Genomic DNA, 576,716 nt, shown 5'->3' on the forward strand with positions numbered 1-576,716 from the left:
TTAGTCGGAGGAGGGGCAGTGGTGACATTTGAGCAGTGTTTTATTATCTGGAAAATTTCCCTGGGTTTTGATTTAGCCTCTAGGATTTTGTCAGAGTAGAAAGTAGCTTTCGCCGTCTTGATCCCATCTCTGTAAGTTTTTATTGCCTCTTTATATGCATCCTTTTTTTCCGGGAGAAAATCCATGCGCCAGGCTCTCTCTCGTTGCCTGCAGCGACGTTTTAGTTCTCTTAAAGTGTCAGAGAACCAGGGCGCTGATCTCTGCATTCTTTTAGACGAGGATCTCTGGAGAGGGAGGATCGTGTCTAGTGAGTTCGTAATCCAGCTAACATAATTTTCGTTTGCTGCACTAGGGTCTGAGCAGGGAGGCAGTTGGGTGGCGTCCAGGCTAAGCAGCCAGGATTCCAACTGGAGTTTTGACCAGTTTCTCCTGAGTGTTGTCCGGGGGGGTAACTGAGGGGCCTTGTGGGTTGCCCAGGAGAACGGTATCAGAAAGTGATCCGTCCAAGGGAGGGGGATAGGAGAGTCGACAATCAGGTCGCTGCAGCTGCTGAAAATTGGGTCGAGCAGGTTGCCCTTCTCGTGAGTTGGAGCTGTGACCAGCTGGGACAGCTGCAGAGCTCCCAGGTCGTCTGTTAGGTCTTTGGCAATATTGTCTGAGGGGGAGTTGAAATGGAGATTCAGATCACCCAGGACTGTGTAGTTAGCCACGGACATAGCTCTTTTAGCGATGATCTCTGGGAGCGACCTATGAAACAGTTTTGATGGGTCAGGAGGACGGTAGATCAAGGTGCCCGAGAAGGAGGTATTGGCGTTGAACTCTATACAGAATTCTATGCTTTCGCATTCGGGAATGCTTTCAGTTGTGGTGTGGCAACGGTACTGGTTTTTGAGTATAATAGCCAGACCGCCGCCTTTCCCTACTGGTCTGTCCGATCTAACGATGTGGTATCCACTTGGTAGGGCTGCGACTATGTCTGGGTCAGAATGGGTGGAAAGCCAGGTCTCTGTTAAAAAAATAACATCTGGCTCGCGCTCCTCCAGCAGTATGGACATTTGGGTGCTGTGCTTAGGTAATGATCGGCAGTTTAGTACCAGCATGCAGTATTTTAATGTTGGGGGGCCTGCTGAGGCTTTTCGGAATGAGTGTTTGCATTCAGGGCAGCAGGATGGGAGGGATATGGCTGTGAAGGTGCGGGTACATGAGGCAGTAACTCTGCTTCCAATGGACCGTAGCGCAGTGGGGCTGTAGGTCCTGACCTGAGGAGCGGGAGAGGCAGGGGGGGTGGCCCCTGGTCCCGGCTGGTCGCGGACGGGCGCAGACGGGCTTGCCTTAGGCGTGCCTTCGGTGCGCAAACGGCGCTCCCGCTGCGCTCGTCCGCTGCGCTTCCGATAACAACACATGATGTAGCTAAAGAGGGGGGCGTGGCCTGCGGTGTGGGCGTGGCCCAAGGACTCGCCTGAATGGCGTTTGTCTTCGTTGCAGCCGGCGCTAAGGAGCGTTTCACGGCTGTTTAGAGGTGGGCTAAAGGTAGGTTTTCTTTCACAAGATTAGGCAAGATTCAACAAACTACATTTACAATGCATTCCATTACAACGCATACCATTATAATGCATAACACTTTTAGGGAAACAGTAGGGTAAGTGGTGGATAGTGTAGGGGTAAGAATTACTTTTTTCTTTTTTTTTTTAAACACCTTTATTGAAATGGACCAGATCTTACACAGCATTACGCCTACAACCCTCCGGGCCGGCGATGCAATAAAGATGTAATAATGCATATAGACCCGAAACAGTGCCTGCGAAGTACACAGCCTGATGCCGTCAACCCGGGCGTACGGCGGCGCTACATTTCCTTACAGTGGGCTGTTCACCCATGAGCTTCTGTCCGAGCCATGACGATGAATCCGGGAGGACCTCCACACCCCTATAAGGTATGATATGTAGATCGTGTGCTGTCAAACTAGAAATGTAGGTGTATTTTGTATTTTTCCCCCCCTCCTACTACAGTGAACTGCCCCCCCCATATGCAAACAAAGATCGAAATCCCATAGAACTCCCGACCCTCCCCTCCCTCAGTTTATCCTACCCGTTCGCTGACTCGACTGTCATTGGATGTACTAGGTTTTAGTCTTTGTGTTGGTGTCTACCTCACTCTCGCCCCTAGCGCGGCACCCACCGAGGGGGCCGGATGTGTGTCGACCTTTCCCTGTGTAACTACCCCTGTGCATCAGCGCCCGCCTCTCGCCCCAGGACAGCCAGGCTTCAATACTCCACCCAGCCGTCGCCATGCCTCCCTAAGCCACGTACGCCCGCCCTCGACTAAGGTCCCATGAATGTAACGTGTGCGTGTCATCTATGGTGCATCCTCCCCCTCTGTCCGCTGCGTGACCACTGAGTCCTTCCTAGCGTTCCTGAAGATGTTATATAAGCCCCAGAAGTTCTTTGGTCTGCTGGTGGGAGGAAGGAGCTCGCTGTAGTGTTCCGCCTGTGTGCAGCAGTAAACCATGTCTCTGGCCCACCGTTTCTTGGTCGGGGTCGGCCCTCTCATCCAGCACTGCGCCACTGTACGTCTCGCCAACAGTAGTCCCATATCCGCCAACCTTCTACACGCCACCGGCAGGGGCTTCGAGTAACCCAACAATGCCAAAGCCGGATCCACCGGCAGCTCATGGTCAAGTACCTCGCTTAGTTCTGTAATGACCGCCACCCAGAACTCATAAATCTTGCGGCAGCCCCAAGCCATGTGGAGGAAGTCCGCTACCGGGGCGCTGCAACGCTCACATTCAGGGGTCTGTCTGAGGCCATAGCGATGCAAGCGTTCAGGCGTGTAATAGACTCTCTGGAGGAATTTAAAGTGCACCAGTCTGTGGCGCCCGTTCAGAGAAACTTTCCTAGTGTTGGCACAGCAATATGCCCACATCGAATCATCTATTTCCATCTTGAGGTCAGTTTGCCACGCCAGGCGGGCCTTGGAAGGCTCCTGCGCTCTGTAGGAGACACTACCCTTGTACAGATGTGTCATCAAATGTCGTGGGAACAGTGGTCCTGTACGTAAATAGTTACGACTAAATGAATATAGACACAATGGAGCTATATTAGTTAACGTGATTTGTCCAGCCGGACAGTGATCACCAAGAATTTACTGTTTGAAAAGTTAGCAGAAAAGTTGTCTTACATTCACAAAGAGTGAGACACAAGCCTTTGCCTTCACGCTTACAAATTGGCAAAGTAGAGTGATAGAGAAAGGCAAAGAGAGAGATAGGTTAGGCAGAAAGTGAGCGATTTCTGAGAAATGGGGAATAACAGAAATTTAGTTACACCATTAATCACAATTTAAATATACATTTGCATATATGGCGTAAGAGGTCGACGACGTTTCGATTCCATAAACAAGATACAAGGAATCATCATCAGGACAAAAACTTTTTTGCCTAAAATTTGCAAAACACAATAGCCAGCGCAGTTGCTGGGGGCCAGGACTAACTTGTTGAGTAGTCCATTCGTTTAATAATTAAGTGGAGTTGGGGCCGGCGCTTCAGAGTGGCCGAATGGAGGAACCAGAAGCCAGTGCAAGTGGTCACTAGACTTGGGTTGGTTTATAGCAGCGGAGGGCGAGGACGGGTGCTCAGGCATCAGGGTGTACGCGCAAGGTGATGAGCCCTCGCAATACGGGAGCTAGTATCCTTTAAAAGAGGGTTGGCAAGGCTATTTACCGCAGTGGTAATGGAGAGCCACGATATGGCAATCAGCAATGACATTGCTGATTGCCATATCGTGGCTCTCCATTATCACGGAGCCATAGGCTCGCCTCCTCACGCCTTATTTCCGGCGTCCCTCGCCCTCCGCTGCTATAAACCAACCCAAGTCTAGTGACCACTTGCACTAACCTATCTCTCTCTTTGCCTTTCTCTATCACTCTACTTTGCCAATTTGTAAGCGTGAAGGCACAGGCTTGTGTCTCACTCTTTGTGAATGTAAGACAACTTTTCTGCTAACTTTTCAAACAGTAAATTCTTGGTGATCACTGTCCGGCTGGACAAATCACGTTAACTAATATAGCTCCATTGTGTCTATATTCATTTAGTCGTAACTAGTTACGTACAGGACCACTGTTGCCAAGTATAGACTATGTTCCCCGAGGTCCTGTGCTGACTCGTTGGGTGCCCTTGTTGTTCCTTAGCTATCAAATGTCGTGGGGACGCCGTAGCTATGATGTACGAGAGTTCCGGAATATCCGGTGGCTCAGCCAGGTCCGGGCCCAGGACGTCCCTCATGGCACTCCTAAGTCTGTGGAATTGGAACCGCTGTAGCAAAGTCAGGCCCTCAGCGCCCTGGGTAACCTGATCCCACGTTTTGGCCTTACCGTCCTCAAACAGATCCCTCGCAGTCTCAAGCCCCAGCCCCCGCATCGCCCGGAGTACGTTCCCGTCTCTAACGGGCGCCAGCCACTGCAGTCATTCCACCGCCATCGCAGGGGAGTATAGCAGCACTTCTCCCCTAGCCCGCAGTAAGGCATTCCAGGCATGGTTAGTAGCCATGATTGAGTCCAAAAGGCCCAACCTACGAGTAACCGGAGTACAGATCGTGGCCGGGAGTGGAAGCGGTTCCGCAAAAAGCCGCTCCATCCGGACATGCAGGATGTTTTTGTCCCCATGTATCCAGGTGTGCCGGTGCGCGGCCTGGGCCACTCTATAATATCTCTCCAGATCAGGCGCACCTAGTCCACCCAATTCACACGGGAGTGTAAGAATGCTCCATCGGACACGCGGTTGCCTGCCCCCCCAAGCTAAACGGGTCATAAGTTTCGTTAGGTTTCGAAAGAAGGCCCTAGACAGAATTATGGGCAGGGTGTTGAACAAGAATAAAAATCTCGGGAGAATCACCATCTTCATGATGGCTACGCGGCCCATCAAGGAAAGCGGGAGCTTACACCAACGTTCTATGTCGTCTTCACACTTACTGAAGGCCGCCCCATAGTTTTCATTGAAAAGTATCTCTGGATCCGTGTGAATCATTATGCCAAGGTACCGGACCGGGTCCACTGACCAGCGTAACGGATATTCCATTGCAAAGCGCTCCGTCACTGGGGTCAGTGGGAACGCCACCGATTTCTCCTAGTTAACTTTCAGGCCCGAAAGTGCCCCGAAGCGCACTACCTCCCGGAGAACCGGCAAAAGGTTGGACTCCGGATTCCGAACATAGAGTAGCGTATCATCCGCATATGTGGAAATGACAATTTTATAAGACGGAAAGCTGACCCCTCTATGCCAGTGATACTCCCGTAGCGCGCACGCGAGTGGTTCCGCCACTAGGGCGTATAACAACGGGGACAGGGGGCAGCCCTGCCTCGTGCCTCTGCTGATCGGGAAGTGATCCGAGACCCGATCTCCTATTCGTACCCTAGCCACCGGTCTCCAGTACAGCGCGCCAATCATTTGCAAAAACTGCTCCCCTAACCCCATGCGGCGCAATACTTTCAGCATGAATGGCCATTCGACTGAATCGAACGCCTTCTCCATGTCCAGGAAGATGGCGACCGCCTTCGCATCCTGGCGTACATGTTGCATAGTACCCAGCACCGTGCGTATGTTATAGGACAAGTTCCGTCCTGGCACAAAACCGGACTGTTCTGGGGCAACCACCTCCGGCGCGATGAGGGACAGTCTGGCGGCTAGGACCGTGGCATAAATTTTAGCATCGACATTTAAGAGTGATATCGGTCTGTATGAACTGCAGACAACAGAGGGTTTACCATGCTTCAGTATGGTAACCAAGAGGGCCTCTCTCATTGTGCAGGGCATGCTGCCTTCCTCACACACCTCGTCAAACAGGGACAACAGGTGGGGGATGAGTTTATCCTTGAAGGCTTTAGAGAAGCCGACTGTCAGGCCATCTATCCCGGGAGTGCTATGTGCACGCATGGTGGCCAGGGCCTCCGAGAGCTCGTCCGCCTGTATAGGGGACATGAGGAATTCCCTGTCTGACTGCGCCAAGAATGGAAGTTGTATGTGTTCTAGGAAATCGTCCATGTCCTCCTCCAGATCATGTGTTTTGGTAGTGTACAAGTCAGAATAGTAGTCATGAAAGGTAGAGAGAATGTCCTCGTCTGTCGTGACCGTGGTCCCTCGCGAGGTTTCAAGTTCGGTCAGTCTGGGGGTTCTTTTTTCCTCCCGCAATATTCTGGCTAGCAGCGAGCTCGGGCGCTCGCTCTCCCCGTAAGTCCTTGCTAAGGCGTATTTTCCCATGTAACAGACCTCCCTGTCTCAGCCTGTCATCCAACGTGGGGTCCGGGCCATTCAAGAGTTGCGACTCTAGGTACGCCAGTTGAGACTCTAAGGTGCGGAGACGTTGACGTAAGGCCTTCAGTACACTGGAGTGTTTAGACATGGCGACCCCGCGTATGAAGACCTTGAACGCCTCCCAGACCGTGTGGAAATTATCCACTGAGCCCAGGTTCTTCTCAAAGAAGAGGTCTATTTCCTCTGCCAGTTCCCCTCTGAAGGCATCATCCAGTAGGGCATACGGCGGGAAGCGCCAGGTAAACGGGGGGACCCTGCGGTTCGGCGTCATCAGGGCCAACAGTATTGGCGAATGGTCAGACAGTGTTCGCGGGAGCACAGTGCACGTTACAATCTGGCTAGTGATGGAATAAGAGGCCAACCAGTAGTCAATCCTGGTATGTATGTCATGAAAGGAAGAGTAGTGTGTAAACCCACCCCTGCCCTCATTCCTGCTTCTCCACACATCCACTAGATCTAATGTTAGCAACTCTGCTTGTAGGGTTACCGCCACCGCAGCTGGTGTACGCGCGGGGCTAGAAGACCTATCCAACCCGGGGTCTAGCACTAGATTAAAGTCTCCACCCCAGAGCATGTGTGCCGAAGCATAAGTCCTACAACCGAGAGACAGCCGGGAATAGAAATCAGGGGAGTCATAGTTCGGGCCATACACATTCACTACAATTAAGTCATGGCCCTTACCCTCGCACCTCGAAATCAGGTAGCGGCCTTCAGGGTCTGCCTTAAGCAGTCGTAGGGCCAGGTTAGAGTGTGGATTCACCCATGTCAAGACACCCCTAGAATGTGTGGTGTAACCCGCTACTGTGGAATTGCCCAATAGGCCCCTGTGCTGTAGCATTTTGCTCGTGATCGGTAAATGGGTTTCCTGAATGAGCGCCAGATCAATATGGTGTCTCTGTAGATAATGGAGTACTTTCCGCAGCTTCCTGTGGTCATTAAGACCTCTAACATTCCAGGTCAGTACCCTTAAGGTATCTGGAGGATCATCCAAGTTCGTCACTTGGGCACTAGCCATCGGAGCCAAGTGAGGTCGTACAATAGAACAATGTTACCCTGACACCAACATTATTCAATACCTCCAGGAGGTACAGCGAACAGTCCGAAAAAAGCCCTCTCCCCCCCCCAACCTCCCCCTCTACCCCCCCCCAGGAACAGCAACTCCCCAAGCGAAACACTCCAACCCCCCACCCACAGCAGACCCACCTCAACCCGGTCCGGCAGTGTCATACCCACCCTACTCCCCAGAGCTCCCACCCCAACTGAAGTCAAACAACAGAACAATATGCGTGACACGCGGGGGCCTAGGTAGCCAAATGTCATAGTCTCAACCTATGTCTCAGAACTCTTGTCAGCCTTTCCACCCGCTCCCGCCATGCACAGGAACCCCAGTTAGTGCAACATTCTACAAAATACCAGTAAGCAGTGTCGCATCGCCCGCGTGTGGGGCATGCCCATGACCTCGACCGGCAAATTGTCCCAGGTCCAGTTCCTTCAGCCCTTAATTACTACGGGAACGTACCATGCGATGTGCCCCAGCATCATGTGGTCCGTTAACCCGCCTGTAATAGGCCGCAACGAGAATAGTCCGGGATCCCGCTGCGCCTCCACCCAGCGCACCGCGGGGCGATACAGACAAGAGAAAGTCAATCCTGGTCGTCCAGTCGGCTGTCGCCTTCGCCGTCCTCGTGGTTCTTGTCTGAGCCCCCTTTCGCCTCCCTCGACCATCGCTTCATCGCCTGTTGCAGCGCTTTGGGGTCCGTGAAAATATGAGAGTGGCCTCCTCTGTTAACACGTAGTTTGGCCGGATATAACAACGCGTAGTCCAGATCCATTTCTCTTAGACGTTTTTTGTGCGGTATGAACTGCTTCCGCTCCTCTTGTACCTTAGCGGTAAAGTCTGGGTACAGGGATATAGCCGAGCCCTCATATTGCAGGTTCCGTTTCGTGCGTGCCAAGCGGAGTGCGGTGTCCCTGTCCCTGTAGTTGAGAAGTTTCGCTATGACAGGGCGTGGAGGCGCGCCCGGCTGCGGTTTGGGTGCCAGCGATCTGTGTGCTGTCTCCACTGTGAACATGTTGGAGAATACTCCGTCTCCCAGAAGTTTCACCAGAAGCTGTTCCACGAAGCGCTCCATAGGGCCCGTCGCTGTGGACTCCGGAAGTCCCGTAATGCGTAAGTTACAGCGCCGAGAACGCGCTTCCAAATCCTCGGTCTTGTCTTGCAATGTCCGCATCATCCGTTCCATCTTTTTCTGTGCCGTGTCCAGCTCGGTTTGCGCCTCCTCCACCTCCATCATTCTGCGTTCAGCCATGTCGTGCCTCTCCGCATGCTTGTCCAGCCTCTCCGCCATTCGATCCATCCTGTAGGACATCGCATCTATCTTGGACCTCAGGGCTGTGATGCTGGCCTGGATGCCCTGCTCCATGGAGAGTAGCATAGTCTTTAGGTCTGAGTCCACGCTCGGAGTCTCCACCGAGCGCACCGTCAAGGCGCCCTCCGCTGCCGGGCTCTGTTGTAGTAAGCGCTTCTGCGCGAAGGGGAGTTTACTCTGAGTCCTGTTCCCCTTGCCCATTATGCCACCACTCGCTTCTGGAGACCACGCAAAAATGCAGGACCGCCGCGGTAGGCCTCCGGGCGGATTTTCACAAGGCTTTGGTCCCTTCTGGCCGCTCCTCACCTCTAACTACCCTCCGACTGGGGTGCCGCAGTATTGCGGGCCGTCTGTACCAGGGCGTAGACCTCCGGAGAAAGGATCAGGCCAGATTCGGTACTGTAGGGCGAGTCGGGTGGGCCGGGTGTTCCGTCAGTCGAGAGGCCGGCCTCGTGGGGGCCCGGGGACACCGCACTCCTCAGTTGCGACGTCGGTAGCCACCGCAAAGGCGCCCCGCACCTCCAGCTCAGCAGGCGCCGAATGCAGAAAGGGCGCGAAGATCCTCCAAGGGGCAGTTCAGCGCCCCACTTGAGATGTGCAGTGTAGGAGCTCTTCCACCCCCAAAGGTGCGCCACTGTGAAGCCCCGGGGCTTCCAAAATCAGGCTCTCTTCAACCTGACCCTCCAGGAGGGGGTGGCCGTATCTCTCCTGCGCCCTTTGTTAATGTCCTTGGTGGAGGGGGGGGCAAACACCTCAGGACTCGTTCCGGTAGGCAGAGCCGCGGGGGGCGCGAGGGGGGGCCGCCAGTCCCAGGCACACCGTCGGGAAACTCTCCGCCCTCGGGCCGGGGGAGGAGCCGCTGGACCGGAACCATGTTGCGACCTCAGCCGCATGTCGCGTCACGCCACCCGGGTGCTCTCTGCACTCCAGCCCGCGGCTGTGCGGCCTTGGCCCACCGAGGCGCAGCCTTCACTCGTGCTGCCTCGTTCTTGGTCTCTCGCCACCGCCGGGTCGTCCGCCCATTCACCACTCCTTGGGCAGGTCGCGAGAGCCGGGGCCGGTCCTCGGACGTTGCTAGGAAAGGATTTAGCAGGATAGTTAGGTTCGTGCACGGCGGAGCTGCGGGATTAAGAAGCCATCATGCTTGCCGGCTAGCTCCGCCCCCAGGGGTAAAAATTACTATTCCCACTCCAGTGAGTGCAACAGGAGGGTAAGTGTTGGATAGTGTAGGGGTAAAAATTACTATTACCACTCCAGTGAGTGCAACAGTAAAGAATGTGTTGGAAAGTGTAGGGGTAAAAATTACTATTCCCATGTACCCCAAAACCATACCCACCCTGTTAGACCCGGGATCCCTGGTTGGCTGAGGTAGGTACCTTAGGCAAAATAGGGACCCTCGTTTCCATGTCAGGGAATGGAAGGACACCTTCTGAGATTGCCCCCGCTCACCCCCTTGGTAGCTTGGCACGAGCAGCCAGGCTTATCTTCAAGACAAATGTGTAAAGTATTTGCAACCACGCTCACAGCAACCCAATGATGACACCACAAATGGACTCCACACGAGTTTTATAAAAACAAATATACATTTTATATAAAAAGATATACGATAAGACCACACAATATAAATCCAACATATAAGTATGTGTAATATTCCTCCTGGCTGGTTGTTAGGCCAGCCAGCCCTTGTAAGTTTTAGTGATATTAATGAGCACTTCTAAACATTCCACTGTAATCCTAATACCATGTTATGCAGTTCAGAATGCTAGAATCAGGCACTTTCCAATGGAAAAGTAATGCAATGCGTAACGCAACAATTAAGCACTGTGCAATGTAAAAATAATGAAATGCGTAACGCAACAATCAGGCACTTTGCAATGTAGAAGTAATGCAATGCGTAACGCAACAACCAGGTACTTCGTTATGCAGACATAATGCAATGCATAATACACTAATCAGGTAGTTCGTTATACAGGAACAATGCAATGCGTCATACAACATTTAGGTCGTTTGTTATGCAGAAAAGATGCAATGTGTAATACGACAATCAGGAACTCAATTATGCAGAAATAAAGTAATGCGTAATACACTCCAGCACCAATCACGGTGCCTTAGGCGGTCTCTCCACCACTCATGCTGACTCTCAGTTAGCCTCTGTCAACAGTTGCCCCCAACACGGGTATGGTATGACAAAAAGTGCAGCTTAATACTCCGGCCCCGGTACTGCCACTCCCTTGGGAAGTACGGGCGGCGATACGAGCCGAAGCAGAGGCTCGCTCTGCTGTAATGAGAGAGAGGCCGAGAGCATTTCCCTACGAGCCCGCACCCCGCCCCAGGCGTCAACACACTTTACCTGGGTGGGTACAACCTCACTCTCCTCTCCTCTTCCAGCAACTTTGGCCTCCGATGTAATCTTTGCAAACTGGTAACCACGGGCTCGGGCTGGCGGCTCAACTCCTCCATGGCTGCCAGTCTGGGCCGCTACTGCTACGAAGATCTTAGGCTGCCACAGGGCACACGCACACAGCATCGCTGAGACTCACTTGAGAATCGGGTGCACGATCACCGGGCACTCCTCACGAAGGTCTCAGGCTGCACGAATAACACACACTCAGCTTAGCTGAGACTCACATTAACTCCAGGTGCACGATAACAAGGTAATCCTCATGAAGGTCTCAGGCTGCACCAAGCACAGGCCCACAGCGTAGCTGAGACTCACATGGATTCTGAGGGCACGATGACAAGGCATTCCTCACGAAGGTCTCAGGCTGCACCAACCTCACGCACACAGCGTCACTGAGAGTCACTTGGATTCCGGGTGTGGCGTTAACAAGACAATCCTCATGAAGGTCTCAGGCTGCACAAAGCACACACAGCGTCCCTCAGACTCACTTGGATTCCGGTGCACATGATAACAGGACAATCCTCACGAAGGGTTCAGGCTGCAAAAAGCACACGCACAAAGCGTCGCTGAGACTCTCCTGGAAACTTTTGTGTTCCTGTGTTTTCGCAACAGGGAGCCAGCTCACCTCGGGCCCTTGGGGTTAAGTTACTTCAGGATACAGCAAAGTCCTTTCAAGTAGGGGGACACAGCACACAGCAAAATCCCTTTAGCCTTTACTTGGTTAAAACAGCATACTGCAGGCCATCTCCAGAACACACAGCAAGGGTCAGTCCTTTCCATCAGTTGTTTCTTCCTTAGGAAAGGTTCCTCTTGAGGTTCCTCTTGACCACAAAGTAGCTCCAGTCTTGTTCAATCTTGATCAAGCCATTCTCCAAAGTTATGGGGCTTCAGCTCTCATTGTTATACCCCTCAATGGCTTTGAAGTATATGTGTTCAGGGGGCACTGACACCTGTTCAAACCCGTTTTGGGTGCCTCCCTGCCAGTGACACCTTCTTCCTTTGATTAGTGTGGGTCTTAATTCTCAATCACTCAGAAGGAGATGGAACTATTGGTTTATGACAGCAGCCCTGGCCTCTTCACCTCGAGGGCTATTCCTCCCCCTACACTCCAGATGCAGGTCAGCCTATTGCTGTCTCACCGCCTCCCCTGGGTCAGGCCATTCCTCAGATCCTTTCACTTTCAAATCCAGACAGTCAATCCACAACCAGGCAGAGTCACACAGAAATGTTAGAGCACAAAACCCCAGCCACTTCTAAATGAATGGCTTATAAACACACAATGCAAAAACCACCTTCATAGAAAGATGTGTTATTAGATTGTGAGTTCAGGCATACTAAACTTCACCTCTCCATCTCAAGCCTTTGGGAAGAGTGTAGTGTAGTTCCTAGTTTCCCACTAGGCCCTGCGCATTGGAATAACATAAACAGTAGTATCGACGTGGAACTGCTTATATTCCAGGCCTCCACTGACTATGCTAAACTTAATTGGGTTGTGTTACCAACTAGCTCAGAGGTCACTGGAAACTTTCTTCTCTGCATAGGAAGTGATCAGCTTCCTTGGCACAGATAAGAAGGGATTCAGCTTTCCAACAACCGTGCAACATGACAACTTTGCTCCTCAGATCAAGAGTCGATCTCTAGGGTCGTGTGAAACAATAGACATAGATTTCACTCAGTCAGTCTAGTGCAGTTTACTTTCACAGTATGTAGAGAATAGAGAGACGGGCGTGTATCAATAAAGGGTTAACATTTATTGAACAGTCTTTCTTCTCATACAAGAGAGATGTATTGCCACAATTGCAATAACTGTTATTATAAAAAGTACGTACAGTAAGATAAGAATAGCGAAATAGAACTGTAAAAGCATTGATATGGTTTCTTAGCCATACAATGGTTTAAAAGTAATAAAACATATATACAGTCATATATACATTAGGCTAACATACTCAACTGGTGCTTCTAACTAAGCCTACCCCTGTGTGCCTGACCTAAGCCTAACACGTGAGAAGGGGAGTAAGTAAGTAGCTTAAGTTAAGTTGGTTTTGCCAAGGTTTGTTTCAAGAATTCTCTTCTGAGGGTTTAGTCAACACCATACCTCTGAATAGAATGATGGAGGATTGGTATCTCCTTCAGGGGTCTCTCTCGATATCCCAGTCACCTGCGAGGGTAAACTGGAAGCGCCGGGACTGGATTTCTCTGCACGAGAAAGGCAGCGGCTTCTCTCAGCGCGTCTGGAGGAAGGAGGGGTGACAGCGTCCGCGGGCAGCTGGGCTGGATGTCTTCGCAGAGGACGGCTGCACGGCTCCTCAAGCGTACTGCACCATAGGTCGCGCTGTAGCGGCGATAATGGTAATCAGCAGCTTCACCACCACAGGATAGCAGGCTGCAGCGACAGAGTGCTAGTTTTTACCAACACGGGGTCATGCAGGCAGCTGGCATCAGCAACATGTTCGCTCCTTGCTTAAGGCAACGTTGGTAATATTTATACCTGACAGGTGCCGGGTTTGACGCAAGTTTGCTGGACATAAGACGTCAATTAAAGATGTCACTAGGAAGTGGCAGCTATCAGTTGCTCATTAGAGTTCTATTACTAATCAAAACATAGCAAGCGGGGATTTCCAGGTTTGCTAAGTTTTTATCTTGTTGAAGAACTCGGAGTGTTATTTAGGAATATCAGATAGTGACTGCTGCTCTGTCATTGCACTAATTGGTCGCAAAGGAAGTAGCAGAGAGTCATGCTGGAATGTGGCTCTGTGGCTCTGCTCGTGTGAGGCCAGAGATGACTTTACAGAAAATCGCACTTGAACAGTTATGCCAATATAGGGAATAAATGGATTTATAGCCGAATAGGGGCATAAGGTCACAGTATCGATCAGGAACCTAGATAAGCACATGACACCCACTCCACGAATTCATGTCCATCAAAATTACTAAAACTAAGCAATTAGATGCATGTGTAACATGGTGTAACATAGCCCACCCCAAAATACATAAATGCATTCGAAATAGGCGTACTTGTAATACATGGAATTTAGGTACTGTACGTTTTTTAAAGCATAGTAATCATTCAAAAAATTATTGCATATGAAGTCAATGAACGATTATGCAAAAGGAATTACACATGAAGTATCTCTGACAGAAGAAATGCGAGATAAATCATCACATAAAAATGCATTGTAATAATATGTGTGCTAGAGGCTGGTGTTATGTTGTTATGTCTCTAGATGTTTTTAGAAATAGAAGTGTGAAGCTTCTGTTCTCTAAGAATAGTTTTTACGTTAAGCAAAGAATTGTTTCGTGCCAAAAGGAAAGGGTCAATATTTTTCAAAAAAAAAAATTGTCCAATTCAAAGAAAAATCAGTTTTCCAAAGCTCCTGGCAGTTTTATGTTGATCAAAACTGAAGGCCGAATTCAGAGTTCATGGGAACGCTGTGTGTCGGAAAGCTTCTCAAAAGTTATTGTTTCTCTGTGGGTGAGAACATCGTATCAGACAGGCTCGCAAAGAATTGGTCTACAAAATCAGGTGATAGTTCAACCAAATTAGATAGCGCTGTAACTTGGCAGGTGTGAGAATGATTGCTGTCATCGAACGCAGGATCAGCAATGCTCACAGAACGTTGTACCTGGATGATGTTGCTTTTGTCACTCGCTCCACTGTTACCACTTGGCTGTAGTACAGGAGTCTCCACGAATGCCGTCATCAGGATGGGTAGCCGTTGGGGACAACACAATGCGTGAGCCGTTATTGGACTTAGCAAAGTATCGACGTCCATTGGTACTGCTGATGGAAGTGAAAGACAGATGTCCAACACGCATTCCTCGCCGCAAAGCATACACCGTAGCACAGGTAAAATGCAATTTTGCCATATTGGTCTGAATGAAAGGAACCAGGTCATGTTTAGATCTCTCAGCCTGGCCAATCCGAGGACGTTAGTTATCCTGTCCCTGTAGCGCATTGCTAGGATTGTTTCTTCCATTCCCATGGGAGCTATGTCTGAGCCGAGGTTTGCCATAACGTAGCAGGAGGGTCAAAAATAGAATCCCTGCGATGAGTCCAAAAAATAGTGGAATACCACCAAAGATGGAGTGCACAAAATTAGGAAAGATTCCCAAAATTGCCTGGAAGGGTGTTAGCAGTCCCGTAAAGACTGTCTTAAATATGCCTGGGATGCTTGTAGCACTAGACATGTTAAGGAGTTGGTCGAGTATTTGTACGAAATGCACGGGGCAATTTGTTGATAAAAGGTCATGGACTTCAGTAGCCGTCCTTGCAACTAGAAGATCATACGTCTCTTTAGATGACGTTATAGGCACTGTTGTCTGTAAAAGCACAGATTTCATTTTGCTTAATGTATCAATTCGTATAGAATAGAGATTCAGACGAGGCCAGAGGGGAGTCACTGTGTCTGGAGGCCCGCTCGGGAACAATGCTTGCATGCAACATTTGACCATGGACGTAACTTCTACTAGATAACTTAGTCCGGGCGCGAGGCCACAGCACCTGTGATCCGTTCTTAGAATGTAACTCCCGTTTGCGAGTTGCATAAAGAAGGGCTCTATCTGAGTTGCAGGTGTGACTAGCTGGTGGCATGAAAGGTTGTTTGAATTGCCATCACATGCTCCGTGTAAATTAATACCCTGACACAAAAGTATACCGTTTAGTGAGTGTTTACAATTTTCACCACTAAGAAATACATTTTTGTCGCTGTCACTATAGCAAGAATGAGTGTATGGTAATTTCCATTCGGATTTAACATATCCCTTACCCAATTGTTCATACTGGCCAGCAGGTATGTATTCAAGGCATTTCTTAAAGCGGAAAGTTGTTATCGGAATTGTGATAATTCCGTGTATTATCCATTCAATGACAGGACTCTCTGACATTGTCAATGGTAATCTCTCGAGTTTCTCGATGCTCAAGATTGTATAGTCTGCTCCTTTCTGTGCCAAACTGATCTGTTTATCAGTAAGGTTAAAAATGGAAAATAATGACGTTGTGTTTATCAGACGCCAAGGCACATAGCCTGAACGAAGATTTTGCAGCGTCCAGCCTAGTTCTATAATAGAGCGTAATTGAGACTGGCCATGTTGTAACATTAGCAAATCTCTGTCTATCACATCAAAGGCAGAGGATACAATATTGTCCAAAGAATATATTCTGGAAGACAGAGTCATTAACCCATTGTCTACTACAGAAAGTAATTTTTCCAAATTAATACGATCAATTTCTCGTATCTTTTCAGCAGTTTCAATTTGCTTTACTTTCCAAGCCTCGTTGTAAGCAGCATAGATGCTGGTCGCTATGAAACGCTTTTGACGCTGTTTGCGTGGTCCAAGAATGAAATCGCGCAAATCAGCACCATCTTTTAACAAAGACAAGTGTTGCTTAATTTCAGCCAGTGTGGATGAAGTTAGCCATTCTAGGCAGAGTTTACCTACACTGTATGTGGTTATAATTCCTGGATGTTGTCTCTGGGAATATCTAGGGTCTAATCTGGTCATTTTTAAACCCTGTGTTTTATTCAGGAATCGATCTTGACAGCTATTTGTGTCTGTAGGCCAGATTAACCACTTTTTCCAATCAGGATGTGTTCTGTTGAAATGTAAAATGTGTGACACGTCTAACTCATTATCTGCAGTTGTATTCTCAGCTATTGGTTTTGGTATAGACGGTGTTTTCATTTCTTTGTTCTTAGCTAGGCCAAGACAAGATGTTTGGTGTACAGTGTCATTTAAAAATAACATTTGTTCTGGTATCATGCAGGTTCTAAACAGTGCTTCTATGCCTTGCACCTGCCAATCTTTTGTACCCCAAATTGTTTTTGTTTCAATATTATTTTTCCAATAATCAAAACCAAATGTCATCATTTTGTCATAAAATGCTTCTGAATATATCAATTTAGAATTTGTCAGCATTGTTTTCATTCCTGTTTTATCTAATAGTTTATAATAAAACGTTTCTGCATCACTGGTGTTAAACCCTGAAAAATATTTGAATTTCTCAAAAAATGCTTTAGAACTGCTTTTAGGTGGTGTAGCACAATGTTCCCATTGATTATACATAAAAACATTTCTAGGCTGTGCAGATTTATGCAAGTAATGATCCCCATAGTGGGTGTAACAGAATAACTGCTCATAACTAGATGAACCTTGTAAATAATCATGATCTGTGAATCTAGCTGACATTACTAAATCAGACATCATGTCATTAATACTGTTAAAGTCCCAATCATCAGAGAATGTACTTGGTGTCACAAAGTCACTTAAGGAAACCTTTAGTTGATGAGGATACTTCAGGATTTCGACCGGACCATAGATCTCATAGTCTGTTTTCTCCCATACTACCCCACCAGGTATTGGGATTGCTGTGACATTTACTGTTGACAGTTCTCTTTTCTTCACGTGGGATGATCTGTGTGGTTTCAGGACTAGGTTGATGTTCTGACTTGCTGTGTCCATTGTAATATATTTTCCTTCAATGAATTTTCCCAAACACAGTACCATGATGAGCCAAAGCAGGAGGAAAAATACACCTAGACCGAACCAGAACTCTAGCCAAGGGGAAATTAGGTAGATTTCCTTCAGTTGATGAAAGAGTTCCGTTGCTTCTTCTTTAAAAGACTTTTTTGTTTCTGGCATCACTTCGGGGTCGTTTAAATCTTCAGAGAAGTTGTCGAAGTTGATGAAATAACCAGAGGCAGTTCTGTCAATTGATGGGATTGTTCTTTCAATCTGTCTCTCGGTAGCACTTTCTGATGCCACATCATTGTAGACTGGTGTTGTTTCTTGACGAACTGTTTCAATCTGTGTTTCAAGAGGCACGAGTTCCATGGCTGTATTGCATAGTCCTTCATTGTGCACTGCAGGCTGATCGAATGTGATTAGTCTTTCAGTTTGAACCTCTTGGATTGTTGCAAGTTTGGGCATTCTGTTGTTTCTTGGGAGTCCACTGGGCCTACTGTTGATTATAGGCCACATGCTTGTGGTTTTACCAGGTCGATGGACACGACTCTGTTCTCCTTTTTACCAGCAAGGGGCGGTAGCACAACTGATCTTGTTCCGGTGACTGCTAAGACAGGTACTGCTTTTCTGTAAGAAGGCCCAAATTCCTTCTTCACCGCGATCTTTTCTCTGACTAGATCCCCAATCTTTGGAATCCAGACAGGCCTTGCTGGGGCTGTTGCGGGTGGTGCCTCGTCAGTGGTATTTGGCTGTTGCTTTAACTTTATGTTGCTTAATGATTTTCTTGTTTCATTCAGTTCCTGTAAAACAGCCAAACGGTCTTTTACTTCAAACTGCTTTGTTTCTTCTTGTACCACTGACATCTGACTATCGAGGTCCTGAACGCGCATTCTTATTCCGAACAATAGTTCGTATGGGCTGAAACCTTTTAGAGAATTTCTTGGCATGTTGTTAAGACTAGTCTGGACACTTATTAAATGTTTGACCCACCCAGCGCCTGAACCTAATACCTTCGCTGTTATAGATTGCTTTGCGTCCCGGTTTTTTCTTTCTATCACACTATTCCCTCCCGGGGTATGACTGACAAGAATACCGCAACCCAATTCCCATGCTGGCCATGGCCTCCCTATAGGCTCGAGAGCTGAAAGCAGGACCCTGGTCAGAATGGAACGTGGTAATTGCGTATATGCCGATATGGACTCGCTAATCTTTTATAACAGTTCTAGGCGTCAGCCGAGTGCTGGTGGCCTCATTTTTTAAGTGCATTTCGTCTAAACTGTGTACACTGGGACGCGCTTCTCTTCTTTGATTGCGCAGATAGACCGCCTTATGCTGTCTAGTAGGGATCCTGAAACTACTCTGGCCTGTTCATTACTGCGATCTCTATTGCAGTCTTCACAATTTTGAGCAAAACATTGAATATCTATACTCATTCCTGGCCACCAGTACTCTGATTGCAATTCTTTCAGAGAGGCTTTGATTGTTTGGTGTTTCAGACCCAACCCCATGTGTGCTTCCAGTAGGAGGAAGCCCCTCCTGCTCCTGTTTGGAATTACTCTATCCCCCACTCCAGGGATTCGAGCAAAAGGAACGGAGTTTGCATCGATTATGTATGCATAATTGAGTGGATAGTTTACGGGTAGTGCTGCACAGTCGCCTTTTACGGTCGTTTTTACTGCTAGCATAGTGTCCCCGTCTATATACTTATCTGTACGCTTTTTTGTGGCTACGGAAGCCGGTTTAGTTGCTTCCGCGGTGGCTGTATTAGCCAATGAATTCCCTGCAACGTGAACGCCATCACGTTGAAGACTCTGTGCGTGAATCACGTGAGTCTTTTGTAGTTCTTTATGAAAAAGAGCTACCTGTTCCCAAAGCAATTTATGCTTTATTGTGGCACCTGTGTCATCTTTGTAGTTGTTTTCGATCCAACTCTGCAGTTTGTTGTTGTAAGAATTGACGCAAAAATGAGAATCGCACACGATAAGTGTGGGGAATTCGCGTTCTGCATTTTCGAGCGCCATCTTTAAAGATCTGATTTCAGTTCTCTGAACCGAACAGTTTCTTACAGATTCAGTTTTTGTTACTTTCGGTCTGAATTTACCGCACAGCCAACGACCTTTAATGATCGCACATGCTGCATTGTAGGATTTACTCTCTACATTGAAATGCTGTACAAAGCTATCTGTATAGATTATACATGCGTATTGTGGGAGAGGCAGGATTTCGATTGGCAGAGGATATTCTTCTTCATATTCTAAATCATTCAGTTCTGTGTATTGCGGGGCGAAATAGTATTTCACGTCTTCCGCTCCAAGAGAATCTATACACTGTATCCATTTCGGATCCAGTGACACTGTAGGCAGGTTTACTGGGCTGAATAGCGCCTCGAAGGCGGATTCCGCTGTAAGGATATTAATCCGTTTGCCGTGTGCTAGTTCTCGTTCATTTGCTAATGCGATTTGCACTGCGTTCACAGTTTTTTCTGTGCGACTGAATGTTTTTTCTGCTTGTGTGTACAAGTGAGATTTAATTGAAATTGGTACCTTTTCTCCCTCATTAGAGGTTAGGTACGTGAATCCGCATCTTCCTGGGATGACTCGGATTACAAGATCGATCGTGTTGTCACGTGTATCTAATTTTGTTTTTGCTAACATGTCTGTTTGCAGTGATCTCAAAATTTCTGTGTGTTTTTGAGTCCAATTGATTTGTTTTAAATCAGGTTTAATTAGTTCGTAGAGAGGTTTAACCCTTTCTGCGTAATTTAGAATGTAAGTTCTTCCGAAATTCAGAAAACCTAGTATTGATTGTAAATTCTTCAGCGTTTTTGGAGCTTGTAGTACAGCGCACTTCTCTAAGAAGTTGTCCGCTAGGCTTTTTCCTTCACTTGATAATTCGTACCCTAAAAATAGTACTGTCAGATGGGCAATTCGGGACTTTTTAAAGTTGAATTTGTAACCCTCTGCTGCGAACCCAAGTATAATGGTGTTCACTCTTTTTAAGTGAGTATCCAAGTCGTCGTCTGTGAGATAAATATCATCTACGTAAGACAATGCTTCATCATCATAGATTTGTAGTAACTCTGTTACCCTAGCTGAGAATAGTCCTGGGCTGTTCTTGAACCCCTGTGGGAGTCGACAGAATTTTTTCTGTGACCCAAATGCGGAGAAAGCGGTCAGATATCTGCTTTCTGGTGCAATGTTTTGACAAAAGAAACCATTAGAAATGTCTAATGTCGTTTTATATTTTTTCCTAACTATGTTATTCATTAGGGCTGCACTATGCGAGTTTTGTACTGCAAAAGTTTTGCAACATGTATTAAGGTGTCTGTAGTCCAAAACTAGACGATATGAATTGTCTGGCTTGGAGACAGGAAACAAAGGATTGTTCATTTGAGAGGTGCATGTTTCAATCACCCCCTGGTACTCAAGTTGATCTAAGATCTCCCTGACCTGTTTTTTAGCTTCTTGCTTTATGGGATACTGCCGTTGGGCAGTTGGTTCACTTTTTAGTTGGATTTTGTGAGGCGTTGAATCCTCATCCCATCCTACATGATTTTTATACAATGCAGGTGCCTGGGCTACAGCCCATTTCCTTGCATATGTGTATTTTTTGTGAATCGGTATGTGATTCGAGAAGGCAGGCATAATCACTTCTTCGCCACGAGGGCACTCCCTGACAAACTCCGGGGGCCAATCTTTTTCAGCTAACAGAATATCATAGCCTTTTGAGAGCTTATCCCAAAATAGACCCTTAATTTTCCTAGTCTTATCACCCTCTATACGCAATGTTATTTCGTATATTTTATGGGGCTCGCTAAGTCTGGCGTCGGCAGTTTCAACCTGAATGTATTCATTCGTGTCCACTGTCTCCAGATGACTCATCAAGTTCTTGCGCGCTATACTGATTTCTGCTGCACTGTCCAACATTGTCAATGCCCACTCCCCGTTTTTCAACTGTGTCCTCAGTATTCTCGGCATGGTTGATTACTCTAATACTGGCTACCTTCTTTTTCTGAAATTGAGATTTCTTATTTTGAGCAGGTTCCTTGTCTTTGGACTTGGTGTGCTCTCCTGGGTCTGACCGTCCTCTTCTTTCCGAATTCTGTGGAAAAGATCGAGAGGGACGTGTATCAATACTTTGATATCTATCAGGTTTTTTTATATTATCCCTATTTCTAAGGTTATATCTTTTCTCAGAGGGCTCCCGTTGGGGAGACTGGCGTTCTCGAGTCGGAGTTCTTTCCCTCCGTCGAGGAGACCTTCCTCTGGACTGGAAAACTTTTTCCTTGGGACTGGATTGTTTATTTCCATCCCAGCTCTTTTTAGGAGTGTTTAAATTATTTTTAATAAATAATTTTTCAGGATTTTCGAGCAGTTGGGGCTTTACCGGTTTCCCACCCAAGCTGTCTCTACCTAATTCCTCATAGCATTTTTCTATGATTTTTGCAAGCTCAACAGGATCTTTTATATCTGTTTCCCTCAACTTCTGGCGAATCGCCACGGATGCTGCTTCTCCCTTTACATTGGCTAATAATATAGCCGTGACCTGCTTGAAATCTTTCAGTAATTTCATACCTAGATTTAAAGCTGGTTCTGGACCGAATTCATTTTGAATCTGTTTTAGCACTTCTGGTATTACCGCCATAGACGGAACACCGTGTGTTTTTGTGTAAATGGAAGCAAAGACTGTACCCCAAGTGTCACAGTCCTCCACGTGTGGTGCGATTCCCATAGGAAGGCAGATGGTCAAGATTCTGTGTTTCTCAATAGGGGTAGTATCAGGAAATACTGCCTCTATTTGAGTGATTTTCTGGGCTAACCAGAAAGGAATTTGTTCCCGTTTTACGGGTGTTTTACCAAGACATGACTGTATGTTCTGTGGTGTAATTTTATTTGTGTTCCCCTGATGAGGGGTCAGCTGGTGTGAATTAACAGCTGGCTGGACTGTTGCAGTCCGTATTACATATTGGACTAATTGCCTATGTATTTTTATTAATGTGTTTAGCTGTGCTAACAGCTCTTCTCTAGACATTTTTATAATGTCAGGATGTGGTGTGTAGCTGGCTAGAACCGGCCACGTGGCTCCTGGTCTACCTAGTGGACCGAGCCTGGTTATGTGATCATTGTGTTTTAGGGCGCCATTAAACCAGAGCAGGTGCTCTTGAAATTTAAGTGGAATTTCAACCTCCTCGAAAGGGGCGTACTCATCCGGAGGTTCCTCTATTTTGTAATAGTGAAACTCTTGTGTTATAGCGTTTACCGCTGGAAAGTTTATCCATGAATAGAATACCTCTGTCTGCCGATACTCGTGAGCCTCTATCACGAAAATTACTGTACCACCTTGAGGTGGCAGTCCGTTTTCTATAAGTTTTAAAGTTATAGATCTTCTTAACTGGACCGGGATGATAATAGCCCCCGGGTCTGTGTATTCGGGACCTTGCTGAGTCGCATCTGCTGCGGCCCCAGAGGTTCCGTTTTCTGGCATTGTAAAAATGCGAGGTTTGCAGAGTAGGTCTCCAAGGAGACAAAGATTAGATGCACAATATTTTGGAACACTGTATCCTTCAACGTTGAATAAACCAGAGCTTTACATAGGAATCTCTTCCTACTAAGGTCGGGCGGATTTTAACCTTTCACCCACTCCAGACGTCTATTGGAGTATTTACGGGAGAAAGGGGTGTGAAATATGCACGACTGAGTTACTCTATAAGTCTTACGTTAGTTTATCGCCTTACCAAACGTTAGGGCGCCATGTAGTGTAGTTCCTAGTTTCCCACTAGGCCCTGCGCATTGGAATAACATAAACAGTAGTATCGACGTGGAACTGCTTATATTCCAGGCCTCCACTGACTATGCTAAACTTAATTGGGTTGTGTTACCAACTAGCTCAGAGGTCACTGGAAACTTTCTTCTCTGCATAGGAAGTGATCAGCTTCCTTGGCACAGATAAGAAGGGATTCAGCTTTCCAACAACCGTGCAACATGACAACTTTGCTCCTCAGATCAAGAGTCGATCTCTAGGGTCGTGTGAAACAATAGACATAGATTTCACTCAGTCAGTCTAGTGCAGTTTACTTTCACAGTATGTAGAGAATAGAGAGACGGGCGTGTATCAATAAAGGGTTAACATTTATTGAACAGTCTTTCTTCTCATACAAGAGAGATGTATTGCCACAATTGCAATAACTGTTATTATAAAAAGTACGTACAGTAAGATAAGAATAGCGAAATAGAACTGTAAAAGCATTGATATGGTTTCTTAGCCATACAATGGTTTAAAAGTAATAAAACATATATACAGTCATATATACATTAGGCTAACATACTCAACTGGTGCTTCTAACTAAGCCTACCCCTGTGTGCCTGACCTAAGCCTAACACGTGAGAAGGGGAGTAAGTAAGTAGCTTAAGTTAAGTTGGTTTTGCCAAGGTTTGTTTCAAGAATTCTCTTCTGAGGGTTTAGTCAACACCATACCTCTGAATAGAATGATGGAGGATTGGTATCTCCTTCAGGGGTCTCTCTCGATATCCCAGTCACCTGCGAGGGTAAACTGGAAGCGCCGGGACTGGATTTCTCTGCACGAGAAAGGCAGCGGCTTCTCTCAGCGCGTCTGGAGGAAGGAGGGGTGACAGCGTCCGCGGGCAGCTGGGCTGGATGTCTTCGCAGAGGACGGCTGCACGGCTCCTCAAGCGTACTGCACCATAGGTCGCGCTGTAGCGGCGATAATGGTAATCAGCAGCTTCACCACCACAGGATAGCAGGCTGCAGCGACAGAGTGCTAGTTTTTACCAACACGGGGTCATGCAGGCAGCTGGCATCAGCAACATGTTCGCTCCTTGCTTAAGGCAACGTTGGTAATATTTATACCTGACAGGTGCCGGGTTTGACGCAAGTTTGCTGGACATAAGACGTCAATTAAAGATGTCACTAGGAAGTGGCAGCTATCAGTTGCTCATTAGAGTTCTATTACTAATCAAAACATAGCAAGCGGGGATTTCCAGGTTTGCTAAGTTTTTATCTTGTTGAAGAACTCGGAGTGTTATCTAGGAATATCAGATAGTGACTGCTGCTCTGTCATTGCACTAATTGGTCGCAAAGGAAGTAGCAGAGAGTCATGCTGGAATGTGGCTCTGTGGCTCTGCTCGTGTGAGGCCAGAGATGACTTTACAGAAAATCGCACTTGAACAGTTATGCCAATATAGGGAATAAATGGATTTATAGCCGAATAGGGGCATAAGGTCACAGTATCGATCAGGAACCTAGATAAGCACATGACAAGAGAGGCTGGAAAACATATTACATAGCCTTCCCATTCTGTCCTATGGGCAAGATGACCTTTCCACAGTGAAAAACGAAATGGAGATTATTTCACTGTCAGGACATGGTACACACCTTAGTACATGTCCTACCTTTCACGTGCATTGCACCCTGCCCAGGGGGTACCCTGGACCTACCTTAGGGTTGTCTGATGTGTATAGAAAGGGAAGCATAAGGTCTGGCAAGTAGGTGCACTTATCGGAACAACATGGCAGTTTAACAAACTGCGTGCAGGAACTGTAATGGCAGGCCTGAGTTCCCTCTTTAAGGCTACTGGTGTGGATGGCACAAGTAGTGCTGCAAGCCCACTAGTAGCATTTACATTACCAGCCCTGGGGCACATAGCGCACTTTACTAGTAAGACAAACATACCAATCATGGACAACCAATTCGCATTATACTTTACACAGGGAGCACTTGCACTTTGACACTGATCAGCAGTGGCAAAGTACCCAAAGCATCTATTACAGCATCAAATATAGAGGAGGTAGAGGCAAAAAGTCAGCAGTAATCACGCCAAGAAATGCCAGGTCTAACATACCCTAAAACGTAAAAGATCTCTATTGCTTACCTTCTAATGCATTCTATTGGCATGAGTTGTTTTGGTATGCGTTGTAATGGCATACGTTGTGGTGACATGCATTGTAATGGCATGTGATGTAAAGGCATTTGCGTTGTAACAGCTGCATTGTAAAGGTAGCGCATTGTAATGACTGAGTTGTAATGGATGTTTCCTGCTTTGAGTCACCATAGCAGCCTCTTTTACTGGCTTCTTCACATGCAAGTGTGAAACAGTAAGGGCATTTTCTGCCCATCACAAGTTCTGGAAGTCAGACTAGGTGCCAGTCAGAAAGGTTCTGGTCTTGAATGCAGTAACCTCACCAAGATCTGAAGGGACAAGGCAGAGAGAAAATAAAGTTTGTGCTCTTATTAAAGAAAGAGTCAAATATATATACTCAAGTGGTTAGCAGGTAGAGCAATGACGGATCTGGGAACAGTGTATGGAATTTGAGCATTTGGAGAAAGTAGCTCTGGTATGATAATGTGTCTCACCAAGGGGAGGGGTGACAAAGGGATGTGACAGTGTTGTGGCATGGTATTGCTACAGCTTAAACATTCTATGCTATGTATTCTGTGATCTAACATGGTTCCAGAATGTTGGGGGGTGACTGTTTAGACCAGACTTGTGAGGAAGTGGCAGGAGGCTGGAGTCCTTCTCCAGAATAAAGGATTTACTTCTTAAATCTTTATCTTGTGAGTCATTTTTGGAAGATACCACATGTGTCTCCCACAACTCTGGTTTATGAATAATTTTAGCCAAGTTATATACACTATTTCCGTAAAGGGTTCACCCTTGGTCCCCACTGTTAACTGAAGAGTCCCCGCTGTTGACTGAAGATAACCAAAATCTATGGACAAATGAGACTATGATAGCTCAATGGGATGTATCCCACAGTAACAAGGCTTTTTGCCTGCCCTACTCACAGAAATAGGGTGCCCAGGGCCATACGGCGAAGATCGCTTAGCCATCAGAGATCCAGATGGTTATTATAACTATCCATGCAGACTCCTGATGTACCCCAACATTGCCCTTAACATTGCTAATCTGACAGTCTTGTGAGTCTGTTGCGTGTAGTGCAAGGTCCCAGGAGAGAATCCCAATAGATGTGTTGGAGAAGCAAAGGAGTAACAGAAAAGGAGTTATGCTCAATGGTCATGACCAGGACCTGTCCGTACAGAGTTTTCCATTGAGGATTGGCACAGCAATTGTTACAGAAGTGGCCCACATTATCCTGAACAGAGAAATGGGAAGGGGTGGAGATTAAGAGGGGAACTGAGTTCAAATGACAGCCACCCAATTAGTCTTGAGATAGTCATAGAGGGCAGTGGACATATAAAGGCAGCCTTCCTTTTTCTTCCACAGAGTCATCATTGTTTGCAAACCTCTGGGTTTCTGAAATGCATAGGAGTATTGTACACCATGTAATAGTTTGGTGAGTGACAAGACCAATGTGTGAAACTCTGGGAAAACACAAGGTCAAGTGTATGTCCAGTAATGTGAGTGTGGTTGAAGCCTAGGGTACCTATCTATACTTTGAAGAACATGTGTTACTGGCCCAGAATCTGTTCTTTTGGCTCCAAGATTGTAATCAACTATCAACACATTTTGTTTACTAAGGATTGCAGGTAAAAAGATGATTTAAGAAATGTGTTCAGGAATGTGGGATTTTAAGTGTGATTTTAGTGGAATACTCCATTAATGAATTAAATGTTAACAATCCTTCACTAAACCCAGAACGGTGAGGGCTTGACACATGTGCGCACAAGTCGTTGTTCTTGGATAATATTGTTCTCAATTCAAATAGCAACGCTCAAATCCCTGTGACCCAACTCTCACAGGCCACATTCCTCAATGAAAAAATACCAATAGGAAAGGAGCGTATCCCCTTCTTTCAATATTATCAATCAATTATTGAATTTCTCAAAGAAAGTCCAGTCCAAAGGCCATTTTTTCAGTTCCAAAAAACAAGATTAGGTAGTGAAGAGGTAGTGCCCTGCGTGAACATTGGAGGTGGATACGTCCTCCTCTAAGAATCTATAACAAAACATAAGGATCCACCTCTAAGGAGGGTTCTCTTGATTTAGTTTCTCACTGTGTCAAAAAAGTGTGTTTCCTACCTTGGTTGAACGCACACAGTGTTTGCTTAAACACCCCTCACACACCAAAAGGGTCCTTGGTGTCATGCTTCATCATAGGGGTCTTCCCGCCCCGACATGCGACTATGCGGAAGCACTGATCTTTCATTTTCGTCCTACCTGTGAATGACGGCTGCCGTGCTCCTCCTCTGCTCCCTTGCTGCCTGGGACCCTCAGGGCACCGCCAGCGCTGTGGAGCCAGCTTTGCGTGGCATCTTCTTCATGGTTGCACTCTCGCTGGGACCTTCGACCACGATCATCACTGGCAGTGTTCTTGAACTCAGGGAGTGATGCAGGAGTGGTGACGCCATTTGCAGTGCGCCCTCACTGCCCCATCTCCCTTTCTCCGGTCCACGGCCAAACTGTCCAGACCCTGTGACCCGACTGGAGCCTGCCTGTGAGCCTGCCTTGAGCAACTGTGAATGGCTCTCGTTCCAGGTCCGATGCCTGCCTGATGATAGATGCGACCGGTCCCCCTGACCGAAGCCCCAACAGGCTTAAGCTTACTCGTCCGCCTGCCTGGGGCTGACCTGTGAGCATTTCAAGATTGCCTTCGCTCTAGGTCCGACACCCGCTGGATAATTTCTTTTATTTTTATTTATTTATTTTTCTACCCGCCCGACTTAGAACCCACACGAGCTGAAACAGACACATCTGCCTGCCTGCCCGGGATAGACCTGTGAGCAGCCGAAAGTGGCTCTAGCTCCAGGTCCAACGCCCGCCTGCGGCTGTTCGCACCGGTGCTGGCGATCCCCTGTTTTTCCGCTGCTGCATGATTCTCCCGCCTCCTTCCCTCCTCAATCCAACCTGACGCCAAATCCTCTAACGTTGCGGCCCTTACATTATCGCCGCGGTGGGGACGCTGAGCATTGCCTTCTCCCATAGGGCAGGGCCCTACCACGACCTGACCTGGTGCCCACTTGCCTGGGTGCGGAGCCTTTGTTGCAGCTGATTGCAGGAGAGGACTCACCTTGGGTGCTACATATCATGCGCAAGGTTCAGGAATGTGGGATTTTAAGTGTGATTTTTAGTGGAATACTCCATTAATGAATTAAATGTTAACAATCATTCACTGAACCCAGGACGGTGAGGGCTTGACACATGTGTGCACAAGTCGTTGTTCTTGGATAATATTGTTCTCAATTCAAATAGCAACGCTCAACTCCCTGTGACCCACCTCTCACAGGCCACATTCCTCAATGAAACAAAACCAATAGGAAAGGAGCGTATCCCCTTCTTTCAATATTATCAATCTATTATTGAATTTCTCAAAGAAAGTCCAGTCCACAGGCCATTTTTTCAGTTCCAAAAAACAAGATTAGGTAGTGAAGAGGTAGTGCCCTGCGTGGACATTGGAGGTGGATACGTCCTCCTCTAAGAATCTATAACAAAACATAAGGATCCATCTCTAAGGAGGGTTCTCTTGATTTAGTTTCTCACTGTGTCAAAAAAGTGTGTTTCCTACCTTGGTTGAACGCACACAGTGTTTGCTTAAACACCCCTCACACACCAAAAGGGTCCTTGGTGTCATGCTTCATCATAGGGGTCTTCCCGCCCCGACATGCGACTATGCGGAAGCACTGATCTTTCATTTTCGTCCTACCTGTGAACGACTGCTGCCGTGCTCCTCCTCTGCTCCCTTGCTGCCTGGGACACTCAGGGCACCGCCAGCCCTGTGGAGCCAGCTTTGCGTGGCATCTTCTTCGTGGTTGCACTATCGCTGGGACCTTCGACCACGATCATCACTGGCAGTGTTCTTGAACTCAGGGAGTGATGCAGGAGTGGTGACGCCATTTGCAGTGCGCCCTCACTGCCCCATCTCCCCTTCTCCGGTCCACGGCCAAACTGTCCAGACCCTGTGACCCGACTGAAGCCTGCCTGTGAGCCTGCCTTGAGCAGCTGTGAATGGCCCTCATTCCAGGTCCGATGCCCGCCTGATGATAGATGCGACCGGTCTGCCTGACCGAAGCCCCAACAGGCTTAAGCTTACTCGTCCACCTGCCTGGGGCTGACCTGTGAGCATTTCAAGATTGCCCTCGCTCTACGTCCGACACCCGCTGGATAATTTCTTTTATTTTTATTTATTTATTTTTCTACCCGCCCGACTGAGAACCCACACGAGCTGAAACAGACGCATCTGCCTGCCTGCCCGGGATAGACCTGTGAGCAGCCGAAAGTGGCTCTAGCTCCATGTCCAACGCCCGCCTGCGGCTGTTTGCACCGGTGCTGGCGATCCCCTTTTTTTCCGCTGCTCCATGATTCTCATGCCTCCTTCTCTCCTCAATCCGACCTGACGCCAAATCCTCTAACATTGCGGCCCTTACATTACCGCCGCGGTGGGGACGCTGAGCATTGCCTTCTCCCATAGGGCTCGGCCCTACCACGACCTGACCTGGCGCCCACTTGCCTGGGTGCGGAGCCTTTGTTGCCGCTGATTGCAGGAGAGGACTCACCTTGGGTGCTACATATCATGCGCAAGGTACGTCATATTCGTCTTGAGGCTCTTTCCACCCGTTACATGGTCCCAGGCTAAACAGAAACACAAGCGCTACATATAAAATATGTATCAAATGCTTTTCTGCCCTCGAATGTGTGCTGGCCTATGAGGGTTACCTGTTAATTTTTACCTGCACGCTACATGCCGAGCATTGCCTGACTCTAAGATGGAGATGATTCTAGTCAATCTTAATGTGCCTGACCTTAAGATGGTCCTACCTCAAACTTTTTTTTTGCGACATCTCTGTTTACATTGTTTGCCTGAAATCTCACCTACCTCTAAAAGTGTAGATCACTACCTCATCAGATCCCTACTACACTAAGACTTTTCAGGACTCATCTACAGTCACCCGAAGACCTCCCCTAAAGACCAGACTTTACCCTACTACTCACATCAGCGCCTTTCCCTAACAATCATGCCACATCCTGACGTGGTCAGGGGAAAACTCCTACACTCTGGTCTACCCCCCAAACTTTCCAAAGCCGCTGCTAAATAATTCAAACACGCCACCCTAAAAAGACACCCTGAAACGCTGATATCCGACCTGTGCTTCAACGCGGACAGTGGCACTTGCATAAATGACCTCATTTTCTATTCTAGAAGAACCGCCGTCTGGCGCAAATCTATGACGCACCTCCTTAACGTTCGCTCAACCAGAAGCATTCCTTACGGCACCAAACTCTCAATCGTTCCCTCCTCTACGCTACGAGCAGACCTCACCATCACCCTCTACAAAAATGGCATTGTTCTGATCCAGGCCTCAACCAATAATCTGAATAAATTCGAGGATCTTTTCATCCTCCTCAGAAACCATGTACAAGACACTAATAGGATAACTAACACCTGCACCACTGACCGACCGTCTGACCAGCCTATTATGCCCAGCCACCCGCTTATCCCCATCCCAAGGGCACCCACTGCACCTCTTCCTATCACCAATGACCCACCGTCCGACCAACCTATTATGTCCAGCCACCAGTTTACCCCCTCCCAAGGGGTCCCACTCCAGTTCCTCCTATCCCCCCCAGCATGCCGACCGAATACGTAAGCTCCCCTATACCCTTGATCCCCTCCCTCCCAGCGCCCCGTACCAACAGGGAGACTGGTACGCCCACACTGACCCCAGACTTAACTCATACTAGTCCTCCTTCGGCTCCAAACAATGATTGCCCTCATCGCTATAACTCGCCCACCGGCACCTCGAACAGAGCAGTTTCCAGACCTCTGACCTCCCCCCCACCAGTCAGCCACCAAAATCATGAGCTAGGTACGCCACTAAAGACCCTGGCGTCTACTCAATCCAACCTACCTTCCCCCCGCCCTTAGTTGCCCCTGGGACTGCTCCTGAACCCTTGCCTCCTTGTCCTCTTGCACCCCCTGCTTATAGTGATCTAGAAACTCCGCATTCCAGAGCATCTAAACTCACTCAGAGCATTCATAGATCCATTCGGGACCTTATGAACCTCCTTCACCTTGCCGAGCTCTCTCTTGCCAACCTCAAGTCACCTCTTACATCCGCCCCTCTGTACACTGAAACACCCAAACATCCACTCCCGCTACCTCTGAGACATCTTCGCACGTGCAAACAATCCTGCCACCTCTCAGAGGAGGAATCCAGAACTCTTGCACTCTCCTACAACTCTACTACTGCCTCCTCTAACCCTCTAGACCCCATGGGAAATTAAATCCTAGACATCCTCCAACACCACAACCCTGCCCAAGCCATCCTGTGCCCACTGAACCCGAATCCTGGAAACCCCATCAGCACAGTCACCATCAACCCCAACAGGCCTCCTACCCTCCACCACAGAAGTGTGATGAAAAGCAACCTCGCACCTGTAGTCCTAACCGTCCAGACCCTTGACATTACCCCAGACCCCTACCTATCTGGTCTCTTAATCAATTTCCGTTCAGCAGTCACATCTGTGACAGTACCAGTCTCAATGACCTATTAAAGTTTTTTAAGTCCAGGGGGCCAGGTCCTTTTTAATTTACTTTTCGCATTCACTCTTGACCCTTCCTCTCACTACCCCTACACCACACCTAGGGCCTCATTAGGATGGAGGATTTTCCGCATCCTCCGGGCCGGCGGAAGCCACCGCCGGCCTGCAGGATGCGGAAAATCCTATGCGGACCCACCAAGACCCACCGCCACATTAGGATGGCTGGTGGGTCCTGGTTTCCGTCCACAGCTTTTCCTCCGCGGTTGGCTTAGAACCGCGGCGGAAAAGCACTAATATGGTGACGGTGTCTCTCAGACACCGTCAGCCAGATTAGGATGTGCATGGAAACATGCTTTTCCGCGGCGGCTTTTCCGCCGTGGAAAAGCATGTGTAACTTCACTGCGGGGGCCCGTTGCGGGCCCCCTAGGTGAAGGGGGGGGGGTGGGGGGTGCACATGGGGGGTACCTATGGTACCCCCCTGCATTTGTATGCAGTAAGCGGCAGGCACCGCGTGGTTCCTGCCACTTTCTACATACAAATGCAATGCGTGCGTTTTTAACATTGCTGCGGGTGCAGCTTGAAGCTCCACCTGCCGCAATGTTAAAAATAGAGGATGTGACCGCAACCCTTGCGGTCACATCCTAATTGCACAGGAGGGAACTCCGCATGCCATGCGGAGGTTCCCTCCTGCTCTGGGGTCGCGGACGGACGCAAGTCCGTCCGCGATCCTAATGACCCCCATAGTACTGAAAGATCAGTGCTCCAGCGTCGTCGCAGGTCGTAGCATGCCCCGTCCCGCAGCGGGCGGGAAGACTCCTATGATGAAGCATGACACCATGGGCTCTTTTGGTGTGTGAGGGTTATTTAAGCAAACACTGTGTGCATCCAACCAAAGTAGGAAACACACTTTTTGACACAGTGAGATGGTCAATCAAGAGAACCCATCTTTTCAGTTCCAAAGATTTTTTTCCCCAAATTTATTAAAGAAAGAACATCATATAATGTCATTCATTCAATTCCATCAAATCTTTTCAGACAATTTCATCAAATCTTTTCAGCCTACGCGTTTCGTCCTAACCCGGACTTCATCAGAGCTGAAAAAAAGAAAATAAATACACCAATCAATTCCATACAATGTGATTCATTATTATGTTGTACATTATACTGATACAAAAGCACTTCTCACAAAAATCAATTCAAACCTACAATACTACATAAACTTTTAGATGCCTGCCTATCTCCATTCTAACAATCGTACACCCAGGACGGGATTTCAATTAGTCCAATTTTCATTATTAATATACTTCATTAGTAAATCTTTAAAATTATCAAAAGACCCTCTTCATATTCATTGATGTTGTTAACCTCATTTTTACATTCTTGTGCATTCAACATGATGATGACATTCCAATACCCAGGTTATTTACCTAAGAATTGCCCTATTGTTTCTCTCCTAAATACCAGGGACATCCATGTTCTCTTTCTTTGCATTATTATAAGCCCTATTTAACTCTTGTTCATTGCTCATTAAGGAAGAGTCAGAAATTCTCCCAAAAATCTTCTACATTTACCCAGAGGTCTACTACGTAATTATTTTAATTTAAAGCCTATTTATGCACCTTCCTATTACCCTTAAATAATTTTTTTTTAAAGTACCTTGTTTGATTCTTGTTGGACCTTTATTCATTCAAACGTGCATCTTTTTTAAGTGCTCCCATGAATAACGTGTATGAAAGTTCAAACAACATCTGCAATTACCACTTTGATTGTAAAATGTATCCCTTTAACTATTGCTCTTTTTTAGAAAAACAACATACCTTTATTTCATGTAACCAATTTCCTGTACATTCTTCACGATCAATTCGATATCGACGTCCTGATTTTCACACTATCTCGTTCACGAATACTGTGTTCTGTATAAAAATATATTTACACCCATATTATACTCTAATGCCGATCAAGTGACGAAATAGATAATGCTTATTTCGCAATCAGGGTGCTACCCCTACAATTTACGCTGTCTATATTTAAACTCCCCCTCCAACTGTTATCTATTTTAGTTTATATTTATAGATACACCGTACCTTGTTTCACATCAAAAGTTTGTGCTCAGTCCTCACGATCTCCCTTCTTCCATATTCTGTAGTCCTCTCTTTCACAATCACAAGTGCTGTATTCTGCATAAAAATATATTTACACCAATGTCATCCTGTTATGACAATCTGCTGACAATAGGCATAATTAATGCGTTATTGTCCTAATCAGGGAGCTACCTCTGCCCCACCCTACATACGTATACCCAACATAGTGGTCTAAAGTCAGAACTCTTAAGTATAAACACAATTAATATCCACCATCAACTTATATCCCCACTATAGATTAAGCCATAATCAGTTAAACCTCACTCCGAATCTATATTTCTCCTTTTCCTTCCTCCGTTATCCAAAATCAGGCCCTCAGCACATATTTTTCTCACCTTCTCTACTTCTGTAAGTCATTCCCGTGAGCAGCTGGTCCGATAAATCCCACCATCTCAGAAGCTCCCGCTAACACCTTCTTTTAAAGGAAGTCTCCACCAATCAAATTCCGGCCATGTTCGTCCTCACAACCTATCAAATTCATTTCTTTTCAAGCCTCCATGTTAACTATTCATATGGTTTCCCCCATTCTGAAAGAGGTCTTTTATGAGGCCAGGGAGGAAGGCTGTCTTCCAAGCACCATGAGAGAGGCTCAGATAGTTTCATTACTCAAACCAGACAAGCCCCCAGCCCAATGTGAATCCTATCGACCCCTATCACTCCTACATTGCGACACCAAAATACTAGTGAAGGTCCTTTCTAACCGTCTTCACCTTATGATGGAACGCTTAGTCCTACCGGACAAATCTGGGTTTATCCCCAATCGCGCAACATCCCATAACCTTAGAGCAGTGGTCGCAGTGCTTCAAGATATAGATCCCAATAGCTCCGCATTGGCATTGTTCCTCTATGCCACTAAGGCATTCGACTCGGTGGAGTGGGATTATCTTTTCGGAACCTTGCGCTATATGGGAATGCCCCCAGCTTTCCTGGGATGGGTGGAACTTTTGTACCACTGACCGACTGCCACAGTACTTCGAAATGGTGCCCGATCCTCTAGCTTTGCCCTTTCTAGGGGTACGTGACAGGGCTGCCCCCTTTCCCCCATATTATTTGTCCTAGCTATAGAGCCCCTCACCGTGAAAATCAGGCAACATCACAAATAACGAGCGCTGGTATACCCCCCTAGACAGCTTTTAGTCTCGCTATACGCGGACGCCGTTACGTTGTACATTAAAAACCCACAGGATAATCTTAACCCTGTCTTGCGGAAATAACTAAATTTGGACTCCTTTCAGGCATAAATATTAATTGGACCAAGTCAGCAGTATTCCCACTCACCAGCGTGACTAGGCCGCACCAATTGGATTACCCATTAGTTTGGAAATGTAACGAAGTTAAATATCTTGGTATCCGAGTCGCTAAGGATAGGGACGAGCTGATGCGAAATAATTATGGAGTCAAAATGGAGAAAGTCACTGACCTCATTACCAGGTGGCTGTCTCTGCCCCCCTCTATGGCCAGGAGGATTTCATTAGTCAAAATTATTCTTTTACCCAAATTTCTTTATCTTTTAACTAATATTCGGTATAACCCCAGGAGATTTTTCTTCAGGACGTTAAAAACGCAAATAACTTGTTTAATATGGGGAGGTAAACAGGCGAGACTCAACCAAACCACACTGATGTTGCAATACCCACAAGGGGGTTTGTGGTCCTTAATTTCGAATTTTATTATTACTGCGCTCCGTCGCATTTTGCAGTATATTGGTTTCACCTGCCTCCCTTTATGCCACACCTGGTGGTCGAGGATGGATATATGGCCCCCACCCCCCCTTCAGTCTACTTGTTCACGCCAGGTAGGGACCGCGAGCGGGACCCGTCCACGGACTGTACTAACACGGCCTGGAGAAAGATAACAGCCATAATGAGTTTCCCCATGATGCACTCACCTAGGATGCCCCTAGTATATCATCCGTCCCTTCAGGTCACCTACGAAGTTCAATGCCATCAGATGTTAGGCAAACTAAAATATACCACATAGTGGGACCTTTATATAGATGGGACTTCTCGCACTAGAGACCAATTTTTGGGTACCCATGACCCTACCACAATGGACCTCTTCATATTCTTTTTAGTCAGGCAGAGTTTGAAAGCTATCACACCATCATACCCCTCAGAACCATCTACATTGCCACCACTTCACGCGCTTCTACACATGGAGCCCCCTAGACGAGTCACCTGGCTCCTTTATACTCACGTTCAAAAGGCCCCGACATCTTATACCCCGACTGCCCGAACGGAATGGGACAAGGACCTAGAAATACCTTTGACGGTTGACCAGTGGGAATTCAGTTGCAAGCAGACAGAGGTCCTCACACCTAGCAGTCGCCTGAGGCTCATTCATTATAAGTTTCTACACAGATTATATTATACCCTGGTGAAACTTTACAAATTCAAGCTAAGGGAGGAAGATAATTGTGTGCGTTGCGGGAGGGAGGGGGCGGATTTTTTTCACCTTACCTGGCAGTGCCCGCAGATACATGATTATTGGCTACAGGTGTTTGAGGGCATATCACGTATGACAGATTTGCAGTTACCGCTGACCCCACAAGATTTAAAGAATGAATACAAGACCTCACTACCTGGCAGGAACACTCACACTGTTATGCTGAGTTGCTTCCACTCAAGTCAAGACCAAAAGACATATGGGATCCACTAACCACGTATCTCCTTTCTATGGAGACCACTTCGGAGCCGGACCAGGAAGGGGTGGAGGGACATGGGACAGCTGCGACTGACCCTCAACTTGAGGGGTGCTATACCATTCATCCCCCTATCCTGGGGGGAGGGGGATTTCGGGTACCTTAAAGGTGGGCTCATGAGGGAGTATACCAGGGGTCATGCTGGAAATAGAAGCTATTATGGTCTCTCCACTTGTCAAACGGCTTTCAGGGATGGGGGGTGTTTGTTTTTACTTGTTTCCCAAGATGAGGTTGTTCGGCAAATACTGAAACACTACTCATAATGATAAGTTTGTAATGGTATTTGTAAAATCAATAAAGTCATTTTACAACAAAAAAAACTATTCATATGGTTTCCTCTATGGTCAGCTACCGGTCTTAACCAATCAAATTCCAGCCATTCCAGCCATGTTCGTCCTCACAACCAATCAAATTCATTTATTTTCAAGCCTCCATATTAATTAGTCATATGGTTTCCTCTGTGGTCCACCACCTTTATTAACCAATCATATTGATTGCTGCTAACACCCACCTCCATGTAACAACTTCCTCTTTCCACGTAGTTTCACCCGATTCATTTCCTGTTTACATCCAAGCTATTTATTGGTTAGCTTATGCATATAACAACATCCTCTTTCTACGTTATTCATTTCCTGTTTGTAATCAAGTAATATTATCGGTTAACTTGCGCAACCTGCCCACGCGCTCATCTCATGCACAAATCTCCTTTTTCTAAATTTACTCCCAACACCCTTCTCCTTGTAGTAACTTCCTCTACTAAGTGATTACGACCCATTCCAATTCTGTTTGTGCCCCAGTAATTTTATTGTTTAGCTTACGCTACCTGATAGCCGCGATCATCCCTTGGATTGTAGTTATATTTATAGATCACTAACGTCAACAATCTACAACAGTATGAAGTGGTGGAGTGGTGTGGCTCACTGGTTAGAGGCGGCAGACCCGTAAGCACAGAATGGCCCGGGACCAGGGTTCAATTCCCGACGCGGCAGGGTTGTAGACCAGGGTGAAACGGACTCGATAATTCTCGCCTCGGTGCCTACTCTAACCAGGGAACACACTCGGCAACTCTGGGCATTAAGCTTGCCTCATCTCTACAACGGCCCCCCACAGACGCCGGGGATGCCTGGTTTCACCTTGGAGATACCCAGAAAGGGACCATCTCACAGGGAAAACCAGGACGGGTTCCCCAGCGGTCTTCAGCGCCAGGATACTCCTTGGAGTCACAGTGCGCTTTACAAGTACACCTACATTTACATTTACATTTACATGATGACAACTACTATTTCCACTGACTCAAATTCTTAGATAGTTGCTCAGGAAATGATTAATTTAAGAAATAATGAAATTCATTATCACTGTTTAGGCCCTGAGTCACGGACCTACATCTACTGATCCATATGGCTTCTTGCTTGCTTCTTAATTGTAACTCCCAATCACCTCCCCTTGTTTTCAGAACAATTCTTTGAATACATGAAACTTTATCCTCACTCTATCCTCATGTTTCTCCCTAATATGTTGATATATAGGGGATCTCAAGTCTTTATTAACTATTGCTCTCCTATGTTCTTGTATCCTAGGTTTCAAGGTGCCCTTTGTGCTCCCTATGAAGATCTTCAAACAATCACACTGAATTACATATACTACTCCACAACTATTACAATTAATGAATTCATGTATATGGTATTTTTTCTTTGTATTGTAGCTAAATTCCTTAATGCGAATAATACCTATGTCGCACATATTACATGCACCACATGTGAAAAACCCTTTTGGTGGAGCAGGGAGTCAGTTTCCTCCCTGTACGCATTGAGGTTCCAGATAGTTCCTAGTGATTAAACAACTAATGGTAGGACATTTCCTAAAAGTGACCGTAGGCTTATCCGAAATTATATCCAATAGTCATGGTACACATTTGAACAAATTCCAATTCTTATTCAAAATCTTATATTTTAGATTTTGATGCATAAAATATTTTGAAAGCTACTCTTTCCTTTTCTTGATTTTTCTCTTTCTGCACTAAAGTAGACTCTCTCTTCACCAATTTCACCCTTCTTTTTGCTTTCGCCAAACAATCACGCGAATATTCTCTTCCTAATAGACTAATCTGTAATTCTTCTAGTCCTGTTTCAAAAATGTTCTACTGACTGCAGTTGAGCCCTATCCGTATCATCTCTCCATTTAGGATGCCTTTTATAACTGCAGGTGGGTGTGAACTATCAGCTCTTAAAATAGAATTTGTGGCTTTTTTTTATGGAATATCTTGCTTTGCACTCTATTCTCAACTATAAACAGTTCCACATCCAAAAATTCTATATTTGACACAAAGTGAAAGTAACATTGAAATCATTGCTATTTAGAAATTCAAAATACTCTGATAACTCCCCATCTGTCCCTCTCCATATAACCAAAACGTCATCAATAAAACTGCCCCAAAACAAAATGGAGTCCATCCACTTAGCTGCCCTCCTGCCCCAGGTATGCTCCCTCTTGAACCAACCCATGAAAAGGTTGGCATAAGAGGGAGCAAACCTGGAACCCACCACCGTACCTCTTATTTGGTGAAACCATTCCCCTTCAAATAGGAAGAAGTTATTCTTTAGTATCAAAGTACTCATTTCAGCAATCATTATTGAATGATCTAAAAGGCTTGCACCCCTGTTTCCTAAAAATGATTCAATGCTTGCTCTCCTTTCTCATTCTCGATACAGGTATATAATCCTACAATATCAAGAGTCACAAAACTCATACCATCCTCCCAGACCACATCCTGTAACTTATTCAGCACATCCATGGTGTCTCTTACATAAAAGGATAAATTAATAACCAGTGGTTTTAAAAAGAAATCCACAAATTCTAAAATATGCTCAGTTAGACTCCCCATACTGGAGACAATTGGTCTCCCTGGTGGATTGTGTAGAGACTTATATATTTTGAGCAAAATATATATATAAATGAAAAGGTAGGATTTGTAACATTTATATATTTATATTCCTGCCCATCCAATAAGCCTTGTTCCTTTCAGGTAAATAACCTTTCAGTTATAATCCTACCGGCTTCATTGGTTGGATTGTAACTCAATCTCCTGTAACACCCTGTGTCACCAAGTTGTCTCCTCACTTCATTACCATAATCCTCCCTTTTCATAAGTGCAATATTATCGCCTTTGTCGGCATTGCTGTTACTATACTTTCGTCATTTTTTAGGCTAGTAATTGCTAATCGTTTGGACAAGTTCTTATTACATCCATAATTTCTCCTCCTCAATCTACCCTGGTCCTCAAGTCTATGTAGATCTTCCATGTTTTTTTAACAAATAAATCAATTGTAGCATACTGAGAACCCTGCAGTGTAAACTTGGATACTGGTCTAAAGCCGCTAGTACAATCATAATCCACTGGAATATCTAACAGGAATGCCATGTCTTCCACCCCATATTTCTCACCCTCTGTTGATGAAACAAGCATTTGTACATCTCTTAAATGTGCTATAGATAATTCAGGGCCTCTACCTCTGGTATTAACGTCCACAGACTTATCAATGGTTGAGAAGAAACTTTTTTATTTCAATTTTATTGCAAGCTTATATAAATAAATTTCCATATCTGTAAAGTTACAATAACTATTAGGGCAAAATGATAAGCCTCCGTGTAACACTGATATTTCATGCACATTCAAAACTCAATCAGATGAATTGATGACTTTTAAATCATAATCTTGTCCAATTAATTCATTCTCACTTACCCCCTCTCTTACTTCTTGAATTTGTCCTGGCTGCTGGTTCCTATCTTTGTACTGTCTGTGCTTTCGCTTGCCCCGCCTTGTTCTAGAACCACTTTTTTCTTTCCCCTTCTTATCCTCTGAATTTCCTCGGAAAAAGAGGAGTATTTAGCTGGATCTTTTCTGCTTTCAGTAGTTATCCTTTTACTTTGTGCAAACAATTCAGCTACCAATTTTCCCCGATCATCCTCCATTGTGGGATTTCTTCCAATAACTTGTACTGATACTTGATCGTTCTTTTAAATCACCTCAACTGTGCTGCACTGCCCTTAATTAACAATCATTCACTGAACCCAGTGCGGTGAGGGCTTGACACGTGTGCACAAGTCATTGTTCTTGGATAATATTGTTCTCTATTCAAATAGCAACACTCAACTCCCCGTGGCCCACTGCTCACAGGACACAATCCTCAATGAAACAATACCAATAGGAAAGGAGCGTATCAACTTCTTTCAATGTTAGCAATCAATTATTGAATTTCTCAAAGAAAGTCCCGACCTCAGGCCATTTTTTCATTTCCAAATAATTTTTGTTCCAATTTTATTAAAGAAAGAACATCATATATTATCATTCGTTCAATTTCATCAAATCTTTTCAGACAATTTCATCAAATCTTTTCAGCCTATGCGTTTCGTCCTAACCTGGACTTCATCAGGGCTGAAAAAAAGAAAATATATACACCAATCAATTCCATATAATGTGATTTATTAATATGTTATACATTATACGGATAACAAAAACACTACTCACAAAAATCAATTCAAACCCACAATACTAAATAAAATTTTAGACATGGCGCTGCGTGTTTATTCTTGCATCTCACTTCCACTTTAAAGTGAAAGCGCGATGCAAAAATAAACAGAGGATGCCTGGCGAGCGCTTGTTTGCATCGTGCCGTGCCACCATTACTTAAGGTAATCACCATCCAGCGCTTAATTGTTTTGCTATTGGGGTAAATGTTTAATTAAACAATGTGGCAAAAAACCATTCTCCCAAAACAGTTAAAAAAACCCTGACTACCGAAGGCATCGGATTCTGCCACTGTTTCTAATTGACGTCACGTTGCTAAGGCGTTTTCCTAAGTGACACTTCCAAACACAACTGTCTCCTTAGCGCACCCGTTCACATCTGACCAAGCGTGTCACAGATTCAATCCCAACATGTTCCGCAGAGGACTACTATTGGTGAAAGTATTTCTCACTAACGAATCAGGCGGGAGCAAGTTGTGTTTTTTTGCCGGGTCCTGTGGTTTTGACCAATCACATAACTCGTCTTTAAGCATCCCGGCGGCTCAGAACTATGTGAACAGCATCAATCAGTGCGGTGCTCTGAACTTATCGCCTGCTTTATCGGTCTGTCATACAAGAGGCGGAGATGGGCATTAATTCTCCCCGTTGGTTGGCAGCACAGAACCTTACCTTCTAGCAAGTTCTTTTACTCTTGTTCGTAGATGAAGACATGCTGGTGGTGTATTTCTTGTTCCATCTTAAATCCTCTTGTATTTGATTTATTATAGTTCCTCAGCCGTCCCAGCGGGTGGGTCTCCCAGACCTGCTTCTACACAGGGTCGGTTGCACAGTGTGAAGTGTCAGCCTGGCAGTTGACTTGTGTTCAGCCGGAGATGGGGAGTGTCCGTCTGTTATGGGAGGGAGTCTTTGCCCCCCCCCCGTGGTCTGCAGAACCAGGCCTTCCCCTCTTGACATTGGGACCTGACGCCCCCAGTGCTGAAAGGCAGCACCCCCAGCTCCTCTACACCCCCTCTGCTGCTGTCTTTGCCACTGACCCCATTGAGAGGCTGCCAGTTGTCACCTCCATACACCTCCTACTTGCCTCTCATTCTCTGCTGTAAACAAGCTCTCTCCTCCTGCAGACAGACATCTCTCTTCTCCTGCATTGCCTGACATATTGGCCCCCTCAGTCTTGCTAATCTATATTTTCAAAACTTTTAAACAGGACCACATCTTAACACCAGCTAACCCATACTACGCCTCACTGCGGGTTTGGAAAAGGTATATCGACGACATCCTTGTGGTATGGAGAGGCACTTGTGAAGAGCTATTACAGTTCCACCAGTGGTTGAACTCCAGAAATAATTTCTTGCGTTTTACTATTAAACATAGCAAACACTAGCTAGCATTTCTCGACCTTCTAATAAAAACCACACCAGAGGGTCTGAAATCGGAGCTTTTTAAAAAACCTATGGCAAGAAACTCTCTGTTGCGATATGACACTTGTCATCCGAAGGCATTAAGGGATAACTTGCCCTACGGGCAGTTTTTGCTCATCCAAAGAAATTGCTCGACACAAGAAGCCTTCAATGAACATGCTAAAAATCTGGAGAAACAAGTATGTATGAAGAAATATCCCAAAAAATTGGTGCGCCAGTCCATGAAGAGAGCGGCGAACAACAATAGGAAGGCACCATTAGAAGAATCTATCCCCAAGGAGAAGAACCAATCAATCAATCAATCAAGACATTTATAGAGCGCACTACTTACCCGGAGGGTCTCAAGGCGCTTGGGGGGGGGGGGGTGCTGCTACTGCTCGAACAGCCAGGTCTTGAGCTTCTTCCTGAAGGAGAGGTGGTCTTGGGTCAGGCGCAGGTCGGACGGGAGGGAGTTCCAGGTCTTGGCGGCCAGGTTGGAGAAGGACCTTCCTCCTGTTGTCGCTCTTCGGATGCGGGGAACGGCGGCGAGGGCGTGGTTGGTCGATCGGAGGTGGCGTTTGGGAGCGTAGAAGTTGAGGCGGTTGTTGAGGTAGCTCGGGCCTTGGTCGTGCAGGGCTTTGTGTGCGTGGGTGAGGAGACGGAAGGTGATTCTCTTGTTGACGGGGAGCCAGTGCAGGTCTCTTAGATGTCCGGTGATGTGGCTGCGTCGGGGGATGTCGAGGATGAGTCTGGCTGAGGCGTTCTGGTTCTCTTCTGGAGCTTGGCGGTGGTTCCGGCGTAGAGGGCGTTGCCGTAGTCCAGTCGGCTGGTGACGAGGGCCTGGGTGACCGTCTTCCTGGTCTCAGTGGGGATCCATCGGAAGATCTTCCGTAGCATGCGCAGGATGTTAAAACAGGACGCGGAGACGGCGTTGACTTGCCTGGTCATGGAGAGGGAGGAGTCCAGGGTGAAGCCCAGGTTGCGTGCGTGGTCTGTCGGTTTGGGTGCGGTGCCCAGGGCGGGGGGCCACCAGGAGTCGTCCCAGGCGGAGGGCGAGGAGCCCAGGATGAGGACTTCCGTCTTGTCTGAGTTCAGTTTCAGGCGGCTGGTTGTCATCCACTCGGCTACTTCTTTCATCCCTTCGTGAAGGTTGGCTCTGGCGGTGGCGGGGTCGTTGGTGAGGGAGAGAATCAGCTGGGTGTCGTCAGCGTAGGAGATGATGTTGAGGTTGTGTTGGCGTGCGATGGCCGCGAGGGGGCTCATGTAGACGTTGAAGAGGGTGGGGCTCAGCGAGGATCCTTGAGGGACGCCGCAGATGACTTCGGTGGCCTCTGACTTGTATGGTGGTAGACGGACTCTCTGTGTTCTTCCGTCGAGGAAGGAGATGATCCATTCCAGTGCCTTCTCCTGGATTCCGACGTTGCTGAGGCGCTGCACTAGGGTGCGGTGGCAGACAGTGTTGAATGCCGCGGAGAGGTCTAGGAGGATGAGGGCCGCTGTTTCTCCGTTGTCCATCAGGGCTCGGATGTCATCGGTGGCAGCGATGAGGGCGGTCTCGGTGCTGTGGTTGGCTCGGAAGCCAGACTGTGAGGGGTCGAGGGATCCATTTGTCTCGAGGAAGGCGGCCAGCTGTTTGTTGACGGTCTTCTCGATGACTTTGGCTGGAAACGGGAGGAGCGAGATGGGGCGGTAATTCCTGAGTTCGGTGGGGTCCGCTGTAGGTTTCTTGAGTAGGGCGCTGAGTTCGGCGTGCTTCCAGCTCTCCGGGAAGGTGGCGGTGTCGAAGGAGGTGTTGATGATGTCCCGCAGGTGGGGTGCAATGACAGCGTCGGCCTTGTTGAAGACGTGGTGAAGGCAGGGGTCGGTCGGAGATCCGGAGTGGATGGAGTTCATCATGCGGACGGTGTCTTCGGTGCTGATCGGAGTCCAGGCGCGGAGGGTGGTGGTGGGGGGCGGTGGTTCGGTTGTGGCGTGCGCCGGTTGAGTGCTGAAGCTGTTGTGTATGTCCGCCATCTTGTTGTGGAAGTAGGAGGCGAGGGAGTTGCAGAGGTCTTGCGATGGGGTGATGTCATTGTTTCCGGCGTTGGGGTTGGAGAGCTCTTTCACGATGTTGAAGAGTTCCTTGCAGTTGTGTGCGTTGTTGTCCAGCCGGTCCTTGAATGCAGTTTTCTTGGTGGCGCGGATCAGTTGGTGGTGCTTCCGGGTGGCAAGCTTGAGGGTGGTCATGTTGTCCGGAGTTGGTTCCCTTCTCCAGGCTTTCTTGAGGGCTCGGCAGTTCTTCTTGGAGCTCATGAGTTCGTCGGTGAACCATGGGGCCTTCTTGCTGCCGGGTCTGCTGGGCGGGGTCCTCAGTGGGGCGAGTTCGTCCGCGCAGTTGCTGATCCACTTCGTGAGGTTGTCGGCGGCCTGGCTGGGGTTCGCTGAGCTGGCGGGAGGGTGCTGGCTCAGGGAAGCGGCGAGCTGGTCGGCTGTGATCTTGTTCCAGCTTCTTCGAGCAACCTGTTGCTGGTGGTGGTGGATCGTCGTTCTTTTGAAGGTGAAGTGGACGCAGCTGTGGTCCGTCCAGTGGAGTCCGGTGGTGTGGCTGAAGGTGATGTCTTTGCTGGATGAGAAGACGGCGTCGAGTGTGTGTCCGGCGAGGTGGGTGGGGGTGGACACCAGCTGCTTGAGACCGAGGTTGGCGAGGTTGTCGAGCAGGGTGATGGTGTTGCGGTCGTTGTTGTTCTCCAGGTGGAAGTTGATGTCCCCCAGGAGGATGTAGTCGGCGGAGGGGAGGGCATGCGGGCTGATGAAGTCGGCGATGTCCTCGCTGAATTGTGTGCGTGGTCCCGGGGGTCGGTAGATCAGGGTGCCTCTGAGGGTGGTTTTGGGGTCCGTGTAGATCTGGAAGTGCAGGTGGATCACATGTGTAAATACTTTTAGCACCCAATCAAATAACATTCAAAAGATCATTAAGAAACATTGGAAGATCCTCAATACGGGCTCTGAGAGTTTACTGCCACCACTTTTTGCTTTTAAGCGGGGCTTCAATCTGAAGGATCAACTCGTGCACACCAGGCCAAAAACCAAAATGGCACGTCCTGTAGATACTCTATGTGATATGCCTGCAGTCGAGGGACACCATCCTTGTGGGAATTGTTCAGCATGCCCCTAAACTTCGAAATCGACTAGCATTGATATTGGAAGTAGTCGTCCCTGGCAACAGCGGCGTTTTACAAATTGTAATAGTCAAAATCTCATCTATCTGATTACTTGCCCTTTCCAGTTAAAATATGTAGGGATGACAACAAGGAAAATAAGGGTGCGGATTTCGGAACACAAGAGCACCATCAGGTGCAAGAGACAGGCGACCCGTTTAACTAACCATTTCATAGAGGTTGGTCATGGACACACTGACTTCACATGGACAGTAATCGAGCAACCTGTGATTCCTGCCCATGTTGGGGACATCAGTAAATTTCTTTTAAAAAAAGAACAAAAATGGTGTTATAAATTTAACACTGACAAGGGAGGGTTGAACGAAGATATCCCATGGATGACATTATAATTCAGTAACATAGAAGATAACTGTTACTAAGGTGTCAGGTAGATAAGGATTGGGCGATATCTTTGTCTATACGTCCTCCATTACATATCCATAATACACCTAGTGTGCTACAATGAGGATAGCATATCCTAGCTGTGCACACTTGTCGTGTTTAGAGTTTTTCACAAAATTACAAGTGGCACTGTAGGCTTTACTGTTTTCACAAGCCAAACCCCCCTTTTTTTGCCAGGCTATATAAGACAAACTCATTACAACTCAGTATGTTGGCATTAATATCTTTTCAATCCAGTGTAGCGGGGTAGTATGATTTGGCCAATTACTTTATCTACTCCTGATTCTGCTTTATTAAATCAGGTTCCGTGACAAAAAATAAGCTCCGTTTTTGAATGTGATTCCAAAGGGTCTTCTTCGCCCAGCATGCACTGTAGCTGTGTGAGTCCACACATCAACGTCGATATCGGATCTGACGTTTTATCTGTAAAAACTTTATTACATTTTTCAATACATTTAACATTCTTACGTTGCGCATTTTGTACCTTGACATTATGATAACATTATGGGTTCACACACGAGATCGGTTTCATCGGAACCTCACTTCCTGGAATACACAGCAGTCACGTGCGAAGAGAGGCGTGGCTTCAGAGTGTTTACGCGATCACGCGACTTGCACTAGCTACAAAGATGGTGCCCACTGTCGCGTCAGTACCTCCCTGAGACGGCCCAGAGGGACGCCCGGAGTACCGACGGACAGGTGGGTCAGCGCTTTGCTTTCAATGTTTTGATTGCTGGTGTGTTCGTTTACGTTAGAATAGCGCTTCGCTTTGACTGCTGTTTTGCTTAAATCAGAAACAGCCTACAGGATCTGTGCGGGACCATCTTTAACATACATACTGACTTGGTCAAATTTACCTGGTCACCCGAGACCTGGGCAGTTGAATTACCTAGCAAAATAAGCTCGCTGATGTTCCGTATAGCCACCAACTCTGCTGCATTATGTGATGTGGCAGTCTGACAGAATATATATGTGCACGTACTGAGTAATAGAACACAAAGTCTGTGTAAAGTGTAAGTGGGACAACAGGAAACTGTAATATAATGGACACAACAGCGACTCGACTGGCTCCCCCTCTGTTTCGAGTTCGTGAAGCGCTTTGGCGTGTTGATCCAAAACAGTCTCTACACATGCCATGTGATATACTGGGGGTTACAAAGTCTTCTCAGTGTGTTATGACCTATTGTGTTAATGTGGTGTACTAAGTCTGTTTGTTTCCATAGCGCGGTGCTCCCTTCTACCTGAGCCGTGGCCAGGTGAGGCGTAGTGCTTACCCTCTATTCACAAGGTAAGCGAGTGGGGGCCGTCAAAACGAGCCCTATATGTACTATAAGACATGTCTAGGGATATGTAAGATACATACCTACCAATGGTTAAAGTTTACATTATACTGACTATAACTATGTTCGTACTTGTCTGTTGTCTGTGCCTGTGTTTTTCTCCTTTCCAAAGTTACAAGGAGGATGAGTACCTGTTAAAGGACTCCCTGGCTTACTACAAATATATTTAAAGTAAGGTGTTCACTCATTTTTATTCTCACTTCTCATTTTGAGATAAAGCAGTAGCGAAATTGGTCCTGAAGAAAGCAGCTTGACACCATTTTGGGTCCCGAGTCTGCAGAAACATGTCGACCATTTAGATCATAGTAGTTATTTGTTATCACCTACTATACTTCCGCACAGGTTTTTAATTTTGGAAACTCAGGAGATACTATATTAAAAAAAATTCTCTCCTAGTTCTCCAATTTTATACTTTCACATCACTTTTTTCGTTCGCACGCACTGCTTTCAGTCATCAGTCTTTTGAGTATCTACAACATACCTCCATACACACTGAGGCATCTACTTTTACAGATTTAAAGTAGTTACAGGATTGTGTTCCTCTGTGTGAGGAAGCCCAAATGATGCAAAGGGCGGAACAGACCGATGACTGATGGGTATTTTCACGAATGTGAAGTTATCCTGTGGTACTTTAGTTACTATAGTTCACTTTTTCTTCTTGTAAAAGTTGAGTATGAGACACAGTACAGCAGACTGCACTTGTAGACCCACAGTTACTTTTGGTATTATATACCCCTCTAATCCTCTCCACGTTGGAGGCAGCAGACCCATTAACTTGAGGCCCCAAATGCCCAGTCACCTGCAGCCCCCTAACCGACCAGCAGCTTCATTGATCAGTACCCCTAGACAGACCACTTTTTTTCAGCCCATCCCATGCTCCTCCCTATATTTAAATTTTAGAGCCAGCCGCCCATTCGTCCCTGAAGTATCCTGACCTCCACCCAATGCACGGCCCTGACCGTCCAACGTGCTTGTGGTCACCCTTGACCCTCTGCTGACTTCTTGCTTTGAGGTCAACCCTCTTCACCTCGCTTACAAGCAGCACGGTACACCACCACCACAAGTTCCACCACCACCAGTACCACCACCCACCACCAATACCACCACCACCCCCACCAGTACCACCACCCCACCAGGACCACTACCACAAACAGTACCATACCATCACCACCACTGCCACTACAACCACCAGTCCGACCACCACTAACACAACAAATACCAACACCAATACAACCAATTCTACCACCACTACCACCTCCGCTACTACCACTACCAGTACTACCACCAGCAGTACCACCACCACCAGTACCACTAATTCCATCACCACCACCAGTGCCACCACCACAACTACCACCACCACTACAAACAATACCACCACCAACACTACCAACACCACTGCCACCAGTATCACCACAAGTACCACCACCACCACCAATACCACCACCATTACCAGTACAACCACCAGTATCACTACTGCCACCACCAGTACAAGCAACAGCACCAACAACCCCAGTACCATAACCACCACCAGTACCACCACCAATACCACCACTACCAACAACAATAACTACCACCACCACTAACAATAACACCACCACCACTACCACCACCAGTACAACAACCACCAGTACCACCACCGGTATCACCAGCACCAGTACAACCACCACCACCACTACCACCACCACCAGTACCAACACCACCAGTAATATCTCCACTACTACCGCCACCACCCCACCAGTACAACTACCAGCAACAGTAACACCACCACCAATAACACCACCACTACAACCACCAATACCACCACCACTAACACAATTAATACCACCACCACTACAAACAATACCACTAGTACCACCACCACTAACACCACCAGTACCATCAGTACCAATACCACCACCACTACCACCACTGCTACAACCACCACAAGTACCATAACCACCACAACAATTATTACTATTACTACTCTGTGGTGATAGTAATAATAATAGTGGTAGTTATGGTACTGGTGTAAAATTACTATTATAAATTACAATACCTTTTAATTTTTCAAAAGGCATTGCCATTTACAATACCAATAGCTCTAAAACTCGCAGTTTGCGAGACCTATTGCATTGTAAATGCTTGTTATTCCTTGCTTCAGACCAAAATCTTCTAAATTTGTGGGAAAAGGGACATATAAGAAGAGAGTGGTGCTATGGGCAAGCCACATCTCACTGAGGCAGACAAAGTGGCATTTGGATTCAGGTAGGAGATCGTTGGCATCAAATGTGTGCTTATGTGTTGTATGGCTGTTGATGAGACCAATGTTATGATGGTGTAATATGTTCTGCTCGAGAGGTGAATTTTGTTGATATGATGAAAGGTGGTGATATGGTCTGCTGATGGAAGTTTATCCCTCAGAGAGAAGTTAGTTAATAGATAATGAAGTTACAGCTATTGCAATGAGGTTGTTGTGGCAAGCAACACCCTTGTTTTGGTGCCCTAAGATATGCCTTGAGAAAAATGTCAGTTGAAGCCACCCTCGCTCATTTTGCATCGTCAAGGTAATCACACAACGAATCCTGGAGCCATGCCTACACAGTTACAAAGTGCAGGGAGTGTGCAGAAGGCAGGGTGGTATTCCTTTCCCCTCTACGGAGGATAGAATAGCCGCTGCTGAAAGGCAGACTCATGCTGAGAAACCTGTGAGCATGCTGAGAAAGGGAGGGCTGGAAACAATGTCCAGGAGGACAAACCCTAGTGGGGGGGAAACACCCAGAAAAGGTGAACTGTGTTAGTGCACCAGTGGGTGATCAATAATATAAGTGGGTCCCCGGACTCCCTCCATGGTTCCCACCAAGAACTGCACCTCACCATTGATGTGTCCCCTAACGCTTGCTGTGAGACGGGATTGAGAAGCTGTGACTGCTTTGAGAGAGCTGATAGGTCTGAGATGGGTGCAACTGCCTGCATCTGCATCGACCAGTAGCGTAACATACGCCCTAACAGCCCCCACAAGCCCCTCAGCAAAAGTGGTAGGTGGTGGGCGGAGAGAGGGCCCCCTCCATGTACTTGCAGGGGGCCCCCCAAGTTTCGTAACTCCACTGGCATCGACCCATACATGGGTTGCATCTACCTTGCTATGGGATTTGTGTGTATTGGCCTAGATGGGGACCACTACTGCCATATCCATTATCCTGGATAGGGGCTACAACTGACTACGGTTCAGGGATTACTACACTGAAGCCTGCTGATCTTCATTCATCCGTTCCCCTGGGAAGTCATGCACACTGGAGATGTGGGCTGCGCTTGAACTCCCCTTTGATCGTGAGACGACAAGTGAATACTGTGGGTCCCCTCCTGCGGCTAGGACAAAGAACTGTAAAACACTGACGTGACCACAAGGACTTGAGACTGTTTTTGTGCACAACTTCAGCAGGAGTAAGATCAAAATTACTGAGTGAACATTTAAAACTGGGGGAACTTTATCTGCATGTGAGAAACATTCATGCCTCTGCTTACAACTGCTGGGAGGGACAATAGCCAATAAGGCCAACTGGGCGAGAATAGCTCATTGAGTAGAGGATGGGTGTAGCGCCCACAAAGGAGGAGAGTTGTGATTAGGAGTGCATCCTGTATTTGGAAATTTAATTATGTAGTATTTAGTTCTGCTATGTAATTAAAAGTACGTTCATTCAAAAAATGTCCTCCAGTGAATGCTCGCCCTCACTATGCTGAGTCACGTGCAGCAAGGATTATACTTGGCCCAGTTTGCAAAGGTGTAGTAGAAGGAGCCCCGGGACATACTGGCGAACAACCTTAAACACCCGGTTAGATCCAGTAGCCATTGTTTGCCTTGTGGCCCTCAGAACTGGGTCTGACACCCATGTACGAAAACAAGCAGAGAGGCAGCAGGGGAGTTACAGGTCATTTTATAGATTCCAGGGTTGATGTGGCTGGTGCACAAGAATCACACCCAGGTTTTGACTTTTAAGCGCTGTAAAAGCAGAACGCCCTCCTTCTCCAGGTCCAGATATCAGGAAAGGCAGCAAGAAGGGCTGAGAGGCCAGGTAAGGTCCGTACCAGGTGATGTCGTGCCATTCTGATGTGTAGAGACGTGGAGGGTGGCTGGAGCAGGCATTGTGCAGCGCTTAGGCATCAGGGAAGCTTTAGGAAGCAGGGTAAGGGAGAACATGGTCCTTGCACAAGAACGGACATAAGGGGGCTCATGAAGGGCTGTCACAGGTAGGACGCCCTGCTTGCCCAGGTGCATACCTCAGGAAGGCAGTAGCAGGAGTTGCTGAAAGGGGCCCCCTGCAGAGGCTGCGTATGAAGGGCTGCAAGATTGAAAGGGTCTCTGATACTCAGGTAAGAGCACCAGAAGACAGGGGTGGGGGTGGTTAACGTATGGATTGGACTCTTGCCCTTCTGCAGCAGCAAATTGTCCTTATTGTCTGGGCTGGTGTCCCTTTGGGGTGCGTGTTTGCCGGAGCTCAGCACGTGCCCCTTTCGGTGCAGTCTCTCAGCGCTAGCTCCTGAGACTGCTGCAGGCAGAGGTTCATTGCCCAGGTACACTCAGGTCTGGACGCCATGGAGAGCTACAGCGGATAAAGGGAATGAAGAGTTCTTCGTGCACAGGTATGAACAGCAGCAGCGCTGCAGCAGAATGGGACACACAACCCTATACTGGCCGTCTATGACATGCCATGTTGCCCCCCATTCTCACTTACACCACCAGGTCGGTGCTTTCTGTGACTGCCCAAAAAAGAGACCTCCCCGGTAGCTGTGCTACCCTCTGCACCTCTGCCCCTCTGCCCCGCCGGGGTTGCAGCTGACCCTGCACGGGCGGACACGCGCTCGCGGTGCCTGCCTCCTGTGGCTGCCTCGCCGGTCTGAGGCACACTTGGCATGCACAGCGCGGACGCTCGAGCTGTGACAGGGCTGTGAGGAGGAGTCCTGCGGGCGGTGCCGCGCGCCGCGAGGAGGGTCTCGGTGCAGCTCTTAGGTCGCTCGCGCTCCCTCCTTCCCGCACAGACCTCCTCCGAGCCGAGGGAGCAGCTCCACACCACGGTCCGTGTCCACTCCCTCCCTGTCACACCCAGGCTTTGGAGCACAGGTGAGCGCGGCGCCGCCGGGACCCATGCTATCAGGGCGGGAAGGGAAGCACCTAGGCACGCGCTGATCCACAGGTGCAGCAGGCGCGAGGCCGGGAGTGGCTGGGGCGCAGCGCAAGCGGCGCGAGCACACTGCTGACCTCGCAGCTCTCCCTGTGCATATTTCAGACACACGTGAAACGACTGAGAGTGTCTGTAGTGTACTGCCGGAGCCACTGCACACTCGAACCCATCTTCATGGCACTGCGCTGCTCCTTGGTGAATATGAGGGCACTGCGTGCATAGTGCCACTACTTGTGGGAAGGGAGGCGGTGTACAGCAGAGGCAAAAGAACCCGGTGTCCTGAATGACAGCTGTGCATTGCTGTGTAGGAATGCTATACCTGTGCAGTGAAGAGGCACACGGAAATGGGATATCCCTGGTATCGCCACCATGTTTGTTACTGTCTCTTCTCCAGCTCAATCGACCCCTTATATCCATTCGTCTGTGTCCTTCGTCTTTACCCCCTGCAGAGCTGTAGTTTGCGCTTACCGCGCCTACGTCGGTTTTCCGTGCTCGGGGACGCAGGAGCTATCTCCCCATCTGAGCGCGCAGGGACCTCTGGCTGCATATCGAGAGGAAGGAAGTGGAGTTAAAAATAAGTCCCCGCTGCGGCCCCCGGGTTACAGAGGGGCGCATTGTGAGACCTGCCTGCAAGAAAACCAAGCTCTTGGTACATCTGTATGCGGGGACGGGGTGGGAGTGAGTGAGGCATGCTCGGTGTTCAGATGAGACAAAGAGGGGTTTGTGAGAAGAGCCGGTGTGCAGCTGGGGTCTCCGAGCCTCCCTGAGCTGTATGTATCTCCAACTGTGAGTGAATCGTGCAGAGTGTGTGTCTCAAAGTGTCTGCAACAAGTGTTTGCATGTTTGCATGTTGTTCAAGTGCTCCTGCACTTCTCGTTGTGCAGGAGCGACGTGTGCAAAGCTGTATGCGTGTATATGTCCCATTATATATTTCAATGTTTGTTTTTGTACACATGTGTTTGTCATTATGGTGTATCTGAGTTACCATACTTTGTGTGCAATTAGACGAAGGGAAATATCTCGTATGCGTGTACATCCGTGACTGAGGCATTTCTGCATGTTCATGTATTCCATGTTTGTGTGTGCATGTGTGTCTCAGTGTTTTTGTAAATCGATGCCTGTGTATGTGTGGTAGACTTGCGTCTGCATGTCCCCCTCCAGAGTGTGTTTGCAAGTTTGTATCAACTCGTACGTGAATCCAAAGGCCATCAACACTCAAAATTAGTTACATGGATTTAGGAAAAACTGAAAACGAATCTTTGCTGATTGATTTTGATAGTCAGTTTGATATGTAGCGCTTGGATGCTTCCTGAGTCTAAGGCGCTACATTCTACTTAACGCTGATGGTGATGTATGTACTCCATGCCTGCCTGTCTGAAATTCTATATGTATCAGTGCGCAAGACCAAGCCTGTGTGTATGGCTGCACTCCTGTCTGTGAGCGCATGCCTCTGGGCGAGATTACTGCTGTGTGCTGCTACCCTCCACTGCAATTTAATGTGTGTACACTCACACTCGTGCCTATCCTGTTTGCTGGTTACACTGTAACGGGAGCCGGATGCCACCAGGCTGCACCCCTGCCTCTCCGAGGAGACTGCGTTGCCAAACTTGCCACACAAGTTTGCTTGAATCACACAGACACTCTGAGTGGGGTTGTTAAACACTCACTGAAGCCATTTCTGCATGCATGCTATTGGCACGTTTTCTGGCCAAACACGTGGGCTCTTTGCCATATGCAGCATGTCCACTACTGCACCATGTCTGTTGGATACATGTATGTGACCTTAGTGGCAGGGGTGTTTCAGGCACAGGCCTATGTAGTGTAGCCAATGTGCATCATATGTCATCAGGCATGGGCTTGGCTTGCTCGCTGGATACCTCTGTGTGATCTTTGGGGTGAAGCTGTTTCGGACTCCGCCCCCTGTAGCAGGTCGCCCCTGGTAATATCTGTCTAAGCATGTGCATGACCATGCTTGATGGATGTAGGCGTGTAATCTTTGGCGGTATGGGTGTTTAAAACTCCGCCCTTTGCAGCATGTTCACTCCAGGATCGTCTTCAGGCATGTGCTTGGTATGTTTTTTCTGGATGCACGCACGGGATCCTTGGGCTGAGTGTGTTTTAGAATCTGTAGCTTGCACTCTGTTGAATCACATCTTCAGGCATGCGCTTGGCATGCTTAGTGGATACACGGGTATGATCTTTAAAGTGGGTGTTTTTCAGAATCTGTAGCATGCCCACTGTTGCATTACGTCTTCGCGCGTATACTTGGCTTGTTTTTCGGATTTTACACGGGTATGATCTTTAATGTGGGTGTCTTTCAGACTCTCGGACATGCCCACTGCCGCATCCTATCTTCAGATGGGAGCTTGGCATGTTTGCTGGATAACCACAAGGAATCTTTGAGAAGGTGTGTTTCAGAATGATTCGCATGACTGCTGTTGCATGATGTCTTCAGGGATGTGCTTGGCAGTGGCACACTTGTACTCTGGGGTTGTGTATGTTCCAGGCTGTTCTTTCTGCATATAGGACGTCTTATATAGCATCATGTCTTCATGCACCGGCTTGGCATGCTTTCTGAAAACACATGTAAGATCTTTGGGGTGCCCCCATACGCCAGACTTCGATACTTGACAAAGTATTCAGAGCATGGCATGTTCGCCATGCATATGTTTGCCATGCGTGCTACTTACAGACTCTGACATCCATAGTATATTTTTTCTAGTACCCTGTATCCAAGGATGTTCTTGGCATGTTTTCTGAACTGAAGCATGTTTGCTGCGTATGCACGTGTGGCCCCTGGACGTAGACATGTTCTAGACTCTGCTGCCTGTAGCAGGTACACTTTAGCATCGTGTGTTCGTGCACGTTCTTGGCATGTTTTTTACATGCACGTGTGATCTTTGGGGTGGTGGGTACCCCCGTTCGCTACCATTGACAAAGTAAAGGGGGAAGTGCACAGTCTTCGTGCATGTGCGTCGCATGTTTTCTGGCTGCACTCCTTGTCGGCTCTGGCGAGTCAACAGGCTGCAGTGTTCGGGGTGGTGGATACCACGGCGGTGTCGCCCTAATCAATGTGCCTAGAATGCCCCCGGGCACAGATCTGCGTGATTTCCGGCAGCAGGGGAGGGGGCGATTGATAAGTAAGACTAGGGAATGGAGGTGGTGGTTATGGAGGTGAGTAATATTGTACTGACAGTTCTCTCTGAAGGCGATCGCAGACAGCTGCTCAATATCATTGTAAATTAACTCTGCCTTCAACTATGTCGTGTTTTTTGAAGGGGCTACATGTTTGCACAAGTCATGATAATAACTGCTCTCGCTTCTTAGTCTAGTGTGATCTCCCCTACCCACGCCACGGGGGAGTTAGGCCTTTAAAAGCCCACGTGGAGGGCAGGTTTTCCTCGCTGAGCTTCCGACTTATATACCTGTTCCTAGGGTGTCCCACCATTACTAGGTTCGGATCTTGGACGCACTCCCCAGATAATACTAGTTATTGCACGCCAGGGACAAGGCTAGTATCGCACACATTCCATACTCCCTCTGCAGTCTGCACGTGTGATCCTTGGCAGCGGTGGCGCTCCCTAGACGTGCCCAGTTCCTTGGTTTGCTATGGAGCACTGGTGTGAAAGGGGATGGATACAGGCCAGATCCATTCCCAAGTCAATGCCCAACGATGCCAGCTATACATGCCAGTGCGCAATGATGCCACATACATTCACAATGTATGCCAATCCGTGTACATAACATGTGTTCTGGAAGCAGAAGCAGGCCTTGCTTCCCCGTGGATCACCAGTGGGAGGGATAACTGTCTCTCACTACCCCCTTTATATGTGTGTATATGTATCACACTTCTCGAAGCTTGAATCATTCTAAGGCTGGATTCATTTGTGAGTCAAAATGTTTGTGCAGCGCTGTCACCGCACTGCTGTAGTCGGTGTTCTCTGGTCTCGGAGCGGTTCCCGAGGAGATTAAAGATTTCTTTGCCCACTGTAATGGAACAGTAACCTTTTTGTTTCAGCATCAGTTTCTTTAGTGGCTTTGAAGTAGTTATACAATCTGGCAGCACAAATATGCTATCTGAGTGCTGCAGTTGCTGAGTCGCAGAGTTCACTAAATTGGGGTACAGGGTTGCTGGTTCCTCCTACTCGATGCGGTGCTGCTAGGTTTCAGGGCGTTGTTTCTGCCACAGGTGTTATCATTTTTTCATGTGCTTGGCTCATTCTACCTATATTGCTACTGTCGGCACAGGAGTCTGGTTATGCTGTGGCCTGGTGGCGTGTGGCGGGGTTTGTTGCAGAGGCGTAGTGGCCTATAGGCAGGGCCGCTGGAATGATGTGGCAGGGGAGGGGCAAATTATGCTGTTAAAATAGGCACATTATGCGGCATTACACGGCACATTTTGAGGTAGTATTACTTTATTGTTTTTAGGTCTCGGCTAGATAGCAAATGTGCTGTCTCGAAGAAACGTGTTGTGTTCTATCTGTGGACTTACAGACCGCCCACCTCATACAATTAGTAAACTTCAGCATCACTCTCATTTTCTTTGATGCCATTCATCATAACATGCAGGCGTCATGCCCTCTTCTGGTGTTTGGCACTCCCATAGCGTATGGACTAAGTAAATTTTCTTTACACTGCTCCTGGTTTGCGGAGCAATTTTTTTCTTTGTTTTCAAGCATTCCATAGGAGTACTTGTGTTTTCAGGCTGTCTCCCTTGTACACATACACACATGCCACTAAAAGGCATGCAAATGTACATAAACAAATGGATTTCTTTAAAATGTGTTAAAACACGAACAACACTGGGGGGCAGATTTATGTTAACTGGCGCATCCCGAGGGATGCGCCAGTTAACATGCGCCACAGTGCGCCACAGCTACGCCACCCATGGTGCGCCGCATTTATGATGCGGCGCACCATGGGGCAAAAACGGCACAGATGCGTGACGCATCTGTGCCGGAAATGTGGCGCATTGCTGGAGTTGCGTCGCAAGCGCGACGCAGCTCCAGCAATGCTCTGGGGGGGCCTATTCTTTCAATGCTGCCTCAAGCCTTACGCCTGCTTCAAGCAGGCGCAGGGTTTTGACGCAGCATTGCCCTGAAAGTGACTGAGTGAAATCTCATAGATTTCACTCAGCCACTTTCAGGAGGCGTTCCTGCGCAGGAACGCCCCCCCTGCGCAGGAACGCCTCCTCATGGCGCAGTGCTGTACAACGTGACGCATCTCCTAGATGCGTCACGTTGTAAATAGGGCGCAGGGATGCGCCACGTTTCCGTGCCGTTGCGTCACGCAACGGCGGCGTAAACGTGGCGCAAGCCCTTCATAAATCTGCCCCTTGCTTTTTATTTTTTGCATGATCCAGTGATATTGGAGAGCTTGCTCCGTCGTCCATCTTGCCATAGCGCAACCATAAGTCAATGGTATTGGAGCACTTTAAGTGCTCACCAGTTACATTACGCATTGACACATTCATTTTTGTCACTGATCCTGAATCAATTAAGGTTTTATTTCCCCGCCGTTGCTTGCCCATCTTCCCATCCCCTTCTGCTTCCCTGCTTGTTCCATCCTTCATCTTTGTTAACCTTGTTAACAATGTCTGGGCATTAGTTGCAACCCATTAGTACCAATTTATCATTCAGACACAGCAATAGGCTACAGAAACATGACCCGTCAACCTTTGTAAAGGGCCTTCTACTGTGCGGCAACATATATTGCTATGTTTTTAGTAACTTTTGGACCATTCGAGCGAGAAACAATCTGCTGAATATTTAGCAGATGATCGATTAAGTGGCAAATGCGGTAAACCTATAATCATGCAAAAATCGACACAACATCACAATCGCATAATTCCAGTGGCCCTGCCTATAAGGCAATCAGGAAGTGCCCGATGGGCTGGTCTGATAAGTAGTGTGTGGGCTGTTTTTCTGGCTAATTTGTGGGCCTGTTTTGGAATCTGCTAGGCCATTTTTTACTGTTGATTTCCCCGATACTAAAACAAACATTGCCTGCAGCAAACTCAGATAGTGTGGTATTTGATACCTTGCAAAATACTTATATGGCATATCTTTACAAGCTCAAAACTGCCCAATTTGACACTTCTTTAGCTTTCTAATTCACAAATGGTGGGCGCTTTTGTTTTGGTGACTGGGTCTAATTTCTGTCCCATTCCAACTCTGGTTTGTTGCGCACTTGATGTTTTATTGCTAAGGAAGACCTCCTGTTATGTAGTCTTGCTCTGTTCCCTTGCACTGTGCACTGTGCGCGTGGATGCTTACAGTAATTAAGGATGAGGGAGGGATAGGAGCCTTTGCTTTGATTATGTGGTAATCTGCTTGATTCTGTGCCTCCTGCCCACATGCCAAGTTTTCATTCAGCCTATGTATGACATTTTTACAGTTTCTGTGTGTGTATGAGTGACATTCTACTGCCAAATGTTTCACACTTTGAGTGACTCTTTCTCCCAAGTGAATCCATGGCGAGAATGTGGGTACCTTTTAGTGAGATTCCTGCTATTTGGTCCAAATTTATTACACAGCAATAAACATAAGCAGAATAAGGCAGTCCTATTGATGTTGCCAGAGGTTGCCAACACGATCAACCAAATGAGTAATAAAATCCTTACCACCGGTGAACCACCATTGCTCAAAAACGGTGCCTGTGAACTAATTTATACTACTACTTAACTTTCCACTTAGTTCTCTTACTTTCTGTAAATGCTGAGCCAAGACGCTGCCTGTTCTTGGTTCTAGCACAACAGCAGCTGGAGGCTCAGCCTTGGTGTCAGCCAGGCTTCTGATGGTCAGTTGGGATCCCCATTAGTGATTTAGGCTGGCGAGCTTTGCAGAGAGAGGACCTGCTAGGGACATGGTGAGCTTCATAGATCACATGAAGCACTGGAAAGTCTTTGATCTCTTGGTACTGTCCAAGGCTGGTTGCACCGCGTTCGCCAGTGCCTGCACTACCCACTTGACCACCTGTCTGAGGTGTCTGTCACCAGCAGACCACGCTCAGGGGTTGTGTGCGCAGTTCCTTAATGTCTGGGTAGGTGCTGCCTCAGCACAGGCAACAATCTGATCATACAGCATGCCGCCCGCCGGGACCAGTGACGATGCAACGGGCCCAGAGGAAAACATTGGGGGGAAATTTAAGGGACATTGCTATGAGACAGTTTTAAGTTGCTCTGTATAATGATTTGAATTTCTTACGATGATCGAGTGGCTGGTAAACACTATGCAAGTGGGAGCAACTGCCTCAATGGGAGCAAAACCGAGGGCGGCCGCTCTTTTAGATACCTAGCCAGTAAACAATGGAACACACTTCCTGTTGAGCTCCGTATGGAACCGTCTGAGGTGAGGTTCCGTCAGAAATTGAAGACTCACCTGTTTCCCAAGTAGTTAGGTAAAATGTCTGGCTGACTCCTTCCTCTGCTCCTACCCGGACAGTGGTTGAAGCTCTTTTATGGTCTGTATCTGCAGCGTGGGGACACACTGATTTTAGTGTAACCAGGAGCTTTGCAAACGTTATTATTATTATTATTGTTTTTATATCTTTAAATTACTGTGCATTTCAGATATGAATATTTCCTTCTCCGGTAATAATCATGGTTAATAGAAAAATAATTTAGGGACTCCGTAAACATCTAACATTATGGACTTGTACAAAAAGAGTATGACTTTGTGTAGATAACTTACCATGATCATAAGTGGCAGTGATGTTTGTTCAATCTTGGGCCCCACCCGATGGATGCTTAGCAGCCATATGCTGGCCTGAGAGCACAGTTTCTTTTTTGCTACTCTCCACAGAAGGAATTGAAACATTATGCCCCACTGACTGTCTAGGTGGTGGATCACAATCACAATGAGCTCTCATGCAGGCAAAGAGGGCAGCGCATACATTAAGCACTGCACCCAGGCTGCTTTTGGAGAGCCTAATGATCATCCCCACTGTGTCAGAGAGCTCTGTATGCGTGACTAGTGCATTTTAGTGCGGTGATGCAGACACCAGCACTAAAATGTGTTAGTCTAACTCCTGATGCGTGGTACTTAGAAAAGGCTGGTGTTAACCCACGTCTTATTCTTCTTACCACTAAATGTGTTGCGCTCTGGATAGACTTGGCTCTGTGATGACGCAGCACTGGAGTCAAGGTATGCTGGTGGCCCTCTGGTCCCTGCAATGGCTTTGGCACACGCGTACCATGTGTGTAGCCCCAGCGTGTGGAGTCAGAAATGCTGGTGTCCGGCAGGCAGGCTGCGATGTAGGCCTCAGGTCTGTTTCTTTTACCTGGTGGGCTAAGGATGCCTCACCTTGTCACCAGTGTGGCATCATGCCAATAGCAGGAGTGCGGGCACACAAATAAGAGAGTGGACACCAAGGTTGGAAAGAACGGTGCCCAAAGCTGCCAGTGTACAGCCTCGACTACTTGTTTAAGGAGCCCCTCAGGCTCAGGTCATGTGTGTGTGGCGTACACAACGGAATGTCATGTAACACAGTACAATACTTTCCCACCTCAGCCTCCTTATACGTCCAAATGCAAAGAAAATGAGGATGGGAGGATTTAGTCGTACCCGTTTTACTAAATATCTTGGACCCCGTCCCTTGGTTTCGCAAGGAATATTTACCTATACCTGTCTGTCTGCAAAAGTCCATTCTATCTGCCGGTATATTTTAGATTGGAGCTCTTCCCATTCTGTTTGCCCCTTGAACTGAGTGCTGTACTTTGAGTAAGGCTGCGTTGTTTTCTGTCCCTGTCCCTGGAGTTCTGGAAGAACTCTGCCTTTGCTTAGGGTTGGTACGTCATGCAGTATGTTGTGGGCTGCTCTTGTGTGTGGGGATGGGTCCCGGCCTGCTCTTGTGTGTGGGGATGGGTCCTGGCCTGCTGTTGTGTGTGGGGAAGGGTCCTACCTGCTGTAGTGTGTGGGGAAGGGTTCTGGCCTACTGTTGTGTGTTGGCAGGGTCCTGCCTGCTGTTGTGTGTGGGGAAGGGGCCTGGCTGCTGTTGTGTGTGGGGAAGGGTTCTGGCCTACTGTTGTGTGTTGGAAGGGTCCTGCCTGCTGTTGTGTGTGGGGAAGGGTCCTGCCTGCTGTTGTGTGTGGGGAAGGGTCCTGCCTGCTGTTGTGTGTGGGGAAGGGTTCTGGCCTACTGTTGTGTGTTGGAAGGGTCCTGCCTGCTGTTGTGTGTGGGGAAGGGTCCTACCTGCTGTTGTGTGTGGGGAAGGGTTCTGGCCTACTGTTGTGTGTTGGAAGGGTCCTGCCTGCTGTTGTGTGTTGGAAGGGTCCTGCCTGCTGTTGTGTGTGGGGAAGGGTCCCGGCCTGCTGTTGTGTGTGGGGAAGGGTCCTGGGCTGCTGTTGTGTGTGGGGATGGGTCCCGGCCTGCTGTTGTGTGTTGGAAGGGTCCCGGGCTGCTGTTGTGTGTGGGGAAGGGTCCTGGGCTGCTGTTGTGTGTGGGGAAGGGTCCTGGTCTGTTGTTGTGTGTGGGGTTGGCTGGGCCCCGGCCCTCTGCCGCAGTTTCTGGCCAGGCGGGGAAGAGCAGTCCGGCTGCGGCTCACATTACAGCCCGCGTTCCTTTCATGCTTTTCAGGAACTCGTGGAATATTTGGCAGCGTCGGATGATGTATAACAGCAGTGCTAAATTGTACTGAAAATCCAAATCCTTCTTCTTGGCTCTTGTCCCGCATTCGAAATCTGAGCCCTTCGTCGCTGTTGACTATTACACGACTGGCATGGACCGGAAGTTTTAGGTGGGCCTCATCCTCCTGGGGCCTGGTGTGAGAGACTTCCTCTATGAAAGTGCGTGAGAAATACGTGTAAAGCGAAGGACTGAGTCACCTGTGACGAGTGGTCTGCGTTTATGTGCGCAGTATTTCAAACGTGTTCAATTTGCTTCTGAGGCCCACTCCACCTCCATATTGGTTGAAAAGCGAACCGGGATAATAGCTGGTTGCCAATGCAGGACCGTATCAACCATGACTCAAAGCACTTTAACAGTAGGCGGCACTTTACTCTAGGTGCTTATTTTACAAAACTCACACGGATGACAGGCTGAATGGGATTAAAACCTATCATCTCACAGAAAAACGAAGATCTATACAGCAGATGCATCATTGCATTTTGCCATCTTAGTATATGTTGTTAAAAAAATACACAGAATCACACAATGAGGTAGATCAACTAGTATTAAAAAACACACTTACCTTAGAACGTCCGGCAGGCCACTGCCTCTCCTGCGTCTTCTTCCTTCTCCCTCTGCAGTCTGGCTGGCAGCATGAAGCACCCGGTACACAGGCTCCCCTGAGCCAATCATAACGCTGCAATGCAGCATTGTGATTGCTAAGACTCGAACAGGGAGCCTGAGCATGTTCCTCAACAGGCTCTGTAATGCAGCCTGGTATGACCATGCAAAGTGCGCAAGAACTGTTTGGTCAGTACAAGATGGGCGGCCAAACAGTTCATGCGCACTTTGGGAGTAACCACTCCTCCCCTGCTGTGGCCAGCCCCGCCCCCCCCCCCCCCCCACACTGCACACAGGCCACTGACTGCATACAGTAGGCAAAATAAAGCAATACGTCATTGTCATTTTAGTTTTCCCTTTTGCCACTGTCTTTCAAACTGGACCATCTAGCAGTGCCAGACTGCCAGACAACATAGTGTGCAAGACATTCAGCTGCAGAATTACAAGTCTGAAATCAAAAAAATATCAGACAGATAGGTTTGTGTGCTAGCCACTTTCCTGCTACACCCAAAGATGCATAAAATGTATCCAAGTCCAAATCCGGCAAGCTTCATCCCTCCTCCATTTCAAGAAAGAGTTGAAGATCCTGGTCATGAAGGAAAAATCCCTGTCACTCTGTGACATCCTCATTTTCAGACCTCCTCACTTTCAGCCCTCCACCACAAACCGCTATACCAGATTCTACTTATCAACCAAGATCCCACTGCAGTGTAACCATTGGTTAAAGCTAAGCCAGAAGCAAGTCGATACCCATTCCTAACACCCTTTATGCTCGCCCCCTCACCAAGCATGATGATGCTGACTCTTACCTTCAAACTTACCTAGTCCCTTTGCACCTCCACATCCTAGCAGCGTGCCTCGACTGCCCATTCCTCCTGCAAAATCAACACTCCTGTCATCCTGGTGCATCCTTCTGAAGGACTGGGTTCTTTAAGACCCAGCGGTGCCAGGGGACAACACCTGAAACCTTCGTGGGTAACCTGCTCCGGCGTACGAATGACAGAGACACGGGACACTTCCTTCGGCGTCAAAGATTCAAGGTTTATTTACTGCAGGGAAACACAGAAGTCACAGGAAGTACAACGAGTGTAGTTCGGGGAGACTGCTTCAAATTGGTTCTGTTGATCGCTCCTTTTATACAGAATTCTCCCATAGGTTTGCATAGCACACAAAGGTTTACAACCCGGTTCCCACAATTGTCCCCGAGAGGGGTCGCTTTGGTCACTTTGATACTCATAAGGTCCGGAACATAAGTGCGGAAACATTTGGCGGTTCCCAACTGTAAAAACCCATCTTCCCACCATTAGTACATTCCAATCAGCAGTAAAACAGATCGAAGAAGGAACAAGGACAGGTGCAGAGGAAGATGGAAACAGTGGGGAGATTGGAAAAGGGTGTAAAAGGGGAGGTATCGGGAAACACGAGCTACAGGCATCAAAGGGACGTGTCTAATGAGATGCACGGCTGAGACAATAAACCGGCACAGCGAGATGAGCCTCGAGCAGGGCCATCTGCCTTACAGTATCATCCCCCTCATCATAAAGACACTTACAAAGGACATGTGTCTTCCGCAAATATCTTGGGAGCCCCAGGGTCGCGAAGCGGACAACGTCCGTTCGCTGGCTACTTGAGGGCAAGAGACAAAATGGATGCCGTATCTAAGATGGAACCCGTGGGTACAGATGAAAAACCCACATAACAAACGAACGGTTTAAGTTAGCACAGCGAAACTGCGCACACTTACTAAACTCGTCATTTGCGGTTCGTAGATACCAGACTCGACCATATTCGTGCGAGTCGAAAACACCACTTACAATTGTCACGGAACCTCAGACGCTCCTTTTGCCCTCATGTAGGCAAGCACTAGTCGGAATCATACTCGATATTCATCAGACCATCTAGATGTTGCTGTAGCATAGCTCTGTCCAACCGAGTTCCATTGGTAACAGGCGGCTGTCTCATACACGTTGTAGCACAGAGGCCACATAAGGCAGGACCACACTGCACACAAAGGCAACACGTGAACAGGAACGCCACAACGACTCCGATGATCATCAGAATCTTCCAACCCCAAGTCGACATCAGGCCCCAAAACCACCCAAGTAGCGTCCAATCCCCTACATCCACGTGTATGGATTCAGAGATTTTATGCAACTTTGAGATGGCTTGATAGACAGTCGGAGCATTATCAGGAATGAAAATACAGCAGCTCGAATGGATCACCTTACATACCCCACCACGATCTGCTAAGATCACGTCTAAAAATCCTCTCACATCACTCCTGTTCTTAAATCCCTTCACTGGCTCCCTATCCGCTTCAGATCTCTCTTCAAATTAGCCTGCTTTGCCTTTCGAGCTCAATCCCGCTCTGCCCCTGTTTATATCTCCTCCCTAATCTCATCCCACGCCCCCAGCCGCACCCTTCGCTCTTCTTCTCTTTCTCTTTTGCACATCCCCCGATTCCGCAAATCCAGAACTGGTGGCACTCGTCTCTCTGTTCTGGCCCCCCAATTCTGGAATAGTCTTCCACTTCACATTCGCTCCATCCCCATCTACACCCATTTCTGAAAGGCCCTCAAAACCTTCCTTTTCACCCAGGCTTTTCCTTCTTAGGTTCCCCAGATCCCCTCTGTGAGCCCTGACCAGGTCCCCAGCGCCAGGAAGCCGCTTGGCCGCAGTGCGCTTTATTAAATACCTTTTTCATTCATTCATTCATTCATTCATTCATTCATAAAACCATACGGTTTTGTAACGTCATAAGTCTATCCGCCTGGAGTTCTGTGGTGATATTACCAAGGGCACTGGCAGTAATATTAGCTGTCGATTCTACCACTCGAGTCAACTGTCTCAGGTTCCTACTATTAACCATAGGTCCCCAAAACGGGAGGAAACCCTTGAAAAAGTCTCCTGCCTCTTGACCGGCAGTATCCTCTTCGCTAATTACGCCTCTCACAACTCTAGTCTTGTGATAATCTGCATCTACAGTGAACGTCGGAGGCAACAAGTTTGCGATAAAACATGAGCCCATGAAGTCAGAGGGCAACCATGCATACGCACGATCATGACAAACAAAGTAGGTACCCTTGGCAGCCAGAAACACAGGGGACGAGATCATCGGCAGCATGTAATTTTCAGTGCAAGCACTCTCTCCAAGTCGGGCTTTCGATCTTCGGCCACGACCCATTAGACAAAAATTACCAATGTGGGGTACGACCCATATCGGAGGCGAGCTCTTAAGCTGTTTATCACTTGTGAGCGCACTGTACTCGGCCTTACTCAGGACCCTATAGGCTTGTACCTCTTCCACTGGAATGAGCGATGGCTCATAGATATCTCTATCTAAGTCTTCTATCGCTATAGACAAAGGCTTATAGTACGAGCCAGGGCCAAGGTAGGGAGAACGTGGCTTTCGATTGGGGTGAGAATCTAGTGCGCTTCGAAACATTGTTTGAAATGCTCGAGCAGACCCTTGGGAACTGTACGGTAACACCAGATATGGAATTCCCTTATCCGTAGTATGTGGCATCAACCCACACACCCAACAATTAGTAGTGTTAACCACTAACTGATGCTGGTGAAGGAGCTGAATAAAGGAATTGTTGCGGAATTCTGCACGTCTAGCCTGCTCGTGTTCGGGTAAGAAGTGAAAAGAATGGGGAGATGCAACAGTGGTAGGTTTAGGATCAGGGGTAGGAGTAGGTATGGCAGGAGATAAGAAACAAGACATCATGTAATACACCCCACCCGCCAATAATGCAGAAACAGTCAAAAGCAATACGAATATTTGGAACATAAAACATTTGGTACGACTAAGTTGTTGCAACTTGAACCTTTGCGCCTGAGCTTCTTCCAAGTCCATCAGCTTCGAAAATGCCATCCCCTACGACCGTCCGCAACGTTTCTTGACGCACTTCGTTCTGTGTAGCAGTAGTCAATCCCTAGGAGTTCCCAGGAACCGACGGTCTTTAACCTAGCGTCAAGACCTACTAACCAGAAGGAAGTACACGCGCGGCCCTACGGCCTTTATTCACAATTATGTGTATGCAAAGTGTCTCTCAGCTGTGGAAGCAAAAATATGAGGAACGAAACTCAATGTATATATACAAAAATAATTACAATGATACGAGTGTTCAAACTGATCGTGGAAAACGGGATAATGCAATTGTCAAGGGACAAGACAGGATCGTTTATTAGTCTTTAGTGCTGGATCGCAAAAAGTATCGGGTTTTCCCAGGACGTGTCTGCTCGTCAAACAAAGGATCCGTTGAAGAGACAGCGTCCTGTTGATCAGTTGAATGTTCTGGTCTTGAGTCTTTTGATGACAAATGTTCAACAATGTCTTTCTGCTGCACTGAGGATTCTCCGACAGGTTGTGCGTCGCTGAAAGGTACAAACGCCGGCAATCCTTCGGTTTCAGTTAATGCAATGCCTCTCCTCACCCACGAGTCTGCTGGCAACGGAATAGAGACTTTTTTGGTATGGGTGGCATGCACCCAGTTTTTCCGACCCTCTAGACGAACAGCAGTTCTCGTGGCAAGGAGGACCTGGAAGGGTCCAGTGAATCTGGGCTCCAAATTCTTCTTGCGCGAGAAATTTCGCGTCACCACCCAGTCTCCGGGCTGGAGCTGGTGGCCTGGACCCTCCGTCTGCGTCGGCAATGCTTCGTAAACCTGTTGGTGAATTAACCTCAGTTTTGCAGTCAAGTCATGAAGATAATCGATCAACATTGGATACTCAAGATCACAGAACACACCCGGCCTAGGGACCCCCCAAACATTTGCAGGACGACCGAACACTATTTCATAGGGACTGAGCCCTACTCGGGAGTGTACGGTTGCCCTTGTTGACAGTAGTGCTAAGGGTAAAGCGTCAGGCTACGAGAGACCAGTCGTGGCCTGAATCTTCGCTAGCTTTAGTTTAAGGGTGCCGTTATACCCTTCAACCAAACCAGCTGACTGGGGATGATTGGCGCTATGGAATTTTTGATTAATTCTAAGGCCCTTACACACACTCTTCATCACACTCCCCACAAACTCACTTCCGTTATCCGACCACACAACCCGAGGCATTCCGTACCGAGGAAAGTATTCCTTCAGTAGGATTTTCGCAGTTGAGAGTTAAGAGGGTAGGCTTCAATCCATCGGGAGAACGTGCAAACCACGACTAAAACGTATTTCAGGTTATTGCATCGCTCCATATGGATGAAGTCTAGTTGGATCACCTCAAAGGGACATGAAGGGGGAGCAAAACTACCAGGAGGAGTTGGGGTTCCCTTACCAGGATTGTACAACATACATACCATACAATTCTTGACCAAGCGTTCAGCACATTTCGTGATACCATCATTCTTCCACACAGGAGACAACAACTTACAGATACCTTTCGCGCTAATATGTGCTAACCCATGTGCCATTGTCACAACAGCCAGCACATACGCATCAGGCAACATCCATCTTTTCTGGTCCGACAAATCAATCCAACAACCATTTACATCCAACTTTCCCGTACTTTCTTTCTACTTCGTCTTTTCAGTCTCGGTGGCCTCATTCTGAATTGCTTTCACACTCTCGATAGTGTCCTCACACATACTCGATTCTGTAGGCCACCTAACCGAACTCGTCACATACATTCGAGTGCTAAGGTTCCGGGCAGACTCCTTAGCAATCTCATCCGCAAACGCATTACCACGACCAACATCATCCGTCACCTTACGATGCGCACTACATTTAACAATCGCTACTTGCTTAGGCAACGTAAGTGCATCCAAAAGATCATTCACAAGCTGACCATGCTGAATCTTCGTACCATGCGATGTCAGAAAACCTCTCTCTCTCCACAACCGTCCAAAGCTATGTGCGACGCCAAAAGCGTATTGGCTGTCGGTAAACACATTCACACGTTTCCCTTTCGCTAACACACACGCTCTAGTGAGAGCGATCAGTTCTGCAGCTTGGGCAGAATTCTGATTTAATCTTGCAGTCTCAACAACAATATTCAATGTTACAACAGCATATGCAGTAGTCACATCACCACTCGGCAGTTTAAAACATGAACCATCCACATACAGCGTTCCATCTGGGTCTTCCAAAGGAGTGTTTTTAAGGTCCACTCGACCTTTTGTTTCTTCCTCTGTTCTCAAATAACAGTCGTGTTCTGTTATTTCATCTGACTCTGAGCTAATTGGTAACAAGGTCGCCGGATTCGGAACATTGCAACGTTTTATCTGAATGTGGCTTGCCAGCAGCGTCAGCTTGTACCCAGACAATCTCGCACTCGTCAAGTGCTGGGTTTTCGTACGATTCAAAAGAGTATCGACTGCATGCGGAACCATCACCGTAAGCATATTATCCATGACCAATCCTGCTGATTGTCGGATGGACACCGCAGCTGCCGCTGTTGCTCTCAAACAACTCGGCAATGCTCTAGCTACCGGGTCCAAGGTCGAGGAAAAATATGCACATGGACGTTGCTTACCACCAAAAGGTTGCGTTAAGACGCTCAACGCACAACCTTCCCTCTCGTGAACATATAATGTAAACGGCTTACTGTAATCAGGAGTACCTAACACAGGAGCCGAACACAATGAATCACGTAATTCAGAAAAACTTTTCTGACATTCTTCCGTCCATGGCAAAGGAGTTGAAACATCCTTGCACGTGAGAGCTACCAATGGTTTCGCTAGCAATGAAAAATTTGGAATCCATTGCCTGCAGTACGACGTGATACCTAGAAAGGCACGCACATCTCTTTGGGTTGTTGGCACAGCCATTCGCGCAATTGCTGCAATTCTCTCTGGGGTCAACCGCCTTCCCTCCTTTGACAATAAGTGACCTAGATAGGTTACTTCTTGACAACAATATTGGAGTTTAGAAGGTGACACCTTGTGATTTAACTCGCAGAGATGTTGCAGCAGCGACACCGTAGCAATTTTGCAAATGTCCTGAGTATCTGCAGCTACCAATAAGTCGTCGACGTATTGGATTAAGGCCGCACCAGCCGGCAATGTAAACGCATCCAGTTGACCCTTCAAGGCTTGACTGTAAATCGACGGACTTTCACAGTAGCCCTGAGGAGCGCGTTTGAACCGGAAGCTGCGTCCACCAAGAGAGAAACCGAAAAGGTCCCTGCTCTCTTCTGCAATGGGAATGCTGAAGAACGCATTCTTCAAATCAATCACCGAAAACCAAGATGCAGAAGCTGGAATCAGAGTCAGTAGTGCCGTGATGTCGGGCACAACGGGGAACTGAGGAATCACAATTTTATTTACCTCCCGTAAATCGATAACAAAACGATAAACAGGTGGTTTCGAAGGATCAGTACGTTTAAGAATGGGCAGTACAGGGCTGTTGCACACGTTCCCCCGTGTTTCTTCAATTACGTTTTTCTCGATCAAATCATAGATGATCGCTAACAATGCTCGTTCACCATCAAGAGAGATACGATACTGGGGAATACGTGGCAACCGCACATTAGATTTCAACTGAACAACATAAGGGGAGATGTCAAGCAGGCCCACGTCATTGGGACCTGTTGCCCACAAAGATGCAGGAAGAGAACTCAATTCCGGTGGAAGCTTATCGAGAGACAAGTACATAGGAGAGACAACCCTCTCTCCCAACGTAAGCTTTACACCCGCAGGAGAACAATACTGAGTTGCATACAAGCGTTTTAGCAAATCCAGGCCCAAAAGATTTTCACCACAACCCGTAGTCAAAATCAACGGAGCTTCTAGCTCACGGGGCCCAATTGTAAGGGGCAAAGGGCGCGAAACTGGATTGCTAACGGGGGCGCCAGAGAATCCAACGGAAACATTCGTTAAGCCAGACAAAGGTGCGCCAGGGAGTTTCGAATGCTTAATGGAACTTTTCGCGGCACCAGTGTCCAACAGAAAAGGCTCAACGACGCCCGATGTAGCAACTGCGACGTAAGGCCCTCTCTAATCAACCGGAACTGATACCACTCCCTCTCCTTGTCTATGGCTGTCCTAGTAATTACTGTCGTCAGTTCCCTGATCGACGTAATAATCGTCTACATTGTACTGCACAGATCGTCCTTGCGACGATCCACGTTGATCAAAACAATTATCGGAATTTGATGAGTTATCTGAACGGTCATTCTGAGCACCACGACCTCTACCGCGTGATGTCTGCTGCGAACCACCACGACCTCCTCTAGATGAATTACCACTGCTACGATCGTTTAGAGCAGGACAATTGAATTTCAAATGACCCTCCTGTCTACAATAGGCACATTGATTGTACCCCAATGAAGATCTCTGGGAAGAGGAGTCATTTCGGGATTGTGATCGATTCGATTGTGGCTGCGATCTATTTTGCTGCGAAGCATTCTGATTCGAACGCGGAGGATAGGCCTGCTGTAACAATACTTTAGTTTTGAGTTCTTTCGTCTTTTTATCGGCGCGGTCGTTCTCTTCTTTTTCTCTGTTCTCATAATACTGTGCCGTAGCCAATATTTGAGCCGAGGTGGAAACGGCCCACGCACTTTCCGAATTTTTCAATTTATTGCTCAAATCGGGCAATAAGTTAGAGACAAATTTATCTACGAACAACCGCTGACCACCCTCAGTGCTCATATCCTGACCACTATGATCGATGAATGCCTCCTCGAATCTCGTAAAGAAGTCGGAAACACTCTCGTCCTTCTTCTGTCAATTTGTCCCAATTCACTCTCATGGCTGGCATAAGAGTTTTCATTAACGTTATTATTCTTTGAGGAAGAGCAGCAATCAACTGTTCAGGCTTAGCCCCACCAACTTGTCGCGTATCGGCCGCAGTAAGAGCAGCCCAATCGCCACCTAATTCGTTTGCGTGATCTTCGTGCCGAATCTTAGCCCATACCGGTTGTGGTACAATATTTCCAAACAGCATGTCAATATCGGCAAGATTCATTACCGTAGGGTCTACGAGCTGCGATAATTCCTTGTAATACCCAGCAGGATTCTTGCGAGGGTCAGGCAAAGATTGCTTCACCTGCAACACTTCTGAGCGTTTCCATGGGAGATGTATCCAAACTCTCTGAAAGAACGGCAAGATCGGGGGGTTTGCCCCAGGATTACCTGGCATCCACACTGGTGGAACTTCTCGCATAGGAAACTGACCAGACTCATCTGGCTGTCTTTCAACATCTTCAACAAAGAGGGCTTGAGGTATAGGAGTGGGACGGAAAGATAGCAACCGTTCAACAGCACGTCGAACATTGGTATCCACTATCAGTCCAGTCGAGAACTGAAGCTGTAGGTCAGACAAAGCGGTCAGCACCTCGTCAGGTGCATCGGCCGATATCTGATCACGAAGAACCTTACACATTTCTTCGAACACGAATCTTTGAGTTGGTATATTAAATTGACAAAACGTATCGAGTACGACACGTGGCGGATTTCTAAGAGGATATGTCATCCAACCCATTGCCATATTATATAGCGAAGCGCGTTCCCTGTTACCAGGAAGCTGACTACGTCTCTGAGGACCATCTGAACCAGCAGACCCAAGAACAGGTCCGAGAGAATGAAAGAAGCTAGCCGCAAGAGGAGAAGTACGGCTACGAGTAGAGGGAGAAGTATAGGACACAGGACTAACAAGCGAAGGAGTAGAGACAGAAGCAACAGCAGGAGTTAACAGAGCAGGAGCAGTAGCGGGAGCAGGAGTATGTGGAAGCGGAGGAGCAGTAGGGATAGCAACAGGCAAAGGAGCAGGAACAGTCGGAAGAACGGGTGCAGGTTGAGGAACAGGCGGAGGAAGAATAGGTGGAAGAATAGGTACAGGGGGAACCACAGGAGCTGCGGTACCCTGTACATACGGGGGTGGCGACTTCATAAGATAGGACATTAAAGGATCCTCAACTATTTCTTCCTTCTTTTCCGACTCCGTAGGCAAAGCAGGATAGCATTTATCTATAGTCATGCGCTGTAGTCTATCAAACACTTCCTTTTCCTTAACCTCCTTGTCACGCTGAAATTGCTCTGCTTTCTTTACAATGGTAGCAACACCATCTCTCTGATTTCGTTTAGTCTGTCTGATTTCTTTCTGTCGGGCTTCTTTACGCCACAACCGAAAGGCATCAAACATGGCCGGCCTTGACTTTTTCTCGAACAATTTAGCCTCTAAGTTATCTAAGATCGGGGTCTCAAAGCTACCATGAGGTGGCCAACTAAGGACACCGTCCTTCTTAGTATAGCGAATCCAATAATCATTAAAAGTAATCGGGCCTAGCCCATGTTTGCTGTACAGTTCATAAGTCGGAGTTCCAACCGGAGGTATCGGACACGAGTCCTCCAGTCGGGAATCCGCACCGCAACGTCTGAAACAACTAAACAAAGTACTACGACCAGGCATCTTGCACACTAGCCGAGTTTCACAAACGTCAAGGGTTACGGGATTTACCACGTCCTAGCAAAAAGCGAAAACCCTCGGTTTTTGGCGGCTGCAGTCGTCAAACAACACAACAAAGTACCAAGAACCACAAATGCAATGGAACCATGCAACCACTAAGCAACCACAACCAAGAACTCTGGGAGCGACCCACAAATACTTAACTCAAAGATCGATGGCGTCACCAGGAAGGCCCGTCAGTCGTCTCGCTCTACCAAGGTCTACGCCAGGCGCCAAAACAGGTCTACAGTCAGGGCAGCAGTCCGTCGCAGCCGTCAGGAGGCGGGAATCTTCGCGGGAAAAGTCTTCGAGCCACTTGTTTCGATAACAGGATCGATGAAGCGGAGTGCACCTTCCCTCGGAGATTTCACACGAAGTTCCTCACGATCGTCGGGCTTGGACCGGTACCACTGATGCAGCCACACGTTGGGCGCCAACTGAAGGACTGGGTTCTTTAAGACCCAGCGGTGCCAGGGGACAACACCTGAAACCTTCGTGGGTAACCTGCTCCGGCGTACGAATGACAGAGACACGGGACACTTCCTTCGGCGTCAAAGATTCAAGGTTTATTTACTGCAGGGAAACACAGAAGTCACAGGAAGTACAACGAGTGTAGTTCGGGGAGACTGCTTCAAATTGGTTCTGTGGATCGCTCCTTTTATACAGAATTCTCCCATAGGTTTGCATAGCACACAAAGGTTTACAACCCGGTTCCCACAATTGTCCCCGAGAGGGGTCGCTTTGGTCACTTTGATACTCATAAGGTCCAGAACATAAGTGCGGAAACAATTGGCGGTTCCCAACTGTAAAAACCCATCTTCCCACCATTAGTACATTCCAATCAGCAGTAAAACAGATCGAAGAAGGAACAAGGACAGGTGCAGAGGAAGATGGAAACAGTGGGGAGATTGGAAAAGGGTGTAAAAGGGGAGGTATCGGGAAACACGAGCTACAGGCATCAAAGGGACGTGTCTAATGAGATGCACGGCTGAGACAATAAACCGGCACAGCGAGATGAGCCTCGAGCAGGGCCATCTGCCTTACAGTATCATCCCCCTCATCATAAAGACACTTACAAAGGACATGTGTCTTCCGCAAATATCTTGGGAGCCCCAGGGTCGCGAAGCGGACAACGTCCGTTCGCTGGCTACTTGAGGGCAAGAGACAAAATGGATGCCGTATCTAAGATGGAACCCGTGGGTACAGATGAAAAACCCACGTAACAAACGAACGGTTTAAGTTAGCACAGCGAAACTGCGCACACTTACTAAACTCGTCATTTGCGGTTCGTAGATACCAGACTCGACCATATTCGTGCGAGTCGAAAACACCACTTACAATTGTCACGGAACCTCACTTCCTCGCTGCCTATCGCCGTCACTCAGTGTGTAGCCAGTGTGTAATTGGTCATAGTGCAAGGAAAGAAAATGCCCCCTTGGCTTCTGTTTGAATTGTAAAATAGAGCAATAATCAGGGTTCAGATGGCCCCTTCCGGTCTCTGGGCTCCAGCCTCACTGCACCACCAATGGTACCTAAGGGCCACATGAACAAAGATTCCTGTATTCGATTTCCTAATAGCGAATTATAGCGATTTGCTATTAGGAAATCACAATTAGCTATGTAGTACAGTGTGTTTAACACTGTTTCTGATTCCCAGTGGGTTGCAATGGACCTACCTCATTAAAAATTATGAGGTAGGTCGTAATGTGCAATCTGTTGGTAATCGCTAAAAAAACACTGGACACCATGTATGTATTTGCCTTAAATGAAGCAACTTTTTTTTAATGCAGCCCGTTTTCCTTAAAGGATTTAGCAAAGTGCAGTTTAGAGGCATTGGACTGAGTTCATTAGGAGAGGCATAGGCTGATGCGCCAGTTACCTACCAGTAATCTTCATTACTGTGAGTCCATCGCCTCCTCGTCACAGTCAACGCTTATCCTCCCAACCCAGGGGTTTCTTTAGATTTCGGCTTGGTATTACAGGAAGTGGTCATATGAATTTCCTCTTTTAAGGAATATTGCTGGACTACTAATTGTGAAGCCATGTTGGGAGGGTAGGCAGTGGGAACTTGTTTATTGATAATGTTCTGGGCAGGGGACGACTACTCGTGGGTATGGATTGGGATGAAAAAGGCGGACAAGGAGGTAATATGCAGCAGCAGGAACAATGTGATGTACAATTGGGCACAGGTAGATGTGCAGTAGGGGACATAGGCTAATGCACTCTATAGCACAGGGAATTGTGTGAGAGGGGGTCACAGGGTGATAACAAAGGGGCCTGAAGTGATTCCATATGAATGAGCTCATCTAGTTCAGTGATTTTTTTTTTTTTAGGTTCTATAATTTCCCAATTATAAACACAGGACTAAAAGTACTTGAGTAGAAAACATTTTATGAGACGTTGTCTACACTTAACAGTTTCAGGTAGAGTATATCCGCATAAAGTTAAAATGTGAATGCTGCGGCAGGCCCTAGCTTCAGCTCCTATATAGAGAGAACATTTCTAGTCCAATAGCAGTGCAAGTTCAGTTTCAACGTTACCTAATTTTCCCTTTTAGTTACTATCATTAACAATTGCTGGCAGAAGGACACTGATGTATAACCACAAAACATACATTTGGTGTTTATGATGTTTACAATTTAATTTACTTACATTTTTCTGGAACAATCTATTTTAAGGGGAATAAGCTATTACAGTGATGGGGCCCTCAAACGTTTTCATTAGTCCACATTTACATGGGATGGGAGGGAGGGCAGGAGTACAATAACTTGTAATTGGAGGTGTGAACGATACGACTCTCTGAGCCTCTATCATTTTTTCCAGTCAGGTGAGATGGTAAAATGCCCACAAGTTATTACAGCAAATGCCTCTTTGCAAAGTTTTTTTTTTTTAACTGTGCATTTTCAAAAGTACATTACAGTGTGGCCGCGGTTAAACTCCAAGCGTCACGCATGATGCACACATGTCTTGCTCATCCTATTGTGAAGTTCACAGATATATATGGCACACCATGTTTCATGATCCATTACAGGTCTAAAAGATTTGCCCTGCATTAATTTTGCAGGTGCAATAGATAAGATTCCAACGTTTATTAAGTCAAACTTTATACCAGTATTGGACCTTATTTTAATTATGTCTGGCCGGGGAAAGCCCAAACCCCCTTTCAGGGCTGCCTTTGGTTTCCTGTGGTTCTGATGAAGTATTATGTTGCTTTTCTGTAGTTGAATTTGTGGGTGGAGAGGAGGCCTTTAAGGGGTACCCCTCATGAAAGATGTTCATCTGATTATAGAGTTGCAAAGAACAACCTAAGGCACAGATGCAGAATTATTCTGCTTGTGCTGTGAAGAGCTGTAAAGCCGTTGGAAGAGTGCCTCTGATCTTGAGACCATGAAAGTGGGCCACTCCAGCTGGGCACTTAGGATCAAACAAGGGAGGTCAGACGGCCGGCGAATGACTCTCCGCTTTGGAATAAAACCTGAGAGCCACATTATCAGGCACCGCGTTTAAGGTTTTAGTTCTTCGAACTTCCTCTTGGGGGGTTTTGACGTGCCAGGCTGTAGCAGGCGCTTTCTCGGAAGGAATTAAAAAAGCATCGCTGTGCTATTTTAGAAGTACGAAGGTGGAGGCGACTCCTAGAAACTGTTATTGCCTTAAAATGCTTGATCTCCACAGGTTTGGAATTGAAATGTCATAACAAGAAGCCACGGGGCCGCGTTCTGGTTCGCCCTAAGCATGTATTAAGATGTTTGCAGAAGCTGTTTTTTTAATAGTATTTCTTTAGAGGTTAGGCCGACTTTGACTCCGTGGCACTGACTATAGACTATATTATGGGTCGCTGTGAGTTCTAAGGGGCCTATTCCCCAACTGCACTTTGTAGTATGTTTCTAGTACTACAATCCTACCACTACCATACTACAAAATGCTTTTACAAACTTATGTGCAAAGGTTCCACCTCTACCTTTCCTTTCTTTTTTGTGTCGTGATCTCCACCCTGACTGCAGGGTCTCGAACATGAAGTATAGGTTCTAGAAACAAATGTGGGAGAGACAGAGAAGAGTGGTTGGAATATGGAGAACACTTGAGACTAAACAAGACATGGAAGGAAGGAAGGGTTTAGGGAAGGGGTTAGGAGGGACATGCACCTACCCACTACGGAGTAAGACTCGTCCTTGTCACAAACTGCACTTCTAAAGCTACTACAGACAAAAAAAGACCAAAAAACACTAGTATATGTATTCTAGCTCAAAACTAAAGAAGAGCACCACACCTGTCTAGCGACTTGGCCATCATAAAGTAATATTAAAACTGTGTGTGTGTGTGTGTGTGTGTGTGTGTGTGTGTGTGTGTGTATATATATATATATATATATATATATATATATATATATATATATATATATATATATATACTAAATATTATTTTATAATAAAATATTTTAATAACCATTTTACCCTAAAAATAAATGCAATTTTTAAAAAAACGTAATAAAATAATATATATCATATTATTACGGTATGTGTATATGTAGTATAGGGTGTATATCTCTCTCTCTATATATGTATTTCTCTTTCAAAGGAGAAAATAAAATAATTTATTGTAATATTATTTGCTTTGGGGATCTATTTTATATTCCTGTCTCCATTATTGTCTAGGGGAGTGCATGGCAGTCCAAGTGGTTGGCTATGTGCAGTACTGGGCTTACACCAAGTCTGAGCTCGGGTACATTTACTACTATTTATGGCCCTTTATGGCTGTAATAATTTTCTAAGTGCCACTTGTGGCTAGCAATGGGCTTACTCGTTTGTGTGTGAGGTGTCTGTCCTTTCCTAAACCAATATCTAGCCATCACTAAATCCCTCCCATTTAGTAGCAAGTATTCCCCATTTACTTCACACTCCCACTGGTCCCTTCCACATTTGCTACTTGGGGCATGATTCCGATGCAGTTAGGAAGGCCTCCTAACGCATTTGCTCCGTCCGAATCGGATTGAGAACACCCCTTTCTGACCAAATCGGAACGGTTTCTGACCAACTGAGTACGATGCAAGTTAGGCGTTGGGAATATCCCAATCCAAACCTGACAGCATTTGGAATGACTGAGCCGTATGAAGCAGAATCGTACATCTCTACGGGCCTCGTTTCCGAACAACCAATTCCAATTCTGAATTCAGACAGCCTTTCCGAATACTGCTGTCTGACTCGCATCGGCAGCTGTAATCAGACTTTGGGGTCCCGTAGCGGGGCCCCCCACATCCAGAGCCTTACCAATCAGGCCCGTGGGGGTACCCATGGGTCCCACCTTACCAGCCATGCACAGTGAGCCTGATTTTCCGGAGCCACCCCTTTCTTCAATGGGAGCCAATGCAATCAGTGGAAACATAGGCTCCCGTTGAGATCAATAGGAGTACAACCAAATCTTATCTGGAAGCATCTGTATGCATCGTACTTGGCCGGTCAGACTCTCCCGATCCGAGTCGGTCGAAAACCATTCCTAAACCGTTTTGGTCGTAATGATTCCAAACCGCATCAGCATTGGGCCCTAAGTGTAAAACTCCATGTGTGAGGATCTTCTCATTGAAAGGACAGGAGAGGTGGAGATTTCATTCCATAGATTTGTGAGTTGTATTTTATAGACAGTAAGTAAGACTACTGTGGTACTACTTTGCATACTACAAAATGCAGTTTGTGAATCAGGCCAATGGCCTCTGGCTCCCTTGTATGAGAGAATCTGATTGCAGAAATGTAGAATAAATGTGGCATTTCTGGTGTGAAATTCAACAAAACAATATGATTCTAGTGATTTGTTTAAAAACATACAATTAGTTCTAAAACGGTTATAGTTTAGAATGTGTGGTAACATACAGGAAGATTTCTGCTTTATTTTAATGAGCTACAGCGTAGGAAATATATGCATAATTGCCTCCTTCTGCTAAAACGAAACAGATTAGAACAGCTGAAAAGCTAGTTCCTATTTTCATTTTTTAAACAGCAGTTGCAATACTGCTCTGTGATCTGTGGTTCACGCTGGCACTGGCAGCAGGAATTATGATGTCACAACTCAAATATAAAAAGTTATTACAGTTGAGCAGCTCTGCAATTTTCTTATTACCTCTGATTACAGATGTCATTCCTCGATTTTTATAAAATAATTAGACAGCTTTATACACAGGGATGGCATGCTTGCTTGTACTATATTGTTGTGTTCTACATGGGATTGCATTCAATAAAAGCTGTAAGTAGAGTTCTGCATTATACTGTTTAGTAGCAAATAAGTGTCAGAGGGAGAGCAGGCCATTTAGCCCTGTTGTCCCACGGTTTTTCGGTGGATGACAAGGCCTGCATGAAGTGGCTAAGGTTTGCTTGTTGGTGGGTATCAGGGATGGGACTGTGGGTGGGTTAAGAGCTAGCACCCAGAAGGCTTCCTCTTTTGCCTTTACCATGTGAAACTGATAGTTGGTAATGTTCTTCCCGCTCCCCGTCAATGTAGTTTTGGGAGAAATGTTTTTTGTCCCTGGAGCCACTTGTTGATTATATGGCTATCAGTCTACTTTTTAAAACAGTGTTGAGCTCCAGAGTGTTTTGTTGTGAGATGTTTTGCTGGTGGTTGACAGGTTATCAGCACAGGTGTTATTTGGGTAGGCTGAGGACAAGGTATAGGGGTGACAGGAAGGTTCACTTGGACACTACGTGGATGAGTTGCTCGGTGTAGGAGGCTTGATTTAGGGTGTGATGCCCTGGTAAAGAGCGGACTGGGAAAGAGAGGAGATTATATGGTAGAAGATGGTAAAAAGGAAATAATACAAGTGATGGTTGGGCGTGCATAGGGACAAATGTTTGGTTGAGGGGACAATGTAATATGTTAAACATGGATGGTCATGTATGGTAGCTAAAGAGAGGCTTCTTTGTTAGGATGGATTTCGTATTAGTGAGGTGGGATGGCTAGGATATAAGGCACTACAAGGGTTGAATTATTGTTAGCCTTGGTTTGTTCAAGAAAAACTGTTTTTGATACACTATGTTGGTGTCTGTTGTAGTTTCAGCATTTTACCCAATAATAAAAGAGATGCTTTAGTTTACAGTTAGCTGGTACGGAGGGTTGTAAATATTAGCAAAGAGGTTTTGTTTCCTTTTTATTTGCTCTTTTGACGGTTTCTTTAGCAAATGTTCCAGATTTTTGACTACACATGTTTGTAGTTCAGCAAGAAGCACTGCTGCACCAATTTAGGTTTTTAACTTTTCTCAAGGAACTGAATTAATACAGTGACCGTAAATTAATTAAGAGTTTGCGGAAACGACTTGATAAGTGAGGCTATGATAAATATGAAGATCGCTAGCAGTTGACAACTGTTTTGTCTTGCAGGTCACAGGTCTGAATACCTCAGTGCCTACTCATCCCTTCATTCTTCAGAAGCCAATATATTGAGTTCCATTACATACTGCAGTAGCAAAACCTATTATTGTCAGGGTTATAGTGTGTTGAAGTGGAAATATCATAAGAGCAAGTGCTTACATAAAGATTTGTTGATGTTATAACAAATGCGCTATATTGGCATTTTTAGGTCTCGACCAGAGACAGCTTTTAGCTGTATCATCGGCCTCATGTTTGCCCAAAAAATCATAATAAAAATACATAGAGGTATCCACATATAGAGGTTTCCAGTTGGCCCTCGTCACCCACTGGTCGGTTCAAGTGTCATTCAATTTTGTTTCCATCCTCCACAACTTGCAGCATGGAGTAATGGATCCGCCCATTTTAGTGTTCAGCTCTCTTCACTGTGAGTGACGGCATTGTGCTTTTGCACATGCGCACATCTACCTTGAAAGTTGTCAATTTCAGTTCTCAGTTCAGTGTGTTAAAAACTGATTCCACGTGTAATTCAACATTTTCCAAGTGAAAATTAGGGGTGGGTGAAAAATTGAGCTCCACCGGTGGAGTTTGCAGAGTTTTGCCCACTCAGTTCTGCAAAAACTCTGCCAGCTGCCGAGTGGCAGGGTTTTTTCTCACACATGGCTTGTCAACATTAAGTTCGCGACTGCAAGCGAGAAATTGCATCCCCTAGCATGATGTGTGAGTGGTAGAAAGCCTCCCAGCAAGATTTCTCAATGTGGGTGGTCATGTGTTGAGAAAGCTGTCGCCTGAGTAGAAAATCTACTCGAGAGGCAGAAAGAAGCATCACCCTCTGGCACGACGTGTGTTGCAATTTGTACTGATTTTACAGCACTGAACAAGCTCCCAGAGCTAAAAATTAGCACGAGCAGTGTGACGTGCCGAAATTCCGCCCCTCAGGGAACTCTGTGGAATCTTGCAGAGTTTTTAGGTAACTGCGAAAATCTGTGGTGTGAGCCTCTTCCAGTTCTGCCCATCCCTAGCGAAAACTCAGAACATAAGGTGTTGGAATTATGTGAATGTTGCAGGCCAGAGCATGTGCTGCCATAGGTTAAAACGATTCAGAAAAGGGGGTGGTGATGAACAGAGTGTCTGAATTAAGCAGACCACTCTTACCCAGTCCAAAGATCAGGGCTTGATCCATCACCGTTATTTATCTCACTGCACCATCCCAGCTCAGAACCTGGCTATATGCAAATCAGTCTGTCCCTGGCCCAGTGCATCATGGGAACAGGGCAGACTAAACTACCAAGCCAATTCTTCACCAGAAAGGAGACAAGCTACCGGGGACCGGTTTCTGGCATTTCAGCCGTCTTCGGCCCGGCTTGCTTGAATCCTGATGATGCAGTGAGAAAGGGACTCATGTCTGAGTATAACCTGCCACACCTATCGTGGCCAAAAACGATTCAGAAAAGGGGGTGGTGATGAACAGAGTGTCTGAATTAAGCAGACCACTCTTACCCAGTCCAAAGATCAGGGCTTGATCCATCACCGTTATTTATCTCACTGCACCATCCCAGCTCAGAACCTGGCTATATGCAAATCAGTCTGTCCCTGGCCCAGTGCATCATGGGAACAGGGCAGACTAAACTACCAAGCCAATTCTTCACCAGAAAGGAGACAAGCTACCGGGGACCGGTTTCTGGCATTTCAGCCGTCTTCGGCCCGGCTTGCTTGAATCCTGATGATGCAGTGAGAAAGGGACTCATGTCTGAGTATACCCTGCCACACCTATAGTGGCCAAAAACGATTCAGAAAAGGGGGTGGTGATGAACAGAGTGTCTGAATTAAGCAGACCACTCTTACCCAGTCCAAAGATCAGGGCTTGATCCATCACCGTTATTTATCTCACTGCACCATCCCAGCTCAGAACCTGGCTATATGCAAATCAGTCTGTCCCTGGCCCAGTGCATCATGGGAATAGGGCAGACTAAACTACTGCGTGCCAGAAACCGGTCCCCGGAAGCTTGTTTCCTTCCCAGTGAAAGAATTGTCTTGGTAGTTTGGTTTGCCCTGTTCCCATGATGCACTGGAACAGGGACAGACTAATTTGCATGTAGCCAGGTTCTGAGCTGGGATGGTGCAGTGAGCTAAAAAACGGTGATGGATCAAGCCCTGATCTGTTGACTGGGTAGGAGTATTCTGCTTAATTCAGAAACTCTGTCCGTCACCACCCCCTTTTCTGAATCGTTTTGTCCACTATAAGCGTGGAAGGGTATACTCAGATGTGAGTCCCTTGCTCATTGCACCATCAGGATTCAAGCAAGCCGGGCCGATGACGGCTGTAATGCCAGGAACCGGTCCCCGGAAGCTTGTTTCCTTCCCAGTGAAAGAATTGGCTTGGTAGTTTGGTTTGCCCTGTTCCCATGATGCACTGGAACAGGGACAGACTAATTTGCATGTAGCCAGGTTCTGAGCTGGGATGGTGCAGTGAGCTAAAAAACGGTGATGGATCAAGCCCTGATCTGTTGACTGGGTAGGAGTATTCTGCTTAATTCAGAAACTCTGTCCGTCACCACCCCCTTTTCTGAATCGTTTTGTCCACTATAAGCGTGGAAGGGTATACTCAGATGTGAGTCCCTTGCTCATTGCACCATCAGGATTCAAGCAAGCCGGGCCGATGACGGCTGTAATGCCAGAAACCGGTCCCCGGAAGCTTGTTTCCTTCCCAGTGAAAGAATTGGCTTGGTAGTTTGGTTTGCCCTGTTCCCATGATGCACTGGAACAGGGACAGACTAATTTGCATGTAGCCAGGTTCTGAGCTGGGACGGTGCAGTGAGCTAAAAAACGGTGATGGATCAAGCCCTGATCTGTTGACTGGGTAGGAGTATTCTGCTTAATTCAGAAACTCTGTCCGTCACCACCCCCTTTTCTGAATCGTTTTGTCCACTATAAGCGTGGAAGGGTATACTCAGATGTGAGTCCCTTGCTCATTGCACCATCAGGATTCAAGCAAGCCGGGCCGATGACGGCTGTAATGCCAGAAACCGGTCCCCGGAAGCTTGTTTCCTTCCCAGTGAACGAATTGGCTTGGTAGTTTGGTTTGCCCTGTTCCCATGATGCACTGGAACAGGGACAGACTAATTTGCATGTAGCCAGGTTCTGAGCTGGGATGGTGCAGTGAGCTAAAAAACGGTGATGGATCAAGCCCTGATCTGTTGACTGGGTAGGAGTATTCTGCTTAATTCAGAAACTCTGTCCGTCACCACCCCCTTTTCTGAATCGCCATAGGTTAAAAGCCATTGCTTGGGTCTCAAATCAACGTGGCTGTTGCTCCTGGTCAGTTCTTTTTTGTAATCCAGAAGAGTGTCAAGACTCTCGTTCATACTGAAACGGTCCTACAAAGTTTCAGTATCCCTCCCTGAGCTTCTTAACTACATCTCTTTCAGTGCTCCAGAAGACGCATTAGACGTATTGTTTTCCTCTGGGCCCTATCACTAAATGACACATTCCAGAGCCATACTTATGCTGGTGCCAACTTGTTGTATTCTATTTTTATGACAAATTAGCTTTTGATAAATGACTCTCGGCTTTCTCAAACATCTGTGTTGTTAAATTAGAACACAAACTGATCATTATGACAGAATTAGGAAATAATTTAATTCTATGTTGGCCCTTAGAAGACGTCTCTGGTAAGATCGCCCCTGTCAAAGTATGCTCAGCGGCCAGAATCCGTACAAGATGCACAGTGGTGCCCCTACTTGGCTATCAGAAATGGGTACCTTCTCTCCTCCTTTAGGTTTGATTTCAAGCCTCCACAGATACGAATCAAGGATTAGCCTAAGGGTGGACACGTGGGACCCTCAAATACATTATTATAAATTGCCTTTTCACCAGTAGTAGAATGGTGCTACTGGTTTACTAATCCAACAATCGACCTGCTGTTCTGCATTTTGGAAAGTTTATTATGGTGTAACTATAACACCCTCCATTATTAAGGAGGAACATAGCTTTAACAGAGTTTGCTGCTATAGGTTTTGTTTCAAGAGCTGGAAGAACTGCTGTTGATAGGCCTTCTGTCAAGGCCTAACTCAAAATCCTTTTCCTGGGTGTGAAAAAAAATCAGGCCTTCACAATTAATGAAACTGCGAGAGTCCTGGCCTGATGCAAGAATGGAAATTATTGACTATGTAAAGCAGTATCTGTAAAGAATTACAGTTCTGCTTTCCTGATTAGAATTAATGTTGTAATGTCCTTTAACAAACTTACCACTCTATTGTGCATTTACCCTGAGCCCCACCTTCTACATTGCTATGCAGTTTTAATGTGGGTTTTGACACCAAACGTGCCGGCAGGCATAAACAAAAGTACTGAGGCCGCCTCGGAGTCTTGTGTCGGTCACTCTGTTGAAAAATAGTATAGTTTGAATTGAGCAAAAATAACATGGACCTCTGGCTTATAATAATAATATAATAATATCAACTTTATTCGATTTGATACACAAACCATAAAAGCATATTAATAAGTCATTAAGAATGATTCACAAGAATACATTTGGCTAAAATAGGCTAAAATACAATATCAGTAGTGAAAAACCATGACATACTATGTATCACCAGGGAAATAAAACTCATTATTATACTCAATCCCCCCTTGTTATTCGTAGCTTTAAAGCGGCTCTTAAAAAGTTTGCCACACAATAAAGAGTAAAAACATTAGTTGACAATTTTAAAAACAATAAAGCTACCCGTGCCGGCCTAAATCTAACTTTTCTTAACAGGTGTTTCAGAAACAATTTCCTGGGGAAGGCGTAATACGGGCAGAGTAAAACTAAATGAAGTGTGTCCTGCGGAGACTTATTGTCGCAGCCGCAGGGCCCTCTCTCTTCTAAATTTATGATGAAACCTGCCGGTACTGGCAATAAATGATGGATGCAATTTAATCTAAAGCGGGTTACCAAAAAACGATTGTGGGCACTTGCCAATAATGTTAGATAAGGTTCTATGGCCTGTGATGTTTTAACTAAAATATGATCTCTCACAGAGTGTTTCCCCAATTCGAAAGTTTCGCACTGTGCCATCGCAAACGTTAGGTTCAGTGTTTTAATATCACTTAGGTCTTTTGACTTTATTGTCTCTGGTTTGTCAAATAGGTCTGCATGCCCTAGGTTAACAAAGGAATCCCTGACGTATTTCAACCATGGAATTTTCCGCGCATGCTCCAGGGAGAGACAGTCCCGCACTACCAACCTTGTCAGGCCCACCTCTGCATTGATCCAAATCTTCAACCAACATACTAAGGGCTTCCCTCCCACACTATCTGATATGTACCTAACCCCCAGATCCTCGTGTACATAGTATGCTGGCGTGCTATGAGGGACCTTCAGCATCCGCCTTAGATATTTGTTCTCTTCCATCTGCAGGTTGGTAGGTTTAACAAATCCCCACACCTCACTGCCATACAGGACTTTAGCACAGCAGATAGAATTATATAAATTTAAAATCACACCCGGGGTCCAGCATCCCAACCTCTGGGCATAGTTTGCAATTGAGCCCATGGACCTGTTCAAAGTCAGACACTTTTCCTCTATTAGGTGTTTAAAGTTCAGACGGTTATCAAAAAAAACACCCAGATAGGCAAAGCCTGGGACTTTGCCTAGGGTGTATGAGCCTATAATATAATTATATTTTTTACTAGGCTTCTTTCCCATCTCCATCACATATGATTTTGCAAGATTAAAGGACATATCCAAGTGATCCATGAATTTCACGAAGCCATCTATTAGAAGCTGTAAACTATGTGAGGTGCGGGCCAGAAGCACCGCATCGTCTGGGTACAGCAACACTGGGACTGTTCTGTTCCCTATTCTAGGTATATCAGCCTCAAAGTTATGCATGTTGGTATCGAGCCTGTTAATATATATGGTAAACAAGAATGGCGCTAAGATACATCCTCGTCTAACCCAACTAGAACATTTAAAAAGCTCTGTGACTTTCCCCTCCTTTGTGTATCTCACAGCTGCTGTTGTGTTGGAATGCAGTGACTGAAGAATGTTTATTATGGCTATATCTACCCCAAGGTCCCTCATTAGAGCCCACAACTTATTGCGATTCACACGATCAAAGGCTGCTGCGAGGTCCATAAAGGCTAAGTGTAGCTCTCCAGCTTTCCTTATAGTATATTTTTCGGTGATAAGGGACAGGTTAAGACACTGATCCACAGTGGATTTTCCCAGGCAAAACCATATTATCTGTGATAATTTGTGTCTCCTCTGCCCAATCCATCAACCTGTTTAAAAGCACCCGCTCCAGAACCTTAGCTGCAACATCTATCAACTATATTGGCTGGTAACACTGTGGACTGTCCCTGTTACCCTTCTTAGAAATCGGCACGATAATAGCAAATGACCAGGATACTGGTATTTATTGCTGCATTCAATACCCTTGCTAGGAGAGGTTATAGATAAGTGGGTTACCCAACTATAGTCACTGGGACCTGGGTTCAGTAGTTACTAGGAGGAGAGGGTCCCAGTGTATACACAAAATAATTTAAACAATTTAATGAATGAATCCAAACGTAATTGTACTGTCCACAGAGTTTTATTCACTCAGGGATCTAGTGTAATCAATACATGTTGCGAACAATAAACTGTGTTAATGGTCGTACAGTGCCCCGGGAAGGAGGGGGGAAGTGATAGTGATGAGGGTAGGGGAGTGGTAGGATTCAGTGACAGTAAAATCTAACATTTGAAAAAAACCTTTTAGCCATTATTTAGATAGCAATGTTGCCATGGAAAATGGCGACCATAGTTTGAGAAAGGCATACAACACTGGAGACAGTATATCTACATAATGTTGGTGTGTGGTTGCCACAGAACAGAAAACAGTCGACGTTTCGAACCTCTTAATTGTGCAGGAATGATAGTCCTTGCTGCGGGGTCTTCTTCAGGACCGGGAGTAGGGGGCAGGTGGACCACGAGGGTTGGAGGTCGTCCGAATAATCGATATTTGAATGAAACGGCATGCGTAGGGGAACAGCACCAGACGATGAATCAAGCACCAGCACGGTGCTGAGTAAATTGGCGGCAACCCAGGGAATCAATCGTAAATCCGTTAAGTTAATTAACTTCGTCCAACGTGAAGACAGCTGGGTTGCAACCTAGTGGTATATTTAGGGTTTGCTGTTTATCCTGGGTGGCAAGATGATTATACAGTCCCTGAAAATGCCCCTGCCATTGATCTGGCAGAATATTGTTACTTAGTCCCGGCTTGTTTGGGTCAGAGAAACAGGGGTTATTATTTACTCTCCAGAAGCGGGCAGAGTCCTTCGAATTTGCCGCCTCTGTGAGTTCTTCCATTGTAGCACGTTGTAACTTTCTTCCTTTGACAGCTAACTTATAGCTTGTACAACAAGCAGTGACCAGATCCCTGTCTCTGGGTTTCTGTTTAGGTGCTCCTTTTAACTTTCTCAGGGCCTCCGAACATTGGCTGTCAAACCACCTTGGGGTGGGGGTTGGGGGGGCTCCGCTAGACCCCCCTAGAGGGGCCTTCAATACATTTTCTACTAAATATGCAATATTCTTAAAGGCCTCAATTAGTTCCCCCCTTCCACCCCTTCATCTAGACATTTCATTATTTCCTGCTGCCCTTTGTCAAATTAAGAGGCATTAAAAATGCCAGTATCGACCTGGGCCCATCTGAGCCTTCTACCTTGATCCGTAGCAACAACTTCCGTACACCCTGCCTGGTTATCCATCACTTGCAGCTGTGACTGTGTCCCGAGCACTAAGGTAAGTGGGTTGTGCTCACTGAATACACTATGTTCAATATCAAATCTCAGTACACCTCCCCTAAATAAGGGGATGACGAAGATAAAATCAACGAATGAGTGACAACCTCTCCCTTTGAATGTAGGGGGAACCAGGCTATTTTTTTTATTGGCAATCATATCTTTTGTATGAGTTCATCTATATGAGTGTATTATGCCAGTAAGTACTCTACCCACCTTGGTATGCTCCAGATGAGGGCCTTTCCTTAATGGGCAAGATAGCCAGTCATCCTGTGCCATCCTCAATTCGGGGCAAAGGTGACAATTAAAGTCTCCTACTAATATCAGTTGGGATTGAGCCATCCCCTTCCCTCGGGTCTTTTCTAGCCATTTATTTAATTCATGGAAACTGCCCGCACCCTGTAAGTTTGGTATTGCATTATAAAAATCACCCTGAGGGAATTATTTGTACGTTTTAAACCTTGAACAACCTTTGAATCCCAGGCCGTATTCTTCAATTTACCTTGTAATCTCACATCTATAAACATGATCAAACCCCCCCTAGCTCTTCCGGATGCTGATCTGACTGCAGGAGAAAAGAAGGATTTATAACCTTCAATAAAGAAGTTCTTGCTTGTCTCCCATGTGTCCTGGAGACATATTATATGGAACTCCCTCACAAGGGTGAGCCATTGCTCATCACCAAATTTGCTGGATAAACCTGCTAAATTCCATGAGTGTCTCCTCCACTACTCCCAGCATTTAAACCGATAGGCCCACTGCTACTCCGCGGGCTTGCTAACACCTCCACCAGGTTTGTCTCCAAATTATCCGCTTCGCTAGACATAGCAGAGGATAGCATTGTTATCCCTGTAATGGATTCCAAGCACCTCTCTGCTACCCCAGTATTAACCAAATGACTCTCGCTGGCCCCCCAAACCTCCCTGTGTAGGAGTCAATCGAGGTCATTCAAATCCCTCAGTGATGCGAATGCACTCGAGGATACCCCAAACCAAGCAGCCCAATCAGGTCCCTGACCCTTTCCTGCATAACATTGAACATGATTAATACTAGTCCCTGGTCTATAGAAATATCCCAGGGGCAAAGGTTTGATGCTGGACTCTATGGCAAATACACCGGTTGAATACAAGAGGATACCCTGGGCCAATTTTGGGTGTCTGAATGTGACAATAACGCAGTCCCCCGGGAAGGCTTTTCTTGACTTCCCTATCATGGCGACTCGCCTTGCCATTAGGATATGCCGATGCTCTTTGATGTTAAATCCAGCATACTTGCACATCCAATGCGCCACTTTATTAATCAACTGGAGGGTGGTCTCCTCCTGTGTGTTGTCAAGCCCGGGTACACCTGTCAATACTACTGTGTAAGGGCAGTTTGGCGGTGGGAGATCTATAACTGGGAGCTCTGCTCTAGGAGGGACCAACAACCTGTCTTCCCCCACCTCTCGGGTGTTGGGTTTCAATGCCCCTTAATGAGATATGCTGCCTTCTCTCCAACTCGGCTACAACTTGTCCTACCTCCATATCCCTTGAGTTCCTTACAGTCTCAGATCGCATTTCGGGATGGGCACTTGCAACATTTAGTTGAGAAAAATAATTTGTATTTTCATTACCGCTCCCAGGTCTTTGGGACAGCTCAGGGTCAGGCCCAGTTGGTGGCACTGGGATTGGGGTCCTTGTCCCTGATTCCGCCTGTTAGACCTGACATCTTTGGCGTGGTTTCCCCTGTCTTTTTGCCTCTACCTCTAGTATTTTTGACTCTGTGCTGGATTTCGTTTTTGCTGGTTTAAATGCTTTGGGTACTTTGCCACTGCTGATCAGTGTCAAAGTGCAAGTGCTCCCTGTGTAAATTGTTATTGTAATTGGTTATCCATGATTGGCATATTTGTATCACCAAGAAGTCCCTAGTAAAGTGCACTGAGTGTGCCAGGGCTGGAGATACAAATGCTACTAGTGGGCCTGCAGCATTGATTGTGCCACCCACCTGGGTAGCCTCAAAATGGTGTCTCAGGTATGCCACTGCAGTGCCTGTGTGCAGTCTGTGAACTGCCATGTAAACCTGGCTAGTGTCCCCACTGACCAGGCCTAACCCTTTCCTTTCTGTACACATTGGTCACCCCTATGGAAGGCCCAAGGTACCCCCTTGGGCAGGGTGCAGTGTATGCGAAAGGTAGAACATGTACTATTCAATTCAATTCAAATGATCTTTATTCGGATTTTAGTACATCCATAAAAGTACATACAGAATGAAAATACATTTAAAAACAAATTAAAAACACATATATAAAAGTTAAAAACAGATTATCCAATTCAGTTTAAGCAACATATGTAACGTAAAGTGCAATGTACATAATATATAAAGTGCAAAATACATAATAGAGGAAGAGCATTAATCTATTAGTGTACTTAATCACAGAATTCAATTTATATTCTCCCGCAGGGATTATTTAAATCAAAGCACATATACAATTTAATCTGTAATCAGTTTATAGTAGAATGATAAAGTGCACAAAATACATAAGATGGCATAGTACTATTATCCATTAGCCATGTTCCATACTTGCCCTCGATCTCACGCAAACTTTTATGAAGCAGCTTACAGTATATATAACTTCATCTATGTGCAACATTTGCAAAAATTTTAATGCATGAATGGAATCTCGAAGGTTATATTTACGGAGAATCGGCCTTAAATATTGACAGGTGTACAATTTGTAGTGGCCACAAAAGAAGAGATAGTGCAATAAACTTTGTTTTCCGCCTTGAGAACAAGGGCAGTCCAACTCTTCTAATTTTTTGTTATAGCCAATGGGGAAGCTGAGCAAATTAACTATGCTTCCATCCCGAAACCTGATTAAAAGGCTCCGATTCCATCTTCCTATAGGGATTGACAAATATCTTAAAGGATAGTTCAAATTATCAATACCTGGGTCAATAATACGCAAATATCTAGTGACAACTGCTTTAATGGATTCTGATCTCATCCGATCCTCATTATATAAGTCCAGCAATGCCCGTTTAATACTATTCTTATGAGCGGGTACAATAGAATCAGGGGAGCTAAATAAAGATCCTTGACCCACGCTCTGCAGACTGTTTTTGACTGCATTTAACCAGGGTATGTGATGGGATCTATCACTTAACAAACAGTCTGATATTATACTGCGCGTTAAGGATGCAGCTGGATTTAGCCATATTTTAATCCAAAAAAGCGCAGGCCTTGACTTGATAAAATCGACAATATATGGCAGCCTTAGTTCATTGTGACAAATAAATGTAGGGGCACAAGGAACTCCCCCAAGCACCCTCCTGCAGAATCTATTTTCCTCCAACTGGAGGGCCATGCTGTTACAATAACCCCACACTTCAGCTCCATAAGTCCCAGTTGGACGGCATTGGGTGCGATAGATGTTGAGGAGGGGGGTAACAACATCAGCCAGTTTTGGTTGACGGAGGGATAAAATTGAGTTAATTGACTTGCCAATTTTATTTCTCGCATGGGCAGCGTGTGGCTGCCATGAGCCTGAGTTAGAGAATAACAACCCTAGGTAGGGGAAAGTGCTGGTGCACTGTTAGGTGTTGTTACCAGATTTAATATTATACTTTTTTGGTCCGCAATTCATGATAAAAGATATTTTAAAATTGGTATTTAGACCAAGATCGGACATAAAAGCAACAAACCCAGAGATTAAAATGCGTAAAGCATTCGGTGTACGCCCCATTAATACTGCGTCATCCGCATAAAGTAGGGTAGTAATGGGGGAACCATTTATAATTGGAACGTCCTTAGTGATGTTACTCAGAGTGCTACTCAACCCATTGATATATAACATAAAAAGCAGTGGGGCGAGTACGCAGCCCTGTCTGACTCCTCTGCTAATAGGGACGTCATTGGATAAATCACCATCATTATTAATTCGTACTCTCGCTTTTAAGTCCCTATGTAAATAAGAAAGAAAATACACCAGTGAGTCATCCAAACCATAATAGCAAAAGTGACCACAACCTAGAACGATTAACAAAATCAAACGCAGAACTCAGATCCATGAAACCTAAATAAAGAGGGGATTTTTTAACAATGATATATTTGGCCATGATCAGATTTAAATTTAAACATTGTTCAATAGTGCCTACTTGGCTTCTGAAGCCCAGTTGACTACAATGAAGAACATTGTTGTCCTCAGCCCAATCCCTTATCCGTTTAAAAATTACCCTTCCAAGGACTTTTAACGTATTATCGATCAGTGAGATCGGGCGGTAACAGGCGGCATCTGACCTGTCACCTTTTTTAAATATTGGTACGATGACACTGTTCGACCAGGATTCGGGAATTGAGCTATCATTCAGGTTATTAAATAAGTTACATAATAGAGGGGCCCAAAAATTAATTTCTGATTTAATCTGATCAATTGAAAGGCCGTCCGGGCCAGGGGCTTTATTACTAGCGCTATCAATAATAGCATCCTCGACCTCTGATAATGAAAAGGTCAGAGGTTCAGCGCTGTTAGATAGAGAGACAGTATCTAGGGGAGTGGCTGATGTGGCGTAAATTTGGGAGAAATGCTCTACCCACGCCTCACCCGTTATATTACTGTTAATTGGATTGATGTTAGAACCAAAAGATCTTAAGGACTTGACTTCTCTCCAGAAACCTGTTGTGTCCTTTAGTGTGGCAGTACGCGTGAGAGATTCCCAGTGATTAATCACTAGAGCCTCGGATCTAGTTCGTAAGGCAATTTTATATTTTGATCTTAATTCTCTCACGAGTGGAGCATCCCTTGGGTTGGTATTTAAGGCTGCCCTCAAGTCCCTATTGGCCTTAGAGCAAGAGAAATCAAACCAGCGGGGACCAAGGAATATATTCTGCCTAGCAGGTTTGGAAGATTCTGTTTTAATGGCCCCACATAAATCACCAAAGGCGCCAACCACCTCATTACTAGGACTTGTGTATGACAGGCTAATCTCTACTGTCTCAGGATGTTTTTTAATTACTCTCGATAGAATCTCTTTGTTGTCAACTCCTTTTCATACTAGTCTCAATCTATCTGTTGATAAAGCCAGATTTTGAGGCCCGGCCTCTAACTTTGCTGTAACCTTTGAGGTCTGTGGATTGTGTAAATATATTCTAAGCGGGTAGTGGTCGCTATAAGCGGAACAGATGACTTCTGCTTTTAAAATTATATCGCTTAATGTTGGGCATATAAATATGCAATCTATCGTAGAGGCACAGCCCTGACCTATAAAAGTGGGGGTTGTTATATTATTTGCACTAGTACCTGCAATCTCCATTACATTTACTAGGTCACGGGAAGCTATGTGGTTTTTCAGTTCCTCACCGTTTTTGCATAGTGGGCTGTTGCGATACATATGAGCGTTAAAGTCCCCTCCAATGCAGATGCCATCGAAGGGCCCATACTTTTGCCCTCCTATAATTTCATCTATGAAATTAAACAATAACATAAAATTACCATTAGGACGGCTAACAAAGTCGTTGTTATAAAAATTAATAATACATAATTTCAATCTGTTAATGTACTTCATAGCCATAAAACAACAATTACCCGGTGTGGGGATCAATTTAGTTTGCACCCCGGATTTTATTTTGGCCAGATAGATAGACCCCCACTGGGTCGTCCCATGTGAGAAGGGGAAGCCTTTAGATTATAACAACAGAAACCCTCCATTGTTGGTGACGTTGTACTCCAAGTTTCTTGTAGCATCAATATATCGCAGTTATTATCAACCCAATTAAGCCATTCTGTAATTTTCAATTTGGATTTTAAACCTGCTATGTTCCAGCTAACAAGAGATAATTCTGAATCCAAAGGCAGTTGGTTATGAGTCGGGGGTATTTGACTCAGAGCAGTTCGAGTCAAAGATTGTGAAACAATCTGGGGTTCGGATGTTTGTGTCAAAGATAATTCGACAGAGGTAGTCAAAGATGGTCAGTCTTGCATATCCAGATCCGAAAGAGGTGCAAATCTATTATACATTTGAAATGGGAATGGGGGGGGGTTGAAATTGCATAGGCGGTGGCCGGAAATGCATAGGTGGTGGTTGGAAATGCATTAATGACGGTTGGAATTGCATAAAAGGAGGGCGAGGTTGTATTGCCATTTGTCTATAGAAATAACTCAAGGGTAACATAGTTGCAACAGTAGAAATGGTAGAATAGTTGCTATTTCTGTTAAGGAGGTTTCTTACAGTCCCAGGGTTTTTAAAATTAAGAACTATACAGTCACCTTCCTTGTCCTTGAGTAAAGGCCCGACCCACGATACCCTGCGGGCCGATATAATCTCTCTTGAAATGTCAAATCCAACGCCTTTGTGCTTAGTCAGCCAGTCTATGCACTTATTCCGCAATTGCACCCATGATTCCCCCTGGTCCTCCCTCAACGGCGGTACTCCTGCTAGGACCAAAACAAAAGGACAAGCATCCGGTGGCAAATGTAAGGCTGGCCCTTGATGTTTGAAAGGTTTACTTGTCCCTTGTGGGCCAGTACCCTCATTGTTATTGGCAGCAGTTGGTCTTAATGCTGTTGTGGATTTGGTTGGACCATTATTGCGGTTAGAAACAGGAATGTTAGAAATTGATGGAGTAGTAGTTTTTCTAGGAGCAGGTATGGGAGTCGGTTTTGTGGGTAAATTGGATGTATTCAAAGTTGGCCCTCTATTGGTAGATCGGGGTTGAATTATAGGTGGTGCAATAGACGGAGGTAATGATCCAGGATTGCTCAAAACCCCACCCAAAGAGCTGGTAATTTCCTGTTTCTTTGATGACAATGTATTGTTTGCAATTTCCAATTCCTTTAAGAGGCGGTCAGCTCTGATTTGGTCCAGGATGACAGACCCCTTCCTTTTTATTTCTCCATTCTTGACCAGGTTATCTAATCTGTCCAGTCTTTTAAAAACGTTATTAAACTGATTGATCATTTGCTTTTCTAGTCGGTTAAAAATAGTATCCACTATGGTTTCTATAAGGTTCCCATTCTGTCTTGAGAGATTATAATTATCTCCCATTAATGCTGTTTGAGTCCATATGGTATTAGAATTCCCACTAGAGTGAGTGGTAGTTGCAGCAGAAATACTGTCCATATCAGCAGAGTCTTTGTCTTCCGTAAGGACAATTTGTGCCCCCGAAGATTTATTTTTGTTCCACAGACTTTGAGGTGTGGGCTGATTCTTGTGGATTAAAGGCTGTTTCCTTTTATTAGCACTTTGCTTAGTTATGGCCCTTTTACGTTTTTCCCCTCCCAGTTTATTGCTACTAGAATCAATACTATCCAGGGTAATGACATCGTCCTGGGAAGCTGTTGTAATAGTAGAAACACTTTCTGTCAGCAGGGATACTGGGGATGTTGATATCAGTACCGGCTTAGAGATTACAACCGCTGGTATTGAAGAGGCGGGGTCAGGTGCTATGTAAGTAACGGTATTTTCATCATCCAGAATAGTGGGCACATCAACAGAAGGATGTGACCGTTTTACCACAATTACTTCAGGGGTTATGTGTATATCTCCGTTTGTACAACTTGTACTATTTGTTATACTCGATTTGTTGTTAATAGTAAGGGAACCCATCGAGAACCTCCTCTCAGTCTCCACAATTTCGTTAAAAGCAGTTTCTATCAGTGTCTCAAAGGATGTGATGAGGGAGACAGAAGTATCAACACCCTGGGTTAATACATCGACATTATTACTATCACCCATTTTATAATCCTAGTTAAGTGCTCACCTTTGAGAAGAATGTTAGAGGGGTGGCCCGCCCGTCCACTGCAGTCCACTGACGGCCACAGACGGCCCGCCCTTTGCCCGGGCTTAGCCCCGGGCGCTCCCGCGCGCGACTCGCGGGGCGAGAGGCGTTGCACTCTTTTTACGCGCCTCCGGGCGCTCTGCTGGCGTCACGGCCGCCGGGGCACCTGGGAATTGTAGTTCCCTGCCCTCTCGGCGGCGTCGTTGCAAGTGCGGCTGTTCGTCGCGCCGTTTCCCTCACGGCGGAGTCAAGGCAGAGTTATGGCAGCCCCAAGGTGAGGTGATTCTGGTAAGCCGTTCCCCTCACGGCACTGCTGTCTCGGTCACAAACGCTCCCAATGAGCGCTCGGCGCTGCACTCTTTTTACGCGCCTCCGGGCGCTCTGCTGGCGTCACAGCCGCCGGGGCACCTGGGAATTGTAGTTCCCTGCCCTCTCGGCGGCGTCGTTGCAAGTGCGGCTGTTCGTCGCGCCGTTTCCCTCACGGCGGAGTCAAACCAGAGTTATGGCAGCCCCAAGGTGAGGTGATTCTGGTAAGCCGTTCCCCTCACGGCACTGCTGTCTCGGTCTCGGTCACAAACGCTCCCCAACATGTACTAGTGCAGGTGACATGCTCTGGTAGTGAATTACAGCCATTTGCGTTTTTCACTATTGTAAGGCTATCTTGCCCATAGGCTATCATGGGGAATGCTGGCTACAGTGGCTACCAGCATATCCTCCCATAGGAGCAAGATAGGACATACATGTCTGGTATCCCTGACCTCAGAATTTAATAACACATCTTTTAGGAAAGGTGTTTTTTAAATCCTGTGTTTGAGAACAGCACTTTTTAGAAAGTGGCTGTTCTCTTGTCTGACCTTTCTGTGTGCCTTGGCCTGTTTGTGAATTGACTGTCTGGTTTGTGAGTGACAGGGGCTGGGTGGCTCCCAGAGGCTGAGTGGGCCATCCCTGGGCTGAATAGCTCCATCTGCATCTAGAGTGGTGGGTGGGGGTAGCACCTGGGCCTGAATAGGGCTGTGCCTGCCTTCCACAATGCTGGCTCCACCTCCTCCTGGGCAGCTGATGACCCTGCCCCTCTCTCTGAAAGGACAGGAGAAGCCAGGAAAACAAAGTGCTCAAGGAACACACAGAACTGGTTCAGACGGGGCTCAGAGCCCTCCTGCACAAAGGGAACAAATACTTTTAGGGGTATAAGTACAGGACCCCAGACTACAGAAAATTAGATCATCCTGTATTCAAGAAGGAACCTCTGCCAAGGAGAAATCTGGAAGACTGAAGAAGGAAGACTGTCCTGCTGTGTGCTTGTGGACGGACCTGCAGTTGCTTTGCTGCCAAGGAGAGTTGCTTTGTGCTGTGACCCCTTGCTTGAAGGAATTTCCATGGGCCTGAGAAGACTGGCTCCCTGTTAAGAAGTCCCATGAACAAAAGGACTTCATCCCCAGCTTCCCTGAACTCCACTGAGAGAGTTCTGTCCTTCCTAGAGTGCTTGGGCCAGTTGTAGTCCCTCTGCAAGTTGTACCTGTATTGGGAAGCTGGTAATCAAGATACTAAAGACTTTCTGCAAAGTTTCACGAATCGCTCGCTTGCGGAGTGCATCCCCGTCAGAGCGAGGAAATTCCTGCCGCCGCGAAGATCGAGATCGTCGCAGCGCCTGTTGCCGCTGCAAGAACCGACGCATCCCTCGCTTGCGGAACGCATCGCTCCAGTGCGGGAAAAGTACCATCGCTGCGAACATCGTCGCAAAGCCTGTCGTCACTGGGTGAGATCGTCGCACCACCTGCTTGCGGACCGCATCACGTTGCTGTGAGAGTCGTCGCAGAGCCATCGCATCGACGGGCTGCGAGAGGAGAAGATCGACGCTGCGCCGCACATTGCCGCCGCACCTGAGATCGTCGCTGTCCCGAAGAGCGTTGCATCGTATCTTTTGCGAGCGGCTTCCCCCGAAACCTGCGCACCGGAATCCCCGCAAGGTATTGCATCCCTCCCCATACCGACCGGAGTCATCGCAACACGCCCGCTTCGTCCAGCTGGGTTGTCGCATCGCCTCCCAGGGTCTCAGGAGTGACGCATCGCTTACTTTTCAACCCCTCAGCTTTCACTCGGAACTTTTGTCTCATCTAAAGGTACTGTTGGCTAAAATGGGATGCTATTGGGGATTATTTTAATGCAACCTTAAGAACTCTTTTGAAACCATATTCTTGAACTGTGTATGTTGGATTTTTGTTGTTTTGGTCTTGTGTAGTTTAGATTAAAAACCTTTATTTTTCTAAACTGTTGTGGAGTCAGTTTGTGGTGTTTTCACTGTGTTACTGTGAGTGTTGGTACAAATACTTTACACATTGCCTTTGATAAACCTGACTGCTCATGCCAAGCTACCAAGGGGGTGAGCAGGGGTTATCTGAAGGGTGTACACTCTTTACCCTGACTAAGAGCAAGGGTCCCTATTTGGACAGTGGTACCTACCTCTGCCAACTAGAGACCCCCAGATCTAACACCGCCCCTCCCACTGCCCCCTGGACCACCAGTGGTACAGTAGCTGCTCGATGGTTACAACAACACTCCCCCAATTTAGCTGTATTTGCAGACCCCCTATTCAGCTGAGCAATCGCTGCAATTTTCTCCGCAATCAACCATAGTTGGCAAATTAGGGGATCCAACAGAACTGCCACCAATGACTCTAATTTTCTCCAATAATCGTTGCTGTAAGCAAATCCGGGAAACTCCGATCAGGACCCTGAGGCATAGATTACGCTTTTATGTCCGTGAGATCCTCTTGGGGGAATTTGGGGGTAACTTGCTTGGGCTTCTGCTTTGGTCTTTGTGGGGCAGCGCTCCTCGACCGTTTAGTTGGCGGTTCATTGTTAGTTATTAATCCCGAACCCACCCTTCTCCCTCTTGGCTAGCTCTTAAATGCTTCTCCCTCTTGGGCTAGCTCTTAAATGCTTCTTAGATCTAGTCGCCATCCCTCTTAACCTAGGAACATGTTGGCTCAGTGCTTCAGGAAAAAGCGGAGGTACTAGAGATTCAGTACATAAGATCTCTGGGGGTGCAGACGACTATTGAGCTGACATAGCATCATCTCCCACCGCCATCACCTCCCCTGTTTCTACAAAATCTCCAGAGGTATGCTCGTTAACTCCTTCAGTCACTGTAACCGACCCTCCCCTCACGACTATCCATGGGGGCAATCTCAATTTGTAAATGTGCTGGGTCTATGTGGGCACTAACGGATGATTTAGCCCTGCTTATCTCCCCTAATGATGACCTCTTGCGATTCACCAAAATATCCAGCAAGTCTTTTTTTCTGTGATTTGAATTTCAAGAATTAAAACAGATTCTGCTTGTGTCAAAAAGGCATCCAGTGTCCCCGCTATACTTCCCGCTCCCCCTAGGGAAGAGCGAGTTTCCTTACATTCAAGATGTTTAGCCATTATGGGTTATACAGTGGGCTGTACAAAGTGATAAACAGTACCTTTTCTAACTGGCAAATTGGCACCCCCTCTCTTGTGTTGGTCGTCAGAGGGGGTGGGCCCAGCCCAGTCTTCTCCGGTCTTCGACGGGCAAGGAAGGGCCTGCCCTTGGTGCAGGATTTGCCCCGGCACCGCCTGCTGGCATCCCGCGCTGCGGGAGGCAGTAGCGGGCTTGAAGCGCCGGATGGTGCGCGATCGTGACACGGCTCCTGCCGCAGAGCCCCCTGGTCATTGCAGTCCTTGTGGTGTTCAGGTGAGCAAAAAGAATCTGGACGGGCGTCCCGCGCTGCAGGAGGCGGTAGCAGGCTTTAAGCACCAGGTGGCGCACGATCGTGACGCGGCTCCTGCCGCAGAGCCACCTGGTCGGGGCAGTCCTTGTGGGGTTCAGATGAGCAAAAAGAATCTGGCCGGGCGTCCTCTGGCTTGATGTTAGACTGAATAAGTGACTCAGTGAATGGTGCACAGTGCTAAATTTGTATGAAAAAAACAGCAGGGCCCCAAAGTTTTTCTTAGGAGCTTGCCACTAATTCTGCCAAATGCCAAGTTTGCAAATACCAAGATTGCCTCCTCTTGATTTCACCTAACGCCTGTTTTTTCAACGTTCTGCACCCCGTCTCTATGTCACTTTGCAGCCTGTTTTTCTTTATTGCTTTCCACCTCTGTCACTATTTCCTTTATTTTCCTCCTTATTTCTACCTTTTCTGTCTTTCTCGCTTGTGATCTGGGTCAAAGTCTGATGATTAATGTACAACAATATTTTTTCTTAATTTATGCAGGTGGTTGCTGGTGGGGGGACCTTAGCGGAGGAGCCGCCACTGAGTACATCAAATTTTATTAAGCCCCAAAGAAAATGTTTGACAATAACATGGACAGTGTTTAAAGAGTAAAAATACGCAAAGGGCCTGATGTAGACACTGGCCGGAAGCTCACTGTACATTAGGGTGGCGGAGATCATGGCTGCAATGCACCAAATATGTTTGTTTTTCAGACACAAACTCCCAAAACAGGAGTTTATTTCTGAAAAACAAAAACTGAGAGTCATTATTTTGTTTTCTGTTCGTAACTTCCAGTTTTTACCTGGTGGTGACAGACATAAAGAATGGATATCAGACTATGGGCTCCATTAGGATGGCGGGCGGATTGCCCCCGCCAGGCTGGCGGTAGCCACCGCCAGCCTGGCGGGGGAAATCCGCCCGCCATCCTTCCCTGTATTCCCCCCGCCATATTAGAATGGCGGGGGGGACCACGGCGGAGCAAAACACCGCCCGACACTTTTCCGCCCCGGTCGCCTTGCGGCCCGGGCAGAAAACGAGTAACATGCAGGCGGTGTCTGTCAGACACCGCCCGCAATATTATAATGGGCATTTATCAATGCCTTTCCGTGGCGGCAATGCCGCCACGGAAAGGCATGCGGTGTTCACTCTGGGGGCCCCCTGTGGGCCCCCAGAGTGAAGGCCAAAGGGGGGTGGCACACGGGGGGTTCCTGTGGTACCCCCTTGCATTTACATAATCAAAGCGGTAGGCACCGGGCGGTGCCTGCCGCTTTGATTATGTAAATGCTGCAAAGCATTTTTAGTATTGTGGCGGGCGGAGCACAGAGCTCCTTCCGCCACAATACTAAAAATACAGGATGTGACCGCCACAGTGGCGGGCACATCCTAATGGTGCGTGCGGGACCCCCGCCCTTAGGGCGGGCGGTCCCGATTTCCGATAGGATGGCGGGCGGGCAAAGCCCGCCCGCTATCCTAATGGGGCCCTATCTGTTCTAAATAGGGCTAGCGGTCTGAGGTCCTTAGTGTGGCAACCTCTACTTTGACAGACTGTCGGAGTACATTTTACAGTGGCAGAGCCAGTGGGGGCAGCTCCTTTGGAAACTGATAGTCCAACTGACTCAAAATACAGAGGGTAAACCAAAGGTTTGGCAAAGAAGGTGCTCTGTCATGTTTCTGACAGAATGCCATGTCCTCCAAATTCTAAATTAGGCCCTAAATTGCATTTATGAGGTTTTAAAAATCAGGTAGTCCCTGAAGGCTGTGGGGAGTCTGAGAAAGTGTAAAGTGTAAGTTTACCTTTGTGAATCAAGCCCATTGTTTTTGTTATTCATCTTTGCAGAGCCCGAAACTTTGCACATGCTTTGCAAGGGTAAAATGTGTTAATGTGTCCGGGATGTTGGTTAAGGGTTAACTCCAGAAGGTAATTCGGTTAGACTTGGGTGAGGTGTGCATTCTTTTCTTTTTGTCATTCAAGTCCATGCCTTTCAGCCCAGGTATATATAAAAATGGAAAAGGATATTGACGTAGCTGTGCAAATGGATCATTACTTAACCATCTCTCCTTCTGTGCCTGATTGGATTCTCTTTTGTTGATTGGATAATCGCAATCTCCCACTTAGATGTCCCTAGCCCTTTGCACAATTGCTTTTCAAATATATTTCCATCACTGCGGCCCATTTCATTTCTGATTAAGTCTGATAACCACCGACAAAAATGGCATAACTTGAAGACTCCCAAAATGTTTTTTGCAAAAATAGATCCACTTTTAGTGCAGTGTAGTCCAACTCAATCCGACATGAAGGCCCTCATTACAGGTCGGCTCATAATACCGATTTGGGCAGAAAGAGAAGTTCTGCATTGCAATCTCCATTCAATTTTAGACCTGTATATTATTACTTGCAATCCCATAATGGTGGTCGATTTTGGAATTATCGATTCTTGCTCTACAGGCAACACCAGGTGCTGCATTGCTACACTTCTTTTACAACAGAGTGTGGGCTGAAGTCGTTTTATTTCTTGACTTTGTTCCACACAATATCTATTATCCCTTGGTTTCCGATAGATTGTTTACCAAACTATTTTCCAAACCTATGCATTGTGCTTTATGTTAAAAGTGAAGACCCCTTTTTCAGCGCTACCTCCGTAGTTTATAAATGTTACTATTGTTTAAATTGGACTTGCGTGGAGTTCCCCCAGCATAACAAAATTGGAAACTAGGAACTCCACCAGAAATTAGTCCTTGTTGTGTCCAAAAGATGCCTGGCTTACTAAAGCAATCGACCATTATCAATGCAAGCAAAAGCAGATATCAGATTTAACTTAACAACATACTTTCCAACAAAGTTCATGGCTAGTAAAGTTGCTCCGTTCTGGAGTATAACCCAGATTCTAGGCTACCAGGCTGTTTGAAATACAGCTGGCAGTGGAAGCTAATGGTTTTCTCAAAGATTCTCTGCAAAAAGAGAATGTGGATCCTAGTACAATAGTTCCTAAGTAGGGCAATTTACAGATATGATATCCATTATTGAAATTTCCTTGAAAGTGTAAAATCTCATCAAATGTAGGATCCTGGGAAACAGAAGATTCATAAAACGCACCCTGCAAAAACGAATTTGAAAACCTTAACATCATGAGGTGTCAGATTTGGGCTAGTATTCTGTCATTGGACAAACCACCTCTCCCGTTTGTCATCCTTGTAAGTTCATTAGGGGCCATATGTATGAAGCTCAAATGGGTTCGCAAACGCTGAAATTCACAGAATTTCGGCGTTTGCGAACTCATTTTCTCTAAATGGTAAGTATTTAGCAAAATTGAGTGCAAAATAAGGAATTGCAAAATTTGCGATTCTTTATTTTGCAATTTCATTTACGGAATCGCAAATTTTGCGATTCCTTTAATGCAATGTACGAAGCATTAAAAAAATGCTTATTGGCCTTAAGGAATCGCAAATTACCACCAACTTCAAGTTGGTGGTAATTTGCGAATTCCTTGAAAAATTCACTTTTTTGCATTTTTTAAAGTGCAATGTGAAGCACATACATGCCCTTAGGGCATGCATGTGCGACCCATGTGCACCCATGCTAATTTCAGGGGTGCAACAGGGTGTCCTTTGGACACCCCTGCACCCTTGAAATTATTCTCAATTTGCGATTCTCAAATTGCGAATCGCAAATTGAGAATACCTTCCCATTCATTCCTATGGGCCTCCTGGCTCATATTAATGAATGGCAAATTATTTCTTAATTGCGATTCGCAATTTGCTAATCGCAATTAAGGAATTTTAAGAAATTGCAAAAAAAATGCGATTTTCTACATACATACCAATTTGCAAATCTCAAATAGCGATTTCTAAAAGATCGCTGTTTGAGATTCGCAAATCTGGATGTTGATACATATGGCCCTAGATCTCTCTATTGACTGCTACCCCAAGATGAGCCTGCATGTGGAACAACTGGTAAAATCAGCTACCTTTGAATTCCAAAGCATCAGTAGGATGAAAGGCCTTCATTTGGAATCTTTTCTGAAGCTCATGGTTCAAGCATTAGTCAACTCTGAGAACCCTATTGACACCGAGTAACCAAAGGGAGAAAATTAACACTATTGGAGCAGCTTTAAATGCTCACTGCCTGGTGCCCCACTTCTATTTCGTTTTTTTTTTTTGTTAGGTGACGTTGGACCCTTGGACGATGGAGTCCTCCTATGTATGTGCTAAACTGGGCGAGGATAATTCCTCGCCCTCGATGCACAAGCGAGGAGAGTGACATCAGCCGGATGGGAGTGGCTGCACCAAGCAGCAGTGAATAGGCTTAAAATGGTGCACTTCTGACGTGGGCTTGGGCGCGGTCTTCAGAGCCTCATTCACATTAAAGGGAAGGGGTGGGGCTGGCCGACAGCAACACAGTGCAGTGGGTGGCAACAATTGCGGCACTCCTTTTTCATTGGATAATAATGTAAGCTAAGGGCGTGGTTTATGATTGAGTTCACTTCAGATCTATTTTCTGGATCATCAGCACGTGTTGGCTGAGCTCTTTATGGCACGCAATGGACGCCATCAAGATCAAGCAGCTCCGGACCAGTCCTCCCGATGGCCTAAGTGACACTACAGGCACCAGTTGCAGTTGGTGCCTGCAGCCATGGTAAACGATCAAATCCCCCCAATGCTATTTATAGAGCTAAGGGACTACGCCAAAGAGATGTAGGAGCTGCTGCTTCCCACGGTAGGACATTTCAAACATCAGTGAGAGTGAAAATTCAAACGCTTCGTCTATCCACTCTATCATCTTTTCTTTCTGTGGCATGTTGAAAAGAAGAGCAAATCTCAGGTAAGTTGGAAGCTCTTTATTCATGGCCAGTCCCGACAACTCCCAGGCAGCAATTGCCAGACTCCCACATTCTGTGTTCCATGCAGGGAACATGGACGTAGGAAGATTCTGCAATAACACAAAGGAAGGACCCAACACACCTCCCTTTCCACAAACGAAAAGAAAAGAATGAAGGAAAAAAAGGAAAAGAAATCAGCATAAAGATAAAGTAGGAAAAGAATGAAAACAAGCAGTGAAGGAATCAATACAATCAATACTACCAAAAAAACATAAGAATACATGGCATATCAATATATGATGTAAGTCCAAATAACAATACATGCATATCAAGACGTGGCATAATCTTGAAACTTAGCAGGCACAGATCTCATCCTAGAAGAAGATCTTTTGTGGGAAGAAGAGAATGATTGACCACACCTGTTGGAAGGAATAACATTAGAGGAAGAACAAAAGGCACGAGAAGATGAGTCAAGAGTAGCACGTGCAGATGAGTCAACACAGACACCCATCTTCCCACCCACATACACAATTTTGGATTGAGGAACAATAGAAATAGCACACTTGTTCCACACTTTGCCATTATCTAACACCACCACCCGTTCTTTTACTTCTTTTACCCTAGCAGGAGCAGAAAAGCGAGAATCACCCTTGCAAATAAATCCGGGTTTCTTGATTCTTACCGAATCACCCACACACACAGGAGAAACTTTCTCAGAAACAGAGGCAAGTTGGACTGGACAGCCATTCTGACATCAACAACAGTACTAAGTTTAGATGGATCAATCATTTTCCTGAACATCCAATCCTTGTTCAATTTAGAACCAGCAACTCTTCCCCTAAGTAATGTAAAAGGAGATATACCTGTACTTATGTGGGGAGTAGTACAGAAAGCCCATAACATATCTGCTACAGCCGCACGCCATGACAAACCATTCACCAAGGCCAACTGTAGGTGGTCCTTGATAACGCGGTTAAGGCGCTCAACTAAGCCATTGCTGCGGGGGTGGTAAAGAGATGTTAAAACATGCTTAATGCTGTGTTCCCTAAGAAAGTACTGCATTTCTCGTGAAACTAGTTGGGTTCCATTATCCGTCACCAACTCCTCCGGAAACCCCTCACGAAGAAACACTTCCCTAAGAAGGCTAATAGCAGAAGACGAATTAACACACTCAATAAATTTTACTTCAGGCCATTTAGACATGTAGTCTACCAAAACCAAAGCATACAGAGTAAGTATGGGCCAATTTGCGAATCAGCGGTCCGCAAATTCGCACGAAATCGCAAAAAATTCAGCGAATTCGCGGATTTCCCTGCGAAAAAAGCACATTTTTTTTGCGATTTGCACCATACTTAACTGGGGTACTTTCTACTGGCTAATCAGTAAGTGCTACCTCGTTGGGTAAATGTATAGTGCTTTTCCTGCACTACAGCTGTGTAGGGCAAGAAGAGTTGCCTCCAGTGACCATGTGTCTGTAACTTTGCCATCGCACCGAAGGGCGCCGGGGTCCCTCGAGTGAGCTGTCCATCACAGTGTGTAAAGGGCGGGAAGACGGTGCACACCGCTAGTGTGTGGGGGGGCAAACGGGGGGGCTTCTTTGCGAGTTCACATGCCTCTTGTGTGTATAAAGGGTCATGCACAGATCAGAGCAGCAGATGAGGAGAAAGAAGCTACTGGTTACAGGAACTGCACGGGGATTGCACTCGTGAAGGTCAAGAATGCAAAGGCCTCCATCAAGCATCATAGCTAATTTTCGACGTAGATATGGGGAGAAAGCACACCTGCCCAGCCTCGACAAAACGCACATTTGTTTTGGGCTGATTAACTTTGCCATCGCGCCGAAGGGCGCCGGGGTCCCTTGAGTGAGCTGTCCATCATGGTGGGTAAAGGGCGGGAAGACGGTGCACACTGCTAGTGTGTGGGGGGGCAAACGGGGGGGCTTCTTTGCGCGTTCACATGCCTTTTGTGTGTATAAAAGGTCAGGCACCGATCAGGGCAGCAGATGGGGAGAAAGAAGCTCCTGGTCACAGGAACTGCACGGGGATTGCGCCCGTGAAAGTCAAGGATGCAAAGGCCTCCATCAAGCATCATAGCTAATGTTCGACTGTAGATATGGGGAGAAAGCACACCTGCCCAGCCTCGACAAAGCGCACGATTTTTTGGGGCTGATTAAGGAGTTACTGAATTTAACCTTCAACTCGGGCACCTGCTTTATCTATATCTGTAAGTGCTTCCTGTTCACATTTAATTTTTGTGACAGGAGCCTCATTGTCTACTTGTAACTATTCTCTGACCCTGCTTCGAGGGTCAGAGAATAGTTGCAAGAAGGCAACGAGGCGCCGCTCAGGAAGCACTTACAGGGTTACAGCAGGTGCCCAAGTTGAAGTTAATTTCTTTGTAACCATTTTGTAAATGCTTACAAAGAAATTAGCTTCAACTTGGGCACCTGCTGTAACCCTGTAAGTGCTTCCTGAACAAAATTCGTCCGCTCGCGGATTCGCAAATTTTGCCGTGATTTTGTGAGATTTGCGGATTGCGAAATTGCGGCAAATCGTAAATTCCGCGAGCGGAACACTTTTTTGGCCTATACTTAATACAAAGGCGATCCACCAGAAATTCCAAAAGAACCAGCAAAATCGAAAGCCAGTTTAGACCAAGGCACATTTTTTACTGGCACAGGATCAACAGGGGATGGATGAGTGACCTGAGGCTTATCACTGAGGACACATGCACAACAGTCCCTAACAAAATGCTCAATGGATCTATCCACAGCTGACCACCAAAAGTCTTCACAAATTCTGCGTTTCATCGCACAAATACCCTGGTGGCCTTCATGAGCGAGATTCAAAATCTTTGCCTGCATGCACTTGGGAACACCAAAAGGCCACCTCTGCGTAAAATACCATCCACCAAGGACAACTCATCACAAATCCCTTTAAAAGGAATTAACTCAGGAGATAAGTTGCTAATAACAGGCCATCCATGAACCAAAAAGTCAACCACCAACTTAACTTCTTCATCCTCAAATAAGGCACGCTCCGAAAGCGCACCATTCACAAAATCAACTACTGCTCCCACAGCACATACCACATCAAGATCATCATCAGAAAGAAGAGAGAGATCATTAGCCAGAGGTAGACAAGAAAGACAGTCGGCAATGTTGTTTTTGACATCAGGTACATATTGTAAACGATAATTAAATTCCTGCAATCTGTACTGCCATTTAGCAATTCTCGGAGTGGCACGATAATGATAATGATATTTACGCACTTATATAGCGCACGACTACCCAGAGGCATCGCAGCGCTTGTGCAAATACCGCAGAGGAACCCTTCCTGGCCTTTCCCTGTGAGGAGCCCACTCCTGGGCACGCCCAAGGTGAAGTCAGGCATCCTCAGCATTGTTGGGGCCGTTGTAGAGATTAAGCAAGCTATTGCCCAGAGGTGCAGAGTGGGGCTCATGATCAGAATAGGCACCAAGGCGAGAATTATCAGGTCCGAGGAAATTGAGCCCAAGACCCGCCGAGGTGGGAATTGAACCCTGGTCCCGGCCAGACTGCTGCATCAGGGTCTGCCGTTCTAACCATTGAGCCACACTTCTCTACGACCACCACCCTTGGTGGTGAAAAGATCCACCAACGGTTTATGATCGGTACTGAGAATGAACTCATTACCCCACAGGAAATTCCGAAAATACTGAACACCCCACCATGGAGCCAAAGCTTCCTTCTCAATGGTAAAATAAGAACTTTCAGCACCAAGGAGAGTCCTGGAAGTAAACGCGATTACATCCTCACAACCGTCACTTCTTTTTTGCATTAAAACCGCACCCAAACCAATGTTGCTGGCCTCAGAAGAAACAATACATTTGTCATTGATATTAAATAGTTTCAAAGGACGAGCTTTCAAAATCTCTTTTTTAAGATACTAAATTGGTAAGCACATTTGTCACACCATACGTAACATAAGTAACATATTATCATTCTCTCCACTAGTCAGCAAAGTCTTCCTCAATTGACTTGACTTGAGTAGAGCCTTTGTTGGACGCTGAATTGGACGCTATAGCTTTGCAAAAACGAGCAAGATGCCCTTTTCTACCACACTTAAAACATGTTTGATTTAAGGATTAACAGTACTTCGCATTACCAAGATGTTTCCTGCTACCACAGCGAAAACAAAAAAACTGTGCTCTGTCCGACTTGGACTTGGATGGGGGTAAAGTAGCAGAATTACGCATAGAGTTATCCAGAGAGTAGAATTGCTCATTTCTTTCATGCAAAATTGCGAATGCTCAATGCTTTTAGCAAGGGTGATAGCAGTTTCAAGATCAGGCTCATCAGAAGATAAAAGTTTCTCCTGAATTTTCTTGTTACAAGTGTGTTCAATTAATTGATCACGTATAACCTCATCCCTGAATTTCCTGTAATTACACCTGAGAGATAAAGTCCTGAGGGCAGAGACGAAATCATCGATGGACTCTCCAGGGAACTGAGCACTTTGTAAAAATCTGTGGCATTCAAGTACAACGCTCTTCTTAGGATCAAACCTTTTTTCTAAAGTTTTAATCAAAGATGCATAGTCATCCACAAGTAAGGAATCGCCATCTCCACTACGAGTGCTAACAACTTCGAGAGTTAAAGTTTTCACAATACTTCTACCCTCAGCACCCAAATTGTACATAAGGCGTGCTCTTTTCTTTTTTGTAGTAAACGTGTCACCTTCAATGGCCTCTAAATAACTTTCAAAGGTGTCTTTCCACTGTTGCCATAACATAGGAGGAGAACCAGGAGACTGAAGAAATGGTGGAGGGGCCGCAATATGATCCATGATCACACAACACGTGGGTGAGTTGCTGCCTACACTAATAAAGATTAAAATACACTGTTGTGGAAGATAGTTCACAAAATAAAATTAATGAAGTGTGCACCTATTAAGTGAATACATCTAAAAACTGAGCACAATGGAAAAGTGAAGTTGTGTGCATCAGCCCTAAAATTAAATTTGAGTATAAGTGGACTAGAATCAAGTACACTGGTTCCCTTCGTAAATATGCAGGTCAATTGTTGTGGAACCTCAATGTGAATATTCTCCACTTCTCTCAATTATAGTGTTGCGAAAATTGCACTTTATTTTAAATAAATAAATATGACAGTCAAACAATACATTTGAATTTGCGCTGAAAAAATTATTTCCAAAGAGTTCCTCCTTCGAGAGAAACAACTTACTTTTCCTCAAAAAACTCATAAATCAAGATGTCTGCCATGTCGGTCTGACGTCCTTTCTTTTAAGAAAAGTTGGCCTTGTCTTGCCGGTGTCCTGAGCGTGGTTTCGGTGAGATTTCTCCAGGCGATCGAGCATACGTGACATAATCCTGCAACAGCTCGAGATCTCTCCTTTTAGTCACCACCAGCTCATGCCAAACTCAAAATCAACGGCTTCGCCTCCTAAAACCTGGACTCACCGACACTCCCTCAGTTTGTACGCTCAAAGCACGCATGAAACAGTGCAGCCTCAGGAACAGTACGCTCGCCAAATGCAGCGGCTCCACAGGATCGCCGGAACAAGAGCCAAATATCAAGCAGCACCAAACGCGATGCAGAGGAGCGAAGCCAGGAACACAGACGGATCGCAAGGAATCAACACGGAAACAGGAGGGCAGGACTGGCCAAATCGTCGCCAATGAAAAGAAGAGCAAATCTCAGGTAAGTTGGAAGCTCTTTATTCATGGCCAGTCCCGACAACTCCCAGGCAGCAACTGCCAGACTCCCACACTCCGTGTTCCACGCAGGGAACATGGACGTAGGAAGATTCTGTAGTAACACAAAGGAATGACCCAACACATGTGCTGCATTGAAAAGCGCCGCCGTGGGTTATAAAGTCAGTACAGCGCACCCAGACGTGTTCAATGGCACCCGAGTGACTATTAGCTTACAAACTGGAAAGCGGGCCGGCGGAGAGATATCTGCATGTCACACTGACTAGATGTGTTTTTTGTAGCCATTCTAACTTTCACTGGTATCTATATTTCATATTTCTCTCAAGCAGCCCTAGACGTTAGTTTACTAACGTGCACATTTAATATTTACAAAATGCATTATGGCGGCTTCTTGTCTTGGGCAATGAAACGTTTTACATTATTGTTTGAATGAGAACATCAGATGCCGTACAACAATGCCCTAGTTTGATGAGTCTAGAAATGAAAAATGAAGGAATACAATAAAAAAGGTTCAATAGATGAGGGATGGCTGAGTGATAATTGCGCTGGGTTGTGACAAAATCTAAGGTATTAGTACGGAAAGCTCCAAGGATAAGGTGATGGCCATCCACCATCAACCAAATGGGTAGTGAAAACACAATACCACATATAATTCAAATGCCATATATATCCTGAGCTAATAGCAATAGTCAATAAAGTTCTTCAAATAAATGCCAAAGAAGATGATCTTCGTATCTTCATTTATTGCGATGTTGTTCTTCTTAAAACAATCTAGCCGCCAACACGTGTTTCGTCTTTGGTGGTATAGACCACAGACTTCTTCAGGGCTATTGCTAGACTAATGAATTATCATTGATTGGAAAGTAATATCGGTGTGTAATAAGGCGTAATGTCAGGATTAAAAGGTCTGGAGACTCTTGATCCAATCAATCGCGATTCAGGCATAAAACTTCAAAGTCACAGTAGAGCCCCATGTGACCTCGGACGTAGTGTGATCCGACACAGAAACCAGGAAAAGGCGTGTAGCTGCAGCTGTGACTTCGAAGTTTTATGCCTGAATCACTATTGATTGAATCAAGAGTCTCCAGACCTTTTAATCCTGATAATACGCCTTATTACACGCCAATATTACTTTCCAATCAATAATAATTCATTAGTCTAGCAATAAACCTGAAGAGGTCTGTGGTCTATACCACCAAAGACGAAACACGTGTTGGCGGCTAGATTGTTTTAAGAAGAACAACATTGCAATAAATGAAGATACGAAGATAATCTTCTTTGTGATTTATTTGAAGAACTTAATTGACTATTGCTATTAGCTTAGGATATATCTGGCATTTGAACAATAAAAAAGGTGCCATTGACCAGAAAATAACATAAAGCAGAATTATAAATTACGACAATGTGAACTTTTTAAAAATAATATTGTTGTTCAAGGATTTGGCGTGCAGCAATGTTAATGACTTTTGTGATAATCAAGAGTTTAGGTTTTTGGGAGCGTGACCTGGGTCGACAATTCACAGATAAAGACTGGGAGCACTGGCTTGCTCAGTACAAATCCCTAGAAATGCCAGATTTAGACAAATCCAATATTATATTACGCAAAAAGCGTACCTTATGCCTGCCTACATCAACAGATACTTTCACCGCCCCAACTCAGCTTGTCCTAGATGCGCTATGGTGGATGCAGACTTGGTACACATGCTTTGGGGTTGCACCAAGCTGTTGGCATACTGGGAGGGGGTGGCGAGTGCACTTCGTGCCTGTACCGAAAGAGAACCACCTTTCGATTGGCCAACCTATCTACTACATATATTCACTAGAAGGTGCAGCACCAAATTCACCTCCAGATTCCTGGACCTGGGCCTGGTAACGGCCAAGAAATTAATAAACAAACGTTGGAAAGCACCTGACCCCCGCACACACAGGCATGGAGGCACTCCACTCTTGCTTGCACTAGGGCTGAAGGTATAGCGATTTGGCGTGAGGAAATCAGGGTCCTAATGAAAATACATATATACACCAGTTGGGAAGCGATTCTGGTGGCACTGCAACACGAAACGGATCCACCAGACCAGACCATATATAGGCCCGCCCTGGTGGAGTAACTCCATACACCCGTCCAACATTTTCACAACCAGTTATAGACATTGGACTCTTTCATTTCCTACTGTGAATTGCTGCCCCAGGTGCACACACTCTGGACACCAACCACCATGGCAATAAATGGGGCCACAATAAACAATAAACAACATGCACAAGCACAGACTCTGGTAATCGTGATACGCTAGTCCAGCTCTTTCTCCAAGTTCTGTAACCTGTTTCCCCATGTGTTATTCCCCCCCTTCCTTTATTGAATATACAACATGTCAGCTGCACCTAGGCAAAGCAGGAATTGACGTAATGCTCATTATGTAACACATATGTACAGTGAATCTTGTAAGATGATATATGCGATGTTGCCAGACAACTGCGACTTGTACGAACTGACACGTCATCCTATCCACAGCGGAAGCATATGTATGGCACAACATATATGTAAGAAACGACAAAACAGAGACAAAGACTGTTGCTACGTGTTGTAGCAGTATGTTTTAATTGATGAAAATTCAATTGTAAAACCTGCAAATCAATAAAGATATTTTTTTAAAAGTATCAAGAGTTTAGGTCTTGCGTGCAAACTGTGTTTTTCCATTTAAGAACCAATGTTTGGCCAATATTTTGTTAGCTATGTTTGTCAGGATTTGGTACCTACTTTTGACAAACCAGTTCTAACTGCAGTAACGTGAAAACAGACAAAGTTTTTGCTCTGTTAAATCTGTTTCATGAGAAGGTCTGTTTTTCTATAACGCTTGTTTTAAAGTACTTTGTTAAATCCTGCTGTGTCACACTTTTGTTATCTAACCATGTCATAATTTAGAGGCAGGTGCTCAGCAGGCCCATCAAGGGATTGGAGGACAAAACAATTCCAGTAATATTTTCCCTACACCAAGCCAAATCCTGGAGCTAAGGGTTTCTCTTGGGCTATTTTTTGTTTAATTTTTACCTCGTTGTTAGTAACTTTGGTGGGGTTCTGCTGCATCTTTGCGCTTTATAGTAGAACACAGTCTTCACGTTTTCCTAGTTGTCAGTAACTTACGTGGAGCACTACGCGAGTCTATGTACTTTACATCAGAAAAGGGTCTTCTAGTTTTTCCTGATAGCTGATTTGGAGCTATGTGCCACTATGTGATTTACAACAGAAAGCAGTCAAAAAGTGTATAGTGGCCCTGTTATGGTTAAAAACACTGGTATATACTGAGCCACTGCAGTGCATGCATGTGAAATAGGCTAAAAGAACAAAAAAATGAATTGTTCTTGTTTGGTTTACAAGCGCAGCAGAAGATAGCACAACATTTGAACAGCTGTTATGGAAGGATAGAGTGTGATGGAATCAATAACCATGCATTTCTTGCCTGGGCTTTCAGGGTTTCAGGTTCAACAGGTCCCTAATGATGCAAGAGCCTTGTCACCTTAGTAATGCACAGAACCTTGGCAGTATCTCAGGTGAGTGTAGTTAAAAGCAGCCTTGTAGAGATGCTGTCTCAGACCTAGGACCACCCCTTCTCCTGATCCCCCGTTGCTGTCTCAGCCCTAGGACCACCCCTGATTGTGGCCTCTTGTTGCTGCTACCCATCTCCCTCCACTACTTCTGACTCTGTGGAGAGCACCACCCCCATCCTTCCATCTCTTAGACAGTATGTCACTAACTAGATTGAGTGCAGAGACAGTGGTGTGTTTAGGTAAGAGAATAAAAAAACTTAATTGTTGCATTGTTGAAATTTGCATGCTCAAATAACTGCTGAACTTGTTCAATGCTCTAAGATCTAGGGGGTGATCTTTAAATTTTCTAAATATTTGAAGACTTCACATTCACTATTGCTTTCTATACCTTCTTCCATTTTCTCCAATTCTTTCCTAAAATTAGTTTTAAAATGCGTCACTTAACATAACTTTTTTTAAAGTTTTATCAGGGGTAAGACCACTTCGAACTGCCCTTATGTTAGTCGGGCTCACTCGCTTGCTAAGTTAATGTCATCTCCTACTTTTACGCCTCTCCACTTTGAAATGTCACCAGCCGCCACTGATTTCCACTAGTGCACACGTCATAAAGCAATGCAAAACAACAGTGCTTATAAACTTTTCAGTGTAAAATCTATGTTGTGCTGTAAAATTGATTAAAGTGCAACACCAAGGGTCATATTTATGAAAAAATAAAGAGGTACACGAGTCACCTTGCTGTACTGTATTGTATTGTTGTATTGTATTTGAGCTTATATAGCGCACATCTACCCACAGTGGGTTTCCCGGCGCTTGCTTAGGGAACCCGTCCTGGTATTCCCCTGTGAGATAACTCCGGCAGGGTATCCACAAGGTGAAAGCCAGGCATCCCGCCGCGAGGGGCCGTTGTGTGCTAGGGAAAGGGTAGGAATGTGCTGAATTTGACATCATGTAGAACATCCGTGTCTTTTCGGTGTGCTGGTGCACAATATGCAGCCTGGTGCCAAAGCAGGCACCCTTGCACAAGGGTGACTGCGTTGTAAGCGGAATTGTTTTGTGCAGGAAGAGCATCTTCCTGTACAAAAACAATCCTCTGAGGCATTTACCTCTTTCTATGAGTGCTACAGAGTAACAAGAAGAAACAAAGATATTTCTCTCATTACGCCTCACCTGAGGAGACGTATCATTTTGACGCATTCGCAGTTCTATCAGTAATGGCAAATTGGGGAATGCACCAAAATCCATGATTGGATGAGTGGGAGCACCCACGCTCCACCAGAGTAACGCAACGCAGCGATTTGCACTGCATTGCGTTACTCTAGTTTATTTAAAGGTCTTCATGCATGGCTTGATAAATCTAACTTAAGAGGTGCATTGCTCTTGAACCCTGTTTCATGCTGCAAGGACGACACAACTCTTTAATAAATATGCCCTTTATGTCTTTCTATTGTGTAGTGTCTAACCCTGACAATGTATGTAAATTTGGCTTAATGAGGTGAGAACAGAGCAAACACCAATCGAATTCACGCAAAGCCAGATCCGCTAACTGTTGTGACCAGGCTTTACCTGCAATCCTATCACCTTATATCTCTGTGCACAGTTATCCACCGTTCTCACAACGCACCACTGCAGAGTTTTAGTAAATCTGGTACAAAATTTCGAGCCAGAATAATGTATAGAATCAATCACCAACTGAGTTGATTCTGTTTGCATTTCATTATTTGAAATACAAATTGAATAAAAGTGCTGCATGGAGATTGAGCCTGAGATGTACGGAAGTGCTGTAATTGAAATATTGCAGAGTAATACATGTGTAGCCAAGATTCGTGCCTCAATGCCTACAGCAGAAAAGCTTGAAAAGAGAGGGCCTTCAATGCTTAGCCTGTCACGCTTTGAAGCTGCATCTTTGAAGCACTCACCCATTTTCTACATAACATCAGTTGGGGAATGGATGTGCGTGCAAGCAGCTCGTGCTAGTTTTTGAGCATCATATTTTACTGTTGGTCAATTTTGCGGCATGTCATAGACAGCGGGGGCTCCTCCACAATGGCGGAGGAGCGTCGCCCCACTGTCTTGCTCAGAGCCAGCAAATGAAAAATAAAACGATGTTCTACCATTGTTTTTTCATTTGCCGGCTCTGAGCCAGCACTGTAGAGAAGGGTGGGCCGGGGCCATGGGAGGGTAGAGGAGGAGTGCTATGTGCACTCCCTAATTGCACGTATGTGTGCTGGCCGGCTGTCTCAGACCGGTCACAACACAAATGCGCACTTAGGTTTCTCCAACCTGGCTGTATTGATCAGCCGGGCTGGGAAACCCCACAGACTCCCTGGTCTGAGCGAAGCGTCTTTCCAGCCCACTCAGGCCAATCCCGGTGCAGCTCTGCAGCTCGGGGATTGTTTGAGAGTCTGTCTCAGAGGCTGCTGGGACCAGGAAGAGGATAGGAGGCATGGCGTGATGTGGGAGGCTTCAGGTAAGTCCTTAAAAATAAATGATTATTTATATGCCCCCGCGTGATGCCCCCACGCTCCCCCAACCTGCCCACCACCCTTTGTTTGTGGTGCCCTCCTCTGGTCATAGAAAGTGTCTACAAGCATACCTGCGTCACTCTGTATGTTTTCTGTTAAAATATATCTGGTCTTTATTGTTGGCATTGTTTCTCCTAAATTCATCCAGTTTTCATAATTGTTTTCGTAGGTGGTATCGAGGTCGTTAATTTTGCCTACATTTTAGTTTCTTTGCATTATCTCTACTTTTCTTTTGTTTGTAGCTTTTGCATAGCGCAAACGTGACCCGAAGGTATTGGAGTGCTTCATATGAGTATAGGTTACATTACACAGGGACACATTCATTTTTGTGAGGCACGGGGAGATTACGTGGTTTGCCCCCAATCACAGGATGTTGAGCGGATATACCCAGACTTGAACCTGGCTCCCAGTCCCAAAGTCAGCACCTCTGGCCGTTAAGCCTCATCCTCTCCCTTGTAAAAGTATTTATAATCCATATTCTGTTCTTCGCTTATGTCGGCTCTCTCCGCGGACCGTAACTACTATTGGTGCAGCAGGTGCGGTGGTACCAGGGCCCAGAGCCTTGCAAGGCTCATTGAATCCGGACAATTGTATATTTTACTGCAGAATTAATAGGGGTAATTTCATCACTTGCATCAGGTCCCATGGCATTGCTGCTCCGTCCTGTTGAAATTTTTTTATTTTGTAATCCGCCACCAGCTATCAGTAGATTGACATTTTTACTTAGGTCTTTATTTCAAGAAGCGTGATAAACCTGAGAAGGGGCCCGAATGTTTTTCTTCCTGATTTTCTGATTCCAAGTCAGTTTGCATTTTCTCTCCTCCCAGTGATTTTCCCCTTCACAAATTCCTCCTTGTGTTACCTGCTCGGGACGCGGGAAAACACGCGGTTTAATCATGCAATAAAAACTAACCCTTCTGTTATCCTGGTTCTAACCCATGTAACACGGTTTTAGCAACACAGAATGGTCAGCACACCCACAAGTGTGTATTGAGACACACTGATAATAGGGATAAAAAAATCGAAAGGTAAATTAGAAGAGAGAAGTCAACATCTATGTACCCTGATGATATGGCTATCGTCAAGGTATATAGGTGTGAGGGTAGGCATAGAAAATCTATATCAACTTTTTTAATTCTTGAACCTCGATATTTTCTCCACGATATTAGTGTCCCACGATATCCTGGATTTAGTATTCAGGAGCCACAACATGTGAAGTAAGGGTAAACTAGGCTCTTGCAGGGCAGTAGCACTAATCCCTAGAAGGGCCTCCAAAGCTTTCATACATATGTGCTTGGACAGAAAAATATGAAGCGTTTGTGCTAGGGGACTCCTGTAGGTTTTACCAGCCATTTTATGTTCATGCTTGTTTCTTGAATGGGTTCACAATGAACACATTTAAAATCACTTAGATAACTAACTTGCTTTATGATGACTTGAGAGGCTGATTATGCCTCAAATTCTGGATAATCTGTGCTTCACAAGTTGTTTGTGCTTTGAGGGTTCCATCGGGCTGTCCTTACAACCGAGATTATCAATTGCAATCAAAAGTGAACGGAATCTGAGCATATCACTCTGAATTAGGTGCAAGAGTAGGAATCATGATTCTAATCCAGGTTGATCTTTTTCAGAGGATTATTTTGTTTATGGTAATCCAGTGACTGACTCAATGCACCTGACACAGGTTTCACTTAAACATTTTCAGACTCAGATCTTCCTCAGGGCTAGCGCTACCAGAGAAAATATGCAGATTTTAATGTAATTTATATAGTGTCTCCCTTCCCTTGTAAATCTGTCAAACTGTTGTCATAATCAGTATTCATGTTGTTGTTTCAGACACCAATTGATCCATATCTCTTCTCGTTCTGTTGGTGACAGACCGAGATGTGACAATCATAAATTTGCGACCTATAAAAATTGGTAACCAGAGCAACAATTCCAAAGATATGGAATCTTAGAGTTATGAGATCTGATCTGAAAAGCTGTACCTGTTGAGTCTGATTCGGCATCAATGTGGTATAATAAGCAGTTTACTGTGGAATAAATGAAAGCCTGTGATGGTTTATATGAATTAACTTATCCCTGAGAACCAGTGAGCTTTTGGGCAATGGAGGAACTGCGAATGAAGCAGTGTGCCTTGAATAATGCTCTTTCTTACTGGGATTCAAGCGAGTGAAGGCATTTTGCTCTTGTTTCATGTTGGTTTGTGAGGCATTCTAGTAATGCAAGATGCAGGCTACTATGAAAGTCTAACCATAAAGAGTTTGTGGCTGTGTGTAACAAAAAATAATGTTTTGCATGTTTTTCGGTATAGCATTTTTCATCTATTTTGCCTCTTGACACGTAAGTCTATGAATTGTGAATTTTGCTAATAGAAGACCTCCATTGGAGAATGAATTTCCTTGCGTTCAACAGGGCTGTGGAAATGTGGATGGTTTGCTCTGTGGGGGAAGGGTTTGTTTTACTTATGGTGATGCTCTGCGGGACTACAGGTCTTAAAACCATCAACCTAACTCTTGTTGGTGTGAATTTTGCTGTGGGTTGGGCCTTTAGTTAGAGAATTCCGCTTTCCCAGCACTCCACATAACCAACTAAACATTGTTGTCTGTCGTTGTCAGAGTTCCTGCTGGTCTATGTGTGGGTGATGAATCTTCCATGTGGGCATGTGCTAGAGTCTTTACTGCCTGGTGCTTTTGGATTGTGTAGTTGTTCTATGGGAGGGCTTTCGATTCTTTATAGAGATTCTGACAGTAACTATGTCATTCTCTCTTCAACCTCACTGTCTCCTTGTCATTTAGTCATATCTGACACATCTCTCTCTGTTCTCTTCTGTGGTTCCTTTTCTCTGTATAACGGTATCAATATTTCTGGTGATCAGTGACACTGAGTGTCAGAGACCCCAAGTTCTCCCTGTCTGGGTGTCTCTCTTCTCCTGTGTTATTTTGATCTCATTGTCTTATAGCACTCATTGTGTGGGAAAGAGAAGTAAGAGAGAATATTCTATAGAATGTTTAGGTGAAATAAAATTTGCGTTTGATTAATCCTGTATGCGAAATCAGACAAGTAGGAAAATGTCAGAGCATCCATATTGCCGGGAGTTGTACTGAATTTGATTGGGATCCCGCTGGAGCTTGCCAATGACTAGTCAATTAGCTTATTAACTTTAAGAATGAGCACCTCTGATTTCAGAGAGCTGACTCTTAGTCAGTGTTGATTAATTTTTAGCATACTAACCTAAAGACATCATTTAAGTACAAGTGCTTGTACTGTGAACTCCCACATGAGCACCCAAGGTGGGCACTCCTGCAAATTTTCTGTTTCACATGGGTCGAAATCCTGCTTCATGAGAATTTGAAAGACAGTCATTATCTCCTTGCCTTGCAATTCCTGTGTCATTGCTCATTTAAAGATGCCAGTGAGCAAAGGAAGATGTGAAATTTTCTCGAAAGTAGCATGATTGTTAGACTTGGCTTTGACAGCAGGTTTATCCCAGATTTACTGCTTTGTGGTCTTCTGTTTCTGATCTGTTTTTGTTAGGCTTTATGACTCTGGGTACTTTACCACTGCTGAGCAGTGCTAAAAGGCAAATGCTCTCCCTGTAAATTGTTGTTATGGATTGGTGTTTCCATAATAGGCTTATTTGATTTACTAGTCAGTCCCTAGTACAGTGCACTGTGTGGGCACAGGGCACGTAAATCAAATGCTGCTAGTGGGCCTGCAGCACTGGTTGTGCCACCCACATGGCCGAGACAACGCTGGTTACCAGCAAGACACTGACTGACGGAAGCAGTTGGATGAAACTATTCACAACCAAGTGACAGTGACACAATCAGCTAGGAGGTATAGGTATGCCCTCCGAAGCCTACAAAATGGCACATGAGTGAATTGGTGCAGGGTGGAGTGACAGACCCAAGCCCTGAAGAAGTTGCCGTAAGTTGTGGTAAAGGCAACGAAACATGTCGGCTTTTTAAAGAGAGCAGACACGCAGCCCAGAATAAAGTTGAGACGGCCAGCGCTATCTAGCTCGGTTTTATTTACTCACAGGATTAGAGTGCATTATTGGTGACACTCTTCTCCGCACTTGTTGGGCCCAGACTTACAGTGCACCATTCCTTGGTGTACAGGCAAGTGCTGCCCCCCTAGCACCTTTACTGTCACCTATATTACATTTCATTTCTTTTCACACTACACTTTTTTTTTTGGTTGGAGTGGTGGATGCTGATGATGAGAACCTAGGCGGCAGGTGAGTACCTTCCTGCAAAGCCTCCATGGTGTTACTCCCGTGAGGCTCCATCACTCCTTTTCTCATATTTTTTCTTTTTTTTCCTATTCTTCTTCTCTACCCACTCCTAATACCTGGGAAGGGAGGGAGAGCTAGGTAGGAGACACAGTGGATTCAGCGCATCTTCTTTTAATGATATTACCATAAAGGGTGAGCCCGGTCCAGTAAATAGCTGGCCAGATGATGATGGCTACAGCTCCAACCCAATAGATTTGTAGGCTGGTATCGATTAGGCTTATATCAAAACGGAGGGAAGAGGATTAGAGGTCCATTCAGTTCCCCTGGACAGATACTCGATGATCAAAAATAGAATAGACACTTGTTTCTACAAAACCATTGGTTTTTATTCGAAGACCCTCATAGACATCCTGGTTTTATCGTTGCGGTATATCTTTTTTCCGCCCCATCAGGAGTCGTGGCGTATTCATAGGGTAGTCGATTAACTTGCTGGATGCCTGCCTCACCCGAGGCTACCTCCGGTACAGGTAGAAGTGTCCAGAAATAGTGGAATGTGGTGAAAAAATAAGATAAAAATAGTGTCTAACCTAAAAAGTTATTTATTGTAAATGGGTAGGCACTATCATTAAAAAGGAAATTGCGATATGGTGGTAATCGTGTTACTGGATTACCGCATGTCTTGAAAAATGTGTCAACATGTTTCAGCTCTCTAAGCCCAGCCGGGTCTACGGAGCTTTCGTCAGGACAAAAACACAAACAGAAATGTGCTGTGCTGACTCTTCCCCTGGCTATCATAGCCAGGGGAAGAGTCAGCACAGGGGATCCAACGCCGAACCTCGTGGCAAAGACCACACGCGACTCTCCAACCCCTGTTGAAGCTTTTACTGAGCTTAATACAGCACAGGAAATTTTAGTATGAGTTGACCATACTCATCATTCAATACCACACAAGTTGTGTGAGTACCTCATTTCTGTTTGTGTTTTTGGATAAGGCAAGGCCCTTCTGTTTTTCACAATGTGTATGTGAAGCGCTCTGATACCTACGGGTCTAGCTAGCTCTATACAAAACTTTTAAAATAAAAAAAAGGGCTCACACTGACAATGGAGTCTGAGACAGGAGAGAACAAAGAGATTTACTGTATAAAAAGAGGGGCCCAGACTTTTAGATCACTTCTGGGAAATCAAGAGGAACTTTTGCCAAGGAGAAGATATGGAGAAACTGAGGAGGAATACTGACCCTGTGCTATTTGCTGTCTGGGGCTGGCCTGCAGTGGCTACTTTCTGCTAAGGAAAGGGAAAAGGACTTTGCTGTTTGCTGTGTCCCCTGCTTGAGAAAGATCTCCAAGGGCTTGAAATGAGCTTGCCTCCTATTCTGAAGACTCAGGGACGCAAATACTTTACCCTCAGCTCCTTGTTGGGAGTTCTGACCTGCTTTCAGGTGCCTGCTGTTGTTTTTTGGCCTCTGGAGGCGGTTTGCCGCTGGGAGCTGGAAAAAGCAACGCAACTTCGAGAAGTGCCACATTCACACCTCTTTCCGATGCATCACCGAAGAAATCGTCGCAGCGCCTGTCCGCAGCTCGAGAAATCGCTGCATGCCGCATCAAGTGCACTGGTCTCCGAAGTCCGAGTTCACTGCGCCGATTCTGAAGCAAGGCCTGCTGTGCGGCTGCAAGAATCCACGCATCATTGCATCGCGGCACCAAGTTTGTCGCATCGTTGGGGGACGCAGTAAGGAACGGACACATCACTTCCCCACGCAGTAAGAAACTGACTCATCACCTCCTCTCCGGTAAGAAACCAACACATCATCTCCCCTGTGTAGCAGTAAGGAACCGACGCATCACCTCCCCAGGAGCTAGGAACCGACGCATCACCTTCCCTGAATGTAAGGAACCAACGCATCCAAGGTACTTTGTGTGAAAAGTATCGCATCTGCATTTTGCTTTGAATTGAACTATTTCTACCATTTGAAAGTCATATTTTTATTACAGTATTGTGGCTTTTTGTCATTTTGGTCTTGTTTTGGTTTAGATACAGATTACTTATTTTTCTAAACTGGTGGGGCGTACATTTGTAGTGTTTTCACTGTATTACTGTATGTGTTCACAAATGCTTTACACACTGCCTCTGAGATAAGCCTGTCTGCTTCTGCCAAGCTACCAAGGGGATGAGCAAGGGTATTTTTAGAAGTATATTCCCCTTACCCTGACTAGGAAGAAGGGTCCCTACTTGGACAAAGGTACCTACCTCTGCCAACTATATACCCCCCTTTCTAACAATGATCAAAAATCAGATTTTTTTTTCAGAGGAGCGCTCACAGAAGATAAGTTAAAGAAATCAGGAACCCACCTCCTATAGTTGACAGGCATTGGGGTCTCTTGGTCATCATAGTTTCGAAAGCTTAGTGGTAAGTTTCAGAATATTTTGAGATGGCTGAAGTGCTGGTTAGAGTGTCACTTTTAGCAACAATCAGGACTCCTGTTAGGTTGTGAACCATAAGATATCAACTTTACTGATGTCTTTAAAGAATGACTACGACCCTTGCTTCAGCATTTTCTTCCTTCTTCAGGTTAATATCAACGTTTGCAGGGGATTTTAGATACAGTGAATTGAAATGGCATTTTCTTGACAGGTCAAAAACAGTAATTATAGTTATAACACCCAGCTTAAAGTTATCTGTGAATGTTAGGGCAGCAATCTAATTTAAAATAATTCTAGATTGAACAATATTGTCTTTTTCACATGTCAGATAACCACCAGTGGGTCAAAGGTAACCAAGCCGAGCAAGAATGATGGTGCAGAGGAAGAAGTGTATTTGAAGAAAATACTGTTTTAGAACAACTTGAAGAAAGTTATACTTATCTATTGATTGACAATCTGAGGGCAGGAAGCGAATGTGATGTGCCTTTGAAATACTAGAACTATTTAAAAATAGATTTGGAGCCAGCTGCATCATTTTTGACAAGAGTGTCCCTTGCTTTTGGCACATGGCATGGGGTGATTTGGCAGCTATACAGGCAGATGTTTTTCTACAGAGTTCATACGTTTCCAAGACTCAACCTGAGAAGCTCGTGCAGTTTAGGAGTTTTCTTTGAATTCTGATATTTGCAGTTCAGATTTAGTTATGGCTTAAAAATAGCAACAAATCCCGGAATGCAAAGTACAAATCCTTTGCCAGAAAAACTATTCACGCATGTTTGAAACTGAGAAATGTGATTACTTTGCCTTACATAAAAGCTTATTGGTTCCATAATAGATGTCATATTACCATGAAAATAAATACATGTGCACCAAGTACATTGTTTAAGTTGATGGTATCTTTGCTTTCCCTTTGTATGCGTGGAATCTATGCTAATCACGTATATTCCAAGTTGTCCTTCGCATTTATTCCAAGGAAAGTAGCAGTTACAATTCTGCTGTAGATGGAATGCCCATAATACTCATTCCAATTGTCCATCCTGTTATGACTGCTGTGAAACAAAAGAGCACTTCCTAATTTTTGTTGTCCCAAACATACAAATTTAAGGAGAGCTTGGCTGATTTTGATATGCCACACTCTATCTGCAAGACATTTAAGGACCGCAATCAGGATGCTTAGAAGCTACGCTACTGGGTAGTTAATCTTTGCCCTGTAGTGTCTAAATACCTGCTATATGCATGGCGGCTAAAATTCAAGAATGTACGGCTCCTTTCAAGAGATTGAAATTGTTGCTTCTTGTATCAATCTCATACCTGCCAACTCACATGGTGCAACCGTGTGACACACGATATCGGCTCCCATCACTCAATCTCCCAGTGAGGAGCTGATATCACACGGGGCAGGGAAAATGAGCTGAAAACCACTGTAAATAGCTGTTTTCCTACTCGTTTTCCGAGGCTTCGAACTGCCAGTGACCATTAAGGGGTGTGAATACACCCCAGGACAATGGCCCAAGTGTCAGCAAGCTTGTTTTAGTTGCGCATGGGGAGGAAGGGATTGGGGGGCTGGGTGGGGTTCAAAAAGGCCTTGTAGGTACTTATCGGCACGAGGCCCCACCCCCTTCAAGACCCTGCCCCCTCCTCACACAGTGAGATGGTTCCTCAAGTTGGCTGGTATGCAATCTGCATGTTATGTTTTAAACTTACTCTTGTTTTAGCAATATTGCTCCAAACAATGTAGAATTTTAGAGATTTGTTGATCTAATAATGCTATTTATGATTAGGACTGTTGTTTCTTTTGGAATTAATGGGAATCTCAAGCATTCAATTGCACTTTATTCTTAAGATTAATTGCATTTTGTGATCATTTTTAAATTGAAGGATAATTTTTAATAGACATAAGTTGATGAGACATTTTCTCGCGAGGGTTTCTCTTCCTAATCTCGGAATTTGACCTTGGTAAATATGTGCTATGTTCTCCTAGTCTTAGTTTTATGGCTTAATGCATTGGTGCTGTGAATGATTTTAAATTATTGTATATGCTTTTATGGTCTTTAATTTAAACTGAATAAAGTTACTACTTCTAAGAGGAAAAGTAACTCTACAAGTGTAAGTAAACAAGTTGTGGTGTTGGTTAAGTTTAATTGCCAAAAACTGACTACAGTACCAGAGACCTCGAATCTCATTCATCATAAATTTGTTTGCATCACTCGCACATCAAGCTGTATCTCAGCCATGGTGAGCATGTCTCAACCCTACCTTCACTATGTCACCCTCACCTGTCTGTCGAGCTTGGACAGCAGAGGAGGTTAGAAGAAGCCTTCACACTACAAGGGCAGACCCCGTGCAGCATCCTTCGATGATAGGAGTAACCCTCCTGCAAACAGAGTTTTCTTTTGCTGAATGGAAATTATATAATTTTCAAATTTAGGGCCAGATGTACAATGGTGGTTTTGCAGTCGCAAACGGGAAATCGGGCTGTTTGGGTCTTCAAAATTGGTCATACCCATGAACAGACCTTATTTTGCGGATCGGTAACCAATTACCGACTCGCAAAATAGGGTTTGTGACTCAATATTAGGAAGGGGTGCGTCTCTTACTTATAGCGAGTCCAAATGGTATGTACCACTGTTTTGCAACTGGATTTGCGGTCACCAAACACTTGCAGTTTACCAACCACATGCAAACTGAAAGGGGTCCCCATGTGACCCCTTCCCGTTTGTGAATGGGTGAGGAAATATTTTTAAGAACAGGCAGTGGTCCCAGAGACCACTGCCTGTCCTTCAAAAATGAAACTGAAAAGTTTCCTTTTTCTTTTTGAAATGCATCCCGAAAACGGGCAGCATTTAAAAAAAATTGCTTTATTAAAAAGCAGTTACAGACATTCTGGTCTGCGGACCCCTCAAGGCCACTATTCCTGGGAGTGCTAACCATTCCTACCGGGGGTCGCACATGGGACCTGCTTCATGAATATTAATGAGGCAGGCAATTTGCGACCCCATTTGGAATCGCTAACAGTGTCTGAGACACTGTGATAAATTGCATTTTGCGAGTTGCAAATTGCGAGTCGCAATACGACGCATTTTGCAACTCGCTAAATTGTAAGGGTTGTACATCTGGCCCTTAATCTGGAATGGAACCAATATTATTACTTCACAATATTTGTGTAGTATGCCTCTGTTTAAAGGAGATTTAATAATATTTTGTTTCTTTACATTTATTTTTAGCACTTTTAATAATTTCTTTGATGTCACTTACTCTTTTCATTGATGTCATATGTTATGCAACATCACTTCCTGTGACATCATCACATATGCTAACTAGTCTCACTTCTAAGAACATTGAGAACTTGAGAGGCCTTTATTTTGCTTGAATAAGCAAAGCACAGGACTAGAAAATTGTGTTTATACTGGCATATAATCACCGTGTACCCCCAAGACTAACTAAAATGTAGCTAGATTATGTGATTAACCGTTAATTTTCATGCACCATTCTGGTATATTTTTGACTCTACATTTCTGCATACACAAATAGTATGCACCATTTTCGTAAAATATTGTTTAGTTAAAATCTATATCTGAAATGTTTTTCAGATTTGCAGGTATGAAAGCACTGTGAATTGGTTGTGTCACGTGACCAGTGATTTTTCCATTCAACCCACAGTTTTTTTTTTTATATATATCTATGTGAATGTAGTAATTACTGGTTTAGCTACCGTCACAGTCCAAGAAGGCGTCTCTCCAGCTCTCTAAAAGCATTTCCACTCAAAGCTGTTAATGCAGCAGCAAAACTGTAGATGGAGATCTTTACAATTTGTCTTTTTCTTGAATTACTGTTAAAAGGCTTCAGGTATTCACCAGCCAGGCTGCATTTGCCTGAAGGATTATATGTTTTATTCACGTAACAAAGCCCTATGCATTTTGTTGGTGTTTGCCTACATGGCATGCAGCTTTAACTTTCTGTTTTGAAAAGATCAATTGTGGGCAATGGCAATACTTACAGCGGGTTTTGGGTCAGCCCTTTGGTTATCCATGGTTGGCTTTCATGTCAAACTCATGTGCTTGCTTCCTATTAGAAGGCTTCCCTTCCTCCCCTCCCCCCCCCCCCCCCCAGCATAGCTTCTTAACCATCATTTTGATTGAAAGAATCTAGGAAATATATCTTTCATTTGTCTGTTTGTGTCAATCAATTTATCGAGATTTTGCAGTGGACATGATCTTTTCAATCACCAACATCTTCAAGGCAGATACAGATCAAAGACCGTCACTGAGTTTCATTAATGGAAAGTGCCACTCAAAAGTCTTTATTGTAGGTTGTGCCACAGTACAAGAAATATTGCTTGGATGAATAGAGATGAGAAAACATAGGTGTAGGGGAATAGAAGGGGAAAGGTAGTGGGAGGGTAATGAATAAGGTTTGGGAATCAGTGGGTATGCAGGAGACAACTCAGTAGTGCATCATAATTTTAAACAAAACTATCCTAAAGAGCTACAGACTACGCTATACCCCCAATGGCCCTTAGGAATTTGAGAGCTCTTGAACCAGTGGTGCTGGCATGACACTGCCTTAAAGTCCATTGCATCAATCATCAGTTTGCCTTTTAAAGGTTGTCTTCAAAGATTCCCAGAAGAGAAGGAATTCACTGCTTTAACCTGTACAAAGACATATGGGCTTTAAATCTCTCAGCACTTTTCAGCTGGGCGTGGAACCACACCGATGCTGGTATGCCTTGAATTAGTTGCATCTCCTTCCTCTCAATCTGCATTGTTAAACTCAAATTTGGAAAAATCTTGCTTTAGGTGGCATCCATCTTCAGCATCAGGTCACAGAGATCCGCGTCATGCTGAACCATAATCAGGGCACATTCTTGTCAAGGGTCGGGGAATCGATAGTCTTGAAGGGCAGTATGTGTTCTCGTTTAGCCTGGGAAGCTCCACCATGACCGGGGGTACAAGGTGTTCCCCAAGAAACGACTCAATTCCTACAGAGCCCAATGTGTCCATTCTTCAGCATTTCAACTCCATTTCTAATTTCCCCCTGTCCCCCATCTCCTCCTCTGCACTAATCCAGAAACTAGTTTTCTAACGGATTACTCCAACCCTGTCAATTTACCTTCTATTTGACCGAAGCCAGTTTCTACTGCAACAGTTGCCTCTCCACTGTTTCCAGCTTGTGAAATATCTTATCCAGGTCCACTGTCACAATGTCTTGGCTGCCATCTACCATGACCCCAACCTCCTGAACTTTGTCTTTCTGTGACCATTTCTAAATTGGGGCTCCAATAAGTCCTTATTTATTCTTCTCTGTACTTTACCTGGTGTATTTACAAGATTACAGTATGTACCCAGCTGTTACAGTGTAGCAGATGGGCCTCCCCAATGGCCCCCTAAATTGCATCCTGCTCTCTGGGGATGTCTCCCTGTGCCTCAAGGCGCGGCTGAACCTATTTTTCATCTTTTGCTTTCAGCTCTCCGTGGAGGTGGATGTATTTTCTTGCTCTCACTTTTCCCCCCTTGTGGTCTCCTTTCCCCTTCACACCCTCACACCCTCACTCCCTGATAATTCAGATTTTCTCGAAATTCTATCCATTGTACTAGAAGTGCAATGACAACTATTAAAAAATTAAATACTTATAAAAAAGAAACTCAAGCATAAAGACCACGTCATAATGCAACAGATTTTTGAATAAAAGATAAAAAATATCAAACTTTTACTTGCAATACCCTTTCCCAAACATCTTCAACCTCCTAATAGAAACTACACAATAGATTGTCTACGTGTTAGTGATATAAGAAAGGAAGGTTTGATTCACACCATTTCACTTAAAATGAGCTAACTATTAAGCTGAGCACATAGCAGCAGCCATTGGGAAATACGTAAGTAAACCGCTGGCCCATTATTGGACTAATGTGGTTTCACCCCTCCCTTACTCAGTAAATGTCTCCAGACTGCTTTTGACATGTGACATGTGAAACGTCTGTTGAAAGAAAACGCTGCCAACCAAGAGGATTTATATCATTTTTGCCCGTTCCAGATCCACCGTTTCTAGCAAGAGCGGTGCCAGGTCACTGAACTCAAACTGTTGATTTTAGATGATAACTTGTTGGAGGGTGTACAAGTGTGTTTCACACCATTACCTTGTGAGGGACACCTAGCAATGACTTGTTGAACTGCAGCTCTGCGTAGAATAATTTTGATATTGGATACTATAATATTCACTGAACACTGCTAATCTCGTCCCATAATGCTTTGCAGGGCCTTTGGTTGGGATTGTATTTTTGCCCATAACTGTGCTTGGGGTGGTCCTAAGAGGATGGGATCACCACTGACTCGTTCAGCATGATATGCTCTTTGTGTTCAAGGCATCTGCTTGGTCCTCCCCCTAGGTTAGTGGGGGACCAAAATGATCCCCTTTCTCATTGCCTGATATTTTTCATTTTCAAAGTTCACTTTTTAGCATGTAAAGTTGCTTTGTCAAAGCATTTGTGGGTGCAGTTTAGTAGCTGACTCCACTACGAGGACCGCAGTTTTTGCCTGATTTACGTGTTTTTAATGGAATGTGTAGTTAACAAATCTCCGCAAATTCCGGTAGCGGATCGCAGTTCACTGCCCAGGCCTAGCTATAATGCAGCCTGCATGGAGAACATGCAAAGTGCACATGAAAATTTGGCCAGCCCCAGAGGGCTAGCCATAAATTCATGCATACTTTAGGGAGTGCAAAACACTCCTCCCCTCCACTGTTTTGTCAGCAGGGCAGCCCCTCCCTGTCCCTGCCGCAACAAGGAAACAATTAAATGATAATAACTTTGAGTTATTAACATTTTATTTTTCCTTTAGTGACACTGCTTAAAAGCAGTGGGGCGACACTCCTCCACCTTAGCAGAGGAGCTGTCACTGGTCTGTGGTTTTTTAGAATTTGCAAAAGAGAGCCTCTATGTCATCCAGATACCCTTTTCTTAAGAGTGGGTCCTGTGGTCTGTAAAGTGATGATATTGCCTATGGGAAGTCCTTTGGGGGGATAAACTGGCAACCTACTAGCTAACCTATGTAAGTGTGAGGTTTTGTGGTGGGAATTTCAAGCAGGACCTTCCAGAGGATGAAGGGTGGGATGTAAGGCTATGTACCTCAACCTATCCAATGTCAGCTATAGTTGTATGTGCCACTCTTAGTGTACAGGTATTTGTGAGAGAGCTTGTGACTTTACCTTTCGTCTAAGTGCAATTACGTGACTGGTTTCATTGTATGTTGGTAATGTAATAGAATTCTAATCTAAATTATGCATGACCTTCATGCTCTCTGCTTCTTGATGTTCGTGTTTAATCTGACTCCTCTCTCCTGCTCTCTGTTGTTCTTGTGCGACTTGGCCAAGTGTTTTTGTACTTAAAATTGCTAGCGTCTCATTTTAACATGATACCAGAATTCCCTTACCCTGTGTATCCTCATCCCGGTATTTGCATACCAAACTCTCAACCTGGGGTGTCTGGGAGGCAGACAGAAGCATGCATGGAGCATCCTCGCAGATGCACATCTCAACCAGCATTTAGTGACTTAATCAGCATTTCCCTTTAAAGGGCCTGCTTTTCTTAAGTAGCATCTGTGGTGGTGGTCTGGCAAGGTGCTCCAAAGGATGATGCCCTTCAAGTTCCACGTACTGCAGGATGGTTTAAGGACTTTGTCAGGGATAATTTGATGGTCTGCCTCTCCAAAAGTACTCAAATTTGCCTTAGGGAGTGGACAGCTTCATCAGTAGTTTTGGTACCAATAATGACATGTGAATCCCCACCAAAGATGAGGAGGAGCTTTGATGACGTCTTAGTGAGGGGTGGGGTGAGTAAAATAGAGCAAAGCTCAATTTTTGGGATGGTGGAAAGAGGGGTCAGCGTGTCAATGAGAGAGAAAACAGCTTGATTGGATACGAAATGATTGGTACAGAAAGGGCACCTGGCAAGGAGAGGAGGACAGGATTGTGTAGAGGTACAGAGCACTCTCAGTGGGATTGTAAGAATCGGAGCTGTAATGTGACAAGTAAAGGGTGATGAGGGAGAAGGGGGACCCAATGGGTGCGTTAACAGAAAAAAGATAGTGAAAACCCAGGAGAACTGAAAAGAGCTGGCCAGACAAAGATTGACTTTTTCCACTGTCAATGAATCAGTGTTGAACAGTGTGAAAAAGATGTCCCCAAGCAACACTTTGTGCTGACCTTGCTTAGGGATATTGGTATAATTATTCCTAAAATGGAATATGATGATCAGGGCAAAGCGTATCCGTGGTTTGAAAATTTTAATTTTGGTTTCGTTATACCTTTAACAGTGGGCGAGATTCCAAGTGTTGTGTCTTGAGGTGGAGACGTTCATACCTGCAGTTTCAAACAGAGTTCAGGACCACAGGACAGTGAAGACTACCCATAGACTTCACCCACAGATGTGGAGTGAGGTCTTAGAAAAGTAGGGTGGGTAGAGATGACAGCTCAAAGAAATGTCTGGAATAGTGAAAAGATGGTGCAAAGGGATTCAAAGTAGACGTGACTACTGAAATAAATATAAGGCACGTTAGTGAGGATGACTTAAAATGATAAATACTTTTGGGGCTATGAGCCATCAGAGAAACAATTTGGAAAAAAATGTTAGAGTGGTGGGCTTAAAAAAAGGCAGAGGAGAGACAATGTTAGGAGAGCCATCCTTGTCAATGTTTGGGAACATCATGACCCTGGTGTAAACCATGTGACTCTCTCCGTGGGCAATGTTATTTGATTCACTGTTTAATGTCATGTGTTTTGGGGCCTTCTGGGTGACAGAGATTATGTGGGATACCTTGAAACCAGCTATTCACAGGGTTAAGATAGCTATGGATGAGGCGGACTATGGAGGGAAAGTTACATTGATGGATTTTAACAAATGAGTTAATAGTGTATTCGGAGAAGGTTATGTAGAAGATGTCAAGAAGTTTTACTGGCACAAGGAGTGGTGTAATTGAGGAGGATAGTAATTTTGAGGGCACTGACAAATATGCTGTGGACAACAGGAATACCCCCAAATGAGTGTGAAACATACTCCTTTTGCGTTGAGGCAGCCATGGATAAGCGGCAAATACAGATGGACAACAAGAATATTGTGAGAGTGGAAGTCACTGGCTATTTATATGGCACGCTATCAAGTAAAAGATGTGAGTTTCTAAAAAAACAACTATATTGGATGGATGAAAGACGTACATTTTGTATCCAATATCATTGAAGCTGGGCAGTGTGCTTTTGTTTGCATTGGTGATGGGGGTGCATTTTTCTTCTTGAAATGTACTATTAGGCTTCCAGAGGGTGGGGAGTATTGCGCTACAAAAAATACCTTAATAAGTAAACAAATAAGTAGAATTAAGGAATGCTAATGTCAGTTGTTGACAGATAATGTGATTTAGTTAGGGTGGAATGGTGGCTCTAGAAATAATATCCCTGGCAAGGGTTGTTCTGACAGGCGCCTTAATCGCCAGGGAAAAGAAAAGTAGAATGATCAGATTTACAATAATAGGGGCCCGATTACGAGTCAGGCGGTCCACGGACCGCCAGTCTCACGACCGCCCTATTGTGAGTCAAGCAGTCGTACCACCACAGCCCTGCTGCAACCTCCAGGGAACCATAACTGTAGGTCTGTTGTAAGAATGGTGTGGTAAATCAAGAGAAATATAGGGAGCCGGTATGCAAGTTGTAAAATCCGTAAGTCGGGAAATTTGGAAAACACACAGGACACTGGAATTCAAAATGGATTGGCTAGCGGCATTACAGAAAAATAGGGATCCGGTTGGTTTGTGGATGTTGCAGCAGGAGGTGCGGAATAATTAACATATGAGACTGAAATTCAGCCTTATATTTACTTTGTTCAGCAAACATGCCTGAGATGTGTTTTGTAAGCTGTACCTTGCCTTTTTTAAGGTGACCTTTAAACATTTTTGAAGATGACACATTTGTGTTGAAAGGTTCAGGCCCATAAATCCTACTCCTCTTCTAGAGAAACACTCTGGTTGCTTTTTTTCACTGCATGAAAGTGCAAAGGGGAGAAAAGTCGTTAACAGACAGTCAATTAGCCAATAATTCTCTTTGATACATAATAACCCACGGACAACTACTGAAGGTTAGTTAGATTATTACAGAGCCAAAAATACCTGGACATAGAGACACCTCAAAACGAGGGTAAAAAAATGCAAAGAAATTAGCACAAAGCTAAATCTGCGCATCCAATCTAGATGGTGCAGCATGAACAAAACTATTAATTCAAGAAGTAGGATACAGAAATTCAGGAAGCATGAGTCCCAGTTTCCCTGCATCGAGGGTCGGTGAGTGGAAAGCATTAAATCTATCCCTACTCTAACGCTAAGGTGACATCTCTACATACGCATTTTCAAGAGAAAAGATAAAAGGTGTCAGTGAGCGGAGTCGTCTTAAGAAGCCTCTCCAACATCAATTAATCAAGTAGCATAAAGCCACCATCGCAAAGAAAGAGCTCGTTCTAGGATGCTCCCTCTCTGAAGGCAAGAAAGAAGTGGGACCTTTTCCTTAATTCCAACAATCAGTTATCCACAGGTAGAGGTCCCATAATGCCCTTTAATCACGCCATCCACTCTGGGTATAGTTCTGCATGTACTTTTTCATGGTGTCGTCCATGTACCTTTCTTGCAACAATTTGTCCTTGGTTCCCAGACCTTTTAATGTGTAAATCATGAATATGACACTCTACCCCCGCACGCATTTACAATGGGTGCCATTACTTCCGCATTTTTTACTCCGCAAAATCTTTTATAACGCAGGGCTTTCAACGCAAATCCATTACTTCCACATTGCCCAATACAATGCAATTTACTATTCTAACTCCACCGTGGCGCTGTAATGGGAAATGCTTTGTAATGGTTTGCAGTGTAAGCCCTGCATTGTAAAAGATTTTGCAGGGTAAAAAATGTGGGCTGATGACAAGTGTTATAACGCAGTCGTTGTAAAGGATGCTTACCGTGAATCGTAATGTCCTTCCGTTATCGGCCCAAGTCACACTATTGTAACTTCTTCTCTCCTTGGACACTATTCTGCCTAAAGGAGTGCTTCTTTACCTGCAATACCAAACATGATAAAGAACAGATTTACAGTGCACTAGAAATTCAAACGGCTAACTCTAAAGTAGAGATGTCAGGTACTTGCGCTTCAGGCTTTCAATTTCAGCTAACATAAATAAATAACCTGGTATTTGTAGAGCGCAAACTAATCAACCTTAAGGGTCTCAAGGCACTGAGGGCCATCAGGAAGATTAAAGCAAGCTGTTGCCCAGAGTCACATGGTGTGGGCTAACCTGCCACCAGCGATCGAACCGTGAGCCCCGTGTTCTGGAGTCAGCTGCCCTGGCCACTGCACCTCTTTCTTCCATAGGAATGCATCACGTAAGCTTTATGAATTCACATAAACATTAATTCCTTTCAACTAATGCATTTAGCTACCTATGAAATGTCACAGTTAATAAGCACATTTAGTACATGAACATTTGTCAGTTTCACAACAGGAGTTCTTCATGTTAACATTTGCTGTTAGTTACATTTATTTTCTACATTCATTCTCCATCATACTTGTCAATAACCTAAAATATGTCCCGTAGTTATAGAAATAAATTTCACAATTCTAATACTTCACGTTAATACAGTTACAAGATTATATGCAGGTGCGTTCCACACATGATTATGATGCACCCCTACAATTAAATGAGATTTTCGCTCCATCCTGGTCATCTAACTCCCAACATGGCCTTTGCTAAAGTAATATATCACCAAATAGACTAGAAGGCAAGAGTAGTTTTGATTAACAAATACCATTTTAGTCAGTAAAAATAAAAACCCAAAAAAACATATCCCCACTTTGTTTGCAGCTGGTGGGGTGGGGGTATGGAGGGGAGCTGCTGTACACATAACAATACAGCACAATGAATTGTGTTCATGCAGTTTAACATGGCTGTGATTGGTGGTGGATAGACCTAGCGTTACCAACAGATTGTTGAGTATTGTGTTTTAGACCAGACTGGGATTAAGATATTTGTATACACTGCTGGCAACGACCAACGTAATGCAACACCCTGCTTTACTGATTACAGCCTGTTAAACAAAATTTGGAGGACGTTTGAAATTCTACATCTCCCACACAACGAAGAAACGAATTAAAATTCACTGCCTGCTGCACATTTTATGTGTGGCGTCTTCGGTGTCAGTATTTATCAGTGAAAAGAGTTTTTACATGAAGCAAACAGCCCTACGCAATCTGTATTCTGCTCTTGCTTGCTGCTTTGAGCACAGGCACCTGATTTACATACATGAAAAGCAGTCCTGCCTTGAGGGCAGAGTACAGGGCGGGGGCGGGGAGTTGGGGAACACATCACTGCTGCTCTTTAGAAAGCGAAAGCGAGAAATCATATGTCCCTTAATGGACACTCTGCGAAGACTTCTCATCTTTTCTGACTATCACCCCTGTTCACCCCAGCTCTGCTCACATCCATGTTTCCTCGAATTCTTGCTCTCAACATATAGAAATCTATTCACCAGACTGTGAAAGGTAGCGGAAGTGGCATCATGCAATTCGCTGTTTTACCTCTGACATCACAGGGTTGATGCCTTGTCCCAGCCTTTGCCCCCTCAAGAATCATGATCGTCAGTTCACCAGGAGGCCAGGGGTAGCGGAAGTAACATCACAAGCCATTTGACCTGTACGTTCCTGTTGTGTCGCCGGGGCCAGTGACAGCTAGGGGCCAATGCTACGGGGCCTACTCTCAGGGGGCACCTGGGGGTTCTAACCAAGGCCTTCACTCGGCCTATCAATAAATAATGCACGGACACTGGGTGGTCTTTATGGCTCTGCGCACCGTCGCCAAGTGCCGACGTACGTGCGGGGCCCCTCTTTATTTAACTCGGTCACGTGTTACTTACGCTGCACGCCTGTTACGTCACAGGCGTGCATAGGCTGGAACACAACATTCCTCCTAAAAAATAAAAAGAACAAACAGGCATGTATTGAAAAACCATCAGTGCAGTCTCTGAACGAACTATACTGTTCTTTGGGGTGGTGCGGCAATGTTCAGGTTCATGATTAGCATATAAGATAAGTCAATATAAACACATATCTAAACACACTGGAGCAGTCTTACATGAGGTAGTCCCGAAGGCGGCAGGAAGGTGCGGGGTTGCTCCTCAGCTTATAGGTGGAAGGCCCACGGGTTTTGGGGACATCACCCCCGGCCGGGGGAGTTGGGCTGTGGCTGGGAGGATCACCTTCCGGACCTTCTGGTGCCACACTGGAGCTATCCGCATCATCTGGGCCTTCGCTTGCCTCGGCGGGAAAGGTGTTTCTCAGAAGATCATTGCGAGGTTCCTGGATATTCTCAGCCACTGGACTCGCAGTCACTCGAGACGCCGGGCCTTCTGAGCTTGTGACTGTCTCCGCCTCCGGATGAAATGGCTTGAAATGGGACACATTCCGAGTCACTACTTCGCGACCTCGGGTGGCAATGATGCGAGTGCCCTTCACGCTAATGACTTTCCACGGTCTCTTTTCATATGTTAATCTAAATTTCCCACTGGTTACTCTGTTCTTCAACAGTACAAGATCACCTCGTTCGATTCGAGTGTAGACGGCTCTCCTCCGCCGGCTAGCCTGGGCATATGACTTTTGTCGCTTCGCCTCAATCCTGCTTTCATTGGCCATCGCGGTTGTCCACTGGGGATGATGGGGAATGGAGTCAGCCACTACCCGTCCCATGAGAACATGTGCCGGAGCTACCCCCGTGGTGGTGTGGGGTGTTTGTCGGTAGCTCCGCAGGAATGTGAATATCGCCATCTCCAGCGATTGTCCCTTGTCATGTGCGATTCGGATGACCTTGTTGAGGGTCCGCATGAAACGCTCGGCTTCGCCATTGGCTTGTGGCCAACGAGGGGTGATGCGCCGGTGCCGGGTTCCTAGGGCGTGTAAGTAGTTGGCTAGTTCCTGGCCTTGAAAGGGAGGGCCATTGTCCGTTCTGAGTTCTCGCATTACACCATGAGCCGCTATGATTTTCCCCAGTTTGGGTATTACTTCGGTGGCACTGGTATTGGTAATTATTTCTACCTCGGGATATTTGGAGTGATCATCTATTACAACCATGGTGTGTCATCCATCGGGAAGACTTCCGAAGTCCATGCTGACACATTCCCAAGGTTGTTGAGGTCAAGGTTCGACTATGACTGGTGCTTCCCGCGGGGCATCTCCCGTGACTTGGCAGGCCGCACAGGATCTTACAGTAGCTTCCACTAGATCATCCATGAGCGGAAACCATACTTTGGTCCTCAACCTTGCTTTAGTTTTCACCATTCCTTGGTGGCCGACATGGGCCAGTTGCACCACCTGATCAGTCAGGGCAGAGGGTATCACCAGCCGGTGACCCCTTAGCAGGCATCCTGAGTTGTCTTCATTCAGTTCCCCTCTCACATGGTATAGGCTTTCCATGATGCGTTGGGCGTTTGGTGTCAGTATTTTCCATTCCTCCTTGGCCCGACGCCAATTCCCGCTTTGAAGGGCTCTCCTTGCTCTTTGCAGGCAGTCATCTTTCAGAGTAGCCTCTGCGACGTTGCTGATAGATATGGGCCGCGGGCATGATCGCGCAGTGACACACCTGACGTAGGCTTCCGTATCCTCAGCCTCCTCCATTTCTGCCGGGGTGGCTGCTCTTGGGTGTCGTGAGAGGTAATCCGCCGGATTTCGTGACCCTGGTTGGTATTCTATCTGGCAGTTGTAGTCTTGAAGCTGTAGCATCCACTTTTCTATGCGAGGTGGGGGCTTCGTTGAGGTCCCCGAGAAAAGGGCCACCAGTGGTTTGTGATCCGTGACTACTGTGAATGGTTTCCTGTACAGGTATAGATGGAAATGTCTGCTTCCCCAGTGTATGGCTATGGCTTCCTTTTCAATCTGGGAGTACCGTTGTTCGGTGTCAATGAGTGACCGGCTAGCAAATGCGACGGGGGTCCAGTCCATCTCATCTGGCTGTTTTTGCATGAGCACCGCCCCTAATCCTGCTGGACCAGCGTCCACCGCCACCAGGGTCTGCTTCCGGGGGTCAAAGAATGCCAGAGTGGTGTTATCTGAGAGAGCTGCTTTAATGTCCTTGATAGCCTTTTCTTGCTCCGGTCCCCATGTCCAGGGCATGGACTCTTTCGTGAGTTCTCTCAGTGGGAGTGTCAGATTAGCAAGATCCCGAATGAATCGCCCGCAGTAGTTGACCATTCCTAGGAAACTGCGGACTTCGGTGACGGAGGTGGGGGGAGCAGCTTCTTTGACATCCTTCACCTTCTCCGGGTCAGGGTTGACTCCATCGGCTGAGAATGTGTACCCGAAGAATCCTAGTTTCTGCCTCAGGAATTCGCATTTCTCTCTGTGTAAGGTGAGGCCAGCTTCCCTCAATTTTTGTAACACCTGTGCTAACCGCTGGTTGTGTTCAGTTATAGTGCAGGCGTGTACCATGATGTCGTCACTGACGTTGATTACACCTGGTATGTCGGCAATCAGTTCTTGGATCACATTTTGGAATACTTCTGCTGCACTGGACACGCCAAAGCTAAGTCGGGTGTACCTCCGGAGTCCCACGTGTCTCGAGAACGGTATTATATTCCTTGACTCTTCATTGAGTACCAATTGGCGGTATCTGGACCGGAGATCCAGTTTCGAAAACCAGCACGCCCCGCCATTTCTCCTATGAGGTCATCGATGATGGGCGTGATGTGGCGCTCCCTCTTGATGGCAACGTTGGGGAGACGCATATCTACGCATATCCGGACAGCTCCCGGTTGTTTTGGCTTTCGGGTGACTACAATGGGCGATACCCATGGGGTGGGGCCCGTCACTTTTTCTATGATGCCCGCTGCCTCTAGCTTCTTGAGTTCTTCTTCTACCAGGGGTCGGAGGTGGAATGCGATGCGGCGATGCCTCAATGCCTCAATGCCACTGGTTGAACAGCCTGGTCAATATGTAGGTGTATTTGGCGACCTGTGAATTTCCCAATTCCCTTGGAAATGTCTGAGAAGTCAGCTATGAGCTGCTGTACCGATTCTTGGTGAACTCCGAATGCAAACGTGACTACTCCAAGATCTTCCGCGGCTTGGCATTCGAGTAGCATACCTTGTCCATCCTCTGACACGAATACGTTAGTGGTGACGGTCCTGTCACCATGATTGATTGCCGTCTTGAATTTTCCTCTGATTCTTAACGGAGTGTCCTGACCGTATGCAAATACGGTGATGGGAGAGGGACTCAGTGTTGGTGGACAATCCATTGTCCGGTATAGGGCTGCACTCATGAGGTTGATGGTTGCTCCTGTGTCAACTACCGCCATGACCTCTTGGTTTGCCACTCTGATGCAGCACTGGGGAAGCTTCCTGGCTCGTCGAGTGGCCGTGCCAATCATGTGCACTTTGTGCACCATCCTTTCCTCTCCCTCATCATCGGCCATATCACTCTGGCTGGGGTCACCTTCTGGTATGGCGTTTACCATTTGCCGTGGCTTGCGGAACTTCTTTGATCGACATACTTTTTCAAAGTGATTAAATCGACCACACCCTGAGCCCCTCTTCCCTCGAGCTGGGCATTCCGATGCCTGATGGGTTGGGCCTCCGCAGTATCCACAGGACTTCCCTGCTGCTCCTGCCAAAGTTCCAGGGGTCTTCTTGTTCCATTTTGCTGGTGACTTTACCTGGATCTTGTTGACCGGTTCAGCTTTTACTGGCGCTTGAAGGGCCGCCTCCATGTGAGCGGCTCGGGCTTTAGACAGTTCTTTTGTGTGGCCCAAGGTCAGGATGCCGGCTAAGGGCTTCCCAGATTCCTCCAGGATTCACTCCATGAGCTTGGCTGAGGCACAGCCCTGAATTATTTGACCTCGTATCTCCTCAGTAACGTCCACGAACCCACATGACATTGCCAATCGTTTCAGCCTGGCGTGATACGTGTCTAGTGACTCCTCCGGCACATGTCTGGCTTGCTTGAAGATGAACCTCTCATAGTGCTGATTGGCCATTGACTCGAAGTATGCGTTCAGGGCATTAATGAGTGAATGGTGAGTTTTCGGCGTGGCCTCAGCCAATATTTTGGCGATGTTGTGGACATCCTTGCCTCCTAAGTGGAGTACCATGGCCCTTTTCTGTTCTTTGTGAACCTTTGTGGTCTCAAAGAATATGAGTAGGCGGTCTACCCAGTCTTTCCATTTGGGGGCTAGTGATGATGGCGAGCCTTCCACCACAAATGGTTCGATGGGGGGTATTGTGGCCATGACTCCGGTGTGGTATCACTGTGTCCGGGGTGTCACTTTATGAGTTGGGTACTCTTTTGGGTGCACCCTTTGATGAGGTGGTGAAGGGCGCGGCGACCCGTGTTTGTTGGGTGCAGGTGATTGACTGCACCATGTATGTATGTTTCTTATTTTTTGTTTTTGTTTTTCTGGGGCCGGCCTGTACTATGTCCTCCCACCAGTGCCCACAGGCATGCGCTTCTCTCTTCTTGCTCCCCCAGGGGCGCGACAGCCCCACTGCACTGCCCAGGGTGAGGTCGGCCGGGTATTCTGCCACGTGCAGGCACGCCCGCGCGATGAGTGAAGTATTGCAGGCCGTGCCCCACCCACGCGGTAGCGAGGGGCATGGCCGGGCCTGTGTGCACCACGGCGCCGCTTCACCCGGGCAGCGCGATTCACGCACCAGCGATCCGCTCGGATGCGGCCCTGCACGGGGCTTGGAAATGGGCGCAGGGATGGCGTGGCACCGGGCAGATGCTGTGACACCCGCCGCCAGCGGGGGCAGTTGGACGCTGCCACGCACGGGAGCGGAGCGCAAGGTTTGGCAGCAGCTCACCTGTGGCACGGGCGGGAGCCGAGATCTTCACTCCCCCACGCACAGCGTGTGCGGCGAGCGGGGACGAGCACTGCAAGTGAAGGCTAGGACCTTGCAGCCGCCCCAAACCAGGATGCACACGAGGCGCGCACAGCGAGGGCACGACCACCCTCGTCGCCAGTTATTGTGTCGCCGGGGCCAGTGACAGCTAGGGGCCAATGCTACGGGGCCTACTCTCAGGGGGCACCTGGGGGGTTCTAACCAAGGCCTTCACTCGGCCTATCAATAAATAATGCACGGACACTGGGTGGTCTTTATGGCTCTGCGCACCGTCGCCAAGTGCCGACGTACGTGCGGGGCCCCTCTTTATTTAACTCGGTCACGTGTTACTTACGCTGCACGCCTGTTACGTCACAGGCGTGCATAGGCTGGAACACAACACTTCCCTCGCACACAAATGCTTACAAAGTCACACATATACCCACTCTCTCTCACATAAACACACTCACACCTGCACACAACAAAGTTAAAAGCATGTTTTGCTTATCTCTACTGCCATGGAGGTTCATATTCCAGCTAATTGTACTCCACTTTATCACACTAATAGTGAATTCACTATTATTTCATTTACAAATTACCAAAAGAACCGCAGAATTTGGAAACCCCAACTGAAGTCACTAAGGATGAGCTGCCCCTGTGTTCCTGGCACTGATTTTGCTACCTCTGAGGTCAGGGGTCGCAAATGCGGTGCCAGGGGTCACAAGAGGCAAGCCATGAGTCACAGTTGAGACCTCTGGCGGACCATAAATTAAGTCCATGCCAATAATTTACTATGGTACAGCAGAAAGTAAACAGAAATTTTACAGCAGGCTTGCCAACTTACACAGTGACACATAGTTCCATGCCTCATCACACGGCCACACGGTGAAATGGCACAATCCCACAGTGAGCTAGAAACTCTTTCACAAAAGGGGTTTCAAGCTGAAGTGTGAACGCGGGGATCCAATTAAAACCTCCGTAGCTCCTGAGAGGGGGTGCCACAAGAGTTCTTTTTTTGCTGTGGAGGGGAGAGCTAGGGTACCTGTGGCTATGTAGGCAGAGTAGGGGGTCCAAAGCATGACTCACGACTCGAGTGCCCTGCCCCCTCGCCAAGGGTGCACGCTCTTCTTCTTGTGCATTTTCGTGGTTTAAAATATTCTTAGTCTGGCAAATCTGTGACAGTGCTGTTTACTATTGGTTCCTGACTTTCATGACTCCTTCGAACAAGGTTAGCAAGGCCTGTGCCAGGGTTACTAAAGGGAAAGCCAGTGGTACCAACTGCTGGCTATCCCTAACATCCATCCATGATTTTCTCACTCCATGAAAGGGGTCTTCTGGAGTCTGATGGGGTTCATCTGCAACTCCTTATGACATTGCAATTGCAAAGGAAGGGCAGCAGGGACACTTTCACGAAGCCCAGCACTTCTGAGGGATTCTCCATTCTACAAACAATTGTGGACAAGAGCAACCAGAGGGTAATAGTATGAAAAAAAGCCTGTCTAGTGATGGATTGGTATAGCTATTGATCTACTGCTGGTCTAGAGTAAAATTGCCTTCCCTAGTCATGCGCTGCCAGTCCATTGATATACAGGCCTATTTTAGTGATGTGCTTTTTGGTAAGTAATGTCCTGCTGGTTTGGTTTGTTGATATATTGGTCTCTCTTGTGATTTGTTTGACCCGCTTCATGATGTAATGCCGGAATATTAAGGTATTGGCCTCTCCAAAGATGTGATTTAGTATAGAAATGTTTTTGACCTGCTTAGTGACGTGCTGCGGATTACTGAGGTACAGGTTGCAGGCTGCAAGCTGTTCTAGTTAAGTGTGGTTCTGTCTAGTGATGTGTTGGTCAGACTGGTGATGATGTACCGGAAAGCCTCATTAAGTGCATGGTGCTCTAACAAAGTGATGTGTAGGCATGTCTAGTGATCTCCCATCTACGATCTGCTCATCAGCCTACTGCTTTGTGGCACTGTCTAGGGATAGCCTGGGCCTCTCCTGGGATGTGCTGAACAGTGAACCCACCTGCTGGCCAGTCTAGGGTTATCTTGACTGGTTTGCTCTGACCAAGGATGTCTGGCCTGGTGTGCAGTGCACCTTAGGGCTAACAGAATAAGAAGTAGAAGAAGGTTATGATGGCAAATATTGTTATTGTTTACTTTTACAGAAATCAGATGCAGGAGAATGAGCTCTGCCCACTCATTAGAGCTCACTTTTCCCAAATAAGGTGCCCATTTCTGTGAACAATTATAGATCATAGGAGAGCCTCTGTCTGAGTCCACATTATTCAAAGAGCCAGCAATGGATGGTTCATTGGTTATTGATGGAAAAAAAACCTATGCCCTCTTGCTTAAACGTGGCCATCTAAAACTACTTTTTACCAGAAGCCTGCTTCTGAATACTTCTAAGCCACTCATCTAATCCTTATGCTGTGAGATCAAGTACAGAGATAGTATGCAGAACATTTTTGGTGGGAAGAGGGTGTCTTTGCCCTTGCAAAACTTCTCTTAGGGAAGGGCCTGGGTACTACAATTTCTGCAAGTGTAATATTGTGTAAACCTTATTCCTGCTTTGCCTATCACATATAATATTTGTATTCCATTCACCTATGCAGATCGTATAACTTTGGCATGTAGAGGCTCGGGCTCAGATTAACAAAGAGTTGATGTAACGCAAGGTAGCAAGCAAAGTTGCTGAGCTGTGTTGTGTGACCTGGAGAGAGCAGAACTTTATATTTCAACCCCTCTGCTCTGTTCACACTCTCAAATAGTTATTCCTTAGCTGGTTACTCGGAACATTGCAGGATGCTTATAACAAACCCACTTGTACTGCCTTGGTCAAGAACTTTTTCTTACTCGTGTTGAGACTCTTCCTTGTGTTCAGGGGTTGCGGGTGCCATTGGTGGTGGCAATAGTAAACTCCACAGACCTCATAGTGTATATCCCACCAGGGTTTGGCTGCCATCAGAGTGCTCCCTTTGTCTCACAAATCTGTGACTCTGAATATCAATGTCCCTTTCAACTTCTCATGAACTTTTGTTTGTTTTGATTCGGGGGTATTCAAGAAATAAATCATTACCTTGTCTTTGCATATTCTAGCATCCCCATAATCCGCTTTTGATAAAAGGGAGACCAATCTTCCTCTTCCAACCTGCCCCCGGAACCCGCTGAGGCTGATCTGGTTCATGCAGATGGTTCTATGCGAGAATATCCATCTTAAAAGCTAGCAGACAGCTTCATCTTTCAGTCCAAGCCCTAGCTTGATCAGTGACGCAGCTTTAGAGTCATCTTGTTCTTGTTTTCTGGTGATTGCTTCCAATTTGCTCTATAGGCGGGATATTGATTTATCAGTCATGTTGAGGGCTTCAGTAACAGAGGTAACATTATTGCTTGATATTTGGTTCGTGGGATGTAAAAGATGAGTCTTTTCCTTTTCTCTCCTTTTATTCCTTGTTGTCCTCTTAGTTCTTCAGCTCCTCTGCTCTGTAACATCATGTGTCAGGGTCCAAAGAGCAGTGAGAAAAGCTGTTATTTTGGTTTATCTCCTTCTGTTTTTCGATTATGATGAGTTTTAAAACAATTCTCTGTGTAGTTTAGAAATTCGTCACAGTTGTTTTTCCAAATTCTGTTAAATAATTTCTGAATGTTATCTTTTTTAATTATTTAAGTTTTTATGTGTGAAACGAACTCTTTTGCTGCAGAAAAATGAAGAACTACTACTTGTTATTTACTAAAAAGAACCACAAGCCCACAGAAACCTTCGCTCGGACAACGAACATCTGGCCACAGTCCCAAGATTCAAGAAGTCGCGTACCGGTGGACGCCGCTTCTCGGTTAAGGCCGCCTCTAAATGGAACGCCCTTTCTCGCCTGCTGCGTCTGGAACCTAGCCACGCACTTTTCCGCAAAAAACTCAAAACCCTCCTCTTCCCCAAATAGTTCCTGGTTTTTGCCTGTCCTGGATTTTACAGTTTTATAGCGCGGGGATGCCCTCGGGTCGCCAGGCGCTCTACAAATCTCAAAACTACAACTACAACAACTACAAAACAGTGAAGTATGTACTGTCGACACAGAAGTCTTAAAATGTGTTAAGTCTATTTATTGAAGTCCAGGTTCCTTAAATACAAAACCCCACCGGGGCTAAGTGCTGATGTAGTTCAGCCCTTCTCTGTGTGAACTCCCTAACTAATTCCTGGCTGAAACCCCCCAGTCAGCTTTCTGATGCATGCTGCACTCCTACAACAAATACCTTTCACCTAGATACACAGATTTGGCATTTTCATAAGGCTGAGCAAGTAACATGCATTCTGGATTGAGCAGCAGTGAGCCGTTCCAGCACTATTCCTTTTGTACAAATAAGCTGTCAAAAAAATAACAAGATGTTGGGATCGGTCTGCACTTTTCAGCTGTGTAAATATGTACACTCTGTAGCTGAGATGCATAGCGTCCTGTACTGGAGGTTGGTTGGATTCTATGAAGACACTGCTCCCCTGGCAGTCAATCAGCAGACAGGGAGTGCCATGAGGCTTACTGACCCTGGAACCATTCCAGGGTGATTTTATTTGACCGCTTATCTGAATTATATTAGATCCCAAGTACTGCGCACACTGTGTGGTGACTACCACCAATGTGTACGCTGATCAAACACTTCCTTGCAATTCTGCTGAAGGGAGTACAGTTTGACATATAAGTCCGGTTGCCCCATTCATGGGTCCTCAGACTATGGTTCCAATTTAGAGCCTTGGGGTAAAATCTGATCCCTGTGCAAATCACAATTCCAAGTCGTGCATTAAAAACCACAACTCACATTTTCCCCCAGACAGATGTGGCCAACAAAATCCTGGCAAAGTTTTATCGGGAGAAAACAGCTGGGGGAAAAAGGTGGAATTGGGTACGTAAACAACACTTCTATGTGTTACGCTTCCTTCCCACTTGAAAAACTTGGAATAGGAGATATTTACTGCATCAGTAAATCCCTACGTTCTGCTGACAATATTAAGCAGACGTAGTAAACATCACACCATATTGCCATATCGCTCAATATTTGAAATTAGGTCCTTTTTGCACATCTTTCCTTACTCAAAATGAAGACTAATTTGCAGAACTGCAAAGGAACGGTACTGTTATGAGTGCCATATCCCTGGTACCTTGGTTACCATTTGTCCATTTGCAGTTTCAACCATATTCTTGATTGACATGAATTATATTCTCTTCTGGCATGATAGCTCAATGAGGTGAATGTTTGGTTCTAAAACATGATGTGTTCTGGAAATTACACATTTGAATCGCTGGTAGGCTGGCTCACTCTTCCATCCTCCTAAGGTTGATAAATTGAGGACATTAAGGGCACGGCAGTTAAAAAAAAATGTTTTAATAGAAGTGTTCAGACCGCTGCTCGCTATTGCAGCAGTCAGGAGACCACCTGACAAGCAGGTGGTGATCCGACTGCCGCATTTCGATATGACTGCCGTGCTGGTGGTCGGAAAGTGCTCCGTATCATGACGGCTTGAGCTGCGGCCAAGGAAAAGGGCTGCAGCACAAGCTGCTATGCTACAGAGCACCTCCTGCACGTCCATAGACCATTTGCCATGCTCAATGTCTTGCATGGCACACAGTGCATGGAGGAGAGTGGGGGAACTACATGTGGCCCAAGTGCCACTTTACAGTGGCCCTCGATGGACAGGGCACTGTTTGGGGGCCTTATCATCTTTTTCCGACAGGCGTTTCATGCCATGAAAAGGCTGTCTGATAAGGATATCGGAATCCCAACACGGGGCCTGCCTTGGCACTGCCACCATTCAGAGATTCGACTCCTACCACCACCCCTTCAGGATCTCTGATCCTGAAGGAGGTGGCTGACTACTCCCCGACCACTCCTTATACGACTGCCGTAATTGTAATCCAGCAGTCGGACCAAAGGGCTGTCGGCAGTCAGACCACCACTGACAGCCTGTGTTATTTGCAAAGATTTAAAGCAGCAGAAATGTGGTAAAACAGGTTCTTGTGGATTAAAAATGGATTGTTTTGTAAATTATCTTGATCCATGTTTTGGGTGAAGGGTCACTGTCTGAGTTAACTGGCTTAGAGTCTGATTCACAAAGGTAAACTTACACTTTTGTGTAAATTTACTTACTTTTGGTATTCACAAAGTACAATTGTTGGACCTGGCCCATTTGCAAGTTTATCCCCAAACCTTTTGCCTCCTATTTTTCTGACCTGTTTTTCTTGGCTTTAGGACGCTGGGCACTTTACCGCTGCTGATCATTACTAAAGTGCATAAGCTCTCTGTGTAAATTATACATTTTGATTGATTATCCATAATTGGCATATTTGATTTACTGGTAATTCCCTAGTAAAGTGCTCTATGTGTGCCAAGGGACTGAAAATCAAATGCCCCTAGTGGGCCTATACTATAAAAGTATTATTGTCTCCAGATTACCTGCCTCTGAGGATTCGAGTTATCCAAACTTGTAGTGGTAACGTCGTTGCTCAACACATTATTTTCATCCAGCATGGAAAGACTTATTTGAAAGATGCAGACTCCAATGCTATTGGCCAGAAAGTTATGTCATTCTGGGATTACAGCCTATATACACTGAGCATGATTCTAGAATTCCTTATATACATTATTCCATATAAGCTTCTCAAGAAACCCATTTATAAAGTATGTGTGTCATTGAGTGACTGTCATCTGGAACAACAAAGGTACTTGGGCACTGTACCCCCCACCCAGCCATGCTCCCCTTAGAAGGTGACCGGCTCTCCATGCAAGGCTGAGCAAGGTGTCAATGCATGTGATGTGCAGTCCTCCAATACCACTTCCCAGAGCACTGCACCAGTGGGGCCACAGCATGAGATATACCTGACAGTATTATATCCTATTCTGAGGGCATTGGCAATTCATCGCAACATCAACGGACTCACTGGTCCTTCGGATCATGTACTTAGGATTGCTTCCTCTTTTATAGCAGAACTGAAAGGCATAGTGATAGACCGTGACTGGGGTGAACGCATCAGTCAGTCAGATATCGGCTTTTTCAGTAGACACAGGAGGTAACCCCAATTGGCTCATGTTAACTTAGAATATTTCAACGCTAGGAATCACATCATTGATAGGAAAGGGTTTGGGCAGGCACACATTTGGATCAGGAAAGCCATTATTACAAAATTTGACTACTTCTCAAATGTTTAGCTAGGCACAAAGCTCATGTTTTCAGCAAAATGTCTAATAGTATTATTCCACTTTTATAATATCCCATCTCGGGGTGAAGGAGTAAGACTTCCAGGAGAGGGATGTGAGCTCCTCGATCCCATCATGTCATGTTCTGTTTTCTCATGTCTACAGCACGGTCTACCATTTCCTTGCCATAGTTGCGAAATCTTTAACTTGCCATCCTGTGTTTGGCGAAATTGCGAATACTATCAAACAATGGTGCCAGATTTTTGGGGTGAATGAATGCATGAGAGTAGTAGGGAGTATGTTTAATGTTTGGATTAAAAGTGGCTTTATAGATTTGTGTGCAGGTAAGTTGTCATCGATCTTGAGCGATCATTGCAGTGTTTTATGTGGGCATGTCGAAGGCCTCTTGTGTTTGTCCTGCATTGGGTTGTTAGCTGTCTACTGCTTGGCCAAGGTTGGGTATTTTCTATGCATCATGATCCCGGTACTTAATATGGTGCATTGTTGTGAGCGGGAGAGGTGGAGTATCATTCTGGTTGCAAAATATTGAGTTCTAAATATTGGCCCTTATGTATGTCAACCCCTCTATTTAATCGTGCACTATGCTGTCATGTTAAACAGATCTGTAGTTAAATTGTTAATCCATATTTCCTTAGTTAGTCTTTCATTGGTAGTCATCATTTTGGAGATTTTAAATGTTCAGGTACATATTCTTTTGCCAATAATTTAACATTTTGTTGGGGTGCCTATACTAAATTGCCTCTACATGTATATTACTGTGGCACCTGGCAGTGCTGTTAGTTGGCAGTGTTTACGCCAATTACGCAGCATTTATGTTATATTAGGTACAGGAAGGGTTGGACATCATTCTGGTTGAATAAATTGTTATCCTGATGATGAACGGTGATAGGACATTAGGTGATTTTCCTAATGTGGAATACTATCTTGTATGAAGTAGTGTGGCTCACTGGTTAGAGGCGGCAGACCCAAGAGCAGAGGACGGCCCGGGACCAGGGTTCGATTGCCGGCGCGGCAGGTTTCTGGACCAGGGTCAGCGGACTCGATAATTCTCTCGCCTCGGTGCCCACTCTGATCAGCGATCACACTCGGCAACTCTGGGCATTAGCTTGCCTCATCTTCACTAACGGCCCCCCAGACCGCCGGGGATGCCTGGTCTCACCCTGGAGATACCCATTAAGGGACCATCTCTCAGGGAAGCCAGGAAGGGTTTCGCGGCGGTCGAAGCGCCAGGACGCCTACGGGTAGCAGTGCGCTATATAAATGCCTACACACACACACATTTGTAGAAACCATGATTACTTGAGGGTTATTTGCACAAAACATCAAACTCTTGTCAACAGAAATCAGTGTAAGGCTTTGAGGACTGCTAATGTTGTCTGTCCTGCAGACTCAGAGGCTTCACATTCACTGGCTAAGGCAGAAGTAAATACATCGATAGATTATTCTATCATTCCAGGTGTTTTTGTGTGGCAAAAGTATGAATTCAGAGCTTGCTACAAAATCAGCCGTCATACCAATCATCTTATTGGTAAAATTTCAAAATAAAACCTATTTTATGATGAAGGCCAAAAGCTGAAGAGAAAGCAGCACTGCGAAATGTGCAGGGCAATGGTAGTCTGGATAAATGCGGGTTCGGAAAACAATGTAAACATGATTTAGTTCAAGTGAAAACTGGATTTCAGTGCTAGTAGGCAGTGGCAATACAATACTTTCCAATCTTGCTTCTAAATTGAATTCTGGGGTTTCCAAATGAGTGCTTTTATGTAAATGAGAATGAATGTAGTTGGCATTGTCCAACACACCTGCTTTCATAAGACAAGTCTGAATCACACAAATGCCAAGGAGCTTGTCTTGTCTACCTCCGATAGAAACACAGACAGCAACTGAGGTACATGCAACAGCAACAGCCCTGGACTTGGATTATTTCCAGGCGACATCTTCAGTAAGGACCTTCCATTTAATTTTCTCTGCTGTTGATTCAGCTTAATGCCACAGTTAAAGTGTATAGTGAAAGATTTGCTGGGTCTTTTTGTCTTCTTTGAGGTCTATAGCAGTTGTGACCCTGTTGGTTTCCCCAAAAGAGTTTACACAGGAATTCCCACTTTTGCAGCACTTGGTTGATCTTTGCGTACTAGAACTTGACTAGTCAGTATGAGGATGCACACTTGTAGAGGATGTTTATGAGCAATTTAGCAGGAACTTTATCAGTACTGAGTCTAAAACAGTTTGGTTTCATCTATTTTTTATGCGTTAACTTTTTTAGATAAATGTTTGCTTTTTTGTTACTGTTTTTTATTCTGTACTTTGAAGAACCGGGGTTTAAACCAGCGGCGTCAGGGGCACGCCTAAGATCTTCGAGTTCACCTGTCTTGGTATACAGAGACACGGAATACTTCTGGATGCCATCAGAGACCAAGTTTATTAGCTGCAGCTAGTAACAGTGATCCTAGAAATACATCACAGTGTAAATTCTCAGGAGACTGCTCATTTTACTAAGGCGAGACGTCTCCTTTTATACCCAATATTCACATTATAAATGTACACCCACTGCACAAAATTCTAGCCAATAAGGTACATTTTCAAACAAAGTATCACATAACAAAAACTCAATTTACAGTATCCTAACCCAAAAGTTAATTATTAGGAATGTCCCAAATTCAATCTCCACAAGCCGGACAAACCTATAATTGAAAGCATAACCCATGTAATGAAGAAACATAAAAAAGAAACAGTAACAGATGCTGAACAAGATAAGGCATGTGCAAGGAAACTAAAAGTTAACGATGTCCTGAACATTGATTGGCAATCTCAGACAAAGATCGATCAGAGAAATTGGCTTTGCGAGGTCAGTTTCAGGGGGGAACATCACTTACAACGCATTTTTTACAACGCACTACCATTACATCGCAACCATTACAACGCAAACCATTACAACGCATTGCGCTGGGGGGCGCTCTAGGATAGGGAATATATTTAATTTACTATCCAACACCTTCCCTGCTATCCATGGGGACTGGAGTTGGAATAGTAAATTAAATAATTCACTATCCAGCGCCTAAAAGCATTATGCGTTGTAATGGACTGCGTGGTAAAAACCGCGTTGTAAAGGCATGCGATGTAAAAGCATGCGTTGTAGTGACACCAATCCGTTTCAGGTGAAGAGGTCAGTTTCTTACAGTTCATTTCAGAGTCAAAAAGAAACATAGTTAATGTATACATGAACTAAGAAGGCCAGGCCACTTTGTTCGCCAGGCTACCTTCACAGGCCTACGTGAGGGCAACACAAAATGGTGGCACAGAACAAAATGGAGTCAGACTCGAGAATTAAAAAACCTCAACTTCTGCTTTAATCGTAGGCTTGCTTTACATGGAATGTGTAAAACATGTTCGGGTCATTGAAACCTCTTTTGCAGGGTGTCTTTAGTGATCAGTAAGTACTTGTCTCTGGTAGAAAACAAGGATTGGCAAAGCCCATAGCTCTTAGCTATGCGAGAAATAATCCTTGTCTATGGATTAGCCAATGCTTTTTGCAATTGCATGTGAATGTATGCATCAAGACGCATGCAAACCAATGGCCAGCAATCTTGCTGGGGATTGTCTATTAAAGAAACCCCATTTCTAGATGGTCGGAAATGAACATACAAACATCATCTCCTACGCTGACGACACCCAGCTCATCCTCTCACTGTCAGAAGACCACTCCATAGTCAACTTCCACAGATGTATGATGAACATCGCCGACTGGATGAAGGACAACTGCCTCAAGCTCAACACGGACAAGACGGAAGTTCTCATTTTTGGGAATAACACCTTGCCATGGAACGACACATGGTGGCCAGCTGAACTCTGCCCATCCCCCACCCGACAGACCACACCTGGGCATCATCCTGGACAGCAAGCTATCCATGAAGAAACAGGTAAACACAGTCTCATCCACCTGCCTTCATGCCCTATGCCTGCTCAGCAAGATCTTCAGGTGGCTCTCAGCCAACACCAGAAGGACAGTCACACAGGCACTTGTCACTAGCAGAATGGAATACAGGAACACATTCTGCAAGGAAATCACCACACGCCTCCTGAAAAGAATACAGACAATACAAAACTCAGCAGTCACACTCACCCTCAACCTCCCAAAATGAAGCCACATCACACCTTACCTCAAGGAGCTACACTGTCTCCCGATCCAGAAGAGATGCCAGTTCAAAATGCTTGCTCATGCATACAAATCCCTGCACAGTGAGGGTTTAGCATACACCAACAAACGCATGACCTTTTCACCAACTAACCAGACACCTACTATCTACCTCCCTCTTCCTTGCAGAAATCACCCGTATCCGCCGATGCAACAGCAGAGGACTCTCCTTCTAACACCTGGCGGCCAAAGCTTGGAACAGCCTTCCCCTGCATCTCTGGATCACCTCATTGCTCCAGAAATTCAGGAAAAGACTCAAGACCTGGTTGTTCTAATGAACAGATCACCACGAAGCAGCTAGCTGCTCCAGCGCTTGGAGACCCTATCAGGTGATGTACTGTGCTTTACAAATCCTTGATTGAGTGATACATTGTGACACATGGGCATGCATGTATTGTGATGTGTATGTTATGATGAATGTCTCCTGCTAGATGCCTGAAATATGTCCTCCATTTTTTATTTGCCGTTCCAACATGGAGGATGACCGTATTAAAGCTGTAAATGCAAATATAAAAAAGTGAAAACTAACGCAAAAAAGAAAGCAAGAAACCAGGCAGCAATTTTCAGCTTACTAATATAAATAAAATAAAAAATAATACTGTGAGTGGGATTGGGAGTTGGAAGGGGAAGGGGAACATCGGTGAGCAGGGGATGGAGAAGTGAAAAGAAAGCATGCAGGGAGAGACAGAGGAAAAAACATTGGGAAAAGCAAGAAAACACATGCAATCCCTTGGAGTGCAAAATACAAAAAAAAGAGTCCTCTCAAAAATGCAGTGGAATGATGTAGCTCATCCAGTCAGAACTCTGTGAGTCGAAATGCTTCTGGGCAAGACAAATACAAGAAGAGGGACAAAAGCCATCAAATCAAGAACAGACTGCTGAGACAGACCACAAAGTCATCCAATCATGAGGAATGGCCTGACCCAAGACGAGGCTTAATAGAGGTTATGTATGAGAAACAGCAGAATACAGACAAGCGCCAAGACCTAAAACAGCACTAATCCCCCACCACCGTATTATAGTTTTGATTTCAAATACATTTTACGGTAGAAAAAGGGAACTAAAACATAACTGCATTGAGTATGGCACATGTAGTATGTAAAAACAGAACATTTATTTAACTACATGTACCTTTTACGATTTTTCCCTATGAATCTCATGTCCTATCCGGGTTTGGTGCACCAAGATATTACGATTACGATTGTTCACTTGCGACTCTGGGACTCTGCTTGTCACTGGTTGTATCCTAAGCTATCAATGATTCTGTTATTGTGGGCAAAGGCAGTATTGTTTTTTGTGTGTGAAATGTCGAGAGATATTTCAAACTAATGAATTTCGATTTTTTTTGCTGCAACCGCAACCATTGGTGTCCTCTGTAGCGCCTCTATAGACTCTGTGGTCTATGAATCCTTGACATACCTGGTACTTGTAGTCTGATGCTTTCTTTGCACAGTGCCCTGTTACTCCCTGTTGCACTATATAAGTTCCAGTATGGGCATGTAGGCATACATTAACATACATATATAGATCCAGGCCTTTATGTGTAAGCTTTTCTTTGTTTTAATGCTTGCATCTCCCTGTTTGTGTGCCTGCCTCCTTTTTTTGGCTAGCCCGCATGTGTTTGTGTCTGCTTATCTCTGTGTGGTTTCATTTCTGTGCACAGCCACCTGCTAAATGGCTCTTATTTTCACATCAGCTCTCAGCAACACAGAAAAACACATTGCTACAAAGATATTCATTATAATAGAATCTTATGAAAACTTGTTGGCACAGCCTGTGCTTTTTAACATATTTTGTTTTTCAGTTGAACAGTCTCTTTTGATGTCTGTGTTTAGCAATTAGTTAATGCTGTGTTTTTTATACCCCAGCTTCAAAAAAGATGTGTGCCAGTATTTCCTAAACCTAGTTCTAAAGAAATTGATATATTCTCCAATCACTATAATATTAGTGAATATCAGATCAGCACAGAAAGGCCTTATTGTAAACGCCTTCCGATGCTCCAAAAAAGTATGGAGATAAAGTGCAAAGATTTGGAGATGATTTAGATATTAATTAAGAACTTGATTGGCACCTCGCCTAGTTTTACATTAGTACACATACTTAGCAGGATTTATTGCATGTACTACCATTTGGCACTGAGCTTTAGAGCTGATAAATTAAGTTATAATAGCCTGTCTTTTACATTTATGGCACGGACTGATTGGTATTGCAAAATGTTACACTTTTCTATTTCAGTACTAGTGGGTGCCCAGACACCCCAAGTCTCACTCGGTGTGAGTGATACTTAATTATTGGCATGGATGAGCATGCACTCAAGGCAGGCTGAATGTCACCCCTGCTCAGAAGGAATACCACCTGATCTCAAAATCCACCTCTGTTTGGAGCTCTCTGCTTAGTGCACCATAGCTCCTGGGAGCTGCAGAAGCTTCAGGCAGCACCAGCAGCTCAAGTGAAGCCCTCCAATAAAGTCCCTTACTTGAAGGAAAAATCTGCTTTAGACAGTAGCGGCAGCTAGAACTGTGAAGTGATGGGCGGGGTAACACAAAAAAAGACAGAATAAAAAAATTCATAATTAAGAACTTACTGGCTCCAATGGCTTCCTCTTGATCCTAGCCTCCTTCCAGGAACACTGCGCAGGGTCCCAGCTCCCAATCCCATGCTATTCCCATCATGTGAGCAGCGCTGGGACTGGTCTGAGCACCTCGGTTCAGGGCTCAGACATTGACTGGGAGCCTGTTTTGGTTTCTCCACCCAGCTGTACAACACAGCTAGGTGGAGAAAGGGTAAGTGTGCATGATAGTTTGGACAGCCCTCTGGGGTGGGCCAAACCATCATGCACACTTACCAGTGCCCACCACTCCCCTCCTCCTCCCTTGTGCTTGCTGCAGCGTCACTGTGGCTGTCCCCGCCCTCCCTCGGCTGGGCCAGCAGGCAGCCTGCAGGACGCAAAATAAAATGGTGATAAAAATGTTTTATTCTTATTTTATTTATGTCCTTGCCTTGTGGTGTGTGTGTGTGTGGGGAGGGGGTGCTACGCTCCTCTGCCATAACGGAGCAAACGCCACTGGCTTTAGACACATCTGAGTGCCGCACGCTCTAACTTTTGTCAGTCATATGTCTAAGTTAATGAAGTTTTGGTGGGATTCTATTAAGTTTACATTTATTCAGCTTGCTTTAGCATGTAACAGATGTCAATTCCTATAGTGTACTTGATGTGAAAGTTTGTATGGTATCACTTCCTGTGATGTAAGCAAATATGCTAATTGGCTCTCCCTCCTAAGAATTTTCAAAACTTGAGAGCTCTGCGTGCTACTTTGAGCCTTCTGATATTTCTTTGTTCTGTGCTGGCTGGTGCTTATCCTTGATATTCCCATCCTTGATATTTCTCTACACACAGTATTATAAATGTAATATTTTAGTACCCTGGTACTTTGGAGTAAATCTTGAATAATTTAAGGACATGACTTAATAATGGAACAGATGTAAAATAGAAGCAATATGGGTGTTTGAGAAACCTGTATCCTGGACTTGTATTATACTTTATTTGGTAACTCCCATCAACAACGTGAATACAGTAATTTCCAGGGATTCATTCGAATCCAGGATTTGGGGGCCTCCGTTGAGTTCTAACCCCATCCTTACACCAATATCTGGTATCTGGCTTGCTGAGACATTGGGACGGCAAACACTGTCCAATTTGGCAGGGCAACCTCCCTCAGTCCCCTGAGTATCTACAATTGGAAGGCAACCACCCACGAAAGCACCTTGTGGCTGCCGACAAACAAGGCGGACACAGGCCCCCACCTTGCAGATTCTTTTGGCGGGGGGCCTCTTGTGGTCCCTTCCGCGCACAGTGGAGTAACAAGCGGTGGTGTCGAGGCAGCTCCTGCCATGAATTCCACCTGCCTTCTTGCTGCAGCCCCAGCTTCCTTGGGGATGGTGGGGCCAAAAACGTCTGTGCCGGCAGCGCTGGGATTGGTTCCTTCCGCCGGCGAGTTACCCGGCCGCGCTGCCCTTCCTGACAGAGCGTCCTCTCAGCCCCTTACTACGAATCCAAAACCGTCTTCGGCCATGGTGGGAGCATCACTCTCAGCGAGCTTCAATGTTGCTGGGAAGGCTTGTAGCCCCCGGATGGGATCACTTGACACGGAAGGCTTTCCTTCAATACCAGGAGAAGCTCAGGACTTCCTAAGCAATGTCGGAGGCCTTGCGTTGGCTTCCCTTACACAGCTATACTGCAAAGCACAAGGGACATGCCGGTCCCAGGACAGCATCTAGTTCATCCGTAATTCCCTGCAGAGGGGAGAATCACCACAGGCTGATTGGTGGGGAGAAGCGCTCAATGTGGAAGCAGACACTGCTCGCTGACGAGCCCCACATGAAAAGCGTTTTTCGAGCGCTAAAAGGCCACAAATTTCTCTCCATGCGCTAGTTTAAAGGGTAAAGTTTGGTCAGCTCAGAACCCCATGGCTGTCCCACTGGCACATGGACTCTAAGGGAGCAAGGGTCATCCAGCTAGAACCTGGAGAACACTAGGTGGGGGCACAGAGGGAGTTAGGAAGCAGCAGGCCAGAACATAATCACTTGTCATAGTCACAGTCCCCTCAGCAACCTAGCAGGCAGCAGGTTAGCTAAGCAAAGCAAGTAGTCCAAAAATATGGCAGCTCCTTCTGGCAGCACACCAGTTCCTTCTGGCCAGGTGCAGAATGTAGAGCCAGCAGCATCTGGTTACAAGCCCCACACAGTGCCTAACAAACATGACGTCCCAGCCTGTACTTATACCCATAAAGTCTTTGTTATTGGGGCACTTCAAACAACCTTTCGAAGTGCTCAACACCCCCATTCAATCCCAAGCCCTGACTCCAGACACATTACAGGGGATCAGAGACAGCATTTAAGTCCTGGCGAAACTCTTCCCACCAGTGTAAATGCAGACCAGGCCTATTCAGCCCAACTATTAGTCACCCAAGACAGGCAGGACACACCTCAACCCCCCTTGTGACTTTCTAGAGTGAATGCACATCTCCTGCTCCTGTCAGTCTAATCCAGACATTGAATACACAACCAGGCAGGGCACAAAGAGTAATAAACGCAAAGAAATATCCACTTCTAAAAGTGGCATTTCTAAAATAGTAATAACTAATCCACTTCCACCAATAAGCAGGATTTATCACCACTATTCCAAACATAACAACAAGCATTAGAAATGCAATAGGTCTCGCAGCATTAGAGTTAGTGCATTTAGAATTGTTTATGGGTTTTTTTTGTAAATCTTTAGCATTTTTGTTCCCTGTAGCCAATGCTAAAGAAAAAAGCCATAAACAATTCTAAAAGCTCTAACTCCAATGCTCTGAGACCTATTGCACTGTGTGAGGGTGAGGAGTTGAGGGTGAGTGAGGGTGAGGGTGTGTGAGGGTGAATGAGGGTGAGTGAGGGTGAGTGAGGGGTTGAGGGTGAGTGAGGGGTTGAGGCTGAGTGAGAGTGAGGGTGAGTGAGTGTGAGTGAGGGTGAAGGTGAGTGAGGCTGAGTGTGAGTTAGGGTGAGGGTTTGCGGGTGGGTGAGGGTGAGGCTTTGAGGGTGAGTGAGGATGAGTGAGGGTGAGTGAGGTGTTGAGGGTGAGTGAGGGTGAGTAAGAGTGACGGTGAGTGAGGGGCTGAGGGTGAGTGAGAGCGAGTGAGGGCGAGTGAGGGCAAGTGAGGGTGAGTGAGGGTGAGGGTGAGTGAGGGTGAGTGTGAGTTAGGGTGAGGGGTTGAGGGTGGGTGAGGGTGAGGGGTTGAGGGTGAGTGAGGATGAGTGAGGGTGAGTGAGGGGTTGAGGGTGAGTGAGGGTGAGTGAGGGTGAGTGAGGGTGAGTGAGGGTGAGGGGGTGAGTGCCTAGTACCAATATTCCGCCACAGTTTGCCCGAGGCATCGGCAGACGTTGTAGGTAATAATAATAAAATAGCCTGCTTTCGGGTGTTCAGAAAGGGGGGGGGGATTTTGCAATCGGGTATAGCAAAGAGATGGCGGGGATGTAAAGGGCTTGACTGGAACTATGCCAATAGTATGCTACACGTTAAACGCGCTGCTGTCAGACGCTGAAGGTAACGAAAATAGGGTGCATTCAGGTGTTTAGGGGGGTTGTGTAAATAGAGCATAGCAAAGCGGTGGCAGGGAAGGCAAAGATGGATATGTAGAAGAATCCTAGGACTACTGCAAGACAATCACTGGCAAAGCTAAACTGTCTCGGCTGCCAAATGCTCGAGTACAACTCGGAAATCAGTTTTTTTTTTTAAACACATGCAGTGCCTGAGCGTTACAATCACTGGCAAAGCTAAACCGTCTCGGCTGCCAAATGCTCGAGTACAACTCGGAAATCAGTTTTTTTTTTTAAACACATGCAGTGCCTGAGCGTGTCACCACTGAGGGTGCATGGGGAGGGGGGAGGAGGGAGGAGAAATGCGGAAGTGGTTACGTTTCGAAGAGATATCTCCCTACGGAATTCTACTTGGTGGCCGGATACAGCTGGGCTGTGCCCTCAGCTGGTAAAACTCAAAAACCTTGAAATTATCCTAGATGACAATCTTTCACCATCAAATCAAGTCAATAGCATTACTGCCTCTTGTTTTCGCCCTTTAAAAATCCTACGAAAGATTTTACCTTTCAGGGGGGGCGCTAGAGGCCGCACAACAGCATGGCTGCACATACGGGAGGCTCCTGATGGCCAGACCAGATATCCTACAATTATCCTGCTAATAACTAAAGGTGCTGAATACTAAAGACTCGGCATGTTGTACCTTACGGCCCAGAGCGCACTCAGTCAAAGTCTGGGGCTGAATGCACAAGAATTGTGGAAACGGTAACTGAACCGGTTTTCGCCCGAGCGCTGTGCTGGAGACCCCCGGAGGCACGCAGCGGAGAGGAGCGCTGGGAAAGAAAAGGGTCGGAGAATCGGAAGGAATGCCCCAAACACACGACGTGTGGAAGGAAAGACTGGGAAGGACTCTGGGTATGGCTGACTGTCCGGACTGTGTGAGCGGATGTTTCTGAGACAGCGCGGCTCCCTGGAGGGGTGCCCTTCATGGTGAGACATGGCGGCCACTACCAGAAAATAGTGGACCAGCAATACAGTAGGGAGGAATTGACGTAGAGACCATCGGCGTAGGGCAGAGAGTTCCCATGTGCACAAGGTGACACAAGGGGGGGTGCACGTAATACAGCAGCGAGAGACGCCATATATTCAAGACAGCGGTGCTGGCATAGACAGCGAGGTCCAACATGGCAGTCGGACGACTGAGACTGCAAGGCGCCATTTTGAGAAGCGCGGCTGCGGAATAGATCGGGGCAACGGATTGAGGTACTACATCCACCGTGAGTAAGGCAGCACATACTGGGACTGTGAGAGGCCTCGAAACATCTGAGGGTCGGTGCGAGCATTGGGGCCATGGAACGTTGATGAACAAACAGGGGGCGGAGATTCACTATCTTGCATTGGGCACAAGGAGCCCCGAGGCACGTCAGGCATACATGCGGACTGCTGCTCACTTCCACTCGGTACTAGTGAGGAAGAGACTGAGACCGCAGGAGAGTGACATAGCTAGTACCATAGCCTTACACCCCCCTCCTCACCTCTTCACTGGCTAATGAGCATGATGCCGGGCTAATTGGGACTGGCAGCCATTGCACTTGCAGAGGAGATGTACAACTGCGTGGTAGAGCAACAGCGGAGAGGCCCCCTCCAAAGCGTGGGATACACAAGGAGACTGCAAAGAGGGGAGGGGGGAGGAGAAATGCGACACGGCGGGAAGGGGAGGGGGCGGAGCGGGTAAAATAAACAAGACGGAGGGGAGAGGGGAGGAGAAATGCGACACGGCGGGAAGGGGAGGGGGCGGAGCGGGTAAACAAAGACGGACATGCACGCGCCCGTGACTTTTAAGGTCAATGCGCATGCGCATAAGCTTAATGCGCATGCGCATTGACCTTAAAAGTCACGGGCACTGCAAGGAATCGCCACGATTCCTTGCAGTGCAGATAAAGAGTTGATAACTCGCAATACTCTCGCCTTGCTCGATGCGCATGCGCATCGACAGGCGAGACCTAAAAATGGCCACGTTACCCGTTTCATATCAGAAATTACTACTGAAGCACATATCAGGGAATTCCCAATACAAACCTATGAGAGGCGCAGCCTCACAGCAGTGAGAAACCAAATAGGCTGTGTGTCACTACCAGGACATGCTACACAACAAAGGCACATGTCCTACTTTTAGCTACACAGAACCCTACCCATTAAGCTACCTAGGACCTAATTTATGGGGGACCTATATGTAGTAAAAGGGGAAACACCACTTACAACGCATTTATTACAACGCACTACCATTACAACGCAACCATTACAATGCAAACCATTACAACGCATTGCGCTGGGGGGCGCTCTAGGATAGGGAATATATTTAATTTACTATCCAACACCTTCCCTACTATCCACGGGGACTGGAGTTGGAATAGTAAATTAAATAAATCACTATCCAGAGCTTAAAAGCACTATGCGTTGTAGTGGTATGCGATGTAAAAACCGCGTTGTAACAGCAGGCGTTGTAATAGCCTGCGTTGTAAGGACACCAATCCAGTAAAAGGGGAGTTTCAGACTTTGCAAACACTTTAGATTCCATGTCACTGTGGCAGTAAACTGTGCACGCCCAGGCCCTGCAGCGGCAAAGCCCTGAGACAGGTTTAAAAGGCTACTTCGGTGGGTGGTGCAAGCAGAGCTGCAGGGCCACTAGTAGCATTTCATTTTCAGGCCCTGGGTATATGGGATACCACTGTACAAGGGACTTACAGGTAAATTAAATATGCAAAACAGGTGTAGACCAATCTTACCAAGTTTACAAGAAAGAGAACATGCACTTTAGCACTGATCAGCAGTGGTAAAGTGCCCAGAGTCAGAAAACCAACAAAAACAGGTCAGAAAAAATACAGGAGGAAGGCAAAGAGTGCTGAGATAACCCTAAAAAAAGGGCCAATTCCAACACACCTAATTCTAAATTCAGGATTACCCAATCAAGTAAATCAATTTGACTCTCAACCCTGTATTCACTCATCACAATTTCGACGCTTCTCCCTACTTGCACCCCTTGAATCAGGCTCATGCTCTCTGAACACCAGGCACACCGCCTCCCTCAATAACTTCAAGGTGTCAATGTTATCCCATTTGCCTCACAAAGCATGAGCCCTTTAACTACCATTTGCAGTGTAAGAAAAGACCACAGGCGCCTAGTCTCTTACGTAAGAAGGCTATTGTAATTGCATGTATATAGATCTTACTATCCTTTATAAGGCATTGTTGCTTTTTTAAGTCGGGCAACATGCTGCTCTCGAACCTGTAACTGTTTTTTATTTTTAAATCTATTTATTAATTTTCATACAACCAAGTGGAAAGCAGCCACCCTACCGCAAACAAGCACAAATTTGAGGCCTAAAACGTACAATGTAGCAAAATCTCTTATCCGAGGCACTAGTCTTACAGTGTAAGGCCTGAGTGTGAGAACCAACTCCCTAGAGACTCCCATCATACCCTACTGACTATAAATACCGGTCTCAATCAGGGCCCCCTCTCATACCCCACCTGAACCTGTAACTGTTGGCTACTAAAGGTGTGAAATTGCTTTCCAGCACTCTCCAAATCTCACCCCATTAATGGTTTTATAACACAATCAGTATACTTTTTTGTGCAACAAATACATGTAAAAATGTGGATACAATGAGAACTAATAAGATGACGAATAGTATAATTTTATATTTTTGCTACTGCAGAATACCAATCTTGTGTAACATTAAAAAAACATAGGGACATTTCATGAACAATATGTATTCGTGCAAATATCAGTGCACACACTTGCATGCACAAATGTAAGCACATTTCTATAACTTTTAGACCTAATTATAAATTTGTGCACATGCCCGCTTTTGTGATTAGCGCAGATGTGCACCTAACATTTATAATCGGTTAATGCATGTTTTAAGAAGTTGCCCCTATTGCAAATATGTCCGAAAAGCTACAGTGCCACTAACATTCTCACTGGTGAGAGCTGAAGTTTCACTACGGGAAACATATTGGCTACCCCCCTCTAATCAAGGCGGAAAAATCAGAATTGGATAAATGGCTCATCTATCAGGTTTATATGTCTGCCGTTTTCCATAAACACACATGGCAGTGAAATGCAGCAATCTAATGACCTTCAGTCAGTGCTTAGCCTCTCAGAAAAAGTAGGCATTGACTACGCTAGTAGGGATGGCATTTGCGGGCAACCTTTTGGCTTTGCCAATGTTTTTTTTCCAAATGTTTTTTGTAAAACTTTATTACAAAACCCTTCATGACTGCCCATGCATGCACCCCCAGGCACATGCATGGGCGGCCATCTTGTAATGATTTTGGTTATAAAGGTTTACCATTTAGTATGAGCATGCACTTATATAATGTTTATGGATATCAAAAGGTCTTGGCTACCATCAGGTGTACTATGCAAAACAGGATGCGTGTCTGAATTTTCTGCTTGCTCTCTCTTTTTTATATTTCTGTTATGTTGTGCTATATGCCTCAACTCAAATGTTCCATTCGTCAGAATATCCTTGTCATCAGTGATAGCTCACCCACTCAATACGTGCTTTGAGTACTTTAAGAGGCATGCCCGCGTGCATTGGTCAGGAACATTGTAAGCAAAACAACTCCTTAAAGAGGTGACATTTTCAACAGTTTCATTAATGTAACGCAATGTTATGTTATGTTAATTACATTTCTGAAGCACACGGTTACCCAAGGGGAGCCTGGCGCTGGCTTCTGACTATCTGATTACGGGGTGGGCATAGACCTATGTGGCAAGCAGCCAGGTTTTTAGTCCTTTACTGAATGACAGCAGCTCTGTTGCGTTCCTAAGATAGAATGGAAGCATATTCCATGCCTGTGCTGTGCATGTGAAAAAGAATGAATAGATTGGGTATTGCACTCTGTTTAAATGTAGCTTGGTCGTTTGTTTGGTAAGTGTGCAGCGCTAGATCAGTGCCTGCTAACTGTGTGTACAAATGTATGTGGCCTGGTATCGCTAGATAACCAGGACTCTAGCGTGCACAACACAAAGAAAGTATTCCAATAAAACGTTTGGAAAAACACTTTTATCCTTATTTCATCAAGAGTTCATAAATGAAATATATACTCAGTTCAAACAATCATATAGAGAATAATCACAATCACAACATTTATATCATGTATACTTTTTGTACAAAACAATATATTCTGAAAACCCAATGCATTTCGGGGTAGAAACCCCTTCATCAGGGGTCTGTGGAAAAGAAAAAGAAGAAAGGAAACTCTATTACTAAAGATGCCTTAGAGGTTTTAGACTTCATAGTGAAGGGATATACGAATTCCTTACCAAATTTGTAGATTCAGTATAACTATACCGAGTGAAGTGTATCGTAGTTTACGGTCAATCTGGGGGATCAGAAAAAGGGAAAGATTTCTTAAGGTGTTATTCATATTTACAAAAATATATAATTTCCCAAGAGGGTCCAAGTGTGATTTACCTGTATCCTAATTGTGCACAGTCTGTCAAAAAAGCAAAAATTATGGGGTGTTTATTAGGACACATCTAACATATATCACGTATCTACTTGATATACTGAAACACTTGAAAAAAAGGCTCACCTGCAGGTCTTGCGTGTGGCCACTATTTTAAAAGATCTATGAAGGAAAAAATAAGTTGCGTGGGTTATTTTAACCATAACCGAGTGAAAACGCTGTGAATCAGACACCAAACTAATAAGTGATGTTTACCTGCGAGCCTCGATGTGAATGCGGATGGTCTCGCTTGTATGTATTCGTCGTGTTAAATTGAAAAAACGAAATAACACCGCGTTCAGTAAGCATAAAGCTTAATGTCGAGTGCCTTGTCATTTAAAAACGACTCAAAGTAGGTCCTTACCGATTGAGTTTATTTCGACTCTAGTAGCGGCGTCCCTGCCCGGTCTGTGATGTCGGTTTCAACATCAATTGCCGTAGTCCCTTTTTAGTGTGTATTAAACAGTGTCCGCAATAGAGAAAGGACTGCCGAGCCTGATAGTCGGCGGCCATTATTAACCGCATGCGCGCTAGCGGAATTCCGCTTGCACGCTGGGTTTTTTAAAAACGCACTTTACGTGACGAGCTGGGCTCGTCATCAGCGTGCGAGGAGGCTACGCCATGACGAGCCCAGCTCGTCATCAGCGTCGAAGGGGTTAAGAGGGAAATATAATTGAGAAATATAATTGAAACGTGTGACTAAGTACACATTTAGATGTTAAGATATAAGAAGTTGTTTTCTAAGTCGCTTTTTTTCGGCACATAAACTATTGTGTATGGTCTAGAAAAACATAGAGTGAAGAGAAAGGAAAACATTACATATTGAATGTCCATTGAGTTCAGCATTAAAGTTAATGAAGCAGGTACATATTGCATTGATAAAGAACCTTGTTGGTGAATCAACAAAATCAAGGTGTTTAAATCAAAATATAAACAATGTGGAGTCATATTTACATCTGCCTATTTACATTCTTACATTAGCTGTATTCACTTGGACGCTCATAATGCTGTGTGTATGTTTTAGTGTGGAAGTGCCACTGTGCTGTGGAAGCCCTTGAGGGTCAGGTAGCTTGTAGTTATGTTATTTTTTACATAGTTGCAATTTTTAGAGGAAACAAACCATTTCCAGTTTGTCATTAAGCCCATTTGGAGCCAGGGTCTGTAGTTTGCGTATCCAAAAGGTTTCTCTTTGGTGAAGGATTTTGGCATTATCTAATCCTAAGCGTTGAGGAACCAGTTCTATAATCTGAAAACGCACTTGGGCTATTGTATGTCCCATTTCAATCCAATGTTTTGCAAGTGGAGATGTGAGATTTTTATTGCGAATCCGACTTTTGTGCTCAGAGAGTCGTGTTTTTAGTTTCCGGTCAGTCTTGCCAATATACAGTAGTCCACAAGGACACTTAATAGAATACACTATGTGTTCAGCATTGCAATTTGCAGAGTGTCTGAGGTGGATTTTTTCTCCTGTCCGTGGATGAGATAACGTGTCCCCTGTTATGACATTGTTACAATTTTTGCAATTGTAACATCTCGTAGTCCCTTTATGGATTCCTACGTGTTGATCTGTATCATCTGGTTTGTTGAGAAGTTCCTTTAGATTTCGTGCTCTTTTGTAGGCGAATAGTGGCTTCTGAATGAACAGTGCCCCAAAATCTTTTTCTACTTGTAGAATTTCCCACCTTTTCTTTATAGTTCTTTTTATGTCCCTTGATGCTGTAGAGTACTTTGATACAAAAACCATTCTTTTATTCAGGGTCTTTTCTTTTTTCTGAAGCAATTCGGTTCGAGGTATTGCCTTTATTTTTTCTAATTGTGCTTCCAGAAGTTTTTCAGGGTATCCCCTATCAAGATAACGCTGTTTCTGATGTTCCAAGCTTCTCTTACATTGTATCTCATTAGATGATATCCTCTTGATTCTCATAAATTGAGATATTGGGAGATTGTTTATCAGATTGGTTGGATGAAAGCTTCCATATTGTAATGCCGTATTTTTGTCAGTGGGTTTTTTGTACAATTTAGTGTGTATTGCATTTTCAGTTATTTCAACCAAAACATCTAGGAATGGTATAGATGTGGTACTGAACTGACTTGTGAACTGTATCCTGGGGTTTACGAGATTTAAACTTTCGATGTTTCTCTTAAGTTCTGTGACTGGTTTCTTCCATATTATGAAGATGTCATCAATATAACTTTTGTAATATATGATGCCTTCTTGCCAAGTACAGTCTTTGAGGATGTAATCAGATTCAAACTTAGCCATGAATATGTTTGCATAAATACATGCCCCTGGAAAGCCCATGGCAGTTCCGCTGAGTTGGGTATAAAATTCATGTTGCCATGAGAAATAACTGTTGTTCAAACAGAATTCCAAAAGTTGCATGATCAAGTATTTTGTTTCCATAGGTTTATCTGTTGTCAACAAGGCCTATTCCATGGCTTCTAACCCCAGTTTGTGGGGAATTAACGTGTATAACGATACTACGTCTATCGTGCAGAGTGTTAAATTCGTACCTTCCTCCAGATTTACTGATGTAAGACTTCTCAAAAAATGTGATGTGTCCTCCAGGTATGTCGACCAATCGTGGATGAATGTTTGCATATGTGCATCTATAAAGATGCCTATGTTTTCAAAGATTGACGAACAGCCAGACACAATCGGTCTGATTTGAGGATTATGTAGTTGCTTATGCACTTTAGGCAAAAAATTGATTTTAGGTCTTCTTGGGTATATTTGCCGTAGGTATCTCTTAGTGGTATGGTTTATCCAGTTTAGTTCCTCAGCTTTGTCAAGAATTTGATCAAGGTTATGTGCAATTTCATTTGTCGGGTCTTGTTGAAGTTTGGCGTAAATTCTGTCATCTTGAACATGTTCATTGCCCTTTTGGATGTAAAACTCAGTGTCCATAATGACAAGTCCTCCTCCTTTGTCCACCTTTTGGATGACGATTTCTTTGTTATTGGCCAGGGCGCGTATTGCACTATGTTCTGCTCGTGTCAGGTTTTTTAGGTTGCTTCTGTATTGGATTTTGTTCATATCCGCCTTTACCAAGGTTTCAAATGTGTCGAGACTTTTGTGAGACACTGGAGCCATAAAGTTACTCTTGGGTTTAAACTGCTCTGTGGTGTTATCCAATGTCTCAATAGGATTTAGGATGGTAAAGAAATATTTCAAACGTAGTATCCTCATAAATTTGAAGAATGCCACTTCAGTTTCAAGTTCATTTGTGCGATAAGTGCTAACAAAAGTTGGTTCTTTATTTAGCAATATTTCTTCGAATTTAGACAACGGGTACTTGGAAATATTTATTACTAGGTTCTGTTCTGGCTCCGTAACCCCGTCTTCTTGGCTTGTTCCTTTTCCTTTTCCTTTGCCTTTTCCTCTTCGCGTTTTTTGTCGCTGGATTGTGGTGTTTCTTGATCCGGAGGTTTGTTGAGGAGCGGGCCCTTCTCTAAAAAAGGATCAGTTGATGACGTAGACGCCAAGTCTATTGTTGTTGTTTTTTGAATATCTTTCTTGCGAGATTGTTCTTGAACTAAAGGTTGCCTGGAAGTACTTGTATCGCTATCTGATACCACACTCTCTTGTGATGAAGTTGTTTTTTTTTTTTTCCGGAATATCGTCTAGTAGCGTATACTTCAGCCCAGGTGTAGGCCTCGTTCAATTTATAATCAATAGTATCGCGATTGAACTTGCGCAATTTAGTCTCCTGAAGTTCCTTTCCATACTTTTCCAATTTTATTTCTATGTCCTCTAAGTGTTTGCTCCATGGCTCTTCCTCCATTCTTGCAGACAGTTCCTTTTTTGCATTAAATATTTCCTCCTCCAAGTCTCTTATTGTTTTTGCCAGTTCTTCTATAAGCAATAATATTAAATCCAAAGAACATTTGTTTAGTATTTCGAACCATTTTTCCATAAATTGCGGGTTGTTATTCAGTCTGTAGAGCATGGGTCGGATGGCAAGCCTGAGTCCTCTCGGGATTCGTTTGACACGGTGGTACTGAATGAGTGTTGACGCGTGTAAACGCTGATTTAATTCTCGTTTTGATAAGTATTCGAGTTGTTTAAGTTGTTGCACTACAGAACCTCCTTGTGCATCGAAAGTTTTGGTTTCCTTAATTAATTTATAAATCTGAGTAGCTTCGTCTGATGTGTACACCTTGGTGTTTGCTCGATTTTCCGTGATTGCTGCAATTGAATCGAATGACATCGTGTCGGTGTTGCAAATACCTTTATGCAGTGATATATCGAAAATGAATAGATTGGGTATTGCACTCTGTTTAAATGTAGCTTGGTCGTTTGTTTGGTAAGTGTGCAGCGCTAGATCAGTGCCTGCTAACTGTGTGTACAAATGTATGTGGCCTGGTATCGCTAGATAAGCAGGACTCTAGCGCGCACAACACAAAGAAAGTATTCCAATAAAACGTTTGGAAAAACACTTTTATCCTTATTTCATCAAGAGTTCATAAATGAAGTATATACTCAGTTCAAACAATCATATTTAGAATAATCACAATCACAACATTTATATCATGTATACTTTTTGTACAAAACAATATATTCTGAAAACCCAATGCATTTCGGGGTAGAAACCCCTTCATCAGGGGTCTGTGGAAAAGAAAAAGAAGAAAGGAAACTCTATTACTAAAGATGCCTTAGAGGTTTTAGACTTCATAGTGAAGGGATATACGAATTCCTTACCAAATTTGTAGATTCAGTATAACTATACTGAGTGAAGTGTATCGTAGTTTACGGTCAATCTGGGGGATCAGTAAAAGGGAAAGATTTCTTAGAGTGTTATTCATATTTACAAAAATATATAATTGCCCAAGAGGGTCCAAGTGTGATTTACCTGTATCCTGATTGTGCACAGTCTGTCAAAAAAGCGAAAATTATGGGGTGTTTATTAGGACACATCTAACATATATCACATATCTACGTGATATACTTAAACACTTGAAAAAAAGGCTCACCTGCAGGTCCTGCGTGTGGCCACTATTTTAAAAGATCTATGAAGGAAAAAATAAGTTGCGTGGGTTATTTTAACCATAACCCAGTGAAAACGCTGTGAATCAGACACCAAACTAATAAGTGATGTTTACCTGCGAGCCTCGATGTGAATGCGGATGGTCTCGCTTGTATGTATTCGTCGTGTTAAACTGAAAAAACGAAATAACACCGCGTTCAGTAAGCATAAAGCTTAATGTCGAGTGCCTTGTCATTTAAAAACGACTCAAAGTAGTTCCTTACCGATTGAGTTTATTTCGACTCTAGTAGCGGCGTCCCTGCCCGGTCTGTGATGTCGGTTTCAACATCAATTGCTGTAGTCCCTTTTTAGTGTGTATTAAACGGTGTCCGCAATAGAGAAAGGACTGCCGAGCCTGATAGTCGGCGGCCATTATTAAGAGGGAAATATAATTGAGAAATATAATTGAAACGTGTGACTAAGTACACGTTTAGATGTTAAGATATAAGAAGTTGTTTTCTAAGTCGCTTTTTTTCGGCACATAAACTATTGTGTATGGTCTAGAAAAAGGAAAACATTACATATTGAATGTCCATTGAGTTTAGCATTAAAGTTAATGAAGCAGGTACATATTGCATTGATAAAGAACCTTGTTGGTGAATCAACAAAATCAAGGTGTTTAAATCATAATATAAACAATGTGGAGTCATATTTACATCTGCCTATTTACATTCTTACATTAGCTGTATTCACTTGGACGCTCATATTGCTGTGTGTATGTTTTAGTGTGGAAGTGCCACTGTGCTGTGGAAGCCCTTGAGAGTCAGGTAGCTTTAGTTATGTTATTATTTACATAGCTGCAATTTTTAGAGGAAACAAACCATTTCCAGTTTGTCATTAAACCCATTTGGGGCCAGTGTCTGTAGTTTGCGTATCCAAAAGGTTTCTCTTTGGAGAAGGATTTTGGCATTATCTAATCCTAAGCGTTGTGGGACCAGTTCTATAATCTGAAAACGCACTTGGGCTATTGTATGTCCCATTTTAATCCAATGTTTCGCAAGTGGAGATGTGAGATTTTTATTGCGAATCCGACTTTTGTGCTCCGAGAGTCGTGTTTTTAGTTTCCGGTCAGTCTTGCCAATATACAGTAGTCCACAAGGACACTTAATAGAATACACTATGTGTTCAGCATGGCAATTTGCAGAGTGTCTGAGGTGGATTTTTTCTCCTGTCCGTGGATGAGATAACGTGTCCCCTGTTATGACATTGTTACAATTTCTGCAATTGTAACATCTCGTAGTCCCTTTATGGATTCCTACGTGTTGATCTGTATCATCTGGTTTGTTGAGAAGTTCCTTTAGATTTCGTGCTCTTTTGTAGGTGTGCTGTGCATGTGACAAAACTTTTTCCTCCCCAGCTAGCTTTTTTGCTGAGGGTATAACCACTGTTTTTGCTTCAGTGGAGAGGAGGACTCTGCTGGGGATGTACCATTTGAGCCGTCGCTTTAGGTAATCTGGGCCGATTCCATGAAGGGCCTTGAAGACCATGCACAAGGATTGAAATGTACTCGTTGTTTCACTGGGAGCCAGTGTAGCCTTTTTATTTCTTTGTTTACTGAAACAAACTTAGGTTTCACAATCAGCAGTCTGGCTACAGCGTTCTGCACTAATTGGAGCTTGTTTAAGTGTTGCTTTTGGCTATTGACGTAGAGACTATTGCAATAGTCTACAATGTAAGGAGGGGACCCAAACACGTAGGTTTCAGCTCATATTAATGAATATGTTAGCTATATGACTTGCAGGTCGGTGACGTTGTGTTTAGATTTAGTGGCCATGTAGCTGTTCATTGAGATTGTCAGAAGAGTTGCCTTTTACATGAAAACCCTGATTCCACAGCTTGCTTTTGGGTTTCCTGTCATTTCTTCATATTCTTTTGTCCCCTGTGTCTATTTCCCCCAATTGTCTGCTCAAGCACATTACTGCTCATGTTTTCTCATTGGGCCTTATGCTGTGACTCCTGTCAATTGAGTTTCCCACTTTTTAGATACTTATTGACCATTGTTCTTAGTGTTTGAAAGGAGGGTGAACTTTGCTGTTATCAAACAATTGCCAATGTTCTTTCTGTTTTGACTTTGTCAGGATCTGGTGTACTATCTGATAGGCTGTGGGGACTTATCATGAACTACATTCACAGATACCATCTTGAGTCCAGTCAAAGTAATTTACTCAATCTTCAGCTCAACCCTTTGGTAGCTACGGCACAGAGCAGCAAAGGAACAACGTGTAAAGCATTTAACAGCACCAAACAACACAATAAGAAAGTCACCAAACAAGAAAGAGACGCAACCACAATTTAGAAAAATAGAGCATATTTTTTATGAATTCCTAGAGACCTTAATCATTAAAATTCACAGAAGAGTTCCAGAGATACAGATTTTTAAAACCTTTTTTATCACTTTTGCATACAACCGAAAACAAGAATTGGCAGACATAAAGTTTGAAAATGTTCGAAAAGTTTGAAAAAGTTAGTGTGAGTGTTACAGTCCGATTTGGGCAACCAAATCCAGCTGCGACAAGGTCTAGCGGGCTAGAGCATTTTTGACGCAAGTTCCTAACTTTACAGGACAACCGCCATAAAAGTCAATGAAGTGGTCCTGATGCTGAGGAATCCAGGCTTAAAGATGCTCAAGGATGATCCTTATGATGTGTGGTCCACGGGGTGAAGTCTGGCGAGCCCTCGGTCCACAAGTATGTGGGGATGACTCTGTCCATGGATCTTGGGGTCCAACGAATTCATCTATGCGGGGCTCAAAGTGCTGCAGATGCAGAACTTGCACTTTTGCAAAACAGCGGTCAGGGTGCAAATCTTTGGTGGTGGGTGGTGTCCACCCTGGGCGATAAATCTCACCATAACCAACACTCACGCATCCAGCAGACATGGGTGCACCTTTTGGCTATTTTGGAACTGTTCTTTATGATGCCCGGCATGTGGTAGCAGCAAAACATCTGCAGTGACTACCAGGTATGCAACTTGGGTTCTTTCAGCTTTAATGTCCCCAGTGCCGGCCTAGAAGGTCAGCCAACTGCCCCATGAAGTCTCTGCTTTGGACAGGGAATAAAATGTTCCCCCAGCCAGGATGCAGAACAGAGTCCAAGCCCCGCTAACCCAAAGTGTAGCAGGTGCACTCGCTCCAGCATGTAAGCAGTTGCGGCTTGCAATACTCGCGGGTGGGAGTCGTTCTGGCGTTATCGCTCGGGAGATACCGTGTTGGGAAGGCTTGGGTAAAATAAAAATAAAAATAAAACTTACCTACTGGGTCCTGTGCCGCCTCTGCTCCTGGGCCGTGTTCCTGTTCCTGACCAGGAACAGGCATGCTCCTTCCCCTCCCGTTTGCCAATCACAATGCTGCAATGGCAGTGTTGTGCTGGTGCAAAGCCTCGGGCAGCGCCCAGCCGGGCACCTGTTGGGAGGTCATTTTCTCTAGGTAGGCTGCATGCAGCCTACATAAAAAAACTGGAGAGTGTTCATGACTGCTTTGTTCAGCCCCAGGGCTGTTTTGCATTTGATTTACTTGTAAGTTCCTTATAAAGTGGTATCCCGAATTCCTAGGGCCGATAAAGTAAATGTCACTAATAAGGCCTGCAGCACAGCTTGTGCCACCCTCAGACATAGCCTTTCAAACCAGTCTCCGGCCTCTCACTGCAGGCCTGTGTGTGCAGTTCACTGTCAACTTGGCCTGGCATTCAAAACTAATTTCCAAGCATTAAACTCCCCTTTTCTTACACATAGGTCACGCTTAAGGTAGGCCCCAGGTTTATCTATGGACAGCGTGCTGTGTAAGTAAAAGGTAGGACATGTGCCTTTATTGTAAGGCATGTCCTGGTAGTGCAAAAACATCCTATTTTGTTTCTCACTTCTGTGAGGCCTACTTCTCTCAAAAGCTAGCATTTGGAATTCTCTTATATATTTGTAAGTGACAATCCCTGATCTGGAAGTAGTGACAATGCCATGTTTGGTATGTTTAGAATGGTTGTGAAAAATCATGCTTAATGGTGTAGTTGGAATTTTACATTACTATTTTAGAAATGCCACTTTTAGAAAGGGAGTCAGACGTGAGTCCTGTGCTCTCCACACCACTGGAGTCAAGCTATCCTGGCTGAAGACGGCTCTTAGCCAGATACCGGTCCTAGGATGCTTGATTCTGGTCCAGAGAAGACATGGCTTGGCAGTTTGGGCTGGACTGTTCCCATGAGGCACAGGGTCAAGGCTGATTTGCATATGGCCATGTCTGAACTGGGGTGGTGTGGAGTGCAAAAAAACGATGGATTTAGGCCAGATCTCTGTACTGGGGTGAATGTATGACATTGTTCTGCATTCTGTCCATCAATTGTTGTTTTTACTTTTAGAAAGGGGGCATTTCTCTGTGGGCATGACTCTTTGTGCTTTGCAGCCTGACTCAAATCCACAATCTGGGCCTAGGTGACAGCTACACTTTCTGCTTACTTTCCAGACATCCACAACACTGGAAATGTTTGGTGTTACAGGGATACATCTTCATTCATCTGCATACTGATGGTCTTCCTGGGCAGGGAGAGGTGTTCACACTTTACATTTGTATAGGTTGTGTCCTTCCCTCAAACAAAGAGCTGATTTACCCCCTACTGATGTCTGGAACCAAGGCTGGTTTGAAAGGGAATTTTTGTGCACTTTTAAGGTTTCTTGTGAAGTCACCCCCACATCAAATACATTTCTGAGTATAAGTAAAGGGGCTCTGACACCATATGGGTGGAGAACTTTGGGGATCTAGGACTGAACCTCTGTCAGAAGGTCTGCTGCGCTTCTTAAAGGGTTTATCTGGACTGCTTTTCTTCTTGTTGCCCTGCTGCCTGCTAACTACTGTACTGCCTAAAGTAATCAACTGGACTGCTTTTCTGCTTGTTGCCATGCCTCCTGCTGCTACCTGATTCGGGTTTAACCAGACAATCCGTGGGACTGTTATGGAGACACTGCTGGCTCTACACGCTAGACCAGAGGACTGCTGTCCTGCCAGGAGGAATCACAATATGGACTACTTGCTTTGATTGTGCTGGCCTGCTGCCTGCTAGGCTGCTGGAGAGACTGCGATTCTGCAATTAAACCTTGTGTGCTGGCCTGCCTGCCTGGTCCCTGTGTGCCCTCCAAGCGCTGCGTACTGCTCCCGGTGGTTCACCTAGTGAGTCTTGAGCACTTTTGGTTCAGATTAACTCTGTGGTGCAGGCGTATGATGAGTGCTTCATTTTCTGTAACAGCGTGTAGTGAGCGATTCAGTTTTTGGACAGTGCATGGGAGCACTTTATTGTTCCTGCCTGATGAGAGAGCTCAGGGTAGTGGATTCCCTCAGAATGTGCCTGTGCTCCCTGGAATAGAACCATCATGTCCCCTAAGTGAATAGCACCGCACTGGCAGTGTGGGCACGGGTCCACGAGCAGCTTTGGTTCCCTGATCCCTGTCCTGTCACCTAGAGCAACAAAAGAGACGCATGCTGACATTTGTGCCACATGGAAGAAAACCAGGTGTGCGCATACCCACAACAGCAGGGCTTTGTTAACCCAGCATCAGCCACATTCTGTGGCTGGAGTCAACCCTTCATGCCGGCAACAGCCAGTTGGAAGTGAGGGACATGTTCGCAGTATTGCTAAGAATGCTAGTGCAGTTCTCTCCCCATCATGCAGGTCCCACCAGCATAGTCGGAGCCGCTGCCGGGCTGCTGAGTCCTTACACTTGATGCTGGCACTTGAAATTGGCTGAGGTACCCCACAAATGTACTGTGACCCCTGTTCCTGAGAGATATGTGGAGAACTGCCTGTTTAGTACCGGTCTAGGCATGCTTTTAGCCTCCATATCTAGTTGATCGTGGGCTTTGGTAACACTGTGTATCCTTGGAAATATATGGGTGCTCCTGCATGGAGGAAAGCACCTTTGCCTACTGTAAATTTACCGTAAGCGTTCTAAAAGGAGCCCATGTGAATTAATCCTGCTTCACTGAATTACAGGTGTTCAGTGCCCAACCCCCACATTGATCTCCAGTTCCTGGCCTTAGACTTCTTGTTTCAGTGGCTGTTGAGCCAGCTCAGAATAAGGACTTTGTGGAGTAATTCCCTTGCTGCCACCCCCGGCTGGAATAATTATGGACTGGTGAAATTACCTGTTAGACGGACCGGGAGGGTCGGCCGAGTATAAGGGGAGAGGTCTCCAGGGAGAGCCGTCTCCAGCAATCGTACAGACAAGTAACTTCCCCCCCACAGACGGACACCACACAAGGATAAGGTTAAACGATACTTTATCAGCAATTCTTCGAGTACGGTCAAATGATACAAGGAGGTCTGGACTCAGGGGTCCCCTCGGTTCGGGTCTCTGGTTGGGAAAAGGGGTAGCGGGACAGTCTTGTTACCAATTGGGTGGATGGATAGCTCTCAATCCTCGAGCTCGGCGTTCTAGATGATCGGGCCGCGGCGGAGCCAGGCAGGTCCCGAGGTGGTTGACGGTAGCGACGGTCCGCGGCGGAGCCAGCAGGTCCCGATGAAGATGGTGGTACAAACGGTCCGCGGCCACGCCAGCAGGTCCCGACGACGATGAAGGTTTACGAAGGTTGCGGCAGCGCCAGCAGGCAGGACGATAGTTCCCAAGGTAGGGCTACGGCAGCGCCAGTAGTCCGTCAAGGATGAGTTCTTCTCTGCGTCTCTCGACTCCAGGATACAACTGCCTTCCTGCTCTGGAGCTGCCTCAGTTATAGGGCTGGTGCCCTTTGATGTCCGGACCCTCGCACTTGGAGGTCGGGGGGTCCAGGATGAGGGAGTCCAGACACCCAGCAGGGGGGTGGAGCCAGCGCCCGGGGAGGCTGGGGGCGAGCGGTACCTGGCGGGGGAGAGCCATCGACACCTCTTTCTCCCATTGACCTGCCAAGTAGTCCGCTCACCTCCTGAGTGGATGGTGGTGCCGGGATGTCTGAGGCCTGGCCAGGCCCAGGGTTAGGGTCGATCGGAGGCCACGCGGCCTCGTGGTGCAGTGTCCAAGATGGCGCCCAGGTCGGGTGCGCGGGCCAGTAGGGGATCGGGCCCAAGAGGTCGAGATGTTCAGAGGCAGGGGTCCCGGAGGGGACGGAAAACGTGGAGAGGTGGTGTGTAACACTTGAGGGACCGGGCTCGGGCCTGGTCGGGCAGAGGGGGAGCGGGCCCTTCATGTGGCCTGTCCAGGGCCTGGTCGGGCAGAGGGGGAGCGGGCCCTTCATGTGGCCTGTCCAACATGCGTCCCCCCCAGCTGAAGGCGGGGAGAGTCACCCATCCTCTTGGGGACTCTCCTCGTCGAGGCGGAAAAAGCGTGACAGGCCATCCGCGTTGGCGTGGTCTTGTCCAGGTCGATGTTCCACAGTGAAGTCCATCCCCTGTAGGGAGATGGACCAACGTAGTAGTTTTGGGTTCTCCCCCCGCATCTGCATCAGCCACTGCAGGGGTCGATGATCGGTCTGTACCCGAAAGTGTGTGCCAAAGAGATAGGGCCGGAGCTTTTTGAGGGCCCATACCACGGCGAAGGCCTCCCTCTCGATGGTGCTCCAGCGTTGCTCTCGAGGCAGGAGTCGCCTGCTGATGAAGGCCACTGGTTGATCAAGGCCTTCAGGGTTCAATTGAGACAGGACCACCCCAATGCCGTGGTCGGAGGCATCCGTCTGGACGACGAATTCCCGGCTGTAGTCGGGGGCCTGGAGCACAGGGGCGGAGCACATGGCGGCCTTTAGTTGTTCGAAGGCTGTTTGACAATCTGGGGTCCAGTTGACCTTCTTTGGTTGATTTTTGGATGTGAGTTCTGTGAGGGGCCCCACTATGCTACCATAGTCCTTCACGAACCGTCGGTAATAGCCCGTGAGTCCCAGAAAGGCGCGTACCTCGGTCTGGGTGATGGGGGGCTGCCAGGACTGGATGGCGGCGATCTTGAGCTGCAGAGGGGCCACCAGGCCGCTTCCCACCTGGTGTCCGAGGTAGGTCACGGACCCCTGACCAATCTGGCATTTGCTGGCCTTGATCGTGAGGCCAGCTCGCTGCAGGGCCTGTAGCACCTCTCGGAGGTGGCGGAGGTGGTCGGACCAGTGGTGGCTGTATACAGCGATGTCGTCTAGGTAGGCGGCACTGAATCCTTCGAGTCCGGCCAAGACCTGATTAACGAGTCGCTGAAATGTTGCTGGGGCATTCTTCATGCCGAAGGGCATGACCTTGAAATGATAATGGCCGTCAGGAGTGGAAAACGCAGATCGTTCTTGGGCCCGGGGTGTGAGGCCGATCTGCCAGTAGCCCGCCGTCAGGTCGAAAATGCTGAGGTAGCGGGCAGCTCCCATGCGGTCGATTAGTTCATCTGCCCGGGGGATGGGATGTGCGTCTGTTCTGGTGACCGCATTCAAGCCCCGGTAGTCGACGCAGAACCGGAGTTTCGGTGTGGTGCCGGGGGTGGCTGCTTTGGGGACCAGTACTACTGGGCTGGCCCAGGGGCTGTCTGAGGGCTTAATGACCCCGAGCGTGAGCATCTTGGTTACTTCTTCTTGTATGCAGGCCCGTACCCGATCCGGTACGCGGTAGGCCCGGTGGCGGATAGGGGGGCTGTCCCCCGTGTCCACGTCGTGCACACACCAGGAGGTGACACCTGGGGTGAGGGAGAACAGGCTGGCGAACTGCAGCAGAAGGTCTCGACATTCTTGGCGTTGTTCCAAGGTGAGGGCCTCCGAGAGTCGGACCCCGTCCACGGAGCCGTCTTTCTCCCGAGTCCGTAGGAGGTCAGGGAGGGGTTCGGAGTCTTCTTCGGCTCCATTGTCTGTGGCCATCAGGAGGCTGAGTTCTGAACGCACGAAATGGGGTTTCAGTCTATTAGCGTGGAGGACCCGGAGGGGGTTCCGTGAAGATTCCATGTCGATGAGATAGGTGACAGGGCCCTTGCGCTCGACTACTTTGAAGGGCCCCGTCCACTTGTCTTGCAGGGCGCATGGTTCGGTGGGGGACATTACCCATACTTGTTGGCCGGGTTCAAATTCGATGGAGGAGGCATTTTGGTCATACCACTTTTTCATGTCCTCTTGACTGGCCTCCAAATTTGCTTTCGCTATCTCCCTGAATCGTCGGGTCTGGTTGCGGAGGGTTAGGAGGTATTTGAAGACATCTGGAGGGTTCTTTAGAGGGGGCATTTCCCAGCCTTCCTTGACTAGGCTGAGCGGCCCCCGTACGGGGTGTCCATACAACAGTTCAAACGGGCTGAAGCCGAGGGACTTCTGGGGGACTTCTCGATATGCGAAGAGGAGGCACGGCAGTAGCACATCCCACTGGCGACGGAGGGGCTCTTCCAACCCCCCAATCATCCCTTTGAGCGTGCGGTTGAACCGCTCAACGAGTCCGTTTCCTTGAGGGTGATAGGGGGTCGTGAATCGGTAGGTGACCCCGCACTGTTGCCAGAGGGACTTCATATATTTTGAGATAAAGTTCGTGCCTCTGTCGCTGACGACTTCTCGGGGGAAGCCCACACGGGAGAAGATCCCCATCAGGGCCCGGCCGACTACCGGGGCTGTCACAGTTCGCAGGGGAACAGCCTCGGGGTAGCGGGTGGCGTGGTCCACCAGTACCAGGATGAACCGATGTCCTTGTGCTGTACGGGGGTCCAGGGGCCCCACAATGTCTATCCCGACCCTTTCGAACGGGGTGGTGACCACTGGAAATGGTTGCAGGGGGGCTTTTAGTTTGCGGCCGCTCTTCCCACTGGCTTGGCACGTGGGACAAGATCGGCAATGCTGGAGTACATCATTCCTCATTTTAGGCCAGAAGAAGTGGGTCACTAGGCGGCTGTAAGTTTTATCCTGACCCAGGTGCCCAGCCAGGGGGACATCGTGGGCCAGATTTAGCAAGAAGTCTCTAAAACGGAGGGGCACCACTAGCACTCGACTGGCCCCCAACTCCGCGATCCTTTGTTCACTGTATAGCAGATCATTGTCCCAATAGACCCAATGTGTTCCGGAGGTATCCCCTGCGCTCTGGGCGAGGGCTTGTTGGCGGAGTCCCTCGAGGGAGGGACAGGTCTTCTACTCTTGGCGAAACTGCTCCTGTGTGGGCCCCCCCTCTTGATGCCACTGGTCGAGGCCAGAGAGGTCCGGGGGTTGAGCTGGTTCTGGGGGGACGGCACGGTCGGCGTCGTCTACTGGAGCGACCGGGGGAGGAGGCGCCGGCCATTCAGGTTCCTCGGGTTGGGGATTGGCACGGGCGGCCATGGACAGGGTGGTGACGCACGCCCAGTCCGGGATGCCTAACATCCCCAGGTGTTCTCTTCGTTCTACGGCTGCCCACGGAGAGCTTTCAAGGTCATTCCCCAGGAGGCAGTCTACGGGAGCATCATCTCGGACCGTCACCTTCAACATGCCGGAGACTCCTCCCCATTCGAAAGGGACGCAGGCCATCCGACACAGACTCTCCGAGTTATCGGCTGAACGGACAGGGCAGAGAATATTTGGTAGGAACTGTTCTGGGGTCACCATGTGACAGCGGACGGCTGTTACACTGGCCCCGGTGTCACGGAGGGCTTCGGCCCGGCGTCCATTGATGCTCACCCATTGACTGTACTTCCAGGTGTTAGCGGGTAGGGGGACCCGCGGGACCATGTCTTTCCCCCCTAAGCAGGCTAGAGCCATGGCGGCTGGCTCCCATTCTTGATGTTCTTGCTCATATTCTTCTTGTTCCTCGGAGATCTGTTCTTCCCCCAGGGCAGCAGCAGCCACCTGGCGGGGTCTCGGGCTCTGGTTCTGTGGGCAATTTGGGTCGTTTGCGTAGTGGCCGACTCGCTGGCATCGGTGACACGTGACATTGGCCCTATATCCCGGTCGTGCCGGGGTGCTGCCCCGGTTGGCCGGGGGGGTGGTGCTGGCACCGGGGGCGGCCGGAGCGCTGTCTCTTCCTCGTCCTTGGCCCCCTCCTCCTCCTCCTCGGGGACGGTGCTGACCGTGGTGGTTTCGGTTCTGTTCATAGGACCCATTTCGGCCCACTCTGGTGATTTCCCACCGGTCAGCTTCGGCTGCGAGCTGCCGTGGATCAGTCAATTTGCTGTCGAGGAGGTGCTGCCGGAGCTCGATGAAGCAATTGTTTGACAGATGCTCCCACACCATGAGGTTGAAGAGCTGTTCGTAAGTTGTGACATTGCTTCCTTTGATCCAACCCTCGAAGGCTCTGCTGAAATAGTTCACGTACTCCACCCAAGTTGTACCCGGGATCCGGGTGCAGTCTCGGAACCTCTGGCGGTACATCTCGGGTGTGAGCCCATAGCGGGTGAGGAGGGCCGCTTTCATGTGGTCATAGGAGGTCATCAGATGGTCCGGGAGCTGTAGCAGGGCATCGCGGCCCTCATTGAGGAATCTCCCCCATAGACCGGCGGGCAGAGGGGGAGCGGGCCCTTCATGTGGCCTGTCCAGGGCCTGGTCGGGCAGAGGGGGAGCGGGCCCTTCATGTGGCCTGTCCAACATTACCGTAGAAGGCTTAATAGGAGCCCAGGTGCGCCAGGCCCTGTGGTTTCATGAGGGTTCATATGTTTTATTTCTAACAGTACCTGCACTCGTGAGGATTCATGAGTTTTTTATTTCATACACTGCAGCATTTCATGCCCTAATGTACAGTGTATTTTGTTTTAATTCTTACATTGTCAGGATAAACAGTACTATCTCAAGATTTGCCTTATATGTACAGTATTTGTGATTCATGTCATTTTGGTCTTGTTTTAGGCATAACATATTTTATATATTTCAATATAAACCTGTGTGGAGTCTCTTTTGTGGTGTGTTCATTGTGTTTCTGTTTAATTGTGTTGCACAAACTCTTTACACATTGCCTCTGATGATAAGCCTGACTGCTCTGCGCCAAGCTACCAGAAGATAAGCACAGGTTATGTTTGGTGTGTAACTTACTTGCCCTGATTAGAGTGATGGGTCATGCCTAGTTTAGGTGCATACCCTAGGCAACCAGAACCCTCATTTCTAACAGTTGCCTACCAATGAATGCATACATTCTGACTCTACCTTGCCAGATTCCGCCCCCCTTTAACCCTACCTCTGTAGTGTCCCGACTTTAGGGTTCCCTACATTTTTTGTATTCCAACTCCAGCACAGGCTCGAATTGAAAAGCTTGCATGAAAACAGACATGCTGGGTTGCCAGTGTAAAATTAATAATTCAATAATAATTACATTTCGAAAAGAAAACAAAATCACATTTTAGCATTATTTTGGAGACGAAGGATAACTGTCATCCCAGCAGAATTCATTCTGAGTTGGGGGTTTTCTGTCACGATCCACCTTTAGCCGTGATGCGCACAGTAGCGAGTGTGTGTTTTAACGCGTTAGTTTTACTTACCTTAAAGCTTTCACTAAATGTAACTCACAAAAACCCCAAAATCATGCTGACCTGAAGCAGAACTGGAGAAGCTGTTAACCTAACCAACTTAAATCATCATAAAAGTAAAATTCTGCGTCTGTTCAAACTAACCTGTTACTTATCTGATCAAAACGAAAAGTGAGAAAGTGTTTGCCAGAAAATGCAGATTAGAGGCTGCTAAAATTAAAGCGTCCAATTAAATGATAAATTAAATGATGTTATGACCTATTTCACACCATTAAACACAATTAAAAAGATTAATTAGATTAATTAAATTAAATAGTTTCATGCCCCTTTTCGCATCATCGCACACTTTGGTAAATTGAAAAGACCAAGGCCAGCTCTTGCGTCTGACTACTTGCTTCAAGCTCCATTGCTCGATACTTCATCAGAAGGTGAAGACCTTTGCAGCCAGGCAGCCTGGCCCCTCTAGTGCAGGTGCGTTTTAATATGATGCGGGGGTGAATGAGGGCGTCACAATTGGCCCCTTTGCGATTTGTGTGGGTGGTGCAGGCCGCTTATTGGTGAGCTGGGTGATTGGTCCAGGGGGAGGAAGGGTCTTGAGGAGATTTGAGGCGTAAGAGAGGAGAAGAAGGCTTTCTCTTTTACTTGTCTTCTTACAGTATTATTTTGCCACTGCCAGGTGGGCTAGGTTAGGAGACTGTGATTCAGAATTTTGATGATACGTTTCAGGGTTACAGGAGTGCTGGATTGGACCTTCAATAGATTAGTCAGCTTGGTGGTAGGTGAAAAGGGGGGTGGGGTTAAGCTGTGATGCTCAGGGGCATAGTTTAATCAGTAAGGCTGGGGTGGGTGAGCTTAAGATTTTCCGACATTCACGCTGGCATATCATGTTAACTATTATATGAGAAGCAGTGTATGATGGGGTTTAAGGGCCAATGAAAAGGAAAGGAATGCTGATTGTGAGGGGTACTTAAACACTATTTTGTGGAAAAAAACATGTAAATACCTACAAAACAGAAGAGCATCAGTGTGTTTTTGTCTGAGTGAGTATTTGGAAATCCCAGGTGAAATCCAACAGTCACCTTACATACCAAACTGAAAGCTCCGGTACCAGGCCTGGACTGGCCGTAGCGGGCACCGGGCAATCCCCTGGTGCGCCGCATGGGTGGGGGACGGTTTTGGGCCCCTGGGGGCCAATTTTGTTACAGGGCCATTTTTGCAGCATAGCTGCAAAATCGTCCCTGTAACAAAATCGGCCGAAAACCGGCCCTGGCAGAGAGCTCGGCAGCACCCCCAACCGCCGGTGAGGTGAGGGAGTGGGGGTGGGGTGTGGATAGGGGGGGCAGCACTTTGCCAGGGCCGGTTTTGGTTCCCAATCCGGCCCTGTCCGGTACCCAACTATTTGCTAAATAGTACATTTATTAGGGGGGGTGTAACAAATCAAAGGTACAGTACACAAATAATTGAAGGGCTAGTAGGGTTCTGAAACAGGACTGTTACCTCGTTATGAGGCCCTCTGTACTAGTCACATCTGTTCTCTGGCCAGGGTTTCTTATACAGCGTTCTTTTTAAATTTTAGATTCAAGCATATCGCCACACATTTTAAATGGCTATCTTCATGGAGGTGGAACTTTTGTGATAGATAAATACAAACCCTCCACCTGATTGATGCACTGCCACAGAATATTGAAGTTCTCTCAGACTTTCTCTGCTCCCTATTTGTATTCATATAAGTGGCTATGTGTTCTTGCTATTTCTCAGTTTCTTCATATCCCACCATTTATTGCTTTCAAATTGTGTTTTTTCACTTTGGTGCTTGTTGTGTGAAGGCTGCTTCCTAATTTATCAGGATGCTGTTTGGTGTTTGGGTCCTTAGAAACTAGTGGGTGGTTAATGTTAAGAGATGTACAGTAATTTTTGGCTGTGTCGAATGGAGGGACCCGAGTGCAGGGAAAGAATGCTGCGGCGGGGGTATAGAACACAGGAAGGGGGCCGAGCCCTTGTGCCCCCAAGTGCAGATGAAGGTAAGTCTCCCTCCTCTCCTGCTATGCTGACAGCCCTTATGGGGACCACACAGTTTCAAGTATCCTGATCGCACATATACCTGGGTTTACAGTTCCTTGCTTTGTCGGCTGTACTAGCTGTCAGAGGTTCTGGGCTGGTGCTCCCTTCACCGCAGCCAGTGCTTCACTTCCCGGCTACAGCATCCTCCCATCCGACGTAGGGAATGCCAGGGGTGTGGCACTGCCATCCCTCAAGACTCCTCAGTGTTTGGCTGCTGCAGGGTGGAACTGGTTTGTGGAGCTGCACATGGCATGCAGGCCCCCAATGGACATGGGTCCATGCCGATTCTTCTCCTCACAGTGGCCTAGGTCCTCAGAGTGCGGCACTCCGCTCACAGCGCGTAGGGCCTTAGATCACTGAAAGCAGGTGCAGGCTGGAGACGCATTTGAAGGGGGCTAGAGATACCCCACAGGAGATGTTAATTTGGAGACAGTGCTTGATCTGAGCACATGGAAGACATTGATGGCCCGGAGTCTTTCAATACAGGAGGCAAGCTCAACAAGCCCTTGGAAATCCTTAGGTGGAAGTGGCTGTAGAGAGCAGGACTCTTCCTCTCTCACTCAGGAGGCTGCATGTTGCAGGCCAACACAGCAATACACAGTGCAAAGTGGCAGTCCCTCCTGATAACACAGCAATCAGCTTGTAGCAGTTCACCTCGCAAGAGCAGTGGCAGAGTGGCAGTTCCTGCTGATAGTGCAGAGTCTCCTCAGGACCCTAAAGTGAACAAAAAATATGGGGTCAGTGGTCCAGTACTTGTATTCATTCCAGCCTTTGAAGCAGGTAAACTTCAAAGGAAATTCTCTGTAGTACACACCCTGTACTTCCCTGCTCTGGCTCCAGACACAGTACAGGGAGTGGAGACTTCTTTGTTTGAGGACAGGTACAGCCCTATTCAGGTGTCAGTGTCAAGTTCTCCCACCACTCTAGCCCAGGAAGGCCCATCAGCCTGGTGATGGGACATCTAGATATGCAGGGCACACCTCAGCTCCCTTTGTGTGACTGTCTTGAGTGAAAGCACAAACAGCCTAACTGTCCTCCTGACCCAGGCCTGTATCTAGAGAAAGGCAGAGGCATAGAATGGTTAAAGTAAAAAACATTGCAATTTTCTAAAAGCTTCATTTTCAGACCTGCAGTTTTAAAACCAGCTTCACTAAAAGATGTATTTTTAAACTGTGAGACCAGAGACAACAAACTCCAATTTTCCATCCGCTTTCAACTAAAAGATACACTTGTAAAATGTTACAAGGCAGCTCCAATGCTAACCTATGGGAGAGACAGGCCTTGATGTAGTAAACAACACGATTAACAGTATGTCACTACCAGAACATGTAAAACACAACAGTACATGTCCTACTTTTTAAATACACTGAATCCTGCCCTTGGCTTGGGCCTACCTTAGGGGTGCCTTATATGTAATAAGAGAGAAGGTTTGGGCCTGACAAGTGGGTGCACTTGCCAGGTCGAAATGGCAGTTGAAAACTGCACATACAGATACTGCAATGGAAGCTCTGAAACATGTTTGTAGAGGTACTGAGTAGGTGGCACAACCAATGCTGCAGACCCACTAGTACTTTATAACAAAGGTCCTTAATACATCGATTGGAACATTTAAATAAATATAGTATGTAGAAAGCAATATATTCAGCGGTGTCAGCCAGACACATTGTTTAATTAGTCAAATGTTTTCAATATTTTCAAAAGCAGCCAACATTAAAGTGGGATACATTCCTGCACCCAGTACATGAAAAACAAAACAAAACATACAGTAAATTTGGTGATTTTCAGGCAAACAAAGAAAGCTTCAGAATAAATGAGAATAAAGCAAAATCTGTCCTTAAGTTATGACTGGTGCTGGTTATGACCCTGCTGAGCTTTAGTGAATCTCTTGTGTGCAAATAGGCATCAGAAATAAGTCTGTACAGGCAGGCACAGAGGTCAAATCAAACGATAATTATATTGAGTTAATTCAGACTGGCTAGATGCTGAGGCCACTGATTTTTAAAGATGGAAAGTACTCTCTTCAAAATTCCAAAAAGTGTATTTCATGTGAAACGTTTGACATTAAAAATTCACATTATAGCATTGCAATAGTAAGCACTTCTTTAAAACTGATAGTGTTTAAACATGAATGTAGAACCACTCTGCCCCACCAGCCCTGGTGACAGTACCATTGGTGCAATAAGAGGCAAAGACCCTTATCGTGTGAACACTGTATTTGGCTCAGATTCTTATATAGCTACAGCAACACTTTAATCTGTTAAATCAGACACACTAGTTTTGCACAGCTGCCCCCCACCCCCCATTGTATTTGAATATGCTTAAAAATGCAATAGTGCAGAAAAAGGTAAAATGAAATGTTTGCCTAAGATCACACAATTTAGTTAAGAGGGAGGCCGCATAGAATCCATTTTTTTCTGGTTTCCCCCCCTGCATAAATCAGCCACTGAATGGGTATCTGTTTGTGTCTCCTTGTTACCTGAATGGTTATCACTTTGTTTTCACCTCTGTGCATGATGAGGGCAGAGCCAAAGTGGGAGGCAGAAGCTATGTGAAAGCTCCGCTTGTAATTTTAAGACTTTATCGGGTCAGGCGTCAGAGGACAGAAATACTGCAAGAGAGGCCGAGATATGATGCAACTTGAGATGGAGGGGGGGGGGGCAGCAAGTTCGTGTGCTGAAGGTAAAGAAAAGAAACAGCACTGTGGTTTACACCTACCAATTATAAGTAACGTAGCGCACCCGCATAAACGGAGTGCATGTTGAAAAATAGCAATAATAATAGCTTGCTTTTTATAAAAGGTTTCAAGCTGCTGTTCTGTTTCTTCTAAGCACTGTAATTATCTTTCGACTTCTGACCAGCAAGTGTGATACTCGCATCCTTTGAGCTACCTCATCTTCTTCTCAGCACTCAACGTATGTACGTAGGGTCACTGAAAAATGTAATTTTGTAGAAATACATTTTTACGTTTTAAATTGTTTCAGCCTCGCTTGACACATAATACATTTTGAGCTGCTTAGTTAAATGTCTACTATAGTAGGAGATAGTGTCTGACATCTTTTCATTGTGAACTAGTCAGATTTCAACTGTTGATTGCTGAATATGCATTTACTGGACAGGCAAGTAAGTTCAGATTGTGCAAACATTCCTGTGATGTTGTTGGACTGGGCAGCATGAAACAACAAGCATTTGCAATGCAATCGGTCTCGCCTTTGAGACCTTCTATGTATTTAGCTATGCAGCACATTAGCCTGGGTGCTGAAACATCTACTGTTCTTTGACATGAAGGGAAAGTAAGCACCAAACTGTGTGACACATCATGGGAAAACATGGAGAGCAATATTGCCTTTCAGTGGGGAAAGGTATCATCCAAAGCTCTGCTTTTAATATAAAATCAGGGCCTTTGGTGGTCATATTACTGAAAATACAAGTTTTGATTTTTATTTTTTTGTCTGCAGGTGCTTGTGGAAGATAATGTCTGTGGACTGGAATCTAGAGAATGCTAAAGTGATTCTGGTATTTTACTGACCTCTGCTGGTTGTTTTCTATCAAGTAAGTTAAGTAGAGGCAGTTGCCAGAAAAATTAAAAAAAGAAAGTCCCTAAGCAGAAAGCAATTCTGGTATTTTACTGACCTCTACTGGTCATTTTCTATCAAGACAGGTAAATAAAGCAGTTGAACAGAAAAAAAGGTCCCTAAGCGGAAGGAGACAAGTCCTAGGGTGATCTCAAGAGCCAGCAAAGTACATACACATATAAGTATATAGTAAAGTATATACAAGAGGTCTCGAATGCTCGACCTAAAAATAAAATACTTACATTTAAACATAAAATTAATCACATACACTGTTCTCATGTCAGCAGTCATTTCAAGTGAACATGGCGAGCATGGTGGACCTCTCTTTATAGTGTGTTGTTATGATTCCTAAAACACCCCCCTATGAAACATGTACGTAATACACATGAAATGAACCACACTATTCTGCAATACTTTTTAAATGGAACACTTTAAGCTGTGCATTCAAAGATTCATTGGATGAACAAAAGGAAAACATGATACTCATATTGTACTTACCCGCTGCCAAGTAACTATTTTCTGTCATCCTTATCCACCTGCCTCCCACTGCCGTGCGTGTCCATGTGCATGCCAGGCCAGTGTATACATGGTACCAGCCAATCCAGACACTGCTCTCATGCTATTTATGATAGTAAAGAGCTTGAGAGCTGTGCCAGGATTTGACTGAGCAGGTTAAACTGATGCTCCATCGGAGCCTTGTGGGCTGTGTCTGTGCAGCCTCTGGCTCCCTGACAGTGTAGAATAGTGGAGGCCTGGACTGTGCATGTCACCCAGGACATGGCCAGATTCCGGTCGCTTCAGTTACATGGCCCCACTTCTGCTCGAATTAACCATGCCCTAAAAGAAACAGACTCTTATGCCCACACGGGGGAAATCATAAATGTATGTATAAGCTGCAATAACGTATGTGGTTGTGTGGCAGGCGGCTCGCAGTAAGTGGGGTGACGCTCCAGTGTCCCCTGTGGAGGAGCTGCCGCTGTTCTGAAGCTGCAACAAGTAGGACAGAAAATAAGACTGCCCACCTATGCTAAGGAAAGCCATTGATGGGCAATGAGGGACTGCAGGAGTTCTCAATGCCTGGAGCTATGAAGAGACAGCTATCAGTCACATGGCTGCTTACAGAGGCCTCATGTCTGAACATATCAGCACATCCAGCATTTAAAACTACAGTATCCTTGCTTGGATATTTAGTGTATTGATATTTTCCAGATTTTACCCTTTAGATAGCAGGGCCCTCTCATAAGCAGACCAAAGAGGTTTGTGTGACTCTATGTCAAGGTTCTGAATTTCCACATACAATATATAGCATTCACTCATCCACCACATCACCTACCACTGCCTCCTCAAGGCAAGCATCTATGCATATATCACTGACAAAAATAAAGTTAAAGAAACGTTATAGTTAAGTGAAAATGTCAGTGACAACATTAACATTTTGAAGTAATAAAAATCACAGAAATCCACCAGTTATAGTAAGAAGAGCTATCTATAACTTGTGCACCCACCATGCACTGCTTATGACCTCACATATTACATCACTCATGACATGTTCTATAGCATCATGTATGACATCACTTTTAACATCGCAAATAACATAATTAATGGCATCACTGATGACATCATCCAATGAGTGTATTCATTTGTTTTATAATTTAAATTGTGGGGGTAACTACCATATCACTTCTCTGCCTAATTTTGTACTGGCTGTATCCAGCTAATGGTTGTAAGTGTTTACGAAATGCATGTGCTGTTAATGCATCATAGGTGTGTAGAGGTATTGAAGATGTTATAAATCTTTGAATTGAAGAATAACTCTATAGGCAGTTAACCGTTGATGACGTGTGTGCAGTATGTTCCACACAAGTTATTTGGTTCTACAGAAAAGGTTTCCAACAGGGCAAAGATTCTATGTCCTACATACTAAGCATTGTAAGCTGCCTTGACTTATAAGACATGATTGTCTCAGCATGAGAATTTCTACATAACATAGAAGATTGTGTGCACTGGGTACTAAATTATGTACATGTGCTTGTTTTGCTTCATAATATGGGCTATCTGTAAAGTTTTCACCATACTATGAAGGCTGCAGGTAGTATGATTTTTTGCACCTTCAGACCTTGGTTATTTTTCAGTGAATAGTGTTTTTTTGACAAGTGTTGCCTGGAGTGTACACTGTTTTAGATGACACTTTTTAATACCATGTAGTGTATTTCTCAAGAGAGTTTCACTGTCTGCAAATAGCGTAGTTCGGAGTAAATTCTCTCCAGAAAATAAACTCTGCTTACAGTACCCACTTTTCTACCCATATCAACTTCATTTTTGAAAGTAGTTTGGAGACTTTGAAGGGGTTGATACAGGTAAAAGCTGTCCGTAGTAGGGCATTAATTTTGAAACAGATGTTGAGTATCTTGAAGAACTTGGCTTTCTCTGAACAGTTGTATACAAAGTGAAAACCGTGCTCATTAAGGGTTTCCCATATATTTCTGTGTGATTGTTAATGTGACCTAGGCTACCCTTGTAGCATATGGAATAGGGTCAATGTTGCACATAACACATGCCTCCTATACCAAAGGGATTTGTATCTGTGATGGCATTAATGATGCTTCATATTATTCTGAGATATTTTGTACTTACTATCAGGCCATACTAATTTATAGAGTAATGTGTACAAAAGATGTGTGGATGATGTCATCAATGATGCCATAGAGCATGCCATGAGTGATTTGGAATGCAAAATCATAAGCAATGCATGGTAGGGCACAAGTTATAGTTAGCTCTGCTAAATATAACTGCTACATTCATGTGTTTTTTTAGTTCAAATCATTAGTGTTGTCACTGACATAGTCACCTAACTATAACATTACTTACACCTTTGATGTTTTCAGTGAATTTCTAAGGTTTGTTTTAAACAAAAAAAATATTTTTATCACATCCAACTTTAAGTAACTTTAACCTTTTGTTTTGTCAGTGAATTTCTAGTTTCTTTTACGTAAAGGTATATTTTATTTAAATATGTAAACGTAACCACCCCCACACACAGCCTTCAGCTGTTCAAGATGTGGGGGGAGGCTGGGGACAGGGTCTGGCCATGGTCAACCCACCTGAAGGCAGTTAACCCCTCCCACTACAGGCAGGCAACCGCATGCGACACACAACCTTTCGTCATGCTTGGCGTAGGGTTGACTGAAGGCAGCCACTCAGAGGCAGCCAACTCAACGCCTTGGATGGCCTTTATTTGTGTGTTTGGTTGGGTAGCCTCAGGCTTGTCTTGTAGCCAGGCCCTGCATCCAACTCCTCGCAGGCAGCAAACTAAATGCTGCACACAGCCTTTGGCTGCGCACAGTGGGGGTGTTGGTTACAGGGTTTGGCCTGTCGCCAGGCCCTGTGGCCAAAACTCAGCAGGCTGCCAACCCCTCACCGCTTACAGACTTTGGTGCACACAGTGTAGGGTGGCCTTCTGGCCCCGGGGACCTCATCCTCTGGGGGCCAAACATTTATATTAAGGAGAGAAGGGCATGTAGCCCCCCCCCTCCTGACCCTTAAATAGCCACTTGGACCCCATTTCCCCAGGGCCAGTTCTAATAAAAAGGGTGGTGGGGCAGGGTAGCCCCCTTCCCAAGTCTTAAAAGTTTCCAAAGACCCCAGCCCTTGTGGTCAAATACAATTAAACAGGGGAGGAGGGCATGCAATCCCCCACCTTAGCCTTATTAAGCCCCGGGCCCTCAACCCCTTCCCTGAGCCTTCTCAGCCCCGGGGATCCATTCCTAGTAAATGTAAATGTAAATGTATTGCGATTTATATAGCGCACGTATCACCCGAAGGCATCAAGGCGCTTGCCTTGGGAACCCGTCCTGGTATTCCCCTGTGAGATATCCCCAGCAGGGTATCCACAAGGTGAAAGCCAGGCATCCCGCCGCGAGGGGCGTAGTGGAGATTAAGCAAGCTATTGCCCAGAGTCACAGAGTGTGAACCCATGAGTCGAGTAGGCACCGGAACGAGAATTATCGAGTCCGTGGAATTTTTTGAGTCCAAGACCCGCCGAGGCGGGGAATTGAACTCTGGTCCAGGACCGATCTCAGCTTCCGGGTCTGCCGCCTCTAACCCCTGAGCCACACTTCTCCACAGTACACCCATGGCACCCACAGAGCACACGTGGAGAGCTGCGGGGGATAACCTCAGGACCCCAGTGGCCACAGCTAGCTCCCTACAAGGTGCAGGAGTCAGAATTGCTCCTGCCCGGAGGGAGCAACTGTTTTATGCATGCTCCATCCAGGATGCAGCACTATGAAAGTTCTGTTTCACTGCCTGCATCATTGCAGGCTGGAAAACAGAACGCAATTCTGCGCCCAGCCAGCGGAAGCATGTTTAAACCTCCTTCTGACTGGGAGCAGACTTACGTTTTTGTTCCCTTTTGGCAGGAAATTTCCAAATGCTCCCACCAGACAGGAGCAAACACTAACTAACAGATTAACGTATGGTAATTAAGTAATACTTTGGTTTCAAAAACCATAGAAATTCACAGAAAAAAACAAAGATTGCAGGGACATTATGGTTAAGAAATAAGATTTAAAACTCTAGAAATCACTAAAAACCAAAGGTTACAGGGAAGTTATAGTTAGGTTCACATTTTACACACAAAACCATTTGAATTCAGCAGTTATAGTTATAGCTAGCTCAAGTAACTCTTGCTTGTGTACTAAGGTAACTATATCTAATGCCCTCTCCATGCACTGCTAAGTTCCACACATATAACATCACTCATGGCATCTTCTATGACATCATTGATAATATCACTGCAACATTTGCTGTAAAATTATTGATGAGAAAACTGTGCATGCTTTTTCCGATCACTATGAGCCACAATGGTTTCGACAAATGTAATTTGCTTGCTGACATGTTATGCTTGTTTGTTTATTTTATGATATTGGTTTTATAATAGTCATTTCACACCAATATGTCACATCCTGCTATACTTTTGGTATTCATTGCTGCCACAAAAATATGTGGCATGCTAGCTCCGCCCATACTCTGTGTTCACTTTCCGCCAACACTTGCAGATTATATGTGCTCCATTAACTCCAATAGATTGCTTTCCCCTCACTTTTCAACAGTGTAACATTGTTCTCTTTATTGTGCATATGTACTTGTATCTGCTTTTATTTTACACAAAACACATTTAACTGCTTTGACTTCGCTTCTGGGCACAGTCATTATGTATTTGTGCTTGTCCCATGTAATGCATTTTTACCCCATATGTAACCCCTGTATCCTCTACTTTTAACTATGTGAATTGCTCTAATACTCTCAGGTTAAGTTCGCGCTACATAAAACTCTATAGATAAATAAAATATATATGCACATGCAAGGGATCTCCATTTTCTAGAGAAGGTGTGCTGAATATTAAGTCGTGAACTCTGTAGCAATAATAAAAATGTACTTGAATTGAACATGAATGGGAGTCATTTAAAGAATCAAGCTATCCTGAACAACTGGTATGTCTCAGACAATATAGCACACTTCTCCCCTAGAGGCTATGTGATGTCCATCATAGCTGTCATAACTCATTAATCCACTAATCTTCTCCACCACCACACCTCTTTAGTCTTTTAATAAGGAAGAAAACCCAAGAATCAAGACACAGGCTAAAGAAGCAAATATACAGTTTTGGACGAGGAAATCACACTCAGAGCCTCTTTAGGTTCATCCAAAAGAATAAAAGTATATGCAGGACTCTGTGAAGAGGGAAAATATTTACTCCCTAGAGCTGGCAAGTACAATTTAAGTCTTATGAGTCTGAAACAAACTCTGCACTTTCTGCAGGTGGAGTTCATGTAGCTGATGGAGACTTTGGATAACATTTCAAAAATGCTTTGTTGGACAACCCCCTAGGGGTGTGTCAGTCACTTACATGTTCTGCCCTGAATGAAGGTGCAGAATGGGTACTCTCCTCAGTCTTGCAGAGAATTGCAATAATCTGACCTCAGAGTTCAATTAATTTTTTACCTGTTTTTTTTTCTATCACAGGGTTCATTTCTTTTCATTTTATTTAACAATGCCATCTCACATTAAAATCAAGTATTTCCTTGCGGGTTAATACCACCATTATGTTTTAAATGGTTCATTACCTCTATGTCTGACTTTCTCATCAGTCCTAATAGAGTGAGGTAACGCCTCATGCCTCTTCTATAAACATAATTATTTGACCTTCTCCCCCAAATCATTTCTTCTCTCTCTCTCTTTACGCTACTTGCTCCTTCACATTGGTGTCGGCTGACCAAAATGAAAGGAGGAGTGGAAATGACATCACATACTCTTCGGCCATATTGTCATCACTGGAAGTGACATCATATGACCCTTGCCCCTGTTTTTCTCCAGGAAGGCATGACTAATGACCCTAACATCATATTCATACTCTCTTACACCCTATAACACTCATTCTTATTCATTCTCATTCACTCATTGCATTCACTAATAATCTTTCTCCAACTCACTCATACTTACTGACACTCGGGCTTAGAATTACTTAACAGTTTGCACCGTGTTGACACAAACCGGTGCAAAGTGTTAAAGGGGGATTTACCATCCAATGTAAATTGTGGTTTGCATTGGATAGTGCCCCAAAGTAATACAAAATTGCTCTATGCACTGCTTTCCTTTCTTTTGGGTCAAATGGGCATTCCATGAGTGGGGATTGGGCGTTCCTTTGCAACCACAACAAACATTTGAAGAGAGGAATTTGTGCCAAAATCTTAAGACTTCTCAAGGCAGGCATAACACGGAGAAATGTTTTCATTTCTCCTCTTTTTTCCAACTTTGCATGTGTGCTGCATTGTACAACACACTTCAAAGTTGGTAAAGCCTTAAAGCTTCATTTTTGTACTGGGAGGTCCCCCTCCCAGTATAAAACCTATGCTTCAGAGAACGCACACAACCTTGCACTATGGCGCAAGCATGTGGGTGCATTGGCGTGTGGCTGTCAAAAGTGCACCAGCGCTCAGGGAGAGAAACAATGCGGCATATCTTAGTAGATATGGTGCATAGTTTCTCTGTCTCTTTGACACAAGGCAGCATAGGATCTTTGGTGCAACATTGCCTTGTATCAAAGAATAGTACATCTGGAACACAATCTCACTCACTAACTGTCACTGACTCTTACTCACTTTCACTCACACATGCATCCTTATACATTCAGACACATGCTCACCATACACACACACACACACACACACACACACTCTGACATAAACACACTCTCACCTGCAAGCATGCATACAACGTACATCTAAAACATTTTTGCTTACCACAACTGCCAGCAAAGGTATACTCCATTTTATATTACACTAATAGTGAATAATAAAATATTAGTCACCATTAGTATAAAGAAAAATGGGTTGAAATGAACGATTGTGTAGCTGCTCCTGTGTTCTTGGCACTGAGTAGGAACTATTACATCAGTTCTCAATTACTTTGAATTGCAGCTGCACAAAGTTCATGTCTACTCTTACTCCTTTTAATTTCTGGTGCTTAAATGTTTTTTCCTATGTATGTAATCACTTCACTTCTCACTTTCCTGGTCTGACTCATATCACTTAGCCAAAGCCTTATGATTTTATTAAAATGATATGTATAATATATTTATTTATCAGGGCTTTATGTCAGCCCTCTTCCCCCATTGGTCTGTTACTGTGTCTTATTCACATTTTTCTTTCACCCACTGCATCATATAGCATGGGCAGTGGGTCATCCCATTTCAGCCATTAGCTGACCGCACAGTTATACCCAGCATTCTGCCCTCTCAAAAACAGCACAACCACACACAACGTTTTTCCCTTCAGTGCCGAGAACCACTATAGCTATGTGTGCTTTTTGAGACCACAAAATATTTTGCTTTTAGCAACAATTAAGTGTGGCAAAACCCATGACAAAACAAAATAAGAATTGATAAAGTCAAAAGGCTGGTGGCCAAAGATAGACTAATTAGCTTTGCTTGGTTTTAAATGTGGAATTTTGCTCAACTGTTTGGTATAGTTAGTCCTGCCCTTGTCTGCACCTATGGTTTGCATGGTGAGCTTTATTCTGTCACTAGAATCTGTCCTTTCGCCTCTGATAAGAATTAATTTTTATTTTGTTGCTAATGAGCTCTAAGCTTTAGTTTCCCATCTAAATGTTCTTTCCTCTTTACGAATGTGCCGCCTCTCAGCTGCTGCCCTGGAGCTTAAAGATACAGCTGCAAACCCCAAAGATGGAAATCAAACCATAGACCATGTATCTTATGACCTTGATGAGGAGAAGAGGATAGCTCACTGAATTTAAGATGCATACTCTCAGGGTTGTCATGTAGCATCCCTTGGGTTAGAAGTAGCTGGCGAATACATTTTGATTGAATCAGATGTATGAATATGATCAATAGTACTACAGGAGTACTCTTTTAAATGCATGAATACGCCTTTGTGGAACAGTCCTAGACTGTCCAACTCCCTATTAGTGAAAGTGCAAAGAGGGCACATTAGTATTCTATTTGCACTAAGTGTATATGACTATTTCTTGAATATTTCCATTTTGTTCTCATTTTAGATGATTTTGGGCTGATTCACAAGGGCATGCACGAATACATAAAAGAGTACTACAGGAATACTACTTTTAGTACTCAAAAATATGTTTGTGAATAGGACCCACTATACTTTACTTGGTTGAATGCAGGTCAGAAGTCTTGAATTATAGGTCTACTTACATTACCTTTGCCTGTGATCACAAAAGCTTTTTCTTTGGTGTGGGCATGGGAGAATGTTTGCTAAGGATATTGTAGCAAAAGTAATATTTATTAATTGTTGGTATGACTCAAAGCATCAGCACACTTTACAATGAGCTCGTATAATACATTACCTAAATAATTTCTGTCATAAGATCAAAGCAAACAAATAATTAACAGTAGGAAGGAAGACTCTACTATCCCAAATCACACACTAGGACAACTTCCCCAGCAATAAAGCTTTTCAAAAACCATGACAAAGCAAAACTACAATTGATACACACAAGGCTGACAGTCAAAAGTCAAACATATTGGCTTTACTAATGTTTCTTTTTAAAGTAGTGTTATGCTCAACTATTTGGCTTAGTTAGTTTTGCCCTTGTCTATACCTGTTTTTTTGCATCTGCGTGGTGAATTTTATTCTGTCACTGGATTTTGACCTTTCACCTCTCATATGAAAGAACATAGTTTTGTTGCTGTTGGAAATGGCCATATTTTGCATGATACTCCCCCAGATCGTTTTCTTCTTTTGCTGAACCTGTTTCTACTGGTCATAGGACTTTGCACATTTTACTCCTGCTCCCCAGTGATAAGTGGTTGTGCTGTCCTCTCTAAACATGTTAGAATTTTCATATCCCTAATTGCCACATTTAATTTACTTGGACGTCCTAGTAAATGGTACCACATGTACCCAAAACGTGTGAATTAAATGCTACTAGTGGGCTTCAGTATTCATTGTGCCACCCACTAAAGTAGGTCTGTAAAACATGTCTCCAGACATGCAACTGCAATGTGGGTGTATTTCAAACTGGCTAAACAAACCTTTTGCCAGACTTAAACATTCCTCTTTAATGCTTGTAAGAGACCCCTAAGATAGGCCTAAATGCCCAGAGGGCAGGGTGCATGTTGTTTAAAAGATAAGACATGTATATTTGATATTACACTATAGCCACTTATAGTGCTTAACATCAGTTAGAGAGCAGCTACAAAACGATTCAAGGATTAATTTTAACAGGGATTTAAAATCTAACAGAATGGTGAATTTGGATTTTATATTACTGATTTGGAAACAAAACTTTTAGAAAGTTGTCATTTTCCTGCCTAAAACCTAAAGGCTTCCCTGCCAGTGTCCATCCCTCACCTGACCCCTAACGGTTCCCCTGTGGTGAGATGTGTTCTCTGAACGTGGACAAAGGGCTTTGATATGGGCTGGTGTTTTATTTCGTTGAAAAGAATGGCCCTGGGACTGTGGATGCATACTTTGTCACTGGCAGAGCTCACAGCTAGCCCTGCCTCCTTTTTGTCTCTCTAGTCAGACTGGCACCAAATCAGAACTTTTTTAGAGGTGGACAAGGACTTGACCTCAGGCCCGGACTGGTCGTTGATTGCACCGGGCAATCCCCCGGTGGGCTGCACGGGTGGGGGCCGGTTTGGGGCCCCTGGGGGCCGATTTTGTTACAGGGCCGTTTTTGCAGCATAGCTGCAAAAACGGCCCTGTAACAAAATCGGCCAAAAACCAGCCCAGGCAAAGAGCGCGGCCCCCGCCCTCTTCCCCCCAGGGGGAGGGGAGGGGGGCCGGCCGAGCACTTTGCCAGGGCCGGTTTTGGTTCCCAGTCCGGCCCTGCTTGACCTCCAGCAGCAGGCTGGCACTGGTCATTAAAGAGGATCCCACAGACTTCTATTTAGAATTCTTCTGGAACTGTAAAAAATCAGAAGGAGGATTGGCATGCTGCCTGCGGACCCGAAGGAAAACTGGACCTGCTTGCATTGAACACATGACCACAGAAGTGACTCAAAGGGTTAGTTGGCTGATCTCCTGTTTAAGCTACATTGACAAAGCAAACTTCCAAAGGCCTTTTCCCTGCAACTGCCTGGCTGGCCAGTACCAACTAGACCTGCCCTGGACCCTGCTGCTGGCCTCTGTTGGTGTGAGTCCTAACCCACTAAGTGCTGCCCCCAGGCCCTGGACCCTTGGCTGCTGTTACAGTGTACTCCTCCTGTCCTTAAAAACCAGCCCAGGCAAAGAGCGCGGCCCCCACCCTCTTCCCCCCAGGGGGAGGGGAGGGGGGCCGGCCGAGCACTTTGCCAGGGCCGGTTTTGGTTCCCAGTCCGGCCCTGCTTGACCTCCAGCAGCAGGCTGGCACTGGTCATTAAAGAGGATCCCACAGACTTCTATTTAGAATTCTTCTGGAACTGTAAAAAATCAGAAGGAGGATTGGCATGCTGCCTGCGGACCCGAAGGAAAACTGGACCTGCTTGCATTGAACACATGACCACAGAAGTGACTCAAAGGGTTAGTTGGCTGATCTCCTGTTTAAGCTACATTGACAAAGCAAACTTCCAAAGGCCTTTTCCCTGCAACTGCCTGGCTGGCCAGTACCAACTAGACCTGCCCTGGACCCTGCTGCTGGCCTCTGTTGGTGCGAGTCCTAACCCACTAAGTGCTGCCCCCAGGCCCTGGACCCTTGGCTGCTGTTACAGTGTACTCCTCCTGTCCTTAAAATGCAAGAAGTGGGACTTTAAAACTTTCTGCCTGGAGAATCGACTGAGACCATGATCGGTGTCAAAATCAACTTTCAATCTCTGGTCAGATTAACCTTGGTGGTTTACCACACTGAAGGAGATCTGATTTACTGAAACGTTTCTAAGTCCGAACGTAGAGAGCTTCATTGAGACTGATGCTGAGCAGTATCTGATCAACATCAAGACCTTCCTGGGCATGTGCTTCGGACCTCTGAGCCTTTCCTCCTTCACCGATGACTACATCAGGACCCGCTCTTCAGCAACCTGCCATTGTCGAGCCCTGCTTCGGATCCAGCTTGTAGCTTGCCCCGCCAATGATTCGTATGCAGCCACTTCTCCTCTATCAAAGTTTCTGTCAGAAAGTACATTTTCCACTTTACAAACTTGGTTCCTGTATCTGATCCGCGCTGCATCATAGTCGGTCTTAACTTTTGACTTTGACCCGGTCTAATGCGACCAGATCGCAATAGTTGGGGCTTTGTGCTTCATGAAGCTATTTTGAAGCTAAACTTCACAAATTCATATCTCTGGTTCTACTTATCGAATTTTTGTTGTTTTGATGTCATTTTATTTATAACAATTTACTCTAAATTAGTTTGAGATTTTTCTTGTGTTTTCACTTTATCATTTTTTGAGTGCTGCATAAATACTTTACAAATTACCTCTAAGTTTAGCCTGACTGCTTCGTGCTAGACCACCAGAGGGTTAAGCACAGGTTTTTTAGTGACTATAATTGTTCACCCTGGCAAGGATTGTGATTATTATCTGAGGTGGGTTCTCACCGTCCTCAACTAATGCTGCGATTTCTTACAGTTTCGACTGAGCTCTAGGTTACAGTTTCTTGTCTAAATTTTATTCTTATTTTGGACATTTTGGGGTTGATTCACAAAGACACGTATACGTACGTAAAAGAGTATTATAGGAATACTACTTTATGTACTCAATACATTCTTTGTAAATAGGCCCTGCAATATTTTACTAGGTTGAATCTAGTGTGAAGGATATTTTAGCAAAAATATTATTTACTCATTGTCAGTATGGCCAAATGCATCAGCACACTTTACAAGTGGCACATATAATGAATTGCATAAAAACCTTTCTGTTCTAAGACCCAAAGAGAGGAAATAGTTAACACTAGGCAGCAAGTCTCCGCCATCCCAAAACAGACACTAAGGCAAAATATGTATGTCTCCAGCTTCCTCCTAAGCTGGAAGAAGTTAGGGATGGGCATCAGTGGTGGCCCACTGCTATGTTTTAAAGGAATCCCAAAAGAGAGTGGGAGTCCTGCAAAACTGTTTCCTGATGATGAAATCTAGGTACCTTTGGTCAAAGAATTGATAGATTTTGTGAGGCAGGTGTTTATTCGACAGCAGCCGCTGCCCGTGGAGGGAGTTCAGTGGCGCAGGGAGGCGGTGCGGGGGATGGGCCGGGTGGGGATTTGGTAAACAACAGAATATGGATAATTGGAGGTGAGTAAACAATTCGATGAATAAAACGAATTTCGTAGCGCGGGCTGCATCGCACTTTGCGATGCAAGGTGCGCTACGAAATTCGTTTTATTTATTACATTGTTTACTTACCTCCAATCATTCATATTCCATTGTTTACCACCCCCACCCTGCCCCTCCCCCGCACCGCCTCCCTGCCCCACCGAACGCCCTCCAAGGGCCGTGGCTGTTCAACAGGTAATGAGGAATGTGCAAGTCAAGGCCTTGGTAGGCAAGACACACTGTGCTATTTGCAGTTCACGAGTTAATTCAGAGGAATGCCCAGTTATGTGTGTGAACTTTAGACACTGCAAGCGCCTTAAAGGCGCTCAGCTCTGTGCTGAGCCAGTGTAACTATCCATGATACGACCTCTGGCCGTAGAAAAATTAATGCTGCACTGAAATAGTGCACTGCAAATCTTTCTCTCCTAACATCCGTGCTTTAATCTCAAGTATGTAATTAATTCACAACTCCTGCAGTGCTATCTCAATGTAATCCTTTCCAGGCCATGAAAAGCATTAGGGAAAGTATGTGTTAAAGACCTCCCATCGGATTTTGCAGTCGTTCGAAGAAAGTGATGTGCGCTGAGGACCACTTACCGTCTTTCTGGGCAGTGCAAAATTTAGCAAAAAGAAAGTGATTGAGGATAGTTAGTAATACCTGAGCGGATTATATCAGTGCATATTTGAATTACATGTATACTAGGTTTATTTGCGTCAATATTAGTCAATAATAGTCTACATACTGCTGCAGATTTATTTTATTTTTATAAAAAAGAGGCTTTTGGATTATTTTAATGTTATCCGTGTTCACAATACATCTTGAAGATAAATAGCCCTGCACAGGAAATCCATACCACTGTAATTTATTACATGCTTGTATTGCATGAAAGGAAAGCATATCAAACCGAAGGTCTCCACGTAGGTCATAATTGATATTTTGGGAGGAAACACCTGCTACCCTGGCTCAATTAATTAACTTTATTTAAGAAATAAGGGAATTCCATTACAAAATCTCTTTATTTGTTGCCATGGGTTTGACAACTGTTGATCTAGTGGACTATGACCTGCTGTTGCTGACTGAGTGAACAAACAACTTGCAATGAATGCTACATTGCTACAAGGACAATGCATGCACTTCCTATTTAATATGTAAGCAACTGTATTGGACCACATATACAGCTATATTGCTGGAGGATGCAACTCCCTCAGCAGAGATGGTCTTTGCATTGTCACATTTGCTCTGGTAACTAATTCTCTCTTTTCTTTTCAATATCCCCTTCTCTGTGTGGTCGTTCACCCTCTTCTGATATTCTCTAAAAGCCCCTAATTTGTTAAGCATTATCCCCTTTAATCAATGCATCATTTATAAAGCCATCAGCATCGACACCACAGTTTATTTTGCAGACATGTTTACCATCGTTGGTGGCTGTCAACAAACCCTCAGCCAGGACGTCTGACTAGAGGTGAAGAAGTGAAAAAATATTTTTTAAAACCAAGGCAGCAGGCTTTTAACTTCTATGCATTCAGGTTCTGGAATAACATCCCAGTATTCAACAGGATCACCCCAGCATTGTTACAGTTTAGGAAAGGGTTGAAGTCGTGTCTCTTTAACCCCTTCACTGCGGCGGCTATTCCGCCGCAGTGCTAAGGGGGCGGGGCGGAAATGCGGTGGGCGCATGCTGGTGACGGAACCGCTCCGTCACCAGCATCGGTTGCGCTGTGCTTATGACGGAGCGGTTCCGTCATGGCATCGCCCGCTCAATAGAACGCTTAGCGCTGGCGCGGAATTCGCACCGCGCAGAAGCGTCGGGCGGGCCATGATGGAACCGCTCCGTCATGCAGCACAGCGCGACCGCGGCTGATGACGGAGCGGTTCCGTCAGCAGCAGGGGAGGGGCTAAAGCATATTGCATCACTCTACATTAACAGTCCATAAACAAACTACCTCTCTTACCACTCAATGACTCTGCACAGCACTCTGATGTCTTTTTGCTATGTTTGAGCTATAGAAATACCACATACATACATATATCTGATTGGTACCCCAAGACATCCTTTGTGTAGCTGATACCCCCTTAAATGAAACCCTGTGTTGACAATATTAATTCCAGCCTCTACTGAGTTTCTGATATTCTCTTCCAATCATGTATTGTGTGATTGGTATTCCTTTCCAACATCTCCCTCTTAAGTGGAAATACCCCTTGATGATCTTCATTGTTTGTTTTTATATCCATTTAAATATCATTTGCATGAGTTTCAATCTTCCACTTTCATCTCACTTTCCTTCTCCACATAATGGACTTTCCAATCAATCATCTGTAACTGATGTCACTTTTCATTCTTCTGTGTTGCAGGTCACGCCCCGGAAACGCTCTCAAGTAGCTGACATTTTTACATCTGCAGCTGTCCGCTCTTCCAACTCTGCTCTCTTGGGTGAGTGATGCTCCTTTCAATTTCCTTCTGCATGGGTCATCACTGCTACAGTAACACAGTGTCAGCCTCCTCAACACCTTGGAGTATTTGTTTCTAACATAAACGGTGGTCACCCAGTTATTGGTTCCTCTGCAATTTGTGGGCCTTGGCTGAATTTTCTTGGTCTCTCCTTGATGCACTCAGACTGTGGATAGCCTCTACGCATAGTCATGGATATCTGATGCTACAGTGGTTGCTTAGTGTTTTAGATACTACTCTTCAACTTTTCTGTGAGTCTCCTTAAAGGTACCAGACCCTAAATTCCATTCTTGCGTCATCTCTGTCTTTAGGCACAGAAGCTGACATGTATGTTTATGTCTGGTAAAGATAACAGCTCTGATCTTGAAAGTCATACAAAAAGAAGAATATTTGTCAAGCAGCCCAATCACTTGCTAATGCTAGGCCACAACTACGTTTGCTCTTTTTTAAAAGTAATATTAATGTGGACCTTGATATGGCAGAACCCTTCCTACAAACCTTAAGGTACAGCAGCTCCTGTGTAAGGCTTTAGGAGCCCCCAAGCAAAACTACATTTTGCCGTTTAAAGGCAACAAACTATTTGATGCAATGTTGTGACCCCTGAGGACTTTCTGGTGTTTCCCTAAGGCAGGTGATGCATTTGCCTTAATGTAGCATTTGGAAGGAATGTATATCTAGAGTACATACTTCCTCCATACTCCCCTCAATAGACCATGCCACCAGCCAACATCCATTTTGTCTCTGAGATCCCCACAAAGAAAACATTTTAGTTTGATAAGTGGCTTCCGGTACCACACAGCAGGTACTTTAAAGGACCAGCTTCTTCGTCTGGGGACAGGAGAGTGCATCATGTTACTTGTAAGCATAACTTGATTTCTGCAGTTTTGTATGCAGATCCACACAGAGGAATTGCCAAGTAGTGCATATTCACACATGTATTCTGTAGCCCTTCTTTATCATTTTGTTGATATTTATTTGAATTTTGGAATAGGTAACCTTAGAACCTATTTTAATTTTGTTGTTAACTGAATATTTTGTCACTTTGAAAAGAGAAAACGACATGCAATATTTCAGTGCCAATCGCTGACAGTTCTCAGAACAGAATCCTTTTCTCTGCAGGCTCCTATGTCCTTGGTCCATCTGCTGGGCCTCACAAGGCATGCCATGCTCTTCGGATCAGCTGTTCTTACAGTCTGTTTCCGATAGTTCTTTCAGCTATGCAGTCTGTTGCATGATCGCACAGAAGTTCAATACCAACAAAGCAGGCCAGCATTATGACAGGGAAATGAAAACTGACTCTATTGGCTTGTGCAAAAAAAGAGAAACTGAGATAACATATAGTGTACAGCTGTCAAATAGGAATCCCATGTACAAAGTTCATTTGTGATTGTGAATCCTGTGAATCTCAATAAACATTCTTTGCGACTTCACAAGAGTAGTTGGTATGTACGCAACCTGCTTTATGAGTCGTAAAAGTCTTCTAGACTCATAAAAAGTGGTTTTGTGATGCATTACAAGTCAGACATAGGAAGCTGCAGATACGAGCCACTCGCCTTCTATTCTGAAGTCACAGTGTTTAGTGCAGGGGTCTCCAACCTTTTCTGTAGTGAGAGCTAATTCTGCTCAAGGAAAGTCCTGCTGAGCTACTAGCATATTTTATCACTGTAAAATGCTGATGATATGTATTAACATTATGATCACCCTAAGAAAGATTTATCTTTAATCACCACCCAAACATTCCTGATTACGTTATCAGCAGAATGCTAGGAAAACGTTTATCAGTATTGAGTGCTTGTAATCAAGTACAATTAAAATCATCACATGTTGTGTGCCACAAGGGTACTACCACAGCAGTAAGTCTCCCCAACTCAAATTGAATTATCATTCAGCTAACAACTTTAAATGTGTTTTTAGAATTGTAATATTTTGTCTTCATTCGCATATTAGTTTTTAAAAATACACACATTTTTCTATCAAAACCACATTCCACTTTCCAGCAATCAAACTCAATTTTCCAAAAGAAAGACCTTTTCAGAAAAAGCATCATTTTTTTCTTTAAAATTCAAATCAGTTTTCATTGTTAGAAAATACAGAGTGTATAAACATCAGCTTTTTGTTTTCATTGAGTACCACCATATAAAAATGCCAGGGATGGACACAATCTGCTTCAAATGCCCAGGAATTGGAATCATAGGCCATGCTTGCTCACCATAACACTATTAATGCATCTGTTATGCTAATAATGCCCACCATTAAACTGGGGATACCACTGTACTACAGCTGGATGCCCAACATATATCAGTTATGGGCATTATTATGGGAGAAGCGGTTGCCACACTGTCAGGATTTGCTCAAAGCAAGCCAGTCATGCTCTTAATATGTCAGTGATGGCAGCAAGTATGCGATTTCTAGATTTGTATGCCCAAAATAGTCAAGGAGGTAATATTATGGCAATGGCACAATTATACCATGAACAGGCACAATTGCGTCAGAGATAATACTCTTATGATGGGGACCAGCATACATATTTAACAGCCTTTGACACTAGGAGTAGCTTTAAGAAACCAACACAGTTTATTAGGGAAGGACCCAATGTCACACACCCACACAAAATGAATATGATGCTTCTAATTTTCTCTGCCCTGGATGCATCCTCTCTTCCCTCAGCTCTTTGGTTGATCATGGTCCCAACTAACAAATTTTCACTCTAGTTCTTGCAGTCACACACTTTGGTGGGTCTGCCCTGGTTACTGCTGCCACTATTATTTGATGTCACACATGGTGTGACTGATAGAGCAGGGCATATAACATGGCCAATCTCCTTCTTAGGTAGATTTAAAGTGGATAAATATGGTTCATGTGACAGATCCATAGGCCAACACTGTAGCCTACACATGCTTCAACACCCTCCGCATACTTCGCAAGACCTTTAAATGGATCTTCTCTGAATCCAGAAGGACCGTCACCCATGCACTCATCACCAGCAGGCTGGACTACCGGAATGCCCTCTATGCCGGAATCAACAAATCTCTGCTCCACAAACTCCAGACCATCGAGAACTCCGCAGCCAGACTTTTCCTCAGCATCCCATGATAAGACCACATCACCCAGCACCTAGGAGACCTCCACTGGCTCCCCTTCATAAAAAGAGTGACCTTCATGCTGCTCACACACACCTACAAAGCGCCCTCCACAACACCTGACCGCAATACCCCAACAAAAGAATCTTTTTCTACGCTTCCAAGAAAAACCTCAGCTCTTCTGACCAGGCCTTGGCTGCAATCACCCGCTTCCACAGAGCCAGAACAGGAGGCAGATCCTTCTCCTACATCGCGGCCAAGACCTGCATTTCACCAATTCTCAAACCGTCAATGTATGGGCAGCCTCCCTGTAAACCTTTGACTTGGCTTATTCTGCTCCAGATTCCATAAATAACTTAGACCCTTCCTCTTTTAAAAATCCTCACATGTAAACAATGTCAACATTAACTACATGCTACAGTGGCCAAGGGCTTGCTTTTCCGATCATCTAATTTCATCCTTCAGCCATATTATAGCTGCTCTCTGCCAATTCAACAGAGGCCACCCCCAAACACTCATACAAGAACAATCTCCTACCTATCGCCAGATCCTATTCACATGGCTAAAATGGTGAAACTAGCACTTTCTCCGAACTGCTCGTGTTCTTTGTGCCCACGTTACATTGAAGAGTAAAATAATGAAGCATAATGTGCACAAGTAGTGTTCCATATGTTCTGCTTGTCCCTGTGAATAGATCTGACCAGACATTTCCTGCACCAGGCAAATCCTTATGGACAGGTAAACAAACAAGGATTACAATTTGTACTCAACTTCTAAGGACTTTGGAAGTCATTTAGAGTTTGGAGGGGCTATGATTGGTCAGATGGGCGGGTCTGAATAGTACTTAAAGGGAACCCGTTACATAAATAAAACAGCAGATACTTAAAGAAAAATGGGGAATTGTATGAAAACCGCAAAATTTGTTGTAAGATGGTACTGGGGTGAAGATAAGGAGATAGTCAATGGCTAGACCATGTGGTCAATGGTAAAAAACGACTATAATCTAAGAAAGGGGAAAAATGCACAGATAAAATGACGACCAGAATATTCATAAGGTGGAAATATACAGTTAGCAAAATGACCTAAAGATAAAGGCCCCTGGTGGTTTATGTAATGGCATTCTCCCAGGGTAACTCATTGTTTAATTCATGATGGAAGGTACCGAGGGAGAATATCCAGAACACTTCTCTTTTTTTACGGATCTTATCGCCACCATTTTCATTCGGGGTATGAATCTTCTCTAAAATGCGCCATTTGATGTCCAGGGGGGAATGTCTCAATTCTAAAAAATGATTTACTAAAGGTGCTGCATGCTTAGAAGTTTTAATGGCAGACCTATGTTCTGTTAATCAAGTTTTTATTGCGCGAGAGGTCTCCCCTACATAACCTAAGTTGCAGGGCCATGTGATCAAATAGATCACATTGCATTTGTTGCAATTCCATAATTCTTTTGCCTGAATATTAACATTGTTAAAAGACAGGGTTTCTCCTTTAAGGATACTGTTGCATGATTGGCAAGAAGCACAGCGTATAGTTCCTCTAATTGGATTGGCACCATCAATAGATTTCTGTATAAATGGGCGATGAGTGGTGGTCCCAGTATATCTAGATTGGACTATGATATCTTTTAAGTTTTTGTTACGCCAATGGGCAAACAAAGGCTTAACTATCTTTTTCTGGTTCTTGTCTATGTTTAGGAGGTGCCAATTTGAGTTAATTATTTGTTTGATGGTGGAATTCAATGTGGAATGCTTGGTGATGCATACCAGTTTGGGTTCTTGAGTGGTTTTAGATGAATTAAGTAGGGCGTCTCTATCATAGAAACGTGCCCGTTTGTATGATTCCCTAACTAAACGATGAGGATAACCCCTATCAATGAATTTTTTCTTCATGTCTTGGGTGCCATAGTCTTTTAGGTTAGTACAATTGAGTCTAACCCTAAGGAACTGGGAGAAGGGGATACTGTTCTTTTGATTTCTGGGGTGATAGCTATTGAAGTGGAGGAGTGTATTTCTTGCTGTGGGTTTGGTATATAGATCAACCTCCAGTTTACCACAGTTGTGTCTAATGAAGATGCCCATAAATTCCACTTGGCGGGTATCAGTATGAGCAATGAATCGAAGATTGATGTTGGTAAGATTCAGCCAAATGAGGAATTCTTTGAGAGTCAAGTGTTGCCAAATATGTATGCTGGTCCGCATCATAAGAGTATTATCTCTGGCGCAATTGTGCCTGTTCATGGTATAATTGTGCCATTGCCATAATATTACATCCTTACTATTTTGGGCATACAAGTCTAGAAATCGCATACTTGCTGCCATCACTGACATATTAAGAGCATAACTGGCTTGCTTTTAGCAATTCCTGACAGAGTGGCAACCGCTTCTCCCATAATAATGTCCATAACTGATATATGTTGGGCATCCAGCTGTGGCACAGTGGTAGCGCTGGTTTAATGGTGGGCATTATTAGCATAACAGATGCATTAATAGTGTTATGGTAAGCAAGCATGGCCTATGATTCCAATTCCTGGGTATTTGAAGCAGAATGTGTCCATCCCTGGCATTTTTATATGGCGGTACTCAATGAAAACAAAAAAGCTGATGTTTAGGAACTGTGTATTTTCCTTTTTTTTTTTTTTAGTTCAGTAGTTTTTATTGAAAAGACATATATACAAGGTACAGAGTAAAACACATGGGTAATGGGAAAATGAGGATAGGGAAAAGAAATCGCCCCGGGGGTGGGGGGGGGGGGGGGGGGAGGGAGTCGCGCGGACACTGTCTCAACACTGTCTTTTGTTGGCTTGTGCTTGTAAGTACATAGTCCATGTTTCCACGCTGGCTTCATCCTCTTATCGTTCCTTTATACTTCCCCCGCCTCCCTTGCGTACTGTCTGGTTGTCTTTCTGCCCCCCTGGAGGCTCGAAGAGAAAGGAGAGAGAGAGGTGTAGAGATATGGAGAGTGTAGAGAGCAGTTGTGTCGCTGAGTAGGAGATGCATAGGGATTGTGAGCCTTTCTAGTCTGGGCGTTTAGGGAGGCTTATGGGAAGACAGGTAGTTGTCTAGCGACATCCACAACTCGCATTTTTTTTCGGAGTTCGGTAGGCTGTTCGTTGTTATGGTGTCGGCTGCCCGTAGGAACGTGACCCAGTTAAACCAGGCTTTGAAAGTTGCCTTAGCTGTGTCTTTCCAATTGGTCAGCACCATCTTGACCACCGCTGTGAGCAGGAGGTCAATCAGGTCCCTGTCATTCCCAGATGTTATTGATGGGTCTGTGTACCCCAGTACTAGATAGTGAAAGTCCAGTGTTAGTGTGGCGCCTGTTAGGTCGTTGATGAACGTGTTTATAGCATCCCAGAATTTCCTGGTTTTAGTGCAGTGGAAGAGTAGGTGTGCTAGGTCTCCCTTTTGCATGTTGCAGTTCCAGCAGAGGTCGTTTCCTCTGATTCCCATGGCAGCTAGTCGAGCCGGGGTCCAGAAGGCTTTGTGTAACAGCCAGAATTTTGTCTGGTCTAGAGTCGTTGTCACCTTTCTTCTTGATGATGAAGACCAGAGGTCTGCCCTTTCTTCCTCACTAAGCACTTTCCCTGCCGCTGCCTCCCAGACCGCTATGGCTTTATTATTTAGTTTAGATGCTTTGGGCTTCAGCGCTCTGTATATGTGCGCTACTTGGTGTCCTATGATGTTCAGACCGGTGGCATATTGTATTATTGATGGGGTGAGATTGTTTAAACCTGCTTTGGCTATTGCTACCCTTATCTTGAGGAAGTTATAGAGCTCTGTGCTGTCAAAATTGTATCGTTCTTTGAGTGTGTCAAAGGCTATTTGATTCCCTTTACTCTGTAGTTGGCTCACCATTGTTATGCCATGACGGTACCATGTGTGCATGTCCAGTGTGTTGTTCTTATATTTTAGTCTTGGGTTGTGCCATATGGATTCTAGGTGGGTTTGTCTGACGCTTATGTCTAGTATTTTATCTACTTTAAGTAGGGCCATTCTTGTGTTCCTCAGTATTGCGTTATGTTTGATTGCGGGGTGTTTTGACGCCGTTAGTAGTGCTACTGGTTCCATCCCTCCTAACAGGTTGCGTTCTAGGGAGAGCCATGCCGGGGTGTAGTCGCTTTTTTGGGCATAGCCAGTACAAGCCCTGTTTTGCCATACAGGCTGTCTGGAAGATCTTGAAATTAGTTATGTTGAGGCCTCCTAGTTCCTTGGGGAGTCTTAGTTTCTGAAGGCTGATTCTGGGTTTCTTCCCTCGCCATAGAAAGGTGTTTAGTAGTTTGTCTAACTTTTTGTAGAAATCGGATGTGTTGCTTAGAGACAGCATGTTGAGCATGTAGTTGACCATGGGGGTGATCATCATCTTAATGGTCTCTATCCTACCCCACCACGTAGTGAATTTGGGCGTCCACCCCTCTAGTTTCTCCTTGATTTTGCCTAGAATTGCTAGTTCATTCTGGTCTAATGTTGTTCGCAGGTCTCTTTCGAAAAGGAGACCCAGATATTTAATGGCTTTCCTCTGCCCGGTCAGACCCGAGGAACCCAGAACTGTCTTGTAGGTATGGATGTTCAGTGGTTTGCACTCTGATTTCTCTCTATTAAGTTTGTACCCTGACACCTGGGCATACTGATCTATAGTGTCCATTAGAGCGTTTATAGATCTTTCTGGGTCTTCTGTCACAATTAGGACATCGTCCGCGTATGCTGCCAGCTTGAAGGATTCTCCCTCTACCGGTATACCTCTGATGTTGGGGTTTGATCGTATCATGTTAAGTAGGGGTTCTATTGCCAGTAGGAAGAGGGCCGGGGATAGCGGACAGCCCTGTCTCGTTCCCCTGTTCAGTTCTAACAGGTCTGACGTACACCCATTTACAACCACCCGGGCTTTTGGTTCATTGTATAGGGCCATCACCATCTTCCTGTAGTTGTGGCCTAGGCCGAATTTCTGCATGCATTGATCCAGGTATGGCCATGACACCCTGTCAAATGCTTTTTCTGCGTCTAGGGCTATCATGACCGCCGCATTGTTGCTTTTGGAGGTGTGATTTATTACGTGGCATAGTAGCCTTGTGTTGTCGTGGGACATTCTATTCTTCAGATAGCCCACTTGTGCCTGGTGTATGAGGGAGGGCAGGTACGTATTAAGCCTAGTCGCTAGGATCTTGGCATAAATTTTGCAGTCGACATTAATTAGTGAGATTGGTCTGTAGTTCTTCGGGTGTTGTGTATCTTTGCCTTCTTTGGGTATCACTATGATGTTGGCTTCTGCCATCGACTGCGTCATGCGTCCATTGTGCACGCAGCTTGTGAACACTGACGTCATCGTTGGCAGGAGTGTGGTGATGTAGTGTTTGTAAAACTTGGCTGTGAAGCCATCTGGGCCCGGTGCTTTTTTGTCCTTCAGACTCTTGACCGCCCTTTCTATTTCATCCCTAGTTATTTCTGAGTCTAATCTCTCCCTTTGATCCTCTGACAGTTCTGGTGTTGGGATGTGTTCTAATAGTTTTTTCCCTGCGTCTGCATTTAGCGTCTCATCTCTTTTATAGAGTTGCTCATAGAAGTCCCTAAAAGTGTCGAGTATTCCCTTATTTGTCGTGTGTGATTTGTTTGTACTGTCTCTGACTGCTGCTATGGTGTGTTGTCTTTGTTTACCTTTTAGGTACGCTGCAAGGGCTTTCCCTGCTCTGTTCGCCGTGCATAAGTTTATTGCTTTATATTTATTGATCCATGTCCCCGCCCTCTCGCTGAGGATCTTGTTCAACTCGTACTTTTTCTTTGTCAGGGTCGTGAGAGTGTTCCTGTCTTCTACGTTGGCAATGTGGCCTGATTCTAGTTTTTTAATTTCGCTCTCTAGGTCCTTAATCTTCCTGTTTCTCTCCTTGTTCTGCCTCCCCTTGATGCTTATAATTGTTCCCCGAATTGTGGCTTTCAGTGCGTCCCAAAGCGTCTCTTTTCCAATGTCTGGGCTGTTGTTGTGTACGAGGTAATCTTTTATGGCTAGTTCTATTTCCTCTCTGCTTTTTGTGTTTTTAAGAAGGTCGTCATCGAACCTCCACCTGCGCGCCGGGCGCTCATTGAGTTTGCCCGCCAGCGTTAGGCTGATGTGAGAGTGGTCTGAGATGGTCCTTGGGCCAATCTCTGTGTGTTCAATAAGGTGTGTGTGTGTGTCCGATATGAGTATATAGTCTATTCTGCTGTATGAATTGTGTGGGTTTGAGTAGAAGGTGTATTCTCCCCTTCATCTGGGTTCTGTAGTCTCCATGGGTCTGCTAGTCTTATTTTTGCGCACATGTTTCGTAGTAGGTTGCCTCTCACTGTGCCCTGACTTTGACCCTTCCTTTGTGGGTGAAACTGTGTATTTTCTAACAATGAAAACTGATTTCAATTTTAAAGAAAAAAATTATGCTTTTTCTGAAAAAGTTTTTCTTTTGGAAAATTGAGTTTGATTGCTGGAAAGTCTAAAGTGGTTTTGATAGAAAAATATGTGTATTTTTAAAAACTAATATGCTAATGAAGACAAAATATTACAATTCTAAAACACATTTAAAGTGGTTAGCTGAATGATAACTCAATTTGAGTTGGGAAAACTTACTGCTGTGGTAGTACCCTTGATGGCACACAACATGTGATGATTTTAATTTTACTTGATTACAAGCACTCAATACTGATTAACGTTTTCCTAGCATTCTGCTAATAGCTTCATCTGGAATGTTTGGGTGGTGACTACTGATAAATCTTTCTTAGGGTGGTCATAGTGTAATGTTAATACATATCATCAGCATTTTACAGTGATAAAATATGCTAGTAGCTCGGCAGGACTTTCCTTGAGCAGAATTAGCTCTCACTACAGAAAAGGTTGGAGACCCCTGTGCTAGTGTGACAAGCAAGCAATAATCCTGGCTACCTGATTTATGGCTTAATTTATGATGACATGAGCAGCCTTATGGCGTGATTTGTGCTGGTTCTTAAACATTGATGGCATTTGCAATGACAATGATTGGTTCATGACATGGGAGCAGGCTGAATGATTTATGACCCCAAGTAAAGTTTATGTGGGGCACGTTGTGAATCCAATGGAGCAATGAAGCTGCAGTCAAATACTTGCAAAGCATACCAAAGGTGTAGTGCATTATTGCAGTAGTAGTGGCCCCGTACAAGGTTTAGGGCCGGAGTGGGGAGGGTCCCAAAAGGGACAGTCAAAGAGGCTGTAAATGGCAAACCCTCCCCGAAACAGGAGAGAGTGGAGAAGGCATGGGGTAAAGCAGCACCAAAATGTACACAAGGGGCACGAATCCCGCCAGCCAATGGCAGGCAGATCAGGATTGAAAATGACCTCTCTGGGCCAAATACTTCCAATAGCATCCAATGGGTGTAGTATTTTATTACAAAGGAGTGGCTGCATGCGAGGTTTATGTTGTACACAGGCATGCGGCTTCCCACGGCACCTGCAGTTTCTTAAAGCCCCCAAGTTATTGGTTCTGGATTTTGAAGCCCTGATGAATCAGGGGCCAGATACACCGAGAAACGGCCAGTTGCTTGGGCAACTCGTAATGAGTGGTGCGAAAGAAAAAGCCAGGCATTTCATTTTATTGGGTTGGGTTCCTTTAATACAAGATAGAAAAATCGAGCCAGGCTTTTTGAATGCCTAACATTTCTGTAAATAATCTCTAATTCATTACATTTTAATCTTAACTCATATATATTTATACAGAAACCCAGACTGGATTTCAACTCTGTCAACGTTGTTTATATACAAATTATTCTGCCTTGGCTTGCAGAGTTTAGCGGGTCACTAGTGATAACAGCACTTCTTGTAATCCCGTCTCACCAGTTACAAATGGTTTCTACTCAATCCAGCCGCAGCTTTTTGTTATGTATGTATTTTTTACGTAGAACAGCAGTTCACAAGAAAATGACATCTAAGGGACCAGTTCATATGGTAATTTAAAAAGCAAATAGTATGATTTATAACAAAAGGTAATGTTTTCAATTCGCAAAACAAAATTTACATAAATTGATATATTTACTCACTCATTGACGTAAATAGGAGCTCACAAACGAATTCTGAGATTGGGACTCAGAAACTACAACTGCCACAGCTACTCTGGGGAAGTCCTGGAATAATGCATTCATATTGTGAATTTTTAAAAAACGTAACTCTATTCTAAATGAAGGTTTGCATCCACATCCCTGCGCGTCTGTGGGTATTCACAACCCTTTGACACACGCAATTTACTCCTGTCAAGGGCCGGAGTAGGTGTTTATCTAATGTGGGAAAGGGAAGGAAACACCCACACAGTTTGGGAGGTGTAGAAGACAGTATTTATCCAGAGGGAAAAATATTTTCCCATGGATGATCAAATGCAACTGCAGTTATAGGTGCATTTATGAATGCGTAAATGTATACTGTGTATTCTGTGTACATTTATGTGCGCGAAGGCTCTCCTGCGTTGGTGTGAATTTCATAAGCTATCGCTGAGAAACTGTGTCTGTCACAACTACTCCTGGAATATTTTGTGAACCCAAAAAGAAAGCATAAACCAATTTTAAATGTAGGCGTAAACCAGTGAGAATATTTTAATGGTTTTTTTTAAGCAAGAATTTAGTGATCAGTGTGGCTCAAAACTCTAGGGGTCAGATGTAGGAGCCCTAATAAGGGTCAGAAACGGCCGATTTCGGCCTTTCTGACCGGTATTAGGCTTTTCAGATGTAGGGGGCCTACCGAATCAGTAATTTTACCGATTCTGTAATTTTACCGATTCGGTAAAATACCGAATTGGTAAAATACCGAATCGGTATATTTACCGAATCTGTAAATCCATATGTAGCTGACACTCCTAAGAGTGCCACAGGCCCTTAAGAGTCGGTATTTTACCACACAATCCCATTGTGTGGTAAAATACCGAATTCAGGTGTGCATGCACACCTGTGCCATGTCACACAAGCCTGTACTTGCGGTGCTAGAGGGTGTCAAAGTGACACCCCCTGCACCCTTGCAGGATTCGGTATTTAACGATTCGGTAAATACCGAATCAGTATTTCCCATTGATTCCTATGGGCTTCAAGGCCCATAGGAATCAATGGGCAATACCGATTCGGTATTCCTAGATTCAGAATTACCTAAATCTGCCCCCTTCCCATTTACAGACTCTTAAATACCGATTCGGTAAAATTCGGTATTTAAGAGTCTGTAAATGGGAATTACCTACATCTAGCCCTAGGTTTTTAAAAGGATAGGCTCCGTCAGGTATGGATGATCAGCCATATGTTCTAGTTCAGTGATATAGTGGAGACTGTCCTACTACTACCATACTTGTTGGAGTCTGCGAAGCCCTCAGTGACCACGTCTTTTGCCATGTTCTTCACATTTCCCTCACAAGTTGCCACTAATGATGCCAGTTCTAACCCCCCAGACTCACTGTTTTCTTTAGATATAGTTGCCTCTGTATCTATCTTGCCCCAATGTGTTTTTGAACATTGGGCTAAATATGGTTGGGGGAAAAAAGCGCTAAAAGTATACTGATTATATAAAAATAGCAGCTGAAACTAATGGACACCGTGAGACAAGAGCATCCAATTCCATGGCCCAACATGAATCACCATGAATATTCTCCATTGTAACTGATCTGATTTCCTACAACTTATAAACTTTAAAAGAGTAGAAACCATTTGTAACTTGTTAACTGGAATTTCCATCACCAAATGTATCTAGTAATGACATTTTTCAACGTTGTTTTTTGCGTTTGGATCGCTGAAGTCATTATTTGACTTTCAGAGCCTATTTCTCATACAATACCGAATTATGGATAAGGTGCAAAAATTCGAACCCGTGCAAGTACTTAAAATGCATTTTACTGATATTTCTATAAAACATGCTCAAATTGTACAATTCAAAAAGTACATCATTTAAGTTATAGGTGTACAAATGTGAATGACTCGGGTAAGTTGTGCATGCTTAAGATGCTTTCAACAAGATTCACATCGGCACAATACTATTCGACATATGATATTGTTCTGTGGCATTGTACCCATTGCTCATTGCCGCACAAGGGCCTTTTTACAGTCTGCCCCGGTCCCCTAACACAAAGAATTATCGACTATCAGTGGCTGATCAATGTTCATGTAGTGCTGACGAATTACAGACAAAATAAGGAAAGGATTTAGCAGATTGGCATTATTATCTATACTACTATTATAAAGAGAGAACACAAACCTTTTGGCAAGGTAAACTCGGGAACCACAGTGTCAATCCACACACCCAATACATTGTTGTAATCCTGAGGGTGTGCAGATGGACATAGGCTATAGAAAATTTAAAAAAAACGTAAATTTAAAAATATAACTTAAAAAAAAAGTAGTGCCCTGAAAGTAGCCCCGGCCGCGATGCTGACGGCCACGACGTAGCGCTGGCCGCAACATACGTGATGACGAGGAGGAGCGGTGGTGAAGTGAGGAGCTCAGGGAGGAGCGGCGGCTCAGGTAAGGCTCTGGGACACGGAACAGGAGGGAGCCGGTGCGGGAGGTTGGCCCAGAACAACAGCGGTAAGGCTCAGGGTCTGGGGGCAGCATTCCAGGGACACGAGACGGGAGGGAGCTGGTGCGGGAGGTTGGCCCGGAACAACTGCAGTAAGGCTCATGGTCTGGGGGCAGCATTTCAGGCCCGCCCGCCACGACATTGTCTGGGACACAGACAATGTCGTGGCGGCGGGGGCCGGGGCGGGAGTGCACGCAAGCCTGAAATGCTGCCCCCAGCCCCCTTCTGCCCCAGGCAACGCTGGGGCGGGCTGCTAGTAAATGTTATATTTTTCAAAATCGATTTTATTTCCTACAATGATTGAAAACATATCTCTCTTTTTGACTTAGTTTGCATTAGTCTTGCTTTTTACTATGGGCCTAGAACCCGTGCAATTGCGTAAAACCTACTGTACAATTTGTAAACAACATTTGCAGGTTTGCTCTCGTTGTAACAGACGGGGGGCGTGAGAAGTGGAGCATTTGTGCAAATACTCTGCGCCACTCTGTCAATCAGCAATCTTTCTGTGTTTGGCTTCTTTCATGGGTCCTCACTGATATGCCTCGCCAGTCTTTGGCCACTCCCTTAGCATTCCTATTTTGTATGTGCAAATACAGCAATTATCTGATCTACCGTGTTCAAAGTCCACTCTGTTGCTCTCAATTATATTTGAGCTCTGTCAAGTTGGTGCTGAGGTAAGTGGAAGGTCTTACACTCATTTTCACAAAGCACGCATTTTTAAACAAAAGCATAAGGAAACACATTGTCCCACCTGGGATATGACCCTTGTTCTTTTTTGCTAGGCCCTGACCTGAAAATCTTCTTTTTTTCCAGTAGCATTCTCTTCTGCATAGCTTTTGTTTAAGGCCGTCAGGGGAAGTCTTCCAAGCCATTAGTTACTAGACTTAAATTGTGCTGGCCACAATACTGAAAGTTTTATCATATGAAGTTCTGGTTAGCAAGCAGTAGGCAGCACAATCTGAGCTTGCAAGGGGTGTTAATCACGCCTGCTGTCCTGGTGCATAACTCTTTCGTCCAGAGGTGGAGGAGTAGCTGCTGCCTACAAACCTCTCCTGCTGATCTCCGTTCAACAAGCTCTTCTTAAGGCTTTTAGTTTCAAACATATTATCTTTTTCCACAAAATCTAGAGTACACTGTCTGTAGGGACTGCAGTGCTGGATGGATTTCTGTCATTGAGCAAGAGTACTATGGTGGAACTTATGGTGGTAAGAAAGGTGAAGGTTCTCTGCTGATTTGGATGATGCATAGCAGAGCACAGACTATGCTGTGGTGGTGTATGCTGCAAGATGCAGCTGTGCAGCTTTTGGCACTTTGCAAATGCAGATGAAGGCCTTTTGCAGCGAGCATTCCTTTCATGCCATCTTGGCAGACTATAAAATGGGAAGCTGAGGAGCTCATTGGCAAAAGCTATTACCATCTGTATTTATGCACAGGCATGCAGGCCACATTATGGCGTACACCACCTGGCATTAATTCTTCTTCTTGCTTGGGCATGCAGGCCACACTATGCCGTTCAGCACCTGGCATGGACTCTTCTTCTTGCTTGGACATGCAGGCCACATCATGGGGTACACCACCTGGCATGGTTTTCCTTCCTGCTTGGGTATTGATATTGTGACATGGCTTTCACATGGCTCCTAGGAGTCTAAGATGACTGGCTGGTTAAGGTGTGTGCTTTCATGATTCCCTGGTCAGTGGCACATGATTCAGCTGTCCAGCAGCAAGTGATTCATTCACGCTGTAGTCCAACTGCATCCCATCACTTTCAGTTACTTTCAGAAGTGGTTTGAGCAGTATGGTCCTATCTGAATCCAATCATCTGGCAAGCATCCCTAACACTTTAAGGTTATCTTATTGAAGAAAGCATGATTTTATTCAGGAGATTGCCCCTGCATATTTGATTTTTATTGACTCATATAGATGAGTTTTGGGTCTCTGGGCTGTAAGAGGCTGCTAAGCGGCTGCCACTGCATGTCTCTCTCTTTATTGTAACCATTTTGGATAACTCATTTGACAAATAAGATTTTTGTGTAAGGCTACCATAAGTGTACAAACTGAGAATGTGGCATAAAAGTCAAATATCCAGTTTACTTTATTGTATTTGTTGCATTGTAGCATTTCAGTGGTGCTTTCTATACCTCTTTTTTAAACTTCAAAGTTGCCAATCAGGTAAGGCCTAGTCTTCAATGCATTTGCGAGGAAAACTGTAGGTTGTGGTGCCTAATAAAATATAGAATTCATGATGCAGGTGAATTTCCCATAGAGTATGCTCTGAACTTGTCGCAGCAGCAAGTAGCAACACTTTACTCATGAAGCAGTGTGCTGGAGCGACTATGAGGAATAGCCCTGCATGAAGCATATAAAAACCGGTGCCATTTGAGGCCAACTGTGTCTCATTTTTTGAGAGCCCACGTCATTGGTGATGATGTGATTACCAGTGACTTTGACAATAAATATTCTCTATGAAAGCAAGTTCCAGGTTTGCATGCGAAACAAAGGAAGCCGCTTCATGAAGGGGCTAAATTAAGGGTCAGTGTTGACATACTCTAGTCTGGCATTTGTAGACACTACGAAACACCAGTAGTGCAATTTATGGAATCATTCAAGAGCACTAGGAGGCAACATCTGGAGGCACTCATAGGTCACCAGTAAATCACGTTATGGGCTACACCCAAGCGCAGAAGAGTGGCTCAACTATTAGAGCACATTTAGGCTAGAGTAAGATACATACTAAATAAGGTGATGAAATTCAGCTACATTTCAAGCATTCCAGTTTGAAGTATACAGAGGATAATTGAAGGAAGGAGTACAAAGAGGATGGGGTGGTGATGATGAGAGTTCTGGGTAGAGCAGCAGGGTTAATGGCCCTAGGCCCATTCCATTAAAAGTTGTCTATGGGGTCCACCCAGAAACACTGATGCCAGGGCCAGAGAAAATGCATAGACACCTGAGTAGAGGGTCTATGGCACCCAACCATAAGTGTTCATGGTGTTGGTCAAGGGTATGCATAGTCAACTCAGTAGAGGTTCTATGGCGCCCATTCAGAAGCACTGGAAGGTGTAGCCAATCAAAGTGGGTGATATTTTGGACCTATGGAGAAGGTAGGCAACTGTTCACCTGTGGAAGGAATATAGGCAGAGGAGAAAACGAAATGTGTGGGGAGAATTTTGGAGTTATATGTTGGGAGCTGGAGGGAGGGCTGTGGTTCTGGCTTAAGGCAATATCTAGGTCCTAACAGATCCTTTCAGAACTTCTCAAAAATAAAAGGGAAGTCAAAAGAGCAGGAAAGAAGAGATGCGCCTGTGTTGCATGTCCCAAAGCAGGTCTATTTCGGGGGCTAACCCTAACGCTCAGAAGCAGTTAATGAAACACCTTTTAATTATAACAATACAGAGAATTATTACCACGCTTCAAGGTGTGTCTTACCTTTTGTGGACTTTTTTTGTCCCTTATGTGGGCCGCAGTGAGGCTTTCCCCTTCTATGTGTGACCAAAATCCTATTACAAGGGTTAGGATGCAACCCTGAGATAGAGGGGAAAAGCCTTCAGATTGGAAAAGTTAAGTGAACCTATTTAAATTAAAAGTCTGTCATTAGGTAGGCAGCTGCCACTATGCTTTGGTAAAGCAAGGTCCAGCTGCATAATGGATATATATAAAATATTTAATCTAGACCCATTTGCGTGGTTGTAGGATAACATGTATTTGGGTTTTCCTACATAATACAAGCTGGAAATCCCATTTCCACAACATATGGGTTACTGATTAAACTTAAAAACAATTATAGCTATAGATATTTATTTCATAAAAAGTGTTTCATGCATTAATGACTTTTAGATACCAGTTTGAAACCTGTTTGGTCACTTCCACTTCCAAGCTGGCTCTCTTCAGCACAACTGATACTTAAAAACATTCCTTCACAGTTTCAAACTGAGCAGAAAAGGTTAAAGGATGAGAACTGTCTGCAAATCTAAGCCTCTCTCAGGACTATTAGCTTGCCAGACCACTACCCCGTCCTGCGTGACACCTATCAATAGGACAGAATGTGACCATTAAAGGGTAACCTGACTATGGCTGTCTTTCCTATGATAAGAGTTGATTTTTTCCAGACAAGAGGACAAAAGGGGGATAGATGTGTACAGAATAGACCATCCCGACAGGATGGCTGTGGGTCTTGGGGGGATTGTCATACACATCAAAGGGCTTTGCATAAAGCACACACAAAGGAACCTGGCACTAGGCCTACCCTGCCTTTTGTGACAGTTGACTGACAGAAGCCAAACCCACAAAGAACAGTGGAACTGGATAGAACTACTTTGGTAAGGGGGTAAGTGTTGCCCCCAACACAAAGGCTGGCACAGGGGGCACAATCAGGCAATCTCAGACCTCATAGAGATCACTTCTGGACCACTGGAAGGTTCAGAAGAAGGACTGACCTGATGCCATGCTATTAGAAGGACTGCCTTGTTGCCCTGCCATGTGAGGAGGGAAGACGGGACCTACTTCCTTGAACCCAAGCCTACCTGAACGACTCCAAGAGCTAGCTGGCTGGCCTTCTGTGTGAGATACAGGGACACAACAACTTCCAGTGGCCTCACCTGCTACTGCCGAGCTGACCAACCTCAACTGACTTACTTAGACCTTCCTGAGCCCTGCTGCCCTCAACTATGACTGAGTCCTAATCCCCAAAAGGTGCCCTTCAGATCCTGGCCTCTCATTGACATCAGAGTGCACTCCTCCTGAAGAAAAAGAGAAAATCCTGATGTTTTGGGCTCTTTGCAACCACAAACTGGCCCTTTCATGCCAAGACTCTGCTGTCTGTGATGACCCCAGTGGCAAAGTGAGCAAGGGACTCACGTCTGAGCATACCCTGCCAACCCAGGGCGAACAAAGAAAAACCAAAAGTGGTGATGGACGGAGCGTTGACAATACAAACACTCACCCCCAGTCAACTGATCTGTGATGACCGCCAACACTAAGTTCCAGTGAGACCTGCTATTTGCTCTGACAATGACCGTCTTCGACGACCGGCTACGTGAGACTTGCACGTCATACCAACAGCAACTATCCTAGATGATCCACACGGGGAAGCTCCAGCAATTACCGAATCTTCCCATCACAGCAACAACAGTTCACAATGCTCAACTTGCTCTTTGGGCTTAAAGCCTCTACCATGCGTCCTCCTCCAAAGCAAACAGAACACTTTTGCCAGACTTCAGTGGGACTAACCTGGCGCATGTATCTGACTCATGCGCCATCGTGGTCAGTCTGAATTTGTGAATTTCCCCTGTTTAGCATGACCAGATAACCTTGAGCAGCCTTTCTGCTTCTTGGCACTCTTTTCACTAAAACCATTTAAAAATCAATTTCGTTGGTTCTACTGATTGGAAGTTGATTTGTTGCTATTTTATGTATTAAAATATACTCTGGTTTTCTAAATTGGTTGGGGATTTGTTTCTTGTGTTGTGTTTTCACCTTATTACTCTGTAAGTGTCAAATAAATACTTTACATATTGCCTCTAAGTTAAGCCCGACTGGTTTTGTGCCAAGCCACCAGAGGAGTAAGCACAAGTTAATTCTGTGAATTTTTTCGTTCACCATGAGAAGAATTGTGGTTGTTGCCTGAGTGAGGCTTCACCCCTCTGATCCAAGAACTCAATTTCTTACAATAAGGATTAGTAGGCACAGAGCTACTGACAGAAAAAAAGTACTTTTTCATTATGTGCACAAAGATGTTTACGGAGATGTGACCTACCATCTAAGCTTTGAAGCGTGGAAACCTGCTCTGTTATCTCGACTCATGAGTTTGCAAAGAAAAAAATTGTGAGGATGTCTAACCTAAAGACCATCAGTGCAAGGTAATTTCCAAATGCAGGATGCCTTCCAAATTACATTCTAGTTTCTGTATTCTCTAGTCCTGTACAGCATTTCATGTTTGAGATACTTCTGCAACAATAATAATGCCCTTTTTCTAGTGTGGTTGTCTGATAGAATATCGATGACAAAAATATGTTGTGGATAGATTACGGTGTCAAAAATGTTGAGAACAAAAATTTCAAGAATGCACGTGCAAATAGTTGAGTATTGATTTACTATTCTTAACTCCTCACCTACTTACCTTGGAGATATATATTTCTTCAAGGTACATATATGTGGGGTTAAGTATAGTATAACTTTGCTTACCCTAAAGAAACTTGCCTTCACAATATTGATGTCCTCGATATTCTTGACACAATATTTTGTCCACACGATATTTTCAACTCAATATTTTGTCCAAACACCGTCAGGTTTTCCCCCATAGATCTCAACATCTGCAACTTAGCATTTACTAACTTTAAGAGAAGTGCCATACAGCATCTGCAGCATTTCATTTTCACTTTCCGAAGGCTGGGGTATCATCAGGAAACAGCTTCAAACCACTTCCTTCCGTTGGAAATCGTTTGTAAAGGCTGCTATTTTCCTAAACATAATGATGAAAGTAGATTTCTCTTGCTCCCTCTCTGACCTCTTCTCTCCAGACAGCTCTTGTCGTTGGCCAGTGGCCTTCAAAAGTACAGTATCTTGACTGTGGACAAGGAGATTGGCACAGAAATGTGTGGGCGGTAGTTCAATTTTTAAAACTTTGCAGCTACTGCATTTATGAGTTTACTCGTTGAGCGGCGAGTAGGAAAGTTAGTTGTTTACTAAAAGGTGCCTTTCTTCACAAACCTGTTTTTTTCAGACAATATTAAGGGAGGTGGTAGCACTTAATTATTTTTAAATATGTGACATGTTCTTCCATCACATTCTATGCAAAACTAAATAAAGATACATACTTAAAATTAAATTAAAATGATAGGTTTCATTGACCAGTCAACATAAAATCTATATTTTCTGAAAGCCAGGCACACGAGAATCATCGAGCATTTCTCTTTAATTACCTCTTAACATAACAGCAGCCACAACTCAACCGACGCCAACGGGATTTGTTTTCGTTATGGCAACAGTTACAACACATTGCCAGTAGAATTCCACCAACCCTACAAAGCAACACGCGTCCTTCAAGTCGGAGCTCCAGCCCAGATTCTTATGGCACCACTGAAAGAGAAAATTAAGGCAGGATTTATTGGGTTCTTAGATTCTAAGGTGTATCAAGCAGGTTTTACATACATCATCATCTTACACTATGGTGGCATTCATCTGAGATGAACATATCAAGCTGGGTGCCAATGACGGCAAAAGCCATGCTACCCTTTGAAAAAGTACAGGCCGTGTCAATGGACAGGAAGTGGAATATGACGTCATTTCCAAACTCAATAGTTCTATAACTGCAACTGTGTTGATACGGCAAAACTATTCAAAGACAATATCCTAACATTTTGCACAAAAAATGGTAGGTTATTATGCTGGAAATACTTGTTCTCCAAAAAAGACATTTGTAGAGTAGAGTGGGCAGAATGGAAAGGGGCGACCACTCGGTCCCCCCGAACGTATGGCAGAGTACCACGATCCCCCCGGGAAGCCATCTTGGGCGGGAGGCGAGTCTCGGCTGGTATGCCCGAAGCGGCGTAGCCGGGGCGCGCCTTTTCCCGCCCTAGAGTGGGTTGGCCTAGACACTGACGCGGCTGGCCACGCCCTAGGGGCAGGCAGGGGCGGGTTTACGCCCGCCCTGAAGACGGATAAAAGGAGAAGCAAGATCCGAAGGCATCCTCTTGTTCCTGTGCTCTGAAGCTGCACCTCCTCGCTGCACGTGAGCTCGAGACGGAACGAAGAGCCAATTTTGAGCGTTGTAATCGTTCTTGTTTGTTTTGCAGATACTCTGTTGGAGAATGCCGAAGAAGGCTGGAAAGCGCATGACTACTGAACAGATGCTGCGCGTTCTCATGAAGGAGATGACCGGGAGGGAAAAACAAGAGGCCCAGGAGGGGAGCAGCGGGAGAGGACATCCCGGGTCCCAGTGCCCCGCTCGAGGCACCAACTCCCGTGCCGAAGGAAGGGAATCCGATTCCCGTTGTGGTCACCCCCGTGTCCGAGGAAGATATGCCGCCCGAGCTGGCAGCACAATTGGCAGCGTGGTTGGGAAAAGGTAGCGAGGGCGCCACGGCTGTCGACGCGCAGGAGCTAATGAAGCAACTGCGTGAGTATCGGGAAGCAGCGAAGGTGTCCACGCCGGCTGCAGCAGTAGAGAAGCCACAGGGGACGGGTTCAGTAGCAGAGACAACGTCCGGTGCTGGTAAGCGGCCATTGCCGATTGCGAGGGATGAGTCGGCACCCTCTCGTAGGGAAAAATTGGGTCAGCATGTTCCTTTGGCTATTAAGGAAAAGATATGGGCAGGGGAGTACGTAAACATATTCTCGTTGCTTACTGATCACTATGAGATGGAGCATGTCAAGGGCCAGAAGGAGCTCATGCATCCGAGTGTTTGGCGCGCAAAAATGGCCGCCTTTAAGGTAAATGAAAACATTGGCAATTGGGGCCAAGCGTGGGGGGGTTTTACATCGATCTTGGGGGAACGAAGGCCCGATCTGTTACCCGAATTGCCGATTTATCAGTCACGAATCATGGGGTACTCGGTATCACACGAGGGTAATCATTGGTTCTGCTATGATAACCTGTTTAGAAAAGCTAAAGAACATGATAAAAACTTAACATGGGATTGTTATGATTCTGTGTCATGGTCCAAAATGAAGGAGACTGGTATGTTAAAATTGCCATTAGTGGGGAGTATTGTTGGCGAATCTTTCCGCCAGTATGCGGGGACGCCCTTTCGGTCAGGTGCGGGTACAGACAATTACTCGAAGCCTGCCGGTAACACAGGAAAAAGGGGGGTTTGTTGGAACTTCAACAGGGGTAAATGTACTAGGCCCCAGGGATCGTGCAAATTTAGACACAAATGTAGTGGGTGTGGGCAATCATCCCATCCTGAGTCCACGTGCAGAGCCAAAACGGGTGATAACGGGGGTAGAGGAGGCGCCAAACAGGTCTAACATAGTCCGAGGGGCGCCTTTACCTACCCCGATTGATACCTTGGCAATGATTCCTTGGCTCAGTGAATACCCGGATCGTACTTCTGCTGGGGTGTTGCGGAACGGGTTTTCTTATGGTTTCCGCATCCCAGTGGGGGACTTTCAAGGTGCAACGAAATGTAAAAATCAGCTATCGGTCTTTCAGCATACGACTGTGGTACAGGATAAGATCAGGAAAGAGGTTACTCGAGGTCGAGTCGCCGGTCCGTTTAGTGTACCACCGGTTCCTAATTTTGTTTGTTCCCCTTTAGGTGTGGTCCCAAAGAAGGACCCGGGTGAGTTTCGGCTGATACATAATTTATCAGCCCCACGTGGTCTTTCCGTAAACGAAGCGATAGACCCGGAAGTGTGTTCAGTGCGGTACGCATCCTTCGATGAGGCCGTAGCCATTTTGAATCGCCTGGGGCCCGGGGCGCTGATGGCAAAATCTGATATCGAGTCAGCGTTCCGGTTGCTCCCGGTACATCCAGACGATCAGCGTCTCTTAGGTTTCATGTTTCAGGGTCATTATTACATGGATAGGTGTATGCCGATGGGGTGCTCCATATCTTGTGCCTATTTCGAAAAATTCAGTAGTTTTCTACAATGGGTCTTCACAAGGAAGACGGGTTTCCAAAATGTGATGCATTACCTTGATGATTTTTTGTTCCTGGGGGCAGCCGGGGACCCGGAATGTGGGCAGGCTTTGGCACAGTTTTGTGTCTTGATGAATCAGTTTGGCGTGCCATTGGCACCAGGTAAGACTGTGGGGCCTTCCACTTGCCTCGAGTTTCTGGGGATCGAGTTAGACTCCGCAGAAGGTTGTTTTCGTTTACCAGCTGACAAAGTGTCAAAGTTCAGGACATCCCTGCAGATGTGTATAAGGGGACCTAAGGTTAAGCTGCATCAATTACAGCAGTTAGTTGGCCAGTTGAATTTTGCCCTGAGGGTTATACCAATGGCCCGCCCCTTTTCCCGTTCGATCGCTCAAGCCATGGTCGGCCTGAAGGAGTGCCATCATCGCACAAGGCTCTCGGCAGAGGACCGCCAGGACATGCGCATTTGGTTGGCATTTCTGGCGGATTTCAATGGTCGAGTCGTCTGGAACAAACCAGCCGTGTCCTCTGAGGAGCTGGGGCTGTGGACAGATTCGGCAGGGAGCATAGGTTTCGGTGCCATATTCGGCACAAGATGGTCTGCACAAAAGTGGCCAACATGGTGGCATGACAGTGGACTGACAAGTAACATTGCTTTCCTGGAACTTTTCCCCATTTTAGTGGCCCTGAGAACTTGGCCCGAAGGGTTCAAAGATCACTCTGTGGTATTTTGGTCTGACAATATGACCGTGGTCGAGTGTATCAATAGTCAGGCAGCACGATGCAAATGGATTTTGAGACTGCTCAAGGAAATTGTTTTACTTTGTATGCAATTGAATGTGCTATTCAGAGCAAGACATGTCCCAGGGGTAATGAACCAGGCGGCTGATGCACTGTCTCGTTTTCGTATGCAGGCTTTCTGGGGTTTCCTTCCCACAGCGGACCCGGAGCCGGCACCCTTTCCCGAAGCTCTCTGGTCTCTCGGTGCCCCGAACTTCGTAACCTCGTGGGAGAGAGTTTAGCACCCAGGACGAGGAAGGCATATGAAGGGGCGTTCCGGTCCTATTTGGCCTTTTTGGGGACTGATAGGGAGGAGCCTTGGGGCCAGGAAGAGTGGGTGGTGGATTTTCTGATGTCCTTACATCGGGTCGGGAAATCGGTGGCCACGGCTCAGAGGCATCGGGCTGCCATTTCCTTTGTTGCTAGGGCTCACGGGATCCATGACCCGACAGCGTCTTTCGTTGTACAGAAAGCGCTACGGGGGTGGCAACGCCTTGAGGGTCGCAGAGTAGATGAGAGGCGCCCGATAGGCTTGGATAGGCTGGCCCAGTTATTATCCAGACTCCCTGCTACGTGTTCATCTCAGTTTGAGACAGTGTTATTCCGAGCCGCTTTTACGCTGGCATTCCATGGGGCTATGCGGGTAAGCGAATTAGTGGCGAGGAACAAGCAGGATGTGACAGGAGGATTGTGCCAGGAGCACGTCCAGATCAGAGGGGAGACGATGACGGTCTCATTTGTCAGGTCCAAGACCGATCAAAGTGGGATGGGTGACTGCGTAATCATACGCAGGATTCCCGGGTCCTCCATGTGCCCGGTAAGGTGTCTAGAAGATTATTTAGCACGAAGGGTGGCATCATGGGGGGGGACCTTGTTGAGACACGCTGACGCCACCCCACTGACAAAGTTTCAGTTTCAGCGGGTGCTTGCGATGTCGATTGCCGCTGCGGGCTTGAACCCGGGCGAGTTTGGGACCCATTCCTTTCGGATAGGGGCTGCTACAGAAGCTACAGCCAGGGGTCTGGATGTTGAACAAGTTAAACGGGTGGGGCGTTGGTCCTCCAATTGTTATAAAAGGTATGTGCGGTTGCACATGTTGTGAAGCTGTAGCAATGTACTCACGCTTCTTGTTTTTGTTTGGTTTTCAGTTGCGCAAGCCTACGAGGCGGGGCGGACTTTGCAGTCGACCTTACACCGGGCCAGCGGTCAGACATCACCGGCTGTGAAAAAGGAGGTGTGGGTTGTGGGCCACTCATACGTGAGACGTGCCGCAGACGTATTCAAGGCAGGTGATATGATTCACGTAGCTGGGGAATACGGGTACAGTGTGTCCTTCTACGGAAGAGGCGGTCTCTGTATTGACCAGTTTCAATCATTTTTTGAGGGTTTGCTAGGGCGGACGAGGTCACCGCCGTCTGTAGTGATAGTACATCTTGGGGGTAATGATTTGGTCACCACTGGTAGACGACTTCTTCTTGAGGCGATGCTTTCCACTGTAAGTTGGTTAGCGAGGAGAGTTCCAGGGTGCACAATTGCGTGGTCCCATATGATCCCACGAAAAGTGTGGCGGGGGGCTATTTCGGTTCCTACTTTAAATCATTCTGTTAGGAAGCTTAATAACAAAGTGAGTAGGTTGTTCCGTTCCAAGACACTGCATGCTATTTCACATGGGTGTATTAATGATGACAGTATGTATTTGGGGGATGGAGTGCATTTGTCTCGGGTGGGGAATGAGTTACTCATAGGAGACTTCTTAGCATGGCTAAAAACGTTACACCATGACCTTTAGGTAGGAGTGTTGTGGGGGGTCCGGATAGCCGGTCAACTATCCGGCCTGTGGCGGTAAGGTCATGATCGGTGAGCACTAATTGGAAGATCCCTATGAGTGGGCGTCACCCAGCACGGATGGGAGCGCTCGGGGGAGGTGGCCATTGGCCCCTCAACGGGGAGGCGGTCCCTTCTAAGGATGGGTCGCCGAAAGAAGAGGAAAGGCGGTCAAGGCCCCTTCCTGGGTAGGAGGGGTTACAGCCCCCTCCTGGGGAATTTCCCGGGGCCAGGACGTCTGCGACGGCAGATATGGTAAGTTGTGTGGGGTTTGGGGGGGGGTCTACGCTACCTTCTAGATACCTCACACGAGTCCTCGTACGACCTCTAAGTGGCGTCGAGTTTTATTGGGGCCCCCGTCAAGTCAAGGGAAATTGGTAATTGCACTTGAGGTACGCCTCTGGGCCGCCCCTCACAAGTGAGGGCGATATTTCTGGGTTAGGGATCTTGACACCGGTTACGACCTTGCCGTTGGCCCTTAAACGTTAGGATGTACAATTTCAAAATTTCAAGTAAATGTTTTGCAGGATGTTAGTTCGGCTAGGAGAACCTTTGTATTAGAGAATCTGTTAAGGTTAGCCAAACATCGCAATGTGGTAATGAAATTGTACATAATATGAAACTGTTTATTTAATGTTTTAATTTTGTTTCATATTTTAATAAATACGGCCGGGGGGGTTACTCCCTCCCGTCTTCCAAAGACTTCAGAACTGTTTCCGGTTTCCCATCCTTGGGGATTGTGTTGAGAGGGGGTGGCGGGTATCTCAGCCATATGGAAAGGGGCGACCACTCGGTCCCCCCGAACGTATGGCAGAGTACCACGATCCCCCCGGGAAGCCATCTTGGGCGGGAGGCGAGTCTCGGCTGGTATGCCCGAAGCGGCGTAGCCGGGGCGCGCCTTTTCCCGCCCTAGAGTGGGTTGGCCTAGACACTGACGCGGCTGGCCACGCCCTAGGGGCAGGCAGGGGCGGGTTTACGCCCGCCCTGAAGACGGATAAAAGGAGAAGCAAGATCCGAAGGCATCCTCTTGTTCCTGTGCTCTGAAGCTGCACCTCCTCGCTGCACGTGAGCTCGAGACGGAACGAAGAGCCAATTTTGACCCACCCACCAGCCCCTGATGACAGCAAGTGGTTTTGAATAAAGTTGATGGATAACTCTGATTTTCGTTTACAGGTTGTGGTATTATCGTGATGATTTTGAGTATGTAATAAAGAATGTCGATTTGTGTTACGTTTTGCAAATAAAGAAATTCTGCTTTAGTGTTCATTGGTAAGCATGCTTTTAATAAAAGTATAGTTGCTACTGTATTTTTAGTTTAGTCATTTAGTTAGCATTGTCGTATTTATTTTGGTCGGGCGGTAAGGTCATGATCGGTGAGCACTAATTGGAAGATCCCTATGAGTGGGCGTCACCCAGCACGGATGGGAGCGCTCGGGGAAGGTGGCCATTGGCCCCTCAACGGGGAGGCGGTCCCTTCTAAGGATGGGTCGCCGAAAGAAGAGGAAAGGCGGTCAAGGCCCCTTCCTGGGTAGGAGGGGTTACAGCCCCCTCCTGGGGAATTTCCCGGGGCCAGGACGTCTGCGACGGCAGATATGGTAAGTTGTGTGGGGTTTGGGGGGGGGTCTACGCTACCTTCTAGATACCTCACACGAGTCCTCGTACGACCTCTAAGTGGCGTCGAGTTTTATTGGGGCCCCCGTCAAGTCAAGGGAAATTGGTAATTGCACTTGAGGTACGCCTCTGGGCCGCCCCTCACAAGTGAGGGCGATATTTCTGGGTTAGGGATCTTGACACCGGTTACGACCTTGCCGTTGGCCCTTAAACGTTAGGATGTACAATTTCAAAATTTCAAGTAAATGTTTTGCAGGATGTTAGTTCGGCTAGGAGAACCTTTGTATTAGAGAATCTGTTAAGGTTAGCCAAACATCGCAATGTGGTAATGAAATTGTACATAATATGAAACTGTTTATTTAATGTTTTAATTTTGTTTCATATTTTAATAAATACGGCCGGGGGGGTTACTCCCTCCCGTCTTCCAAAGACTTCAGAACTGTTTCCGGTTTCCCATCCTTGGGGATTGTGTTGAGAGGGGGTGGCGGGTATCTCAGCCATATGGCCGAGGGGTCTGTATTATCTATCCAGAAACGTACTTTACAGGGATCTGTACACAGGGACGTTCTAGAAGCTTCAGGGTTGGCTGGTGGGGTTTTCAGCAGCAGTGGATTATTTACAATGAGGCACACGAAGAAGTCAGAATTCTGCATCCAAATAATACAAGCTTTTAGGAACAGGCTGCTTTTTCTGCAAGGTGCTACATTAAGGTCATTGTTAGCAGCTGCCTCACAGCACACTATTAGTTGCCCACAAGTGGATGCCAGACCGCGACGAATGGACTAAAAGTGCCCTTTTTGTTAGGGAAATGGAAATGGCAAAGAGGAAAAATCTTATTTTGCGTGGAGCTCTGAAAATACTTTAAACTAGGACTGATTGAGCAAAAAAACATGTGGCGGAACACATGTACATTTTTAAGCCCATGAAAACATCAACATGAAAGAGAAAGAATGGACTTCTCTGTTTCACTTACCCTTTCTTTCGTTTTATGCAAAGTTACAACTTTTAAGGGATTCAAAAACAGTCCAGTGGTGGCTTCTTCGCTAAGGCGAAGGAGCGTCACCCCACTGCTTTTAAGCAGTGTCACTAAAGGAAAAATAAAATGCTAATAACTTTTAGTTACTATCATTTGATTTTATCCTTGTTGCTGCAGTTTGTGGGTGGGACGGGCGGGGCTGCTCTGCTGACACAGCAGGGGAGGGGAGAAGTGGTTTACACTCACTAAAGTGCGCATGAATGCGCATTTTGCATGTTTGAATGTGCCCAGACTCTTATTCTCTGTGTGAGCGCCGATCCACATCGCTCAGACCAATAACAACGCTGCAATGCGGCGGGTGGAAGCGACAGACAGGTGAGTCTGTATTTTTTCATTCCTTCCCCCTCCCCGCGACCCCCCACTGCCTTCAAATACTAGCCGCCACTGTAGAAGTACCCAAAGAATCCCATGTGAGTCCTGGTGGATACGCTTGTTTTCAGTGCCTTCATTAAAGAAAGTTATGCTGAAGAAGAAAATGGGCAACCCAATAAACTCTTTTCAGGCTTTGGTGATATAAACTCAATGTCAGGTAACAGGGCCTACAAAGTGTTCTTTTTAGTATCGAAATCTTCAATGGTTTCAGAAATGAAAATAACTGATAAAGTTGATAAAGTTAGATAAGCAGTAACTGTCCCTTTACTTCCTGGTGTGAGCGTAATTAAAACCTTAAATGGTTATTCATTATACCATGGATAACTCGATTTAGCCCTCTTAATAACCTGACCTAGATTCAGCATTCTCTATGTATTGTGAGAACTGCACAATAATCGTAAAGGAGTTTGCACTCGTCTGGTAGAAGTTTTTATAACTTCCTTGACAGTTAGTTTCCCTCTCCCCCACACATAAAAGGCAGGACTCATTTAGAGTCATTGATATCTTAGTCAAGAGCAGTATTAGATTCTACTCTTCCATTTTAGATTCTTTGACTACGATTCATTTCCGTCGCTGCATTGAATCGCTCTTAAATTTGGAACATAGGATATACAGCCTGATTCATGTACCGGCCGTTTTGCGTGTCCCTAATAGCGAATCATAGCGATTCGCTATTGAGGACACGCAAAACGGCATTCATGTAGGAATTGCTACTTAAATAGCGATTCCTACATGTTCTTTATTTGCGAGTAGCAATTTGCTACTCGCAAATACTCCCCATTCATTCCTATGGGCCAAGAGGCCCATTGGAATGAATGGGGATTTGCGAGTAGCAATTTGCTACTCGCAACTGAGATAGCGATTTTAAGGGTGACAGGGGTGTCCAAAGGACGCCCTGTAGCACCCCTAAAATGCACTTTTGGACTGGTGTTGCGCACACACATGTCCAAAGGACATGTGTGTGTGCTACATGCAACTTTGAAAAATGCTTTTAAAAGCATTTTTCGGAGTTTTTGCTATTTACCGACAGGTCTGACCTGTCGGTAAATAGCGGCCCCAAAAGTCCAAAATCGCTATTTTGTTGTGTGTCATGAATAGCATTTAAGGAATCTCTATTAGAGATTCCTTAAATGCCATTCCACGCAAATATGCGAATTCTTAAATAGCGATTTTTGCATTTGGTATCATGAATACCAAATGCAAAAATAGCGCTCGCAAAGGGCCAGATTCTGAGAATCTGGCCCTTTGCGAGTGCAATTTAGCTACATGAATCAGGCTGTATGTTCTTAGTCTTTCAGTAAGTAGTTGTAACTTGCTTTTAGTTTTAAGCCGGTGAAGGTTCCACTGATCTCCACCTTTTTACTTACCACCTTCTCTGGTAAGATCTGGTCTTAGTTAGTGTTCTTGCAATCACCTTAAGATATTTTTTCTTCTTTATTCTTTTCTCACATCACAGGTGTATCACTTTTCAATTTAGAATAACTTTAATTGATGTACAATTTTCTGGATTATTCCATCTACATAGGGGTCTCCAGTTCACATAAGAACATTTCGTCCAGAAGACGGTCTTATAGATGTTATCACAGTAAAGACCAAAACATCTACAATTCAACCCATTTTCTTTGTAACCTTTATTTCAGAAATTGTTCATTGTATAGTCAAATGATGATGTCCCTGTTTTTTAATTAGTGAAATGGGTTATGGCTAAAGTGCTCATGAGAAAAGAGTTGCAGTAAAGAATGTTCATGCCACATGCTTTAGTTTATATGTTAATTGTATTATGTACCCTTTTATACAACACAGCTTTTTTACATACATTTGTACGTTAACAAATATACCCCCTTTCTGTATTGGTAATTTCTGTTGCGCTTTCTTCTGTTTTGCAATTGATTAGCTTTAGAGTGAAATAATTTATTTTGAAATTCAATTGTATTAAGCTACTAGCTTGGGCTTAAGATAATTAATTTCTGAAACAATTGAAGATTTTGATACTAAAAATAATCCCTTGTAGGCACTATTATGTGACATTCCTGAAAGTTATGCCTGAACTTCATCAGCATTTTCAAATATTATGTGTGGCATATATAGTATTATTTATTGCGTCACAACTCAGCAGGGGAATTTTCTCACTGCTTTGCATGAAAGGAAGAGAGCAAAGATGCTCCATATTTACAAAGGTATGCAACATTTCTGTTCTCAAGCTTTCCTTGCACTGACTCACTGAGTGCTCTCTAGTGAGTCAGTGAGTTAAGCTACCTGATCTCAAGCCGATTTTGCCACCCTTTTACCTGTGAGAGGCCGCCGAAAGTCTGTCACAAAAGATGGTACCGGCTGATGAGGGCAGGCCCATCTCTGCTGAATATAACAGTGAGGTAGCAAGAAGGTTTTCTTAGTAAATGAGATCCATGTGTTTCACACATTGACCTTTGTCACATCTGACATGCCCTTCTTAAGTGTTTTGTCTTTGCAGGTGGAGGAAGAGTAGGTACTTCATGGATACTGGGTGGAGGGTTAGGGAAAGACTCAGGTTATGGTGTGTCATCTATTGAGGCACAGTAGCAAACATGGTGATAGCTGGACTGGTTGAGGTAATCTCAGCCACTGGCCTCTTTCTAGTCCATCATTTGTCACTACTGCAGCACTAGCAGACAGTGACAATTTTACACAACTGGGCATTTTGAAGACTACATTTATTTTCACGTATTGGATTTGAATCCAGAGTAGCTTGTGGAGGATGAGAGAACAAAGGAAAATTGTTTGGGACGAAACTCTGGCCCCGATTATGAAAGTGCGGTATCTATTGAAAGTACAAATATTTCGGCTATTGTACATATTAGACTGTTTTTTTCTCCTCTGCACCATTTTGAAAGCAAATCCAGTATTACTGGGGGACTGTGTGATAATACCAGTAATCCAGCGCCAATACCAAATATTGATCAGGGATCAATAGTCAATAACATTGTAACACAATGGCCCATGTACATTCACCCAGAATCCCTGATGCGCTGGGGTCAATTTATACATCCAAACATTTCTTTCCTTTTATAGATTCAAATGAGACATCTTTTAATAACTAATCCTTTTTAATATCAACTTTCCTTCTATTTGGTTGATAGACCAATTAATGGAATAATTGATGGCAACGATAACTACTAACGTTATCAACCATTTAGTCAATAAAATGATCACAGACTCTCGATAAAGTTAATAATTAATTTTTATCTCAAATATTAAAAGGTTGATGCGCAGTTGCATTTTGTCACAGATTACAAACACTGAATCTCACGAAACAAACAATTATATATATATATATATTTTCCAACTCATCAAAATTAAACAATGACTTCGTGCAAAGAAGGTGTGGATAGAGTAAGAGAGAAAAGTTTCAGCAAATATTTATGCCAAACATAAAATACCTAACGCAAGAGAATAGATGAAGAAAAAATAGTTTCAACTAAATATTACATTTCAATAAATCATTGACGGGGTGGATAGGCGAAGAAACAAAAGTTTCATAGACAAAATACATTATTATTTAGATTCTGAGAACGATTTAGGCTAAATACAAACCAATTGGTCTGTAGGAAAATCATCCCCTTGGCCTAGGTAATGGTGGGGGTTCCCCGAAACAGAATCCTGGAACAAAATATATAAGGACAGGAACAGGATGGGTCAGGAACAGCTAGGTCTCTCTGCAAACCGACAGACAGCGACGCATCTCCCCTCTTACCTCCTGCCAGCCTAAGCTCTAAACCACACCCCTAAAGGCACCCCATTTATAATCTAAAATTGACATGTCCATCCCACAAATGTTGCAAGCTATCATCAAACTCGTACAGTGATTGGTGGGCTTGAGAGGTGGCTTTGTCACACCACCATGATTTCACCTTTTATTCAACAACTTCATTGTGAAAATTATTTCCCATGCTCTGAATCTCAGTTTGTTCTTACATTCCCCATACATGATACAATTTTATAACCTTCTCCTTTCATATATTAACATCTTCGCATAGTACATCTCCGATGCCACGCCTGGGTACAGTAGTTGGCAGCCGTCTGACACTCTGGGCTTCACTCTTTCATGTCATCTGCGGTGCACAGCATATCTTACTTGCTTCGTGACAGAACAGAATCACTCACTGAAGCTTCCCCCCTCCGACCTTAATCAAGTTAAGAAGATGGTGGCTTTTTTCAGCACACTAAAGTAAATGAAGATGAACATTTATTAATTATATGATAATAAAACCTTCACTGTTTACCACCCACCTTGCACTATTCCCCCTTAATGTTACCTAGCATACGCTTAGTGGAAAAAAGCAGCATTAATAATTACTTTGAAAGCAGGATGCAACATGCAAAATACTGATGCACATGTGTCCTATTCATGCAACGTCTTGGTTTTCTTTCAAAACACGAGAGTTATTACAATATTATGAATTTCGGTGTTAGTATTGGCATGCGCAAAACAGGTCCCTTGTGTTTATGTTGGTTGTACATTAGTTTTACTACATCTACTTACTGTTAGTACTTATTATGGGGGTATCCATTCGAGCAGGTTTCATTTTTGCAAAACCCTGCTCCATCACCAGCAGCTATCTCGTTAATACCACACACTTCCCACTAGTTCTCACAGACATCCCTGGCAGGTTTTTGCTGCAATAGAAACCTTGCAGAATTATTGGTGAGAATATAGGCGGCTATTTCATTTGATCAGAGGAGCGTTGCCCCACTAAGAAAGTCCCAGGCCAGAGCTGAAAAATAAAATGGTAATAAAGTTTATTTATAACCATTTTTTTTCAGCAACTAACAACACAGGGTTTGGCCAGTGCTGCTGCGCTGAGTGGCAGTAGCAAGGAGCTTTGCACTTTAAAATGTGCATGTCTGGTTGGCCGTCCGTCTTGCGATGGCCAGCTAGACATGTACATTTTAAAGTTCTCTAACCTAGCTGTATTAGACAACCGAGTTAGAGAAAGTGCCGTCCTCCAGTGCCTTTCGGAGCGTTGAGTGAGGCTGCTCTCTCCAATCATGGCGCTACTCTCATGCTGGTAAGAGCAATGACAGGATTAGTTAGTTGGAGTTTGTTGATGGGCCCCACGTTGGAGCCTACCAGAAAACCAAAGGAGGACATAGCGGAGGATGGTAAGTACGCTTTGCTTTATTTTTTGTCACCTGCCATCCCACCCTCCGTACATGGTAGCCGCCACTGGGCGAGAACAATGTTTCCACCAGTGATTCCACAAATTACCCAGTGCAGAATAAATTATGGAGGTAATGGCTGCTAGAAATGGGATTTACTGTGCATTTGTTTCCACCTTACTTCTCAAACCAGTTCACAAATGGACCTCTGCTGGATCATGATATGCAAGTTAAGGCTCAAATATGAATTTAACTAGTAAAAAACACCTGAAATACATGCTTCCCTTCCTGCTGTACTTGGATCTGGGACTCATGGGCCATTTATGTAAAAACAATCAAAAAATATTGCTTCCGCTGATAGTTTTGTAACGATTCTCCATCAACAACTGGCTGCTGCAGACTTGTCTGAAAATACCAAACGATGCCGGGATGGATGCTGCTATTACCCCTGTGTCTTCCAGTAATATTGTAAAGGCATTCATAATTATAAGGACCACTTTTACGCTTGACACCATTAGTGAAACCTTCGTGGTCAGTGCCTATATTTCTCAATGGGATGTACAACATCTGATTTGTCTAAACAGTCTGGCATTTTAGAATTACAGAGGACAGTGACATCACAGGTCATTGAGGGTTTACAATGGTAGCCTTACAGAAAGTGTGTCCAAATTCATTGTCTTGAGATTTCAACAAAGAACTTTAAAACTCAGAGGCACATGGGGTCCATTTTCGAGTTATTAACACTTTTGACATTCTATGTTTTTTATTTATGTGTCCAAGTTTCTGTCACCAAAGACTCTACTGTGACCTACCATATCTTGATAACAGGCATTATGGGATAATCATTCATTCCTTTTTTTTCCCTCAAAGATGTGACAAAGGGGACTTCATGACATAGATGAGTGATGGGTGGATGTATTTATACATTTAAGGATGTTGCTGCAACTTTTTGCCTGACAGGTGGAGGTAAAGGCCTTTAATCAGGTCATTGTGATGTTTGCTTTCCACCAGTGGAAGTGTTATACTAGTTCAAAAAATGCAGGGGAAAGGTAATTATGATGCCTTAAATGACCGGCAATAAGAGGTATGAGCGGCACCAGGAATCCCTTTCGCCATAAACAGCACTGGTCCATGCAGGTAAGCGCAGAGGGGCGGTGAGGCAGGGTGGAGTGGGGTGGCGTGGGGTGGGGTGGTGTGGGATGGGGGGGTGTCGACAGGCGACAGTATGGGAATTATTTCTTTATTTATTTTCTCTATTCCGTTGTATGTCGACTTCCCCCCACCTCACCAGCCCACCACACTGCTGCTGATAAATAGTTAGATTCCAATATCTGAGCAAACGGCTCTTTGTGTAGGGTTTCAAAATTCCAATTTGCACAATAGCTATCTTGCCACCGCCATTTCCAATGACGGATTTCAGCAACTTCAATGTGGAGAAAATATAGTAGGTAAAAAGCGTAGAAAAGAGGAAATTCTTATAGAATTCAGTGTGTTAAATACTGATTCTACCTGTCATCCCTTTTTTCTAAGTGAAAAGCATGGAATAGGAAGTATTTACCACTCAGTCTCTTAAAGGGGTAATGGTATATTTACCGGTCCCGTAAATACCATATCTTTTTCTAACATATGCAAAATGGTTAAGAGACTCCTATGCTGCCACAAGTCACAGTTTGATTTGGCTTTTCTGGAAGGTGATTGTGAGCGGGGAAATGTTACAAGCTTTATGATAGGTAACATTGCAAGTGCAGCATATTATCTCTTTTTCTTAGGGATAGTTGCTTGTGTACTTTATAAGTACTTTTCTGTGACTTAACTGGCCTATTTGATGATTCTGCATGCTTCTAATAAAAAACACCTGCTTTCATGGAAGATTATAACCCGAAGGGTGCATATGTTTGACTTTATTTGAGAATCAGTCCGCCATATGCATGTAGCCATAAAACAACATGACACATGGCTATTCATTATAAAGGCAATGCCATTTTCCACTATTTATCCAGTTTGTGAAGTGAAAATGTAGTTCTTTAACTTTTTCAACAGATTTTTCTCAGTTATACAGGAGTGAGAAGTTATATTGTGTTATGGAGAACAAAAATGGATTGACAGTATTTGCTATTAGTTGTATTATCTCATATTAATGATTCCCAAAATGAAATACTTGTTATATGAATTACTTAAGTATCACTCATTCTTGGGGGCGTGGCTTCGCCGACCTGCAGAATGGCCGCCTTCTAGAGGGGCTCTGCAGGCCGTGCTCATTAATTCTGCGACATCCTCACATCGGAATCTGCTGCTGAAACGCAGCAGCAATCCCCAAATGTCAATAGTCACTCTGTAAAGTTTGGCTGGGGGGAAGGAGATGCCAGACTAAATCGATGTCCTGCATACTGAGGCCTAGAGCATGCTGCAAACATGGCTGCTATCCTTTGGCCCTGCACAACGCTTGAGCTGCGTTCTGCAGCGGGCTCAGACACACGTGACTGCCTGAGGCTGAAGGCTGTTTCGGAGGCCGGGCAGGGCTCTGGTGCTCCGGCGGTGGCTCGCCCCTCTTGCTGGTGTCTGGGGCAGGGGCGTAATCGTTGGTGATGGCGCTAAACACCAGCTGTGGAGTGACCTGCCACACGCCTGCAGTGGAGCAGTTCAGCTAGGCCGACAAGCGCAATGAGTACTGGCGTGTGCTGGATGGATGCGCTGCCTTGCATACTCCCTGCCAGCTGGACCTGTACCCCGCCAGGTGGTCTAGAGGCCGGGGGTGATGCTCAGGCTTGTGGGTCTTGTGCCTATGCCCACGGTCTGAGTGGCACCACGCAGACTCCCAAGCTGGGGCAGTGATGTACACGGTGATTCCCGCATGGTTGGTGGGGTGGTAGGCTGGCCCCCCCCTCCCTTCCCAGGTGAGTGACTTGTACAGGATGCCAGGGTTTCGAGCTCAGAGGCTGCTCTGACTTTGCCTCCGCTGGGGCCTGTTGCATGTAAATATCCCTACGCTCATCAGCGCTGTGGCCTCTATAGAAGTGGGCTTTGTGTTCTAAACTACGACAGGCTGGGAAGATGTCAATTCTGGGGTCATTGTGTTGGCGCATCAAGATAGATCACGTTGCAAGCAGAGGCGCCTAGGACATAGCAGTGCTAGATTGGATCTCACTTACCCGCTGTGTGCCACTGGAGGGATAATATCTGCAAAGCCCATGACGTCCTGCGCTGCTGGTGCTCAGCCTGATAAAATGGAGAAGATTGACCCAAGGCAATCCAAAAATCCCTTTGATAGTAAGCACCAAATATGCACAACCGATGCAATTTCGGAGCCAGACATTGACCCTAGCACCAAGGACTCTGGGGAAAATCGGGAGGATAACTTGTGCACCATATTGCGAGACGTGTGCTCCAGCATAAAAACTATGGACAATAAGATAGATGTGCTCACCTCTAGCCTAGACAAGGTATAAGAATGAGTAGACACTAATGAAACTCGCTTAGACACCCTGGAAAACAGAATCTCGGTCACCCAAGACTTTCAAGCCGAATCTAGGGAACAACTACTTTAAATGGAAAAAGTCATAATCAAAGCAAAAAATTAGGACTTAGAAGCACCCTCGAGGCGCAACAAACTCAGAATTTTTGGCCTGCCTGAATCCACCGCCATCCTGAAAATGGAACCATGCATAGAAAATTTACTACATTAACTTTTTTTGGTCAGGTGCTTTCATCAGTAATGATAGTCGAGCGGGCCCACCCCTCACTGGGTCATAGACCACCAGTGGACACTGCGCCAAGTCCCATAATTGAGCGTCTTCTAAATTATAGAGACAAAGATGTGATCCTCAGAGACTCCAGAGACCAAAGCCCAATAAACTATCAGGGAAATTCCCTCTCCTTCTTTCCAGATTACACCCCAATGGTGCAAGCCGTTCGTAGAGAGTACACTCTGGTGAAACGCATCCTACAAAATGCCTCCATCCCACACGCACTGCTTTCCTCTGCCAAACTAAAAATCACACATGAAGGGCAATCTCATTTCTTCACTGGTGACAAAGCAGCCCTGAAGTACACTAAACATATCTGCACCAAAAAGTCATCTCCTTGCTCTTCACAGCAAACTGGATCAGAACGTAACTTGAGTGACAATGACTGATGTGATTATTATGATTCAGGCGGACAGTTCATTAAGTTTTGGGTGTAATTCTATACTGTATAACATTTCTGGTTGTTGTGTCAGTTGAGTCCAGCGGCAGTCGAGTCTTTAGGCAGTGTATCAGCTTAAAATCCACATTAGGTGTATTCTTACTATTCTAATTTAGCCCGGCCACCCTGCCACCAGGCGGGGATCATGCCGCCATCCCAAGCCCCACTAGGAGATCTCCCATGTGTTTTCATATTTGGGTTAACCGGAGAATAAAGGGTCGGTGGGAGGGTAGTTCAACACAACCTATTTGGGGGGTTGGTGTGGGAGGTGGGTGGGAAAGGGTGCTCATAGAACTCTCAGACAAAAAGACAGCAACTATACAGCATATGCCCACAGTAGACTGCAACTTGCTTTCTTTAGATGCTATTTAAAAGTGTAACATGCTTTTACAAGAAAGTGTCCAATGTCAAATTTTTCATTCAAATTTGCATTTTCGCCAAATGTGTAACACACTATACAACACCACAGCTATTTTATGACCGAGACCAAATTCCTTACCTGAATCATTCAGAGGGCTTAACGATTTCAGGAAATCGAGGCTAATGCATGCATACTTAATCAGACACCACATTAATGTTTGTTTCTTGCAAGAGACTCACCTGAAGTGCGGTATTGACCTTAAATTACACAACCGATATTGGGGCGAGATACACTCAGCTCCGCACTCTAACTATGCAAGAGGAGTATTTTTTTCTGATAAGGCGTTAGTTGGGCTGGACAACCTCTCTCACGCAAATCGACCCAGAGGGGCGATATGTCATTTTAAGCAGTATACTAATGTCCACTCAGGTAACCCTAGTTATTATATATGGTCCAAACGTGGACGAACCAAGTTTTTCCCCACTTTCTGGGCAAAGATGCAGGCAATGGGGGATGACACAGTGAACTGGGGTGGGGACTTCAACACTACATTACAAAATGAAGTGGACAGTGTTGGTGTTGCCCGGAGACCACATCCCAGAGCGACTCAGCAATCAGGGGCGGCCTTAGGCATGTGCAAGCTGTGCACCTGCTCTGGGCCACCAAACCCCAGGGGCCGCCACGCCTATATATATCCTTAATATAATAATCCTCTGAGGATCAATACATATTTGCGTGGCGAGCCTGGCAGGGATTTGGTGGCCTCCGGCTCTGTTCCACTTCCAAACACCCTGACCCCCTCCTCTTCACTGGCCTCTGTGCCTCATTGATATTAATGTTTCCAGGCAAAGAGGCCATCAATTCTTTCTCTGTGGGAGGGCTGCGGGTCCGGGGCCCCTGTCATGGCCCTGGCACTGCAGCCGCTTGTGCCACTCCCTCACGTTGTGTGTCACGAAACCCTCTTCCTCCTAAATGTTATCGTTCTGAGACGAATTCGGAAGGGTAGGAGCAGCCGCGGGTACTGGTCATCTAACGCCTTTTCTGGACGTTTTATTAAAAACACCTTCCAGAGCTCCGGGCGGCTCCGCCCCGCCCAGATCCCCTCTTCCGGGGCCCCCTAACTACGCTCCCTGACCAGGGCCGCCATGAGCCTAGAGCCGCCCCTGCAGTAATTGAACTACCGGGACATGATTAGAAAGTGCATGCCGTAGGTGCAGAGCATCTACGGTCCAGGATGCTATGTCACCCGTGACAAACCAGTAGTCCATTCTGGACCAAGCGCTGTGATGTGTAGTTATACATGTGCCCTCCCTAGCTTCTGGATGCCTGCTGCACCAGATATCAGTAGGACTATGATCCTGTATGAAGCAGTTCAATTGCTGAGACGCTCTGGGATGTGGTCTACGGGCGGCACCAACCCTGTCCACTTCATTTTGTAATGTAGTGTAACACTACATTTAAGTAACACACAGGTGCTAAAACATTTGGAAAATGAGGCTGATTGTGCTTCATGTTTTCTGATGGCATGTCCACCCTGTAGTGACTTATTTTGATGTTACCTATTGATTGAGACTTTTTAAAGTGTTTTTCTCTTATAACGTGTTCCCTGTGCATGAGTTTCTTTCCATCCCACATTGTTGGTAATTGAGGATATGGTCAGGGAGAAATATAATTAAATTTCTTATTCCATTGGCTTGCAAAGACATTTTACATCTCTGGATCACTAATGAGCCATCCTCATTAGAGCACCGATTTTATCATATAATGAATGTGCTCCTATTTGAAAAATCGAGGGCCAGATAAAACAAAGCTATTTCGCAGATACAGAATCTGTGAGTCTCTGCATCACAGGGTTTGCAACCACTAAATGTTTTTTTAAATGCACTAAACCCCTTTGGAGATTTGGTAACTGTTTACTGAATCACATTGTAGGTTTAGAAATGCATAACAAATAGCAATTTGAAAGGGTAGATTTTAAGGCGTCCCTTCCAAATTGCTATTAGCAATGCTATGTATGAATAATTTACGACTACAGCTTTGATTGCAAACTATTTTGTTATTGGTTCCTCAAAGTAGGTGGTAACATATTTGCAAAGGGAAAAAGGGTCCTTGGGGTCCTATTCCGCTTTGCAAAAAATGTTTAAAAAATGGTTGTTTGGGAGTGGGCAGTGGACTATTGCCAACTCTGAAACAAACTTTTTAAAAAAGTATACATTTTTTCTTAAATGCAGACATGTTTCCTTTCAGGAAAACTGCACGGCTGGACTGGGAAACGTGGGGGATGCGGCCGAGCTGTTTGCCAGGGCCGGTTTCCGCAGATTTTATTATAGGGGCCGATATTGCAACTATGCTTCAAAACTGTCCCCGGTAACAAAACCAGGGACCCACAACTGGCCCCACCCTGGCGGCCCACCAGGGAAACACACGGTGCCCTTCACGGCCAGTCCGGCCCTGGAAAACAGGATCCATTAAAAAAAAAATCATTTAAATTTGGTCAAAGATATTTTGGTCTACTGACCAAAGATGGTCACCATCCGTCTTAATGGCATCTGATTGGAGTGAGTTGCAATTTGCAACCTTCCTCTTCCATAACAATGAGGTAGATCAAATTGAGATCCACTCTGAAGGGTGATTCTGCAAACCGATCCATTATTACACAACTCGAAAACTCAAAATCGTTTGGCAAAATTTAAGATTGCTTTTTTGCAAATTGATTCTTTGTAATCTGGGCCCTAGTGCTTTATCAGTGTTAACCATTAAACGCCTTTAGTCAGTCTGGAATCAAGTCTGAAAGATTCTGATTCCTGTTCAGTGCTGCCAATGTAGACTGCATGAATGGTGTTTGGATATGCTTTGTGGCCTGTGAGAATGGGGGTTACAGCAGCCTCACCAAGGGATTGGTATGTTGTGAATTCTAAGAGTAGTTTATGTATGTTTAATTCTAATGCATTTTGCACTCTACATTTATAGCTATAAACTTGAAGTGCAAATAATGGGAACATTTCTTTAAAGCAAAACTTTGTGAGCAACGTAATGTAATGGGACAAATTTATTTTTCAAAATTTAAATTCACTTAAACCAATTTTGAAACATTTAAATTCATTATCAATTAAATGAATTTCTTTGTCTCATGATTTTACCATATCTGTCGTTCACTAATTAATTTGATACTTGCACATTATTATAATTCTGGAATTCTACTGAGTCACAGTTATTTTTTAGTTTATAATTTGTTAACATTTAGAACTCAAAAACAAACATTTATAAATATTCTTTGATATTTGCTATAAGACTATAAGGCAGCTGCGGAAAATGGACTTATACAATTCATTTTTAAGCTCTGTGGCTCCTTTTTACGTGTTACTTACTTTAACTGAATTTTTCCCTTAAAAATAGTAAACAAATAGAGTATCGCATTCTGCCACAGTGAACAGTCATGATTTGAGTTGCAGTATGTTGACTCACTTCTCATCTTTTTACAGAATGACTGAAGTGATGACTTCATGCGAACCACCCATGGAAGAGTTTACCCTAAGCCCTCCTCAGGAAGAAGGAGGCCCTACTGTCCAGGTTGGTGTTTACATGTTCCTGCTTTGATTTAGAAAGTTAAGTGCATAGGTTTCATGATATAAAAAGTAGAATTAGACCAGGGTTCTGGGAAAGAAATGTTTTTGCTATAAAAAAGTAAGATGCTCATTACGATGTTGGGTGGGTGCACCGTTGTGGATTGGAACCGCCCGACCATAGTTTGGCAGTTCTGACTGCACAATGTGGATGCAACCGGCCGTAAACATCCATTTTTCAATGGCAGCTTGTGCAGGCAGAAGAGGCCTTCCGCACAAGCTGCCATTGAAAAATTATTGTTTTTAAACATCCCTGCATGGTGCCTGCCACACGGTGCAGGAATGTTTAGGGGGGACCTGCCCCCCAGGCTTCATAGCAGAGGACGGGAAGTGACAGTGGCCCCCTGCTAGAGGCCCTAAAAGTCACTTTATGACAGCCTTTCCATGTCAGAAAAGCCAACATATAAAGGCTGTCGGAAAGTGTCATCATAATCCCGACGGTGGGGCCGAGGCTGGCTCTGCCGTCAGTATGGGATTTTGTGTGTTTCTGATGCCCCGACTGGCTCTTTGAGTCCATCGGAAGTGCAGTGGATGGTCTCTCTGCCCAGTGCCTCCGCCCGCGCCATCGTAATGTGGCGGATGGACCGCAATGGCAGATGTCGGGTGAATCACAATCGACAGTCGGTTGGTTGCGGTCCAAACGACATCGTAATCAGGCCCTATGTTTTTCAGAATGTTTCTGTAAATGTAAAAGCTATACACATTTCCTAGGTCCGTAGATTGTCCAGTCTAGGGATCTTCTTTGAAATATGGGGCTTGTGGATCTGGTGTTGTAAAAGGATACCTAGGACTACATACAAAGAATAATCCTTTGATGCGTTCTCACAAATGCACCTAGGAGAGCTGAGACTAAGGATGTCCATCCAGTGTGTGTGAAGCCAGTATTTGAAAATTCCAGCGGTCACATATAAATAGTTTTAAACTTATAGATGGGCAACAGTGAATAAAAAGTGTGTTTTCACTGAGGGGTTTTGAGTGATATAACATAGATAATGAGAGCGAGTTTCTGATAAAGGCTTGAAGCTGCTGAAATACCCTACTCCAATAGCTTTGGTAGGGTATGTGTATTTTCTTAATACATTTGTGAAAGGGCCAAATTCAGCTTTAATTAAATGATCGAAATTAGTTTGTTTCAAAGGGGATCAACCTAGTTTACACTGAGTAAGAATGTAAATTTCTATGAGTATATTTCAAACAGATCTAGTCATCCACTAAGTGTGAGAGCACAACAAAGTGACGTACAGAATAATCCCATTGTTTTTGAAAATACATTTTCTTTCATTTATTTCTTTTAAGTTTATCAGGACTTTGTAGCACATCACGGATTAAATATTGTTAGGGTGTGTTAGTCCATATGCTCAGATCTTGGAACATTTACAGACTTTTCTGTATAGTAAAAATCGTTTGGAAAAAATACAAATTTGAGAACCCATTCCCATTGCCTTTTTGCTAATCAGTTGTTCAAAATGAAAAACAATGTTCAATGGAAATGGTGCATAGTATTTGCTAGATGTGATTCTTTATAAATTGATTAGTGCACATGAATCTTGTCTGCTGACAATAATTTGAAATGTGGCCGGAGCAGTGGTTTGGGTGGTACCAATCTTTGAATGTTCTTCATTAGCACTGGGATGTGTACAGACCAGTGACTACCACATCTACTCTACTTCCAAACGGGAAGTTGTAAGCAGGCTAGGGACAAATATGTCCCTTGCCTCCCATGCAGGTACCGATAAACCAGCAGTCATGCAAGGCATGCTCGCTTGTGTGCTGGACTGTAATCCTACCTTTTTGAGTTTATAATACTTTACTTTTACCAGAATGGACGGCCCACAGTAGATCAAAGTTGAAGAGCTGTTGACATTTAGATCCTTATTCCCCTTCCACTGTTCTCATGGGAGCCACTGAAAAGGAGGAGCATGCCTGCTGCTTTGCCATTCATGGAAGTACAACGTTTAGATTGGCTGCCTGGCTTACCTATGAAAGCAGGCCCGTTTCGGCAAAATATATATTTCACTAGCGAGTACATCGTCCTGGGTTGACATCCAATTGTGTTGCTCCTTTTTATATCTGAAAAAAGTCTACATTGTGTGCACATCTTTGGAGAGCCATGAGTTCAGTTTTGAGAGTCAAATACCTGAATTTCTTGCACCTGATTCCAGATTGACATTTCTCCAGCAGTTCAGATATAGTCCTGCAGATAACCTTTTGGAGTAAATCTGCCTAGACGGGTGGAAAGAAGGGGGTCTAGGAGGATATGCCACCAGAGTTTGTGAGTGTTCAGAAATATTTTGCATCCTTTCCACCCTAGAAAGTTGCTTTTGCAAAGAGGTCTATCCATGTTGGCAAAGGAATAGGTAAACTGACATATTTACTTGAGATGCTGAGGAAGAATCTTGCCACTGCATGTGAACTTCAGCAAATTATCTTTTATGCTTAAATATTCTAGTGTATGTAAAGTTGCTCCTGGGTAAACCTCAAAATCTACGATTTGCATAAACTGCCAATGCATGGTCATTTGCATTCTGTGAATCCCTGAAAATACGAGTCACAGGTGGATGCCTACGTACATTAATATGAATCAGGCGATGTGGAATTGCCTCGTGGAATTTAGGTCAACCAGATGGTAACTATTTAGGTTTTTCCACAATAATTTTTTCTGGGTGCAGGAGAACAGATTTTCTGACCGATAAGAGAGATGAGACTCATTCCTGTTTTTATTCCTGATAGGGGAGATCATACAATGCTCCTCCCTGCCAGAACATACGTTTCCTCTTTCCTCCCCATATCCCATAAACCATGCTCACCCCACCCACCTACATTCCTGCACATATATTTATCATTTGCTCAGAAAAGGGAATAAATGTATGTGGTACAACCCTGAGGAAGGGAAAGTTCCTTTTGGTTTTATGACTGGAACAATTATCCGCAAACTGTAATTTGCTATTCCATGGGGGTTTGCCCGTAATTGCACAGTACCAGTGTGAAATTACTGCATGCCAAATAAATTGCAACCCATATTCAGTGCCTGTGTAGTGAAGATTCATGCTTTTTCCTAGATTTGAAACCCCTAATATTTTTAGCCAAGCTATTGACATTCATTGGTCTTTTATTTCGTCATGCCGAAGGCCATGTCTCCTAGCTTCTGGTGGTTACTTGAGACCTTGCCCCTTCACTGTATCTTGTTTTTGTATTGCTGGATTTGCTTCTGCACTGATCACATTTCAAGATTCTCAGTTATAGAAAGCGTAGTTTACCAATATAGGTCTGTCTTCAGAAATATGGGTTGGATTTTCAGATCACCTCCCTCACTGATTGCTCTTCTTCAGTGGGAGGATTTGATAAGTCATGGCTGTCTTCGTCTTTTAAATTTCTCCTTAGGTTTTGAGAGCTAATTTTGCCATTCCTTAGCTCTGAGCTAATGCACCATAAAGTGGTAGGCAAGCTCGGTGGATGCCTGCCAACCATCACATTATGCACAAACATCCTGTAGAGCATGGGCACAAGCTGAGACTTAATAAACATTTAATAATGACTAAGAGGTTAACAAATACACATAATGACTGATTGACTTCGATCCAGGAGACCTTTGCATTGTACAGTCATTGTTGTCCTTTCACAGAATGAGGTAATAAATAGAAAATGGTTATAATGTAGCTATAAAAAATTTAGCTTCAAAACAAAGTAGTAGCAATATCAATGGAAAGGGAAATTTGGAGTGCTCTGGATTACAAAATGCATTGAGGGTACATGGATATAATGCTGTGTAATTGGCAGTCTTCACAAACACACACATAGGAGTATGAATTGGGCAGATGCCAAAACATAATTTTCACAAAAGGATGAAAGCGTAGAAAGAAATCATAACAGTTAATTTTGAATAGTGCATGCACATGAGGATAAATAACATAAAGATGCCTACACTTAGGTACATATACATGCAGAGAAACACAACCACATGTATCCCTACATACTCGGACAACAGCCCTGCATATTTCATGTACATATTATCATGGTTATGACTCGAAGGCTAAAAATAGATGCCCAGCATTCTAAGCCAGCTAATTTTGCTCATACCTTTCTTTAAGTTCCATGCTGGCCATAAAGTTACAGGGATAACAATCATTAGCAAAGTGTATTGGTCTTGGGTTAACGTAACAATGCATGCAAACACAGGGGAGCACACATGATGTTTCCATGCAATAGTACATTAAAGGCCTACATTTTGATTATATGTATGCTTGGAAGTTCTAGTGGTAGGCAAGTGTAGTGGTGGTATTTTAATGGTAGCGTAATGTAATTGTGATATTAGCGGCTTTGGTACTGGCGGTGATATTGCTTGTGATAGCGGTACTAGTGTGGCATTAGTGGTATTGGTGGTTGTGGTGTTGATGTCTGGTGGTATTTGTGGTGGTATTGTTGGCAATGTTAATTGTCATACTACTGTTTTTGTGTTGGTGTAGGTGGTAGTAGTATTGATGGCACTGTTGTAGGTGGTATTGGAGCTGGTGGAAGGGATGGTGGTAGGGTTTCTTTTTTTAATGTGGGACAGGTAGTGATGAAATTGTTGGTATTGTGGGTGGTATTGGTGCTGATATTGGAATTGTTAAGGTGGTGTGATAATGGCTGTGGTATTGACAGTACTTGTAGCGATGTAATTGTATTATTCTGATATTGGTAACAGTATTGATATTTTTTTTGTTGTTGGTGGTATTAGTAGTACTATTGCCGGTGGTGATAATAGCAGTGGGTATTACTGGTATTGATGGCTGTATTAGTCCTAGTGATAATATTTGATAGGATAGTATTGGAACTTGGATTAGTAGTGGTATGGGTATTGTGCTGGTGGTTTTGGTAATAATGTGCCATTGGTGACATTGCATTGGTGGCATTGGTGGTAATATTAGTGTTATTAATGGTGATATATTCATATATAATGGTGTTGGTATTGGTGGTAGTAATATTGGTGGTGGCATTGTTGGTATCTGTGGTAAATGTAAATGTTTGTAAATGTTTGTGTCTTGTAAAGCGCACTGCTACCCAGAGGCGTCCTGGCGCTATAGACCACTGGGGAACCCGTCCTGGCTTTCCCTGTGAGATGTTCCCTCCTGGGCATCTCCAAGGTGAAACCAGGCATCCGCGGCATTTGTGGGGGGCCGTTGTGGAGATGAGGCAAGCTAAGGCCCAGAGTTGCCGAGTGGGATCCCTGGTTAGAGTAGGCACCGAGGCGAGAATTATCGAGTCCGCTGACCCTGGTTCACAACCCTGCCGCGTCGGGGATTGAACCCTGGTCCCGGGCCGTCCTCTGCTTCCGGGTCTGCCGCCTCTAACCAGTGAGCCACACCACTCCAATGGTGGTGGTATTAGTGGGGTTTTTGGTAATATTTGTGGTGGTATTGGAGCTTATATTGTTGGTGGTGACTATCTGTGGTATTGAAGTACATGGGATTGGATGGGTGTGGTAATAGCAGTGGAACTGGTATTATTTCAGTGGCTTGTTATTGTTGTGGTGTTGACAATATTGGTGGTTTTGGTTCTAATGAGGTATTTTTGCAATTGGTGGTATTAGTGGTGATACTATTATTGGTGCTATTGCTGTTGGTGGTATTGGCAGAGTGGTATTGGTAGCAGCCATACTTATATTGTATTGGTGGTTTTGGTGGTGTGCATTGGTGGTGGTGGAATATGTAGTGGGATAATTGGTGGTGACATTAATGGTTGTGATGGTATCTGTTCTGCTTCAATTCTGCCGGTGTTAGAATAGATGTTATTGTTGGTATTACTGATGGTGGTGTTGCTATTGGTGAAGCTGTAGCCTTAGTTATGGTATTGGTGGTGATTTTGGTGGTGGTGCTATTGGTGGTGGTATTAGTGGTAGTGAGAGTGATGGTACTGATATTAGTGGTATTGATGATGATCTTAGTGGTGAGATGGGTGGTGAGGATGGTGTTGGTGATGGTGTTTAATTGGCGGTTGTTGGGTCTTCGCAGGGGCATGATATTGTGCATTCTGATCAAGTGCCCTCATATTAATAAGTGTACATCTCTTAAACACACTTCCTAATTTATTTTTTGATTGTTACATTGGGATGGTCAACCCTAAATATAGCTATCAATGTGCTAAACTAAAAGGAAATTGGGAGCTCCGTTATGTTCAGGATTGCATGAGTCATGAAAAAAGCATTTTAAAAATGCCTGCTGCAGTAAAAATACTTTCTGTATATGTTGGATTTATGAGATAAAGAATTGAATGTGGCAAAATGTTTGATGGTTGAGTGCACTTTTTAGATGTAAAACAGTCCTTCATGCATTGCAGTGCATCCACTCTGAAGGCAGTAGAATAATGCATCAACCAGCCAACAGAAAACCAAAGAGTTAGAAATAGTCAGCTGGATTGATGTATTGGCATGCTCAAGCAGTGGGCAGTTCATCAACCCTTTAATGTGTTCCTTTCCTTAACAACAATAGGCAATTAAAGGTCTAGGCGTTTGATGTACTCACATTTGGTAGCCTGAAATATTTAGGAACAACAATCAAAATGTGCTAAAAGGTAGCACAGGTGTTCTGACTTTGCATCTAGTTTCGGATTAGAAACATGTTAAAGTAGATACCTTAATTAAATCTCATTTACAAAAACTCATATATGCTATAAAAACAAAGTACTAATATAAATTGTCAGCCTGTGGGGGACTTCACCGCAAAGCCTTGCAGTTATGCTTTAACAGTTGCAAAACTGCTGAGAGTTCTAATCCCAGTCTCTGGAACCCACCTCCTTTGAACAGTTGGTCAGTCATGTTTCTTTACAGGTTTTCTTTATTGCTGTTCAAGCTGAGAGACAGAAAAATGAAGATGATACTCATAGCCCTGTTGGAATCATGTCAGTGGTGTCCCCCAGAGCTTCATCTTGTATTGGACGAGCAATGCAGAAGATTGTTGTGCAGATCACATGTGTGAGGTATAAAAGTTAACCGTCAGTATAACAACAGTGAAGTAGTGTGGCTCACTGGTTAGAGGCGGCAGACCCGAGAGCAGAGGACGGCCCGGGACCAGGGTTCGATTCCCGGCGCGGCAGGTTTCTGGACCAGGGTCAGCGGACTCGATAATTCTCTCGCCTCGGTGCCCACTCTGATCAGCGATCACACTCGGCAACTCTGGGCATTAGCTTGCCTCATCTTCACTAACGGCCCCACCAGACCGCCGGGGATGCCTGGTCTCACCCTGGAGATACCCATTAAGGGACCATCTCTCAGGGAAGCCAGGAAGGGTTTCGCAGCGGTCGAAGCGCCTTGGGACCCTACGGGTAAGTAGTGCGCTATATAAATGCCTATACATACATTTACAACCTTCCACTACTGAAATTAACTGCAACATATTCAGTGCATATTATTTGAGCAGCATCATTGACCAAATAACACTCTAAGATTAGACAGTGGTGCCATAACACCTTCAATCAGCTACATCTGTCCACCTTTGTCTTCATTCAGGAGAATCATTATAGCTCGTAAAATATGCCCTTCTCAGGCATGCATTATCAACATTCCTGGGAATGAGGATTTTTAGAGGGCCTACAAAATTACTGTTGGAGAGAAAACCATTTCTTCCACATGAGTTTATTGTAGTCCATTTCAGATTGACAGGGTCTACACCAGGCTTCTCCAACCAGTAGCTCGGGAGCTACTGGTAGCTCACCAGCACCCTCAAAGTAGCTCTCAGAGGTGAAACCAAACCAATCTGATCTCAGGGATTCTGTGTATACTAAAGAAGGCAGCACTGCTCGTTTCATTACCCGTAAGAGTTAATGACAGCCAACCAATGGCGGGATCTCTTGATATCACTCAAACACACCCAAACTTTCCCCACCTACTTATCCCTTCTCACAGCCCACCTCCGGTGCGCCGTTAATGAAGATCCTGAGTTGGAATGTGGCTGGGCTTGCCCGCAATCTTGAGAATCCTGAATGGATTGCCTTTCTAGAACCCTATAGTATTTGCCTTTTACAGGAAACCTGGTGCCAAGAACCAAGGCACAGAGTGGGGTTTTCGACCTACTTTGTTCCAGCCGTACAACAAGTTGGCTCTAAAGGTCGCCCTTCTGGCGGTCTCCTGATTTGGATTAGCATTGATTTAAGGTTAGGTGTTACCCAAAGGTCCACCAAATCACCTGACCTACAATGGTTATCACTGCATCGCAAAGGAGGGAGGACCCTAGAAGTCTTCAACATCTACCTGAGGGGTACTAATGGTGGGGCTTCACGTTTATCATCAACAGGCCTAAGCAGTGAACTTGCCTCTTGTAACATCGATTCTTATGTCCTTCTTGCGGGTGATTTTAACTGTTGCTTTAAGCCACTGTCCAGGGAAGACATTCTGAATACCTTTGAAGAGGACTCAAGGAGAGGTATCCCTATTTTAACCATCGACCCGATCCCGAAATGGTCCCAGAGCGCAATAGATATTAATGCCCTTTGCCTGGAACATAATTTGAGACCAGCTAACGGCCGCTCTAAATCGGACCTTATGGGAGCCCATACATACAACAGGACGGGGCGAACTTCCAGAATTGACTTTGTCATGCTTAATTTTAATCTTTGGCCTTTCCACCAAGACATGGAGGTCATTGTATCTTGTGACAGTGACCATAACCCACTCTCTCTCTCGATCACCTTTCCATGGCAAGATGGGGCCCATGCTATTTCAGACCATAAGTGGAAAACATCACGTGAAATCGCTCCCTCTAACTGCAGTAGGCGCTTGAAGTGGGCAAGAGTCTCGGCGGACGAAGAGAGGCTAACACAAGCTGGGTCTATTCTGCTAGAGGCTGATTCCAAGCTCGACACACTAAGCCCCACTGGTAAAAAGACCTTACCATTGTTTACAGAGACCATAGAGGCTTTGAGTGATTTGTTTATTATCTCCCAATCAAGCACCAAGGTGGGTGCAAAAGGTGCTTCCACGTCCAGAACCAAGTGGTACTCTTCGAAATGCCGAGCAGCAAAGGGGGCTCTTATCTCTGCAGTAAAAAATAAAGAGCCAGATAATGTAAGAGCTGCAAGGAAGATTTATAAAAAAGTTGTGACCGAAGCAAAAGAGGCATATGATCTAAATTTCTGGCGGGACTTAGCAGAAGCAAGCAAAAGGAAAAACGCCAAGGAGTTTTGGGATCTGTTAAGAGCCAGGGAAAAGCCCATTGATCAGCAACTAACTTGCAACATCCCCGGTGCTGTATGGTTGGAACATTTCTCCAAGTTGTATTCCATCCCACTGGGGGCTTGCCACCATATCTTGGCTCCTTTACCTTGCCCTACAACTGTCCTAACAAGTAGTGATGCTCCATTTTCTAGGCAGGAGGTAGAAAATGCAATTAAGGGCATTGTTTCCAATAAAGCTGCTGGCCCTGACGGGATTCCGGGCGACTTGCTAAAAACCTATCCGGCTTGGTGGAGCAGATTGATCACTTCCCTCCTAAATGAGGCCCTGCTGGGAGGCTCTTTCCCCGATTCTTGGAGGGGAGCGGAAGTGGTTCCTATTTTTAAGAAAGGCTCCAGAGACGATCTGGCAAACTATCGCCCCATCAGCTTGCTGGACTCAACTCAAAAGGTGGCGGGCAAAGTTGTTCTGACCAGGATATTGCAGTGGGCAGAGGAAAATCAGATACTGTCCAATCTTCAAGCAGGTTTTAGAACGGGAACTGGCACCATTGAGCAGACATTTCGCCTCCTCATGCTCTATTGGAAAGTTGTGGTGTTGGGAGGGGGCAGTTTGTACTTGGTCTTTATAGACCTACGCACAGCGTTCGATCTGGTCCCACGAGCTTTATTGTGGAATGTCCTTAATGAGTTAGGCTTACCACCCTACCTGTTAGCCTTACTCATAAAATTCCACGATAGCAATTTTACCCAAATTAGATGGGGTTCACAGGGCGAAAAAACACCTCTCATTCCGGTGAACAGGGGCGTCCGCCTGGGTTGTGTGCTTGCCCCCACTCTGTTTTCTCTTTATGTTAACGGAGTGGTGGAGCATCTCTCACAAGATCCATCTGATGCACCGACCCTGGCGGGGAAGAACATTCCGACGCTCCTGTTCGCGGATGATACCCTGCTAATTTCTAAGTCTCCAGTGGGCATCCAAAAATTGCTATCCAGCTTTAAGTCCTTCTGTAATGATAAAGGCCTAGCCATAAATATAGGCAAGACCAAGTTTCTTGTCCTCAACCCCCCCAAAAAAACAGTTGTTCCCCCCGTTCTCGACTCCGTCCATCTAGAGAGAGTCAAGGAATTTGACTATCTGGGCATACGATTATCTGACACTATGAGTTGGAGGGCACACCACCAGAAGGTGTTTCTTGCTCACAAAAGGGTAGCTGGAGCCCTGCTCAAACAGCAGCGTGCCTCGCTATTGAAACCTATCGGGGCAGTCCTAGATATCTACAGGGCAAGGATTGTAAGCGCAGCACTATACGGCGCGGAACTGTGGGGCTCACAGAAAATTGATACCTTGGCCTCCATTGACAATAATTTTCATAAAGATCTTATGAGACTGCCCCACAGTACTCCTACAATCCCCATTTTGCTAGATGCGGGCTCCCGCCCAATATGTGACCAAGCAAAATTACGCCCTCTTTTATTATGGTCTAGAATCTGGAATGTCCCTGAACTCCACAGCTATGCAGATGCTCTGGAAGACCTGCTATCCCTTCCAGGATGCTACAAGATTCCCTGGCTTAGGGATGTTAAGTGCCTTCTCTACAAACTGGGGCTAGGAGATGCTTGGGATAATAAATCAGCTCCCTCAAAACAAGCACTAAAAAAGGCATACTGGTCGTGGGTGGACAATGAAAGAAGGTGCAATTCTAATCACTGTAAATCTGTCGCCCAGTTTTTGTTAATTAAAGAACTCCCTTTTAGGGAACCCTATTTGGATTCTATCCACAACTCAGGTGACAGAGCACTGTACATTAAATTCAGGTTAGGTGTACTTCCTCTTGGTCTATTTACCTCAACCTGGAAACCGCCCTTACAAACTGTGCCATGTTGTCCCTTTTGCGAAATGAGGGTTGAGTCTGTCGCACACTTGTTGTTCGAATGTAATACCTATGTAGCACCTAGAAAGTTGTGGCTGAGACCCTTATGTAGGAGTCTGGGAACAAGATCTCATTTAGAAGCCCTGCGCATATTGTGCACTGACGCGAGACCCTTTTTCGCCTGCTGTATGGCAAAATTCTTAGGCTGGGCCTGGCGCTTAAGAACTGCAAAAAAACTGTTGATACAGTAGTATGCTTTTTTCCCCTCTTTTTTCCCTTTTAAAAACTATTTTGACTATTTTTATACTGTATATTGTAAAATATGTTGTTTATCGTACTGCATGTGCCAATTATGTTTCTTATTGTTGTTGTGAAGTGCAGCTTTTATGATATGTTTTTATATCGAAATAAAGCTTAAATCAATCAATCACTCAAACACACACTCTGTTGGCCTATCAATCAATCAATCGGGAATTTATAGAGTGCACTGCTCACCCGTGAGGGTCTCAAAGCACTGGTGGGGGGGGGGGCATTTGGGCAGCTATCTTCATTCAAAAAGCCAGGACTTGAGGCTCTTCCTGGATGCTTTCAGTGTGGGGCTTCGTCTGATGCTGAGGGGGAGTTTGTACCAGGTCTTGGCTGCGATGTAGGAGAAGGATCTACCTCCTGTTCTGGCTCTGTGGAAGCGGGTGATTTCAGCCAAGGCCTGGTCAGCAGAGCTGAGGTTTCTCTTGGAGGTGTAGAAAAAGGTTCTTTCATTGAGGTATTGCGGTCCGGTGTTGTGGAGGGCGCTTTGTAGGTGTGTGTGAGCAGCTTGAAGGTCACTCTTTTTACGAAGGGGAGCCAGTGGAGGTCTCCTTGGTGCTGGGTGATGTGGTCTTGTCATGGGATGCTGAGGACGAGTCTGGCTGCGGCGTTTTGGACGGTCTGTAGTTTGTGGAGCAGAGATTTGTTGATTCCGGCATAGAGGGCATTCCAGTAGTCCAGCCTGCTGGTAATGAGTGCTTGGGTGTCAGTCTTCCTGGATTCGGGGGGGGGGGTCCATTCAAAGGTCTTGCGAAGTATCTGCAGGGTGTTGAAGCATGTGTAGGCTACAGTGTTGGCCTATGGGTCTGTCACTTGAACCATCTTTATCCACTTTAAATCTACCTAAGAAGGAGATTGGCCATGTTATATGCCCTGCTCTATCAGTCACACCGTGTGTGACATCAAAGGATAGTGGCAGCAGTAACCGGGGATGACCCACCAAAGTGTGTGACTGCAAGAACTAGAGTGAAAATGTGTTAGTTGGGAGCATGATCAACCAAAGAGCTGAGGGAAGAGAGGATGCATCTAGGGCAGAGAAAATTAGAAGCATCATATTCATTTTTGTGTGGGTGTGTGACATTGGGTCCTTCCCTAATAAACTGTGTCGGTTTCTTAAAGCTACTCCTAGTGTCAAGGGCTGTTAAATATGCATGCTGGTCCCCATCATAAGAGTATTATCTCTGACGCAATTGTGCCTGTTCATGGTATAATTGTGCCATTGCCATAATATTACATCCTTGACTATTTTGGGAATACAAGTCTAGTAATTACATACTTGCTGCCATCACTGACATATTAAGAGCATGACTGGCTTGTTTTTAGCAATTCCTGACAGAGTGGCAACCGCTTCTCCCATAATAATGTCCATAACTGATATATGTTGGGCATCCAGCTGTGGCACAGTGGTAGCTCCGGTTTAATGGTGGGCATGTTATGGTGAGCAAGCATGGCCTATGATTCCAATTCCTGGGTATTTGAAGCAGAATGTGTTCATCACTGGCATTTGTATATGGTGGTACTCAATGAAAACAAAAAGCTGATGTTTAGGGACTCTGTATTTTCTAACAATGAAAACTGATTTGAATTTTAAAGAAAAAAAGATGCTTTTCTGAAAAGGTTTTTCTTTTGTAAAATTGAGTTTGATTGCTGGAAAGTGGAAAGTGGTTTTGATAGAAAAATATGTGTATTTTTAAAAACTAATATGCTAATGAAGACAACATATTACAATTCTAAAACACAATTTAAGTTGTTAGCTGAATGATAATTCAATTTGAGTTGGGGAGACTTACTGCTGTGGTAGTTCCCTTTGTGGCACACAACATGTGATGATTTGAATTTTACTTGATTACAAGCACTCAATACTGATAAACGTTTTCCTAGCATTCTGCTGATATCTTCATCTGGAATGTTTGGGTGGTGACTACTGATAAATCTTTCTTATGGTGATCATAGTGTAATGTTAATACATATCATCAGCATTTTACAGTGATAAAATATGCTAGTAGCTCGGCAGGACATTCCTTGAGCAGAATTACCTCTCACTACAGAAAAGGCTGAAGACCCCTGCTCTACACAAATCTGATTTCAGACACCTTACTAGGAAGATAATTTGCTTGGTGTCCATGACATGGTCCAGAATGGTGAATGAGATACCGCTCTGTGTGCCTATAAACCATACGAAATATACATTATGAAAGGATTTCCCTTATTGTCTTCCTAAAGTGATTATGAATCCCCATAAATCAGGGATATTTCTCTACTAACCCTTTCCATAATCCTTCACAACTCAGATATCAATTCAAACTCTGATTGTGAGGACTGCTCCTAGGCACCTTCTTGCCTACACAAAAGAAATTAGGGAGTTGGAACAGCTCTTTATATACTGAGAAGCAATTTCGACAAGATTTGCTTTGTCTAAACAGTCCAGAAGGCTAATAAATACTGACAAATCAGGTCTAAAGCACATTTTACTGGAAAAAAAGGAGATGACTACAGCTTTTCTGAGAAATATACGTGTTGGCGAGATGTGCAGTGAAACCAAATGGACATCTGACCCTACCTTTGAAATATATTGCTGTTTCAAATGATTCCAGAGTAGACAATCATGAGGGCCGTGCATTTGTACAATCTGTGTGTGCTTGCTAATCAGATATCTCTTGTGCTTTCTCTGATCTCATCAATTTATGTGACTTTCCAACCTTAGTTCTGTGGGGGGTTAGCTTGCTCCTCTACTCAGTGCTTAGTGACATTAATAAAGATCCTAGATGGAGAAGGAAAATGTACTTCTTGTAAGTTTAGCCCTCTTTCATGGGCATTTTCATTTAATTTCATTAAGCAACCCACCAACACTTAAAAAGGAAAACAGGTGATTAACTACAGAGAAAGCAATTAATGCTTAGCAGAGAGAGGAGGTAGCCACCCTGCCACGCTCCAGTCATGCACCCTAGACCATCAAATATAGGTAGAGTTTGGAAGTGGAGAACTTGGTAGTCAGATGGGAAAATCCCAACCACTGCAAAAAAACACCATATGTCCTCTACGTCAGACCAGGGCAACAACACTCCCTGCATGATTGGGATACGTTGGGGTACTGACAGGAAATGGTAGTATGGTGACTATTGTGGCCTGCAGGTTCTGAGAAAGTTCTGAGGAAGTAACCCTCTGTATGTCTGTCCGCTGGACAGAGTCCCTAAAATGTCCCTCCTGTCTGCCACACATGCACTGGAGACTCGGTGAATAATTGATGACTCTCTGAGCCATGGAGAAGGAGACAGAAACCGCATCACCCACAGCCTCCTTCTTAGAAGCACAACAGCCACTAAGCTCAGTGAGCAGTTTCTCAGCTTTGTGTTTCTGTTTTCTTTCTTTCATCCTAAACATGACAAATGTGTTATTGCTGATTTTTTATATATGTGCTAATGCTGTTTTTATAGCAATGGTTTTAAGTAACTGTGCTAAACTAATAAAACTTTGAAACCTTTGAAACACAGCCTAAGGTCAGCCCAGTGATTATTAGAAATACAGTACTTTCCACTGTAGTGAATCCTATGGATTCCTCTAGAATCTAGTGGAACAGGCTGCCACTGTGTGATATCTCCCAGTTATGGATCCTTCCAAAGGTGGAATGGGGGCAGCAATAGGGGAGGGCTAATGTTGGCTAGTAGCACCCCATTCTCTCGTAGCGCCCGGTCAGCTATGTAATTAATAGGGAAAACACTTATAGCCATAGCAGGAGACTGGCTGAATTATGAAGGTATTTAAACCTAGGTAATATCAGTGCCTCTGGCTAGGTCTAAACTGGGATCTTAGAATCTTCAAGTCATTTAGCAAAGGGTTAATTATCGACCTTGAAGTGGCAGAACATAACTTCTTGGCTTGCTTATCTGTTTTTTTGTTTCCATTTTTCAAAACAGAGGTTTGCAAAAAGTGAAAATGTATGACAAATGGACATAGGTAGAGATATTTCATGTTTATGGATATAAAAGAAATACCCTTAATGTGGAACTAGTCCTACATGTACATAGCTTTTATGAAGCAAGAGATTAATAATGATGTATGAGGAGGTTTTAACATTAAATCAAAATTGCACTTGAAAAAATATGTAACTACAAAATTAATTATATATCTCAATCTAGATCAATTTTGCTTAATAATTGTAGGGAGTTATAACTGACAGAATCCTGGAGAGAAGAGTTTAATAGCCAGAAAGCATGGGAAATACTGTTAGTCAGACTTTTTTTATCTTAAAGATCAAAGGAAAATACTTAGGAATTTGCAGTTAACAAAATGCGTCATGATTCCACCTATGAAGCACACTTAGGCAAGTTACTAAGACGTATACATTACATTTAAAGCATATTTTTTTTGATTGAGAAAGGCCATTAAATTGTGTTTTACAATGTGCAAAACATTCATCCTGATTGGCTACTCAGTGAGTGAAAGGGAAAGTCAAAGTTAGTAAACTCAGAGTCATTTCGCTTCTGTTACTTGTATTCATTTATTTTGCATTCTATATTGTATGAAGAGAAAATACAGACAATGATGGGGGGTAAATATTTTACATAGTCAGGGCACTATTCACAAAGCTCTTACTTTGAACTTCAGTGAAGTTGGTGCGCAAAGTAAGCGAGTTACAAACATATCTTCCAATTCCTGATTCACAGAATTATGTGTTATGGTGATTTACTTTCATATTATGCAGACATTCTGCAGGAATTACTGCATTCATGAGTTTAGGATTAGTGACAGAGCTCAGAGCATTCCTTCTAAGGGTCTGATCATGAACAGCATGCTAATTGTGGGAAGATAACTCAGTACTTGGAATTACAAGCACCATGTGGTATCTCCCTGCCATTATCTTACCATTAAGACATAATGAACAGGAAATGAGGAATAACATGCAGGCGCAAAACTACCATGCTTGTTTACGTAGGTCTTCCCCATTACCAGGCAATTTTCAATCTGTGAGTAATACCTGCTTTTTAGAAAGGGAGCTCAGCACTGTGTTTTCAGGTGTTAAGAAACCAAACAACTGAAAACCGATGGATGCGCCACTCAGTCCGAACATGTTCAGGCCCTTGCAAAAGTAGGTGAACACCCTCTAACTTGTACATTTATGGGTATGCACTCAGTAACCTGGAAGGATACACACTTTGACACCAAGGCATGAGTAAATGTGTTTTCAATGTGGGAACAGGGAGTAAAGATTTCCATACATAGGAAAGGTGAAATGAAAAAGACTTATCTTTAGCAAAATATTTTGTGCATGGGGAAAAAGTTACATGGGCAAAAACACCTACCAAAATAATCTGCTTATGTGCAGTAATTTCTAGGCATTGGCATAGTACTGAAGGAAATCCTCAATTGTCCTAAATGCCATAGGATGCTTCTGAGATCCTTTGCAAATGCCTACAGAGCCAGAAATATGTTCCAAATGTAGGGATAATCCTACAGGAGTAAATTTGAACATTGTGCTTTGTGAATCCACCTAATGTGGAGCATTCTGTTGTTGTTAAGAGCAAATGTTTCAAGACTAGGATAGTGATACACATGTAGTCATTTTGTGAACTCCCTTACAAATTGATATAAAGTCTCCTCTTCTCAGGTGCTGTGCTGGAAAAGGACCCTTGTATGTCAAAGGAGAGTGTGTGTGTGCCCCTGTCTCGAGCTCACCATAGCAAACCTTTATAGGAATTCTGCCTTTTGCCTTAGCACATATTGCAATCATGCATGTCCACTGAGGGCTTCCTGTTTCATAGACTGTGATCCAGGATGGGCTTTGAGGTCAGTTCAATGGAGTGGGCACTGTTCACCATCCTTTCGACTGAGCATTAATACAGTCAGCTCATGGGATGCTGAGGCCTTAAAGTGGTGGCAGCTGCAATATTATATAAGCAGAACCTTCCTTTGTACTTGTATTCTGCCACAAGGAGTTGCTTACTGCCCCTTGTATTTGTTAAATTGGTCTGTTAGTCCCTTGCAACTGGGTCCTTCACTCTATCCACGTGGGACATGGATGATGCCTGTGGTACTTCTGCGTGTAGAGGTTATATTTGGAGTGTGTCTACTTTAAGTAGATTTGGCATCACGGGCATTCATTTTGATATCCTACGTCCAAGTAATGCCAAAGATAAAGGGTGGAGAGAGTATCAGACAACACTGAGAATTGCAGGACTCCTCCAGGACATTCTAGTCTAAGTTGGTCATATACGGTTTGGGTCTCACTTAACCTGAAACCTTTGTGCTCCATGGTTGGGGTTATTCATTACAGCCTCCTTTGCCAGGTTAGGGACCAGCAATTTTAAGATTTCTAAACCCTGCCAGGAGAAGCTTACTTGTGGCCTGCCTTGAAGGAAGCAGCTAGCCAACTGCTCTGGAGTGGCATTGGCAGTACCATTGGATGAGAAAGATGCTGCCTAGAAGATAAGGACAGACTAAGAGCTTTATTGAGACAGCCGCTGCAACCCAGGGAATTCCTGCAGAGTTTACTCTGAGCGATGGGGGTTTGGTGAACTGAGTGTCCCTGTAGCATGTGTTAAACTGTGGAAGTGCCCCAGCTGTGATTTATTTGCGCATTACTGAATATTCTCTGTTCTCATGGAATACCAGAGGCTGTTCTTCCAAATACACCCTGATTGACAGTTACTTATCTATAAGATACTGGTGTAAGAGGAGAAGAACTCTCTGAATTTTAAGGTCAATGTTGTGCTATATATAAAGTTCAAGTATTTTTCCTTTTAATATGTAAATGTATTGCGATTTATATAGCGCACGTATCACCCGAAGGTATCAAGGCGCTTGCTTAGGGAACCCGTCCTGGTATTCCCCTGTGAGATACCCCGGCAGGGTATCCGCAAGGTGAAAGCCAGGCATCCCGCCGCGAGGGGCCGTTGTGGAGATTAAGCAAGCTATTGCCCAGAGTCGCAGAGTGTGAACCTGTGAATCGAGTAGGCACCGGAGCGAGAATTGTCGAGTCCATGGACATTTTAGGACTCAAGACCCCGCCGAGCCGGGAATTGAACCCTGGTCCTGGGCTGACCTCTGCTTCCAGGTCTGCCTCCTCTAACCAGTGAGCCACACTTCTCCACATAGGCGGAAGCATTGGCTGGACATTGATTTATCGTATGTTGCTGATAGTGATAGTTCTGAGTCTGTAACCCCACAGCACCTCCCTGAATAAGCTTTTAACTACTCAATCTCCCTACCCTAAGGGTCAAGTGGTAAGGGGGTGTACTTAGTGCTCATTGTAAGGCTCAATAGAAAGGTGAAGTCCCAGCCTTACAGCAATATTCTCTGATTATGACAATCTCAGCCCAGTCGCACCTGTCTGCCATTGGACTCCTGAAAAACTTCTCATAGCAGGAAATAGAAGTAATGCTTGTGAACAGTGCTTTCAAGACGAATCCATGTGAATGTGAAAGGGACTATGTTTACTTGTTTCTATGTTTTCTTTGCACGCTGAATGTTGGGGTGAATTGAAGTGATGGGGGTCATTTTACATAGTGGGGCATAAATCCTGTCACTGTTTGATTCTCAGAGCACTCATTTTGCATAATTATTAATATTTTTGTTTTAAAGTATTTAAATAAATATAAATAAAAAATAGAGAGAAGACAAAATTCGAAGTGTTGCCAGCTACTTAGTAACCTTCATAATCTATTGCATGTTATTACAAATCAAAGCAAATACTTAATCGTTGACACCAAACTACCCACCCCTCTCACCATCCCCAATCACCCCTTCAGTGGATATATAAACCAGGATTTTGGCTATTTATCTTTTGGGTTATTAAGTAGACAAGGAAATAAACATCCACTAAATTATTACCGCTCTTTTGTTCAAAGTAATCAGATAAATGCAACACTTTCAATGTGGAAGGTCATTTGAGGTCCCTATTGCCCGCTACTATATAGTGCAACACTGGAAGTCAAGTTGCCAGGAAGTCATCTTTATCTATACTGACATGTGTTGAGAGTCTTTCCATCATCACTATGTCCAAACCCTTCCATACCACATGTGCTATGAAGAGGAAACTTATTTCCATGAGCATGATGGTTTTGTCTTAGCTGCAACCAAGTTGAAATCGCAATTACCCAACCCTCCCTTGTTCTGTTTCTCAAGTTGTCCCTCTAAGGACAATATTACTGTTGCTGTTTCTGCAAGTATAGGAAGTCCACTATCTCTTTTGTAGCCACCAGACCTTCTTTTCAATAATTAACCATCACAGGGCATGAGCACTAAATATGTAGTGATATCACTTGAGCGGTCCATTTACAATAATTCCACTGCCTCGCACAAGAACTCCTTTTACAAGTTCTCCTTCCATTTTCAATTGTACTTCGAATAACTCTCAATCTGATGGCAAAGGCACTAGAAATCAGCTGCACATTAGCTTAGAAATCACAGGTAGTGAGGGGATTATACAAAGTCATTCAAGAGTGCACAAAACCAGGCCCCACCACCCAGGCTTAATCCGATGGGAAAATACAACATTATAGGTATCGATGTTCAATGTATCTTCTCCTTTCTAAGCCTAACTCCTAAACCAAAGGCATTATTCTAGCTAACGAGAATGAATTTCTCCACCTGCAACAGAAACGTGAGAAAGAACAAATTCAACATGTACATGAAATTCATTAGTAAATTTAATGCAAGAGCCTCTAGGGGAAAAATACTCTCCAGGCCTACAGATTCAATCAACATAAAAAATGTCACAAGGCTTCATGAAATTACACACATAAAATGAACATTATTCCTGAGCACATCTACGTTAATGTTGCATAAGCACATCAATTGTGTGAATACTTGTCAGCAACATGTACAATTCTGCATGTTAATGTTTTCAACTAACCACACGTAGGTGTAACATTGATTTCTTCATGTTTACATTGTAAATATCCCTAGCACATCACTTTTCATGTTATTACAGTTCACGTTCTAATGACCTAAATTAATACAGCAAAGGATTATCTGCAGGTGCGAACTACCCATGATTATGATGCACCCCTACAAATGCAAGAGCAAAATGTGCGCTCTAACACTCATCTAGTTCTCCTCCTGCACAACCCAGATCAGTGAGACACAGGGTTTAAGCCTGTTGCTCTCTTTTTTCTTTTAATGTTGAGGGGGAGCCCATGGAGAACAGTAAAAGAGAGCTTACTGGTCTCAGCACCACTGTTTTTACTTTCCTGAACCACAGCACCTGTAAGCTCTGGTCCATTAAAAGCACTGGTGTAAGACACCTGCTGCAGAGATCGATGAGTATCCAGCAAGTTTTGAGATATAGTAGCAGAAATGAACTCTTCCGGTTAATGCACTTTTTAGAGAAATAGATGTGCATCTTTGGTCACAGGCTTTAAATATCATGAAATAGCCCAGAGAGTTAATGTGCTTGCTTCAAAGCTGATTGGGTTGATAAACACTTCTTAGTGCCAAAAATACGTTTGTTTTATGTTGCAATCGGTGCACTTACACACATAGACACCTTTATCTGACGCTCGTAGAGAGCATGGACAGACCAGCAAATAGTTACTAACATATATGTTGTGTGTCAACAAGTCAAAACTGACATCTTTCGGCAACTTTTGATGTACTTGGTGTATCTTAGCTTCACCTGATGGGCAGTTAGCTGCCAGCTGTGCTGTCTTTGATCTACAACTGTTCCCAGACAGGTCATTACTCAGACAAAATTATTTACTGGTCAGCTGTCAAGGAGGCGTTTGCAGATGGAAACGGAGGAAGAATGCACTGTGTATTTTTATTCTGATTCCAGTTGCTCACAGAGCTTCTCAGACATATTTCAGTATGTACCTCCTGCCTGTTTTCACATGGTAAAGAACATTAAAAACACATACACATATTGATGGTTTAACTGGCCAGATGAACTACACCGAGGTCCTCATGCTACCCTGATGGGGGAAACAGCCATTACATCGCATGCGTTAAAACGTATGCGATTACAACGTGGTTGGTACAACGACCACGTTGTTACATTGCAGTACATTACAACACAAGTCATTACATCAACTTGCTGTAGGGGATGCCCTAACATAAGGAATAGTATAATGTACTATTTCAACACCTTCCCTACTGTTGCGCACACTGGAGTTGGAATAGTTAATTATACTATTCCTAAGTCCAGAGCGCCCCCTACAGCAAGTCGATGTAACGACTTGCGTTGTAATGCACTGCGATGTAACAATGCAGTCGTTTTAACGACTGTGTTGTAATCTCATGCGTTGTAAACACATGCGATGTAAAGTGTCCTATTCCCCTGATGGCGGTAGGTTGGATAAGCCCGGTGTAAGGGTTGTGGATGGCCTTTGTGATAGGCCCATGTGATCACTTTTGTGGCCATCTGTGCTGCAGAGGTAGGAAACATGGGATGCAATTGCGTGTCAGAGCGTGGCAGCTGCACTAGGTTTCTTATGCTCAATGGCTCTCCTCTTTGACCGGGTCACGGTGGTCGATTAATTGTTACAGAAATGTAGAGAGCCCGAGCGACTGTTTCTTTGTTTTGTAAACTGCTCAGATGTTCCAACTCTTGCACCGCATTCTGCAACTGCTCTTCTGTGCTTAATAACAAATTCTTTCGACATTTCAGCTAGCCTTGAAGAGGGTGCGCTGCTTGCCTGTGCTTTCTTTTGCCAATATCAGGTCATTTATTTCCGCCATGGCATATTTTTTTGCGATAGCATTGTTTGCTCAATGGTTGCTGTGCTATTTGGCGAGTTTCAAGGTTATCAGCTCTTTAAGAGTATTTATCGGTTCTAACTTTCCGACAGTGCATGGCAGTGACTTTCAACTATTGTTTGAGAGCAGCATGCAACAGTCACTGGCGGCTGACATCCGAGCACGATTAGGATGTTTTTTCTCAATTCCTTTGTGATGTCCTGTGGAGAACTGTGCAAACTTCACACAGTTGAGAATGTTTACATTTCCAGACATTTACCACAATTTGTGTCTCAAAATGAAACTTAATGAGAAAAATTCCTCACCCACTTGTCACAGTGCATCCAAACGCTAAGTTTGTTAGAGTGAAAATTATTTTGCACTGTACTGAAATTGCCTTGCCATGCTCAGAAAATCTTCAAGTGGCCGAAGTCGAGCTTCGTACAGTAAAAAATAGGGAAAAAACTGTGAAAAATACACATGGTGTGCCTGAGTGGATGGGGCCTCGGAGCCGCACATGTCCTTGAGACCCTCGCAGAGGGGGAGAGGATTTGCAAGGGGGGTGGTGAGGTCGAGGGTTATGTTTGTCCTTACCAGTCACTCCTAACCACCTCAAGTAACAAAAGGCTCCTAAGTCTGTTTGCCTGTCCTGAGCAATGGATTTTGAAGGTGGACACCTACACATTGCTTGTTCCCTGCTCACCTGTGTGATATCCGAGCTTGACCAGGTATGAATCTTTCCGCTATCGTGTAGCACATGGTGGCGCCCTGTGAGTAACAGGCTTGACTTAGTACATGCAGGGAGGAGGAATATTCACCCAGATGACAAGCCTGGAAAGTCAAGCAAGGCCTGCCTTAGGGTTGAACAGTGTAGTGCCTAAAGGGTGGGCGCTAGGGTGGACGGCCTGGAGTAAGCCATGCGGCTCTAGGATAGACACCAGGACGGGCACCCATGTTAGTGAGATAACAGCTGGGTGAACGTTTATCCTGATTTTACCAATACTGTTAATCACCTATTGTCGCCTTCTGAACTCTGCTGTACTCTGATAATTCTAGAGGTGAAGGGGCTGGGTCTCTTTTGTGCACAGCACCCTTTGTTTCTGGTGGCAGAGGAGCTAAGAAGAAAAAGGGCTAAACAACTTAAAGGCCAAGGTACCTCAGAACGTTGAGAAAATATACGTGCAAAGAGTATAATGGCCCAGCTATTAGGAGACCCAGAGATCCTAAAAGGTAGAAGTTGTTCAGGGCAGTTAAGTGGACGTTTAAAACGACCATGTGAAGAGGCACAATAGGGACAGACAGCTGCATTGTGCCTGGTTTCGCAAGAGAATGTAGGAATATGGTGTGGAGCCCTGTGTAAAAGCTGCCAGCATTGCCATCATGTATAATCTGCCTGCAAGCAGTATGCCGCACGTCTGACCCACTTGGCATGCATGCAATGCCTGGTCAGGGAGTCCAGTAAGCTGCTTAGTACACTAGTCTAATTTGTTGGAAGCTTGGTAAATTGTGCGGCAAAGGGAGTTCAGTGAGATGCTGCATTGTAAACAAAACCGTGAAAATGGTGGCTACCTCTTTAAGCATGGTCCAATTAAACGTAATCCAAACACCATGTTGAAAAACTAGAGAGGTTTTTATGGTTCAAATCACTTTATTGCAGTTAACGTAGACACATTAGCATACATAAAGCACATGTCTCTGCTTCAAGTTCTATAGTCTGCTTGTGTCAAATAAAAAACAAACAATCCCTCCCCACCATCCCTTCCCCCATCCCCCCCCCCCCCCCCCGGTACCCAAGACAACTTGCCTTATCTCTTATGGCATAATTATGCATTCAATGCCTCGCCCTGGGTCACCTTGCATACCATTCCCTACCTCCATCAACCTCAGCAAGCAGAGGTATCTAGGGCATGCTAATTCCTTAGACTCCACAGATAACAGAATACTGAAGGGGTACCATATCTTCCTGTACGAGTCGCCTCTCTCAGTAAGGGTGAGGATGAATCTCTCCATACCCAACACATACCACAATCGATGGATCCAACCCAGCTTGGTGGGGATTATATCGGTACCCAATGTGTCAAGATGTTCTGAAGGGCAGCTCTTAGAGCCAGTCCAATATGACACCCTCTGTGGGATTTAAGGAGGAACATGAGGGTATTTAGTAATGCTAGCTGTGTTGCGTGCAACATGTCTTGCCCTATGATTGTAATCCTATATATATATATATATATATATATATATATATATATATATATATATATATATATATATATATATGATTGCAATTATATATATATATATATATATATATATATATATATATATATATATATATATATATATATCTGGAAACCCTCAAACCACTTCCTGAATTCTCCCAGCGGCAGTCAGGCGAGGAAAGAGACGCAGACCTCTGGAGTTTTTTGAAGTGGGCAGTATTTTATTGCAGTGACCCAAACACAACGCGTTTCAAGCTCGTAAGCCCTTGATCACGTGTATATATATTTATATATATATAATTCCTTCTTCTGTGACAGGGCTCACCGCTATTCGATCTCCCAGTGTCTCTGTCCTGCTGACTTAGTCTCTGGTCCAACACCCTGTAGGAGTCCATACAATTTTGATATGAGTCATTGGTTCAAGTTCTTTTTGACTAGCTACAGTTCAAAGGGGGTAATTCCTCTGGGCCCTGGGGGCGTGTAGTTGGATGAGTCAGCCAATGTCGTACCTGCATGTAGTGTATCCTCTCCACCTCTGGCAGGGCATAATCTGTAAGCAGCTGGTAGAAGGGGGAGAAGGCCCTCTTCTCCCCCTCCTCTTCGTCAAAGAGATGACTGATCAAGCTGCACCCAGCTAGTAGCAAGAGTTGATACGCTTGCTGATCGATTCCCGGTGTAAAGACAGTGTGGTCTGTTATCGGCGTTAAAGGAGAGGCAAACGACGATACGTTTTTGAACAGTGCTACGTTATCCTATGCCCCGAGCAGGCCCTAGTAATCAGTGAGGAGTACAAGCCCCATGGGCGCCGTGGTTTGCACATGTGCAGTCCTGCAATCGCTCAGTCCATAAACAACCAATGTTTCTCCGATTCCTTCCTGTTCCATTCTACTATGTAGCGGAGTTGGGCCACCTGATATTAATGCCGGAGATTTGGGGTGCCCAAACCCCCCTTCCCTGTGGGTCTGTAACCTTGCCCGTGTCTCATTCGAGATCGCCCATCCGCCCAGACAAATTGATTCATCTCTCCTGGTAATATATGTATCATGCCTGTGGGTGGTTCTATTGAGAGGGTTTAAAACAGAAACAATATCTTAGGAAGGACGTTCATCTTTAGAGGTTTTTTACACGGCCTAGCCAAAATAGCCGATACTGCCTCCATTCGGCCATGTCCCACTTTATTTACTGGAGTAGTGCACGATAATTAAGAGACGCAGTTGCCTTTATTGTTGATGCCAATTGGACCCCTAGTAAGGAATAACCGTGATCGCCCATTATATTATTTAACGGTGAGCGAGTTGCTCACCTGTCACCCACAAAACCGACAATTTGAGGGCTAGCGATTTTTGAATATTATTGTGGAAGCAGCCTACTACTGTAAAGGGTCTGTACGATGGCACAACTGACCTTCTTGTCTACCCCGTCTTTCTCTGCCCCTGCCCTCCCATACTACTGAGCACACTCTGGGGCTTTCCTGTAAATCTTGTCATCTCTGGGCAGTATGTTTTCCTAGACAGCATCTCTAGCACTGCCCTGCATTCCATGGCTATAGTCTGTGGGTCTGGTCGCAGTCCCTTAGAGGGCCCTTTGCCCCTCTGCCATCGAGGAGGTTTCCGAGCCTTCCTTCCCTGGGGGCTGGAAATTTGATCTGCTTTTGTTGCCTCTATTAGGGACCGGATCTGGTACAGCTTGTTCTCCCACTGGAAAATTGTTCCAAATGGGAGGTCCCGTGAGTACGACACACCTTTGTCTCAGAGATAGGTGGTTGCTAGTCGAAGGACTCTTCCCTTTTGTGACATAAGAGCTGACAAGTCCTGGTAAAGTATCAGCAAGTGCCCTCCAAATTGCAGGGGGTGTTGTTCCTTTGTCTTGCAAAGAATTATTTCTTTGAGCTGGAAGTCAGGGATACAGACCAGTATGTTCACTAGTTGGGAATTTCTGGTTTGCGGTAAGCCCTCTCTATTTACTCTGTCAAGCTGTATTCCCCTGTCCAGCCCTTATCCCAGGATCTGGAGGAAAAGGTATTTGAAAAACGCCCCTGGGTTCATGCCTTCTGTGTTGGTTGGGACCCCCGATTATATGTATGTTGTTATGATGTGGCCTAGTTTTTCAGTCAATGTGCTGTTCCCTAAGCCAAATGCCCTCTTGCTGTAGTTGTTCTATCTCTTCATTGTGACTGGACTCATGATCTTCCAACGTGGGGACCATGTCCTCTACTTCCACTAGGCCTCATCAGACCTCTTTCAGGCCATGAGATAGTTCCTTCATGACCATCTGTAGGTCATCCCTGAGGGAAGCAAACAAGGCCTCTAGAAAGGAGCGCACTGAGCTTCAGCATCCTCACCATTTGAGAGAGTATCCAGAGCCGGGGTTAACAGGCAATCTCCTGGTTGGGTTCCAGCGGACTTGGTCAACATGTCTTTGAGGGTACGCTTCCTCTTTGCTCGTGCTGCAGCTATGTTCATCCTCAAGAGGTTTGCTGTGGGATAGTCTGAAATCGCAGGTGTAATGTGGGAAATGCAGGTGGGCGTGGATGACACAATCCTAAACCGTGGGCACGGGATCCGTTACATTGCCAGTTAGAGTGTCCTTGAGCAGCTCCTTCCTCTGGATGATATACTTGTCCAGAACCAGGCAGTATGCCTCACCCTTTCCCTCCAGAGCCTTGCCAGGAGCATTTGTTGTCTTCGGGTGTCCTGCTGCGATGATCGCACTGTCTCATGCCCCCCACTCTGTTCTGACCCACCCAGCCCAGCTCGCCTGCTTGGATTGCAGAGTTCCTCTGGCTGCTCCCTAGGGTGTGACACTCCCCTCGTTACTCCGGTTCCCTTAGATGGCTGGATGGCTAACTTTAGAAGCTCTTTTAGTACACACCAGCCCCCCAGGAATCAATTGTCTCCACAGCTGGGGCATGGTCTCTGTCGCTTCCTCCCTTTCTCATTGAGGCTATCACACCGTGGGCCCGTGACCTTGCAGATCCCAGGTGACCACTGAGCCTGGGGCCTCATCGCAATGCACTCCTCCCTGGCCGGCCTGGTCCTCATGGCCCCAGGTACGTACCTTGCCCCCAGTAGAGCTACAATCGGCTCTCACGCCCCCTTGTGGACACCAAGGGCTGCCCAGTCACACAAGCCAGAAGCTCCTCTCCCAGCTAATTCGCTCCCACAGACTCAGATGGGGGATTCAGCTCCAGTGCCAGGCATGCCGGAGACCTAGTGGGCTCCCAGGCCTAGTCTCTCCACATGGGCCTCTGAGGCCCAGGTCAGGGGGCAGCAGTGGACACTGGCAGTGATGTGGTCCGTGCCAGGCTCCAGAGGCCCCCAAGGAGGCATGAGTGATCCAGGAGTCACACAGAGCAAAAGTAATGGGGCAAAGGCAATATGTCTCTGTGAGGATGGTGCTGCCCAGCGCTTAATTGTGCATGGCAGGCCAGGAGTTGCTCAACAGAATTCAACTGTGCCTTCAATCTTAATGAAAATTTGCCAGTAGCGAGGAACAGGAAAATATAAGAACTAATAAAAGAAAAAAGATTAATCGGAGTCATTAATGTACCTAAATGTCTAATATCAACCCTGAGAGGCCTTAGGAAATAAAAAAAATAGCTTTGATGAGATAAGAGGCTGGAGCAACAGTGATTCAGCTATATGAACCTAAACACCTACAGAAGAACCATATTTTCGAACAGGACTTGTTAAATGGCTGCGTTGATGGGCTCTTGTTAGAACGATGTGCCAGGAACAGGCTGAAGAATAGGGAAGGAAACCCACAACCCTTTAGATTGTAATTTTAATTACACGAAAATTACATTTATGAATCAACGCTTTGGAGGCTTTCTCACATTAGACATTTGCCCAAAATGGATACAGTTATGTAGCTACACATTTTGCGACACATGGTGGTCCCTGTGTCAGCCCTATGTAAGAGTGGAGGTGCTGGCGATTCCTGCAGTGGCCGCCCCGCGACAGCCATAGAAAAGAGCGGGGGAGGCCGCCACTACCCCCAAAACTTGTGCCGTCCGGGGCAGATTGCCCCTACCCCCGCAACGCCACTGAACTGATAGTTAAGTGAAATTATATAGTTCGGTAATTGCGTCACCAAGCATAAGAAACTATTGTGCACATCTCCTGCATATGCCTGGCACTTCTTTACGATTGACATTTCCTATTCAAGCAATCACCTAGCCTGGGAGTGCAAGTTTGCTGGCAAGCTGCTATTGCATGCAACAATGGCGAGAACATGAGTGTAAATGCACAAATTGCAAGGTGTTTTACTGTGGCCACAAATGCGGTTTTAATTAACTGTGCATTCATCAATTTAACTTGATTTGAAATACTACATTGACTGATCCTGAAACGTTCCCACCACTGAAAGACCACCAAATTTCCCTCCTTTTGACTCTTCTCAGGGTATTGCAGGCAGCTTAACCTTGCCTTAATTGTCTGTCCTCCCACCTTTCCCCTACTACATTTCAAAGTATTGAGAATGACTAAAATTCCTATAAACATTTCACTCCCTCTTTTTTTTTTGATCAAATATATTTTTATTGAGTTCGACAAAGCAATGTCATACATACAATATTCGAAGAAACAAAAGTCTATGTCGTGGCGCCCGTCCCCCCCAACCAACCCCAACTGTGTCCCACCCCTCCAACAACCCCCGACCCCCCCCGACCTCCCCCCTCCCGCCCGGTGTTCACTCCCTCTTTTGAAGTTTTTATTTCATGTTGTACAAGGTTTTTTACAAGGCGTTATGGACCGTATTATCATTGTTAGAGATAGTGATTACCTAATTGTGATTTTCTGCAAATCGCAATTAGGTAATCGCTATTTTGAATGTATTAAACTCCATGGGTTTCATTTAGCATTTACTAATGGTTCACAAATCGACCTATCTTATTAATATTCATGAGGTCGCAATTGGTGACCCATTAGGAAATGCAAAAATCACAGAGATGGTGGCCTGCTGGGGTCAGCCGACCACCATGTCTGTGATTGCTTTTCCATAAAGCAGTCTTTTTTAAAATGCAGCCCGTTTTCGTTAAAGGAAAACGGGACGCATTTAAAAAAATAAAAATGAAAAGCATTCTTTTCATTTTTTAAGATTAGGTAATGGTCCGTGGGAACACTGCCTGGTCTGAAAAAACGTTTTCGCTACCATTCACAAAGAGGAAGGGGTTCCCTGGGGACCCCTTCCCATTTGCAAATGGGTTACCACCTACTTGAAGTAGGTGGTAAAATGCTACTGTTTTTCGGTCACAAAATATTCTTACATACTGCTGTGATGCAGTATTAGGAAGGGACGCCCTGAACACGACACTTCCTAATACTGAATCGAGTTGTATTTGCAATTCCAAATTTCAATTCGATAACATGTTACAAAATCGTAAATTGAAATTCACACATACCAAACTGCATTTTTACATTCTCCATTTTCCCGCAGACCTTCTACTCTCTCTAAACCTTCACTGTGAGCTATGCACTCCCGCATAGCCCTGTTTGAACTAATGCATGGTCTTTTTCAACCACACATAATTGGTTCCTATTAGCTGTACTTTTCTTTACCCTCAAACTCATGTCTGCCCTCTCTATCCCTTTCCTCCTTACAGACAGAAACTAAATTCAGGCATGTGAACACAACAGTCCTGATGATGATCCCAATATACGTTGTAAGGGATCGAAACGCTGTCGACCACTTGTATAGTTTCACACAGTCGACCATTGTGTCCTATCAGTGTGCTAACTAAAACGGATAGCTTGTATATATATTTCCATTTTGATCTTAAGCTCCCGCTAACTGTTGCCTGAAAAACCTTTTTTTGGATCTAACGTTTTTTCAACTGTATGTTCTCTATGTAAATTGGATACAGGATTGCGACCAACTGTATTCTTTGTTTCTCTTTGTAAACCTGGATGCAGGATTGTGTCCCACTACACTGTTTGTCCGCTCCATCATGTTTATTTTTTTGATATTCTTAACTAATTAAAGCTGTGTCCGGCTGGACACCAATTAATATAGGACTCATTGTAGACTATATTTCACTTGTATAATTCTATAAGTTCCTATTTAGGACCTTTGTTGCTTTTGAAATCGTTACCCTAGATCCTTAACCACCTACTGGGTTCCCTTGTACCCCCTCAACTACAATAATAAAATAAAACGCAAAAAAAAAGCCAAAAACAAAAAGCAGAATGCATGAAGAAGGAAAAAAGGAGCATTCTGGCAGCACTTTGCAGCTGCTGGGCCTGGTAAAAAAACAAAAAAAAACGAAATAGATAAATAAATAGTTAAATAAATAAATGAAAAACTAAATAATGGGGAGGTAGATGGAGAGCGAGATGGGGAGCTGGGCGAAAACTGGGACGGGGCGCATGAGAAGTGGGGGACTAAAAGGAGATTTGTGTGGAGAAAGGAGAAAAAGCAGGGAGAGATGTAAAGGAAATACATACTCTCCATGGAGTGCTGCATATGAAATAAAAAGAGAGTCCCCCCAAGTTTACAGTGGAAGAATACCCCTCATCCGTTCAGGACACTGTGAGACTGAAATGCTTCTAGGCAGGACAAAGATATGGGAGGGAAGGAAAGTCATTGAATCAAGGACAAACAACTGGGATAGAGAAGAAAGCCATACAATCATTAGCAAGGCCGGACCCAAAGAACACTCCAAGTCTATGTTATATATTGGGAACAATAAGTCTGCTGACCCGCCGATCTTTCTCTCTGAAGCCAAGGCCTAAAAAGGACGTTTACAGTGCACCTGTCAATGTAGCGCAGGTGCTTCTAAATTTGGAATTGCCTCCGGGACATCCCTGTACTGAGGGTTTTCAAAAACCGGCAAATTACCATACCTCACATTGTGCAACCAGATTGAAGAAGAGAAGCTCTCCTGAAATTGGAAGAAAGGTTATAGAAACAGCCGGTCACCATTATTACAATAGCTTCATAAAACTTTTAAAATTGGACATTTGTGTGCTCCGTTCACACGCAAACAACTGAACCCTCCCCCCTTTATTAACACAAAATGTTTTTTTTAATCGAAACAACATATTATGCAAAAGCAGTTAGGCTTGTTGGTGAGGACATCAAACTTCCAGTTTCTTTTGCCAGAGTAGGGGCAGCATGAGGTGACTGTTGTTTGTACATTTGCATCAAAAGCTGCTGGAAATTGTTTCTCTCCTTGATTGTTCTCCTGCTGTCAAACAATATCAGACTGAAAGCATTTCCTCCTCTCGTCTTTATTTACCGGTTTTAAGTAGGTTAATGTATTTCCTTTTATAGTATGTTTGCTAGAGCATTTAATTGAAGCACCACATGTGTTGGTTGAGCCCTGCTCTTGATTCCTAGATCGCTTGTAAAATGCAGAATACAAAGGCACAGGTTCGCCTGGTTTGAGTGATCAAGCTTAAGAGACATTAGCCCTTAGCTTTAGAAGAAGGGGATTCATTCAGATCAGATGAGCCTGTCCCTCCTTTAAATTCTCGTCTATTTGGTATGAATCTAAGATTGGCAACATTAGTTCCCTGGGAACATGAGCAAGACACAGCCCATGGTGACACCTCTAATGTTGGCTTCATAATTAGTGTGCTACTCGCCGCAAAGCACTTTAACGCCTCGTCTGGGGTAGTAGGCACTATATAAACACAATTTACAATTACAAATAAAATTAAATTCCTGTATTAGTTAAATGGATGGTAGTGTTGAGAATGTCCTAGTATGTGTGAGGACAGGGTTCAGATTTCTATTCTTTATATGTTAGAGTGTGTGTGTATACACTGGTAACCGTCCTAGAGAGAGGAACAGTGGGCTGGTGAGACACTTACAGCACGTTTTCTAGTTGGTCACTGGCACTCACGCTTTCGGGAAGAGCTTCATGGATTCCTGTAGTGTCACAAGGGCCAGAATTAATTCACCACTTCATGAATACATCTGTGAGCCTGGAATGGCATCAGCAAAGTGGTAACAATACTTATCTGAATGTGGGTAGGAGACAAAGTGACAGGGTATGTATCTGGCATGTTTAATAAGGACTCGGGGGTGAAGTGTGTTGTCCACAAATGTAATCGTGTTACTGTCACAGATAGAAGTCCATCCATTACTGTGAGGAGTGCCTGAAAACGCCATGATTTTAATGAATTTAGCTACATTTGTTTATAACTCTGGTGTAGTTCCCTTGGAAAAGAAGACCATGAAGAGTATATGTTCATCATAGTATGTATTAAAGTCATTATACATAGTGCAAACAGGAGAGCTGGTGATGTGAGTGAGGCATATGCATTTTAGGAAAGTGCAGCTGACACCTTTCTATCGTGATCTAATGTAATGAAAGACTTATTTGGCTCTTCATATTATATGTAGAATCATGCATAGACAAGTTTGGCGTTTTAATTACTTTTCTCCTTTGTTTGAAACGGTTAGACCCTTTGGTTCTTGTTTGGTTTTCTTCTCCATGGTTGTGTTACAGTGCACCCCCTTTAGTTTGACTTTTATTTTCAGTTTTTTCATGTCACTGGCTGTTCCCTTATATCATGCAGGCCCTTTATGTGAAGGTGTAATATGCAATATGAATTTTCCTCCCGAATTTACAAAGTGGAGGCTTGTGCTGACCAAATTTATTGAGAACCTCTTTGAAATTAGATTTTTGTATTTAGCCGAAAACCCCCCCAAAAATGTCTGAAGTGTTGCACTGACTTCTCAATGTATACCAAAGAGGAAGCCAGCCCTGTTGTTTTTAGGTTGAGCCTACCAGAATGCACAGCTGTTTGGTTGCAAAAGACATATTGTGGGTTTACCAAGAACGCAGAGTGGCTTGCAGCCCGCCCACTGCTTATCATTGGGTGGATTTAAGGTCACTCATTTGCCGACTTCTTATTCAATGGCTTGTCTTGTCCATCTTGTATCTGTCCCTCCACTGGAGCACTGGTAATTTACTTGTCTCCTTCCAAAGCTGACTTGCAGGGAGTTTCTTCTGCTTTTTTGTCTGAAGCACTCCACAATAATACATGTGTTTCCCAGCTGTCTTCCTAGTGTGCTTCTCTTTCCTGCTGTGTGTGACGTGTTTGTTGCTCTCTCTTGCCTAAATGCTTCTCCTTTGCCTACTCCATGATGCTTTTATGTGCTTCTTCCCAGGCAATGCTGTCTAGTCTGTGGGCTTCTCCCTTTCAGTTCCACATTGCTCTATCTTCCTCTCACCAGTTTTTCTTTTGTGTAATCTGCACTCCACGTCGCTCTGGCTATTTTCCCTGACTTTAACCCCCTAGTGTTGCTTTCCCCACCAATACCACCTTTTTGCTTCTGCAGCCCTAGTCCCTCGTGTTCCTTCCACACCCATGTTACTTTCACTCCTTGTGCTGCTTCCCTCACCTGCTTTAAAAAAACACTTTCACTTGTTTTGCTTGTATTTACTGCTCCAACTCAGCTGTGTAAACAAAAAGAAAAAAGTGCCTGCATTATTTTGTAGGTGCGCGCATGCCTTTAAAATGATGTATATAAGAACAACAGGAGCTACCCATAAACTTAAGAAGGACAGGGTAACATAACAGAAAAACAACAAATGTCCTACTAGGTATTATAAAAAAATTAAATCACTAGGAAACTCATTAGATTGTAGGAAATCCTATTTATAACAAATTGCTTATACAAACATCGGAGACCCGGCTCCTTTATATTTGTGAGTGTGTGGGTTTTCTAGTTATCCCTAATTCCGCAGGCTCTAGACCTTTGACACCCTTTTCTCATATTCCTCTTCTTGATGCCTCTCTGCTTATTTGCTTCTCTGGTGTGATACTAAACCTGCTCGGTTGCCTGATAGAGGCACGACTGGCTAAACCACGCGTGCCTCCACCATTAAGCTTAAGCACGAATTCATCTTAACCACGCATTACTTTCCAGGCCTGCCAAGTATCACGCATCAGGTGTGATGCTAACGCATTTCAGTGTGGTGTTCCTCATCACCGCACTGAAATGCACTGTCACGCATTTTTGCCTCTCTGAAACTCTGGCTACGCAGGGTGCCTGCGCGCGCCGCCGGCGCCTGCCAGCTGCTGCCCACAGACTTGCTGCAGGTACTACGCAGTAAGTTAATAGTTAATCGTGTCTGCTTTCAGCTCTGGAGCGGCTGAGAGTGCTACAAAGTATTGTAATTTACAAAAGAAATCTGCCTGGCAGCTGATTGTCGTGCTGGCAACATAATTATATTTCCGTGGCGCTGTGCGGCTTACAGACACCAAACACACCAGATACACTGGCTGAGTGACATTCACACTCTGCCAATTACTGAGACCGAGGGGCAGGGCCTGCCCAGGCAGGCTCAGCAGTGGTTGCTACGCTATGGGCCACCAGGGGTCCAATCTGGATGTGACCATAGTGCTTCAACACGTCCTGGGCTTGAGGAAGAGGAAGTGAGGTCAAAAGCTGTGGGGGACTCAATCTGAGAGTCGAATCCTCCATGCGCTGCCGCAAATTCAATAAAACACCCCAGCGTTGCCGTCCCGGTCGGAGAAGTGAGTGACTGACTGATTAGTCACTCACCGAAAGGACAGTCATGGCCGCCCCTGCCGCGCATCACTGAGCATCGCGGGCGCAAAGTGCGGCCAGGTGGGGGACAAGTCATTGAGTCACTCTGCTATGAGAAGAAGAGTGCAGAGTGCATGATCATGCAGCAGTGTGCTGTGCAGCGGTGGGTCCTTGTGCGGCTCACACCGCGGCCGCCGGATGGACCGTGACGCAGAGACAGCAGCAGTCTGAACTCTAGTTCATTAAGTAAGGGTTTTTGGCCAACGTTACGCACTGCGCGCCATGAGGACTTGTAGTGTACATAACACAGTTTAATAATTAGTGCTTCTGTCTGCTCTGCCGCAGAGCGGCACGCACAGTCTGATCATCCCTTATGATTTATTTCAGTCACACACAATCAATTTAGTTTACAATCTACATGCAGGGAAGCTCTGTCTCATCACCCTTCTGAGTGAGCCTGGTTAAACCTGCCAATCTGATTTAATCACAGTAAATCTGCAGGCCATGCCGCAGGGCTGCTGTGTCTCCTCATCCTTATCATGGGCGCCCTGACTAACTGGGTTTGTCTTCACAGACTACGGGTCAGTGTGTGACAGTTTTACCAGCCAAGCTGTCTCTCGCTGCTCTCTCGGCACTGGGGCCCTGGTGGGGGGGGAAGGAGGGAGGGGGTCCGTTACAACTTGGGTTAGCGTCCTTCCATTTCTGGTGCTCTGCAGCAGTTTCAAGAAGTTCTTGGAGTTTCTTGTTGCTCAAATGGCTGTCATTTCTGATATTTAGAAGTTTTCCTAGTCTTCATTGCATGATTCTTGCTCTCTCATAGTCGTTTGAATGTCACTGAAATTTAAAAAATGTCACGCATGGCAATATGAAACCATGGCAGTTATTTTACCATGAATGCCTTTACTACGTAATTTTGTGGTAAAGGTATGAATGGTAAAGGGGTATGCATGGCGAAGGTTATGACCCCACTCTGCCTGCCCTAAGTTACAAACCCTTCCCTGTCCCCCTCCACAACCTGAGGTCCAAATACCCCAACCCCCCAACCCACACGCTGTCCCTAACCCTGAAACTGTACCTCGACTTCCTCCCACCCTCTTTCACTGTCCCTACAACTACTCCAACCCTTTCCACTTCCCTTAGACCTAAAACCCAAACCCCTGTTTAAAAAAACTACCCCTACCCCGACCCCATGACCCTTAAAAACTACCCGCCCTCCCCTAAGCCCTAAAAGTCCTAAAAGCCCTAAAAGCTACCCTGACTTCCTATTCCCCTCCCCCTGTCCTGCAACCTAAAACCCTGTCCCTTAAAATACACTATCCCCACCCCCTTCCACCCACGTGCTGTCCCTAAAGCTACCCCAACCCCTTCCATTGCCCTTAGGCATAATACCTTAACCCCTACATAAAAAAACGACCCCAGCCCTGAAAACTACTCCGACTCTCTCCAGCCCTGAAAACTATCCCTGACCCCCAGCCAATAAACTACCCCTGACTCCCCCAGCCCTGAAAACAAGCCCCAACCCACCCAGCCCTGAAAACTACCTCCAAGCCCCCATCCGTGAAAACTAGCCCCAACCCCCCTAGCCCAGAAAACTAAACCTGACCCACCCAGTCCAGAGAACCACACCCAACCTTCCAGCCCAGAAAACTACCCAGGTCCAATAGGAAACAGTATCATCCATGTTTTATTCATGTTTAATTTAGGTTTATTTCATAATATCATTGGTTGTAAAAAACGGGGTTAGTGCACTCTAATTGATTATAGGTGGGTCAAGTAACATATAGCACAAAAGGGAAAATTGCTTAAGATTTTTATGGCAGTTCGCTACCACACCAATCATACTCCACTTTACACCACTGCACTCTGCTCTGCTCCACTCCACGCTATGCCACTGAACTTTACCCCTCTCTACTCTACACTACTCAAATCTATGCCAATGCATTCTATCATACTCTAATCTGCACAATTGCACTTTTTGCCACATCGCTCCGATCGAGGCCACTCTACTCTATTTTACACCACTCAACTCTATGCTACTCCATTCTACACCACCTTACTCTGCAACACTGCACTCTGTACTACTGCACCTTACACCAATGCACTCTCCTTAGTACACTATATGTACACCAGTGCACTCATTGCCAATCCACTCTACGCCACTCTAATCTACTCTGCACCACTGCACTCTATGCCACTGTACTCTATGCTGCTCTACTTTACTGCTCTCTATGCCACTGTAATGCATGCAACCCACCCCAGGCTATGCCTCACTACCCTCCACCACCTACTCTATGCCACTCTACTCTAACCATTACACTCTATAGCACTGAACTCTATGCCAATGCACTCTACATAACTTTACTCAAAACCAATGCACTCTATACCACTGCACTCTACGCCAATCTACTCTCCACCATTGCACCCTACCTATGTCACTATACTCTATGCCACTGCACTCTACACCATTGTACTCTGTGTCAGTGCACTCTACTCCACTCTATTCTACTCTGTGCTAGTGCACTTTACACCCTGAACTCTACGCCACTGAACTCCATGCCACTGAACTCTTTGCCACTCTACTCTGCGCCATTGCACTCTATGCCACTGCCCTCAATGCCATTGCATTCTACTCTATGCCACTGCACTCTACTACACTGTACACCAATGCACTCTACTCCACTTTACTTTGCATCGCCCCACTCTAAGACACTTCACTCTATCCTGCATCAATCCATTCTGAACCACACCAAACCACTCCACCCTACGTCACTCCGCTCTGATGCTCTTCTCTGCAACACTGCACTCTCCACCACTCTATTTTGCACCACTGCACTCCACCATGCACCGCTCCACTTTACTGTGCATTAATATATTCTACGCCACTTCACTGTACTCTGAATCATTCCACTCTGCGCCACCACACTCTATGCCACTCTTTCCTAACCACTGCACTATACACCAAAGCACTCTACTCCACTTTATTGAAAGGCAATACACTCTGCCCCACTCCACCCTCTGCTGCTCCACTCTGCACGACTCTATGACACTCTACTTCACACCTCTCTACTATAACCACTAACCTCTATGCCACTCTACTCTAACCACTGCACTCTACGCCACTCTACTGAAACCACTGCACTTTATGTCACCCTACTCTAACCATTGCACTCCACTCCATGACACACCACTGTACATCACTTAGTTTTAGTCATGCTAAACAGCAGCCAAGTTGGTGTACAACTTAGCTAAAACACATTGGCAAGGTCAATAGCTTCTGCATAGGTGGGACCTATTGGCTTTGCCAATGCTAGCTTGAATTACTTTCAGTTACTTACTGATGTTCGATTCTGAGTAGTATCCATGGTTGTCTCTGGTCGTTCTCTAGAAATCTGACTGACAGGCAAGTTGAAAACCTGTGCATCACTAGCCATTACAACTAATTGATTGTGTGATCATTAATACCTTCCTTAGTACAGTAGCTGCTCCACTAGAGCCACTCCTGAAGAAACAAAATAAAGCCCTTTGGAGCTCGCCATTTACAGGTCAATATTCAGTTTATGATTCCGAGCAGAAGTAGTTGAAACCCCCTAGATTCCAACAATAGGTTGAGTGCTGTATAAAAGGCTTTCAACCACGCACTGACTGTCAATAAATCAGTAATTACCTCCAGAATGAACAATCTAGGATGTGAGATGGATGGAAGCAGTGTTGGATCCTGATAATAGTTTTCTCAAAAATTCCACACTGTTGACCTCCAGATATTGCTGGAAACCCTCCTCCAGACAGGCATATGCGACTGTGCTTTCCGCTTGATAGAACCCAATTCGTCAGAATGTGAAAAGGCACCCCATGGATGTATGACGTTACAACGCATACATTCACAATGCATACCATTACAACGAAACTTTTACAACGCAGGATCCATTACAACGCATGCCATTAAAATGCATGCCATTACAACGCAGCTGCTATTACAACGCATGCCATTACAACGTAAGTATGGGTAAGTATTTTTTTTTAATTAATGGGAATGTAATAGTAGTGTAAGTGTTGGATAGTGTAGGGGTTAAAATTACTATTCTAACTCCAGGGGGGTGTAATAGTAGGGTAAGTGTTGGATAGTGTAGGGGTTAAAATTACTATTCTAACTCCAGGGGGGCGTAATAGTAGGGTAAGTGTTGGATGGTGTAGGGGTTAAAATGTAATTAAATCCTTACCCATACTTACGTTGTAATGGCATGCATTGTAATAGCAGCTGCGTTGTAATGGCATGCGTTGTAATGGCATGCGTTGTAATGAGGTTCTGTAAAATCTGCTTTGTCCTGTTATGTTATGGTTCCGTCACGATTTTGGTGATGTTGTACCGTATTTAGCAAGTACGGCTAATATGGAGTGAATTTGTCATGTTAACTAGCGAGCTCATTACATATTCAGAGACTTTGTCACGAATATGGGTTCCATTTTGTTCGTGCCTCCATTTTGGTGTTGCCATCACGTAGGCCCATGGAGGTAAGTAGACGAACGAAGTTGCATGGGCTTCGTTGTTCATGCACTTATTAACTAAGCCTTTTCTTGACTCTAAGGTGCATTGTAAGGAACTGACCTCTTTATCTGAAACTGACCCTTTGCGAGTCCAATTTCGTTGGTTGATTGCTATCTGAGATTGCAAGTCAAAGTTCAGGACATCGTCAACTTTTAGCTTTTCTACACATGCCTTATCTTGCTCGTTATCTATCATTGTTTCCTTTTTATGTTCCTTCGTTACATGCATTGTGCTTTCAATTATGGGTTTGTCCGGCTTGTGGAAATTGAATTTGGGACATCCTAATAATTAACTTGTGGGGTTGGTACAATGTAAAGTGAGCCTTTTTGGAATGTGATAATGTATAGAAATGTGTTTCTATTGGTCAGAATTTGCTGCAGTGGGTGTCCATTTGTAATGTGAATATTGTGTATAAATACTGATGTCTTGCTCTACAAAATTGAGCAGTTTCTTGAGTTGTACACAGTGTTGTGTTGCTGGGATTACTGCTACTAGCTGCAGCTAATACATTTGATCTCTGACGCCACCTAGAAGTATTCAGTGTCTCTGTTTGTCAAAACAGTATAACCCGAAGACTTTGGGCATGTCCCTGGCGCCGCTGGGTTCTAAAAACCCGGTTCTTCAGTTGGCGCCCAACGGTGGGGCGACTTCAGCGGTACCGGTCCAAGCCCGAGGATCGTGAGGAGCCACGTGAGGAAATTCTGGAGGAAGGCCGCCACTTCATCGACCCCTGCATGTCAATGTGGACCGAAGGTATTTTCTGCGAGGCTTCCCGCTTTCCGACGGCTACGAAGGACTGCTGCCCTGACTGTCGCCCTGTCTTGGACCCTCGATAGATGCTTTGTAGAGCGAGACGATAGACGATCTTCTGGTGGCGTGACAGATATTTTGGTTAAGTATAAGTGGGTCGCTCCCACGACTTTGTTTGGTTCGTTGTTTGGTTCTTGGTTTGATTCTTGGTTTGGTTTAATTCGGCAACTGCAGTAATCGATGCCGAGGGGCTCGTATATTTGCGAGAGTATCGATAGTTGATAACCCCTTTAAGTTTGAAGCTAGATTAGTGAGCTATAAGATGCCTGGTCTTAGAAAAATTAGGAAATGGTTTAGTTGTGGTTGCAACAAGGATTCCCGATTGGAGGATTTGTGCCCGATACCTTCGGTTGGAACTCCAACTTATGAGCTCTATTCAAAACATGGAGTGGGTCCCATTACGTATAATGAAATATGGATCCGCTATACTAAAAAAGATGGTGTTTTACGATGGACCCAACATGGTAGTTTCGAATCAAATATTTTAGATAATCTGGAAGTTGCCCTATTTAAGAAGAAAGCCCGGCCGGCAATGTTTGATTCTTTCCGCCTTTGGCGAAAGGAAGCCAAACAGAGAGAAATTAAACAAGCAAAAAGAGATAGGAAAGATAAAAATATGTCAGTATTACAAGCTGCTAGGCAGTTTAAGGAAGATGGAGAAGAACGTGTGAGTGAAGTCTTAGATAGACAGCGTTGCATGGCTATCGATAAATGTTATCCGGCCTTGCCGCCTTCCCTTCCAAAAGTGAATGAAGACCCTGAAAAATATCCTTTGATCTCTCATTTACTGAGATTGCCACCCCCCTATGTGCAGGGTGCTACTGCATCTCTATTACCCCCGGTTGTTCCACCCTTTGTTGTTCAACCTCCTGCTGTTTTTCAGCCAACTGGTGCTCCACAGATGGTTTTGCCTCCTCCTGCGCAACCCATTCTAGGTTCGCCAGCTTTGCTACCAGCTTTGCCTCAAACTCCTTTTCCTTCTGCTTCTGCATCTTTGACTTCTACTGTTCTTGACCCTACACCTTCTTTGCCTCAGAATACTTATTCTCCTGTTCTTATGTCTACTTCTTCTCCTTCTGCTCGAAAACGAATGACCGAGACTGTTGTTAATCTGTTGTCACCATTGTTTGGGTCACTGAATATGACCCCTGTTCCGGAACGCAAGTAGAGTCGTAGTCAGCTTCCTAGTTCCGAGGAACGGACAGTGTTGAATTTGTTGGCTCGTAGGTGGATTTTAAATGCTCCGTGGTATGATTTGCCAGCGGTTATGGATGTTTTCTTTCACTGGGAACCGCCTAAGCAAAGGTATGTTTTTGATGTAATGTGTACATTTCTGTGTCAGGAATGGGAAGATAATGAGTTGGGTCCGATTCCGCAGGATGTGCTCGATGTTCAGTCAGAGTTTGCTAAAGGGATGATAGTGGAATCTGATGTTACAGATGCCGTAGAGACGATACTTGCTTTCAGATCTAGGCTTTCGCCTCAGACATTGTATGAACCTGATTCCTCTGTTAGGAGAAAAGTGAAACAGTACCCTATGAGAGAAGTTCCTCCTGGATGGAAAGAAGCAGTTCAGGCTAATGTAAATCAGGGTATTGTTGCCGCTCCTGCTCATTTTCAGCGAGTATGGGTACATGTCCCTTGGAAGAGAGCAGAGGTCTTGGCTCTTAAGCAGACCTTACCTGACCCTCGTAAGAATCTTGCTGGTTACTACAAGGAGTTGTCCCAGACAGTTGAAGCGTGTATTATGAATTTAGCTGACATCGATATGTTGATGGGTAATGTAGTCCCTCAACCTTTTTGGGTGAAGATTCGACATGAGAATCATGATGCTGAATTAGGTGATACCTGGGCGAATATTGTTGCTGCAGATGGTAGACAGGAGGGAGGTGCTAAACCTGAACCTTTAGTTTCAGAACTACCAGGTAGAATTATTAATTTGATGAAAACGATGATGCCCGCTTTACGAGTGAATTGAGATAAGTTAGCAGCATGTAAGCAGAAGAAAGACGAGAGTGTATCTGATTTCTTCACTAGGTTTGAAGAGACGTTTATTGATCATAGTGGTCAGGATATGAGTACGGAAGGTGGCCAAAGGTTGTTTGTGGATAAATTTGTCTTTAATTTGCTTTCCGAACTTTCTAATAAGTTAAAGGACTCGTTCATGGGCTGTTTCTTCGTTGGCCCAGATATTGGCTACTGCGCAATATTACGAGAATAGGGATAAAGATGAGCAGGATAAAGTAGAGAAGAAAACTAAGGATCTAAAGACGAAAGTTCTTTTGCAGCAAGCTTATCCACCTCGTCAGAATCAGCCTCAGTTTCAGCAACCTCCACAATTTCAGAGATTGTTACAGAAGCCTGAGCCCTATGCTCCGCGATTCTTTCCTGGCCCTAATCAGTGTGCTTATTGCAGAGAGGAAGGTAATTATAAGAATAGTTGCCCGGCTTTGTTACAGCGTGCTAATGGTCTATCTGGTCAGAGAAGTCGTGGTAGTTTTCAGCAAGCTCCTAGGGGTAGGGGACGTGGTGTGATCCCCCAAAATGAGCGTTCCTCTTCCCTAGAGAATTCAGTTAATTATTTTGACTGACAGAATGTTCCGAGTGGTCAGTCTGCCCAGTATTATGTTGAGGATTACTATGTCGAAGGTGAGAGTTCTGGTTATAATGATAACTAGGACAGCCAAGGTTAGCTCACTGGTTAGAGGCGGCAGACCCGAGAGCAGAGGACGGCCCGGGACCAGGGTTCGATTCCCGGCGCGGCAGGTTTCTGGACCAGGGTCAGCGGACTCGATAATTCTCTCGCCTCGGTGCCCACTCTGATCAGCGATCACACTCGGCAACTCACTAACGGCCCCACCAGACTGCCGGGGATGCCTGGTCTCACCCTGGAGATACCCATTAAGGGACCATCTCTCAGGGAAGCCAGGAAGGGTTTCGCAGCGGTCGAAGCGCCTTGGGACCCTACGGGTAAGTAGTGCGCTATATAAATGCCAATACATTTACAAAGTGAGGGAGTAGTGTCAGTTCCAGTAGATCAGAGTGGACCTCATGTTGAAGTGATTACATCAGGTGTGGTAGAACCTTTTCTTTTGGATACTGGTGCGACAAAGAGTTCTATTATGCACTCTAAACTTCCTGGCGCACCTTTGTCTGGCTTGACCAATGTTTCAGTAGGATTTTTAGGCGCCCCAGTTCGTAATCCGGTTTCTAGTCCTTTGTCCCTTTCCATTGGCCCTTGTGAATTGGAAGCTCCGCTTATTCTAACGACTGGTTGTGGTGAGAATCTGTTGGGTTTGGACTTGCTGAAAAGATTGTATGCGACCTTGCATTGTTCTCCTTCAGGAGTACAACTTACCCTTGGTAAGAAAGTGATTTCTCCAATGCATTTGTCTAAGGATTGTTTGCCACTGGAATTGCGTTCGCTTCCTGATACACTTTGGGCCACAGGTCCAAATGATGTTGGTCTTTTGCAGATTCCTCCGTATGTTGTTACCCTTAAATCAAATGCTAGGCTGCCTCGTATTCCACAATACAGGATTTCGAGCGATGGTGAGAGAGCTCTTTTAGCGTTTGTCTATAATCTGGTTGAGAAGGGTGTAGTTGAGGAAACGAGAGGTAATGTGTGTAACAGTCCTGTTTTGCCTGTCCTTAAACGTACTGATGCTTCTCAGCCATCTGTGTACCGGTTTGTGATTGACCTTCGAGAGGTCAACAAGATTATCGTGCCACAGTTTCCTGTGGTACCTGATTAAGCGTGAGCGGGAAATCCGTTACGCTCGCGGATTTTGCGGATTTTTGGGAAATCCGCAATCCACGAATTTTGCGGATTTCCTGCAAAATCCGCGAACGTAACAGGTTCAAAAGTTGAACCCCCACTCATGCAACTATTTTACAATGGTGCCAGCAAGCTGCCAGCGCCGTTGTAAAATAGTTGCAAAGTTAGCCTGCACAGGTACCACTAGATAAAACGAAGCAGGTTCTGCTTTATTTTATCTAAGTGCTTCCTGTGCAAGCTAACTTTGTAACTATTTTACAACGGCGCTGGCAGCTTGCTGGCGCCATTGTAAAATAGTTGCATGGCTGGGCACAGGTCTGCAGCTCACTCAAGGGACCCCTGCGCCCTTCGGGGCGATTGCATAGTAACACACACATGGTCGCTCGAACTAGTTGATGCTCAAATTCAGTGACTCATTCATTAGCCCAAAAACAATCGTGAGCGTCGTCGAGGCTGGACAGGTGTGCCTTCTTCCCAAATCTACCGTGGAAAATCAGCTGTGATGCTGGATAGGCTTTGCATCCTTGACTTTCACGAGCGCAATACCCGTGCTGTTCCTGTGACCAGGAGCTTCTTTCTCTTCATCTGCTGAACTGATCTTTCTCTGACCTTTTATTCACACAAGAGGCACATAATTGTGTTCGCACAGGTTTCTGCAAGTTCGCACGCGTTTTGTACAATTTCGCAATTTGCGAAATTGTACAAAACCCTCGCGAACTTGCAGAAACCCGTGCGAACATAAAAAAAAATCCGCGCGGATTCGCGGATTTTGCGGATTTTCGCAATCCGCAAATTCGCAAATCCGCAAATTCGCGGATTGCCAATCCGCAAAATCCGCTCATGCCTATACCTGATATCACTGCTTTGTTGACTCTGATTCCTGCTTCGGCAGCTTAGTTTTCTGTCATCGATTTGAAGAATGCTTTCTTCAGTATTCCTATTGCTGAGGAGAGCAGGGATATTTTTGGCTTCTCATTAGGAGGCCGAAGCTTCCGGTTTAGGAGAGCTCCCCAAGGTTATTGTGAAAGTCCCTCCATCTATAGTCAAGCGTTGAAAACTCAGCTTGACGGTTTTGTGTTACCTGTAGGTGCTACTCTTATTCAGTACATCGATGATTTGTTGATTACTTCTGATAATGAAAAGATTTGTAAAGAGGCTACTCTTTCTTTGTTGCGGTATTTGTCTGACCTTCATCATAAAGTGTCACCTTCAAAGTTGCAATATTGTTGCCAAGAAGTGACCTACTTAGGTCATCTCTTGTCGAAGGAGGGAAGGAGATTGACCCCAGAACAAATTCAAGCAATTGCGCGCAAATGAGTGTGCCATCCACACAGAGAGAAGTGCGTATTTTTCATTGACGTTAGATCCGGTAGCTAGAGCGTTGCCAAGTTGTCTGAGAGCTACAGCGGCCGCTGCTGTTTCTATCCGACAGTCTGCCGGTTTGGTATTGGATAATACATTGATTGTGATGGTCCCACAGGCAGTGGATACCTTATTGAATAGGACCAAGACACAGCACCTTAATAGTGCTCGTTTGTCAGGTTACGAGTTGACGCTTTTGGCTAGCCATGTTCACATTCAAAGATGTAATGTGCTGAATCCAGCTACATTGTTACCGATCTCTAAAGAGACGGATCTTCAGGAACAGCATGATTGTTTTCTTCGTACAGAGGAAGAAACGAAAGCTAGAGTTGACCTAAGGGATACTCCCCTTACGGATGTTGATGGTACGCTGTGGGTAGATGGTTTATGTTTTAAGCTTTCGAATGGTGAGACGACTACAGCGTACGCTATCACAACCTTACATACAGTTGTTGAGACAGCACGCATACCATAGAATTCTGCGCAAGCAGCAGAGTTGATTGCACTGACTAGAGCGTGCGTGTTGTCAGAAGGAAAGCGAGTGAATGTTTACACCGATAGCCAGTATGCGTTTGGTGTTGCCCATAGTTTTGGGCGTTTGTGGAGAGAGCGTGGGTTCCTTACTTCCCATGGAATGAAAATTCAGCATGGACAGTTGGTGAATGAACTTTTGGAATCTCTCACTCTCCCAAAGCAGATTGCAATTGTGAAGTGTAGTGCGCATAAGAAAGTTGTGGACGATGTTGGTCGAGGGAATGCGTTTGCGGATGAAGTTGCGAAGGAAACGGCGAAAGACATGATGAGCCGTATGTATGTTGCAGGCCCAGCTAATTGGGTTATGGCTGGTGGAATGTGTGAAGACACAATAGAAAGTGTGAAAATGATTCAGGCTGAAGCGACTGAGAAGGAAGTAAGTACGTGGAGAGAGACTACGGGTATGTTGGATCCTACAGGTTGTTGGGTTGAGTTGTCAAAACATCAGCGATGGCTGTTGCCAGACGCATATGTGCTCCCAGTGGTTACTATGGCTCATGGAATGGCTCACATCAGTTCAAAGGGAATATGCAAGTTGTTGGCTCCAGTTTGGCAGAGTGCTGGAATTCCGAAATGTGCAGAGAACGTGGTGAAACATTGTATGATTTGTTTGAAGTATAATCCTGGTAAGGGAACTCCAACTCCAGCTTGTCATTTTGCTCCTCTGACTTATCCATTTGAGGTGATACAGCTAGATTATATTCATATGGAGAGATGCAATAACTTGAAGTATGTCCTTGTGGTTGTTTGTGCCTTTTCCAGATGGATAGAGGCCTACCCCCTAAAGGATAATACTGCCTTGTCTACAGACAAGGTTTTGCTGAGAGAATACTTCCCAAGGTATGGTTTGCCGAGAATTGTATGGTCAGACAATGGGAGTGAATTTGTGGGTCAAATCATGAAGAAAGTGTGTTCTGGTTTGGGAATAAGGCAGAAGTTCCATGCAGCGAATCACCCCCAGTCTGCTGGACTTGTTGAATGCTACAATGGTACCTTGAAGCTGAAAATAGCTAAGGTACAAGCGAGCACTGGTCTTACATGGCCGGATGCCTTGCCGTTGGCTCTTTTGTCAACAAGGACGACAGTGCATTCTCGTGTAGGACTTAGCCCATACGAAATAGTTTTTGGTCGTCCAGCGAATGTTTGGGGTGTGCCTCGTCCTAAAGAATACAGCAGTATTGAGTACCCTATGTTGGTGGATTACTTACATGACTTGACTGCTAAATTACGTGTTCTCCACCAACAGGTCTATGGCAGTTTGCCGTCAGCTACTACAGATCCAGGACATTCAATCCTACTTGGTCACTACGTGTTGGTCAAGAACTTCCAACATACCAAGAATTTGGAGCCCAGATGGACTGGTCCTTACTTAGTCCTTTTGGTTACTAGAACCGCTGTTAGAGTAGTCGGCAAAAAGAACTGGGTGCATGCCACCCACTGTAAAAATGTTCCTTTGTATTTACCGTATGATCATTGGGTGAGGGATGGTAAAGCTGATACAGATTGCGAGAGAGTTCCCACATTCGTGCCTTTTAGTGATGCTCATTTGATATGGACAAGGTCAGAACGCAAGGATGATGATGTTCTGCAAGCTGCTGTGCCTCCTCATCTAAAGATTGACACCACCAATCCGGAACTTTTATTTAAGGATCCAACTGTACCTGATAAAGAATGTTACGATTTGAGGCCAAGAAAGCCTGTTGCTATGGACAAATAAAACCGATTTTTTTAATATAGTGAAATACACCTTGTCAGATCAAGAGAGTTTTTTACTTTTTCTTTTTCGAGTCACCATCCGGACTCAGCTGCAGGGTCGCGGTACAGCCTTAAGGGGTGAGCCACATATTGACACAAGGTCTGTGGTTCAGGGTCGTTAGTGCGATCTTGGCGCACACTTAAGTGAAGAAGGTAATAGCCGTGAGCAGCACGTTAGAGGATGGAGTTTTTTGAGTCTGATAAGTGTGTTAGGAAAGTGGATTCTAAAGTCCGAATATGTATATTGATTCGTAGCAAATGTTTTTTAATAATGTGTTTTCTTATGCTTGTGATTATTACGTTAGCTTGTGTGGGTTGGATTTTCTATATCACACAATTGCCGCTTTGATCTACATCCCAACCTACTCTTTCTTTTTCTACTGTTTCTCCACATGAGTTTCATATGTTACCTGAACATGAGCAGACACGAAGATCAGAATTTGTGAACAATTTGTTTATACAGATGTTGCATCAGCATCAGCTAGTCATAAATACCACGAATTGTTGGATGTGTGGTCTTATGCCACATACTACAGATAAGGGAATGCCATATTTGGTTTTGCCTTTTTCGCCTAATGGGTCAGTTTGGGCACTCCAATCAATGTTTATCTATGCGAATGAAGCCTCTTCTGTACGTTCTGTCAAAGACAATGCGAGTAATAATGCCTTGATACGGGGAATAGTTGATATGATTAGAGATATCGATGCGTATAACGCTATCCCTAAAGATGAGGTACGAGCATATGTCGGTTGGAATAAGACGACATATAGTGTTAGCTTGATGGAGAAAGAAAGACTTCGAAGGTCTCCTCCTATTTGGATTGTACCCCACCGAGGTCATCTTTGTTTGCAAGGTAATGGTCAGAATCCGAGAGCTCAGCTTGGTAAGAGTGTGTGTGTTCACACATACGTTTATACGTCCCAGAAATCTCCTCCATTCGTGTCAGCTAAAGGCACGTATTTTGTTTGTCACGACAGAGCCTACACATGGTTGCCATCTGATTTTTCTGGCACATGTTATGTGGCATTTCTGCTTCCCCCTACATACACTGCTGTTTTCGATTACCATAAGACAAGATATGGTAGAGGTGTTATCGATGCGAAAGATACTGTCGCACAAGAAGCTGGAGTCTTCTTTAAGCGTTTCCTGCCCTTTTGGGGTCCTATGACTAATAGTAGGAATATTCGTCAGCTTACAAGAGTGGTTGAGGCCACTATAAATGAGACTGCAGGTGCCCTTAGCAATATTACAGCTGAGCTTCAAGCGGATCGCCTTATGACATTACAAAACCGCTTTGTTCTAGATATTATACTTGCAGATAGAGGTGGGGTATGCAAATTGATTAGATCTAGTTGCTGCGTTTTCATACCAGATAATGCCCCGATAGTGTACCAAGCCATCTTTAGGTTACGTAAGTCTGCTGAATCTATACATGTAGACGAAGGTGATTGGTCGTTGATGGGATGGTTATGGGAATTGCTTTCCAAATGGGGATGGAAGATTCTGATGTTCCTTGGTATGGCGTTAGCTATCCTTTTCTCGTGTTGCCTATGCATCCAGTGTGGTCCCGCCATTTGTAGTCTTTGTGCTACAATCTGTGTCAGAAGACCCGTCCCGAGAGAAGTGAAGGCTAATAAGATGATGTTACAGCAACATCTTGATGACCTGATGAGAATAGATATAGACCTGTATTCAGATTGACTTGAGTTTAGGTTCTTGCCTCCGTAATGGCAAAAGGAGGGACTGAAGTTCTGTAAAATCTGCCTTGTCCTGTTATGTTATGGTTCCGTCATGATTTTGGTGATGTTGTACCGTATTTAGCAAGTACGGCTAATATGGAGTGAATTTGTCATGTTAACTAGCGAGTTCATTACGTATTCAGAGACTTTTTCTCGAATATGGGTTCCATTTTGTTCGTGCCTCCATTTTGGTGTTGCCATCACGTAGGCCCATGGAGGTAACTAGACGAACGAAGTTGCATGGGCTTGGTTGTTCATGCAATAAATTAACAAAGCCTTTTCTTGACTCTAAGGTGCATTGTAAGGAACTGACCTCTTTATCTGAAACTGACCCTTTGCGAGGCCAATTTCCTTGGTTGATTGCTATCTGAGATTGCAAGTCAAAGTTCAGGACATCATCAACTTTTAGCTTTTCTACACATGCCTTATCTTGCTCGTTATCTATCATTGTTTCCTTTTTATGTTCCTTCGTTACATGTATTGTGCTTTCAATTATGGGTTTGTCCGGCTTGTGGAAATTGAATTTGGGACATCCTGATAATTAACCTGTGGGGTTGGTACAATGTAAAGTGAGCCTTTTTGGAATGTGATAATGTATAGAAATGTGTTTCTATTGGTCAGAATTTGCTGCATTGGGTGTCCATTTGTAATGTGAATATTTTGTATAAATACTGATGTCTTGCTCTACAAAATTGAGCAGTTTCTTGAGTTGTACACCGTGTTGTGTTGCTGGGATTACTGACACTAGCTGCAGCTAATAAATTTGATCTCTGACTCCACCTAGAAGTATTCCGTGTCTCTGTTTGCCAAGACAGGAGAACCCGAAGACTTTGGGCGTGTCCCTGGCGCCGCTGGGTTCTAAAAACCCAGTTTTTCAGTAATGAATCCTGCGTTGTAAAAGGTTTGTTGTAATGGTAGTGAGTTGTTTTAGTTGTGTTGTAATGGCTGTTTCCCCACCCCATAGGGTTTAGCAAAACCAACAATCACCTTCAGTGTGTATCTGCTGGCTCTGAATACAATTATCCATTCTTTCTCCACTTAATGTGATAATTATGGGGTTGTAGACTGGATGTTGGTTAGGCTCAGCTATTGCAATCCATACTCTACTGAGAATGTATCGAGACGCCCCTTAACAATTGATGACTCTACGCCCTTAGACTACTCAAAATGAATTCTGGAAAAACAGAAGCCCTGGTGGTTGCGTCTAATCTTCTTGCTATGCTAGTTAACATCTACATAGCTGCCATGGTTTCTGGAGCTTGGTGATGGTACCACCCTCGACCACCGTGATGACGGTGCTGGGTGTTGCCTGAGGCAATGCCACTGTACCTAGAAGGCTGGGGGGCAGATTTACAAGACCCTTGTGCCATTTAAGCGTCACTTTTCCCATGTTAAAAGTGATGCAACAGTGGCGCAAGGGGCTTGTAAATCTGCCCCTGGATATTTCTTCAATCACCCAAGTTCAACCGTTCAAGCATAAGGTTTATTTTGCTCTTTTCATGGCAGTTTTTTACTTCTTTGTGCATTTGTGGCTTTCCCCCGCTTTCAACCTTTGTATTGTTCCCATGCTTCTCATGTTGGTCCATTCTTCGGACCTCACTTTAAATTTTGCTCTCAGCATGAAAGATTATGTTGTCGTTTCCTTTAACTGGTAATCACTGTCTCGCTTTGTCATATAGTAGCCTTTAATTGTAGCTCTCATTATCATTCTTTTGCCCAAATTTAAGTAATGAAAAGCTGCCATTTCTTCTAATCAATCTTCCTGCTTCCAATTTAGCTCCGTTTAAAACTATGATTTATGCAGCATAACATTTAATGAAAAGTGCAAAGAAATTACACAATGTCAAGCAATTAGATTTTTACGCTGCTCTTTTCAAAATTTCCTATGATTTTTGGCATTCCATGCTAAAAAGAGAAAAGCAAAAAATAAATACGAGAAATTGGAGGTAATCAAAATAAAGACAACAACTTTCTCACACAGGGTTATACAATACATTCAATAATTGTTATTTGCATGATCAGTGTATGCTGGTTATGGAATGCCAACTTTCCAGTTGGCTGCTGGCATGAGAAGTCGCTGAGGGTCGAAAGCAAGTGAAAGGGACCATGGGACTAGTTCAAGAGAGTGCAAAGATGCACCCGTGCAGTCCTCATCTGCCTGAGAATTATCTATATATAGGTGATGGAAATAAATTGTCTCCTGAAACCATTAATGCCGATCTTGGATAGACCATATATGGCATATGGGTTTTGACCGGACACAAGCTCTTTAATTTACGGAATGTTCAGTTTTGGCCCTTTTTCGAATGGTACTCCCTGAAAGCAGCTGATCCTTCTGTTGGGTGGCAGTGGACACTACTTGGTTTAAATTGGCTCCTTAGTTAGATTATGCTGACTTGTTTCCTGGTTCAGCCCTCCCCACTGGCTCCTTGTAGTGGTCATATTAGATTGTATCTGCTTCTCTTCAGACTGATGTAATCTCCCCCAGTTTTCTCCTCACTGCCATGGGAAATGTTGCTCAGCTGTTTTGCATATGGTTACAGTGGCTAAGATCTTTTCTTTGATCATAAGCCACTCATTTTCACTTTTCTTTGCTTATTGTTTAACCTACCGTTCTTCATTTGTCGCCCCCTACCCTGTTGCAGACTCTACCTAGAGCTTAACTGCTGTGCTTCTGGCTTACGCAAAGCAATAGACTATTTTGCTGTGCAGATTTTTCTTTTCATTTGGGTCTTGGCAGCATCAGCATCCACTTCCTTTGTTCTGAGTGGAATACGTTTGGGCAAACATTGATTTACCCAGCGTGATAGCCCTCTACCACCTGCGTAGCAGAAGCCCTTGTATCTTCCTTCTTTATGACTGAGGCTAGGGCCAAGACGTCAAGTGTCTTCCTGGGAAAGTTTTGCCTTTTGGCAAACTGTTTTTGGGATCTAACAATGGGCCAATTGGGCATGAAGGTGGTCCTTGGTATAGAAATATTTCTACCTTAAATTTCCTCCTGGTTAAAGGTGGCGGGTGTTTTAATCTAGAAAGTAAGCGACGCCTTGCTGGAGAAATAATCTTTCTTCTATGACCCTCTTGTACAGCCTCTTCCTTTCCTGCTTTGGAAAAAGCTCCTAGGGACATGTAACTATTGTGCCCCCATTCTTGGACTTCCATTCTGGACTTCCATTCTTGAGCCCTGTAACCGATGGCAAACTATGACCCCTCTGTCTCCTCCACCCGCTCTCTCCTCTTGGTTCACAAAGTCATTGGAGTTAAACATGAGTGAGGTGCCGAGCTACTGCTGTTATGTGTGAAATAACGCAGAGATATAGGTACAAGCAAGGATTGGGAGTGTGGGGAACACTGGAGGCAACAATAGGTAGGGAAAAACAGAACAGCAAGCTGACAGATGACAGAAGGTGCTATTACCACTCGCCATTGTTCCCCACTCATAACAAGTCCTGTATGAAATTACCGAATCAATAACTAGATAAATGCTGCTGTCTAAAAAATGCCCGGCTATCTTCTGAGGAATCAGCCCAGAAACACTTGGGATAGGAGGGCGGATCGGTGCTATTGTGGAGGGGCCCTGTAGTGCGCCAGCATTGATGGTCACGGTATGGCAGTCACAACCTAAAGACACACGATGACTGGGAATCAGGCAGTCTGGTACGCAGACAAACTGGGGTCACCTACAGCCACCCTCTCCCTCTCTGCTCGGTGAAACAAGTTCATGTGTGTGTGCGACTAAATATTTTAAATGTAGTACCTTCAAGCCTCTTATACTGGGAAATCAGGTTATCTGGCTTGCAAACTAGAAGTTGGTGGGGATTTCAGGCACGTATAGAGTAATTCACTGCTGCGTTCTGGAGAGGACAAGGTTCATAAATGCTATATACTAAGGATTGGAAAGTATGCTGGTGTCTCTCCATAGTTGTGAAAATCTTCATCTTTTCTGATTAGAAGTATGTATTACTTATCATTCTTTTTCTCCACTTAGATTTGTCCTAGGATTTTAAATTCCATTGTACGTGCTCCTCTGTAAGATGAATGTCTTAGTTATTTAGATTTTTTTTAAATTTGTTCTCCCTGTCGCCCCTAGAATGTCATTATCATTTTTATTTTAAATTGTTATTTCTATTACTTTTTTCTGCTTTTTTTTTATTTAGTCAAATGTTAGTGTACAATGTCTTGTACCTATTAGGGTGAGGGAGGAATTTAAAATGTGTAAATACACGGAAACCTTTCTTTTGGTGTTTAATATCCATACAAAGTACGCATAAATGCTTCAGATTTGAAACTCTGTGTTGATCCAAATGTAATTACCATCACTGAGCTTTTATGCAATAATCAATAAATCAAACAGGATTTATAAAGCGTTGTTTATCACCCGTGAGGGTATCTAGGGTGGAGAGGGGTATGTGGGGGGGGCAGATCATAGGTGAGAAGTCTGAATTGATATCGTTTGTTGATGGGGAGCCAGTGTAGCGATTTGAGGTGAGGAGTGATGGGAGGTCGAGGATGAGCCTGGCTGCTGCATTCAGGATGATCTAGAGTCTGTTTAGTAGTTGTGAGGTGATTCCCAAGTAGAGGAAGTTGCAGTAGTCCAGGCAGATGGTGATGAGGGCTTGGGTGACGGTGCATCTGCTGCTGATAGGGAACCACTTGAAGAAATTCCTAGCTTGTGTACGGTGTGGAAGCAGGATGACGAGACAGTGTTTATCTACTTCTTCATAGTGAGCTTGCTGTCGAGTATGATGCTGAGGTTTCTTAAGTGTTCTGTGGATGTGGGTGAGGAGCTAAGTTTGGTTGGCCACCAGGTGTTGTTTATGGGACGGTGTTGCTCCCAAAGTACTTCTGTCTTGTCGGTGCTGAGTTCGAGGCACCTGTTCTTCATGAAACCGGTGATGCTAGTCATACACCTGTGAAAGCCTGTGAAAGTTGGATTTGGGGTTAGTGGGGTCTGAGAATAAGGAGAGGATGATCTAAGTGTTGTCAGCGTAGGTTATAGTGCTCATGTCATGGGCTCTGACCAGGGTAGCCAGAGGGGCCATACATGTGTTGAACATGGTTGGGGTCAGTGAGGAGCCTTGGGGGACAGTGCAGATGATGTTCTTTGGGCTCAAGGTGAAAGGCGGGATGCGGATGCTCTGGGTTCTTCCGTTGAGGAAAGACACAATCCACCTGAGGGCTTTCCCTTGGATTCCCATCTGGTGAAGTCCGTGTAGGAGAGTGTAGTGGGACACGGTGTTGAAGGCTGCAGAGAGCTTTAGGAGGATCAAGGTGTTGTTCTCTCCCCTGTTTAGGAGAGTTCTGATGTCATTGGTGGCTGTGATCAGGGTGGTTTCCATGCTGTGATTTGAGCATAATCCAGATTGGGATGGTCCAGAAGGTTGTTGGTTTCCAGATGGTTAGTGGGTTGGAGGTTTATTACTTTCACCAAGACTTTAGCAGGAGAGTGGATCAGGGAAAACTGGCTGGTAGTTTTTGAGTTCTTTCGGGGCTGCAGTGGGTTTTTTGAGGAGTGCTTTGACTTCCACATGTTACCATCCCTCTGGGAAGGAAGCAAAGGTGATGGATGAGTTTAGAATAGTGGTCTGTTTCTTGCTGATGGTGTTATTCCCCAGGTTGAACATGTGGTAGGGGCCAATAGAAAAAGTCACCCTGCCAGAAATGTTGAGTAGTGGTCCCAGACGGGATCCGCTTTTGATTGGGGGGGAGGAATGTCAAGAGAGTACCTAGGACCAAGGGGACGAATGGACCACAAAGAGGATCATTTATAGAAAATATATTTTTTTTATTATTTTGTTTGATTTAGTGCATTTAGTCATATTAACAAGGTGTTCAGAGATTATACATGTAAAAATTCATAGAGTCATCAGTGCTGTTCATCATTTTTAAAGATAAATTCATAAAAGATAAACATAAAGAAAACATGAACAGGGTATACAGTGTTCCACTCACTCCGGGAGATAAAACATGGGGCTCAACAGGCACTCTAGTCTAAAAATTCATTCATACTTTAACACATTCAATCACTTCATACAGATAATGGACATAAATCCTGCAACAAAAAGGAGATGGAGTTTTGGTTGCATGGACGTGGGTACACTTTAGGAGAGGCAGGGAGATTGAATATTGTTGCCTTTCCTGATGGCAAATGCCGTAATAACATGTGGTAGGGGCAGGGATCTCTTGGTGCTCTGGATTGGATGGAGTTCATGATGGTGGAGTTTGTCTGCGTAGAGAGTGGATCCCATGCAGTTATTATGTGTGTTGGTAAATTAGGGTAGTTGAGGATGAAGTGTCTGTCGAAGTCGGCTGGATGGGTTGGTGGGGATGTTGGCAGTAGATGTGATGTAGAAGTGGGTGACTGAGTGGTCGGACCATGTGATTTCAGAGGCGTGGCTGTACCTGACTCTTTTGCTGCCTGAAACTATGGGGTCCAGCGTGTGTTCGCTGATGTGTGTAGTCAGTGACAAGTTGCGAGGCTGAGGATGTCCATGCTCTCAAGCAGATTGTATGTGTTTGTGTTGGTGGAGTCATCCAGGTGAAAGTTGAGGTCTCCTAGGGAGATGAAGTCTTTCAAGTTGATGGCCAGGGTAATGATGAAGTTGACGATGGCCTCGCAGAAGGCAGGACGGGCTCCTTGTGGTCTGTAGGTGAGAGTTCCTTTGACTATGGGTTTGCTGTCAGTGTTGATTTGAAAGTTGAGGGGTTCCATGTTGGGGGTGGTACAGTCGGTGGTGACAGTGCAGCTGAGGGATTCTGTGTGGATAATAGCTATTCTACCTCTGTGTTTGTTGATGCGGTCTCAGTGAATTATCTTGTATCCGTTCTGTGTGGGGGTGGCAATGTCGGGTGCTGATGACAGGTGGAACCATGTTTCAGTGAGGAGGACGATGTCTGGTGTGAGGGATGTGATGGTGTCCCATATCTTGATTGCATGTTTACGGAGCGATAGAGTGCTGATCAGCAGGCAGTGGAGTTGTCCTGTAGTGGTGTCAGTGGGAAGGGGTTCAGGCACGTAGGACATGATGCTGCAGTGGAAGGGGCAGTGGCGGCAGGAGAAAGGTCCTGCAATCGATCACAGAGTCATTGTTGTGTGAACCATAATTGAGGGCTAGCAACTTGGTGCTGGAGTAGCTGTGGGTGGTTGGGGGCCAGTGGGTCTGGTGCTGGACATGGAGGGGTGCAAACGGGCCTGCCTGTGACACACTGGGTGCGCCCACTGTGTGCATCTGCTGCGAGGCGTGCTCTGCAGCCTCCATTAAGTAGGTTCCCGGGTGGTGGCATGGACGCTGGGTATGCACAGCAGGAGGTGGGAAGAGGGCACAAGGGAGGCAGAGGTTAGCTAAGAGGAAAAAGTTGAAAAAAAGAAAAATTAGGACCTTAAGTAACAACAGGTTAGGGAGTGAGATAACATGAAAAGGGAAGAGGTGAATTGGAAGTAACCGTGAGGCGAAAACGATTATCGGAGAAAACCGATGGAGAAAGTAGCAGTTAAGTGGAAGGAAGAAGCAGTTAAGTGGGAGGAAATAGTGGTTAAATGGGAGGAAAAAAGTGGGTAAACAAATGATTTTGGGAGGAAACAGATGGAGAAAAGCAGTAGTTAGATGGGAGGAAGAAGGGGATAAGTGGGAGGAAACAGCAATTAAGTAGGAGGCAAAGGCAAAAAGAAAAAGGAATATGGGAGGACACAGATGGAAAAAAGCAGCTGTTAAGTCGGAGGAAAAAAGGGCAAGATGTAGGTAATCCCAGATTACCGATTCTTAAATACCGAATCATACCGATTTGGTATTTAAGAACTGGCAATTGGGATGTAGGTATTTTTACCGATTCAATTACCGAATCGGTAAGATTCGGTAATTACCGAATCGGTATTACCCGATTCGGTAATTACCGAATCGGTATTCACCGATTCGGTAATTGCCATTGATTCCTATGGGCTTTGAGGCCCACAGGAATCAATGTGAATTACTGAATCAGTAAATACCGATTCGATAAAATTACTGAATTTACAAGGGGGACAGGGTGTCACTTTGACACCCTTTGCACCCTTGATTCTGGCTTGTGTGCAATGTGACACACATACATGCCCTTAGGGCATGTATGTGTGCCACATGGCACCGGTGTACATGCACAGATGTGTATGTACACAGAAATTAATTATTTACCGCCAAGTATTATTTGGTGGTAAATAACGCATTCCTAAGGGCCTGTGGCACTGTTTTCAGTGCCACCTACATCTGGATTTACAGAATCGGTAAATTTACTGATTCGGTATTTTACCAAATCGGTAAATATACCGAATCTGTAACTTTACCGATTCTATAAATTCAGGCTCCCTACATCTCAATATCCTAATACCGGTTGGTAACGGCCGAAATCGGCCGTTACCGACCGGTATTTGGCGACCTACATCTGGCCCTAAGTGAGGAAAAAACTATTATGGAAGGAAACAGATGGAGAAAAACAGCATTCAAGCAGTTGCCAGGTGCTTTGTATGCAAAACACACAAGATGATGGACGGAATGTTGCACAATGGCAAAACATTCACCCCCAGTCACAGATCTGAGTTTAATCCATCGTTATTTTGCTCATGGTTTGTATGAGCTGGAGGCTAGTGTAGCTGGCAGCTGGGAGAGCTGGCCAAGGGACCTGCTCAATGATGTCGCACTGCGGCCTACATTAAGTAGGTTCCTAGGTAGTGGTGAGGTACTGGACAGGGACTGTGGGAAGCCGGAGGAAGAGGGCACAAGGAAGGCAGAGGCTGGTTAAGAGGAAAGACCAGGAAAAGTACAAATTAGAAGTTTAAGAAACAGCAAGTTAGGGAGTGGCATAACCTAAAAAGGGAAGAGGTTTAGTGGAAGCAAACTTAATGAGAAAACGATTATGGGAGTAAAAACAGATGGAGAAAAAAAGCTGTTAAGCAGTTGTCAGGTGGTTTACGTGAGTGGGGGGGCCGTGCTGCTGGCAGCAGGGAGAGCTGTCTCGTGGAACTATTTTTGTCTGAACTATTTTTACGGTATGTTTCTGTTTCTTCTGGGCAGCCTTGATTGATGAGCTGTCTGACATTTCATGATTTACCAAGAATGTAATAAAAAAAGTCATTGCAGGACCTGGGATTTAAGGATTCGAAAATTTGGTATCCCTCTCGAATACAGAGAGGGTCATGGGTTTCTTTTGTCTGGGGCCTATGAATGTCATTTCTCTTTGGGGAGACATATCTTGCCACAGAAATGCATTGAGCTCAAGGGCATTAGAATAGAAAGTCATGTTTTGCTTTCTGAAGTGTCTGGACCATGACCAGCATTGCTCTTTGCAGATTAAGGACTTTATTTAACATTTGGCGGATGGTTTACTCAATCACAAGCATCGCTAATTGCCTGTCTGCCATACTACAAGTTATTTTATTCAAATTTATACAGCGCACGAATGCCAAGTGGTGTCTTGACGCAAAAAGTCCTGACACAAGCAAGAGCACTATTCCTTGAATAGCCAGGTCTAAAGTGCCTTCCTGAAGGACAATAAAAAAGGAAGACTTCTGATGGAAATGGGGAGGGTGTTCCTGAGCTTCGTAGTACCTAGTGTTAAGCTTCTGCCGCCCCAGTTAGCCTTACAGAATCTCTGAGAGAGAATCAGTTTCGCCCCTTCATCCCGGAGGCATCTGTTTGGATAGTACCAATGCAGTGACCACCTCAAAAACTGGGGACCAGTACAGTGATACATGTGGTCTTAGGGCCTTATGTGAAACATAAGGCCTTAAACTTAATGGACACTTCACTGGCAGCCAATGCATTCTCTAAAGATGCTTTCGCACTGACTGAAACTTGGGGATCCCCAGCAGGAGCCTTGCAGCAGCATTCTGGATCATCTGAAGCTTGTGTAACTGCCTCTCAGGCATGCTGAGATACAGTCCATTACAATAAACCAGGTTGGCAAGGACTAAGGATGTAACCACCGTTTTTATGCTGTCTGCTCGGATCAAAGGTAGATTTTCTTGATCACCTTAATGTCGGGAAACGCTGGATGACGAAACTGCTTTGACTAGAGCTTCGAAGTTTGATTTCTCATCTATAATCACTCCCAGATTTTTTGCTTTGGTGACCAGGGAGGGTAGTGCTCCCAGTTCGTCCGGCCACTAAATCTGTGACCAGCTAAGGGAGTAGTTACCAAACAGGATTATCTCAGTGCATTATAGCCTATGGCACTTGTAATATGTTGATCAGGATATCTTTCATATTTTGATGGTCATAAGTGTGTCATATACATTTTTTTTAAATGAGACTCAAGGAAGAATGGGATCTTGTTGTGTCTCTCATTAAACTTCTTTAAGAATCTTAAGGGGTTTGATGAGATCACAACTGACAGGAGTGGGTCGAAGGTTGCAAGAGAGCAGTTGGGATCTGATTGAGGCAGCAGCTCTTCTACCCAGCTGTCCCCTTTGCTGTAATTAACTTTCTGTTATAAGTACTTCTATTTACCTTCCTGTGAAGAGCAGCATCTGTATTACAGATTGCCATTATCTTCTGGGAAATGAGTGTCTAACATTATTCCATTAAGAGAAGAGCTGTGTCAGATTTTCAGATTACCTACCTGGCATACACTTTGCATTCAACGAGCCTATATGTGAACCATTTACATGTTCAGTGGTTAGCCAGACAATCTGTCAAGGATTCAACCATCATGGACCAATGTTAGTCTCACCAATTTCCAGGTGCTGTTGGCACATTCAGATATGGCGTATGTGTGTATGTATATGAGATTTGCATAGTACAAATCTAGCTAAAGGGCAGCAGAGCACCCGAAAGGGTCAAAGCAAACCATAACATACAGTAAATAAAAGATTAGAGGGGAAGCTGTGTTTTAATAGTGAAGGTGGACAATTGGTTAGTCCAGATATGCTGTTCTGTAGAGGTCTTTCTTCATCTCTTTCTTAAACCGGAGCGGGGATGGAACGTTCCTGATGGACAGAGGGATGTTGCTCCTGACGCATACATGGAGAACTACTGTTTTTGTCTTTTATTACATCTTTATTTCTAGTCTGACAATGTATTGGCTGCAGGTGGGCCGAGAAAAACTACAAGTGTTAAGCTTGTCAGCCAGATAGGTGAGTGTGTCGGTCATGATGGCTTGGTAGATAGTACAACTAGTTCGAAGATGGTGCTGGCTGGCAATGGGAGCCAGTGGAGTTCCATAACTGTGGAGGTGGGTGGTTGGTCATATATTTGCTGGCCGTAAAGGAGTTGTGCTGAAGCTTTTAGGATGCCCTTAGGTGTGGCCAGTATGGCTGAATGGTGGTGCAGTAGGGCATTATCACCATCGAGATTTGAGAGTATGCAGGCAGTTCTGAAGTCCCTTCCTGACAGAAATAGTTTGCCAATATGTTACTTGAGGGTAACATCAGTGCCTGGAGTAAATCTGAATAGCTTGTTATTGGGTAAAATCTGGGATTTACTATGTCCAGGTTTATGTAATTTAGCCAGGGTTGAACCTAGTGTTGCTTGTAGGTCTTGGCGAACAGTAGGAATTCTGTCTTGGTTGGGTTAACCTTCAGGTAGTGCTAGACATCCAGGTCTGGGTGAGGGGCAGGCAGTGTTTGAGGTGATACATGTCTGAGTGGAGGGGATTTTAAAACAGAGTTGTGAGCTGGTGGCGATTAGGTGAATTTTAACTCCCCATCACTTTTCAGCTGACACTCCGGCAAACATTACCTATGCTTAGGGTCTAAATTCAGGCCATCAGCATAGGTAGCCTCTGCCTTTGACAGGAAAACTACACATGTCAGTCAGGGCCGGACTGGCTCCCGGGCGGTTGTGTGTGCTGCCGTGCTGGGGGCTGATTTTGTTGATGGGGACCTACGTGTGCTGAACAAAATTTGTTTTGCTTTTTTTTAACTTCAAAAGGCACGCAGGTCCCCATCAACAAAATCAGCCCCCACTGCAGAGAAATCAGCCTCCAGCTCGGCAGCAAACACAACTACCCGGTAGCCAGTCCGGCCCTGATGTCAGTCATTCTCAGCTATTAGCAGAGGACACTGGTACCTGAGCATGAAAAGTAGAAGCTGTCACAGGTGCAGTTCTGTTCTGAAAGTTTCAGTAAACACACAAAAGGTGAATTTAAAAGCACAGGTGCACCACATATAGGAATTGTGCAAACTAGGTCACGAGTTTGTCACAAAAGATACTGAGAATCAATTCCAAAATTTTTTTATCAAAAAAGATTTTTCTTTATTATTCCATTTGTCAGAGAACACAGCTGACGCGTTTCGTCCCAGAAGGGACTTCTTCAGGGCGAGATGAACTGATGGGGCTCCTTGAGCAATGCGGCAAGTCGTTTGGAAATGAGCAAATGTGAAGACGATAGCTGTATTATGTACAGCCTTGAGGTCTATTTGAACGATCGTTATATTAGTGAGGGAGACCCAGTTCCTGTTAAGGTTACGACGATGTGCAAAATTAAACTGGTATAGATTCCAAGCAAGGAATCAATATCTGTATGGATCAAAAGATGAGAAGCCTTCCTATACTTCTTGATTGTTCTGAGCCCTACTACAGTGGCTCTGATCGGCAGTCCCCTGTTCAGGACCCGATAGCAATCAAATGTCCGTGGCCGACTCGCGGAAAAAGAATGATGACGACTCAAAACGACCCCCCTCCTGTCTTCTCCAGTACGTATAGCACCTGGTAGAAAAGTTCTTGGAAGGCTTCTCATCTTTTGATCCATACAGATATTGATTCCTTGCTTGGAATCTATACCAGTTTAATTTTGCACATCGTCGTAACCTTAACAGGAACTGGGTCTCCTTCACTAATATAACGATCGTCAAATAGACCTCAAGGCTGTACATAATACAGCTATCGTCTTCGCATTTGCTCATTTCCAAACGACTTGCCGCATTGATAAAGGAGCCCCATCAGTTCATCTCGCCCTGAAGAAGTCCCTTCTGGGACGAAACGCGTCGGTAGTGTTCTCTGACAAATGGAATAATAAAGAAAAATCTTTTTTTTTTTTTTTTTAATTTTTATTTTTGGTGCAAAACAAAGATAGTATTTACATCTTCATCCATCGCGTTTTCATACATTAATTACTAGGTGAACGAGGTAGTACAATGTACAGAAATGATGAAACTTATACCATCCACGTTAGTGTTAAAGCATTTCAGGCCTTATCGGCGACGTGATGAATAGGGATATACATGTGTCGTAGAAATACAGTTTGCAATTTTGTGTTTTGTTGGCTACTATTCGTCTGAGTCTTGCCTTGTTTTTTTTCTTGCAACAAACATAAAACAGTAAAAACAGCACACTTAGTCCGGCACGTACTTGAAGTAGTAGCTTTCGGCACTCGTAGCGCAGTCCATCTGTAAAGAGAGCAAGTAATCGTATCAAAGCCCCCTAATTCCCACCTCCTCCCTCACCACCTCCCGTAAGTAGGTCCCACCCAGTTCCGTTGCACACACCCCACATACATATGTACTTCCAATCAATGCTCCTCGTCACTCTCCGATCCTTCGAGGTCATCCTCTTCTAGTGGTTCACAGATATCCCCTCTATATGAGTTCCAGGGTTGCCACACCCCATTCCATTTACGTGGATTACCGCTCAATTTGTACACCGCCCTTTCAGTCAGCATAATCATGTCCATGTTGCGGAGCCATTGGGATAGTGTGGGGAGATCAGCCGACCCCCACCTCTGAGCTATGTCCCGTTTCGCTGTTACCATCCCCACTGTGACCCAGGTCCTTGCATAAAAGGTGAGGTCAGTCGGCTCCCAGATGTTCAGCAGGCAGAGCCGTGAGTCTAGAGTGAGGGTGGTGTGAAGTGCCTGAGCCATTGTGCGCACTACCCGTTGCCAGTAACCGACAATCAGTGGACATTCCCACACCGTGTGTATGAAAGTCCCTTCTGCTCCGCAGCCCCTAAGACAGTACGGATGATCAGCCCTGTGCAGTTTGTGAAGCATCGTGCGGGTGTAGTAGATTCTGTGTAGAATTTTTAGCTGCACTAGGCGAAATTTGGAAGATATGCCTGCTTCACGTGGGGATGCCATGGCTGCGTTCCAATCAGTTTCGTCCAGGTCACCCACTTCCACCATCCATTTGTCTTTCAGTTTCCCCAGTGGATCAGGCATATTGTTAACCAACTTGCGGTATGTTAGCGATGTCGCCCCTTCTTGCATGTAGTCAGTAAGTAGACGGTCCTCCAGAGGGGAGGAGTCGGGCGGGGATGTGTCGGGCGGGATCGCGGCTTGCAGTGCGTGTCGGACCTGGATGTATCTGTAGAGCTCTGTGTTCCCCAACTCGTATTGTTCTTGCAGAGTGGCGAAGGAGATCACTCCGTCCCTCGTCCACATGTCCCCCACCGTGGAGATGCCGATGTTGTCCCACTGTGTAAAGCCCTTAGAGCGCCGCAGATGGCTCAACGCCTTCGCGTCCCATAGGGGCGTTAGTTTCGTAATGATGCCATCCCACTTCAACTTTGCCTGTGCCTTGTACCATATGCGAACTGTTTGTTTCGTAGGCCCATTGAGTTTTGCCGCCACTCCACGGTGGTACAATGGGGCCAGTAAACTGTTCGCACCCAATTGTGCCCTGTCTGCCTTGAAGGCTGGGTCGTCCTGTGGGGCATGTATCCATTGGTTAAGGATTTTGAGCTGAGCCGCCCAGTAGTACAGCTGTACGTTGGGGAGTGCGATTCCCCCGTCGTACCACCCCCTGTTTAATTTGGCGTGGGAGATGCGGGCTGGCTGGTTGCCCCATAACAGGCCCGAGATCTGTGCCGTTATTTTCTGGAGGAAGCTATCTGGCACCAAATACGGGGCGTTTTCCAGTACATATAAGAAACGTGGCAGAGCCATCATTTTAAATAGCGCTGCCCGGCCAAGTAGTGTTAGGGGGAGGTCCTTCCAATGGCGCACGTCCCCTCGGAGCCGGGCCAAGGGAGGTTGTAAGTTCAATCGTGCGAAGTCCGCCTCTTCCCGGGTGATATGAATCCCCAGGTATTTGAACGACGTATGCGCCAGTTCTAGTGGACAGGAGTCCGGGAGAGGCGGAAGCGGCCCCCGCAGTTCAAAAATGATGGATTTGGCCCAGTTAATGGTGTAGCCCGAGATTCGCCCATGAGCTGTACAGAGAGCCAGGAGGTTAGGGAGACTCTCTTCTAGGTCCGTAAGATAGATCAGCATGTCATCTGCGTAAAGGGATACTCTGTCCTCCCATAACGGGGTCCATTGTATTCCTTTCAGGAGTTGGGTGGTACGTATCGTAACCGCCAGCGGTTCTAAAATTAATGCGAAGAGCAGGGGTGAAAGCGGGCAGCCCTGTCGTGTACCTCTGCCTAGGGAGAAGGTCCTTGAAATGTGGCCATTGGCCGTCACCTTCGCTACGGGGTCTCTGTACAGCATGCGTATCCATGAAAGGAATACCGGGCCAAAACCCATACGTGCAAGCACTGCAAAAAGATAGCTCCATTCCACCATGTCGAACGCCATCTTGGCGTCCAAGGAGAGGACGGCAGCCGGTTCCTGCAGTAGTGGAACTCGCGCCAGTACTCCATGTACCCTGCGGAGATTCAAAGCAGTGCTACGATGTGGCATGAATCCGGATTGGTCCGGGTGGATCAGGTGAGACAGACTCGGTAAGATCCTGTTCGCCAACACCTTAACAATAATTTTGGCCTCCGGGTTCAAAAGGGAGATCGGTCTATACGACGAGCATTCGTTGGGGGGCTTACCTGGTTTCGGTATCGCCACAATAGTTGCCATACGTTGATCTGGCGGCAGTGTACCCTGCATTCTAGATTCCTCGTACATGTTGAGTAGGGGTGTGCTTAGGGATTCGGCCATGATTTTGAACCATTCAATGGGGATCCCGTTGGGGCCCAACGCCTTGCCCGGATGGAGGGCGCCTATAGCCAGCTGAATCTCCTCCACCGTAAGAGGCGTGTCTATGTCCTTGGACATCTCTGGTGTCAACTCTGGCAAGGGAACGTGCGCGAGGGCAGTCTGGACCTCTCCCTCCCCCACCGCTATCTCTGGGTTATAGACTGTGGTGAAATAATCGGCGAGGACTTCCACTATCTCGTCGGGGCGGGTGTGGTTGTTGCCCTGTGAGTCCGTGAGTTGTAGGATATTCTTCCCCCCCCCCTGTCTCTTGTCCAACCACGCCAGCAGTTTACTGGCCTTGTCCCCAATGTCATATACCCTGTGCTGTGTAGCCGCAATGTCCGTCATCGTGATCTTGCGCATGTGGTCTGTAAGGCGGTGCTGGTGGACCTGGAGGTCATGGAGCGTGTCGTCTGAGGGGTTAGCCATATGGGCTGCGTTGGCCCTCTCGAGGCCTAACTCTATATCTAGGGCCTCTTGCCTGTGCGCCCTTTTGTGATTCGCGATCACAGCTATGGCCTGACCCCTGAACACTGTCTTGTACGCCTCCCACAATATAGAGGGGGAGTCCACCGAGGACTGGTTTTCCTCGAAATATAGCCGTGTTGCCCTCTTCAGGTCCTTATTAATCCGAGGCACTTTGAGATAGCCGGGGAAAATCGGGAATAGTCTGTGTCGTGTCATGGTTGTAGTGGTGAGTGTCAAAGTGAGTGGCGAGTGATCGGAGACCCCCCGTGGCTGTATATCCGTTTCCGCTACTGTGAGGTGACCATTGATCAAAGTAAAAAAGTAGTCTATCCTAGACAGACTATTGTGCGTGGCCGAGTAGTATGTGTATTGTTGCTGAGTAGGGTGTAGAGCGCGCCATATGTCCACCAACCCCTGTGCATTCAGGAATGTCTGGAGCCTGTTGGGCCCTTCTGTGTGCATACGAGGGGGAAAACGGTCCACGGTGCTTGTAAGTGTCATGTTGAAGTCCCCACCTATGAGCAGTTCCCCATCAGGGAGGGTCAGCAAGAATTTGCCCAGATCCGGCAAGGCCTCAGAGTGTAGGGCTGGTGGTATGTAGACAGAGACTATGTTGAAAAGCCTCCCCTCCCACTGGCCATGAACCGCCGCGAATCTGCCATGGTCATCCGTTGCAGTAGATTTAACAATAAATTTGGATGATTTCTTCTGCAGGATGCCAGTGCCACGGGACCCCGAAGTGAACTCAGCATGCACTATCATATGGTAGCCTCTCCTATCCAGGGCCTTCGTGGCCGCCCCCGACAAGTGTGTCTCCTGTAGGAGAATGAGAGCCGGCCCCCGTCTCCTTATCCCCTGCAACACCAGCCCTCGCTTAATCTTATCCCCTAGGCCCCTCACGTTCCAGGACATGACAATTAGCGAGTTCTTCGTGGTTGGACTATCCGTTGCAGCCATAGTGATACTCCCAATCAGACCTCCCTGTGCCCCGAGTGGACCAGAAGGTCTCAGTTACAGAAGACATGCCTAGATACAAAAGTGTGCATATAACATAAACTTGTAGGACCAAGAAGTCCCATAAAGTAAACTTACCCAACTCCCCCCCCTCCCTGCCCCCCTGCTACACGGACTCAAAACTGCCCGCCCCCCCAACTTAGCAGAGTGCATACCCCATCCCCCAAACAGTGTACTTGCGCGTTGGGGTGAGGGACTCTCCGCAGCCGGCAGTCTCTCATTCATACCCCCGGAGGCCCTTCACCCAGTGTCCAATGGCGGGAAGCGCTTCGCAGCTTAAGAGTCTCAACACAAAAGCGAAAATGAATTGTTCCCAAGTGGTCATTGTTCCTCAACCTCTTCCCTGCCGCCTTCAGCTCCCAAAGAGTCACTGTTGTCCGGTCCCCCTCCCGAGGCCTGTGAGTCTCGGCGATGGCCTTCAGCCCGATCTTTTCTAGAGCGATTTGTCCGTCTGTGGTTCTGACCCGGTCTCCATCCCTCGAGCCACTCTTGGACGTTTTCCGGGCTGTCGAAGAACCAGGTCTTGTTCTCCGCTACCACCCGTAGTCTTGCAGGGAAAAGCATTGAGTACGGCAGTTCTCTGGACCTCAGTTCCTTTTTCACGTCGAAAAATGTTCGTCGCCGACGGGCGACTTCCGCAGTGTAGTCGGGGAAGATGGCAACGGTGGCGTTCTGGATCTTGAGGGGAGGGGAGGACCTGGCTGCCTGCAGGATTGCGTCCCGGTCACGGAAGTTAAACAAGCGTGCCACTATGGGTCGCGGGGTAGCCCCCGGTTTCGGTTGGCCACCAGGGACTCGATGGGCCCTTTCCACCGAAAAGAAGTTGGACAGTCCCTTCGGCTTTAGTTCGTTAGTTATCAGGTTCTCTACGAAGAGATCCATCGCTTTCATGCCTTCCGATTCCGGTACCCCTATAATGCGGATGTTATTGCGCCTAGAACGCCCCTCCTGCTCATCCAGCTTCTCCCGGAGCATTCTATTGTCCTGCGCCATCTTTCCCATTTCACGTTGGAGTTCTGCGACGTCTTCCACCAGTGATTTCGTGATCACCTCCATGCTCTTGACCTTCTCCGACATTTTGTGGAGGTCCGCTCTAAGTAGGGTGACGTCCGTGGAGATTCCGCCAACGGTTGTTTGCAGCTGGGCCAGTGCGACCATGACGTCGTCCAGTGTGGCCTTTTTCCCCCCTGGGGAGTCGGCCGCCTTGCCATTCTGTTCCTTCCCTGCCGGGGATCCGGTGGGTTTGTCGGAGGTAAATCGGTCTATATGAGTCTGTGTGACGCCTCCCTTAGGGCCTTTCCCCGCCATGCCGCCGAGCGTCGTGCTCCTCGTGCCCCTACGCGCCAGAATGTGAGGATCGGTGTGGACCTCCTGGCCAATCCGGTTCAGCAATGATCAGGTCTAGCGTGTTTCTCCAGGGTGCGAGGTGCTCCGTTTGTCGCCGAGTACGTAGCGACTGTTCAGGTCAAAAGATGGCGGGCGCCCACTCCGTTGTCGACACCCAGGCTCTCGGCACTGTTGGTGACGACCTTTGAAACTTTCAGGACTCCGGCGGCCCCTCCTTCAAGCACCGCTTCCTCGATCCGTGTGGGCCGCCGTCTCCGACTCCCCGAGGTGTAGTCGATCTGTTGAGTCCACCGCCACGCGGGCACTTCCGGTCCAAGTTCTCCGGGCAGGATGCACTTCCGGCGGGGTGAACATCCAGGGAAGGTCCCGGCTCTGGAGGTGTGAGCAGGCCGGTCCGAGGCTTCGACGTATCTTTGGCTGCGTATGTCGGATTTTATCGCTGCTTGTCGCTGCTCACTCCGCCCGGTCCTGGGATCCGGTACCTTCCTTTGGGGCTTGCAATTGTGACGGATTTTGTGTCGGATCGACGAAGAGGCCGCTTCAGCCGCGGAGCTCGTCCCTTATGCTGCCGCCATGATCGGCTGCTAGCCACGCCCCCCCAGAAAAATCTTTTTTGATAAAAATTGTTTTGGAATTGATTCTCAGTATCTTTTGTGACAAACTCGTGACCTAGTTTGCACAATTCCTATATGTGGTGCACCTGTGCTTATAAATTCAACTGTGTTTAAGTTCTGTATAGAACTATCATTGGGATGGTGGGTGTCTTTCGGTGTGCACATAGTCCCCTTCTTCAGATTTAAAGGGAAAATATTACTTTGGTTATTGTGGTCAGGTGCATTGGTAAAGAAGGTTCCACCATCCTTTTGGCTTCTTTAAACATACAAAAGGTGATGCGAAGAATGCTTGCAAGAAGTCTAACCACTGGCATTTGCATGGGATAGTATTCCAACCCATTGCTATTCTGCCCACCATGTCAACATAACTTGAATCCACCATATGCAAATCTGTCTTGACTCTATTCCAGTAGAAACAGTCCTGCCCAAACTGCCAGGCCTGGTCCTTCTTGAACCAGAACACATGCAATGTGGGGTTGGAATGCTACCCTGAGCCATTGCCAGTGGTAAGGCTTATTGCAAGCATTTTCCCCATCACATTTTGTGTGTTTAACGATGCTTTTTCTGGATGTAAACAGGTAATGAAATTATTTACGGAAATAAGGGTTTTAAGATTCAAGTATTTAAAAATTGCCATGTTGGTTGAATATTAGAGGATTTGTAAGTAAGTATCCCCTTGAGGGCATGACCCCCACCCCTCACAGTATGAGTAATCAAAAATTGCTAGGAGATAAGGGGATATTTACATCCTAATCAAGTAATGTTTTTTCATATATTTTCAAAACGATACCTCAAAATAAGGGTACACTTCTGGTTCAAATAATCTGGAATCAGATACCAATTGTCTCATATAGTATAAAGTGCTGAATTCCACTTCTTTCCCAAATAAAAAGAAAACTCCTTACAATCGACCTGAACCACTACATGACGGATCCTCTAGGCTCTTTGGCTGAAGACACTTTGGTTGAGTTTTTTTGAGACAGTATACACTACTCTCGACCTCCAATATCTTGCCCAGGGTGCCCCCTTTTTCACAATGGGGACCTTTTGAGATCCGCCCAGATGAACTGGCCTACTCTTTTTTGTGTGAATCAAGCTATTCTTTTGCTTTTGTTTTCTAAATTGTGCTTATCTACATAACACATTGCACATCATATAATCCATCGTCAATATGACCATCCTAAGGTATTATATCCAATCCACAATGAGCCAGGGTAGGCCAATTCAGCTGGGTGGGGGGCTGGCTAACTCCGCTCTGCTGCAGAGTCTCAGTTTTTTCACTACTCCGCGTACTCAGCGGAGCGCAGAGTAGGGAAATCTCAGCACACTCGGCTGGTGGAGCGGAGTTGTCCGCCCGCACCTAATTGATACCTGCATACTTCCCTCCGATCTATAATGGTTCGTTCTGGGCACAGATCACATCGCTGTTGCTCTGACCTATTTTCATATTTACTGTATATAGGACAGACTGACATCTACTGAGTAGCCTATTGACTTACACATTGCACTCCAGGTACCAATGCCATAATACTGACTTGCTTTTTCCATTTTCACGAGCTATGCCCTCCACCTTTCCCACCACCAATTTTCTCAACAAGGAGAACCTAACTAGACACCAATTTTACAGTAAACACATGCCTCTGATGGGCATCCTTCCATTTTTGCTTGCAGCTTCTCATGAGTGTAAGGTAACTCACAAGTGTGTATGCATTTGATTACTTAATCTAGAAAAAGTTTAAAACACCTGTTACCACAGGTTCACCAGTTTGTAAGCCATGTTTTTGCGTTTTTGTACCTTATTACTGATTTATATAGTAATGATAATAATGGCCTTGAAAAAGTCAAATGCTTGTGTGCTGCAGCAGGGTGAAACACGTGTTGGCTTTAATTTCTCAGTTGCAAAGAACCAAGAATAAATAAAACAACATCAAATCACCATTTTTTATGGTCATTTTTTGTTCTACTTTACAATTTCTAATGAGTGTGATGACTAGTACTTCAAATGTTTTCTATAAATTGAAGGAGCTGTTTGAAAATATATGAAATGGCAGTACTTGATGAGGATGCAGGTATTCCCACATCTTCTATCCAGATATAGAGAAGCCAGAAGACTGCAATTAGCAGTGCTCAAAAGCTTGCTGCAGCAGAACATTGTTTGGTTAAGGAGTGAAGAGCTGTCTGTGTGAATATTTGTGTTGTGTGAATGTGTGCTGATCAGCTTATATAAGTGGGTGCATTTCTGTTCGAGTGTAAGGATGCATTTGAGCATGTGTATTTCTTGGGGGATCTTCGCTGGACGTTAGCGTAATTGTGACCTTTGCAAAAGCTGCCCCACAACTTTAGGCATAAATGACATAGTGGTTAACGTGGCATCATGATGAGCATCATTGGCATACTCCTTGCCATAATTATGGCTGTCTTTGATATAATTGTGTTCAACGTTAAAGTATGGTGTAAATGTAGGCATGTGTGAGACCGTTCAACGTTAAAGTATTATGGACATGTTGGCATATGTAGGACTATGGCTGGCATACTGGTAGCCATCCTTGACATATTGAAAGCACGTTTGCAATAATTGAGCCTATTACTAGCATAGAGGGGCATGGACGTAATAATGGTGCCAGTTTTCTTACATATTGTGGACATTTCCTATGCAAATACCGCTATCCATTTAACCGTAGTGACCATGGTATAAGGTGCACATTCTTGACATAATTGAGGCTCTTCAGCGTGTAACGTTGCCTCTAATATAATGGTCCCCATCGGTGACATATTGTGGTTATTCTGGGCACAATCATGGCATTTGTAATGTCAATCCTGACACATTGTGTGCATTCTTGATGTAATGCTAACTATCCTTGCATTCATGGCTATTGACATCCTTGACGTATCTTAGAGTGAATGATGAGCATGAAACGTAGACTCTTTCCATGTGTGGCAGCAGCACATGGGTGTATTTGATGAAAATAGAAAGATAACGTATGAGTATCCAATATGCATTAAGTAAAAATGAAAATAATTTTTGGTTAAAAACATAACAAGCTTTTAATTGGGTGAACTGAGTTTATACACAACTGAAATATATCCACTAAAAAAATGTGTGCATTTTCAAAAAAATGGAAAGCGGATGTCTGTGGCTAAATGATTGCAGCTTTGAAATATATACTTTAAAATGACATCTGAGTAATAATTTATGCTGCGTTCAGGACCCACATTGCTGATGTTGGTGCCATGGTGGCAAGAGGCGCACTTATTGCTATGAAAAATATTTTATGACCTGTGTGGTTTCATTTTACCATCTATATTAATAAAGTTCTTATGGTATTTTTACTTTTGCTGTCTATTACTTGAGCATGTAAAGTTCATGTAAAAATGTTCCTGACTTGTCCTAACACGTGCCTGGGCATTGTAAAGTAGCAGTGTATTATAAACATACCTCTTTTGCCTAGTTCTGCTGTCTAGAGGCTGTGATTGCAAGATTTGCAGAAGATTTGATTTTCCACCCTGCCCCTTCCAAGTACTCATTTATAACAAACTAGATTCTAATTGGAACAGCAAGTGGAAAGAAAGCAGAATATAGAAGTAAAGAAAGATGGAAATTGGATAAAAAAAAATGCATCGCTTTCACACCAATTTTCCACTTTCTTTTTTTTTGAATGATCAATCTCGAACTGCCTTGTGGAATGTAAGGATTGACTAGCCCACCATGAAAGTACTGAAATATTTCATTAGTGCTGAGTCAGAACTTCTGTCCGTGTGCTAGTATATAAAGTATGCTGTAAACGCAGCATTTGGCACCGTTATGTGTGAATGTTTTTTGAGGGCAAACATTGTCTTATGCACCCTTAGAGGAATTGGATGTGGGCAATAAATTCCAGTCAGATATTTATTGCTCCACCTCTTTCAAAGTTCACCTGCAGTCTATGCCTGTTTTTGAAGCATTGATTAAAATAATTTCTAATAGGCCAGTTTTATTTCTAGACCCAGTTCTCGCCCTTGCATGTTGTCCCTCTCGAATAACATTTTGGACCATTGAAAACGTTGGTATGCTTCTTCATTTGATTGAGTCTCATATAACATCACATCTTCTTAGATTTTTCCAGATGCACGTGAGAAGTACCCCAAATTGTCAAAACGATTACCGTCGATTGTAGTGGATCCCACTGAATCTGGAGAGGTTGAAAGTGGGGAGCTTCGTTGGCCACCTAATGATTTTTCACCGACAGATGATAAAAGTCCTGCCCACGGCCAAAAAGGATCAAAAGCAGGTGAGCACCAGTTAGTAGATCTCAATAGCATGCAACCAAAATTGGCAATTTGAGTTGCAGTGTTAATGAATGAGTTCAAAGGACCAGATCAGGTCAAATGCTCCAGTTCTTGTCAGTTGTGAATTAATGTTGGGCGCTTTTGCACTGGTTCAGGTAATTTAGCAACTCTTTTTTTCTTTATATCTGTTTATTGATTTTGATGTTTTTTAAACAGCAGTAACATTTATAAACAGTGTTACATGGTTAGCAGCGTGTGTCTTTAGGTCACTTACAGCATTTCTTTTAACTATAACATCTTTACAAGTGATTATACTTTGAGCATGCATGTATGACAGTACCAATTAAATTACATCAGGACGTAATCATCTTTCTGGGTCTGACCTTGTGAGAGAGCCTACAACTTGCCATGTATAGGCAGTAACCTCGAGTTGCTGAAGTGATGTAGGAAACCATGATAAACTGTATTTTTTTTAACCACACCGTGGTGAGGGATTTAGAACTTGGAACCAAGTTGGAGTACCTCCCCTTGCCTATGCGTGGGTAATGGAATGTCGTCTGCTATGTCTATGCCAATTACTGCATCCATACGACCCCTGAACGCACCAGCACCTGTCTTAGCTGCAGGGTTAGCGCATGTGGGTGCCTCAGGAATACTAGTTGAGTGTGCAGCATTGCCCCTCCGGGACGGGCGCCAGTGCTGGTTGGACCGGCATGTTGGAGTGTTGTTGCAGTGCCACAAGGATCGCCTCCCAGTGTGTAGCTATTGGTACTTTCCTAAGGCCAGTTATTTCTTCGCTGCGAATCGTGATGCCCTCTGCCCTAGCCCATGCGAGTTTGGAGTGTCTCCAAGCCTGGATGTGCAGAGGGTCAGTAGCCTTCCTTCGCTTTGTAATTAGCCGTTTGGCAGCTATAATACCCAAGTCAAAGAACCTGGATGCAACCTTGGTCTTGCGCGTTCTGCGGCATCGATGCAGCAGGTATAACGGCCTTTCGAAGGGTAGTTCTCTCACTGTGCAGGCCTGTAGTCCGTCTGCCACGTCTTTCCAATAGGTGTTAAGACTAGCACAACTCCACAGCATGTGTATCAAGTCTGTGTCTAGAACTGAGCATCTAGGACACGTGGTGTCAGTCCGATTAAAGTATCTGTTCATTTTTGCCGCCGTGTAGTAAGATCGCTGCATGATGTAATATTGGATCTGCCTGAACCTCGCATTCCTGGGTATCTTAAGTGGGCTGGCCAGTACCTGTCCCTACTCTTTGTCTGAAAATTGTCTACCCAGATCTTGCTCCCATTTAAGCCTGAGGGGGTCTAAATTGATCGCTACGTGTTGAAGCAACGTGGCTGCGAACCATCGTATCAGGCGTCTGCCTCGTCCCATTACATGCAGGTACTGCACAGTTAGGTTTTTTTGTAACTCTTTTGACCTGCACCAATTGCCCAATTTATGTGTTGCACTTGCCTTGCATATAAAAGGGAATTTGTGAGTTGTGATCTGGTGAACTATCTCTGCAAAACTTCTCGGCATTGAGGAAAAATGCTTATAATCAACACAAAACCACCAGAACTAGTTCATCTGAACAATAAAACAGTCTGTGGTTCAAGGTGGTAGCGTATGAGTACTATCACCTTGTCATGAACGAGTCAAACAGCATAAGTGCTGTTCGACTCATTATGTATTTAGGGTCCCTGGATCCACATTCAGATTGCTGCCATAGGTAATGTTTTACTGCAGCCGGCCACCACTGTCAGAACCGAAATAGGCTGTGTTCTGGTGCTAGCATGCCTGCTTCTTTGACAGCAGAGTAGCTATTCCCCTCCAGCTCTTAAATGTGAGATATTAGACACAAATCCCCCCTTGACCTCATTTCCGCCATGCAGCCGCCCAAGTTTTACTGTGTCAGCACGTGCTCTACATCTGTTCCTTTTTAATCATCAACATTTGTATGGTGCTGGCTCGCTTTCTTTCGAACTGCAGCTCTTTCCTAGAAGGATGTATTTACTGGAGTATTGTTAGATTAAGTCGCGTGAATCATGGCGCCCAGCCTGTTAGTAATTGGCCAGGGAAATATTTCGTAAATTTTGTATTCCCTTTTTCTGAATGCCAGTTGCAAAATATATGCTGAAGATAACGGGTGAATATCAATGGGGCGTTACTTGAGTAAAATGTAGGTGTCATGTATCATCCAACCTCTGCACTGCACTAGCCTCTGTTTAACGCTGGAATAAAAGTGGCGATCGATTTTGATGTGAAATGTCCCCCAGGGATTAGATAAATGGAGTAAGAAATTTACAGTTTGGGAGTTTAAAGTAAACTGTATGCTGTTTTGCGTTTCAAAAGGTTTTAGATAATTGTACAATTTTAATTTGGCATGACTAACAGTTTATTGGTATCGGAAGATGCGAGATATTATAGGTGGGGTATTAATATAAAAAAAAATGCTGGCGGCAGAAAGTGCTTAGATGATCCCCCTTTATAAAAATGCAGCACAAATAATTTGATATGTAGCTTTACACCATACTGTTGGGAAGAAGGAGCATTGTGGGTGAAGCAGAGGGAATTACGAGGAAAAGAACTCTAAAAAACTCTTTACTAACATCCTGATAATTTCCATGAGGCCGCGACCCCATCGGAGTTTTGATCTGTTGATTTTCACTCTGACATTTCAAATCTGAGGATAACTGAGTAATTGCATGAGGGAAGCGGGCCCAGAATTATTGTTTCTTCTGGTAATTCCTGTTTTCTAAGGTGATCTTCAGTCTCCCGTTTTTCATCCCCGGTAACTCCGGCTCTCTGAGATTAACAGCTCCGCGGGTATCAGTACATCTGGGGAGGCCACAGTTAACAAGAGGATTACTGGGCAGCTCATAATGAAGCTTTAAGTAAGCGAAACAATTACAACATTCAACATAGCAGCTGTGTACCAAAACACGAGTCTCTCCCTCTCTAGGGTAAAATGAGTGCCCCACTACCCCACCCTACTTCGACTCGTGCCGCTGTCGCCATGTACTCTTCCCCTACTGCCCGTACCTGGAATATAGTAGATGTTTCATCAAAAAAACAGACCTTTGGTCAAAAAACGAACACCTGCTATTCTAGATTATTTCCTCTTCAAACAAACCCCTTCCATCTACTTCCATTGTGTTTCTTATGATCTGACTTCGTCTCTCCGCAGCACCGCTTCAGAGAAGTGGCTTACCCCAGCATGGGAATTTCCAACACCTTACCACGCTGACATTTGCATAGTTATACACATAAAATGTCAGAATACTCAGTTCATTACATCAGGTTAGGTTTGTAAATAAGCAAAACCAGCTTCGCCCGAAGGATGCACGTTTCTTATGCTTTAGTTTCAGGAAACAGGCTGAATATTTTCTCTGGCTGGGTCTGTAAATAATCAAAGTTATTATATGACTGAAAGCTGGATGGTTTTTCCAACAGTCCCTAAATGTGCGTCAAATATTATTCCAAACAGGTATATAATTACCCAAATTATTCATCATGGTTGGAGCTGCATTGATTTTTCCCAACATTGCCTGGGAAGCAGCTAAATACACAAATTCGCCAGCGAACGAGAGAAATGCGTGTTAAAACCGTTATACTACCAGCCAACAAGTCAGATATTTTCTCGGGAAAGGCCTGTAAACAAGAAAAACCTGGATAGCTTTTATCTCAGAGTGCCTGATGACAACCCTTTATTATCCAACTATAGCTATGTAAATAAATAAAGCAATTTACACTCTGCAATCTCCATACTTACAATCATGGCAGTCAAAAGTTGAACGCAGCAGGGGCAATTTAACTCCTCTCCATCCAGGCCTTGTGTAGTATCGTGCCCTGGGGGTAAGGCTCAGGTACCTCAGGGGTGGCTATTATTTGTGCGGGGACAGGAGCGCGCAAATGACACACACAGAGACCAAGTTAGTGTATTGGTCGGAAGTGACGACCACGAGCGGCCACCCCCTTTTATTTAACCCCGCAGGCCACGCCTGGCCTGCGGATGTGGTGGGTGCACATGTGTTGGCCACTAGACCGCCAACTGCTACATCCCTATCCAACTCAGTTCTTTTTTTTCTTAAAACAAACACAATGCTGTAAACATGTCAAACAGGTCCAATATATAATCTCAGTACTTGCATGAACCTCTGTTGGCAGAGTCCGGACACCTTCAGCGGGCATAGTCCCTCACCCGCTGACTTGGGCAGGGGTTCGGCCTGAGGCTGTATCTTTGGGCTTCGGTGCGCACGCCCGTGCTATCCAGGCTAGGGTTCTCGGAGCGAGTCACTGGCTGAGGTGAGGGGCTTGCCTCCGGAGTCTCAGTGATTTCGCCACTTCCCGACTCTTCCTCCCAGCCTTCGAGCGTGGCGGTGGCCATGGAGCTTGTTTGGCCTCTTGAGGTCTCTCGGGGGTGTTTTGACGGGACCTCCTTGAACCATGAAATGTTCCTGGATACTTCTTCTTCTCCTCTAAGAGCAGTTACCATGGTGCCATGGTGAGCAGTGACCATCCAGGTGCCTGGCTCGTAGTTCGTCCAGAACTTTCCTCCCTGACGTCAGTTTCATAGGATGACTGTCGCTCCAGGGCGGATCATTCTTGGGGTGGCGCAATAGCCGATGCTTGCGTCGTGATTGTGTCGTATCCTTCTCTCTTGTACTTCTTCGGCCTCCAGCGGGGGTGACGACCACCCGGGGCAGGTAGGGAGTAGGTCTCCAAGGGGACCATGGAGCATAAGGGCCCACGGACTCCGCTGGGTCGTACAGTGAGGTGTGTTTCGGTATTCCCTTAGAAACTCGTGGAGTCTCTATTCCGGGTCTGCTTGTTTCACGACCGCTATGCGGAACATCTTGTTTAGAGTGCGCATGAAACGTTCGACATCTCCGTTGGACTAGGGCCACTGAGGGGTGACACTCCGGTGTAATATGCCTCGCTGTTTGAGGAATGTGGCAAACTCTGACCCTTGGAATGGCGGACCGTTCTCACTGTGTACTTCTTGGGGAAAACCGAACATGGCGAAGATCTTCTCCAACACTGGTCCGACGTGGTTGATGGCCGTGGACACGATGGGTTCTACTATGGGGTACTTTGAGTATGCATCTATGACCACCAGCGTGTGTCTTCCTCCCGGGAAACTCCCAAAGTCTACGCTCACTGTGGACCACGGGACGGTGCAGGCCTTCTCAGTGATGACTGGCATTGGTTTCTCAGGGCCGCTTGTCAGCTGGCACAGTGAACAGCGTCGGACGTATTCCTCCTCCATGTATAAACCTTCCACAGCTAGACCATGTCTAGCTTAGGGAACCAGACCTTTTCTCGCATTCCTGCCTTCATCTTAGTTACCCCTTGATGACATCTGTGGGTTATTTGGACTGCCCGATGTTTGAGGCTCTGCGGGATCACTAACCTGGACCCTCTCAGCAGGATGTCGCGGCTGGTGGCGCTGAGCTCGTGACGTACCCACCACATTTTCGTTAGGGTGTCACGATCTTCTAGGTCCACGAGTTGGCTTGACGCAGGTAGTCTATCCACAATCCTTCTTGCACTGCACGCAATATCCTGGCGTAGACTGCTTCGGTGGCGGCAGCCTCCCTCACATCATCTAGGGTCATGCTCTGGGACAGGCTGCAAGAGATATCAGATGGGCAGATTAGTCGACATCATCAGCTTCTTCTTGCTTCTCCGACCGAACTGGGTGCCTCAAGAGGAAATCAGCCGGGTTCTTGGATCCTGGGCAATATACCACCTCCACGTCATATTGTTGCAGCTCAGCGGCCCATCGCTCGATGCGCGGAGGTGGGTGAGGGGCTGTTCCTTTGAAAAGCGGAACCAGGGGCTGATGGTCTGTAACCATGATGAATGTCTGTCCCGTGAGGTACATATGGAAATGGGTGCAGGCCCACTTGATGGCTAGGACCTCTCGCTCGATCTGAGCGTACCTCGTTTCTGTAGGCGTGAGGGAATTGCTGACGAACGCTAAGGCCGCAGTGGCCCGGTTCGTGTTCTAGAGCCAATACTGCCCTGAGTCCCACGGGGCTCGCATCGACCAGTACTTCTGTTTTCCTTGTGGGGTCAAAGTAGATCAGTGTGGCTTCTCCTAGGAGGGCGTCCTTTATTCTTTGGAAGGCCTCTTCCTCTCTTGGACTCTAGTGCCAGGTTGCATCCATTTTTGTAAGGGCCCGCAGCGGCTCTGCTCGGGTTGCCAGCCCCGGTATAAACCTTCCACAGTACGTGGCCATACCCGGGAAGCTCCGTACTTCTGTTGGTGTTGTCGGTGCGGGGGCATCCTTGATCGCCTGCGACTTCCTTGTGTCCACTAGGATACCTTCCTGGTTGAACACGTAGCCGAAGAATTCGAGGGATGGTTGGAAAAACTGGCATTTATCCTTATGGCGGGTTGCTCCATATTCACTGAGGCGTTTTAGTATGTTGCGGAGGTGTTTATGGTGATCAACGGCCGTCGCGGAGTGGATGAGAATATCGTCGCTCACGTTCAACACCCCGGACCAGACAGCAGTTCTCGTATTGTGTTCTGGAATACCTCAGCTGCTGAGGATATCCCGAAGTTTAGATGCTTGTACCTCCTCAGTCCTAGGTGGGTGCTGAAAATGGTGATGCACCGGCTTTCCTAAGATAGGGGCAGCTGGTGGTACCTGGCGTTCAAGTCGATTTTTGAGATCGACTTGGACCCGTTGAAGTCTGCAATGATATCATCCATTGTCGGTGCTATGTGGCGTTCCCGTCGGATGGCTTTATTTGGGAGTCTCATATCAATGCAGAGGCGTATGGCCCCGGGCTGTTTCCGCTTTTTGGCGATGACCATCGGGGACACCCAAGGTGTGGGCCTGGATACTTTCTAGATGACTCCCTGCTCTTCTAGGGCCTCTAGCTCCTTCTCCACCAGTGGCCGTAAGTGGAATGGGACTCTCCTGTGCCGCAAGGCAACCGGGGCGACCGGCTTGTCTATGTGAAGCTTGATTGGGTCACACTTGATACACCCCAGCCCTTGGAAGAGTTCAGGGAATTGGTTAAGTAACTCTTCAACTTGGTACGTCTGGATCCTTCTTGCGAACAAGATAAGTCTGAGATCTTCCGCAGTGTGGCTGCTTAGGAGGGTGTCCGCTTCTCTGTCAATGACATGTATAGTCACCATTACTTCGAGATCATCTGCTTTGATGCGTACTGATATCTTACCTTTCAGTGGTAGGGGCGTGTCGGCTCCGTATGCGTAGATCTGGGTTTTTGATGGTACTACAGGAGGGCGAGGTCGTAGGCATCAGTACTGCTGGAGTCCCATGACTTTCACCGTCGCTCCCGTGTCGATGACTGCCTTTACTTCTTCCGTTCCCGCGACGTGAACCATGCACGTTGGTTGTGGCCGGCGGCGCTGTTTGAGTTCTCTTGCGAAGGATACTAGGTATACCTCTTCTTCCTCGTCTTCTGAGGAGTCTCCTCTGGGTTCGGTCCGAATGGCATCGGCACATTCCGTCTTGACGGAGTCGGATTTCCCGTGGGGCTTCAGTAGGACTTGATCCATCTTGTTTGCTCTAGCCGCGGACAGGTCATGTGATCTTGCTAGTATCAGCATGTCCTCAAGCGCAATTCTTGGTTTTCGCAATATGAGTCATCTTAAAGTCTTGTTGCGGCACCCCTGGATTAGTTGTTCTCTGATCTCTTTTGGCTGGTCCTCATCAGTGCACGTGCTGGCAAGCTCCCGGAGTCGGGCGTAGAACATGTCCATAGATTCTCCTTCCCTCTGGCGGGCTTGTCTGAGCTTGAAGAGTTCAAAATCAGGGTTTAGCTGCAGATCAAAATGGCCGTTTAGCTCTGTTATTGCCGCGTCATAGTAATTTGCCGCCCCTGTGTTGGGTAGATGTTTGAAAAGCTTGAAAATCTCGTCCCCCGCATAGTGTAACAGCAAAGACCTCTTTACTGCGTTGCCCGTCTTTCTGGTCGTGACAAAATAGTTTTTGAGGCGTTCTATCCATATTTTCCAACCTGGGGAGGCTGATGCAGGATCTTCCAACTCACTGAAAGGAGGTAGGACTCCTGACGCTGCATGTTGGAAGGGCATGCGGACTGGCGCTGCGGCTTGGGCGTCGTCCCCCATGGCGTTGGCTGTGGGTGCTCTTGAACGTGCTCAGGCAGGTGGTGCGCCTCGTGCTCTGGCGGGGCTTAGGGGAGGGTGGCGCAGGGTGACCCACCTGGTGTTCTGCAGTGTCCCCACTCCTCCTCTGTCTATTGTACAGGCTAGTGACGGGGACAGGGTGCCATGAAAACCACTGCTGCCCACGTGTGCCTTTGTTCAGCTGCTTGGTGTATGGATATTCCCTCTCTTTCTCCTTACTTTTCCTTTTGTTTGTGTATCCTTTTGGTATGTCCTCTTGGGGGCTCTGGCTCAGCACCAGAGTCCTTCCCTCGGTCGTTCCAGCTCCGCCAGGCGAGGCCTCCGGCAGGGCCCAGAGCTACGTCGTTCAGCAGGGGTGTGGCCTGCTCATCCAGCACGGCCTGGGTGCGTGTAAGCGGGGTGTCAGGTTCACAGCTGTGTGCCTCCTTGCCTGGCACCCAGACTTCCACGATCTCTCCTGCCTCAGGCGCGGCCGTTGCGGAGGTGGGTCCAGGGCGTGCACACACGGCAGACGCCCGGCTGCCTACGCCGCACGCAGCTCGCGGGCGCGTCGTATTGCTCCAGGGGCGGCTGCGGTGCGGACTAGCGTGTGGTGAGAGCGAGGGTCGGGCCCCCTCCGCTCGTTGCCAGTGTAGTATCGTGCCCTGGAGGTAAGGCTCAGGTACCTCAGGGGTGGCTATTATTTGCGCGGGGGCAGGAGCACGCAAATGACACACACGGAGACAACGTTAGTGTACTGGTCGGAAGTGATGACCACGAGCGGCCGCCCTCCTTTTATTTAACCCCGCAGGCCACACCTGGCCTGTGGAAGTGGTGGGTGCACATGTGTTGGCCACTAGATCGCCAACTCCTACACCTTGCACCTCAACTGACAATAGAGAGAAGAAGATTAGTGACTTACAATAAAATGAAGAGACCAATACCTGTTATATAGGGCAGTTCATTTTTTTATTGTATTTTTATGGGGTGAGGGTGTATAGTGGTGGCTTTCCTGCAGATGTGCAAACACTGTCCTGCGAGTTAAACCAGAGTGTTGCAATTTATGCTTCCAAATCAACCAGGCCAATCATGTCAACATTTCACTGTTCAGATTTACTGAACGGCAGAACTAGGATAATTAGCAGGCAGGATAGGCAGCAGGCGGGGAGATCATTTGGTAATATAAGAGCAATAGCACCACAGTACGTGTAGTTTATTTTTAATGCACACACAAAAAGCCCTCTTCACACACACACACTGGCAGTAGCCCCGGTGTAGTTATATATGAGGTCGCACTTTCCATAGGAAATGTGTATGTTTCACTAATAACTGCCACTGTTTAGCAAGCCTTCACAAAACGTTCGGAAAAAAGTTCCTCCACCTCAGCTCCTTCCTAGATAGTATTGAGGTGATCAGTGAAGGTGGGCCAGAGAAAATGGTGGCCCCTAAACATAATTTTCCCATGTAAAAATCCATATGTCATTTTGAGAAGCAATAGAGAGCAATAAACACAGTTGAACAGAATTACATCAATTGTAGCAGAACGTTAGAACTTTACTCAGAAAGCATGCTTTTTGTGATTTGCTGTAAATTGGTTAAGCATTTCTTGTGAAATGTGCTTTTCTAGTTAAATGATATCTGCATGGTTGATCCCGCAGGAGTGAAATGATTGGGTGAGAGGGCTTTTTGCCAACATCGTTGGTTTGGGGGTATGCACAGAAGCATTCTAGCTACCCATGTGGAGTTGGGCAGAGGGCCCGGCCAAATGTCAGGACATGCAGCCCACCTCCCACCACACAAGGTCACACATAGCCTAAAGCTATGCTCATTGAGGTAGTTAGCTGAATATGATTTTTAAAAAACTGAAATTCGCTGCAAAAACAATTGTTAAAGTGACATTATAGTTAGGTTTAATATTAAGATTTTACTTTGCAAAGAAAATCTCAGAAATTATAAAGGTTAAAATGATATTATATTTAGATAAGGCTTTAAGATTTTAGCTTTTGTGAAAACCCCCCCCAAGGAATTCTCTGAAGGAAAACAAAGATCAAATTGACGCTATAGAAAGGCCATATAATAAAGTGAAGTGACATGCTCAGTGAAGTCATATTTGTTTTTTCACTGAAAAAACAAAGGTTAAAGTGGAGTTATACGTAAGTCCTCTGTTAATAAAATAATATAATGCAATGCCGTAGATTTCATATGTCATCAGTGATGTAATATGTGAGGTCATAGCAGTGTACGTTATACTTATGTTATTTACGTGTTAGTGATAAATTTCAGTGCTTTTTTTTATAAAAAAGGTTTTTAATTATTATTAGAAGATCTACATTTAACTTCACTTTAACCATTGATTTTTTCTGTGAATTTGAAAGGTTTTTTTTTAACATGAGTTAAAATCTTACTACCTTACTTATGTATAACTTCACTTTAGCCTTTGCTTTTTCAGTGAATTCCAAAGTTTTTTAGTGTAAAGTAATATCTTATCACAATATATCTGTAGCAAATTCCCCGTACGCAGCCTTCGGCCGTGCAAGACAGGGGTTTGGCCGCAGATCTTGACTTAAAGCCAGGCTCTGCGTTCAGGACCTGTGGATTGACAAACACCCAACACACATGGCCTTTGCGCATGCACAGTGGAAGACACCATTATATTTTACTTTAAAAAAAACACCTCTGCTGAGCACAAGTCAAAGAGACTTCCTTCTCCTCCAAACCACCAAGCACAGTTTCAGCTATCTGTAATTGTGGAGCCAATTACATCACAGCATTTCTTCAGCCATGTAGTGACAATGTTAACAATTGGTCAACCGTAATAAAACCTGGTACTTTTTCTCTACTCCTTCCCATACGATCTTGCAAAACTCTTGCAGTAATTTTCCACGCGGGTCTCAAGAGACTCTCACTAGATCATACAAACCTCATGCGGCAAGCTTCACTTCCTGAAGCTTGCAAATTACTCCTGCAAGATTCTCATGGGATTGCAACAGAATTACAAACTCATTGAATACCACACTCCTTTAACTCCTTTACAAAACTAACACTCTTTAACCAACAATGCTTCCATATAATGACTCAATTTTTATTTTGATATTGACATCTTGCAAGAGTGGAAGTATTCTAACAGCTGTCCCAACCCAAATATGTATCTGACTCCCACAAGACTATTAAGCCTAATATATAAAAAAAGGTTCTAAACTGAAGAGACTGGAATCATCACTCAGAATACTAGGATGAAGACAGTGAGTGGTCTTTTACATGCAACCTTTCTCTTGGATGACTGATTTGCTTAGTAAGGTGTGAGCGGAGAGAACAGCCTCTCTACTGAGACCTCCCTATCTGACAACAGTTGTATGTAATGGAGTATGGGGAGAGACTGGCCTCTACGCTGAGATGTCTCTCTTGGATGACAAATGTGTGTACTAGAATATGGGGTCAGACTGATTCTCCGTTGGCATCTGTCTCTTGGATGACAGCTATGCATGTTGGATGTGGAGAGGGACTGGTCTCACAGCTGAGACTTCTTTCTCAGATGACAGGTGTGTCTATTAGAGTGTGGGGAGGAAATGGCCTTTCTGCTGAGACTTCTGTTTCAAATGACAGATGTGCGTAGTAGGGTGTCTGGAGGGACTCGCCCCTCCACTAAGATCCCTCTCTTGGGACACAGATGGCCATAGTACTACATGGTTTGGGACTGGCTTCTCTGCTCAGACGCCTCTCTCAGATGATGGGTGTGCATAGTAGGTTGTGGGGAGGGACTGGCCTCTCTGCTGAGACCTTTCTATCAGATGACAGGTAAGCATAGTAGGGAATGTTGAGTGACTGCCCTATCCTCTAATGAGACCCCTCTCTTGGATGACGGGTGTGTATAGTGAGGTGTGTGGGTAGACTTCTCTCTTTGCTCATAGCTTTCCACAGGGTGTCAGTTGTATGTAGTATGGATAGGGAGAGACTAACCTCTCCACTAACAACTCCCAAAGGGTGATAAGAATGCATAGTAGTGTGTGGGAGGGCTAGCCTCTCTGCTAGTACCTCCCTCTTGGATGACGGTTGTGCATAGTAGAGTGCGAGGACAGACTCGTGTCTGCACTAACAGCTATGTCGCAGATGACAGGTGTGCATTCTAAATGTAAATGTAAATGCCAAGGTATTTGTAGAGCGCACTGCCACCGAGCGGTTTCCTGGCGCTATTACTCATACCGCTGTGGAACCCTTCCTGGCTTTCCCTGTGAAGTGTCCACTCCTGGGCACCCAGGGTGAAGCCAGGCATCCTAGCGCTGTTGGGGCCGGTGTGGAGGTTAAGCAAGCTATTGCCCAGAGTTGCAGCGTGGGGCCCATGATTAGAATAGGCACTGAGGCGAGAATTGTCAGGTCCGAGGAAATTGAGCCCAAGACCCGCCGAGGTGGGAATTGAACCCTGTTCCCGGGCCAGAACTCTGCATCAGGGTCTGCCCCTCTAACCATTGAGCCACACTCCTCTACAGGGAGGTGTGGGACAATTGCCTTCTATGCTAACACCTCTCTCTTGGATGATGAGTGTCTGAACTATAGTGTGAAAAGGGTCTGGATTCTCCAGTGAGACCTCTGTCTCATGTCTAAGATGTGCATAGTAGGATGTGTGGAGAGACTGAGCCTCTCTAATGAGACTCCTCTCTTGGATGACGAGTGTGCATAGTAGTGTGTGAAAATACACTAACCTCTCCACTGACACCTCTCTCAAGACTGACTGGTGTGCTTAGTAGGGTGTATGGAGGGACTAACTGCTCAACTAACATCCCTCCACAGAGTGATAAGCATGCGTAGCAGTATTTGGGAATAAACTAGCCTCAACGCTGACGCCCCTCATTTGAATGACGGCTGTGCATAGTAGGGTGTGTGACGGAAATAGTTTCTCCACTCAGATACCTCTCTCAGATGACGGGTGTCCATAGTAGGATTTGAGGATGGACTTGCCTCTCCCCTGAAGCCACTTTCGTGGATGATAGATGTGCATAGTATGTTTTGGGGAGGGAGAGGTGTGCGTAGTACGGAGCCAAGAGAGACTAGCCTCTCCACTGACATCTTTCTCAGGGCTAATGGGTGTGCTCAGTATGTTATGTTAGATTACATTTATAGAGCACCTATCACCGGAAGGTCTCTAAGCGCTACAACATAAATCAGATGTCCAGTAGGATGCATGGAGGGACTGGCCTCTCTGTTGACACCTTTTCCAAGGGCATCAGGTGTACAAAGTAGCTTCTATGGAGGAACTAACCTCTCCACCACTAACACCCCTCCACAGGCTGATAACCATGCATAGTAGTGTGTGAGGAGGAACTAGCCGTTCCACTGAGACCTCTGTCTCAGATGACAGTTGTGCATAGTAGGGTGTGGAGGTACTGGCCTCTCTGCTGAGATCCCTCTCTTGAATGACTGGTGTGTATAGTAGGGCGTCGGAAGAGACTGGCCACTCAGCTGAGACCTATCTCTCAGATGACAGGTGTGCATAGTAGGGTTTATGGAATGACTGGCTTCTCTGCTGAGACCCCTATCTTGAATGACTGGTTTTCGTAGTGTAGTGTGGGGAGGGACTGGTTCTATGGTGAGACCTCGCTCTTGGATGACAAAAGTGCATAGTATGTTTTGGGAAGAGACTAGCCTCTCTGCTGACAGCTTTCCCCAGGGCATCGGGTGTATCTAGCGAGGAGTGGGTTGGGTCTAACCTCTCCACTAACACCCCTCCACAAGGTGATAAGCATTCGTAGTAGTGTGTAGGAAGGAGCTAGACTCTCCGCTGACACCTCTCTCTTTAATGACGGGTGTGGATTGTAGAGTGTAGAGAGGTACTGGCCTCTCCGCTGAGACCTTTCACTGGATTACAGGTGTGCATAGTACAGTGTGGAGAGAGACTAGCCTCTCTGCTGATACCTCTATCTGGAATGACAAATGGGCATAGTAGGCTGTGGGTTTTGGTTGCCATGGGCCTTAGGGGGTCTCGGCTTGCCGCTGCGTATTTAATTGACCTTAATGCTGCTAATTTGCTGAGTTTGCACAGATTACAGACCACAGTCCCCATTCCCGCATTTAAAAAAATGTCATTCTTGTTTTGCACACATTTGACCTTGTGCCCTTCTGCTTTGAACGGAAGCTGCTTGCTGCTGTTGCACACTTCCTAGTTACCCATGGTGCAACGAAGAACCACCATTTTCGGGAGTTGGCTTTCTAGTTCTTCTGGCACACAGGGCTATTTCAATGCGCGTTGGGCGGAGGTGAGCGCCTTAGGGGTTCTGTGCTTGCCGCTACGTTTTTAATTGAAGTTAATGCTGCTACTTTGCTGAGTTTGCACAAACTACAGACCACAGTCCTCATACCCGCATTTTAAAATTTGAAATTCTTGTTTTGCACATATTTTACCTTGTCCCCTTCCGCTTGAATCTGAAGCTGCTTGCTTCTGTTGCACACTTCCTGGTTACCCGTGGTGCCACGAAGAACCACCATTTTTGGGAGTTGGCTTTCTAGTTCTTCTGGCACACGGGGCTATTTCAATGCTCGCTGCACCAATGTGCCTAAGGCAAGCCAGTCTGCACCCATCAGTGTCCAGGAAACGGCCAGCGCCAGCTATGCTGCAGCAAGTCTCCTGAGATCAGGTGGAGTTATACAGGGGCTGCTCTACAGGCCCTTGATTCTACTACTTGCTGCCATCTTGGTAACAGGGATGTGGCTGAAGTTCCAAAGCATATTTGTTAATCCTGCTGGTTTAAGCTGTGCTTGAGGCTTGCTCTGTCTAATAAAAATGGTAATCCCACTGGCCAGTTGACTAGGGTCCCTCCAATTCGGGCAACCATGATTAATGCTCGCTCTCTTAGGAAACATCATGCAAATGTTTTCGACCCTCTAGAGGACAACTCACTTGATCTGCTGTTCTGGACTGAAACCTGGCTGGATTCCTCTTTTGATCCGGTTGTCACTTTTGCCACACCTGTGGGTTACAAGAACTCAAGAGCTGACCGCCCTGAGGGCTGGTGTTGCTATTTTTTATAAGAACAAGTGGGATCTTCGTAGGGGGAATGTCACTTTGCGGGGAGGGTACGAGGCTGTTGACTTCAACATTCGCTACTCAGCCCATTTTACCCTAGGAGGTTCTTTGATCTACAGCCCCCCCTGCCCTGTGGGACCTTTTCCCCAGGCTTGGGGGGATGCTGTAATCACCAGGGTGGTCAGATTTGCTCACTATATGGTCCTGGGTGATCTTATTATCCATCTGGATCAAGCAGATAGTAAGGATGCGCGTGACTTGCTGGATATTCTACACTTGGCTCAGCTTGATCAACTTGATCAGCATGTCAGCCTTTCCACTCATCACTCTGGACATATACTTGACTCTATCTGTACAAACTTCCCTTTTTTATTAAGGGATCCTTGCCCGGATACCTGCCCGGATCATTTCGTAAACTTCTTTTCGTGGGAAGTATTTAATGCTGAGCCTTTAGCGTGTTCATGCCGCAAACCAGCCTTTGGAAAAATTTACCCACTTGAACTCAATCTGGCCTTGGAAACTTCTAGGCCTATTCTGGTAGGGGGGCTTGAGGAGCGCCTGGTTGGGTTCACTAGTTGGGTTTCTAACACAGTTGCCTCGGTGATCCCACTGATCCCACAATGGCCCACTAGGTTGGGTAGGGAATCCCCGTCCAAACCCTGGTTCAACTCAGCCCTCAAAGGCTTGAAGCATGAATGTAAGCAGGGGCGGATACTGTCCGGCAGACACGTGGAAAATCAGAGATAAGCAAAAAATATACTATGCAGCCATTACGCTAGCTAAAGGGCAATTTTACTCAGCCAGTAACAACTCTAAAGAAATTTTTGCTATCGTTCAGAGCTTCACGTCCCCTCTGGCCCAAGCTAGTGTGTCCTCATCTTTACCTACCTGGTGTAACACTCTTGCTGCTTTAGGGATAAGATCCAGACTTTTCAGGTGGAATTCACTCCCTGCGACATCAGAATTGCGGCATCTTTGGAGTGTCGATCCGCTGACCCTTCTCATTCTCTGTCTGTATTTAGGCCAGTCGACCCACTGGAATCCCTTAATATTCTCAAGGGTCTAAAGTCTGGTTCGCCCTCAGACCCCTGTCCTGCTAGGCTACTGGCAGCGGTGGCAGTGGTCGCAAACACAGAAGTGAATACCATCATTAACATGTCTCTCAAGAAAGCGGTTGTACCACAGGCTTGGAAGCAGGCTAAGATCTTGCCACTCCTTAAAAAGCTGTAGTTTGACCCCCCTCTGTCCAGGGAACTACCGACCTATCTCCCTCCTTTCTGCTTTGTCTAAGGTGTGTGAGAAGGTGGTTAATAAACAGCTCACGGATTTTGTGGAAAGGGAGGCACTCCTGCATCCAACCCAATCAGGGTTTTGGGCGTTTCACAGTACAGAATTAGTGCTGGTTGAGGTGTCGGAGGCCATCTGTGAGTGTTTAGACACCGGCGGGAGAGCTCCATTAATGTTGCTGGACTTCTTGGCGACATTCACTACGGTCCCGCACTCCCTTCTACTGGTGCGTTTAGCCAGGATCGGTCCATCGGGTGCCGTTTGGGGCTGGCTCAGGTCCTTTTTGGGAGGGGTGGGTGGAGCAGATTTGGGTCCCACTGTCCTCCTCCTCCCCTCAGTCAGTGACAACGGGAGTCCCCCAAGGATCCTCCCTTAGTCCTCTTCTTTTTAATATCTATGTCACTCCTCTAATATATCTGGCGGAGGAGTTGGGGGCCAAGGTGATGGCTTATGCTGATGACAACCAGCTGCTTTTTACCTGGGGACAAAGACGCGGACTCTGTACTATTGGTTCAACATTGCTTATCCTCTATTTTTAAACGGCTGGTGGAGACACAGCTTAAGTGCAATGAAGAGAAGTCAGAGCTCTTGCTGTTTGGTAAATTCTCCCCTAATTTTAAAGAGCAGCTCGGGCCTCCTAATTTCACATTGCCTACCTCGTCAGGGAAGCAAGCTAAAAATCTGGGGGTATGGTTTGATGAGAGTCTCTCTTTTTCGACACACATTAAGAAGCTGGCTGGTTATTGTTTCGGCCTGCTTAAAACTCTCAGAAGATTTTTCCCCTTTTACCTCAGGCGGCGAGAAAAACTGTTACTTGTGCACTGATTCTGTCACGGCTTTATTATGCCAATGCCTTTTATGCTGGCATGCCGGGCTACCTGCTGAAGAAGTTACATGTTGTTCAAAATACGGCAGCCAGACTCTTATTGGGCATTTCGGCTAGGAACAGTGCTCGTCATCAGCTACATTTTCTCCACTGGCTCCCCATGGTGGATAGAGTTAAATTTAAATCATTAGTTCTGGCCCACCGTGCTCTTCACGGTTGCGGTCCTCTTTACCTACAGGGACGCTTTTCCTTCTATGTTCCTGCGCGACCCCTGCGATCTTCATCCCTATGCTTTGCACAGGTTCCTTGTTTTAAGTTTCAAAGGCTATGGGGCAGTTCCTTTGCGGTGAAGGCTGCTGTTGCCTGGAATGCCCTTCCTCTTGCCCTGCGTACTACACAGGACCCAGTGGCCTTTAAGAGGAAACTGAAAACAAATCTATTTTCTGGAATTTTACTTTCCACACCCTGCTAGGCATCGCGCCGGGACACTCATGAGTAGCTGTACGCATTACAAATTCATGTAACATAATATAACATGTCCACTGACAGCTATCGTATTCTTCACAATCAGGACCTGAAGGGATCTGCAAGGCCAGGAGTGTACCGATCCCCAAAATAATAACAAAATCACACTTTGTGTAACTGGCTATAGGTGAAACGGATAAGATCTTATCAGAACAGGATGGACCATTGAGAGGGATATATTTGGTTAATCCCTAGTCCTCTTTTTCAAACTCTATCCTAGAGGCCACCGAAAAAGTTTAAGCGGACCTCTAGAGATATTTTTGTTTATCACCCGTATCACTCTTTCTATGCAATCTGCCCCTCATTCACTTCTCTCCACCGCTCATCTCTGAGAAAACACCTCAGCTCCTCCCCTTAGCGAGTCGCAGCCCACACCTTGGATTGTCCTAATCCAGGTGTGAGGAGGGAACCAATATGATGAAACTTGTCACCTAACGATGAGTGAGGGTTCTCGTCCTGAAAGGATTTGTCCCTCCCCTTTTTCTGTACTGATAAGCTCTTATCTGTTTCACCTATAGCCAGTTGTACAAGATATGATTTTGGCACTGACAGCTTTCACCAGGGTGTCAGGTGTATGTAGTAGGATGTGGCTCAGACTTCTTCTGAAGGCGATGGGCATGAATACTAAGTTCTGAAAAACAACTAGCATCTCCAGTAAGACTGCTTTCTACAGTGGCAAGTACGAATTCAAGAGTGTATTCAGAATTCACCAACTCCTTTCGACTTTTCAAGATCCCACAAGAGCCCCGCAAGATACCGTCATTTAAAAAAAAAAAGAATCAACACCTTATTCATCACAGTACTTATGCCTTGCACACCTAGGGTAACAATATGCATGTTTCCTAGCAGAGTGTATAGAGAATTCACCAACACCTTTTTACTTTTCTTGATCCCACATGAGTCCAGAGTTCGCACAATGTTGTTAACACTAATATACATTTACATACATCACAGTAGTTATGCCTTAGAGCCCTCCTAACCAAATCCAGGGGAAATTGTGCCTTTCTCCTGCTACCTTATATACCTCTTTTACTTCAAATCCACAACATCTGACATTTTTCACAGTAAACAGCAATGGCGACCATTTAATTCCTCAGCCTCCAACAGCCAGCTACTCAGAGCACTCACTCCCACAGGACTCACAGGAGTGTCTTGCTCCCACAGGAGCGAGAAGGCTGATGGGAGAAACAGGCCGCTTGACCAGTCACACAGCCCCATTTTTTAATTTGTGCTCTAGCGAGACTCTCAGGAGCCTCTTGTGGACCCAACCATCCAGATACACAATTCTTTTTTACCCTTAATTTCTTAAAGACTAATGAACAGATTTACACCAAATCACAAAAGCACAATTTATGGACCAATATCTAGCATCTTGACAAATTTGGTGGGATTCCATTCAGCAGTTTTTGCTGTAGCCCTGCCTTGAGAAGTTTATGGGAAATGCATGGGGATTTTATGTTTTGGGACTCCCCATCTTTCTCCGCCCTCACTCGACAGACCACCCAAAACTTTCCAAGCACATACATGTCAAAAAGTAGCACCTCTCTGGAAAGCTTCGTGGTCATTCGTCATTATAAACAACACAAAAAACACTTTTCCTTTTCCCATAACTCATTGTATATATATATATATATATATATATATATATATATATATATATATATATATATATATATATATATGTATATATATATATATATGTATATATATATATATATATATATATATATATATAATGTATATATAATATATATATATATATATATATATATATATATATATATATATATATATATTTATCAGTGCATATATATATCATTGCATATATATATGCATATGTATATATATGTGTGTGGGCGTATAGCTATGTATATATGTATATATATCACAGTGTATATATATATATATATATATATATATATATATATATATATATATATATATATATATATATATATATATATGACACGAACTCCGTTAAGTCCCGAAATAAACTCCAGAACACCAACGAAATCCGGACCCAAATGGATATTTTGCAAAAAATAGTTTATTTCATCCTTCGTGCAGAAAACACGCCGCCATGACGCGTTTCGGGACCTCCGCCCCCTGATCACATGACATGGTCCGACATTTCACCAATCATTTTAAAGTGCATTCATATCATCAGCTGACCCCTCAGCCTGTGGATATAAAAAACAGACTTCAGCCTGGTCCAGGTATGAATTCATAACATATCAAATGTCAAATTACAATTGATAAAATGTGGTCCGTATAAATTTAAAATACAACATGTATAAAGAGATAAACGTTTTCAAGGAAATTATTGCTCCTTTCCACCTAGTAAACTCTCTGTCCTCATAACCCTCTCATGTTGGTTTCCATTGATTGAATTGATTAAAATGTACAATCAATTTAAAAGAATAAACTAACCCGTAAATTTCATGTTAAAATCATGATTAAAAATATACAATTCATATATTCTGTGCAAATTTGCTCTATGTTGTGCAAATATCGCAAATGGAAACAAAACATCATTGTCTTTCCGAGGAACTCATGTTGAGGACAACCCATTACCTAGTGATTAAAATAACACTATACCCGTCACCATCAACTTGAGTTAAAAAAAGCTATCTTCATGTTTGACTTAGTTTCATTGATTAACAATTCACTTTAGCTCCCCTGTAGTGTTGCAGTGAGTTGTTGCGAAAAACCTCCCTAAGATTTTATGTATGTATATCCTCAGTATAAACATGAGTGTAAATCTTCGGTTTGATTCAGAACGTTGGGGGTTTTAGAATTGAGCTCCAAGATGTACCTAGTCTCCAATACTCGCAACTGAGCCTCTCTATCACCACCTCTTCGAAGTGGCGGGACCATATCTATGGCGTAATACTGCAAACACCCTACATCACCCCCATGGTATGTATTCACATGTCTGGCAACAGGGTACACCTCATCCTTGTTGCTAACTGCCCTGAGGTGCTGTAAAATGCGCTTGTGAACCTGCAACTTCGTGCTGCCCACGTATCGCAGGCCACAAGCGCATTCCAACACGTATATGATAAAGTCTGATCTACAGGTGATTTTCTTTTTAATTGTTATCACCTCACTGCTAAAAGGCGTTGTGTAGGTAGTACGACTCTTCCCTATCCTACACGCCTTGCAGACAGCACATTTGATGAATATATATATATATGTATACATATGGTTATATGGACACACACACACACATATATATCTATATGTACATATATATATATATACATATTTATATATGCAGTGGCAATGTGGATATGAGCGCAGCACACTCCACAGCAAGTGTAAGCATGGGGAGCTGCCAGTTTCCTATAAAATCTTCAACAAAAAAAATTGGACTGCAAAGTCAGAGACCTTTATTTATAGCAGACAATCGCACCAATGCATGTATTTCTAACAATATATAGGAGGCTTCACACCACATCTTTAACTGTTAACACGTGCACAAAGATATTATACAATAATAGCTATGCCATTTATAATGTTAATGATAAGGTGATATAATATATCACTAGGAGATCATTTGTGACATTTAAGTAATCATATGCTACATCACGGGTGAGGTCATGAGTAGAGCATTTGGTGTGAGATGGTATTGTTTGCATGGCTGATGTGTGACTTATGAATTATGGAGCAACCATAACTAGTGGATTTCAGGGGATTTTCGGCAATTATTCTTAACCATAACTGTACTTAAACTGTGCTTAAGTGAATTTCAGAGGTTCTCTTACACTTGTATTAAGGTGTTAGGAGGAAAACTAACCATAACTTTACTTTACCTGTGTTTTATTGAAATAATTTGGTCCTGGCTTCCAGCCAGTGAAGAGTATTCAAAGCAGGCTTGATGAGGCCTTCGTTTACAGAAGTTAAGGCACATTCCGTTGGCTAGGTTTGGTAGCCTTAGCAGGCTGGCAGTCACTGTTTTGGGGAGGATGTTATGACTGACGTGACAGCAGTCCAGATGAGACATGGCGAGTTGGCAGGAATGGGATGAATTTACATAACTGGGAGATTCACCAGAACTACTTTACATATGAGACTTTATTCTAAAAATATGTTTTGAGCCCTGCCCTCCTGCACCTCCTTTCCACATCCCTGGTCCAGCACAACTTTTACTGATGTTGCCTGGACGATCCTGCAATCCTCCATGTGCCAAATTTACACTGATTTAAATACATCTACATCATCTATGGGGGCATGCCACAGTTCAGCGTGAAGAAAGCTTGCCACCCGTGTGAGCGGTAAGGCTCTGCCCTGTTTGCTTATGTTTTACTTGGCCCTTATTTCTGATACAATCCATTTTAGTTGCAATAGTTCCTAGTTTGGCGCCATTTCTGATTTAACATATCCATTATTCCCATGAATGATGGAATCTCAGTATAAACACCTGAGTTCAAATCTTAGAAATTCAGCACAACTGGATAAACCATAAAACATGTTGTATTGTTTTTGTTGTATTTGCAATATGAAATGGTCCAAATAGCATTTGCATCTGAGCAAAGCGTACTGCACCTATTTCACACCGTTAATGTTGTTCACATAACAAGTAGATCAAATACATTTAATCTACTTTTTAAATGAGAAATAAGGGTCTGAGTTCGTTCCGTTTATATCACATAGGGAGTAAAGATTTTGCAAAATAATTTTCTACATTCTGATTTTTTTTTTAGAGATTGATTCATTATACTTACTACTGCTGCTGATATTCACATAAAATTATTTTTAGGCACTGCTTTGGCTGCACTTGGTTATCATAATTCATCTTCTCAATTTTGGAAGAAAAAACAAAGGGCAACTCGTGTATTTTTGCTGGGAATCCGCTAATTAGACTAAAACGATGGCACCTGCTGAAATGTTTGTGAAACACATAAGGGTAGCAGTAGTGAATAGATTCTGTATTCACTTCACAAGTTCTTTAATTCATGATTTCTATTGGCCAGGTTGCAGGCAAAATATTTTGGGCAGAGTGAGGCAAATTTGAAAACCACAATAGAGCGATTTTTTTTTTTGCTAAAAAAATGTCAGCCCATTTCCTTTGGGTGAATTAAAAATTGGGAGGAACTGGTATGCCCAAAATCAAATTAACAGAAAAAGAAGAGCAATAATAGTGCGGCGTATTACAAACGGATAACAAAATAAAGTCAATTTCAAACAATAAGCACGAGTATATTTGTGTTAAAATCACATAACCTGCATATTTAAATACCATATTCTGCACCAAACACATAGGTAATGGCAAGTATGTTTGCATGACGTGCATCCTTTCATTAGCATTCTTAAGGTCTGTTTCTGCACTCTGGAAATTCCCTGCTCTCGGGAAATTCCCGCTGACGACGTCACTGCTAAACCTGAATTGTAGAATTAGTTTCAAATGTCAAAAAACCACACGCTCGTAAATTTCAGGTTTAACTGCTTTTGGTTCAACCGCCGTTTTAACTTACATTAGGGTTATTTTCAGTTTTAAAAAAGCGGTTGGCATTATAGGAGCTACCAAAAATATTCCTTTTAAGAAAATAGAAGCAGGCATCGAGATGATGCATTTGTAGTGGCAAATACATTTAAACAAAAGGGATGAGTCACAAGTGTCCAATATGTTTGTTTATTTGCGTGGGGTGCGGATAAGTTCAGAAAAACGTTGGTAAAAATTAACATCGGAATAAATATATAGGTCACATTTTGTCTTAAAGAGTGCTGCCCCAAGCTATTGCCAGTGGTTAGACTTATTCAAAGCAGCCTCTTCTGTGTATTTCATGTACCGCCCTAAGTAGCATAGGTATGCTTACACATTGGTCCCATGCTGACTGTGGCACTGGAACCAAGCTGTATCCAGCTGATGAGCCCATAACTAGGGCAAAATCGAATCTGGGTTGCTTGTGTTTTGGTTCGGAGAGGAACTAGTTTGTCAGCTTAGGCTGGACTGTTCCCATGAGGAGGAGGGTCAAGACTGTTTAGCATTTGGATGGGCCCAAACTGAGTTGGCATGGTGAGCAAAAGATTGAGGATTTAGGGCCAGACGTAGGTGTCCAAATACCGGTCGGAAACGGCCGAAAATACCGATTTTCGGACGTTTCTGACCGGTATTTGGACATTGGCATGTAGGGTTTGCAAAATCATACAGATTCGGTAATTTTACCGAATCGGTAATTTTACAGATTCGCTAAAATTACCGATCTGTAAAATTACCGAATCTGTAATTTCTTATGTAGCTAGCACTTTAACCAGTGCTACAGGGCCTTTAGAATTCGTTATTTACCACCTAATACCATTTGGTGGTAAATAACGAATTCCTGTGTACATGCACATCTGTGCATGTATACCTGTGCCATGTGGCACACATACATGCCCTAAGGGCATGTATGTGTGTCACATGGCACACAAGCCAGAAACAGGGGGGTAACAGGGTGTCAAAGTGACACCCTGTCCCCCTTAGCAATTCGGTATTTTTACCGATTCGGTAATTACCAAATCGGTATTTGCTAATGATTCCTATGGCCTTCAAGGCCATAGGAATCAATGGCAAATACCGATTCGGTAATTACCGCATCGGTAAATAACGAATCCTACCGATTCGGTAAAAATTACCGAATTTTTACCTACATCTTATTTACCGATTCATAAATACCGAATCGGTAAAATTCGGTATTTATGAATCGGTAAATAAGATTTACCTACATCTAGCCCTTAGAGTTCTACCTGATCTGTTGCCAGTGGTGAGACTTATTGCAAGCAGCCTCTCATTACCTTTTGTGCGTTTTTTGTTATAAGGTACACGTTGAAAAACGACACAACAGGCCCATGTAGAGAACATAGGTATAAGCACACAACAGGATAACATGGAGATCAGCACAGACTGTAAACTATACACTATGCATACCCAAATAACTCAACAGACCCACACACACATACGTCACACCACATAGCCGAATTATATTTATTTTGTGTTGCGTAGTTTACAACTAAATTCATGAAATTAAGTGTACACGAAAGTTAATTCTTCAGCTACATCTACAACGTAGGACCAGAGAGACAAAAAAAGAAGAAAGCAATGAAGTTTCAAACACACCACATAATTTGCCTCAGAAAACTAGAGTTTGATATTGATGTTTCAATGAAGGCATGCAGACATTCTCCCACCACCGATAGATGCACTTATGTAATTGGAATGGGATATTATGAGATGAGGTCAGCCAGGTTCTGATCCTTCCCTGGTTCGTGTAAGACTATTCTGGGAGGTAACTTTGAATTTGAGTTTCCTCAGTTGATCAAGAGAGCTTGATATGTTTTGGTTAAACACCTATTTCTTAAATAAATAGATGATAAGGCTCTTTGGCCCACTCTACGCTCACACTTTCTTTGCCTAACTCTCTAAATTAATTCCAATTCGGGCTTCTGGAGTACAATGCAATACAATGCAGCCTGTTAGCGGACATAATGGATCTCAATTCAACAGGACTGTCTGTCAACCTGACTATAATGTAAGTGCCACCTGGTGCAACGATTTTTGTTGGGATCCCCCTTTCTTTAACACTGACTATATCTTGTATGTATTTAATGTCTTCTATAGTGCAACTCATGCCAATGTAGGGTTTCAGAACGCTCTACATCACATATATATGTTGCACAAAGCCTGAGGACCTAATTCACAAATGTAAACATAAACTTTTGTGTAAGTTTACAATTGTTTGCTAATCACAAAGGGATTTATGAGTAGTATCTTCATGAGTGCGGAGTCGCCACACATAGAAAAAGGCCTCATTTTTATGTGCACACTTGTAAAAATACTAATTGAAAATCCCTTTGTGAATAGAAAACAATCATAAACGTACACAGAATTATAAGTTTACCTTTGAAACTCAGGCCCTGAGTGTGTTAAGTAAGGTATGGGAAATGTCACACATGACAATGAGAATAGCAAGGTTTAGGACTCACATGTCATCCATAGAGGTAGGCATTATATGGTATGCTTACCATTTACAATTTTTTAACCCGTTGCATGCTGATGACGGAACCGCTCCGTCATCAGCTGCGGTTGGGCTGTGCTGATGACGGAGCGGTTCCGTCATAGCCCGGCCGCCGCGCCTGCGCGGCGCGTTCTATTGAGCGGGGCGGGCCGTGGCGGAACCGCTCCGTCACAAGCACAGCTCAACCGCGGCTGGTGACGGAGCGGTTCTGTCACCAGCATGCGGCCGCAGCGCGGCCACCCCGCCCTGTTAGCGCTGCGGCGGAATAGCCGCCACAGCGAAAGGGTTAAGTAATGCACCTATTTCCAAGGAGGTCACTATGTTGGTTAATGCCATCTTTTTCACTCAGCCATGCTTCAGGAATATGTGTCCCTCTACTTTTATTTTTACCTTGTAGTCTGAGGGAATTGAAGCTTACAAACAATTTTTGGTGTGGCATTACGCTATGGTGTGGCTGTTACATAGTGCAGAATGACTTGCTGAATTGCCTCCTCAAATCTTTCTTCCTTTAACAACTCTCCCAAGTGCAGACATTTGTAATGGGTGAGGCCTATATGACCAGGGGCGTAGCTTGGTCAGCAAGATTGGGGGGGGAGGGTGTGAGCTTCAGATTTCCCGACAATTGCGCTGGTATATCTTGTAAAACTACATTATGAGACAAGCAGTTCAAGAGGGGGGACTTAAGGGACAGTAGAAATGAGTGTGGAGTGTTATGGGTACTTAATACAGAATATGTTTTAAACTAACCAAGTCTGGATACCTCCAAAACAGAAACGAGTGTTTGTGAGTTTTTGACAGGATGGGCATGTAAAAATCCAGGGTGAAATACGACGGACATCTCACCATACCCAACTGAAAACACCTGTATCCAACTATTTAATACAGAATACATTTTTTAGGAGGGTGTAGCAGCCCAACCCCCCCCCCCGAAGCTACACTGCTCAATGTGAGTGATAAATATGATAAAAAATTGGAAGCAAATTTGATAGAATGAATGGGTACCTAAAAATGGTTGTTGGTGCTGCTTTCATGTACTAGAAAACCGATCATGAGAGGAACAAAGAGTCAACAATTAACAAAATAGAAATATTTTTAGAGCTTTACTCAAATTGGTGTGAGATGGAATGACTTTTAATTTAAACTGGAGATCTTTGCATAACTGACAATCACATGTCCCAAATGATCTTCCAACAATTTAAGCGTTCCCCACCCTTGGAAAAGAAAATAGCTCCTTGCAGAAATAACAAAATATTAGCTGATCAGAGAGTCAGACTTGGAGTATAGACTTTTAAATAGAAAGGTTAGTAGACGTGTATCCATTCAGTAACAAACTTTATGCATAAGACACAGGGTCTTCAAAAGTATTCTGTTTCATTCTAAGCCAGTGTAAGCTGACCCAAAACCTCCAACTATATATTGAGAGCTCAGCACAATAGAGTCCAAGTTTTCTCAAAATTTACATCAAATTATATTTCCTCCTAACATTATAATGAGGAAATATTAATTTGATGTAAATTTTGAGAAAACTTGGACTCTATTGTGCTGAGCTCTCAATATGTAAATGTGTAGTCATGGATGTCTTTTTCAATGACTTTGTTTAGCAGATGGATGCCAATGGAGATGTGGTTGTTTCCTTTATCATATCTTTTTTGGTACAACCATGAGTGAGGGAACAATGTTGGTCCCTTTAACTGTTCAGTAATGTCTACTGATAGCAGGTTTTGAAGATCAGTTTCTGACACTTTTTGTAGCTGCAATGCTACCTTTCCAGGACAGTGGGCTACTGGATATACTGATCATAAAAAACAAAGATACACATTCAATGTCTTTCATTATTCCCATTCCAGTGAACAAGTTCGAGGGAGCTCAACCACTGTTGTAACTGCATAATTCCGTGTAGTGTGAATGGGCGACATTACAGCAAATGTAAGCATAATTACGAGAAATGCATTCCACATTCAAGAAGTTACCCAAACAGTCTATTTGGGTAAAAAATCAACTCGAAAGTGTAGTTTTCAAGTTGATGTCCAATTGTTTCCATTTCAAACACTGTCATTCGTATTCATATTTGTTTGCTGGAATGGTCTGCTTGAGTAAATAAACATATCTGAAATACCACTCGCAATAAAAAGTTACCAGAACGATATGGCTCGAGTTGAAATTTCGCCCTGAAATTACACAATCTAGTGTAATCTTGGTAATGTTGCATAGATTTTGTTACGAGAAATTACCAAAATGACACCAATTTCTACAGCATAATACAAATTCCACCCAGGCCGAAAATGGTTCTGAGCTTCATGTCTTCAGTAGTAGCAACAGCTAGAAAATATAATGCTGCATTTCCTATTTCAGTACATGTATTGGCATTGCAACCTCAATTGTTTTATATTTCACTACTGATTTAAATTTAAGAACCTGTGATTATCATTGCTGTCCCGCCATGCATCTCAGGACGTCGGCTTCTTTTTGTGTCAATGGAGTTTCATACATTCATAGCGCTCAATGCACTTTAATTTGCTTAATGCTCCACTGTGCAGCCACGGCCCGTGGAGGGAGTTTCAGTGGGGTGGAGAGGCGGGGCGGGGGAGGGGCAGGGTGGGGGGTGCTAAAACTGGAGTATAGATAGTTGAAGGTAAGTAAACAATTTAATAAATAAAACGAATTTCGTAGCGCACCCTGCATCGCATTTTGCGTTGCAGGGCACGCTACGAAATTCGTTTAATTAATTAAGTTGTTTACTTACCTTCAGGCGCGCAATACCCATTGAACTCACCGGGCTTCAGCCCCCCCCGTCGTGTGTGGCAGCCCGGGATGAGACAGATCCCGGGCACACACACAGCCGCACCCGAACGTTTCACAGGTCGTTTAAAGACCATTTGAATGTTAATTGGGCATTGTTAGTGTTTCAGCCCTTGTAAGAGCCCCTGCAGCTCGACTCTGCGCTCCACTCTGCCTACTGATTAAAGTTCAGCCCCCCCGAAATTTTTTCTTAGTCCCCCCCGAAATGTGGCTCTAGTTGCACCTCTGCTTACCTTCAATTATCCATACTCCAGTTTTTAGCACCCCCCACCCTGCCCCTCCCCCGCCCGCCTCTCCGCCCCACTGTGTAGAATTAATTTTGCATGTTGCCTGTCTACCTTGAATTCAACGGCTATGCATTTTATTTTGTCTTTGGAGTCTACTATCCATTGGATTCCAATCATGTTGTGGTGGACAGCAATCAGATCTAGGTGCATGTTTGTGGTAAATTATTTTATGCATGTATCTGCCATTTCCCCTTCAAGCATACATGAAAATCCAAATGTCTAACAGCACAAGGATGAACGCATACATCATTTACAGGAATCCTTCAAATACCATTAGGTTTATGGATGCTTCACTATCTAAGAGGTCCTTGATTTAAAGCCCCCTCACACACTCTTTTTCAACTCCATGCATAAATATTCGTCTGCGCTGTCAGATGGCGAGAACGTGGTTTAGGATTAACCTGTAAAACTTGAATGGGCGCTACAGGAGTTTGATGTTACATCTTCCACATGTTGTCTTGAGTGTGCTTCTTTTTTCTCCAAGTCTATTTGTTGTGAGTTGTGCTCCTTTGCCCTACACACTTTTAGAAGTGGTTGTCTTTACCACACCCTCTGCAGTTCTAACCCATTGCTCCTCCGGAGCATTGCTGGGTATTGTCATGTTGGTAGGATTAACAACACATGTAGCAATGGAAGGAGTCATTTTCTGGTATGAACTGTGTATGTTGGGAATTTGCTGCTTTATTTGGTGGTCTATTATGTTTCATGCTTGATACAGAGAAGAATTGGTTGGGTGACTAAACCTCCTTGATGTAGTGCTGGCAGCCTGCTCGCCTGCTGGAGCTGTTTGAAGAATGTCATTTAGCGTGAATGCCTTTTTAACAACTGGCAATTCTGAACAATTCTGACTGGCAATCACTGATGATGCGTAATCCCACTGAAAATGTATCTTTCAATTGATTGAAATTGCAATGTTTAATAAGTTTGCTGAGCCACATGCCAAGTTTGCCTATAGATTCAGCCTTGATATGAGATGCTTCATTGAACATGTGCCTCAAACTGTTAACTTTTGTTATCAGTTCGAAGTGTTCAATTAGGGCAAACCTGACACCTTTATATGGTTTAAATGTTCTCATCCAGAAAGGATTGTATTCTCGATCCCATCAACCATCGCATTTTTTAAAACATGCATAACCCGTGTGTGAGTCATCTCTTCCAAAACCACAATAACATTAAAAAAAATGTCCAAAGCCATACCTCTGGCCTAAGTCCTAGATGTAGTGTTGGAAAGGGATAGTATTATGACTATATGCATGTTCTATGAAAAGTTCCATTTCTTTTCTGGATTGTGGTTTGGAGGTGAAGCTGTAGGAGGGGAGCTGCATTGATGTCAGTGCTGCAATAAAACTGTTACTAGATACTTCTTGTGCTTGTATATATCACTACAAATTGGTGACAAGCGTATGCATCCCTGGCCATGGAACCCAACAGGAAGATGTGTTTGCAATCATAAAGCAGGACACTGGGCCACCTGTGACATAATTGCCTAGACAACTGTACTGTTTTTTTAGTTTTTTAACGTGGCTGGTGTGAGATTCGTTAGGGCAATTGACTGAATTCACTAAATTGATGTATCACTGCAAGGTACAGTTTGGGGCAATGTAAGCACATTTGTGGTTTTCTTAGGAAACCTTAAAAGCTGTCCCACTGGAATAAAGCTATACCTGACTGATGAGCCTTAATAAGGGTGACACCGGTCTTGGGTTGCTTGTGTTCTGGTTCAGAGACGACATGCCCTGGCAATTTGAGCTAGACTGTTCCTATTGGAGCAGGGCAAAGACTGATTTGCATATAGCTATGTCCAAACTGAGGTGGCATGGTGGGGGAAAGATTAATGGACTGGGATGCGCCCTCAAGTGATTACCAGTGGCTGAGATTAATTCACGCATCCCACCCTTCACTTTTTTGTATACTTCTAGGATGCATTAACCCCTTGCTTGCTGACGTCGGCCATTGGCCGACGGCAGCACTACCTCCCTAATGCTGCCGTTGGCCAACAGCCAACGGAGCCCCGCCCACTCTTTAGAAAACCCGCACTGCGGCGGAAAAACGGCTGCGGTTAAGGCGTTAAAGCACACTTTCATAAACATGGACATTACACAATTAAGTAAGTGTTTCACATAATCAGCTAAATATTTTAGTTACTTAGGGCCTTTTTACGAATTTGGCGGTCCGACCGCGGTAGGACCACAGCTGCGCTCACCATCAGCCCACGGCACTGGCGGTCCAAACACCACCATATTACTAGTTGACAACGGGGCCGGTGGTGTGGAGGTGGGGATCTTGCAGAAGTGGTGAGTATATTTCACAAATATATCGATGCCTGTCTGTGCATTTTGATTGCATGTGTGTCGGATGCACACATATTCATGATATATGTGGATAAATACCAGATACCCATTACTGGGGTTCAGCCCATATGTGGGCAGCCTGGCAATAGGTATATGGTTCGAAACAGACTCACCTGAAGATCGCTGCAAACAGAGTTTTAATCCTTGGGATGAAGATCCTGCTGTGAAGGGGTGTTCTGGAGAAAGGGATCCAAGTTGTAATCTACCTGTAGGAATAAGAAAGGGGTCAATACACATCCCAAATCCTTTGTCACTGCCACCTCAAAGCAGGTGAGCTGATCTACCCAGCTCATAATGCAGCGGCCGGACCGCCAAGCTCACTGGGCTCAGACCACCAGTGCCGATACAGTGGAGCATGGGGCCGCCAATCTAGTAATAAGTCCCTTAACGTTCTGTGATCTGTTATTTCAGTATCAATATATCACCCTTATTTCAAGGACATAAATAATAGTCTATTCTTAAGATGGAATTACGCGCACACCATTAAGGAGAGACTTTGGGTGAATGGGAAACCATTGTTGAAATACATGCAGCTAATCTGATCAAGGCTGAATTGACAGATTGTGTGCTAAGTCAAAGTTAGGTAATTTAGAAAGTAGGGATGTAGTAGGCAAAGTGAAAGGCAATACCAGTCATAAAGGAGATCTTCAGAACATGGGCACAAAGCAGAAAGGTAAGGTAAGGGTGAATGACAAAAAGACACACATTCACGTAATAGGTGTTATGAGTATGGATGGTTTGATAATCTTGCATTAAGTAAAAATGCCCAGCTTTGAACTACACATATTCAAGTGGGCCATGACCGGATATTTCTTTAGAGTATGCAAGAGAGGTTTGGAGGGGCACAGGGCTAATTTGCCAACTGACGAATAACAGAATAGTAAGAGGAATTATCATGATTCTAAGAAGGGGAAGTGTGTGCTGAACACAGAAGGGGATGTTTGAAATGTAGATGGTATAGTAAGGAGTACACCCGATTCACAACACTATAGGAACCCTGGGTCTACAAGAAAAGAAAAAGCTGATGCTTATGGAGTGTCTCTTTTATAGCACAGTTTCTCTCACCCACCGAAGGTGGCATGCGTCATCATAGAGCAACTTCTTTGGACTATGAACCTAGTCATAGTGTGGCTACAACCCTCTCACTGAGATGGAGGAGCTGAGGGATGTTTTGTTTGTTTAGAAGAGATATACTAAATGTCAGATGTGTTTAAAACTAGTTCAGAGGTGTGCACATTATTTATTCGGTCATCCTCCGATCAGGATTAAAAGTAAACTAAGACAGAGTGGAATTAGATCTGTCAGAGAGTGCATGGATGGTGCTAGGTAGACATGTCTCAGCCTAGTACCCTCAAATGAAGTGTGGCGGCCTTCTTCAGGACCTCGTGACAGTTACTGCAAGTGTAGGTAACTGATGTTGTGAAGAAAGAAGTGAATGTACAACACCAGTGGTTGGAGTGGTAGACCACTCAGTCAGCGATCCACTGGTCGGTATTTCCTGCTGTAGTCAGGCAGCTAACCTCATCTATACCTTGGCGCAAAGCTCAAGGAAACCTGGGTCCTTTTAGGCACATTGTTGGGCATTGTGCTGTGCCCCACTGTTAGGATTGCACCCTACTGTGAAATGAAAATTTGGATGAATTAAGGTAAGTATGGTAACAGAGTCAGGGTCTTCATTTAGAATAGTTTGCAAAGATGCATGGAAAGATAAGTTCATTCATAATTAGGGAAAGAAGTTAAAACCATCTGATGTCAGTCTACAAATTTTCCTGGCAAAGTGATAGATGTATTGAGCTGTAGACCGCTAACCTTTATGCTCAAAAACAGGCATGAAGAGGGTAAGTTATATATCACAGAGAAAAGTTCATCAGACCTTGGGTGGGAGTATCAACTGTGCTTCACATCGTTTTTGAACCCTAAAAGTCTGAAGAAATTTTAACTTTGGGTGAGAGCACCAAGCAAAATATGAAGAATGAGTTTCTGAATGTATTTACAAGTGAGATAGAGAAACTACATTGATTTACACATACAATTTTATTAAAAGAAAATCCTAACTGTCCCAAACTTTATTGTGCAGCAATACACCAAGTTAGTGATTGTGAATCCAGTCAATGGCCCAGTCGAGCCTCACACCTGCTACATAAAGAAAAATCTATGCAGATGTCTGGCCAATTCTGACACAGGTGGTTCAGTGCCCTTCCCTTTGATTAGAAGCATATCATCCTTTTTGGTTCCATGTCCAGGGTTGTATAAACTTGTCAACAACTTGTACTGATACACACAAGGGCAAGAAGTATCTACATACTGTGTTGTTGCATCCTAACATCAATGCAGCTCCTCTCTTAGTGTGCCCTCAACTAATTCAACTTCAAACCACAATCCTAAGCTCAGTATACACAAGGTAGGGATCCTACTGATAATTCTTAGTAATGTTGTTAATTAGAAATCAGATCACGTACACGCTGCTGCAATCATGTGGAGTCATCAAAAGGGGTGGCTCCTCTTTTAGTGGCGAGAGAAGCCATTAGAATATTGAAATTATGTGTCACCCTGAGGGACCTTAATAGCAACTTCTAAGTAGGAAAGCTTCTCCTAAAAGAAATCAACAAATTAATGCCATAGACTGAGATTATCAATTGATTATCAACCCTAGCTCTGTTGCTGCTTAGCAACAGGTATACCTAAGTCCCATAAGCAGGAGATTAACACCATTCTTACCTCCTAAACTTTTAGATTGTTTCCAGTTGTTAAGGATACTTTTTAAGTTGGTGTGAGTGGTTTTTAAAACTCTAACATAAGAAAATTGTAAAGGTATCCACGGAGTAGTCTTCTTCCATTATGACTTTCTTCTGCTTGGAGAACATTACCTGAGCCTAAAGAAGGTGTTGAATATTCTATTAAAGAATGGGTTGACAGCTAAACTCATCAAATGGTCATTTGCAGTGCATTGTGCAACTTACTTAGGTCATGAAGAAAGTTGTGAAGGTGTTAAGCTAAAAAAAAGAGTTGCCTGAAATTATTAGGGAGGCACCTTCTACTGAGGATAAGGATGATGTAAGAATCTTTTTAGGTTCAGCAGAATCTTATTCAAAATGTGTGAATTGTAAACATATTGCACTAGACTATACCATATTGAACAAGGGAACATTTACGTGGTCTTAAGGATGTCAAGAGTATTTGTTCAGACTAAAGAAGGAGGTTTTGATCCTTCCGAAAAGAGCATTACCACAATGGATGTGCGTGGGAAAGGACTGGGATCTTCGCATACCCAGGTTGATGGACAGAGTAAAGAGCTAGTGATGGCAAATGAGTGGAAAGATTGTTTTGCAGCCTAGTTGTGAGATGAGGAGAGGGTTATTACCACTGATAATGAAAGAATAGTGCAGAAGCAGATGAGAAACTGAAGGAAGTGAAACGTTGCATTAAGAGTTGTTGACAAGAGAAAAATTATATGTTTTTGAGAAGTTAGGATTTAGTTGACAGTGGATGGAGAGTTGGTGTTGAGCGGGGAAACAGTAATCTCTCATGAGAAGTTGATAGGTAGGGGTTTGGAGGTGTCACAAGAGAGATGAAGGTGTTATCAAGGTCACAACAATGGAAAAAGAGAGGAGTTACTCCAGTGCATATTGTGTGACAATGGAGCACAATTTAAATCTGAATGTGTTGATAATTCTTTGAAAATGTTTTATCTGCCATTAAACTATTTCTGCTTATCACCCAGAAGCAAATTATGGTGTGGGGAAATTGAGAAGGGCAATTAAGATATTAGTACAATTGGCAAAGAGAAATAGGTTGAGTTGGGAAATAAAACTGCAAAAATAGTTGTTGGAGTAGAGGATCTCACCAAGTGATGTTATAGGAAAGAGTCCATTCCTGATTATGAAAGGAAGAACACCGCTTTCAAAAGACAACTTAGAGCAGAGGCAAATCCAGTGGAGTGTTCTCCTTGTGAGTTAGAAAGAAAAACATTGAAAAGGCACAGTCAGTGTATAAAACATACTATATTACGCATAGTGTGAAGGAGGTTGAATTGGAAGCAGAGCAGTGGCTTAGAGTAAAGAAAGAGGGTAACTTTAAGTAAAGTGAATTACGATTTCTAGTTCATTATGTGTAGAGAAGGTGTTCATAATTCTGCCCTCTTGAATGATGGAGGATTACGAGATATGATCAGTTTGTCATTTTACGGGGAAAGAGGTACTGGATAATTGGAAATGTTAATAATTGGAAGAGGATCAAGAGGCAAGTGATGAGGGTGGGAGGTCCTGGAGTTTAGAAAATAATGCTGTGTCGAGTGGAATAGAGGATTGTAATGGAGCTCAAGACAATTCATCTTCAGAGGTGTACAGGGCCCAATGGGGAATAGTGGAAGGTAACAGTCTTGAATTATTTGTTGTTGTATCTGAAGTCATGAGATGCAGAATTTGCTTCTGGATTGTTGAGACAAAATAAGTGATGTTTGGGAAAAATGTTATCCCTGTGTGCATTTTCTGTCTTGTTCCTTCTTGTTCAGTTCCTTCATGTTAAAGGTATGCTCTTGTATAGTGGGGTTTTGAGACTTACTGTACTAAATGCACATTTTCCAATTTGTTTAGGCCTTGCTAATGTGAGTGAGTCGGCTTGAGGTGTGTGTTGGGTTGGATTGTGATAGTGTTATGATTATTATGACTTTGTAAACGTTCTATCTTCTATGTAAAGTTATTTGCTCTTTTCTGGATTGTGGTTTGGAGGGTAAGTGGTTGGAAGTGTGCTGGGAGAGGAGCTGCAATAAACCTGTTACTTGATATTTCTTGTGTTGGGTTTATCAATACAGCAGTTTCATAGATGTGTCTGTTGAGGATGATGGTTTTAGAAATGATGTTTGCCTTCTATAGTTCTCTACACATGACAGATCTTTTGGGATGTTTTACTCAGAGCCTACGTTTGCGTAGTTTATCGTAACCCTTTTTTGTTCTGAAGTGATGTTTGGGTCTTACCAGGAGAGAGCTTTAGATTTCTGTCAAGAACGCATTTTCTCACACAGTTGCGGGGAATGAGATTTTGATATCAATTTATGATCAATTTAATAACTTATCTCATTCATCTAATTTTGGACCGATAGTATCTGTCATTGAGTAAAAGACAACCCCCGCATAGGTTAGACAAACCCCATTAACTGACGCCACTCTGAAGAACCACTTACAACTGATAAAGTTTAAAAGTTTTATATAAAAGTCAAAGTTAAATGCAAATTACAATCCTCTCAGGATAAATCTCAAAGTGTACAAAGGAATACAAAATCAATTCCAATATCAGCAATTTAAAGCTTCGGTATGAAGTGGTTCCTTGGCGTCATCTACAGAACGAGAAAAAGTATCACGTTAAATCTGTCCCTACTCTATACTAAGTGACATCCCTACTTCACAAGTTCCTAACCTAAAAAGGTGTCAGCAGTTTGACTCCCAAAGAAGTTCAAACTCTCTTAGCCTCTAAAGGTAACTTAAGTTTAAGAAGCAGTACCCTCTCTGCCTACCCATCCGTTCTTCTAAGGGTCCTCGGCCTACTGCTCTCTTACGCTCTGATCTCTCTCAGCGCATCTGCTCAAGGCATCTACCCTTGCCTTCGCTCTGAGCAATTCGTCTCGCTGTTCCTAATCTCCAATTGCCAATTGCTACTCTGAGCTTTCTATGATGGCATCTGCTCGGAGCTGTTCGCTATCTTATCCCCGGGGTGCTGTCCCTAAAATACACAATCACAGTGTGGGTGGAACGCCCCTTGACGCCCACCACGGACTTTCCCCGATGATGTCAGCTTCTAGCTTCGTCCATTGCTTCACTCTTTCGCCGTCCGTTAAGTTGACCTTTCTCTTTAGATGTCATCTTCGTCTTCTTGTTGGTGACTTCAACTGACACTTTCAAATCAAGAGTCATATGAACTTAAACAAGACTTTAACTTACGACTGCTATTCTTTGACCTTCTAGGTCCTGTGAATGGTCATTCAGAAACAAGTCTCAAATTCTTAGCGCTTCTCATCACGTTCAGGCCATAAACCTTGTCCAGCGTTGTCACCTTAAATCTAACAAGTGCTAGACTTCTTGGCTCTCACGTCCACATCAAGCTATTTACGACTCCTGTAAGTCCGCTAAATTACATACATTGGACTGTGCTCCTGCTAACCCTTGGTCAGTCAGGTTAGAATCACAAATGACCTAAACCTTTCTAACATTCTTAAAACCTTCTACACAGTATAACCTTTAACACACATTTATATATTCGTATTTAGCAAAAGTCAGTTACATATATACGAATACATTCTATATTACATACAACTACATAGAGTATAATTTTATATTCTCATCCGCTATCGTATTATACATTTTCTACGCATTTCTTCACGTTACATCTCTCCGTTTCTCCATTCAAAGTTACACACGTACATGAATTCTACTTTGCACGTTCTACATTTCTTAAGCATTTCTATACATTTCTACATTAGCCCACTACGTACACGGGCCTTCTAAAACTAATACATGTTCTAAAGTAAATACAGTTACATTTCCTATATTACTTTGGATTATCTCGGTTATCTATATGCTATAAGTGTCAACTTCACATTAAGATATACGTTTCATTCCTACGTTATATGATGTGCTTGTAAATATGCCTTATACATAATTTTTATTCAAATTTGCGCTCTCTCAGTCCCCCCTTTGATGACTTTTAGGAGTCATCACTAAATGCAATTTGAATAACATTTCTAAACAGAACTAGTTACAATATTCCCTCTTTTCATCGTTTCGAGAGCTCTTAAACTTTTGTACTGTTGATCTTGTAAAGCAGCTAATCTCCTTTCTTGCTCTCTCATTGTTCGTTGTAACCGGTTCGACCTATACCATTTATATAATTTTACTAAACCTAACAATGTGATTATACAAATTAATACTATCAATACAGGCTTTATTATGTACCATACTATGCTTTTACCAAGGTTGGCAAACCAACTCCCAACCTTTCCTACTCCATGACCAACTTTTTCCCATACATTTATTTTTGATAAATCTTCGATTTCCTGATGAATTTGTGTAATGTTCCGTATGACTTTCTCAAGTGGTTTTGAATTATCAGGAATATAAGTACAACATTCCTGGACCTTCAAAGCCTTACAAACTCCGCCTTCTTTTGCTAGCAGTACATCTAAAGCAAGTCGGTTCTGAAGAACCATTGCTCTAATCGACTGCATCTCACCTTCTACCAACATTAATGATCTTGCAGTACTTGCAGATAATCTATCCACAACTGTAGCCAGTCTCATGATCTTAACATCATTAAGTATTAAACCTAACATAGGAAACATCGCTCCAAATACATCTCCTACTACTTCTGCATCTCTTACTTCCCTTTTCGCTCTCCTCGAAGCCTTTCCTTCTATTATCGCTAAATCCTTCGCATGATATATTTTGGGGAAGACAATTGCCAAGTAACACGAACCATACCAACTGTCAGGCAGTTTTACATAGGCATTTCTTCCACATACAAAATACACATTCGGAATAGCTTGCATTCCTTTCATAAAATCTTTCGTATAATATTCTAATCTAAAAGCATGTTCGCAATTAACTTCACCTACAAATACATTCTCGTAATACGTTTTGCTTCGAGTTAAACATAACTTCCCTTTCTGCGTCCTATCCAATGCTATTGGACCATTGCTACCCTTCTTTTTATGTGCTTTCTCTTCTTCGGTCCAATCCGTTTTCCATTGTCCTGACATTTTTAAAATCTTCTGCCTTCTGTATCTATCATCTACTTGTCCTATAAACTTTTTCTCTACCTCTGACATTTTGCAAGTTAGATTATTTCTGCGTGCATATGATGTATCTAGTGTATCCCATGGAAGAAAGAATTTAGCTAGTCTATCCTCCTTTTTGTAATAGTCCCACTTATTCATTTGCTTATAATTCAGAACTTCAGGCAGTACCGAATCATAATTTGAAAAGTAGTACTCAAATCCTTCCCTACCATAAAATATACTAAGCAGTAAACTACATGTTATCCCATAAGTCAATGGGAGATGATGATATCTAATGCCTTCGTCTACAGAAGCCGGCAATTGCATACAAACATAGCAATCTTTGGCCTCCATGGCATCGATATACTCATATAACAATTTAGCATATGCGTTTGACCTAAAATTTCCCTGTGACTCGTCTATATGTAATCTACGAGCTTCATCTGCTAGTAACGCCTTTTCACGTATAACATTGCTCTCCTCCTTCTTCCCCACAAGAGCAGGTCTCAAAGTCGTTACAGGCTTTACATTTGCTATTTCCTTATCACTTTCATGTCCTATTATGTATGATATTGTCACTACTGTAATTATGAGAAATATTACTATTGCTATCAGTGTACCTACTATACATCTAGCTTTTCGGTTTGGGTTGCCGTTCTCCATGTTATCAAAACAGCGTAGCTCCTTCTTTTGCGAAAAGTTTTCTTTTCCAGTCTTTGGTTGCTTGTTTACTTTCTCAGTCTGTAAAGTATTCTTTATCAACAAAGTCTCTTTTTCGCAACAATGTCTTTCTCTCTTTTAGCAACAGACAACCCTAACCCTTCTCCGTCCTCTAAATGTAATCCCTAATTTTATTCTTCTTTCCACTCGGCGCTAAGTTATCTTCTTCTTTATAGCTTATATACAAAAGTCTCTTATGCATCAACCATTATTCTCGGACCTGCAGCTTTCACAACAATTTCTAACAATTCAAAACGAATAACTTTTTCTTCTTCTTCTGGCATTTGCTGGCCAAAAGTTGGAAATTGTAATCTTTTCAGCACTAGATCTTGAATTTGACTCAAATATGGGGGTATTGGAAGTGTGAAAGTCAGTAATCCCTCAGTCTCGAGTCCAGGCGTCAACATCCATATCTCCACTGCCACAAATGGATCGTGATCGATTACTTTCACCTTCTTCACTCTCCCAGATTTCTGTCCCCAAGACATCTGCTAGATAAGTCCACTCTGGGGTGGCGTACCTTCTGCAGGGCACACGTACCCTTCTCGATCTTCGTGGACTCTCAGTTCCTGAGTCTGTCGTTTCTTCCTCCTGATCCGATTCTTCAGCGATCGGGACAAGAGTTCTTCCTTTCTTTTCTTCCGAGCTTGGCCTTTTCCTTCTCTCCGGCCAACTGGCTTCTTCTCTCTTTGTCCTTCTGCTCCTTGTTCTGGGACTTGTCTCTTGGTCACTCTCAGTTTGCTCGATATCTGTGTCGGATTCCCAATTACTTTCCTCTCCTGAGGCGACTTCGGTCTCGCTAGTGTCCTGACCCTCGTCGTCCTGTTCCAACTAGGCATGAGCGGATTTTGCGGATTGGCAATCCGCGAATTTGCGGATTTGCGAACTCGCAATCCGCAAAATCCGCGAATTCCCGCGAATTTGCGGATTTTTTTTTTTTTTTGTGTTCGCCCGTGTTTCTGCCAGTTCGCGAGGGTTTTTACAATTTCGCAATTTGCGAACTTACCTGTCGGGTCGCAAGTTTTGCGAACTTGTTGTTTCTACGTGTCCAACCTGTTTGGGACACTCTTCTTCATCACTGCCACTCTCTGTCACCACTGCCACTCTCTGACTACTCATGCCACCCTCTGGCCCACCCATGCCACCCTCTGTTTCATCACCACACCCTCTGGTTGTCCAGTGTACATTATTTTCGGCAAAGCAAAGCACACCTTCCCTGCCTCAAGTGACCTGAATTAATTTGGGGCTGATTAATGTGTCACAGAATATTTTTTTAGCTGGCACCTGCTTCCTTAGTGCGCCCTGATTAGTGATCTTTTGCACTTGCTAAGTGCTTTCATTGTTGCAAAATTAGTTACAACACCTGCCCTGCCCCAACTGACAATAATGAATTAGGGGCTGATTAATGGATTTTAACTTCCAGCCTGGCTCCTGCTTGTCTCCCTTAGCTGTAATTCATGACCTTTGTGGCATATGTGTAACTATTCTGAGGTTCAGAGCAGGGTCACATAATAGTTTCAACTGGCAACTGAACTCTGGAGGGGCCCCTCAGGAAGCACTACAGGAAATGGCTACTAATGATGTGCCTGAACTTTTGAACCTGGTAAGTAGTTACTTTCAGTTTTGCTTAGATCATATTTCTGCAATTTCGCACTTATTCGCGGGGCGCGAACTCACGCGAACAGTGCGAGCAGTGCGAGCAAAATCCGCTGCTCGCGGATTGCGGATTTTGCAGGAAATTCGCAAATCTCGCGGATTGCGGATTTCCCGAAAATCCGCAAAATCCGCGAGCGGAACGGATTTTCCGCCCATGCCTAGTTCCAACACAGTTTCAGTTTCTTTGATCACCTCCACAGCTTGGCTTTCCCCCTCTATGGCTTCTCCGCTTTCCGCTGGATTCTCATCCGAGAGAGGAGCTGTCTCTTCTAGAGGTGTTGGCACTCTTCGGGTGTGTGAGGCATGTATCCAGTTTGGCAGGCCTCCACACTTTACCGCAGTATTTGTCACAAGTATGACTTGAAACGGTCCTCTCCAACGCACGTCTAAGCAGTTCTTCCTGACATGCTTCTTCACCAGGACCCAGTCTCCTGGACTCAGGTCATGGCACAAGTCTTGTGCGGATGGAACCTCTGCAGCCTGGACCTGGAGGGACACAGAATTAACGGCATCAGATAGTCCCTTGCAGTAGTCCAAGATCAAATCGTCTGTGATGTTCACTAGCGCTGCAGTCGGAACCGATGGCAATCTCATAGCTCTCCCCATCAACACCTCGTGTGGAGAGAGGCCTGTTTTCCTATCTGGTGTGCTACGTATGCTCATAAGAACCACTGGAAGTGCGTCTGGCCAACTCAGGGATGTTGCTGAACAAACTTTGGCAAGTCTGGACTTTATCGTGCTGTTGATTTGCTCTACAATCCCTGAAGCTTCTGGTCGATAGCTGCAGTGTAACTTCTGATCGATATTCAAAGCTGAACATAGCATCTTCACCACTTCGCTGTTAAAATGAGTTCCTCTGTCCGATTCCAAAGAGGATGGCACCCCAAACCTCGGTATCAACTCTCTAAGTAACAGTTTTGCTACTGTAAGTGTATCGCACCTACGTGTAGGGTAAGCTTCAACCCATCTAGAGAATATGCAAACAATCACTAAAACGTATCTGAGTCTGTTGCACGGAGGCATTTCTATGAAATCAAGCTGCATCCTATTGAAAGGCCCCCCAGACCTCCCAATGTGACTCAACGTAACTGGTGTTCTCTTTCCCACATTTAGTTGCTGACAGATCGCACATCGCTGACACACTGCTTCTGCCGCTACTCTAAATTTGGGATTAAACCACGTTTGTCTGAATACTCTCACCATAGCATCTCTTCCTATGTGTGCTGATCCATGCAATTTCCTTGCCATTGGACTAACAAGTTCATTTGGTAAAACTGCTCTCCCATCTGCGGAGATCCAGAAATTCATTTCGCTTCTGGAACAACCCGCTGTTTCCCAACTCTTTTTCTCATCATCTGGTGCATTTTCCTGAACACTCCTTAATTCATCCCACGTATCTACAGTATCCAATAACATTGTCAATTCAGTTCTTTCTTGGATTCCTCCCACTTTTACATCAGTGTGAGAATATCCCTGTTCTGCGCAGTAACGCGCTACTTCATCAGCATAGCGGTTTCCTAGTGACACAAAGTCAACATTTTTTGTATGCGCTGCACATTTGACCACTGCAATAGCTGTTGGGCCTTGCAATGCCTCTAACAAAAGTCTCACGAATTCTCCATTCCTAATGGGAGAACCCGAGGAGGTCATGTAACCTCTTTGAGACCATAACTGCCCGTAATCGTGAACTACCCCGAAACCATACTGGCTATCGGTGTATATGGTGACTCGAAGTTTGTCGCCCGCTAAGCAAGCACGAGTCAAGGCAACAATTTCAGCTACCTGAGCGGAGTGTACTCCTTCCAGGCAAGCGGCTTCTATTACCCTCGTAGTAATTGTGCAAACTGCATAAGCTGCTCTCAGCTGACCGATATTGTCTCTTACACATGAACCATCAACAAAGAGAATTTCATCTGGGTCAGTCAATGGCTCATCTACAATATCGGGTCTCGGTTTGGTGCATAGTTCAGTCACATCAAGGCAGTCATGATCTGTACAAACTTCATCATCCACCTCATTCGGAAGTGGCATCAAAGTTGCAGGATTCAAGACAGAGCATCTTTTTAGGGTCACATTCTCGGCAGCCAGTATGACTTGCTCGTAGCGTGTGAGCCTGCTATTCGTCAGATGCTGAGTCTTCGTCCTGGTCATTAACAATTCCACAGAATGCGGCACGTACACCACTAACTGGTGTCCCATCACTATGCTTTCCGATCTTTCAATGCTGACACCCGTTGCAGCTACGGATTTGAGACATCCGGGCAACGCTGCGGCTACTGGATCTAATGTAGCCGAAAAATACGCCACTGGCCTGCGCGCATCTCCGTGGATCTGAGCTAAAACTGCTAAAGCGCATCCCTCTCTTTCGCAGCAGTAAAGCAAAAATGGTTTTGTGTAATCAGGCATTCCTAAAGCCGGGGCGCGACATAAGGCCTCCCTCAGCTGCAAAAATGCCATCAAACAATCTTTGTCCCATGGTACCGGATCACTTACTCCTTTGTGCGTCAGTTGTAATAAGGGTTTTGCCTTCAGTGAGAAGTTGGCTATCCACTGCCGACAATAACCGACCATACCTAGAAACATCCTGACTTCTCTTTGAGTTGTAGGCGCGTTCATTTTCATGATCGCCTCTATTCTGTCTGGAGACACCTTCCGCTTTCCCTTTTCAATCCTATGGCCCAAGTATTGCACTTCAGTCTTACAATACTGCAATTTACTTGGAGACACCTTGTGTCCGTTCTCGGCCAAGTGATTTAACAAGGTTACGGTGTCTTCTCTGCAAGCTTCCTCAGTTTCTGACGCAACTAGGAGGTCGTCTATGTACTGGACTAGAACCGAATTCTTGGGCAGTACTAGACTTTCAAGATTTCGTTTTAATAACTGGTTAAAGATCGATGGGCTTTCTGTATACCCCTGAGGGATGCGACACCATGTTAAGACGCGATCTTCCAGCTTAAAAGCGAAAAGATACTGGCTCTCTTCATCTAAAGGTATCGAAAAGAACGCCTGGCATAAATCTATCACGGTAAACCATTCAGCTTGGAACGGTATCTGAAATAATATCACTGATGGATTCGGTACCACTGGACAACATGAGACAACAATGTTATTAATCTTCCGAAGATCCTGCACTATTCTGTATTTTCCACTAGGCTTCTGCAAACCCATAATCGGGGAGTTACATGGACTACCCACGATTTCCTTCAGTATTCCCTGTTTAATCATCGATTCGATCACAGGCTTTATTCCTGCAATCGTCTCTGGAGTCAACTTGTACTGTGGGGTTCTTGGATACTCAGCATTGGGTCTTACCAAGATTTTTACTGGTTCTACTCCTTTGATCAGTCCTATTTCTTCTCCAGTAAAATCCCACACTTCAGCTGACACTTTCTCCCTCAAATCCTGTGGAAGTTCCTCCACTGTTAAGGTAGGATATAGTTCCACGCACTCTTGCGAGTTTACAATTTTAAAATCAGCATCCTCGTCGTTGGTCTGCACTTCTACTCCTTCAGGTGTGCAATATATTGTGCAATTCAGTTTACACAACAAATCTCTCCCTAGCAAACACACAGGGCTAGAATCACAGATCACAAACTGATGTTCGTCACTGTAATTCCCTATCTTTACCGATACTGGTTCGGTCAGAGGATTAGTCATCCTCTTGTTTGCGACTCCTACCACCTGAATCGTCTCTCCCGAGATTGGCAAACCTGGGACTACCGCTGATCTCAACGTAGATCGAGTAGCACCCGTATCTACCAAAAAGGTTGTAGGACATCCAGCTACTTCAGCCTCTACGTATGGTCCTCTCTGATCTACCTCCAGGGCTGCTCCTAGAGTACAGTCTTCCTCCCTGTTTACTCGTTGCCCTGTAAGAGGATCAACGTAATAGCATTCTTCTCCTCCTACGAACAATGGCATTTGTCTATAGGTTTTCCCTCCGTTTGTGATGCGAGGCGGTTGAGGAAACGGGGCTCGAGGAGTCTGAGTCCCCCCTTTGATAAACTTTCCCTTCGGGGCTGCGGCTCCCTTAACCACGTTATTCTGTACCTCTTCCTCCTCTTGTTCTAATTCTCCTGTCTCGATATTGTAAGGACACTCGCGTCGCCAATGTCCCACTTCGTTACACTGATGACACCTCGTTGTCTTTTTCAGTGTCGCGATATCCATTCTCGGTCTCGGTCTTTCTTCCTCATCTCTGCTCTGATTATTCTGTTTCTTTGCTTGCATTCCTGTTCCCTGTTGCCGCTGTCCACCCTTTCCAGCTGCTTGCATTTGTACCAGCATTAATTTTTCCTTGAGTTTCTTAGCCTTAGAATCTATCTCGTCACTACAGTACCTTGCATACCGCAGAATTTCGTCTAAAGGTTTGTTCTGCCAACAGATCAAATGCTGTTGTATCATCAAGCTTATGTCCGGTCTCAATCCTAAAACAAACTTCGACACAAACTGCCCTATGTCCTTAGGATCCATTACATCTAACCCACTGTACTGCTTGAATGCTTTTAGCAATCGCTCATAAAACTCATGGACTGTTTCCTTCGGCTCCTGAGTAGTTCGATCTATCTTAACCCAGTCTATATCGTGCACTGGCACTTTCTCTTTTAGCCAAGTGATGACCCTCTCGTATTTTTCCATGACTCTAACTGATGGACCATTTGTCCGGGTATCTCTCGGAGGTTCACAGGTAGGCCATTCAACACTAAGCTTGCATGCCGTCCACAAATCTCCGGGTACTACGATATCGAACAATGTGTTCAAATCGATCCACAGTACCTTCGAGATCTTCACGAATCTTTCTACCTGCTTGTACCACTCGACGGGATTTTCTCTAAGCTTTGGGAAGGAATTGGTAAATGCCGCCAAATCCCCCCTACTCCAGGGTACGTGAACGTAGTTTCCGTTCGCGATTTCTCGCAATGGGAAAGCTTCCATTCGCATCAGGTCTGTATCCGGGGACCTTGTAAGTGAACTCCTTCTTACGGATCCCTTCTTAGACCATCTTTCCTCCCATTTATCCAAATTCCTCCATAGTCTAATACTCTGAATCAGTTCCCTTATGTGTACCTTCAGCGCGATCGTTCTACGCTCATCCAGATCTTGATCCGAGCAAGTTAGCCTATGATTACCCTGTAAAGCTTTGGTTCGTGACAGGTCTATCATATACCTATTTGCCAAATTAGATAAATTTTCATGAGCTGACCTCGCTCTTCGAGTAATATCCTTGGATAAAAACAATATTTCATCTGGTGTATACAAGTCTAATCTCTCTATCGTCACGGTGCCATCAATTATTTCGTCTAAGTCTGACTTCAAACTCATTACATCGAGCCGTTTTGCTTTTATTTCAGCTCTCAGTATGTCAGTCCTAGGTGGTTCGCTCATACCTCTCTCACCTCCACTATGCGCCCTACGCCTAAACACAGGTGAGTTATGAGGAGTTTTCCTTCCATCTCTTTGTTCCCACCTCTCTAGATCCCAAGCCTTTCCATCTTCCCGTGGGGTGTGGTGGAACATTACTCCATCCCCCCTCCCTACATTGCACCTTTTCGGCTCGGTTTCTCCAGATACGAGATAGGATCCACCGTTCTGTTCTAAACCACTGTAACTCGCTTGCTGTCTGGTGTCGCTCAATAAAATGAAAGGTCCTCGCCGGTCTTCCATGTTCCCGTGATCTCGTTCTTGATCACCAGAAGTATGGCGGGACGTTTCGCGACTCCCTATATTCTCTTGACTTCGCCCATGATCACCGGATGCATGGCGAGACCCTTCACGACTCTCCATGTTCCCGTGATTCCAATGTTGCACTGTTTCACCCGGGGTATGGTGAGTGCATCTGAAAGTATTACGGTACTCCTGCGTCCTTCGTTCCCCTTCACTAAAGGTGACGCGAGGCACTTCGCCACACCCTGCACTCCTGTCGTCGCACATTTGCCTATTGCCGCTAATAGTAGGACAAGTATCTCTTCTGCTTTCTTGGCTCCCTCTCTCCCACTCGGGGCTGCTCTCGCCAGCTCCACAATGAGAGAGAATCCTGTTATCCTGATCTCTCCACTCTGCTCCTGTTTCTAAACTTTTATTCCGAGCCTCTTCGGCAGTATCCCATTCTTTCAGGTACTCCCTTAATTCCTTATGGGTTTTTGGTTTTGGTCCCCTTAAGTCCATTGGCCCTCTTTGACGCCCTTGTTCTACCCAGGGACCTGTTGCTGCATCTAATGGAGTACTCCGACTCATCGGTGCTAGTATCTGCCTCTGAGGATCTCTATTCTCCATCTCTGCCCTTTCCCTATCCCATCGTGCCTGTTCCTCCTGCTGGACCCCTTCTGGGTTGTAGATTGACACGATAGGGCCTATGGTAACCGGTACTTGTAGAGCATCCGGCATTTGATAAGACCTTGCATGTTGCGTTTCTGGCATTTTCTGGACCACGAATCTTCCCACTACTCTCTGTTCGGAACTAGATTGGGGTATTTCCTCCTCTTTCCTGGCATCCCACTCTGTTACTGGGATCGATTTATATTCCCCCCATCTAGCTCCGTCCTCTTGTGGTAATATAGGACTTGCGGCCCCTCCGCTGTACGGAGGTGGTCTGTCTGTCAATAGCCTCTCTATCAGTTCCTCTTCTGTCTCGCTTTCCTCATCTTCCTCTAGGGGTTTCCTTTCTCCCGTGGCTTCTATCATGGTGAACAGTTTGTCCGCTTCTATCTTTTGTACTCTCCATTTCTTAGCTTCCTCATCCCATTTGGCATCCTGTACTGCCTTTACTGATCGTCTCACTCTTTCCTGGCGCCTCTTTACGCTCTTTTCGTGTGCCGTTCTAAACCATACACTAAGTGCTTCGAACTGTGTTGGCCTCGGTAGAGGTCTTGTTGCAAGCATTGTCGCTTTCAGTTGGTTCAACACGTCTAGTTTAAACGTTCCGAATCTTGGAAACGTCAGTTCCTTACTCCCTTCAGTTAGCTTATTCCACTCGGAAATCCATAATATCGAGTGCAAGCCTACATTCACTGCCATATAATAAGCTGGTGTGCCTTCTGGTGGAGCTTCCTCTCCGGCATATAAATTTCTTCTATTTCTCCTAAAGAGTGCTCTTAAGCTCTTAAAACACTTCATTTTCTATAATCTACAATTTCCCCCTTACTCTTCCTTGTTTACGTCCCGATGACAACCAACCAACCAATCTCTACACGGTTCTCGTTTATCGGCCTATCTCAGTGCGACTCTTCGCTGACGTCTGACAAACTAACCAATCTCAGCGCGGTTCTATGCTGACGTCACTCGTTCCCTCTTGCAGCAATTCTCCTTCTTTCTCAATTTGTCTCACGATTTCGCATGCGTTTTCATTCATACACTGAAAAATGACTACTTCCGTCCAAGCAATCACTTTTCTCTGACTGTACGGCCACAGTCTAACTGTAATTGTCACCTTAACTGATGAAACGTCTTCCCTCTTACGGTCAGACGATCGCCTCAACTGATACGTTACTTACACACAGTAAACGTACGACCAGCCTCCGTTACTCATTCACTCACTCATACGCTCCCCCTATCATCGGTCTGTCGGGAAATCAATGGTACCTCATGACCCCCTTTCAATGGTAGACAAATTACTCTGGGTGTTCGATACACCCGAACCACTTAAGTCCTTCCGTGGAGCTTAAGATTTCATCCGGTTGCGCGCGCTCACAACCTTCCCTCAATCACACTACAGGCATTCAACTCCGCTTGACATTACAACACAGGAACAACATAAAACACCGCAATCTTACAACGCATGACCCTTATACTCACTCTCGACCGACTCTGCTGCTTTTCTCTCGACACCCGTCAGCACCGTCTTCGGCTGAAATTCTTCTTCTGGTCGTCGATGACTAGGGACCTTGGGGTAAACTAAACCTGGCCTAGGTCGTCTTCCTCAAGAAGATAACCATCATTACTCTGCTACCAACTGCGGGGAATGAGATTTTGATATCAATTTATGATCAATTTAATAACTTATCTCATTCATCTAATTTTGGACCGATAGTATCTGTCATTGAGTAAAAGACAACCCCCGCATAGGTTAGACAAACCCCATTAACTGACGCCACTCTGAAGAACCACTTACAACTGATAAAGTTTAAAAGTTTTATATAAAAGTCAAAGTTAAATGCAAATTACAATCCTCTCAGGATAAATCTCAAAGTGTACAAAGGAATACAAAATCAATTCCAATATCAGCAATTTAAAGCTTCGGTATGAAGTGGTTCCTTGGCGTCATCTACAGAACGAGAAAAAGTATCACGTTAAATCTGTCCCTACTCTATACTAAGTGACATCCCTACTTCACAAGTTCCTAACCTAAAAAGGTGTCAGCAGTTTGACTCCCAAAGAAGTTCAAACTCTCTTAGCCTCTAAAGGTAACTTAAGTTTAAGAAGCAGTACCCTCTCTGCCTACCCATCCGTTCTTCTAAGGGTCCTCGGCCTACTGCTCTCTTACGCTCTGATCTCTCTCAGCGCATCTGCTCAAGGCATCTACCCTTGCCTTCGCTCTGAGCAATTCGTCTCGCTGTTCCTAATCTCCAATTGCCAATTGCTACTCTGAGCTTTCTATGATGGCATCTGCTCGGAGCTGTTCGCTATCTTATCCCCGGGGTGCTGTCCCTAAAATACACAATCACAGTGTGGGTGGAACGCCCCTTGACGCCCACCACGGACTTTCCCCGATGATGTCAGCTTCTAGCTTCGTCCATTGCTTCACTCTTTCGCCGTCCGTTAAGTTGACCTTTCTCTTTAGATGTCATCTTCGTCTTCTTGTTGGCGACTTCAACTGACACTTTCAAATCAAGAGTCATATGAACTTAAACAAGACTTTAACTTACGACTGCTATTCTTTGACCTTCTAGGTCCTGTGAATGGTCATTCAAAAACAAGTCTCAAATTCTTAGCGCTTCTCATCACGTTCAGGCCATAAACCTTGTCCAGCGTTGTCACCTTAAATCTAACAAGTGCTAGACTTCTTGGCTCTCACGTCCACATCAAGCTATTTACGACTCCTGTAAGTCCGCTAAATTACATACATTGGACTGTGCTCCTGCTAACCCTTGGTCAGTCAGGTTAGAATCACAAATGACCTAAACCTTTCTAACATTCTTAAAACCTTCTACACAGTATAACCTTTAACACACATTTATATATTCGTATTTAGCAAAAGTCAGTTACATATATACGAATACATTCTATATTACATACAACTACATAGAGTATAATTTTATATTCTCATCCGCTATCGTATTATACATTTTCTACGCATTTCTTCACGTTACATCTCTCCGTTTCTCCGTTCAAAGTTACACACGTACATGAATTCTACTTTGCACGTTCTACATTTCTTAAGCATTTCTATACATTTCTACATTAGCCCACTACGTACACGGGCCTTCTAAAACTAATACATGTTCTAAAGTAAATACAGTTACATTTCCTATATTACTTTGGATTATCTCGGTTATCTATATGCTATAAGTGTCAACTTCACATTAAGATATACGTTTCATTCCTACGTTATATGATGTGCTTGTAAATATGCCTTATACATAATTTTTATTCAAATTTGCGCTCTCTCACAGTCACATAACAAACATACATACATATACATACTAATACATAAAGGGACTTTTGGAGACCCCTTTTCATCCACTGGCTACCATGGTCCAGCTGGCTTTAAGCATTAGTTAACAGGGTTGTCCATCAGCTTTGCTATCAACTCACAGCATTTCACCCTTAAAAAGTAATCCACATGCACATTGGTATTAATTGTTTGAGTATAATATTTTAATAAGGAGGACCACTCTTCCTGCAACCTCTCTAAGGGCTTCATCATATGCCCCCCACACCCATGTGGGGTCGGTAATTGCTCACCAAGACTATACCACCCTATAAGTATCAATGCTGCCCTACCTGTCCCCTGTCTTTTTTCCAAGGGCCAGGTAGCTGCAAACATGTGTTTTTACTTATTTTGACATGGCCATCAAATATGTTGAAATGATAAAGTTAATTAATTAATAATCTGCATTCAATCATACAAAATTAGATCATAAAAGATAGACATATCCAAAATACACATGGATAAAAAGACAATAGGTAAGCAGTAAATGTTAGCAGCGAAAAATATAAAACAATATAAAACAATGCCATAGTATTAGCTAAATCTGTGAAGAACATGCCACAGTATAGAACTATTTAAAAACAATATCACCAATAAATATACAATGGTACATTTGTTACGAAAACCAAGAAAATCTGGTGAAACTGGGATATAGGAAAGTTGACAAAGAACGCCAAAATGGCCATCAGAACTTCAAAATGCATGAGTCTGCTTGTGTTGCGACCCCTTATGTGTGTATGGATCATGATGCATGGGTTGATATGCATGCAGATGGCACCCATCTTTGCATGGTAATGGTTACCATTTAAGGATGGCTGCCATGTAGGCGCATGCATGCACATTCATACACATGCATCAGAACAGGTGTTGTAAGGCACATGTAGCCATTTTGGCATTTTGTAATGTTGCTGTTCGAACGTGGGTGATAGCCATGCTGCAACTGTAAAAAGAAAAAAAAAGAAAGTGCACAACAATGCAAACAAACATTGGCACTCGCATTCTAAGGTTGAGTCCTATGGGTTTATCGCTGCTTGCTGTTTTCTTCTACTCATGTGTGTGTGACATTAAAAATCTCTCTTTTGAGGTTGGCTGCAACTCCGCCAGACAAACCATGTATGTGGCGTAATTATCAGTGTTCAAGCATCTTCAGAATGCTATTATGGCATCTATATCCTCACTTCAAGATGATGATCCCGTCAACTATCGTTTCTTTCCAGTGGCTTGTTTGCTCACTGCAAGATCGCACTTGTATGCTCAAATGCCTTTCAGTAGGCATACTCAAACTGGTACTGCAGTGTGGTGTGCACAGACTGTGTGCTCTGGTCAAAGGTTTATTTTTTTCTCCCTCTACCTCGCTTTTGTCCCCATGCCAATCACTTTATTCTCTCTGCCATACAGCCCTTCGGTGTCAGGCACTTAGAGCGAATTGCAACAGAGCAATGGGAGCAGGCTCAGGTGTGCTGGAGACATAGAAGTGGGGCTGGTAACAGATTCATGTCAGTCATTGGCTTTTACCAATTCCCCACTTCAGCACATGCCGCTATTCCACCAGCCTGTTGAACACAACGCCTGCCATGCACCTCCTGACCACTTACTTGGGACCTTGGCATAAGAAGAAATCCAGACTTCTTTTGGCCACTGCCTCATCACTTGTCTTCAGTTCCTTGTCTAGATGAATTATATTTGCAAGACTAGAAATAGGTTATTACATCTATCTTCGGTGCATAGTTATTCTACAATTGAAAATTCGTGCCTCTCATCAAAGTCACCCAGCACTTTCCTGCCCTGTACTGCCTCCTCACATCCACTACTTCCTGTTATCTCCTTACATCCTGTAGTTCCTGTTATCTCCTCACTTCCTGTTAGTCTTCACTGGAAGTGGTCACGTGTCCAATGGGCAGCTATCCTGAGCTAACTGCAGCTGCAGAATCTACTTGGAAATTCTCGCATGCCCACCTTCCTCTTCAAAATATAAGATGAATATAAAGAGAGCAGTGCATTTTACTGAAATTTACTTTGTAGACTTTTGACAAACACAAGTAACTTGTAAGCAACCATCTAACACATGCCTATTTTGAACTCTGGATTTTCCATCAACGAATCTAAACAAACACGTTTTATGTAGGTTTGTCACATCACCTGTGTCGCAATGTTTAACAAATGTGTTTCTGTAGATAACGTTGCTGATCGTGATTTCAGCATGGCACACAGATGAAGCAAACAAAACAGAAAGCCATGGTAAGCGCCTGAAAAATAAGCGGAAATGGCGGGGGCCTGCTAAAAAAACATGGCAAGCAACTCATAATAGCATCTTGAGCGATAACCAAACGGAAATGTAACTATTGATTGCATTTAAAGCGTTATTCTGGTTTTATGCAGTGACACTATAAAGTTTTTGGCAGCTTAGACAAAGTGACATTTTGCTGCCCCTATGACCTGTCAATTTAGCCATTTTGGGGCATCTATAGGCAAAATGGTGCTGGCAGCGCCTTAGTTTGGCTGTGTGATATTGCTTTGCCGTAGTACCGACCTATGGCGGAGGAGCATCACCCCCCTGCCAGCAGCCTAAAAACTTGAAAAATAAAACAATAAAAACAGGCCTTATTTTTAAATTCTATGGGCTGAGTCTAGTGGGCGGGACACCGTGGGGGCAGTGGTGGGATCTGCTGTCAGTGCGCACGTGGGTTTGGCCGGCTGTCTTAGGACGGCCCAACCAACATGCGCACTGACATGTCTCTAACTTGAGCTGCGTTGCCAGGTTGGAGACAGCTGGCACAGGCTCCCAGTCTCTCTGGGAGCACAAATCCAGGGTGCTCAGGCCAATCCTGATGCAGTTTCATGCTGCAGCAGCATGAGAGCAGCGTCTGGATTGGCAGCAGGGGAGTCTGGGAGCCTGTGCTGCAGTGGGGCCAGAGAGGAGCAGAAGAGTGGCAATGCGGCGAGTGGCAGATAAGTTCTTTTTTTTGGGAGGGGGGTATTTTCTCATTATCTACCCCCGCCACTCTGCCCTGACACCAGCCGCTACTGCACATCAGGATAAATCAGGGTGATCCAAACATAGTTCTATATTAATGCATCATCACAATGGTAATTCTGATATGACCCCAATGACATGATGATTAAAGAGTGGGCACAGCTTAATACCATTAGGCCTCTTTTTCATAAGGTTAATATTAACGTCCATATTTTTTCACATGTGTGCCTGCTTAACTCCAGTGTGTGGCTCTATCTTTCCTGAACCCAACCTATTTACTTCCTGCATCAAACGGTGGTTTATTTGTTAAGTTGGTAAAAACCAAATATATAACTTTGTACCTTTGTTGGGTATGGGGAGTGGCCATGATTCATGATAGGTGAATGTTTGAGTGAGTCCTGATGCTCCTCTTCCTCCCGCATCTGCCTATACGGATTATGCCATGGCACTGTTTCATATGTACTTGTTTTAACAAAAGGTATTCAACCAACAGCATAACACAGGCCCCCCTCAGCACAGTACTCGGCCCGAGAGCTCCTTGATGAGTCTGGAGGGGGCCCTTCTATGTACTTTGCAGGGGGGCCTGAAGTTTTGTTACACCAGTGCATTATAAAAAAACAAGCATTTGCAATGCAATAGGTTTGAGCTATTAGCATTGTAAATGACAATGCCTTTTCTTTATATATTGTTTTAAAACAGATAAATAAAAGGCATTGTAATTTACAATGCCAATAGCTAAAACTATCGCAAATGCGAGACCTATTGCTAGTTAATAAAATATTGCTACTAGGCTGTAATTAAAGCCTATTGAGTAACAACACTTGTAACAGGGGGTGTCGCGATGGGAGGTTACAAAATGATACAAAGCGGTACAAAGGGGGTACTACTAAGCTTATTGACTAATGAAAAGCTACAGTTTACGGTGGACATTGACACAAGCTAATGAAAAATATGGGCGGAGATTGGTGGAGCTCCACGTCCCTACCTGAATACAGCATGCCTGGCAAAGCAGCACATGCGTTGCACTGGCTCGACCTAAAAATTAAAAGAATATGTTTTAGTTTTTTAAAAATGCATTTTTAAAGTAAACAGGCTGCATTAAAATAAAATATTCCTGAATTCCAGCAGGCCACCATCCCTGTGATTTTAGCAAATTCAAATGGGCTGCAAATAGTTATCTACCTCATTAATATTCAGGAGATAGGTCAATATGTGACCCTCTTGGAATCGCTAAATGAAACTCATGTAGTTTCATACATGAGGAAGAGCGATTACCTAATTGCGATTTGCAGAAAATCCCAATTAGGTAATCGCTATTCCTAATATTGATACATGTGGTCCTTAATCTCTCCGTGCCTATAAAAATAAATGTAAGCTTGTGTAATGATTCTGATGCTCATATAAATCGCTCTGATGCCTCTGGGTCGAGTTTGTGCATTTTTCTGCAGTTTTCATACAGCGCCAAGAAGTAAAAACAAAGTGTCAACAATAGAAGAGCAAGAGAAATAGATACCCATTTAGTAGCTGTTCTGTACAAAGGTAAAACAGAAAAACTGGATATATACTGCCACCCCTGCTTACATTGTGTGATCTTAGGCAAATATTTTCTTTCACCCAAAAAACTCTTTAATCTTCAAGAGCGCGTATGCAAGCACTTTCAAAAAGGTTAGCTTGGAATACCAGTTGTACAGAAAACGTGTTTGATTTAGTAGACAGTAATGTTGTACTATAATTATCTGGCCCACGTATAGGGGGTACACATAGCAACTGTCTTACCTGGTTAGTTCACTAATGGTCCGTGTTCAAAAACAATCGCATTTAATAAGTACTTCTCAGTGCAGTCATTTGATGTGCTAATGTCAAAGTTTCCACGTGTTACAGAAATATACTTTCTTAAATTTTAAAGAGACTTTCTCATATTTAACGTGATGTTTGTTGCATGGTTTATATAGCACATAAGGATCGCCTCTCGCAAAGACGCTTAGAACACAGACAGGCCCTTGGCTCGGCTCTGCTCGTCCAGCAAGAACATTGGCTCGGCTCGTCCAGTAAGACCTTTAGCTCGCCTTGCGCTAAATTTGTTGGCTAGCCCACCTCTACAATTGATGCTAGTTATAATGATGTTTGCTAATAAACAAATGCAAGGCGTGCTGAATGCATCTGGAGTGAGGCTCGTAAACGTCTGGGACCGTGGTGCATAAATCACCACATAACAAGACAACAATGCGGCGCAGCATGAACCAGCCTGCAATCAGCCGTGGCGGGCGAGGCACATCCCTGCGTTTACACAACCCCTCGACACAATGTGTAGAACACAGCCCCCACGGCGACAAGAATGAATTAACTGCTTGCCTTCCTCCCCTTGCATGGGATATTTAACGCACTAATCAATCGCAGTGTGGAAAATATTCACAGAGCAAATTATTTTGTTTAACAACACGTCAATTAATTTGCTATTTTTAGAAGGGGTGGTGGAGCCGAGCACCTGCAAGTCGAGAACAAGGCAGCCAACTCGGCCACCAAGCCTGCTGTGAAGAAGAGCAGCGGCTGCTGTTCCAAGGGCAGTACACATGGGCCGGAAAAGTGGACGAATGCTCGCATGTCCATTTAAAGTAAACAATGATGGCGTCGGGCTGTCCAGGCGAGCGCGTATGCACGTCTTTCTGTCCGTGCACGTGCATTTTTTTGTCCCTCCGTACGCGTGCACATCTAGCTTGAATCGATTACAAAAGGCCCTCGCATGGAAAGAGCTGTGATGCGTGTAGCTAACGACAGGCGAGACCTAAAAAACATTTTCTGGATCTTCATTTTGGCGCCACCACAGTTGCCAAAAAAAGGCAACAGAGTGTAATAAACAGCATCAAAAATACCCTTGCAGCTAGTGGTAACTGAATGCCTACACTTCAAAACAACACTTGTGCAGGGATGAGGAGGTCTCTCGAACCGGAGGTGCCGGTCTAGCCTATATTTTGTGAATTTTGTAAGCTCTTACCTCCAGTAAGAAGTTTCTTTTTTTCTCATATTCAACCAATGAAATCAGCAGGAGGTGCATATGTTCTTGAACAGTTAATTTATATACTATGGTTTAATTGGTCCGAGGTGTGTAAGTTTACATTGCTGATAAGAATGTGGTTCATTCTGCCGCATAATTGTAAAGCTGGTGTTTTACTAACTATGGAATACAATTGATTAAAACAAGCCAAGTAAAAAGATATTCTACGAATACAGAAAATACAACCAGACCAGCATTGAGCATCATTTAATGTGCACGAGGCATCCTCCAGGCAGGTGAAAAGGGTGATGAGGCCAGGGTAACACATGTAGTGAAAATAATCATTATAACAACAGTGCAAAAATAAAACACATTGCGTTTATTGCCATACTTGTGCCGTTTCTAAGAACAGTAAACAACAAATACTATTATTGCCCAGTTTGAAGGTGCCCGTGAAGAGTATGACGTGACCATCTCACGTCAAATACTCTGAGTGTCATTTATTCTGCGAGGCACCTCGTAGAATAAATGGCACGTAGAGTGTTGCACTTGATATTCTGTTTAGTCAGTTTCTCATCTCTCCCGGTTTCTCCAAATAAAGAACCCGGAGATGCTTTTCTTTGCCCAGGATCACATAGTTCAGCCAAGCGTCGGTGCCGGGACTGGATTGGAACCACATTTTCTTAACTTCACTCAATACTCAAACAAATCGTCCCCATTTATGAAGAAAAAAGAAGAGGAGGCGGTGGGCTGAAAGCATCGGCAATGCAGTTGGACGAAACGTGGAGGAGACGCCGGGCAGAAATTGATTTTTATACAAATAAACTGTAAATGGTTTAGCTCGCTGCGACAGTCCAGGCTGTGTACCTGGAGGCCGGCACTTTTGTTTAGAAAAAACACACTTTTCTAACCAGTTACAAAGTGAGTGGCAGACTTCTGCAAGTGTCATTCTATAAAAGTTTTAAAACTTATGATCTTTGACAAACTTCCCTGCGTTGGGATTTTTAGCCCACTTTCAGATAAGAAGGCAGCTCTTGGGGACGAGCTGCATGATTTAAAGTTTGAAAGGGCGTGCTCAAAATGCAAATAACACACACCACAGCTAATAATCGAACGCACGTGTGCAAACCACATCTATCCCTCTCTGCCTATACAAGATACCCCGTTAATGCCTGTGCTTGCTTCTCAGGGCACCACTGCGCATGCGCAAGAATCCTTTGCCTGCTCCATTCTCTGCCCCAATACTCTTTATTTCAGTTTTATTTTATACCCCAAAAAAGAATGGAATTGAAGTGCTATTAATGGAAAGTAATGATTGTATACATCTGTACCGAGGTACTCTCAGAAAGTATTTTGTACACTTATATCAGGATTAAGGATGTATGTTTCTGATCCCTAGATGGGAACTACGTCCCCTTTTATGGTATCAATTTACTCAGTTTTAATTTTGTGCATTTAAAGAGCTAACATCCTCCCACAATGATCAGATGTCTTCATTTCGCATCACTATAAGCACTTCGACTTTCCTATAGTGTACAAAAATAAAATTATTGTACTTTGGTGATACAAATATAAAGCTCAGGTTAACCTTAAGAAGCCTGAAGTTGAAAACACATTTAATTTGTAAGTTTCCAAAGCTCGGATAACAGAAGTGCCTCGCAGCAGCCTTTGTGAATATGCCATATTTAAAAGATAAAAATCGCTATTTCAGAATCGCAAATCGGTACCTTCATACATATGGCCCTAAATGAATATATATTATTTTTAATAATTGTTGAATTTTGGAAGGGCAAGCAGGGCACGATAGGGAATATGATAATACATATGCACTTTAAAAAAATAAAACTGGGCAGTCGGCGGGCGAAATTAATAAATTATTCCACGCAAGGAGCAACTGCATATATTTTCTTAGATATGTTGATTACACAACGTTGCTGCCCTTCTAACAAGCGAATGGTTTTAGTGTAAGGTTTTATTGCAGTGCCGATGTCCCATATACTGTGTAAACAGATGTTTCACAGACAAATGACCAAGAACTGAGCCCCCAAGTGAAAAGCGCTCGTTCTTCTCCCTGAACTGGGAGCTGGATGTCTACACCATCTTCGGTGGAACTTCTGTCCTCCACTCTGTTGCCCCCAGGTTCTCTACAGTCACAGACCAATAACTGGGACGGAAATGTGGTTACATGGCGAACTTGTCGCATATGCAGAAGACGTAAATATTCTAGTCCCAGCTTCCCTAATTTACCAAACTGTGTGATCCTGGGCAAATCGCTCGTATCTCGGTTCCTTTATCTGTCTGAACTGATTTCTCTGGAGGGTGCTTCTGCAGCTAGACTGTGACAGCACTCACTGCTGGAGACCAAGAACATGAGCACCGCACTCGAGGAAAGGCACCATCTACTTTCTTTTTGTCGGGAAAGGCCCCCCTTGATTAAATTAGCATTAATTATTAAGCATGCCAGACGTCCTTGTACAAGGTGGTTTTATTGGAAACCGAAATCCGCGTTTTAGCCCGCAATCAAAGTGCCTCCTGCCATAAGTACTTGTGTACTTGTCAAAGGTGTTTTAAAAACAACCGGATGCAGCATTCTGGCAATATGAAATGAATTACTGAAAACCGTAACTTGAAGAAACGGATTACAACCTCTATTTCCTTCTTTCGGTTAGTTGCTTCCCTGTGAAATGGATCCAAAAAAGAACAGGTGGTGCTTGTGCGCGTCACAGAGAGCCATGTGTGGTTTCAATTATCGCACCTGTGTCTGGGCACGATAATTGAAACCACATGGCAGCGGTGTGCGTAATAGACACCACTAGGCCATGGATGGAGCAATGCACCCACCTTCAGCCAATTGCGTGCAAAGGCCAATAGCGTGGGCCAAAAGGAAAAGCACACGCATGAGTGTGTGCGATTCCTAGGTCCGTTTTGAAAACCCCTACATGAGGTCTCTCGCTGCGCGCGTAGTGCTGCGCACTGCAACGCAGGCGCAAGACCTAATAAAGAACCAAAGGAGTTAAATGAATATTAGGACAGATGTTCGCCAAGTGGAAAGTATTTGGTACATATAAACCTTCAGGCCGTAATCAAGGTTTTCCTCATGTAGAATTTGTGTGCTATGGTGATTGTTAGATCTGGCATCCTTGGTGTGGCTCCCACTAACGTTTTGCCTTCAAACCTCCTGTTTTTGTTGACTTTGTTTTTCCTGGCTATAGGACTACGCAAACTTTACTACTGCTAGCCAGTGCTAAAGTGCTTGTGTTCATTCCCTTCAACTTGGTAACATTGGGTTATCCCCAAATGGCACATTTAATTTACTTGTAAGTCCCTAGTAAAGTGGCACTGCATGTGCAGAGGACCTGTGAATTAAATGCTCCTAGTGGGCCTGCAGCACTGGTTGTACCACCCACTTAACCCCTTCCATGCTGGGCCGTTTCCGCCGCTGTGCGGTAAACAAAAGAACAGGGCGGGCCGTGACGAACCCCAGCCGTCATCAGCACACGAGCGCCGCAGAGCGTGACAGCTGGGGTTCGTCACCAGCATGGAAGGGGTTAAGTAGCATCTTAAACATGTCTCAGGACTGCCATTGCAGAGCCTGTGTGTGCAGCTTTAAACTGCCATTTTGACCTGGCAAAGTAAACCTTTTGCCAGGCTCAAACTTCCTTTTTAATACATATAAGCCACCCCTAGTGTAGACTCTGGCCAGCCCAAAGGGCAGGGTGCAATGTATTTAAAAAGAAGGACCTGTACTTTTAAGTTTTACATGTCCGGGTACTGCAAAGCCTATCTCTCTTATTGTATATCATTGGAGTTGCCTTATTACAATGTATAAGTTTATTTTCCAAATGGGAAGAGATAACCAGTTCAAGTTTGGTGTCTATGAAATCACAATTTAAAATCCTAACTTATGGTGAACTTAGATTTTAAATTACAATTCTAGAAATGTCACTTTTAGAAAGATGGCATTTTCTTGCCTTAGCCATTTGGTGCCTGTAGACTATCTCTGGGTCACATGAATGGGTGTGGGTGACAGATGGGCTTTGTGTATTCCTCCAAGACAGGCACACCCAATGTGAGATTAGGTGTGAATGGATGGGCCATCACTGGCAGGGTGGGAGGGAGAAGCTAAGCACAGCCCCACTTATGCTTGAATAGGCTATGTCCTGCCGCCACACAAACGACTATAAAATCCTGTAGTTAGTCTGGAGCCACGACCAAGTCGGCAGGGCATTTGTGCACATCAAAACATGCCTCTATAAGCTTTTCTCCACTTCAAAGATACAGCTGTGTATAAAAGAAGGATCTCAGACACCACTCCCAGTACACTTCTAGACCTGTCAATGCTCTGCCAGGAAGAAGGACTGCTGTGCTACTACAAGGACTATCACTCTGCTGGACTGCTGCTCTAAAGGAACTGTTACTCTCCTGTCCTGACTTGCTGTCTTCATGCCTGGGGAAGAATACCTGGACCTGCAACTCCATCCTGAACCCAGAACCCCAGAGTGACTCAAAGGGCTAGCCTGCTGGTCTCCTGATGTGAGCCTCAAGGACATAAAAGGCTCACCAATAGCTCATGGACCCGTATTCTGTGAGTACTATCAGCCCAAAGTGGTGCCTCTCAGGTCCTGGTCCGTTGGTGTGGCTCACAAGCTCTTGAAATCAAGCTTTTTGCTGTCTTCGCGACTGTGAACGGGTCAGATCACAACAGAACCAGGCCACTGGCACCAAAAATCAACACGTACTGCCACCAGCCCATCTCTTCTCACAGCAGCTTCGACAGACTGCGGTGGACCACCAATGTGAAACACTATCTTGCCCTTTTGCAATGCCTAGCCTGCTCTTCGTTCCACTCGGACCACCACCAGCAACTCTCTCCTTGAACCCTGTGACCATCTCCAACATTAACAGGACTCTTGGCACAAAACTTGAGAAGGTAAACTTCAGTGGGACTAGTCTAGGACTGTATCTGACCCACACTCTATCCTGGTTGGCCTGAACTTTTGACTTTGACCTCGTCCAGCGCGACCAGATAGTTGCAGTTGGTGCTTTATGCTTTAGGGTGCTATATTGCAGATGATTCTTTAAAAAATCTGAACTCCAGTTCTACTGATTGGATTTTTGTCTTTGACTTTTTGTTCTTGTTTTATTTATTAAATAAGCTCTATTTTATTACCTGGTGTGGGATCTTGATGTGTGGTGTTTATACAGTTTTACTGTTTGAAGTGTTGCACGAATACTTTACAAATTGCCTCTCAGTAAAGACTGATTGCTATGTATATGTAATCACTATAATAATCAAGTCTGGGACATGCGTGTTTGTTGTTTGTTGTTTGTTTGTGTTTGTGTGTGTGAAACAATAAAATGAAAATACAGAAACGTATAGCAATGATCACATAGCAATAATAAGTTTTAAATAATATTATTCATCACTGTAAAATGTCGCACTGTACAATCTAATAAAACTAAACCCTTATCTGAATTTCATCCAGTTTGGTTTTACATCATTTAGGGAAGATGAGTATCTACCCTAAATCAAAACAAAATTCTGAAACAGTCTTACTCCTAGAGCAACATTTGCATTAAGAAAGCAGGTCAGTATTTGAGCAATCCAAGTGTACTTCTATCCCCCGACCTAATCAGAACTCTCAGTAAAGCCTGATTGCTCTGTGCCATCCTGCCATGGATTTCAGCACAGGTTAATTTGGGGTTTGCTTGTGGCCTACCCTGACTAGGATTGTGGTTGCTGCTTGACCACGGCTCACAAACTTAGTATACTGTAAGCAGGATCAATACCTGCCATCCAAGCCATTCTTATACGTTTGGGGGCCTACATTGAGGGAATGTGGGGGCATATTACCAACAACTAGCGATAATTTTTGTCTCTAACTTGTTTAGAGACAAAAATTATCGCCGCACATCGGCGATTTTTATCGCAGATAAACCTTGCTATTAACAAGGTTTATCGCAAATGCGATAAAAAACGGCCGAAATGCATGAATATCGCTGAAAAGTCAGCGATATTCATGCATTATCGAACAAATGCTCTTAGCCATGTTATCCACCTCCCATTGGATAACATGGCTAAGAACTGCTCAGGGCAGGTGTTAGCTTTTGGAGATATTCCCGCTTAGCGCGAATATCTCCAAAGGTTGGTAATAGGAGATAGCGATGTTAGCGACTGTTTTCAGTCTCTAACATCTTGGCACGCCCACTTTGCATCTCATTAGTGATAAATATCACTGACATGCAAAGTGGGGCCCAAGATGGTCGCTATCTCCTACTAGCTGTCGCTAACTGGTGTTAGCGACAGCTTGGTAATAGGGAGATAATTTTATCTCCGCTTTCTTGGCTTTTAAAGCCAAAAAAGCGGAGATAAACCCCCTTGATAATATGCCCCGTGGTGGTTAGTGGTTGTGTTGGTATTGTCAAAGGCAGTGCTGGCAGGGGGAGTGGCTGGTGCAAGCTGCAGTGTCCTCCTTATGAGGGCCCTAGCACTTATGTTTCTTTTAACAAATCAAGACCTGGGACTAAAAACTCCGAATTACCTGGAAATTTTAGTCATTTTGATTTTGGACAATGAAAGTTGCAGAGGCTCGCTCTCAGCCTACATCTTGTGTGTGTTTGGGCCTGCAAGCTATTGTATGTCATTATAGAAAAATGGTGTAATCCAAACAAATTCCTTGAACCTGGGTGTCGAATGGTACAGAAAACAATTGGTCCTAGACATTTATTTCCACATAAATTACTTCCGAGGATGGTTATCGTTCAAATATGACTTGGTACACGCATAAAGTCAGCACATGGTTACATAGATCCAAATAGAAAAAATACTTTGATGTGCAACAACCATGAGTTTGAAAAAGCCCTGTATTTATTGATCACATAATTATTTCAACGGATGGTAGGCATGCCTATAACTTAAAAGAAGAAAAACATGCATGAAAAAGTTCTTTGGTGTGAGGTGAGTGAAGATAAGAAAAAGGAAAGGAAAGGAATCCCAATGGAATCAGAAAACATGCATCAATAAAATTATTCTGAGTGTGACTGATAACACAAATCAATCCAAATAGGCCTGTCCAATATTGATTATTATACAATTAGTTAGTTCAACATGGTTCACAAACAATGCAGAGAGTTATCATCTGTAACAAGGTAAGGGAAGGGACACTTGTTCCAGGCCTGTTGGGGATAAGCGTCGACGTTCGACCGACTTGTGGGCAGAGAGGGTGATTGTAGCCTCAACCTGCGGGTCTTCTTCAGGACAAGGGGCAAGGAAGAAGCAACCTATTCAGGATGTAGGCAGATCTGTCTCCCGAGATGACCACCCGGCTCCACGTTGCAGTCTATTAACAGGTTGGCTCCTTATGAGTCCATATATAACGAAGGAGACGTAATCCTCATCCGCACTAACGTTGCGGTGTAAGAACAGGTTAAATCCTTTGGTGTGTTTAATATTCAAGCAATTCAATTAGCGACTTAATATACAGCAGCGCAGTACAAGGTCCTCACTTCAAATTGGCTGCAGCTATTGTATGCCGTCAAACTCTGTTTTATAGCACTTAAACTGGCATTCTCTCTTCAGATACTGTTAGATGCAATCAAGAGGTGAGTTGTATTGTGTTCATGGTAAACGCAGGTGAAAAGGATACATAGGTGGATTTATTATGTTAAGCATGATTTAGTACATATGCCCTATGTTTTATGTAGTCTTATATTTACACACGAGCGGGTCTCATACAATGCAGACTCTTCGCTTTCAGGTGCATGACCAATGTTACACAAATGCATAGATATCCACCAACTCAGCAATGGGGCCGACTCAGGAAGGGGTCCTCTTGGCCAGCCTGATTTAAAAAAGAACTACCTCAAAGTCTGAACCTTTAACTCCAATAAGGATCACCAGCTCCCTTGGAAAAACATTCCGTTCAAAACCCTCAACCATCAGCTAAAGTGTTGTTATCTGGCTTCAAGTTCATCAACATCTACCCACCGTGTGTCCTGTAAAAGAAAGTCACGACCTGCTTTAAACCGCAAAAGAAAACTTTAGTCACATCCTTGTCTATTTAAAAAAAGCTTAGTGATATCTAGTTTTGCCAATCATAACTTAGGGTAGATGAGCATCTACCCAAGATCAAAATATTTTTCTAAAACAATCTTAATACTGCAGCAATGTTTTCAGTAAAAAAGCAGACCAGTACTTAGCCAGCCCGAGTAACCTCCCATTTTCCTGCCTAACCATATCACCTATGGTAGGATTCCTTTCCCAAAGTCCCTTGTATGTCCCCCCCCCCCCGAAACTAAATGTCTTTTCTAAGCTGCCCTCAACACTGTGCAACCATTTTTGGCCCCTCATATTACAGGGCAGCTGGTGAGATTTGAAAGCAGTGGGTGCGTAAAAGTTTGGGATGCATGCCTTGTGGAGAGTGAGTGAGGCCGACTGCCATTAGGGGGTTTCTGGGGAGGGGGGTTCTCCCCTGGTAAAAGTTTGAAAAAAATGTGGAAAAATAGTGCATTTCAAGCAAAATTGAGAAAGCAATAATGTTAATAAAGCAATTCTTCAATAATGTCAAATAAGTGCACTCACCCTCTCAGCTATGATGATGGGCAAAGAAGAGTCAACATACACCTACAGGAAGAAACATACACAGAAGGATGCGCACACAAACATATAACATACACAAAAATGCAGATTCATGCACATAGAAATGCATACACATATCCACACACTCAAATGCACAGACATGCAACCACTCAAGCACACAATCGCGGACATATCCCTAACAATGAATGGTGCACAGTGCGGTTCCAACCAAAACAGCAAAGCACCCAAAATTTCACAGTAATGGTAACTACATGTGTCAGAAATTACATCAGGTACACACAGCAACTCATATTGCATGTGGATAAAAATCAATAACTGTAAATACAAGAATGTTTACAAAGACCATTAATTGATCATTTACATGCACCAGGCAATGGAGAATGAGATTTGGGTCTTTATATGCATCTTCAAAGCTGTCTCTTATGCCATGTGAGAGCCACTTAGCCAGCATTCTTTGCATTCTGGTACATGTAGTCTATCCTGAATTATATCAAAACTACTAGAGGTGGAGATGCTCCGGCTTGGAATCTTCAGCTAAAAACAAGCCAAGGGATGAGTAGCTTCTGTCACTCACCGCCTTACCTCAATTGCCATTTTCTAGAAGGTGTTCTACTATGACCACGATTTAACATGTAATGGAGTGCTTTACATAAGCACCAGTTACATTACATAAGGACATAAAGAAGCATCATTAGCCTGGTCAGTTGTTGGGAGAATACGTTCCACTTCTACAACACACAAGACATCACACAGAATACAACTGTAACACACAGGACATCACACAGAACACAACAGTAATATACAGTACAGTGCACAGAACACAACAGCATCCTCCTCCTGGTTGGTTGTTAGGATAATACATGTGACAATGCACAGAATATCACACAATACTGTTTGCAGCTGACTGCTTGAACAATTCGCTGCGGTCCCTTTTTAAAGAGTAAACACCCAGAGGATTTGAAGTGCAATCCCCCTGGGAGTCTGCAGGAGGGCGTCTGACTCTGACTTCAGCGAGAAGCCATACATGGTGAATCACACCAACTTCTCCATCCTACCCTGGGGGCCAGGCCATGTGAATTGTCACACAGTGAACCCACTGGCACCCTCTTTGCATCACTTATTGGAGTTTTGCGGCTGTGGAGTGCAGTTGCTTCAAGTGCTCGTGCCAACTTTCCCCACAAAACTCTTTAGCACACAAAAGTTAATTGCAGTTAGCCTTTGTGCGCCTTTGCTTCAAGTGACAGGATTCCAGTTTGTGTCTTTGTGATTGCCGCCACCAGCCAGCAGCTGCACTGTGAGCGAAGAGCGAGGGAGAGGAGGTGGGAAACGCCATGCTGCTCCTCGCTGTCTTTCCCTTTGCTGGCCCTACGAGGCTGTGTTGAGCTCTGTTTGAAGCCCCTGCCCTGTTGAGCTCTGTTGCGCTTCCATTTGAAGCCTTCGGTGGCCATCCCGGCCCTTGCGGTCACGCATAACCCCTGCAGACCCCCTGCCTTGCTTTGGATGGTGCTTTGGAGGGTGGTGGGTCTGCTGAGTTGGCAATGAAGCGAGCGCAAGGTAAATAGTTTTATTTATTTAATTACTCACTCCTGTCCGTCGAATGTACGAATCCCCTTCCCCCCCACCCTGCCCCTTCCCACCTCCCCGCAGCACTCCCTCAGCGAGCCTCTACTGCTCACAGCTCCTTAACCCCTTCGATGCTGATGACGAGCTCAGCTCGTCATCACCCACGGGTGTCGTGTGCTGATGACGAGCTGAGCTCGTCATGGTGCCACTAAAATGGCATTTTCCAGCACAGGGGGGGGAAAACGCCTAGCAGCCAAGTGGTTAAGGAGCCTGGGTGCTGCAGCTTTAAGTCAGCCTCGGCTCCAGTATCAGCTGGTGGAGAGACTCTGAGCAGCCTCTAGTGCGCATGTCAGGTTGGCCGAAGAGCTGCAGCAGCCCAACCCAATATGGGCACTTGGGCCCCAGGTGCGCTGCCACTGGCTAACTCTGACGTGTTAGTCAGTCAGTGAAGTCGAAACCCCCTCAGGCCCGCTGCCAGAACTGACTTCGCTATTCTCTGCCTCAGCCCTCAATACTTTAACCAGCCAAATGTTTCTTCATTGTGTTCCAAGCTAAAACCCACCACCACCCAAAGCCATGATGTACCGTAGAGTAAGGTAGAAGAACCCTCCCCCAATCCACAGAAACATTGTGTAAAAAGCACAGCGTTATGTCCTTACCTCCACGCTGAAATTCAGGTCCCCGGTGCACACAGCCCATAAAATCCACAGCAGAAAAGTTGCCTGTGACCCTTAGAGTGTCGTGTCCTTCACAAATTAAAAAATCCTAAAGTTCCAAACAACTCACTATGGGAGATGCAAACCTTAGGAAAGCACAATGATGATCAAAGGCGGCAGCTCTTTTCAAAGCAAACAATGCAGCCTCTCCCTCTTCATGCTGCACCTCCTCCGTGCTGTGTGACATCACGTGCATACTTCCAGATGCCCCTTCTACTAACACATCAAGTCTCTAAGCATTCCAAACGCTTCTCATGCTGATACAGCAGTGCCTGGATTGGTTGGGACAGTCAACCTCACCGCTCCTTACAGAGCCTGGGGCTGCGGCTATGAGTCACCCCGGCTCCAGTGTCAGCTGGTGGAGAGACTCTGAGCGGCCTCTAGTGCGTATGTAAGTTGGCCGCTGGGTTGAAGCCGTCCACCTCGACATGCGCACTTGGGCCCCAGGTGTTCTGCCACTGGCTAACTCTGATGTGTAACTCAGTCAATGAAGCTCCACCCCTCCTCAGGCCTGCCGCCGGCACTAGCTTCTCCAGGCCCTGCCTCAGCCCTCAATACTTTAACAGGTCGGCCACATTAGAGCAATCCAAAATAAAGGTTTCCTATTAAATTTAATTGGGGGGCAAGGGGGTCAAACTTAAGCAGGTCAACGTCCCAATGCCCTAATGGAGGCACCACTCCTGTCATAATATTGTGGCCACTAGTGTCTCTTACCTTAAACTCATTGGGCTGTCTAGTCATAGGTAACATTTCTTCATGAATTACAACTCCCTATCCTCTCACTTCTTTGGTGGGACATTAATAAAAAGAATGTTGGAACAAAGGCACGTTTTCTGCCTACATTGTTATGAGAGGACTAGGATGCCATCGGCACATTCAATTAGAAAATCCACATCTATCATTTTTTATGCCATAGATTAGTGTTGCCAAACACCATTCTGGAATTACTCATATTACTAATGACACATTAGACCACTCAAATTAAGAGACAATTTTCTTATAAAACCCAAGTGTCTCAATAAAGGCCCTTCCTTTTTATGGTATTATTTGCAATACATATATATGAGATTATATAACATGAACCTACCTGGGAAGTAACAGAACATTGTAAGTCACTCAATAAATATACACTTTTTCTATTAAAATTTTTAGGCGCAGAGAGATTAAAAGTATTATGCCCCAAATAAAGTAAGTTTCAGTCAAGTGAACTTCCTTCTTCCACTTTTCAATTGTTGTAATATGGAATTAGATTAAAGAGATCTACATACTCACTTCATCTCTTCCTTTTGGTGTATGCCAATAAATAAACCTTGACCGGTTTTGGATTCCCTAAATAGGGCAAAGCATATGCGCAAAGTTTGCTCTACAACTCTCTGACTGTCCAGCATGCATTGTCATGTGATTCCTGTTCTGTATTTCATCCTACCTTTTACCCTCTACTTACAACTGACTGGGCTGTGTCCTACATCCATACAAAGGATTAGATACTACCTGTATTTAGTCTTGAGCCTGGGATGGGAAGGCACGGAACCTGAACACTTCAAAGGGAATCCTCTAGAAGAAAACACCAATTATAAATATTTGACATTAGACACCAACTCTTCAGGACATTCCAATTACTTATGGAACTGTGAAAGATTCTGTCAGGAAGAAGGATTGCTGTGCTGCTGGAAGAACTTCCACGCTACTGGACTGCTGCCCTGCTGCTCCATTTCTGGTTAAGAAAGACTGGAACTGCAACCTGTACCCCGGACCACAAGAGTGACTCCAAGCGTGTCTCTGGTAATCAGCACCTGCACTGTGTAACTGTGAGTCAAACTCTGCCGAGTGATGCCACCCCAGTCCTAAACCCTTGGAAGTTGGCCTGAAGGTGCTCTGCCACCAAATCTGTGGATACGATGGCCACCCTGATGATGATGCAGGACCTAACATTGCAGCCTCGCAGCTCCCCAGAAATCGATGCTGCATGACACATCTCTGAGCCGGACCGCGCATTGTCTTAGATATGCGAAGCATCCATGATGTGGGACCTCACAATGCCGTGCAACCAGAATTTAAGGTACTCTTACTTAGCGGGACTAAGTAGGTCCTTGTAGCCAGTTCGGTGTACCCAGATACCCACAGGTAACGACTTGTAATTTGTATCACTGTTTCAACCCTAAATCTTTTAAATTGCATATGTCCAGTTATACTGATTGTATTTTTGACGTTTTGCACTTGTTTTATTTATTAAAACATACTCTATTTTTATAATCTGGTGTGGGACTCTTCTGGTGTTGTGTTTTCACTTTACGTTCTGTGAAGTGTTGCACACATACTTTACAAATTGCCTCTAAGTTAAGTCTGACTGCTCTGTTACAAGCTACCAGAGGGTTAAACTCATGTTAATTTGGGGTTTGCTTGTGACTTTACTCTGACAAGTATCGCGGTAGCTTCCTGAGTAGGGTTTCTTTCCCTGTGTGAAGTTTTAAACTGCCATTTCGGCCAGACAAAATACACCTTATGACAGACCTAAACCTTCTTTTTTTAATACATATAAGTTACCATTAGGATAGGCCCTAAACAGCACAAAGGACAGGGTGCATTGTATTTAAAAAGTAGGATATGTACTTTTAAGTTTGTTCACATTTCCTGGTAGTAAAAAGCATTGAATTCATTTTACACTACTGCACATCCTATACCTCCCACAGGATAGCATTAGGTTACCTTAATGCATTTAATAAGTGATCAAATTTGCTTGGGAATAGGCAGAATTGTCATGTTTGGTCTCTAGAGGACTTGTCATTTAAAATCCTCTTTAATGGTGAAGTCAAATTTTAAATCTCAGTTCTGAAAATGCCACTTTTAGAAAGTTGCGCACAAAAGGAGATAGGTCCTTAGCGGGGCTGAGGGAGGGCTGGACCCTATATAAATCTAATACACAAAAAATTGCCCCCTTCTCAGTTTACTTATAATCGTGGGCCAAATAAACAATTCCATTAAATCTGGTCCAGTATATTTATTTATACCTGTTAATCATATTCTTTCGTACAAAAACGTATTTTAAATGGCAGAAAGAGAATACACAGTACAAAAAATTACTAACAATCTTACTAAATCACCAACTAACACAAAACATATTAAGACAATATCCAAAAGACTAACATCAATGTTACATCCAACAAACAATACAAATTGCAGTGCAACAATTTGGAATATATTAAAACATTTCAATGATCCAAATTATTTTCATGGAAAGAGTTACTTCATTACAAGAGCAAACAAAGCATGTATCGCTGTTATCCTAAGAAAAACAGTGAATGTTACAAAATGGCTCTTGCTGGATTTGCATCCAGCAAGAGCCAATTTGTAACATTCATTGTGTTTCTTAGGATAACAGCGATACATGCTTTGTTTGCTCTTGTAATGAAGTAACTCTTTCCATGAAAATAATATGGATCATTGAAATGTTTTAATATATTGCAAAATTGTTGCACTGCAATTTGTATTGTTTGTTGGATGTAATATTGATGTTAGTCTTTTGGATATTGTCTTAATATGTTTTGTGTTAGTTGGTGATTTAGTAAGATTGTTAGTAATTTTTTGTACCGTGTATTCTCTTTCTGCCATTTGAAATACGTTTTTGTACGAAAGAATATGATTAACAGGTATAAATAAATATACCGGACCAGATTTAATGGAATTGTTTATTTGGTCCCCGATTATAAGTAAACTGAGAAGGGGGCAATTTTTTGTGTATTACTTTTAGAAAGTTGGCTTGTTCTTGTCTTAGCTATTTGCTTCCTGTAGCCTTTGAGATTATTCACATGACTTAGGGCTAAATTTAGAGTTTGGCACAGGGATACTTTGTTACAAACTTGATGGACATCCTGTCTGCTGTATTACAAGTGTATTATATCCTAGGGTACTTGTAATATGGCGGGCAGGATATCCAGCATGTTTGTGACAGAGTATCCCAGTCGACAAACTCTAAATTTAGCCCTAAGTCATGGGATCAATGTTAAAGATTGCAGACACCAAATAGTTAGGATAAGAACATGCCAACTTTCTATAAGTGACATTTTCAGAACTGAGACTTAAAATTCGACTTTACTATTAAAGAGGATTTTAATATAGTTGGCAGTTGGCCTCCCAGACAGTGGAACAAAGGGGAGATGGAAGGACGAGGCCATCCTGACAGGATGGGTGTTTGTGGAGCAGGAGCACTGGCTTGCTACCAGTGGACTGCCCTGCTGCTTTAGGTCTTCACTGTTCTCTGAGAAGGAAGGCTGGACCTGCTCTCTTAATCTCAGAGAGTGTGATTCTAAGGGTTAGGTGGCTTACCCCCTGTTCTGAGCTACAGGCACGCAACAAGCTCCAGAGGCCTCCCTGAAACAGACCAGCTGACCTGCTGCACAGGACCAGCAACTGGACATGCCTGAGCCCTGCTAGACTCTGCTAGAGTGAGTTTCTGATACCCAGATCCTTGGCTCTTGGCACGCCTCAGTTGAGCTCCTCCTGTGAACAAAAGGAGAAATCTTGACGTTTTGGGCATTCTGCAACTGCAAACAGGCACATTTGCAATGAGATCTCGCTGTCCATAATGACCGCCAATGGGAAGCTCCGGTGGATCTGACTCTTCACGCTACAGAGACCACCAGCAACCACATGCATTGCGAGATCTGCAACAATGACAGGCATCATATGATCTGCAATTAAGGCTACAACATTTACAGCCCAAGCTGACCGTGTAGAAGCTCAACATTTTTACGTAAATTTACCTCATAACAATGTAAAAATGTGCTTTAACGTTAAAATAGAAAATGCATGTCAAAGTGCATAGTAGTTAGAGAAAATGTGCTTTTATTAAATATGCAAAACGTGAAAATACTGCTTATTTCAGCAAAAAGCTCCCACTTCTATCGTTCTTTGACTGCTAGGCCTCCATATCTTCTTAATTCTTTCCTACTCCTTTAATAAAAAGAAATGCCTTTTTATAAAATCTGGTTTAACTTTATAACTTAACTAAAGAACTTGACATTGTTGTGAAATTTGCTGTTTGCTGCAAAATTAATTTCTTTACTTCCTCACACCAAATGATTCTATCATATTTTAGATTGTGTCCTCTGTCACATGCTTATAATGAGCAAGCATAATAATGAAAGAAAATGCTTGTAGGTTTAAATTATATGATCTAACCGGGACATGCTAGATATTAATGTTTCATTTCATAGAGCTGCCGATTGTTACACAGTGGGACACTGAATAGATAAAAGAGTAGGCTTGCAAAGGTTCTCATGAGAACCTTCCTAGATGTATCTTTTTGTAAGACCCTGTAGCCTATTGAAGTAACTACATGACGACATGGATGTTACCGTGGGAATCGAGAAAGAAGACGAGAGAGCAGTGGAAGAACCTTTCCTATTGGTTAGAAATTATTCAACATTCATAGTTTGTTTTGTGCCTTCTATATAGTTTGTGTTCCTAGCTAGAGAATAAAGGCATTCTGTGTACCTCTAACCTGCCATGCCCTTTAGCACTTTGTTGTGCTAGCCCAAATTGCAATAAGCTACTGCTAAGTGTGATGTTTTTGTTTTCCTTAATCTTTGTGAGAAGACCTTCTATCTTTTTGCTGTTCATTTCTACTGCTGTGATGAATTCCTTTTACTTGTATACCGGTTGGTACTGCAGCTGTTAGGGAACTCGGACGAGTTTCCAGACTCTCTCTTTATGGGGAGTTCAACCTTTTCATATTTATTAGTCTTTTGTTTCATATTTTACTTGCACTTTCTAAAAGGATCTTCTTATAGGTTCTCTCTAGGATAGGATAGGTCATTTAGATTAAGATAGGTGCTAATTCCTTTATGGAACTCACTGTTGTTTTGTATGCTTGTTCTAACCAAATTTTCTCTAAATTTCTGTAAACTGATTTATTTGACTAATCTCAATAAAAAGACTAAATTACAGACTAAACTCTTCAAAAGAAAACTTCATCAAACCTCTCATAATTGACTGAACATTAAATGCTGTAATACAATGAATATTTTAGAGATGTGTTTTGTTTGTGCTCCACTCTAATACAGTGGAAAAGATTCATTGACCTCAAGAGGCTGGAAATTAGAGGTTCGCTTTTTAATTTTAAAGTGGATCTATTTATAAAAAAACTTATGAGATTTCAGTGCTTGCAACCGCCAATGCGAAGCTCCAGCAACGACCGTACATGGTGCCCAACAGGATCCTCATGCTACAGCGATGACCATCTGCAGTGCCCTGCCTGCCTGCTCTCCTCACTACAGCGATGACCACCCGCAACACTCTACATGCACCTCACAACCTCCTCCACAGCGAACTGGAATCTTCATGTCAAACTTTGAGAAGTTCCTTTTTGAGCGGAACTAACCTGGTTGCGGTATCTGGTCCACGCTTCATTGCGGTCAGTGTCAACTTGAGATTTTTCCGGTCTAGCACTAACAAATAATGATGAGTGGCGCTTTGTGCTTTTAGGTGCTATATTTACCTAAATCTTTTAAATTGCACATCTCCGGTTCTACTGATTGGATTTGTGTCATTTCGGTCTCATTTTATTTATTGAGATGGACTTGATTTGCCTAAATTAGTGTGGGATTTTTTCTTCTGTTGTGTTTTCACTTTACTACTGTTTGTGAACTGTATAAATACTTTACACATTGCCTCTACATTAAGCCTGACTGCTTTTGTACCAAGCTACCGGAGGGTTAAGCACAGGTTAATTTAGTGATTTTTTGTGGTTCACCCTGACAAGGATTGTGGCAGTTGCTTGAACCGCTTCCCCAGCCCCCTCAATCAAAAATCAAAATCCTCACATACACTTCTTAGTCTGCAGTTTGATATGTCTTGCGGCGGTCGTGCCAAGAACCACCAGGGTGCTTGGCTACAACATAAGCGGGTGCTGGTCAAATGGGAGGCGGATGTCCTGGTCATAATGACTTTGTAAAGGATACAGCTGGTTATGAATAGCCATCATACCTTATGCCTCAAAACTGTCTTCAGTCTTCTTATTTGCTTATCTGGGCCTTTATATTTTGCCTCCCAAAAGTCTCAGTCAGACCTACTACACTTCTTTTCTTTAGGGCCTTCCCTCTATCATTAAAACCACCTCTCTATCCATGTACCTGCTTCACAGGAACTGAGCACTGTTCCACCAGGAAAGGCAGTTCATAGTTCCACAGGTTCCAAATTCCACCAGATTCCTCCATTTTACTCATATTTGATCTGATCAACACATCAGCCTGCCATTTGTGTACATCAAACCCCTAGATAGCTAGAGTTGAACTAATAATTTCATGTCCACCAGAGGGCACTTGGGCTCAGCATTCAGTAGGAAACCAATGCGGCTCTGGCCATATCACTCGGAAAAACAGCCATTCATTGTCATTTAGTTTGAATTAACAGCAGTGATCTATTTCCATAAAATAGGTAGGAATACATTATATTTAATTGATTTTTTTAAAATAGAGGGCGTCATTAATTGGAAGTTGCCTTTGGTCATGATGGGGATAAAATTGCCTTTGACCTCATGCAGACTCCCCCTCACTGCAGGAGGCAGATACTAGCAAATAAGACACAATTAACGGGCATTGCCTGCAACCGTGTGGAATTGCATGTTTCAAAAGACTGAGACCTCTAGGACAAACGAGCAATGAAAGCTTGAGAAACAAAATTGCCCTGGGATATAACTGAGGCATAGGTTTCCAAGCGTTCTCAGTACACTGCTCAAATAGTGTAAAATGTATTATTTTTCTAAAATATTTTTATTGGCAGTTTTTAAATATTTACAGAAGCAGTGATGTTATCCGTTTTGAAAGAAACATGAGAAAGCGATTCTTCAGTCCGGTTTTGTATATTCTCCATGACAAGTCAATGTATTCAAAAATCAACTTTGCAGTTATTTCATATATAAGGAGTGTCAATAGAACAATAAACAATGTAAACAGTGATTCCTATGGGGGTCTTTCATCCACCTTGGCTTGTGCCGTTAGTACAATTGTACCCCACTGTGCAATACCTATCTCACCTCGTCTTTCCTTGCTGAACATCTTTAATAATATTACCTCAGACAAATATTTCACCATACTTTCTCTAATGGCTTCACCTTAGGGGCTGATTACGATGTTGGTGGGTCTGACACCGACGTGCTGTCAGTGTTGGGCCCACCGACACCTGCCCCTGCGGTCCGCCCTCCGCATTACCATGTGATGGGCAGAGGAACAGTCTGTGGTGAGCCCGTTGGTGCATCGGAAAGACACCATAATCCCCTAATGATGACGGCTCCACAGTCCGGATTATGATGTCATTTTCGGACAGCCTATACATGTTGGCCTTTCTCACACGAAAGACTGTCGGAAAATGACTTTGGTGGCCCCTAGCAGGGCCCCTTCCCTCCGCACCCTCCGCAATGGGGCCTATGCCCTCATAAACATCCCTGCACCATGTGGCAGGCACGGTGAGGCTGGTGGCATCGGAATATATGATTTTTCCACGATTACAAGTTCCACGCATGGCATTACCACACGAATTTGAGTTTGCATGTGTCTTTACCACGCAGCATTTGACAACGCATGTTTTTACACCGCAATAATAACGTTTACGAAACATCTCACGTCCCATTGAAACTTACATAATGATACTGATAGGCTACATGCAGTACGAAGGAAAAAGATCGATGTTTTAAACAATAAAAATTAACAGATTCCCTTACATTTTATTTTTCTTTTTTTCATAATGCGCTTAAATAATACCTTAAGTAACAAAGTTTAGATTCTTATCTGACCCCTGTACGTCTTTCACCATCAGCCCTTTCTTCCACCGACCCCGGAAACAAGCGTCAAAACACGTCTATCAAAACTGATAAAGGACTTCTATTATGACGTACACGTCTCCTTGTTGGTGAGGCTCTTTCCTTGTTCATTTTGAGGCATTGTAGAGCATTTTTTTAAAAGTTTTCTTCTAATTTATTTATTAATATCCGCTTGTTTTTTTTGGGGGGGAGACCCCCCCAACCCCCCTAACCCCCCCAGCCCCAGCCCCCCCCAAGCCCACGCAGATCGTACAGGCAGAACAACAGGAAGGAATACCACTCGCGTGGTAAAGACGGTCGTTGAAGGCACCCGCGTTCAAAAGACGTTTGCGTGGTGAGTGACCCGTGGTAAATGTTATGCGTGGTAATTCCTTCGTAGTAAATGTTGTTTCCCGTGGCATCGTGATCCTGCAGTCGGAACCGCCGACCTGAGGTCAGGCAGTTCCAGACCGATACTGTCGCCCAACATCCTCCCCAAGTGTCTCTAAGGGGCGCAAGTCGCTCAAGTCTAAGAATTGTCTCTAGCAATAGTAGTATACAGTACAAATAAGAACCAAAAATACACCTATTTCGGATTAAACTAGAGGTCAGCAGGGGAGCCCGAACATATCCTAGTGAGACTCACCCTGACAGATTCTGCACCACACCAGTGAACAAGTGGCGAGTGGGATGCTTGAATTAATTCTGTTAATTACTCTGAGCCGCTTCTGCAATAGGGGTGAAACACCATCATCTAACACCTGCAAGGAATCAGCTCAGCTCTTACTTGCTAGCAATATGCATCCAAGCACCAAACTCTGAAATGTTCTCAGTGGCGTAGCCACAATTGTACTTCCAGCTTCATATACCCCAAATTAAATTGACATGGCAATATGACCCAGTTTTCGAGTTTATTGACGGGGGTGGGGCACGTGAGATCTTCTCACAATGCAAACACGGGTCAGGTACCTGATTCCCTTCCAGAGCCTCCCACAAGACTCCAGAGTGTTGTAATACCGTGGCAGTAAAACATGACTACCATACGGTAGGACGCTGAGAAACTCTAACTTTCTCCTTGAAACAGAACAAAACAAACCCAAGGCTGCTTTGGTTTGCCTCAGGATGGGAGGACGCATTATTCGCAGCCATGTATGTAGATATTTGCTGAGAGCATTCCAAATCTGTTTCTGCTTTCAGGCACACACGTTGCTGCCTGTGGAAAATGTTCTAAATCCTATCTGCGTGACTCGATTACACTGCTGCCCCCTTAAACCGTTCAGATTTACTTTAATTGCAACAGCAACCAATACTGTCCTGAAGCAAGGAAGATCATTTCCGTGCAGAGCTCCCCAACAATCCTTGAACAAATGACCCTGCAAGGGCATAGTGCATTTCAGAGGGAAATAGGCAGCATTCCAGGGGGCCGCTCTCCTTCAACAACATTTATGTAAAGATTTGTAATTGCATGCAAACCTGTCATCGTCAATAGCAACAAGGGAGCTTGTGTGGCCAGACCAGTAGGTTTCACCAGATGCCATGTTTTCTCTTTCCCCGAGGTATATGTTTAATACTTAGAGACAGGTGCTGTTTATTGCACCTAGCCAAAACGGAAGGGGAATCCAGAGAGCTCAGCAGTAAGTTTTGGCCCCAGGCCTTGCATTAACTTATGGCAAGGGTTCCAGGGTTTGCGCAATACATAGACAGGCTCTTAAAATACACAGGTGAGACTAGATGCTATATGCACACACTTACACACAATATAGTATACAATTCTAGATATTATACTAAGTGAGAAAGTATCAGGTGAGAAAGTGATCAAGCTTAATTGTTCATAGTTTATCACCTGCTGAAGGGCGAAGAGCTGAGGATTCTGGGCCAGGAACAGGAAGGATTCAAACTCAACACACCTGCTAATCAAATAGAGATTAACAACAAATATGTAACTCCCTGCCCTGTCTTGACATGTTGGTAATGCGTGATTTTGGGTGCCTCGCGGGAGCCGAATTTAATGTTGATCGAAGATGTCATAAAATAGATAAACATTCTTTTTCACCATATTTAACAATAAGATACGTAAACATTTTTGCACACGCCCTCAATAGGCTTTCATAAGCCTTATTAACCGTGGGATTAGCATTCCGCTACTGTCACAGTTTCTGGAATGGAGAATGACGTGAAACACCTAATTTAAGTGGTGCTTTGTGCTCTCCAGCTAATGGCTGTGCCGTGACAAGCTAAAGCACCGACAACGTACGCATACTGTCCTTAGAGGACCACCTGGCCTTACATTACATGGACTGTCCGTAATTTCAGTCTCTTGTCCGTTGTCGCTGTTAATCAGAAATTGGATGGAATTCGTCCGTAATTTCAGTACTGTTACTTTTTACAGCTTTCTGGCAAATTATTCATTTGCATGCAATTCCATTTTCCTGATTCCGAAAGGCTGTCAGAACTGGCTTCAAATTCAGTGTCAAAGGTGAATGAGTACTCAGTGGAACACAAATATACTTTTAATAGAACACAATAACATTATAGGACATTTGAAAAAATCTGGCATGTTGTTGTTTCCTGCTTTGAATATTAGGGTTTTCTTACATACTTTCCTTACTGTGCTTCTCAAATATATTTTGGCACTAACATTTTCACTTACTTAGTAGGTTTTCATTAAACTTGAGCATGTTAATGTTTCTACTATTATTTGTGGTGGATAAGTGTACGGATTGATGGATAGATGAAGAGAGGGAGAGAAGGATGAGTAGGTGGATGGAACAATAATGGATGGAGAATGTGGCCATGAATGAAGAGGGTGTTAATGGGAGAATGGCTGAAAAGATGTTTGCATTGGCTGGGAGGATGTGTTGAGGGATCTTGGCGAATGGATGGGTAGGTAGATGAATGGATAGACATGGGTGCTTGCATGGAGAAATAGATGGCTAGAGGGATGGATGGATGGGACATATGCTTGGTTTGATGCATAATTGGAACTTGGTAAATAGATGGATCTTGTGGGTGGATGGATTGATGGATGGTTGGGTAGATACATGGATCTTGGTGGGTGCAGTCATAAAAAGATGTGAGGATCGATAGGTGGGTGCTTGGATGATCTAGAGATCTGAGTGGATTAATGGATTTTGGTGGGTAAAAAGATGTATCTTGTTGGATGCATGGATGTATAGATCAATGAATGAATGGACGATGGGTGCCTGGAAGAATTGATGGATGTATAGAAATGGGTAAATAGGCAGATCTTAGATGGACAGATAGTTGGATGAATGGACCTTGGTGGGTGCATGAATGGATATACGAAAAGGTGGATGGGTGGATGCTTTGATGGATAGATAGTTCTGAGCGAATGGATGGATCTTGGCGGGTGCATGAGTGGATGGATGGATGATTAGACGGATGTGAACAGATTCTTGATGCATATGGTCCACACGCTCAAAAATGTGTTATTACCTTTCTGTGAATCTTGGTATTACATGAGATACATTAGATGGAGGTTTAGGGCGTCTGGCTTGGACTTTGATTTAAAGAAGCTGCTGGTATCCATTAGTAGTGTGTGAAATTCGCGTACCTTGCTTTCACGTAATTTCATGAAATTACAGCAAAATTATGTGTAATTATGTGAAATGGAAATCTGTAACTTCGTGCTAGATTGTTAGTGTGAAATTTACCCTTGTGCCAATTTTTTTAATCAAGGATGCATTTAAACAAGGGCACCACAAACAACAACTGTTTTTCCTGTGTTTGTGATACATTTTTACCACAAGCTACCATGATTTGCTCCATTCCCCGTACATTTTAATGATGAGCAGCATTTAATTGCATGAAGTTTCATAATGCCGTAATTTCGCGAATGTTGTGTTACAAACATGACACTTAAGTCCTGAAGTTACATGAATTACACTAGTGGAATTTAAATTCTACCCAGGCCTAGTACTATATAGGTGCAAGGAAGGTCTGTGAGTAACACTTAGTTTCAAAGCCTTGGAGACCTTCATAAAAGCACACCATGTGCTCTCTAGGGCCTAGATGTATTAAGCATTTTGCGATTCGTTGAGGCCGAAATTCGCAGAATCTTTTGGGATGTATGTGAAATTAGCAAAATAAGAATTCGCAAAAAATTGTGATTCCTTATTTTGCTTAAGCATTTAAGGAATCGCAATTTTGCGATTCCTTAAATGCCATGTATGAAGATTTTTTAATTTGCGAATTCAGGTTAAGGAATCGCAAATTAACACCAACTTGAGGTTCGTGTTACTTTGCGAAATACTTTCAAAAACCAAAATGTGGCAATTTTGAGGATGGCATGTGACACACATACATGCCCATAGGGCATGTATGTGCGCCATATGCACACACATGTAAGTTTCAGGGGTGCAGCAGGGTGTCCATGAGACACACCTGCACCCTTGCAATAATTCTCAAATTGCTATTTGCAAATTGCGAATTTGCAATTTGAGAATTATTTCGCAATCATTCCTATGGGCCTCCTGGCCCATAGGAATGAATGGGAAATTATTCCTTATTTGCGAATTCGCAACTTGCGAATTCGCAAATTAGGAATAATAAGGAATCGCAAAATAATAGCGACTTAAAACATACATCACATTTTGCGATTTCTTAATAGCGATTCGGTAAAAATCGCTATTAAGAAATCGCACATAGGAACGATGATTCATCTAGGCCCCTGTCTCTTGTGATACTATCCAAGTGAGTATCTGACAGTGGTTTTATTTGTTAGAGTAAAGCATGATTTTCAAATCTTTTACTTGTGTTGGCACATCGGTATAACCCCTTTGGTTTCTAGTAGAAAGAGTCTAGTAAAACATTTTGATGTCACTAGTTTCATCACATTCGTTGTTAACTGAACAAATGAGTAATCACTTTACATGTTTTCCAGTTGAAACAGATTATCAGCAAAGAAGAAACATACATTTTCAAAGTGTTTTACTATGTCACCTCATTAATCAGTTTTGGTTATATTAGCACAATAGGTGAGGGCCTAAAGAGGCAGCACTGGGAAATCACAAGGTGTTTGAAAAATTGTCTATTTGCACTCTCACATGACTGAGCTCTGAAGTTTCATATATGTTGGCATTTTACTGTCACCCCAGTGCATTTGGGTACATGTAGTTTTCTATATCATATTTCAGTAACTTTATTTTAGTATTTTCAGAAGTCTACATGGACCACATTATTCAGTAATCCCCTAACACATATTTCACAATATATAATTGCTCTTATCAGAGAAGCTAAAATTGACACTTGCCAAAGTCTTACCATACTCCCCAGAGTTGACCAGAGACAAAAATAGGCCTTGGCACCAAAATAAAAGTGGCCCCCATTAGCGAATCAGATAGCTAAAAAAGTGGCCCCCATTAGATATTGCGCCTATTTTGTGCTTTAAAGAAATAGTATTTTGCAAGGTATGGGAGATGTTTGTGTTTGCTGCAGGCAGCATTTTTGGTAATATCAGGGAAATCAATAGTAGAAACTGACCCAACTGGCCATAAAACAGGCCCACACAATTCTAAACAAAAATGGTTCACACACTGACCTATTTAACTAGACAATTAAGCACTGCCTGATTGCCCTAGAGGCCAGTCCGACCATGATGCTCCCCCATAAAGAAATGTGGTTGCAATCCACCAAAAGAGATCTGTAGACCTCCAGGCTCCCATAAACACCACGAAAAGTATTTTTGAAACTGTTAAGGTAGCATTATCTGAAGAGAGCATCAAGATGATTCTGATATAGTTTTACATGCTTGCATTACTGCCTTCATTGTTTCGGTCTTGTAAAAATGCATTAAAGGGTGTGCTTATTTGTAGGCATGGGCGGTAAATTCTGTTCCGCTTGCGGAATTTGAGAAATTTGGGTAATTTCGCGTTCCGCGGAGAATGCAGAATTGTCAGAAATTCTGCGATCCGCAGCTTAGTGGATTTTTTTGCTTGTTCGCGCTTTCAAAATGTGTGTTCGCGTTCGCGAACAGGAGAAAAGCATCACGAACGGGCAGAACAAGCAATTCCGTGTGTTCGCAGAACTTTTGCGTGCTCGTTGAGATTATTTACCGTTTCGCAGAACTTTGCATAGCACCACTACGATAATTTATCCCATCCCTACTTATTTGTGTATGGATTGTCATGGCAGCATTTGGAACATGCCTCCTGTTCGAGAATCAGTTCACATTTTTTGTGTATATGCACAGGAAATCCTCAAGTTGTGGAGTGGGTGGCCAAATATATTGAATTGTTACATGGCTAAGTACGTCTCTGCAACAACTTGGCCAGTATGATCTTCAACAGGCGAATCAAAGAATATTTAATGTATCCTGCCTCACGTCTCCTTAGCATGACCTGAGCTCAAGGATTACTATCCCAAAATGCTGGGGAGCAAATAACAATGCAAGAAGATTATATGCTTAGAGTCCATTTGTTGGACAAAAACTAAGAACCTTTAGTGACTCAAAGAATAGCCGCCTTTTTATAAAAATATTACATTTTATTTGGCTTTATATTTTTTGACAGTTTATTTGTAGTATTATGAAAACTAATATGGTTTTAATTAACCGTCAATAAAGATCATCATGCAACTGCAAACATGAGGTCCAAGCTAGGTAAAAAAAAACTAAAGAGAACATTTTATGAAAAACTATAAAGGAACTCGGGAGAAACTTAGTCTGTGGATTGACGAACAATGATAATCCCATAACCTCTTCAACTACATGGGTGAAATATTAAAAAAATATATTTGAAAATAGAAATAAAAGGAGTCTATTAGGGATACAAATGTACTGTCCATTTAAAAAGCAGTTTAAATTAAAAGGATGGAGCAATTTATTATCAAAGACCGTCTTTTAAGGAGAGTGTCCTCTAGAGATCCTAGGCTTATCAAGGTTATTCACAAAGGTCAGTGGGATTGGTGAAAAAAACACCAACTTGCATGTAGCACCTCAGTGGTGATGGTACAGACATCCACGTCTGTTCACTGCCAATCAGCCTAATGATGGAGGATATCTGTAGCTTTCAAAGATTGATAGTTGACTTCTGTCCACGTTCTTCGGTGGTTGTTTTGTTCCAAGGTGAAGAAGTTAAACTTCCCCTCCGGTGAAAGTAGGAATCTTTGACGACCTTTGTTAGGTGTGAGGCTAACCAACTTAATGGGGCATGCTATAACTTTGACATCCCAACATCTAATTCCAAAATTGTAGAGGAGACTGATTGCTTTGTATAAACTTCTCCAGTGTTTTAAAGAAACCCTGTTGTCATTTCAGAGCAAAAGAAGGTCCTCCAAGTAGGGCTTGCAGTCAGCAGGGCCGCATTGACCATGGCGAATATAAATAATCGCCACCTAGGCAAAGGCATATTTTGGGGACCTCCTTTGAAATATTTAAATTAGGGGTGGGCGGAATTTGCGTAAGTGCGTTACGCAAAGCTCCGCGATACGGTAAAAAATCTCCACGAACATGCGGAATTGCTTGTTCGCGATGCTTTTTTACTGTTCGCAATTGCTGTATGCGTGCTCGGTGCAAATATCTTGCGAACACGCATTTGAGAACGCAAAGAAGCAAAAAATTTCACAAAATCGCAGAACGCAGAATTTTGCGCAATTTCACGTTCTCCGCAGAACGCGAAATTACCCAAATTCCGTAAATTCCGCGAGCGGAACGGAGTTTACCACCCAGGCTTAATTGAAATAGAGGAAAAGTACAAATCTGTAATCCAGAACAATGCACCTTTACAAGAAATGCCAATAGCGCATTTGTTGTGAAATCAGTCTAGCCTCCATGCTTCAGCTGCAAAAAATCTTGTTTCTGTACCAAATTTAGCATTTATCATTCTTGCTTGTCAGGTGAAATGATAGTGTTTGGTTTTCCTCACGTCCATGTGATCCCTGTTTGTCTGGTCCAGTTTTGCTAAAAACAAAAATGTTTTCTCCTGGAAGACAAATTAAGTTAGATGTGCCTGTTTCTTCTTTTTTTTAGGGGCCTGGTCGCATTCCAGCCAAGATCCTGAAGATATCACAGACGACACGAAAAGCCAAACAGCTGGAATCGAAGACTAGGACATCTCACGCTCAACTAAAGTCAAAACTCATCATGAATGTTGGAGGCCAGCATTCCAAAGAAACGTAGAGAAGTGATCTATGTGTAAACAAGGTTTAGTTAGAGATCATTGAAGAGAGTGGGGGAACTAAAGATTTGTTCTTTGTTTCATTTGTGGCGTTCCAGACTGAAATCCCTGCTGTACATAGCTTCATATGTATCACTTAGAAAACTGTTGATGCGCAGACAAGTTACCGGAATCAGCGTGTTAGCACTCGATCTTAGAGGTGAAAATTCTGCTAGCGTACGCTCACTGAGTAGATGGAGAGAACTTCACATATGACGTGCTTCCACCGGATCCGTACTTATCCCCCTGGACTTTTGGGTTTTCAGATTACTGCTTATATACTAGCACTGTGATGTGTGGATTTTGGGTGTTGGATAGAGCCATTTTTTGTAGAAGAAGCACAGCTATTTATTTCGATATGTGCTACATACCAATAATTTGCAAATGCTGTTTTCTTACATAAAGTACATTGGGAAAGGTGATTACATGCTTTAAAATAGCCTATATATGTGTGTCTTATTTGTCTTCATGCTAAAACCTTTTTGAGCAATCAATTTCAGCATCGTTTGTGTATGTATCAGCCTGTGCCGGACGTTGAGATAGCAGATTTGCAGGGGAAATTTCTTCATGCCCTTGGGTGCAAATGTCCACTGTCCTGAGCAAACCTGAGGCCAACTGCTGTGTGTATTGGAACCCATTGCATGTAAGAAAGGTGGGCATTCATAAAGAGGGCTTCTGAGCACCTTGACAAACTTTTCTGATAGCCAATCAAATTTCACATTGGTTTTAACAACTGTTGATTGGCCTGAACATTTCAGTTTTGAATGTTTAAGCAGGTCTGTGGGCTAATGACTTTGATCTGGTGTCAGTGTGGGATAAGAAAGTTCCACTTCCCACACTGTCCTTAAAGTAGGTTCACCTGGTGCTGCTTCTTGAGGCGACATTGTCAGTGTCTCCGCAACTAATGTGGTGACTCCTGAAGTTCTTTCAAGTTTGTTAACCACGGATGTTGGGGTGCACAGGTACAAGTCCTACTTCATTAGACCCATACTTGGCCTAAGATGCAGTTGACCTTTTTTTCAGGCCAATGCTGACACTTTTCTAACTATTTAAATGCAGAAATCTGGGTGGGACAGACACATTGAATTGTGACCCTTGCAAACTGTTGATATGCACCTTACTGCGCCTGCCCTCCACTTTTTTTCCCAGAAAAAGCCACAGTATTCCATTCCTGGTCTAAGATACCTTTGCTGATATACCTGCCACGCTCTAAATTTAGAAATCAGAGAAGGAGCGCAAGCATCCTATGTGGTTGTGTATTTCGCAACCTGATCTGCGTACGTGCCTATTTTCAGTGCATGTGTGCGCTTTTCTATGTACATGAGCTCTTTAGCTGCTGTTTCTGTTTGTGGTAAGCTGAATCATTTTCCACAGCATCATTGGGCTATTCAAACACTTCTGTGAGGCAGTTCCTCTATTGAATACAGAATAGTCACGTAATCACGTGCACGTGATGTGCTGTTGATTTAGTGATGACATATGTTGGGCTTCCTTTAGGCAGAGATTAGGGTTATAATCCACTTTCAAATATATATTTTCTCACTGTTGCTTTTACATACAAGGCTCTTCTTTATTTTTAAGGTAGCAGACAGCGCAAGGAGACTCTACAGGGAAGGTTATTACTATTAACAAAACGTTAGAGAAAGCCTCCCTGGTTCAGAAGATGAGTTTATCTGCCATTTAGGACTTTAATGCTTGCTTTCACAGTATGTCAGTACCATGGCGTAAGGCTGAGCTCGCACCAGGTTTTAAGATGAAAACTCTTGAAAACAATCTAAGGAGTGGCATCATTCAAACTCACGCTGGGATCATCGCTCCAAATTTTCTGTTTTCTGTTTTCCATTTTCGACCTCCGTCTTGACCTATGCTGACATATTTTTGGATTCTAAGAACATTTAGAGTCAGACTGGTAGCAATGGATCCTCCATGAATATGGGCAAAAAAGGACGACAGGGACATGAGATTGTGACCAAATACATTTCCCATAATGCACAGCGAGCTCCACCTAGTTCATGTGTGATTCAATGCTGAACATGATTAAACATGTCAGTTGTAATTATTTTTGACAATAACTTGCTTCTGTGTATTCTGTATTCGTCTCCTCCAGCTCAATTTCCTATTATTTTGTATTTCTCTTCCAGTTATTGAATTCGAACACCATTTATTTTAAAATTCATGAAACAGGCTGCATTTGGGGAAAACTAGACTAACTGCGCTCTTTGTGTAAATAAGACAAAAATAGTCTGCACATGAACGCATTGGAATGAGATGAAATAGAATGTGAAATGTGTGCTGAAAAATTGGGCAATGAGCAACTCCTATTTCACCCTGTCTTCGTATTTAATCTCTTTGTGTATGTGTGTGTATATATAGCATTAGCATTGTCTGTTGAAAAACTGTTGTTTTGTATTTTTATTCTGATTGGAACAGCTTTATAGAAACTACAAACAGGAATTCATAGCAATATTTTTCTAGTCTAGCTTCAAGTATAACAATTCTGTATTTCGTATTGTCTGTTGATGAAAAAAATTATCTGGAATAATACCATGCTTTGTTCCATTTTGTGTTGCGTTTCCTTTATTGCCCAGTTTCAATGGTACACGGTTGCTCTTCGCACTGAAGGGAACAGGCTACACGCACATTAACACTGGCTGCATCCAGTAGCGGACATAAAAAAGGAAAATGCTTAAAATGCAGTTCATCATCCATTATCTACAAAAGGAGAGGTTGTGGCCTTACGGCCAGAGCTGCCGACTTTGGAGCTGTTGAACCAGGTTCGAGCCTCTGTAGCATATCAACTTCCTGTGATTCTGGGCAAATGCCTCAGGGCCATATGTATCATTCCAAAATGCGATCGCAAATGCCGAAAATTGCAAAATGTTGGCGTTTGCGATCGCATCTAGGCTTAATGGTATGTATTAAAGAAAAACTGCCTCGAAAAAAATAAGGAATCGCAAAATTAGCGATTCCCTATTTTGTGATTGCATTTAAGGAATCGCAAATTGCGATTCCTTAACGCCTTGCCCCCATCCCTCATGCACTACGGCGCTCGTGTGCTGATGACGGCTGGAGTCCTTTCATGATTGTCTGCGAGATACGGCTGGCTGGCTACATAACAACTCATTACAGTTTAACGCCTCCAAAACTGAGGTTTTGTTCTGTGCTGGAAGTTGGATTCCTCGTCCCTTTCCAGTGGATTTTTGGGCTCCAGAATCCGCGGAAAAAACTCAACCGGTCACCACTGTTCGCAATCTGGGTGTTATGATGGACAACAAACTGAGCATGGAAGCCCAGGTTGCGAAAACAGTGTCCACCTGTTCTGCCCTCATTCGGTCCCTACGTAAGATCTTGCCACTGCTTCCCTTACAGGCCCGGGCATTAATAGTCAGGTGTACTATTTTAAGTCGCCTTGATTATTGTAACGCGCTTTTACTCAAGTCTCAAGGCCTGCTGTTAGACAGACTTCAAAGAGTACAGTTTGTTGCTGCTAAACTGGCCCTTGGCTGGTCTAGGAGGTCCTAGGCCACAGCGGCGATGGCTGAACTCCACTGGCTCCCGTTAAACCAGCGAGTGTCCTTCAAATCCCTCTGTCTCGTTTTCAAAGCCCTGCATGGACTTGGGCCCAGCTCTTTGCAAGCCATGTTTGCCTGGTATACCCCAACCAGAGCACTTCGTTCTGCAACGGCTTGTCTTGTGAAAGTGCTGAGATTCAAAAAAGCTAGAGCCGAGGGCAGATCTTTCGGAGTTGCTGCCGCTAAACTCTGGAACAGTCTGCCCCTAGATATCCGTCAAACGGAAGAACTTCTTCCTTTTAGGAAACGTGTCAAAACTTGGCTGTTTCCAAAGGGTTAACTTGATGGCCATCGTACTGCTCTGCTTCTCCCCCATGCTTCTTCCTCTTGGAGACATCTCAGCGCCAGGATGCCTGTAAAGTGACAGCTGCGCTATACAAATGTTTCAAATAAAATAATAAATAAATAAACCCGCCCACTCGCGATTTTGCCGCACAGGCGTGGAGTCGTGGCAGCAGGCAAGGGGTTAAATGCAATGTAAGAAGCACAGAACAAGTGCAATTTGGCCTTAATTAAAAGTGCAATTACCACCAACTTCAAGTTGGTGGTAATTTGCGATTTCTTTAAACAATTCACTTTTTTGCATTTTTCAAAGTGTTTAGGTCATGTTTCAGCTCCACATGTGCACACATGTACATTTCAGGGGTGCAACAGGGTGTCCTTTTGACACCCTGGCACCCTTGAATTTGCATTCTCAATTTGCGATTCTCCAATTCAGAATCGCAAATTGAGAATGTCTCCCCATTCATTCCTATGGGCCTTTAGGCCAATAGGAATGAATGGGGAGGTATTCCTTAATTGCAAATCGCAATATGCGATTCCCAATTAAGGAATATGTAGGATTCACAAAATTATTTGCAAATCCTACATACATAGCGTTATGCGATTCTCAAATAGCGATTTGCACAAAATCGCTATTTGAGAATCGCAAAAGAACATTGTGATAGATATGGCCCTCAATCTTCCTGTGCCTACCAAATAAAAAAGAAAATGAACGTGTTCTTGTGTAATGTAACTGGTGCTCATGTAAAGCGCTCCAATACCTTCGGGTCGAGTTTGTGCTACATTATTATGAAAAAAAGGGTCAGTATGGGAGTGGCTGCTCACTCAGTCCCTCAGTCAGTGCATGTGAGCTCCTAGGGAAACCTTCTCTGGATGTGAAGGGCATCTGTTTAATGAAGGCTTTGGCACTCTGTCACATTAGGAAAATATAAGTGTTTGTTACATTGCATTAGGTCATGTCTGTGTCAAAAAAGAATATGCACCAAAATCTTGTGCATCCAAGAGCAGGAGCCCCACTGCTCCATTCCTCTGTGTAGCACTGCCCCTGCCAATAGAGACCAAGGCCAATGCCACTTGCTGCATCTGAAAATATCTGCACGTCTCAGTCTATGTCTGTCAATGCTGCCAATGGAATACCATTATATGAGTGCAAAAAGACTGTTTAAATCCGTAGGCCCTCTTTAACCCCTGCTGACAGTCGTACATCGTGGTGGGGTAACGGCAAACCTGACAGTTCCAATCCCAACCTCCTGCAAAATGTCCTCGCCGCTCTAACCACCCTGCAAGCAAAACGCAAATGCCCAAGAAGAATATGCACTCCTTTCACTGTGACTTTGGGTCCCATCTCCTCCAGCATCCGCAACACAGTTGTTTGTTTCTCCTGTGGATGTTTTGCTTCCATGGCCCCTGAATTAATCTCAGTACCAAGAAAGGACAGAACCATACGAGGTCCCACTGTCTTTTCTAGTGACAGAGGCACCCCAAAGTCCCCAATGAGCTCCTTGTATCTAACCAGCAGCTGCTGGCAGTCAGTGGAACCAGAGTTCCCCACAAAGAAAAACTCATCCAAATAATGAGTGCTGTGCTCATGACCTGTAGTCCATGTAAATTACCATTGCAGTAACATGCTGAGCACTGAAAAAGAGTGCATGAAATGGAACAGCCCATTCGAAGTGCCTTACCTACGTACCATTTGTCCTCAAACTGTTTCCCTAGCAGCTGGGAGTCATCAAGTTGTACAGGCAGCAAAGGGAAGTCAACTTAATGCCGCTCCTTGCCATTAGTGCCCTCTGTCCAACTTTTTCTACTAATGAAAGGGCCACTTCAACTGATAAATATGATACCGAAACCTATCTGTCTGGAATGAAATCATTCACCGATTGGCCCTCCAGCCATGAATGATGTTGCATTAACCTGAACTGACCTGGCTCCTTTCTAGGTACAACTCTTATGGGTGACACAATTAAATTCTCCATTGGCCAATCAATCAATCAATCAATCAATAACACTTTATTCGGTTAAATACATTACCATAAAAGCACATAAAAAACATGATAACATTATTAAAATATATGTAAAGATATTTACATTGAAAAGAAAGTGGACCGATTACATAGACATTATTTCTTTTCTCATATTATCCCATCATAATTGATTTCCTACACTTAAAAATATTTTTTAAAAAGGCGGTTACAGAAGCTATAACAAATTCTGTCTCTAACTGTTGTAGGGCCATAAATGCTGGACAATAATGTTTCGAACCATATGTTTTTAAGACTGGAATAATCCATCATTTTCTCTGCACTGAGTAAAATTTACAAAAGAATACCACATGTATGGTTGATTGTACAGAGATATCATTGCATGGGCATTTACACAGCTCTTTCGACCAGTCATTTGCATCAGGAAAGCTTAATGATCTATGCAGGATACCCAGGCAAAAAACTCATCAATAAAAATCTGTCATAATCACATGTTATCAAACATAAGTACGGCTGCAATCAAAAGGTTGTTAGTGTGAGATTGGGTGCTTTCACTGTTATTTTATTCATTTCCACACATAACCTCTGTTCACTCAGAAAACTTAAGCATTGATTTTTAAGGTCTTTCCTTAGTAACCTATTCAGGGAAAAGGGATCATCATAAAATTCATGGTTGCCCAAATTATATAAGAAGGATTTTACATAGTACAACCAACTAACTTGTTTCACCCCATCCAGGCCCATACAATCTGTTAAGATCCGGCGATTAAACTTCATTTCCTCTGTTGTCCATATCCTATGCCACAACAGGACCGGTTGAATCTTTATAATATCCTCCAGATATAACAACCCTAGTTCCGTGTGGCATATGAAAGATGAAGTACTGTTTGGGACCATCAGCAAGAATCTCAAAAAGATATTTTGCGCTACCTGAATGGGGCTGACATCCTCATGCCCCTATATACCAGCTCCGTAGGAAGCAACCGTGACACATTTTGCTTTATATATATTTGATAATTCCACCTTCGAGTGTCTGCCTAATTTCCTACTAAAGTTAGATAAGGCAGATAGAGTCCTTATATATAGTAATCTCCTTATTTTAGGTAGGAAAAAGTCTTAGTACTTTCGATCTAATATTTTTATCTATAAATATTTTTCTGGACTTTTTACACCCTGACCCACAATTCATTGTAAACGTCTTAGATGAGTTAATAGTTAGACCCCGCTCTGACTTAAAATTTGCAAAGGCCAATCATTAAAGGGGCCACCATCCTTTCTTCTAAAATATCTTTATTCATCATATCCCTCACCACCTGTCTGTGTGCACTGGCAAATTTTAAGTTAACTGCACAGCACCGGACCCCGGGCCCTTGTAACCTAATCTAAATCTACAAGTGAAACCCTGTAACAATAGCCTTGCATCATCTTCCCGTCCGTAATGGGAAAGCCAAAATTGCAAACTGTCCAATACAACTGTCATATGAGCTTTACCCTCAGCTCCTTGACCACCCCTCCCTGTTCTGTAACTGACTGCCTCAACCTGATATTGCCCCCACTGGCCTCCTGCGGTTCTTGCCGTGCATGGTATCCTGCATGACTACCTGCCCGCAGCAATTGACCAAGGGATTCCAGTATGCAGATTTTGACTATTTCTGCCTGAATTAGCAATATTCTCTACTGCAAGACTCTTACTGAAAACCCAGCACACGCCTGTTTGACTGCCTTGTCCTTTACTAGACACCCCCACCCCATCCCGGGTGGAGCACCCCTGAAAGGTCCAATATACTATTGACAAACCGGTGGCTGTAAAAGCTGTCTTGCAGAACTTTTCAAGACCCATGGTGAGCTGCCATAAATCAATGTTAATCTCCCCCCACTGCGCTTCCGGATCTACTGCCATGCAAGCCCTAAATTCCTCATCATATTGTGCCCACGCATAGCCCCTATAGTTTAGTTGGGCTTTCCTGATAAATTCCATGTATTTAAATAATGCGACTGACCTCCTGGGTACTTCTCGTAGTACACACTAGCATAGGAACGCTGCAGGCCAAATTTCAATAGCTACCGGCACCTTCAGCCATTTGCACAGCTCAAATCATTCCTCCTTTGACCATTCTGTTGCCCTTAATTCCCTATCCAAGAGTTATAGCATGTACTCACCTTTCCAAATTCTTAGCTTTGTCATCCTTTTCCCCTCAAAATTAAGGTTAAGACACAGACTGGACTCTAAGTGCTTAGGTGTCCCCTACTGTCCCCAAGGCCTCCTACTCCAGTATCTCTCATATAAAGACCTTTCCTTAAGCGAACCTCCCCGCACCCATGAGGTTTCTTTGCCTCGACTCCAACAGATACCATATTTGTGACGCAAGCCCACCCTGCGTAACCAGGCCTTTTCTTAAGCGGGCCTCCCTGCTTACGTGAGCAAAACTTACGCCAGTGCCCACACAGGGACACACTGCTTCACCATCTTATTTGTGCGCCATGTTCCACCTTGACTGATTTGAGGGTGCTGATCCTTTGATATCTGTGGACAACTCATAGCAGATTGATTAGTGGCACTACCTTACCATCCTGCCACCATACCACTTCCTCATCCTGTACATTCTCCTTATCACACACCACCCTCCTCCATGTTCTCCTCATCATTATCAAGCAAAGTAACATCCCCCAATTCGCCTTCAGCCATCCGCTGGCCGTTCTCAACTGCCCAGACTTGGGCTCCCACATCATACTGTACCGCTTCCTTACGGCTCAAGTTACATTGAGGAGCCGTACCTTGCCTTTCCAGCTCCACTGATGAGGCGGGAGAGATACCCTGTGTACCGTACCTCTGGGAGTTGCCCTTAACCCTCCAACCCATTTCACTATTGAGTCCATACTAAATCTTTGTGAGGCAGTGATGTTGTTGTCCAGTGTCGGTGTCCAGCTGACCGCACGGGGCCTCGACTTCCCTTCTCCTTGGGGCCAGTGAACCACACTAAGATCTACTGAATCTGGTACACCACTTCTGTCATTGTCCTGCTGAAAAGAGGAGAGGCCTGGTGTGCTGGTAAAGGTCCTTTGCTGAAAGGAGAGATGCCCAAACAATCCAAGGGAGAGCTACCTGTGCCTAATTGCTGCTTAGCATGGGGTATACAGCTAAAGACAAGCCGGGGTCTTGGAGGAAGGTCTCCAGCCCCGGTTCCTACTACTATTCCTTTCCTGTTGCCTAACTGAATGAGCTTTCATGTGCTTTCAAAGGGGGCTTCATGACCTTGTCTGTTGACCTTTGTCCCCCATCTGCTTATTTCCATCCTCCAAACCATCATCCTGATCGCTGTCCCCCTGATCACTCCAGACCAAGCCAGCCAAACACACTGCTTGAATCATGTCACCACTAGAGTCCCTGCCTACCGGCTCCAGAAGTCCAATGAGGACACCTTGTCATCGTTAGCCATAATACTGTGAGTGCAACTGATAAATAATACTACCAAATGCTGGACTAACCTCACTAAAGCACATAGATCACTACCTATTCATGACAAAAATCCTACCTACAGAGGATACCAGCCACCATGCCACCTCGATAAAATGGTGGCTGGTTGAAAAAATTGGCTACTTTTATAGGTTGGGCTATGTCCATAGCCCAAGAACAGCTCAAAAACCCCTGCAATTGGCTGCCCCTCAAATCCCCTTTTTCCATGTTTTAGGAAAATTCAACAATCACCCCCACACAGCTGGATAAAACTCCATCCAGCAAGTCAAGGCCATTGCTATTTTGTTTTAGAGAAACAATCACCAACTTTGAGAGTTAGTATCTGTAAAACAAAAAAATAGGTCGACTAGGTTGCAGTGTTAAAGTTGCATGGCACGCTGTGGTTGCTGGAGTGCACCGTGCTGCAGATGTGTAAGAAAGTGCCACTGTTTGCATGGTTACCCCCCCCCCCCTTTTGCCTGACACATGATGCATTTTGATTTGGTGTGCCATGGGTCCCTGCCAATGAGGTTCCAGGGGCCTGTGTTCTTTACCAAAGCTGTGCCTTTGTGCCGACAATTGGGATTGGCACATCTCTGGCCACAGGTAAGCCCCTTGTAAAACGTAACATGGGAACCAAGGGCACTGTGTTCAGGGAAGGCCTATAAGGGCTCCAAGGGGGCTGCAGCACCTTTTCTGTAGCAGCCTTAGAGGCCCTGACCTTAACACGCACACACTGGCATTGCAGGCTGCGTGCAGAGAAAAGTGAAGAGTTGACATGGCACACATCCTTTTGGAATGAATGAGGACTAGTATGGCTAAAGATAACAACAACGGCGAAAATAGATAAACTCACCACAATTGTCTAAACACGAGGGAAGATTTCCCACTCCGCAGTGCGACAGATGGGCGCGGCAGTTCGTTTCCGATTTTCCACTTATGTATAAAATGTGACCGGGACGGGTCACGTGCTCTGATCGCACGCATTCATAGATATCTTGTTTTTGAATAATGAAGTTTACAGAATATGACAAGGGAAGGAGTGCATCCTAACTCAATAACTCTTTTTTCTACGAAATGAACCGTCCCAACCAGGCTTGCACCCCAAGGATAAATGTGTGATTTCAAAGGAACTTATGGAATAGAGAACTTTAATCATAAAGAGGCAGCGGTTAAGCAGAAAGTTGATCTTACAAATTGACGATTACATCCATCTAAAGCGCATTGCTACTATGAACTGTTGAACCACGGTTTACATGTTGTTTTTTCTGGTGAAATTCTGTTATCACAGCATGAGGTTTTGCACATTTCCTATATTCATATCATTCACTCATCGATTTATGTTTCAGCAAATATTCAGTGTGGGTTGGGTTAATCGAGGTTCAGTTTATGACGGTGTCATTGGGGAATGCATTATGGGTTTTGTAGTTTACGTGAGGCTTTTTAATTATAGCGGACAGCTTTAAAGATTTTGGGACATCGGGTTCAGTGGGGGAATACCTACACCTGATTCAACACACGTGGGGAGGATTCTGTTTAGTATTTAACGGTTGACCGGGACTGGTATTTAACAATGTTACAAGCATTGAGCAATGAACATGAGGAGGTCAGGCTGCTGGCGGTGACTCGCACGAGGTATTTACGATGCATATGATAAAGAAGGGAATGGAGACAGCTGGTAGTAGCGAGGGTAGATTAAGAGTTGATTTGAGAATTCGAAAAATGCCTGTAGTTTTAGGTTGGTCATACGTGTGAGAAGTTGGCCCGATATGCAACGTTCGCTATTCTAGCGACCGCTATGTATCGTTCCAACGACCCTTATGGTGTTTGGTTGTAAGTCAACCTATAGACCAGCTATCCTAGTAGCGTGGATACGAGCAGTCTAAGGCTAAAGACTCGAGAGGGCGCGTTAAGCCAGCTGTTTACCACACATGTACCCCTTGAACACCCAGTGAAAGGACACCACACAAGTGTTATGAAAATAAACAGTATATTTATTAAGAATCACAACAGCCCTGGACTCTTTATGAGGACAGGGTACTAAGCACAAACCAAATCTCTTTAGGAAAATACTTCAAGTGCACAATTAAAACAAGTGTCCGAGGACACGGGAAGTTTAAGGTCTCGGGCGGACCCGATCAGGCAAGTCGGAAGCGAGGGACTCGGGACCCTAGAGTAAAGAGGCTATGCAGGCACCGAAATGCCGAGTTACCTAGCCACGAGGGCTGCGGCTGCACAAGTCTTACAGGCGTCGGGGTCTTCGCTGACGAGCCAGGAGCCGGAAGAAAAGGAGTTGCTGGCCGGCGACCAGTGATGAATAGTTCGTAGAGATCCAAGCCTGGATCAGAGATTGTTGATACCTGAAAGCAGAGGGGACCAAGTTCGTACTACTAGCCAGTAGTCAGGGGGTACCAGGAAGGCACCGGTTGGCCGTCACCTCGACCAGGTGAGTGGGCGACGCTAGGCTCTGCAGTCTCACGGACCAGGAGGCGTTGTCGGCGACCACGGTGGAGGTGCGAGCTGTCCCACGAAGGATGATGCTGTCGGCGTCGCTGGGCCCAGGATGGGGCAACAAGCCTTGGCAGATCTCAGGGCCACGTGGTGGGCCTAAGATGGCGTCTTGAGTGGACCAGGAGGGTCCGGGGTGCTTCTCGCAAAGATGGAAGCAAGGGCCAGTCTGGAGCAACCAGACCAGCAGTGTTGATCGTCGGATGTCGTCACGGAAGGGCACCGGCCAGCGGCTAGTGACCAGACAACGTGCTGAGCAGCGAGCAGAAGGGCCCCACGCAGATCGTGGAGATGCTGGGAGACTGCACTTCGGTGCTGGAGCGGCTCAGGGTCGGGGCTTCTCGGACCCCAGAGCACTCACCAGGGAATCGCTTCGATGGTCATGCTGGTTTAAGAGCGTGCAGGTTCTGATGATGGCCGGTCCCTCGAGGTCTCGTCGCACCCACAGGTCACAGCTGAGCTGATGACGTGGGTAGAGGTCAGAGGTGCCAGGGAAGCCGGTTCTCATCGAGCTGGGCCGTCGGATCCTTGAGGAAGGACTTGCAGCAAACCGCAGAGTTCTTAGATGGTGCCTGCTGATGCAGGGTGACTACTCCTTAGTCACAAGGGAGAAATCTTGAGAAGAGTCTCGAATGTCCTTTCGTAGAAAGTAGTTCTTGATTCAAAGATGATCTGATTTGGAAGGGTCCCCGCTCCGGCCTTTATTCTAAAGAAAGGGGTGGGTACATGACTAGGTCCTGCCCTAAGGGTGGGACCAGGCAGGGGGGTAGTTACACCCCTCTCCCCTGCCGGACTTTCCCCAGGCCAGGGCTGGCGCCCCTGGAACTGGTTCTGACCGGCAGATGCGTAGTGAGCACCGGGGTGCCACTCCGCAGTCACCTTCTCGCAAAAGCCCTACCTACCCAGAATGCACAAACCCTGTCTGGGACGGTGCGAACACCGCCCTTGACAGGAAACCCTTTGTCCAAGCTCTCCTCGCTGGAAGGACTCCCAGCAGCAGGAGGTCAGACTCGTGTCTGTGGTGGCAGCATCCATTTTGTGGAGCTGAGGCTTTAGTTAACTTTAACCGGGGTTCACAGTTACGTACATGTCGTGTCCCTCTAGAAGGGCGGAATGCTAACCTCGTCGCCAGAATTGGTGAGGGGGCAGCATCCCGATTCGTATGACACCTTACTCGACATGCCTTGATAACGCGACACCGGAGTTACCGATGTGGTACGCGTTATCATGGAACAGCCATTGGGTCTTGATTCCGCAAGCTGTAACCGGGCTCGGCTCGGGCCAGAACCTAGTTCACACGAGCCCACGCACTCTGCCTTCAGGATTGTCAAGGCCTGCCATAGGAGTGACTGATAGGAACTCGGGTGTCCATTGTATGGTTAGATATAGAGCTACTATACCTAAAGCAAAGGGTGATTACACGACTTTGCCCCAGCTGTCATGCAGCCAGTTGTGTCAAATTTAGGAGGCCAGCCAGGGGTGGCATAATACATGCTGCAGGCCCTGGCGGCCCTGGGTACACCTATGCCCTGCGTTACGGGGTCTGATAAGGTGGCCCAGTACCAATTGGTAGATGCACCTAGGGTACATATCGTAATTTAGAAAGAGAACAGCCAGGCTGTGGGTCTGATTGGCAGGCCCACAGTCAGAGAAAGTCGTAAACCAGTGAAACAAAAGCAAAAAATCTGGGTGATCATAGGATTGCAGACCCTACTCTCCTACAATACGTTTTTCACATTCGTAAGGGTGAAGGTGTGGGTTATGGTTTCGGGGGAGTGCACACAGTTTTACAGTATTTAGAATTTTTAGTTTAAAAGGAGAGATATATATTTTTTGTTGAGGGCAACAGAGCATGGATAGTTGAAATGTGTTTTTGTTCTATTACAAAGACACCTGACGAAGAGCCAGCTAGGCTCGAAATGCATTGGACAGATGAAATGAGTCATTTGTTGCTGAAAGTGTTTATCTTGATCCTTATGAAAACGTGTCACTGCGAAATGCCTCAGTAGCACTCAGTTGATATATGAAAAATGAAATAAAGAAAAAGGATGAACCTCCGCTGTCCCCGCAGTGATTTCTAAAGTTTTGAAGGAAGAAGGAATGAATGAGGACTAGTATGGCTAAAGATGACAACAACGGCGAAAATAGATAAACTCACCACAATTGTCTAAACACGAGGGAAGATTTCCTACTCCGCAGTGCGACAGATGGGCGCAGCAGTTCGTGTCTGATTTTCCACTTATGTATAAAATGTGACCGGGAAGGGTCACGTGCTCTGATCGCACGCATTCATAGATATCTTGTTTTTGAATAATGAAATTTACAGAATATGACAAGGGAAGGAGTGTATCCTTACTCAATACCTCTTTTTTTTCGACAGTTGGAATTGGCACATCTCTGGCCACAAGTAAGCCCCTTGTAAAACGTAACATGGGAACCAAGGGCACTGTGTTCAGGGAAGGCCTATAAGGGCTCCAAGGGGGCTGCAGCACCTTTTCTGTAGCAGCCTTAGAGGCCCTGACCTTAACACGCACACACTGGCATTGCAGGCTGCATGCAGAGAAAAGTGAAGAGTTGACATGGCACACATCCTTTTGGAATGAATGAGGACTAGTATGGCTAAAGATGACAACAACGGCGAAAATAGATAAACTCACCACAATTGTTTAAACACGAGGGAAGATTTCCCACTCCGCAGTGCGACAGATGGGCGCGGCAGTTCGTTTCCGATTTTCCACTTATGTATAAAATGTGACCGGGACGGGTCACGTGCTCTGATCGCACGCATTCATAGATATTTTGTTTTTGAATAATGAAGTTTACAGAATATGACAAGGGAAGGAGTGCATCCTAACTCAATAACTCTTTTTTCTACGAAATGAACCGTCCCAACCAGGCTTGCACCCCAAGGATAAATGTGTGATTTCAAAGGAACTTATGGAATAGAGAACTTTAATCACTAAAGAGGCAGTGGTTAAGCAGAAAGTTGATCTTACAAATTGACGATTACATCCATCTACAGCGCATTACTACTATGAACTGTTGAACCACGGTTTACATGTTGTTTTTTCTGGTGAAATTCTGTTATCACAGCATGAGGTTTTGCACATTTCCTATATTAATGTCATTCACTCATCCATTTATGTTTCAGCAATATTCAGTGTGGGTTGGGTTAATTGAGGTTCATTTTATGACGGTGTCATTGGGGAATGCATTATGGGTTTTGTATTTTACGTTAGGCTTTTTAATTATAGCGGACAGCTTTAAAGATTTTGGGACATCGGGTTCAGTGGGGGAGTACCTACACCTGATTCAACACACGTGGGGAGGCTTCTGTTTAGTATTTAACGGTTGACCGGGACTGGTATTTAACAACGTTACAAGCATTGAGCAATGAACATGAGGAGGTCAGGCTGCTGGCGGTGACTCGCACAAGGTATTTACGATGCGTATGATAAAGAAGGGAATGGAGACAGCTGGTAGTAGCAAGGGTAGATTAAGAGCTGATTTGAGAATTAGGAAAATGCATGTAATTTTAGTATTGGTCATACGTTTTTCACATTCGTAAGGGTGAAGGTGTGGGTTATGGTTTCCGAGTACACACAGTTTTACAGTATTTCGAATTTTGAGTTTAAAAGGAGAGGTATATTTTTGTTAAGGGCAACAGAGCATGGATAGTTGAAATGTGTTTTTGTTCTATTACGGTGACCCCTGATGAAGAGCCAGCTAGGCTCAAAATGCATTGGACAGATGAAATGAGTCATTTGTTGCTGAAAGTGTTTATCTTGATCTTTGTGAAAACGTGTCCCTGTGAAATGCCTCAGTAGCACTCAGTTGATATATGAACAATGAAATAAAGAAAAAGGATGAACCTCCGCTGTCCCCGCAGTGATTTCTAAAGTTTTGAAGGAAGAAGGAATGAATGAGGACTAGTATGGCTAAAGATGACAACAACGGCGAAAATAGATAAACTCACCACAATTGTCTAAACACGAGGGAAGATTTCCCACTCCGCAGTGCGACAGATGGGCGCGGCAGTTCGTGTCCGATTTTCCACTTATGTATAAAATGTGACCGGGACGGGTCACGTGCTCTGATGGCACGCATTCATAGATATCTTGTTTTGGAATAATGTAGTTTACAGAATATGACATGGGAAGGAGTGTATCCTTACTCAATAACTCTTTTTTTTCAACAATTGGAATTGGCACATCTCTGGCCAAAGGTAAGCCCCTTGTAAAATGTAACATGGGAACCAAGGGCACTGTGTTCAGGGAAGGCCTATAAGGGCTCCAAGGGGGCTGCAGCACCTTTTCTGTAGCAGCTTTAGAGGCCCTGACCTTAACACCCACACACTGGCATTGCAGGCTGCGTGCATAGAAAAGTGAAGAGTTGACATGGCACACATCCTTTTGGAATGAATGAGGACTAGTATGGCTAAAGATGACAACAAAGGCGAAAATAGATAAACCCACCACAATTGTCTAAACACGAGGGAAGATTTCCCACTCCGCAGTGCGACAGATGGGCGCGGCAGTTCATTTCCGATATTCCGCTTTTGTATAAAATGTGACCGGGACGGGTCACGTGCTCTGATCGCACGCATTCATAGATATCTTGTTCTTGAATAATGAAGTTTACAGAATATGACAAGGGAAGGAGTGCATCCTAACTCAATAACTCTTTTGTCTACGAAATGAACCGTCCCAACCAGGCTTGCACCCCAAGGATAAATGTGTGATTTCAAAGGAACTTATGGAATAGAGAACTTTAATCACTAAAGAGGCAGCGGGTAAGCAGAAAGTTGATATTACAAATTGACGATTACATCCATCTAAAGCGCATTAGTACTATGAACTGTTGAACCACGGTTTACATGTTGTTTTTTCTGGTGAAATTCTGTTATCACAGCATGATGTTTTGCACATTTCCTATATTAATGTAATTCACTCATCGATTTATGTTTCAGCAAATATTCAGTGTGGATTGGGTTAATCGAGGTTCATTTTATGACTGTGTCATTGGGGAATGCATTATGGGTTTTGTAGTTTACGTGAGGCTTTTTAATTATATCGGACAGCTTTAAAGATTTTTGGACATCAGGTTCGGTGAGGGAGTACCTACACCTGATTCAACACAAGTGGGGAGGCTTCTGTTTAGTATTTAACGGTTGACTGGGACTGGGATTTAACAACGTTACAAGCATTGAGCAATGAACATGAGGAGGTCAGGCTGCTGGCGGTGACTCGCACGAGGTAATTACGATGCGTATGATAAAGAAGGGAATGGAGACAGCTGGTAGTAGCGAGGGTAGATTAAGAGCTGATTTGAGAATTCGAAAAATGCCTGTAGTTTTAGGATTGGTCATACGTTTTTCACATTCGTAAGGGTGAAGGTGTGGGTTATGGTTTCCAAGTACACACAGTTTTACAGTATTTCGAATTTTGAGTTTAAAAGGAGAGGTATATTTTTTGTTAAGGGCAACAGAGCATGGATAGTTGAAATGTGTTTTTGTTCTATTACAAAGACACCTGACGAAGAGCCAGCTAGGCTCGAAATGCATTGGACAGATGAAATGAGTCATTTGTTGCTGAAAGTGTTTATCTTGATCTTTATGAAAACGTGTCACTGTGAAATGCCTCAGTAGCACTCAGTTGATATATGAAAAATGAAATAAAGAAAAAGGATGAACCTCCGCTGTCCCCGCAGTGATTTCTAAAGTTTTGAAGGAAGAAGGAATGAATGAGGACTAGTATGGCTAAAGATGACAACAACGGCGAAAATAGATAAACTCACCACAATTGTCTAAACACGAGGGAAGATTTCCCACTCCGCAGTGCGACAGATGGGCGCGGCAGTTCGTGTCAGATTTTCCACTTATGTATAAAATGTGACCGGGACGGGTCACGTGCTCTAATCGCACGCATTCATTGATATCTTGTTTTTGAATAATGTAGTTTACAGAATATGACAAGGGAAGGAGTGTATCCTTACTCAATAACTCTTTTTTTTCGACAATTGGAATTGGCACATCTCTGGCCACAGGTAAGCCCCTTGTAAAACGTAACATGGGAACCAAGGGCACTGTGTTCAGGGAAGGCCTCTAAGGGCTCTAAGGGGGCTGCAGCACCTTTTCTGTAGCAGCCTTAGAGGCCCTGACCTTAACACCCACACACTGGCATTGCAGGCTGCGTGCAGAGAAAAGTGAAGAGTTGACATGGCACACATCCTTTTGGAATGAATGAGGACTAGTATGGCTAAAGATGACAACAACGGCGAAAATAGATAAACTCACCACAATTGTCTAAACACGAGGGAAGATTTCCCACTCCGCAGTGCGACAGATGGGCGCGGCAGTTCGTTTCCGATTTTCCACTTATGTATAAAATCTGACCTGGACGGGTCACGTGCTCTGATCGCACGCATTCATAGATATCTTGTTTTTGAATAATGAAGTTTACAGAATATGACAAGGGAAGAAGTGCATCCTAACTCAATGACTCTTTTTCTACGAAATGAACCGTCCCAACCAGGCTTGCACCCCAAGGATAAATGTGTGATTTCAAAGGAACTTATGGAATAGAGAACTTTAATCACTAAAGAGGCAGCGGTTAAGCAGAAAGTTGATCTTACAAATTGACGATTACATCCATCTAAAGCGCATTACTACTATGAACTGTTGAACCACGGTATACATGTTGTTTTTTCTAGTGAAATTCTGTTATCACATCATGAGGTTTCCCACATTTCCTATAATAATGTCATTCACTCATCGATTTATGTTTCAGCAAATATTCAGTGTGGGTTGGGTTAATCGAGGTTCATTTTATGACTGTGTCATTGGGGAATGCATTATGGGTTTTGTAGTTTACGTGAGGCTTTTTAATTATAGCGGACAGCTTTAAAGATTTTGGGACATCGGGTTCGGTGGGGGAGTACCTACACCTGATTCAACACACGTGGGGAGGCTTCTGTTTAGTATTTAACGGTTGACCGGGACTGGGATTTAAGTTAACAACGTTACAAGCATTGAGCAATGAACATGAGGAGGTCAGGCTGCTGGCTGTGACTCGCACGAGGTATCTACGATGAGTATGATAAAGAAGGGAATGGAGACAGCTGGTAGTAGCGAGGGTAGATTAAGAGCTGATTTGAGAATTCGAAAAATGCCTGTAGTTTTAGGATTGGTCATACGTTTTTCACATTCGTAAGGGTGAAGGTGTGAGTTATGGTTTCCAAGTACACACAGTTTTACAGTATTTCGAATTTTGAGTTTAAAAGGAGAGGTATATTTTTTGTTAAGGGCAACAGAGCATGGATAGTTGAAATGTGTTTTTGTTCTATTACAAAGACACCTGACGAAGAGCCAGCTAGGCTCGAAATGCATTGGACAGATGAAATGAGTCATTTGTTGCTGAAAGTGTTTATCTTGATCTTTATGAAAACGTGTCACTGTGAAATGCCTCAGTAGCACTCAGTTGATATATGAAAAATGAAATAAAGAAAAAGGATGAACCTCCGCTGTCCCCGCAGTGATTTCTAAAGTTTTGAAGGAAGAAGGAATGAATGAGGACTAGTATGGCTAAAGATGACAACAACGGCGAAAATAGATAAACTCACCACAATTGTCTAAACACGAGGGAAGATTTCCCACTCCGCAGTGCGACAGATGGGCGCGGCAGTTCGTGTCAAATTTTCCACTTATGTATAAAATGTGACCGGGACGGGTCACGTGCTCTAATCGCACGCATTCATTGATATCTTGTTTTTGAATAATGTAGTTTACAGAATATGACAAGGGAAGGAGTGTATCCTTACTCAATAACTCTTTTTTTTCGACAATTGGAATTGGCACATCTCTGGCCACAGGTAAGCCCCTTGTAAAACGTAACATGGGAACCAAGGGCACTGTGTTCAGGGAAGGCCTCTAAGGGCTCTAAGGGGGCTGCAGCACCTTTTCTGTAGCAGCCTTAGAGGCCCTGACCTTAACACCCACACACTGGCATTGCAGGCTGCGTGCAGAGAAAAGTGAAGAGTTGACATGGCACACATCCTTTTGGAATGAATGAGGACTAGTATGGCTAAAGATGACAACAACGGCGAAAATAGATAAACTCACCACAATTGTCTAAACACGAGGGAAGATTTCCCACTCCGCAGTGCGACAGATGGGCGCGGCAGTTCGTTTCCGATTTTCCACTTATGTATAAAATCTGACCTGGACGGGTCACGTGCTCTGATCGCACGCATTCATAGATATCTTGTTTTTGAATAATGAAGTTTACAGAATATGACAAGGGAAGAAGTGCATCCTAACTCAATGACTCTTTTTTCTACGAAATGAACCGTCCCAACCAGGCTTGCACCCCAAGGATAAATGTGTGATTTCAAAGGAACTTATGGAATAGAGAACTTTAATCACTAAAGAGGCAGTGGTTAAGCAGAAAGTTGATCTTACAAATTGACGATTACATCCATCTACAGCGCATTACTACTATGAACTGTTGAACCACGGTTTACATGTTGTTTTTTCTGGTGAAATTCTGTTATCACAGCATGAGGTTTTGCACATTTCCTATATTAATGTCATTCACTCATCCATTTATGTTTCAGCAATATTCAGTGTGGGTTGGGTTAATTGAGGTTCATTTTATGACGGTGTCATTGGGGAATGCATTATGGGTTTTGTATTTTACGTTAGGCTTTTTAATTATAGCGGACAGCTTTAAAGATTTTGGGACATCGGGTTCAGTGGGGGAGTACCTACACCTGATTCAACACACGTGGGGAGGCTTCTGTTTAGTATTTAACGGTTGACCGGGACTGGTATTTAACAACGTTACAAGCATTGAGCAATGAACATGAGGAGGTCAGGCTGCTGGCGGTGACTCGCACAAGGTATTTACGATGCGTATGATAAAGAAGGGAATGGAGACAGCTGGTAGTAGCAAGGGTAGATTAAGAGCTGATTTGAGAATTAGGAAAATGCATGTAATTTTAGTATTGGTCATACGTTTTTCACATTCGTAAGGGTGAAGGTGTGGGTTATGGTTTCCGAGTACACACAGTTTTACAGTATTTCGAATTTTGAGTTTAAAAGGAGAGGTATATTTTTGTTAAGGGCAACAGAGCATGGATAGTTGAAATGTGTTTTTGTTCTATTACGGTGACCCCTGATGAAGAGCCAGCTAGGCTCAAAATGCATTGGACAGATGAAATGAGTCATTTGTTGCTGAAAGTGTTTATCTTGATCTTTGTGAAAACGTGTCCCTGTGAAATGCCTCAGTAGCACTCAGTTGATATATGAACAATGAAATAAAGAAAAAGGATGAACCTCCGCTGTCCCCGCAGTGATTTCTAAAGTTTTGAAGGAAGAAGGAATGAATGAGGACTAGTATGGCTAAAGATGACAACAACGGCGAAAATAGATAAACTCACCACAATTGTCTAAACACGAGGGAAGATTTCCCACTCCGCAGTGCGACAGATGGGCGCGGCAGTTCGTGTCCGATTTTCCACTTATGTATAAAATGTGACCGGGACGGGTCACGTGCTCTGATGGCACGCATTCATAGATATCTTGTTTTGGAATAATGTAGTTTACAGAATATGACATGGGAAGGAGTGTATCCTTACTCAATAACTCTTTTTTTTCAACAATTGGAATTGGCACATCTCTGGCCAAAGGTAAGCCCCTTGTAAAATGTAACATGGGAACCAAGGGCACTGTGTTCAGGGAAGGCCTATAAGGGCTCCAAGGGGGCTGCAGCACCTTTTCTGTAGCAGCTTTAGAGGCCCTGACCTTAACACCCACACACTGGCATTGCAGGCTGCGTGCATAGAAAAGTGAAGAGTTGACATGGCACACATCCTTTTGGAATGAATGAGGACTAGTATGGCTAAAGATGACAACAAAGGCGAAAATAGATAAACCCACCACAATTGTCTAAACACGAGGGAAGATTTCCCACTCCGCAGTGCGACAGATGGGCGCGGCAGTTCATTTCCGATATTCCGCTTTTGTATAAAATGTGACCGGGACGGGTCACGTGCTCTGATCGCACGCATTCATAGATATCTTGTTCTTGAATAATGAAGTTTACAGAATATGACAAGGGAAGGAGTGCATCCTAACTCAATAACTCTTTTGTCTACGAAATGAACCGTCCCAACCAGGCTTGCACCCCAAGGATAAATGTGTGATTTCAAAGGAACTTATGGAATAGAGAACTTTAATCACTAAAGAGGCAGCGGGTAAGCAGAAAGTTGATATTACAAATTGACGATTACATCCATCTAAAGCGCATTAGTACTATGAACTGTTGAACCACGGTTTACATGTTGTTTTTTCTGGTGAAATTCTGTTATCACAGCATGATGTTTTGCACATTTCCTATATTAATGTAATTCACTCATCGATTTATGTTTCAGCAAATATTCAGTGTGGATTGGGTTAATCGAGGTTCATTTTATGACTGTGTCATTGGGGAATGCATTATGGGTTTTGTAGTTTACGTGAGGCTTTTTAATTATATCGGACAGCTTTAAAGATTTTTGGACATCAGGTTCGGTGAGGGAGTACCTACACCTGATTCAACACAAGTGGGGAGGCTTCTGTTTAGTATTTAACGGTTGACTGGGACTGGGATTTAACAACGTTACAAGCATTGAGCAATGAACATGAGGAGGTCAGGCTGCTGGCGGTGACTCGCACGAGGTAATTACGATGCGTATGATAAAGAAGGGAATGGAGACAGCTGGTAGTAGCGAGGGTAGATTAAGAGCTGATTTGAGAATTCGAAAAATGCCTGTAGTTTTAGGATTGGTCATACGTTTTTCACATTCGTAAGGGTGAAGGTGTGGGTTATGGTTTCCAAGTACACACAGTTTTACAGTATTTCGAATTTTGAGTTTAAAAGGAGAGGTATATTTTTTGTTAAGGGCAACAGAGCATGGATAGTTGAAATGTGTTTTTGTTCTATTACAAAGACACCTGACGAAGAGCCAGCTAGGCTCGAAATGCATTGGACAGATGAAATGAGTCATTTGTTGCTGAAAGTGTTTATCTTGATCTTTATGAAAACGTGTCACTGTGAAATGCCTCAGTAGCACTCAGTTGATATATGAAAAATGAAATAAAGAAAAAGGATGAACCTCCGCTGTCCCCGCAGTGATTTCTAAAGTTTTGAAGGAAGAAGGAATGAATGAGGACTAGTATGGCTAAAGATGACAACAACGGCGAAAATAGATAAACTCACCACAATTGTCTAAACACGAGGGAAGATTTCCCACTCCGCAGTGCGACAGATGGGCGCGGCAGTTCGTGTCAGATTTTCCACTTATGTATAAAATGTGACCGGGACGGGTCACGTGCTCTAATCGCACGCATTCATTGATATCTTGTTTTTGAATAATGTAGTTTACAGAATATGACAAGGGAAGGAGTGTATCCTTACTCAATAACTCTTTTTTTTCGACAATTGGAATTGGCACATCTCTGGCCACAGGTAAGCCCCTTGTAAAACGTAACATGGGAACCAAGGGCACTGTGTTCAGGGAAGGCCTCTAAGGGCTCTAAGGGGGCTGCAGCACCTTTTCTGTAGCAGCCTTAGAGGCCCTGACCTTAACACCCACACACTGGCATTGCAGGCTGCGTGCAGAGAAAAGTGAAGAGTTGACATGGCACACATCCTTTTGGAATGAATGAGGACTAGTATGGCTAAAGATGACAACAACGGCGAAAATAGATAAACTCACCACAATTGTCTAAACACGAGGGAAGATTTCCCACTCCGCAGTGCGACAGATGGGCGCGGCAGTTCGTTTCCGATTTTCCACTTATGTATAAAATCTGACCTGGACGGGTCACGTGCTCTGATCGCACGCATTCATAGATATCTTGTTTTTGAATAATGAAGTTTACAGAATATGACAAGGGAAGAAGTGCATCCTAACTCAATGACTCTTTTTCTACGAAATGAACCGTCCCAACCAGGCTTGCACCCCAAGGATAAATGTGTGATTTCAAAGGAACTTATGGAATAGAGAACTTTAATCACTAAAGAGGCAGCGGTTAAGCAGAAAGTTGATCTTACAAATTGACGATTACATCCATCTAAAGCGCATTACTACTATGAACTGTTGAACCACGGTATACATGTTGTTTTTTCTAGTGAAATTCTGTTATCACATCATGAGGTTTCCCACATTTCCTATAATAATGTCATTCACTCATCGATTTATGTTTCAGCAAATATTCAGTGTGGGTTGGGTTAATCGAGGTTCATTTTATGACTGTGTCATTGGGGAATGCATTATGGGTTTTGTAGTTTACGTGAGGCTTTTTAATTATAGCGGACAGCTTTAAAGATTTTGGGACATCGGGTTCGGTGGGGGAGTACCTACACCTGATTCAACACACGTGGGGAGGCTTCTGTTTAGTATTTAACGGTTGACCGGGACTGGGATTTAAGTTAACAACGTTACAAGCATTGAGCAATGAACATGAGGAGGTCAGGCTGCTGGCTGTGACTCGCACGAGGTATCTACGATGAGTATGATAAAGAAGGGAATGGAGACAGCTGGTAGTAGCGAGGGTAGATTAAGAGCTGATTTGAGAATTCGAAAAATGCCTGTAGTTTTAGGATTGGTCATACGTTTTTCACATTCGTAAGGGTGAAGGTGTGAGTTATGGTTTCCAAGTACACACAGTTTTACAGTATTTCGAATTTTGAGTTTAAAAGGAGAGGTATATTTTTTGTTAAGGGCAACAGAGCATGGATAGTTGAAATGTGTTTTTGTTCTATTACAAAGACACCTGACGAAGAGCCAGCTAGGCTCGAAATGCATTGGACAGATGAAATGAGTCATTTGTTGCTGAAAGTGTTTATCTTGATCTTTATGAAAACGTGTCACTGTGAAATGCCTCAGTAGCACTCAGTTGATATATGAAAAATGAAATAAAGAAAAAGGATGAACCTCCGCTGTCCCCGCAGTGATTTCTAAAGTTTTGAAGGAAGAAGGAATGAATGAGGACTAGTATGGCTAAAGATGACAACAACGGCGAAAATAGATAAACTCACCACAATTGTCTAAACACGAGGGAAGATTTCCCACTCCGCAGTGCGACAGATGGGCGCGGCAGTTCGTGTCAAATTTTCCACTTATGTATAAAATGTGACCGGGACGGGTCACGTGCTCTAATCGCACGCATTCATTGATATCTTGTTTTTGAATAATGTAGTTTACAGAATATGACAAGGGAAGGAGTGTATCCTTACTCAATAACTCTTTTTTTTCGACAATTGGAATTGGCACATCTCTGGCCACAGGTAAGCCCCTTGTAAAACGTAACATGGGAACCAAGGGCACTGTGTTCAGGGAAGGCCTCTAAGGGCTCTAAGGGGGCTGCAGCACCTTTTCTGTAGCAGCCTTAGAGGCCCTGACCTTAACACCCACACACTGGCATTGCAGGCTGCGTGCAGAGAAAAGTGAAGAGTTGACATGGCACACATCCTTTTGGAATGAATGAGGACTAGTATGGCTAAAGATGACAACAACGGCGAAAATAGATAAACTCACCACAATTGTCTAAACACGAGGGAAGATTTCCCACTCCGCAGTGCGACAGATGGGCGCGGCAGTTCGTTTCCGATTTTCCACTTATGTATAAAATCTGACCTGGACGGGTCACGTGCTCTGATCGCACGCATTCATAGATATCTTGTTTTTGAATAATGAAGTTTACAGAATATGACAAGGGAAGAAGTGCATCCTAACTCAATGACTCTTTTTCTACGAAATGAACCGTCCCAACCAGGCTTGCACCCCAAGGATAAATGTGTGATTTCAAAGGAACTTATGGAATAGAGAACTTTAATCACTAAAGAGGCAGCGGTTAAGCAGAAAGTTGATCTTACAAATTGACGATTACATCCATCTAAAGCGCATTACTACTATGAACTGTTGAACCACGGTATACATGTTGTTTTTTCTAGTGAAATTCTGTTATCACATCATGAGGTTTCCCACATTTCCTATAATAATGTCATTCACTCATCGATTTATGTTTCAGCAAATATTCAGTGTGGGTTGGGTTAATCGAGGTTCATTTTATGACTGTGTCATTGGGGAATGCATTATGGGTTTTGTAGTTTACGTGAGGCTTTTTAATTATAGCGGACAGCTTTAAAGATTTTGGGACATCGGGTTCGGTGGGGGAGTACCTACACCTGATTCAACACACGTGGGGAGGCTTCTGTTTAGTATTTAACGGTTGACCGGGACTGGGATTTAAGTTAACAACGTTACAAGCATTGAGCAATGAACATGAGGAGGTCAGGCTGCTGGCTGTGACTCGCACGAGGTATCTACGATGAGTATGATAAAGAAGGGAATGGAGACAGCTGGTAGTAGCGAGGGTAGATTAAGAGCTGATTTGAGAATTCGAAAAATGCCTGTAGTTTTAGGATTGGTCATACGTTTTTCACATTCGTAAGGGTGAAGGTGTGAGTTATGGTTTCCAAGTACACACAGTTTTACAGTATTTCGAATTTTGAGTTTAAAAGGAGAGGTATATTTTTTGTTAAGGGCAACAGAGCATGGATAGTTGAAATGTGTTTTTGTTCTATTACAAAGACACCTGACGAAGAGCCAGCTAGGCTCGGAATGCATTGGACAGATGAAATGAGTCATTTGTTGCTGAAAGTGTTTATCTTGATCTTTATGAAAACGTGTCACTGTGAAATGCCTCAGTAGCACTCAGTTGATATATGAAAAATGAAATAAAGAAAAAGGATGAACCTCCGCAGTCCCCGCAGTGATTTCTAAAGTTTTGAAGGAAGAAGGAATGAATGAGGACTAGTATGGCTAAAGATGACAACAACTGCGAAAATAGATAAACTCACCACAATTGTCTAAACACGAGGGAAGATTTCCCACTCCGCAGTGCGACAGATGGGCGCAGCAGTTCGTGTCCGATTTTCCACTTATGTATAAAATGTGACCGGGACGGGTCACGTGCTCTGATCGCACGCATTCATAGATATCTTGTTTTTGAATAATGAAGTTTACAGAATATGACAAGGGAAGGAGTGCATCCTAACTCAATAACTCTTTTTTTTCGACAATTGGAATTGGCACATCTCTGGCCACAGGTAAGCTCCTTGTAAAAGGTAACATGGGAACCAAGGGCACTGTGTTCAAGGAAGGGCTCTAAGGGGGCTGCAGGACCTTTTCTGTAGCAGCCTTAGAGGCCCTGACCTTAACAAGCACACACTGGCATTGCAGGCTGCGTGCAGAGAAAAGTGAAGAGTTGACATGGCACACATCCTTTTGGAAATGCCTGCACACCACTGTCTGGGGCCTAGATACGTCATCCCATTAGCAGGGTGCACTAGCCCCAGGTGAGTTTACAGTGGCATATGCCCTGTACCCCTGCAGTGCATACGTCCATTTTTAGACATTGTTAGCCATAAAGAGGATATGGTCTGGGAGTTGGTCATTACGAACTCCACATCCTCATAATGGCTTTACTAAAACCTGGGTAGTTTGTTTGCAAACTTCTCAGCACATTAAACCCACTGATGCCAGTGTGGGATTTAACATAAAATGCACACAAAGGGCATCTTTGAGATGCCCCCTAAAAAACGACCAGCCCTGGTGAGGTTCCTGAATGGCTACCTGCTATTTGCCACCACCAGACAGGTTTCTGGATACCCAGGTAGAGAACCTCCGCTCTTTGGGTCCAGAAACAAAGCCCATCCTGGTGTCATGCCTCCTCCCTCAGGATGGGCTGAGTCCATGAGAGGGGAAGCTTCAAAGGCCTGCTGCCGATGTAAGCTGTCTTCCTTTTGTTGCCCCGAGCAATCAACTGGTTCTGAACCCCACTTTGGCGTGAAAACTTAGCTAGGAGGATAGGTGTGCCCACATTTTGCCAACCCCACCCCTCAGGTAGTGGGGGCGAGGTGAAGCACACATCTCAGTCCCCTCCTTCCCATCTTGGAGATGATGGAACCCAACCAATTAGGTTGAGGCTCATGCACCTCTCACACTGGAGGGTGGCATAATGGGGGAAATACCCACACCAAGGAAGGGACCATTTATCCCGACCTGCACACCCCTTTAACTTCCCTAAAATCAGTATTTAGGGACAACCCTGAACCTTCCCTCCTCAGATTCGAGGAAGAAAGAGGAAGGCCCGAAGAGCCGTGCTGATGACCCAGGAAGAAGAGGACACCAACTGCTTTGGCCCCAAACCTACCGGCCTATCCCAACTCCAACCTGCCTACAGTGAAACCCTGGCATGACCAGCAGTCAGCAGCCTCCCAGAGGACCTGCCTTGCACTCACCTTACAGACTCTGTCTCCCATGAGCACTAGATTTGCTCAACAAAGACTCCAAGAACAGAAGCCTGATCCAGGTGGCTCAGTGGTTCTGCACCACTTTGCACCCGACATCCACGGCCAGAGGTCGAGTAGCCCAACACCACAAGGAGATCTCCCTAGAAATCCTGACCTGGCATCTGGTGATCGACAAACTCCCTCAAGATTCAAGATGACGCCTGCAGCCACAACCTGAAGGGTCCCTCCGACCATGACTGGAGCTGGTGAGAAAACCAGACACCAAAAAACATCCCTGTACCCGACGCACCACGGCCTTGGGTGACCCAATCAACAGTGTCCAGGCATCCCCCAAGAACCCAACTTGCCTCTCCAGCCAGTGGTCACCTTCAGGATGTCTCCCTATCTGAGCCTGCAGCATCTTTACCAAACTGAACATCTCCATTGGAATCCACAGAGTCCCCGACTTCGCCTTGGCATCCTGCACCTAGCCGCCCCCGTGCCACTGGTAGTGTAGCTCCTGGGCTGATTATTGGCCCCTGCAGAGCTGACCTTAACCCCAGGAGCTTTGATCCCACACCAGAGTGGCCTGCTCATAATTAGCCCCCGTCCGAGGGCCCCCTTAGCCCCATTTGCTAACATTGGGTCGCTGCACTCTGCACCCAGCCGCCCCAGTGCAGCTGGTGGTGCAATTTGAGTGCCTACATAGACCTTGGGGAAGCTTGGTCCTAACCCCCAGGATTCCCATTCATAAGTCATTTCCTTACCTGACAAACTTAATCCTTTTTCTCCCCTAGGAACCAGTGTTACAAGTTTTGTTCCTAAAAATGTTCTGTGTCGAGTTGAACTTTTTTATAAAGGAAAAGTAACTAAACTGCAAACCTTAAAAAGTTGTACTTACCTTGGATTGTGAGACCCCTTGTGTAGTATCTAGGCATACCACCCCGAATAGTCGATGTAATCTGAAAGTAATCCAAAAGTAATTACTGTGTAATTTCAACTGTTTTAACCCCTCCCCTGCTAATGACGGAACCGCTCCGTCATCAGCAGCGGTGGCGCTGTGCTGATGGCGGAGCAGTTCCGTCATGGCCCGCCCGACGCTCCTGCGCAGCGCGAATTCCGCGCCCGCGCTGAGCGTTCTATTGAGCGGGCGGGGCCATGACGGAACCGCTCTGTCATAAGCACAGCGCAACCGACGCTGGTGATGGAGCGGTTCCGTCACCAGCATGCGCCCGCCGCATTTCCGCCCCGCCCCCTTAGCACTGCGGCGGAATAGCCGCCGCAGTGAAGGGGTTAAAATCAATACAAACATATAACAATTGCAAATTCAATCACAACTGTATTTCCTTGTAAAGTCTTGCATTGGAGAGCACATTTTACTTACCTGTGCCAACTCCTGCTTGGTTCTAGAAATAAAACCTAAGTATACCTTTTTATATTTACCTTATTGGTCTGGATTCTGTCTCTGAGTTTGTGTCATCAGCCTTGATTAAGTGAATACAATAAATGCTTAACACATCCTTCTGATAAGCCTAACTGGTAGCCCACACTACCACAAAGAGAGCTGTTACTACTTGTCTAATTTAGCCTCTGCTATACCTCTGGGGACTCCCTGGACTCTGTGCACACTATACCTTACTTTGGTATAGTACATGCAGACGGCATTGGTCATGGACCCTCCTCTTTACAGAGGCCTGGACATAATGCACGCTTTGACCTGGGCCCAACACTCAATCAGTGGGGTGGGCCATAGCTACTCTCTCTTAGGGGCAGATTTACAAGCCCCTTGCAACACTTTTACGCCGCCTTTGCGCCACTTTTGAGACGCGGGGTGGCGTAAACCATGCGCCACATTGCGACTTATTTACAACGTGACGCATCTAGGCAGGTTGTAAAACCCTGCGCCACGTGAAACATGCGTCAGGTTTCATGTGGGCGTTCTGTCACAGGGTGGGCGTTCCCTCGCAGGAACGTCCCGTAAAACTGACGCATTGAAATCTACAGGATTTCGCGGAGTCCGTTTTACGACACTGCAGTGTCAAATCCTTACGCCTGCTTGAAGCAGGCGTAAGGACTGAGGCACCATGTTGAGTATGGGCGGCCCCTGTGCATTGCAGGAGTTGCGTCGCGCTTACGACGCGACTCGAGCAATGCGCCCCCCGTGCGCCTCAAGATGTGTCACGCATCTGCCCCTCCTTGCATCATGGTGAGCCGCATTGTAAATACGACGCAAGGGGGGGATTACGTGACGCATCTGTTCTGGCGCATCCCTGCTGATATGCAGAGATGCGCCAGAAGACGTAAATATGCCCCCTAGTGCTTAGAGACCTGCCAGTGATTTTGTGCTCTACAAATACCAATAAACATTAACATTAACTATTTAACCATGGCAGCAACTGGTTCACATCAAGCAAACCACAGGCACAGTGAAAGACAGGTAAGAATCTCACCGGGTTGAACGCTGCTCATAAGGCATCAGAGGATATTGGATGAACAGAAGTCGTGCAGGTCAGAGAATCCTGACAGCTGTACGAGGAAAATATGACTATTCAACTTGATAATCATAAATACATTAACTGTAGCGGTCCGTTTGTATCTAAACTGCAGTGAAAGGCAAGAAGTTAAAGCAAGTGTCCACATACAGTTACAGGTGTGAGGTTATTCGTACTAAAAAGCAGCATAGGAAAATTCGAAATAGAGTGATGGACTATTTAAAACAATTAACAGAGAACAGAACGAATATGCGGGCCGGAGTGGCAAAACGATGCCAAGATGCGGAAATGCTGTTTACTAAATTGTCCAAAATAAAGATATCGAGACACAACAGGACAATAAAAGTTATGATTAAATGGTTTAAAAGAATCATTTATCAAATTAGAAAGAGCATCTAGGAAAGAAATCAACAAGAGCTGGGAAACAATCACTTTACAATACATGGAAGTGCATAGGATTCCACGTGGGTTAAAAATATTTGTCATGCCAAGCCATCCAAACACAGCCTTTGTTGACAAATCATACAGAAACAAAGTTAAGATTAGATCAAATACCTGATCAAGGAAATATCAAACTGGAAGGAGGAATGGAAATTGAGAATATGACGGATATTCAGGTGCTAGTGGCATGTCAAATACACATGAATACACATGAACATAACAAATTAAAAGTAAAATCAAGATTATGTCCAGTCCTACCACCTGACAATAACATTGATTATAATCCATGTAATGGTACCTCTAGATATTGCCTGATGTGAAAACGTATTAAGGGAGGAAAGGGAAGCCATACGAACATGACAGGAGAATGAGCAAATTATCATCAAACCAGCCTATAAAAGGTGGGAACAGAGTTATACTAAACAGAGATGCATATGTGGCTGAAGCCAACCAACAACTATATGACCCACACAACTATGATGAATTGGAATCCAATCCAACAATGACAATAAAAAAAGATTGGAGACAAAAACCTCAAAAATTTGCAGACCAAATTGGTGATAACACGTGATGGATATACATTTCTAACAGTTGACAATCCAAAAACAACAACTAATTACATTCCTTCAAAGATTTACAAAAACATGCAGAACCCCCCTACCTGTTTGCACTACCTGCAAATAGGTAGGGGGACCAGACATGGGTGTCCCTGTTCCCCCTTACTATTTGCACTATACATTGAGCCTTTTTTAAGAATGCTGGACTCCAATGCTAATATTACTCCGCTAAAGGTACATATATATCATGTTAAGGTGCTAGCATATGCTGACGACGTGGCAGTGGTCACGTCTAAACCCATCATGGCAATGCAGGTTATAGAGCATCTGGCCCTAGAATTTGGTAAATCATCGGATACAAATTAAATTCAGCAAAAACCCAGCTACTTAGTATAAATCTACCAAGCTACACCGATGCTAGACTATGTCAGGAGGTGGTATATCTGGGAGTCACGTTGCGAGCTTGTATAACTTCTTTAGTTAAAGGTAATTGGGATCATCTCTTAGTCAGTGTTCGGAAAAAAGTAGATCAGGCAGAATGTTTACATCTTTCATTAGTAGGTCGTTGTAACCCATTAAAAATGCTGATTCTGCCTCAAATTTTATATTTTTCCGATGTATACCCCTAGAAGTCCCGAAGTCCAGTTTGGAACAACTGCAGACAGTATGTATGCGTTTTATGTGGTCTGGAGGGAAGGCTAGAAGGGCTAGGCGTTTCATGATTCTGCCAAGAAATGTGGTGGGTTGGTCGGTTCCGGATTTCACACTTTATTATTATGCGTGTATGTTGCAAGGAATGGGAATTCTATTAACCGTCGAAGATCCAGCAAGACCTGCAGATTGTCCATCGATCTATCAAATGTTGCTGGGGATAAAAGTTAAAAACTGTTTATTTAAGTATCTTGAACAAAGCTACTACAAACGCACCCGTTTTAAGACAATGACAGCTGCATATAAGGTGTGGCATATAGTTAGGAGGCTACTGGGCCTTGGGAAAATAACGTGGTATACTCCATTCTCATCGTCGTTTTTCCTACCTTTAGACGTGTGGGATAGAATTGTACTGAATTGGAGGGAGAAAGGCATTAGAGTGGTGGGGGATTTGTATGATGTTAGTTATTGTAAATCTTTTGAACAATTACGAGAACAATATTCTCTCCCTAGAGACCATTTCGCAAAATACCTACAGATTCGTAACTATTTAATGGGTTTGGGAGGTAACTTTAAACTGAATTCTCTGATTGAAGACATTATGAAAGGGGTAAGGATTGGAGCATTATATAAATACTTGTTAGACACTAAAGAAAATTATCTAGAGCAACAGAACAGTAAATGGTGTGCTAAACTAGGCAGACAGGACATTCAAATAGAAACTTCATTAGTTATGTTATGTTATGTTATGGAAATTTGTATAGCGCACGGCTGCCCCAGCCAAGGGGCGTCCCGGCGCTGCGAGCAGACCAAATGCAGAGTGAAGGTGCGCAGATAGAAGACAGATTATTGGAAAAGATGGGTTTTGATGGCCTTTCTAAAGGCTAAGAGGTCTTGCATCCCCCGTATGGTTTCAGGCAAACTGTTCCATAGCTTGGCAGCAAGGAAACTGAAGGATCGGCCACCAACTCTGGCCAGTCTAGTACGGGGAATGGTCGCTAGATGTTGTCCCTCAGAGCGGAGCGATCTTCTAGGGGTGTACTCAGACAAAAGGGGGCTCAGCAATGGGGGAGAGGCGGTTTTAAGGATTTTGAAGGCTAAACATAGAGCCTTGAACTGGATCCTTTTTCCCACCGGGAGCCAATGCAGTTTTCTTAAGGTTCCTGAGACTGAAGAATGGCGAGGGAGGCCGACCAAAGCCCTGGCAGCCGCATTCTGGACTCTCTGCAATCTGGTGGTTTCAGCCAGATTCGCTCCCAAAAGGAGAGAACTGGCATAGTCCAGTCTAGAAAGGATCGTCGCCTGAACAATGAACTGGCGGGTGCGGCAGTCAAAGAACTTCAGAATGGGCCTGATGTTGCGTAAAATGCCGAAGCACGTGGCAGCCACTTTCTTGGTATGGATGGTAAATTTTAGAGCCGAGTCGACCCAGACACCCAGATTTTTAACACAGTCTTTTGGCTTGGGGGGTGGACCTAGGATGTCAGGCCACCAGTTATCTCCCCAGGATGCGGTGTTTTTTCCCAGGAGGAGAATCTCGGTTTTTCCGGCGTTTAACTGGAGAAAATTCGCCGTCATCCAGTTGGTGATGTCAATAAGTGTCTGTTTAAAGTGATGGGCTTCCAGACCACTGTTGTTATTCAGAGCCACCACCAACTGGGTATCATCTGCGTATGATACCAGTGCCATTCCATTCCTTCTAGCCACCTCCGCCAACGGGCGAACATAGATATTGAACAGGGTAGGGCTAAGGGACGAGCCCTGCGGCACTCCCTGTCCAATGCTATGCTCCTTCGAGATGTAAGGGGGGGTAGAGACTCTGAAGGACCTGTTAAACAGGAAGTCTCTGAACCATCCCAAGGCTGCCCCTGTGACTCCAATTTCCTCCAATCTCGTCAAGAGGACCTCATGTGACACCGTATCGAAGGCAGCACTGAGGTCCAATAGGACCAGTGCTGCAGTTCCGCCGGCGTCAAGAATGGAACGGAGGTCTTCAGAAACACTGAGCAAGGCTGTCTCGGTGCTGTGACCAGCTCTAAACCCGCGTTGGGAGTCATCCAGAATGTTATTGGTGAGGAGGAAATTGGATAGGATGTTGTTGACATGTGCCTCGGCCACTTTGGCAGGCCAAGGGAGCAGGGAGATCGGCCTAAAGTTCTCCGGGAGTGAGGGATCTAAAGTGGGTTTTTTTAGAATGGGGGACACCCACGCCTGCTTCCATTTGGAAGGAACACTGGCGGTGGAGAGTGACCGATTGATAATGTCACGGACGTGATCTGTGATGAGATCGTGAGCTTCACAGAAAAGGTCCGGTTTTAGGGGGTCTGCCGGAGATCCGGATTTAATCTTTCTACAGATTTTTGAGAAATTCTCACGGTCAAGTGTAGGAAGGGAAGTGAGGGAAGGCCTGGTAGGGTCAAAGGTGACCAGTGACTGTGGGCATTTGGGGAAGGTGTCGTATATCTTCTTGATTTTATCTGTAAAAAAATTGGCCATGTTATTGCAGAGGTCAGGCGAGGTAGTGATAGTGTTAACAGATTTTTTAGCAGTGAGGTCTTTCAGAATTTTAAATACCGATTTTGAGGTATTAGAGCTATTGTTGATTTCACTGGCATAATATGCCGCTCTTGTTCTGCAGACCTTACGGTGGTAGGTTTTTTGGAGCAGGACATACTCTTGTTTAAGGTTGGCATTGTAGTTTTTTCTCCAGCATCCCTCTGCCTTCTTACATTCCTTTTTCAAGGTAGCAAGTTCTGAGTTATACCATGGACTCGCCGTGTGGGTGCGGGCCTTGGTCCATCTGGCAGGGATAAGGGTGTCAAGTGCCTGGGTAATCCAGAGGCAGAACTGGTCATATCCTTCATCCAGGTCCTCACTCGGGAGTAGGGGCTTTAGTACCAGGAGATCATGTAGGTCTTCAAGGCGGAGTTTTCTCCATGGCCGTTTCTGAACTGGGGGAGTGGGTGCTATTACAGGGCTCGAGTTGCAGGGGATAGTTAGCGTCACTAAGTAGTGATCAGTCCAGGTCATGGGAATAGGTGTGTCTGAGGCCAAAGATTTATTCTTGTCGGCTAAGTTGGTGGCTCAACATTTCAAATCAATCTATAATCTATACTATACCCCAGATAAGCTGTCTAAATGGTCGGGAGATGCAATAGGTAAATGCTTTCGGTGTGGGTTCACCTCAGCGGATGATGTTCACATCTTCTGTACATGTACTGTGTTAGCTCCCTTGTTGTCTCAGATAGAAAAATGTGTTTCGGCAATTGTGGGTAGTCAGAGACAATTATCAGCAAAGCAGATATTATTGGGTGTTGAAATGGGCACAGTGAGTACTAGCATCCCGAAGAAACATGTTAACCTTATCTTTTAAGTAACTGCAGTGTACAGGCTATGTATTGCATCTGCATGGTTGCAACAAGAACCGCCTGCTTTTGAAGCCTGGCGGGCTCGCTTTTTTTCGATACACAATATGGAGCATAGTCTCTATGCCTAAAAGAGCTCCCGCAGAAAGAAGATCGGGGAACAGATTTGGGGGTTAGTTACAAACTATCTCGAGATGTAAGCGGGGGATTTATCTATATTTTGTATTATTTCTTGTTGGATTTAATTAAGATTGCCTCCTTGAAAACTATACTTAGCAATAGTTTTTTTTTCCTATTTCTGTTCTCCTATATAATTCTGTTCATTCACATTTTTGTATTGCTTGCTTCAAAATGTTAAGAGTTGGAGATGTACTTGATCGAAAAAATTGTCTTCCTTTTCGCTGTTTTTTTGTGTTTCTGTACCAACCGACTCATCTGTTTCTGCATGAATAAATAAAAAAATAAATAAATATTAATAAAAAAAAAAACTGCAGAACCCACCGGGTGGATCTATTGGGTCAGTGTGTGATTAATTGTTTGAGAAGCTGTCTCAATATGTGGATTATTATTTGGAACCTATGGTAAAAATCCTAAATTCATATATCAGAGATGTTGGACACCTGTTAAGGATACTTACTGATGTAACATGGCTGGATGAGTTCAAGTTGATAACAATTGATGTGGTCTCATTGAACACATTGATAAGGCACAAAGTGGGATTTAAATCTTGTGCTTATTTTTTGAAACAATGAACAGTAGGAGAACTCCAACTTTCAGAAATGCTTTTGGAAATTATTGAGCTCTGCCTAAATACCAATGTTCTCCTGCCTAAATAACAATGTTCTACTGTTTAACCATCAGATATTCAAACATAAATGTAGAACTGCCATGGGGATTTAATTTTCTCCAAGCTATGCTAACCTTACAATAGGGTGGTGGGAAAAAGAAATAGCTTGGGGAGAAAAACATGAGACATCTGTTGAACAAATTATACTATGGACAACATACATAGATGATTTGTTTACTATATGGAAAGGAAAAGTAAAAGCATTTGAGTCATAATTTGCAAGTGTTTAATAATAATTATCTCGGTCTTCAATCCACATATACTTTGGATGAGAGAAGAATCAACTTTTTGGACATTACCATCTATGGAGCCGTTCCACATCAGAATTGCCTGTTCAAATTCCTTTCTGACTGACCCATTTTGATCGGATTGGTAGAAAAGGAATCCGAACCGGAAATCCTCCATCAATCCCTCGGGATTCTGATGAAAGATTCCTACAGCCTTCTGTGATGGCCTTTTCGACACAGAAAGGCTTTGGGAATGTGTCCTTGGGGCCCCCCAGCAGGGCCCCATGGGTTCAAGGCTGTTGAGGGACCCCTAGATGATCCCTGCAGGTATAAATTGCACCTCTGCTCTTTTCAGTGAGAACATGCATTCAGATCGAAATGCCTGCTCACATTGTAAAGTATAGGATTGTGACCGAACAGCGTTTGATCGCATCCTACTAGCTGGGCTAGAACCGACGACAGGATGTTGTTTGGTTCCAGTTCCTAACCGATGTCGGACAGACGTCGGAATCGGCCAATATGTAGAGAATGTAAAATTGGAAACCACACTGTATAGAAAAGAGACATCAACAAATGCAGTGCTGCATGGTTCCAGATTTCATCAATAACCCTGGCTGCAAAGTATCCCATATGGGAAATTTTTTATGGTAAAGAGAAACTGCTCTATGAATCAGGATTTTGAAAAGAACTGTCAGCAAACCTGCCAATGTTTCAAACAAAAAGGATACAGCCATAAAGTTATCTGAAAAGGATATGAGAGAATTAAATCAAAAACAAGGCTGGATACGTTAATCACAAAACATGAAATCAATGAGAACAAATGCAAGGAGAATCAACTGAGAATTATATTAACATATATCAAAGAAAGTCAGAAAATAAAGAGAATGTTTCAAAAACACTGGAGTTTGATACTATATGATCCTGATTTAGGAGTTAAACTGACACCACTGTCACAATCACATACAGGACACCACCTTCCCTTGAAGATAAAGTAATACAAAGTCACTTTCAAGACAAACAGAAAAAGGAATAGCTAGACAGTTCAAAGATTGGTTTCTATAAATGCGTAACATGCAAAGCATGCAAAATAAGCAAATATATGAAAAGAATCAAGGACAAAAAGGGGAACACCATCAAAATCCAACAGAGAATATCATGTGAGTCAACCTATCTTGTCTATATTCTTGAATGCAAGTGTGACCTAAAGTATGTGAGGGGTACCATCTGCACACTAAAGAAACAAATATCAGAACACATAAGAGCAATTGAAAAAAAAGATCCATCATCTGCTATTGTTAAACATATAATGAATGAGCATGAAAGGGAGAGCATGTGACCTAACAGCTATAACGGTTGACATCGAAGCCGGGGAACCAGATTCGAGTCACGGCAGGGACTCTCAACATCCTCTGATTCTGGGCAAATCAATTAATCTCCCTGTGCCTACCAAAATTAAATTGTCCCTCTCTAATGCAAGTGGTGCTCATGTAAAACTTTCTGATACCTGCTGGTCGTGTTCGAGTTATATAACCCCCCACCCAAAAAGGGGATACCTGGAAAGGAAATGAGTACTATGGAATTGAGCATGTTAAATAAGATGAAAGAGGTGATGATAGAGTTCAACTACCAAGACCAAGATAATCCGATATTTCATCAGACTTCAGACTAAGACCCCATTTGGGCTGAACAATGATGAAAAATTAAATAGGCAAGAAAAAGAAAAAATTGGCATCAGAGCGCAGAGGGGTGGAAGATGTGAATTGGATAAAATTTAGAGAGGTTGCACAGTCCGGTTATAAACGTAAATTATGGGCTTTAAAAGCCAAATTGTGTGATGGCAGAACTAAGGCAAAACACATTTCGATATCAGATGTAGAATGGACCATAAACATTTCTCAGTTATATGCACTAAATTCCTAGGCTGGGCTGAATTCAGACTTTGTCTTTGACTACTCGGTTGGGAGCAATTATGGCTCCGCCTCGTGTAATGAAATAGAGGGTTTCATTAAAGGGGCAAGGTATTAGGTGCGATCAACCCTGATGACGTTCCAATTGCTATAGTTAAACAGGACTGCGCAGCATGGGCACGATTCTTATGTCCGGTATTCTCTTACTGTTATGCACATGGGACTATTCCGTCATCCTGGAAGGGAAGTATTGTGGTCCAATTATATAAAAAGGGACCAAAAAATTCCCCTGCTAGCTTTAGGCAGATCGCATTATTTGATGCAAATGGAAAATTGTTTGCCTAGAGCATACACCTCCATCTTCAAGACTGGGTTTTTGGAAATGGTTTTGTACCTGCAAAGCAAGGGGGTTCAGCAAACACAGTGGTACTCTAGATAATATTATCGCCCTTCAAACTTGAATTGAAAAATACCCAATGAGCAGGGGTATGTTGTTATACAGGCCTTTATAGATTTCTCCATGACTTACAACTGGGTGGACTGGGGTACACTGTGGAGAAAATTGGCCACTATGCGGATTCCCATGCACCTGCTTAGATTAATTATCGCATTGCACTCCTCCACTTGGACTCAGGTCCTGATGGGAGAAACCCAGGGCCTGTAAAGTAAAATAGAGACCCACAATGGTCGCAAGCCAGGGTGCCTACTGGCTCCTCTTCTCTGTTCTCTTTACATTAATGATTTCCTGAGTAGGGTAGGGCTTTGCAAAGGGGACCCTCCAAAACTAGGAACTATGAAGTTAGCTGCCTGTTATATGCGGATGACACCATTTTGTTAGACCTAACTACAAATGGACTCCAAAGGCAACTTACTGAGTTAGCAAGTTATTCAGAAGATTACTTCTTAAAAATAAATATTTCAAAAAAGTAAAATTATGTTTTTTAGATATTGCGGATGCAGAGTTAGGAAAAATATGCACTGGTTCTTGGGGAATGATCAACTTGCCATGATGAACTTATACCCTTACTTACGGAGAATTTTTACAAGTTAGTGCTCCAGTAGCAATCACATTAACCAATGCAAAGGTTAATCAATCTCTCAGGCTTCTGCAATTAGTAGACTTTATAAGCATTGCGGGAAAAGATATTTAGCACATGCCTTATCAGTTTATAAAATTAAAATTCCTCCAGCGTTGAGTTATGCCTGTGAAACAGTAGATGAACAGCAGTGGGATAATTTTGAGAAAGTAGAGGGGCGTATCTGGTGCCAAATGTGTAATCTGAATCGCGCAGCACCCATAGCGGTGATTCAGCTCGAATCTGAGCTACTTTCCACTTACTGTTCTCTATGGCTGCGGGCTTAATAAGATGGAGCAATGCACTATTGAACAGTTCTGAGAACCCTTTATAGGTAGCAATGTGTGAGGACATTTTATACACCCTGAATGGAAAAAGAGTTCTCTTTAGGAATTACCAGAAAGCCGTAAATTTGTTTGACTTTGAGAATAGCTGTACGGATGCTCTACCCCAAAAAGTTTTGAAAACAAGAATTAAAAAAACTATTTATGGCGTATCTTGTAAAAGCGATACGGCACTGTGCGCAGTGCATCCCAATAATGACTATATAGTGGGGAGTAGTATTTATAAAAGGCCACAACCCTGTGTTATATGGAATCTCCCCCATGAATTGCGCAGAACAATCTTGGTGCTTCGGCTGAACTTAATTCCCTCAAGAATTGTAATAGGAGCTTGGAAGGGTCTGACTCTGCATGAAAAATGTTGTCACTTATGTGTTACCTATATGCAGGACTTATCACGTCCTATTTGTCTGTCCCCTACTACAACCTTCATGACATCAATATCTAAGACCTTTTTTCTACAGTATAATATGGATACAGCTTAGGAGGCCCTTCATTTTCTTTTGCCCCCCACCTCCGAACAAGTTTGTTTTACAGTTTTTACATTTATTTTAGAGAAGGAACAGGTTGCACTGTTTAGCCGTAATAGGTTGCATAGGTTCCCTTTAGAGTAAAATGTAATATTTTTATAAGTAGTACTTTGGGTTGCTTTTAGTAGTTAGTTGTAATTGTTGAAGAGTATTGGTATGATACGTCTGATATTAGTTATGGTATGGTTGTATTTTAAAGGGTTGTTTGAAAATTGGTGCTATAGTTGCGTGCTTGCACTCTTATTTCCTTGTATGCTGCTATGAATTCCGTTATGTACAATTGAATATCTATCACCCAAGATTTCGATATTTATCATGTTCGAGCACTTGCACTTTTTTGTTTCCTTTTATGCTGCTAGCTACTGCATACTGTATATCGAATCTTAGTATTTTTTATTTCCTTTGTATTTTATCCTTAATCCTTGATGAAGTAATTGTATTATTATAAACACATTTTTAGCACCACGGCAAACGCACGGTTGAGGTTGTATAAAGATCTAATTGTATAATTTGCCTTCTTCAGCCCTTGCTAGCTTTGTATTTATAAGGATCCCGAATTGATTCTGTGCTCATATTGCACCAACCTGCAATTAACATGCAACTTCGAATTTTTTATTATTTTATGAACATTTTATTTCTGATGCTTTATAACTTTATTAGCTTGTTTTTTTAAGTGTTGGTTGATTTGATAAACTGGATATATGTCTTTACGTGGAACTCTTCGGGGTTCCCAATCATAATAAATAAATTGAATTGAATTTAATGAAGAATTGCACATTCATCTGGAATAACTTAAGAAAAATGACCATATGAGAGTAAGCTTCTACATATGAAATACGACACAATGGGAAAATAAAAGAACACATGTCAGACAAAAAACAATGCCTCATTAAGAGGATAAGAAGATAGAGAAATCGGAACTGGTAGAATCAACTTTTGTAAAGATTAATTCTCTCAAAAAGTGCACTGAGAAGAGATTTGTTCAAACCATTTAAATTGAATGCCCAAAACATTACAGGATGAATTCGAGCAGAGGTATTAATTGGAACAATCGAAATTCTGCCATATATGAACAATAGCATTCTGTTTTACAACATTTGTTTTTCTATTTCTGCTTCAAATGTTTTAATTTAAATTGTTTTGAATATTGTTGGCTATCACTACAATTACCAAAATGTTTCATCCTAAGCAGGATTGGAATAAATACAGAAACCCAAAAAAGACTACTAGCCATAACCAAGACCAAGGTTTTCGAAATGTTCTTGCTGATACTGCTCTTATCAATTTTATATGCTGATTAAATAGGAAAAACTTTGCCTACTGAGTGTCACTGAGAAGCACACCAAGTGGGTCATTAGGATGGCAATCGGACCTGCGTACGTCCGCCAACCCCAAGGAAGCGAGACCGTCCGCATGGGCAGCGGCGGTCCCTCCTTGCAAATTAGGATGTGACCGCCACACTGGCGGTCACAACCTGTTCCTTTAACCTTGTGGCGGGTGCTGCTTGAAGCAGCACCCGCCGCAAGGTTAAAAATGCATGTTTAACATTTACATGCACAAAGCGGCAGGCATCGCACGGTGCCTGCCGCTTTGTGCATGTAAATGCTGGGGGGTACCATAGGTACCCCCCATGTGCACCCCCCAACCTCCGATACACTGGGGCCCGCAACGGGCCCCCAAACACCAAAGACCACATGCTTTTCCACGGCGGAAAACCCGCCGTGGAAAAGCATGTTTCCGCATGAATCCTAATATGGCTGGCGGTGTCTGATAGACACCGCCACCATATTAGAAAAGCTGCGGACGGTCTTCACGTCCGCAGATGACCCCCCCTGCCATCCTAATCTGGCGGGGGGTCTTTGCAATCACCGCAGCGGTGAATCCGCATCCTCCTGCCCGGCAGTGGCTTCCGCTGGCCCGGAGGATGCGGATTCACCACAATCCTAATCGGCCCCTAGCTCGGTCAAGGCATTTTATTTTCTCAAGACAGACAAGGATGACGCGTATCGACCACGTCCATGGTCTTGGTCACATGACCATTGCCTCCATTCATTTTCATTTAAAGGTACGTGCATGTGATTAATAATCAACATAGAAGAAATGTTTCCAGCACATGTAAAGTACGTGAAAAAATAGAGTAAACAGTGAAAACAGACGCAACTGTTTCAAATAAATGTACATTGTAGCATTTCATGTATTTTGTAAATTACAAATGCAAAAACATTTGTAAGAAACCACCTCCTATGGAAATGATGTATTGGCATGATATTGTTCATTAAATTAAGCAGGGAGGGGATTAGTGCACTATTTAACAGTTGTAGAGGCTATGGTGATACATTTTTGCTGTGATCCACATCAGACAGTTCTCTGCAGTATAGGTCTAGTGCCCAGGTGAGTAACTGAGGTGACTAGGAGTTTAATATTTGGTACCTGCTAGAAGGATCAGGCGAGACTCAAGTTTGTGGAGGGCTGCAATGCGATTACCTCCTCTAGGATTGGGTGCGACTGTGTCTAATCCAAAATATCTGGCTCTAGTCCAATCCGACTCGTGTTCCCTAGAGAAATGCCTGGCTGTACTGTAGGTTTGATCGTGATTGCTCGCCAATGTTCTAAGATACGCATTTTTCACAGAAAATGTGGTTGCCCCAATGTAGCAGAGATTACAAAGGCAAACTATTGCATACACAACATATTCAGTTCCACATGAGATGAACTTGTGTATTTTCCATTTTGTTTTAGTTCTTTCTAGTGTCACCTCTAATACGTTGCTGCTATTTTTACAGGCTTTACATTTACCACATTTGTGGAAGCCCTTAGCTTGTTTCAGTCATACATATATATATGTATATATATATATATATATATATATATATATATATATATATATATATATATATATATATATATATATATATATATATATATATATATATATATATATATATATATATATATATATATATATTACCTACTGGCGGTCGCCAGTAGGTATATATAGTTAGGATTTTTTCTCTATGGGATTTTTGAAAATTCTATGTCTAATAACTTTGGCGTTTGTGGACGGAATTGGCTGAAATTTTCAGGAAAATGGAACATTTTGTTTCTGAGCAGCCCCTGACAATTTGGGGGGGGTTTCATCAAGGGGGGGCCGAGAAAAAAGGGGGGTCCCAAAACGCGTTTTTCCCATGTTAATTTCCATAGGGCGGTTGGCCTCACTTTTAGCTCGAACGGCTGAATGGATTTGCACGAAACTTGGCAAAATTGTAGGGACTGTTAGCCCGATGTGCCTTTGCTAGGTCTCAATATATGTGCTCCAGTGGATTTTGAGTAATTTAGGTTCAAAAAAAGATATATATCTGGGCGGAGCCTAACCACACATCTGATCTGATTGGCTGTCAGCACTTCATCCAAGAAGTGTTGGCAGCCATCTTGGGACCAATATACATGATAGCACCTCATTAAAAAGCATTGTAGTTAATAGAGGGTTTTAGGACTTTAGTTACATTATAAATCATTTGTTGATGGTACCATACTCGTTTTAGGAATTGTGGTGGGTTCTAAGGTGATTTTACCATGTGAAAAAACCTTCTGCTGTGATATCATGAATATTGTTTGAAAGAAAACTAATATCTCATGATTTTCCCACAGTGGTTTGGAAGGGGATCTATAAGCTAAACTGAAAGCATATTTTCTGTAAATTCACATTATCTTTCTCAGTCATGTGAAAATGAAGTCTGACATTCTCAGTAAAACATGTACATCCAACAAGGACAGAGACTGTCAGTTGATTCCTTTGTGTTCTACTGCAGCCTCCTAGAGTGTTCTAAAGAACAACTAGAGTGCTAACAGTCCTACTTATTACAAAGGTATGGCACACCTGAAGCCATCTTGATTGGAATAAAGTGGTAACTCTTAAAACATTTAATTTAAAAAGAAACAACATGAGGGGGTATATTTTGCCATAGAAAGTATGATTAGTGCTGCAGAATGAAAAATTAGGGCACATTTTGAGTGACTTCTCAAATCCTTTTCTATTTCATTAAAACATTCTGACATGCAGTCTCCCAAAATGGCCACCAGAGAAAAAAGAGCCCAAATGTAGCCCAAATATCACCCAGATGTAGCCCAAGTATAGCCCAATGACAGAATGTCCCAGAGTGTTCTAAAGAACAACTAGAGCGCTAACAGTCCTACTTATTACAAAGGTATGGCACACCTGAAGCCATCTTGATTGGAATAAAGTGGTAACTCTTAAAACATTTAATTTAAAAAGAAACAACATGAGGGGGTATATTTTGCCATAGAAAGTATGATTAGTGCTGCAGAATGAAAAATTAGGGCACATTTTGAGTGACTTCTCAAATCCTTTTCTATTTCATTAAAACATTCTGACATGCAGTCTCCCAAAATGGCCACCAGAGACAAAAGAGCCCAAATGTAGCCCAAATATCACCCAGATGTAGCCCAAGTATAGCCCAATGACAGAATGTCCCAGAGTGTTCTAAAGAACAACTAGAGCGCTAACAGTCCTACTTATTACAAAGGTATGGCACACCTGAAGCCATCTTGATTGGAATAAAGTGGTAACTCTTAAAACATTTAATTTAAAAAGGAACAAAATGAGGGGGTATATTTTGCCATATGAATTATGATTAGTGCTGCAGAAAGAAAAATTAGGGCACATTTTGAGTGACTTCTCAAACCCTCTTCAATTTCATTAAAAAATTCTGACATACAGTCTCCCAAGATGGCCTCCAGAGACAAAAGAGCCTAAATGTAGCCCAAATATCACCCAGATGTACCCCAAGTATAGCCCAATGACAGAATGTCCCAGAGTGTTCTAAAGAACAACTAGAGCGCTAACAGTCTTACTTATGACAAAAGTATGGCACACCAGAAGCTATCTTGATTGGAATGAAGTGGTAAGTCTGAAAACACACAATTTAAAAAGGAACAACATGAGGGGGTTAATTTTGCCATAGAAAGTATGATTAGTGCTTCAGAAAGAAAAATTAGGGATCATTTTGAGTGACTTCTCAAATCCTCTTCTATTTCATTAAAAACATTCTGACATGCAGACTGAAACATGCACTTTGAATACCAGCAGCAGACGTCCCTGGTGAGCAGTAGCTTTACTACAGTGATCTAATGTGCAACTAGAGTGCTAACATTCAGAATTTATGGCAAATGTGTGACACATCTGAATGCCTTCTTGATGGAACCAAAGTAAACAAGCATTGAAAATGCAATAGATCTCGCCCTCGTTTAAGTTAAAGCCATTCTGTTTGTAATGAGGTGGCTTTTTAGCTTTGCTTTTATTAGTGTTTTTTCAACTTTCATGTAAATAACATGCATCTGTATGCATATAAGTATATGTATGCATGCATTTATGTTTGTATTTATATAGATATACAGATGATATATGTTTATATATGTATGTATATATATATATTCACTGAAAAAACCATAGGCTATAGACCATATATAGTTAGGAATTAGCATTTACAAAACCTTGAAAATTCACTGAAAAAACCATAGGTTATAGACCATATATAGTTAGGAATTAGCAATTACAAAACCTTGAAAATTCACTGAAAAAACCATAGGTTATAGACCATATATAGTTAGGAATTCGCATTTACAAAACCTTATTTTACTCACACAAAACCATTGAAATTCCATATATAGTTAGTTGCACTAACTATATATCGCGCACCCGCAATCCACTGCTGATGATGTCACATATTACATCATTCATGACATGGTCAGTGACATCACTGATGACATCACTGATGACATCTCAAATGACATCACTGATGACATCACTGATGACAACATCCAGTGACTGTATGTTTCTGTAAAGTTAAAATATGTCTTACATATTGAAGAATGAGTGGATGTATAAGTGTCTGGATGAAGGATTTAGTAGGTGCATGACTGACTGTATGAGTGAGTGATTAAATGTGTCTCACTGAGTGCATGGGTTAGTGACTAAACTGTCTTAATTTGTGCATCATTATGTCTGTTGTTCTGTAAACTGTTGCATGTGTTGATAAGTAGCTATATGAGTAACTATATGGGTTATTGATTGGTTGCCCAAGTATTTGTATGGGAGACTGAGCGTGTGTGTGGGTGGCTGGGAGGTGTATGACTCTGTGCATAGATGTGTGAGCAGTTGATTCACTAGATGTATGGTTTCAAAAGTGCATGTGGAAACAGCTGTATGGGCGGTTGACTGTGTGCATGAGTGTATTGGTGAGTGAATGGATATCTCAGTGCTACATGTCAAAGTAAGTACATATGTAAAACACAGTACATGTGAGAGTTGACATATATAAATAACTGTGCATAAGAGCCAGTGAATGTGTGAGTGGCTGTATGGATCATTGTGAACTTGTATCAGGGATTGTATAAGAGAGTAAATATGTGTTAGTATATGTTTGAATAAGTAAAGTTTGTGTAACTGTATAGTTGAGGAAATGGAGGTGTGATTGATTCTTTGCATGAGTAACTCCATGGATGAGTGACAGTCTGTGAGTGTCTGTTTACACTGATTGTATCTTAGGTTATATTAGAGTCTGAAGAGGTTCATCGTATTATCACATGAATGATATCATCAGTGATGTGATCAGTAATGTCAAATGAGATGTCATCAGTGATGTCATCAGTGATGTCATTTGAGATGTCATCAGTGATGTCATTTGAGATGTCATCAGTGATGTCATCAGTGATGTCACTGACCATGTCATGAATGATGTAATATGTGACATCATCAGCAGTGGATTGCGGGTGCGCGATATATAGTTAGTGCAAATAACTATATATGGAATTTCAATGGTTTTGTGTGAGTAAAATAAGGTTTTGTAAATGCGAATTCCTAACTATATATGGTCTATAACCTATGGTTTTTTCAGTGAATATATATATATATATATATATATATATATATATATATATATATATATATATTACCTACTGGCGATAGCCAGTAGGTATATATAGTTAGGATTTTTTTCCTATGGGACTTTTGAAAATTCTATGTCTAATAACTTTGGCGTTTGTGGACGGAATCGGCTGAAATTTTCAGGAAAATGGCACATTTTGTTTCTGAGCAGCTCCTGAAAATTTGGGGGGGGTTCGTCAAGGGGGGGCCGAGAAAAAAGGGGGGTCCCAAAACGCGTTTTTCCCATGTTAATTTCCATAGGGCGGTTGGACTCACTTTTAGCCCGAACGGCTGAATGGATTTCCACGAAACTTGGCAAAATTGTAGGGACTGGTACCCCGATGTGCCTTTGCTAGGTCTCAATATATGTGCTTCAGTGGATTTTGAGAAATTAACGTTTAAATCAAGATATATATCTGTAACAGCGCTCCGGGCAGCTAACCGGTTCGCGAACTTTTCGCGTATCGGAACTTTGCAAAGCGAAGCTGATTGGCTCTCCGGTGTCTGTCAACATTCTAAACAGTCCGGTGCGGCCGCCATCTTGTCTCTCGGTAGGATCGAGAGACAAGAGGAGGCCAAACCAAAGGGGGAAATGAAGGAAAGGGGGCAAGGTAGACCCCTCCTGACCCCCTAGGATTGATGAGGGGGATATTATAGAGCCACGCCGGGCCCAAAAAAAAAAAAAAAAAAATCCGATTTTTTCGCCGTAGAGACGCGTCTTGGTTCGCGAACCGGGCAGCTAACCGGGCAGCTAACCGGGAAGCTAACCGGCAGTGTAACCAAAAAAAAAAAAAAATCAGATTTTTTCGCCGTAGAGACGCGTCTTGGTACGCGAACCGGGCAGCTAACCGGGCAGCTAACCGGGAAGCTAACCGGCAGTGTAACGGGAGTCTGAGGAGTAGCTGATTGGCTGTCAATATTGTAAACAGTCCGGAGCGGCCGCCATCTTGTCTCTCGGTAGGATCGAGAGACAAGAGGAGGCCAAAACAAAGGGGGAAATGAAGGAAACAGGGCAAGGTAGACCCCTTCTGACCCCCTAGGATTTATGAGAGGGATATTATAAAGCCACGTGGGGCCAAAAAAAAACAAACGCCGTAGAGACGCGTCTTGGTACGCAAACTGGGCAGCTAACCGGGCAGCTACCGGGAAGCTAATCGGCAGTGTAACGGGAGTCTGAGGAGAAGCTGATTGGCTGTTATCATTGTAAACAGTCTGGAGCGGCCGCCATCTTGTCTCTCTGTGGGATCGAGAGACAAGAGGTGGAAAAAAAAAAGGTGTAAATGAATGAAAGGGGTAAGGCAGACCCCTCCTGAACCCCTAGGATTGATGAGGGGGCTATTAAAGTTCCCTGGGGGGTGAAAAAAAAAATTTGCGATTTTCGCGGTAAAGGTGCTTCCTGGTACGTTAACCGGGCAGCTAACCGGCAGCGTAACGGTAGTCCGACATATTGTGTTTTTTGAACGTTTGTGATATGTGCACGTGTGGATTTTGTCTAATTAAGGTTAAAAAAATATATATATATCTTTAAGCGTGTTCTGGCGCGCTTACGTTTTGGGTTTGGTTTGCGCTGCAGAGACGATACGTCACGGTTATGCGATGCATCATGAGGCGTCTCACGGGCTACGTGATACGTCACTTAATAAAGAATATATTTTACAGCTATAGATATTAGCTTTTAAAAAACCAATGAAATTCACAGAAAAAACCATAGGTTATAGACCATATATAGTTAGGAATTAGCATTTACAAAACCTTGAAAATTCACTGAAAAAACCATAGGTTATAGACCATATATAGTTAGGGATTAGCATTTAAAAAACCTTATTTTATTTGCACAAAACCATTGAAATTCCATATATAGTTAGTTGCACTAACTATATATCGCGGACCCGCAATCCACTGCTAATGATGTCACATATTACATCATTCATGACATGGTCAGTGACATCACTGATGACATCACTGATGACATCTCAAATGACATCACTGATGACATCACTGATGACAACACCCAGTGACTGTATGTTTCTGTAAAGTTAAAATATGTCTTACATATTGAAGAATGAGTGGATGTATAAGTGTCTGGATGAAGGATTTAGTAGGTGCATGACTGACTGTATGAGAGAATGATTAAATGTGTCTCACTGAGTGCATGGGTTAGTGATTAAAGTGTCTTAATTTGGCAATCAATATTTATGTTCTTCTGTAAACTGCTGCATGTTTAAATCAGTAGCTATATCAGTAACTATATGGGTTATTGAATGGTTGCCCAAGTATTTGTATGGGAGACTGAGTGTGTGTGTGGGTGGCTGGGAGGTGTATAACTCTGTGCATAGATGTGTGAGCGGTTGATTCCCTAGGTGTATGGGTTCAAAAGTGCATGTAGAAACAGCTGTATGGACAGTTGACTGTGTGCATGAGTATATTGGTGAGTGAATGGATATCTCAGTTCTACATGTCAAAGTAAGTACATATGTAAAACACACTCCATGTGAGAGTTGACATATATAAATAACTGAACATAAGAGTCAGTGAATGTGAGAGTGGCTGTATGAATCATTGTGAAGTTGTATCAAGGATTGTATAAGAGAGTAAATATGTGTTAGTATATGTTTGAATAAGTAAGGTGTGTATAACTGTATAGTTAAGGAAATGGAGATGTGATTGATTTTTGGCATAACTGACTAGGTGTGTGAGTAACTCCATGGATGTGTGACAGTCTGTGAGTGTCTGTTTACACTGATTGTATCTAAGGTTATATTAGAGCCTGAAGAGGTTCATCGTATTATCACATGAATGATATCATCAGTGATGTGATCAGTAATGTCAAATGAGATGTCATCAGTGATGTCATCAGTGATGTCATTTGAGATGTCATCAGTGATGTCATCAGTGATGTCACTGACCATGTCATGAATGATGTAATATGTGACATCATTAGCAGTGGATTGCGGGTCCGCGATATATAGTTAGTGCAACTAACTATATATGGAATTTCAATGGTTTTGTGCAAATAAAATAAGGTTTTTTAAATGCTAATCCCTAACTATATATGGTCTATAACCTATGGTTTTTTCAGTGAATATATATATATATATATATATATATATATATATATATATATATATATATATATATATATATATATATATATATATATATATATATATATATATATATATATATATATATATATATATATATATATATATATATATATATATATATATTACCTACTGGCTATCGCCAGTAGGTATATATAGTTAGAATTTTTTCCCTATGGGACTTTTGAAAATTCTATGTCTAATAACTTTGGCGTTTGTGGACGGAATCGGCTGAAATTTTCAGGAAAATGGCACATTTTGTTTCTGAGCAGCCCCTGAAAATTTGGTGGGGTTTCGTCAAGGGGGGGCTGAGAAAAAAGGGGGGTCCCAAAACGCGTTTTTCCCATTCATTTTTCCATAGGGCGGTTGGACTCACTTTTAGCTCGAACGGCTGAATGGATTTGCACGAAACTTGGCAAAATTGTAGGGACTGTTAGCCCGATGTGCCTTTGCTAGGTCTCAATATATGTGCTCCAGTGGATTTTGAGTAATTTAGGTTCAAAAAAAGATATATATCTGGGCGGAGCCTAACCACACATCTGATCTGATTGGCTGTCAGCACTTCATCCAAGAAGTGTTGGCAGCCATCTTGGGACCAATATACATGATAGCACCTCATTAAAAAGCATTGTAGTTAATAGAGGGTTTTAGGACTTTAGTTACATTATAAATCATTTGTTGATGGTACCATACTCGTTTTAGGAATTGTGGTGGGTTCTAAGGTGATTTTACCATGTGAAAAAACCTTCTGCTGTGATATCATGAATATTGTTTGAAAGAAAACTAATATCTCATGATTTTCCCACAGTGGTTTGGAAGGGGATCTATAAGCTAAACTGAAAGCATATTTTCTGTAAATTCACATTATCTTTCTCAGTCATGTGAAAATGAAGTCTGACATTCTCAGTAAAACATGTACATCCAACAAGGACAGAGACTGTCAGTTGATTCCTTTGTGTTCTACTGCAGCCTCCTAGAGTGTTCTAAAGAACAACTAGAGTGCTAACAGTCCTACTTATTACAAAGGTATGGCACACCTGAAGCCATCTTGATTGGAATAAAGTGGTAACTCTTAAAACATTTAATTTAAAAAGAAACAACATGAGGGGGTATATTTTGCCATAGAAAGTATGATTAGTGCTGCAGAATGAAAAATTAGGGCACATTTTGAGTGACTTCTCAAATCCTTTTCTATTTCATTAAAACATTCTGACATGCAGTCTCCCAAAATGGCCACCAGAGAAAAAAGAGCCCAAATGTAGCCCAAATATCACCCAGATGTAGCCCAAGTATAGCCCAATGACAGAATGTCCCAGAGTGTTCTAAAGAACAACTAGAGCGCTAACAGTCCTACTTATTACAAAGGTATGGCACACCTGAAGCCATCTTGATTGGAATAAAGTGGTAACTCTTAAAACATTTAATTTAAAAAGAAACAACATGAGGGGGTATATTTTGCCATAGAAAGTATGATTAGTGCTGCAGAATGAAAAATTAGGGCACATTTTGAGTGACTTCTCAAATCCTTTTCTATTTCATTAAAACATTCTGACATGCAGTCTCCCAAAATGGCCACCAGAGACAAAAGAGCCCAAATGTAGCCCAAATATCACCCAGATGTAGCCCAAGTATAGCCCAATGACAGAATGTCCCAGAGTGTTCTAAAGAACAACTAGAGCGCTAACAGTCCTACTTATTACAAAGGTATGGCACACCTGAAGCCATCTTGATTGGAATAAAGTGGTAACTCTTAAAACATTTAATTTAAAAAGGAACAAAATGAGGGGGTATATTTTGCCATATGAATTATGATTAGTGCTGCAGAAAGAAAAATTAGGGCACATTTTGAGTGACTTCTCAAACCCTCTTCAATTTCATTAAAAAATTCTGACATACAGTCTCCCAAGATGGCCTCCAGAGACAAAAGAGCCTAAATGTAGCCCAAATATCACCCAGATGTACCCCAAGTATAGCCCAATGACAGAATGTCCCAGAGTGTTCTAAAGAACAACTAGAGCGCTAACAGTCTTACTTATGACAAAAGTATGGCACACCAGAAGCTATCTTGATTGGAATGAAGTGGTAAGTCTGAAAACACACAATTTAAAAAGGAACAACATGAGGGGGTTAATTTTGCCATAGAAAGTATGATTAGTGCTTCAGAAAGAAAAATTAGGGATCATTTTGAGTGACTTCTCAAATCCTCTTCTATTTCATTAAAAACATTCTGACATGCAGACTGAAACATGCACTTTGAATACCAGCAGCAGACGTCCCTGGTGAGCAGTAGCTTTACTACAGTGATCTAATGTGCAACTAGAGTGCTAACATTCAGAATTTATGGCAAATGTGTGACACATCTGAATGCCTTCTTGATGGAACCAAAGTAAACAAGCATTGAAAATGCAATAGATCTCGCCCTCGTTTAAGTTAAAGCCATTCTGTTTGTAATGAGGTGGCTTTTTAGCTTTGCTTTTATTAGTGTTTTTTCAACTTTCATGTAAATAACATGCATCTGTATGCATATAAGTATATGTATGCATGCATTTATGTTTGTATTTATATAGATATACAGATGATATATGTTTATATATGTATGTATATATATATATTCACTGAAAAAACCATAGGCTATAGACCATATATAGTTAGGAATTAGCATTTACAAAACCTTGAAAATTCACTGAAAAAACCATAGGTTATAGACCATATATAGTTAGGAATTAGCAATTACAAAACCTTGAAAATTCACTGAAAAAACCATAGGTTATAGACCATATATAGTTAGGAATTCGCATTTACAAAACCTTATTTTACTCACACAAAACCATTGAAATTCCATATATAGTTAGTTGCACTAACTATATATCGCGCACCCGCAATCCACTGCTGATGATGTCACATATTACATCATTCATGACATGGTCAGTGACATCACTGATGACATCACTGATGACATCTCAAATGACATCACTGATGACATCACTGATGACAACATCCAGTGACTGTATGTTTCTGTAAAGTTAAAATATGTCTTACATATTGAAGAATGAGTGGATGTATAAGTGTCTGGATGAAGGATTTAGTAGGTGCATGACTGACTGTATGAGTGAGTGATTAAATGTGTCTCACTGAGTGCATGGGTTAGTGACTAAACTGTCTTAATTTGTGCATCATTATGTCTGTTGTTCTGTAAACTGTTGCATGTGTTGATAAGTAGCTATATGAGTAACTATATGGGTTATTGATTGGTTGCCCAAGTATTTGTATGGGAGACTGAGCGTGTGTGTGGGTGGCTGGGAGGTGTATGACTCTGTGCATAGATGTGTGAGCAGTTGATTCACTAGATGTATGGTTTCAAAAGTGCATGTGGAAACAGCTGTATGGGCGGTTGACTGTGTGCATGAGTGTATTGGTGAGTGAATGGATATCTCAGTGCTACATGTCAAAGTAAGTACATATGTAAAACACAGTACATGTGAGAGTTGACATATATAAATAACTGTGCATAAGAGCCAGTGAATGTGTGAGTGGCTGTATGGATCATTGTGAACTTGTATCAGGGATTGTATAAGAGAGTAAATATGTGTTAGTATATGTTTGAATAAGTAAAGTTTGTGTAACTGTATAGTTGAGGAAATGGAGGTGTGATTGATTCTTTGCCTGAGTAACTCCATGGATGAGTGACAGTCTGTGAGTGTCTGTTTACACTGATTGTATCTTAGGTTATATTAGAGTCTGAAGAGGTTCATCGTATTATCACATGAATGATATCATCAGTGATGTGATCAGTAATGTCAAATGAGATGTCATCAGTGATGTCATCAGTGATGTCATTTGAGATGTCATCAGTGATGTCATTTGAGATGTCATCAGTGATGTCATCAGTGATGTCACTGACCATGTCATGAATGATGTAATATGTGACATCATCAGCAGTGGATTGCGGGTGCGCGATATATAGTTAGTGCAAATAACTATATATGGAATTTCAATGGTTTTGTGTGAGTAAAATAAGGTTTTGTAAATGCGAATTCCTAACTATATATGGTCTATAACCTATGGTTTTTTCAGTGAATATATATATATATATATATATATATATATATATATATATATATATATATATATATATATATATATATATATATATTACCTACTGGCTATCGCCAGTAGGTATATATAGTTAGAATTTTTTCCCTATGGGACTTTTGAAAATTCTATGTCTAATAACTTTGGCGTTTGTGGACGGAATCGGCTGAAATTTTCAGGAAAATGGCACATTTTGTTTCTGAGCAGCCCCTGAAAATTTGGTGGGGTTTCGTCAAGGGGGGGCTGAGAAAAAAGGGGGGTCCCAAAACGCGTTTTTCCCATTCATTTTTCCATAGGGCGGTTGGACTCACTTTTAGCTCGAACGGCTGAATGGATTTGCACGAAACTTGGCAAAATTGTAGGGACTGTTAGCCCGATGTGCCTTTGCTAGGTCTCAATATATGTGCTCCAGTAGTTTTTGAGAAATTAACGTTCAAACCAAGATATATATCTGTAACAGCGCTCTGGGCAGCGATCCGGTCCGCTTACTTTTCGCTTATCGGAACTTTGCGCGCAGAAAGCTGATTGGCTCTCCGGTGTCTGTCAACATTCTAAACAGTCCGGAGCGGACGCCATCTTGTCTCTCGGTAGGATCGAGAGAGAAGAAGAGGTGGAAAACGAAGGGGGAATTTAATGAAAGGGGGCAAGGTATCCCCCTCTTGACCCCCTAGGAATGTTGTTGGGGTTATTAAAGGGTCCCGTGGGGAAAATAAAAAAAAAATGATTTTTCACGGTAGAAGCGCGGCCGCGAACTGGTAGCGAAACGGGAATTCGCCATTTTGTGCTTCGTAAATTAAATTACTAGTTATAAGTGGGTGCGGGAGACGTATCCTAATCCCCTATGTTTCCTGAGGGTGGGTGAGGAGGCTGATATATGTTGATACATCTCTTCCAGCGGCTGTGCGTGAGCTTTTTTTTTTTTTTTGCTGCGTGACAGTCCGGAGCGGCCGCCATCTTGTCTCTCGGTAGGATCGAGAGAGAAGAAAAGGTGAAAAACTAAGGGGGAATTTAATGAAAGGGGGCAAGGTATCCCCCTCTTGACCCCCTAGGAATGTTGTTGGGGTTATTAAAGGGTCCCGTGGGGAAAATAAAAAAAAAATGATTTTTCACGGTAGAAGCGCTTCACGGGCCGCGAACTGGGCCGCAAACTGGTAGCGAAACGGGAATTCGCCATTTTGTGCTTCGTTAATTAAAGTACTAGGTATAAGGGGGTGCGGGAGACATATCCTAATCCCCTATGTTTCCTGAGGGTGGCTGAGGAGGCTGATATATGTTGATATATCTCTTCCAGCGGCTGCGCCATCTTGCCTTTTTTCGAATGCCACAATTTTGTCGTGCACGGCAGCCATTTTAGATGCCAGGCTGGTCCCAGGCTATCACCTACCCCTGCGGATGTAGTTTATGGCCCCAGCTGTAGAGAATTCAGACATGCCAATCCTCCTGATTCAGGCGTGTGAGTACTGATTTCAGTGCTAGTCTCCCGCCTCCCGATTTCTGCAAGCAAAAACCCGGGGGCATATTACGAACAACTAGCGATAATTTTTGTCTATAACTTGTTTAGAGACAAAAATTATCGCCGCACATCGGCGATTTTTATCGCAGATAAACCTTGCTATTATCGCAGAAAAGTCAGCGATATTCATGTATTATCGACCTAATGCTCTTAGCCATGTTATCCACCTCCCATTGGATAACATGGCTAAGAACTGCTCAGGGCAGGTGTTAGATTTTGGAGATATTCGCGCTTAGCGCGAATATCTCCAAAAGTTGGTAATAGAAGGTAGCGATGTTAGGGACTGTTTCCAGTCGCTAACATCTTGGCACGCCACTTTGCATGTCATTAGTGATAAGTATCACTGACATGCAAAGCCGGGCCCAAGATGGTCGCTATCTCCTTTTAGGTGTCACTAACTGGTGTTAGCGACAGCTTGATAATAGGGAAATAATTTTATCTCCGCTTTCATGGTTTTTAAAGCCAAAAAAGCGGAGATAAACCCCCTTGATAATATGCCCCACGATTCCTTGGGGGTTTCAGCTGACAGGGCTTGGTATTGTGTTACATGGTAATTTTTCCATGAAACGTCAGAGGGTCGATGTAGGGGTTCTAGAAGAGGTGATAAACCATTTAAGCCTCATGAACAAGCGCATGGTCTTTTAAAGATTTGTGAAGTACTCGGGGCGGCGGTGTGTGTGTGCCCTCTTTCAGGAGCGGGCGGGGGGGCACTGCCAGCAACTTGCCAGGTCAGGTAGTGTTCAACACGTGCATCACCCTTTCTCTGCCTGCTATTGCGCTCCATGCTTCGGAAAGGTAAGAAAAAGAACGTGCATTTGACTTTGAAATGTCCGATCCTGCAGCAGCACACTTCCAAAGCCCACACATGACAATAACCCGATTCAAGGCCCCATTCACCCGTTTTTCAAAAAATAGATAACACTCCAACAAATTAAGGTTATAAAACTTTATTAACTTTTAACGATAATGAACAGAACAAAAACTAAAAACATTTAAACATTTATTAACACAAAAAGCAACAATGGTTAGAAGCTGTCTTTTGTGCGAATAGTCCCAAGGCAGCACAACGTGCAGAGTTCTGGACGGCACCCAGGTGATGTCGCCTGGGTGCCGCACTGGTTTAGGGATCCTACAATGCTGCTCCGAAAATTGGCGTGGGGCGTCCCGGGTGGGGCGGGGGGAGGCCTCGTCAGTAGCGGTCTGTTGTGCGAATAGTCCCAAGGCAGCACAACGTGCAGAGTTCTGGACGGCACCCAGGTGATGTCGCCTGGGTGCCGCACTGGTTTAGGGATCCTACAATGCAGCACAGAAAAACAGCGTGGGGCGTCCCGGGTGGTGCGGGGGGAGGCCTCGTCAGTAGCGGTCTGTGTCCAGTGTCACATGGCTGACACAACATGTACGACAGGCACCCAGGTGATGTCCAGTAAACTGCCGCACTGGTTTTGGTATCCTACAATGCTGCTCCGAAAATTGGCGTGCGGCGGGCCGGGGGGGGGGGGGGGGAGGCGGCGTGAACGGGTCTCCCCAGGTGGCGGCCATCTAGCTGAGTTGCGCTCGCTCTTGCGGCCACAGCGTCTCGCTCACCATGTTGTGGAGTTGCTCCCACTCTTGCAGTGCAGCGATAGGCGGCTGCCACATGGCTGTCAAAATGGCGGACGGCTCTTCGGTTTTGGGCCTGGTCCACTGAAATGGCCCTGGGACACCTTGGAAGTCGGACGCTTGCCTGCTAGGGCTTGGGCTCCATTCTCGAAAAGCGTCCCCTCAGCCGTGAAGATTGTATAAAAGTCTTGGGGGCCCCCGACTCCCGCAGGCTTCCGGTGGGGAGCGGCTGACATGATTGCTCGCGGAATGACCACGACGGAGCCAAGAGATGGTGGTGCTCTCATGCTGACGCCAGCTTCAGTCTGAATGATCCAGAAACAAGGTGGGGCTTTCATCGTTTGGGAAAAAAAAATGTTCTAAACCAATGAAAAGTGTTATTTTTAGGTCATATGACCAAGCCTTCCATCTTTAGGAAACCAAAAGTAAAATGAACCAATGAAAAGTTTTATAAACAAGTCACATGACCTGTTATGCGACATAGGGCTACAAAAAGCGTAGAAAATCCGTTGGCACGTGAGGCGGCGTCAGTAGCGGACCGATGTGCGAATAGGCCGAAGGCAGCACAACGCGCCGAGATCCGGATGGCACCGAGGTGGTGTCCAGCAAATTGCCGCACTGGTGTGGCCATCCTACAATGCTGCGCCGAAAGACGGCGTGTCCAGCTGAATTGCGGTCACTGTTGCGGTACAGTGACTCGAACGCGCCGAGATCCGGATGGCGCCGAGGTGGTGTCCAGCAAATTGCCGTACTGGTGTGGCCATCCTACAATGCTGCGCCGAAAGACGGCGTGTTCAGCTGAGTTCCGGTTACTCTTCCGGCACAGTGACTCGAACGCGCTGAGATCCGGATGGCACCGAGGTGGTGTCCAGCAAGTGGCTGCACTGGTGTGGCCATCCTACAATGCTGCGCCGGAAGTCGGCGTGGGGTGCCCCGTTGGCTTATGAGGTGATGTCAGTAGTGGACTGATGTGTGAATAGGTCGGAACCAGCACAAGGCGCCAAGATCCGAATGGCAAGTCCTGGATGTTGAGTGCCTCAGTTGAGATTTCTGAGCAGTGCTTGTAGAACTGTCTGAAGCATATTTGCACCTGCTGCAGCTTCACTAGGTCTGGCGGAACTTGTTGCCTTTTCCTTTGTGCTTCTTTTCCTACAATGCGTTTCTTCTGAAGACACGACCAGGTCCCTGAATGTGTGCAGGGGGACGCTATTGAATGAATGAACGCGCCGAGATCTGGATGGCACCGAGGTGGTGTCCAGCAAATTGCCGCACTGGTGTGGCCATCCTACAATGCTGCGCCGAAAGTCGGCGTGGGGTGCCCCGTTGGTTTATGAGGTGATGTCAGTAGCGGACCGATGTGTGAATAGGTCGGAACCAGCACAAGGCGCCCTGCACTGTTGAGCCTTTTTCAATGTCTGTTTTTTGTTCTTTCCCCTCCATCAAAAACAAAACAAAAATACAAGGCGCCAAGATCCGAATGGCAAGTCCTGGATGTTGAGTGCCTCAGTTGAGAGTTCTGAGCAGTGCTTGTAAGACTGTCTGAAGCTTATTTGCACCTGCTGCAGCTTCACTAGGTCCGGCGGAACTTTTTTCCTTTTCCTTTCTGCTTCTTTTCCTACAATGCGTTTCATCTGAAGACACGACCAGGTCCCTGAATGTGTGCAGGGGGACGCTATTGATTGAATGAAAATGGCGGCTTGACACAAAGCTGACTCAAGCGTTACTGTTGGTGCTATACAGACAAAAATTGGTTTTCAGTTTGTACATTCTTCAGGTTTTTTTTTCCATCCAAGTCTGATTGAGAGTTTGTAGAAAAATGGCTTCAGATTTTCCCCATACTACTCTTCAACATTCTTCCTAAATGTAACAATGTGAAACTCACTAGGAGAACGGCTGTTTCTGTTTCCTTTCAAAATGCTGCCACCAATATTTTCTGAATGGAAGACACCATCTTGTAACATAAAGGGCCGAAAGGGGTTCTGGTCTGGCCGATGGTTGGTGGAGACATTTTGACTATATCTTGGACCTGCCCGGCCTCGCCCAAAATGGCGCCGGTATAAATGGGACTCGTAACTCTTTGCCCGCAAATGTATATCTAGAAAATGTTATTGTAAGTGGCCCTGTCGTATTTTAATTACAAAATGTACGTCCACCGATTCCGCAACTGTTAGACACCTTTGTTCTTGTCACCTAATGGCCCGCTCGTTACGTTCTTCTACAGTGTAAATGTCTCCTCATCATATACGATTTGAGTTTGCTCCGTGGCCGGCCCACGTGGTTATAGGCCCGTATTTGTATACTGACATTTTCACAATAAAGGTTTTTAAAACAAAACACGGTAGTAGTATTTTCATTTGTAAAGTTTTTACTTTTAGTGACTGTTTTCGAATCAGTAAAAGGCAAGTGAAATAAAGCAGTCCAATTACATGACGGATAAAAGGTATAATATGTAGGAACGCAGTAAAGATAAATGGTCAAGGGCAGTTGTGTTTTTCATGTCTGCAACATAAAGTGATCGATAAGAATCTGATAATCAGGCGTATCGGCGACTAAGACAGCAGGCCGAATCTCTTTTACTCAACGGCTCCGTCATGGAAGGAAGAAACGCCCTTTTTCTCGAAAAAGGAATATATTTTACTTGCAAGACAGTTGTAAATTTTCCGGGAAAGTACATTAGCCTGGAATATTATAACATATGTTTGAAAAAAAAATATTGTTCGAAAATAATAAAAAGCGTAATTTTTAGGTCATATGACCAAGCTTTTCATCATTAAATTAACAAAAGTAAAATGAACCAATGAAAAGTTTTATTAACAAGTCACATGACCTGTTATGCTTACGTTACGCGCTGCGCGCCGCGCCTCGGATCACTTCCGGGTGCGCTAACGCGGCGTGTCATAAAACGCATTACGCGACAACGTAGGTCAAGAATATAGTCTAAATGTCTCCACCAACCAGCGTTCAGAACACAACCCCTTTCAGCAGTCCAAAAAGTTCTGTTAAATGACAACAGAGGGGACAGGCAACAAGAACCATCAGTCAAAGAGGGGAGGGCAAGTTCTTCTCTTCCGGGTCATGTTGGGGCGCTACCGGAACTGATCGAATTGGTAGTCTACAGTGTTTCTGGATGTTTCAGACTAAAGCTGGCGTCAGCATGAGACCACTACCATCTCGTAGCTCCGTCGTGGCCATTCCACGAGCAATCATGGCAGCCGCTCCCCACCAGAAGCCTGCGGGAGTCGGAGGCCCCCAAGACTTTTGTAGAATCTTCACGGCTGAGGGGACGCTTTTCGAGAATGGGACCCAAGCCCTAGCAGACAAGCGTCCGAGTTCCAAGGTGTCCCAGGGCCATTTTAGTGGACCAGGCCCAAAACCGAAGAGCCGGCCGCCATTTTGAGAGTCCTGTGGCAGCCGCCTATCGCTGCACCGCAAGAGCGGGCGCATCTCAACTACATGGTGAGCGAGACGCTGTAGTCGCAAGAGCGGGCGGAAAACAGCTGAATGGCGGAAGAGGCACAGTGTAGCAAAAGCGGGCGGAATGGCAACTAAAACGATAAAGGGGCGCCTCACTACAGCTTGTCTTCAGGTCAAACGGATTGTGGGACAAGGTCCAGAATTGAAGAGTCATCAAAAGGCAAAAAGTACCGCCGGACCCCGGGAGCCGGCCGCCTATGTCGGGGGCGATCTCAGGCTACACCAGTGCTATAAGACTTGGGGAGGGTGTCGGAGCCAAGCGTCTTCTCCGAGTCCATGGCCATCACAGCGCCCCTCAGGGGCCTCCGTCAAGCTGTTTAGGAAGGTAACATATCACATTGTTTTCTAATGCAGTCAGGTCCACAAACGACACTCACTTACTTTGAGAATAGTGAAGCTGCAGTAGGTGGAAATAAGCTTCAGACAGTGTTACAAGCGCTGCTCAGAACTCTTAACTATGGCACCCAACATCTAGAACTTATGCTATTTGAGAATGGTAGTGACATCGAAGCATCTCAGGGACCAAAACCATTAACGTACTTTCACGTATGAAAATCTTACTTGGGGAGGGGGCAGGAGCGAAGCGCCCCCTCCCAGTCAGCGCCACCACACCGTATGTTGAAAATCTGAAGCCATCGTTCTACAAAGTCAACCAAACTTGGATTGAAAAATCTAGAAAAATGTACAAACTGAAAACCAGTTTTGGTCTGCATAGCATCAGTAACAACGCTTGAGTCAGCTTTGTGTCAAGCCGCCATTTTGATTCAACAAAGCACAGGCATTGAAAAAGGCTGAAATTCAGAACTCTAAACTATGGCACCCAACATCCAGGAGCTTGCTATCCGGATCTTGGAGCCTTGTGCTGTTTTCGATCTATTCACACATCGGTCCACTACTGACATCATCTTATAAACCAACGTTATGTAAATAGTTTTTTAATAAAATGTTTTACCCTGTTTCTTTGCTGGTGTGTTGTCTATATTTTTAATATTTGCATAGGGTTTGTCATTATTTTGTGCGGGATGGGTGATGGAGCCGAGCTGTCTTGCAGCCCTCATGGTGTGGAGCTCAGTTCATCTCACTATTTTCGTATTTCTCAAGAAGGGTTGTTCCTAATATTTCTATTTTAGCGAGGTCAAAAAGAGATCCAATTAGTGGCCTACTGATTTTGCTCGATTACTTTTATTTTTTTACACGATTTTTCACTATCTGCAAAGACTAAACAGAGTATTGCGACTTTGTGCTTGTTTGTAAATAGAGAATGATCCAAAGAGAACCAATTCTAAAACAGTAAATGCTTGGACAACAATCAATCAAATGGAGAGACAAGGAGGTACGACGGATTACAACGGGGGTAAAGGCCTGCGTTAACTACCCTTCTGTATCTGCAAAGAGAGAGTACTACTAAGGCAAAAGAGGGGAGGGGGGGGGCAGCGTTCAAAGCACATCAGCGTGCATAAATACGAAAATGTTTTTATCTATCACGTACTTGACATTTTAAAGCTTTTCATATTTGCTATTAAAAAACCAATGAAATTCACAGAAAAAACCATAGGTTATAGTGGATATATAGTTAGGAATTTGCATTTACAAAACCTTGAAAATTCAATGAAAAAACCATAGGTTATAGGCCATATATAGTTAGGAATTAGCATTTACAAAACCTTATTTTACTCGCATAAAACCATTGAAATTCCATATATAGTTAGCTAACTATAAGCGCTAACTATATATCGCGCACCCGCAATCCACTGCTGATGATGTCACATATTACATCATTCATGACATGGTCAGTGACATCACTGATGACATCACTGATGACATCTCAAATGACATCACTGATGACAACTCAAATGATATCAATGATGACATCTCAAATGACATCACTGATGACAACTCAAATGACATCACTGATGACATCTCATTTGTCATCACTGATCACATCACTCATGTGATAATACAATGAACCTCTTCAGACTCTAATATAACCTTACATACACTCAGTATAAACAGACACTCACAGACTGTCACTCATCCATGGAGTTACTCACACACCTAGTCAGTCATGCAAAGAATCAATCACACCTCCATTTCCTCAACTATACAGTTATACACATCTTACTTATTCAAACATATAATAACACATATTTACTCTCTTATATAATCCCTGATACAAGCTCACAGTGATCGATACAGCCACTCACACATTCACTGGCTCTTATGTTCAGTTATTTATATATCTCAACTCTCACATGTATTGTGTTTTACATACGTACTTACTTGCACATGTAGCAATGAGAAATCCATTCACTCACCAACACACCCATGCACAGTCAACCGCCCATATAGCTGTTTCCACATGCACTCTTGAACTCATACTCCTAGTGAATCAACTGCTTACACATCTATGCACAGAGTCACGCACCTCCCAGCCACCCACACACACACTCAGCCTCCCATTCAAATATTTGGGCAACCAATCAATAACCCATATGGCCACTCTTATAGCTACTGATCAACACATGCAGCAGCTTACACAACATCAAACATACTGATGCACGAATTAAGACAGTTTAGTCACTAACCCATGTACTCAGTGAGACACATTTAATCACTCACTCATACAGTCAGTCATGCACCTACTAAATTCTTCATCCAGACACTTATACATCCACTCATTCTTCAATATGTGAAACATATTTAAACTTTACAGACACATACAATCACTGGATGTTGTGATCAGTGATGTCATCAGTGATGTCACTGACCATGTCATGAATGATGTAATATGTGACATCATCAGCAGTGGATTGCGGGTGCGCGATATATAGTTAGCGCTTATAGTTAGCTAACTATATATGGAATTTCAATGGTTTTATGCGAGTAAAATAAGGTTTTGTAAATGCTAATTCCTAACTATATATGGCCTATAACCTATGGTTTTTTCATTGAATTTTCAAGGTTTTGTAAATGCAAATTCCTAACTATATATCCACTATAACCTATGGTTTTTTCTGTGAATATATATATATACATATATATTACCTACTGGCGGTCGCCAGTAGATATATATAGTTAGGGCCTACTTACCATTGGAAATCCCCAACATTCTATTGGGAATAACTTTGGCGCCGATTGAGGAATCTGTGTGTAATTTTCCTTAAATTTGTTCATTTACTCTCCTCTCCTTCCCTGAAAGTTTTGGGGGGATTCCCCAAGCGGGGGCCGAGAAAATAGGGGAGTCCCAAAACGTGTTTTCCCCATGTTAATTTCCATAGGGACCTTTAGACACGGCAACAGCCCGAACGGCTGAATGGAATTACACCAAACTTGGCAAAATGGTAGGGCCTGGTATGCAGATGTGCCTTTGCTATGTTTGGTGAAAATCCCTCCAGTAGTTCTTGAGAAAATTGAATTTGAAATTTTTCAAATGGCATTTTCTATGGGACCTTTAGACACGGCTACAGCCCGAACGGCTGAACGGAATTACACCAAACTTGGCAAAATGATAGGGACAGGTATGCCGTAGGGCCTTTTCTATATTTGTTGAAAATCCCTCCAGTAGTTGTTGAGAAAATTGAATTTGAGCAAATTATATATCTATATGCGCTCACCGTACGCGTACCGCACGCATACGTTTCTGATTGGCTGGCAGTCGACTGTCAACATTCTAAACTGTCCAAACCAGCAAGTGTTGGCCACCACCTTGTTTTTCAGGAGAACTGAAGCACAAGAGAGCCCAAAACAAGAGTGGAAAGCACGAAAAGGGGGCAGGGTAGAGACCCCCCAACCCTCTAGCCCTTCTCAGGGGGTCCCAGAAGGACTCTCAAGGGCAAAAATAAATTCAAAAAAATCGAGGCGTACGCATACCGTACGAGTACGGTACGCGTACTGTACGCGTACCCCGCGATTTAAAAAATAATAATAATAATTTTTTGCACTTGGGGGTCCTTCTGGGACCCCTTGAGAAGGGCTAGGGGTTCAGGGGTCTCTACCCTGCCCACTTTTCGCGTTTTCCACTGTTGTTTTGTGCTCTCTTGTGCCTCAGCTGTTCCTAGCAGGAAAACGTTATCCGCTAATAGAATTAGCATTTACAAAACCTTTGAAATGTATTGAAAAAAAATATAGGTTTCACGCCTGATATAGTTAGGAATTAGCATTTAAAAAAGCTTGCAAATTCACTGAAAAAACCATAGGTTTCAAGCCTTATATAGTTAGGAATTAGCATTTAAAAAACCCTGCAAATTCAATTAAAAAACCATAGGTTTCAGTCCTTATATAGTATTATAGTTAGGAATTAGCATTTAAAAAACCTTGCAAATTCACTTAAAAAACCATAGGTTTCAGGCCTTATATAGTTAGGAATTAGCATTTTAAAAATCTTGCAAATTCACTTAAAAAAACCATAGTTTTCAGGCCTTATATAGTTAGGAATTAGCATTTAAAAAACCATTGAAATTGCTCCTATATAGTTAGTTGTACTAACTATATTTCGCGCACCCGCAATCCACTGCTGATGATGTCACATTTTACATCATTCATGACATGGTCAGTGACATCACTGATGACATCTCAAATGACATCACTGATGACATCACTGATGACATCTCATTTGACATCACTGATCACATCACTGATGATATCATTCATGTGATAATACGATGCACCTCCTCACACTCTAATATAACCTTTGATACACCCAGTGTTAAATACAGACTACCATTCTTGAAACCGTTGACACACCAATACCAGTTACTACATACGCACTCACTGATTCCTAGGTCTACACACACATTCACTCATTCACCCATAGAATCACTCATACATACAGTCACTCATCAATACAACACTATCATATGCACTCATACATCTATACAGACACTCACACACTGCCACTCATCCATGGAGTTACTCACACACCTAGTCAGTCATGCAAAGAATCAATCACACTTCCATTTCAAAACGGAGCACACTTTGCTTTTTACACATAGGGAGATATGTGTCAACAGCTCCCTGGGTGTATAAAGCAGTGCTGGATCCCGCAGGAGGAAGGAGCTGGCCAGGACATGAGTGGTCTTCAGGCTCCTGCCGCAGTCCCAAACCAGCTGGCAATGCCCCGGAGGATGGGGAACCCGGGCCGAAAATGTCCAGGGAGGGTGGCTGCGCATACCCATTCCATTTAATATATATATATATATATATAGGTAGGTAGTTATAGTTAGGATTGTTTTCGATAAGAAATCCGCAACATTCTATTGGGAATAACTTTGACGCCTGTTGAGGAATCTGCCTGTAGTTTTCCTTAAATTTGCCTTGCTGCGCTCAAAATTGTAGGGACTGGTAGCCCAATGTGCCTTTGCTATGTCTCAAGATATGTGCTCCAGTGGATTTTGAGTAATTTAGGTTAAAAAAATATATATATCTGGGCGGAGCCTAACCACACATCTGATCTGATTGGCTGTCAGCACTTCATCCAAGAAGTGTTGGCAGCCATCTTGGGACCAATATACATGATAGCACCTCATTAAAAAGCATTGTAGTTAATATAGGGTTTTAGGACTTTAGTTACATTATAAATCATTTGTTGATGGTACCATACTCATTTTAGGAATTGTGGTGTGTTCTAAGGTGATTTTGCCATGTGAAAAAGCCTTCTGCTGTGATATCATGAATCATGTTTGAAAGAAACTAATATCTCATGATTTTCCCACAGTGGTTTGGAAGGGGATCTATAAGCTAAACTGAAAGCATATTTTCTGTAAATTCACATTCTCTTTCTCAGTCATGTGAGAATGAAGTCTGACATTCTCAGTAAAACATGTACATCCAACAAGGACAGAGACTGTCAGTTGATACCTTTGTGTTCTACTGCAGCCTCCTAGAGTGTTCTAAAGAACAACTAGAGCACTAACAGTCCTACTTATTACAAAGGTATAGCACACCTGAAGCCATCGTGATGGGAATAAAGTGGTAACTCTTAAAACATTTAATTTAAATAGGAACAACATGAGGGGGTATATTATGCCATAGAAAGTATTATTAGTGCTGCAGAAAGAAAAATTAGGGCACATTCTGAGTGACTTCTCAAATACTCTTCTATTTCATTAAAAAATTCTGACATGCAGTCTCCCAAGATGGCCACCAGAGACAAAAGAGCACAAATGTAGCCCAAATATCACCCAGATGTAGCCCAAGTATAGCCCAATGACAGAATGTCCCAGAGTGTTCTAAAGAACAACTAGAGCGCTAACAGTCCTACTTATTACAAAGGTATGGCACACCTGACGCCATCTTGATTGGAATAAAGTGGTAACTCTTAAAACTTTTAATTTAAAAAGGAACAAAATGAGGGGGTATATTTTGCTATAGAAAGTATGATTAGTGCTGCAGAAAGAAAAATTAGGGCACATTTTCAGTGACTTCTCAAATCCTCTTCAATTTCATTAAAAAAGTCCGACATACAGTCTCCCAAGATGGCCACCAGAGACAAAGGAGCCTAAATGTTGCCCAAATATCACCCAGATGTAGCCCAAGTATAGCCCAATGACAGAATGTCCCAGAGTGTTCTAAAGAACAACTAGAGCGCTAACAGTCTTACTTATGACAAAAGTATGGCACATCAGAAGCCATCTTGATTGGAATGAAGTGGTAAGTCTGAAAACATTTAATTTAAAAAGGAACAAAATGAGGGGGTTCATTTTGCCATAGAAAGTATGATTAGTGCTTCAGAAAGAAAAATTAGGGATCATTTTGAGTGACTTCTCAAATCCTCTTCTATTTCATTAAAAAAATTCTGACATGCAGACTGAAACATGCACTTTGAATACCAGCAGCAGACTTCCCTGGTGAGCAGTAGCTTTACTACAGTGATCTAATGAGCAACTAGAGTGATAACATTCAGAATTTATGGCAAATGTGTGACACATCTGAATGCCTTCTTGATGGAACCAAAGTAAACAAGCATTGAAAATGCAATAGATCTCGCCCTCGTTTAAGTTAAAGCCATTCTGTTTGTAATGAGGTGGCTTTTTAGCTTTGCTTTTATTAGTGTTTTTTAAACTTTCATGTAAATAACATGCATCTGTATGCATATATGTATATGTATGCATGCATTTATATTTGTATTTATATAGATATACAGATTATATATGTTTATATATGTATGTATATATATATATGTATATATATACATACACATACATATATATAAATGCATATGCATATATATGCACATATATATATGTGTATATGTGTGCGTGTAGAGAGAGGTAGAGATGTAGAGGTAGAGAGGTAGAGGTAGAGAGGTAGCGGTAGAGAGGTAGAGACTAGTAGAGAGAGGTAGAGAGGTAGAGAGTAGAGAGTGAGTAATAGAGAGTAGAGAGTGAATAGTAGAGAGTAGTAGAGAGCACTAGAGAGTGAGTAGTAGAGAGTAGTAAAGAGTGAGTAGTAGAGAGTGAGTAGTAGAGAGTAGTAGAGAGTGAGTAGCAGAGAGAGAGAATAGTAGAGAGTAGTAGAGAGTGAGTAGTAGAGTGAGCAGTAGAGACTAGTAGAGAGAGAGTAGTAGAGAGTGAGTAGTAAGAGTAGTAGAGAGTGAGTAGTAGAGTGAGTAGTAGAGAGTGAGTAGTAGAGAGTAGTAGATAGTGAGTAGTAGGGAGTGAGTAGTAGAGAGAGAGTAGTAGAGAGTAGTAGAGTAGTAGAGAATGAGTAGTAGAGAGTGAGTATTTGAGAGTAGTGGAGTAGGAGAGAGTAAGTAGTAGAGAGTAGTGGAGAATATTCCAAAGTTTGGCACAGCACTACTTGCACAATAAGTCCAATCAAATCATATCACTTAGAGTCCTTATTGAAGCGCTGAATCTTGGTGTATATTCAAATGTTTTTATTTTCCTTAAGTTCATGTACCACAGCCAGCCGAAACGTTTCGTTCTGTACAACAGAACTTCTTCAGGGCGTTCTTATTTCCTTCAAGTTATGTCAGTATCCTGTTGTCATATAGTTATATGACAACAGGATATTTCTTCCAAATGTTAGACGAGACGTAAGTACATTCTTATTCAAAGTGACTAGGTATCAATTTTACCCACACAATTCGGGCAGACTTGAGTAATTTATAGCATTCTCAAAGTCAGTCTTTCAAAAATTCCAAAGTATAGGACATGATAATACAAATCCAAATGTTTCTCAAGAAAAGTCATTTTCAATCGTTCGGAATATCAGTGTTTGGGCAGATATGACCCAGGGACCCCCAGTATGCAAGGGGAATTAGTCCCCCCTCTGCAAACGCGCCAGTGGGCTGCGTTGCAGAGAGGTGTAAAAAGGGGCATAGCCTCATTTCACCTCTGTGCAATGCAGCCCCCTGGCGCATACTGGAGGTTCCAGGTGGGCTAGTTGGCCCCCAGGGACCACTAGTATGCAAGGGGAATTAGTTCCCCCTCTTCAAACATGCACGGGGGCTGCGTTGCAGAGAGGTGTAAAAAAGGGTGTGGCCTCATTACACCTCTCTGCAATGCAGCCCCCTGGCGCATACTGGAGGCTCCTGGTGGGCTAGTTGGCCCCCAGGGACCCCCAGTATGCAAGGGGAATTAGTTCCCCCTCTGCAAACGCGGCAGGGGGCTGCGTTGCAGAGAGGTGTAACAAGGGGCATAGCCTCATTACACCTCTGCAATGCAGCCCCCTGGCGCATACTGGAGGTTCTAGGTGGGCTAGTTGGCCCATAGTTGTTTGGGTGCCGGCGTTGCATGTGGCGAATCATAGTATTGTTGCCAAAAGAATAGTTTTTGGCAGGGTTCCCCCTGGAAAGTACAGTGCCACAGATCAGACATGTAACTTTTGGAGCATTAACTTTCTTTAGGCCCCTTGGGATTTTAAAAAACTCCCGGACAATGTGCTCCTTTGGCTTATAGGGGGTATTATCTTCAGGCAGGAACCTCCTCCTCCTCCTCCTCCTCCTCCTCCTCCTCCTCCTCTCCCTCCTCCTCCTCCTCCTCCTCTTCTTCTTCTCCACCACTGTGGTGTTGTGGTGGTCCTTGTGGTGGTGGTGGTTGAGATGCTACTGCTGCTGCTGCTGCTACTGTAGCCATTTCTCAGTACAAATAGGTCTGCAAACAGGTCTTCCTCAGTCAAAGTACAAAGTGAGAATGAGGAAAAAAGGTGGGGGCTTTCATAATTTGGAAAAAAACTGTTCCAAACCAATGAAAAGTGTTATTTTCAGGTCACATGACCCGACGTGCTTACGCTACGAGCCCCGGGGCACGTAGCGCGATTGTATGCGCTCGGGTGCTTCAGGGTGCGCGTACGCCGTGCGTATTACGCGGACGCGGCTACGCTATACGTCACGATGATGTTTTCGTTCGCGGCAATAGCGCAAACGGGACGCTCACCGGTACGCGCCCCGGGGCAAGCCGCAAGACTGCGCTTTCCGGTGCGAACACCGGTACGTGCACAGGGAGCGCTCCAGGGCAAAAAAAAATAAAATGAAGAATATACATAAAAAAAATAGTATTACATAAATATACAATATAGGATTCATTATCAAAAATATTATATTTGATAGCAATAGAAATTTGCTATTAAAAAACCTTTGAAATTCACTAAAAAAACATAGGTTTGAGGCACTATATATAGTTAGGAATTAGCATTTACAAAACCTATGAAATTCACAGAAAAAAACATAGGTTTCACACCAGTTATAGTTAGGAATTAGCATTTAAAAAACCTATTAAATTCACTGAAAAAAACCATAAGTTTGACACCAGTTATAGTTAGCTGGAAATTTTACTGACATAAAACCATTGAAATTCCCACGTTATAGTTAGTTGGACTCACTATAACTTGCGCCCCTGCAATGCACTGCAGATGACATCACATATTACATCACTCATGACATGGTCAGTGACATCACTCATGACATCACTGATGACACCATCCTGTGAATGTGTGTCTTTCTTAAAAATAAATATGTTTTATATATGTATATGTAAAGGTCGATGGAAGAATAAATGTTTAACTAAGTGTCTCACTTGCAAGTGCAAGGCTTGTGCACACAGCAAAAGGGTTTTAGTCTTTGAGATACCGGGCCTGATAAAGCGAAAAAGCATTAGTTCTTTCATCACTTGCCAGACACCATATGTGGTGTATTGTTTGATGTGCCCCTGCAAGTTAAGATACATAGGAAGCACCATAAAGAAATTGAGAATCCTTGAGCACATGCGTGCTATAGCCAATAAGGACATGACATCCCCTGTAGCAAAACATTTTGCGATCAAACATGGAAGCAAAAGGGATCTCTTACAATATTTCAGGGTGGATCAGGTACCGGAGCATGAAAGGGGTGGAAATCGATTGCTTAAAATAAGGCGTCTTGAATCACGCTACATAATTGACCTGCAAACGAAAATTCCAATGGGTCTAAATAGTAGGGAAGAACTGGCCATCCACCTGGGAAAATAAACTAACTGCAATCATGCCTAGGCCAACCAAACTACTCTTGAGGAATCTGTTGCCCTGAGGCGTACCTTAGGTGAAATCTGGCGGCTTCTAGTGATAGGAGCCGCCTAAGCCGATCCACGGCAAGATCTTAAGGGAATGTTCTGTATATCAGGCGACAGCATATTACTTAGGAAAGCTATAGTAAAGAGTAAATTACGTGTGTTCAATATGTGAGAAAGGGATTTCCAAAGAATTTCGAATTGTCAATAAGAATGTTAATAATTGAATATATGTAATTGCTCTTTGAGAAATATCATTGCAACATGTCATGTATTTGGCTAGCCGATTCACAGCTAAATGTACTAATAATACTCAGTTTAAAATTATGAATGTTAAGTAATCTTGCTCGCCAAATAAGTATGAATATTTTGCTTGTTTTGCACATTCCAATATGGCGCCCGTGAATTGTGAGCGGGTAGTCCTTTGTCACTTTCCTCTGGAATTCACGCTTTGCGTTTAAAAATGGTTCCTGTGCAACACTCTTGTTGTCACATTGAGAAAGGGCTTGACCCGAAACGCGTCTGTGAGGAGCAATAAAAGGAAATACTGTTAATACCCCGCGAGTGCTGCTACTTCTTTCCCGGCTGGGGGAGGAGATTTGGAGGAGGATTGTTACACGGCGTACCAACCGTGTTTGTGGCACCCACCGCTAGTGCCCCGTCATTTTGGTACAAACAGGAGCTCGGATATATATATATATATATATATATATATATATATATATATATATATCAATTCCAGTTTCCCCCGTAAGGGGAGTCAATTCTCTGCGCACTCTCGGTTATTCTTTTACCAATTATACTCATACACCAAAGGTTGTAGGGTGGTTTAGATTTATTTAAGCTTGTCAGCCGACCAGCACTGCCTGACGCGTTTCGGTCTCTACGGAGACCTTGCTCACAGGAAACCGTCATTGCATTTTTTTACATTGTTTAAATAACCAGACATCTTCTATGTCAACAAACCACTTCCTGTTTGACGCACAGGAATTATGGGACATGTAGTTATAAGCCCAACATTTAAATCATAATGGAATTCAATAGCATTTAAGCATTGCACAATACAATTCGTGGAATTATAGATCCATTGATTCCCTCCGGTGGGATAAGACATTATTGTACTATATTATCAAATTAATTATCTCCCTCTAGTGGGCTTGCACTTCCCATATTAGAGTCCATTGTCCAATTTAATGCATCTATGATTGTAACTTAACAATTCCTGCTAATCAACCTGTACATTCAGTTAACAAAATTAATGAAATGGGTTTGTTTCAAAGAAAAGAAGAAAAATTGTTAAAAACAGTTTCAGAGAGAGAGATAGTTCATTGTCATTTCACTTAGTTCTGAGCTTAAAGATGGCAGTGTAACTCTTCATCCAAGTTGTGCCCATGAGGGTTGAGGGTTCGGAAACTCATGATATGTTTTGATTCTTTCTGTCGCATTATTTTTTCACGATCACCTCCACGCTGGTTTGGCCCAACACTTTCAATTCCGTAAAATGTAAGTTCTTTCCAATTCCCTTTATGTGCCTTCTCCATGTGTTTAGCCATTGTGTTACTCCTGTCATTGTTAATTGTAGCACGTACATGCTCCAGAATACGCATTTTTAGTTCTTTTTTGGTGCTGCCAATGTATTTTAAAGTGTGTACAAATGAAGGTATTGGATCCAACAACTGATCAGCCTAGATCCGGATAAATGAGAAAACAGAACAACGTGGCTGACCAGGATAACTTCAATGTGAATCAAAGTGCCCGCAGCCAAAACGTACTGCGTGACAAGGATTTTGTATTTCCAAACAGATTTATTTTTTCTTATTCTCAGTTTGCATTAATGTGAAAAGTATGACATCAAAGGAACTTTCCTATCTGTACAGTCAGTTCAAAAACATGCAAGAATATGTACAATATATACAAGTGAACATTCAAAGTGAGAAAATCAAAATTTGGAAGACACCAAGAAAAACATTTGAAACAAATTGCATAGCAAAGTGATTGCAACATAAACAATATTTACAGAAAGAACATTTCATGGGTGGAAAGCACCAGTCCTATGACTGCACAACCAGTGGACAGGCGGATCAGGGATAGATTTGCCTGCCTGTCTCACAACACCTGTGGTAGGAAATTTATTAGATTAACAGAAAGGGCCCACACAGGTGGTATTAGTTAATCCCTAACTGCACCCTTCTCTCTTGACACAGGCTGGGGCCTGGGTCAACGCGTTTCGAACCGTCATAAGTATTGGTTCTCCTCAGGACAGGGACTGGTTAAGCGTTTGCCTGAAAGAAGAATTGTAGGTTGGTGTCAGGAGCTATATATATATATATTGTTTACATAGTCATATAAAGAGGTGACTCTCTGACTCTCTGCCAGGAGAAAAGAGGGAAAGACGTTTACCTTCTCCGTCACCGCAGGGACTGCACAAGGAAAGGGATTAGAGCCGCAAAAGGTTGTTCTGAAACAGTAAGAAATGTAATGTAACAATGTGAAGGCCATGGGGTGCATAATAAAGATACTGACACAGAGGCGGGGGAGTGGAGCTAAAGTACCTGTGGTGGTATCGAATATAACTGGATACCGAGCGCCCAAGTCGCGGTGTGCTGTTCAGGAAACAGCTCGCATGTTTGTTAATTTTTCCTTGTATTTCTTGAGCCAGAGCGGTTAAAATCACAGCTGTGGAGCAAACGGAGGGCAGCATTTAGAGGGATATTCAAAAATGAGGCCAGCGATCTGTGATGAGAGCACCCAGGAGTCTCCTACCTGGACCCGAGTTGAGCTCCTGGTAGAAGGGCTGCGCAGCCCATGGGGAATTTTTAACTGATAAAAGTCTTTCACTACGCATTCATGAAAAAAGTCCATTTTATTTCCTGGGGGAAGTTGCGGATAAAATTTGGATTTTGGCTTGAAATTAGAAATACCAGCACCCAATTGAACAGAGTACTCTTGTACTTCTCCTCCACTGTTTTGCGGATCCTGGCTCAATTCCATGAGGTTAACAAAGTGTTCTGCATCATGTAATGGTACTTGCATGGTTAAAAATTCCCCATAAAAAAGACAATCTATCGAGGGAAGAACGTCAGATTCTGAATCAACTACAAAAAGATGACACCATTGAGATTAAAATAGCCGATAAAGGTGGGAATGTAATCATTTAAGACAAGGAGTTATACATGCGGGAGGCACATTCTCAACTCCGCAACAAGGAATATTATGAGAAGTTGAAAACGAATCCTTTACCAAAACAAAAAGAAGAATTAGATCGAAAGTTGGATAATTGGTTTAAATGTGGATTATTGGACAGTGATGAGCACAAATACCTTCAGACAACCCATCCAAAAATAGCAACTATATACTTTCTTCCTAAGATACATAAGCACCCCACGAAACCACCAGGGAGGCCAATTATTTCGGCAAAAGGAGCACTGTTTGAACCGATTGCAAATTACTTAGACAGTTTCTTATTACCCTATGTAAAGGGTTTAACGTCCTATGTGAAAGACACGGGGGATCTGTTGAGGAGATTGGAAGATGCCCCCTGGCAACCGTCCTATAAGTTAGTGGCATTGGATGTAATATCTTTGTACTCTAATATTCGCAACAAGATAGGCTTGGAAGCTTGCAAAACTTTTTTGATGGACAGAAACATTCAATTTGCAGAGCACAATAAGATGCTTCTCGAAATGATTTCGATGTGCCTGGAACAAAATCTATTTATGTTTGGAAAGGATATGTATCGTCAATCAAAAGGCACCGCGATGGGCTTTTCTTTTAGCCCGTCATATGCCTGCCTTACAATGGGCCATTGGGAAAGAACGTGGGCATGGAGATGTGAAAATGAGGGACCGGTATCTAAAACCATAGCCTGGATGAGATACATAGACGATTTACTGTTAATTTGGGATGGAACGGAGGAGGATTTTGCGATTTATTTTGAAGACCTGAATAATTCCAACTTTGGCTTAAAATGGACTTATTCCATAAGTGATTCAAAGGTGATCTTTTTGGATACTGAGATCTTTATTCAGGATAACACTATACAAACAACTTTACACCGCAAAAGCACTGCGACAAACGCTGTGCTACATGCGCAAAGCTTTCACCAATCGAGTTTAATCCATAATATCCCTTATGGAGAATTCCTAAGAATTAAAAGAATATGCTCAAAAGAGGAGGATTGGACTATCAATAAAAAATTGGCCAGTAAAAGATTTGAAAAATGCAAATACCATCCTGGAACGATTCAAACTGCGCTGAAACACTTGGTAAATATCAAAAGAACAGAATTGCTAAAAGAGAAACCCAAACCAGAAAATGACGAGCAAAAGATTCGATTTATAACAACTCACTCCACAGCAAATAATTCAATAACAAAAATCCTGAGAAAAAATTGGCACATTTTACACATGGATCCTACAACAGCTCAAATTGTGGGGGATCATCCTAATATAATGTATCGAAGGGCCAAGAATTTAAAAGATCGATTAATTTCCAGTCATTTTCAGGACCAAAAAAAACCGGAGGCCTGGTACAAACCCAAAGGGTTCTACAAATGCTCTGGGTGCAAAGTTTGTTGCATCGCTAAAAATATCAAAGAACTGACTATGGCAAACAATAAAATCTGGACAATTAATCAACTGATCAATAGCAAAACACAATTTGTTATATATGCTTTGGAGTGCCCATGCACTTTAAAATACATTGGCAGCACCAAAAAAGAACTAAAAATGCGTATTCTGGAGCATGTACGTGCTACAATTAACAATGATAGGAGTAACGCAATGGCTAAACACATGGAGAAGGCACATAAAGGGAATTGGAAAGAACTTAAATTTTACGGAATTGAAAGTGTTGGGCCAAACCAGCGTGGAGGTGATCATGAAAAAATAATGCGACAGAAAGAATCAAAACATATCATGAGTTTCCGAACCCTCAACCCTCATGGGCACAACTTGGATGAAGAGTTACACTGCCATCTTTAAGCTCAGAACTAAGTGAAATGACAATGAACTATCTCTCTCTCTGAAACTGTTTTTAACAATTTTTCTTCTTTTCTTTGAAACAAACCCATTTCATTAATTTTGTTAACTGAATGGACAGGTTGATTAGCAGTAATGGTTAAATTACAATCATAGATGCATTAAATTGGACAATGGACTCTAATATGGGAAGTGCAAGCCCACTAGAGGGCGATAATTAATTTGATAATATAGTACAATAATGTCTTATCCCACCGGAGGGAATCAATGGATCTATAATTCCACGAATTGTATTGTGCAATGCTTAAATGCTATTGAATTCCATTATGATTTAAATGTTGGGCTTATAACTACATGCCCCATAATTCCTGTGCGTCAAACAGGAAGTGGTTTGTTGACATAGAAGATGTCTGGTTATTTAAACAATGTAAAAAAATGCAATGGCGGTTTCCTGTGAGCAAGGTCTCCGTAGAGACCGAAACGCGTCAGGTGGTGCTGGTCGGCTGACAAGCGAAAATAAATCTAAACCACCCTACAACCTTTGGTGTATGAGTATAATTGGTAAAAGAATAACCGAGAGTGCGCGGAGAATTGACTCCCCTTACGGGGGAAACTGGAATTAATGTAATCGGGGCTTGGTTCTGCCGCGCTCCGAGTGCACCGCCATAGAGCGCCTGGTGGCCCGCCCTCTGGACCAAACGGGAAGAAAAATATATATAAATATATATATATATATATATATATATATATATATATATATATATATATATACACACATATCCTTCCGAGCTGCCGGAGTATCACCACCCGTGCTCCTGAAGAGAGGACGCGTCGTCGGGTTGGACCACCCAAGCAAGGTCCGCTTAAATATCTCTGTTTGCCTTCTTACAACAACAAGGATGACGATGCCGTGTATAGATGCAAAAATGATTTATTTGCCAGCCACTATTGGACGTATTTCGCCTGCCCAGCAGGCTTGTTCACTGATGGACCAAGGTGGTAACAAACATTTTGACACCCCAAAACCTTACCCGCCCTAAACCCTAAAATTACCCATGCCACCACAAAACCCCTACCCACCCTGTACCCTAAAATTACCCTTGCCACCCCAAACCCCTACGCACCCTAAACCCTAAAATGACCCTTGCCACCCAAAAACCCACACGCCCACCCTAAACCCTAAAATTACCCACACCACCCCAAAATCCATACCCAGCCTAAACCCTAAAATGACCATTGCCACCCCAAAACACCTACCCACACTAAACCCTAAAATTGCACTTGCCGCCCCAAAACCCTACCCACCCTAAACCCTAAAAATACCCATACCACCCCAAAAACCATACCCACCCTAAACCCTAAAATTACCCTTGCCACCCCAAAACCCCTTTCCACCCTAAACCCTAAAATTACCCTTGCCACTCCGACTCCCCTACCCGCCCTAAACCTGAAAAGGACCCTTGCCACCCCAAAACCCCTACCCACCCTAAAACCCCAAATTACCCTTGCCACCCCAAAACCCTACCCGCCCTAATCCCCAAAATTACCTGTGCCACCCCAAAACCCATACCCGCCCTAAACCCGAAAATGACCCTTGCCACCCCAAAACCCCTACCCACCCTAAAAGCCAAAATTACCCTTGACACCCCAAAACCTTACCTGCCCTAAACCCTAAAATTACCCATGCCACCACAAAACTCCTACCCACCCTATACCCTAAAATCACCCTTGCCACCCCAAAAGCCTATGCCCCTAAACCCTAAAATTACCCTTGCCACCCGAAAACCCATGCCCACCATAAACCCTAAAATTATCCACACCACCCCAAAATCCCTACCCAGCCTAAACCCTAACATGACCCTTGCCACCCCAAAACACCTACCCACACTAAACCCTAAAATTGCACTTGCCACCCCAAAACCCTACCCACCCTAAACCCTAAAAATACCCATACCACCCCAAAAACCATACCCACCCTAAACTCTAAAATTACCCCTGCCACCCCAAAACCCCTATACACCCTAAACCCTAAAATTACCCTTGCCACCCCAAAACCCCTATCCACCCTAAACCCTAATATTAGTATTGCCACCCCAAAACCCCTACCCACACTAAACTCTAAAATTGCACTTGCCACCCCAAAACCCTACCCACCCTAAACCCTAAAATTACCCATACCACCCCAAAAACCATACCCACCCTAAACCCTAAAATTACCTGTGCCACCCTAAACACTAAAATTACCCATGCCACCCCGAAGCCCATACCCACCCTAAAACCTAAAATTACCCATACCACTCCAAAAACCATACCCACCCTCGAACCTAAAATTACCCTTGCCACCCCAAAACCCATACCCACCATAAACCCGAAAATTACTCTTGCCACCCCAAAACCCCTACCCACCCTAAACCCGGAAATTACCTTTGCCACCCCAAAACCCCTACCCAGCCTAAAAAACAAAATTACCCTTGACACCCTAAAACTTTACCCGCCCTATACCCTAAAATTACCCATGCCACCACAAAACCCTTACCCACCCTATACCCTAAAATTACCCTTCTCACCCCAAACTCCTACGCACCCTAAACCCTAAAATTACCCACACCACCCCAAAATCCATACCCATCCCAAACCCTAAAATGACCTTGCCACCCCAAAAAACCTGCCCACACTACACCCTAAAATTGCACTTGTCGCCCCTAAACCATACCACCCTAAACCCTAGAAAAACACATACCACTCCAAAAGCCATACCCACCCTAACCCCTAAAATTACCCTTGCCACCCCAAAACCCCTACTCGCCCCAATCCCGAAAATGACCCTTGCCACCCCAAAACCCCTACCCACCCTAAAACCCAAAATTACCCTTGCCACCCCAAAACCCTACCCGCCCTAAACCCTAAAATTACCTGTGCCACCACAAAACCCCTAGCCACCCTAAACCCTAAAAGGACCCTTGCCACCCCAAAACCCATACCAACCCTAAACACTAAAATTACCCATGCCACCCCAAAACCCATACCCACCCTAAACCCTAAAATTACCCATACCACCCCAAAAACCATACCCACGCTAAACCCTAAAATTGTCCTTGCCACCCCAAAACCCATACCCACACTAAACTCTAAAATTACTCATACCACTCCAAAATCCATACCCACCCTAAACCCTAAAATTACCCATGGCTTCCCAAACCCATTGCATCCCAAAACCCTAAAATAAGCATGGGCGAATTTTGCGAATCTGGCGTTCGCGAATTTGCGTATTTGTGAACTCGCAATCCGCAAAATCCGCGAATTCTCGCGAATTTGCAGATTTTTTTTGTGTTCGCAAGGGTTTCTGCCAGTTCGCGAGGGTTTTGTACCAGTTCGCAATCGCGAACTTACTTGTCGGCTCGCAACGGTCGCGACTATGTTGTTTCTACGTCTGGTTCATCATCACAGGTTCCCAGCACCCTCTGTTTCACCACTGCCACCCTCTGTTTCACCCATGCCACCCTCTGGTACATCAATGCCACCCTCTGGTTCATCATCACTGTAGATTATGGGGGGGGAAAAGCAAGCACACCTGCCCTGCTTCAACTGACATGAATTAATTTGGGGTTGATTTATTAATGTGTCACTATTTTAAAATTCCAGCTGGCACCTGCTTCCTTATCTGTAATTTTCTTTCTGTTGCAGTGCAATTTTTTTTTCCAGGACCTTTGTGGCCAACTTGTAGCTATTCTATGAGCCTGCTGTGAGGGTCAGAGCAGGGTCATACAATTGTTGCAACTAGCAACTGAACTCTGGAGGGGCCCCAGTCAGGAAGCACTACAGGGAATGGTTACTATTACTAATGATGAGTTTGAACTTTTGCACCTGCTGAACAGCAACTGTAATGTCCCAAACAAACATAGGCAACTGAACTCTGGAGGGGGCCCTCAGGAAGTACTACAGGGAATGGTTACTAATGATGAGTGAACATTTGCACCTGCTGAGTGCTTTCTGCAGAACAGCAACTGTAATGCCCCAAACAAACTTACTTATGAAAGTTGATTTCTAATCCAAAAGTGATCCAAAGAGAGTCAAAAGGCCTCAAATCCAAAAAAGTGCAGGCAAATGTCAACCTGAGGAGTTATTCTGATAAAAATCATGATTTTCATAAGGTCTATGCTGCTTGCTAGTGGATTTCTTGTGCAGAATTGCAAATTTTGTAATTTCGCGAGTGCAAGATTGTTGCTGCCCGCCGCACCTACATGTTCGCAATTGCGAACTCACGCGATGCGTCGCCAAACTCCCGCGGGATCCCGCAGCAAGATCCAAAATGGCGCAGCACTCGCAAAATATCGAGAAAAACAACTCGGCAAACGCTGAATGACGGTAATTGAACGCTGCACGCCGCAAAATTGTATCACCAAGAAAAAAAAATCCGCTGCGTGCGAATTTGCGGATTTTCGGTAAATTCGTGAGCGATCGCGGATTGCGAATTTATTGAAAATCCGCAAAATCTGCGAGCGGAACGGATTTTCCGCCCATGCTTACCCTAAAATTGCCCATTCTTTCCTACTACTTACATTTGAAACGCATATTCCTTTACCATTCATGCCTTTACAATGAAATTTGCTGTAAAGGATTGCGTTGTAAAGGCCTATGCGTGGTAAAGAATTGCATTGTGATGATCATGCTTCATAACAACATTTGCATTATATCAAACGCGTTGTGATGGTATCATATTGTAATGACCTCAAAGTAATAGTTGTTTCCCTTAAAAAACAGTAGAGTAGACATGCACTGGTATTTTTTGTTTATGTGTCGCTATTGATATTTTCAATAAAAACAGAACACCTTCTTATAAATGTATAGGGAAAAAGAAAGGGAAGAATATAAAGTTTTTTGCCCTTTCCACCCTCCTGCTAAATCCCTTGGCATGTCCACGGTACCAAGTAGTCACAAGATTAATCTGGTATTTAACCAAGGCATGGTCTTCTACAGGCAGTCACTCCACAGCAGAGGTGCGAGCACTCTAAGGTCCAAATGAACAACCGTTTTTTGCTGTCGAAAATGGAAAATCGGCCTCTTTGCGACTGTAAAAAAGGGCCTTGGCATGCACAAAAGCTATTTTGCGAGTTGGCGAAGTGCAAAATAATGTTTGCGACTCTCGAAATTAGGAAGGGGCGTCCCTTCCTAATAGTTAGTAACAATGGAATGTCCCATTGTTTTGCGACTGCTTTTGCGGATGCACAACACTCGCGGTTCATCACCTACTTCAAGTAGGTGGTAAGCTACTCGAAAACAGTAAGGGTCCCCCAGTGGACCCCTTCCCTTTTGTGAATGGATGCAAAAATATTTTTTTAAACCAGGCAGTGGTCCTAGGACCACTGCCTGTCCTTAGAAAATGAAACAGAAATGTTTCATTTTTCTTTTTTAAATGCATTCTGTTTTCCTGTAAGGAAAATAGGCTGAATTTAAAAAAAACTGCTCTATTTAAAAAAGCAGTCACAGACATGGTGGTCTGCTGACCCCAGCAGGCCACCATCCCTGTGAGTGCTAGCCATTCCTAATGGGGTCACAAATTGCACCTGCCTCATGAATATTAATGAGGCATCCAATTTGCGACCCCATTAGGAATCGCAAACAGTGCCTGAGACACTGTGGAAAATTCCATTTTGCGACTCGCAAATTGGTAGGGTGGTACATCTGGCCCTTATTTTAGTACTATGTATACAATGAATAGAGAGTGGAAGGCTCAAATGCACAATTTGTTAAATCAGAATGTTCGATTTGACGCGTTACATTATAACATAATTCTGATGCAGAGGTGCCGGTGATTAGTCGCAGTCAATTTGGTCACTTTTAAAGGGGCTTTGGTAAAGGGCATTAACCCTCGTTATCAGCACAATGCTGGAATACACTTGTTATGGTGTGCTGGTGGAGGGAATAAAATGGATCAGCGCATGGCAGCAGAGGTCGCTGGAGCTTGCAGTTACGGCTGATTAGCCATAATTGCAGGCTACGGTGAATCACGTCAAAGCAATAAGATTCACTTAACCTTCCGGGTCAACTTCAAAGAGCACACTGGAGCTAAACACCACAGATGAGAGATATGTGTAATGAATGGCATTCATACAGCTGTCAGAAACTGATTTACCCGATGCCTTGTTTACTGTTATTACAATTTTAAAGCAGTGCTGAGGAGACAAAACAATTAACTTAACAAAGCCAAATGATTCAGGTAGATCTGAAAACATTTGATCATTCTGTATATATATTTGGCCATCCTCCCCTTCAATCACTAAGCCGATAACAACTTTTACGAAGAGGAGGAACAACATTACACCATACCCTTTCATTTTTATTTTTCTATTGTCAGTTTTTTCTTCTAAAATCCTACTCTTTCTTGGCATACTTACTCCTCGTCTGCCCTCCTGTTTGCACACCCTAATAATGCCTTTCCCTTTCCATCCTCCACTTGCTTTTCCTCCATACTCGAAACCCGACCTGCTCAAAGCTCACTGTAAGTTATAGACATTGAAGATATGTTCTTGACACACTGTGAATCTACACAGATCTGCTGCAACCCTACCCCTGTTTAATCAAGTCCTTTCTCTTCCCAATTAAAGATCACCGCTGAATACTGGAGTTTTCACAGATCATCCTGGAGGTCAGCTCAGGACATTCCCCAAAGCATACCAACCTATGCTTCCTGGGTGAGCTGAAAATCTGTTTTGACAAACTTTTACATCCACAGCTAAGAAACAATACAACAGATCTGAAAGCTCTCAACTTTTTTGAGAATCACTGGTGTCATATACCCTAAGATTTTTAGGGTCACATCCAGTCTACTTCCTGAATCCTAAAAATAATTTATGAGGAGAGGAAAACTGGTTGGTGTTTCTCACCTGCTCTCAGGCGTATTGCGCAGAGAGGCAGGAGGGATATTAAGAGTCAAACAAAATTGTCCGAAAATCTTAAATCTTCAGATGACCTTGCAGTGTTTTACCCTGAACTCCAGGATTAGCTCACACACATATTATCTTATTTCATAAGATATTAGCATTTATTGTACTCTTTTCTTGTATACGTCATGTGATCGCAAATTTTCATTATAATTATAAAAATCTCAGCTGCTAAAAATAGACATAAGGTGAAAGTTACTTACATCTCAAACCTTGTTTGTAGCCCCGAATGTTGACAGCAAAGTTATCAATCCACCAAAATATTGAGGCCAAAACGTTGACTACAAAAACACTGTGAACCCTAACTTATTATTAAAATAAAAAACATATTGATTCCAAAATATCGACCTACAATAATATGTAAACTAAAAAAATATCCAATACAAAAATATAGATATACGTTCTTAAATTAACAAACATGTATAGTGTACATAAATATCGCTAATCCAATTAAAAAATATGTGGGTTTAATTAAATAAATTTTACATTTTAAAAAGTTGCAATACTGTAAAAAATACATTTTATATAACTAAAATTAACATAGGTTGTAATTATTCTTTTAAATGATGAAAAAGAGAACTTTTTACATACAAATGTAATTATTTTGCATATCATAGCTCAATTATTAAAATGTAAACATCTATGTTTCTAAAACTAAAATGAAATCAAAATATTTTCACAAATAAATACATTTTAGTAACATATTATAATTTCTTCTAAATGCACAGAAATGTATGTTTAAAAAAAAAATCATTGATTTTCACAAACAATAAATCATAACACAAGAAGCATATCCATTATCAGTGTCAGAATCGCTAACAGGTGGCCAGTGTTATCACAGTTATACTTTGGTAAAAGGTCTTTAGCAATAGATATATGAACACTTCGGGTCAATAGTCCAAAAAGGCAACTCAACATTTAGGGGCCGATTCCGATCTCGGTCGGTAGGGCACCGAATCGGGTTCGGCATTAGTGGATCAGATTCGGAGGCTGAATTTCTGTCTGAGTCGTACACGAGTCCGGACCTCAAAGTACGATGCGAACAAGCGCAAAATCTCCGTCCGAATCGTTTCTGGGTCCGAACCGCTCCGTACTATTCAGTCACAAGCAAACCGTGGGGAGCAATGGAGACATTTCACGACCGAGCTAGTACGATGCTCGATTCGGACAGCCAGATCGAGGCAGAGCGTCCGACTTGCAATAGCTCCCAGAGTTGCACTTCAGGGTTCCGCGTCGGACCTCTTGTTACCCGCAGCCCTACAACTCAGACACAGGAGGAGACCCATTGGTCTGCCCAACACAGGCATGTATGGTGCGAATGGCACCGACGCGCGCCCACTGTAGGGGGCGCACTTGTCCGCAACTTACCCATTCAGTCAATGGGAGCCCATGTACGCGTCGTACGACCGGCTCCCCTTGACTTCTATGGGAGTCCGACCAAACCGAGTCCGAGAGCATACGGCCGCATCGTACTCGCTCGGTCAGACTGCAGGAGTCCGGGTCAGTCGGAAAACACCCCAGATCTGGCTCGGTCGGAGTGCTTTCTGACCCAGATCGGAATCGGCCCCATAAAATACATATCTCCGTCGTCATAGTAATTCAATGCAAACAAAAGGATATATAACACAAGGCACCCACCTGCTACTCATAATATTATAACTACCGTAACCCCCCATCCTCCCTAGCAAAACTCACTACTGTATTAACATATGTTGTTGATTAGCAGGCCCAATGAGCTCCGCCCAGCAAGTATCTTTGTCATATTGTTTAGGCTTATGTTTCCATGGCACTAATTGGGTACAAAACAGAAGGAGGGCCTAAAGGGATAAGTTTAAAGACCTACGGACTCAATCCCCTATTTCAATTTATCAACCACCATAGAAAACCGAAGTCTGCCAAAAAAGGGGGGGGGTGTTCCTCATGGATTTCTCTGTTAGATCACGTCCCATAACCATCATCCATTTATCTCTAAGTGGCTGTAGTGAGGTCACTGCATGTTTACGTACACCCTTGTACAGCCACTTGATTAAGTGCTTCCCATTACCCATTAGGTACTGCATTTTTACTAACTCATAAGCCAATCTGGGGCCCAAGTATTTTTTATATATTTACTAATGCTAGCATGAAGGAAATATGGGGAATTGGGAACTCCTTGTTCCCTGAAAAACGTATTGTGATTCAATAACATGTTATACGCAAATAGCATCCCTACTGTATTCACTCCTTCATCCGACCATTTAGATATGCACCTTGTCGAGACTGTCTTGGTCGGCGTGGGGATCCCTAGTAATGGGATGTTAGGCGCATAAGGTAAAACCCCCTTAGTATAACGGAGTGCCTTTTTCCAGTAACTTAGCGCCACTTGTAATAGTGGAGATGTTATTGTCTGGAGCATCATTTTCGGTAACAACAGGGTATGGAGCATTCCCTTCTCCCATGTCTGTTGTGACATACCTATCTTCTGCAGGTTGTGACCTGCAATCCAGTAAGCAAGCCATTGCCATTGGCTTGCATGACAATGGGCTTGAAATCAAGGACTCTCAAGCCCCCCTGTCCGTGTCCAGCTGCGCTTTTGCCAGTCCAACTCTTCTACGTCCTTTACCCTAAATAAATTCAACAATAAGTGTATCTAATGTTTTAAAGACATGTGTAGGGATCGATATTGGTAAGTTGGTAAAAAAAGTAAAGTAGTCTAGGAAGCATGACCATTTTAGAGATGGCCACCCTTCCAGCCACAGAGAGTGGCAAAGGAGTCCAGAACATGACCTGGGTTTTAAGCGTGCCAATGGCACAAACCAGATTATCACTCAGTAGGTCACGTGACTCTCTATATATTTGTACCTCAAGATATTTAAAAGTGACAGGTGCCGTAGGGAATGTCCAGCGGAATCCAGCGGCCAAAGCTAATAGGAACTACTTGTGCTGTGTTTGAGAAATAGTATGCATTTGATTTGGTTTTGATTATGGATAAGCCTGACATTTCTTGATATTTGTGGAATATCGTGGGGATAGGCTTATGATCTCCATTAAGATTGTTAAAATATAATATTATATCATCTGCATAAACGGAAATGATATGGGTGACATCCCCAGTTTTAATACCTTTATCCGTTGCCACCGCAAGTATCTTGATGGCCAACTGTTCAAGAGCTAACACAAAAAGCATGGGCGACAGTGGGCATACCTGCCAAGTGCCTCTAGCTACTTGGTATTGCTGTGAGATATGGGCTCCGGTATGGGCGCGCACTGTGGGGTTCATAAACAATAATCCTACCCAGTTCACATATTGATCTGGTATTCAAAACTTCAGGAGGACTTTCATCTTGAAATTCCAGTGCAAAGTGTTGAATGCCGGTCCAGGTCCAGAGACACACAGACCATCCCATCACCATTCATCACAGCCGACGTCAGCACTTGTAACTGCCGGATATTGAAGGCAGTACTCCTACCGGGCACAAAACCACACTGGTCTATGTATATCAGCTTTGGTAAATATTTAAGTAATCTATTCGCTAATAATTGACTTAATATTTTGTAGTCTGTACTCAATAAAGAAATGGGGCAATATCCTGCCATATCCGTGGGGTTCCTACCTGGTTTACGGGCGGGACATAACCACCGCTTGCCTAGTAGTAGGGGGAAGGGAGTTTGTTTCTAGTACTGTCTGGTACAATCATTCTAGTTGGGGGACTAATAATGCCAAGAATGTTTCATAAAATTCCACCGGCAACCCGTCTAGGCCCAGGTTTTTGTTGCGTGGGAGATCTTTAATCGCTGACCAAATTTCAGCTTTAGTGATGGGCCCTGCTAGCTCTTTTTTATGTATAGCCAGTAACTAGGGGAATTGTAGACCATCGAGGAGGTTATCGAATTCTTCCTCCAGGAGTTCCGGTGGTGGTGCATGCAATAACTCACAGTATCTCCTAAATGCTGTGTCAATGTCCAGTTGCATAGTTACTGTTGTACCCTCTAAAGTGACAATCTTCTGTAAAGGGGCTACTGTTGGTGCATCCTTTATTATTCTTGCTAGTAGTGAACCCGCACGGTCTGCTGAGGCTTCAACTATGAGTGAGTCTGTCCCCATGTACCCCTTAACAGCACCCAATACAAGGTCCCCCCACAAAACAGCAGAGGACCAAACAAGAAAAATAAATACAAAGTGAACTCTTCTCACCAAATCTGGTTGTGCAGTTGCAATGGGGGAGGTGGAAACCATTATCCACTTCCACTGTGTTTCCCACTTAAATGACAGCTCAACTGTCCGAGCCCAGGCTCCATCAACTCATCTCATCTCATCCAAAGATTGTTTGAACCCCACCTAGTGAATGTCTTGCAATGATTAGACTCAACTGTACTATCCTGCCTACTATCATCATCAAGACACATCAACCCACATAGTCATTTGCAGTCTGAGGGGTAATTGAGGGGAATAATGCCTTACTGTTCTAAGAGTCTGAGTGTAAATTTGTGTCTTCAGAGGAGTCGATCGAACCTGCCACTGAATTCACATCTTGGTCCTCCAATGCCGCAGCCGCCATGATTGCTGAATTCTGACCTTCCAGGATATGTTCAGGCGAAGGGTTTGCCGTTGTGTCCCGACAATATGTCAACCTTCTGTTAGATCTATTGTACCCAGACCTCTGGGATTTATATTGTTGCTGTTTCGGGGCTTGAGATGATCCTTGCGACATACCTGGCGACAGTGTGACTTCTGCCCATTCCTGGGCCTCTTCCGGGCCATCAATGAAATGGGCTTTCTGTTCATAAATGACTTTCAATCGGTCAGGGAATAAAAGAGCATACTTCAAATTGTGGGCTATGAGTGTTTTTTTTACATCCTGAAACGAGGATCGTAGTTTCTGGACTGCCAATGTAAAGTCAGGATATAGTGAGATATGCTTATTTTCAAATTGGATTGGAGCTTTTTCTCTGGCGGTACGCAGTAAAATGTCACAATCCTTATAGTTCAAAATGAACGCTACTATAGTTCTGAGTGGCGCGCCAGGGATTGGAGGCCGCGATAATATTCTGTGCACTCTCTCTACGCTGTAAAATGTAGTGAGGCCATCTGGTGCTAAGTTGTCTTGTAACCATTGCTCAACAAATTGGGTAGGGTTTGAGCCTTCGCTTCGTTCCGGTATTCCTACTATCCTCACAATATTGTGCCAGGAATGCCCTTCAGCATCATCTACTCTGTTTCGCAAGCCTGCAAGTTGGCGACGTAGTTGGTCAATTTGTGCAAGTGAGTCTTATGTTGCCGTGCCATCACGGTGAGAAGCATTTTGTTACTTTTCACTGCTTCCCCCATTTTGACGTGATCAGCTTTCAGTAAGGCGAAGTTAGTAGTTAAAGCGTGCACCTGTTGTTCTATTGCCCTCCTTGAGTCTCACACCTCTTGTAGTATCAGGGCCAGTTTATCTATCAGGCTCCCTAGAGCCATCGGCGGGACACAGTCTGTACCAGTATTTTGCAGTAGATCTTCCTGTTCTAGTGTCCTGACCCCCTGCCATGTGGGGTTCTGTCTGCTTTCCCCTGGTGTGTCCCATCGCTGCTAGCTATGTAGGCCCCTATTTCCTATATCACTGTCCAATTTAGAGCATTTAGTTCCCCAATACAGATGCACTGACTTCAAGCTCAGGTTCCCAAGTGTTCTAAGTCCATGGAGAGCCCTTCTTTTTGTTTTTTTTTCTATTTTTTTTCCAACACCCTATGCTTTGTATTTCCAAATTATTCATTTTTAACGTTTCTCCTCTGGGTAATACAATCTATGCCAATAGGCCGCCGCTTCTGACCAGCAGCTGGAAGGATCACATCCCAGATTGGGGGTCCAGTCGTGATGAATCAGCACTGCACCGGGGGCCTAGCACGGGCACTCACAGTTATGTTGTTCCCTGCTGGGAGAGATCGGATGACTATTTGTTAATCCGGCCCAAGTCTTCATCCGATGCTCAGAATTCATGCCCCGCTGCCAGTAACAGCTTTCTCCAGCCACTCCGGACAACTCTGAACTATTGCAGCTCCCTCCGCTTCTCCAGCGGCAGCTCCAAAGGTATCAGCGTGCCGGTGTCACTGTGGCCGATTCCGTCATTGAGGCAAGGTGAGTCGTTCACCTTCAGAACCCGGGAGAAGGGTGGCCGACCCCCGTCTGTCAAGGGGCAGGGCTGCCTGCAGCATGCAATGTTGTCTCCAGGCCGCACAGTATGGTTCTCACCGGCCCCGGGGCCCCACACCCAGTCTGTGGGTTCGATAGCTGCCCTCAGACTCCGTGCTGCATTCTTTGGTACCACTGCTGTGTCGATTCCTCCGGGACTTACGTATTTCAACATCCATCAGCAATGCAGAGTAGGCCGCAGCCGCAGTGTCAGTCCCAATAACTTTGGTGCAGGAGACAAGTGGCAAACCCCTTTTGCCCCCGTTTGGCATCCAGTGATATCAGAGTCACTCTAGATTGGATAGGAAGGCAGATGATCGAGCCAGGGCACGATTATTGACAGGATACTAGGCCCAGCTCAGAGCACAGCTAAAACACATCCGCCATGCTTTATGGTTAGCCACGCCCCCTTAAAAATGTATGTTAATTTTTATTGAATTACCATATTTTGGGATGTGGGGTGAGGTTTACTGTTCTAATTCCAATCCTGTTAAAATTCAGAAAGTGTATCTATTTTAAGCAGGTTTGATTTACCATTCTAACTTCAATCCTACTAACATTGTAAAAAATCTAAAGTAAACAGGATAGGTAAAGTGGTGGGCTCGAGCTGATGGGGGCCAGATTACTCTTCCAACTCAAAACTAAGCAACCCTTGGGAAAGTGTTGGACTCTGAGGGTGGGGGAAGATTTACTATTTCGAATGCAAAACTAAGGGCCTGATTACGAGTTCAGTGGTCTGGGAACCACCATATCTGTGGTTTCGGTACAACTGCCATGAGCTCCGCGGTCCGACCGCAGTATTACAAGAATGTCAGATTGCCTTCGCAAAGATCACTAACACCACCAGCCATCCGCCGTCACGGAAAAGCAGCTGCGATAGGGCGATTCTGAGGAGTTTCACCGCTGTCCAAATTACGAGTTGGCTTTCCGACAAACCGACCGTGGCGCTGAGACCGCGTTCTTCAAGTTGGCAGAAATCAAGAATTTGCGGTGCATACTCACCCTTTCCTGTTCGTCCCATCAGAGTTTGTTGTGGCTCCCTTTCTCCAGGTTCCCCCTTCACAGCAGCATTTTCACCCTGAAGAATACAACCTTTTGCAGCGATATACAGGTAAGTCCCTTTTGTATCTCTTACCCATTACCTGGATTATCCAAATATGGGCTACAATCCGGTGATGAGAAGGTGGTATTTCTCCGCATGTATCATGAATATGTGTGAAATTGACTCATGTGTAGTCAAAATGCTCACACAGGCAATGATATATACGGAAAACCATTGACCACCTCCCCAAGACCACCACAGTCACACCACAGACACCGTGGTAAACTTGTAATACGGCGCTGGGACTGCAGTCCTCAAGTGGCCGTGGTGAGCAGGCGGTCGTACTGCCAAACTCATAAACAGTCAATAAGCCTCACTTGGGAACATTTTGGATTGGGGGGGTTCAACTGAAGTATTTGCAATACAAAATAAAGAACACTGTAGAAAATATCTGTCACTTGGGGGATCAAGTTTACTATGCACACTCCAAAATTAACATTAAGGAGCAAAAATGAAAAAATATATTTCGACATATATAAAATAAAAAAATTTCAGTAATATTTCAGATATTTTCATCATATAGATAGCAACATAAGCTACATTAAAACCTTTTAAAGTAAGATACATATAATAAATTTACTTTACTATGAACACAATAATTTCATTCTCAAAATGTAAATTCAAATTTATAATAACACATTAACATTTCTATTTTTGTAAACAATAAACAAAATTTAAACAAATTTGGAAATTACTTCCTAAATAAATATTCTTGTAATTTTGGAAATAAAAAAAACTTCTTTCAAAAATGTTTAACAACAACCAAAAAATAAACAAAAAAGTATTTGAAACAATAAATTAAAGATATATGGATTAAAACGATATATTTAAAAAATGTAAACAAAAATAAAAATAATCATAATATATTCATATGCATCAACTTAATACATTAATTCAAAACATTATCAACCCAAAACCCCATATAAATTAAAAAGTGTATTTGAAAAATAAACAACACATTTATACTAAAAGCATTTAAAAAAAGTACCCAATAAAGGATAAACTTTGAAAAATAAAGAACATTCAGAAAAAAATAAACTATATGTTAGTGACATTAAAAAAACATAAACATAATATAACACTCCATAATATCAAAATAATATATATTTCAATGTTAGATATTATTTTTATTATAAAAAGAAAAACAGCATACTTACCATAGTTTTTCAAAACTTCAATATAATTGTACCCACAATAACATGATTTCCTGTTGGGGGATAGATGGCAAAACTTAGTGGAAGTCCGACAGCGTATACAAGATGATTTTTTACTCCAGGGTTCATTTAGAGGACTTAATAAAACACTGTCTAATTTAGATTTTGCTGCAGATCCTCGGTAGCAGAGAGGCGGTTGTTGCGCTAGTTAATGGAAAATAATTATTTCCACTATTAAAGAACCTGACCTCGCCCAAAAAGCTTTTAACTATGGGACAAATATGAAGGCCTGAAAATTATGGATGTGGAAGGAAGCCCTCGACCCACGCCCAAAAATCAGCGTCTACCCGCAATAGATATAGTTGATAGCAACAACTATATCTATTGCGGGTAGACGCTGATTTTTGGGCGTGGGTCGAGGGTGGAAATGTGCATTTTAATATCTAGGGAAAGCGGGGCATACACAGTCTAAACCATGTGTTTTTGCATTTTAGATAACACTTAACCCCTGACGAAGGGCCGAATGGAAGGCCCGAAATGCATTGGGTAATTAAGAATCATGCTAGTGGATTAAGACTTACGTACACCCTCGAGGTGCAGGATGAAGCTTGGATAAGCACTTTTGTATCTTTTAGAAAATGGTGAACACGTAAGAGTCTCTCCTGTGACTTGTGTAAAAATGATGACGTTCTGGATTAAATGTGGATTATAAAGATAACAAAGGAATGTGGATTACGGAGATGAATTAAAAGAATTTGGGAGAAAAAATGAAAAGAGGATTGGCATTTGTTAATGCAATGTATATTAAGCTGTGCATCCGTCACGGGCGACAGGTTGCTGCGATTCAGTGTAGTATTGAATAACCGGCGTGGCTCAGGGTTGTCCACGCTTTCAGGATAGCCCGCATGGAACAGAGGATACGAGACAACGAAACAGATTAAAGTCAAAAAGGAAAAAAGGTGTGCACTGTGCCATTTCTGCAGTGCAATTATATTTTTTCGACCCACCGGTCATGGCGCACCCACAAGAGTAAATTTCAAAGGAGTAACAATTGAAAAAAGTCACAAAAGAGAAAAACGTCACAAGACAGACATTTGCATCATGAGCACAGCATTGCTTAAAAATTTGGATTGGATGTAAAACATATGAAAGAAGACTAATGTTCAAATATTTAAATTGAAAACATCGCAGATTAACATGTTTAGAAAAAACATCACAGTTCAGCAACGTATATAAATCTGTTTGTAGCACATAATGTCCGGCTTGTGGGGAGTTATACATATTAATCAACGTCAGTTTTAACATCTGAGGGAGGGCGGGGCAATAATTGTTGGATAGGTTAACAGCGTAATCGTTAAAAGGGTTATAGGTGCTTGGTGGTGAAGAAATTGGTTTAGTTCATTGTGGGCATGGTAGGCAATAGCAGAGGCGAGATGTAGAAAGTGAAGTAGGACAACGTAGTGGATAAGGTTAGATGGGAAACAGGTGTGTTAGAGAGGTGGAGACAATAAGGAGGTACAAGAAGCAGAAAGTCAAGGAGTTGGAGACTTTCGTAAGAGACGATGGAAAAGTTGAGAGCATTGACATGGTGTAAGGTCAGAGTATAGAAGGGAGGCGTGGAGTCTTGCACAGTTCAAATCATTTGGGAGTGAAGGTGGAGGGACAGAGATGTGTGTATAGTAGTAGAGCTTAAAGAGAGGGATTACGGAGAAGGAATGAGACATCACGTAGGTGGTGAATTGGGTATAAGAATGAAGGCTGCACTTGCAGAGAGGCACAAGGGGAGAAAGGCACCGATAAGAGCAGAGATATCCAATTAGAGGTGAAGCAACAACTACATCTATTGCGGGTAGACGCTGATTTTTGGAGGTGGGTCGAGGGCGGATATGTGCATTTGAATATCTAGGGAAAGCGGGGCATACACAGTCTAAACCATGTGTTTTTGCATTTTGGTTTAACACTTAACCCCTGACGAAGGGCCGAATAGAAGGCCCGAAATGCATTGGGTAATTAAGAATAATGCTAGTGGATTAAGACTTACGTACACCCTCGGGGTGCAGGATGAAGCTTGGATAAGCAGTTTAGTATCTTTTAGAAAATGGTGAACACGTAAGAGTCTCTCCTGTGACTTGTGTAAAAATGATGACGTTCTGGATTAAATGTGGATTATAAAGACTAACAAAGGAATGTGGATTACGGAGATAAAATAAAAGAATTTGGGAGAAAAAATGAAAAGAGGATTGGCATTTGTTAATGCAATGTATATTAAACTGTGCATCCGTCACGGGCGACACGTTGCTCCGATTCAGTGTAGTATTACATAACCGGCGTGGCTCAGGGTTGTCCACTCTTTCAGGATAGCACGCATTGAACAGAGGATATGAGATAACGAAACAGATTAAAGCCAAAAAGGAAAAAAGGTCTGCACCGTGCCATTTATGCAGTGCAATTATATTTTTTCGACCCACCGGTCATGGAGCACCCACAAGAGTGAATTTCAAAGGAGTAACAATTGAAAAAAAGTCACAAAAGAGAAAAACGTCACAAGAGAGACATTTGCATCATGAGCACAGCTTTGCTTAGAAATTTGGATTGGATGTAAAACATATGAAAGAGGACTAATGTTCAAATATTTAAATTGAAAACATTGCAGATTAACATGTTTAGAGAAAACATCACAGTTCAGCAACGTATATAAATCTATTTGTAGCACATAATGTCCGGCTTGTGGGGAGTAATACATATTAATCAACGTCAGTTTTTTAACATCTGAGGGAGGGTGGGGCAATAATTTTTGGATATGTTAACAGCGTAATCGATAAAAGGGTTATAGGTGCTTGGTGGTGAAGAAATTGGTTTAGCGCATTGTGGGCATGGTAGGCAACAGCAGAGGCAAGATGTAGAAAGTCAAGTAGGACAACGTAGTGGATAAGGTTAGATGGGAAACAGGTGTGTTAGAGAGGTGGAGACAATAAGGAGGTACAAGAAGCAGAAAGTCAAGGAGTTGGAGACTTTCGTAAGAGACAATGGAAAAGTTGAGAGCATTGACATAGTGTAAGGTACGGAGTATGGAAGGGAGGCATGGAGTCTTGTACAGTTCAAATCATTTGGGAGTTAAGGTGGAGGGACAGAGATGTGTGTATAGGAGTAGAGCTTAAAGAGAGGGATTACATGGAAGGAATGAGACATCACGTAGGTGGTGAATTGGGTATAAGAATGAAGGTTGCACTTGCAGAGAGGCACAAGGAGAGACAGGCACTGATAAGAGCAGAGATATCCAATTAGAGGTGAAGCAACCACTATATCTATTGCGGGTAGATGCTGATTTTGGGGGTGGGTCGAGGGTGGAAATGTGCATTTTAATATCTAGGGAAAGCGGGGCATACACAGTATAAACCATGTGTTTTTGCATTTTAGATAACACTTAGCCCCTGACGAAGGGCCGAATGCAAGGCCCGAAATGAATTGGGTAATTAAGAATCATGCTAGTGGATTAAGACTTATGTATACCCTCGGGTTGCAGGATGAAGCTTGGATAAGCACTTTTGTATCTTTTAGGAAATGGTGAACACGTAAGAGTCTCTCCTGTGATTTGTGTAAAAATGATGACGTTCTGGATTAAATGTGGATTATAAAGACTAACAAAGGAATGTGGATTATGGAGATAAAATAAAAGAATTTGGGAGAAAAAATGAAAAGAGGATTGGCATTTGGTAATGCAATGTATATTAAGCTGTGCATCCGTCATGGGCGACACGTTGCACCGATTCAGTGTAGTATTGCATAACCGGCGTGGCTCAGGGTTGTCCACGCTCTCAGGATAGCACGCATGGAACAGAGGATATGAGACAACGAAACAGATTAAAGTCAAAAAGGAAAAAAAGTGTGCACCGTGCCATTTCTGCAGTGCAATACTCAATTGATTCCCACAATGAAGGACTATCTACAGAAAGTGAGTTGAGTTAGAATTAGCGAACATCTATATACAATACGAACTGGGGGAGTGAATAAATTTGAAAAACTCTGCGGGCAATATTTCCTGCCAGAAGAGCCAGGGCTAGTTTAAAGGGTTTGAATAAATCCTTTTCTCCCTCATTTCATTTCTATGCTCTTAACAAGCTATTTCTCTATCTGTTTTTATGACAACTGCATTTATGGTATATATTCTATTTGTTAGCCTGTTGATGGCTGCTTGCTGTAATTTTGTATAGTCTGTGTTTCTATTAAGTTATAGAACATGAAATATGACTGTATTTCTATAATTATTATCCGTAGGCTGAGTCTGGAATATATATTTATTTAAATGCAATGCGTGGATCCTAATAAAAATATGAGAATTTAAAAAAAAAGTTCTAGCATCTTAGCTTTGAAGACAACATGATATGTGAATGAGTTACAGATTTCTTGAGAGTAAGAAGTCTTTGGGGTCCATTATGATTGCGGGCGGATTGCCACCGCACGTATGGCAGTGGAGATCCAACCGCAAAAAACCTCCGCCCGCTCTGAATTCTCCCCCGCCACATTACCATGGTAGGGGGAGCCATGCGGATGGAAAGACCGTCCGCCGGTTTTCCGCCCGGTTGAGGAGTCGACCAGGCAGAAAAGCTGCTGACATCTTGGCAGTGTCTGGGAGACACCACCATCCACATGCCTTTCTGTGGCGGCGTGGCAGACACTTCAATGCACAACATGGCAGGCAGCGCTTTGTGCCAGCCATGGTGTGCATGAAACTGCACAACATGCCTTCTTGGCATTGTGGCAGGCGGTGCTGAGAGCACCGCCCGCTGCAATGTCAAGTATGCAGGATGCGCCCGCCAGTGTGGCGGGCGCATCCTAATACCACCAACGGGACCCCCACACCGATGGCGGGCGGTCCCATTCCCTGAGAAAGTCCACCCGCCTTCCTAATGACCCCCTTTGTATCTGTGCACCCTAAGAGATCATAATTCTGTGTTTTCTTGTAGAGCACTAGGTCCTGGAAGTCTTCCCTGAGCGGCATATTGTTTCTGCTTTCTTGCTTGAGGGTTTGTAGACCCAGTTGAGTCTCTGGAGGTGGGTTATCGCAAGCGTGCTTCTGGCTTTCTTCCATTGAAGTAGAGCCATTTGTAATGTAATCTTCTTTAGTCTGTCATCCATCTAACATATTTGATGGTGTTATTTAGGGTTTGATCATCATCAGTTGGTTGTAGAGCAGGTTGGCATCTTTTATATGGTTAGGTGTGGAGACCACTAAGATCTTGGAATATTGCAGCCTGCTAAGAATCTACCCAGGGAGAGTACATCAATCATCTGCATTTGTGCATACATTTGTCTATAATGCTCTAAAATAATTTCTCCCACCTTCTCTGGTTCCCTACCCGTAATTCCAGAGGTTGGACAATTCAAAACATGTATCCTGTTCTTGGGAGCTTGTTCACGTGCCTGCCAGGCTAGGAATTTCTCAGTTAAGTTGCTTTCCTCATACATTTTTGGAGAATGAGCCCAGCTTAGCGAAGCGCACTTTGCATAAATCCGGTCTAACAATGTTGAATACTTTTTCTATTAGCCCTGGATGAATTATTCAAAATCCTATTGTAGTTCTGCTGTACCTTTTGTTTTAAAGTGTGTTTTTGTTTTTTGCCTTTTAAACTAATTTCTACATCCTTGCTCATTAATCTTCCTCTAATGAATGCCTTCTGAATTTGGACCCATCCTTCCTCCTGTAGATATTGTTTATTGAGCACTGTCTCAAGAAGAATCATTGCATGATCTGAAAACCCATTAGGTATTTAACTTTGTGATTTGTAATTTAGAATCTTCCTGAAAAGCAGGTATATGAGATTTTGGTAGGATAGGCTGCCCTCCAGAGATCAGACAGAGCAAGTATTTCCTGGAAATTCCTAATGACTTTCAAGGATTGTGGCTTTGTCTGTTTTTTTGCCTTAACCGAAGAGTCCAGTTTTGGGTCTTGCAGCAAATTAAAATTTTCCCTGATTATGAATTTGCCAGGATTTTGTAATAGCGAAACATGCACTCTTATGGAATAATATTATCTTCTACAGGGGCATAAAAGCTGGCGAATGTTATAAGCCTAGATCATACGGTATGCAGACATAATATCGATTTTTTATCGACCTACACTAATATCGAAGGGACAGAATATCGAAGGCAAGAATATCGGTGACCATAATATCGACCTTAAGATAAGTAATATTGTTTTTTTCATATCAAAGTAAGTAATATTAAAGTGAGTAATATCGTTCGCAAAAATATCATTCTTAATAATATCGATATTTAGATTAGTGCTATGTATTTTAGTATGTATTTAGTATATCTGTTTTTAACATTTTTTGTAATGTTTTTAAATTATTTTTAAATATATGTATTAAATGTTTAATTAGAAATCAGTATTTTTTTTGTTGTAAATTTTTATGTTTTAGTATTAGAGCAGGGGAATAGGGTGGGAAGTAATTTAATTATAATTAATTAATTTATATTTTCTATTTATTTTTATTGAATATTAATGTATTGTTATTGATTATTAATGTATTGTTAATTAATTATTGATCAGTGATTAATTTGTATTAATTGAATAATTGATAATTTAATTACTTGTGTTATTTTATATGTGTAGCGGGTTGTGCATTTATAGGGGAATAGGGTGGGAAGTAATTTAATGTTATATAAATAAATATTTATTTAATTGTATTGGTATTTATTATTAATATTTGTTTTAATTACTTATTAATATGTTATGTATTTTTTTTTAAATTAATAAGTATGTCAATTTAACTCCTACGCTTTCCTATATTTTCCACACTGTTACATTCACTGGAATTGGAATAGTAATTTAAACCCCTCCGCTATCCAACACTTTCCCTACTGTTGCACTCACTGGAGTGGGAATAGTAATTTATACCCCTGCGCTATCCAACACTTTCCCTACTGTTGCATTTACTGAAGTGGGAAGAGTAATTTTAACCCCTACACTATCCAACACTTTCCCTACTGTTACACTCACTGGACTAGGAAGAGTAATTTTAACCCCTATGCTATCCGACACTTTCCCTCCTGTTGCACTCACTGGAGTGGGAATAGTAATTTTTACCCCTACGCTATCCAATACTTTCCATACTGTTGCACTCACTGAAGTGGGAATAGTAATTTTAACCTCTACGCTATCCAACACTATCCCTACTGTTGCACTCACTGGAGTGGGAATAGTAATTTTTACCCCTACGCCATCCAATACTTTCCCTACTGTTGCGCTCACTGGAGTGGGAATAGTAATTTTTACCCCTACGATATCCAATACTTTCCCTACTGTTGCACTCACTGGGGTGGGAATAGTAATTTTAACCCCTACGCTATCCAATACTTCCCCTACTGTTGCACTCACTGGAGTGGGAATAGTAATTTTAACCCCAATGCTATCCAACACTTTCCCTACTGTTGCACTCACTGGAGTGGGAATAGTAATTTTTACCCCTATGCTATCCAACACTTTCCCTACTGTTGCACTGACTTGAATGGGAATAGTAATTTTAACCCCTACGCTATCCAACACTTTCCCTACTATTGCACTCACTGTAGTGGGAATAGTAATTTTTACCCCTACGCTATCTAACACTTTCCCTACTGTTGCACTCACTGGAGTGGGAGTGGTAATTCTAACCCCTCCACTATCCAACACTTTCCCTACTGTTGCACTCACTGCAGTGGGAATAGTAATGTTTACCCCTACTCTATCCAACACTTTCGTTACTGTTGCACTCACTGGAGTGGGAATAGTAAATTTTTACCCCTACGCTATCCAACACTTTCCCTACTGTTGCACTAACTGGAGTGGGAAAAGTAATTTTTACCCCTACGCTATCCAATGTTTTCCCTACTATTGCACTGTTTGGAGTTGGAATAGTAATTTTATTCCCTCCGCTATCTAATACTTTTTGTATTATTTTAGTTAATGTAGTATATAATTAATTTAAGAAATATTAAAAATAATTGTAATTTTTTAAATGTGTTATATATATGTATCTAATTTTTATTTATATTATTGTTTTATGTGGAGAGATGTATTTGCAATTTATAAGATATTTTTAACGATCTATAAGTTATTAAAATAATTATTATAAAATATTATTATGTTAGTATATACATTATATATTATATGTATATGTTTAATTTATTTTTACATTATATATATATATATTAGTTATCGTTTCCAAACATTTAAATTTTTTAACTATGTTTAATTTAATTATATGTATTATTTACTTTATTTTACATTATTTTTGTAACTTAAAAAAACAAGATATTTTTAACAACGATATTTTTGACATCAATATTATTTTTCAATATTTTTGTACTTGCCTTAATGTAGATAGGATGTCGATATTCTTAACTTCAATATTTTTGAGTCGATATTTCTGTAGGTACATTTTTTGACCCTCGATATTCTGTCAGTGATTCGGAGCAGCTCACCAAGCACAAGCGACCCTCTTTATCACTGGCGCTGTTCACCACTTCAGCCCCCAGCCCTTTAACCAAAAAAATAGCTATCCCACGGTGGGCCCCGTTTTTAAGCTTTGAGAATACTGACAGCTTCCCAGCCGGAATATGGGTTTCCTGAACCAAAATCACACTGGTGTTTTCGGCTAGTGTTGCTAGAAGCTTTTTATTGCCTGCAATTTCTGGTGTTTTCGGCTAGTGTTGATAGAAGCTTTTTATTGCCTGCAATTTCTAAGTAATATTGAGGCCATTTGCATTACAAGAAACTACCTTCAGGGAGCTACTCATACTGATAGTCTATTCTTAAGTAGCCTTCAAGGAAACATATTATTTTAACTACCCCCCTTCCCACAGCTGCGGAAGGGGAATACTCCACCCTTATAATAGCTTTCACATACATGAAAACTCGATCCCACCCTTTAACCCCCTCTTTATCTTGCAATAAAATAATGAGGAGGTATGTTTGGTGGTTGACCACCCTCTGAACAGGTTTAACATTCTACTCTACCACCCTTAATGCTTAAACTACACAGCTGCACACTTGGATACATTTTTAACAAGCTTTTCGCCCCTACCCTCCACCTACCTCATGCCTCCCCAGAACTGACTCCCTCACTCCCTTCCCAAAGCCGTGGTGAGTTTCATCACACTCACACCTGACATGCTTCCTCACCCCTTAGATTCTGGCACCCTGACCTTGTTCCCGGATCGAGCAGCCTATCCCTGCCCCCCCTACCCCATCTGAAAGCTAATAAGAGAAAAGGGAAACATAGTCAAAACATAACAAGAAGTGCTGAATCAGACCCCCGCCCAGTAATCCAGGGGAGCCCACACCATCACTCACCGATGCTCAATACTGGATAGAAAAACATTTCTTAAAATCGCACTTTCTGACCTCAATTAATCCAAGCTGCCAAAAATCAAATTTCTGAATAAACACAGTGAGGAGATGAGGCTTATTCAGCCAACAATTCATGATAAGAAATCCAAACCTGAGCCCACCAATCCCCGCTCTTGCTATTCTAGGAAGAATTCTGTAGGCACAATCACTAGCCCCTAGTAGAGAAAACAGAGCCAGAATCTAATCACTCAGAATTCAACAAGACTTCTTTGAGATTTGCTGCAGTAATTCCTGTGCCTCAGAGACATCACAGAACACATGGAATAGCCCCTTTACTAGCACTTTCAGTTTAGATTGCAGGGCAAGCATTGCCTGGGCTCCCTGTGCTCTGAAAAATTGAAGCATCTTTACAAATTCTTACCTCCTCTTAGCCTCAGAGGCTGACTTGTCCGAAAAGATGCGACAGAGAGGGATCTCTGGAGTAGTGAACTGTCTCTGGTTGAATGCCTTTGAAAGAATTTGCTCTTTCACCCTATAATCTCCAAAATTCACAAAAATTGTGTGAGGGAATTTCTGATTTGAGGGCTGCTGAGCTGGTACGCGATGAGCTTCTGCTGGTGTAATGTCGCCAGAGTGCTCAGGGAGAACATGTGTTTTAATAAAAGTGTTCGCCCACTGAAGCATATGTTGTCCCTCCAGACCTTCCGGAATTCCAACAATACGTAGAGCACTGGGAGTTTTCAAACTCCTCCAGTTTATCCTCAATTGAAGACTTCTGTTTCTGAAGGCAGCTGCCTTTTCCTGTAGTATTGATACCTGATACTCTAACTGAGAGATCCTTACTTCCGCCTCCTTCAACCTCTCCAGGATCCGAGCCACAGCCTCCTCGATCTTTGAAAGACGTGCATGCAGAGCTGCAATTTCAGTAGTTTGTGAAGCTTTCACATCCCTTATCTCCTCCAGACTAATGTTTAGGATAGTCTTTGCATTCCATTGAATGATAGGTAAAGGATCCTCCTGACATATCTCATCACTTGATAAACCCGGGACCCCTTGCGCCTCACTACTTCTTGCATCTTCCTGTTCAATATCGGCTGAAACCAGAGAGATTACTGACTGGGCTAATGCCGACAATATTTGAGACACCTCTGGATTGTCCCTTCGCGTAGACACAAAAGATGCTCGCAGCTGGTCAACCTGGGGAACTTCAGTGGATGCGGGTGCACCCGTGGCCTTCATAAGGAGGGGATATTCCATGAGTTCTCTCGGCTTCATTAAGCTTTGCTCTGAAATCTTGCTGGAATTTGTCACCCCAATTATCGTACTCCTAGGGCTCTGGTTATGTCTTTTAGAAATTTCTTACGGGGTCCCCTCTAAGTGTTGCTAGCCCTGAACAATGCTTACACCTTCTTGATGCTCCTCGGTATTGCTAGCGAAGGTGGACATTTTTTATGGCCATAGCAGTGCGATTTGCTCGAGCTGTACCTTGTCGTACTCGCTTTTTGACCCGTTGGGTCAGTACAGATTATCAAAATGGGTTGTGGTTGTAGCACCAGAGACCTTAGAGTGACTTTGCATTATTGCGCTAGACACCTGGTCTTCAATCTTGCCCTTCCCCCTTGCTTATCCACTGTAATACAGTATAATAACAATGAAACTTGCAGGCTCCTATGAGAGTTCCCACTGCTGTGGCCCAACCAGCGACCCTCTACCAGATAGTGCTACCAGGCCCTGCTGAGAGAAAAAAAATACAGAACACATGCACTTACCCGGGTGAGAAACCTGGTGGCCACAGCACAGCAAGGAGGGCGGCCAGTCTCTCAAGACCAGGACATCAAAAGCACAGGAATGAGGAGAAGGAATGTGGATTGTATCCACCCTCATAGGAAACAGAAACTCCTTTTCTTTATTTGTTTAAAACTTTTGTTCCTTTTTGGCTTTTGGGTTTGGTTTTTGCTACACAATCCGCCAGGGGGGAGGGGGGTACTACAGATTCCTCATGCCCCCCTTTAGCACCACAGCAGAGTAGAGAGAGACAAGAGAGGGCCCCATAGGCCTCTCAATAATGTCTGCCAGGCAGCTGATTTCACTTGCTGTCCTTGTATCCTGCTTTGTTTTGGTGGTTTGCCTGTCCTGTTTAGTTGCGTCTGGAAACCCTCAGCTGGTAACCTGCAGCCATCCATGAGCATTTGTGCAGGATGACGAGCTTCCTGACGAGCGCCCGGCATAGCAGCGGAGTGGGGCACTGGCGATTCAACCACCGATCATCGACATCCAGCACTGTGAGCAGCTTATTTCAAATTGTAAGATTGTAGACCTTGATCTTACAATAAGACATCAAATTCACATTCATCCAAAGTCATTCCAGTAGAGTGCTAATCCAACCAATAGACAACTTAAGCTTGCTTCCTGGAAGCAACTTGGGGTCTGAATATTTCATGAGGATGCCAAAGCTGGAGGGTCTGTGAGTTTCTCTACAGACTCCCACTCTTTCATCTTTGAAGACCATTTAACTATCAACAGCTTCACCATGCTGAGTGATTATCATCCTCAGCAACTCCCTATCTTTTGCCATCTTCCTGTCAGAGCTCAAGGTATCAAATATACAACTGCTCAAAAAGACCAGCCTCATACTAGCAGACTTCACCAGCAATTAAATTATCTTGAATTACCCATTCATTTGAAAACTTTTGGAATTCACCCAGCTTTGCAATTTACTTAAAATAACCGACCTACTCTCAGATGAACACACCATGCATTCCCCCGAGAGAGGTAGGAAATCCACTCTGATCACCATAGGCAATGACCTATGGCAATGGTTGACAGAAATGGCATTGCTGCATTTGTTTATTGGACCTGTCACCAACATTTGACACAGTGGACAACTAGTTCCATTTGGAAGGATTACAGAAGCATGAACCACCCTGGATTGCATCTCCTCCTACCTACCTAAGATTCAGCATCATCAGCTTCATCTCACTGCCCGCAGCCTCAAGGTAGGTATTCTTCAAGGATCAATAATTTCCCCTATCATTTTATCACCTACCTCAGCCCACTACTGGATCTGATCAAAACCTCAAACTTGATTTTCTAGCATTGTGCTCATGACACCCAGATCACCCTAAAACTAGAAAGCCCAAAGTAGCTAGACAAATCATGACTGGACCAATGTAACTGGGTTAATAATCAATTAATGCTGACTAACAACATTAAACTTAACTCATTGTAAAGGGAAATAGTGACATGTTCCGAAGAACTACCATTCATCCTCCATTAGCTCTCAAGGACTTGGAGCACCACAAACATTATTGACAGAAATGAGGAAGCTGAGAACTATCATGGATATCAGATTGCCCCTGGCTAACCAAGTAAATCAAGTGAATACAAAAGAGTTTTGAACCACACATACCTTCCATCTAGGATTCCCATAGACCCTGAAGATATGTACCCTCTAAATCTCTAAGGTCCAGAATTCATCTAAGTGAAGCTTAAAAGATATTCATATGAGAGATCACCATTCTCCAGGATGGCACCACAGGTATCGATCCTGTCTTATAAGATGGAACAAAGTAGTGGACATCCTTTTCAGTAGAAGGGGCTAAAACCGGGAGCACTCTTCAGGTGCATACACAAATCATTGAAGACTGCTTGCAATATAGGAAGCCTGTGAAGACCGACCTCTTGCCAGGGTAATGGAATAATGAATAAATCCTAACCATCACACAAGAAGAAAAAAAGAAACCATTAGGCTTATGCTGCTCTGGGTAGATAAACTCTGAAGGGAATGTGACAAAGCCCAAAGCAGCCATGATATGTGGATTAGTCAGTCCCTGATAACATCGCATGTAAACTCCAGACCCATCTCCAATGAATATAAGATCTGTTAGAAATAAGACTGGAAATAAGGAAGACTGTGGGTCTGCCACGTTATTATCAACAAAAGAGACCCGCAAATTGGTTTTGATGTGCACTTGTTTGCATGAACCTGAAGTGACATTGAGCCTGATCTCGAGTTTTACCGATGGACCATCATTCCTTCATCACAGAGGGACTGACCCATCCATCAGGCTGATGAATATCTGTCCACCTTTTTTAGGGTATGATCTGGCAGACTGCTGTCCATCAAGCTGGTGGATGGTCCTTACGTGTAACCTCAGTCCTCTGTCGTCAGTCCCCCAGTTCACCATTGAGGGACATCAGTCCATCACAGTTGGTATGGTGGATATCCATCATATTTTGAGTTGTTCCCCATCAGAGTGTGACGGAGGGACCCTCTGATGGAGGACAGCAAGGACGATGGGGTTTACAACTGTGAATGCGTCTGTCTACACAGACCTGATCAAAATCTACTCACCAACTACTCACACTACACAAGACACTGCTCTAACCGCTCAAACCATTTACAACTCACAACACAAAGTACTAGCAACAGACCTATACCTTCTTCATTGTTCAAAATGGCTGGAAGAAGACAACCCAGTTTCTCTGAAAATTAGTTAACTATATTGGTGGAGGAGGGAATTATAGTTGAGCTATCATTGTTTGGAGCTTCGGTCAAAACAACAACCATGTGCCAGAGAAGAGAAATGTGGGCTGCATTTAGGGATAGGGTGAATGTTGTCTCCAGTGCCAATTGCTCAGAGGAGGACATCCGCTAGAGCTTGAATGACCTGCAGGAGAGAATGTGTTCCTTCGCTTCCAGGGTACACCAAGACTCCCTGGCAACTGGTGGTTATTATCTCAGGCTCCTACATCTCATGCCCTGGAAGGAGGAGATGATGTTTAGGGGGCTGCAACATCAGTGCAATTTGCTTTTAAGTAAATATGGAACATTTTATGAAATTAAACTCTGCCATTTCTGCTATATTTTAGCATGCAATGCTTCCTCATGTCAAGTTTTAGTGTGAGAACTCATTTAACTAAAAGCACAGCAAACAATAGACACTCACATTCTATTTTTCCCATGCGTTTACTGTAAATTTTTACCTTGAATGCGGCCATTCACAGTACGTTTTACTATGAATTGTGCATATCTATGTGGAGTGACATAATGGTTGATTTGGGGAATTTTATGTAACAAGGGTAAAGAGAAGTTCTCAAAATTATGAGAATGACACTGGTGTACCTTAAATTTCGCCCATGTCTAGTGATGTCCATACTGCTCATTGAAGACATTATGGGAACTCCAGGCAGAGTGGACACTGGTAAATTCAAATACCACCACTCACTCAATAACAAATTCACCCTCGTTGCACTCTCATACCGCTTATTCATAACAAATGTTTCTACACTAATGAAAACCTATTCATACAAGTATGCTACCTCCCCAACACAGTCCCCACTCCTGCCTCCCTAGAGCTGGTCCCGCCCCCTCCCCTACTTAATGGTGACCACTGTGCGGTTGCACAGCGGACACGCGCAGCGGGCAGCCTAAGGCAAGCCTATCTGCACCCATCCGCGACCAGCACATGGAACCCTGGTTCGCCTAGGCCCCATTGCTACGACTAAATCACCCTCCACACCCTCAATCCCGGAAGACACGCCGACTGTGCAAGATCCTCGCCGAACATCACCCATGGACAGTTCTCGTGCAGACCATGCCGCAGATCCATCATCATCAACAATGCTGCCACAACCGTCGAAGACCCGCCAGATGCACGCATCACCAAAACCCTGACATGCATCTTCCTCAACATGCGCTCACTGCACCGACACGCCGTATACATCTGGGACCTGATCGACCCGCTCTCGCCCAACGTTGCCTTCTTCATGGAAACATGGACCAACGCTACCTCCGGCCCCAACATTGCCACTGCCATCCCTGATGGCTACAAGATCCAGAAAAAGGACCGCCCCCACTGCCCAGGAGGAGGACTCGCTAACGCACACAAGACCCCCCTCCGACTCTCCACATCCAGCACAAGTGACCCCCGCTCCAACACAGAGCACCTCCACTTCCAGATCCACTCTACGTGGTACCCTCACCTACAGACCGCCAGGATCTCGCACCCAGTCCACTGCTACCATCGCCGAGCTCGCCGCACCCCACGCCATCACCTCCACAGACTACATTCTACTCGGAGACCTGAACTTCCACCTCGACAACTGCACCCCCACTACTCTCCTCACCAACCTCGGACTGAAACTGCTGGTCAACACCCTCACCCACAGAGCCGAACTCATCCTCGACCCCATATTGGCAGGACGTACAAACATCTGCTTCAGCCACACCACCCAGCCCCTCTGGACGGACCACCACTGTGTCCACTTCACCTTCAACACCACTACCACACCCAGGCCCGCCCCACGCCTGCCACGACGGAACTGGTGCAAGGTCACAGAGGAACACCTCAACTCCACCCTCCTCCAGAACCCCCCCAGCCCCACGGCTGACATCAACTCTGCAGCCAGAGAATTTCACCGCTGGATCTCTTGCGGCGCCAACAAGCTCGCACCCCTCCACCACCCCGCAAAACAACACCATTAGAAGGCCGCCGGGTTCACCACAGAACTACAAAAAAACAGATGCTCCTGCAGACGCCTAGAGAAAACATGGCGAAACCAGAAAATCACAGAAGCGCAGAACAACTACAAGAGCACCCTGGAGAAATACCACCAGCGCATAAGAGACACCAAACAGACTTTTATCAGAGACAAAGTCCAGAATAACAGGACCATCGCCAAAGAACTGTTCAATGTCATATAGCAGTTCACAAAACCCACCAGTGAAGCAGGGACGTCACACCTCCCCAGGAACTCTGCAACAATATCAGCTCCTACTGCCATCTGAAGATCAACGCCCTCTACGACAACTTCAGCAAACTTACACCGTACACCACTACCCTCCCCACCACCGCTGATAAGCCAGCCATCAGGACTTGGGACGCCACCACCGTCCAACTCATTACCGCAACCATGAATAAATCCCACTCTGGAGCCCCAATGGACACCTGCCATCCACACATATTCCACAGGACCGCCGCCATCGCATTCGAAGTAGGTCAGACCATCAATGCCTCCTTCAGATCCGGCATCAGCCAGGCAACTGGAAGCGGGCGGAAGTCAAATCCCTCCTCAAGAAACCAACGGCTGCCCCTACGGACCTGAAAACTACTGGCCCATCTCTCTCCTCCCCTTCAGAGCCTAAGTCAGCGAGAGACTCGTAAACACCCAGCTGACCGCCTTCATTGAAGAACACTCCATCTTAGACACCTCCCAGTCTCGATTCCGCAGCAACCACAGTACTGAGGCAACCCTTCTCGCCACCACCGACGACATCCGCTTGCTACTCGACCAGGGACACACTGCGGCCCTCATACTCCTAGACTTCTCCACAACCTTCAACACCCTTGCACACCGCATTCTCGCAGCCAGACTCCACGACGCGGGTATAAAGGAGCCGCCCTCGAATGGATCCAATCCTATCTCGTGGGCAGAACCCAGAGGATCAGACTCCCTCCCTCTCTTCATCTCCGAACCCAACGGCATCAACTGCAGAGTACCCCAAGGATAATTGCTCAGCCCCACACTCTTCAACATCTACATGGGCCCCCCTCGCCACCATCATCAGACAGCAGAGGCTCAGTATCATATCCTATACCAACGACACCCAGCTCATCCTCTCACCGATGAAGAATCCCGTAGACACCAGACTATGTTTCCAGGAAGGAATGAAGAACGTGGCAGCTTGTGTGAAAGACAGCTGCTTGAAGCTCAACTCAGAAAAGACTGAGGTCCTCATCCTCGGACCTTGCACCTCCGCCTGGGACAACACCTGGTGGCCCTCTGCCCTCGGGAACCCACCCACCCCTACAGACCATAAACAAAACCTCAGCATCATCCCAGACTCCTCCCTCTTCATGAACCGCCAGATCAATGCCGTCACCTCCACCAGTTTCAACTGCCTACGTATCCTCCACAAGACCTTCAAATGGGTCCCTCCCGATTGCAGAGGACCGAAACCCACGTGCTCATAACCAGCAGACTGGACTACGGAAACGCCCTATGCACCGGAATCAACAGGACTCTTCTGCATAGACTCCAGACCATCCATAACGCAGTGGCTAGACTTGTCGTCGGGGCAATAAGGCACGAATACATGACCCAATGCCTACGAGACCTCCTCTGGCTCCCCGTTGAGAAGAGGGCCACCTTCAAACTCCTCAACCACACCTACAAATCCCTCAACAGCATCAGACCCAAATACTTCAGCGAGAGACTATCTTTCCACGCACCCTAGAAGAACCTCCGCTCCGCCGACCTCACCCTGGCTGAGTTCCCCTGCATCCGCAGAAGCAGAACAGGTGGGAGATCCTTCTCCTACATCGCAGCCACGACATGCAACGAACTCCCTGTGAACATCAGATGCTCCCCGTCTCTGCACATGTTCAGGAAGGACCTCAAGACCTGGCTCTTCCACTGATCCGGAGCTGCTTTCCCCCACCTCCAGCACCTTGTGACCCTCACGGGTGAGTAGCGGGCTTTATAAACCACTGATTATTGATATGCTAACTAATGTCTGTCACAACTCACTGCATGCTCTATATATTAATATCCTCACATACACTGAGGCACAAAATTCATATTAATGAAACTCATGTAGGAAACACTATCAAAGAGGTGTGACCATACATCTGGACATCAAATCACACAAATCACATATATCAGGCTCTAAGGTATAAACTATTATCAGATTCACAGTACACATACTATCTATCTTGATCTCATAGAGTATATAGAAGACAATATTTGTGTTAGTAGAAGTATGAGCAAATGAATCCATATCTCTAGGACCACAAGGTTACAGTTCTTTAGTTGAAAATCAATATCACTGATTTTATTTGTATTCATTTATTAAATTATTGTGCAAACATATTTTTATTTATACCTAAAAGCTAAAGAATGGTGACGTTGAGTCATAATGATGCTTAGCCATTTTGTCTAATAAGTAAAACTCTATTTTTATCATCACACATAATAATGAGTCAGTTATTCCCTGAAAAGTGCAAGGTTTATATATTTTATAAAACAAAAAACACAGATACACGGCATATCCCGCATAGAAGGTGAACAAGAAGTACATCTTTATAAGTTACTCAAAAGCAAAGCAAATTGGCCCGAGTCTGTTGGCGAGCGTGTTTCAGCGGTCTCACTCGAGCCTCAGTTTATTTTGGAAAAAGCTATTATAGATTGTATGTAATAAAAGAGAGGATAATGCTGCACCTCCACTGGGAATCTTGGGGCATATTATCAAGGGGGTTTATCTCCGCTTTTTTGGCTTTAAAAGCCAAGAAAGTGGAGATAAAATTATCTCCCTATTACCAAGCTGTCGCTAACACCAGTTAGTGACAGATAATAGGAGATAGCGACGATCTTGGGCCCCGCTTTGAATGTCAGTGATATTTATCACTAATGACATGCAAAGTGGGCGTGCCAAGATGTTAGCGACTGGAAACAGTCCCTAACATCGCTATCTCCTATTACCAACTTTTGGAGATATTCGCGCTAAGCGCGAATATCTCCAAAAGCTAACACCTGCCCTGAGCAGTTCTAAGCCATGTTATCCAATGGGAGGTGGATAACATGGCTAAGAGCATTAGCTCGGTAATGCATGAATATCGCTGACTTTTCAGCGATATTCATGCATTGCGGCCGTTTTTTATCGCATTTGCGATAAACCTTGCTAATAGCAAGGTTTATCTGCGATAAAAATCGCCGATGTGCGGCGATAATTTTTGTCTCCAAACAAGTTAGAGACAAAAATTATCGCTAGTTGTTGGTAATATGCCCCCTTGTTTAGATCCAACTCGATAAAAAGAGGTTGGTGAACTGACAGGGAACGCGGTAACCCAGAGATCTTTGAATCACGCCTTCACATTGCCAACCAGATATGTGTTTTGCATTCATTTTTTTAAATATTAATAATATAGCACTAATATTTGTCCTACAATTTAAAACAACATTGTAAATGTTCATTTCTTAAATGGACAATGCCATCAATGTTGAAATCATATTGTGCTGTATGTCCTTGCTAAACTGCATCAGAAGACTCAGGGGCATATTTTCAAGAACGGCGTTCAAATTATCGCCGGTTTAGCATCAGAAAACTGCAGCTAAAGCGGCGATAATGGGCTTGATAATATGCCCTGGAGAATTCCAATAGAAGCCAAATGTTCAAACTAGTATATGGCCTTCTATTGGAATTCTCAAGGGGATATTATCAAGCCCATTATCCCCACTTTAGCGGAAGTTTTCTGCTGCTAAACCGGTGATCATTTTTAATGCTGTTCTTGATATTATGCCCCTGGGTTTGTTTAACATTTAAAATAATGACATATAACTGTATTAGTAACTCTGCTGCACACAGTGGTGTCAAAGCATGGGACGATGGACCCTGAAACAGAAATGACTAGAAGCTCACACACACCATCGCAGCCCTGAACTTTGAAACCACAAATAACCTTGCTTCACGTACCATCAATCTGTTCCGACATTTTGTATAATAATGCAAAAAAAATACATGGACCCTCCATTAGTTTGTTGGTGTAAAACGAATAAATAGAAGAGATATGTTTAAACATTAATAAAGGTCAAATGTTTAAGAGTTAGTATAGTGCTTAAACATACTATATGCTATCATTGTGTACAAAATGATTATAATTTTTTTTGCAGCATCAAGCAGCAAGATCTTCATCAGAAACTGCATTGGCTTCTCTGCCTGAGGAAAGATCACAAACCTTCAGTGGGAGTAGCACTCCTGCCCATGAGGATGGTCTTGAAAACCTGTCTAGCCCACGGGATTTGTGTGGCCAGCACCCTCCATCTCTTCCTCTCCCTCGGGAGACAAGATCCAATACTTGCAGCAGAGTCTTGTCCCCATTATGCACATCATTTGCCACACAAATCATCTGTGGCCGCACACCAACAACAACCGTAACCACCCCTGTCCTGGATCCTGTGACAACCACAGCCATACATCAGACAGCAGAGGCTGAGTATCATATCCTATACCAACGACACCCAGCTCATCCTCTCACCGATGAAGAATCCCGTAGACACCAGACTATGTTTCCAGGAAGGAATGAAGAACGTGGCAGTTTGTATGAAAGACAGCTGCTTGAAGCTCAACTCAGAAAAGACTGAGGTCCTCATCCTCGGACCTTGCACCTCCGCCTGGGACAACACCTGGTGGCCCTCTGCCCTCGGGAACCCACCCACCCCTACAGACCATAAACAAAACCTCAGCATCATCCCCGACTCCTCCCTCTTCATGAACCGCCAGATCAATGCCGTCACCTCCACCAGTTTCAACTGCCTACGTATCCTCCACAAGACCTTCAAATGGGTCCCTCCCGATTGCAGAGGACCGAAACCCACGTGCTCATAACCAGCAGACTGGACTACGGAAACGCCCTATACACCGGAATCAACAGGACTCTTCTGCATAGACTCCAGACCATCCATAACGCAGTGGCTAGACTTGTCGTCGGGGCAATAAGGCACGAATACATGACCCAACACCTACGAGACCTCCTCTGGCTCCCCGTTGAGAAGAGGGCCACCTTCAAACTCCTCAACCACACCTACAAATCCCTCAACAGCATCAGACCCAAATACTTCAGCGAGAGACTATCTTTCCACGCACCCTAGAAGAACCTCCGCTCCGCCGACCTCACCCTGGCTGAGTTCCCCTGCATCCGCAGAAGCAGAACAGGTGGGAGATCCTTCTCCTACATCGCAGCCACGACATGCAACGAACTCCCTGTGAACATCAGATGCTCCCCGTCCCTGCACATGTTCAGGAAGGACCTCAAGACCTGGCTCTTCCACTGATCCGGAGCTGCTTTCCCCCACCTCCAGCACCTTGCGACCCTCACGGGTGAGTAGCGGGCTTTATAAACCACTGATTTATTGATATGCTAACTAATGTCTGTCACAACTCACTGCATGCTCTATATATTAATATCCTCACATACACTGAGGCACAAAATTCATATTAATGAAACTCATGTAGGAAACACTATCAAAGAGGTGTGACCATACATCTGGACATCAAATCACACAAATCACATATATCAGGCTCTAAGGTATAAACTATTATCAGATTCACAGTACACATACTATCTATCTTGATCTCATAGAGTATATAGAAGACAACCACCCCTGTCCTGGATCCTGTGACAACCACAGCCATACATTTGCTTTGCATCCAGAACACACTACACCTGTGACCATCCATTCAAGGTCAAAGTGCAGTTTCGAAGGGGCTGAAGCAGTACCTACTGCAAGGAGGGAGTCTCAGAGAGTGGTCTCCAATATCAACAGTATGAGTAGAGGCTTGATGGGAGCAGCTAGGTGGCAGGAGGAACAGCAGGGTCACATTATTAAACTTCAAAAGGCCCGGAAACAATGTCATGAGGTCTATAAGGCCCAAAATGATTTCTGGGAACGTCACTTGAGAGTGCGTACTTCACATGTGAAGGTGATGCAGCATGGCTTCAGAGCACTGTCTGCATCAGTCGCTCATTTGGCTGCTCCTTTTAGTGATAATGTCATGGAATAATAAGTGAGCTCAGGAGAAATTCCTTAACATAATGGGAAGTCCAAAACAAAAAATATATGTTTAGAAATGCTAACTTAGGGGACGATTTTGATGGCGGTCGGACGTGCATCCGACAACCATTATAGTGGGAGTGGGACCGACCAACAGGTAGTCGGTGATCCCGCCTGCCAAATTAGGATCTGACCGCCGTGGAAGCGGCCAGAAACATGTCTATTTGTATTGAGGCTTGTGCTGCGGCCCAGAAAAGGGCCACAGCAACAAGCCCCAATGCAAAAAGGCATGTTTTCAAACATCCTTGCAACCTGTGGCTACATGATGCAGGGCTGTTTAGGGGCCCCCACAGGTGCCCCCCAGGGCCCATAGCGGAGAGCCAGAGGGGCCCTGGTAGCGGCCCCAAAAAAGCCTTTCCACCAGCCTTTTCACTTCAGAAGAACCAACGTGAAATGGCTGGCAGAAAAATGGATCAAAACCCCCACAGTGGTGCCATTGTGGTTAATGCGATCAGACCGACTGCTCGATGGGCTCCTTGAGCCCATCAGAAGCTGTCCATTGGTCCCTGGGCCAATGCGGTCAGACCAGCCACATCCTATAGCGGTGGTCTGACTACGGTTAGAGATGCCGGTAAGACCTGCACCGACGGCACGTCGGTGTCAGTCCCACTGACATTATAATCGGCCCTTTAGTTACTTGTTGCAAGATTAATTCAGCATGAATCATAACACCATATATTTGGGCTTGCTATTTTATTATCCTTTGCATTTCTTACAAATTAATAAAACATTCTGTCAAACATTTACCAATGTCACAAATATATACAAACAAATATTGACAACACAACATATTATCAAGGTTAATTTTCACCTCTTTCACTCATATTTTTCACAAAAGCTTTAACAAGTGAAATTGTGGTGCTATCATTTTTGCATAAGTATCAATGTCAACCAAGGCACCATGGTCAAGCACCATCTCAGTCCCAGAAACATCTACAGAACACGGCTCTATCGACCTGTTTCCAACCCTTCGATCCGCCCTCCTCATTAACACCCAGGCCACTACCTTGACCATTAATAGGTGCCTTTCATCTGGCCCTTTTGTGAAAAATAAACAAGAAGCCACCGCCAAGAGACTCCAAAGGTGATGTCCTAATGTGAGCATCTGGACTATTCAACTCATCCACACATTTCTAATCCACTCATGAACTGTTGTCTGAAAAATGACTCAAAGCAATTGTTGGGTCATCTTTAATTCCTCATCCAACATACAAGTTAGCTTATTTTCAGAGAGTGTGAAAACAAAAAGGTGTTCTAATTTATAAAATTATAAATCAAAGAAAAAATAATGCATGCCACAACCACATTTTCATTAAATTAATTAACTTTAACATTGATATGCTAACGAAACATACATACATTTCTACAGATTTCACATATTTGCTAACCAATTATTATATACACAAAATGCTTATTTCATCAAACCAGAATTTTTATTTACAATCATCAAAATATTGGAAACTACATCTATACTGGATTGTTATACATCCCTAAATCCAGTCCCAGAGAAACAATGTGTACATACATTGTCTACATAGAAATCATGCAGAGATAATAGAGCAATATGAAATACAGAAGCAATTTAAAAAAGCTTGATGAGGCAAGATAAAAAATAAAGCGACCTTTACAATGCAACATATATAATGAATCCACCTATCATGAAGATATAATGTCAGTGCTACATTTTGTTAGCAACTGCGAACTGCAGGAGGAGGAGGCTCTGATGTGGAGTAGGAGGACTTTCCATTCTTTAGGAGTGATATAAGAGAGCACCTGTTCTCCTGATCTGGTCGTGTGTATGAATAAGATGTGTGCGAGAGGGAGCCCTGTGGAGCGAAGGTGTCTCGGTGGTTGGTGCAAAGAGGTGCAACTCTTCAACTATGCGGCGCCTAAATTGTGTAGTGCCGTGAATGTGTGTGTGAAGATTTTGAAATGAACACGTTTGTGTATTGGAAGCCAGTGGGCTTCCTGAGGTGTGGCAGGATGTGTATTCTTTATGGGAGGTTGGGGATGAGTCTGGCTGCCGAGTTCTGGATGGCTTGTAGTCTTCCAGTGAGTTGCTTGGTGATCCTGGTGCAGAGGGTATTTCTGTAGTACAATTTGCTGGTGACTTGGATGTGAGTAACTGTTTTTCTAGTGTTTCTTGGGAGCCATTTAAAGACATTCCTCAGTATCTTCAGTGTGTGGAAGCAGGAGGCAGTGGCGGTGTTGACCTGTGCAGTCATGTCCAGTTTGCTGTGGATGATGATCAATCCCAGGTTCCTGACAAGGGTTCTGGGTGTGGGTCAGAGTTCAACCAGCCACCAGTTGGAGTCCCATTGTGAGGTGTTCTTGCCAAAGAGCACTATTTCTGTCTTAAAGGTGTTGAGCTTCAGACAGTTGGCTTTCATTCAGTTAGTGACTTCGGCCATGCAGGTGGCGATCTTGTTTGTTGTGCTGGCGTTCTTCTCCAATAAGGAGAGTATGAGTTATTTGTTGTCAGCATAGGAGGGGATGTTGATGTCATGTGCATGGATATCGTGGGCCAGAGGGATCATGTAGGTGTTAAAAAGGATGGGGTTGAGCGATGAACCTTGAAGCAATCGATTTTGCACTTGCAACGCCTGCAATTTGCAAAATCACAGGGTTTGTGCCCACAAAATGGCTTTTTATTTAATGTACAAGACCCATTTTGTTGAATAGCAGTATGTTTAGAAAGGCATCACAAGCCTCTATTTGGAAGGGGTCTGTGTAAAAGCATTCCTACTAAATAGCGATTCATTATGTTTTGTGACTGAAATCTAATCGCAAAATATTCAAAAGTTACTGACTCCTGAGTTGCGGAGGTAAAACATTTGTAAAAGGGAATGAGTCTCTGTTGTGAATGTAACAGAAAAGTTAATTTGAGAGTAGGAAGTGGTCATGGGGAACATTGCAAACTCTCAAACACAATGAAAAAATATAATCTTTTCTTTTTGAGTATAGCTCATTTATCTTGAGGAAAATGGGCTGCGTTCAAAAAATGAAAAACATTTACTTTATTTAGATGCGATCATAGTCATGGAGGTCTGCGCCCCCACCACACCAATTCTGACCTACATCTTAATTATTTGTGTTGTAGGTCGTATTAAAACTCATTACGGTTCGAAAGGTTGTCAACCAACCTATTATTATATAGGTTGGTCCGCAAAATTCTTCTCTATTCGCAAAAAATAGGTGCCCTATTTGCCACCATATTTTGCGAGTGTAAATTTTTTACAACTGGACCAGTACACTATAGAATATTCCACCAACTAATGTATGGTTGGTTAAAAAGAGAATGCTGCCAATGTGATAGCCCTTGAGGCCATAGAGTGACGCAATGATGACCTTTTTGACATTGTCAAATGAAAGAACTGGTTGTCTGCCACGTATCGTTCTGTCTATTCTCTGTTTCAGGTTATAAATGATATGAAAACATAACTGTGATGTGAAATAAAAATCAGCTTGAAGAACAGGATAAACTGCACCTCAATCCAGTGGATCAATAGCAGTTTAAAGATTGCTCGGCGTGTGGAGCAAGGAGACAGCTTAATAGCAACATTTGTAATATCCATCTGCAAAGGGAACAGATTTGAGCACTGACTGTCCAGCATAAATCCGGGATTAATGCTTTGGAACAATAAAGAGTGTTCGCTTGATTCTGAGAACCAATCCAAAAAGGCTTTTAGATCGGAGAAATTACTTGTGACTCTTAGCTGTGTGAGCGGAGGTTGGCTGTATTACATACTGGGTATCAGTCAGACTTAGAAAATATTGCCAATACAGTCATACCAGTGCCAAATGGGAGCTGGGGGAAAATTGTCCTTTGCTCGTGCTGCACTCTCAGACTTATAACCAGACTTTAACTGCTAGTAACTATGAGGGCAAATGGGAAAATGCAGATTTAATGCAAGTAATGCAAGTGCCAACACGCTATTTTTGTCTGTTTTGCAGTTTTTGTGTGCAGATGTGTGAACATGGCGCAAAGGCTCGGATGCCCAGCGCACACTAAATTTGGTGGAGGGTGAAATGTAGGATGCTTATGCACACAATATTGCACCCAGGTCTAAATGACACCTCTCTGTTCACAAGTATGCAAACTGTGAGAATGTATGTGTACCCAAGCGTGGAATCATGGGAGATGGTCTTAATTCCATAACAAATAATAATGTGATAAATTTGTATACCATGGAGGTTATGTGCCCTGGTGGGCTTGCCGCGTTTCTGCTCTGCCCGCAGTACAATTTCTAAATTGCACTGGCTACCAGTAATTAGACGCATAGAATTTAAGACTCTTTGTTTTTGCGTTTAAAATTCTTAAAACTGATACCCCTACCATCCTCCAGCACCTCCTGACTTTGTACACCCCTTCACGCAGCCTCCGTTCTGCCGGTCAGAATCTAGCACTTGTCCCACGTTTCCAAAAATGCAGATTAGGTGGCCGATCGTTTACGGTACTAGCCTCCAAACTGTGGAACATGCTTCCTGTCTACATTCGCTCTTTAGAAGATCTTTTTGCTTTCAGGAAAGCTGTTAAAACTTATCTTTTCCCCCTGCCTTATTAAAAACTCCCTACCTTGTCTGATTCTGTTTGTTATGTTTACCTTTCAGATATAGCGCCGGGACGCCCCTTTGCTGGGGCAGCTGTGCGCTCAAAAATTTAATTAACATAACATAACATAATCATCAAATATGCATAGAGTCTGTGTCAACAAATCCCCATATATTAAACTGTGGTCTTTTCAAAATACCAATAAGGGGTGGGCTTTAATTGGCTGAGTGCATTGGTGTTACACTCACGCATCATGCAACCTATTAATTTTCATATTGCAATTCCCTTCAGAATTGCCAGTCCTCTTTATTTTGTGGTGCGTTTATATTTTGGAGGTTATTTACAAGCCCCTTGCACCGCTGGTACGTCAATTTTTCCTATATTAACAGTGGCGCACTTTGTTGCTCTAATGTTCTTTGTTCAAGAAGATACCAAGGGGCATATGTACAAGGAGTTAACACCGCTGTAGCATTAAATTTCTGATGCTACGGCAGCTTTTTTTTAATGCCGTATTTACAAGTTGCCGCTAACTGCAGTGGGGGGAAACAACCGTTACATCGCAACTTTTACAACGCACTTCTATTACAACGCAACTTTTACAATGCTGGATCTATTACATCGCATGCCTTTACAACGCATGACATTACATAGCAGATGCTATTACAACGCATGTTATTACAACGTGAGTATAGGTAAGTATATAATTTTTTTTAAATTTTATTTAATATTATTTAATTAATTTAATTAATATTAATAATAAATATATTTATTATTTTATGTTTTTTTATATTATAAATTAAATATATTATTTAGGTACATTTTAAAAATAAGTATAAGTATAGGAGTATATGTTTTGGGGTACTGAGGTATATGTTTTGGGGTGTTTGGGTATTTTTAGGTTTCAGGGCTGGGTTTGGGTTTTGGGGTATAGGGGTATTTTTAGGTTTTAGGGCTGGGTTTGGGTTTTGGGGTACAGGGGTATTTTTAGGTTTCAGGGTTGGCTTTGGGTTTTGGGGTACAGGGGTATTTTTAGGTTTCAGGGCTGGGTTTGGGTTTTGAGGTACAGGGGTATTTTTAGGTTTCAGGGCTGAGTTTGGGTTTTGGGGTACAGGGGTATTTTTAGGTTTCAAAGCTGGGTTTAGGTTTTGGGGTACAGAGGTATTTTTAGGTTTTAGGGCTGGGTTTGGGTTTTGGGGTACAGGGGTATTTTTAGGTTTCAGGGTTGGCTTTGGGTTTTGGGGTACAGGGGTATTTTTAGGTTTCAGGGCTGGGTTTGGGTTTTGGGGTACAGGGGTATTTTTAGGTTTCAGGGCTGGGTTTGGGTTTTGGGGTACAGGGGTATTTTTAGGTTTCAGGGCTGGGGGGTACAGGGGTATTTTTAGGTTTCAGGGCTGGGTTTGGGTTTTGGGGTACAGGGGTATTTTTAGGTTTCAGGGCTGGGTTTGGGTTTTGGGGTACACAGGTATTTTTAGGTTTCAGGGCTGGGTTTGGGTTTTGGGGTACAGGAGTATTTTTAGGGTTTAGTTTTAAAATAAATCTTTTTATTTAATTGTAAAAATTAATTTTATTATTTTTTACAAATAGTTCTTTGTTTTAATAGTTATTTTTATAATATAATATATGTACAAAATAATTATTTAAAAATAATGTAATTTATTTAATTACTTAAATTTTAATTAATTACATTTTTTTCAAAAGTAATATACTTACCTATACTTACATTGTAATGGCATGCGTTGTAATAGCATCTGCTATGTAATGTCATGCGTTGTAATGCCATGCGATGTAATGGATCCTGCATTGTAAAAAATGCGTTGTAACAGAGTGTGTTGTAATATTTTGCGTTGTAACGTCATAGATCCGCAGTGGGGGGGGGGGGGCAGTTTTCATGCGTAAACATGGGTTTTTCTGATTGCCACTTCTGCTAGCGGACTTAACAAAAATGAGATGCAAGGTGGGCGTTCCATGAAAAAATTGTTGCTAACACCACTTTGCGATATATACAATGATTTATCGGTCTGACATTACTTTAAAAAAATCCAGCTAATCTCAGTTAGCGGCTGTTTTTTAAGAACAGAAAAAAGCTGGTCTAAAAAACTGTGCAAAAAAAGCAGTACGTAAGGGAGACAATCTCAGAGCCTCATTTGCTCACCTTATGATGCCATGGAGGTACTATTCTTGCAGCTTGGAGCCCCAAGAATAATACAACCAGCACCACCACTGCCACCGCCACCAAGACCACCACAGAGGCAGCGCCAAAGAAGAGAGCGGGTCTACCGCCAATGCATCACCCAGATAGACCTCCAGCCAGAGGATGTGTAGCACAGTACAGGCTTAAAAGGACCTCCATCTTATGCATACTCACACAGATAGCACCAAGGCTGCACCATACCAGCACCACCACTGCCACCGCCACCAGGACCACCACAGAGGCAGTGCCAAAGAAGAGAGCGGGTCTACCGCCAATGCATCACCCTGATAGACCTCCAGCCAGAGGATGTGTAGCACAGTACAGGCTTAAAAGGACCTCCATCTTATGCATACTCACACAGATAGCAAGGCAGCACCATACCAGCGCTGCACGAACATCCCTCCACAGACAAAACTACATGCAGTGATGCACATGTTGGCCTCTGGTACCTTTCAACCAACCACTGCCAGAGTAGGTGGAATCTCACAGTCATTCTTCTCCAGGTTCCTACCCAAGGTCTTGGATGCCATTATCAGCTTGACGCCACAGCATCTACAATTCCCCAAGACTGCACAAGAACAACTTGACAACAAAGAAAGCTTCTATGACATTGCTGGTTTTCTGCATGTGTTGGGGGCAATTGACTGCACCTGTGTTCTACCTGTGCCTCCTGCGGACTCTGTACACATATACAGGAACAGGAAGCACACACACTCCATGAACGTTCAGGCAATTGTGGACCACCTGGACCTGTTCATTAATAGTGTTGCTAAGTTCCCTGGGAGTGTGCATGACTCATACATATTTCACTCATCAGTCATCAACCAGTGGTTTTGAGAATGGCACTTATGGAAATAGACTGCTCATTGGTAAGTACAAACTGAAAATACCACACAACTCAAGTACACAAGCATATAGCTCAAATATGAGACAATGCACAGGTAGCCAAAGTAATACGACATACCTTGGAACAGGTCCAAACAATGTACACAACCGCACAATGCACATCAATAAATACATTTGGTAGACAGCCCAAGGGAAGAGCCATGAAAATCTCACACAAACCTCTATGGCATTCTTGTAACATAGATTTAGCCGAACTCATTATACAACATTGCAATAAATCAAGGCAGTACATTACACAGAACATATGCTTCTGATGTGCCACTTACATGCTGAAATCAACACATGCACCATATGACAGATCACCCTGCTGTCACTTGTGAAAGTGCACAATTTGCTGACGTGCAAAAACACAGTCAGCCATGCACCATGCAGTGGGTGTACCTGCATCATGGCTCTGCAAGTAGTGCCGAAAGAAGGGAGCACTAACTGCCCACAAATAAAATAAAAAGTTGTTTCGAGCATCAGTCTGTGTTGTCGCAGAATGCATAGGAAGCGCATACAAACTATACAAATCACAATCTCAACACATGTCGTGCATCCACATGTCTCTCCTGGTGAGGTGTATCAATCTGATGCCCAAAATCAGAAATCAGAATATGTGTTGATTGGGAACAGGCACACCCATGAGTACATAGATGTGTGGTACCACAACATGCATACATGTAGAGTCTAAGTCAACCCATGCACAAGGACATCAATGCATATGGATGTTGTCTACAAAATTCCCAGTAAATCAAGGGCACTAGGTAGTAGTGCCACTGTCACCTACACACAGACCCACATTTGTGACAAGGTCGATATAAAGAGCCCCCGATGAGTCCAACGTTTAGCAGACAATATTTTTCACTTTCATTCACCCTCACTACAATGACTAACAATGAGGTACCCAGATGATGTCACAACATAGTGTCATCAAAACGTCAAGGTGGATGCTTAACATGGCACATGTGCCAATAGTGCACCCTCCACAATATGCGCACAGGAGATGCCCGGTTTTGTGCACCGGGCCTGTAAAAAAAATTTCATGTTCTTTTACATTGACCCATACATCCTGACAGTCACACCATGAAGTCAATACACAGGGCATAGACAATGACAACATGGTGATGTGTAGTCTGTCAAGTATAGGCAAGTTAATTTCACAGATGCTGGTAAATTGTAGGAAAATCAAAATGTCACAAATTGCACACTGCATACACACCTAAAAAGGCACTCTGCAAATACATCAGGTACATATACTAATGGCCACATATCTCTTTAATCTGTTTCAGGTGATCAAGGATATGTACTCACGCCATGGATGATGATGCCCCTCAGAGTGACACACACACAGGCGCAGAGAGACTACAATGTTGTACTGGGACGCACAAGGGCCATAGTTGAATGGACATTTGGAGTCCTCAAATCCAGGCCCCAGTGCCTACATGTATCAGGGGCAGACTCCTGTACAGTCCTGAAGTTGTTTGCAAGATCATAATGGCCTGTTGCATTCTGCACAATACATGTGTACGCTCAAACACGCCATTGGTATGAAAAGCAGGAGGAGCTGGACAACCCATCTGATGGCCAGGATGAAGAGGCAGATGCTAGACTCATCAGCTTTTGCTGCTGGGACAGCAAGAAGGGATCAAATACATTTTCTTACCTAATCACAGGAACCAAATATCACATGTATATTCCTTAAAAAAATTTACATTTTTTAACTTTGTCAAATAAAATATCACCACACAAAAGTCCTGTATGCTTGTTTTATCACTTCACAAGTACGTATATCTGTCAAGTGAAAGGTAATTTAAAAAATGTGACACACATCTATCACATATAGCAGTGGACTGAGCATCAATCACCCATGTAAATACAATAGATAACAAAGTAAACATTAACATGTGTTTATGATAGGATGCAACACATGTTTGCCTCTTGAATGGCAACATTTGCAAGCAGATCACATGTCCCATGTCGTCCATGTAAAAATGTTAGGCACAAGCAGGCTTTTTCCTGGATACTCTGCTGATACAACCCCATGTCCTCCTCTCCTTCAGTCACAACAATTACTAACAACTCAATACTACAGCAGTCGTCAATATACAACCCTCTCTGTGACTCACTAACTCAGCAAGCATAATCCTTTGTGAGCACAGATAATAAAATACAGGGTACTGCATGGAATGCAAACTATGCAATTAAAAATACTGATGCAGGGGATGGTAGTGGACACTCTAATTTGCCTTATCACATGTCCCCTGCATCACAAGTCTTGCAAGGCAGATGGGCCTCCTCCTCGACAGTGACTGGCTGCGCAACATACTCTTGCTTAAATACATTGAGATGACCTTCAAAGAGATAGGATGTCTACCCTGCAACATCAGTGTACTTGTGGTGTAATTCCTGCAATGCACACTAACATTTGTACATTACCAGTAGCAGCCTTCAATTATGATCCCAACAAGTTGCAACATGCATACTTCGCATATGAGTGATGTTAAAACAAGAACATGACAAGACTTGACATCAGATAATGTTCATTGTTCATGCAATGCGTTCAAGAAAATGGGACCACTATATCACGCACAACGCATGCTTTGTCATCCCTGTCACTCTGCTGTAACTCAGCACCAGCTGTAACTCAGCACCATCTGTGTCTAGACACCAGGGTCTCATACAAAGGCACAGTATGATCCGCAGGACATGTGGACTACTTGTGCTAACAGGCATTGTCACTTTGGCTTTTGCAAGGACAGTGACATGCAAAGTGCAGCCTTGCCATTACAAAGTACCAATGACATGTTCACATGTAAAGCGGGGTCTTCAACATACTTCATCATGGCTCAGTGTGTCATGTGGAGCTATGAATAATTCTGAGGATACAGCTCCCTGATGCTATCTGTTGTACACATTTAAGTCTGAGCTGTGTCTGTAGGATATTGTAGTCCATTGGTTGCCAATAATATGTGTAGATACAACACCAAAACGGACTTACAATGTTATCTGTGCATTCATTACATATTGAAACATACCAGATAACATTAGCTCATTGTTGACATGCATGACTTTTTCTGTGATGTTGCATGCACAAGAAAATACCCACACCATGTAACATCTTGCCTAGCATTTTAGGTAATGTTGACAATGGAGATGGTCATTGCACACCAACCAGAGAGCATGTAATGACTAGCAATGCATGAAATGCAGCCATATCTAGTTAACATGGTGCCATGAGTTCCGTACTACAAACTGTCATCAATGTCCCACTCTTTGTCTATAGCTATTCATACACTCCGATGTGAATGTGCAGCCATATCAGTGCATTGCATGCAGCTTTACAAACATCATAGACAAGTAGTGATTGCTTGATGATCAAGAACATTTGTGTAGCAAGACCATCAGTCTGGCACAAACATCACAGCAATGTGTAATGTCAGAAGCTCACATGTAGTGACACATACCACCAAAGTCAACTGTAATGTGTGACACCCTGGCCAGGGATCTATGTACACACATGTCCAGTCTGGAACAGACACCAATGTGAGAAAGTAGTGCCTCCTAATGGCTCTGGACCATTTATACATGTACAGAACAGATACACCACACAAAAGTACAACACACAGATCACATCACTAATACATATTGTGCTGTTAGTCCAGACAAATTGCATGAAATGGTACATATATTAATCATGTATCAGTTAGCGATAAAAACAAAACGCAATTACACCTTTGCAGCAATATTTTCCATTTCTGTGACAAAAAATACTGACTAAATACATATTTATACATGAAACCTTCCTGCTCAGCCCTAGGCATGTGAATTTTTGTCACAAAATGAAAAAACAGGCCACAAACTGACAGGAAATTATGTCAGTCTGCACCCTGGCACATGGAGGAGTACAGTACACTTTCACTTTCTCTTTTAGCCACACTGTTACTGTTTTTTGGGGGTTGTGGAGGTTTTGGAAGGTGTCTGCTGGTCTTGGTGTGTTTGAGAGCGTTCTGTGGGTTGTGTACTGTCGATACTGTCCTTGTTAAGTCCTGTGTCTCTGTCCCTGTGTGTTAATTGCGACTGTCTAATTGTTTTGTTGGGTGTACATCTCTGGGGTATCTTTTTATAGTTAAGTAGTTAATAGAGATTGCCTGATTTTTTTTTGGTTTGCCTAGGGGGAAAGATTGTATTTGGTATGTTGGGGCAGGGTAGGGAGGGCAGGATGTAAGAGGGGCAGTGGGGGCTTTCCTCTGGCTTGTTAAATTTTACTTGCCCAGGATGGTAGAGGCTGGGGGGCATCTTACAGGGCTACAATGTAAAAGTACGGCTAGTGAGATGGGAGCATATTTGTGAAAAGATACTGAACATGTTTGGTGTGGACAGGACTGTCGAGCAGTGAAAAAACTTTTGGCAGAACTGTGTTGGTCATGAGGGGGACCTATTGGATCACCTTGGACTAGTCATCAAGATGCAAGGTGGTAAGTACATGATCAACATCGTATCACCGGCTAGAGTGAGGCGCGCGTCCTGGCAGCTCCTCCGGCGTATCGCTGCATCGCAAGGCTTAGACAGCTTTTTCCAGGGATTTTTCCAGCGTGGTTAATGGCGTGCTAATGAAGGTCTGACTCCCCCTCTGGAGTGAGTGAGAAGCCCTCGGTCTCCAGTTTGGTGAGCTGGGCCCCCCGCCACGTGAACGCCGGGCAGACACCGCTTTTACTTTCAGCCCGAGCTTTGACTACCTGCCGTGCCACGCTGCTGAACCACGAATGTGCTTGCTGTTTGAAATCCGCCCCCGCTTCCCATCTCTCTGTGCCATTCGGGTCGGGCAGCCGTGGAGCTTAGGCGTAGTTGCAGAGCAGCGGCGCGGGGGCCCCTGACGCACAGACTGAAAAGGGCTGTGGCAAATTTTCTAAATGTGCCTGACTCCAGCACACTAGCACTGGCCATCAAGTTATCAGAACCCTACAGCATTCCAGAAAGCTCAGCGCTGGATCCGGACACTGTGAGTAGGGGAGAGGGGGAGGCAGGGGATGCTGATTATTGTCCCGGGGATACCAGCCTCAGAGTAACGAACAAGAAGCTTACCTCCAAGCAGACCACCTTAGTTCAAGGCCACCGGAAGCAAAGAAAGAACCAGAAAGCTGGTAAAAAACAACAAGTCCCAAAATGCACCGCCAGTGAAGGGGAAAGCCCGGGCAAAGTAGCAGAGAGTGCTAGTGCTACAGGGTCGGCTGAGGGGGCACTAACGAGGGGGGGGCCTTCGGCTCACCAGAAGAGTAACAGCAATAGCAAAAGTAAAATTAGTAAGTATAGTAAGGAGGTGGGCAAGAGTGTAAAGGCCAGGGGTCAGAGCAGTACGACAAGGGTGACCCCCTCCCTGCGCTCATTTTTCAAGGTGCTACCCCAGGTCTTGGACCTGTTGCCAGCCTCAGACTCTCGTTCTGACACATCAGTTTCATCACCATCAGCAGCGTCAGTTACACCATTAGCTACAGCTACCCTCGCGGTTGTGCCCGCACAGTACGGGATGGCGGATGTATCTTCCATTCCAGTAGCAGAAGGGGACCTAGGCTCCGAAGAGAAGGCACCAATAGTGTTGGCGGGGGCAGGTATTACAGGTAGCGCAGCAGGCAAGTCAGCAGAAGGGGGTGAGGAGGCTGAGGAAGTGGGGGGCATCAATGGAAATGGAAACCATGTTGGGAATACGCTGGAGGCTCTTATGACGTCCATAGCCTCAATGAGGGAGGAGATTCGAAATGAGTTTGCTGTTTCCAAGGCTAACCAGAACGACATAAGGTCCTCATGTGAGATCTTAGAGAGGAAGGTGGATGGTCTATATGAAAGAACAGAGGAGCTGGAAGAGGCAGTGGGCCTATTGAAATCCAGTCTGGGGATCGCTGAAACTAAAATTCAGAACCTGAGGCGAGAGGGAGACGCCATGCGGGAGAGGGTCGAATCATTATAAAATTATTCACGGAGAAACAATGTCCAGCTCTTGAAGATCCCCGAAGGAAAAGAGGAAGAAGATGTAAAGGCATTCGTCATTAAGATACTTAAGGACTCCCTTGACCTTAAAGAGTCAGCGGAGGAGCTTGAGAAAGACATTCAACGGATTCACTGTGACCCCTTTCGTCTAAACCCTGGGAGAACCAAAGCCAGAAAAATGTTGGTTAACTTTCTCACCTATTCCCTGAAGGAAAAAAATTTAAGCCTGGCCTTAAAGGCTAAGTCATTGAAGGGCCCGGATTTTTCGTTCGAGATACGATCAGACTACACTGGATAGACAGTGGGAGCTAGGCCAGTGAATGGACAAGTTCAGGACACTCGGGGCCACGGTGCAGATGCATTTCCCTGCGTTCCTACGCGTGATGTACAATAATAAGATGCATAATGTCCGATCACCAGTGGAGGCAGACGAGCTTTTGGAATCCATCAGTAATGACTCTCTGGGAGGGGTGTAGGTAGAAGATCTGGTCTTTGTTCTAGCCTCCACTCGGTCCGTACATCTAGAATAAAATGCAAAAAAAATAAATTAGCTAGGGAGCGTAAGTTAGAGTGGGAGAATCCTTAAAAATGCCTTCCTCTGCATTAAAAAAAAAAATCTTTGGATCTTGGGGTCTAATACCTTCATCTATAAAAAAAAAAAAAGATAAAAGGTTAAATTGGAAAAAAAAATAAGAGGTCTTTTGTACATAAAGGGGGAGCGTGGGGAGCACTTCGTAGCAAAAGGGGGGAAAAATAGAGATTAAATCAAGGAAAAAAACATTTTTTTTTTACACGAAATAAAACATCGAAATCGGATCAAGCACTGGGGCATGAGGGTGTTACTTTGCCTTTCACACTGGGGCGTGTTTTTTGGTAAAGTCATGATTGTTAATTCTTCGCAAGCCGCTAGGCCTGGCAAGTTCTGGGCGGTACAGTGAGGGGGAGCTGTCGGAGGACACATATCCGGCTTCACATCTAGTCAGAGTAAGTGTGGGTGGGTTTTCCAGGGGTGGGGGGTGGGTTGGGGAGAGGGGGGAAATGCTAAAAAGTCCTCATAAGGTTGTTCTCCATTTGAAAGGTCAGTATTTTAGCAGGGCAGTCACTTATTTTCAGGCCAGAAGGTTAGCCAAGAGGGAGTGTAGAGGGGTGTAGTGGAAATGTATTTGTTGATGTCAGTCCAGTTCCTGTCCTGGAACGTCAATGGTCTGCGGGTGGGGAGCAGAAGGGATCGAATTTTGCAATATCTAAGGGACTCCCCCGCGCAGATCATTGTGTTGCAGGAGACACATCTCTTGAAGGCTGAGGCTAATGGCTTATTAAAAAAACACAGATGGATAGATAGTTTTTACAGTACGGACCATAATGCAAATATTAGAGGGATCACCTTTATTTTTTAAAAATCTGCGAAAGTCCAGATTTTGGATTCTAAGGAGGACCAAAACAGGAGATGGCTACTGCTGAGAATCTCAGTGGATGGCTGGATTTGCACAATGGTCGGTTACTATGAACCCAACTCAGACAGTACAACATTCCTTGATATTATTAGCAATCACTTGATTTCTTCGCACGATCCTATAATGTGGGTGGGAGATTTCAACATTGTGCTCAACCCCAAATTGGATAAAACACCAAGCTCCAGAGCCAGTGTATTCTCCAAGTCGAGGCAGTCGCTCATTGCAGCAATGCTCCAACTTGGATTGGCAGATCTATGATGGGAAAGGGCTGGCAATAAACTAGGGGTCTCCTTCCATAACTTGAAATATAAACATAAATCAAGGATTGATTACGCTTTGTTTACTTACGGCCTTAAGGAGTCACTAACCTCAATAGAATATCTCCCATCCCATCTTTCGGACCATTCAGCTTTAGGTTTCACTCTCATGTTAGAGCAGGGGTCTTCAAACTGTGGGGCGCGACCCCCAAGGGGGCCGTGGAGCGATGCAAAGGGGGTCGCGCCTTCACAGTGTCACTTCTGCCCTGGCCTCCAGGGCTTCCGCCCCCCTCCTCCCCCATCCTGTGTCTCAGCCCGGGCTGCTGCAGTGCAGCTCGCGCTCCTGGGGCCTCGGCTGGGCAGTGTCTGGAGTCTTATCTCCGGCCGAGTTTTTCACAGGTCTTTAAAGACCATTAGCATATTTACATGCCTTTGTTAACTGATTACCAAAGCTTAGTTTTTTATGGTTCCAGTACCCCCTGGGCCCCCACTCTGCCTATTCATTAAATTTGTATTTTTACACTTACTGCTGTAGTGTGAGAATGCATTTAATGAAAAGAAATATAAAGTTGGGTTGCCAAAAGAAACATGCCTGCTATGTGTTGTTTAAAGATCCTGCAGAGACCTCCTCTTGACACTAAATTGAGTTATAAATAAAAAAGTATGTATTAATTAGTGATGTGACTTTTCTGTGTTTATTTTCTTAAATTATTAGTCATGGATCATTGGGGCATCCCTAGAACACAATTAAAAGTGCTTTCTATGTATATTTGCTGTTCTAAGTATTCACAGATAAGTGCAAAAAATACAGCTGTAGGTGACTGCTTATTTCTGGGCCATCAAAATAATGAGCTGGTAACCCTAATCATTAGACTGGAAGTTTGTTGTAGGATCAGCAAATTATTTGTTTCCTCCACCCTCAAACCCTGATTAATGCCATTATAGCAAAAGTTTAACTTATATCTGAAACCCTACGCTTCAAGTTTCTGGGAATGCACACTGCTTTCAAACTACTCCCTTCTCATTCTCGCCTTCACTTTCACGTTCACCCTGCACTCCCAGCGATCGCAATGCACTCACACTGATCACAATGCACTCACACCGATCACCATGCACTCATAGCGATCACCATGCACTCATAGCGATCACAATGCACTCATAGCGATCACAATGCACTCATAGCGATCACAATACACTCACACTGATCACAATGCACTCACACTGATCACAATGCACTCACACTGATCACCATGCACTCACACTGATCACCATGCACTCACACTGATCACCATGCACTCACACTGATCACCCGCTCACCCTGCATTCACGCTGATCACCATGCACTCACACTGATCACCATGCACTCACAACATTTACCCGCTCACCCTGCTCTTACAGTGATCACTCTGCACTAAAAATTCGCTTGCATTGTTCACTCTGTACCTCACCCTGCAGTCACACGAGCACACTTCCCACCCTGCAGTCATGTGACACTCCACTCACCTGTCCCCCCCTTACTGCTCAATCTGTAGCTCACTCAAACAAGGCCATCACTAACCATGCACTAATTCGTCCCACTCTGCACTTACAGCGAACCCAAATTCATATGATCATCTCACTCACCCTGCAGTCACTCCTTTTACCATACTCTCACACTGTTGCATTGCTCACTGTGCAGTCACATGGGCAGTCTTGTCACCCACACAGTGCAGAAGGTTAAAGTGCCGGGTACAAAGAAGATGTACCATGCACATCACAGAACTGAGTGTGAGTAAACTATGAGTAGCACTATAAAAAAATGAAATGTTTGTCAGGCAGGTGCTATAGAGAGATGAGGTGTATTGTTGGCGAGTGGTAGTGAGGGAATTCATGGAGAAGGTCGAAAGACTGTTGCACTGTGTGCGACCAGTGCTTGGACAAGCCCTGGCTGGGAGTGTTAAACCCCGCCCCCAAAGTTCGGGTCTAGTGGATCCCCTGCTTCTGCCTATTATTTACATTTGTAGTGTGCTACTGTTACCAAAAGGTGTCCTGGGGCTAATAACCATCTGCCTGCAATGTGAGAGAGGGATCCGGGGTTGGGAGAGGAGAGAAGAGAAGAGAGGGATGGAAGGAAAGGGGTGAGAGGAAAGGGGCATGGGTAAACTGCTTAACTCTGCACAAGACCACCACGGTTTGAATGCACCCTTGCTGCTCCCGGCCATGGCCAGGTGAGCTTCTAATGTGGCAGCGCGTATTCCTGCGGATTGGGAGGCCCTTCACAGAGGTTGACTAGACATCTTTCTGATGTTAATTGCTATATTTTGGTTATAAACTGGTCCTCAGTATTACTGTGTTTAAAAACATTCTAAATAATAAAGCAATGCTACCCCAAAATACGCAGCATCACAGAACAATATTTACATTTTCTACTCACACAATTTAGTGAAGCCTGTCGCATAATTTGGTCCTCACCTTCCTCATAATCTAGAGGTTTAGAAATTTTTGTCAGAAGGGGGTCCTTACGCTTGAAAATGTTGACAGGGGGGTCTCGGCATCCAAAAGTTTGAGGACCTCTGTGTTAGAGTCTCAGTCGAAACATCCTTCCTGGTCATTTGACCGTACCTTGTTGCTGGAAGTAGAGGAAATGGACTTCCTGGTATCCGAAACCAGATATTTCCTGCAGATCAACTTAAATTTCGCAGCAGTAGCAATTGTCTGGGAAACTTTAAAAGCTTTTCTCAGAGGTTGTATAACAAACAGAGCCTCTTACAGGCGGAAATGATAAGCAAGCTCGAGCTGGAGATGAGGAACTTAGAGATAAAGCTGGGGGATTCCATTGGATCTCTGGAGGAACAGAAACAATTAGGAATATTAAAAAGACAATTGGAAAATATCCTCCAGGAAAGGGTGGCGAAAAGGTGGGAGGTTTGTAAGATCTCGCACTTCGAGTTCGGAGAAGCAGCCAGAAGGATTTTGGCATGGAAAAGTCAAGGCAGATCAAGCTAAGAACTATATTAGAGAGATAAGGGTAGAGGGAGAGCCCTTGGTAAGGACCTCTAAGCAGGAGATAGGGCAGGCATTCTTTGAATTCTTTGAGGAGATCAATAGGGAGGACACGCCGAATGATGTGGCCAAAAGAGATACATGGCTTGGTAACATCTCATTGCCCACTCTTTCAATAGTACAGAGGAACTGTTTGGAGATTAACATTTCGGAGTCTGAAGTCAGTAGGGACATAGGGCAATTAAAGCAAGGGAAGGCGGCCGGCCCGGATGGCCTGCCAGGAGAGTTATATCAAGTCCTGGGCTCCGCAGTTGTTCCTATTTTGACGACCCTCTTCAATGGAATTTTGAGGAAGGGGGAAGCCCCTCCAAAATCTTGGGGGGAGGCTACTATTGTCTTAATTCCCAAGCCAGGGAAAAATTTAACTGACTCTGGATCTTATAGACCAATCTCGCTCTTAAATAGTGACTACAAGATCTTTGCGTCTATCATGTCTGTGAGATTGGGGGCCATAATAGGAGAAATTGTTCAACAAGATCAGAAAGGGTTTATTAAAGGGAGGCAGTTATCTGACTTAACATATGACTTGGTAGGGTCAATTGACATTGCCTCGACCTTTTCTCTCCCTCTGGTCACTCTCACCTTAGACGCGACAAAGGCCTTTGACAGGGTCAATTGACTTTATCTGGAGGCAGTGTTGAAAAAGTTTGGCTTTGGTGAGGGTTTTTGTCGTGTAATCTTTCTGATGTATAGTGCTCCATCGGCAAGGATTATGATAAATGGAGTCCTGACAGAAACCTTTAAAATCTCGAGGGGAACAAGGCAGGGCTGCCCGCTTTCTCCCCTTCTCTTCGATTTGTATATCGAGCCCTTTGCTCAGATTTTGCGGGGGATGAAAATATTCCACCATTTAAATTCGGAGAGTGGGAGGGGCGGGTTGCACTGTATGCGGACAACATTTTAGTTTTTATGTCAGATCCGGTTAAAGCATTTCCCGAGGTAATCAAGCGGGCAGAGGAGTTTGGGCATATATTGGAACATCCCCAACCTACATCTTGGAGTGAAAACATCAATGAGGTACCTCGGTATATGGGTAGTACAAGAGATAGGAGATATTGCTCAAGTCAATTTGGAGCAGATATACAATGATTGTAAGAAGCTAGTGAGATCATGGACTCACCTTCCACTAACAATCTTGGGTAGGATTAACCTAATCAAGATGTCTATCCTGCCTAAATTTACTTTCATTTTTAATACCATCCCATTGGCCTTCGATGTTAAATCACTGGATAAATGTCAGCGAGAAATCAACTCCTTTGTATGGAATTATAGGTCCACCCGACTAGCGTGAAAAAGTTGAGGAGGGGGAGGGAGAAAGGGGGGCTCGTCTTGCCGGACCTGCAGTATTATGCATGGGCTTTTCAGTTGTCCCACACAAGAATGCTCTTAAAAACACCACTGGGTACATCTTCTGGGACAATGTTTAAAGCCTGCTGATTGAAGCGGACCGGTCAATGGAAGGGTTCGTATTTCAATTTGGGGACCAGAAACTTTTTTAAAAGGTCAAATTAAAAATATTAGCATCTCTGGGGTCAGCCTGGACTCAGATTAGGAAGAGAATAGGACTGTCCTTTTACTCCAACTATGCACCGGTATGGGACTCCCCCGGGTTACCTTTATGTCTACAAGATAGATTGTCCATTCCGGTGAGAGACGCCGGGATGGTAAGATGGGGGGAGCTTGTGGCGGAAGGGGGGGTTGAGGGCCTTGGAGGATTTACGGGAGTTGGTAGGCCCGGGCTTCTCTAGATTTAAATATCTACAGTTAGAAAGCTGGACCAAGGTGTTGACTAGGAAGGGGGTTCCTTTGGGAAAGATATCTAGCCTGGAACAGCAGCTGGTAGAGCGGTCGAGGGGGGGCAAGGAGGTAGCCCTATGGTATTGGAGTATGTTGGAGGAGGCTGATTGGGACCTTGCTCTCCCCGATGAACTGTGGAAGGAAGAGATGGGGTTCCCTTGCAAGGAGATATGGGTAAAATCTTTTACCCTCCTTTATAAAATCGTGAAGCATGCCTGGCTCAGGCGAAATCATCTGTTCATGCTGCACCGGGCCTATCTCTCGCCCCTGAGATTGTCGAAATTCATCCCAGGAAAGAAATGTAACAAATGTAACTACAGTGAAGCATCCGATGTTCATATGTTTATGGACTGTTCCCATATCTCCAGGTTCTGGGATGAAGTAATAAGGTCTTTAAACTCTATCTTAAACATCTCGCTGTCTCTCACGTTGCCTAATCATCTTTGGCTTTGAGGCAGGCATAACTGGCCAGGCTAGGTCTTTTTTGTTTAATGCGATTCTCCTGGCCAGGAGGCAAATTTGGGATGCGCCTTCCGCCAGTAAGATTACATTCGTGTCTTGAAACAGGAGAAGGCAAGGATCTGAAGTCTTCTGGCAGGCAACACGCAAGGTGGTTGACAATTCTGAAAGGAGGGCAAGGGAAATGAGGACAAAAAAAGAAACCAAAAAAAACATTGTATCACATCAGAGGATTAATACACAGGACACCAATTCTGTTGTGCACAAGATATACGCACACATAATTAAAATTGCCATTTGGCAAAAGAGCTTGCTTGTCATGACATACTATGCCACACCTACCTCCTTAATTATTTGGTACACTTCAAATGATCAACTGGCTTCCAATCTCTGTGAGAAACAAAATGTGGGTCAGCAAAATGTAAAAGCTTGTGACATACCTATGCATATTGGAAAAACTAGTTTTGACATCACACCTATTGAGGTGTGAGAGCAGAATTTACATACATGAAGAAGTGGGACAGGTTGTAGTATGTTATGTCACTCAGATCATGGCATAAATGCTCATTAGGCTACCAGTGTGAAATTGCCATGTGTTGTGTGTAAGACCAGCACAGCAGATTGCAACATGTATGTAATGTGGCAACACACCTGACTATTCCAGTGACTGAAATTGTATCATGAAACCATCAATGATTTATGCGATTTTTGAAAAATGTGATGTCAATAACATTAATTGTACCTTACACATTTTTTCAATAGCAGGAAAACCCTTGATCACACAAGGAGATGTGGATACATTCATGGACCCACAAGCCACAAGTGAGTGCGTCGTTCCTAGCTCTGGATTATGTGTCGACATATGCAGGCAATGTCATAGACGCTGTATGTTGTAGTACACAGTGTGGATGTGAATCACATCAAAATCACCTCTGGTGTGATGATGCTGCATCATGTCAAGGGTATTGCACATCAGCATCATGTGATGCTGGAGGACAGAATTGCCATTTGCGACTTGATGTTACAACGCCTCTTTTGATTCACAACACAAAATCTATGAGCAATCACAGAGTCCATGATGTGGGCGATGTCATAGCCATGTTATAGAGCCAATCACAAAGCATCACATACATCTATGTGCCCTGACATGATTGTGCAAGGGTTCCAGATCTGCAGTCGCCAATTTCAATTGCAGACAGTTGTTTATGATGATACGTTTGTTCCACTGAACATGTCACATCTGTTGTAGATTGTCATAATGCTAAGTGATGTGACATTCAGACATGAACTATTGACAAATACTCACATACAACCTTATTATAAACTAACCAGATAGTACTTCCATCAGCATATGATATTTGCCCCCATGGCATCAACTGTGTCACCACAAAACAGTGAGACATATATACAAGCCCCTATGGTCACTTTTTTCAACTCAGTGGTGGCAACGGTGGCTGCACCTTATTTACAAGGCAGCGTTAAGCCACTTACTGGCAGATGCATCAAAGGTATGTTTTCCGAGTCCTTAATAGCGAATTTTAAGGAATCGCTATTAAAGACTCGCAAAACGGGATGCATGTAGGAATCGCAATGTTATTAGCGGTTCCTACAGATTCCTTATTAGCGATTCGGTAATAGCTAATCGCTAATGTTCTGCTATTTCAAGGGTGCCAGGATGTCCAAAGGACACCCTGTTGCACCCCTGAAATGGACCTGTGCACAAATGTTACACACACACATGCCCTAAGGGCATGGGTGTGCGTAACATGTTACTTTGAAAAATGCACAAAAGTGCATTTTTCAAAGTTTTAGCAAATTACCATGAAGTTCAACTTCATGGTAATTTGCTCCCCCTATTAGCAAAATCGCTATTTTTTTGGGTTTCATGCATTGCATTTAAGAAATCTCATTTTGGGATTCCTTAAATGCAAGAGCAATTTAAGGAATCGCTATTTAGAGATTCCTTAAATTGCGATTTCTGCATTTGGGATGATGCATCCCAAATGCATCATGCTGTACTGTCAAAGTTGTTGTTTACCATCGATTCCCGAGCGCTTAGAGGCCTGTAGGTGATTGAGTGCGCTACAAATCAAAAATAACAATAACAACAAATGCAATTATACTGGGAGCAAACGGCCAGATTCTGAGAATCTGCCCGTTTGCTCCCGGTATTTTCTTTGATGCATCTGCCTCTTAGTGTATTATATCTCATTGTTTAAGTGCTTTTACATGTGTGCTGGCTTGTGCAGCACACATGGAAAATGGAAAATACCGTGGCTTGCTCATGTGCAGGAAGGTCTACCTACCTGTACATAAACAATCCTCCCCTACAATCAGACACCATTGCAATGTGGTGCAGACTTGCATTTCAGAAGTGGCAAAAAGAGGTGTATAGCCATGACTGCTAATGCCTCTCACCGCTACTTCCTTGTACTTATCCCCCATTGTTTTTACATAAGCTGTGTCACCCAATCAATTTAATATGTCATTTAGTTACAATAGTCAGACACATATGTGATGTATTGGGCATGATCTGATCCAAAACTCACAATGATCCTGGATCCTTCACATGATGTCATGTGTACAGGTCAGCTTGTGGACATTTTGCATGTCCACTGCTACATCATGTTTAATAATTTCCCGTTGCATGGATTTGATTTACTGATGAATATGGTAGATGTTGAGCAACTGAATTAAGAGCCCATCAATACAAACTTTTTACATCACTCCAGCCATTGTAGGTACATCCCAGATTGTACACACTCAAGAACATATATATGAGTAATGATGTACATGTGTATGGACAGGCCTGGTACACCCTACCCCACAGCACTGAGGTGCATGTTGGTAATTGTACTATCAAATGGCAGTTCCAGTTGACATTGACAGTTACTCTTTCCGAGAGCATGTCACATAACCACAATGACACCATGAGTACGTGTCACAGAAGTAGTGAAGTAGTGTGGCTCACTGGTTAGAGGCGGCAGACCCGAGAGCAGAGGACGGCCCGGGACCAGGGTTCGATTCCCGGCGCGGCAGGTTTCTGGACCAGGGTCAGCGGACTCGATAATTCTCTCGCCTTGGTGCCCACTCTGATCAGCAATCACACTCGGCAACTCTGGGCATTAGCTTGCCTCATCTTCACTAACGGCCCCACCAGACCGCCGGGGATGCCTGGTCTCACCCTGGAGATACCCATTAAAGGACCATCTCTCAGGGAAGCCAGGAAGGGTTTCGCAGCGGTCGAAGCGCCTTGGGACCCTACGGGTAAGTAGTGCGCTATATAAATGCCTATACATTACATTTACATTTACAGAAGGCTGAATGACAAGATGAAACATCAACAAGCTTCTCAGAAACACTCTCACAATGGGAAATAGATTGTTGGTACATAAATCTGTCACATCAAATACTTGTGTATCGGATGAAGAATCCAGTGAATCAATTCCATGCTGAGGCAAAAAAGTAAGCCTCAGTAGCTATAGGAATGCGTGTATTCACATCATAGTCTTGGACAGACTAATGCAGAGCCACTGCGGAAGCATGCATGGGAAAATCAGCAAAGGACAATCACAACACATGCACCAGACATCCTTTCAGACCTCATTTAGTTGATGAGTGTTGGACATTGTTACACTGCTAAGCCCAATCATCATAACACAGAACCATTCACAGAGGGGCACCTTCAATTTCGTGAAGTGTCAGTCCTGTAATAGATTTAGTAGTTAGCTAGTGTTAAGTGTAGATTTAATGTAGGTATAATGTAGTGTTAGGTTTAGTTAGCTTTTTATTAAATATAGGATATTATCTTTTTAGTGTTTTTGTTTAAGTTTCCTTTTCCTTTGGGTGGTGGGGGGGGGTTGATATGTTTTTGACTTGTTAATAAAAAAAAAATATATTTGTTTAGTATGTATGTTTAGTTAGTTGATGTATAGGTTAAGATGTCTTTGTGGCGTCCCAGATGAGCCTTGAGGGGGTGGTGGGTTGATGGTTAAGATATGTTCTTATGTGTATAGTGTTAGGTAAGCTAGTTAGTTTAGTGTAGTTTGATATTAGCACAAGTTAGGTTAGTGTAGTTTAAGATTAATAAGTATAATTACGTTTTTTAAGAGTGTTTTGTTACGAATAAATTGCCAAAGGTTGAAGCTTTGTGGTCCCATTCAAGTTTGCTGTGTGTCCCGTTGGATTGGTTGTGGATTACGACAGATGCACCCCCCCCACAATCAATTTTAATGTCTACAGTTGTGATTGCAGCATCTTCAAGGGACATGCTACCAACATACCTCATTTGAAATGTGTTTTAAACAAACTTATTGATGTTTAGTGGAACAAAATTCATTTGGGAAAAGAGTTTTTGATTGGTCTAAGAAATATTTATCCATATGTCATGATTTTGCTTGGACAGATTTACACCGGATGCACTATGGGCATTGTGCTCTGCACAGCATTGTTTGAATGATGTGGGTATGGTGTCAGGATACTTTGTGACCTCTTTTACTACACCAGTCTCTACAACAGCTTCTCTTTCCATGTGGGGATGCAAGGGATGTATGCTTATCATTCTTCACAAGTCATCTTTACATGTTTCCGCACAGCCTTGTACATTGTGGACAACAATGTGACCAAATTGGCAAGTGTTGGGCAAGGGATGAAGTGATGTTCGTTACAGCTAACCTGTGCACGTCTTTGAACCATTATCAATTTTTGAGCTATGCTTTCCTACACCATTCCTCTTCTTTCTGCTCGATTGAATATTTTTGAATATGTGACATGTTAAGTGAACTGTCTTTACATTTGTCATGCCACGACACACATCTTTTAAAACATTGTCCACAACATTGACTATGGGTAGTTCTTCTGGGTATATATTTATCACATATTGTTAGTAGACACTTCGGGCATATGTACGAGGAAGTGGTGGAGTGAGGCATTAGCCACAACTTCTGAAACATAATGCTGCACCATATATACAATGATATGGTTCAGCCTTTTATTTCCCCTTGCGCTGGCGCTACACTTAGCAGTGTTGCGCGGATGCAGGCACCCTTGCACCATATTGCCAGGGTGTATGCTTGCAGGGTCTGATTGTTTATGTGTATGAAGTTTTTCCTTCCTGCACATAAACAATCCTAAAAAGCTATTTTGTCACTTTATGTGTGCTGCCTCATACAGCACACATGAAAGTCACAAGATGGCATTGTTTTTACAGATCGTTTATGTACAGGAAGGGACACCTTTCTGTACATAAACAATCCATGGCAGTTTGCATTTTCCATGTGTGCTGCACAAGGCAGCACACATGGAAAAAGCTGAAACATGGACGAATGCTGAATTTCTCATATTTTTGGCAAGTTAAGCACAGGCTTTCCCTGGTATTAATTTATGCGCTGCCTCGTATGTACGCTGCCCTTGTACATAGGGGGCTGAGTCAAAAGGAATGGGTGTTGCAGTGTAACACTCACAGCAACACCCACTGCCCACCCCTTTCATGCTAACCATATTGTGAAGGGAGTCTTATTTACAAGGCAACGTTAAACCACGTTAAGTGGTTTAACACTGCCTTGTGACTAAGCCTAAGCCCCTTTCACCACTACGTCGAAAAAGTACCTTGTGTTGGCGATAGAAGCTTGTATATATGCCCCTTCATGTGGCTGTACACTGACGTGAGTATTGTTCCAAGTCACAATCAACATCATGGACATGGAGTAAATTTGTTTCTCGGAGACAGTGTTGTTTTACAGATCAGGGCATTGTTTAACCTCATGCGCGCTAGCGGAATTCCGCTCGTACGCTGAGATTTTTTAAAACGCATATTACGTGACGAGCTGGGCTCGTCATCAGCGTGCGAGGAGGCTACGCCATGACGAGCCCAGCTCGTCATCAGCGTGGAAGGGGTTAAGTCACATGTGTCAGGCCCTCACAATCCCTAATATGGACACAAAGTAAGCATATTCCCTTAGACAAATGTTCTTTGATTAGTAGTACTGGCTAGCCTGAACATGCATTATTGCCACATTTTAAACAAAAATGGTCACAGGCAAACACGCATCTTAGTGACTCAATTACATTTATTTACATGTGCAGTAACTGAGGTAGTAGCCTGGCCCAGTTATTTGTGCAACAACACACCATTGTGTGAATGCCTCGGGGGGGCGGGGGGGGGGCAGACAGAGTCCAGGGGGAACATATGAAGAGACATGTTGAGGAAGAGGCAGAAATAGTCAGCAAGCTGATTGAAGTTTCATTGGGAACAACACAAAAATTGGCAATCCATATCAAAGTCAAAGGTGATTGAAGCAGAGTCATTCATGGGACATTGGAAGCAAATGTCCTGTGGCATGATGGTAGACACAGTTCAAAGCACATACACTCCATTTGACAGAGATGAATGCTACCGCTGACTTCTTCGCAAGATTGTTGATTCATCCACATCTTCCTCTTTTGATGTGCCATGTGCATCCTGTGTGTGTGATGGAGGGTTGGCTGGTGCATTGTGGGGCTGTGACACTTCGGGGGTGAGATGTGGATGTTGAAGGTGCAGCAGCATTCAACTGTGCCAAAGGTTGAGGCAACACTGCAATGACGATTACCTATAGCGCTTGCAAGACTCCAGCAACGTCTCTGTGGTATGCAGCTATGGCTGTAAAGTGTGAGGCCTGCTTCCGCTCCATGTTCTCCATGATCATTCTCATGCGACACAACTCCTTGATGACATCGCTAGAGCCACTTTGACTGGACAGTTGTTCTTGCCTCTGAGTCAGTATTCCAGCGATGTCAGCCATAGAATGCTTAAGATCCTGAAGTGGACTGCGGGTGCTTGTGATGGACTTTAGGTGGTCCCTAATGAGATGGAGATGCCCACGGACCCCTTCTAGTTTAGACGCCACCTGCACCTAAACAGCCATTTCCTGCTGGACCTCTACTGCACAGCATTGAAATCTTAGAAGTGGGTTCTCAAAGTCCGGGGAGACAGATGTGGTGGTAGGTGCTTGATGCTGTGGGTTGCGTGCAGGGGGTGGAGCGACCACTGCCCTGCTGGATGTCCCTGCTTCTGGAGATGGGCTGCCAATGGAGTTGAGAAGGTCTTGGAGGGTGTCCTAGTTGATGGTTGAGATGTCTTCATCTTCATCATTGAAGAGATGGGACAGGCTGCTGTATAGGAGGTGATGTTTCTCTCTCTGCAATATAAAGGGGAGATGCTGTAGTATGTGTGTCTCAAGTATGATCATGCATTGGATCAGTTTACAGGCAGATTGCATAACAATGTCCATTTAATTATTTAAAGTAGAGATACCGACTACATGCAGGGTAGTAAATCAATATACCACATCACTGATGTGACATTAAAGTTGTTATTTCTTTTCTCACAGTTTACAAGTATGCCAAATGTGAGTGGCAGATTTCTACATCAATGCTGCTCGAGTTGTGTCCTATGTTCAATAGTGACAGTGGTGCAGGTTGTACCACATTGTTGTCAATACAGATTGGTTCAGCTTTATTGCGGTAGAGTCACCCATACTCATTACACTACTAACTTTTTCAGATTGTCTATTTTTTTTTAAAGTCTTTTTATTAACATAGCTCCTAGTAACATAAAACAATAGACAATGTCCAAGAAGCAGATTTGGAACTAGCGTTGTGGTGAACAAAGTCGGACACAGAATACACAAGTGGGATATCCAATTACATAATTACTCCCCAGACTTCCTCCCTCCCTCTGTACTTCCGCCATGACCGACAGATCTTCTTCCATTTCTTAATGCAGCCCCAGCTCCTGTATATGGTTTCCTCAGCTCATTGGCACCAATCTAGGTCCCTCCTCCCCTGTTCCCACTCCAGGGGCGTCTGGGATCCCCACCCCCTGGCGATGTTTCTTTTTGATACCCCAGCCGCCAATGCTAGCCGAGTTCAACATGCCTCGACCAGTCGGTGTCACCCCTAATCATTAATAACAGGCACTTTGGCTCCATCGGAAACTTGTCACCCACCACGGCAGACATATTGTCTGTAATCTTAGTCCAGAAAGGAACTATCTTGGGGCACTCCCATAATATGTTGTAGAAGGTGCCCTCCCCCTGGCAACCCCTCACACAGAGGGCCAATTGACTCCTGCCCCAAGCGAATAGATTTGTGCGAGGGAGTTATTTACGATGTAGGATTTTCAACTAGACCAATCTAAACCTGGGACGGATTGCTATTTCAAGTGGGCTCTGTATGGCGTCTTGCCAATCATCGTCATCTAGGGTACCAAAGTTCACGGGCCTACGCTGTCCGAAGCATCACCAAGGGGTCTGGCATATTGTTTATGAGCTTTGAGTAAATGGTGGATGTGGGCTTCTCCAATATGGGTCCAGCAAAAGTCTATCTTCCAAGTGGGAGTATTCCGGGAGCCAGGAATCTCTACTAATGTGTGAGCATAAGGCGTGTATGAGACGTATGTAATGGTATTGTTGTGAGTCGTGAAGGCCATATTCCTTCTTGAGGTAAGCAAAGGAGCGGGGGCAGTTCCCTTCCAAACGTCACCCAAATATTCAATGCCAATCAATTTCCACCCCCTGAAGCCAGTCAAATGCTTCACCTCTCTCAGTTGATCTCTGAGCCATAAGGGGGTTCTACCAGTCTGTGTATCCCTATACGACCACCTCAGGAACTCCCTCCAACATTGAACTACCACTCTTGTGTGTGCAGTCCACTCCCTTCGCAGGTGCTCGCTGTTACCCCCCTGGCATAACCATCCTGTCTACTCTGTAGCCCGGTTTGGTGCGGTCTATAAATACCCAGTCATTAACTACCTGGAGCTGCGAGGCCCAGTAATATAATCTGACATCAGGAAGTGCCAGACCCCCATCATATTCCCCTCTAGTGAGCTTGTGGAGTGCTATCCTAGGATTCCCACCATTCCACAGCAGCGTCCGCACCGCCTGTGAAATGCGAGCAAATAACCCCGGAGGGACAGAATACAGTGAATTTTGTAGGATGTATAAGAGCAGAGTGAGCATCTTAAATAATGCCGCCCGGCCCATGAGGGAAAGAGGCAGTGATCGCCAGTGACTCACGTCTGCCCCGAGGCAAGCAAGTTGGGGCTCAAGGTTCCTAGCGAAGAAGTCTTCCTTATCTCTCGTGACATATACCCCCAAGTACTTGAACTCGTCAGTGGCTACAGTGGCTGGACATCTAGTGGGGATCTGCTGGGGGGGCGACAAAGGAAAGATTACTGACTTCCCCCAGTTGGTGGTATAGCCAGAAGAGCTGCTGGATAACTTGAAGAGGTGTAACGCCTGTGCAATCGAATGTTATGGTTGCACTGTGTACAGCACAATATCATTGGCATAGAGGGAAATGCGCTCTTCCCATTCGTCTGTCAGCGCCAGGCCCCAGAAAGACACATCTCTTTCTAATCCAATGAGCCAGTGGCTCCAGGGCCAGGGCAAAAATGAGGGGAGACAGGGGGCAACCCTGCCTCGTACCTCTCCTGAGGGGGAACACTCTGGACATAGCACCGTTCACCCTGACCAGAGCCACAGGTTGTTCATAAAGAAGGCGCTCCCAATTAAAGAAGATCGGGCCAAAACCAAGTTTCCGGAGCACCATAAATAGGTAGGGGCTTTCAATACTATTGAATGCCATTGAGGCGTCTAATGCCATCAACGCCGTCTGTGCATCCCCAACATCTTCCGTCATGTATAGTACACCATACAATCGTCGCAGGTTATGATGGGTGCTCCTACAGGGCATGAATCCAGACTGGTCAACATGCTCCAAGTCAGGAAGAACAGATACCAACCTGTCCACTAGGGCCTTGGCCGGCCATGACTTTGGCCTCTACATTGATAAGTGAAATGGGGAGGTACGAGGAGCATTGGTCCACCTACTTTACGGCTTTATGAATATTCACAATCGTAACCTCGCACTGATCGGTGGAAGCCTACCCACCTCACGGATGTCCGAGTACATCTGAAGAAGGGGTTAATAATGACATTCACCTGTTTCTTGTAAGTCTCTACCGGAAGCCCATTGGGTCCTGAAGCTTTTCCGGACTGGAGCGAGTTAAGGGCCTTCCCAATTTCCTCCCCTGTGAGAACAGCCTCTAGGCGCTTACTCTGGTCCTGGGACAACTTGGTGCAAACCGGGGAATATACCCTTTCGAAATGAGACGCGAACGCCTCCGCTATTTCCAAGCTGTTGGATACAGGGGACCCCGACATGTCCAACACCTCAGCCACCCAGGAACGCTCCCTGTCATGCTGCTCAAGCCAAGCAAGCAACTTTAGGGACTTATCCCCAACATCATACAGCTGATGTTGCTTGGCAAGCGCGTATGCCCATGCCTAGCCCTCAGCCAATGCTCGAAGTTCCCTCTACTTGAGTGTCAATGTGTGACGGAGGTCGACCAAAGAGGCTATACTGGCGTCACGCTACAGCTCCTCTATTTAATTTTCAAGTTGGCTGATTTGTAGGGATTCCTCTTTCTTCTGGGTATCTATCAGTGCTTGGACCTGCCCTCTCAGCACTGTTTTATATGCTTCCCTCAAAGAAGAGCTGAGAACCCTCCTGTAGTTTGTCCCCAATTGTCTGATCCCGGAGAAGCCATGGGTCTATCCTCAGAAAAGACACCCTATTGATTACCGGGGCCTGGAGCGCGACGCCAACCGGCGAGTGGTCGGAAATCCCAAGGGCCATAATCCAGGGATCAACAAAGACACCCATCTGGTCAGAGCGGGTAAAAAAGTAATCAAGTCATGAAAAGGTCCCATGATGGGCTGAATAGAACGTGCACTGTCTCTGTGAGGGGTGATATGTGCGCCACAGGTCGCTAAGGCCCATTGCCGGGACAAAGCACTTCAAGCCCAGCTTCCCCCTGCAGCCCATCCCATCCCCGGAGCAGTCAAGGTCCGCATCCATAACTGCATTAGTGTCGCCCGCTAACAGGAGTGTAGGCCTGGTAGAACATAGCAGGAGCAAAAGACTACGGTGCGACCCTCCCATTTAACCGCCACCACGGCAAAACAACCCGCATCATCAGACCATGTGCCCGACAGAACTGCAGGCAGGGCATTGCAGATCAGGATGTCCACCCCCCGCAATCCTGACGTGAACCCCAAAGGTAGAACCGTCTTATAACCAAAACGGTCCAGGGCCTTGCACCTATTTCCACGCAGGTGTGTCTCCTGAATAAAAACTACATCTGGAGAGTGTTGTTTGATGTGCTGTAGTACTAATGTCCGCTTAATCTTGTTGCCCAGCCCATTCACGTTCCACGTCCATATTGTAATCTTAGCTTGAGTACCCATAGAAGTCAGAGAGGCTCATCATTATTGGATAGTTGCACGGCCCCACTGTGTCATCAGGCAGATCACCACACGCAAAAGGACTAAACTGGTCTAGAGCAAAACTTACCAACCCCTGAAACAAACCCTCTCCCCCTACCAACACCCTCCTCCCTGCCTCCCTGCTTGGGGGGTCCCCAACCTCCCTCCATTCAAGCATGCACAGTGCATGTTGCCCCATTAATCCCACACTTAACTTCGGTGAGGAAACATGAACTTGCAGTAAGCAAGAAGAATTATACAGAAATAACAAATGTCCCACCCACATTGAAGCTATATTAGAGCAGTTCAATGAACCTTCACCTGGTCCCGCCTTCCCCCCGAATCGCTCGCAGTAAATTCACCCCCCCCAACGGACCCACAGCATCACAAAGCATTGCAAGGAAGTCCAATGTCCATACCATGCGCAGCTTCTCGTCACAGTGAGTCCCCCCCACAAAGCGGAGCTCGAGTGACCCCCAAGGTACCAGGGAAGAGAAAAGGGGAAAGACAATACAATTCAATTCAATTGCCCACCCATCTACAGGTCACTTAATGACTCTCCGTTCATGGCCCTGGCTGCCAGGCAAGGGTCTCTCGTCACTCACAGTGTCCTGTCCATTAGGTCGCTGATCCGGTCTGTGCGGGCCTCCTTTCCTGGCCACTGTTCGCCAACCCTCCAACCTGTCACTGACCTCCTCTGGGGATTCGAAGAAGTAAGCACTGCCACCATCCAGGATCTTGAGGCGGGCAAGGAAGAGCATCATGTATGTCACCCCTTGTTCCCTGAGGGCTTTCTTAACCCCCTCAAAGGACCGACACTGGCGCTGGACATGAAGGGTGAAGTCTGGGAAAAACCAGATCGTGGCAGTATCAAGATGGAGATCCCCTGTTGTCCGCACCGCCAACAAGATGGCATCCCTGTCTCTAAAGTTCAGAAAGTGGGCAATGATGGTACGTGGGTGGGCCGCGGCTTAGGCTTGCCCCAAACGCACATTGGGCCAGCTTGACTGAGAAGAAGTTGGACAGGCGCTTGGGCTTCAGGTGGTTCAGTACGAGATCCTCTATGAACCAGTCCGCGGAGAGCCCCCCTATTCCCTCCGGAAACCCCACCACGCGAATGTTGTTACGCCTGGCCCGCCCAGCCCTGGTCCTCGAGCCGGGCGTAGTTTGATTTTTGATGAGGGCAACAACCGGTCCTAAGATGCTGATTCAGGTCCAGGGAAGACATGGCTTGGCAGTTCGGGCTGGACTGTTCCCATGAGGCACAGGGTCAAGACTGATTTGCATATGGCCATGTCTGAACTGGGGTGGCTTGGTGAGCAAAATAACGATGGATTAAACCCAGATCTTTGACTGGGGGTGAATGTTTTGCCATTGTGCAACATTCCGTCCATCATTTTTTGTATTTTGCTGTTCACCCTATGTGGGAAGGGTCTGCCCATACGTGGGTTCCGTGCTCACTAAGCCATTGGAGTCAAGCTATCCTGGCCAAAGACGGCTCATATCCAGAAACCGGTCCTAGGATGCTTGATTCAGGTCCAGGGAAGACATGGCTTGGCAGTTTGGGCTGGACTGTTCCCATGAGGCACAGGGTCAAGACTGATTTGCATATGGCCATGTCTAAACTGGGGTGGCTTGGTGAGCAAAATAACGATGGATTAAACTCAGATCTGTGACTGGGGGTGAATTTTTTGCCATTGTGCAACATTCCGTCCATCATTTTTCGTATTTTGCAGATTTTATTTCAAGCATGCTTTCCACTCTGATAGTTAATGTGACAATTTCATTGTCCATTGAAATGAATTGTTAACTTCTTTCTGTGCAAATGAACTTGCTTAATTCTTATCTGTAGAACAAATAATTACCATTATTCTATGTTTGGGCAAATCATTTTAAAAGGAGCAAAAGGTAGAATGTTATGCATTTTTATTTATTTGTAAACTTTAGCAATTAGGCATTGCCATCCTATGTTTTCATTATGCCGCATTTCTGCCCTTGTTTTACATATTAGAGAGGCTTATTCTAGCAGCTGTGAAGAGCCCAACCCCATGTTATACTGCAGACCAACTTGTAGTATTTAATTTAAAGTCCCTTAGTACAGGGACTAACAAGTAAACTACATGTGCCGATTGGGTGTAAGATGATTTCACCATGTTTAAGGAGAGCGCAAGCACATTAGCATTGATTTGCAGTGGTAAAGTGCGTAGAGCCCTAAGGCCAACAAAAACAGGTTCAGAAAACAAGAGGGTAAAGGCTAAATGTTTGGGAATGGCCTTGCAAAGGTGGCTAAGTACAAAATTACTCTCCTCCAGCCAAAAGCCAGGGTAGACTAATCATTATCTTGATAGATTTCCCTGCTTAGATGATAGAACATGGACGATGGCCCTATTATGGAGTGCCACTTGTTATTTCTATACCCCTCTGAATTCAGCGGAAACCTCTCTGTCTAATCTCTCCTGTGTGACTAGACTGATTTATTTGGAACCTATTCTCATCTGTGGATCCGTTCTGTGAAGCACCTAACCTTAACTTGCTCACGTTGGCGTCCCAGTAGGCAGACTGTAACACCATCGCCAACAAGGTGATATGGCCCATTCTGCCCCTAGCATCCCACTTCTGTCCCAACATAAGGAAAATATTGCCATAAGGCAAGTAACCAACAGATGCCACTGACAGCTGTCAGTGCCAAGAGCCAAGCCCCGGATCATCCACTGCCAGGTGGAAGCTTCAAGTGGGAACATTGCGTATGCCAATCTTCCAGACTGGGGGCTAGCAGGCAGTTTCCTATAGGAACCTGAGGGTTCTCTGACATTCTGACATCTGAGGTTTCTCAGAGCGGGGAGCAAGAGCCCTTGGTGTTAGGCACCCTACTTCCACTCTACCCCCACCAGTCCAGGGGTGGTGGCCTGAGACTGATTGTGCAGCCCAGGGTCTCTCTTCTGAGGCTGAACAGGGGACAGCCGGCCCTGACCCTGCCTGCTATCTGGACTCCTGTACTCTCCACTTGGGAGTGTTACCCTCAGAAAACGGAACTGTCAGGTTGCCATAAGCGGTTTGCCCACCCAGCTGTCCCGACACTAGCAGCAACTAATTCCCCAAACTGCAGCCTAGGGGCTTCCGGGGACTAACTATGACCCTCCTCTGACTCCCCTCCCCAACCAACTCCAGGTATCCCAGGACCATGGGGCCAAAAAAGTCCTGCCTCTTAACCTGAGTGTTAAGAATAAGGGGTCCCAGTGAACAAAACCATGTAATTACATTAAGTATTAAAAATAAAGCTAGTAAAAAAAGGAGAAGTAGTCCCTCTATAATGTTTTAATCACATTATAGGAAAAGGTGCATTATTGTACATTCGAAAGGCATACACAATTGTAGCGGTATTGGTGCCCCTGGGGGTTGAGGGGGAGTGATAAAGTGAAGGTAAGGTGGGGGGAAGGGATTGGTGACAATAAAAAACACGATATTGATCAGGTAATAACAATGAGATTTCAAATACTCAATAGTAGACAAGATAAACGGTTACTCAATGTCATAATTTCAAAAAACAAAAAACACATGCCCCAATGTCCAGTTAATGCAAAGATTGGTGGGTTGAGTAGGGCTGTTGGAGGGTAGGGATGGATGTCGACGTTTCGACCCTGGGAAGCAGGATTAGTTCAATTCCCTTGCACACGGGTCTTCTTCAGGACGGGCAGTAAAATTAAGGGGCAGCCAACCTGAGTACATCCGATTGGGGATGAAGTTATTCCAAAAGAAAAGTCCATGACATTATTTCACAACCTAATAAGGTAGAGTCCGGGTTCCTTACAGGGTTAAAATACTGGACGAAGAACCACTCGAACCATCGAATGGTTTGAAAGTCCGCTGGTATATAATGTAATTGAAGCAGGATAGCTGATTGGATCAGGTGCGGAATCGGTCGGCAATGCGCTCGGCGTCTGACTCAGGTTCCTCGCGGCTTAGCGGCGTAGTGCTCTGGTAAAATCAGCCTTTCCACTACGTGGTTGAACTATCCCCAGTGTTCCTTAAAGCAGTGACAGGGTTTTGCTTCACTTTCACTTGGTGGAAGTGACCATTTCCACCTTATGGGATAATAAGCTCATAGCTTCTGAGTCTAACTCCCAGCTATGGGAGATGATGGGTGGCATGGTCTATGACCTTCCCTGGGAGCTACTTCCAAACTAAGGCCATATAGGCCACTTCTATAGAATTCACACCAGTGGGGGTGGTTTTCTTACGACTGACAAAGTTCCCCTGCTTATGCCCTAACTGGGAACACTCAAAGCAGTGGTGCTTGGAAATGAGGTGCCCTGGGCCATCGCCCACCAGAACCTCCCCCTGTTTCTCAGAAGGGGCATGGGAATCCTTTCCCTCCGCCTTACTCTGGGACATATCTGTGTCTTTCTTGACCTCCCCCTCAATCTGCTTGGGGAACATGAACCGAGTTTCTTGGATCACTCCTAGTTACCTTCTTAGACACTCTGGTACTAATCTGGGGGTCTGCCTCCTTAGCAAGCTCCCTGGAGTCAGTGAGCTTACTATAGACCGGGTGTTGGCACAGCTCTGTAAAACAACAACTGAACCTTTGCTCTCTTGCCAAACATTTGTACAGCCCTTGGAAATCCTTTGCTTCACTTCCCTTCACCCATCCCTCCAGTGCCTTGCTAAAGTATTCCACAAAATCTGCCCAGGACTGCTGGGGTACCTTCTGGCTTTCCCTTTGTGCATGCACTTTTCTGGGGTAAACCTATGCTTTTTGATAAGGGTGTCCTTCATGGGAGGTATATCAGCCTGTCACCCTTTCCTGTGGTCAGCAGGACATCACTCCCTCAATAGATATGTGCCTCCAGAGACTGTAACCCTATCCTTTTCAAGAACCCTATGCATCTCCAATGCAACCTCGTAGGCCTCAAACCAAAGACCTTAGATCCTTGAGAACATGGGCCGTCTTGTCTCCAGGGGAGACTGTAGGTACAATGCCACCATTGTTGTTGGACTCCACTTGTTTGGCTCTGATGTCCAGCTCTTTGAGACTTAGTTCATGGGCCTTTCTCCTTTCCTCCAGGGCCAGTTTTTTTTAGCCAAAGTCCTCCCAGCCACAGCCTTTTTCTCCACTTTTTTCCAATTTTAATTTGGTGAGCTACATCTTGAGCTCCCTTTCAGTCTATCAGTCCTCCAGCTCCTCTGGGGGCAGACCATGGGAAGATACACTGCTCTTGGCCCCAACAATGGGCGCCTCTCCTAAGTTTGAGTCGTTGTCCTCAGGGCCGGACTGGTCATAGCGAGAACCGGGCGTTTCTTTGGTAGGCCGCTAGGGTGGGGGCCAAACTGCTCAGCTGCACTCCCCCTCACCTCAGGGAGGGCTGGCTGAACAGTTTGCCAGGGCCGGTTTTTGTTCCCAGTCCGGCCCTGGTTGTCCTCCTCCAAGGCTGCAACTCAGGACCTGTGCCCCAGTCTTCCTCTCGCTCCTCCACATCATCCTCCCCGTCCTGGTCCTCTGCTGCTGCCAGTGATTGAGGAATTTCGGGCCAGGCCATCAAAGCCTACTGGAGCTCTTGCTTCCTGATGGTCCTCTTGACTGAATGTCCCCTCTCCTTACAGAATTATTTGAGCTCAGCAACCGTGTAGTTATCCAGGTTAGCTGGCTCAATCTCCATCCTTGCAGGTGTACTCACAGACAACCAGTTAGAATGAGAGTGAATTTGGAAAAATAAAAAGAGCCTATCGAGGAGAATTTTAAAGAAACTTGAAACATTATCAAATTATTTATCTGGGATTTTGGTGTTACACAAAATCACCTTTTGGCACTGCACAAATACAAATATTGAATTTCCCAGCTTAACACCAATCTTGGAAATTGGGTTACTGGTTAAAGGGCAGGGGTTAACCCCTACTCAAGCGGCAACCACATTTCTATGAAGGGTGAAACACAAGCAAACTGAAAATTAACCTGTGTTCAACCCTCTGGTAGCATGGCAAGCACGCAGTCAGGCCGAACTTAGAGGCAATATGTGAAGTATTTATGCAGCAAGTGAAAACCCAACACAAGAAAAATCCAACACCAATTTAGAAAAATAGAGTGACATTTTATAAATGATTTGACACCAAATAACAAAAGTTTTATTAGGAAAACCGGAGATATGCAATTTTAAAGTTTTAGATAAAAGCACAAAGTGCCAATCAGGGTTATCTGGTCACACCAGACTGGAGTAACTTCGCAAGTTCAAGCCAACACAGATGGAGCGCAGGCCAGGTAGGCACCAAGTTAGTCTCACTGAGAAATGTACCTTTAATCCCAGTTGTGGAATGATGTGCTGTACAGTGGCGGTCCCGATGAGCGATGTGAGGTCCACTTTGAGGATATGTTGCGTAACAGTGGTTCTGATGAGCTGAAAGTGCTGCAATGAGGACTTGTGTAGAGGCTATGTTGTGCTCCATCTGATCCGATAAGGATGTGTCGTATAGTAGTGGTTTTGATGAGCTGCAAGGGCTGCAATGTGGGCTTGTGTCATGCTGTGTCAGTTCTGATGAGGCACTGTGAAGCTACCTTGAGTATACATCAGAATGCGTTGGTTCTGGTAGAGACCACAGCTGGGCTTTTGAAGCATCCTTAGCTCTACTTCGAGGGGTCCAGGACTGTAGTGGTTCCACTTGGGGGGTTAGGACTGACAGTAGGCAGAGCCCAGGAGCAGGAGTCAAGATGTTTGGAGCCTTTTCTTTCCTGAGGCTCTGATCATGAGGACAGCCAACTAGCCCTTGAAATCACTTTGATGGTGGTGGTCCCGGGTTCAAGATGCAGGCCCAAATCACCTTCATCAGGCAGCAAGACAGGGCAGCAGAGTAGCAGTCTTTCTTGCAGCACATCAACACAGCAGTCCTTCTTCTGAGATTTCCACAGGTCCAGAAGAGAACTGAATAAATAAGCCTAAAAGTCCCCTTCTTATTTCTGGCGCCCAGTATGAAGCGGGAGAAGCTTCTAGTGTCCTTTCCCTACTGAGGTGACTGTAATTTCATGCCTCCCTGCAATGGCCCCAGCTTGTCTGGGGGTACAAAAGACTAGTGTGAAACACTTTGTGAATGAGCTGTGGCAGAGCCTTTGTGACGTGCAAGTGTGGTTTGTGATAGCTCCTCCCCCTCATCCTTACAGTAATAGCCCATCCTGCCAGCACCAATTCCCCTTTTGTTATACTGTCTGAGAGCAATGCACAAAGACCAACTCCCAGCTACACCTAGTGTTGTGACCCAGGATACAGACTGCAGGCACCAAATGATTCAGGGTAGAACATGCCAACTCTCTTAAAGTTATTCAAATGTAGGGGGTTGGACCTATAACTCAGACTAAGACTAGACCAAGTTAATATTAAGAATAACTTATTTGCCTTAGCTGGAATTATTTACAACAACTTTCTTCTTTTAGGTTTTGGATATTGATAACCTCGAACCTTGGTTTTTATTTTACCAATTTCTTAATTCTTTTATAAACATTTCTTGTATCAAACTCACTGGATCGCATGCCACAAGGTTATCATGGGCCCTTTGGCCTTGGATCAATCAACATTGTAAATTATACATTCTTCCCAAGTGTTTTTTACATATACATTACACATAACACATTGGCATGCACATTTCCCAAACCAAGTACCTGTTTCCAAACCCCATTTTAGCACATAACACAAAAAACCGTCTTTTAATTTTCATAGAACACTAGCGAGCCAATGTTCAATTGTACTTTTTGAAAGGACTCTTTAGATCTCGCATTGCTAAGGGGTTAATGAAAAAATAACGAAATAGAAATATATCTCATTGTTTTTCAATTCACATTATTGTGCAAGTTTAAAAGAAGGCTTCTCCAAAAAACGTTACTATACTCCTCCATCCCTTTATCCATGCCCTCAATTGGAAGATTTTATATTTTGTAGTATTTGAAGCATCTTGCTGATTTTGTCCTCAATTACATCTTATATAAATCTAGAGTAAATCATAGAGTACCTCACTGTCTGGAAAGAAAACCGCCGATCAACATATCCGATTGCTATCACGTTTGTGTTTTACTATTATTGGAATCAAAAAATTGCACTTGTCTGTGCATCCACTCTAGTCATTTTGCCAGCTTTTATTTCTTTTTAACTGATTTTCTCATGCGTTTTAAGGTGTTCAGCTTCACTGGCAACAATGTTGTCATCTATAACACATTATTCATTAGAACGGCTTCAGTTTGTCTTCCACTTTCTTTCAATGCGTGCCGTAGCTTTCGGCCTTACAGGCAACATTGTTGCAATGTCCTCTGCTTTGAATGGGATTTATTGTATCCCTTACTTAGTGCATCTCCTGTCCGCGCTCCAACTCGGCTTCTTGTATAATGAGACCCTGTTCCCTGTTTAAGCTGCCATTGCTTTCCTTCATATGTTTGCCAGTCACTGAGAGTTGATTGCCTGTTCACCTCTTTTTTTTTATAACCTATAGTGCACAATGTTCCTCGGTATTCTTTTAGAAACAATGGGGCAGATTAAAAAGCCCCTTGCGCCACTTTTGCGTCATTTTTAACATATTCAAAGTGATGCAAAAGTGGCTCAAGGGGTTTGTAAATCTGCCCCAATGAGTACGTGTGGTTAGTACAGGGATTCCACTGAAGCTCCTCCATATTGATAAAATATGTTAGTGTAGTGGCCGGGTTCAAAAAGTTGATTGTGTATTTTATTCTGATGCATGATGGGTTTTATGGTTATTTTCATAAACACTTAAAAATATCGTACTGATTTCTAGGGGGATCTTTGGGAGACACTGCTCATGTGCTCACAAGTCTCAAAGAATAAGTTACCTAGTAGCCTCTTTTTTATAATATGGGGCACGATATTCTTCGGGCTCCTTTTAAAATCAATGAATATGTTTTTTTTTCTGCGATTTCACTGCAACTCTCCATATTCAAATCTTTCATTCTGATGCTCAATGGATTTTATAGTTCTGTATTTAAGCACTCATAGAATTACATACGAATTTTAAAGGGATCTCTGAGAGACGTTTCATAGATCATGTACACTCGCTATTTGGTTAGAGTCTTTGGACTTCAGACAACTCATTAAGTCCTTTTATTGTCATATTAAAGCGCAAAATGAGGTAAGCTTCTTAATGGAGCAAATTTATTTCATTGTCTCCCCCCATCTTGAGCTTGGTTGGATTGCCATTAAAACAATCCACCTCAGATCATTTTCCTTACGGCCCTACTCCTCAGAGAGGCTCACTAAGGGTGCTGAAATTGCTTCTTTTCGGACTCTTGATTCATGTTGGACAATCCTTTGATGTATTTCCTGACTTGTTTTCCCAAGGTATACTTTTTTACATGGGAAGATGATGCCGTAAATCGCATTTTTAGTGCGACAATTTAAAAACAAAGGCGTCCATTAGGTTAGCGGGCAGATCGCCACCGCCCTTATGGCGGTGGTGATCCGCCCGCTAAAAACCACTTCCCGCTCTGCATTTTCCCCCCACCACATTACCATGGCGGGGGTACAACGGCGGACAGAAGACCGTCCACCGGTTTTCAACCTGGTCGAAGAGTCAACCGGGCGGAAAAGCTGCTACCATTGTGGCGATATCTGGAAGACACCGCCATCCATATTAGCATAACGGCAGGGACATTCCTTTCCGTGGCTGCAACGCCGCCACAGAAAGGCATGCAGTTTTTGCCATTTGGGGCCCATAGCAGGCCCCCATGGATTCTGGTGGGTGGTGAGTGCACATGGGGGTTACCTATGGTACCCCTTTGCAGTTCCATGCACAACATGGCAGGCACTGAGTGGTGCCTGCCACGTTTTGCATGGAAGGGCACAACATGCCTTCTTGGCATTGCATCTCAGCACCGCCAGCTGCAATGTCTAGAATGACAGATGCGCCCTCCAGTGTGGCAGGAGTATCCTAATGTCACTAACGGGACCCCCGCACCAATGGCGGGCAGTCCCATTCCAAGGTAGGACCATCCTAATGGACCCCATAGTGTGTTTCCATTTGATATTGTCCTGTTGGAACGACAATCCATGAATAGTTTGGCTGCAAATTGTACATGTGCCACATTTATGATGACCTTGTATCGAGTGGAAGTTGTCATTGTTGTCTTAGACCCTTTTTTGATGTTGTGGAAGAGTATGCCCAGCCAACCTATGTCCTAAATTAGCATTTTTCTCTACTGCAAAGAGTGGGCATACGAATGGTGTATCCACTTTTGGAATTAAATGACAATTCCGTTGGAATATCTTTTTAAATTGATTTGTGGGCGAAATGTGGAGACACACACCATTCTTTCTGATGGTGTTTTAATCTTTTTCTCCAGAAGCTACTCCCTTGGGGTATACCATGCACGCTTATAAGAATGCTTTAACATCTAATCAGGGTATCGTTTATCGTTCAGTTTTTCATACAAATTGGTTGCATGCTAGAAGCACTGTTTTTGCTTACAATTCCTTCTTATTCTTAGGAATTAGCCATACAGTGTACGCCTTTATTTTTGTCAGTAGGTTATTTGTAGAGTAGAGTTGATATTTGCCCATTTCCCACTAGAACCTCAGCTACCAAAAATTTAATTTTGTTGTCATTTTGTGTCATACAGATTTTTTTTTATCAGGTAATCTGTTGTTTCACCAGTCATAAGTGCCATCTATGAAGTGGTATCATTTTGTTATGTTATTGGCAAAGGGATTATTATTGTATACAAACTTGTCTTCAAATAACATCATGAACAATATTGCCATTACCAGTGGAAAGGAGCTACCCATGGAAGCCCCCTTTGTTTGGTAAAGGTATGAATTCTCAAAGTTGGTATAATTTCATTTCAAAGCCAAAGTTGCTAGTTGTAGAATAAATTGAGTAGGGACTCTGTGGTCTTGTTCTCCTTTACAAAATGTACCCCACAGTCTCAAGTCCTGAATCTTGAATTTTCTTGTAAAGCAAGACAACATCAAAAGTTGCGACCAATAGTGTGGAGGGGTTGAATTTAATTACCCCCAGCTTTATTAATGAAATTTATGGTGTCAAGTTTATTTGATGGAACTTCTGTGAAAAAGAGTTTAAAAAAAAATCAACATATTTTGAGATCTGCTCAAGAATTGAGTCACACCCAATACTATCGGCCATCCAAGAGGACATTTTCCATCTTAATGTATTTTGACAGGAAAAACATTACTGCGATTCGAGGTTTTGTTTTTTTAAGTATTTCAAATACTTTTGGACCACTAATTTCATCATCAAACACTTCCTGCATTATTTTTGAAATGTCTTCTTGAATACTTTTTGTTGGGTCTTTAGGGATCTTTCACTAATGTTCTTCATCCAACAGTTGTCTATTGCCTTATTTTATATAGTCCACTTTTGACCAGATGACTAGGGATCCTCCCTTATCCGCTTGCTTAATGACAATTGTATTGTCTTTTTTAGGATGAAATAATGCCTTCTGTTGATATTTTGAAAGGTTATTCTTACAGAAGTCTTTTTACTGGGAAACATCCTAAACCACGATGCTTGAGCAACGACTCACCTGAACAACGAGGAGAGAACAATGAAGACTGCTCAACAACGAATGCCGGAACCACGACGGACAGAACCACGACTTGGCGGCCACGTCACTTCTCTCCGCTGTCTTCCGCCTACCATCCCCTTACGATCACTACGATTGGGCTTTGTTGGAGTGATACGTCACTCATCTCTGCCCAATCAGAAAATGTATCCCGCGATAGGTTAAGAAAAAAAGAAAACATTAGAATCGTTTCGTAAGCACCCTGGCTGGCGTAAAAGGTAGGTCATTTCTTTAAATGAATAAAAATATAAATAATTAAAAAAATTCAAAATGTTATAAAGAAAATTTCTGGGGGGCGTGGGGGGTTTTCCCCCCACAGAAAATGACTAAAAAAAAAGAAATGTGTTGATAAGGAAGTCGTTAAAAAAAAAAGTAGTTGTAAAGAATAGATCGTTGTTAAGACTTTCGTGGTTTAGGAGGTCGTGCTTCAGGCAGTAGAAATTGAGTCATACAACCCTTTTTACTTTCCAGTTGGCTAATTGCTGAAAGTACAATTTGTTAATAAACTAGTACTTCATTGGGAACTAGATTTGGCAGTGGAAAAAAGTTGGATTTATTTCTCAGGCCTGATGTTTCCTGTGTTTGTTGATATGGATGATTACAAAAATAATATTTGAGACATATCTTTCTACAAAATTCCAAAGCTTCTATTTTCAGACTTGCAAAGTCAGTGTGTTTAGCAGGAACAAAAAATAATCCCTTTTCCAATAGCGATATTTCATTGGACGTGAATTGTCCATCAGTTAAGTTGACTATAGATGACTTTATTGGTTCTAGTAATATTGGTCGTACATCCCAATAAGATCTGGACAATGCAACTAAGATTGGTCAATACCACACAGATCATCGCTTAAATTGGTGGAATCCCCCACTTATATACCAACTGTGGAAAGTGAACCACCATTTGCACCTTTGGGTTATTATTCCATTCAATTCAGTTTGTTTGTATGTTCTTTTTTTAGCAATTATGAATGTGGTTGTATGACTGGTATGTGTGATAGACTGTTTGTTAGTAAGATGTGTCAGTAATAGGGGCAAATCTCTTTTCTCTAATTGCACTTTATCTAATTGCACTGTGAGTAATCAATTATATGTTTTTGGATTATTTATGAATTTTTGTATGTAATGTTATATGATAAAATGCATATGTGTAAAACAATGTTTTCAAAAGTAAAATGATAAAAAAATACAAAAGAAAAGGAAAATAAAATAATGGTTTTGTAATATCCAAAAGTCTTGGCTCCTATCTATAGCATCTTTGTATATGACAATATTTGTTGGATGTATTCCCTTTATAAAAGCAATATATGTCTTCTAAGAGGTTTTGTTTACGCTTTGTTCACCTCTAGTAATATTGGTGCCTGGTTTGCATCTCCCTTGGCTAGTTGGTGATTCTGTACCTTCCTCAGGTTCTCTGGTGGCCTATGGCTAAATAAGTAGCCCGCGCGTTACTGCGTTTTAGTTCAGATTATTTGTGTATGTTTTCAAAATAACCTTTTCTGTTTCTGCGTAACTTCCCACCAGCACTGTTCATCCAGTTGGGCTTTATTTGGCATAGTATATTCAATGTAAGACTTATGTGCCATTGGGGGCTTGCTACCTGGCTGGGCAACAACTGCAGACTGAGTGGGATACATTGAATTGTTTGATTAATTTTTCATCACTACTGGGCGGTGCCTATGAGGGTAGATCGGAAGCACTTTTACCCAATGTTTTGAATAGTACAGCAGAACAGAGAATGGGGGAGTGAAATGTGTGTTACAACAAGGTGTCACTAATGTGATACACCGTTTGGGGCAGAACTGAATACCTAACTTCTTTCTTGTCTATCACACTAACCCACCTTATATTAACTCCTCACTGCTGACTTCTGTAATTGACCTGTGGGGTACTTGATCTGTGGCTACGCGTATTAGGATACCCTTATTAGGGGCACTTCCGCTTGTCTTTATTTCAATTGATTGACTGAAGTGCCACGGTCTAATTTGATGTATAAAACGCAATGATTATTTCTGCCCTGTAGAATATACGTATAACTGAGAAGCTTGGTATTATTATTGTGAACCATGTATTTGTAAGCATTCAAGCCTGGTGAGTACCAGCCATAAAATCCCCCCGACATTTCACCCATAGTTTGTGTTGTTGGTACCATGATGACGTATATTTCACTTTTTAACCAATACTTAGAAAGAGGAAAGAAGAGGTAGAAATAAAAATACTCCTTCTCATTACACCTCGGTGTGGGAGGTGCAGGATTTTGGCGCAATCCCAGGTTTACTGACTTTAGTGAATCTGGGATTGTGTCAAAAATCATGGGTGGATACATAGGAATGCCCACTGGTAGTGAAGCCTGTGGAGGAAGTTAGCAATAAACTCTGAGAAATAATGATCAAAGGAGGCCTTCTGTTTGCTGTGTACCAGTATGATGGGGTGGGTATTCAATTTTGGCAGCAGCAGTCCAAGTTTTGAGGTGATGGGAACTTCTTAGGGAGTATGTTGGCTCCCCTCACGTTCAGCTATTTGGTTGGTTCTTTGTGGTGAGAAAAAGAGATGGATTTTTTTGAAACAACTGTTATATTTAATTGGTGTTTCCATAGCTAGTCAGGCAGACTTTCCCTTGATTCTGAGAGAGAACAGGTCTCACTCCCTCTCCTCTGGGATCTTCCTGAATGTGAAGCTTAACATTGAACACTATTCTTATTTTCCTTTGACAGAAGATCTATTCTATGGTGACACCTTCTATGCTACCTTGATAGAAATCCCAATAATTAAACAACAGGGGGTGGTGATGGACAGAGTTTCTGAATTAAACAGAATACTCTCACCCAGTCAAGAGATCAGGGCTTAATCCAACACCGTTTTTTAGCTCACTGCACCATCCCAGCTACAGAACCTGGCTATATGCAAATTAGTCTGTCCCTGGCCCAGTGCATCATGGGAACAGGGCAAACCAAACTACCAAGCCAATTCTTTCACTGGGAAGGAAACAAGCTACCGGGGACCGGTTTCTGGCATTTCAGCCGTCTTCGGCCCGGCTTGCTTGAATCCTGATGGTGCAATGAGCAAGGGACTCACGTCTGAGTATACCCTTCCACGCTTATGGTGGACAAAATAATTAAACAACAGGGGGTGGTGATGGACAGAGTTTCTGAATTAAACAGAATACTCTCACCCAGTCAAGAGATCAGGGCTTAATCCAACACCGTTTTTTAGCTCACTGCACCATCCCAGCTACAGAACCTGGCTATATGCAAATTAGTCTGTCCCTGGCCCAGTGCATCATGGGAACAGGGCTAACCAAACTACCAAGCCAATTCTTTCACTGGGAAGGAAACAAGCTACCGGGGACCGGTTTCCCTTCCCTTGATAGAAATCCCAGGCAGTTAATCCAGTCCTTAACCTATGTTTAGACTGGAAAAGGGAAGTTTCTTCATGAAACACTTTATCATAACATTCTACTTTTTTGCACTCTGGGTGTTACTTTTCTGTATCTAATTTTATTGCGATTTAACTTCCAGATACATTTCAACCTTCAAAATATACTGCTGTGTCTTATGAACTTATGTTTGCTCTGCATACATACTGGATGGATTAATATCCTAAAATAAACCCATTAAATCTAAATCATTGATTGTTGGTCCTTATTGTCCTTATTGTGGAGTCACATAGGTTTCCCAAATGGGAAATGCATTTCTGATGTTCATTACCTTACCTCGCTTCAAGTCGACTAACAAAGATCCATACGACCAATGGAGAAATATATTTGATGATTTTACCTAGTGACATAGGTGTAGATACCAGCACACCATCAGGCCTACTCTAGGAGTGACTTACATGTATTAAAAAGGGAAGGTTAGGCCTGGCAAAAGGTTTATTGTGTCACGCCAAATTAGCAGTTTTAAAACTCCACACAAAGGCTGTAATGGCATGTCTGAGACATTTTTAAAGGGCTACTTAAGTGGTGGCACAATCAGTAGTGCAAGGATGCCTGAGTTATGAGCAGAATTGTTTTTTGCAAGAAGGTACACCTTACTGCAAAAAAACAATCCTTTGAGTCATTTTCCTTTTTCTATGTGTGCTGCACAATGTAACTCGATTAGAATGATGAAAGGGGAGGAATCAAAATATTTCTTCTTGTTATGCTTGGTCAGGGAGGCGCAGCATTTTGGCATAATGCCAGGTTTACTGACTTTAATGAATCTGGGATTGTGTCAAAAATAATAGGGTAGCACCGTGCAATGAGTTTCACCACACAAGGGCAACGCACGTTTAGTGTATATGCCCATGAGTCTTTTGAAACTCCCAACCAAGAAGTACCACTACAGGCTTCATCTGTCCTAGTTTCCTATAGAATGTCCACCCTCAACCTGTGGATCGCCTTCCTGGTGCAAGGTTATGCAAAACAGCTATATGCACTACCTTGCGTCACTTTGGATTTACTAAACCACTTAGAGCCATGCATGGTGGCTTTGCATGGCTTATTAAATACTTTTTAATGACTTGTGTCACCTTGCGATGACTTTCACCACACAAGGACAACACAAGCGTTTAGTATATATGCCCATGAGACTTTTGAAACTCCCAACCAAGAAGTACCATTACAGGATTCATCTGTCCTAGATCCCTATAGAAAGTAATTGTCTGCCATGTGAGCATGACCCTTCATGTGTCACTGAGTTACCAACATCCTATCAACAGCCTGTGACACAATGTGCAAAGCCGACCGATTCAAAGGGTCAAGCATCCTTCCTCCGTGACAGGTCAGGTCATCATAGATTTGTTTTGAGAAGCAACTCGCCTCCGTCTCATCCTTGCAGTGACTCTGGCCTGATTCACGAGGGGAAAATTACATCTTTATATGTGACAGGACCCTCTTTTTATGTTTCAGAGTTCTCTGCCATGACTGTGGAGTCTCGACACTCCTAAAATTTCTATTAAAATGCAGTTTTGTGAATACTGAAATAGCATACATTTATACAAACGTGTAAAGTTTACCTTTGTGAAACAGGCCCTCACTACAGGAAAGCAGGTTTTTTACTCTACCCTGGATAAACTGTTTTGAGGTTAACTGTCATGTTTGTTGCATAACTGGCGCAATAAAAAGCGGTGTCCATCCATTGCCTCGTTACCTCAGCACCTGCACAAAAATTATGCTAGCTGTGTCCCATCACTCTGTTGCATGCTTGCTGCGCAATACATCACATGATGACAGTATGCAGGTGTTTCATCAAAATTAGAAAGTTGGCTAGCTTGTGACTCATATGGAGATTATAAGAAGAAATGTGCATATGAGTAAGCCTGGCATTAATTTCGAGTAGAACGGAGAAACTGTGGATAGAAAGTAGCTTACGGGCGGGACGCTCATTGTCAACAATGGAACTGAAAAAAAAAATGTTGTAATATGTCTGACAGATCAGTCTGGAATGAGTGAGTTTCTTTTACTGGGCAAAGTGGCAGAGCTCACATAATGGAATACTGTCTGTGTTTATCACTGTTACATAGTGTGCCTCACACTTTAACTTCGAAACTGAGTATCTGTGCAATGCAGAGTAGCTAATAGGGTAAGTGCAAAGTTCTATGTATTCAAATAACTTTTATTTTGGTTAAAAAACATTAAAAGTACATATGCATAAGATTCACAATTCATATTTTGTTCTGTTCAGTTAAAATAATACATTATGTATAAAATATACATTAAACAATCATCATCAAGCGGTGGCGAGCGTGCAATCAAAGATGGCCACCTCCAGGTGAGCTAGGCTCGTTTTTTGCCTGTTTTCATAGAAAAATGAATTTTTTTTGTCAGAATCCTGCTAGTTTTTAGGTCGCTATGATATAGAAGATTTTACCTGTCGCTGTGTGGTTTTTCCAGCGTATTTATTCAACGGAAGTAGTATTTTCCTTCTTCCGGTTCCAGCACCCTGCATTGAGGTACAGCTCAGCTTGTCTGTCAGGGGGCGGAGTAACTTCTCAATAGAGGGCCTGGCTTTGTCCTAACCACTCCCACCATTCATTTTAGCTGCTGCACCAGTTATTATTGAGGCTTTCTACTCAAGCAATACTAGACTTCTCGTTTGCTTTATTCTGTACTACAATTTTAATTCTTTCCATAAGAAAATGGATAATACAAATATACATTATCTTCCTAATAAAAGGAGACAGCAAGTTTCATCACCTCCTGTGAAATCTAAAGTGGTAGAGTCAACTGAACATTCATTATCATTAATTCTTGAGGAAATTGAAGCACTTCATTCTAATACAGATTCATTTGCATCATAGATTAAACATTTGAGCAAAGACATGGCTGGCTTGTCAATGAAAATCTCTGATAATTCAATTAAGATACAAGATAATAGAGTTAAAATGTACACTTTTACTCCACTTGTGGCAAAGATATTCCCTATGTCTGCACTCCTTTTAGATATGGAAAATAACAGACAATATAATCTGCACATTCTCAATTTACCAGAAGATGTTGAAGGTTCCAATTGCAGATTATATTTAGAAAATCTTATTCCTGACCTCCTGAACATCACATTTTCAGAAAAACTTGAAATCGATAAGGCACACAGGAATCCTTCACAACGCAACCCTCATCATACTAAGCCTCGACAAATTATTTTTAAAGCTCTCCGCCACCACCATTTGGTCTTGATCAGAAAAGCAGCTCAAGAAATTCCTTCATTGATGGTCAATGGAAATAAAATATTTATCTACCAAGACTTTGCTAAGGAGATGGTTTCAATTTGCAAGTATTTCCCTGCTCTTCCTCCTCAACTAAGAAGTCTTGGTTTCAAATACTATCTTTTTGACCCATCAACTATGCGCATATGGAAAGATAATTTTTCTAAATCCTTTCACCGTCCTGAAGAACTAAGACTGTTCCTGGATCAACATTCACAGCATTCAATGGACACTCACGATTCCGCCTCTTGGATGGTTCTGTTCTGTATATTCTGACAAAATGATGGTTTATTCACTCATAGGGCTCCAACGGTTCTGATCATGCTTGAAAAGCGTGTGTGCATTTCATTCATGTTATTAATGTTTCTTGTTTGTGATTTTCCATGTTTTGTTCTGTTTTCTTTTTTCTAGTCTCCCCCCTTTCACTTATCTCTGGAGCTACTATTTTTCACACTCTTTCTCTATTTTCTTTCTCCTCTTCATGACCTTTTCCTTTCTTCTTTTTATTTATGGCTCAGATTCATAATCTCAAGATAGTCTCTTTAAATGTAAAGGGGTTACGTCATCCTGTTAAAGATACAAAAATGTTAGACTATTTAGATAACCGCAAAGCAGATATTTGTTTTTTACACGAAACTCACATTGATGACAAAAGTTTAGACTATATGAAAAAATTGTGTTGATAATATTGTTTCTCTCCTCCAAATGGCAAAACATGGTGTTTCTATCCTGTGTGCAAAAAGGTTGCATTGCCAAATTTTGAGTATATTTTCTGATACTGATGGCAGATACGTTATTGCTAAAATTAAAATTCATGATTCAGTTGTCTTTTTGATAAATGTGTATGGTCCAACTGCTGATGATCCTACTTTTTGGTCCACTCTAACAACAGGAGTTCTTACATTGGGTAAAGTTCCACTTATAGTTGGATGGGATTTCAATATCATATCTGTCCCCTTATTGGATAGATTATCTCTTACGAAATCTCGACCTCCTAAAGCTTTTTTTGCTTTCCTACAGAAAAAATGTTTATGTTTTTTTCTAACCCGCACAATTCTCACTCTAGGCTTGATTATCTTTTAATTTCCAGACAATTATTCAACTCTGTTGTAACCTCTAGGATTGGTAATATTGATATATTGGATCATGCCATGATCTCCTATGTTTTGGAAGTAAATACCAATTTTACGTCACAATCCAGATGGAGAATGAATACTGGTATTGTTCTCAATGAACAAAATAAACCTTAACTTTTAAATGCTATCCATGATTACTTTCTTCTCAATCCAGAAGGTTCTACTTTCATGGTAAACAGGTGGGCCGCTTTTAAAGCTTATATTAGAGGTGTTTGTATTTCTATTATGGCCAATGAAAAGAAAACATTTAATGCAAATATTAAAAATTGAGAAAAATAGATGGCACAATATGAGACTTTTTATTACATCGAATGGAAAGGGGCGACCACTCGGTCCCCCCGAACGTATGGCAGAGTGCCTCGATCCCCCCGGGAAGCCATTTTTGGGCGGGAGGCGCGTCTCGGCTGGTATGCCCGAAGCGGCGTAGCCGGGGCGCGCCTTTTCCCGCCCTAGAGTGGGCTGGCCTAGACACCGACGTAGCCAGCCCCGCCCTAGGGGCAGGCAGGGGCGGGTTCTCGCCCGCCCTGAAGACGGATAAAAAGAGACGCAAGACCAGAAGACGTCCTCTTGTTCTTGTGCTCCGAAGCTGCACCCCCTCGCTACCCGTGAGCTCGGGACAGAACGAAGAGCCAATTTTGAGCGTTTTTGATCTTTTTCTTTGTCTTCTAGATACTTCGTCGGAGAAATGCCAAAGAAAGTCGCAAAGAGGATGACGACCGACCAGATGGTGCGGGCCCTTTGCAAAGAGGTGTCCGACATAAAGAAACAGTTGGCGAAACGGGACGGGGAGGAGGGTTCGGGCCCTGCGCCGGCTGGAGGGAGACCTAAGAGGCCGAGAAGGGTTCCAGCCGGTGGAGACGCCCCGGTCCCCTCTGTACCGCTCGAGGCGCCGACCCCAGTACCAATGGAGGGGAATCCAATCCCCGTTGTCGTCACCCCGACATCCAAAGAAGACATGCCCCCCGAGCTGGCAGCACTGCTAGCAGCTTGGTTGGGGGATAGTAGTGATGGCGCCACGGCTGCCGAGGCACAGGAGCTGATAAAAGGGCTTCGTGAGAAAAGAGATGCAGCCAAAGTGACTGCGCCGTTGGCGGGAATAGACAAGCTGCAAGCGGCCGAAGCTGCGTCCGGTGCAGGTAAGCGGCCATTGCCGATTGCAAGGGACGAGTCAGCACCCTCTCGTAGAGAGAGATTGGGACAACATGTGCCTTTAGCTATAAAAGAAAAGATCTGGGCTGGGGAGTACGTGAATATTTTCTCCTTGCTTGTTGATCATTATGAGGTGGAGCATGTTAAAAGTCAGAAGGACCTAATGCATCCGAGTGTTTGGCGCGCAAAAATGGCCGCCTTTAAGGTAAATGAGAATATTGGCAACTGGGGCAATGCGTGGGGTATTTTTACATCGATTTTGGGGGAACGTAGGCCCGAGTTGCTTTCTGAATTTCCCATTTATCAATCACGAATTATGGGTTACTCGACAGCGTATCAAGGTAACCATTGGTTTTGTTATGACAATCTGTTCAGGAAAGAAAAGGAACATAACAAGGGTTTGACTTGGGATTGTTACGATTCTGTAACATGGGATAAAATGAAAGAATCAGGAATGTTAAAGATGCCATTGGTTGGGAGCAATGTTGTAGATTACTCCCGCCAAAATGTGGGGACGCCCTTTCGACCAAGTACGAGCACCGACGATCAGTCGAGGCCCGCAGGCAATACAGGGAGGAAGGGTTTCTGCTTTAATTTCAACAAAGGGAAATGTACCAGACCTCCGGGATCGTGTAAATTCAAACATGAGTGTAGTACGTGTGGGTCGTCCCATCCTGAGTCATCGTGTAGAGCCAGAACGGGTGAGAATGGGGGTAAGGGAGGCGCCAAACAGGTCTAAACTAGTCCGAGGGGCGCCTTTACCAACCCCGATTGATACCTTGGCAATGATTCCCTGGCTCAGTGAATACCCGGATCGTACTTCTGCTGGGGTGCTGCGGAACGGTTTTTCACATGGTTTCCGCATCCCGGTAGGGGACTTTCAGGGGGTAGGGATTTGCAAAAATCAACTTTCTGTTTTACAACATACATATGTGGTGCAAGAAAAAATTCAGAAAGAGGTTAGCCGGGGACGGGTCGCTGGCCCGTTTAGTGTACTCCCGGTACCGGATTTTGTTTGTTCTCCGTTAGGGGTGGTCCCCAAGAAGGACCCAGGTGAGTTTCGTTTGATCCATAATTTGTCTGCTCCGCACGGCCTTTCGGTGAACGACGCAATTGATCCAGAAGTTTGTTCGGTGCGATACGCATCGTTTGATGAGGCAGTAGCCATCTTGAATCGCCTGGGGCCCGGGACGTTGATGGCGAAATCAGATATCGAGTCAGCGTTCCGGTTGCTCCCGGTACACCCAGACGATCAGCGTCTTTTGGGATTCGGGTTCCAGGGGTCATTTTACATGGATAGGTGTATGCCAATGGGATGCTCTATATCATGTGCTTATTTTGAGCAATTCAGTACTTTCCTGCAATGGGTGTTCACGAAGAAAACGGGTTTCCGAAATGTAATGCACTACCTTGACGATTTTTTGTTCCTTGGTCCCGCCGGAAATCCAGAATGTGCTCAGGCCTTAGCTGAATTCTGTGTGTTGATGGGTCATTTTGGCGTGCCATTGGCACCGGGTAAAACTATGGGTCCCACGACTTGCCTCGAGTTTTTGGGGATCGAGTTGGACTCAAGGGAGGGGTGTTTCCGTTTACCAGCTAGCAAAGTGTTAAAATTCAGGGCAGCCCTCCAAGTATGTTTGAATGCATCTAAGGTTACACTGCATCAGTTGCAACAATTAGTGGGAAAGTTGAACTTTGCCTTGAGGGTGATCCCAATGGCTCGCCCTTTTTCCCGCTCAATTGCCCAAGCGATGGTTGGCCTAAAGGAGGGTCATCATCGCACGAGGTTATCGGCTGAGGTCCGCCAGGACATGCGGATTTGGTTAGCATTTTTGGCGGACTTCAATGGCCGAGTCGTCTGGAACAAGCCAGCCGTGTCCTCAGAAGAGCTTGGGCTATGGACAGATTCAGCAGGAAGCATAGGCTTTGGCGCCATCTTCGGCACAAAGTGGTCTGCTCAAAGGTGGCCCCTATGGTGGCACGAGAAGGGGCTAACGAGTAATATTGCTTTCCTTGAACTATTTCCCATTCTGGTGGCCCTGAGAACCTGGCCAGAAGGGTTCAGAGATCATTCTGTCGTGTTCTGGTCCGACAATATGACCGTGGTAGAATGCATCAATAGTCAGGCAGCCCATTGTAAATTGATTTTGAGGCTGCTCAAAGAAATTGTCCTACTGTGTATGCAACTGAACGTGGTATTCAGAGCAAAACATGTCCCAGGGGTGATGAATCAGGCTGCTGATGCACTGTCTCGTTTTCACATGCAGGCTTTCTCGGGTTTCCTTCCTTCAGCGGACCCGGAGCCGGCACCCTTCCCCGAAGCTCTCTGGTCTCTCGGTGCCCCGAACTTCGTCACCTCGTGGGAGAGAGTCTAGCACCCAGGACAAGGAAGGCATATGAAGGGGCGTTCCAGGCCTATTTAGCCTTTTTGGGGGCAGAGAGAGGGGGACTTTGGGGTCAGGAAGAGTGGGTTGTACTTTTTCTGATGTCCTTACGTAGGGCTGGGAAATCGGTGGCTACGGCCCAAAGGCATCGTGCCGCCATTTCTTTTGTTGCCAGGGCCCATGGCATCCTGGACCCAACAGCGTCTTTTACAGTACAGAAAGCGCTGCGTGGGTGGCAACGCCTAGAGGGTCGCAGAGTAGACGTAAGACGACCGATAGGTTTAGACAGGTTGTCCCAGTTACTGGCCACACTCCCTAACACATGCTCGTCCCCTTTCGAGACCTGTTTGTTCCGGACTGCATTTACGCTGGCATTTCACGGGGCTATGAGAGTTAGTGAGCTAGTTGCAAGGAACAAACAGGATGTGACGGGGGGCTTGTGCAGGGAACATGTTCAGTTCAGGGGTGATGCGATGATTGTCTCCTTTCTCAGGTCCAAGACTGACCAAGATGGGAGAGGGGACTACACGATCATTCGCAGGAACCCCGAGTCATCCATGTGTCCGGTACAGTGCTTAGAAGATTACCTAGCACGAAGGGTGGCATCATGGGGGGGGACATTGTTGAGGCATGCAGACGCCACCCCGCTGACGAGGTTTCAGTTTCAGCGGGTGCTTGCAATGGCCATTGCCGCAGCGGGCTTGGACCCGGGCGAATTTGGGACCCATTCATTTCGAATAGGGGCTGCCACTGAAGCTACAGCCAGGGGTCTTAATGTGGAACAAGTGAAACGTGTGGGGCGCTGGTCCTCCAATTGTTATAAGAGGTATGTGCGATTGCACATGTTGTGAAGCTGTAATCATGTACTCACGCTTCTTGTCTTTTGTTTGTTTTCAGTTGCGCAAGCCTACGCGGCAGGGCGGACTGTGCAGTCGACCCATCACCCGGCCAGCGGTCGCACGTCACCGGCTGTGAGGAAGGAGGTGTGGGTCGTGGGCCACTCATACGTGAGACGGGCCGCAGACGTATTCAAAGCAGGTGACATGATTCACGTACCTGGGGAATACGGGTACAGAGTGTCCTTCTACGGAAGGGGCGGTCTCTGTATTGACCAGTTTCAGGAATTTTTTGAGGGTTTGTTAGAGCGGATGAGGTCACCGCCGTCCATAGTCATAGTGCATTTGGGGGGCAATGATTTGGTCACCACCGGTAGACGACTTCTCCTGGAGGATATGCTTTCCACAGTAAGTTGGTTAGCGAGGAGAGTTCCGGGGTGCATAATTGCGTGGTCTCATATGATCCCACGAAAAGTGTGGCGGGGGGCTATCTCGATCCCTGCTTTGAATCATTCTGTTAGAAAATTGAATAATAAACTGAGTAGGTTGTTCCGTTCCAAGACATTGCATTCGATCTCGCATAGTTGTATTAAGGATGACAGTATGTATCTGGGGGATGGTGTGCATTTGTCGAGGGTGGGGAATGAGTTACTCATAGGTGACTTCTTAGCTTGGTTAAAATCGTTAAAACATGACCTTTAGGTAGGAGTTTTGTGGGGGGTCCGGATAGCCGGTCAACTATCCGGACCTGTGGCGGTAAGGTCATGATCGGTGAGCACTAATTGGTAGATCCCTATGAGTGGGCGTCACCCAACACGGATGGGAGCGCTCGGGAGAGGTGGCCATTGGCCCCTCTATGGGGAGGCGGTCCCGTCTAAGGGCGGGTCGCCGGAAGTAAAGGAAAGGCGGTCAAGGCCCCTTCCTTTGTAGGAGGGGTTACAGCCCCCTCCTGGGGGAATTTCCCGGGGCCAGTGTCATCTGCGACGGCAGATGCGGTAAGTTGTGTGGGGTGGGGGGAGGTCCACGATACCTTCTAGATACCACACACAAGTCTTCGAACGACCTTTAAGTGGCGTCGAGTCTTAAGTGCCCCCGTCAAGTCAAGGGAAATTGTTAGTAGTTGCACTTGAGGTAAGCCTCTGTGCTGTCGCCCCTCCCAAGTGGGAGGGGTAAGTCTGGTTAGGGATCTTGACACCGGTTATGACCTTGCTGTTGGCCCTTAAACGTTAGGATGTACAATTTCAGTGTTTCCAGAGAATGTTTTTTGTAGGATGCTAGTTCGGCTAGGAGAACCTCTGTATTAGAGAATATGTTAAGGTTAGCCAAACATCGCAATGTGATAATGAAATTGTACATAACATGAAACGTTTAATGTTTTAATTTTTTGTTTTAATAAATACGGCCGGGAGGGTCACTCCCTCCCACATCCAAAAACTTTAAGAACTGTTTCCGGTTTCCCTCCTTTTGGGGATTGTGTTGAGAGGGGGTGGCGGGTATCTCAGCCATATGGAAAGGGGCGACCACTCGGTCCCCCCGAACGTATGGCAGAGTGCCTCGATCCCCCCGGGAAGCCATTTTTGGGCGGGAGGCGCGTCTCGGCTGGTATGCCCGAAGCGGCGTAGCCGGGGCGCGCCTTTTCCCGCCCTAGAGTGGGCTGGCCTAGACACCGACGTAGCCAGCCCCGCCCTAGGGGCAGGCAGGGGCGGGTTCTCGCCCGCCCTGAAGACGGATAAAAAGAGACGCAAGACCAGAAGACGTCCTCTTGTTCTTGTGCTCCGAAGCTGCACCCCCTCGCTACCCGTGAGCTCGGGACAGAACGAAGAGCCAATTTTGACCCACCCACCAGCCCCTGAGGACAGCAAGTCGTTGTGCAATAAAGTGAATTTTTATAAGTATGTTTTCCGTTTCGTTTGCAGGCTGTGAAAGTATCAGTTTGTTGTTGATCATAATAAAGTATGGTGAATATCGTGTAAGTTGTTACGATTAAAATGATTTGATGTAGTGTTGCATTTTAAACATATTCTTTCGGTCGCAGCGACCAATGTTTTCTTAGGCTTGAGTAAGAATTGTCGTATTTATTTTTTGGTAGGCGGTAAGGTCATGATCGGTGAGCACTAATTGGTAGATCCCTATGAGTGGGCGTCACCCAACACGGATGGGAGCGCTCGGGAGAGGTGGCCATTGGCCCCTCTATGGGGAGGCGGTCCCGTCTAAGGGCGGGTCGCCGGAAGTAAAGGAAAGGCGGTCAAGGCCCCTTCCTTTGTAGGAGGGGTTACAGCCCCCTCCTGGGGGAATTTCCCGGGGCCAGTGTCATCTGCGACGGCAGATGCGGTAAGTTGTGTGGGGTGGGGGGAGGTCCACGATACCTTCTAGATACCACACACAAGTCTTCGAACAACCTTTAAGTGGCGTCGAGTCTTAAGTGCCCCCGTCAAGTCAAGGGAAATTGTTAGTAGTTGCACTTGAGGTAAGCCTCTGTGCTGTCGCCCCTCCCAAGTGGGAGGGGTAAGTCTGGTTAGGGATCTTGACACCGGTTATGACCTTGCTGTTGGCCCTTAAACGTTAGGATGTACAATTTCAGTGTTTCCAGAGAATGTTTTTTGTAGGATGCTAGTTCGGCTAGGAGAACCTCTGTATTAGAGAATATGTTAAGGTTAGCCAAACATCGCAATGTGATAATGAAATTGTACATAACATGAAACGTTTAATGTTTTAATTTTTTGTTTTAATAAATACGGCCGGGAGGGTCACTCCCTCCCACATCCAAAAACTTTAAGAACTGTTTCCGGTTTCCCTCCTTTTGGGGATTGTGTTGAGAGGGGGTGGCGGGTATCTCAGCCATATGATCCTCAATAAAGATTTAAGTTACAAAAACTTAGATATGAATTTAATTCAATCCTTAGCAAAAGAGCTGGAATTCAATTATCAAATTCTAAAGCCAAATTTGGTTTGCAAACAGATCTGGTAGATTAGCTAATTACTTAAGCATTAAAAAAGATAAGGCACAAATAAACTCAATTCATAGCCCTGATGGTAAAATTGCTTTATCCCAAAATGATATTGGTAATGAATGTATAGATTTTTATACCACTTTAAATAATAAACCTGTTTTCGATTATGCCTCTTTAATTGATTCTTTTTGAACTTAATGTGGATTACCCAAGATTTCCCAGTCTGATAAAACTGGTCTTGATTTGCCCATTACCAAAGATGAAATATTATTAGACATAAAAGCCCTTAAAAAAATAAATCCCCTGGACCAGATGGTATTCTCGCTGAGTTTTATAATGAAAGTCAACTACAGCTTATTCTCTTTTATTTCAACCATTCACTTTTTTTGGTTCTAAGGGAACTACTGCAGGTCCTTTTACCGAGGCTTTAATTATTGTTTTGCCAAACCTCATAAAGACACTACTGTGGTGGCAAATTATCGTCCCATTTCTTTCATAAACCAAGATTATAATTGTGTGCCAACATACTTGTTACTAGATTATCCTCTGTGCTAGACTCTATTATACATCCGGATCAATCTGGTTTTATGAAGAATAGATATTCAGCTAATAATTAAGGGTGGGCATAATTAGCATAAGGGGTCTACGCAGAATGCACATTCCTCAGAATTCTCATGCGCAGACGCCCGCGCATGCGCAGTTCCCAGAAGAAGACGCGATGGAGAGGAAGGGAAGCCCGGGGACACCGCCGATAAGGTAAGGTTATTTAAATTGTTATTTATAATGCTTTGTAACGTGTTAATACTGCGGCCGTCAGGTAGACGGAGGCCAACTTTGTTCCGTCTGAGTATGCAGAGATTTGCCTTGTTTCTCCGCGTACATCGCGGAAGGTGGAAGGGGCAAATCTCTGCGCATTCCGTGAGCAGAATGGAGTTGTCCACCCACTGCTACTAATAATACAAGAACTTTGTTACATGTGATTGAACAAAGGTTTACTTTATCTTTACCATCAGGAATTCTCGCTTTAGATGCTGAGAAAGCATTTGATAAAATTCACTGGCAATTTTCATTTCGTACTTTATTATCCTTTGATTTTGGTGACATATTTATCCGTATGATTTCTGCTTTATATTTCTCTCCTACTGCTCGTTTATTTATTAATGGCCACATTTCAAACCATTTTTCTCTTTTCAGAGGTACAAAACAAGGTTGTCCCCTTTCCCCGCTTTTGTTTCTTCTAGGAATCAAACTCTTACTTACTTCCATAAGAAAATGTGACAAAATTACTGGAATCAATATCAAAGATGTTAATATTAAAACTTTAGCTTATACTGATGATGATCTTTTATTTATTAGTGACCCTGTGTCCTCTTTTCCCTCCCTAATGGAAAATATTTCGTTTTAATCCACTGTTTCTGGATATAAATTAAATACCAATAAAATGGAATTCTTTCCTCTGAATATATACTGCACTCCGGATATGTTACCTTTAAATGAAATTATTTGGCAAAAGGATCATTTTAAATATCTTGGTATATTTTTCTCTTCATCTATGAAAACAACGATATCTAATAATTGAGACTCCATTTTAAATTATATTAAAGATAAAATCTCTAAATGGTCCACTTTATCTTTCATGGTGGGGCAGAATCGACTCAATAAAAATGACTATTGCACCCAAAAAATGGTATACCCTTGCTATGATTCCTGCTCAATTTTCTTTAAAGTTTTATAAAACTGCTTATAACTCCTATCCAAATTTCTTTGGAATAGCAAATCGGTTTGTATCAGTTATAGGAAATTTAAAATAACCAAATGTAATGGGGGATTTGGATTACCAGATTTTCTTTATCACAAAGCTTTTATTTTAAAACAAAGTTCTTTGTGGTTGAAACACTCTCTTTTAAGTAATCCT

General features: G+C 44.3%; 1 protein-coding gene across 3 annotated transcripts; it reads left to right on the plus strand.

Moving 5' to 3' along the window:
• The first annotated feature begins 51,514 nt into the window (after positions 1–51,514).
• Positions 51,515–404,675, plus strand: LBHD2 (LBH domain containing 2). 3 transcript variants are annotated; one of them, XM_086937843.1, is made up of 5 exons: positions 51,515–51,738; positions 202,292–202,370; positions 244,364–244,451; positions 317,156–317,330; positions 401,930–404,675. In XM_086937843.1, the coding sequence occupies exons 3-5, from the start codon at positions 244,365–244,367 to the stop codon at positions 402,007–402,009; spliced, it is 342 nt and encodes a 113-aa protein (XP_086793969.1). In that variant the 5' UTR covers positions 51,515–51,738; positions 202,292–202,370; position 244,364; the 3' UTR covers positions 402,010–404,675. The 3 variants fall into 3 exon arrangements, with proteins under 3 accessions (XP_086793969.1, XP_086793971.1, XP_086793968.1); XM_086937845.1 differs by lacking the exon at positions 51,515–51,738 and adding an exon at positions 52,285–52,306; XM_086937842.1 differs by lacking the exon at positions 51,515–51,738 and adding an exon at positions 52,309–52,784.
• Positions 404,676–576,716: the final 172,041 nt, after the last annotated feature.

The sequence above is a fragment of the Lissotriton vulgaris genome, chromosome 9 (assembly GCF_964263255.1).
Source record: "Lissotriton vulgaris chromosome 9, aLisVul1.2, whole genome shotgun sequence".
Taxonomy (NCBI): Eukaryota; Metazoa; Chordata; class Amphibia; order Caudata; family Salamandridae; genus Lissotriton; species Lissotriton vulgaris.

Excerpts from the sequence above, each read along its gene's own strand:
- LBHD2 (XM_086937843.1), top strand. The coding sequence starts at position 244,365 with ATGACTGAAGTGATGACTTCATGCGAACCACCCATGGAAGAGTTTACC. Across the intron at positions 244,452-317,155 it reads AAGGAGGCCCTACTGTCCAG|ATTTTTCCAGATGCACGTGA; the intron begins GTTGGTGTTTAC and ends ACATCTTCTTAG. Across the intron at positions 317,331-401,929 it reads CCAAAAAGGATCAAAAGCAG|GGGCCTGGTCGCATTCCAGC; the intron begins GTGAGCACCAGT and ends TCTTTTTTTTAG.